Source organism: Xenopus laevis, chromosome 7S (genome assembly GCF_017654675.1).
Source record: "Xenopus laevis strain J_2021 chromosome 7S, Xenopus_laevis_v10.1, whole genome shotgun sequence".
NCBI classification, from domain to species: Eukaryota; Metazoa; Chordata; class Amphibia; order Anura; family Pipidae; genus Xenopus; species Xenopus laevis.
The window spans coordinates 61,223,055-61,799,770 of NC_054384.1; the positions used below are offsets into that span (position 1 = coordinate 61,223,055).

At 37.6% G+C, this 576,716-nt stretch overlaps 6 protein-coding genes and 1 non-coding gene across 19 annotated transcripts; 3 read left to right on the forward strand and 4 right to left on the reverse strand.

Moving 5' to 3' along the window:
• Positions 1-21,883: 21,883 nt before the first annotated feature.
• Positions 21,884-76,211, reverse strand: prdm10.S (PR domain containing 10 S homeolog). 3 transcript variants are annotated; one of them, XM_018227726.2, is made up of 23 exons: positions 76,056-76,211; positions 64,109-64,266; positions 63,289-63,453; positions 58,688-58,747; positions 53,810-53,917; positions 53,287-53,521; positions 52,803-53,044; positions 48,728-48,931; positions 47,928-48,000; positions 47,102-47,219; positions 41,130-41,259; positions 40,493-40,714; positions 36,715-37,062; positions 33,577-33,732; positions 30,820-30,999; positions 30,612-30,722; positions 30,029-30,229; positions 27,965-28,096; positions 27,406-27,576; positions 26,858-26,998; positions 26,210-26,357; positions 23,105-23,217; positions 21,884-22,997 (listed from the first exon to the last, which is right to left on the reverse strand). In XM_018227726.2, exons 2-23 carry the CDS (start codon positions 64,178-64,180, stop codon positions 22,806-22,808), a joined length of 3,522 nt encoding a protein of 1,173 aa, XP_018083215.1. In that variant the 5' UTR covers positions 64,181-64,266; positions 76,056-76,211; the 3' UTR covers positions 21,884-22,805. The 3 variants fall into 3 exon arrangements, with proteins under 3 accessions (XP_018083215.1, XP_041427241.1, XP_018083217.1); XM_041571307.1 differs by lacking the exon at positions 76,056-76,211 and adding an exon at positions 75,451-75,696; XM_018227728.2 differs by lacking the exon at positions 58,688-58,747.
• Positions 76,212-127,153: 50,942 nt separating this feature from the next.
• On the forward strand, positions 127,154-190,888 carry aplp2.S (amyloid beta (A4) precursor-like protein 2 S homeolog). 7 transcript variants are annotated; one of them, NM_001251824.1, is given in 18 exon segments: positions 127,283-127,354; positions 157,954-158,127; positions 159,431-159,560; positions 160,743-160,855; positions 161,340-161,524; positions 164,498-164,688; positions 167,170-167,337; positions 172,324-172,454; positions 173,841-173,915; positions 174,532-174,690; positions 175,515-175,643; positions 177,672-177,771; positions 178,106-178,279; positions 180,324-180,359; positions 183,002-183,084; positions 183,462-183,536; positions 186,350-186,505; positions 188,737-188,838. In NM_001251824.1, coding segments are annotated over 18 exon segments (2,253 nt in total).
• A 2,727-nt stretch (positions 190,889-193,615) lies between these two features.
• Positions 193,616-208,074, reverse strand: panx3.S (pannexin 3 S homeolog). Its single transcript, XM_041571308.1, has 5 exons — positions 207,713-208,074; positions 199,805-199,947; positions 197,164-197,378; positions 195,306-195,967; positions 193,616-193,729 (listed from the first exon to the last, which is right to left on the reverse strand). Exons 1-5 carry the CDS (start codon positions 207,888-207,890, stop codon positions 193,701-193,703), a joined length of 1,227 nt encoding a protein of 408 aa, XP_041427242.1. The 5' UTR covers positions 207,891-208,074; the 3' UTR covers positions 193,616-193,700.
• Positions 208,075-215,756: 7,682 nt separating this feature from the next.
• siae.S (sialic acid acetylesterase S homeolog) lies at positions 215,757-234,136 on the reverse strand. 2 transcript variants are annotated; one of them, XM_041571309.1, is made up of 10 exons: positions 233,686-234,136; positions 231,590-231,754; positions 227,899-228,074; positions 227,447-227,585; positions 223,259-223,454; positions 222,511-222,620; positions 219,684-219,817; positions 218,672-218,826; positions 217,265-217,460; positions 215,757-216,012 (listed from the first exon to the last, which is right to left on the reverse strand). In XM_041571309.1, exons 1-10 carry the CDS (start codon positions 233,741-233,743, stop codon positions 215,791-215,793), a joined length of 1,551 nt encoding a protein of 516 aa, XP_041427243.1. In that variant the 5' UTR covers positions 233,744-234,136; the 3' UTR covers positions 215,757-215,790. The 2 variants fall into 2 exon arrangements, with proteins under 2 accessions (XP_041427243.1, XP_018082477.1); XM_018226988.2 differs by lacking the exon at positions 233,686-234,136 and adding an exon at positions 233,341-233,455.
• A 23,051-nt stretch (positions 234,137-257,187) lies between these two features.
• On the forward strand, positions 257,188-339,606 carry LOC108697232 (V-set and immunoglobulin domain-containing protein 10-like 2). Its single transcript, XM_041571310.1, has 13 exons — positions 257,188-257,231; positions 263,291-263,398; positions 299,734-300,039; positions 303,087-303,359; positions 306,036-306,311; positions 311,769-312,029; positions 315,403-315,654; positions 317,880-318,170; positions 322,791-323,108; positions 332,423-332,545; positions 335,250-335,274; positions 336,514-336,641; positions 338,689-339,606. The coding sequence occupies exons 2-13, from the start codon at positions 263,326-263,328 to the stop codon at positions 338,793-338,795; spliced, it is 2,433 nt and encodes an 810-aa protein (XP_041427244.1). The 5' UTR covers positions 257,188-257,231; positions 263,291-263,325; the 3' UTR covers positions 338,796-339,606.
• LOC121396681 lies at positions 265,760-265,864 on the forward strand. Its single transcript, XR_005963123.1, has one exon. It is a non-coding gene; the product is annotated as a U6 spliceosomal RNA (small nuclear RNA).
• An 8,627-nt stretch (positions 339,607-348,233) lies between the features above and the next one.
• Positions 348,234-480,497, reverse strand: cdon.S (cell adhesion associated, oncogene regulated S homeolog). 4 transcript variants are annotated; one of them, XM_041571311.1, is made up of 21 exons: positions 480,427-480,497; positions 452,707-452,768; positions 379,826-379,964; positions 378,903-379,178; positions 378,134-378,280; positions 375,718-375,864; positions 372,318-372,608; positions 369,695-369,964; positions 368,493-368,852; positions 364,491-364,780; positions 364,212-364,386; positions 363,649-363,780; positions 362,357-362,557; positions 361,739-361,920; positions 360,138-360,243; positions 359,771-359,893; positions 358,464-358,676; positions 357,478-357,749; positions 355,803-355,882; positions 355,002-355,234; positions 348,234-352,397 (listed from the first exon to the last, which is right to left on the reverse strand). In XM_041571311.1, the coding sequence occupies exons 3-21, from the start codon at positions 379,899-379,901 to the stop codon at positions 352,228-352,230; spliced, it is 3,744 nt and encodes a 1,247-aa protein (XP_041427245.1). In that variant the 5' UTR covers positions 379,902-379,964; positions 452,707-452,768; positions 480,427-480,497; the 3' UTR covers positions 348,234-352,227. The 4 variants fall into 4 exon arrangements, with proteins under 4 accessions (XP_041427245.1, XP_018083219.1, XP_018083218.1 ...); XM_018227730.2 differs by lacking the exons at positions 452,707-452,768; positions 480,427-480,497 and adding an exon at positions 401,826-402,843 and having other exon boundaries at positions 375,718-375,861; XM_018227729.2 differs by lacking the exons at positions 452,707-452,768; positions 480,427-480,497 and adding an exon at positions 401,826-402,843.
• Between the last annotated feature and the right edge of the window lie 96,219 nt (positions 480,498-576,716).

A 576,716-nucleotide genomic window follows, 5' to 3' on the forward strand; every position in this document is an offset into this window, starting at 1 on the left:
CTCTTCAATCAGGAGAATAATCAATGAAAAATATCCAAGAATAAAACATCATTTTGTCACATTTTTGCCATACTGGTGAATTGGAGGTTTATCACAGTAATTTGTTAAAATACAGATCCAAACAACATCATTATTATATGGATGGGGTGATTGCTAGAACCCAAATAGGAGCACTTGACCACAATTTCAATGTCCAAAGACAACATGCCACAGTTCTTATCATTGGTCCCCACAAAGTCAAAAAAAGACTGGGTTGTCAAGCCAATCTTCACTCGACATTCAAACTTTTTCCTCTTTGAAATACTCAAGGATATCTATTTGTTTGCTTGTGGAGACATAGATATAGAATGGAGACGAGTTTGTGCTACGTTGCCATCTAATATTGCTCTTAAACCAAGGCCAGACAAGGATGAAGCAGTTGAAAAACATCTTTCACATTTTAAACCAAGGATTTAATCATCAGGTATGTATTTAGTATTATTAAATAAATTCCATTAAAATTTGGAATCTAAATAGGAGTTAGTGACTCACTAATTTAAATTTTTAGGACAATAAAATTAACCAAATGGAATTCTTATATCCATATTATAATTGTAGTTTTTGAAGTTAATGGAAAAAATTATTATTTCAAAAACTGGTGCTATATACTATGGGCATCTATTATTGTTTTCTAAAAAAACCATATTTCATGTTCATGCACAGAGCAAGTCATAATGTTGTAGATGTACTTTGGTTTGAAGAGGTGACATAAAAGGTAATTGAAATCCTGTGAACTGCACTATTGATTTATTAAACATACACACTTTTGAAGTATATAACATAATTACATTTTTTTTTCATTAAAGATTACTGATGGGAGCAACATCATAATTATCCGAGTCATTGAAGGTCACTGAAAAAGGATGATTCCAAAATTAAAAAACTATCTGTGGAAAGCAAGTGTTTCATCTATCAACCAAACTTATGTAACATGTATATTTACAAATGTGAATTATACTGTTTAATGAGCCAAAGGACCCTGGAAATGGATTTATTTGAATGGCTCCTAAAGCATGTAATTTACACACTGAGAATGCTGTATATATATAGTTTTATTGGAATTTGTTTATGCATCACACCTTAGACTAAATCCATGCACATTTTTAAAACTTGCGATGATACGGCAACATTTAGTCTAAATTGCACCATTAAATGCACTGCAGTAACAGTGCATGTATCTCTGTAAATTTTTTGCATACTTGCGTGTCAATGCACAGGTTATTTCAAAGGATAACTTATATCTATTTCTAATTTTGAGAAAACCATAGGCATGCCTTACATGTGATATCTAGTTTTACAATTTGATCATTGAGACATGCCTAGTGCAGTTTGATACTGGATGTTCAGGAGTTGAAATACTCAGTGCTGGCTTGGTTTTTTTTGCCACTTTTAACTCTTGTATTATATTTTATCAAACACGTTTTAGAAACAAGTTTAATGAAACATTGTTCAAATGTCTGTTTAGCTTGAGTTAAAAAGTGTTTTTGTATTTGAACACTCTTTTCAAGATTTTGTTTGCTGACAATAGGCGTTGGATTCTCAAAAGAATCCAACGTAACGTTGTTGACTGTCAGGCAACTTCTTCCTAATTAAGTCAACCATAAAGGAAGGTATGGGAATTCTGTTCCCTGGTCCAAGGTAACCGTGTGCCCATGTTGAGAAGGCCCAGTAAGCTGCCTTTCTGAGGATCTTTATAAAAAAAAAATAATGATAATAATATACATTGATAAAATGACTAGATGCTTTAGATTATATAGTGATACACTTCCTTTAATACATTACATATAATACATTTGGAGCCAAACATAAGTTCTAACCGAACCCCCATCCTAAGCCCCCTCAACCTGCCTCTAAGCACCCTCCATGCAGAGTTGCACAGCAGAATTCCCAGACAATATCTTCCCCTGTCTTTGCATTCTCTACTTTCAGTTCACTGATGCGGATACATCTTGCAGAAGCATACTCAAATCACACACACATCTGATAACAGCTTTGACTGAGCATTTTCATGAAGGATCAGCATTGGACAACAGACAGAAAGGAATGCAAACAAAGAGGAGCATGGCATAGCAATTAGATTAGGCATATTCTGGCCTGTCAGGAGAGGGCTATGCCATAGTCAACCACTTTTCAAACCTGATTTTTGGTAAGAGAGCACAATCTCTCTAAACAGAAATTCAATATGGTTTTATGGTTTCTAGTTTTTAATAGATATCGCTTGAATACAAATGATTCTCCTCACCACAACAGCTTCAGGCTGGCAGAGTGTACACTCTAGATGTGGAAAACTATTGTCCTATTTAAAGAGCACATCTGTAAATAGGGGATAGATAGTGATGGGCGAATTTATTCGCCAGGCGCGAATTCGCGGCGAATTTGCGCGATTCGCCGCCAGCGAATAAATTCGCGAAACGCCCGGGAAAATTCGCGGAAAAAATTTGCTGGCGTCAAAAAAATTTTTTTCGAAAAAAAACGAGACGCTGGTGCCGTTTCGCGAATTTTTCGACGTTTCGCGAATTTCGCGGCGAAGCGAAACAGCGCAAATTCGCCCATCACTAGGGATAGTATATACTTTTTGATTTGAAATTTTAAAGTTTAATAAAAATGTATGCTGTTTTTTTAGTTTTGTGTATTTTAAATTTGTTCAAAAGGCTCACATTGTTCCTTTCACCTGTGCTACATCGATATGCAGGCCCATGGTAATTATCAGCATGGCTCACTGCTGCTGTCTCCCTTACAAAAATCTTTAAAAAAATTGAAAAAAAATTAAAATACATGCAATCAAAGTTTTTTTTTAATAAAAAAACAGAGGCAGACAAATTAACCCTTCAATTGTTAAATTTGGCAGGACTGTAGTGTTCTGCACATATAGGTTAAAACAGAGCAACACTTCACTTAGGAGTATAGAAAAACATATGCCCCCCTGCTCAGTAGCAAAGTAAAAAGGCCAGATAGTCGAGGCAGGGATGTCCCATGTCCCCTCTGCTTTTTGCCTTGGCGATAGAACCTCTAGCTGCTAGAATAAGGACGACTCCTACCTGTAGGGGTCTGCGAGTGGGTGCTGTAGAGGAGAAAATCTCTCTATACGCTGATGACGTCTTGTTGTACTTCCAAGACACAGGTCCGTCTATGGATGTTGCCATGCGAATTATACAGGACCACGGTAGATTTTCGGGGTTAAATGTCAATTGGCGGAAGTCTGTATTGTTCCCACTGGATCGGCCTCCTGCTCAAACGATATCCCCACGGCAGGACTTGAAAGTGGTTGATACCTTTAAATATTTGGGCCTTAGAATCCACAATAATCTAGCTGAGTTTATCCATTTGAATTTGGACCCAGCGATTCAGCATTGTACGAGGGTGCTGGCTGCATGGCAACACCTGCCGCTTACGCTATGGGGTAGAGTGGCCCTGTTTAAAATGGTTTTTCTTCCGAAATTTTTGTATCTTTTTCGTAACTGCCCAATTCACATACCAAATAGAGTTTTTCGCAACATTCACAAGGTGATGACGTCATTTATTTGGAACAATAAAGCCCCCAGGATTGCCAAAGAAACTCTATATGCCCCTTTGGACAGCGATGGCCTGGCGCTGCCCAACTTGAAGGCCTACTACTTGGCGGCCCAGGCTGCCTATGTTCATTGGTGGCTGATGCCTAACGCAGAGAACCCTAATATGCAGCTACAGGCTTCGTGGTTGGGGTCGGTAGAGGCACTGCGGAATGCTCCTTATAGAGCACATGCCGATCTCCCCAAGGAACTGGCAGTGGTGACAACTACACATAGGGCTTGGCTTTCCGCTCTCCATCTGACAGGGGTTGACCCACCATTGCTCTCCCCGAATTTGCCACTCTGGAGAAATTCTAATCTGATCCACTTCAATGACCTCCCCAACTTCCACACCTGGCCTTTAGGGGGCATTAAATTCCTGTCTGATGTCTTAGAGGATAATATGTTTATATCTTACACTGTGCTTAGAGACAGAATGACGGTTCCTAATCTGAGACTCCATGCATACTTTCAATTGAGGGAGGCCTTTTTGTCACAATTTCGCTCCCAGCTACTGGTAACCGAGGACTACCCACTGTTGGAACTAGTCCAGACGGAAACGCCAGCTAAATTGGTATCCCGTATTTATTGGCTGCTGGTTCGTGCCCCTGTGGCCCCGTTTCACCGCACTTATCTTAAATGGCGTGACACTTTAGGAGACCTGGAGGAGGACCAGTGGGAAGAGGTGACTGACAATCTCTATCACTTTTTAGTGTCCTCGCGAGATAGACTGATACAATATAAGTTCCTCCACCAGGTCTACCTCACACCGGCTAAGCTGCACAGGTTTGGCAGTAGGGCAAATGGCAATTGCCATAGGTGTCAGGCGGAACAGGCCAACTTTCTCCACATGACGTGGCAATGCCCCCACATACAAGCTTTTTGGAGCGCGTTCACAACTCATCTCTCGACACAGCTGGCTCTCCCCCCATTGCTTAATCCTTACGCCTGTCTGTTGGGAATTTTAGAGGGAGTTATTCATGGGAAACTCTTACACCTCCTCACTAGAGGACTGCTATATTATGCGAAAAAGTGTATTGTATTGAGATGGATGGGCCCTAGACCTCCCACACTGACAATGTGGCGTAAGCAAGTGAATAATGTTCTTCCCCTGATCAAACTTACCTACCTGTCTAGGGGCTGTCCCGACAAGTTTGATAAAATCTGGCGCCCATGGACTGATGCTGAGGGCATTTCTGTTATGGGCGAATAGAACTTGTACCTGTTGGCCATGGAGTACTCTGTATGCATTCTTTGTAACTGCTGTAATGTATTTTCTTGGTCCGTGTCTCCCAGGCGGGAGCATATCCACCCCCCCCCCTCCCCCTTGTCTTGTCTATGAAAATCAATAAAAACTTTTTGGTTTAAAAAAAAAAAAGGCCAGATAGTATAAAGTCCCGGAGTATAAAATGGGTAATTTTAAATGCTGTGGGGTGTCAGATTGTTATAAACATTGTTGCGATATGTCATTACACTATAATACACTAATCATTAATAATTTTTATTAAAATTACCGGTTTGGATCACGACTGTATGCTGCTCTTGAGTAACGGCCGCTCCATCTTATCATGAAATCCAGTCAATTTTCTTCCATGCACATATCCAACATGTCATCCACAGTGGTTATGCAAATGACATCACCTTCAAAATAATGTGCTACATCCTGGATTTCCGTGCAGCAGCAGGACTCATCTCTGGTTGCTTCCACATTTACACCATGCTGTTTACAATTCTCTCATCTGGAGGTGTATTTTGTATAGAAACTAATTCTTGATCACTCCACTCTGGGTCATTTTGAAAGCAAGGGTCATTTACGCTATCTCCTAGCATATTTTGAAGGTCTCGCATAAGCTGTTCCTCCAGTTTAGATGGATAAGAAACTGTATTTTACATTTTTTAACAAAAATCAACAAATTTGTTGGAAGATTAGAAGTCTCATTTACATAGAGCAGGGAGCAGAGTTTATGAACTTTGGCTTTATCTTACAATTTACATGGCCAATGCAGGTCTTTGTGCGCCATATTGTATTGAGTATAGCAATGCTCTGGACAAAAGCTCAGGATAAATACTCATCATATTAAATCTTATCAGTGCTTGCTCTTGGTCTTCATCCCCGACTTGCTTAATGACTCCCTCTGCCATTTCTTAATACTAATAAAAAGTACATGAAAAACTATTAAATAGTTAACTACTTGAAAGAGACAAGCGACACCGTAAGAAAAAAGAAAATATGTGTAAATACCCAAACGAATAAAATATACTATACATTTTAACTTACTATCATACACAGCATGAATATTTTGATAGTTCTGAGAATTTATAGTTACTCGAGTCCAGGTACTATTGATGTGTGAACAGCAGATCAGGGTCAGATTGGGAGTATGTGGTAATATACTTCCTCACCTCTTTGTACCTGTATTGATTGTGATGTTTGTTACTCCATATATTCTATGTATGTAATTCATGTGATGTAGTTGTATAATCACATTTACTTTACAGTGCTACGCAATATGTTGGCGCTATATAAATACATGTTAATAATAATAATAATAATAATATAGACAGATAGCCACCCCCACCCCCCACAGAAGTTATAAAAATTATTGTTGGTCTCAGATCACCGTAAAAAATGTAATTGAAAAAAGTTGGCTATATTTAAAAAGTTTTATTAGAAAAAATGAGGATCAGTGGAACTTGACAGACAGTATTTTTTCTTCATGGTGACAGCTTCTTCATCATTCTCCTCTGTGGCTTCCTTTGGTAGCTTTTTATTTGGCACTATGTGACAGCATTGGCGGTTTCAACACCATTTGGCAGCAGCAGATTTCCTTTTAGAGGCTAACGGTATATAATAAGTGCCTGGCTCTCGCACACCCTTAGTTGTAATATAAACAGTGCTATCTGGTGCACAGTGGTAGAGGTCCGGCAACCCCAAAATCCAATATATAGAAACAAATTGTCCAAAGACACACAGAACTGATGCAAGCAAGGAACAATTTGCACGTTTAATCTGGAAGTGCAGTGCAAAATGTTCCTTGCTTGCATCAGTTCTGTGTGCCTTTGGACAATTTGTTTCTATCCTTTTAGAGGCTACCATTGAGTATTTGCCTAAACTGGCAGATTGCCAACTGGGCATGCAGCAGACATGGATAGATAATGTCATACATATTTATCTATAGTATGTTACAAAATAGCAACAACAGTAACATACTGTATTTGAAGGATAAAACAAGCATCACATTCAGAACCTTTTGACAAAAAGTGTAGAAACAATGGGTTGGCAAAGGGAACATGTGCATCATTAAAATAGGCCCTGCCATTTCACCTACACAGATGCCCATCAGCCCACACAGATGCCCAAATAGCCCCCACCAGCCCACTAAATACTGACTTTCTATGGCACCTTATAGCAGCCCCTCTGGCATTTGCCAGAACCCACAGATTGCCAGTCCGGGCCTGGTGGCAGGACACAAGGGGGAGTGTGTTGAGTCTGTCACTGGAGAGTAAGCTGCTACTGGTATAATTATCATTAGCTTGTAGTTTTAGGTATCAGAGGCCCTTGCAATCATCCAAATGCGATAACTAAGTAAATCCAAAAATTGGGTAATGATACCATAGGCGCAGGATAATTCTGCTGCACTGTGCCCTTTATTCACTCATTATCAAGTGTGAACAACAACATAGCGATGCAAACTTTAAATTCTGAAACTCCCTCCCCCTTGCATTTTAATTGGTCAACCAACAATTGCTGGGAGGTTTTTTCAGCCTAATTGGCCAATAAGACCAAGTCATTTCTGTTCCAAAAAGTTCCCCCATCCAAAAACACCATAATTGTAGAGTGCAACAATAAACTTTTTCATTAAATAGTCTTGTGCTGTTAAAATAAGTAGTGGATAAAAAAAGTTGTGTGCATTAGTTCCTCTAGGTTTGAATGACCAGTGGAGCATAGTTAGCTTCCTATAAGAATATTTACTAACACGGTTCCTTTTACTGACAGATAGCGCTGCTTTGAAATTGAACTATTCCGTATGGTAAGATACTCTAAGTAAACACATTGTTACATTTAATGTTTGGCAGGAAGTATGATACAGTAACTTAATTGTATCCAAGAATATAATTGAAGTGTAACTAAATTGTAACCAAATACAATGATTATGTTTCGAAGGACATTCGCTCTAGCAGGCCTGCGAAGGAAGTGCTGAGGTTTAAGTGATTTAATGATTTTTACTAATTTTAACAGCACAAGACTATTCAAAGAAAAAGTTTATTGTTGGACTGTAACTTTACAGTTATGGTGTTTTTGGATGGAGGAACTTTTTGGAACAGAAATGACTTGGTCTTATTGGCCAAATAGGCTGAAAAAAACTCCCAGCAATTGTTGGTTGACCAATTAAAATGCAAGGGGGAGGGAGTTTGAGAATTTAAATTTGCATCACTATGTTGTTGTTCACACTTGATAAAGGGCTGAAAAGCTTGAAACATGTAATGATTTGTTGAATAAAGGCACAGTGCAGCAGAATTATCCTGTGCCTATGGTATCATTACCCAATTTTTGGATTTACTAAGCTGCTACTGTGTGGGCCTATTGGTAAGGGTTGATGTGGGGCAGAGTGTGATGGGGTATTTGATGCAGCACAGGTTGGAGGTTCCATTGGTGAGTGGGTATGTGAGTGGTACTGAGCCAAGTAGTATTGGCTTTGGCTCTAACACTAGTTATCAGAAATAAATGTTATTCATAGAACATATATGTTAAAATATCCGCATGTAATACACATCATGTATTTAATAACCTAAATGAATTATCGACTAAAATACATTATTTACACCAACCACACTGTTAGACCATACGTTGGGATAAAATCTGTGACAATGAAGATAATTGTAAGAACATGATTATTATAACAATAAGCATCGCCAATTGGCCTAAATTATGGAAGTTGAAGGAGGTATTTCACTGTATTAGCTGTAGCAAGCAATTTCAGTCAGCAACAGCAAACAACAGCTTGATAATTGTAACTATAAATAAGTTATAAAGACTTCAGTTTTACACCATACACCCTATGGGGGTACCCTAAAAAGCTAAATATATTTTGTGAAGAGAAGATCCCAAAATAGGATTACAATATCTGAAGCCAAACTGAACAAAAAAAACTCCCTCAAACATTAAATAGACAGAAAGCCCCCTCATTGCATGTCATTATTTATCATTTTACAAAAAAAGTAAGCATTTCTGCTAAAGAAATATATTTGAAGATTTTAATATATAACCTCAACTATCCATTCAGAGAATAGATCCCACTTAAGGCCCCCATACACAAGTTGATAAAAGCTGCCGACAGACCGAATCGGCAGCTTATTGGCCCGTGTGTGGGGCCATCCGATGGGCGTCCTCAATCGATATCTGGCCGAAAGTGGCATCTGTTTGTTGATGCGGTCAACAAACAGATGTAATGTAGTGAAGAGGGACAACCTATGAAAAGTATACATTCAGTTCAGAAGTAATGTTGGGGTCAAGCAGGTCACATGTCAGCCAATGCTTTATTGCGTAGATTAGTACTCAACTATGTATTACATTATGGTCTTTCAGACTGAACTCAGTTTGTAGTTTGCACGGAATATCCATCCAGGGTATTTTTCTGCATTCTGGATTAAGTTGTAGTTCGTGATTTTCTCCTCAAGTGTAGACACAAAGCATACGGTAACAGTCCCGATTTTCTTAACAAAGTCTGTGGTCTCGGTTTAAAAGCCCCGGAAAAACCCTTAAGGCTAAAATAAGTCCATTCTCTCCTACCGGACAGCTATTCTGAATGTCGTGGACCTATGACATCACACTGAACTTATATGTGTGAAGTAATGCTGTACGTTTCCTGTTTGTGGGGAGAGAGGAGCAAGGCTTGAGTATGCCAGTTTATCTGAGTATAAGCCGCTATACCATGAGTGAATCCTTAGATATATTGTCTCCGCTAGCAGCTTTTATTTTTGCACCCGGTGTTATTTTGCCGATAGCTGCCAGTGGAGTTTATTCTCCCAATTGTCCATTAGCAGTAATAATTATTTTTCTGGGGGTTCCTTCTATACCTGCCCCAGTAAAGCTTTGGCTCCTAATCTTTTTTGAGTACACTTTTCGACTTTTATCAGGGAACAGATGATTGCCCACGTTAAAGGAAAACTGTGCATCCTCAAAGAATACTTAAGCAACAGGTTATATCATTTTAAGTAGCCTATTAAAGAATCTTACCAAACTGAAATATAGATATCTGTAAATATTGCCCTTTTTACATTATTTGCCTTGAGCCCCCATTTTATTATATTCTCTGTGCTGCCTCAGAGATCATCTGACCAGAAATACTGCAGCTCTAACTGTAACAGAAAGAAGTGTGGAAGCAAAAGACAGAATGTTGTCCATTAATTGGCTCATGTGATCTAACATGTATGGTTTGTCTGGTAAGTTTCTTTGCACCGTAATCACAGGATCCCAGGGAGCAGCCCTTAATTCTTAAATTCTTGATTCAGTTTTCTAGATTACCCAATGACACATGCTACCAGGACCGGGCCAAGCTGGGCAGGTTGCCTAGGGCACCCGGCCGGCTTGGCCTCCCCGCACCCCCCCCCCCTCGCGTCCGCACGCCCCTGATATACCTCAACTTGCGAATGCGCAGGACGGGGACAGAGTGGGGAAAGAAGTGAGAGTGACAGAGGGGAGGGGACGCAGGGGAGGAGAGCAACGGAGGGGAAGGGGCACAGCAATAGAGGGGAGGGGAAGGGGGGAGAGAGCAACAGAGGGAGAGGGGGGGAGAGCGACGGAGGGGAGGGGGGAAAGAGGGGGGAGAGCTGCGAAAACAGACCAGGGGTAGGCAAAAGACGAAGAAGACGTTAAAGAGGTACCTGCCCAGCACCCACCTGTCGTATAAGGCCTTGATACATATACAATTTCAATAAATATTGGCACAACAGGTCAACCTCTAGATATTTTGGTGGCCAGCAGATTTTTGTCCCAAAATTGTCTGAAATTGGGAAAAGTCACTGGAAAATGTGAGAATGGGATGGAAGACTGGGGTAAAGAGCCCAAAATTGTAAAAACAAAAACTACATTACCCCATGCATTGGGAGACACAGGCTTGGCACATAAGGGCAAGAAAAATCAAAGTACAAACCAGCCAAAGGCCCAAAAAGTAGCCCAAATCTGTACCTTGGCTAGTTTGTACTTTCAAAACCCGCCTGGGCCAAATTAGTAGTTCAATTTGGCTGGAAAACGCCAACCTGGCAACCCTGCTTCTCCCAGTTTGATGAAAAAGGAATGGTCTTGTGCAAATTTCATACCTCCCAACATTTGAAAAATAGAAGGAGGGACAAAAAGATCTGCCGCGCCCATTGTATGACCAAACCCCCTAATTACAATGTCCATTTTACAAAATCTGACAGTTTATGAAAGTTTGAACACATCTCTGGGAGTTTTAGGGCCCTGTTTAGGTGTTATAACAGTTTTGCTAATGAAGGTGAAATTTGTGCATCTCAGTTTCCCCAAGACACCTGCTTATTTGATATTCTTACACTTGTATCTTTGTTTATTTTAATTAAGTTTAAGAAACTTTTCTATCTTTATCTGGCAGCAGTGCAGGAGATCAAAGAGAAACTTGGCTTGGGACTTTTTAATAAAAACCCAGAACTGCGTGACTGTCCCACAGAAAATGGGACAGTTGGGAGGTATGAAACTTGGGTTAGGTGAATTTTTCTGTAATTTGAGGGTCCCAGTGTTATTTGTGCAGACAAGGCCAATTCTATAAAATCTGATCTTCAGTTCTTTCCATAGATTTTCAGTTGGATTCAAGTCTTTATTTATCAAGGCTTTATTTTCTTTCTCTGAAATAAATTGAGTTTCCTTGGCTGTGTTATTGGGTTTGGCATTGTCTTTCTGAAATGTCCACCCTCATTTAATTTTCAGCATCCCCCAAAGCCATTATGAAAGCTGCCCAAATAAGTTTTCTTCATACTCTAATAGAGTTATTGTTTGCAGACCTTGGCATTGCAACAACAATACTCTGTAATGGGTTCCATATTGCCTAACCATGCCTTTTTAAGCAAAAATAAATACCTGCTGGCCAACTGTTTATGGATGTCCTTGGGAAAATTACATAATAAGAAGCAACACTGCAAAGTATTAAGCACTGCTGGATATACAGAAGACCATGAAAGAAGGGAGGTCCAGTCGCAGGTCTACATGGATCCTTTGATTGCAGGTCTTTGGGTTTGCAATAATCTCTAGTTAATGTATTATTTCTGCATTAATCCTGCTGAATTAATTACACAATTCATGCAAATCATATATCAAGTATCAGATATATAGGAATGGCTGGTTCATTCAACTACCAAGGCTACATTTTATGGGTGTTGTATTTTTGCCCTGCAAATAAAAGGGCATACAGTATATTTGGCATATTGTGCAGTGTTTGTTAATTTTATAACCTTTATAAACATATAATAAAAAAGAGCCATGGCTAGCTTGTAAATTATATCCTTGTAATTGGTGCCTAGTGATGTCACCAGTTTAAATTTAGGCTTATTGAGGTCATTTGTGTCACATGACTTACTGAAACTGGTGTATTATAACAAATAATTTTCCCCCTGTTGTGAAAATTATTACATTAGAAGTCCCCTTGGAGTTCAATGACCTGGATAATAACATTCAGCATCCGCCTTGTAAACTTAAATAATTTTAGGCGCTATAAGGGGTTTTCTAATGTTTTTTAATATACTGATGTAATAAACTTTTTTTGTAATAAATCTTTTATTTAACAGCATGTTTTGGAAAATTATTTAAGTTTACATGGTCGTACCTCTGCTCGGTCACTAGCATGCTCATGATTGATGTTTATTGGCCTCTACTCCCAAATTGATTAATATAGTTTCAGCATCCGCCTTGCACCTTAATATGGTGATGGAACTCCTCATTTACTTATAGTATCCTTATGTTTAACAATAGAGGGTACACTATATATGCATATATGTCTGTAGAATTGTTCTTCTCTAAAGATAATCTGTATTGTTCTCTTAAAAGCATTGTCCAGTATAAAAATAAAAACTGGGTAAACAGTATGTTTAAAATAATCCATGTTTATAATATAGTTAATTAAAAGGTAATGTATAAAGGCTGGAATTACTGGATGTATAACATAATAACAGAACACTACTTCCTGCTTTTCAGCTCTCTTTGTTTCCACTGATTGGTTACCAGGCAGTAACAAATCAGTGACTTGAGGGGGGCCGTATGGGTCATAACTGTTGCTTTTGAATCTGAGCTGAATGCTGAGGATCAATTGCAAACTCACTGAACAGATATGTCCCATGTGGCTCCCCTTCAAGTCGCTGACTGACTCAGAGTTATAGAACTGAAAAGCAGGAAGTAGTGTTCTGACTATTTATGTTACACATCCAGTCACTCCAGCCTTTATACATTACATTTTTGGCTAATTTACTATATAAGAAATATTTTTTATTTTGCACAGCCTGTCTATTTTTTTTTTTTGCATCGTGAAAAAAATCTTAATTGGCAACTTTCCAATATAAATCAATTACAAAAAAATTCGATTTTAAAGATATTTGTAAGTAGTCTGTTTACATTATCTACACTCTTCTTTCACTCGTAAAACAATGTTGCAAACCAGCTAATAAGATTTGATTCTTGAGTGAGATATGCTCCTGTCATATTGTTTTAAGATTCCTACCCTGAAATAAACAAACACTGCTTCCTATTGCAATTACATTTACAAACTAAAAAAAAATTCAGGTGTTTTAAAGTTGTGTATTGAGAAATTACATACACACATAAATATTTTTGTTTAATTCACGATGAACAAAACAACTAGGCTTGAAATTCTGCATCATATGTTCATCACAGCCCTATAGTAGCGAAGATCTCTACCTCTAAGTCAGGGGTCCCCAACCTTTTTCACCCCGTGAGCCACACTCAGATGAAAAACTTGTCCGTGAGCAACACAATACGTGAACAGTACCGCAAACATAATTTTTATTAATATTAAGCATATACTCTAAATTAAAATGATATATAACATCAATCAATGTGAGATCTGGCACTGTATGTTTGTGACAGTCAGCCTCATGCATTCGCAGGAGCAAAAAGGTAGAGGAGATTGTGGCACATGAAAAATGGGAACAGATGAAAAGGGGAAAAAAGAAATGTAGGATGTTGAACTTCTTGGAAATAGATTCCACAGGTGCAGTGATCAGGGCCAGAACTAGGGGTAGGCAGAGTAGGCGCCCGCCTAGGGTGCAATCACGGGGGGCTGCACTTTTAATAGTCATTTTTTCTTTGTTTTTTTTAAACCTTGGTTTGCTTGGCCTTTAATAGTTTTTCAGTTTTATAAACCACCTGTTCCAACCCCTTCTTGCCCGTGATTCATACTGCGGGCAGAAACCTCCCTCTTGGCAGCTGCTGGCACAGGTATATATTTGTGGGCAATATCTTGACTGCTGCTTGCACAGATAAACAGATGATTGTGGCAATATGATGAATTTTTGGCTGCTGCTGGCACAGGTACATATTTGGGGACAATATCATGGATTTTTGGCTCCTGCTGGCACAGGTTCAAAATAGGGGTAATATGATAGATTTTTTTGGGCTGCCACTGGCATAGGTACAGATTGGGGTTAACAATATGATGGATATTTTGGCTTATGCTGGCACACATACAAATGGGGGGGCTTGGGGGCAATATTAGGAATTTACTGTCGTTGGCACAGGTACAAATGGGGGCAATATGATAAGTGCTGGCAGAGGTACATGGGGCAATATGAATGGTAAGGTGGGAAATGGTAATGCAGGACCGGGTGGGGGGGGCACTGATTGCAGCCCTTGCCAAAATACCTTGGCCCAGCCCTGGCAGTGATAGAAGTGGATGAGAAGGTGGCACAAAGAAGACTGGGCAGCACTGAAATAGTAATCATGTGGAGTTGGAAATAATAATGGTACAACAAGGTAATAGGTGAGGGAGAAGGAGTTACAGAGAATGTGGAATTATCAGAATTGGCACAGTAATGGCAGGGACTAGGGAGAAGGGCTCACTGTGGGCTGGCATATGACATCAAGGCGGCAGAAAAATAGTGTGCTGGGCTGGGAAGGGAGGGAGGGACAGAAACTATTGCGCTGTTATTAGTGCTCAATGCTGGATATGCAAGCATATAATTTCTGCCAGCAATAAGATTATTGTTAGGCTACAGAGCACTCCCTTCTTTCCAGCCCCATACCAGTACTGTTTCACCCAGTAGATCTGACTCACTAGCCCTGTGTAATAGGAAAAATTTTAATAGATTGTGGGCCAGCGAGATCCCTTCTCCCTGACTCACCATAAGAAGCGTATATCACAGTTTCAGTTCAAGCACGATCCTTTCTATACAGCCAACCTTCTGAAGTACGTGTAAAAGTTTCAGTGTGATACTTTCCAACCAGCCCTCATAGTCTCTCATAAATTGCCAGAGTCTTCCCCCGATCAGTTCTCTGAGCCTCCTGTCGAATAGATCAGTGAGTTATAACAGCGTTATCTTTTCTCTCCATTCTCTTCCTGCGCTTCCTACTCACTGCTCGCTCACAGAAGGACTAATCGCGAACACGCTGTTATAACTCACTGATCGATTTGACAGGAGGCTCAGAGAACTGATCGGGGGAAGACGCTGGCAATTTATGAGAGACTATGAGGGCTGGTTGGAAAGTATCACACTGAAACTACACTTCAGAAGGTTGGCTATATAGAAAGGATCGTGCTTGAATGCTTCTTATGGTGAGAATGGATTTCGCTGGCACACAATCTATTAAAATGCTTCCTATTACACAGGGCTAGTGAGTAGGAATCTACTAGGTGAAACGGTACTGGTATGGGGCTGGAAAGAAGGGAGCGTACTTGCACAGTGCCGGAATCCACTTTGCTAAATGGACACCTGCTGATAAACTTACGCGAGCAACACCAAGAGGAGCTGCGAGCAACATGTTGCTCGCGAGCTACGGGTTGGGGATCACTGCTCTAAGTAGTGCTTAGGGATTGATTCAACATCAGTTCAGATTCACACTGCCTGAAAATGCTAATGTTTTGATTTTACAACCGGGGTTGTATTGAGCTCTGGTGCTGCCTTAGGCATCAGACCTAGGCTGCCCCCCTTCTCCTGCAATTGGTGCATGTGCGGATTGCTTGTCTGTCCAGCATATACCTGATCACAGGAAAAACAGGTATCCCCCCCTCCTCTTCATTTCTACCACTAAATTTAACAGAATGCTGGGGGAATTATTTAATTTGCCTTTTTTTTTAATTTCCCATAAAGTTAACAATGGGCTGCCCCCCAAAGCTGCCGTCCTAGGTGCGGGCCACAGGTGCCAATATGTAGATATGACCCTGCCTACAACCCTTTTCACCAACAGACCTAAGCACACTGAACATGTGCAGTGTCAGTGACACTTTGGGACAGATTTATTAATGGTCGAATAGTAAATTTGAATTTTTGAATTGTTTTTTGAAGTCAACATTCACACATTTGAATCCTCCAATTTGAATGAAAATTTGAACGAGATTTATCAAACCTCGACCATGGAAACAGTTCTAATTCGAATATTCACCACCTAAAACCTGCCGAGTTCATTTACAAGTGAATGGCAGAGGCTAGTTGAATAATTTGAATATGTTAATTGCCTTCCTGACATTCAAGTTTTTTTGGAGGGAAAACTCAATTCGAATTTTATTCAAATTTTCGTGTCGGGACTATTCGACTATTAAATTGAATATTAGACATTCAATTCTTTTCAGATTTTTATTTTGAGGCTTTGCTTCTCCTTTTTAATAAAAAAACAACAAAATATGATTTTTTTGTAATCCTGTTAGTCTATTTTCACCTTTTGAGTGGAAACAACTGTGGGGGAGTCCAGCACAGTAATGGAGAAGGGCCCTTTTATGCAGACACAGCTGTGTTGAAAAATCTGAAGTGTTTGAAGGTGCATGGCCATAGATTAGTTTGGTGCCACAATGTTTTGGATATGTTTTAATGGGGCCTATCTGGCTATGAGGCAGATTCACCCTATGATGGAAATCAGCTAACTTGTGCCTAATAAGTTGGGTTGGGGGATAAATACACCTTAAAGGAGACTTTTACTTAATTATATGCTACACCGTTTAAGTCTAATGCCAGTTTTGACAGTACTCTTTGGAACATTTCCTTAAAGGCACATAATGATTTTGAGTGATATGATACCTGACACCAATTAATAACTTCACAATAACAGCTGCAGCTATGCTACAATATCATCATTTCCAAGAAGGGAGTTGTAACTCATCTTTAGTGTTCTTTCAGAGTTGTGATTGGGACTAATATTGCCTAACTGAACTGCAGTTCTCATCTAAGGTGGGTGTTGTAGTTCATTTTTAGTCTTGTTACAGAATTCTATAAGATCACTATAAAGTTTCATTACCTAGAGATTGATGATGTACACAAGTGGTAGTGGATGTTGCCTCTACTTAGAATGTTATCAATATTTCCTATCCTAAAGCGTGTAAGATACAGTATATATACAGCAATATGAATATTGAATATTAGATGTGCTTTTCGTTTAGCTGCAAATTATGAAAAATTGGCAGTGACTTCAATGTTTAAAAAACATACAACCTCCATATGTTCTTGACTTTCCTTAAGAAATAAACACATAAATGGCAACTACTAAAATATGTTCTACACAAATTAAAACCATTGACAAAAAGTAATGCTTTCAAATTTCTATTTCAAAAAAAAAAAAAAAAAAAGGAACATTGAAACATCTAGAAAATGTGGCAAGTACCTGCAGCCTGGTTTACAGGAATTATATATTTGGTGGATTTAATTACATGAAATAAATGATGCAGTTTGGCTGTCATTTTACCCAATGGAATAATTGACACATGCAAATGTCGTTGCAACTAACATCTACTTTTTTTTCTGCTACACTTGTTTTCTGCGGTGCAGATGCATGCTGGTGATCCTGATCTAATTGAAGTTGGGCCGACTGGACTAAAATAAGATGAGAAAGCTAGATAATGTAAATACATGACATACTTCATGACATCATGTACATTCTCATATATTACATTCAAATGCACATTCGAACTTCTTGATCTTCCAACATAGTGCATTCCAGAATTGGTGTCATGATAGGAACCATACTGTGTGATCAGGTTATGCAATTTTAATACAAGTTAGGGGATCCTTCATTTCTACGCCAGACCATTTATTCTGAACAGAATTGAATCCAGTTATCAGTGTATTTGAGAAGTGATTAAAACCAAGCGAGAAAGCTAATTGTTTTCAGCTTCTGTGAGAACCACAGGCATCATGCAAACCGATTTTCTTTAGCAGATGTTTTTGCCTGGTTTGTCACAGTAATCTCACAATGCTGTAGGAATTCTTGTCATTTTAATGTATATGACATATTAATAAATTACACTCTAAATTAAAAATATGGTTTTTAGCCCTCACAAACCACTTCTGACTCCTGAAATAACCCATGGCCCAAAAACAGAAGCTTTAGAAAAATCCTAGCAACTTTGGTAGCTAGTATTAACAGGAAATGGTTGCCACAATTTTGGCTTGTGTAATCAAGTTTTCCTTTTGGTATATTGTTCCAGCAGATCTAATGACTATATCACCGCACAAAATGCATTGCATTTCCAAACAGAAGTTGATCTAATCTTAAATAATAAGTCTATCAACTAAAGATACAGAAGATGCAATAGAAGTTAGTGGATCATTTACATCCTTTGTGCATCCCACACTAACAGCCAGCTACTAATAATAAAACTGTTCAGGTGAAGGAATGATGAGGTTGTGGGATTCATTATGTCCCAACTCATGAAAGTTGGAGGCTGCTTTGCAAGATCATAACTATAAACAAATACATATAATAAATACAAAAAGTTTTTAAGACCTAGATACAATTAGGAATAAAATAGTTCTTTCCACAAAATAAAAACCTTTGTTAATGGCAATAACTATGTACATACTTGCACTATAAAACTTGAGAAGGATGATAAATAAAATACCTTCAGAATGTGAAATTCCGGAGTTTATGACACTTGCACTACTAGCCAACCAACAAGTGGCAGCATATAGTGTTATTTTGACTCTTTTGAAAACTCAAATTTCAAGTGGTTATTGCATCACCCTTAATTTTCCCATAAAGGACAGGCGGTATGCCCTTGAGTCACAACAGTGAATTTCCTTAACTTACATCTTGGTGCATTTTTCTTACAGTAGGACAGTTTGCCATGCTTCAGGTAGAATTACAAACAGTGTTGCTTCTAGAATGTTTTACAATGAGGTGTCACCTAGAAACAAATATATTATGCAAAATTAAATACTGGGCTGTAGGTAAACAAAAGACAATAATGGAAAACAAATGTAAATCTCCATGCAGTCCAGTAAGAAGGGAGGCCTTTGATTTGCTTGAAGATATAGATATGTGACCTTAAACTAATTAAAGGAAAACTATACCCCCAAAATGAACACTTAAGCAACAGTTTACATCATATTAAGTGGCATATTAAAGAATCTTATCAAACTGGAATATATATTTAAGTAAATATTGCCCTTTTACATCTCTTTCCTTGAGCCACAATTTCGTGATGGTCTCTGTGCTGCCTCAGAGATGACCTAACCAGAAATACTGCAGCTCTAACTGTAACAGGAAGAAGTGTTGAAGCAAAAGACAGAACTCTGTCTGTTAATTGGCTCATGTGACCTAACAAGTATGGTTTGTTGGTATGTTTGTGTGCACAGTGAGTGAGTGAAGGGGTGGCCCTTATTTTTTTAAAATGGCAATTTTGTATTTATGATTACCCAATGGCACATAATACTAGAAAAGTATATTGATATGAAAATGTTTATTTACATGAAGAAGGATTTTACATATGAGCTGTTTTAGACAATATCTTTTTATATAGACCAACATTGTTTGGGGGGTATAGTTTTCCTTTAAGGAGATTGGAAACAATAGCATAGAAATTGGTATCTTCATTCACAATTAACAAAATGGTCATAACCCACTGTTTTAACACGAAGAAACAAACATTTTGTTATATTTGAAAATGAAACAACCAAAGGACCGTTGTATACATGGGATGGAGTATTTTGAGATGCAGTCATACTTCATAACTACCAAGCAATTAGTATTATAAAGTAAGCAACAGGAAAAAATGCCAGCAATGGTCCAACAGATTTAAAATAATACTGCCATTTTTTTCTCTAACATAGAAATCACATCAGTATGACTTGCTCTCTTCTAGGACCATTTTCCTCGGCTTACCTTCAGTTTTGTTACGGACCTCATTTTCATACTTTAAGTTCTTACTTCATGCCAGGGTGAACATAGCATTACTTCAAGCTCTACTGCTCAGCCTAGCATGAAGTTAAAACATATAGCTCTGGCATTTGGACTATAAAAGGGCCAGATGTAACCTTGTAATAGTAAGACAAAGAATAGGCATTATGTAAAGAAAGGATAGGTGCAAAAACATAGTGGGAAACGGAATTTTAAAGGACCAGTAACATTAAAAAATGTTATCAAAAAAATTAAAACTAAGAAGTTCTTGTTCCATATTTTTAATGCTACGACGCTTTTGATTGCCAAGAACTGGAAAACTGCTGGTCTGCTGGACTTTCAACAAGTTTTGGTGGCAGTTGATCACAGGGCTAGTATGGAGTTGATAGCAGCCAAGAACGATCACACTTACTTTAAGTTCGATAAAATATGGTCTGCCTGGCAGACTTTTCGACACCCGGCCCCACAGGCTACCTCATGACTCTGGAGGGTTGTGTAACTCTGAGTTGATTTGATCTTGATATGTGATTGACGGACATACCTGGTGACCTGGTTGCTCTACATGATCTAGTTGACCTAGTTAATGGTTGTACTGTATTCTCAGGTATTAATTGTACATATGATGCTGCTGTATCTTCTGACATTTAGTGCTGTGTCGATATGGCTGTAATGTACGATATATGCCTTTATTTTGTATGGAGATTTATCGTGAAAAATAAAGAGAAGTTTCAAAAAAAAAAAAATTAAAACTAAACCCTCCAATAAATACCCATGCCTTACTACATTGTACTTATTTACCTTGTTTCTCAAAAAAACAGAAAAACTCCTCTCGCTAGAGCGACAAGCCCTGCTGCTGTATATCTACGTGCGCGCCCCCAACTCTCTCCTCCTCACAGGACATCTGCGGTAACCCAGAAGTCAGCGTGTTTGCAGTGCAGCTGAGGATTCCTATCGTGGCACGCAAGCTCTCCCTCTTCTTACATTCAGCCGGTAGCGAAGCATGCTGATAGAAGGGCAGGGAAGAGACGAGCCGGTGGAAAGGCTGGGGGAGAGGAGCACACTTGATGGAAGGGCAGGGGAGAGACGCACAGCTCGAGGAAGGGCTGGGGGAGAGACGCACACTTGATGGAAGAGCAGGGTGAGACGCACCACCGGTGTAAAGGCTAGGGGAGAGGCGCACAATAAATGGAAGGGCTGGGGAGAGAGACGCACAGGCAGTAGAAGGGCTAGGGAGAGGCGCACACTTGATGGAAGGGCTGGGGAGAGACGCAGAGCAAGTGGAAAGGCTGGAGGAGAGACGCACAGCCGGTGTTAAAACAGGGGGAGAGGCGCACACTAAATGGAAGGGCTGGGAAGAGGCGCACAGCCGGTGTAAAGGCTTGGGGAGAGGCGCACACTAAATGGAAGGGCTGGGGAGGAAAAGCCTCCTTGAGAGCAATGATGGGTGAAAGATATTCTGGGAGGGGAGGAAGATATTCTGGTGGAATGCTGTCAGACATTACACATTGTAAAGGGAAAGGCTATATAAGAGGCTGTGGAGGGAAACAGTGCGGGGAAGGCTTGCAGGTAACATGGTTGCTATGTGATGTCACTTCCGGAAATGATGTCACAAACCTGGAAGTTGGACCCCGAAGACGAGGAAGTGGTTCACGGCAGCGTGCACGCAGGGTAGAAGAAACCCTTCTGGTGGTGCAAGATGGCATGACCCCTTGTACTCCATCTGGAAGCGGCAGTTGGATTTTTTTAAGATTCCTTACTAGAAAAGCAGGATGCAGCTGAATATTTGAAGTTACTTGGGCACGCTCATTGATTATGACTGGGTTCTCAAAATGGTGTTACTGGTCCTTTAAGCCAAACTGATATAAATGTTATCTTAGACAGGTGATATCTCAATATAATTTTCAGGGTTACACCGATTATTACATTTCAATAAACACTGCTGCAACTGTTATAAATGTTGGCTAAATCATAGGCACTACCTTTATCTATAATGGGTTCTACCAGTTCTGGAGGTCATGGTCACTTTTACTTCCTGGCAAGCACTATGGATATAGGAAATCTCTCAAATCTTAAGACTGCTGGAAATGAATTACAAAGCTAATATTGCCCCTGTATGTACTTTGAAAAGCCACAACAACATTACTTAACATTTCTTTTTAAATACATTAACTTGTAATTACAATATTAAGTAAAACAAAAAAAACTTCCCTTTTATGTCTTACAGATTTAGTTTCAAATAAACAAACATAGTTAAATAACTTGGAATTTTTTTAGAGAACAGAACAATTTTTTATGCCACTTCAGATCTATTCTTTTCTCTGTAAGAGATAATATGGATCTACCTTACTCATAGTAAAGCTTTGTCCCTTCTTTGAGAAAGGTGCCTTTGAATATGTGTTGGGAGACCAACATGCAGAACAGTTGAGCCATTTTAAAAAATAAACTCAAGGTGCTTTTATGCTTGCAATGTTATTTCCTACAAAAGTAGAAATTGCTGCTAGGGTAAGTCCAGAAACTTGACATCATTCCCAGGTAAAGGAGTACTGATATCTTAATGTAAAGCTTCGTGCTGGCCATAGTGGTACATGGAACAAGAAACTGGAGACATTCAAAGCAGCAACAAATAAGGTCAGTAAAACTATAAAGCACATGTACATGTTTAGATGTGTCCTTGTCCCGTCGATGTTTGTTCTGTCTTCTACATTGACCCAAGTTTGACAGTTCAACACTTTTCAATACTTTTTATGGGCCAAATGAAGACAGGCACCCCGTGTTCTCACATTTCAAAATTTCCGTAGTACAAAAAATTTGAGATTCTTCCACTTGTGGCTCCTAGCCTTAAACTTTTAGGCCTTCTGTACTGTTCCTCATATTTTTCAGGGTTTGCTGATGTGTAACTCACTACTACCATTCATGTTGGTAGTTGTGGTGATTATGTATTGTGTTGTTTGAGATGAATTACTGGCTGGCTGCTCCAGATGGTCAGGGTTTGGAGTTGACTCCTCTACAAGAGAAGCATTCTTTTTCATATCCAAGACTCCTTGTCCTTCAGATATGACATAATGTGTCTAAAGTGAAAAAAATGGTGGTATTTAAAAGAATAAATTACATAGAAACCACACAAAATGATCTAACTGGAGAGACACACTAAATGTCTTACATGGATTCACATTACCTGAGTGACTGCTTTTACTTGTCCACTACTAACAGGAGTAACAGGTGTGCCTACTGCTGCTTCTGCAATCACATACTGGCCTTGAGGTAATGTCATCATCTGAATTTCAGAGGCTATAGAAGAGATAAAAGATTTATTATGTGAAGCAGGTTATAGTCGTGACTTTCTATAGCATTATTACTACAAAGCCAATAAAATAAGCATAAAAACACCAAATTAGCATTACTATAGAAAAAGTGCTGATATCTGGCAAAATGTGTGTTTTCATCTGTGGATAGTGTCTGATTCTTTTTCTCTGTATAAACACTGGATGAAAATCAGCTTATCTGCTAGCCTTTGCTCATTTGTGTGCCTGAGCCCTCAAGCAGTGCATTCCCTAGATGAAGACACAAAGAGCAGATTTGGCTGGAAAAAACAGGACCAAGCAAAGACCAGAGTATTTGGTAATTCTTGTGTTTATATGCAGGTTGGGAACAGCCACATGTTGCAGTAGTCTGTAGGACCTGATATACCAGGACAAAAAAAATCTATCAAAACAAATGAATTATTGGCACATGTGGTTTAAAAATGTAGCAAATTTGAAGATGGTTATGTGTAAATATCATTCCATGGCATTATGTTATGTTATTACATGGAGTTATTGTGAAATTTATGCTATGCTAAAATCCAATTTTTGCTCAGATTACCATATTCACAGTAGGCTTTTGAAAGTGATTATGCAAGTGATAAATAAACACACATTGCTACAAATTATAATTATAGCACATAACATTATTACAATAACTTTTTGTGCCTAGTTTTTCTTCCTCTGCTTCCAGTATATTCTTTTATTTCTCCCATTTTGCTACATATTTCTTTTTGATACACTGTTGCAAGTAATGCAATGATTGGTGCTGGTCCAAAATGGGACTGATGGTTTTGAAGCCAGTGCTATCTGAAGCTATCTGGATCGTTAGACTGTCTAGACTGCTAATTTTAAGAGGAAAAATTTAAAATATTGTAACACTATGGTTGTGGCAAAGGCAGGGCTTTACGGATTAAAAATGAAGATATGTGGGGTTATGAATGCCTATTAATGCCATAGTTATGATCATATACTTTTTACAGAGACAATTGCCAGCATTTAGCCTTGACTAGTTTTCCCTTAGTGAAATACAAAGAAAAAAACTTACTTAATCATACTTCCCATTAATGTTCATCATAAAATATTGATAATACCTTTTATGCAAATGATCTTAGACAGACTCACAAGTCAAAATATAAAATTCACTACACAAGACTGATTAATAATTAATTCTGATTTTTATTTTTTTAAAAGCATTTATTTAAATTCAGCAAGCATAATTTATTTTGTTTTTTAATTTTATCCCAATGGGTGAATAGGATGCAAGGAGGAGAAGAAGTAAAAGAGGCAGAAATTCACATGGCAGTATAAACACCTGTGCAATGTGCATCAGAATTAATATTCAGCCCTGCAGCATCATTTTCTTCTCACTTTCTGCTGCTTAGTGATTTCTGACTAGGGCAGTAGATTAGAAAATAATAAAAAAAAAATCAATACAGTAATTAGGCAAAAATTATCCAGAACACCACTTCCTGCTTTGCAACTCTCTTGGTTTCCACTGATTGATCTGAATCTAAATCTATGCTGAATGCTAAGGATCAATTGCAAACTCACTGAAGAGTTATGTCCCATGTGGCTCCCTAACTCAAAGTTAGAGCGCTGAAAAGCACTTTGTGTTCTGTTAGAAATCTGGCCACTCCAGCCTTTATAGATTAAATTTTTGGCTAACTAACTATATTACAAACATTTTTATTTTGCATAGCCTATCTATTTACCCAGTTTTTATTTTTACACTGAACTGTTCAAAGGCAGCCTGAACATAAGCCTATCTATTTACAACAAAAGGTAATAGGTAGCACCTCCCATTGATAGAGAGATAGCAAATTAATGGTGTGCAGGGTCACATGACATATAGAATTGAAGCAGAAGGAAAAGTGTGTCCCATGTCATTGCACCATCCCATTATTTTGTCCGAGATCCCAACTCTATGAAGTAAAACTTAACTTTTATTAAATCATCCAAATTAACACGAGAAAAAATAATAATAATAAATTAAAAGAAAAGTTAGGTAGGGTAGCTGTATAGACACGAGGTCATCAGCTAATGTACGATATATAAGATCGAGATTATGATGTGGGTTTATGCTACAGTAGTGACTGTTGCCCACCATCAATCCCAACTGCTGCCGTGCTGGCGTGCCTCTGTGCGTGTGAGGGATGGATGGCGTTGGAGTTATGTAGGCACACAAAGATCAAGCTCAATATGTACTCTGTAAACTCAAATGCCGTGAATGGCAACTTCCACCTGAGAGGCCCCGTGTCAACTTATCTCAAAGGAAGGGTGGTGTGGGAGGGAATGAGGTGTGCTCTCGATATCGGAAGGTTGCTTCCGCCTCCAATTGCTTTGCTACCTCTTCTCTGATACGAGGGGCGAGGTGCAAGTACCCTCGCAGTTGACACGGGGCCCCTCAGGTGGAAGTTGCCATTCACGGCATTTGAGTTTACAGTGTACATATTGAGCTTGATCTTTGTGTGCCTACATAACTCCAATGCCATCCATCCCTCACACGCACAGAGGCACGCCAGCACGGCAGCAGTTGGGATTGATGGTGGGCAACAGTCACTACTGTAGCATAAACCCACATCATAATCTCGATCTTATATATCGTACATTAGCTGATGACCTCGTGTCTATACAGCTACCCTACCTAACCTTGCTTTTAATTTATTATTATTATTTTTTCTCGTGTTAATTTGGATGATTTAATAAAAGTTACGTTTTACTTCATATAGTTGGGATCTCGGACAAAATAATGGGATGGTGCAATGACATGGGACACACTTTTCCTTCTTCTGTTTCAAGCCTATCTATTTACCCAGTTTTTATTTTTACACTGAACAGTTCAAAGGCAGCCTGAACATAAAAAGTCCCTGGTTCAAATACCAGAGGACTCTTGGGTACATGGGTAGGTGTATGTCAAGAAAAACATTCACAAAAAAAGGTTTAATATTCAAATCATCAAAACTGCATTAAAAACTTACGGTAGCCACGGAAAGAATTCCAACCACTGGGTAGGTATGCATGCTGTACAGTTGAATTTGCCTGGGACTGAGAAGCTGCATTCTGTAGCTGGGATGAGTTTACTTCCTCTGCTTCCTGTGATGAGGGGCTCAGGGCTTGACCTCCTACCTGTCACCAGATAAAGACAAGGCTGTTATGAATAAATCATGCATTGAGCAGATGTTAGTTATCTAAAAACATGGGTTTTGAGTAATTCTTTAGTACGAAGTACAGAGCAAAATCTGTATCTAAGGTGAAGGACTACACTAATATATTAAGTCATGTCTTCATTGGTTAACAGAAGCAAAGATATTCTTTTAATCCAAAACAGATCTGAATCAAAAACGTAATTCATTTTGTGACTCCAGTGTAAGAAGGCGGGTAATTATGTTTTCACCACTGGTTGTTTTTTAGAAAAGCTAACAATATTACAACAAAATTATTTTTTGTAAGTAAGTTGGCATTCCAGACAAGCAGTATCTACAGCAGAAGTAGATTATAAATAAAACTGTATAAAACTAAGAGTTGCTCTTTTTAAAAGTATACTAGCATAAACACATAGGACTAAAAAATCAATCACAGAATACTTAAATGCCTTTCTATATATTAACATTCTGAGATAGTGTTACCTGAGATGTTGAATGGGTGCCTGATGTTGGTTCGGCCACCTGAATGTGTTGCACTTGGATGGCATGCTGTGTATATCCTTGGGACTCGTGTAACTGGCCCATGTCTACAGTGGAATGCTGTGATTGATTAGGCGACTGTGCCTGTACAGAACATAGAGAAAATCATAATATGTTCTTTGGACACATACAAGTTAATAAGAAAACCAACAGATCTTGTTTGCAACAAACCATCACAAGAACAGCAAGCAAATAACTTTTTCCAAGAATCTGTTCTTAGAATTCGGTTCGGGATTCGGCCAGGATTCGGCCTTTTTCAAAAGGATTCGGCCTAATCGAATCCTAATTTGCATATGTAAATTAGGGGCGGTCAGTGACTTTTCGTCACAAAAGAAGATTTTTTTCCACTTTTTCCTTTCCTGACCATAATTTGCATATGCTAATTAGGATTCGGTTCGGTATTAGGTCGAATCTTTCACCAAGGATTCGGCCGAATCCCAAATAGTGGATTCGGTGCATCCCTACTTATAAGGCATAGAAAAAACACTCACCTGGGCTACTTGCACAACTTGCAGCTGTATGTGCTGCGGTTGCTGCATGCCACCAGTAGTTTGTGATACAGGAATATACTGAATGCGCTGGAAATCTCCCTGTGGGGTGCGGTATTCTGTAGTCAGTGTTTGTGATAATTCAGTCATAGCCTGTGTCAGAAGATCTGTAGTCTACAACAGAGATAGAGACCATTTAGAAAGATTTTGGAAGTGCAGCATATAACTTTCTCATAAAATCAGGTTGTGCTTCACATATAGTCGATTATAGTGGGGGGGGGGGGTTTCTACAGACCTAGTACAGTTGCAATCAAAGAAAACATGGTAAGTTACTATGGGTTATCATACAAGGCAATATTTGGTAGTGTTACTGTATAATCCTCTTTAAAACAAATACGTATAATAAAAGCACAAGACAGTAGGATGGAACCAATGACAGCTTAGTCATAAAACAGTGTGTGGCATAAATGGGAAGTGCCAATAGTTAATATATCAGCATGGTCAGTGATTACAAAAGTACACAGTATTTTCTCAGAGTAAACGTAATTTCTCCAGAACTTACCACCACAGTCTCCCCACTTGTTCCATCAGCAGATAGCACTGCAGGCCCAGTACCGAGCATAGGGGCCTGCACTGTGATTGGCAGAAGAGAAAACTCTGGATGCTTTTTGCGTATATGCTGGACCATCTTTGTCTGTTAAGAAAAATAATGTTTTCCTTATAATATCAAATTTGATAAGGCAAGCCATTTTCTTACTTTCCCAAATGCCCTCAGTCTTGAGTGTGCTCTGATAAGCTATTTTCTACTGCTGCACTGCAAGTTAAAGTAATGTGAAAACCCCTTATACCCCTGCCCATACTGCAGGGAGATTGTTGCCCATGTGAAAACTGCACTACATACGGGCAACAAATATCCAGAAAATAGCTTTGTATTTCTAGCAATATAAATCTCCAGCACTAAAACATATGAATTGTGTAACAGCTGGAAATTATCTTCTGCATCTTACAGCAGTTACACAATTCAAATGTTTTACTGCCCACGATTCACACAAACACAATGAAAAAGGTATTTTTTAGGAGATTTGTCACCTGCGGGTAGCATGGATTTCCCAATGCTGACAGATCTACCTGTGTGCCATAGCCCTTAAAGGAAAAGGAAAGCTACTGAAGCAGTTTATAGCCAATAGATTAGCCACTGTATTTATTCTGCAGAATGCTTTTCCATACATGAGCAAACAGCTCTAGAAGTTCTTTCTGTTTAGGATTGCAGCTGCCATATGGCATATGGACTAGATTACAGCAGGGAAAGAAGGCGGTAGGGGGGGAAATAGAGGGAGAGAGGAGCAAACGGAGCATACGTATGCCCTAACCCTGGAGGTTTATGATGAAACAGGAAGTCTGTTACAGAAGTCCATGCACAATAGAAGGAAAGAAATGTGGTGTTTCTTTTGACAGAGGACTCAGAGCAGCATTACTTTGAGGGTTTACTTGTGTATTTATATAGACCTTTCTGAATTTTAGCCTTTCCTTTTCCTTTATGCACAATGGCAGGCAGGGCACTTTGTCACTCTTGAGATATTTTGCTCCTCACAGGAAACAAAGTACCTGAACATACATATATCCCTATGTGATTCATTTGACTTCTCACGTAACGGTGTAAAACTGATGGGAACATTGTCATGCATTTATGCAAGAAGTCAGTTTTACCTGTAGCAATTTACATAGGGAGAATTTTGAGGGGCTATTCACTGCCTGTAAGTATACTTATCTGACATTTCCCTAAGGGCTACAGCACATGGGGATATGTGGAGTCTGATTGCCACTGCTGTCAGGGAAAACCAGTGGTCGCTATAAAGGCCCTCTCTACTTATCACAGCATCTAAAAATATGACATTTCCTGTGGCTGACAAGGTGAGACAAAATCCCCTGTATGCCACACTCTTAATGGCTAATACTGCTAGTACAGGTGGTTATTAAAATGCCCTAATATAGGTTTTTGTGACATATACTGACTGTACTTGCTGTGTCAGGCAGTGTACATCTATAAGAAAATGCATAGGTAGCTTCAGGCATTTCCAGCTAAAATGCACTGATGAAAAAACTGCACCTTCTGTTTTTAACAGAAATATGAAATATGAAGTGTCTATTTTTTTTTTTAAGAAACGACTATCACAGCAAGTCCCCTCAATATTTATTAAAACTGCTAAAATGTATACATATATAAATATCTAAATCCATCTTTTCATCTTTTTTCTTCCTATCTCCCCTCTCTATTCTCCTGTTATCTTTCTATCACTTTCAAAGTGTTGAAAATATTTAAATACTTCACCTGTATGCAAATCCATAGAATTTAGCTTCCCCTTTTACACTTAACGTTCTCTCTCCATTCTCTTCCTGGGTTTTAACAATTTTTTCTACCCATTCTCTTTTGGGCTTTCCCTCTGCATCATTTTAATGTAACGCCATTAGTTTCAACTTGGTGCCACCTTGTGATAATCTTGTTCCCCGTTACATATTATTATATCACTCTGCCCATTCACCTATGCACTTTTTCATAGAATCTTTATACTTTAATCCCTTATGGATCAGGACTTGCATTGTGTCCTGGAAATAACTGTAACCCTACCTTGCTGCTATATTGCTTGCAGCAGTGTGGACAGCAGACTGGAGGAGTCGCTATCGTTCCTGTAAGTTGGGTGTGTGTGCTTAACATTGGGTCTGGTTCTCCAGGACCAGCTGGACGGAGCTTTCTTATGCTGGGAGGGAGCTCAGCTCCTGGGTGGTTTTTTAAGATGTGGGCTTTCCGTTTGCTGGCACTCTTGTAAACCTGTAGTGTGAAAAAAATAGAATGAGCCATTCTGATACAGTCATATTATATTATTAATGGCAGTTTGGGGCCTTTTAAAAAAAAACGCACGCAGTCCTCACTCAGTGGGATTTTAAACATGCCCAATAGATACCTGGCATTTAATCAGTTCAATAATGGCTGTCAAGCATGCAGGCAGTTAGACAACAATACTGGTCCAATAAGCCACTGAACTGTAGGGGCTGAATCAATAGCTAAAACTGGACCTTGTATAGACAGATTTACTTAATACAGTAATACTGTATTAATACACATAATACTGTACTTGTATTGGACACTGTAATTGCACTAAATATAAACTTTTTTTTGGTGCCGATTCCCTTTAATTTGACTTCCGCCATACCTTTTCACAGTATTGGCAGTAATAATCTCGGTTAGGCTTTATGATTGGTAAAGTGAGCTCAGGCACCTCTTCAATCTTCATTTCAGGATGTCGTTTTGATAAATGATTAACCTGCAGTAAAATAGTAACAGTTATGAATGTGCTTAGTCTGAAGCAACTAAATGATATATATAAAAAAAAATCATTATTAACATCTTCTCCTACTGACCAGCATGCCTCTCCTACGGAATCCCATCATGCACACACGGCATTTAAACATGAAACTTTCATAATCTGTTGATACAAGGCGTGGCTTAAAGGCTTTGGCTCTGCCTGTGCGATCAGATTTTTTTGATTCTCTCTCAGGGTTGTGCATGCGCTGCATGTGTTCTCTCAGCTTGTCCTTTCTCTGGAAAAATAAAATCGATATTAAAATTTTGAGTTACGACTTAATTATATTACAAAGCGATTACACTGAACATAGAAACTAAGAAGACTTCCATATATGTCCTTCATAAATTGCAATTGCCGTACAAGTTTGTGCCACTTAGCCAATAGTTAGTTGTACACTTTTCGAGTAAACTATCACTGACAAGTGCTGACACAACTGTTCATCAGACAATTTCAGTAAAAGTCGGGATGTTTTGTGTGCCATGTTTTCAAGTTTTTGGGGTATTTTAAAACACATTGCTCTAAAGACAGAAACAGCTCTGTGTGTCTTAGCCCTCTGAATGCTAGGCTTTTTAATAATGGATAATTATATATTATAGGTTGTTGTGTTACATTTGGTAAAATAAACAATTGTTCTAGCCTCTTACTACTTTCTCATCCTCATGTATTATACACCAGCTTTTGCCTTCTGGGGTAAAGTAATAACATTCAGAAATGTGGTAGGTAGACATGCAGCATTATAGGCCAATCAGCTGGTCCAAGGGTAAAGAGGTTGACAAGTTCCCACTACCTCATGTCAAAATGCAACCTGGTAATGCTGCTTCACTATTGTATGGTACAGTACTATTTAATATGATGGGGCTTTATAAATACTAATAATCAATCAAAATATCTCCTTTTTTTAATCACAGTTCTCTATGGTACTCCCTAGAATTTTGTCCTGAGCAAAGAAACCAGATGGTCACAGATTCCTTTGCACAATGAATACAGGTTATAATGGTTTATGCAGATTATTTCATAGCCTGAGATTTGATCTCTATCGAGTTTATATAAATTGTTCTTTTCTGCTTACCACAGACAATTCTAAATCAAAGAAAACAGAAAAGGAGAACCAGAAAGAGTGAGAAAATGCCAACTAGGAAGAGAGAGACAATATAATGCCAATAGGAAGAGGGGAGTAAATATAACCCAAAACTACATTCTCCCAAGATACTTGCTCCCAGCAGTCATATACAAATGTGAATCAAGCAATCAGACAGGTCTGTGTGTTCTGTGACCTGAAAATAATATTCCAAATCCTTTTTTGTCAAGTTATTCATGCAAACTAAACTTTAATTACACCATATAAATTATTTGAATCTGATTTTCTTTAATTTGGGAATTCATAATTATAGCAAGCAGGCAGGTGCGATTTTGTGGGCACTGTTATCAAGGCAAGCCTTGCATCATCTCAGTATCTTGTTTGTGCACCAGAATGGGGGATATGAAGCCCATCCCCATGCACTGGTTACACAATTAAATGGTAAAGAGAGAGGGGGGATGTGGGGAGAGCAGTGACAAATATTAAGTGCTGAATGGAAAGTGAAAGTAACTGCCTGCCCCGCCTCTATGCCTAAGACAGCTGAGATTTTAAATGATTTTACAACAGCTATGAATGCTTTCATGAAAAATAGAATTTAGGTTTCATGTTTAATTTGAAAAGAACTTTTATTATACAGCTTTTTATGTCTGGGTGACAAGTCCACTTTATGTGGACACAATTTCTTGAAATTGCCAACTAGATTACCCATTAACCCATTCTAAAAAATAATTTTTACATGTGCAATCATATACAGGTATGATTGTTGTAACATAACAGAAAAAGCTGACAGTGAGTTTGAATGAGAAAGGAAAAACAGTACAATATCCGTGTTGCAAATACAATAGTTTGTACACTCATCTCTCTCTTTCATATCATGTACTATTTATAAAATAAGCACATTACAGAACAAGCTACACTTTAATTTAGACTGGAGTAACCTCCAATACAGGGTTTGTTCACATTAACAATACATTATCTAATCATATATGTTATCTATATAAAAGCAGCACGCTTTTAGGATCTGGCCACATGAGCATTTTCAGGGAGATTAGTCACCCCAGCAACAAATCTCCTCTTCTTCTGGGCGACAATCTCCCCGTCCCCTTCCTTGTGAGGCAACTTCGGGCGGCTTCAGAAAACTAAGCGCCTCATGTGCCTTCCCCCAGGCGATTTTCATTTTAGCCGGCGACTAATCTCCCCGAATCTGCTTGTGTGGCCAGACCCTTATAGAGCACATTGCTTGTTGGGTTCTGCCCAAAATGCTTTACAAACAACACTCCTTGTTGATTAAAGCTTATGTTGTGATCCTGAGGTTTGTTATGTTATTTCAGTGTGGCTTGTACCATGTGAACAACAGCCCTTGCAAAAGGGTAATATTGCTGTCCTACTTCCGTGTATATGCATTTGCATATTTTGTGAACTGCCATATAGAAGGACAGAAAACAGAACTACATGGAAACTGGAGTAGAATGCAATGTACAGTAAGTTTAAACTATTTACAATTATTACCAGGTACCTTTTTAGTTATGATGTTATGATGTGCATAGCAAGGCTTCTGAGTTTGACCATTTGACAATGAAACCATGCTTCATTTATCAAAATAATTTTAGTCTTGGCACATTAATCATATTAACCAAACTTGCTCAATTAGTTTGATGAAAAGTATTTATACTGAAACTTGTTTATATTTAAACCGTGCCATTTAAAGCAAACTTTCTAAGTCTAAGGGCTCACCTTAAACTGTTTGCCACAGATAGAGCAGAGGAAGTCTTTTCGGTCTGAATGTCTGAGCATGTGCAAGCGCAACTTATCTGGCCGACAGAAAGCCTTGTCACACTCTGTACACTGGTAAATCTTTTCAGAATGGAAGCTGCGGACATGTTTCTTTACCTGTTTCCAAAAGAATACACATTTATGACAGGAAATATAAACCATTTTTGCAAACCACTGAAATAAATCAAAGGAAAAAAAAGATCAAACAGCAAACCCATTTCAGTCCATGTGCCCAAATGCTTTCAGTACCTTATTCACTGCTTCTGCACAATAAGCACAAATAGGTAGCTCAACAAATGTAATGTAGAGAAAGGAATGCTCAAGCAGAAATATGCTTCAAATGTATTTTAGTGTCTCTTTCTCCAATTGTTTGGCTACCAGGAAAAAGCAGATAATAAACGAGTGAATGAATAAATACATTCCCTACTTTAATTTTGGTCGTTTTCCTAATCTGTTCTGTCATTTGGTATTCCCTGTGACAATGGGCAAACTATACTGTGAAATAATTTAAACAAAAGTAAACTAAAATATATAAGATGCTCCTTGATTCCATGCGTTGTTTCCCTGAATCAGTTGTATCATGTGACATATTTAAATAAAATGATGTCATGTCCATGGGTGGGGCCTGAGCATAAAACCATCAACAATGCATAAACAGAATTATCACAGTTTAGCCTCTAATAACACACAAACTACTTATAGTTGCACACTTATATAATATCACTATGCTGAATGTGCCTTTCATAATACTAATTAACTATTTTTCTTTTTTTTTTCTTTTTACTAAATAAAGTTTGCTTCTTTTTTAACTTAATAGCAAAAATGTTTTAGGTGAGAGACCCAGTCAACCAGTTGCAGGTTGTAAGTAAACAGAATAGGAAATATAACAATTGAAGAATATACAAAATTCATAACAAAATAAGACCAATTGAAAACTGTGTAGAATGGTTTGCTCTAACTCTCTCAGTAACACACTAAAGGTTAATTAAAAGGTGACAAATGTTCATTGCCTTAGTAAATACTGTATTTGTTCTACTGTTGCTGAACCCATTGCCTCTTCCATTACCTCTTTCTGAAGATAATGATAATAGGATTTTAAAACCTCAAAATTTCTCTGACCTAGAGGTAGAGGTATAAGCTATGTTACCAAGAAACCCTTTATAAGCAAATAATTAGCATTTTTAATAATATAATTATACAATAGTACCTTGCCGTTGATGGTAACTAAGTTGCATGAATCCATATTCATTGCAAAACGATATGGTTTATTGAATGTTTAAATTATTTTTAGCAGATAAAGAAATGGTGATCCAAATTACAGAAAGATCCCTTACTTGGGATAATATATCTTATACCTGTAAGGTCACTGTCACAAATTAATCTGTCCTGAAACCCAAAGCTTTTGCCAGACATCAAAGAACCAGATAAACACACACAAAAAACAAGATATGATAAAGAACAAGATCTGTTGTGTAGCTTTGTGAGTTTACTTCGAGAGACCCAAAAACTTAACAAAAAATCTTATCACTGACTCAAAATAGATTAGCCTGTCTGATATACAATATCTACGTTTTTTTTTTCTTAATCTCAAATGGATACTATTGTGCTGGGGCTACAGTATGAAACTAGCTCATATTGTTTTAAGATGACTTGGGAAAAGTTTACTGACTACAAGGCAGCTAGCACGATAAATAGAAGGAGATGGAAAATGTTTCAACTTCAAAAAGGAAAGAGAAAACCTCAGTGTTAAGGTCTTAATGTATTTGCTGTCAGACTGTACAATAAAGACAGTGGGGGTCATTTATCAACACTGGGCAAATTTGCCCATGGGCAGTAACCCATAGCAACCAATCACATTGCTGCATTCATTGTTCTACTTGCAGCTGGCTTTAAAAACCGAATCACTGATTGGTTGCTATAGGTAACTGCCCATGGGCAAAATTTCCCAGTGTTGATAAATGAGCCCCACAGTAACACCATATGCTTGTCTGGCTCAGCTCATCAGGCATATTACAAAGCCTTTGACTGTTCCTAATACACATTAATACCAGTCCCATTGAAGCTTACAATTAACCTGAATGAATGCTTTTGGAATGCATGTGGAACCAGAGCACCAGGAGAAAATCTTACGGACATGAAGATAATTCAAGCAGACATATAGAAGTTATGGGAACTCAGACTGCAGCTGTAATTTTCTTTGACTACAGTTCAAACAGTAATGACTCCTGTGCACTTAAAGAGGAGATGTTCTTATTGCGTCTTTTCTCCATATTACTGCCATAATTTTCACATTTTGCACATTCCCTTTGTGCCCATGGATGAAAGAGCTTTGCTTGAAAAATGGACCTGCGCCTCTCTGATAATCAGTTCTGTTTTTATGAGGGACAGCAAGTAGGTGTACCCTATCCTGACACGAGTTTCAAAAGGAATTACTTGGGAACACAACGTTGTATGTCTCTCCTCTGTATGCATCACATGAATTTTTAAATGCATCCGTTAAAAGTGCTGCTACAACAGACTTCTGCACTGAAATACATTTTTCAAAAGAGCAAACAGATTTTTTTATATTTAATTTTGAAATCTGACATGGGGCTAGACATATTGTCACTATCCCAGGTGCCCCCAGCCATGTGACTGGTGCTCTGATAAATTTCAGTCACTCTTTACTGTACTGCAAGTTGGAGTGATATCACCCTCCCCAGCAGCCCATCAGCAGAACAGTGGAAAGGTAAGCAGGTAACAGCTCCATGGTAGATATAAGAACAGCACTCAATAGTAAAATCCCATGTCCCACTGCGACTCCTTCAGTAACATTGAGTAGGAGAAACAATATCCTGCCTGAAAGCAGTTCCATGAAGTGTAGGCAAAATGACCTGAGATGGCTGCCTACACACCAATATTACAACTAAAAAATAGATATACTTGTTGAGTTAGGAATGACATGGTAGAGTGAATTATTTACAGTGCAAACAGTGTAATTTAGAAATAAAAACTACACCATAAAAATCATGAAAGAATCCCTTTTAGATTTACAATTTATGATACTGAAGATGAATAATTTAGCTATTTCATGATAATGAAGATGAGGAACATTTTTACCTGGATAAAATCAGTAAACCGTTTTTTGCAGTTGGGGCAGCTGAAGCAGCCATCAATAATATGAATAGCAACGTGGTCCTTCAATAAGTCCAATCTATCAAAAGATTCTGGGCAGAAGATACAAGAATAAGTCTTCTGGTCCAAGTGAAACTTCATGTGATTCTCCAAAGAGCTAGTGCTTATAAAGCCCTTATTACAGATGTCACATGTCAAAGGATAGTTGCCATCTCTTCCATGGAAACGCAAATGCTGATCCAGTTTTTCCTTCTCTCGGAAAGCCTTTCCACACTGTAGACATTTGTAAGGTCGAAACGACTTGCGGATGAAGAGGTGCTGCAAGGCAGCATTCTGTAAGACACAAGCATTTGCCTTGTTAAACAAAATGTAGAACTTTAAAATGACAGCATTTTCTACACACTAGATCTAAAATATGTCACTGATGCTGTTGAGTTCTACCGTAAAGCATAGTTAGTAAATTGCTATATGAGCAAAACTTTTACACTTAGAGAGAAACTGCAGGGTTACAGATCTTTTTCATATCTGGCTGAATGCAAAGTATGTACAATTAAAATATAGTGTTTACTGCCAAATGGTTTATGATATGTACATTTGCATGAATATTAATACAACTACATAATAATATACATTCAGGACAAGATCTTGGCAACTATGTTACCATGCAACAAATGGATTCTATACTATGCATATATAATATGTGAAATTTAATTCATTGTACATAATTTTTTTTTTTACTTCTTGGTTCACCAACTAGTGTTCACTGATGGTGATAAAAAAAGGTATTTGTAAGACAAGAGGAGTCATTTACTAAAGCCCTGGACGCAAGTGCAACAGAGCAACCCTTAGTGGTCAATCACACAACACTTGAGTTGGGGCCATTGTTGCATTCTGTATCTTGTGTTGGATTAAAAATGTAGCGCAAGGAACAGCAGCACTGTCTAGTGAAAAGAAGTACTGAATTAGCACATGCCAACAAGCAGGCAATATGTAGAGGGTTCTGCTGCACCTTGCTCCTGTCATCACCTTCTAAATGCACATTTGTGTATTTTCATCTTCCCACATCACTGGCCTTAGATTGTAGGAAGCCTGCCTTATTATAAAACACCCATCATGGAAACACAAATGTGTAATAAACATGCATAAAACAAACACACAGGTGCTATAGTGAAAATGTATTTCTTTTGAAATACATTTAAATTATAATGACAATCCAATCCTAAAGAAAGTAGCTACAGCCAGGTCTTTGACTTGGCACCTTCCTGGATGTCACAGCTACAGTATCCATTAAAGTAAGACACAAGTAAGAAACAGCAGGCCTGACTTGTTACAGTTGCTTCCATGTAAAACCTTGAACAGTCAAAAAAAAATTTATACATAATCAACGTATCCCCTTAAAAAAAACAACCACAGCCACTATGGTAAGCTATGGGGGGAGGTTGACTTTAGAGGTGGCTTTTTGTCCAGGTTTCAGATCAATGAAAACCTGCTCAGGCACAGCCTGAAGAAAACTGGGCTGTATGGTTTGAAATTGGACAGGTGGCCCACACAGACCCCAAATAAGCAAAGCAAATATTGCACTCTAACAAACTAAAGTGAGTTTGCAATGGAAATCATACTCTAAAATAAACATTTCACTGACCAAATTCTAAATTGTTCCAGATTTTTTTTCTAATTCACATATACTGCAGTTTCAATGAGAGTGGGATCCAGGAGATGCGACAAGCAAAAACAATGATAAATCTGTATAGGAACCAAGGTTTGCAAATACCTGCAAGCCTTAATAAAATAATCTTTAAACTAAATAGATACATGATTCTCACCAACCCAGACCATTAGAGGGAAACCAGTTGGAATATGCTATAACACACCTACCTGCAACTCCAACTGAGTGATTAGCATGAGGGAAGAGAAACACATTACAACTTGCAATGTCACACTTAAAATAGGTAATTGTACAGCACCTAATAGCAGTATATATATATATATATATATATATATATAAAATACACAAAAGCCATGAATATCTTGTAAATTATATCCTTATAAACGGTGAGTTCTGATGTCATCAGTTATAAACGGTGAGTTCTGATGTCATTTCTGTCACATGACTCACGGAAATTTGTGTATTATAATAAATAAAGTACCCCCAGTTGTAAAATATGAGGATATTAGAAGTTACCTCAGAGTTTTATGACCTGTATAAAAACACTCGGCCTTCGGCCTCGTGTTTTTATATGGTCATGAAACTCCTCGGTAACTTATAATATCCTTATATTTTACAAGAGGGGGTACTTTATTCACTATATATACTTAGTCTTACCAGCACTCCAAGAGGGGATAATTGACCCAGGTGCTACCTATACATGTTGCTTCAGGCCAACTTTTCGGTCTCCACTTAAGATGATGGTCTTGATAATGGTCTTAAGTGGAGACCGAAACGTTGGCCTGAAACAACCTTTTTAAATGTAACAAATAAAGTTTTATTTTTTTTGAAAAAGTACCTTGTGTGCACCTACGTTTTTGGATTTTATTTTATATATATATATATATATTCAGCAAGGAAGATCCGCACTCTCAGGTCTTAAGTAAAAATTTACATATCACTCTAAATCGGAGTCGCACTTTGTGTGATGATGTTAATACGTCAGCCTCAATTTGTCTATTCTCCCGCCAACACTTGTATATAAGGCTTTCTTGTAATTGATTGGACACTTTTGAGAAAGGCCTCGGAGGAGGCCGAAACGTCAGTCTCGTATGTAACAATAAAATTTTTTACATTTTTACTTAAGACCTGAGAGTGCGGATCTTCCTTGCTGAATATGTATTGATATCATTGATACTGCACCCAGGCACCTTGGACTACTTTTCGAGAGTGCTGGCTACCTCGTGGATTGTATATATATATATACAATATATATACAAACTAAATTCTGAAGAGTATGCCATGGTAGAGGAAAAAGTGATTTTACTTTTCATTGTCCATTAAAACAGTAGTAGACTAAACACTAGTTTGCTGTCCATTAACTGGGTGGGAGGCAAACTGTTAAAGCAAACTAAGACTAGATGGAAACATTTTGTTGTAGCATACAGTATGTATGTTGCAATCAGCTGAAAAGAAGAACACTGCTGCAAAGCATTACATTGCAAATTGTAACCATATGTTGAATAAAAAATTAATCTAGAAGAAGAGCTGTTTTGTTACATAGTTTGATTTTGCTGCAAAATAATGTTTAAGCAAGATAAATGGTGTTTGATAGGCTTTGCAAAGAGACTGGCAAAGCATAATCATAGCATGCTTAGAATCATATTCATTATTTTTCCTTTCATGACACTAATAACATTAGTCGCATGTTTGATCAGACTGCCAGCTTAGAAACATATATACATAATAATTAGTATTTTTTGCATAGTGTTGCAGTTTGTGCTTCTAAAGTGGACAGAACATATACATTATTGAACACATTTTGCTGTAGCTAAGCATAGAACTTTCTAAGCCTTTTGAGTTATAAAGTATCTCTTATATCTTTTTTTACATCCTAAAATGTTTATATCCTTTTTACATCCTAAAATGTTGAAAAAATCCTTTCGACCTCTGTCATTTACAAGAGCTTATTTACAACCATATATGCTTAATGAATGAGTAAAGTTTCTTATATTGGTTTTGATCAGTCTACCAGTTAGAAAATCAAAGTAAAGTTTGTATTCATCCTTTCTTCAACTTTATTTAATATGGACACATTTAATGCGAAATATAACGTACACGGATTCTCTTAGCCCGTCTCATGTCTTCTGCGGTTAAAATGCTTGTTGTTGACACTGGTGCGCTTATCTCATTTGGAGGCAAAAGTTGGGTGTCAGGCTGCTGATTTGGCGTCCCTTGTGTGGATGTACCAAGTGTGAGTTCTGATTGCTCTAATCCATTTAAAGTTGAATGTCCAGAGTCCCCAAAATGTGGACCTTTACTGTGGAACTGCAGCAGTTCCTGTTGGAAAGCAGAAGGTATATTTAATATATTTATAAATTGGTGTATGAACATAAATAAAATATAATCTGGTGAATAAAAATTAAAAACAAGGAACAACAAAAAAAGTGAAGAATTGCAGATCACATAAGAGATTCAAGGTACCCCCAGAAAAATTGGGGGAAACATTGGGCTCAGATATTTGTGTGGGTTTACAGAGGCACACAAAAGTGCACCTGAAACCACAAAAATAGGATCCTGAGGGCTGTGCGCCTTTCCTTAAGCCACATGTGCAAACAAATACACAACTGAGAATGCCCTTTGCACTGTACTTGCAACTAACCCTGGTGCAAAGTGTATGTCACCCTAAGGGACAAAATAAGCTCTATGGAATAAGACTATCTTTATTCCATACAATATAAAGTTGTGCAACTACCTGAGTCCCTAGGCCAATCTTCTCCCGATTCTCATTAGAGATATCCAATCTTAAAAATTTTGGAGGTCTTCCCGGTCTCCTACCAGGGCCAAATTTCCTTTTTGTCCTTGTACGACCACGTGCTTTTGTTCTGTAATGTAATAAAGCGGACAGTTTAGGATTCTTACCAGCAGTATGGCATTTTGGTAAATCTGATATCAAATAATTGTATAAAGTAGACCGATTTATAGACTGTTTTAATGTTTAAATTGGGATAAGGACTTTACTCCAGAATTAGTACAATTTGCTTTAAGTTGTTCACAATTATAAAATAATCAAAGGCATGAGACAAATCTAGTGGTTGAAAGAACAGCGTCATTAAATTTTTTATTTAATAGGAGTATGAAAAAGGTGGGGTTTGACCAAAGGTGCTATTGTTTGGCTCAAAGAACTATTCTGCTCCCTTGCATTCTATTGGGGGAATGTAATAAAAATCGCTAACGGAAAAACTATTCGCAATGCGAAAAGTTATGCCTTTGCGCGAACAAATTTTGCTTTGTGCGAATTTAATATAGCTTTTGCGAGCCCGGAAACTGTTTAGCGACCACTTCCGACAGTGAAAGACCGTTTGCGAATTTTATAGTTTGCGCCAATGCGCAGTCAATGTAATAAAACTTCTTACTGAAAAAGTCGTTTTGTTTGCTCCAAAAGATTACACCTTCAAGCACTTCTTATGAGTGCGCAATTAAAAATCGCAAAGCGCAATTAAAATTCGCAATGCAATGACAGTTTAAGGAACAATATTACATTGCGAGATGTGGATTTTTAGTCTTATTGGTGCGAAATTTTTTTGCTCTTTGCGACTTTTATTACATTCCCCACTTGTATCCCAGCACTTTGTTCATCTTGTATTGTTTTTAATTAACATAAAAATAAAAAAATGAGAAAAAACAGGTGTTGGTTTTATACGATACATTTGAAACCATTCCAGTCATGCATTGTTGTCATTATTACTGTTTCTAATTTTCCCATGCTTAATTGGGCTTCACCTATGGATATAAACTATACAGAACACCACAATATGTCTTCCAAGTCTGTATCTTAAAGGGGTTGTTCACCTTTAAAACTTTTTCCAGTTTAGTTGTTTTCAGATAGATCATCAGAAATAAAGACTTTTTGCAATTACTTTCTATTTTCTATTTGTGAACGTTTTTCTAATACTGAAGTGTAAAGTTTATTTTTTCACCTTTTCAGCACGGGGGGGGGGGGGTAGGGTTCGCTGACTCTGTAACTGTTCTAAATAGATTCATTTAGTTGATACATTTTTTATCTTTGGGTTGCCAGACAGACACCAGAGACATAAAAATTGAACTTTTTAAACAATAAAAAATTATAAATGGAAAGCTACTGAAAAAAGTATTTATTTCTGGTGAACAATCTGAAAACAACTAAACTGAAAGCAGTGTTTGGAAGGTGATCAGGCCCTTGAAGAATTTCACATGTGAGCTATTTAAAGGGATACTGTCATGGGAAAAAAAAATTTTTTCAAAATTAATCAGTTAATAGTGCTGCTCCAGCAGAATGCTGCACTGAAATCCATTTCTCAAAAGAACAAACAGATTTTTTTATATTCAATTTTTAAATCTGACATGGGGCTAGACATTTTGTCAATTTCCCAGCTGCCCCTGGTCATGTGACTTGTGCCTGCACTTTAGGAGAGAAATGCTTTCTGGCAGGCTGCTGTTTTTCCTTCTCAATGTAACTGAATGTGTCTCAGTGGGACATGGATTTTTACTATTGAGTGTTGTTCTTAGATCTACCAGGGAGCTGTTATCTTGTGTTAGGGAGCCAGGGCTGCCATCAGAAATCACGGGGCCCCACACAACAAAATTTTCTGGGGCCCCCCCTCGCCACCCCTCCCTCAGTATGAAGGCCACACAGGCATTAAAAGATGAAGTGCCCCCCTACAAGTTAAAAAATAACTTTGGTGCCCAGACCCCTCCTACAAGTTTTGGTGGTCAGGTGGTGGTTAAAGAAAAAAAACATTGGTGGCCAGGGCCCCACACATTACAAAAAAAAAAACAATTAGCCAGGGCCCCCGCACATTTTTTACAAAAAAAAACAATTAGCCAGGGCCCCCACACATTTTTTACAACAAAAAAAAACAATTAGCCATCTTAAAATCTTAAAAAAAAATAAATAGCAAAGGGCCCCCACACATTTAAAAAAAAAAAACAATTAGCCAGGGCCCCCACATATTTTTTTTTTAAAACACTTTTAGCCAGGGCCCCCACACATTTAAAAAAATAGCAAAGGGCCCCCACACATTTAAAAAAAAAAAAACAATTAGCCAGGGCCCCCACACATTTTTTTAAAAAAAACTATTAGCCAGGGCCCCCACACATTTTTTACAACAAAAAAAACAATTAGCCAGGGCCCCCACACATCTTAAAAAAATAAATAAATAGCAAAGGGCCCCCACACATTTAAAAAAAAAAAACAATTAGCCAGGGCCCCCACATATTTTTTTTTTTAAAACACTTTTAGCCAGGGCCCCCACACATTTAAAAAAATAGCAAAGGGCCCCCACACATTTAAAAAAATAGCAAAGGGCCCCCACACATTTAAAAAAAAAAAAACAATTAGCCAGGGCCCCCACACATTTTTTAAAAAAAAACTATTAGCCAGGGCCCCCACACATTTTTTACAACAAAAAAAAACAATTAGCCAGGGCCCCCACACATCTTAAAAAAAAAATAAATAGCCAGGGCCCCCACGCATTTTTTAAAAAAAAACTATTAGCCAGGGCGCCCACACATCTTAAAAAAATAGCAAAGGGCCCCCACACATTTAAAAAAAAAAAAAAACTATTAGCCAGTGCCCCCACACATCTTAAAAAAAAAAAAAAAAAACTAGCAGAGGGCTCCCACACATTTAAAAAAACAATTGGTCAGGGCTCCCACAAGTTAAAAGAAAAAAAAACTGCACGTACCTTAGCCAGGGAGTTCAGATGCCGGTATCTTCAGTTTCTTGTGCTCTGATTCGCCAGTGAAATGTAAGTCCCGGTAAAGGCGCATGGTGATTGGATAAAGTAGAGGGGCGGTTCAAACTTCTCCCAACCAATCAGAATGTGGCTTTACCGGGACTTACATTTCACTGGCGAATCAGAACACAAGAAGAAGTCATCGGAGCTCGGATGCAGGGGACCGGCTGTGCAAGTAAATGCAAGTAAGTGCAGCACGGCCGGGCCCCCCTTAACTCCCCAAAACATCCGGGCCCGGGACAACAGTCCCCCCTGTCCCCCCCTGATGGTGGCCCTGTAGGGAGCTGTTATCTGGTTACCTTCCCATTGTTCTTTTGTTTGGCTGCTGGAGGCGAAAAGGGAGGGGGGTGATATCACTCCAACTTGCAGTACAGCAGTAAAGAGTTATTGAAGTTTATCAGATGACTTGGGGCAGCTGGGAAATTGACAAAATGTCTAGCCCCATGTCGGATTTCAAAATTGAATATAAAAAAATCTGTTTGCTCTTTTGAGAAATGGATTTCAGTGCAGAATTCTGCTGGAGCAGCACTATTAACTGATTCATTTTGAAAAAAATGTTTTTTCCCATGACAGTATCCCTTTAAGGACTATAGTTCTGCATGCCAAAATAGAGATTCTCTAATACATTTTATTTGGAGTAACGATTTTCAGTAATACCTAATGTAAACTTTTTCTTGCCTGACCACATGACCACCTGACCACCACCCAGTATATATTAATCTTAAAACAAGCCAAACGACATGAAACAAATTTGTTTCCCTGATGACATTTAGCACAATTTGCAGTTATTCTTAATTGAACTCTTTGCATAGTTATAAATGTAATGTAGGCTTTATATAGGATACAAATTTGAGAGAAGTGACTACAAGCCATGAATATGATTTTAGTGGGTCTTCTAATGCCTGATTGAACTGATCATTTGTTACTTCAGCTAGGTGTTTTTTCCCCAAACTGCTTTGCAATTAAACTTCTTTGTTCTCTAGTTTTAAGAAGACACGAATATAGTGCTGACATACAATGAATAAATTAAAAATTCCCAAAAGTGGTTTACAAAAGTACAGGGAAGGCCCAGGTGCACCACCCTGAACCTTCAGCTATGCAAGCCACTTATACCTTTAATGGTACTGCACTAGGCAAATCAAAAATGGAAAAGGACCTTGAAGTCTTTGTATATAATAAACTTGGCTATAGCAGGCAGTCAGCGGCATCAAGGGCAAATAAGGCCATAAGCTGTATTAAAAGGGGCATAGATTGGCAGGGGGAGGGGGTAATTCTTCCTCTGTATAGACTAGCACTAGTAAGACCCCATCTAGAATATGCTGAACAGTTTTGGTCTCCAGAGCACAAACGGACATTATTGAATTAGAGAGATTCCAGAGAAAAGCAAGTAAGCTTGTAAAATTTATGGAAAATCTGAGCTATGAGACTATGAGACTGGCCAAGTTAGGGTTGTTCATCTATCTAATGCTTTTGAGATCCGTGAAGATGTGCAATTCTCTCCCTGATTCAGTCATGATGGTTGATACATTAGAAAGCTTTAAGAAGGGGTTGGATGGCTTTTAAGCAAGGGAGAGAATAGAAGGTTATGGAAGACAGCTCATAGTACAAGTTAATCCAGGGGCTGGTTCAATTGTCTTGGGAGTCAGGAAGGAATTTTTTCCCCCTCTGAGGCAAATTGAAGAGGTGTTTTTGGTTATGTATAGACTTAAAAACTTGAACTTGATGGACATGTGTCTTTTTTGAACCTACCTTACTATGTTATTATGTATGCTAATATATTACTATGAATAAGAAACAAACGTAATTTATTTAAGTACACAAAGAGGCAGCCTTATGCATTTCGTGTACAACACATAATTATTAATAGGCTCGTGATTAAGTGTTTGTTGTACCTGAAACACGTAAGACTACCTTCATGTGTACCTAAATAAATTATTAATTGTTTCTTATATGCCTGTTGGGGGAGACTGCTTTTTGAATGCCTGTCCTTCATCAACACCAGTGATCCCCAACCAGTAGCTCGTGAGCAACAGGTTGCTCTCCAACCCCTTGGATGTTGCTCTCAGTGGCCACCACTATTTTTAATCGAAGGCTTGGAGGCAAGTTCTGGTTGCATAAAATCCAGGTGTACTGCCAAACAGAGCCTCAATGTAGGTTGACAATCCCCATAGGGGTTGCAAAATGGCCAATCACAGCACTTATTTGGCACCCCAATAACATTTTTCAAGTTAGTGTTGCTCCCCAAATCCTTTTACTTCTGAATGTGGCTCACGGGTTTAAAAGGTTGGGGATCCCTGATCAACACGATAATGCAGACATAGGTCTGTAATGTCATATGTTAAATAGTCCACTAAAGACATCCATGGACAGTCTATCTATACATATGCCAGAAACATGTTGGGTGATACTTTGTATCTCTGAATTTAAAAACTGAGGTAAATTACAATTGTTTGCCCAGTGGTGGATTGGGGGGGGAGCTGTTGCTTTGGTATATATCATTGGCATTTTCCAAACCTTATACATAGTATTGATCATTAGGGTACATAAATGTGATGTGCACAGTAGTACATTTTTGGGGGGGGGGTTCTCTGACCCCCCCAGCATATGCTTAGTATTTGATGGCTACCATCTGTATTATCTTTCCTAAACCAATGTATAACATGCTGCAGTTGTGCTGCTAAGTAATCAGCCATCCATTATGGAAGGACAAGTTCCTACATGGCTGTGGGCTGATGTAGGACTGTATATAATATTAATTTTCCCTAATAAAGTATTTAGATATCCCAGCAGCACCTTCTTATCCCTTAATAAGCACATTCAATAACAATATTTCAATTAAAATATCAGTTAACATTTTTGTTTAATATCACTGCAGGTAAAAGTGCTAAAATATGGTAATTAACTAACTAACTAACCATACAGGTAGTTGCTTTTGTGTTAGCTTTATTACCTGCTAATGAAGTCCAGTTTCTCATCATGAGAGTTAAGGTGCTGCTGGAGCTGCTCAGAACTCATGAAACGACGATTGCACTCATAGCATGGCCAATTCTTCTCTTGTTCCCGAAGAACTAATAATAGGAAAAGTAAGTCATTTTAATGTGACGTATTACTATTGAGACTTTACCACAACAAACCTATAAATGATTGTATAACTGAAAATGTAAAATTTCAAATGCAGAAAATGTATAACACCGTGAGGCACATTTACTTAGCTCGAGTGAATGAATATAAGAAAAAATACTTCGAATTTCGAATGTTTTTTTTTGGCTACTTCGACCATCGAATTGGCTACTTCGACCTTCGACTACGACTTCGAATCGAACAATTCGAACTAAAAATCGTTCAACTATTCGATAGTCGAAGTACTGTCTCTTTAAAAAAAACTTCGACCGACTACTTCGCCACCTAAAACCTACGGAACATCAATGTTAGAAGGTCCCCATAGGCTTTCTAACAAATTTCTGATCGAAGGAAAATCGTTCGATCGATGGATTAAAATCGTTTGATCGTTCGATCGTAGGAAATGCGGTAAATCCTTCGACTTCGATATTCGAAGTCGAAGGATTTTACTTCGGCGGTCGAATATCGAGGGTTAATTAACCCTCGATATTCGACCATTAGTAAATGTGCCCCTGTGTGTCATTTATGTTTAAAATAGTGGGGGAAGAGAAGACCAGGTGCAGTATTTGTATAAGATATACATTTTACTCCTATCACAGAGCTGTGAAGGAAATATACAAACTTCCCTCCTTATACCATTAATTTGGTATTCTTACCCTTCCTCTCTTCCTGTGTTATGTCATGAATCTTTTGATTTACAAATTCTGCATAAGAGGCAGCATACCAGACCTGCAAATACGAAAGAAAAATTCTGTATAAATCTGACATACATTTAGGACGGTATCATAATGAAAAACTGTCTATATTAAGAAGCTTAATACTAAGAGTAGATTATATATAGTGTTGGTTGTACTTCCCTTTCTAAAGTTGTTATAGCACACCTTTACAGAAAGGAATATATTTATAGTAAAAAATGAGTGCCACTAATACAGCACTAGATAATTAAGCACAAGTTATTATTTTCCCATCTGTGCTATGGAAATAGCATAAAGCTGGCATACTTCCTCAGTAAAATCGAACCTGCAAAAAAATAATTATATATAATTATATATATATATATATATATATATATATATATATATATATATAATATATAATTATATATAATTATTTTTTTGCAGGTTCGATTTTACTGAGGAAGTCCTCTTCCTGACTGCCTGTCTAGCCTGAGGGCCAGATGATCGGATCAGCCCAATATTGCCCACCTTGAGCATATCAGTGAACAATCTACAATGAACTTGTTTGGCAACCACTAGGCTGGCATCGCCTTTGGAAATCTATAGACAGTAAGTCCTATAAACATTTCTGAAGCCAACAACTATCTTAAAATAATTAACATAGTTATTCAAAATGTGGTTAGCTTATTAATTTGTGTCACAAACACAGAAGTATATGCATATAATAAAAATAACCAACTCTGCATAACAACAACAAAATGTTAACATATATCTTTTACCTTTAGCTCCTGCTTGGGTTCAATGTTCTTAATTGTGGTATAATATATGTGTTGACCATATTGATATGCTACTAGGTTCTGTTCCAAGTGATTTTGTGCTGGCCGTACAAACATCATCCAGTTACAAAGGCTCTCTTCGGATAGCTCAAACCAAAGATCCTCCTGAAATGCCCCCTCCGAATCAACAGGGCTGTTCAATGCTACCTGGAAAAAGACAGGAATATCTGAGATAGAAATTCAGTTGTAGCCTAAGGACCTACATGGCCATATGGTGCTTACATTTCTGAGGCCTTTCACAGCCTCTAGGTGTTTTGGACTAAAGCAAAAACAAAATGAGGGCCCTGGCCACACTGCAGTTCAATAGGGAGTGGGGGAGCATTTAAGATGGTGAAGTCCAAATATAGCATGGAACATTAAAGAAATTGTTCAGTGTAAAAATACACTGTAAGTTGGGTCCTGGCTATTATGTTAGACATCCTGTCACTCCAGCCTTTATAGATTACTTTTATAACTAGCTAACTATATTAGAAACCATTTTTTATTTGCACGCCCTATCTATTTTACCAGTTTTTATTTTTACATTGAACTATTCCTGTCTATGGAGAGGTTGGAGGCAATATAACACCTTCAGGTTACCAGCTGGACAACCCAGCCTTAGGAATGTCCATACTCCTCTACAGAATAATTTGATGTTTGTCAGGCTTCATACTGGGCAATGCATGGTGATTTTCGTGTTTGGGCACAACTGAGTTACTGAAAAATGATGGGCAAAACACATCAAATTGGCTTACAGTCACATGAAAAAGTCTCCAATTCTTTGGAGTTTTGTTTATCATTGGACTAGCTTTCAAAGTAGCAACTTCCTTTTAATATAAAATATGCCTTATGGAAACAGTATTATTTCAGCAGTGACATAAAGTTTATTGGACTAACAGAAAATATGCAATATGCATCATAACAAAATTAGACAGGTGCATAAATTTGGGCACCCTGACTGAGATATTACATCAATACTTCTCCTTTTGCAAACGTAACAGCCTCTAGACGCTTCCTATAGCCTTTGATGAGTGTATGGATTCTGGATGGCGTTATGTTTCACCATTCGTCCATACAAAATCTCTCCAGTTCAGTTAAAATTGATGGCTGCGGAGCATGGACAGCCTGCTTCAAATCATAAATTTTCGATGATATTCAAGTCTGGGGACTGTGACGGCCATTCCAGAATATTGTACTTCTCCCTCTGCATAAATGCCTTTGTAGATTTTTTAGGGTCAATGTCTTGTTGCAATATCCAACCCCTGAGTAACTTCAACTTTGTGACTGATGCTTGAACATTATCCTGAAGAATTTGTTGAAATTGGGTTGAATTCATCCAACCCCAGTCCCTGAACTTGCCACACAGCCCCACAGCATGATGGAACCTTCAACAAATTTAACAGTAGGTAGCAGGTGTTTTTCTTGGAATGCAAAGTGCTTTTTGTTATGACCAAATAACTACATTTTGTCTCATCAGCACTTTGTTCCAAAATTACTGTGGCTTGTCTAAAGCTGGCCACAGACGCAAAGATCCGATCATATGAATCAACGTACGATCGGACTTCCCCATCTCCCGACCTGCCACTAACCATTCCGATCAAATAAAGTACAAAAGAACAGATCAGCTGATGTTCTGCCCCTGACAGCAATCGTACAAAAGTTCTGTACAACCACAGCTATTGACAGTCTCCCACTGAAAATCATGCGATCGGCGATACATGCAGAGATATTACACACAGCCAACAGAAATCATTTAACCTGTCCGGTCGGGCAAACGACTGATCTCCGCCGGATGAAAAATGTCGGCACTCTCCACACACAGTCCGAAAATCGTACGAATCCTCGATTCGTACGATCAGATCTTTGCGTCTATGGCCAGCTTAAATGAGCTTTTGCAAACAACAAGTGACTCTGTTTGTGGTGTGAATGCAGAAACGGCTTCTTTCTCATCACCCTGCCATACACATGTTCTTTGTGCAAATTGCGCTGAATTGTAGAACGATTTACAGATACACCATCTGCAGCAAGATGTTCTTGCAAGTCTTTGGAGGTGATCTTTGGGTTGTCTGTAACCATTCTCACAATCCTCTGCATATGCCACTCCTGTATTTTTCTTCGCCCGCCAGACCTGGATTTTACAGCAACTGTGCCTGTGGCCTTCCATTTCCTAAAAACATTCCTTACAGTTGAAACAGACAGTTTAAACCTTTGAGGTAGCTTTTTGTAGCCTTCCCCTAAGCCAGGGATCCCCAACCTTTTGAACCCGTGAGCAACATTCAGAAGTAAAAGGAGTTGGGGAGCAACATTAGCATGTAAACTGTTCTTGGGGTGCCAAATAAGGGCTGTGATTGGCCATTTGGTAGCCCCTATGTGGATTGTCAGCCTACATTGATACTCTGTTTGGCAGTACACTTGGTTTTTATGCAATTAAAACTTGCCTCCAAGCCAGGAATTCAAAAATAAGCACCTGTTTTGAGGCCATTGGGAGCAACATCCATGGGGTAGAAGAGCAACATGTTGCTCACGAGCTACTGGTTGGGGATCACTGCCCTAAGCCATAATACTAATCTTTGTTTTCGGATCTTTTGAGAGTTGCTTTGAGGATTTCATGCTATCACTCTTCAGAGGAGAGGCAAACAAAAGCACAAAGTGCAATTGGCCACCTTAAATACCTTTTCTCTTGATTGGACATGAAGTTCAAGGCCAGTAATCAGTATTGAGCAGTTACATACATTCAAATTGGCAAATTTTTTCACAGCCACATTTGATTTAATTTCATACAACTGAATACTGCTTCACTAAAAATCTTTGTTCAGAAACCCCCCCCCCCACCGGTACTCAGATGTTTCCATGGGAAATGAAAGACATACCACTGTTATCTTTTTTGTTGAAAGTACAGTAAATTATTATGCAGGCTGAGAGGGGTATTATACCAAACTGTAATAATAATATGTTCTGCAATTAGTAAACAATAAAATAAAGCCATTTTAATTGTATTGCCGCTCAGTGAATTCAGCAGCAACAACCTTCTATAATAGGGGAACTCCACCCAAAGAATAGGGGAGGGAAAATTAATTTTGCATTAGTTAAATACCTAGGGGCAGATTTACTAAGCGCCAAATTTGCAATAGCGTCCGCTCCACTCACATCGCAACACTTCGCCAGGCGTAGATTCACCAGAACAACACTAATTCACTAAAATCCGAAGTTGCGTCCAGGGCGCCGAACGCAGTGTAAACTAATACTGTAATTCAATAATTACATTTTTGTAATCTAAAAATATGCAAATTAGCGGAGTTAGTGGTGTTATTACAATGTAAGAACTACAACATTTCACAGTTTTGTATACAATATTAGAGTTATTTAGGTACATTCTGTGGCCCATTCTGTATCTCTCATACATTTGGTATGTGCATGCAGGTTACTTATTTATGCATTATGATGTATTCAGTTTTTTTTCTTTATATAATTTATATTACTAAATTTTCTCTTTTTATTTTGCTTTTTGTTCTGCTTCTATTTTGAGGTTGCTCTAAGTATATACAAAAAAGGGGACCCGATTTGCATTGACTGAATGCACACAATTATAACAAATAGGGGGGTATTTATCAAAGTCCGAACTTATCTGCTACAAATCCGCACAGGTTTTTTACACTTATTGATTATTAAATTATCCTGGAAATTTGCTTTGCGGGAAAAAAATCTGATTTTCACAATTTTTCCGGATTTTTTCCATCAGATTTTCACGAATTTCACATTTTTTTTTGCAATTTTCACCAGAAAACTCCAAAAACTTTGAGTATTGCACGAAGCCCAGCGCACATCAAAAAATCATTGGGACTTCTCCCATTGACTTATATGCAACCTCGACAGGTCCGAGATACCGGATTTTCAGATTCAGACTTTTCCATCCTTAGGGTTTAATAAAGAAATTTGTGATTTTTTAAAAGTCTAATTTTATCAAAAAAAATCTCACATTTTTCATGATTTTTGCATTGGAGTTTAGTAAATAACCCCCATAATATATATTATTACCAACCTTAAGATGGATGTAACTATCTTTCAGCTCTGTTTTTTTCACCAGAGGCCCTTCCAAAGGTCCAAACTGGGTACGTTTTGGAATGCGCCGCTTTGAGTAGACGCCTCCTAAGAACCGATCAATGTAAAGCACTAAAGGCAGACTGGCTCGTGCCCTGGTGAGGACTGGGCGGTTGGGGATTGGATGAAGGGCACCGTGTTTGGGGCACACTGATGGATGTGCATTATTGCATTCCTCACACCCTGCAACAACAGAAATAAGAAACTATTAATACTATTTTTCTGTTCTGCCTGCTGATGACAATCTTCTTGGTAGAATAAAAAAATTAAATATGAAAAAGCAAAGGCAATTGAGATTTTGCTATTAGGGTTCTTGGGTATAAGTTAAAACCAATAGACATTGTTTGTTGGTTGAATATGCAGCAATGATTAAAATGACTTTCTAGGAAATAAGTATTTTACATTCATGTAACATGGTGGCTTACAGAGATCATTTGGATCAAAAGGATGTGGAGGTTCTGCTTCCCATTCATCTTGATCAGAATCATCCCCATCTTCATCATCCTCTTCATCATCCTCGTCATCCTCCTCCTCCTCATCATCATCATCATCTTCTTTTGCATCTGAATGAGCATTAGGGCTTGGAAGAGAATTCATATTTGTTGAGCTGTCTGCTCTCTCCATAGGAGGTAATCTATGATCATGCACTGTCAACGATGCCTAAAAGAAAAATACATACTGTATATAATATTGAACCCAGTATTAGGAGTATAATATAATAATAATTTTAATACTGAAATTAGTTAACTTTATTTTAATCACTGTAGTAAGGATAATAATGAAATCAGTCAAATGTGAACATAGACAAATAGACACATATGACTGAAATACTGATGTTTTTATGCATTCAGAAACAGTGGAGTGATATGCAGCAATTTATTTAGGCTGCAAGGCGGAGTGCAAAAACTTTCACTTACAGTGAAAAAAATGCTTTGCTACTCTATTTACCTGGGACACTGGATCCAATGACATTGTCTGTGCAGATTCTGAGACTCCACTTAGAACAGCAAGATTGGCAGCATTCATGCTTTGCGCAGCAGGCAGAAGAACAGTCACCTAAAAAAGAATTCACAACTATATCAAAAAGTAACATCAACAATTGAAAATAATGTTACTAACATTTAAAGACTGTATAGCTTCTGATTAAAATATTCTCAGCAGCAATAATTCCCTTTTATATGTGAAACCGTTCATCCTACAGATGTATAGAAAGCCATCAATTATTTATAGGGGACATAAATCCCAAAATGAAAATTAGCTCCATGAAAACAAATGTTATTCAAAGCAACTTTCTGTTATATAGTATTTTTTATAGGTAAGGCTTTATTGGTTTTAGCTATAAAAGACACAAAGCACACAAAATAAACTAAACATAACACGTTTAAAACAGTTAAAATGATTTTAAAGTTATTTGTAAATGCAGATTGCAATTGAAAGTAGGACAGGTTTGGGACTTGTTATCCAGAATGCTTGGGACCTGGCATTTTCCAGATAAGGGGTCTTTCTGTAATTGGGATCTCTATACCTTAAAGTCAACTAGAAAATCATTGAAACGTGAATTAAACCCAACAGGATTATTTAATTATTTCGTATTTGGGATCAAGTGCTCTAAAAGGTACTGTTTTATTATTACAGAGAAAAAGGAAGTTATATTTAAAAATTAGAATTATTTGATTAAAATGGACTCTATATGATATGGTCTTTCCATAAGTTCCATGAAGTTTTCTGGTTAACAGGTTTTAGGATAATGCATTCCATCCTTGCATTTGTTGATTTCTGCAGTGTGTTATTCAAACAATATAGCAAAATCGCCTCTCAATGCTCTGTATTCTAAAAGGCCTTGCATACTTCTGCATATGCTTGTTAAACTAATGGCAAATGTAGTTGTTGCTCCCTTGCTGAATAACAGCTGCCAGAGAAACCCACTGACAACTGGTTGCCATTCAGTTTGGAATAAATACACAAGAGTAGTGTACACTATGGGGCAAATTCACTAACAGGCAAAAATTTGTCAGCGATGGCTTTGAGCACATCGCAACACTTCGCCAGGCGTAAATTCGCCTGCACAACGATAATTCTCGAAAATCCAAAATTGTGCACAGGGTACCGAACGCTGGTGAAATTACGCCAGCGAAATTACGCTCAGCAGTTCGAAGTTACGCTAGAGTTGGCTAATTAGCATACGGTGTCCAGTTAAAGTACAATGGCCATATATGCTGCAGCAAATACATTACACTACACAAGGCCAGGGAACCTTAATAAAATTATATAAAGCTGTTATAATGCCCTACACATGTGCCCACAGTATAGTTTAGGAGCCATATGTTAGCAAATGTAGGGGGGAAGGAGGATACCCAAAAAAAATTTTTCAATCTTTTCCAGTCTATCACCCTTTAAATAGGAAGGAGAAGGCAAGTCTGGTGATAGAGGTAATGGTCAGTAAAATCAAAAACGTTGTAGTAACGTAGTAACACTCTTTCGCCAGACCGTAAATTCGCCTGGAGTTAGAGTGCGAAGTTGCACCAGAGTCTATCTCCTTGCCAAAATTATGCCAATGAATTTACGCCAGCTACCGTTAGTAAACTGGCGAAGTGCCGAGATGACGTTGCGCTGGCGAATTTTCGCCAGCGTTAGCCACTTCGCCCTTTAGTAAATTTCCCCCTATGGGGTAGATTTATCAAAGTGTCAGATTAGAACTCACCAAAGAAAAACTAATTTTCTATTCATTCCTATTGGATTTTTTTAATCGTATTTATCAGTGGAGTTCACCATTTGATCAATATGCTTTTTAAAATCCCATAGGAAAGAATAGAAAGTGGGTGAGTTTTTACAATCTCACTGCCCCTATATGTGTCATTTAACTGGCTTCTGCTACATTCTTTCTATAGACAGAACACATATTGCAGGAATATTGAGGGACAGACAGATACTGCTTTTAATTATGTTCTCATATTTTCTGTCATTATAATATATCTATACGCAAAAGGTTATTTTTAAATTACCCCCTTTATAGGAGAAAAAAAGCTTAACTACACACTACTCCATCCTCTGCATTGAAGATATATGCCTCTTTAGATAGCACCAGTAGATCCATTTAAAGGAAAACTATACCCCCAAAATGAATACTTATTAAGTGGCATATTAAAAAATCTTACCAAACAGGAAGATATATTTGATATATATTTAAGTAAATATTGCCATTTTACATATTTTCCGTTGAGCCCCCATTTTATGATATTCTCTGCACTGCCTCAGAGATCAACTGACCAGAAATACTGCAGCTCTAACTGCAAGGCCCCTGACACACATGCAGTTTTTCGGCGCAGTCTGTGCCGCGGTTTTTAAAAAAAGCAGAACGCCATGTAGACACGCTTAGCGGCTAAGCTTAAGGCAATGGCACATATATGCAGCAGTGAGCTTTTTTAAAAACCACGGTGCAAACCGTGGCGAAGATCCGCATATGTGCCCATGCACTAACAGGAAGAAGTGTGGATGCAAAAGACAGAACTGTCTGTTAATTGGCTCATGTGACCTAACACGTATTGGTTTGTTTGTGTGCACCATGAATCGTAGGATCCCAGGGGCCGGCCCTTATTTCTTAAAATGGCAATTTTCTATTTAGGATTATCCAATAGCACTGATTTAATAATCAGCCCTGTAGCATCAGCTCTGTGACAAACCTCATGTTCTGCTTAATGTTTTCAAATTAACCCTAAACTTAGCTTCTCATTAGCATCCCAGAGCATACTAAGCATGTGAGTGGGACTGGCACTTAAAAGATGAATATGGACAACTCTGAAGGTTTGGTTCATAACAGTTATAGGGCTGCTGATCCTCTCGGCTTGTACAGTAAATTTAGTATATAAAACACGGCACTTCTAGCCATATTTCTCTTGAGGCTTCAGTTCTTTTTGAAGCACTAAAACCATTCTAAAAACCTTGGGGCAGATTTACTAAGCTCAAGTGAATTTTCGAAGTTAAAAAAGTTCAAATTTCGAAGTAATTTTTTGGTTACTTCGACCATCGAATAGGCTACTACGACCTTCAACTTTGATTCAAACGATTTGAAGTAAAAATCTTTTGACTATTCGACCATTCGATAATCGAAGTACTGTCTCTTTAAATAAAACTTCGACTTCATACTTTGCCAGATTAAACCCACCGAAGTGCAATGTTAGACTATGGGGACCTTCCACAAAACTTTTTTTGGTCAATTAGAAATCCTTTGATCGATCGCTAAAAATCGTTCGATCATACGATTTCTATTTGATCTTTCGATCGATCGAATACGCTAAAAATCCTTCGACCTCGATATTCGAAGTCGAAGGATTTCAATTCGAGGGTCGAATTTCAACGTTTTTTTAACTTTGAAATTCGACCCTTAGTAAATCTGCCCCTTTATGTGCTATCAGTTATGCAAAGTGTGTCCAACAGACCAATCTGACTTGAATGGCAGCCCCAAAGGATACACAGAAGCACATTTATATAAACTATACAGAGCCTCTTGAGCATATGCCTAATGTTTACAATTTCAGAGTTCTAGAACATTTATAGTTAAATGCATAAAAACCAACAAAACAGCACCCAAGGTGCTTTATGCATTAGACAAAGCCACTGATGTTTGAAATGGAAGAACATTTCAACAAAGCATCTCCAAGAAATTGAAAACCGCTCATTTTAAGCAGCAGGAAGCCACATCACAACCCCTTAAAAAATCATCCAAGTATATGCAGCAAGTGAGATCTTACATTTCCTAGCCAGCACGTCTATGCATGATGTTTACATTATTCGTACGGAAAGTAGAATCTATGAATTCCACTCTACATTGGTAAGCTGCTGGGAGTTTTTATTTCCTCAAATGCTAGAATACTGCTTTAACCAATTGATGATAAATAATCTAAAAAAAAAAAATCGCAAACTTTTTAAAATAAATAAAGCACGTAAAATAAACATATGTGTTATTAAAGAAATAAATCTAACCCTAAGAAATAATTCCAAATCCAAAATAAACTTCACTGAGACGTCAGATATTCAAGGCTTTTTACCGATATCGCCCGCCTTGTCTCCCACCACACATGCAACAATTATTGTATGAAAGATCTTTTTCCGATAATATCTATGCATCTATGGCCACCTTTAGGCATGGAAGAGGGGCAGGCAATAAATGATTGACAGCTGAGTCATTTAATAGAGTTTAGAACATTTTAATAAAAAAAAAAACAAGAATTTGGGCTTCCTGTTTAATTTGAAAAGGACTTTTATTATACAGCATTTTATGTTTTGGTTGACAGGTCCCCTTCATATATTTACTTAAATGAGGCTGAAAGACAAAGGGGTACCTTTGACATAGGGTGTCCATTAAAAGTAATTGCTATTAAATAGTTTTTTTCTAAAGTAGAAACATTCCAATAGAGTTCATAATATTATAGTGTTCATAGATTTTAAGTGTTTATATTACAAAGGTTATCAGCAGCGTTGCTTATGTTTCCCTGGCCCTGCTTCTCTGTTAGTCTTTCAAGAATTACCTTTTGCCCAGCAGTATTGCAATGACACCACAGATCAGTGCCCAGGGCATCATTGCAAGCTGAATAGCCAGATTGAGGAACAGTGGAAAAAAGGTAGGCTAAAAAAGGGGACTTCTTACAAAAGGTACTCTTCTCCTTAGTTGAAAAAAATGTAACAATATAATAGCAAATTAATGCCAATTATTTTTACATTACAGAAATCAAGGGAAAAAACATACAACATGCAGCTGTGGTTTAAAATACTGTATCAAAAACACAATTTAATTGGTTGATAGGTAGTATATAAATAATAAAGTGTCACCTGCTGTGTGGTAGCATCCTGCTGTACATAGGCAACCTGAGGCTGGTCTGTAAAGAGAGTCTGTAGGCAAATAAAAATAACCAGTGAAATCTGAAATGTGGTTAAGAATTGGTATTCTGATATGGGGTGCAGTGCCAATCAATCCATCCTCAGATAAATTCAAAAGTTGACAATTACCATTAGCATAATGTAAAAATATATACCCATATTTATAAGATGATGCCTACGTAGCTGGATGTTGATGATAAAATATACTTCAGTATTTGCTCACAATAAATAAACCCTGCCCATTGACATGTGGTGGCAATGCCCCTACATCAAAAAGTATTGGGACAACATAACCAAATACATGACAGACGACCTAGGGTTGCCACATACAACGGAAGCTAAACAAGTGCTACTAGATGCTATCGAAGACCTCCCGAATACAAGCAAGCCTACACGTACCCTAGTAAAAACCTTTCACTTCTATGGCAGAAAAAGATCCTTATGCATTGGATGGGGCCAAAAAGACCCACAATAAAAAAGTGGAGAAGGTTAATAAATACAGTACACCCTCTGTATAAACTCACACATGAAAAAAGGGGAAACCGAGCAAAAAAGTATGGGGACCATGGTTGATACAAGAAGGATTGGATCTGGATCAAATAAACTATAACATTCAATAAAACTGAGAAACGGGTACCCCTCCCCTTACCCCATGTTTTGTTTTTACCAGTATGTATGACATCACATATGTATATGGCATGTTTGTGTTAATACAATAAAAAACACTTTGGAAAAACTAACTATATTAGAAACTTTTTTTTATTTTGCACAGCCTATTTACCCATTTTTTATTTTTACACTGAACTGTTCTTTTAAGAAAGATACCAAAGAATTGTGTTAAATACAGGTCTTCCTATTTCCATCTGTGTGGCCTTCTGTGGCCATTGCCCATTTACTACCATGATTGGAACCAACTTGTCATGAGATTTATTGTCAGTCTACCACCTTCCCAGGGCAACTCTGTAACCTGAATTGTTTGAGATTGGTTTCTACAGAGGGTTTCAGATTGTTAAAAATTCCAAAGAAAGCTATGTAAACCTTGGGAATTAAGATTCGTTTTTAACCACCCTCAATCAAATGGCATTGCAGAATAGGGTAACCAAGCCAGGGAGTAATTATTGATGTGACATGTCTCTGTTTGTCAGGTTGATTGAACTGACTGGTCTGACACCCCCTGGGTGGAACAATATTTCTTTCTCATGCCTCCAATGGAAATGAATTATTCATTTTTATTTGCATCTGTATATGCAGCTAGTATCTCTTCTTTCCCTTAAGACTTTGCAACTTCTGCTGTCCCTGCAGCCAATGAAAACGTAGTCCATTGGAGAAAGCATCATTGGCACAGAAGACTTTTGCTAATAAAAGTTGAAGGACCTCTCAAATTGTGGTTGTCCTTTCCCTATACTTGAAATCACCATGTCTCTGCTGTCACAGTCACACACACAATGCATCACTTATTAATTTCTAATCAGTTTTCTTCTGATCTGAATTGTGAATGGTAATCAAAAATCCAGATTTTCATAGGTTCTTTGCAGTACTGAAACCTTATTTAATCCTGAGCAACACCCTTGGGTTAGTTACTCTGATGTCCATGTCCCTGATTTGTGAGTGATTATAATAACAAAATTCCTTGGAAACCCGGCAGTCTCTCTATTGGACATTTGGCCCTGACCATTCTTTTTTTAAATCATGTCTTTCTACTGAAATTGGAGATAGTAGGCACCCAGTATATTACCATAATTATTTACTTTTCTTTTTTACTAAAACAGCTCTTCCTGCTCAGAAAAAGTTTACTTATACTGTATGTATTGTGATGCTTTTTTATGTCACCCTGATAATTCTGAATGTTTTGTGTTTCATTTCATTATATTGCATTATATTCAAATAAATAAATAAAACAGCTATTTTGAATACGACTATACACTTGTTACAGCATATTGAAATTTTGTCTCACTTAGGTTCTTTTATGTAAAGTAAAAATATCGTTACAAATTTTAAAACATCGCAATAATTGAAACACATGCCAATACTATCCAATAATTACAAAAGTTCCTATAATTTACCAAAACGATACATCCCTGTGTTTCCTATTAATTATTACATACAAAGGGGTTGAAGAAAATTACAAGTCTATAACCCATTACTCAAGTGAATTATTACTATTAGTGCCAACAACCGTATAGAAATAATTATAATAACAATGTGTAATATTTAGTTTACTAGATTTTTGCTGAAAAAAAAACTGTATTGGTTTTTTAATGGTTTTCTATTAGCTTGAGGGAATATATTTAAAACTTATAAATTATCCACTTATTATGAAAACATTTAAGAAAGGGTGGGAAACTATAATTTGCTAGGCAACACACAGTGACGTAAATTTCTAACCACTTAAACTAGGTCAGCACTCCACCTCTATGGAAAACACACTATCCCTGTATACTTTTCAGCAGAGGGGGCCACAGCTATGTACCTTTACCTACCCAGGTATCCCCTGCACCAAAGTCAGAAATGGTGTATGAGGAGTACAAAACTCTTCTGGCCACTTCTGTACTGCCTGATATGGCATCAACGTTATTAAACTATACTGAAGTGTTAAGGAAACATAAGACTTTGGCCAGCAGCACAAACATTATATTATCTATGACTATGAAGTTGGGTTAAACACTTCAAGAAAGTGGCCAGGTTTGCCACAAAACGCGTTAAGCTAGCCAAATGTCTGCCCTGCTGTTGAACTGTTTTTAAGAATGACGAATTAAGTTAATTAATTTTAAGAAGTGGATCGCTCTATCTTTGACCAGATTGTGTGTGTGTTACCCCTACCAGATAATCTACATTTGTAAACACTTTACAGTTGGAATAAGTGACTGTAGATGCCTTGATGAACTATCTGAGATGTCTTCAAGTTGAATAGATGCTACTTGCTCCCAAACAGGCCTCCTTTAAAGGGAAGGACCCACAAAGTATATTTCCATGGTTTGTCTGCTTGTCAGTTGTTAAGCTGAAGAGTTCTCTTAGAAGCCTTAGTCTGGCAACTAGTTCTAGATGACCATAAAAGTACAAGGAAAGTGAAACATCTGCCTCATGTAGTATTCCTTAGGGAGTGTCATAGCCTTCTTCCCTCATCTTGCTAGGCATCCTTTATGCCAGAAAAAGAACCCACACCAGTACAATTGTAAAACTAGAAGAGCACTGACCCAGGGTATTGGGTAAGAGGCTAAATCAGTAGTGGTGCCTCACAAAATGGAAGCACCACCGTAACATTTGTTTTGCTTGTCCTTTAACAGCGTATGTAGATAATTCCATAATGTACTTGAAAGCTAATGTTAAACTGTTATATGTCATATAATTGATTTTGCTCTTTTTAGCTATAAGAGGCACTGTGCAATCAAAATTTAATATATGGCAAGACAAGTGACAGAAATATCTGGTGTTCAAGAATTTTAAGCTACTAGCTATTATGGAATTCTAACCATTGAATCTTTTAGCAGTTTGTTTTGTACATTTTGCTTTCATCGGAACAGCTTTAATTGCTCACATTTTTATGCAGTTCTTTTTGTTCAACCCACTGAATTAAAGCTGAAAGTCTGCAGTTCAACTGCATCGGAGTTGTTTCATTTAAAATTCATTGTGGTAATGTACAGAACCAAAATGAGAAAAAAGATGTCTCTGTCCAAAGATTTATGGACCTAACTATATTGATAAAACATGGAAAAAGAAGAACTTCGATATATATAATAGCATGACTCCAAACAGACAAAGTTTAGTGGGACCAAATTCTTCTGCCATCAGCATATATCTATCTCCCTGTGAGTTAAAAGCTGCCACCTTAACAGATAACCCTACAACCCAATCCCAATGGATTTGTAGCCTTACATTACATAAATGTTAATTGTTTTTTTTTTATTCAAGCATAATTGTATAATGGTTTATTAAATGCAAAAATCTACACAAGATTGGCAATAATGAAATACATCTACAATTTGCAACTACAATTTGCAGTTGAAGCAAATGCATTTATATGTTTATAAGTGTATATTTTAAACTGCTACACGGATACAAACACACAATTTATATTGAACTTTGAGAACTTTATTATGGGGACTGATGTATTCCAAGCCTCTGGAAAACAAGCCTCACTTTGGACTGACTGGACAATGAGGGACACTGGGAATGGCAGGCAAGTCTTTGTCTGCTTTAAAAGAGTTTCTTGCAGTTGATGTTCTATCTTGACATATGGTGTGTTGCATCCCCCAAAATGTTCGCAGTCAGAATAAATGGGGTAAGCTCCCGGACCCCATAAATGGAGTGCCTTGAAGTTTCAACCCTTGAGCTACTGCCACCTTAGAGGGTGTCAGTGGCTCCAGGGTTCCTCTGTATCAATAGTCACACCACATGTGATTCGCAGGAGATGAGATGGCAGAAGTGGTAGTGACTGCAACTATAAAGAAGTGGACAGTGATTTTGCAAGTACCTTTAAATAATAGCATTTGTTCATGTGACCACTACTGCACTTGTGGTTCATAAATTACTGCCAACTGCTCTATAAATTATACCTGTGACCCATCTACTGGGTGGATATACACCAAGGTATGTTCGGATGTATCCACAGACGTAAAGGATGAAGCATCTGCTGCATAGACGACCTGCTGCTGGGCACGATCTTGATCCTCGCTGTAAACAATCTGAGCCACAGATCCAGCATCAGGAACAAAATGTACCTGAAGTGAATAAGTACTATATTAGCACAAAAAACCTTGCCATATTTTCTATTTCCACTGCAGTATTGTAGTTACTAAACACAGTAATTAGGTGAAGGGTTTGTAAATATATTACAGGATTATAAACCATTACCATTAAAAGATATTCCTATATAAATTACATATTTAAAAAAAGTTGAGTTGGTAATGAACTAGAAACAATTTGGCAGTTTTTAAGTGTTTAAATTTTCAGAATGCATGGGTAACAAACAGTACACACACAGCAGGAGGCTTTCTAAGCAGCAAGTAAGTAGGTCTCATTATAAATACAAAGGAAAGTGCTTTTCTGTGTTTTCTCAAATAATTATACATACTGACTATTAATATTAAGAAAAACTATGCAATTCTTGGCAGAAAAGGATTATTAAAAGAGTCAAAGACCATTAAAATACAAGGACCAGCAAAACCAGCTCTTTATTACTCCATGCTGGCTCCAAAATAATTATTACACTCACATCCCTAGCTGTTGCACAGAGAGTCCGATAATAGACTATGCTGATTCTCATGAGTAAGCCTTGCAAGTTTCTTCAGGAAGAATACAACAGGGAAGCAGAAAACAAAATGGTATTAATACCTTAACACAAGGAGGTTAAAAGCTTCTAAAATAATGGATTACCTGAGCTGTATTTGGCTGGTGCTCCACAGAAGTAGACCACACATGTGGACTTCCTTCCTTGGTGTCCATCATAGCTTAGCTTAATGATCCCATATAGAGTCAAAGTCGCTGTTTGATCTGAAAATGTTTCTGCATCTACAGACCGTGGATAAACATGGCTAAAAAGGAAAGAAAAAACATTACACAAACAATAGTTTTAGTTTAATATTTGAGGTATATCCAAATAATACATTGATTATGACAGGGGTAAAAGAACATATGGAACAAAATATTCCATTATAAATTTCAGCTAGCAAAGTCTTCATGCATCCCCTAAATGTGAACAATTTTCAGTATGGGTTTTCAGATTTATATCTAGGAGTATTCCTCAGTGGACTGAGCTATACATCTAATAAGCCAGTATTGAGAGCCATGGAAAACTTGCTTTGGATATTTTGCAGTTTCCCTTTTACATTAGCTAGCTCAAAAAAGTAAAGTGGTTGTCAGGACTTGACTTGAATAAAACCCAGAACTTTCAGGCACTTAATAGTATACATATGGCTGGAACATAGGTGGTTCTATTGAATCACCTTTGCAAATAATTTGGATGAGATTTCTCATTACAGAGCTTATTTACCACTACAGTTAAAGGGGCAGTGTACAACTACCAACAACTTCATTATCATCCCATCTTCTGAGAAGGCCCTGGATTTGTGGCAAGGCCACAAAAGCCCGGGCCTAGGGCAGGCAAAATTTGAGGGGCGGCATGCCACCCAGCTGCATCTTTAGAAGCACTGGCGAGCGTGGGCTCAGGGGGGGGAGTGCGCGCGTTCAAGGGCAGGCACTAGGAGCCAGGCAGCTTAGGGGCGCCAAAAGAGGAAATCTGGCCCTGCTTCTGAGGCTTGGTACCTTGAGGTTATTCTTGTTTCCGCCCTGTCCTTTACTCTTCATATCCAGTCACTTACTAAATCTTGTCACTTTCACCAAAGGAATTTCTCGAAAAACGCTAAATTATCAACCAAGATGCCACCAAAGTTCTGATTTACTCTCTCATTAACTACTATAACTCTCTATTAAATTGCCTTTCAGAGACTGTCCCCTCTCCGGTACATATTGAATACTGCTGCTAGGCAACCTCTGCAACTGCTCCTCCTCTGCCACTCCACTCTGCCAGTCTCTGTATTATCTTCTGCTACTTTTCAAGAAGTTTAAAGCAGATCATAACTCTGCCCCGATCTACAACTCTGGACTTATTTCTAGATACTCACTAAACCACTTGTTATGCTCCTCTACATACCTGCATCGCATTACCCCTCTCATTACAATTTGCAACCTCTGCAATATTTCTGTATTTAAAAGATCTCCTAAAACACATATCCTTAGAGAAGCTTATCCTTATCCAACTTAGCATAGCTTCACTGTATACTATATGCTGCTAAGTGAGTATGTAAAGTGGTAATAAATGCAATGCCACATCTGTCACCTTGCCAACTACCAATCTTGCCCATCCCAACACAACCTCGTCCTTTTATATTGGAGGTACTTTTGGGCAGGGCCTTCTTTACAGCTTGTTTTGGCTGCTTTGTATGTAAATCTATTTGCACAGTTTACACATCTCCCAACATTTGAAAAATGGAAAAAAGAAACAAAAAGATCAGCAGTTCGGCAAAACTTTTTGACCATGCCCACTAATTACGATATCTACTTTCCAAAATTTGGCAGGTTAAGAAAGTTTAAAATGTTTTGTCTGTAATATCCGTTTTGCTAAGGAGGTGAAATTGCCCTTAAAGCTATGAGTCACAGTTCTTCCAAGAGACTTTGCTTATCTTAAATCATTACAAATGTATCTAAGCGCAGGTGCTAAGTGCTAGTGATGTGTCAAGTTTTTCTCGACCCACACCAGTCCCCACCTTCCCCATTCCATTTATAGACCTGTGCCACCCCTACCCACCAATAACATCACATAAGGGGCGGGGCAGGGCAGGGCACGCGCAGGTTTATAAAACAGGAAGCCGGCAGTCTAAGGTCGCGGGCAGAAGAGCTTGACCCACAAGAGGAGCGGGTCCCATGGGTATCAGGCCGGCCCGCACATCACAACTAAGTGCAGGTTCTAAGTGCAGGTATTTTGGGCTCTCTTCCAAAAAGCCTCTTATTTTAAATTTCAGAAACTTTGCTTTCCTGCACTGACACTAGAAAAAGAAACAGGACAGTTGGGAGGTATGAGTGTAACATTTATTATACAGCACTGATGAATATGTAGCTTTATAAAACATATGATAATAATATAAATGAATAGTTAAAGTCATTGTTTTTGTAATGTTCACAGTTATAGGACAAGGTTATAGAGTAAGAAGTGGGCACACAAGATTTGATTTAAGCTAAAGCACAAAATAAAAAAAACACCTCATCTGCTTGCAAGTTTAAAACTTTTAGCTGATGTGGAGTGGAAATTTCTCACATTCGCACCTGCAAAGCTTTACAATCCATGTGCTGCCACCCAAGAGCTATGTACAATGAAACCTCAAGTTTTTTGTGGTCCCACCAATATATAATGCATACTGCATTTCTCTGATTTTACATTTTCCCAGATTTTACACCATTTCTTTCTAGTCCCCTGAAAAATGTAAAATGGGGGTTCGACTGTATAGTGTAAGCTGCAATCATTCGGTGAGAGGGTTTATGCTTGTGGGGTTTCAGACAAATAGGTTAGTGGAATAAGATCAGAATCTCAGGAAGCCACAGAAGCTATGCAGAGTGCACAGAAGCTATAACAGAATACAAAATGATTTGACTCCCTATGGGATATATTTATCAAAGAATTAAGTTAGAAATCACCACAGTCCGCTACAGTGAAATTCTCCATTAATTTCTATGGGATTTTAAAAGGCGTATTTATCAAAGGATGAACTCTCACTTGCACCCATTGATAAATACTCTTTTATAAATCCCATAGAAATGAATGAAGAGTGACGGAATTTCAGTCTAGAGGACGGTGGTGATCTCTAATTCCACTCTTTGATAAATATTCCCCTATTTCTCTCACAGGGTTAAATAAATGGAAGCCTCTGTGCTGAGTGCAGCCTTCCAGAGTATTTTACTGGCCCTATTCTGCTCAAATGCTCCACTGATTTCTTTGTATTACACCAGTTTTATATCATCTATGTTTTCAGCCCATTATATGGAATAAACTAGACAGAACTGATAAATATCATTGATGTAAACATAAAGGAAAGACAGCAAGGAAAGAAGTTATAGTCAAATGTAGCACAGCCAATTTCTGCTAAAACCTCCCACGCAGAAATGGACACTTGCACCTGCTTCTGTGACTCATTATCTCAAGATACAGGGAATAAACTACTGTGCCGTGCTACCGCATGATGAATTTTTTACAATGAGGTTGCGAGAAAAGATCCTGCTGTTTCTTACACTCTAATAAAATGCTTTCTCAACAATTTCCTTGATGTTAAAAGCTTTATAAGAGCTTTAAGAGTATTGATTTCTACATAGCAGAGACAAAGGTACAAAAATAAATTATTATACTGTATAATATACAGGTGTGCCCTAATGTATATAAATTGTAGCTTTCCTCATCATTTACAGACCACTTGCACTTCGCAGAAAAGAAAAACGAACAGAAAAAAAAACTATGGTGCAAATAAAGGTGACTGGAAATATTTATTTAATGTCTATAATCACCATGAAACCAAATAAAGAGCAAGAGGAAAGCTGTGTTGGACTAAAATTAAGCAGCTTCTTTCATATAGATGTCAGATAAGCCCCATGTTAGTTGCACATGCTACAAGCCAAAGGTCTCTGGGATGGGGCAACAGCAGAATGTTAAAGCTACAGTAACACCAAAAAAAAAAATACATGTGTTTTAAAGGAATGACAATATAATGTACTGCAGCTCTGCACTGGTAAAACTAGTGTGTTTGTTTTAATATAGTTTATATAAACAAGCTGCTGTGTAACCATGGGGGCAGCTATTCAAGCACAGGATACACAGTAGATAACAGATAAGGCTAAAGAATCACACTATACTATAGAGCTTATCTGTTATCTGCTGTGTATCCTGTGGCTTTTCTCTTTTTTCAGCTTTGAATGGCTGCCCCCATGGCTACATAGTAGCTTGTTTATATAAACTATAGTAGTCTTTCTGTTGCAAACACGCCAGTTGTACCAGTGCAGCTCAACAGTACATGATATTTTCATTAATTATAAACACTTTCCTTTTTTTTTTTGGTGTCACTGTTCCTTCAACCCTAGCGAGAGCTTTTTGCTCAGTAACATATGTTCATAAACTCCTCAAGTCGGTTAAAAAGCAATACATTTGTTGTATTTATTTTTAAGAAACCTATGGTTAAGATTTACTTCTCCTTTAAGGGCAAGCTCAACTTGAAACAAACTTTATCGCACCCTACTAAGCAATACTCCTTGATTTCGCTTAGCGTTAGCTGTTACAATTGATTGCAGAGAGTTCTTTGATGCTGCCGAGAAACACATCATGTAGCAGATTGTAACAGTTTATAGAGAGTGCACCTAGCTTAGGGCGAGGTCACACGTGGCATTTTTGTATGACGTTTGTAAAAACGCGGAGTTGAGCGTACATACGGCAAAGAAACCACATGTGCATAATAATGTGCATTTTTCAGCATGTAGTTTTCTTTTACCAATATGCATTTCTATTTTTTCTTGTTTCCCACAATTCCATTTAGAAGAATTTTAATAAACTTTTGTGAAAAAAGGCAAGAGGAAGAGCAATTTACATGCAAATATTCTAGTCTGTCGTTCCAACTATTACCGTTTGTGCTACATTAAGTGGGAGCCTATCTACCATGTACTAGTTTCATTCCAAAATGGAGAGCTTAACTATTGCCAGTTGTGATTCATGAAAAACAATTGCCAATTGCGATTCATGACGGTCTATACAGATACAGGATGAAAACTCATGTATCTGTATTAAATTGATGGTGGATGCCAAGGAATAGTGTATTTCCACATTCTGGCAAAGCAAAAAGAAAATGGAGTCGTGAACACATAGGGGCCTATTTACTTAGCTCGAGTGAAGGACTAGAGGAAAAAAAACTTTGAATTTCGAATGTTTTTTTTGGCTACTTCGACTATCGATTGGGCTACTTCGACCTTCGACTACGACTTTGAATCGAATGATTCGAACTAAAAATTGTTTGACTATTTGACCATTCGATAGTCGCAGTACTGTCTCTTTAAGAAAAAACTTAGACCCCCTAGTTCGCCACCTAAAAGCTACCGAAGTCAACGTTTGCCTATGGGGAAGGTCCCCATAGGCTTAACAATCTTTTTTTGGTCGAACAAAAGTCGTTCGATCGATGGATTAAAATCCTTCGAATCGAACGATTCAAAGGATTTAATCGTTCGATCGAACGATTTTTTGTTCGATCGAACGGATATCGCTAAATCTAGGATTTAACTTCGATCTAGGATTTAACTTCGACAGTCGAATATCGAGGGTTAATTAACCCTCGATATTTGACCTTAAGTAAATTTGCCCCATAGTGTGATAACTAATATCGTAAGTTGCATGGGATTGCACTTATGTTTGCATAATTATGGACATATTAGGCCATGTGACCTCCTGTTAAAATGCCCAGTCAAATGTAACAGATGCTAATCATCCACATAAATAAAGGGACACACAATGACAACCAGAAGCCAGTGCAATCCCTAAGCATTGTCAATCACAATGCTGACCTTTTCAGGGGGAAACAAATGGAAAATCTACAGTGTTGGCAATAAGGTACATTTAAAACGACCACCACCACAAATACAACAATTTAAGTGTTTATATTTAAATGAAATATGAATCAGAGCCCAGATCTCAATTCAATAAAGAATGTTTAGCTGTTCACTCGTGATCAACATGCAACCTGGCAGAACTTCAGCAGTTTTTTCTAAGATGAATAGAAAAAATATGGAATGCCCAGATGTGCAAAACAGACTCTAAACTGGAATTGATGCCAAAGAACTATTAAAAATTTGAAAAATTTGAAAGGGAGTATATTTATGCAATGAGTTCTGCTAGGTTGTATTCCTGTGTAATTCTTTTAAATACTTTTGAAAAAATCTGTTTTCATTTTGAAGGTGATGCCTATGTAAAAAGTTCAAAGTGCCATAAAGTATCTTTAACTCCAGAGGAACTGCAGCATGTAAAACATGGGGTGCATCAGAGTAATTACACAATAATGCCTTCTTCTGCCGGGAAGCTGCATGTTTTAAATATGGCAATTTCTCTGCATAGGGAAGCAAAGGTATTTAAGGTGATTATTTTCTTGTAGGAGAGGAGATTTCCCGTTGGAGACAAAGTGACCCATATCTCATCACCCTGAGGTGAAAGAATACAGTTCTGTTAATAAGTTAAAGGAAAACTATACCCCAAAAATGAATACTAAAGCAACAGATAGTTTACATCATATTAAGTGGCATATTCAATAATCTTTCCAAACTGGAATATATATAGTGAATAAAGTACCCCCTCTTGTAAAATATAAGGATATTATAAGTTACCGAGGAGTTTCATGACCATATAAAAACACGAGGCCGAAGGCCGAGTGTTTTTATACAGGTCATGGAACTCCGAGGTAACTTCTAATATCCTCATATTTTACAACTGGGGGTACTTTATTTATTATAATACACAAGTTTCAGTGAGTCATGTGACAGAAATGACATCACTACTCACCGTTTATAACTGATGACATCAGAACTCACTGTTTATAAGGATATAATTTACAGGATATTCATGGCTTTTGTGTATTATATTTAAGTAAATATTGCCCTTTTACATCTCTTACCTTGAACCCCCATTTTGTGATGGTCTGTGTGCTGCCTCAGAGATCACCTGACCAGAAATACTACAACTCTAACTGTAAAAGGAAGAACTCTGTCTTTTAATTGGCTCATGTGACCTAACAAGTATATTTTGTTTGGTTTGTTTGTGTGCACAGTGAATCATACGATCCTAGGGGGCGGCCCTTATTTTATAAAATGGCAATTTTCTATTTATGATTACCCAATGGCACATAATATTAGAGAAGTATATTATTATGAAAATGTTTTTTTTACATGAAGCGAGGTTTTACACATGAGCTGTTTTATGCGATATCTTTCTATAGAGACCTATATTGTTTGGGGGGTATAGTTTTCCTTTAAAAAAAACAAAATTAAATACATTGTCCATGTTCTATGGCAATAAAGCATTGAACGTTCCAAGGGAGCAAACTCTTTTTACAGAGACTGTATGTGAATCTTATGAAAACATCAGTTTTTTCAGGCAGTTCACGCCTGGAATGTACTTTAGCTTTTTTTAGGGGAACAGCCTCTATCTAGGATTACCCTATGGCACGTACTACTAGAAAATAATATTTTTATGAAAATAGTTTATTTTTATGAAGCAGGGTTTTTTAGACATGAGCTGTTTTTTGTGTTTTATGAAGACCTACATTATTAAGGAGTATAGGTTTTCTTTAAAAAAAAAATGGAAGAATACTCTAATCTCTCAGAAAAACAAGTTCAGCATTGGGTTTTTAAATTTATAACTAGCCTATAAAATGCCCTCTGTTTTAGAAATAGATCAGAACAGTATGAACATACCATACCTCAACACAATATCAGATAAAGGAACAGTTAAGTAAAGGAGATTACAGTACAGTAGTATTATCCCACATGTTAACACAGACCTAGGAGCTATAGCACATAACAAATTCAAAGATTTTGTAGTCCACACAATTTCCATCTTGGCAGGCTGCATAATACTTAAAGGGGAACTATTGCGAAAATTAAAATGTAATATAACCTCCGGCATACTGAAATAAACTTTGTAAATACAATCAATTAAAAATTCTGTATCGTTTCTAAAATAATCAAGTTTATTTTAACTATTCCTCTCTCAGCATCTGTTTCTCCTCATTCTGTCTTCATTCAGGAATTGGGTGTCAGATGAATGATCCAATATATCTTATATGGGGGGCTTCTTTTGCCTAGAAGATGTATTAGAGCTCACTCTATTAAAATCACTAGAAATCATGTCTCTCTACATGCAGAATTTGTGCATTTTGTTATATTTTGTTTATACTGGAATCAGCTGCATGAAGACAGAATGAAGAGAAACAGATGCTGAGAGGAATAGTGAATATAAACTTGATTATTTCAGAAACAATGCAGAATTTTTAATTGATTGTATTTAGAAAGTTTATTACTTCAGTATGATAAAGCTTATATTAAATTTAATTTTTTGTGATAGTTCCCCTTTAAAATTTCCTTGATAGATTTTAACTATAATTGCCCTGACCCTGCACTCACAAGCTCTGACACGACAACAAGTTTTTAAACACTTAAATGCAGCTCAGAGTGAAATATCTACATAAGCAATTTCAAACACTTTGCCGCCTACCCATTGAGCTGGAAATCTGTTGCATATGCCCCATGTTCCAAGATGCTTAGCCTAGCACGAGCTCCCACCATCCATGCCTGTTGCATTTCCTTATTGTCTTGGTCAAGGCCCAGCTTGCATCATATTGCTGAAAAATTACCACCATTAACTGGAACTTGATTAGATTATTCTTGATGCAGGTAGAAAAGGGACACTTGTGTCTAGAATTTGTTTCTCGAATTAATGCAACTGGGAAAAAGTGATTTGCACGGTGTTCCTGACCTACATTGTATTGTTAGCATTACTAAGCCATGTGTCATAAGCCTAAAAACTAGGGAAAGAAGCCTTAAAACCAGGGGTGTTCAGACAAAGCAGAACGTGCAGTTGCGGGGGGGTGCTGCATTGAAAAGGGCCCAGACAGGGCCCGGGCCAAACGGTAGGCAGTGTAGGCACGTGCCTAGGGCGCAAAGCTGGGGGGCGCCAGGTACGTACCTCGCTTACCCCCAGTTCGGTCCCCTCTCTGGCTGACTCTGCTCTTTCTACTTCTTTTTTCGCTCATGCGCACGCGAGCGCCTATTCATGCAGGAATGCTAAGCTGGTGCCGAAACAGCCGGCTTGCCTAGGGCGTCTGTGCGGCGTGGCCCTGGGCCCAGTAAGAACCTAATCAGTGAGCAATTTCAATATATCATGGTACAATTGGTCAACTTAGCTTACATTTTTGGGGTCCAAAATTGAATTTGCTGTGAGGCCCATTAACATCTAGTTACACCACTGCAGAAAACTCTTACATTCTTTTTGGCAAAATATCTATAAGACAGGTTGAAAACCCCAGTTCTACTGGCTATCAGGAGGGCTCTGTACACAGGTCATAAGCTGCAGACTAAAGTAGGGTTGCCACCTTTTGGAGAATCAATTAAAGGAAAACTCTACCCCCAAATGAATATTCAAGCAAGATAGTTTACATCATATTAAGTGGCATATTCAAGAATCTTACCGAACTGGAATATATATTTAAGTAAATATTGCCCTTTTACATCCTTTCTCTTGAGCCCCCATATTGTGAATTTTGTTTGTTAGGTGGCTCATGTAACCTAACATGTTTGGTTTATTTGTGTGCACTTTGAATTATAGGATCCCAGGGGGCGGTGGCCCTTAATTCTTAAAATGGCAATTTTCTATTAAGGATTACCCAATGGCACATACTACTAAAAAAATGTGTATTATTATGGGTTATTTATATTAAGCAGGGTTTTACATATGAGCTGCTTTATGCAATATATTTTTATAGAGACCTACATTGTTTATATGCATAGTTTTCCTTTAATGCCAGTAAGGTGTCAACCTTTATCAGAGGAACCAAGTCTGTAGCTTTATGGAGTGGACCCATCATTACTCTATTATAAATCAGATCACTACAGTGCCTAAATAGTATTTACTTACTAATACTTGCTAATTTGTAAGTAAATAAGCCCTTCCACTCAGAAATAGCCTCATCTTTGCAAAATTGTGTTAAAAAGTGATTGCAGATATAAACTGGCTATTATTGTGGATGTTGAGTTAAATCTTATATCTTGACTCAGCCTGATTTTTCCACTAATGGCCAAACACGGCAGATTTAAGTTGACAATATTGGTCCTTTAAGGCCCCCATACACGGGCCGATAAAAGCTACCGACAGACTGAGTCTGAAAGTCGGCCAGATCCCGTCCTGGCCGCATCTGTGCGTGTATGCAGTCCCACGATCTGACTGCCCGTTTCGAATGCATTTTGATCATTGGGCCCACTTCAATGTGGATATATCGGGGAGAGATCCACTTGTTTGGTGACATCGCCAAACGAGTGGATCTCTGCGTCTATGGGCACCTTAAGACCGATTCAGCAGCTTATCTGCCCCTGTGTGGGTCTTTTTGATGGGCCTCCCCGATATTGATCGGGTAGGTTTGATTTTCCTTTGCGAGCTCGGACCACATTGTGTAATTGATGCGAACCTCCTCTCGTTGGCACCCATTGCAATTGCGGTTATCCGATAATTTGGCCCAAGGGCCAAACTATTGGATTAACCAGATATCGTCATGCCTTTGGTGGGCATATCGGCGAAAGACCCACTCGTTTGGTGACCTCTGATCTTATAGTGGATACAATACACAAAAGCCATGAATATCCTGTAAATCAGTGATCCTCAACCAGTAGCCCGTGAGCAACAAGTTGCTCTCCAACCCCTTGGATGTTGCTCTCAGTGTCATCAAAGCAGGGGCTTATTTTTGAATTCCAGGCTTGGAGGCAAGTTTTAATTGCATAAAAACTAAGTATAGTGCCAACTAGAGCCTCCTGTAGGCTGCCATTCCACATAGGGGCTACCAAATGGCCAATCTCAGCCCTTATTTGGCACCCAAAGGACTTTTTTATGCCTGTGTTGCTCCTCAACTCTTTTTACATTTGAATGTGGCTCACGGGTAAAAAAGGTTGGGGACCCCTGCTGTAAATTATATCCTTATAAACGGTGAGTTCTGATGTCATCAGTTATAAACGGTGAGTTCCGATGTCATTTCTGTCACGTGACTCATTGAAATTTGTGTATTATAATAAATAAAGTACCCCCAGTTGTAAAATATGAGGATATTAGAAGTAACCTCAGAGTTCCATGACCTGTATAAAAACACTCGGCCTTCGGCCTCATGTTTTTATATGGTCATGAAACTCCTTGGTAACTTATAATATCCTTATATTTTACAAGAGGGGGTACTTTATTCACTATATAACTAAATTGTTCAAAATGGATAATATATTACTTAACTCAAATGTTTTTAATCTTCAAAAGATATAATTTAAAATTGAGATAAGATGCCGAATTTCCAAAATGGGCTTTAATGACTGAAAGCAGCTTGGATATCACGTGTGCCAGAGACTCAAACTAACCAAGTTCTACCACACAGAGTAACAGAATACAGTAACAACACCTGATAAAACAAAACTGGCGGGAACCCCGGAGTAAGAGAGCCAGCGGTCAGCCCCAACCTGAGGAGGAGGGGGGGAGTAGTACAAAACATTAAGTATCTGTGGCCCGAATGTGGCTGTATTACGCTTTCTGAATAAATACAAGTACTGGCGCTTTATTACCCTGCTATCTTCAATGATTTCCTGTCCTTTATAAACCACTCTATAGTCAAACCCAAAAGAGCAACTATACTCCCCCCCAGTTTATCGGGGTAAGATGCAGTGTCCCAACGGCTCCAAAGGGGCGGGGGTGGACTGTACCATCGAGGGCTATCTGTCGGGGCTATTAAAAAGAAGAGAGCCCGGAAAAGGCACCACGCCAACCCCTTTCGTTCGGGCCAATAGTCGTTCATACTTAAACAATTCAATTCTTGATAACAGCATTGACAAGGATTAAAATGACATTTGCTACAAGGAAACACAATCGCCATTTTGGGTGGGACTAAAACGACAACAACCCCTGTTTCCAACCCAAAGCACTGAGCGAGATAGGGACGGCTAACAAACCAGAATTATGTCAAATGGGCACAGAAAGCCCTTAAATCGTTATTCTCCTGCGCGTTCTTACCTCAGGGAGTCTGTGATCTAACTGTGCATTCATTCCTTCCTTCCTCGCTTCACATTTTTGAATTTAGATGATAATATCCAACCTGTTCTCACCTCAGAATGGTAGCTGCAGAGATGGTGTCTTTGCCTGTATTAACATAATCTGCCTAGCAACCGTTAAACTCATGTTGTTGATTGGCCAGTTTATTCGAACGCTTAGTAAAAAAACAAGACTTTTCAATAGAAGTTGATAGGTTTGCAAAGCTAAATATGTTACGCATAAAATATATTGTTTTAAAACTGTCCTTAGTTGTCATTTTATGCATCTATATCAATTTTCAAACGATTTCATCTTAGTCCGTGAATAAGATTACGGACCAATCAGAAAACGATTTTACCCCACTACGTAAAATGAAGCGATACATACAGTGCCCCCACTGGTTTGTTGGAGAAGTGCTGGGAATGGGATTTTCACTCCAGGATTCGGAATATTTCTACATGAGGTGATTTATATTGTCGAGCTGCTGCCAAGCCTATTGTACAAATGCAAACATATTGTAGGTGGAGATGAGGGACATTATTATGAGGTGACTGTATTTGGATAAAGATGGCAATTTTTAACTAAACATGCTTTGAAATTCACTGCTAAACATCTCTCATCATTGCTGTTTAGCAAACTGTATCTTTTACATATTCCCACAATTTTGTAAATAATCTGTCCATTTTATTTTATTATGAACAATGAATATACTTAGAAACTACGGGTATGGGACCTCTTATCCAGAAGGCTCAGGACCTGTAGTTTTCCAGATAACAGATCTTTCCATAGTTTGGCTCTTCATACCTTAAGGGGGTCATTTACTAAACTCCGAATGCAAAAATCACAAAATTCGTGACATTTTTTTTCTAAAATCACAAATTTTTGGAATTTATTAAACCCCGAAGATGGAAAAGTCCGAATCAGAAAATCCGGCAAATCAGACCTGTCGAGGTTACATATAAGTCAATGGGAGAAGTCCCAATGATTTTTCAACGTGCGCTGGGTTTCATGCGATACCAAAAAACATAAGAAATCACAGTTTTCGCGTGAAATATCCGGGGGGAAAAATTGTGAAAATTAAAATTTTTCCCACAAAGCAAATTTTCTGGAAAATGTAATAAATAAGCGTAAAAAACCCGAGCAGATTTGATCAGAGTTTGCAACAGAAAATGTTGAGATAAAATCAGACTTTGATAAATAACCCCCTAAGTGTACTAGAAAATCATGTAAACATTAAATAAACCCACTTGGATTGTTTTGCCTCCTATAAGGGTTAGTTCACACGAGGAGATTCGGGGAGATTTTGTCGCCTGGTGACTAATCGCCTCATATTCTAGGCGACAATGTCCTCGAACTGCCTCAGCGTGTCGTCCCATAGGCTACAATGAAAAGTCGCCTGCGCTAGAATTCAATATATCTTAGTATGGATCAATTACAAGGTACTGTTTTATTACAGAGAAAAAGGAAATGATTTTCAAAATTTTGGATTATTTGGATAAAATGGAGTTTATGGGAGTCAGCCTTTCTGTAATTAGGGGCTTTTTGGATAACTGGTTTCTGTATAACGAATCCCACACCTGACCTTGCGATGGCTACCTTTATTTTGAATATCACTCCACATGTCACAAACCAGAAAATTGTACTAGTTTTCATTTTTTAGAACCTGCATGTTTACAAAATGTAAAATAAAATAACTTTCATAGTGCTTTCAGTAGTTAAAGCTGGCAAAATACAGAGCTGTGTCTTTGGTTTCAGCCACAAGAATTTAGTCGGGTAAGGATTCTTAACTGAAGGGTCAAAAGAGAGACACAAAAATGGGCCCAACTGTATTGCGAATGGTTACCATAATCTCTTTTAAAAAAGTTGTATTTTTTCTATGGATGCACCGAATCCACTATTTTGGATTCGGGCGAACCCCCGAATCCTTCTGGAAAGATTCGGCCGAATACCGAACCGAATCTGAATCCTAATTTGCATATGCAAATTAGGGGTGGGAAGGGGAAAATATTTTTGACTTCCTTGTTTTGTGACAAAAAGTCATGTGATTTCCTTCCCCATCCCTAATTTGCATATGCATATGCAAATTTGCATATGCAAATTAGGATTCGGATTTGGTTCGGCCTGCCAGAGGGATTCGGCCGAATCCTAATCCTGCTGAAAAAGGGCGAATCCCGAACCGAATCCTGGATTCGGTGTATCACTAATTTTTTCATACGATACAAAAATTAAAGGACAAGGAAAGTGTAATGCACGGGGGTGACAACATGTTAAGTGTATTAATGTGGTAACTTTTTTCCCCAGACGAGAGCTCCTGTTTGAAAAAAATTCCACTGATCCTAAAATCTTTTTTATGACTGCACTGCCATCTTTTCAGTATTTGTGTAGGCTCTCTTGCGGCTTCCTAGGATTGCGCATGCATAGTCAAATCCGATTTCTAGGATTGCATTCTTTTCCAAGCAGGTTAAAGTAAAATAGCAAAACATAATAGAGTGCCCTAATGTATTGCCCTTTCTTTGTTTTTTAATTAAATTATGTGCATATCCGGTTCTAAACTATTTTTTGGGTCCACAACTCATCGCCTGACTTAATATGGGTCCCACGAGCAACATGTTAAAGGAATTGTTTAGTATAAAAATAAAAATTAGGTAAATAGATAGGCTGTGCAAAATAAAAAATGTTTCTAAAATAGTTAGCCAAAAATGTAATGTATAAAGGCTTGGAGTGACTGGATGTCTAAAATAATAGCCAGAACACTACTTCCTACTTTGCAGCTCTCTTGGTTTCCACTGATTACCAGGCAGTAACCAATCAGAGACTTGAGTGTGGACCACATGGGTCATAACTGTTGCTTTTGAATCTGAGCTGCATGGCAAGGATCAGTTGCAAACTCACTGAACAGTTATGTCCCATGTGGCCCCCTTCAAGTCATTGACTAACTCAGAGTTAGAGAGCTGCAAAGCAGGAACTTCTGTTCTGTTCTGTTATACATCCAGTCACTCCATCCTTTATAATTACATTTTTGGCAGACTAACTATATTAGAAACATTTTTTATTTTGCACAGTTTTTATTTTTACATTGAACTGTTCCTTTAAGAAACAATGATTTACAATATGTAGACAAATTGTTTCATTTGGATGTAGGAATGATTCTCCAGCTTTCCACTGCACAGCAACACGTCTGCTTATTTTTTTTTCTCTGTACTATGGGTCTGCATGTCCTAATGCAAGTAAAAACATCCATGGGGCACATCCGTAGGTTATGGACATAGGAATAGTTTTAAAGGGAAAGCAGGTCAAGCTTTAGGCCATCTAAGTAAAGATATGTGTGCTACTGTATAATAATTGGTAAGACCTGATCTTGACTTTTACACTCATGTTTGGAAGCTATTCCTACAGAAGAAATATATTCATAGAATAATTACTTTCCATAGAAGGGCAAATAATGATTTGTGGCCTAAATGAAATAAACAGTGCTGTTTCTTTTATGAGACAAATTGAGATGGCACTTTACCGGGGTTGGAAAAATCTGGTAACTTTTAAGAGCTGAGTTTTTATTTTTTCACAGAAAATTGTACTCTGCAATAGTGTCCCTGTACCCCTCAATTCATGGTCCAAGGTCTGTAATAAAGCATGGGGGTGCTAATTATTAAAAAAACAACACTGTACATAAAAGAAAAGTAGTATAATGATTGTGGGTTATGTGTGCAAGTTACATCTCAATACATTTGAATGATGAAAGTTATTACTGAAAGGCATATAATTCACTAATTTTTGTTGCACATTCCTTGTGCATATGGTGTGCATATAGATACATATCAGTGACTACCTCCCAATTCACTTGTATGTGTCATCCAGGCATTCCAAATCTTATTATATTAATTCTTTGTCCCTGTGCATCTACAGTTTCTCCAGAATAAGAACATTATCCAGTTAAGTTTTCACTAAGTGAATATCTAGGGCATGTGTTTTCCACGCTTTTGCAATCGTTTGCTTTGCAGCTGAGAAAATATGGGTAATAAGTATCCTTTTATATTTATTCCCTCCAGACACTCGCTTATTTAAGAGGGCCTCTGCCTGGTCCTTTCTTGATGAGAGACCAGTAACATTAGAAATAAGAGCATAGATACGTATCCAGAATCTTGCAGCTTTTGAGCACTCTCACCGTGTATGCATAATAAAAGAACCTAGTTGTCCACAATTGCTGAAGCAATGGGATGATGAAGATGGGTAGCATTTTGCCAGGGATTTCTGGGACCAAAAACCATTGATGGAGCACTTTCTGTGAAGTTTCCTGTATAGGGATGTTAATGGAACAGCAAACTGAATTTCTAATAATATACCTCCAAGTGTCGCAGTTGTAACAGAACTATAGAGCCTGTTCCCATCTCTGAACAAAGCTTAGGTCCTTTATAGAGGTTTGGTGGGCCATATGATCATATAAATCAAAATTTACCTTTTTTTGTGAAAGAACCCGAAGGCACATCATTTCGAAGGGGGTTGAACGTGGGATGCAAGCTTTACTTTTAAAGATGGGTCTGCCTAGGTACTGATAAATCTAAATACTAAGATATACTAGATATACAAGACAATAGTGTGGTTCAAGGGGCTGACGTACGTGATTTAAGTGTAAAATTAGAGCTTGCCATAGAAAAGCTCAACCACTTTTCTCTCCTAGGGAATTTTTAGAAATATATTTATCAATGGGTGAAAGTTAACGTGGCCATAATTGTACCAATATTATTGTATGGAAGATCTTTCATACAATAATCAGTGCGTATGTGGTGGGCAACAAGACGACCGATATCGGTAAAAAGCCTTGGATATCGGTTGTCTCCTCGATCAGGCAGTACTGAAAATTTTTGATGGGTGCCCGAACATCATAAAATTGATGTTTGCGCATATTATGTGAATACCCCTCTGTGAAAATCACTATTAAACTTCAACTTGAATAATTGTAACTGAAGTGTTAAACATTTTTGAGGGGAAAATTCCAGTGAAGTGTAATGCTGTGTTTTTTTAATGTTTATTTATTTCAAAAGTCACTTTTCAGATAGGGACAGATTTACATATGGTCGAATATCGAGGGTTAATTAACCCTCGATATTCGACTGCCGAATGTAAATCCTTTGACTTCGAATAACGACTTCGATCGGATGATTAAATCCTTCGAATCAAACGATTCAAAGGATTTTAATCCATCGATCGAACGATTTTTCTACAACCAAAAAAACATAGGAAAGCCTATGGAGACCTTCCCCATAGGCTAACATTGCACCTCAGTAGGCTTTAGGTGGCGAAGTAGGGGTCAAAGTTTTTTTTAAAGAGACAGTTCTTTGACTATGGAATGGTCGAATATTCTAACGATTTTTAGTTCGAATCGTTCGATTCGAAGTCGTAGTCGAAGGTCGAAGTAGCCAATTGGTCGAAGTAGCCAACAAAACATTTCGAAATTCAAAGTTTTTTTTATTCTATTCCAAGTGTCATGTGTATTCTCTCAATCAGAACCATCAGATCTAGGCTACAGTTTGTGCCAACATTAATAGTATGTAATCCTCAATGGTATAACTACGGGGGGCCTGCCCCCCCCAGTGGAAATCACAGGTTACCCACAGAGTGAATCTGTTTTGCTTAGCATATCTTATCAGTGTATTTTGATGTGCAGAGAGGCTTGCCTTTAGTAAATCCCTCACAGGATCTTTAGTAAAGTCCTATTCTGTTCTGTGCCTCTAAGGCAGCCTTACTCAGCATCAATATGCCTTGGCTTTCACAGTCTCAAAAGACAAATTTGTTGCAATTCTCAAGTGGTCCGTTTGTAATCATACCGGTGTAAGTGCTGCATCCAAATTTTCGGTAATGGAATTTTGGAAAATATAGTCAAAATATAGTTATTCAAATCAAGAGCATTGCCAAAGAGGCTTCAGGTCAGATGCATCAATCCCCACAAAGAGCAGCCGCCTAACTGTAGTATAATGACTACATTTCAGCAATGAGGAAAGAACTCTTCATGCAGTGGCGTAACTACCGGGGGAGCAGGGGGTGCGATTGGGCCAGGGCCCGCACCCCCTCAGGGCCCCCCGGCAGCTCACACGCCACTCTCTCCTTAGGGAAATGCGTCCGTTTCCTGCCATACGGAGGGGGCGGGGCCGGCTGCACGTCCCGCGCCAGGGCCTGCCCCCTCTAGTTACGTCTCTGTCTTCATGGAGTGTAAGTGCTAAATTTGAACTTAGTTGCAGACTAACAACACAAAACAATATCTTTCTGGCCCCTTGTTGCCCTTTCTCAAGTGTACAGAACACAGTGAACTTTTAAGCACACTCATTGTTCCACCCCTGTGATACAAAAAGGAAAATCATCAGTTCAGTTAAGCAAATCTATAATACAAGAGTCCATTGCTTTCAACAACAAAAAAATGCATATCAAATAAATAGGAATTTTGTGTCCATAGGAAGAATAGCAATGTTATAAACATGGCAGATGTTAACATTAAAGAAATGAAAGCCCTTCACAGTGATTAGCAATGTAACTAAACAGTGGCATAACTATAGAGAAAGCAGACCCTGCAGTTGCAGGGGAAGGGCGGCCTGCTCTCTTACCTGCGGCGAGGAAGAGGGACGCAAGTATGATGGGAGTGGGTGGGGTGGAGGCGGGATGGGAAGTGGGCGGGAGGATGGGGACCGGATTGCGCTGGGCCCCTCTGAAGATTTTTTAGCTGGAGGGCCCATTGCCCTCTAGTTACACCACTGGAACTAAATATACTGAAAAGTCTATTGTTAATAAAATGATGGACATACTGACATTTTCAAATAAATTGCTTCAAAATTTGAAACACTTAGGGAAATACAATCATCCCAGAAATAAACAGAAATAATGAAGTGTCGCTATCTGGCAGTAGTTAGAAGATGGTAGGGCAGGTTATTGTTTCCAGCCTTGCTGCAATCCATTATTAGCACTGCAGGAAAGGCCCACCTGACAGGCAGAATATATACAGCTTTTAGCCTTGCTGTGATGTATGCCTTTTATCATATGATGAATCCAAGTCATCTCCTCAGTGCTTCTACTTCATACCAAGTACTCTACAGATTGTTTTTTAATTAAATATTTTTAAAATTATAGTCTTTTTTTCTGAAATCAACATGCACTTTTATTGCAGCAACGTGAAATTAATTACATTTCCCTGGTAATTTGTTTTAGTTATTATCCTTGCAAGAGCTTCAATCCCTGCCTCTAATCTCCTCTGACGACAAGCGTTTTGCTTTATCCATAAGAAGGATTTGCCATTATCATTAGACCAAGACTATGGAAATCAATTTCATCCCTTGTGTGCATGAAGCCCCACACAAATCTCTCTCATGCAGTGAGAAAATAGCATTGGCTGTGGCTGTTAAAAATGAAAGTCTGTGCTATACATATATTTGCACCATATATTGAGTACTATATTTCTCTTAAAAAGGGAATAGTTAATCACTGGTGACACCCCCCCCCCCTCCAGTGATAATTGCTTGCCAGTGACCCAAATTGCTGAAAAATGCACCAGCCCAGGGTATTATTATTCTGAGCGCTGCCTTCTTCTCACCAATCCCAGGATCCCTTGTGGGCTGGTCTAGGTTGTGCATGTGACAGTAGAGTAAAATTGCAACTTAAAAGTGAAAAGTAAACTTTTGCTCTGCTCCTGTGTGTAGGCATAGCCCAGGACCACAGCAAAGATTCCAGGAACGTAGACAGCCGTGTAGCTCTCACTAGAATAGTACCCCAGCTCAGCACACTTTTCAACAAGTAGGAGTGCATTGAGACATGGATTTTTACTATTGAGTGCTGTTCTTATTGTGCACACTTCAATTTGTTGTGTGGATTGGCCTCAAAATTTGTGTGCGCTTCCATGAGCACACACCTTAGAGGGAAGATTGATGTTATGGAGAAACCTAATCAAAGTGAGCTAATTCATTAAAGGAGAAGGAAAGTCATTTCACATTTGGGGGTTCCAAATGTTAGGCACCCCCAAGTGAATGTATTTACTTACCTGAAACCCCGGGCTAGTGCTAATATCAGCAGAAAACTTCACCGACCTGGGTTATTCCAGCGAGCACCACGGAGCACTCCTCTTTCGGCTTCTTCTCTCTTCAAATTTCCCGGGCAGACATATGCACAGTAGAATGAAAAAGCCGACTTTTTTTTCACACACATATACAGTTACATACTGCATGTATTTTCACTTGTGATAAATCTGCGCTATTGTGGGCACCAAAATGTCTTTAGTTTCCTTCCCATCAGCAATTATGGTAATTGCCAGTGGGGAAACATTCGAAACGCTTTGGCATTCCTAAGTTGACTTGCAAGAAAAATAGTTATTTTTTAATAAATGACTCTTCTGTTAATAATGAGCTCTTTGACAAGTGGGTCAACTCCTCCCACATAGATAATGGACAGGAATTATAATTATCAGTTTATCATAATAAAATGTATATAAACCTCTTACTTGTCCCACCTTCACAAACCCAGTGTATTTTTCATCAGTCACCACAGAGTGATAGTGGGACATTCACTAAGAATCGTAGTTGCGCTTCGCCGCACTTCGCCAGGCGTATTTTCGCCAGCGCTCCGCAAATTCACTAAAATCAGAAGTTGCGCTCAGGGGTAGCGTAAGGTTGTGAAGTTGTGCTAGCGTTGATTCGCCAAGCAAAGCGAAGTTACGCTAGCGATGGTTAATTTGCATACGGCGCCAAATTCAAATTTCAATGGAAGTATTCGTAGCAGCACTACACAAGCCTTGAACCTTCAAAACATCAAATACAATTTTTATTTTGCCCTACACATGTGTCCACTGTATAGTTAAGTTGCCATGAGTTAGGAAATGTAGGGGGGAAGGAGGGGAGCCCCAAAAAATGTTTCAATCTTTTTCAGCCTATCACCCATAATAAAGAAAAAACGCCAGCGTTTTTGGGACTTAGAAAATGTTTAAACTTTTTTTGAAGCAATCCCTATCTACTCTATTGCACTTCGCCTGGTCTGAGGTGGCGAAGGAAGTCTGGCGTAAAAGGTAGCGTTCAGAACAATGCGCGCGTTAGTGAATTTGCGTAGTTACGTCCGTTGCGCAAATTCGGCAGGCGTAAGGGTGCGAAGTTACACTAGCGAAGTTATGCCAGCGTCAGTTAGTGAATTTGCGAAGTAACGAAAATGCCCAACGCTAGCGAATTCATGCTAGCGTTAGGCGCTTCGGCGCTTAGTGAATTTGCCCCATAGTCTTCCTGCTTCCTGCTTCTTTCATCTTCTTTCATCTTTCATTGACTGTAAGTTTGTAAAGAATTTGACAATAAGGAGAAGTGGCATTGCAAATAGCAACACGATCACTTGGTACTGGTTCCTGGTTTCTTTGTGCCACAGGCTCAATAGGCCAATTCCTCCAGACTGGCTGGACACCCTGGTCTTAAAAAACCTGTTGATCATGTTCTTATGTGTTGCTGTTGCCAATCTTTGCTTCATGATATTATGCACTTTGTTTCTTCTGTGGTCTTCTGTAAGACTGTTTTCATCTCACAAAACGAGGAAAATTGACTTAAACTACTCCCATGGGCCAACTTTGCTCACAATAATCTCAAGCATAAATCTTTAGCCTCGTTTCCATGTTTTATGTCTATGGTCTTCCTCCTGCCCTTATCAAGGTTGATGTCCTGCTGCAGAATCCCTGGTCCAGTATTGTAAAGGACATGTGGGGGCCTATTTATGAAGCCTCAGATTTTTATGGTTGAGTTTTAAAAGGCAAAAAAAATCTGAATTTTTAGAGGAAAAACAGAACTCATTTTCTTCTGAAATTTATTATGCTCTGAAGCTGCTAAAATTCAGAATCCGGATATACTCCGGCTAAAGCCTGTCGAAGCCATGTAAAATGTAATGGCAGATGGTCCCTTTAACAATTGGAAGATGTTTTTGGCTTCATTATTCTCAATAGTTTCAGGCTGTTTGATGCGGTTTTTGTTCTATAATCCGATAAATTAGAGTTTTTCGGGTTCAAGTTCTCTTGGTGGCAATTTGAAAAAGTATCATGATTCGAATTGTCGTACGATTTTGTTGAGACTTTTCACACACAGAAAATTTTCTATCCAAATTGTTAGTAAATTAAGCCAGATTGTTAGGAACATTACACTTTGGTAACTCCCAACTGAAAACCTTGTTTCCTAGGTCCTTTCACAAAACTAAACCCTTGAAGTAGCATTGATTCTCTGCTCTAACCTGTAACCAAAAATGCCCTTTTTGTTGATCTCAGTCCTCTTTCCCTTGTACTCTTAGATGGTGATCAGGCATTTCAGGTGCAAGACTTTGTGGACTCTCATAGATCAAGAGGTAAAGTCCTAATTCATTTTCACTGGACAGGTTTTGGTCTTGTATGGATACCAACGGCAGTTTCCCCAGGGCGTCTTAACAGGGATTTGGTGAAGGCCAGTGCTGGCAAGGGTTATTTTACTTCACAGAAGAATATGGCTTGTGCCGTGTGACTAGAGCTGTCATCCCAGGGTTCTACATATACAGCGTGTTACATAACCTTTACAACATAGCTTGGGTAATTTAAAGTTAAATTACATTTTTTGCTAAAAATACCTTGTAAAACATTGCTATCACCTTTACCTGTGGAAGATTTTGCTACACTAGAAGGCTAGTTGCAATAAAATAAGGAGAAGAACGCAGACTGTTAGCACTCACTTGGCTAATACATTCATAACTGCGTAATTAACTTATTATAAATTAACCAAAATCCAGAACTGCATCATCATAAAGCTTTCTAGTCTAATCCTGTACAAGAGTACCTTAGTCAGATATACTGTATAACACAGGCATACAGTTATACAAAGCAAGTTCATATAGACACATTTTGGGTGGTGGAACAGACCAGCCAACAAACAAAAAATCAAAACAGGGCTGATTTACATACAGAGATGCTAACCGGTGCAAGGGCAGTAGTAATGAACAATTAGTTGAAATGAAAGTCAAAACCTGATTGGCTTCTATAGGGAACTTTCCTTTTTCAGTGTAGCCCATACAATTGAGAGAAAAAGGCTCTGAGTGAGACCTGTTCATTTTTGACAATACCAGTTTCACCCAGCAGATGTCTCACTCATTTTGATATATGATATATTGAGTTACACAGCAGGTTAGATTAGTATCTGTGTGAAAGAGAAATTGGTTTTATAACAGCATTAGGCTGCCTTATACTTGTTTTATAAACTACAGTACATTATACTCTGTATAAACAGATCACAGTCCTTGACATGTACAGTAGGTTAGTTTGGGTAGTATGTGGGAATGCTTTAGGGGCTTTGATCTGTTATAAACTATATTCGAGTGCCCTCCATCGATTTAAATTTCCCCCTCTAGATTTCTCAGTTTAGTAAATTAATTTAGAAAATCTGTTCTATACAAACTAGCTAAAAATGAATTTTACTGCATCAGTTAGATCATTTTACAATTAAAATTAAAGGGGTGGTTCACCTTTAAAGCGATACTGTCATGGGAAAAAACATTTTTTTCAAAATGAATCAGTTAATAGTTCTGCTCCAGCAGAATTATGTACTGAAATCCATTTCTCAAAAGAGCAAACAGATTTTTTTATATTCAATTTTGAAATCTGACATGGGGCTAGACATATTGTCAATTTCCCAGCTGCCCCAAGTCATGTGACTTGTGCTCTGATAAACTTCAATCACTCTTTACTGCTGTACTGCAAGTTGGAGTGTTATCACCCCCTCCCTTTTCAGCCAAACAAAAGAACAATGGGAAGGTAACCAGATAGCAGCTCCCTAACACAAGATAACAGCTGCCTGGTAGATCTAAGAACAACACTCAATAGTAAAAACCCATGTCTCACTGAGACACATTCAGTTCAGCCTGCCAGAAAGCGTTTCTCTCCTAAAGTGCAGGCACAAGTCACATGACTGGGGGCAGCTGGGAAATTGACAAAATGTCAAATTTCAAAATTAAATATATTATATTATATGTTTGCTCTTTCGAGAAATGGATTTCAGTGCAGAATTCTGCTGGAGCAGCACTATTAACTGATGCGTTTTGAAAAAAAAAATTTTCCCATGACAGTATCCCTATGTTATAGAATGGCTAATTCTAAGCAACTTTTCAATTGGTCTTTATTTTGTTTAGCGTTTTTGAATGATATGCCGTCTTCTTGTCCCTGTAAAGCTACCAATGTATTGTTATTGCTAATTTGTATCACTCCTCTTCCTATTCAGACTCTCCTATTCATATACCTGTCTCTCATTCAAATTGATGCATGGTTGCTAGGGTAGTTTGGACCCTAGCAACCTGATTGTTGAAATTGCAAACTGGACAGCTGCTGAATAAAAAGCTAAATAACTCAAAAGCCACAAATAATAAAAACTGAAAACCAATTGTGAATTGTCTCAAAATATTACTCTCTACGTCATACTAAAAGTTAATTTAAAAATGAACAACCCCTTTAATAGTAGTTGGATTAGTTGCTGAGCCACAACATTGCAGTGTGCACAGACCCGTGCAATTTTACAGTGATCTGAGCATTTTATGCAGTGTAAATAAGTTGGAGATGTAAGCACAATGTGCAATGCATTCTACCTCAATGAACAACACAGTCAAAATCCCCTGTTGTTTCTGCAGAATGCCTCTCTGCAGCTAATGAATAAACATATAAGAGATAACATCAGCCATGGCCTTATACACATTGTGCTGTTCACTAATACCTAAGGGGAGAACTGGAGCAAAGAGCCATGGCTTCCAAGGCAAGGGCTTTAATGTGACCCCCTGCTTTTCATCACACTTTTACCCACCTGGCACCTAGATAAATGGTGGAAGAGTTATGTAAATGGTATAATATTTCATTATGGTTTTTACACAGAAGAACAGCTAAAACACAACATATCAATGGCAGCCTAACAAAACAAAGACATTGCACCAGCATAAATTCCAAATCTCCATATAGTTCTTCTGACCCAGATAAGGCTCAACCATGGCTGTGATTTCTGGTACTGGCAAATACAGCTAGATTATAATAGAAGAGATAAATCTGAGGGTTTTTTTTTTATCAAAACTGGGCAAATTTACACTGTGCAGTAACACATAGCAACTAATCAAAAGTTGCAAAATTGTCCATAGCCCTATGTGCATAATGAGCATGTGACAGATGGGCTAAGCAATGTCTGCAACAAATTCACCTGGGTGTTTGCAGCCTGCATTACTCTGAGCCACTCAGCAGCCATAGTATCTAGCAAATCCCTCTTTTACTCTCCCTCTCAGTGGCGATTTTTGATAAATCTGTCCCAAAATCTGCAAGCAAAGCAGAAAGTGAAGCAGACAGATGTTGCCCACCAACCCACAGCAATACTTTGCTTTTTAAAACTAGGTTCAACAAAGGGGAATTGTAGAGGGTCCTCAGTGGTGTGAAAGATGAGGGTGGCAGCTGGAGGTGCCACAATATTAAAGAGGCCTTACTTCTCTTTCATTTACCTTCTTTGTTATGAGAGCGGAATAGATTAAGCAATTAAATGTTTAAAGTACAAGCATGGGATCCATTATCTGCTTCAAATTAAAGGAAGGTCATTTCCAAAAGACTCAATTTTTAATCAAAATATGCAATTCACAATAAATCCTTATTGTATTGAAAATCATTCCAATTGGGTTTAATTATTGTTTCCATAATTTTTAAAACTCATAGATGCAAAGATAAAGTCAAGATTCGTACGATTTTTGGATCATGCGTGCAGTGTCCTGACATTATTTATACCATGGCAATCTGTAGTTTAGTAGATCAGACAGGATAAAAAATTTATATTGGCTACCGATAAGAACGCTGCATGTATTGCTGACAATGTCAGTTGGGGACTGTGGTTACTATTTGTCAGGTATGACTTTTGTACAGTTGCTTTCTGTCAATTAATGGCCAGAACATGTGATGTCTGATTTTAATCTGAATAGTTAATGGGAGATCGTTAGACTGAAACTAATGAGCATTCGTTGCACAAAGAATAAAATCTTCACGTCTTTGGGCAGCTTTACTGTATGGAGATCCATATTACAAAAAGACACCTTTAGGGCACAACAGTGGGTGTGTGTGTGTTGAGCAGACCTCTCTTCTGCCTGCCTTCCCCTAATTTTTGCCCATCTGAAGGTCCAGGTTTTGGTGTGCGAGGTATGCATGGGGGAGGGCCATGGATGGATACACAGAGTTATGCTCTGGAGATGAGGAGTTTAGCAAAGTCACTTGCCTTGGGTGCCCTTAATTTTAGGCCTGCTACTGCATGGCTCTTGACTCATTACATATAATAGATTTTGCCTACTGTGTTACAGTCCAAGGTAAAGCAAGTTAATTAATTCAGTATTGTAAAGAAAAATAATCTGGACTGGTTCCTTGCTGTATCTGACTTTAAATTAAAAATCTGGTACAAAGTGAAGAGCACAATGTCTGCCAGTCCCTAAATCTTGATATAAACTAAAGAGGGCACTGACCAAAGACTGACTTCCAAGGGGGGCTTTAAATTAAAATGTCCAGTAACCACTGACTAAAACTCTGTAAAAAACTATTGGGCACTGGTCACCTCCATATTCTTACCACCACTGGATGTACGGGCTAATAGAACTCACACTCCAGTTGGAGGAAACAATGATTTAAAAAAAGTCCCTGTGATTGCTAGGTCACCTTCACTGGGAGGAAGACCCAAATGTGGGTAGCCATGTTGTGTAGCCAAACTTCTATGTAGTTGTGGTACCCTCACCTGTGCCTTTTAAGTGGTGGTCTTATGTCTTTAAAAATGGGTGTTGGTCTGAGTGATCTCTCTCTCCTTTAGAAGCTGCAAGTGGGTAAGCTTGTTGGACTAATTATTTGGTCTTGGCAATCCTTCTCTTTATAAAGCTAATAGTGATGAGGATTGAGCCTGTGACTGAGACCAATTTCCAGGACATACTTTTTCCAAGAAATGGTACCATACCAGAAGGTGCTAGCCTATGAAAAATATGACAGGTAGTAAATAGTTAGAACAAACAAGGGAAAGTTGTGCTCACCACTAATTTTTAAAACCATTAGGCGGGGGTGCAATGAGGCTGCGACCACAAAACACATATAGACAAATACAAGAGTCCTATTCACTCAACCCATTATCAATATATATTTAAGACAGAGACATTTTGTGCATACTGCTACTAAAAAATGCCTTACCCTTTAAACAAAACAGGGATTGTTTGTCCATATATTGCAATATATTTAAGCTGGCCAACTACGTCAAAGTCATCCCATATCTGGCCAGTCCTATGCTCAATTTTATCTGATTCAAAGGGCCTAAGTTTTACCCGCAACTTACTTGCTGCTTTCAAAGTAAAACTCCCAAACTTGGCTGCCTTTTTATTAGACACCAGTGGGATCACCTGACTATAGCTGGGAAGGGTGGGAGCTACAACATGGAGCTGGTCACTGCTCCTGTTTACGGTTTTGTTCAACAACACTAGTGTTTTTTGGTCAGTAATTGAAGTTCTGCAGGGACATGACATTATTCCACAAATCTTTTTTTGATACAAGTTTAGAAGAGAAAGTATTGTGCCAATTTTCTAAGCCTTATCTGCTTATAAAATCAACTGATTTAGAGCGTTCACAATAAAATAACTCTGGAATTGTACAGCTCAGCAGGCTGTCAGCATTATAAGATGTGTACTTTTATTCTGCCAATTATTAGCATCTCTGTAAACTTAGAATCCTGATTTATGTCCCAATTATACTTGGTACAAAAATACCTTGCCAGTGGCAAGTAATATAGTGTCACTTAACAGAGTATGCAGTCTTACATAGTGAGGCTCAAGCAATTTTTTATATGTAAGGCATTATGACATTACTACCAATTTAATCTTGGCTACTGTTGTAAAGCCAAGTACTCCTTGCAACGAAGGGCATAGCTCTAGCACAAATGCAGATGATTAAGACTGCAAACCCAAAATAAAAGTTTGGCCAACAAAAGAAAACTTAATTCTAAGCAACTTTCCAATATTATATTATTATAAACATTTATAATATTTAGTGCTCTTAAAGTTATTTGTAAAAACAGTTGCTACTGAAAGCATTTGCCTAGCTCCTGCTTTTTCCTACTTTTTGAACAATGTTGAAAAAGTCTATATTCCCCAGCAAAGACAGGTCTATTAATCAGCTGCCTTATCTTACATTGTATTAACAGTCTGAGCCACCAGGGCAGAAAATAGTCAGAAACAAACACTGTTTTCACTAGTATTACATATACAAATAACTGTTAAATTAAAAAAAATGTATATTACAAAGTTGCTTAGCACTATATTTTCTTTTATTATGCAAAAACGTATTTTCTGCATTGACTTTCTCTTTAAGCAATATTAGCCCTCATGCCTGGTTGGAGAGTTTGGCATTGGGGATTACCCAGTGACGTAACTAGAGGGGGGCGGGCCCTGGCGCGGAACCGCCCAGGAATCGTGGTGCGTGAGCTGCCGGGGGGGCCCTGAGGGGGGTGCCTTGGCCCAATCGCACCCCCTGCTCCCCCCGGTAGTTACGCCACTGGGATTACCCATATGAAGGAGGCCTGTTAAATAACGAGGGTCTTCAGGTCTCCTTCAGCCAGAAGCTTGAAAGCTCTTGCCTTTTCTCTCATTGGTTAAAGAGATAATGGGAAAACATGTTTTTTCAAAATGCACCAGTTAATAGTGCTGCTCCAGCAGACATCTGCACTGATGTCTGATGCAAACACATTTTTTATATTTAATTTTGAAATCTGACATGGTACTAGACATATTGTCAGTTTCCTAGCTGCCCCCAGTCATATGATAAACGTCAGTCACTCTTTACTGCTGTACTGCAAATTGGAGTGATATCACCCCTCCCTTTCCCCAGCAGCCTAACAACATAACAATGGGATAGATAACCAGATAGCAGATAGATCTAAGAACAGCACTCAATAGTAAAATCCAGGTCCCACTGGGACACAGTCAGTTACATTGAGCAGGAGAAAAAACATCCTGCCAGAAAGCAGTTCCATCCTAAAGATGTGGCTCTATCTGAAAACAGATGACCAGTCAAAATGACCTGAGATGGCTGCCTACACACCAATATTACAACTAAAATACACTTGTTGGTTTAGGAATGAAATGTTTATATGGTAGAGTGAATTATTTTCAATGTAAACATGTAATTTAGAAATAAAAACGGCACCATAAAAATCATGACAGAATCCCTTTAAGGTTTTGGGACTTTGCTTAATACCATGCTTCATATCCAAAATGACACCATCTGTTCTTTACCGACATCTGCATTTGCCTAGAACTAATACAGAGATTGTTACCAGCATAGATTTATGGTAGCTTAGTTATCATTTGCTACAATGTACTGTTTTTTATTAAAAAAAATGTATTTATTATTATTGCAGAGAAATCATTAAAAAAAAAGAAAACATTTTGCTTAATTAGGATTCCATGGAAAGTCCCATTCCAGTAGTAAAGGGTTTCCAGATAATAGATATCATGCATGTACAATAAGAACAAAACACCACAATTAACAGTTTGTCCATCTGTGGGCAAATATTTTCAGCATGTGTTCATATTCTGCAGTATTTATTAGATGAGTAATATTTGTCTGCTCCTCTTGAGAAATTCATATATGATTTTGCTCATAAAATCCATTCAGTCTCTTCCCTTTTTAAATCGATTGCCTTCTGGCACTGCAGTTTGTACTCTTTCTCCTTTTTAAGCATAAAGATGTCGCAACTCTAAACAGGAGGTGTAGATTAACTTGTCATAAAAATGGCTCTCCTGTTTGCCTCTAGGTATTAAAAAGATTAATGAGGTTGCAAAATGTTTTGTCCTTCCAAGCGGTGTAATCTGTTGGAGCAACTGCGGATATTATGTCCTGGTAAATGTTACAGGAATACCTTGTTTAGGGTGGCCTTTCTTATTCAGACTTTCTTCCTCAGTATGCTGCTCATGTTAAACAAAAACAAATCTCCAATCCACTCCAAATTACTGTTTGCTTAGGGAAATAAATAGCTTTGCACTATCAAAAGAATACGTATATGTCAGTGGGGCAAATTCATTAAAAGGCGAATTGTCGTCATCGAATACATTGTCACACTTCGCCACCACTACTTTATTCACTGAAATGCTCCGTTGCGTCTCAGCTGCCGAACGCTGGCGACTTTTCCGCTAGCGTTACATCACCAGTGTTTCATAGCGAAGTTTCACTAGCGTTCGTTTCTGCCTATTGAAACTGCGTTAGTCTTCTTATGCTTAGGTCAATTTGAATAGGGCAGGGATATTAAAGTTGTATGGACATCTTTATTACTGAAGTTGCTGAAAATGCTTGAAGTGGCCACTTTTTATTACTAATGTCCAAGGAACCAGAATAAAGACAAAAAAGATCCGTTAATTCCCTACACACGAGTCCACCCTAAAACAAATGTGGCATGCCCCCTCAACTATCTGGAAAAAATGATTAGTATATACCAGTTTCAGACATGTATTTTGGTCTATTCTTTTCTATTCTTGTGTTATATAAATGCACACTGAATTAACAGTCTCAGACAAAACGGTATGAATAACTCTCTGTGATATAGATATCATTGACATTAGAATATAGTAAAAAACATATCAATAAATATACATATACTGTATATAACACAAAAGCTGTAGGATGAAACCCCAACATTTTTGGAACACAGTCCTTTGTCAAGGAATTCCCCCTCCTTCACGTGTTTGGCACTACGTATTTCCTTTGTCATCTCAATAATATCACTATACATGCCATTTTGTCTGTCAGTTCAGTGTGTGATTTACACATATTTCCTCTGCAACTGGGCCTTAATAATAAGTAGGTTTTGTGCCAACTTGTCAAGTGTTAAATACAGTGCTCCTTGCTCTGTAGCACACTGTGCTTTCTCTTGATGTGCTAATAGACCAACCTGCTCCTATAGCACAAGTGTTATGTTTTTGTGCCTAGTGCTGTTCCTTCTTTTAATAGCTGACATTTACTTTTCCCTTTATTTTCCCTACAGAAGAACTTTGTCCGACATAAATGTAGGTGTGTAATTATGACTAGAGAGAAAATTGTCATTCAGTTTTGTGTTGGCTTGCGCTGGGCAAAAGGTAAAGTAATCAGGGGAGATCAGTACTTGCTTAGTCATTTGTCCTGTCCTGATTCATCATTTATAGTTCTGTTAAAGAGCTCTCCACAGTGTCACATGATTTCACAGGAAATGTCATAATTGTGATTGACTAATTGGATGCATACTGCATGAAAAATCTTCATTAGTCAGTGTAAGTAATATACTGAACATCCTCATTGCTGATTTATGCATATATACTATATATCATACGTTCCCATAAAGAAAATATATTTTCTCCTAGTTGAGAGTTTTAGCAAACAAGACACTGACATAATGTACAATAACAATTTGCAGCTGCCACACCTTACCTTGCTTCCTTTGCTCTCACAGAATAAGTTAAAAAAAATACAAATTTAAAAAAAATGGCAAAACAAATCATAGAATATGAGGAGGAAAGGTCAAGAAATAGGCTTAGCAGCAGACATACACAGGAAAGGTAAGATTTAGGCATGGAGAATCAATGTCCAGAAAGTAAGCACAAGGAGACAAACAAGTGACAGAGCAGGAGAGCATACAAGCAATACAAGAAAGGAGGACAGGAATGTAGGCAACCACTAAGCAAATGGACATCAAATGTATGTCATACAGAAGCAGATACATGCACAACTGCACCAACATATATTTTATAAGAGTACTCTTCTGGTGGATGATCTAAAAAATAAATACCTCACAATCTTATTTATAATAAATACCTACTATCTCATTTACACATCTGCTGATGCTCCATCTACCCAGTGTTGGACTTGGTACCTGGGGCCCACCATAAAACGCTTATGCATAAGCGCACCTCTTACCTGGGTCAGGTTCAGCACACATCAGTAACGTCACTGGATCTGCATGCACCTGGGTGCACACACACATGCATCTTGCCTGCCTTCTTCTTCTCCTAGCAGGTGTGCACGATTAGACCTGCTTGTAAAAAGAATAAAAAAAATAGAATTGGATCTCTGATCATCCTGGGCCCCTAGGCTATAACCTATGGTAGCCTGTGCATTAATCCACCCTGCCCCCACACCCCACTCTATACACAGTTGTGCAGATCTGATTTGAGAAAATATGGGTGCTAAGGGAATATTGAAACTTGGGACCACAAAAAATGCATTTTTAGGCCCTTTACGACACCTTTAAGCCCTAGAAATGCCAGTAAGATCACTGAAGAAAATTAATTATAGCACATTAACCCAAGACATGTCAGTAAGATCACTGTAGGAAATTAATTATGAGCACATTAACCCAAGACATTACAGCAAGAAATGGATACCCTGGAAGTATTAAGTCACCTACACTTGAAATGCAGAATGTCACAACCTTCGATTATCCAAGTAGAGACTTGAAAAATGACTAAAACTTTGCCTACTACAAAATAAGTAGACTTCCAGCATTTTCTTTGTCACAAGTGGCCCCAATATAGGGGTCTCTGACCTTTTTAACCTGTCAGCCACATATAAATATAAAAAAATGATTACAAAACTCGATTCAAGTTTTTTTTCTCTGAAAAAAACTTGAATGTCAGGAAGACACACATCACCAAATTGATCCCTTGACCTCTCCTATTGACTTATACAGTAATTCAACAGTTTTAGGTGGCGAATAGTCGAATTCTAATTCTTAAAGGGCCAGAGTATGCTAAATCTCGAAAAAATAAATAAAGACTCAAATCAAGTTTGGATAATTCCCTAGTCGTGAAATAAACATATTTATTATGCATTATTAAATGCATTTACAATAAATAAGTTTTATTTCACGCTATATGGAGTGTGGGTCCTTCTGATGAACTGTATACTATATTTGACCCTGCACCCACTGTTAAGTTAAGACTGGCAAGGGTGCAGATACCGTGTGGTATTTATATATATATTTATATGAAAAGCACATTACAAAGTTATGGGCATATTTATCGAATGGTGGACTTAATCTAATCATATATACGCGTCTAAAATACGGTACCATAGAAATGAATAGAGAGAGTTTTTCCATGATGAGGTCTAATTTCACACTTTGATAGATCTGTCCCTAAGTGGCCCATTTACATTGTGTTTTTTCCCACGAATTACAAAAAATTCCTGGTTCCCCTATGTTTCTAAAAAGCTAAAAATTTGAGATTTAAGTGAAAAAAACACGAAAGCCTTTAATGCAAAACTTCACCAAATTTGTCAAGTTGTCGAGGTGTTGTAGAAGGTATTTGTGTTTTTTTTAGATAGTTTATCGTTTTTTTGTTCGTACTTTTTATAGTCTGAACTTTTAACAAATTCAATGACAATCATGGTTTTACAGTTGTGAGTTTAATTGTGATTTCAAAAACCTAAAATCCATCCCTTAATACAGTAAATAAGTCTCCAACCCCCATATGTAATAAAAGGCACTACGTTTGCCCAGGAGCAGTAACACATAGCAACCAAAAGGTATTTGCTTTTAAACAGATGACCAGTAAATGCTTCCTGCTGATTGGTTGCTATGAGTTTCTGCACCTTGGCAAACTTAGGGCCTTTTATTACATAACCCCCCAAGTGTCATGAACAGAACCCCAAATCTAAATACTGCACACAGATTTTATATAGATGAAAACAAGTTGAATAATGGGGAATACAATAAAATAACCACATATTATAAATAAAAACATTTTTGCACAGTTAGATTGGTGCTCTGAAATGAATCTCAATTCCAGTAGTTTCACAGCAAGCATAAGCAAGCCATCACCATCAATGGGGAACTGAAGCTGAAACAACATTGTTAAAAACAAAATAAAATAACAGAAAGCAATTACACAGTAGGGTTTGCACTCATGTTAGTCACATTGCACAGTAAAATAATTTTTTGGGCAACTAATACTCCATACAGTAAAAAAAAGGTAGAAAAAGTGCATGTAAGTACATGTGTGTATATATAAACACTCACACAATGTCAAACTGGGTATATGTATTTTGTCAATGTGCAAAAGTCCTCTACCCCAAAAAAGTGCATTAGTAAAAAACGGTATGTATCTATGTGTGGCTTACTTGGGTGCAGGCAGGAGGGTTTCAAGGGCTGCAGACATAGGAGTTCCTCTGTGTTACCAACAATGGCAAAGGGTGGGCACCACGTAGGGGAACAAAAAGCAGTCACAATAGTTTCCTTGTCTGCTGTTCATTAAGATGATCGTGCCACAAGGTCCTCTCATTTCCCGTCCTCTGCTTGGTGCCATGGGGCAGGGAAATAAAGTAGAAGATAGATTATCAGCTATAAAGTTTATTGAACCACTTCTGCACTCAGAATTGCTGCAGATCATAGAATCTACGGTCTGTAGTACTAAGGTCCTATTATACACACTTTGCAGATTCCACAATCTGTGACGCTTGTTTTAGATAGTACTGTGTTAATTTACTAAACTATGTCATGCCCATGGCCTTAATGTGACAGGCTTGTGGGGGTTTTTTCTTTCATTATGAAGGGTTTGGTTTTGTAAACGAAAAGGCCGATGGCTATGTTAAGATTAATTATGGTCATTTTTATTCACTACAATTTTTTCAGTCACATAAGGACTTCAAAGTAACACACAAAAGTCATCCATATCCAAATCTATATCTTACATTCTGAAATATTCCCAACAAACAATACACTTTTCTCTAGTTATGGCCCAATAGATCAATTGACATCGTATGAGATTGTTTTATAATGTAATAATGGCCCTCAGACATATGAAACAGCTCATACTTGGTATAAAAATTCTTGGGTAATTATCTAAATATTATGCTTTAGACCCAAGAGTCTTAAGTCATATCTATAAAAAAAACGATGGTTTTAAATTGTGCAAAAACAATGCACTTTTCAGTTATTTGTTCCTACCACAAACATTTTCCTGGCTTTTATAACTGTTTTTTTACTCAGAAAAAGCTTTCTGCTGGCTAAAAAAAAATAATCTGATTGACTGGTTTTAAAGTTTGCTTAGAAACAATGTCTCCCATTATAAGTTATAACCATTTTAGCAGAAGTTAATTTTATATATATATATATATATATATATATATATATATATATATATATATATATATATATATATATATATATATATATATATATGGGGTTTTGCATTTTTAACTGAGAATACAAAATTCACATAAATAGCACTTATTATTTGTTGCGTTACCAAGGCCGCTGCTGCCATGAGGAAAGGTGAGAACCTTGTCTCAAGCGGCAGCTAGTGCTCAGGTTCATAGGGTGGCAAAAAGCCGCCTCTTATAACTTTAAGAGACTAATTTCTGGGGTTTTAATTGTGTTCATTGCACTAGCAATGCTGCCCCCCTTTGACTAACTTTCCTGGTCCAAGCACTGATCAGGAGGGGGGCCAGCAGCCTCAGGCGGCAGCAGCCCCAGGATTGTCCCTGTTCATTACTATGTGCTGCTAGGTATAGAAGGGTACTAATGTCTGCTTGACTCTGGTAAGAGTTATTTGACCACAGCCGTGACACATATGCTGTAGGACTATGGGAGAAATTACCTCTAGATGTTGGTATAAGCAATATAATTGTGGATAAAAATAGGTTTAAAGGAGGAAATGTTAAAACTAAGTAAGCTTTATCAGACAGAGTCCTCTGTCAAAAGAAACACCGCATTTCTTTCCTTCTATTGTGTACACATGGGGGCAAATTTACTTAAGGTCGAATATCGAGGGTTAATTAACCCTCGATATTCAACTGTCGAAGTTAAATCCTTCGACTTCGAATATCGAAGTCGAAGGATTTAGCACTATTCGTTCGGTCAAACGATCGTTCAGTTCAAAGAATTTTAATCCATCGATCGAACAATTTTTGTTCGACCCAAAAAAGCTACCATTGACTTTGCTAACTTTTAGGTAGCAAACTAGGGGGTTGAAGTTTTTTCTTAAAGAGACAGTACTTCGACTATCGAATGGTCGAATAGCCGAATGATTTTTAGTTCGAATCGAAGGTCGAAGTAGCACATTCGATGGTCGAAGTAGCCAAAAAAAACATTCGAATTCCTTCACTAAGTAAATGGGCCCCATGGGCTTCTGTATCAGACATCCTTCTTTCAGCTAAACCTCCAGGGCATGGGCTGGCGCATGCTTAGTTTGCTCCTCTCTCCATCTCCCCCTCCCTTTTCCCCTCCCTTCTGTAATCTGAGCCCAGAGCTATGAGTGAGCAGGGAGACAATCAAGCAGGAAGTGATGTCACACCAAGGTAATATGGCAGCTGCTATTATAAAGAAACAGAGAGAGCTTCTAGAGCTGTATACTCAGGTACTGTAAAGCATTCTACAGAATAAATATAGAGTTCTAGCTTGCACTATTATGGCTAATATATTGGCAATATTATCCTTTTCCTTTAAATACACATACATCTACACTTATAGAGGTCTATGCAATAAAAGGTGCGAAGTTTACTACAGATCTAATCACCGATAGCAACCAATAAGCAAGTGCCATTTACTGGTCATCTATTTAAAAGCAAACAGCTTCTTGGTTTCTTTGGGATACTGCACCTGGGTAAACTCTCTGCATTTTATGACATATTAATGTTTCTGCAGAAACCACTGGTTAGATAACACTTTGCATTATGGGAAATTGTATATTAAAGAATCCAGAAACATAAATGTATCTGCATCTTTAGTGAAGCTGTGATAGTTTAACATATTTGAATAGGAAACTCAAAGACTCACAAATGTCCTCACATTTGGTTTATAATAACTATTGCCTCAGGCCTGTATAAATGCAGGCATCTGCCTTACTTACCATGGTGGCTTGGTAATGCCAGGCCAAATTGATTATTTCTTTGAATGTGCATTACTGCTTCAGAATATTACCTGTTCTTCTTCCCCAATAAGACAAGTTCTAACAGTGCTGGTATTACCTAGGGGGTAGAGAATGTTTCCATGCTGTGTAATGTAGCACAATGATTTCACATTTTCTCCACCAATGAACACACTATGAGGAATTATGCTTTCAGAGGAATCTCACTTCTGGGGCTACAGGCAAACAAAATGACAAAAATAAGGATTTAACCCTTTTTGTACCTCAGAAAAATCTCTCTCTCTCTCTCTCTCTCTCTCTCTCGCTATATATAGTTCATATATTAATCTTGCACCCAGGAAGCAAACGGTCAGAGTACAGCCGTTTTGCAGTCATTGGCTGAGCTTTTGAAGTAGCAATTTCCTTTTAATATATAACATGCCTTATGGAAACAGTATTATTTCAGCAGTGACACAGAGTTTATTGGATTAACAGAAAATATGCAATATGCATCATAACAAAATTAGACATGTGATGGAAACCCAATTCGGGAAAGTGCCTCTGGATATAACACTGAGAGGGTTGGAAATGGGAGTACATAATGTAGAGCTTAAAAATCCTCTGTCAAGGTTCTATGCACAATAATACAAGTAGCGAGCACTCCTCTTGGTAAATTGCGTGCCAGATGGCAGCACAAGGTCCCATAGATTGCAGAGGAGCTTTGGAAAGATATTCTTGAAGCTACATTTGAAGGAGTTATTAGTAGCAAGGACAGAATGGCTCAATTAAACTATTTGCATAGGGTATACCTTACTCCCCAAAGGTAAAATAAAGTTAATCCTGAATTGAATCCAGAGTCGTTTTCATGTTGGCATGCCCCAGCAGATTTTATACGCATGAACTGTCTACCAATATATTGACACTACACATGCACTGGGTTTATGCACTGGGTTTATGCATTAGGTAGAGATGAGGGATAATTATGTGACCTTTGCAGGTATCTCAGGATGATTCCGATTACTGTGCCAAACAATAAAATAAAATACATTGAAATAAGAAAAATGGTGTCACTTTCTTTCCAATTGCAAGCTAGAGGTACAATGCTTGTGATAGGAAAGAAAGTGACACCATTATTCTTATTTCAATGTATTTTATTTTGTTTGTTTTATTAGAGGTAATATACAAAATCAGCACTATATATAACTGTTACCTTATGTAATCAGTGGCATAACTACCGGGGGAGTAGGCGGTGCAATCGCACCCTACTCGGTAAGGAAACCACACGTCTGTACCTGGGCCCAGAAGAGGGTAGTTATGTTCCTTAATGTAATACTGCCTACAGCTGCACAGTGAATGAAAACTATGAATATGTTCCATATTATCAAGAGCACAAGAATGAATTTTCACCAAAATAATTTCTCAGTCTCATGCTGATGGGCTACTATTACAGTATTGCTGCAATTTTTGCATTCCATTATCTGTCACCCCTCCCCCCATACTATATACACATTGTCATTTCTTTATGGCATACATTTTATATAATAAAGATAAAATAAACTGTTGAATATTCAGATAATATATGCCAAGAAAAAAATTGCCCCATTATTTTTGCAACAAGTTACAAATTTTTTAGTAATTTCAAGAAAATGACATGATATACTAAGGAGATCACATTTTAGTAAATATATTATTGTAGAAAAAGGCAGTTTCCTTCCAAGTCTGTTACTCTGCTGTCTTTTTCTACACAGTTTCAGGAGTCAGAACCAGTTCTGCAGAGAACAGACTCATATGCTGTATAATGCTTTCAACAGCATTACAAATAAATTGCAAGAAATATTGGAAAGTTGATTAGAATTGCAATTTGTTCATTATTTTTTGGTTAGAGATCCCCATTAAATTAATAATCACGTAATAGAATATAATCTAGGAGCTTCTTATGACATCACACTGTTGCAGTTCTGAAAGAATACAGTGGAAAAATTCCCTAACCGGTGAAAATTTGTCAGCAGCGGCTTTGCAGCTATTGCAACACTTCGCCAGGTGTAAATTTGCTAGGACAACGCTAATTCACTAAAATGCAAAGTTGCGTCCAGGGTGTCGAACGCTGACGAATTTTCGCTAGCATTACTTCGGCAATCAAAGCGAAGATGCGCTAGTGTTGCCTAATTTGCATATGGCGGAAAATGTTAAAGTTACATGGACGTATATGTTGCAGCAAATACATTACATACACAAGTCCAGGGAACCTTAATAAATAAAATAGAGTTTTTATAATGCCCTACACATGAGCCCACTGTATAGTTTGTGTTCCATATGTTATAAAATGTAGGGGGGAACCCGGTTACCCGAAAAAATTTTTACAGACCTTTGCAGGCTTTTACTCTGAAAAAAGGAAAAGACCCAAGTGTTTTTTGGGACTTTTTTCACTAAAAACGTAGGAAGTTCTAGGCACTCCATTGCACTTCGCCTGGTCTGAGCTAGTGACGGCAAGTCTGGTGAAAAAGGTAACATTCAGTAAAATCCGCATCTTAGTGAATTTGTGGAGTTACGTCCATTCGCCATTGCGAAAATTCGACTTACGATAGAGTGCGAATGATCGCTAGCGTCTGTATCTTTGCTAGTGAAGTTACGACTGCGCCCGTTAGTAAATTGGCGAAGTCCCTGAATGACGTCACGCTGGTGAATTTTCGCCCACGTTAGTCACTTCGTCCTTTAGCAAATCTGCCCCAAAGGTCTCCCAAATATTTATAATCCGTGATCTGGCTCTAGTCAATCAGCTCACCATTAAACATTATGGAGCTGATTTCGACTGAGCCGTTACCAATAGCTACCAATATTTGCTTTGATTTTCCTACTTAATTAAAAGTAATGGCCAAATAATAGCAACTTTATTGGTGCATTTTGGCACCTATATTTGTAAATAAACCCCTATTGTAAACAACATTTTTTCTGAGACTACCAGTGATTGAGTAAGTGTTTAATAAATTCCTTTACTATATATTCTGACTGATTCAATGAAAAACTGCATGTCCAGACAAAGCTTGATGCATAGATTCTTTGTAAAACGCACCATTTCTAGTGCATTTTAGGTAATAATCACACATCCAAGAGAATATGTGGAAGGTAGTGGGCAGTTTGTCCACTGCTAAAACTAGACTATATCGCTACAACTAGACTGTATCACAGTTCCCCATGTGCCATTCATTAGTTATGTCTGTTTTCTCTCTACTGTTACTAAAAACTATTTTTATATTTATTAACAAGAGCATAAAACAGGTAAGCACCCCCAGATTCAAAATCAGGTGCACCAAATCAGGCTTTCTAATATGGTGCCAAAAAAAGGAATGGATATTTACAGTATTCTGTATGATCTTTCATACAGATTGACTGAGTTTGCACAGTGCCTGGACTGGTTTGGAGCACCCAAATTCCATATGAATATATAAATGTTGAATGCAGATAACATTGTACTCCCCCTGTGTGCTCCCTTTACTATAGGCCTCATAGAAAAGTTTTCATGTAGTGCAACACACAATAAAGCCAGTGCTTAGTGTTGCATTTGCTTTCCTTATGCACAGTAATCTTCTGAAGCTTTAGCATGCTATGTACTTTACTCATTTCCATGCAAGTGTCTGAATATTTGTTTCTGTATTGTATTTAAGCTGAATCATCACATATCCTAAATTTCAGTGCTTTGTCTTTTAAGTAATTGTCGCCTATCAATAGTTTTCAGCTGGAATATTGAATTTTCAATTTCTACAGAGTGGGTGGATCATAAATATCAATGTTCCAGCTTTCATATTTTTATCCTGATAGAAAAGTTATTCGAGACAAAGCAGCAAGTATAAAGAGGGAAAAACGATATCTAGAAATATTGCACAAGATGAAATGTAGGATTTGTTATTTGTAAAATGATTCATTTTTGGGAATGTTATGTATTGCATTATAAGTGTGTGTTATGAAAATAGCCTTTTTTTCACTAAAGGGTCTTTATTAATGGGCAAATTTTTATTTTCAGATAATCATCAGAAAGCTACTACCATTCTTTAACAGAATATTTGTCGTACTGTGGTCTAATAAAAGACTTGAGAACTCATTTACCTGTGCAGCATGTGCAATTCCTGAGTACTTGCATCTGTTACATTGGCAGGTGTAAGCTTGTGCCAAAATTAAAAGACATGGAGAAGCATAAAAAAGCAGTAAAACATAAAAAAACTGTATAAGGAAAAGACAGGGAGCATAAAAATTTGGTGAGAAAATGTTGAGAAAAAAAGGAGTAGCAAAGACTGGACAAGGGAAATGAAATCGAAAGGGGGTGTAGAAAATAGGAAAGCAAAATAGAAAGCAAGAATTGGCTAGAGATGAACATAGTGAAAAAAAGGGATAAACCATGTCCAAGGTATACCAGATGTATCTTTAAGTCTTGATCAGTGCTTCAGGAACAATGGTAAAAGCAATGTTCCTAACATAAAAGATGTAATTGCAGACACTATCTCCACCGTGAAGGTGGTGGATGAGGCCCCCAAAATTTGTATGCACAAATGTGTGGAACAATGGCAATGCCCCCCACCCACTGCTTTGAACCTATATGATACAAGTGACTTTCCAAAAAATTACTGAGGCTCCAAACTTTGGAAGTAAAATCTTTTTTCAAATTCAAATTGTTATGCTTTAGCAACACTTATCAGCTAACCATTACTTGACATTTTTACTAGAAATATAGAAATAAGTCATAATGAATGTTATGTTAAGGAGATAGCCTTCTTAAAAGAGAACTAAACCCCCATATAATAAAACCCACTATCCCCTACCCTACATAGTCCCCCCGCCCGCAGAGGTGATAACTCCAGTAATTGCCCCATATCCTGTAATTACCCCTCATTACAGAGTAAGCGCAGCAGAGCTCACGGGCGTCATCTTCTTTTTGGTAATCTTCAGGTCTTCTTCATTCCCTTCGGCCATTTCTGTCACTTATGGTGCATGCGCATTGTCCGGAACTCAAAGATTGCTTCAACTGCGCATGCGCCTATACGCAGGCCTGGATTTGTGGAAAGGCCACCAAGGCCCGGGCCTAGGGCAGCAGGATTTTAAGGGGGGCATGCGGCCCAACCCCACCCATATTGGTTCAGAAACACTGTGGAAGTGCAGGAGATACAATAGCTTTATTAAATTTTCCTTGCACAAATCCCCATTGCTCTGTTCCCGATGATGAATATTTGCCTGAATAAAGGGGAGGGGACCGGGCGACAAACCGCTATGTGTCTAGGGGTGCCCACTATGTAAATCTGGCCCAGCGATTACTTTCCAAAGATTACCGAAGAGAAGAAAATGGTGCCCGTAAGCTCCGCTGCGTTTACTCTGCAATGAGGGGTAATTACAAAATATGGGGCAATTAACAGAAACAAAATGTAAATAATAAATGTAGTGTAAGTACATTTTATTTTGCTCAATTAACATGATATAAAATAATTTAGAATTATTTCTTAGGGTGACAGGTCCCATTTAACTGTTGGTGTGATATATAGAGTAATATTCTAACATATTTACATTGTTAAGTTAGGTTGACACATGTTCATCAAGTTCAACCTCTTAAGTCTATAAATAACCTGCCTGACTGCTAGACAATATGCAATTGGTTTTTATTTTATATTATTTGTGGTTTTTGATATTTATCTTTTTATTCAGCAGCTCTCCAGTTTGCAATTTCAGCAATCTGGTTGCTAGGGTCCAAATTACCCAAGCAACCATGCATTGATTTGAATAAGAGACTGCTATATGATTAGGAGAAGAGCCTGGACAGAAATATAAATAATAAAAATTAGCAATAACAAAGAATTTGTGTCCTTACAGAGCAATCGGTTTTGTGACCTCATTTAAAAGCTGTCAGTAGAAAGCAAATAATTTAAAATTAAGGCCAATTGAAAAGTTGATTAGAATTAGCCATTCTAAACATACTAATTATTCCACAGTTGTGTGACTGATGTGTAGGTAAAATCCATTAAATTACATTTGCATTTACTCCTTTTATAACCATATTTTATGTTTATTTCCCTTCATTTTCTGCATTACAAATAGTAGAGCTGGAGGTGCTGGCACTGTAGAGGAAATATGATTTGATTGGTGTTGCTGAAACATGGATGAATGAGTCGCATGGCTGGGCAGTTAATATCAGCAGCTTTACTTTGTTTCATAGGGACAGAAGCAATAGAGAATAGAAACACAGAACAAAACCCAAGGTACCGGCCAGCTCACACTTCTGCATATAACTGCCGCCTTTCTCTTCAGGAGGAGCCTTCCTCTACTTGGATGACACCAGATCTTAAAGTGAGAGGACCAGGGAAAAAGTTCTGGGCAGACAAGGGAACTAAACGTTAGCAGGAAGAACGGGGAAATAGGAGAGTGGAAGTGGAAGAGGTTGGGTCAATACCAATCGTTCACAGGCAGGGTAGAGCAGTACAGAATTGTGATCTAAGAGAGTGGTCAGAAACAGGCTAGAGTCAGGACAGGCAGCAAATTAGACAATGTCAGGGACAGGCAAGTTCAAGAACAGGTTAATCACACTAAAAATCCCACCCAGAATCTATTGTAAAATAGACCTACATTGGGCAGTGTTTCACTGACCTGAGCCCTTTAAATATTTGAATTTTGCGTCAATATGCAAGGACGTCAGATGCAGCCCCACGTCAAACCCGGAAGAAGTGCAAGCTGTGAGGGTACCAGTGCCTAAGCAAGACGCGGCACCACCACTGGAACGCCAAATATTCTCACATTATGTCTGTCTGTTAGCCAGGATTTAAAAACTAATATAAAGGAAGAGGTGATGTTAGAAAATGAGGTAGGTGAACCCTTATGGGTGAAGCTCTTCACTGATTGTAAAGTGTCCAGCATATTAGTGTAAGAGTATGCTATAGATCCCTTAATGTAAGTGAATAGGAGGAGGCTAAGCTCCTGATGCAAACCGAAAAGGTTGCTAGCATGGGGAAAGTAATGATAATGGGGGATTTTAACTACCCAGACATTGACTAGAGCAACAGTACTGCCAGGATAGTTAATGGGAACAAGTTTATAAATGACAATTTTAAGGCACTGGTTGTTAAAGAGCCAATCGGAAGCCATACTATACTAGATCTAGTTCTTTCTAATGACGCAGAATGTATAGCAAATGTGCATGTAATTGAGCCCCTGGGAAATAGTGACCACAATGTGATATCATTTAGCGTTTGGTGCAAAAAATTAATTGAAACCCTGAATTTCAGAAAAGCTAATTTTAGCTCCTTGATTTTAGCTCCCTTCAGAGCATAGATTGGGGCATAATGTTTTCAGCTAAAAACACAGAACAGAAATGGTTGTCATTTAAAATGATATTAAATTGTTAATGTTCTTAATTTATTCCCTTAAGAAATAAATGTAGAAGCACTAAGAACCACCCTATGTGGCTTAATATAGAAGGAATGAAGTTAATAGGAAAGAAGAGAAAAGTATTTAAAAACTACAAGTCTGTGGGGACCAAAGCTGCATTTAATGAATATAAACACTATAATAATGTTGTAAAACAGCAATCAGGCAAAGATAGAAAATGAGGAGGGCATTGCGGCAGAGGCTAAGCCGAAACCCAAAAGGTTTTTTAAATATAATGATAGTAAAAAGATGTGGGTTGAGAGTACGGCTCCTTTAAATAATGGTAATAGCATAGTTATAACAGATACTGAAAAGGAAAATGTGCTAAATCAGTTCTTCTTCAGTGTATACAATACAGGAGTCAGAGTTCCAAGACCCACCTCATAGCTGCACTGTTGACCTCAGACTGGTCAGTGGCTGACTTAGAATATGGTACATAAAGCTAAAAATTAATGTGAAGAATGGGCCAGGGCCAGGTGGAATACACCCTCGGTACTAAGAGAGCTTTGTTAAATTTTAGACCAGCCTCTATTTTTGATTTTTTCAGATTCTCTTTCATCTGGTATGGTACCTATTGATTGGAGGAAAGCTGATGTAATTCCTATATTTAAAAAGGCATTATAATCTCAGCGTGACAATTATAGGCCAGTAAATTTGACACCTGTGATAGGCAAATTATTTGAAGGCTTATTAAGGGATCTCATTCAAAATTTTGATCTGGTGAATGGCCTAAGGAGCAGTAATCAGCATGACGATGTGAATGTAGGTCATGTCAGACTTATTTGATAGCTTTCTATGATGAGGTAAGTATGATGCTTGAAAAAGGGGGAGCAGTAGATACCATTCCCCACAAACAACTGCTTTCTAAACTAAGGGCTGTTGGGCTTAATGAAAAAGTTTGCACATGGATAGCAAACTGGCTACAGGATTGGCTGTTAAAGGAATCGTAACACAAAAAAATTAAAGTGTCCTAAATTAATGAAAATATAATGTACTATTGTGTTGCACTGGTAAAAGTGGTGTATTTGCTTCAGAAACACAACTATACTTTATATAAACAAGCTGCTGTGTAGCCATGGGGGCAGCCATTCAAAGCTGAAAAAGGAGAAAGGCACAGGATACACAGCAGATAACAGATAAGCTCTGTAGTATAAAATGGGATTCTTCAGAACCCCTGTTATCCTGTGCCTTGTGCTTGAATGGCTGCCCCCATGTATACACAGCAGCTTGTTTATAAACTATAATTGTTTTTCTGAAGCAAATACACCAATTTTGCCAGTGCCAGTTTTACTGTTCCTTTGTTACATTCTCTACGTGGAATAAGGTTCTTAGTGGGGGTACCTCAGAGCTCTCTATTGGGTCCACTTTTATTTAACTTGTTCATTAATGACTTAGGGGAGAGTATTGTAAGTAATGTATCAGTGTTTGTAGATTAAACCAAACTATACAGCCCAATTAATTCTGTCCAGGATGTGGCATCCTTGCAGCAGGATCTTGACAATCTGGGCAGCTAAGCGGCAGATGTGATTCAATGTTGATAAATGTAAAGTCATGCACTGGGAATATAAAAATATGCAAGCCACTTATACCCTTAATGGGACTGCACTAGGCAAATCCATAATGGAGAAGTAACTTGGAGTCCATAAAAATAATAAACTTGGTGTGAGGACTTACCCTGGTGGTCTAGGGGGCCAGCAGGGACGCCTGCCGCACAATCGGCGGGGACGCCCGCCACGCTGCTCCTTCCTTGTAGAGTTGCCGGTTCCTCGACCCCGACCCCTGCCTGGTAAATTGACTAATCTGATATCTGTATTCCAACCCTTGCCTGTTTGACCATTCTTGATTGATCTCCCGGCTTTGACCGCTGCCTGTTTGACTCCGCTTATATTCTGCCTGCACCGACCTGGCCTGTTTTTCCTCGACCCGACCCCTGCCTGGTAAATCGACTAATCTGATATCTGTATTCCAACCCTTGCCTGTTTGACCATTCTTGATTGATCTCCCGGCTTTGACCTCTGTCTGTTTGACTCCGCTTATATTCTGCCTGCACCGACCCAGCCTGTTTTGACTACGTTTTCTGTCTGCTCCTTGAACTGTGACCTTCTGGCCAAAAATACTTTGTTAACGATCGTGCCCCTCTGCTTGTCCAGAACCCTTAGCTTGGCTCCTCTCTTATTTAGACCTGGCGGCATCCAATTAGACGATGGCTCCACCCGAGGTGAAAGGCGGCTGTTAAAGGCGGAAGCAAGAGCCGAGACCAGAGAGCCTAGCATTGGTTCTGGATTTTGGGTGCCGATCGTGACACTTGGCAGTAGCAAGCAATGCAATTCAGCAGCTGCAAGGGCAAACAAAGGTCTTGAGGTGTATTAAAAGGTGCATAAATTCTTCCCCTGTACAGAGAGCTGGTAAGGCCTCATCTAGAATATGCCGCACAGTTTTGGTCTCCAGTGCTTAAACGGGATATTATTGAATAAGAGAGGGCCCAGAGAATGGCAACTAAGCTGGTAAAAGGTATGGAAAAATCTCAGCTATGAGGAAAGACTGGACAAGCTGGGGTTGTTCACACCAGAGAAGAAGTGCGTAAGGGGTGATATGATAACTATGTATAAATACATAAAGGGATCATATAATAATTTCTCTGATTATTTACCAGAAGATACTTCCAGCTGACATGTGTGTACCCATTCTGATTAGAAGAAAGGAGGTTCCGGCTAAATATTTGGAAGGGTTTTTATTTGCAGTGAGCCATAAAGATGCAGAATTCTCTCCCTTAATCAGTCGTACTGGCTGATACATTAAATAGCTTTAAGAAGGGGTTGGTTGGCTTTTTAGCAAGTGGAGAAATACAGGGTTATGGAAGATATCTCATAGTACAAGTTGATCCAAGGACTGGTCAAATGTGGTTCAATGACAAAGATAAAAAAACAATGGGGACAACGTGACACCACATTTTAGGTTAAAACAATTGGGGTAATTTATAAATACTCTCATAAAACCATACACTAGCTAGAATTATATAAAATGTTTTATCCCTTTAAAAGGAATTATCCCTTTTCCAAGAAGCTGGCAGCTTTTTATCTTTAAAACACCTAAAAGATCATCCTTTAAATTTTCCCAAAACCTGCACATAAAATTCGAAGGGAATCCCATTTAGCCCAGGAACTTTATTCCTTTTAAAGCTCTGTATATTATCAATGAGCTCATTCTCTGTAATAAAATCATTTAGGCCATCTGCCAAGTCATAATTTAAAGTATTATCATTAAGAGCACAAAATCACTAATCAATATTTGTCTCTGATAAAAATGTAAAATCTCTGAATACCACCACCAGACTCTTCACCTTCTATCTCAGTATTTAATTCTTTGGGTGGCCGAACTTTCCTTAAAAGTAAATGGTACATTTTTCAGTTTCTTCAATAAGCTTTATAAGATTCTTTTATCAACATTGCAACTAACATAATCAATTTTGTGTTCCCATTTCATTCAAACTACATAGATGGGCCATAAGTCCAGCCTTTTGCATGGTACTCATAGTTGCCCATTTGTGGAATGCTGCACTTTTTCAAGAATAAAACACACATTTAAAGCAGCTAAAAAGTTAAGTTGTTATTCTTTTTAGATGACTTTGAATGCTGTCCACATTAAAAGAAAGATCTTTAAAAAGCCATGGTGAAGTACATGGAAGTTACTCAGTGTTCATGCTGCTCACTGGAGCATCAAAACCCAGAACCTCTGTTGAATTTTGCACAGAAGCCAGAGATTATGAGCATTAGGTAATTGCAGGTTTTACAAGACATTTTCTCATGTGAAGAATCACTGGAGATGTTGAACAACAAAGGTGTGATCCCTCAGGACAGGATTGGCAATCTGTGGATTCTGGCAAATGCCAAATGGGCTGTTGTAAGATGCCATAGACATTTAAGTGGGCTGGTGGTGGCTGTTTGGGCCTCTGTGTACCTGAAATTACAGGGCCTTTTTTGACTCTCAGTCCAGACTTGTGATCTATGCTTCCCCAGGTTATCCTGCAGTAATGGCTTTGACAGTCTCAGTCCATGATTTCCCTTTAGCTTTGTATCCATTGTCCATGAATCCTCATTTCTTGGCTTGGATGCAGGGCCGGCCTTAGGCCAATTGGGCCCAATTGGGCCCCGCACCTCTGGGGGGGCCCGCACCACAGGGCAGCACAGATAATATTTCCCTCAGCACATGATGCTGCCTGGCCTGCCCCCAACTTTGAGAGTCCAGCCCATCCCCAAATCCATAGGTCTAGCCTGCCCCCAACTCTCATAGGCCCAGCTTTCCTCCAACCTTGATAGGCCCTGCCTGCCCCCAATCCAACCAAGCCTGCTCCCAAGCTGAATCGGCCTAGCCCCAAACTAATTGGCCCAGTCCACTCTCCTATTTCCTCCCTCTCTCTCTTACCCTGTGTGCCCCTATTATGTTACCTTGTCTGCCCCTTTCCTTTCTATTTTGTGCCTGTATGCCCTTATTTTCCTAAATACTTGGTGTGTCAGTAGCCAGCAACACTTTGTCTAGGGGCCCCGCCAACATGGTCCCAATTGGGCCCCACATGTGATAGGACCAGCCCTGCTTGGATGCCTCGAGAGACTCAACTGATACATCCACAGAAGACTGCAAATCCTTTCCAGGCTCATAACTCTCTCTAAATATAAATTATCTAGGTCAAATTAAAATCAATAAAGTACTGTGTTGCACATAAAATGATTTTTGAGAACAAGCACCAGGCATTAGTGAACCTTGCAAAATAGCTCAGTGTTATTTTCTGCACATGTAATTATGGGAGGAAACATTTTCTCAAACCAGAAATTTGCAATTAGAGAAGTGCTTGTAGTTCAGCAAATTGGCTATAACTAAATCTGCCAACTTTTATGGTGTTCCATTTTGGTGTCAGCTCTTTTAGTGAATAGACTAGTGTGACACAGCCTCATGATATAACTTCAAGGCAGATAGAAATATTGAATGTCATAAATGTGTTCACTTTGATTTATTTATGTATTAATCGTGGGTGTGCTGGCTGGGACAAACTGCCATGGTTCCAGTGAAGGAGGGTTATGCAGTAATCGAAAGGCTGTTTCATCGCTGGTGTCTGGATTACCATATGAGTTAGTTCTATGAACAAATTAAGATTCATTGTATTGGAATGAATTGTAGTTTTTCACTTTGCCTAAACCTGTTAAATGTTAATTGCAGCTGAAAACAAAAGCACACACCTGACCCAACAAATAAGGTATAATTGCCTCATAAAATAAAAGTAGCTATACTTTATTCTAACAGTAATGCTTTTACACATATAATTAGTTATCTACAGCCTGCTTCTGCAACCTTTAGGTTAGCTTTTAGTATTTTATAGAATGGTTAATGCTAAGCAAGTTTTCAATTGGCCTTCATTTTTTTTTATAGTTTTTGAATGATTTGATTTATTCTTGTGACTCTTTCCAGATTTCAAAGACAAATGCTCTATAAGGCTACGAATGTATTGTTTTGCTACTTTGTATTACTCACCTTTCTATTTTGGGCGCTCTCCTATTCTTATTCCATATTTGCTAGGGTAATTTGGACTCTTAACAACCAGATTGCTGAAATTGCAAACTAGAGAGATGATGAATAAAAAGCTGAAGAACTCAAACAGCACACAACATTGTCTCAGAATATTATTATCTACATTATAATAAAAATTTGTTTTTTTTATTATAATGTTTGTTCACCTTCAAAAACATTTTTTTTTCAGTTCAATTATTTCAAATAGTTCCCCAGAAATAAAGACTTTTTCCAACTGTTTTCTATTGTGTCTGTTTTTCTAATTTTGAAATGTAAAGCTTAATTTTTCACCTTCTTATGTCTGTCTGAAACAGCTCGGGTGGGGGGCACCGACTGTAACTTTTCTAAATTTATACATTAGTGGATACATTTCTTATCGTTGGCCCTGCTGATCCCTGAGTTTCATTAAAGGGGTTGTTCTCCTTCCAAAAATCTTTTTCAGTTCAGAAGTTTATAGATTGTTTGCCATCAACAAAGACTTTTTTTTCTAATTGCTTTCCATCTTTTTTTCAGTTTTTCCCAAAATGTAAGTTTAAAGTTTAATGATCCCTGTGTGGCATTGTGATCCAGTAGCATACTGAACTGATACAAAATTGCTACATTTAGCTGATTTCTCAGCAGCATCTGTAGAATATTAGCAACTATTGTATCAATTCTAACAGCTGCCTTTTATGAAGCTCAGGGATTCTGCTCAGCAGGGTCACAGATAAAATGTATTAACTAATTGTATCCATTTAAAAAACGCTGTTTGAAGGCAGCAGTTAGAATTGATACAATTGTTACTGATATTCTACAGATGCTGCTGAGAAATGTATCAACTAATGGAGCCAATTGTAACAGTTCAGAATATGCACCTTGATTACTGAGCTGCCAGACTGAAAAACCGGTGACCGGTGAATTTTATACTTACATTTTGGCAAAATGGTAAAAAATAAAAAGATGGAAAGCAATTTTAAAAAAAGTTCTTAATTCTGGTGAACAATCTGAAAACATCTGAACTGAAAAAAATTGCTTGGAAAGTGAACAACCCCTTTAAAAAATAAAAAAGAAGAAAACGGCAGGCACTCGCTGATCCCACAAACCGGTTTCAGGGTGAGAAGGACCCTAATGACTACACATCTCACTACTAGATGCGTGTGTTTGATTTGGAGGCCTGTTGCACCAGATCCTAAAAAAGTGCTAAAAATCCCAAGTGGCTCACAAGGCTGGGTAAAAGAGCATGGTGTGCATAGTGCCAACAGCCATCAGTGCTTTCTTTCTCACTATGGTCATCAGGCAGAGAACCACTTGATCCTCTGGCTAAAGGCTAGGCAACTAATTGAGTCAGAGGCAGTTCCCAAGGCTCAGTTACATTCTGATTCGAGGGGAGCCTGAACAAAAAGCACACAAATTGCATAACTTATGTTAATAGTGACACAATTTATATAACATAAGCAACAACTTCTTTACATGGGAGTTTATGTTACTTCTACAGAAATGTATATATGAAGTGATGACAGTGCAGATCAGCCTGATAGGGGCAGGCAGTTGTGTAGGGTTTAAACTTAGGTCAGAATCCACTCACCAAAAATGAATGAAAAAAACATTGACCACCAATGCATTAAATTACTAGTACTTTAATTATTTTAACTATTTATATGAACTACTTATTATAAAGTAACATCAACTGTTTATATTGCAGTTTATTTAATTAATTTTATGAGATATCACCTACATGAACGTTTCAGCAGTAGAATGACTAGTTATTGGACCACAGCAAGATCGTTGTGCCCCTAAACTTTGGCAACAATATATTTCAATAAACATATTGCAGCTGCTTATCAGTTGAAGTTCCACTGGGCAAGATCTGTTTCTTTTATAGTTATGCCCCTGCATTTCAGTAGCATGATTATAAGTTTGTATCAAAGTAGCTTTGGTCGAAAAAAAATCACAGACATCAAACTCGGGGCAAATATAGTTATAGTCGAATATCGAGTGTTAATTAACCCTCGATATACGACTGTCGAAGTTAAATCCTTCGACTTCGAATATTGAAGTCGAAGGATTTACCGCAATTCGTTCGATCGAACGATTAAATCCTTTGAATCGTTCGATTCAAAGGATTTTAATCCATCGATCGAACAATTTTTCTTCGACCAAAAAAAGATAGCAAAGCCTAACATTGACTTCGGTAGGTTTTAGGTGGCGAACTAGGGGGTCAAAGTTTTTTTTTAAAGAGACAGTACTTCGACTATCGAATGGTCGAATAGTCGAACGATTTTTAGTTTGAATCGTTCCATTCGAAGGTCGAAGTAGCCCATTTGATGGTCGAATTAGCCCAAAAATTTTTTCTAAATTTGAAGTTTTTTTTTATTCTATTCCTTCACTCGAGCTAAGTAAATGGGCCCCTAAATGTTTTGTCCTACCAAAGCTTATCCAAATGCCAGTGGAACATACAAGGGGAATGGATAAAAATGTTGGTACTATGCACTTGGGTTCATGGGGGAGGGGGACCACTTGACAACTTGTATAAGGTCCAAAGATTTTTGATAGTGGCCCTACCATGGGCCAAACACAATCATTGATAAAGAATAATAGCCCTGAAAATATTCTAAACATGAATGAAGGTGAGTAATCTGGCCACAGATCAACCCATGTGCACTAAAGAGAGACTGGCACATGAATATACATGGTTTAAATCTACTTGTTGGTAAATTTAAAAGGATTTTTGTGATATTATTCCCATAACATTAAACAAAATATAAATTGCACCTGCAGCAGATACAGCTGTTTCTGCTACTGTAACATTTAATTCCATTACTACTGGAGAGACATTTGATAGTAGATGGAAAAAGGAATTCTTATTTGAATCACACATACTGATGTTGAATGGATGGTGTCAAATGAATGATTTATATAGTCAATACAAACAATTAATAGGGCCTTTTCCTTCCTCCCTGCTCCTTCTATGTCATTCATTCAATACAGGATCCCTTTATTTGCACCCCAGTGTCTGGTTAGATTCTGTATATGCTGCTGGGGGTCACTTAGGGTTTTTGCTGAGGTATAATACAAAATTAATCATTGTTTGGGATAGTGTAAGTATTAGGGATGCACCAAATCCACAATTTTGAATTCGGCCGAACCCCCAAATCCTTCTAGAAAGATTCGGCCCAATAGCGAACCAAATCCGAATCCTAATTTGTATATGCAAATTAGGGGTGGGAAGGGGAAAACATTTTTTACTTTCTTGTTTTGTGACAAAAAATCACGCGATTTCACTCACGTCCCTAATTTGCATATGCAAATTAGGATTCAGATTCGGTTCGGCCAGGCAGAAGTATTTGGCCGAATCGGAATCCTGCTGAAAAAGGCCGAATCCTAGCCGAATACCGAACCGAATCCTGGATTCGGTACATCCCTAGTAAGTATAATTGGTAACTGAAGCAAACAGCTATCCTGCTGTGAACTGCAACAATGCATTGCTTATTGTGGAAATACTATATAATATAAAGAGATGGGCGTTTTTGCAAAGCATTACATAATAATTTTGTATGAAGTGACTTCTACTGCAAAATATTATCAATTACCGTATATACTCGTGTATAAGCCGAGTTTTTCAGCACTCAAAATGTGCTGAAAAAGTCTACCTCGGCTTATACACGAGTCAGTACCTGCAGACAAGCCCTCTCCCGCTGCCTTCTCCCGCTGCCTTCTCTCTGCGCACGCACCTGGGAGTCGATGAAAAGGAAGACGTGCAGAGGCGTGACTTAAGACTGTACGACGGAAGTATGAATGCGCACTGTTTGCGCGATCACGTTGACTTGAGGAGCGGCGCGTCCTGGCATGTACCGGTATGTGAGTGTAGGAAGTGATATCTGGATGGAGTTCGGCAGCGATACAATCCGACCTGGTTTCGGCAGCAGCAGTAGCCTCCCACGTACACAGAGGAGGGACAGGCTGATCCGCCGCCTGCAGGTACCGGATTTTTTTTCTACGAGTGCAGCTAATTAGGCAGCAGCATGCAAGGCTAACGCCCACTCCCCGGGGACCCTCGGGCTCTTTGGGCAACTGCCCCCAGCTCGGCTGTGTCTCCACCACAGACTGTAACCTTGTTGGAGCAATTATACTGCACGTTTTGGCTGTGCTAACAGTGCAGCTAGCACACAAATAACCAGTGCTAATTTAGCTGTCCAGTACCGTACATTAAATGTCAATATAAACTGCTCATCAAGAGGCTGTCATCCCTTACTTAATTCCTTGCAGAACAGCAGTCATTTATGAGACTATAAAGGGTAGTGGCAGAGGGGTTAATACCCTGCAGAGGGGTTAATACCCTCTAGGACTGTGGCTGTGGGATAGCAGTGACAATTCTGAAGGGGGGGTTAAAGGGCTGAGCAAGCAGGACAGAAGCAGGAAGAACAAATGAATGAAGCAGCTGAGCTGTTTGCTTTTCAGAGACCAGAGTAAGAGGTATGTAAAGAATGTAGTGAGCCATTTCATTAATTAGATTTTTGTTGTGACCAAATTTAGGAAAACTTACCAGTAGCTGCTGCATTTTTCAACCTAGGCTTATACACGAGTCAATATGTTTTCCCAGTGTTTGTAGGCAAAATTAGGTACCTCGGCTTATACTCGGGTCGGCTTATACACGAGTATATACGGTATAACCCATTTTTGTAGAAACTGAATCTTGGCCAATATTTTCTTATTGTATTTTGTACAGTTCTTAGAGGCTCAATAATGCTCAACATATCAACACTGTAACAACAGATTTCTGAATAATACTACCCAATGATTGCCTCTGTGGCACAATAATAGCACGACAAAATTCTTCCAGATATAGTTGAGTGATGACACCAAGAAAAAAAAAATTGAATCTGGAATTCAATCTGGAATGTCTACTATAAAATTCTATTAAAATCTTTACAGCACAGTGATCCATTTAAATGCCTAATAACTGTTTTACCTATATTTCATTTTCGGCTGAAAATGTGCAGATGAGACATCTGCAAAAGAACAAAAAATTGAATATGTCTCATAGTATTCTCTATTTATACTAATATGAAGAACAATTATTATATGAATAAGCATCTAGTTCCAGGCATGGGAATTAATTTTCATTACAAAATTGAGTAATTTGTTTTATACGTATAAATCCAATTGGATGATTGCCATTTTTCTCTTTCTTGTATAATATTAACACTCTTTACTTACTTGCTTAGAGCATATTAAAGAATTTTTCATGAAGCAAACAAAAATATTGTTTCCTTGTCTGGTACACATAAATAGACTGAAATTGCATATGGCTGAAATAGCAATACAAAGATGTAATTGGATATTGCTACACTGAACAATGCACAGATTATGTATAAAATGTATTACAGATTTGGCATTTAATGTTCAGAATGCTTGGATCCCTATGTTTCCCAGATAAGGGTGTAACAGGTCTTCTTTACCCATAAGCCATAACATGTGATATTTTTCAGGAAGGGATAGGCTTTTCTGGTCATTTTAATCAGAGGTTATCACTGATGTTGGTGTCATTTAATAGGTTCGTAACAGTTATCACCGCTGACTGAAAGGATTTACCTAGAGGGTTTCAGTCCATGTGTAGTTCCATGTGTAGTTGCATAAGCTGCTATACTGAATTCCTTCTTGTATGCAAATCCAAACAACACAAAGGCACACTCCACTCAATGCTTCTTTATTCAAGTGAGATCCCAGCAAACGTTTCAGGGACAAGACCCTTCATCAAGTGCTAGTAGAACCCGAAACGTTTGCTGGGATCTCTCTTAAATAAAGAAGCTTTTTGATTTTTGCAGAAGCATTGAGTGGAGTCTGCCTTTGTGTCATTTGGATTTGCATACAAGAAGGCTATTCTCAGCATGGCCTACATTGAGCACCTCCCATCTTTTGCAAATAAAGTTTGCAAGGAAGTTGTTAAAAAAGTTTGGATTATACTGAATTCCTTGATATTATTGTTTCTTGAGGTTACATAATGAATACATACATGAATACATAGTGCTCATGTTGCATAAGAGATGAAAGGCATTAATGGAGGAATGTTGATCTCTGTACCTCTCGTTATTAGTGAATGACAACTGCTTTTTCTTATAGGGCTTTAAAATTGCCATTGCTATGCATGTAGCTTTTGTCTGCCTTCGGCTGGCCAGGTCCATGTCCCCCCCCCATTGGCGCTGTTCACTACTTGTTCCCGCCCCCTCGTAGTGTCACTGCGAGTGCTTGTCCTTTACGCAAAGGTCAAGATCGGCAGATGGGTTGTCTAGGGTGTCAAACTACCTGCTCTGACCTTACTGCTCTGATATTATCCTTTGTCAGTCACCAGAAAGAGTCTAACAGCCTTTCTCAACTGTAGGTAGACAAAGTATGACAGGAAATAGTGCCAGTAGGGGATGGATCTTACATATAGAAAGGTGGTAGATTCTGTAGCCAGAATGCCAAAGGCCTCAGCTTATTTATCTGGAAAAAAGAAAAGCCAATGTATTCCCCTCTGCTTGATCACTAAATTGTCTTTACTGGAATGCCATTGGCCTGTGTGCAGACACATAGAGTGGATATTAGTGAGAAAATGCATAATTTTGTGTCTTTTTGGCAATATCCTGTAGTAGAGATTTAGCCCATGCCTAGGGCGCAAAATACGTAGGGTTTATGTATGCTTATTATCTATTATTATGTACAGGTTATGAAACCTGTATCAAGCCTGGCACTAATTATTACATTTCTGCTGAAATTGACACCATAACTATAGTTATGATTCTGAAGCAAACACACCAGTTTTACCAGTACAGGGCAACAGTATATTATATTGTCATTCCTTTAAAACACCTATGTTTTAATTAACAACCCCTTTAATAGAAATCTCATGTTTTTCAGACAAAACACAAGATATAGCAGGGAATATAATACTAAATGTCCCACCTTTTTCCCCCTGCAATTATTGTTTAGGTAGGCTGTTGGTATGGCCCCATACATTGACTAATAAAGCAGCCAATCCAGACTGGACAGAGTCAGCAACTAATGATAGCCTGCAGACCTGGACTGGCAATCTGTGAGTTCTGTCAAATGCCAGAGGGGCTGCTATAAGGTCCCATAGTCACTATTTAATGGGCTGGTAGAGGACTCTTTGGGCCTCTGTGTATTTAGAATGCAGGGCCTATTTTCACTCCCAGTCCAGACTTGGTGGCCTGTATATGGTTACCTTAATTGCCAGTTACTGTGGATTGATACAAGAGAATGTATTGTTTGCTTATACTCCAGACGGCACCAAATTATTTGTGTACCTATGTTTTTAACAGTCTCTCTCAAATATCCTTAAATCATTTAGCAGCAACATATTACATGGTGCTTTGCGAGAACACAGAAAATTCAATCAGCTGTTGCCCTAGTAAAGCTCAAATATGGGAATACCTAAAAAAAAATACTGAGTTTTTTCTGCTGAGAAATTGTCTGAAATGTCATATTATACATATAGGGGGTTATTTATCAAAGGTCAAATGGGAATTTTAAAAAACACTTATAAATTAGATTGTATTCACAGTTTGTATGGTATGTTATTTATGAAAAAATGTAAACGTGTAAAATTCGATCTAATAGTCCTGACCCAAAAACTCAAATCGAATTTGACTTTTGCGTGTTAAATTTTTTTTTCTCCCAATGGAGTCTATGGGGCGTCATTTTCTTGGCAAAAATTTGGCTCATCACTGCTATTAACATCTTCAAATAGTTCAAGGGACTTCTGCCATTGACTTCAACATGAAATCGGCAGGTTTTAGGTGGCGAATATTCAAATTAGGGGTTAAGGTTTGATAAATCTCACATTTTCAAATTCGAGTTGATGCTTTTAAATTCGAAATTGTGACCAAAAATAAATTTGAAAATTGGAATTTACCATTTAAACTTTTAATAAATCTGCCCCTTAATGTACGGTGATGTCACAAGGTTGTGCAGATTGCAGAGACTGGCACGGATTCCTCAGGACCCTTACTGCCAGGTTTTTCAGGATATTTTGGTGAAACCTCCACACCATGATGGGGACATGAACATCTGAGCTCTTAAACCAAGAGCATTTCTTAGGACAAGAAGATTTTTTACCACAGGCTTGATAAGGGACATTAAGGAAGTATTGCGGCGTTGATTAACACCTCCACTCCATAAAAGTCTTTAAATATGGAAGCTTTTTCTAAGTTACTCTTTGTAGCAGCCCAAATATGAGACATGTGAGCCAAAGTGTCATTGGAAGCATGGACATCAGAAAGGACCAAGGGGTCTGACCATATACACATTAGACTTCAGACTTTACCATAGAGCAGGGCTGTCCAACTGGTGGCGCGGCCCGCGACCCCCCCTTCTTTGGCCCCCCAGATGCTGTGTCTGTTTACCATATGTAAAATTTAAAAGTATCACTGTAGAGATAAACTGCACCCTGCATTGTTTAAAACTCAGATTCAGACTCTAATCCCCTGTATTGTTCACACTTGTGATCCCCCTGTATTGTTCACACTTGTGACACCTCTATTGTTCACGCCCCTAAAGCCTGTACTGTTCACACCTGAGACCCAGACTGAAACTGCCCACATTGTTCACCTGTTCACACCTTATTCAAAATGCTAATGGAGCACCAGCACTGTGTCACTGTATGTAGTACATATTAGAATGATATCTTTCCCTGCAGGGCTGGAACTAGGGGCAGGCAGAGTAGGCGCTCACCTAGGGCGCAATCATGGCCTTGCTTGGCCTTTAATAGTTTTTCAACTTTATAAACCCCCTGTTCCAGACAATCACTCCCAGCTCCATTTTGGCAGCTGCTGGCACAGGTACATATTTGTGGGCAATATCTTGGCTGCTACTTGCACAGGTAAACAGATGATATGATGGATATTTGGCTGCTGCTGGCACAAGTACATATATGGAGGCAATAGTGTGTATTTTTTGTCTGATACTGGCACAGGTACAGATTGGGGGCAATATAAGGGATTGGCTGCTGCTGGCTCAGGTACATGAGGCAATATGGTGGCTGCTGACGCAGGTACACAGATGTTTGAGGGCGATATGATGGATTTTTGGCTACTGCTGGAACAGATACAAATTAGGGGCAATATGATGGATTTTTGGCTACTGCTGGAACAGATACAATTTGGGGCAATATGATGGATTCTTTTGGTTGCTACTGGCATAGGTACAGATTGGGGGTAAAAATAAAATGGATGTTTTGTTTTATGCTGGCACAGGTACAGATTGGGGCCTGGGGGCAATCTGAGGGATTGACTGCCATTGGCATAGGTACAAATGGAGGCAATATGATAGGTGCTGGCACAGGTACAGGGGGCTATATGACTGGTAAGGTGGGAAATGGTAATGCAGGACTGGGTGGGGGGGGCACTGATTGAAGCCTTTGCCTAGGGTGCAAAAATACCTTGGCCCGGCCCTGCCTCCCTGTGTGTGCCATTCTCTGCTTGCCCAGTGCTGCTTGTGTGTGCCATTCTCTGCTTGCCAAGTGCTGCTTGTGTGTGCCATTCTCTGCTTGCCCAGTGCTGCTTGTGTGTGCCATTCTCTGCTTGCCCAGTGCTGCTTGGGTGTGCCATTCTCTGCTTGCCCAGTGCTGCTTGTGTGTGCCATTCTCTGCTTGCCCAGTGCTGCTTGTGTGTGCCATTCTCTGCTTGCCCAGTGCTGCTTGGGTGTGCCATTCTCTGCTTGCCCTATGCTACCTGTGGAATGTAAGCCTGTTAGGGGTTTGTTCTTGGGGTTATTAGCATTTGCAAATTGTTGTTAAAGGCCCCTAAAGTGTTTAATCATGTGTTGGGGGTTGTTGTATTATCCACAGGGGAGGATGAGGCATATGGATTTAAGGGTATGTTTTTAACATGACTTCAATTTTTCACATATGAGTGATGAGGGATTTCCCTGCAGTGAACACCAACCATTTGGTTTTTTGGTGTGCTACCACGGTTAATGTGGATATTATCTTAAAAGTTCATGTGGTAATATGGGTGTGGTTTACAGTGGGTGTGGTTTAAAAGAGGGCATGGCCAACACTGACTTCCATTATCGGCCCTCCTCCACATAGGCCAGTAAAATTTTGGCCCTCGGTACCACAGAACTTGGACAGCACTGACATAGAGGCATTGTTGTGAAGCATTTTGAAGCAATGTTTTGTACAATTTGTGCCCAGGGAATAAACTTAGCACAGTTATTTTGGTTGAAAGATGAAAGACGTGACATCTGTGAATTTTTTTAGGTCTTGCTTTATTAGGTTGAGCATGATATGCAGATGAGAACTGGAAGCTTAACCCAACTGATTTGTAAAGAACATTTCTCAGGTACAATTTCTAGAGGTAGCCCATAAATATGTCTGATGAGTTGAGACAATTCAAGAGCTGATGGCAATTTTTGAATGGTCAACAAATACCATTTTTGAAGAAGGATAAAATGTCACCTTTTACAGAAACTATTACGACCACTATCTATTAATACTTATTACCACTGTGTTGCCCTGAGAAGATGATAGAGGCATTGTTGTGAAGCATTTTGAAGCAATGTTTTGTACAATTTGTGCCCAGGGAATAAACTTAGCACAGTTATTTTGGTTGAAAGATGAAAAACGTGACACCTGTGAATTTTTTTAGGTCTTGCTTTATTAGGTTGAGCATGATATGCAGATGAGAACTGGAAGCTTAACCCAACTGATTTGTAAAGAACCTTTCTCAGGTACAATTTCTAGAGGTAGCCCATAAATATGTCTGATGAGTTGAGACAATTCAGGAGCTGATGGCAATTTTTGAATGGTCAACAAATACCATTTTTGAAGAAGGATAAAATGTCACCTTTTACAGAAACTATTACGACCACTATCTATTAATACTTATTACCACTGTGTTGCCCTGAGAAGATGAGAGCTCAACAGTGAAATCCATGGCAAGGTGGATTCAAGGACATGAAGGGACCAGCAAGGCTTCCACAGGGTCACATGGAAAGGAGTGAGAGACTTTGGAAAAGCACAAGAAGTACAGGATGTTATATATGTTGTTACATTGTTCCACATGGACAGATCGGGATTTGTGGCAAGGCCACATAGGCCCGGGCCTAGGGCAGCAAAATTTGAGGGACGGCATGCGCCCAGCTGCATCTAGAGGAGCATTGGGAGCCCTCACGGGGGGGGGGGGATGTGTGCGTGTTCTCCGGTATGCACTAGGATCTGGTGGCCGGCGCATGCGCTCACAACGGGTGTGGGCACGCATGGGCTGGTGCTAGGACCCAGGCAGCCTAGGGGAGCCAAAAAATTAAAACCGTCCCTACACATAGAGCCACACGACACAGTGTGGTTTAGGAGTTCCAGAGTTTTATGTATTTCAGGATGGTCAGGACCTCATGGAAAAATCTTCTAGCATCAGCTTTTCTATTTTTGGGACCCAGATATCATTTGAAGGTTTGGTTATATTTCAAATTCTTAAAGCAATATGGGCTTCAGAAAGAGATTTGGATAGAAGACCAGTCTATAGTAGGGTTATGTAGGCAAAACCAGGGCAAAAACCTAGAATCATTGGAGCTGATTGGCAGTTAACAGAAGAATTCCTCTGGAGTTCAGAGGTCTGTTTGCAAAGCAGTATACTGTATATTGGCAGAAGAGGTATACCATACCTTCTTCTAACTTTAATTCACTTTTATCAAGACTCTATATCCAAAACCAAAGCCCACCAGGTTAAGTTACTAGTACCTATTTGTATTTGTCGCTAGGCGACTACTCTTACTAAAACTTTGCGTGTGTCTCTGCCCTTATAGTGCCAGCGCAGTTACAACATTCATCAGGTAGTAGTTATTTACATTCTAGAACCTCTTGCAAAAGAATTTTCACAGATTGAAAACAAAGCCGCAATTTATCTTCCCGAACTGCCTTCCAGCCGGCTAGAATGTAAATCGCCGGCGGGATGGCACTCGGATCCTGCGGGCGATTTAGAGTCTAACTGGAGGGAGGGCTTTTCGAGGAGATTAGTCGCCCAAACCCGAAGAAGAGGGGATTTGTCAATGAACGACTAATCTCCCTGAATCTTTGCGTGTGTCTGCCCTTATAGTGCCAGCGCAGTTACAACATTCATCAGGTAGTAGTTATTTACATTCTAGAACCTCTTTGCAAAAGAATTTTCACAGATCGAAAACAAAGCCGCGTGAAGAAAGAATTTGAATATGAATTTTTTTAAGGTAAACACATTGTCCAACATTTAGACAGTATGAAAATGATCTTAAGGGCAGAGACACACGCTGGTATTTCGGAAGATTAAACACTCAACGACAAGTTGCTTCTTCTTCAGGCGACTTATCTGCCCGAACTGCCTTCCAGCCAGCTAGAATGTAAATTGCCGGCGGGATGGCACTCGTATACTGTGGGCGATTTAGATTCTAACTGGCGGGACGGCTTTTCGAGGAGATTAGTCGCCCAAACTCAAAGAAGAGGGGATTTGTTGATAGGGTTGCCACCTTTAGTGAAAAAAATAACCGGCCGCTGGGGGCGGGTACAAAAAGGAGGCGGTCCATGATGCAAAAAGGGGCGGGGCTACGCAGCATGACACAAAAAGGAGCGGAGCAACATCGTGGTGATGTGAAGAACACTACAAAAAAGTTAAGTTCTGCGCAAATGGGGGCAGGCCGAGGGCTTTTTTTAAAGGATATTACAAATTATCGGCAACTGCATTGCCGGTAAATTTGTAATACCGGCCTTGGCAGTTGTTTTAGCCGGGTGGCAACCCTATATGTCGATGGGCGACTAATCTCCCTGAATCTTTGCGTGTGTCTCTGCCCTTATAGTGCCAGCACAGTTACAACATTCATCAGGTAGTAGTTATTTACATTCTAGAACCTCTTGCAAAAGAATTTTCTCAGATCGAAAACAAAGCCTCGTGAAGAAGAATGAAAACTGCTCTGCAGGGTAACAATCTCCAGCATCAAGTCACCCTCCTCACGCCCTTTCAACCGCAGCTGAACTCTTTAAACAATGAAGTGGGTTTCGCGGCGCAGCCTTTGTTGACTTGTCCAAACACGGACGGGGGGGAGTAGCCCTCCGTTTATAAATCAGTAACACCACATACCGAGACATTTGCGCCGCAACTGAAGGGGAAGGGCCAGATCGGATGGGCAAATAGCTAAATTACCATCAACAGAGGCGGCAGATGAAAGTAGAGGCATAAGCTTCTCTCCCATTGGATGAACAGTTAGATGCCAGGATCCGCAGCGCTGTGGGCGTGTGTTTACTTTCTGGGAGAACGGGCGTGGTTCTGGGCGGCACCTGGGCTTGGTGACGTCAATTCCGGATGCGCTTTGGAGCTTTCGCTGCGGTTGGGTAAGGTTCTTCAGTCTGGTGGTAGAAGCTTAGGAGAGAGGAGTTAGCGGACGTGGGAGACATTACCATGGGGACCCCACCTACGCTGTTCGCTGTGATAGCTGTGATATTAGTCCCAACACTAGCCGGTTATATCGAGGTAAGCCTTTTATGCGGCAGGTGGCCTTCTGCGAAATCACTGCTTTGCAACCTACAAAGCAATGATAGCTATGCGCTTCGGAAATTAAGGATAAACTGTTTCCTGAGACATTCCTTTTTCGGGAATCTGTCGAGATGTTGCTTTTTTTATATCTACGCCATTATTAAAGGGGTGGAATCCAGTGACCTACTGTAGGTATACCTGCGGATTCCTGGATAAACCATATCCTGTTGGAGGGGGGGGCATTCCATCCACAGGGAGGCTGCGCATTGGCCCGTCCTGCTGCAGGAGCTTGGACAAACTGACATTGCTCACAGACAGATTCCTTAGGGATGCTGCCCATGGTTAGACGTTTTATTCTCACTGCGTAATGAATCCAGCTTGATGAATCATTGCGCCCTGCTACCTTGGCAAGGACAGGGTTAACTTCCCGTTTGTCTCTCAGGATATCCTTTAGTTCCAATGGCTCCACTCCACCCACTTGCCTTTTCATTCCCCTTTTTTGCTGGCACAGTTAGAGGATGCCTATCTGAAAGCTGCTGCTAATGCTTCTGCCACTTCATACACTCCCTGAATGAATTGTGCCTTTAAATAGAAAATGCATGTAGGGCTTTTATTTTGTTTTGGGGATTTTCAAAGGCTGATTATTCCCATTTAGGAGTGGGGTGGAGTAGACATAAAGGGGCAGATTTATCAAGGGACGACGTGAATTCGGGGGAATTTCCGAAGTAAAAAAATACTATGACTTCGATTTTACTTCGACTTCGGTTTGAAGTAAAAATCGTTTGAATATTCGACCATTCGTTAAAGTACTGAACTTCCACTTCAATACTTGGCCAAACTAAACCTGCCTATGTTAGCCTATGGGGACCTTCTAGACCTTTCTAAGTCTTCACACATCAAAGTAAAATTTTTCGTTCGTACGCTAAAATCGTTCGAACGTTTTTACTTTGATCATTCGATGGGCAAATTTGGTGAAAAATACTTCATTATTTGAATTCGATGGTCGTATTTCGCAGTATTTTACACTTCGAAATTCGATCCTTGATAAATCTGCCCCCAAGCCATTAAGCTTTTTTAACCTTATATAATCTAATGATGTGTGTGTTATACCGACTGGGAAGGACATGCTGAAAGCATCTGGTTGTGCCTGTGGTAGAGAGGGGGTTACAGGTATTAAATCATTTATGCTGAAGCTGGAAGGAATGTGTAAAGCCTTTTCTGCTTTATCTTGAGTTTGTCAGTCCATATGACCTCTGTTAGAGGTCTGATTAGTGGATTAAGGTCAATATCATGATCCGTTTGCTTTTCTCCTTGATATTTGAACATATCGCTATTTGGGTTTTCAGAATCATTTTTTTACAGCACTTAATACTAACTGCTAGGTAGGTTATTGTGCTGGAAATTAATGACTAACTTGTATCTGTCCAACAACAGCTGGGGAGGGAGGGCATAGCAATCTTTGAATCTAGGCCAGCTGATATTTATGGTTTTCACCTTACTAGATCTGTACTTTTTTTTTTATATATATATATGAAAACAAACTTTCCTTTTGCGTCTGGTTGTCTTTAGACATTTTTTATAAAAGGTTATTTCAATTATTTGACACTTTCCGAACATCAAATGCATTTGTTTTTTTTCCAGACTCCTATGACTGCAGTACTAGTAAGGGAATACTGTCTCAGCAAAAAAAAAAAAAAAATAAGTAATAGGCAGGTTTTCTGTATTGTAATAAAATATGCTCTGCCTTTTTGTAAGAGTTTGGGGGGTAAAATTGTCTTGTTGTCTCAGTTAACCTGATAATGTTAAAAAACATATTTAAAAGTGAGGCAGGCTATTAATGTGCTGTAGATTAACAAATAAAATACAATTGGTTTAAAATGATTTCTTTAATGTGCCATGTAAAAAAAACAAACATTATTTAGTCTTCTGGCTGTAGTTATCTGTGCAGGGGCATTGTTGTCTCTGGAACACTCATAAATGAGTTTTAATGACATTTCTTTGTACTGATCAGTTGTCCCAAGGTCATATGGGTCAATAGACTATTTAATCGCTTCAAATTTTTATAAAGAAAGCCTACACTCACATTAATAACCTGGATTTCTCTGGAATGGTTTGATGCATCCTTCACTTTTCCTGTTTGATGCTTTAATAATTCTGAATATTTTCCCTGGTCTATTTTTCTGCCTTTCATGTATTGCAGTCAGATTAAAATTAGAAGAGGTGATTCTATAGCAGTCACATGAATTTCGTTTCCATCTGTTTTTAAAGCTACAGTGAGGATATCTGTTCTCTATGTAATGGATCTTTAAAAAAAAGAGTAGTTCCAAGCTAGTGCAGGTACGGGACCTGTTATCCAGAATGCTCGGGACCTGGGGTTTTCCGGATAATGGATCTTTTCGTAATTTGGGTCTTCGTGCCTTAAGTCTACTAGAAATTCATTTAAACGTTAAATAACCCCAATAGGCTGATTTTGCTTCCAATAAGGAATAATTATATCTTAGTTTGGATCAAGTACAAGCTACTGTTTTATTATTACAGAGAAAAAGGAAAAAAAATGGCTTATTTGGATAAAATGGAGTCTATGGGAGATGGCCATTCTGTAATTCAGAGCTTTCTGGATATCGGGTTTCCGGATAAGGGATCCTATCCTTGTACTAGTTGTTTTGCATATTCGCATGAATGCGTTATTTTTTTTTTGTTTTTTTTTTACCTCCTTTATAACATGGAGTGCAGTGGTGTATTGAAAGAGAACAGTATACAGTGGCAGTAATAGTATTTTCTATTTTCTATTTCCACTGTTGCAGCTGATAAATTAACTATTGATGTGGACTTTTTTTTGACCAACAAAACCCAACATTAGATTATATGCTTATGGTATGAAAATCATTTTATCTGAAATGATTGATTCTATATGTAATGTTATTTGCCTACTTTGATATCATGGTTGTTTTGTAAGGATACAAGCCACTCTCCACATTTTATGATAGTGATTTTGTGCCTACCAGGCCTCACATTATTGCTGGCACGCTACTAGGTGCATAACAGGTGGGAGGTTGCATTGATTGTAATGCCATACACAAAGCCATTGTGCTTAAATTGCCTTGCATCTAACACCTATGTGGTACTCATTTAGGTCATTGAGGCAACAGGCAGTCGCTCAGTAGTCCTGCATTTTACACCTGCTGTTGTCTTCAAAGAGTTTCGGGCTCCATTTGTGCATCTGCACAGGCAAACATTTTGTCACATACAATATACGTTGAAGAGAGTTGCAACTCTGAGATTGGACCAAAGAGCTAGGTTAGGATCAAAGTTATAAAACATTTCATATTGTTTGTATTATTCATAAAATGTTTCATATTGTGTGTCCTTAATCATTCTTTAACTTTAAAGGGGTTGTTCACCTCTGAGTTAAAGGGGACCCGTCGCCCTAAGAAATAATTCCAAATTATTTTCCATCATGTTAGTTAAGCAAAATAAAATTTACTTACACTACATTTATTTACATTTTGTTTCCTTCAGTCTTGGAATTACACAATCACAGCAAGCAGACAGGAGCCATATTTTGGACACTGTTATTAAAACAAATTGTGTATCACCCCCAAAATTTTATGTATGCTTCAGAGTGGGGGACCCCAAGCCCATGCACCAAATTATAGACTGTTAGGAGGGAGGAGTAATGTATGCAGAGCAATGACATCTAGGAAGTGCTGAATAGAAAGTGAAAGTAATTGATTGCTCCACCTCTATGCCTCGGAAATAGAGGCGGGGCAGGTAATATTTGATTGACAGCTCCGATATTAAGCACCTTTATTATAAGTATGGATGCTTTAATGAAAAAAAGAAGTCGGGTTCCATGTTTAATTTGCAAATTACTTTTATTATACAACTTTTTATGTGTAGGTGACAGGTCCACTTTAACTTTAAGTATGATGTAAAGCGTGATATTCTTAGACAATTTGCAATTTGTTTTTATTTTTTATTGTGTTTTTTGTTATTTAGCTTTTTATTTAGCAGCTCTCTAGTTTGCTGTTTCAGCAATCCAGTTGCTAGGGTCCAAATTACCCTAGCAACCATGCATTGATTTAAATAAATGACTGGAATAGGAGAGGACCTGAATAGAAAGATGAGTAATAAAAAGTAGCAATAACAATACATTTGTAGCCTTATGTAATTCAAATAAGGAACAGAAGGACAGAGTTGCAGGTTTAACTGCTAAAGTGCATTTTTAATCGTCCACACTGGGGACAGCTATAGGACTCGCTGCAACTTGCTGTGTGTATAAACCTTACTGCTGAATACATTTGTAGCCTTACAGAGCATTTGTTTTTTAGCTGGGGTCAGTGACCCCCATTTGAAAGGTGGAAAGAGTCAGAAGAAGAAGGCAAATAATTTAAAAAATAAATAATGACGACTAATTGAACTTAAAGGTGAACCACCCCTTTAATCTTGCATTCGACTTCATTCTGGCCCTAGCCTGCTCTGCTTTTTGAAATACTTTGCATGGTGGTCTGTTCTTGCTATGGCTTTGGAATTTCTGCATCCAGGCCAGCAGAGGTTTCATGAGTCTTAGTCTTTTTTTTTTTTTTGAAACCGTCGAATCTAATCTATTAAATTGAGGTATATGCACTTAGGTCACAGGGTTGCCCTCAAGGCTTTGTGTGAAACCATAACAATTTGATCAGCAGCCACTAGCATGTCTGTTAACCATGCATTGACTTGTGATCATCATAGATTAAAGGGAAAATATATGACCCCTTTAAGCTCATTCAGTTAGCCTGTAAAAATGATGCATACAAACCAAACAACCAACCAAAAAAGGCAAGCAAATCTGAAATGGGCAGCCTCAATAATTAAAGGGATCCTGTCATCGGAAAACATGTTTTTTTCAAAACGCATCAGTTAATCATGCTACTCCAGCAGAATTCTGCACTGAAATCCATATCTCAAGAGAGCAAACAGATTTTTTTATATTCAATTTTGAAATCTGACATGGGGCTAGATATTTTGTCAATTTCCCAGCTGCCCCATGTCATGTGACTTGAGCCTGCACTTTAGGAGAGAAATACTTTCTGGCATGGTGTTGTTTTTCCTTCTCAATGTAACTGAAGGAGTCTCAGTGGGACATGGGTTTTTACTATTGAGTGTTGTTCTTAGATCTACCAGGCAGCTGTTATCTTGTGTTAGGGAGCTGGTTACCTTCCCATTGTTCTTTTGTTTGGCTGCTGGGGGGGGGGAAGGGAGGGGGCGATATAACTCCAACTTGCAGTACAGCAGTAAAGAGTGATTTTAAGTTTAAGTTTATCAGAGCACAAGTCACATGACTTGGGGCAGCTGGGAAATTGCCAATATGTTTAGCCACATGTCAGATTTCAAAATCGAATATAAAAAAATCTGTTTGCTCTCTTGAGATATGGATTTCAGTGCAGCACTATTAACTGATTCATTTTGAAAAAAACATTTTTTTCCCATGACAGTATCCCTTTAAAGAAAAGTTTGAATGGCAAAAACCCTGCCCTGAAGTTGTGTGTTTTTTTTTTTTTTTTCCCCCCCTTTCTGGTAAAGCAGTGAGGCATTCCTGTAAAAATTGCCTCCAGGTTGTAGTGGCTGCAGATCAGATTACTAACAAAGCATTTGTACTATTCACTTAGAAAAGGTATTGTCTGCTGCACCTGCTAAATATGCAGAAATCATAAATCCAATGTCCTATCAGATAATAGAGTGGAGCAGCACATCTATTTTTTACCCTTTGAAATGTACTGTAGGAAAAGATTCCTCACTGCTCATCCAGTGGGGTACACAAAAGAGCACTTTGTAACAAAATTAAAGCAATGTCAAATATTAATATTGCAAACATGTATGCAGTACATAATAATTGGCATCATTCGAGGAAAGGTTTATTTTACATAGAGGTCTCGCCATAATGTATCTTCTATTGTAAAAGCTTAGAATATTGTATATCACCAAAGGCTAAGTACTCTTATACAGGTCATGGAACTCCAAGGTGACTTCTAATATCCTCATATTTTACTATTGGAGTACTTTATTATAATACAAAAGTTTCAGTGAGTCATGTAACAGAAATCACATCACTAATAACCGTTTATATAGTGAATAAAGTACCCCCTCTTGTAAATTATTAGGATACCATATAAAAACAAAGCCGAAGGCCAGGTGTTTTTATACAGGTCATGGAACTCCGTGGTAACTTCTAATATCCTCATATTTTGCAACTGGGGGTACTTTATTTATTAAAATACACAAGTGAGTCATGTGACAGATATGACCAATCAGAACTCGCCATTTATAAGGATATCATTTACAAGATATTCATGGCTTTTGTCTATTATAAGGATATCATTTACAGGATATTTCTATATCTTCTGTATTTTATGTATGATCTTTTTGTTTCTTTGATGAGATTTTTTCGTATACAGGTATGTTACCAATCTCATAAAACATCAGTGTGGAGCGGGGCCATTATGTGAATTAGTGGTTGATGTATTAAAGTGTCTAAAGCTGGCCATAGATGTTGAAATTTTTAAAAGGTCTGATCGTTATCGTGAGACCACGATTATCTCGGAACGATCGTAGGAATTGTCCATCAACTAAAAAGACCAATTTGCCAAGAAAACAAAGGGTAGCTGTCTGCTTGGCCCTGCAAACATAGATAGATTGCACTGGGACCGACAGATTTTTATAACCTGGCCGATCAATTTCCTGACAGATGTCACCGAAAAATCGTAAGCTGTTCGATCGTTCGAATCCCACTAACCGCACGATAATTTCTAAGGATTGATTGGACTTCTCTAAAATTGGTCGTTAGGCAAGAGAAATCTTTGCGTCTATGGGGACCTTTAGGGTCATGCCATATTGCAGTCTGCCTCAGGAAAACCCCTTTACAGCAAAGCTATGTGAATCTTCACATGTTCTATCCCATTATAATTGCTTGGAATTGTTCGATAAATGCGTAAGAGTAGAACCCAAAGAGCAGGCATGTACATAATGTAACAGTGATAGAAAGCAGCAAGGATTTCCAGATGTACTATATTAGTATGCCATCCATTAACTGGAAAGCCATTATCTAGAAAGTTCTGAATTATGGAATGGCGATCTCTCCTATAGACTCCATTTTAAACCGTTAATTCAAGTTTTAAAAAAAGATTCCCTTTTCTCTGTAATAATATGAGAACCTTGTAATTGTTCCTAACTAAGATATTTATTATGTGAGGCTAAACAATCATATTGAGTTTATTTAATATTGAAAAGTAGTCTGAGCATTCTGGATAATGGGTCGCATGCTGTATATTTATATATAATCAATATCATATCAAGGCTCTTTAAAGGAGAAGGAAAGCTATGGAGGCATTTTAATGCCAATAGGTTAGCTGCAATAGTGCAAGCTAGAATGCTATATTTATTCTGTAGAATGTTTTACCATACCTGAGTAAAAAGCTCTAGAAACTCTGTTTGTTTAGGATAGGAGCTGCAGTATTAATGTGGTGTGACATCACTTCCTTCCTGAGTCTCTCCCTGCTCTGGGCTCAGATTACAGTAGAGAAGGGAGGGAACAAACTGAGCATGCTCTTGCCCAGGGCAATGAGGTTTATACTGAAAACAGGAAGTCTGATACAGAAGCCCATGTGTACACAATAGAAGTAAAGAAATGTGATGTTTCTTTTGACAGGGGACTCAGAGCAGCATTACTTTGGGGGTTTACTGGTATATTTAGTTGGACCTGTCTGATAAGGCTTACTTAGTTTTTACCTTTCCTTCTCTTTTAAGTTGACTAAAATTATGGATATATTACTCCTTCAAAATCTATTATAGTTGGTATTTTATTATTGAAATAGTAGAACTTCAACTATTTGGAAATGGAAACTAGCAATTTTTATTTATTTTTTTGCTCTAGTTTGCAACTGAAAATATTGCCTTTCTCAATTGCTCCTGCAAACCGTTGTTTCCAATTTTATATGCAAACAGAGTTTCCAGTTACACAGACGTGTAAATCATACATGTGTAGCAAGGCAAAACTTAGGATTCCTGACAGAGCAAGTAAGTGCTTTTACCAGAAAGGAAGAAGCTGTCATGTAGGTGCGAGGAAATGAATTTCTCCATGCAAGCATAAAAAATATGGATATCTCTTTCAAAAATAGTAACTAAAACATATCTTGCTCTTATTTTGAAGTAAAAGAAAAAAGCTGTATGTGTGTGTATATATCTATATATATATATATATCTATCTATCTATCCATGGCTAGACAGGGCTAAATACACAACAGAGAGCACTCAGTGCTAATGGGTACGGGCTGCTTCACATAAGACATAGCTAGCAAACAGAATAATTACTTGGGCTGCATTCAAGAGGTATTTATTCTCTGGCTATGGGAATACTAAGCTGATTGACCACATGTAAGCACTGAAGTTTGGCAAAGCTGTGTAATTTTGAGAATGGAAGCAGTGTTCAGTCACGTGTTACTGTATGGTGCAGCATATCACTTCAAACTTATCTAGGGTGGCTGTTGTTTTCTCATTTTTTTTGTACCCATTACTAAAGAGCTTGAAAATGTGAGCGAAACATAGGGTTACAGTATGCATTGTACAGTGTAAAATGTAATTTCCTTGTTTTTTTTTTTAATGCCATCGTTAGTCTGAAACTTATTTTGTGAATAAGAAAGCATCAATGTTTGTCATGCGATTTGCATCTACAGTATGTACTCTTTCCTGTATACATTGTAATGCTAATGCAGTGTTTCCCAGATTTCCCCACTCGCCTCCTTTTTCCTGATGGGCAGACTAATTAAGGCTTGCGGAGTTGAACCATTCTTTGTAGAGCAGGGGTCCCCAACCTTTTTTTACCCAAGAGTCACATTCAAATGTAAATAGAATCGAGGAGCAACGTAAGCATAAAAATAGTTCAAGGGAGTGCCAAATTAGAGCTGTAGTTGGCTATTTGGTAGCCTACAGGAGGCTGTTTGGCAGTACACTTTGGTTTTTATGCAAACATAACTTCCCCCTAAGCCAAGAACTAAAAAAATAAGCACCTGCTTTAAGTCCGCTAGGAGCAACATCTAAGGGATTGCTCCTCCTGGGATCCTAGGATTCATGGTGCACACAAACAAACCCAACAAATCATACATGTTAGGTCACGTGAGCCAGTTAACAGACAGGGTCCTGTCTTTTGCTTCCCACACTTCTTCATTTTACAGTTAGAGCTGCAGGACTTCTGGTTAGATGATCTCTGCAACAGCACAGAGACCATCACAAAATGGTGGTTAAAGGCAAGAGAAATAAAAGGACAATATTTACTTAAATAAATATACACCAGAAGTTGAGACCAGCTAATTCAGGTATGGGATCCCTTATTTGGAAACCTGTTATCCAGAAAGCTCCGAATTACTTGAAAGCCATCTTGCATAGAGTCAATTTTATGAAAACTATTCTGTTTTTTTTTTAGAAATACTTTTTTTCGCTGTGATAATAAAACAGTACCTTGTACTAGATCCTGATTTAGCAGCATGATTCCATATTGGAGGCAAAACAACCTTTTTGGCTTTATTTAATATTTAAATATTTTAGTAAAATTCCTTGTATCCAAAAGATAGCTGTCCCAAAGGCTTGCTTTTCCGTAAAAAATTCCTTTATTTAAATTATCATTAAAAATATTTGGTTACATTCAGTCCCCCCAGGCCCACCTTACACGTTTCGCACCTTCCGGCGCTTAGTCATATGACTAAGCGCCGGAAGGTGCGAAACGCGTAAGGTGGGCCTGGGGGGACTGAATGTAACCAAATATTTTTAATGATAATTTAAATAAAGGAATTTTTTACGGAAAAGCAAGCCTTTGGGACAGCTATCTTTTGGATACAAGGAATTTTGATATATGTGTCGCCTGTGAACTGGGGCGAGTACCTAAGGCTTCACCAAATGTAAATCAGAGGCGGATTCCCAATTTTGATATATTAAATATTTTAGTAGACTTAAGGAAAAGGTCCCTTATCCAAAAAAATAAATAAAATCCAGGTCCCAAGTACTCTGGATAATGGGTCCTATACCTGTAGTTGAAAAAATGCAAAGACAACAGAAAGTTAAATCTATACAAATTGCAGCAACCAGGGAGATTTGTGTAGGGAAACGTAAGATGAATAACAATGCTGGGGGAATGCAGGAATGTAGATATGGGGTGGGGGCAGGGAAATAGTTGAATGGAATGAATATGAAAAAGCAAGTGGCCAAGAGCAATAAAAAATGTGGAAAGCACGCATGGAAATTTACATGTGGGAATGCATGTTTTTGGTCTAACTAGCCTGAGGCTGCTTTTTATTCGCTGCCATTAAAGGTCTGCTCCTGTCACTCCTAGTTGCTTAGCAGACTTATTGATTTATGTGCCAGGTTTGTATTGCTCTGATAAATTGGTATGCAAGGGAATTAACCACTGTAACACTCTAACAATAGCACTGAAGCAAAAATGCATATCATACATCACTACTGAAACTGCAGTAAAATGATATACGTATATCTACTGAACACACTCACGCACAGACAGATTGATGCATATAAAACATCTTCAGCCCCATGGTCAAGGCAAAGTGCCCATATATAGAAGAAAATATATGACTTGCTTTTGTGCTTTTTATCTCTTCTGAAATAAGCAATTATCAGCAATATGTAACCTGCAGCTCTCCCATCTTCCAGTAACCAACATTTTTAAAAAAAAAAAAAATTGTTAGTATTCATTGAAAAATAAAGACCGACACAAATTAAACTTTTTAACTTTATTAAAAAATAACTTACTGAAACTCCACTTCCGTTCTTCTTGAGAAAAGACGAAAGGGCGACCATCCATTCTGCAGCAGTTGATTTCTACTCCCTGGCTATCTCTCCTGCCCGATTTTTACGAGGAGATTGAAGTGAGCTGCCCGGACTGTAACTCTGTTCTGAAGATTGTAGTTGCACACACAGGGCCAGACCGCGCCGCGCAATATATTAGCATAGCACTGGGAATTAGCACTTACCCCCGCAGCACCTACAAGCTCTATGTTGGAAACCCCATACTGAGAAATATAGTAGCTATTTTAGGACATGAATGGCTGAAACATGAAGAAGGTCAACATACATTTTTATTGGGCCAAAAATATACCATGGTTAATGCTCTGTGTCCTTGCCTCTGGAATTTATAAATTCACTTTCCCATGAAAGTTCCCTTTAAATGACGTAACTTGTTTTCCCAAGTAACTGAACAGCTTGATATTTCAGGTCTCTTATCTCCGTTACTTTGTTTCAAAGTTCAGCTATGGTACATTTTAAAGATTAGCTAACATGACAGTACAGGAATGCAGTGGCATCGATAATTCTGGTTTAGGGTAAGGCCACACTGGGTGTTTTGGGGAGATTTGGTCCCCTGGCAGATTTGATCGGAGTTTATAGCAGAAAATATTGAGATAAATTCGGACTTTGATAAATAACCCCCTTAGTGTGACACTGACCTTGCTTTACCAAAGAAAGCTCTGATTCTAGTAAGTACTGGCTTTTTCAGGGCTTTTTTTTCTAGTCATTTGGAGGAGACAAGGGTTTATACATTTTGTCATGTACATAAAAAATTGTTCAGTTTTCCCAACTGTTTTTGAAATGCAGAAATAAGTAGTTGACATTAAAAAAATTCCTTTGCTGGAATCCATTTTCAAGTAAACAAATATTTTTTAATATTTAATTATAAGACAAGCCATACTCTCTGTCTTATTGTCCCATTATTTTTCAGTGAGACTGAAAATCTCTAATATCTTAATAAACTGTATAAATAAAGTTGTTTGGAGAACATTTCCATTGACATCTATATAACCTTGCCAGCTTTTACTTGCCGAGTTTTTCTGGCGACTCTTAATGTTTTTTTTTCCTTTTAAAGTGGACCTGTCACCCAGACACAAAAATCTGTATAATAAAAGTCCTTTTCAAATTAAACATGAAATCCAATTTCTATTTTTTATTAAAGCATTCATAGCTATTGTAAGCTCATTTAAAAATATCAGCTGTCAATCAAATATTGTCTGCTCCTCCTCTATGCCAGTGGCATAGAGGCGGGGCAAACAATTACTTTCACTTTCCATTCAGCACTTCCTAGATGTCACTGCTCTCCCCACATTCCTCCATTCTCTTTACTGTTTAATTATGTAGCCAGGACATGGGGATGGACATCAGGTCCCCCATTCTGGTGCACAAACAAGATTCTGAGATGATACAAGACTTGTCTTAATAACAGTGTCCACAAAATGGCTGCTGCCTGGTTGCTATAATTATGAATTCCCAGACTGAAGGAAACAAGATTCAAATAATTTATATAGTGTAATTAAAGTTAATTTTGCTTGACTAATGTGATAAAATAGGATTTGGAATGGTTTTTTTTGGGTGACGGGTCCCCTTTAATACATTTTGATTATTTGAGATTTTGGAAAATACTTGCGCATCGAGAAATAAACGCCAACTCCATTTTTGATCTATTTCTAGGTATACAGATCTCCCTTACCTTTACATCTTGTGAACGTTTAAGATATGTATTGATAGGGTAAAAATATAAGAAGAATGAAGAAGTCACTCTTTTTGTGGATGAAAAGAGGAGAGTGTACACTGTACAGGGTCGTACTCTATGCTCTTTACCTTGATCGTTTCACATTCTCCACTTCCACACACATTATTGCTTCCCTTTACCATGGATTGTGTGTGTGCTTCTGATACTTCCTTCCACTTGTCCCCTAAATCGATTGTGCGGCTGTAATATTGCCACCATTTGAGCCTCTTTGTGTATCGCCATTTGTTTCAAGCATGGCTTGTTAACTTCCTTATTGCTCTGTTCTTTTAAATCTGTGCCCATTCAATTGTTTGTTTACTTCTGTGTCTCAGTCTTCCTTCAGTGTGATACAGGTAAACTTGAACAGATGCAGGACTGAAGGACAAATATCAGGTAACCGTAAACACAGAGAGCTTATAGCTGTGTATCCAAGACATGTGTGTATCAGTTTTACAATACACTATGGGCAACTAGTCACAAGATGGGAGTTTGTGATGGTTGAAGGGATTATGGGCATGCTGATCTAGTTGACTGGGTGATAGGATAGCTGAATTGGGGATGGGGTATATGGTGACAGAATTATGACAGGCTGACTGATGAGGGAGGGACAGGTCACAGAAGTTTGGATGATGAAACCCAGAATGAGCAGGCACCATGGAGGAGCTTTGTTAATGGCACTAATCCTAATGCATGTCTTACTGGTACAAGTACATTGAGAGAACCAGAAAAAACAACAGAAGCATAGAGGTATGCATGTCCATTTAGAGTTAAAGTGAGCAAAATAATGCAGAGGATTTCAACAGGGAAATTCTGATGGAAAAGCTGAGCAGATCCCAACTGAGAGTTCAGGAAGGATGCTGTGGAAGCTATTAAGAGTGATTTTATGATACTGTGTTGGCAACCATATTTAAACTTACTTGATGTGAGAAATTATTTACTTAAAAAAAAAAGACACAAACCATGCAGTAATATTTACACACAACTTTAAAACCATTGAAAGTGTTTAATTATGGCACATGGGAAACTTGCTTAGAATATTTTATTTAATTCCTGTTTCTAATGTACACTTGGAGGCAGGTTTCATACCACAGACTGAAGGGTCACTTTAGAGATTAGGTATACTCTGGTGTCTGCACCTGCACACACACCTAATGATTATAAGCTGCTTAGTCTTTTAGAAGTCTGCTTTCTCTCAAAGGGACATCACAATTGTTGTTCTGTGCACTAGACAAGTTATTTGTATTGCTTCAAGTGTTCCTTTCTCGTCACATTCTGTTTATCATGTTACCTTTAAGAAACAGAAAGGAATAAAATTGTAATGTTTTAGCAAAGGAATACAATTGTAATGTTTTAGCAAAGGAGACTGCTGTTAAGATGCTGCTGCTTTGTGTGTGGATGATAAATGGATTTTGACACATTTCAATGCCTTCTTTAATACTTACCAAAACTTATCAAAATTGGCACTAAATTGTATTGCAAAATAACAATTATCTGCTTCTTATATCAAATTAATCATTGATCGGGTAGATAATTTGTTTTATCCTCAATATAGAATGTGCCTAAAAACTTTTAGTGGTTAGGGGTCCAAAATATGTACAATACAATAACTGGTTTTTTTTTTTTTCTTACCTCAATTGCCAGAAGATATACTACTTGTTTGGCAATTTAGCTTGAAAGCTTTAAGTGCCTGCCTCTCCAATCTTAATTGTTCCTGCACATTCTAGGGAATACAGCCAAGCTTCTTAGATGGCAAGTGATATATTGTACCTTTTTGGAGCCTTACTGAGGTCATGTCTGCATTCAAAAATGATGGTAGCTGAAAAGAAGCATTGTATTCCAACATTGGGAAGCATTTTAGTAAAACTGTGATGTATCTGGTGATCCGGTGCTACAAATAGTTTATTGGCAATATGTGTCCTGTTTTATGAGGTTTTTGTTCTGTAGAGATCCATGAATAGCATTTTACACCTTTCTTATGCGAGATCTAAAACCTTGATACAGTGGAACCCCCATTAAGGGGAATAGAAAAAAATGGTGTAAAATCAGGGAAATACATTATGCATGATATATTGGTGGGCCCACAAAACGTTGTGTGAAATAAAGGAAAACTTAAATCTAGGTATGTAAATTGAGTGTTCACTGTACTTTTCAAAGCATATTTGTTATTGTAAACATGTCTTTTTGCCCTATTCAAGTTGACTAACTGCCCTTATGGGTAGGCAGCTTTTCGGTTATTCTGGAGTACATCTGCAGCAAATTCTAACATTGTTTTGCCTCTTCTGACCAGTGTAATTTTTGTTGCCTCAAGCTCCGAAACAATTTGCAGGGCAAAGACCCCTCAGTTAATGGTGGAACGCTGAGAACTATAGCTTTGCAGAATCAGGAATGCTGATCTAAATATATATGGTATATGGTCAGATATGCTGACTGGACTTCTCAGTAACTAGGAGGTCATTGTTAATTCCTGTTCTACTTCATAGAAAATAGTAATGGCTCCCAAGCCCTACTCAATAAATCAATTCCAGTTCCGAACAAAACTCAAAGGAAATTGATACAATTCATTTTAAAGCAGGAAGAAGCTTTCTGTTCCTATTATTATGTTTCGTCTTAAAATTAACTGGATAATGGTAAATGGAAGACTATTGAGTATAACTTCTGATACATATAGTACCTACTTTAAAGTCTGGTCAAAACACAAACCATGCAGTAATATTTACACACAACTTTAAAACCATTGAAAGTGTTTAATTATGGCACGTGGGAAACTTGCTTATAATATTTTACTTAATTCCTGTTTCTAATGTACACTTGGAGGCAGGTTTCATACCACAGACTGAAGGGTCACTTTAGAGATTAGGTATACTCTGGTGTCTGCACCTGCGCACACACCTAATGATTATAAGGTGCTTAGTCTTTTTAGAAGTCTGCTTTCTCTCAAAGGGACATCACAATTATTGTTCTATGCACTAGACAAGTTATTTGTATTGCTTCAAGTGTTCCTTTCTCGTCACATTCTGTTTATCATGTTACTTTTAGGAAATATAGTTTTAAATGTTAATTTTTATTGTAAAATCCATAATTTCCTTGTGCTTTTTGGGATCTTTATATATACATAATGAGAAACCATGTACATTTTGCATATTCAGTATATTTGTATGTATTGCAAGCGCTCCCCTCTGCGTAGGTGGGCGTTAATTTGAAAGAAAAAGAAAAATACTTGTGGTTAAAAACAAATACTGTATGCATAACCAATAAAGTTTTGGAAAGAAAATACTAGTAATGGAAAGGAAATGCTCCTTTAGTCAAATGTAAACATATTTAAAGGAACATTGTTATTGCAGAATCTGCATTTTTAAGCATTTGGCGTTAAGCGTTTTCTCTAACATGAAATACAGCTTTCAAAAATTTAGATATTTAAAATAAATGCCCTGGCTTTGTCTCTGCTGCATCTGCTGATCCATGTCTTTGCCATACATAACTTTAATTATTTATAGTAGTTTGTCATTATTTTGATGCAGAGAGGATGGCTGATTGTTTAAACCTGGCTTATAAAATACAGAGACCTCACAGTAAGTGTAGTTTTTAATAAGATCTCGTGGGTACAGTTGTCAGGATCAAGATGCTATACTATATAAGCATATAGCTATTAAAAGAAACACCTGGGATTATGCTTTTAACTTGTTAGATTTTTATTTATAAAGTGACTATCCTTTGACACTTTAGTCTGACTCTTTTTGTTCATTAGGTGTTCTCAGACCTGTGCATCTCCTAGGATCTCCTGGGATTTCAATTGCTAAATGTTCTTGTGCTTGACAAAAAAAAAACAATATATATGTAGTTTTCTGTGTTCAACAGAATGCACATATTTTAATCAATTATCAAAAACCTATTTGGTTAGATATTTTAAAGAAATGTCTTGTTTTAAAATGAAAGTCCCTGCTTCATAATTTTGAAATACAGATGGCAACTAAAGGAGAGCTGGCCTATCCAGTCTTGCTAACAAAACAATTGATTGAAGGGATAATAGTGTATGTTATTGTGATGCACTGAATCCAATATTCTGCTCAGTATTCAGTCTTTTTCAGCAGGATGCAGATTCAGCTGAATCCAAGTGCCCCGCGGAACCAAATACAAATCCTTAAAAGCGTGACTTCTCGTCACAGTAACAGGCAAATTGCAAACCCCCACCCCATTCACTGCACATGATTCCTTTTAACTCTTATGTGTTATGATGGCATAAGAGAAGCTTCATATGTACCAGTTTGTTAAACAAAGGAGAAGGACTAATAATAGGGTGGTAATAACAGAAGCAGAATGACACAACTGGGTGTTGTGTACACAAAGTATGTAATATTTGTCACTAATAAGATTTAGGTTTTGTATGGTTGTTTTTTTTTTTTAAGCAACATGAGCAGAGGGGAAACTAGACCTGCTATAAATGCTGCAATCGGTTCTATTTTCTATTTTGCTTGTTCCAGTTTGCAGATGCCTTTACCAATCACTGAAAACTCCCTCTGAAATGCTATTAACTGGCACAGTGTTGGAAGCACAGATAAACTCTGTGCTGGCAAAGCTGCTGTAATCCTTATTGGTTGACCTGAATTCCAGCACAGGCTACAGGGAACACTTTACTTTGATTCTGAAGAGTGTACAAAAGATGAAAGACTTGGGTTCTGTATTGTATTGCATTGTCTATCTGGTTATCCTTCCTGTGCTGCTTTGACAAGTTTTAAAACAGTGTTCTCCCAGGAAACATTTAAAAATAAGTGAAATATTCAATCTGTTTTTGTTCGCAGAATACACCGGAAATAAATGAGAACAGGCCTATAAATGTACTGAAACATTAATTTTAAAAAGTATTAGACCAGCAGCAAACCATGCAGCTAAAAAGGACTAGAGACTGCTTCTTATACCTATTAATCATTTCTCTCTTAGCAGGATACTAGTTTGGGCCCAGTATTACCTCACTCATAAAAACAATGCAGCTCATTGAGCATTGTTCCCCCATACAAACACAATTCACAGATTTGAAGGGGGAGAAATGTATTTCAGGTGATTGGTGCCCTTTAATTTCAGATATGAGCAGGTTTATATTAGGACTCATCACTATTATATAGATCACTTTTACAATGAGCCGTGTTTTTTTTTTTGTTTTTTTTTTCCCCCTCTCAAATGTTACTCATGTGGTGGCTGGAGCCTAAGCCGGAATTTTTCTTTTTTCTTTTTCTTTATTAATTAGATGATTGTGTGTTTTTGGTCCATGCCTTTCCGTAATTTTGGTTGTGGGTTTTCCAATGTTCTCCCTTTGTGAATATGGAAGGGTTCCGTTATGTGTGGTACATTAGCATTAAAAGCTGAATATTTCATAAGCTCTTGTTCTCTAATGTGTGCAGGAAAATACACTTAGCATTTTTAGGCCTTTCTCAAAAAGTAGATGTTTCTAGTGAATAGCAGGGCTCTGAAAGGAGTAGTAAACCCTCTTGTCCAAATGAGTGCAATGAATAGGGATTGTGCATAACATACAAGTACACAATTATCTCTCTTTACCCTCTGTTGTAACTGTTTTGTTAGAGGTAGTACATTATGCATTGATATTATTGATGCACTGATATTCTAATTCTCTATTTAGCATGGGCCAAGCATTAAGTAACTTATATTTCCCTGCTTAACTCGAATAACAAAAATTAAAATTAAATATTTAGAATATAACTGTGATTTGTTCACAGATGCTTACTGATTATCTTTGGATATTTCATTATAACTATGTTTCTCCTCCAGTTTCTGTTTTCCTTTTTGAATAGCAAAGATATACTTCTGCTTTTTAACTTTCTACAGAGAATTAATTTTAAGCTCATCTATTTATACATAAATACTATTGTTTTCTGTTAGGCTTTATGATTGGCTCTATTCTGTATTATTTTTTTATAGCACACTGCACTTTTTTATTGAAATTTGGCACCCTTGATTTTCAGTCTGTGTTTTAAAGCAATTATCACCTGGCCGTTTTCCACGCAGCAAGCACATATAGAAATAAATGCTTTAGGTGATAGATATACCATTGGGTATAATTCAATCAGTTTATACTTACCTGCTGTGCATGTGCATTAGTTAGGGAAAGAATTTTACTCTTAACAGGTTGGATTGTTTTTTCCAGAATCAGGTCCTTCTGGATGTCATCTAAGTTTCTATAGAAACTGGCCACTAGCATTATTAGAGCTATGTAAGAAGAAGTTCTCAGGGGAGCTTGCCTTTTTACACCCCGGAGAGAATGGCACACACTACAATTACTTCCACAGTGATCAAGTATCTTGCTTTAGACAAGTAACATACTGAACCAATTGTTTCCTTGACTGAAATTTACTCTAAACTACACTACTGCTACTAATAGCAGCAGCTACTTTTTGTGGCTTCAAAATATCCTGCCATAGACCATATGCCAAAAGGGTTTCCTTCTCCTTTAAAAACAGGGAGTGGTCAACACTGATTTCCATTATCGGCCCTCCACCATGTAGGCCAGAAAAATTCCGGCCCTCTGTACCACAGAAGTTGGACAGCACAGTTGTGGAAGAACTTGAAGTAGTAGAAGCAAGATATCTCGGCAGTTAGGTTAAATACAGTTTAAATATATAGTGCTGTGCAAATGAGAGAGATATTATACAGCCTTCACTGCTAGCTTTCCCTCTACATATTCTAGAGACTAATGCAAGAATTTGTATGGGGAAAATGGTATGATTTCAGTGATCGTGTTTTTTTCAGATCTACTTTACATACCGTACTGTTTTTGTCTCATTCCCCAGACCAGTGGCGCAGCAATCCCAGCCATGGGTCACTACTACTTCGAGGTTGAAACAAGTCCTGCAATTTTTTAAAAAGACAGTAAAATTGTGAGATAAATCTAGGTTTTGACATTATTTTATAGATGACATTTAGCTGGATTGTTAATGTATTTGCTTTACAGTGACAGGGAAGCTGCACATCTGATGAAGAGAGGGGAAAAAAAGCTCTGGAATCATAATTTGCTTTATAGCTTCATTTTAATCCTCTTGGTAACAGAGGATTAATTTATGGTGCTCATTTGGTGCGTTTAGTGATGAGATCTGAAATGGAGCACGACCTTGTCTGTTGGAGCATAGACAGCATGTCATTATGACATATCTTGCTGCACACCTTTGTGGTAGAAGTGATTTCTACTTTAAGTTACTTCTCTTGACAGCAGAAACTGATTAGTGTGCACTCATAATAGGTCTGCATGGTTTTGGGTGACTTGATACTTATATCAGTTGTCTGACTGAAGGGTCTTGGGCACTGACTTAAAATAGCTTATTTTTCGAGCCTGAAGTTAATTAATTTTAATTTAAAACACTATTACTAAAGTGCAACTTCTAGAAAGGACCAGATATTTCAGTCAATTCTTGCACTGCAGCTGGGTGGATTGTAACTGCGTTTTCATACTGCAGTTTTTAGATGCCATGTTTTTTTTTTTTTAAGTAGATCATTGAAAAAGCAGGCATGAGGCAGAAGTCTCACTAATATGCTAAGCAAAATTTGAAATATAGCTACCTGTTTGCTAAAATGTGTGCAATTGGTTTACAGTGGTAGAAGTTTTAAAGCTCCTGTTGTGTACCAACTCTTTTAATTGGTGTCCAATTAGTTCACTAATTACATTTTCTGTTGTGCCCTCAAGTATATATCCACGCAGATAGATATCCTTGTTTTGTACTGCTGTGGCTAGAATATCATGATATGGTTTATGTAAGGCAATGCTTATATACATAAAAGTATAATGTATTGTAACCCTGCACTGGTAAAACTGGTTTACTTTAGAAGCACTATTGTAGTTTATTTAAATTATACTGCTGTGTAGCCATGGGAGCAGCCATTGAATTGAATTGAAATAGGGCTAAAAGGCATAGGTTACATGGCAGATAAGCAAGAAACCGTGTTGAATACAATGGGGTATATTTGTCAAAGATTGAAGTTAGAGATCGCCACAGTCCTCTAGAGTGAAATTCCGCCACTCTCCATTCATTTCTATGGGTTTTTTAAGAGTATTTATCAATGGGTGAAAGTCCATGCTTTGATAAATACGCCTTCGAAAATCCCATAGATATGAATGGAGAGTGGCGGAATTTCACTCTAGAGGACTGTGGTGATCTCTAACATGATAAATAGACACCAATGTGTTTAGTTCTTAACACAAGAAGATAGACGGGGTCCAAGGTAATTTATGGATCTCTACTGGACCTTTATAATGGATACGTTCTAACTAAAAAAACGTTTTTATTTAAAGAAATAGTTTATTTGTAATATATGGTTATGCTTACTTTAAATATAAATATATTTTTGCTTTTTGATGGTTTTTCATTTGGTGTATTAATCGAAATATACAGAGGAAAATGTATTTTCGCTACTAAGTACAAACGTGTTTCTGACTCAGCTTGGCAGTTATAACTTGCCTAAGATGCTGATCCTCAGACTTACTAGATGTAACCTTCATTATCACTTCCCATAGCCTCCTACAGTGTGGCAAGAAGCCTCCTTACAAAGAGCCTACAGTGAACAAGGCCTGTAGGTAGTGGGCTGATATCACTTGGGATATTGCCAGTCTTAAATGCAAATGGTTTTCCACAGGCATAGTTGCATGGGAGCTACCCCTAATTTTTCAGAAAGAGAACTCTATATACAAGAATAGTTAATCCACTGTATTCAGCAAAATGTATCATTTATTTCAGTGCTGCAATATTTAAAAATAGAACAACCCCTTAATAGCTTTCAAACCTAGGTGTACTCTATCGATTGATTGGTAAAGGACTTCCATCAAATTGGTTTATGTCTTGGGCAGGTTGTCCACAACCTTCCTTGCTTTTTTTATCAGTTAATTTCCTCCAGTGCTATATTCCACAGGGGTTACAGAGATCCATAGTAACCGAATCTGTTGGAATGGATTAAATAACTGCTTAAAATAATGAATCCCTAAAATGCTCAGATTAGCACACCTTCAATATTTATTAAGAATTTAGAAGGCTCTCCCATTCCAAACCAATAAAGAACCGGGTTGTGAAACAGACAAGACATAATAAAAGTAAACCACAGTTTAGGTATGTTTTTATGGCTATAAATTCTATAAAGATATTTGCCAATAAAGCACATTATATTAGGTAGTTTTTAAGATGCTTTCCCGCATATGTAGTATAAGGCACAAGGTTTACCCAGGGCAGTAACCCATAGCAACAAATCAGATGTTTGCATTTAAACAGGTGACTTGTAAACTGCTCATTAGTATCTATGGGTTACTGCCCCTGGGCAAACTTGGTGCCTTTTATTACATAACCCCTTTTATTTTTATTCTGTTTAAGGAAAGGTTTTACTAAAACACTGAAGAGGGTGTGTCATAGATTAAATATGAAACAGACATATGTGAAATATCTGTAGCAAGCAGTACCAGCATGGTTGTATTATCATAAGTACCTTGTATAGCTCACGTGATGGATTCACGCTCTGTCATCCACTGCTGTGCACAAAGTAATTAAAATAAAAGGTTTAATGAAGCATGAGATTACATTCCTGACATATTGTTCAGCGAATATCACACTGCAGAGGTCTTTTTGAAGAATTCTCCAGGGCCTGCTTGGAAAATTAAGAGTCCTAGGAAATTTGTAGAACCGCAAAACAGCACCTGAAATTGTATCGGTGTTGGCTGCATTTTGTACACTTGCAGCCTTGTGCCTACCATCAGACTTAATTGTGTAGTTTGTCTTTAACGGATTATGTTCTAAAATGACCTTGTCTTAACAACTTTGCAAATAGTCTTCATTATTTATTCTTTATAGTTTATTACCTCTTTCCATGTTTTAGATAGTGGGGGGGTCACTGGGTGACACACTGCTTTAAAGTTTCAACCAGGTGCATGCTAAACCAGGCTTCATACAGAGACCAGCAACACTAGTGTATTAAGGGGCAGATTTATCAAGGGTCTAATTAATTTCGAAATTCAGATAAAAAAAAAAAACTGAAATTAAATCAAAAGTTTTTTTGGCCAAGGTCTGTTTCCGATGAAATAGGTCAGTTTTCGATTGAATTGGAATCGTACAAATCCAAAGTTTTTCTCAAAAAAAAACCAAAAAAAAACTTTGGTTTTTCAAAGTCCACCAATTGACTCCAAATAGGTTCTAGCAGGTCTCTCATAGGCTAAAACAGCAATTCGGCAGATTTTCATTCAATAATAGTGTTTTCTATAATGGAATGCACTTTTTAATTAAAACTGTTGTGAATATATACAGCCAGTCTTATGCAGTTGTCTCTGGTGAACTGGTGATCCAGTGGTCTCCTTATGAAATATAAATATATACAGATATGGGACATGTACAGAATGCTCGAGATCTGAGGTATTCCAGATAATGGATTCTTTTGTAATTTGGCTCTTACCTTGTCTACTAGAAATTCATTTAAACATTAAATAAACCCAATAAGTTGGTTTTGCTTCCAGTAAGGATTAACTACTGTATATCTTAGTTTGGATCAAATATAAGATACTTTTTTATTATTACAGAAGAAAAGAAAACCATTTTTTTTTTTAAACTGGATTATTTGGATAAAATGGAGTCTATTCCATATTTCGGAGCTTTCTGGATAATGGGTTTTCAGATATCTGATCCCATATGTATATGCTATACATACTCAGTCTGAATTATTGGTGTATTTGTGGTATAGACTTAAAAGGAATGTCAACCTCAAATTTTCTTTGCTTAGTAAAACATGATTTTAAACAATTTTGCAATATAAATTCATTACAAATTGTCTATGGGTTTTAAGTTGTTCTTGCTACTGAAACCAGTGTTTGTCCCTTTCTATCCTCCGCCCAAATGGCTCAGACTTTTGAAACAATGTAAGGCAGCAGACCAGTCTCTGCTGGGGAATGAATACTTTTGCAACATTGTTTAAAAGGTAACAATTGTTTTTATAAATATATAAAACTTTAAAAAAGTAATCTTTTTTAAAATAAATGTTGCTTAGAATAGTAGAATACTATTGCTTAGAATAGTATAATTAGGCTAATTTTTATTCTGGTGTTGACTTGTCAAATAAGTGAATTTCACCCCAACTGGTGAGGTTGGTTTTAATGATCAAGTAACTTTGAAACATTCCTCAGGAACAGAGGCTCTCCTTCCCCCCCCCCCCCCTAAAAAAAAAAAAAAAAAACTGAATAAACCGTGTTCATTTGATGTGCCTTTAAGCAATAGGAATTGCTTGTGCAGCTCTTATTGCTGTTCATGTATGGATCGCCTACATGTTATGAGTGATATAAAGGAAATTCAGTATGTTCCCTGCCACACCTAGGACATTTAATGATTAAGATGACAGCAGGCAGTGTCAGTAAGGAAAAAATATGATGAGTAAGCATACAGCAGACTAACATAATCCCTGCTGCAAAGAGCTAGGTTCAGGAAGTCACTACTGTCTTTTTCATTTGTGCCTTGCTCTGTATATTAATCATATGGGAGTTTCCCTTTTGTGTTTTATCATGACTGAAAGTATAGACAATGTGACTATATGGGTGTGACCGTCTATTCATATCTGCCTTTATGCATCTAGCGAAAGAAACAGTCCCCTTGTCCTACATTTAAAATCCCAGTATTTTAGCACTGAATGTCTGTGTGTTTTAAAATGACTTTTATGTTAGAGAAATAAACCCCCCCACCTACTACCTTAGGCAGCCCCCCCTGCTTAGTTCGTTAACCCTAAAATTGCTCCTATGCTCACTTATCGAGGCAGAGTAAGTGCAGCGGAGCTCATGGGCGCCATCTTCCAGATCTCCAGTTACTGTCTTACCTTAATTTATTAAACTGGATGTGTTCCCATGTTGGCACTAAAACATTCTGTCATCGTTTCACAATAGCATCATGTGTGATCATTTGCTTTTCTATTGAATTATGAAGAGTGCGGCTTTTAGGAGAAACCTTGCTGCATCTATTACATCTAATATTATTGTTCATTATTAGAGCACCGGCCTAGCTCTGAAACCTTTCATCTATGGAGACCCACCTGCTTCTGTAGTTTACGGTTGCTCTTCTTTAAACAATGAGTATGCCTTGGTCTAAATCCTTTTTCTCTGAAGTCCTGAGGCTCTGCAGCAGTTCAAAGTCATTGTTAGTGCCCTTGGCAGAGATGTGTTAATAAGCATTCAGAACATGCTTTTGGCTTTCATGCCACATGCAAATTGGAAACCAATCCATGGAAACCAAGAGAGCTGCAAAGCAGGAAGTAGTGTTCTACTACTGGCTATTATGTTAGGCATCCAGTCACTCCAGCCTTTATACATTACATTTTTGCCTAACTAACTATATTGAAAATTATTTTTATTTTGCACATACTATCTATTTACCCAGTTTTTATATTTATACAGAACAATTTCTTTAATGCTTTCTATAAGTAAATGCTAAGCATAAAGAACAGCCCTTTTAACCCCGTCTTTTCAGAATCCTGCATCTTATCCCACCTCTCCTGAAAAAGCTGTATGACACACAGTGTTTCCCTGGTCCTCTGTGTGCAAGATAACTGAACATTTGTCTTAAAGCTTCAGGTTTTAATTTAAAGCACTATACATAGCATGGACAGGCTATAACCCAGATTTGTAAAGAGTCTTCCTTTCATTATTAAATGAAAAAAAATATTTTTAATATTAATACATTTGAATGCACAGGGTTAAAGAGAAAAATGATAAAGTAGTATTCTATTTAAAGTGGAGGTTAATTGGATGAATTAAAGGGTACAGGGAATTGGTAGCTGCTAAGTATATTTAAAAGATTCTTACTGCAGTTAATTTAATTCACCATATAACTGAGAGAATCTGTTCAGTATATAGTATTTGCTGCTGTGAAGCTAGCATCCATAATATGAGTGGAAATATACAATTTAATTTAAAGATGGTGTGGAGGCGTTGTTGTTTCTTTCCTGCATATCATCTTTTACATTAAAGGAACAGTTTAGTGTAAAAATAAAAACTGGCTAAATAGAGTAAATAGGCTGTTCAAAATAAAAAATGTTTCTAATAAAGTAAGTTAGCCACAAATGTAATCTATAAAGACTGGAGTAACTGGATGTCAAACAGAACTGAACACTACTTCCTGCTTTGCAACTCTCTAACTTTTGAGTTAGTCAGCAACTTGAAGGTGGTCCACATGGGACATAACTGTTCAGTGAGTTTGCAATTGACGCTTTGCATGCAGCTCAGATTCAAAAGCAACAGCTATGACCCATGTGGCCTCCACTCTGATTGGTTACTGCCTCGTAACCAATCAGTGGAAACCAAGAGAGCTGCAAAGCATGAAGTAGTGTTCTGGCTGTTCTGTTAGACAAAAATGTAATGTATAAAGGCTGAATGTATAACTATATTGAAAAAAATTTTCTATTTTGCACAGCCTATCTATTTACCTAGTTTTTAATTTTATACTGAAAAATTCCTTTAACACCCTTACACCCACACCACTTCTTTATATGAGGATTGTGTAATATGTCAGGAATCACTCTACGCTCTGCTGCCAGCTTTCCAACTGACCATGAAAGGAAGATGACATTTTCAGTGAAACTTTTATATTTACTTTTTAAAAGCACCACAAGATTTTAGTCAGGTTCTTATCAGGTCTCCTAGTTCTGTAGCTGCACCGTATTATGAAATATTGCTCAGATTGGCACAAATGTATGTGCGTTAATCATTATAGAGATTTGCAAATACTTACTGGTAAGCCAATTTTTTATTTTTTTTGTTTAGTGTGGTGGTTGACAATTGGCCCAATGATTTGTCTGTTTTCCACTGGCCCATAAAGCCCGCTTATGTTCTGGGAGCTGCTTGCCCTGGGACTCTTACTTTTTTTCTGTTTTCCAGTTTTTCATGCCTTTTTAGAGTAAATATTAGATAAATATGTGTGGTGGCAAGGAAAATGTAAATCATGTGTTTGCTGTATACTGTAGATGGAATCATTTTGCTAAAGCAACATCCGTTTGCATGTGCATGAAATTTATTAAATCATTTTGCTAAACAGATTTTCAGGTGAGCAATGAAGGTGATTTGTGTTCACCATATACCATTCCAATCAAATCTATTAAGGCAGACCCAAGCTGCAAGCTATTGCCTCTCTTTTCATGTAACCTTCCTGGCAAGGTTTTTATTTGGTTTTTAACTGCAGCAGAACCACTGCTATGCAAAATAAAGAATTCAAAAGAGAAATTTTGTGATGGAACTAATGTTATGTTATTATCCTTAATTATGAATATAATATAAATCATTTTTATGACGCTCCGCTAGCTTGACATAACGAAAATGGAGTAAAGATGAAATTTGGTTTACACCAGAAAATCTTCAGTCAGCAAATTTTTTTTTTGTTTTTTTTTAACAGTGAAGCAATTTCACTTTAACAGTTTAATTCAATCTTTCTAAATTGAATTTATTCAAAATGGTATTCATAACTCCAAAAACTTAACACCAAATGCAACTTGACGTATATATGAATGAGTTTACCTGTTTCAGTCTATAGTTATGGCCAATAAAGTAATATCAGGAATTTTAGGATTACATTTTCCCATTGTATACATATTTCTTAAATGACTAATGCTACCATCATCATACTACTAGTATCATTTTTCCCTAGTGCAATTACTAATTTTCACTGCTTATGTTTAAAAAAAACGGACTACACTCCTCTTTTACTATACAATTTCTGTCTCTTTTCACACAACGCCACTCTCTGGGTGGTAATAAAAATTAGTGACAATTTTGTATATATTTTAAACACGTCAGGCGATAATCTATAGTAAACCTTGCTAGATATCTTTTGTAGCATGAATGCTATAATAGGCTTTAATAGATATATTTGGCAGATTATTCATAATGACAATATTCGCAATGATAAAAGTGCTTGCACTTAAGTAAATCTTGCGTTTTTTCTGGCGCAGGCTATTATCGCTGTTTGTTGCACTTTAGTAAATGGGCGCCTAAAACCATTGTATTCTACACAGTTTATCTGTTATCTACTATGTAACCTGTGATATTTCTTATTTCAGTTTGATTGGGTGCCTCCATGGCTACACAGCAACTTCTTTATATAAACTGTACTAGTGTTTCTGTAACAAATAATAAATAAAGCAGTTATACCAGTGCAGGGCAACACTACATTATGTTTTAATTAGTTTGAAGTAGTGATGTCGGGACGAGAAAAACTCCCCTCTTTATATAACCACCCTGCCGCAGAAGAAGGCTGGGGAGAATGGATGCTAAAGTTCAGCCCAAACCTGCCCGAGGACATACTGCGGAAGTCAGCCCGAACCTAGCGGGTTTAGGGCCGACCCGCACATTACTAGTTTGAAGCACTTTGGTTTTTTTTGGTGTCACTATTCCTTGAAATACCAAGAAAGCAGTTTGGAATAAAAGGAATGTACAGTAGTTCCATTTTCTTATACCATCTGTATTTATCTTTAACATCTGTGAATGTTAACTTCAAAATCTAAGGGTAGTGTGAATCCTGGCACAATACTGCAAGCTTTGCAAGTTGCTGTCTTGTAGGAATGTGTAGCAGCAATGTTATGTGAAGTCAAAATTTTCTGTTAATTTCACAATTTTTTTATTCTTATTCGCCTTATTCAGTTTACTACTGTGGATGAACTTGCTAGTACATATTTGTCAATAGTTGTTTCAAACTAAATTCAGCAATTTACAAGGATGCCTGTGTGCTAATTAACTTTGTTGTACTGAGGGTAGCAATGGCCAGATTTATTTTTCAGATGTTTACATAAGCCAGCAAAAACAAATCTTGAATAAACATAAAAGGTATATAATGCAATAGTTAACTCTCTGAATTTACCTTTTGCTGGTGATGTCCCAGTGTATGCATTCGAATGCTATTCATTTATGCTCTTTCGGGCACACAACATGCTTATCTTTATCTTTGCATATAGATAAAAATCTAGCATTGCTAGTCTTGGACATTTTTTTTTTTTTTTTTTGAGGGTGAGTCAACTCTTCTTTTTTTTTATATAAGGATTGGCTCCTCCAATATTGGGAAAATGTACATTTATACTATTATTCATAAATGTACACACAATGCTGTTTATTGCTTGCATGAAAAGGTCTGGTTTTGCTTATAGATATCCTAACTGGAAGAATACAGTTTATATATTTATATAATAGAACATTATTTAAAATGTATCTGTGCTAAATTTAAAGGGATAGTTGTTTGTGTTCCACCATGACACTGCAGAACTGATGTGTGTCAATCAGCCTCTTTCTCACAAGCTCACCTTTGCTTCCTTTCCCTTCTTGCAACTGGAATAGAAAAGCTGCAAACAGTTCCTTTATATCTGAAAAAAGAAAACACATTTTGTATCTTACTGATGTGTCTTGGATGCATGTCAACTTTTTTTTTTTTTAAAAGCTAACAATCACACAAATTGTGCCAAATTGTGTTTTGGCAAACTGTTATATTTACCATCTTTAACAAATTCTTGTAATCATGGGTGCCTGTTTGACTGTGTGGCTGCCTGGATGTTTATTTTTGGAATGGCAGTTCTAAGTACATTAGTGAGAGCCAGGAAGCCAACTAAGTAAACTCTCTCATCTCGCTGAAATGAGACAATCTATTTACAGTTTGACTTTGACCCTTAAAGCAATACTGACACGTTCCTATAAAAATCATTGGAACGTTTCAGTATAAAGTAAATGCTGCACCCTTAATTGTTCCCCGCAAAGCCGCCCCCAGCCCCGCGAACCTGTGTGCTGCTGACCCGCTGGCACTACTAACAGATCTTCCGGGTTGCTTCAGTGACACTGGGCTGGGGGCAGGGCGACCCTTTCATAGGCTGAATTCCTGTTTTCATTCATAATCGGCCTATGGAAGAAACGTGCCAACCCAAGCCCAGCGTCACTGAAACGGCTCAGAAGGTCTTTTAGCAGTGTCGGGTGAATGCAGGTTTGCGGGGGCGGCTTTGCGGGTGGCTTTGAGGAGAACAATTAGGGGTGCAGCATTTTCTTGATACTGACACGTTCCTATGATTTTTATAGGAACGTGTTGGTATCGATTTAAGCGTGGGAGTTTTACAAAATAATTTTAGTTTCTGAAAATGTGCTTATTTAGGCACATTTTTCCAAGGCAGAACTGTCCCATCTGAAGACTATAAGACTGTATGTTGCCCTTTAAATTATGTTTGATGCCTTTTAGCCTCATGCAGTCTTCTGGCACACCATATGTTTTCTCAGCTGGAAAAGACAGGCCAATGTGTGGAAGCCTATTCATTAGAAGTAACTATGAATGCTATGGAATTTATCAAAAGATCTGAATTTAAAATTTTCAAAAGGAAAAAAAAAATGTTGAACAATGCACCAGAAAATATGAAAACCTCTGAAAATTTGTGGTTTTTGGATAATTGCTAGTGGAAAAAAAATCAAAAATTGATTCAGATAAAATTTATTAAAACTATTCCAATTTTATTACTTCTATGGGACCTTGACAGCTTATAATGGCGTAGTTTAGTATTCGAGGTTTTCATGGGTTTTACACTTAACAAATCTCGAATTTTTAGAAAAAATCCATTTCATGATTGAAAAATAAATATATAATGACATTTTAGTAAATTGACCCCTTAGTATCATTTCTTTTTCTTAGCAGTCTCCTTGTTGTCTGCACTGTTCTTTAGGCATAAAATAATACTTTGCAGTGTGTGTTTATTTGCAACTATATACATTTTTAATTTGTGTTGAAGTACAAAAGTACTGCTCTTGCTTAACTCAATTAAATTATCTTGATAAATGTTCACTAATTCAAAACCAATGATTGTCCCACTTGTTATAATGATATCCTCTTTATACTATCAAATGTGGCCTCTATTTAAAGCAGGCAGTTTAATAAGTAATTTCTGAATATGTTCAGCTTATGTTATGATCTTTGGTGTCGTGGGGGTTATGTAAAGTCTTGTTTTCATTACATGACTGGAAAATGTCTAAAAGCTATAGAAAACACAATTGACTTTCTATTTTGTTTTTTTTCAATAGGCACTGGCAGCCAATGCTGGAACAGGCTTTGCTGTGGCAGAGCCACAAGTGGCTATGTTTTGTGGCAAATTAAACATGCATGTTAACATTCAGACTGGAAAATGGGAACCTGACCCTTCTGGGACCAAGAGCTGCATTGGCACCAAGGAAGAAGTTCTTCACTACTGTCAAGAGGTGACCTTTTACTATGGACCTTAAAATAATTGTTTTCATTCCTATTTTATATTGCTGTTTTGTAATAAACAAAAATGTTGTTAAAATGCGTTGCCGGTGATATTTAGGGGGCATATAGCATACATTTTCACAATGCATCACACCATGTAAAATAATGTAAAATAGAAGAAATAGTTTAGATTTAATACCTTTTAGGTCAAAAACATCTGTATTAGCTTGAAAACTGTGCTCATTCATCCCCCTTTGCAACTTCCTGTCCAGGACTCTCCAGTATCAGGCTCTAGAGCCACTGGCTCCTTCTGCCTATGTTACAAAGCAGCAGCCACTGAGGGAGGAGTGCGCATGTCTGTGATGTCACACTCACCTGAAGACACTGATAACCCTTACTGCTTGTTTTACCTTCCCTTCACTGAACTGCTCCTTTCTCTCCCTCTCTGTCCCTCTTCCTTTCCTCCCTGCACTAAGCATTTTTCTTCCTCTCTGCCTTGTTCATTTAACACCCTCTCTGCCCTTTTCCTTTTTCTCTCTCTTTGGCCTGTTAATTTAACTCCTCCCTGCAGTGTTTTTCTCTCCCACTCTGCCCTGTTCATTTAACCCCCTCTCTGCCCTGTTTGTTGTTTTTCCCAAACTTTCACAAGATATGGTCATTGTTAGCACAAAAGATACTTCTACTGTTTCTGGACATTCCTTATTCTAACACTTTTTTTTAATCTTCATAACTGTCCTGTTATTTATATACTAGGTTTTAAATAGTATTATGCTTGTGTGCTTGATTTGTATAACTTCCACACCCGAGTAAAATTAAGAACCCTATAACACATATTACAGTGGCTGTTTGTCATGGGGTTTAAGGCTTATTGCATCCAAACTGAAATAATGTTCAATAACAGTTTCACACTAATAATTTTTGATGTTCGTTTTGACATGTTGAGAATATTTTGAGAATATTGAAAGATTGAGCAGTACATTTATAAATCATAGATTTTTATTGACGTTGTTTATCTGTGTTGTCTGTCATTTGTGCTTTCCAGATCTCGGGCTGATGCTGGTACTAGAGCAGTGGAAATCTGTCAGTGTCTTAAAGCATAAGTGTATTTGCAGCCAGAATAAATGTTAGGTTTAGGGTGGTGGCAAACGCTAAGATTTCTGGGGGATTAGTCTCCCAGCGACAAATTTCCTCTTCTTCTCTGTGCGACTAATCTCCCCAGAAGCTTAGCGTTTGTCACCACCCTTGTTCATTATTATGATTATTTTTTAGTGATTATGTTTCATGCCAAGTTGTCTTCTTTCTGTTTTTGTGTAGGTGTATTCTGATCTTCAAATAACCAATGTGGTAGAAGCAAATCAGCCAGTTAGTATTGATAACTGGTGCAAAAGGGGAAAAAAACAATGCAAGGGTCATTCCCACATTGTTGTTCCATTCAAGTGTCTAGGTAAGTTCATCTAAGATTGTCATTTCAACTATGAAGGCACATTCATTTTTGTCTTCACCCTTTTTTTTTTATTCTGTTATGAGGTTTTTTTTTGTTTTTATCTTTTACTTTTATACGCTAGTGGGTTTCTAACACATCTTCACCTTATTTAAAAATATTCTCTCCCTTTCTATCTTTCTATGCGTTTTAACACTGTCTACATCTGTTTGTTCAGCTTTATATTATCTCTGCTTCTCACTTTTTGACACACACTACATACTTTGTTGTGTACATTCTTCTTTTCTCATTTTCCTTCCCTTTCTATCCTTTTCTATCAAAATTTTCTGACCTGTCCGATGAAATATTGTCAGAAATAAATTATATTATCGTACGGAATGAAGTTATATTCTATGTGCCTCTTTGGTTACCTTAGTTTTTCTATTCTTGTAGTCAATTCATCACCCCTTTACTGTATTTTGCAGTCAACCCATCACCGGTTTTCTTCCCGCCCCCACTTTTGCTTTTTTAATGGTTCTTGATGTTCTTTACTATTACAAATCAACCTGGCATAATAGCTACCCTTCAAGGTTAAAGCTATTGGTTACCAGAAGTCCTTTTTGCTAATGTTTTATTGACTAAGATTGGTCATGGATTTCTGCACATCCAGAGGCAGGCTACGGTAGTTAATTATAAATTAATTTACGTGTGACAGACCTTCATGTATTTGAACGAGTTATTGTTTTTTTTTTTTGTTTTTTTTTAAAAAAGTACACCTCTTAATACAGTATTTTTTTTCTTACCCACTTGAAAATCTTACAGAAAGCAAGAAAATATAGTGAAATGATCTTTGAGTAGTATATGTTTGCAATTGTGCATTTACTTGATTAATATTTGAAAGAGATGAATGCTTTACTTTGATTTAATTAATGTTTATTGTTGTAGAGCAGCAGGACCATACTATTTGTTAAATTCCCCCCCTCGCGCGCGCGCGCACACACACGCGCACGCACACATGCACAGGGTCGCCTTAGCAACTTCATTGCAGGCCACAAGTAAAAGGCTTTCTAAGTGGTTGGATACATCACATTGGATGCCTTGTCTCCTGCAAAGCTTAGTAGATCGCATGCGTAAAGCCAGGGCCAGATCATCTTCAATTTTACTTTGAATGTAACATTTTAATATTGTTGATTTTGTTTCTTGCAGTTGGTGAGTTTGTTAGTGATGTGCTGCTTGTTCCAGAGAAGTGCAAGTTCTTTCACAAGGAAAGAATGGATGCATGCGAGAGTCACCAGCACTGGCATAATGTAGCCAAAGAGGTAATATTACTAGCTTTTTCTTTTTTTTCTTGAAGCACCGTAATGTAATCTGCAGTTTTTGTCCCATGCGTGTACATTAGAATAGAAAAGCAAAGAAAATGCCAACTGTCAACAATACTTAACAACAATAATCATTTCCGTGCATTTAAAATAAATTTACAAGCATTTTGTTCACAAGTTGCAGAAACAAAATTTTATTTTTTTTATAAAATCGCACAAACGGACATGGAAAAGGTTCATTCACTGCTCATGCACAGAAAAGTAAAGTTCTTTTATTTAGGTTTTTTATTTAGCTTTACTACATATAAACGTATTGATTTCTTCACAAGGGGGCGCAAAACTAGCTTTAGAAAGCAGGTTTAGTTGTAATTTGTGATTTACATCAACATTTTTTTTCTCACTAATGCAATAGTTACATTTTATTATCCAATTCTTTATTTTATAACTTTTTTTTTTTAATCTTTTTATTTTTTTTAAATCTCAGGCTTGTATGACAGAGGTTATGGTCCTCCACAGTTATGGCATGTTATTACCATGTGCTGTGGACCAGTTCCGTGGGGCTGAGTATGTCTGCTGTCCTCAAACAAAGATTCTAGATGAAGCTCTTTCTAAGGAGGAAGAAGAGGATGATGAGGAAGAAGATGAAGATGATTATGATTCTTACAAGAGGTAAGGTACAAAATAATGCATACCGATACCTTTCAAGTTAGGTCATTAGAAGAAAAAACAAAACTCGAGTTCCTGACCAGTAGTGTAAATTCCACTTTTATTTAATGTTCATGCAATGTTGTAACATATAACCAGCAGTCATATTAATCCTTTTCCTTCATACATGAGTTTTTTTTTACATTTCCTGCACCACTTGCTTTACCTCCCTGATCTGAATCTACACTGGAATAATTGCAGAGAAATCTCTGGCACCTTGGTAGTGAAGACTTCTCTTTATACATACAATAGAGCTTTATTTTGTGCTGTTGTAAAAATGTTGAATTTACTCCCAGCACAGATTGTGCTTTCAGATTAATATCCACACTTCTTATACAGGTATGGGACCTGTTATCCAGAATGCTTTTGATCTGGAGTTTTCTGAAAGAGGGGGTTCTTTTCATGATTTGCATCTCCATAGTCTGCTAAAAAATCTTTTAACCCCAATATAATTGGTTTCCTACCAATAATAAGGATTCATTATATTTTAATAACTATTAATTATGTCTTAGTTGGGATTAAGTACAAGGTACTATTTTATTACAGAAAAAAGGGAAATATGTTTTAACATTTTGACATATTTGATTAAAATGTCTGTGTGAGAAGACCTTCCCATAATTCGGAACTTCCTGGTTAGGTTTCATAATATACAGACTGGCAAGTCATGTTAAGGGTCCATTTTGATAATTCTGCATCTGTTGTACATTTTGTTTTCGCATCTGTCTCTATAGCTGTACCATTTGTACAAATCACTTGGTATTTGCTCAAAGCTTCCATACCCAACCAGCCTTGGTAGTATCAGATTTTTTTTTTTGCCTTCTGATTAGTTACAGATTTAAATAGTAACAAAATTAGTTCCAATCCAGTAATGGAGAAGTAATTTAACAGATATGACCACTGCTGTTTTTCTTCTCATCACATCCGTCATGATGCCCTGTCTGACGTTCGTGTTACGTATAAGCTATTGTCAATCCTCTGAGTATGTTTATCCTGAAAACAAACCTGCAATCTAATTGTATCTATTTTATCAAGCAAGCTGGATGGCAAACTGAAGTGAAGAAATGCTAATATCTATTAAAAAAAATTTAACTTTCTCACCCTAACTTTTTTTTTTTTTACGTTGTACCTAAAATGGGAATGCCATTTGAGAGAACTATAGGTTTAGGGTAGATACATTTTACCTCACACTCCATTAAAATTTCTGAACACACTCATGCATTCACTTATATGTTAAATAAATAAACCATGATTCACAGAATGCATTCTGTCACTAGCAGGCTTTGCTATTGTGTCATAAACGTTGCTGCCAGATCTGCAAATCCTGTGTAGTGTACTTAGTTAATCTTAAGTGAAGAATGCATTCTTTGCATTTTTAAACAATGACAGGAAAAATACCTAACCTCTGAAAAAAACTGCTTTACAGGCATAGTCCAATTATGATGGAATTATATTTATTTGCTAAATTCTGTATTTGCAGTAATTGGGAATCCAAGTGAACCAAATATATTTCTGGTTAGTTACTACAAAAATGAAAAGTCTAATTTAAGCTTCAGCATAATGAAATAAGTTTTCTAAATATAATAAATTAAAAATTCTGTACCATTTCTAAAATAATCTAATTTATTTTCACTATCCCTCTCTCTGTATCCATTTCTCTTCATTCTCTCTGCAGCAGTTGGGTGTCAGATATTAATTGACCGCTAGATTGAATATATCTTATAGGGGGTTACTTTTGCCTAGAAGATGTATTAGTGCTCACTCTATTAAAATCACTAGACATCATGTCTCTCTACATACAGTATTTGTGCAAAAGGCAGTTGTTTTGTTTGTACTGGAATCCGTTATTTTAGTGAGCTCTAATACATCTGCCAGGAAAAGAAGTCCTCCCTATAAGATATATTGAATCTAACTGTCAATGAATAATTGACACTCAACTCCTGCATGAAGACAGAATGAAGAGAAACAGATGCTAAGAGAGAGTTAGTTCAGATTATCTTGATTAATTCAGAAACCATGAATTTAATTGATTTAGAAAGTTTTTTTATTTCAGTATGATGATGCTTATGTTACATTTTCATTTTCAGGATAGCTGGTATTCAAAAAATATATGTCCTCCGTGGAAGGAACACAATACGCCTTATCTTACACAAGGTGGTTTGATTCCTTTTACTAGTAATGCAATAATGAACATTACCCACCAAAGTTCACATCTCATACACTTCAGTGCTAAACTCTAATAGCAGGTGCTGGGGCAGCTGCTGTAAATACAAGTAGCAACAATAACAATATATTTTCCTTTGAGAATCAATCTGGAATCAATCAATGGTTACTGAAAATGTGGTCTACTATTTCCAGTATCTACTTCAGTCAAATATTATGGGGGTCATTAATGACCCAAAAGTCATTATAGACCCCTTATTTCATTCAATTTATAAAACGTTTTCCCCATATAGCTCAGTAGAAAACTTTTGAAAGCTGATTTGTATTGCTGACAAGATTTGAAATGTAAACTTTGAACCAAATATCTCCCATAATAGCAGTCTCCTGTGAAGCAGGGTGTATCTTTTTCTGCAACGCAATATGCCTCATGGCTCTTTGCCAAGGTTAATATTTGGAACCAGGGGGGGGGGCTCTGGTCCCCACTTGTTTATTGCCCATGGTGGTGCATATTGAGCACAGGGCAACAATCTTCTGCATTATCCACAGAAAACTTTAAGCAAGAAACACATTTATTGTATAAGTCCAGCAGGTGTTGAAAATGTAAAACTTTGAACCTTCACTAGAGAGAACCTATACAGTAGGCCTTATAATACAGGACCACAATAAATTGTTGCTAAAGCAGAAATAGGGGTGATAGATCTCTTTGGTTTCAGTGTAGCCCTCTGTTGTGTGTAGTCCTTTGTAATTGTATGATTTTAACCAAATTTCTCTTCCTAGTGAGTTCCCCACTGAGACTGATATAGAGGATTTTACTGCAGCTGCAGAAGAGGAAGAAGAAATAGAAGATGAAGTTGTAGAAGACCGCGACTATTACTATGACAATGATGAGGACTACAATGATGAAAACCCAACAGAGCCCCCTAATGAGCGACAACTATCTGGAAAAGACATAATAACAGATGTCAAATGTAAGTTAGAAACTCTGACTTTAGTTGTGGTTTGAGTATTTTTTTTTTTTTTGTAATTTGCATATTGTGCTGTAACACCTTTATTCTTGACTCTAGAGGACAGAATGCCAAATTCCAATCAGGGCGCCCCCCTATAATTGCCAAGACACCTACACTGCTTATGTCAGTTAAATTTATTACAGGCAAAGTGTTTTACTCCTACTACAGGTAGCACTTTCTAATTACTTCCTAAACGTGTCAAATGCACGGTGCTAGGGAAGAGCAGCTGAAGGAAGTAATGCAAATTAATCAAAGATGGGGACTGCGAGTCAGGGGGCATTGCTGCATTTCAAAGTTGGATTTCGCATGTCAGAACACACTTCTGGTGAAAAAAACGTAACGGTTTAGTAAGCAAGAAGGTGATGCAATTGTAGGTGTGGTTATGTTTTTTTCACCTTTCCTTCTCTTTTAATGGTAGTGATGTTCTTAAGCAATCAGCTCAGTAATTCGGGTGCAGCCACTAAACTGATGTTTCTGTGCAGCATCTGTAGAGTATTTGTAACTATTGTATCAATTATAAAAGCTAATTAAGCAGGGCCAAAGTTAAGAAATGTATTTACAATTACAATTACAAAGTCTATCTAAACAACTGAACTGAAATAAAGTGTTTGGAAGGTTAAAAAGAATATTCCCCGAAAAGCATATATTGAAATTCCCTTTAGTGCAATGCATTCAAATTACTGACTGCCCTAAACAGTCAATACGTTCCTGCTTATTTTTTTCTTCATTCAGGGGAATTCCTATGGTGGTATATTTTAAGAGTATCTCTCTAGCAGGTTATTTGAATTCCTATGGAGTTATTTCCCACTTGGTGAGTTACATTTTTAGTTCTCTATAGCCACATCCCCTTGGTAGTGTGCAGATCTATTTTAAAGTATGAAGTGTCTGAAGTACTGCATCACCTTCCCAACATCAACTTGAGTGTGACCTCTTTTTTTTTTTTTTTTTTGGTCATTATGATCACATTTAAGATCACATGCTGACTGTTAGGCACATGCCGACTGTTAGGAACTGCTCGAGGTCTTCTGATGTAGGGAGGTGGGACTGGTCAAAGTACAGCATACCTGGATGGGGCAGATAGGGGGTCAGTACTATTGATGGCTAAGACGTATTTGGATGGCAAGCCTTCAGCAATCTATTGTATTAACAGTACCTCATGCATACATTTCATTTGGACAAGTGTCTTTTAAATCAAGGACTGCAACAGGTATGAATATCAGTTATGCAATTACAAATATAATTTACTAACTATAAAGGAAATGTACACAAAGCTGAAATTCGTTGTAAATAAAGGAAAATTAAAACTTCATAAAAGTTGAATAAAAAGCAGGTAAACACTTGGAATGGAAATTGAGAGTTTCCCCCTACAAATATCTTTGCACATAAAACTTACCTTGATATGGAAGAGAAATGTTACTGTTAATGTCTGCAATTAAATGCTACCCAAACATGGAGTTGAGTTTTGGGATTTGGAAACTTAAAATGTTAGCTTAAAGGGGTTGTTCACCTTCCAGCACTTTTTTTCAGATCCGTTGGATTGTTTACCAGAAATAAAGACTTTTTCTAATTAATTTCTATTTTCTATGTGTGACCGTTTTTACAAGTCGCTTCAAAACTGTTGCGTGCACTAGGTTACGAGGAGAAATATTGGTGAAATAGTTACTTTTTAATTCACCGCTGGCCTCTGGTTTGTTAAAGTGCACGCAACAGTTTTGAAGCGATTGTCGGCCAGGACTCCCTAAGCTACAGGTTTGGGGCGTCGCACCCGTGCCAGAGTTATGGAGTGGTGAGTAACCTGACTTGAATGCCTATGAAAGTAACAATCTAAGCGACTGGTCCGGGGCATTTGCACCTGGACCCACCCAGTTATAGGGTGAGCGATCATAAGAAGGATTTTTGCGTGTTACCTCATTGTATTAAAATTATTGGCCGAGGGGTTAGAGCACATCCTAAAAAGTCTGTTTACAAATATATATTGATTTTCCTAAGTGACAGCTCGGGGGGGGGGGGGTTTAACAACCCTGTAAACTGTTCTAAATGTATATATTTAGTTGATGCATTTAGTTATCTGTGATCCTGCTTAGCAGAATCCCTGAGTTTCATTAGAGGCAGCTGTTAAAATTGATACAATAGTTGCTAATATTCCACAGATACTGCTGCGAAATGTGTAAACTAAAGGTTGCATAATAGTTTAGAGTCTACACCTGTATTACTGAGCTGCCCGAATGAAATGCCAGAGACAGGGACATTAAACTTTAAATCTATATTTTGTAACAACTGTAAAAAATAAATGGAAAGCAATTGAGAAAAGTCTTTATTTCTGGAGAAGAATCTAAAAACAACTCAACTGAAAGTGTTTGGAAGGTGAACAACCTCTTTAACACTATTGTATATCATGTGGGTGTTCACCTGCTACTGTGTGTGTAACCCATCTTCTCACAGCTGTCTGCTCCCAAGAGGCCGTGACAGGTCCCTGCCGGGCCATGATGCCACGCTGGTACTTCGACCTTGGTCAGAAAAAATGTGTTCGCTTTATATATGGAGGCTGTGGAGGCAACAGGAACAATTTTGAGTCTGCGGACTATTGCATGGCCGTTTGTAAAGTGATGAGTAAGTCTGGAGCATCAGTTCTGATGTGCCCAACTGAGTGCTGCTTGCTTTGGTTCACCAAGATGATTGTGGTGTAACCCAGTGTCTTGTCTTTTTAACCCTGCATATTCCCTAGATGCTTATTTAACCCTCTGTGTTGTGAGATTCATGTGAATTAAAAGTTTTAAAGTCATTTTCCAGCAAATAGGTCTGGTACAACAATTTTAGGGGGGAAAAAAACTTTTCAGTAAAGGTCCTTTTTATAGGGCAAGCAGAATTTAAAAGCATTTTATTAATGTTCATAGGTCAACCACTTTTTGTAATGCTTTGGGGCCAGGGCTGTTTTAGCAATTGAAACACTCTGGAGGTTATTTAGTAAAATCGGAATTTTTAATTAATAAAAAAAAATCTGACCAAACTAGAATCCACGATTAACCCTTATTTATCATTGAAACAAGTGACTTTTTCAGATTGTCACCCAAAAACGACTTCTTTTTTTTTATGAAATCGGTGGAAAAGCCCAAAATGTTCAGATTAGCCTATGAAACCCAGCACAGACAATAATATCTTCAAATTGCAAATAGGATCTCTGCCATAATAAATCTCAAATTGTTTGAGTTTTTACCATTTGGACTTTAATAAATAACCCCCTCTGTGTAGCTTTCTGTGCAGCAGGGGTCAGAGCTGGCAATATATTGGTGGATGTAGAGTAGAAGTATTATAGAATACTAGCAAACTGTCCCTCGTGCCATAGAACAGACCATTGACTGGCTGCACAGCTTGTCCTACTAACTTATTATTCTTACTTTATAAGCTTTGCAATGTAATAACATTAGAAAAAAGTTTGCCTCTTTGCATGTATTTGTTTTTATATTACTTACTATTAACAACAAAGATCTACATTTAAGAATTAAGAATGTGCACCAAATCCACTATTCTGAAATTAAAAATAGAGTCCAACCCTAATTTGCATAGTGCATGAAAAAAAATTAACGATTTCCTTGTATGTGTTAGAATTTTGTGCATTCCTACTAAGAATACACATGGGGGGAATGTAATAAAAGGCACAGACTTTGTCCTGGTTCAGTTTGCCAAATTCATGACCGACAATAAGATATGCATTTAAACCAGTTTCAAGGAAGTGATAACTGCTATAGGTGATTAAAACTATTTCAAACATTGTACATTTTATAACAGTGCTGTCCAACTTCTGTGGTACCGAGGGCCAAAATTTTACTGGCCTATTTAGTGGAGGGCCGATAATGGAAGTCGGTGTTGGCCACTCCCCCTTTTAAACCACACCCATATTACCTCAAGAACTTTTAAGATCTTATCCACATTAACGGTGGTAGCACACCAAAAAATCCAAAGCAGCACTGGGCAAGCAGAGAATGGCACACACAAGCAGCACTGGGCAAGCAGAGAATGGCACACACAAGCAGCACTGGGCAAGCAGAGAATGGCACACACAAGCAGCACTGGGCAAGCAGAGAATGGCACACACAGGGAGGGAAAGCAGAACAGAGGAGGAGACGGAAACCTATCATGTACTACATACAATGACCCAGTGCTAGTGCCCCATTAGCTTTAAAGTGTGAACAGGTGAACATGAACAATGTGAGCAGTTTCAACCTGGGTCTCAGGTGTGGACAGTACAGGGCTTTAGGATATAAACAATAGAGGTGTCACAAGTGTGAACAATACAGGGGGATCACAGGTGTTAACAATACAGGGGATTACAGTCTGAATTTGAGGTTTAAACAATGCAGGGGCCAGTTAATCTCTGTAGTGATACCTTTTAATGTTTACATATGGTAAGCAGGCACAGCATGTGGGTGGCCATAGAAGGGGGGGGTCGCGGGCCGCCAGTTGGACAGCCCTGTTTTATAACATAAACCTCTAGGACCAATACACTGGGGATGGGATAATCACAGCTAAAAATTGTTTGCTCTTTTATTAAAATAAAAATAATCTTATACGGACATTGGTACACCAAGGTGACCATAAACAATCTGATCTACTTGTGTATGGCCACCTTTATACATACTGCAACTTTAATAGCACTCTTCTTTTATGGATTAGTTTGGAATAGATTAGAAGATTAATCGGAAAGGGCTTGAACAGAATGGTTACAAAAACTGTAGCTTTCCTGTCAAGTCAATAATAAGACAGAAATTTATCAAATACACCTTGTCTAGGAACATACCACAGCTGCAGCAGATAGATCTATATTGGGTAATGTGGTTGTCTCTATGGCCCTGGCTTAAGCACTGAAGAGGTAATAAAAATGTGACAGTGGGCCCCAGGGCACACGTAAGTGTTAGGGGAGACAAATGGTTCTGTATTACTTTGGGTGAATCGTTTGTATTTTACATGATGCCTTCAAAATATATCCTCATTTGTGTACCTGTTGCTGCACATATCATTGTGCTAATTGCAGATTGAGTGGCCCTTTCCTTCTATGACATCAAAGCAGGTCAGATCAGACGCGGGTCTACAAATTCAGAGGTGCGCCAGTTTAGGGTAAGGTAGTGGAGTGGCAGGTTAGGATTGGGTTATACATCACTAATGTGTATTGGTTTGCTTTCAACGGGCCATATGGAAACTGATTCCATTTTAAATATTTGTGTGAGTTGCAAGATGTATTGTTTTGTGACAGTGTAATATACTTAGTTTTTATTTCACTTTGAGAATTGGCTATTAGTTTTACCTTTCTATTGAATAGGTAAAGCCACAGTAATCGCATTCCTGCTTTGTCATTGCAGCTTATACAAAGCATTAAGCCCTTTTCTGCTTATTTTGACACTCTGTCACCTATTCAATATTTGCTGGGGTAGGGGATTCATGTTTAATTTTCAGTCCTACATTTTTTTTTTTTGCTTGTCAAGTTATCTAAAAAAGATTTCTACCTGTGTTGATGTTATATTTTTATTATGATGTAAGAGGTCTGTTACAAAAGTCTGTGTGAGTGAAAACAGGTATGGGATTTCTTATCTGGAAACTGGCTATTCAGAAAGATTTGAATTGCAATGGTGTCCATCTCCTCTGCAGCTATGCTTTATGTATATGCATTTTCATCTTAATAAACACCGTGGATTTTTATAAACATACCTAATGCTGACCTGCATAGGACACTGCACAACATCATGTCACTAATCAAGGGATGTGTTAACAAACTGACATTGATTTCAGCAAGACTTTGTGAGAGGATAATATCTTTTACTAAAAATATATAAAGAATAAAGTGTAAGTAGAGCTTTTTCGGAACTAGGGGTTTTCCCCTTTTACCCTTTCAGTGCCTGGTCCTTTTGATCTCCATGTTGTGCTGGTAAACATGCAATGCAGCATACATGAAAACGGAGCTCTAAATATAGAAATCATGTCTGCTCAATGGCACATAGATTTTGAACTCATGTTAAAGTGTTATAATAGTTGGGAACACATGTAATGCATGTACCGTTAGAAATGCTCTGTGCAATTGCACAAGCAACTTGATGTTTTTTTTTTACATATAAGACCATTGCTTGTTGTGCTGTATAACACAGCATGCTGGGTAATATTTACTGAGGTGATCTGATCACAATGTGTTTCCTAATCTCAGAACTTCAGTTCTATATTTTTATCTACTTCTGAGATATAGGATAAATACAAAGAGACATACACAAAAAAAAGGATACTTTGCATTTATGGATTATGCCAGGGTTTTTTCCCCCAGAAACCTGACCTAATTCTGCTTATAAGACTTCTGCTCACAGAATTGTAGCTATTTTTTTTTTCTTCACTCTACCTTGTTTCTCTTAAGACGAAAATATCTTATGGGATTTTAATAATAGCTGAATCTGATCCACGTGCTGTTCATAATGGACTTTTTGTGTCTCTGGTAACTTGCTCAGAGGTTTCCTTTTGTATTTATACTGCAGAGTAGTGAACTTTTTAAATGTTCTCCCTTTATGGGCTGATCGATATAGACTGACTTTCATTAAATTTGTCTGAAGTGTGTATATGCGTTATATTTCATATATGATATAGAGAGAGAGAGAGAGAGAGATCTATATATCTCTATCTATCTATCTATATATATATATATATATATATATATATCTATATAGATATAGATATATATATAGATATAGATATATATAGATATATATAGATATATATAGATATAGAGAGAGAGAGAGAGAGAGAGATCTATATCTATATCTATATATCTCACTCTCTCACTCTCTCACTCAATCTCTCTCTCACTCAATCTCTCTCTCACTCAATCTCTCTCTCTCTCAATCTCTCTCTCTCTCTCTCAATATCTCTCTCTCTCTCAATCTCTCTCTCTCTCTCAATCTCTCTCTCTCTCTCAATCTCTCTCTCTCAATCTCTCTCTCTCTCTCAATCTCTCTCTCTCTCTCAATCTCTCTCTCTCTCTCTCAATCTCTCTCTCTCTCTCTCAATCTCTCTCTCTCTCAATCTCTCTCTCTCTCTCTCAATCTCTCTCTATCTCTCTCAATCTCTCTCTCTCTCTCTCAATCTCTCTCTCTCTCAATCTCTCTCTCTCTCTCTCAATCTCTCTCTCTCTCTAAATCTCTCTCTCTCTCTAAATCTCTCTCTCTCTTTATATCTATATATATATATATATATATATATATATATTTTATATCTATATATATATATATATATATATATATATATATATATATATATATATATTATATATATATTTTTATTATATGGTATATATGTAGTGTGTTCCCCCCCCCCAGGACTTACTGTTTCTAGGATGATTGTTATTTGCTTTGTCTTGTATTGTAACGTGCATGTCCTGATTGCTGTGCTAAGCCAGGAAACTTGGGAACACTATGTTGCTTAAGCTTAAATTTATGCTTTTGGAATCATTTTGTAATTGATGGGCTGGGTTTTGCAATTCAAAATAACTATCTTCACAATTATATATTTATATATTTTGTTTGTACACTTGGACATATAGTTATGTTTGTTCCTTGTTTCATTTAGTTTCACAAACGCCAGCTCCAGCCGATGATGTGGATGTTTATTTTGAGACCCTAGCTGATGATAATGAACATGCACGATTCCAGAAGGCTAAAGAACAGCTAGAGGTTCGACACCACAACCGCATGGAACGAGTGAGTCTAGGGATTGTATTGAAATTACACAACGTAATAAGCTTCTTAACTTGAAATCGGCAGTTTGGCATGTGCTCAGCAGGACTCCAGGCAGCGGTAAAATTCAAATGACTTTATTACACAAACATATGTCGTCCTAACGCCTTTCGTGTGCTAACACACATAATCATAGGCATCAAATAACAATTGCATACACTTGGGTTAAAAAGCATTGGTAGTTTTCGTCATCAAAGACGTACTTCCTTCTTAAGAACTTTTAACTATTTCCATACTTTTTGTTGTGTCTTAAAGATTTGTTGTTCCTTAAAAAAGATTCATACAGCCTATTGAGGACGGGTCGCCATGATTTTCAGAGGGCGGATAATGTAAAATTAGTTTTTGCTTACAACGGCCCAGGTTGATAAGGCAGTGGCATTTAGCTTTATTTTATTTTCTTTATTTGTTTTTTATTTTATCCTTTCTTTTTCTTCACTAGTATCCCCCCTTTTTTTTTCTCTGCTTCCTTCTCTTTTCTTCTGTTCTGTACTTTACAGTTCTTCTTTTTCCTTTTGAATTATATGTATAAAAGGGAAACGTGTGATGTCTATTCCTTGTATTATTTGGACTTGACACATGTTCAGCTTAATGTCATATACTATGCTTGTAGTTACAATTGGATTAGCCACTTCACTGTTAGCGTCAGAGATGTTTTCAATGCTGCCTGTGTCTATGTGATGACTGTAACAATGCTGACGGATTTGTAATTGTGCACGATTTCCTCAATAAAAATTATTGAAATAAAAAAAAAAAAGATTCATACAAATTACTTTCTTTAAATCTTTTTTAAGGAACAACAAATCTTTAAGACACAACAAAAAGTATGGAAATAGTTAATGTTTCTTAAGAAGGAAGTACGTCTTTGATGACAAAAACTTCCAAAGCTTTTTAACCCAAGTGTATGTAATTGTTGTTTGATGCCTATGATTACGTGTGTTAGCACACGAAACGTGTTAGGACGATACGTTTGTGTAATAATGTAAAGTGAATTTTACCGCTGCCTGGAGTCCTGCTGAGTGCGTGCCAAACTGCCTATTTCAAGTTCTGATGTCTCCTCTATGCTGAGGGTTCGGGGCGCAGCACCCGGGCCACCAAACAGCAGCGGTGAGTGACCTACATTTTTCTGCATTGGAAGGTTATAAGCGGAGGGTTCGGGGCAAGTGCACCCAAACCAATTTAGAATTGCGGTGAGCGAGTTTTTAAGAACAGAATACCGACTGCTACAAAGAAAAAGCTTCCAATAAATTAAATTAAACATACGGCAGGGGGTTGGAGCGCTCCTGCTTCTTTTCTCTAGTAATAAGCTTCTTATGAAAGAATGCAGGACTAACCTTCTAAATATTTTACTAGGTGAAAAAGGAATGGGAAGAGGCTGAGAGTCAGGCCCAGAGTTTGCCAAAAGCTGAAAGACAGACCCTCATACAGGTAAATACTATTAAGTTCATAAATAATACAAATCTTCTTAAAATTTTCTCAAATTTATGGGTGTTCTGCAGCACCTAGTTGAACATGTGTGAAGCACACCCTGTGTTTAAAAACTCTCTGAATTCTCTGTTCAAAAACTATGCATTTTTAAATGTGGTTTGAGTAGCATAGTATAACAGGCCAATGATATACTTATCAGGCAAGGGGACATACATTTCAAGTAATTTTATGCAGCAATTAACTTAAGAAGTTGTTTCTATTTTAAAACATATGTTCATAACCATGTCACCAACTGACAGGATATATAGGATGTCCGCTTAAACTGTGAGCCGAGTAAGTTACAGCTTCATAAAAAGTAGGGGAAAAACCAGCACATTCCTGTTTTAATACTTCTACTAGACACACAACTTGTTTTGTTTAAAAAAAGGTTTAATAAACTTTCAAGTATCTTTATGGGCTCATTTCAGGATCCTGGTCAACAGTCCTAAGGAACGTAGAGAATCATAGCCATTTTTGAGCTAACAAGTTGCTGTTGCTGTTTAACACCAGGGATCAGGCCAAAGATCTGTTCTAAAAATTCATGAAAGTTATTTACAATGTACTCTTCCTTCTGCAGCATTTTCAGGCCACAGTGAAAGCCCTTGAAAAAGAGGCAGCCAGTGAAAAGCAGCAGCTGGTGGAGACTCACCTGGCCCGCGTAGAAGCCATGCTTAATGACAAGCGCCGCAATGCTCTGGAGAACTATCTCTCTGCATTGCAGGCTGATTCCCCTCGTGTAAGTAACAGTAAAGGTAGTAGGAAACAATGAATCACTCTGTTTTTCATACGGCATCGATCTGTAAATGTTTGATGTAAACGTAAAAAAAAAAATAAACCCTTACATATGGCAGAGGCATGTTGATAATTTAGATACCATTGTAACCTGCTTCTGTGTGAGAATATCTACAGCTCTTTTTCTATTCTAATCAGCTTTGGCAATTACATTTTTTCTCTAAAAAGAGTAGAATACTTTTTTATGATATATTTTTTCTTTTAACTTTGACCTTCTGAATTGGGAATAAAAAGTAAACGTTTTAAAAATGGCAATGGAACAAGTGGCATTGTTATCTACACATTTTTCTAAAATAAAAAAAATACTTGTCTGAAAATAAGAATGGCTCAGGTTTTTTAGACTCACCATGCACAATAAACATTCTAATTTAACTTCTTTAAAAATGTTAGATCACTTATTGACTTAAGTACTATCATTTGTTTCCCTTCGATGTTCAGTAATACCATGAATTGAAAAATGTGTTATGATTTAAAGAATTATGATTATATTTGTTTGTTTAGCAAAAAATGCAAAATGAAAATAATTTTTGGTAGCAGTAAACCTCTTCCTATTCAATCCATGATGAAAATAGTCTTATGTATATTTGACTCGGACACCCCAATACACCTAACTGCAGTTTTCTAGCGATACTTTTTGTGATCGATCAGAATATGTTTTTTACTTTAAAGGGAATCTAAATTCACAAACTATGTACAGGTGTGGCATCTTTCCTAATCAGAATGCCCTAAAAACCAATTCATTGCTTTATTTATTATTTTTCTTTTCAGCCACATCGCATCCTTCAAGCCCTAAAACGATATGTAAGAGCGGAAAACAAGGACAGATTGCATACTATCCGTCATTACCAACACGTACTTGCTGTAGATCCAGAGAAGGCTGTACAGATGAAATCTCAAGTAATATTACTCTCATAATATTTGCTTCTAAATGTCCCATTTAGTCCTGGTTCCCACAATAACTACTCAAAAGCCTGCCATGTTGCTTGAGTTCTCGTCACTATCAGATCTACTATAAGAATCTGAAATTAAAACACTATAGGGCTCAATTAGAAAGTGCAACCACAGTTGCTGTTGCATAAGTATAGCTGCAGTAGTTGCAAGAATATGCTTCATTCATTAAAGGAGTCCATCTAATGTGATTCCTCGTGCTTATTAGTGCATCCAAATGTGTGCTGTTTCATTCATTAAAGGGCTTTGCATTTAGGTTCAAAGCACCAATACACCCTTCCAGTCTGTTCAGATGAATCTTGTGCAGTTTGCCTACTGGCACAAAAAAAACCTGAAGCTACTACCACCTTGAAATTATCATGCAGAAGTAATTTTTTTAATGTTATGGTTTTTACCCACAAATGGAAATAACCAGTGAAATGTACCTTATTTACTTGTCAGTCTATCTATACAAATCAATACTGAATGATGCAATAACTAGCCTCCTGAAAATAAACACGCAGTACAGCAGTTTGACAGGTGCAATGTCAGCAATAGCATTTCAGTAAACCATGCAATGTATCACGGAAACCTTTTTTTTTTTTGAATATATATATTTTGGTAGTGCTGAAAGATCTGACTCGTTAACCTCTAACCGCTTTTATACAAGTCCTCAAATCCCAGCATAACACAGCATTTTCAAATCACATTCTACTGCTCCATTATCTCCTCACTATGCCCTTAATTTACCAATAATTATTCTCAATAAAATCGGTGCAACAAAATCCAGTGTCTATTCTCATTGCACAACTTTTTCAAATTGCTGCTATGAAAACTTGAATTTATCTAGTTGTCACCCTAAAAACTCAAATTTATCAGATTATGGAATGAAAACCAGCACAAATAGCCTAAGAATTCTGAAGGTAAAACTTGTTCCAATTGTTAAAGGGACCATCTGCCATTGACTTCTACATGATTTCTCCAGATTTAGCTGCAGTATTTTCGGATTAAGGTTTTTAGCATTTTAGCAGTATAATAAATCTTGATAAATAGGCTCCTATCTGTCAAAACATTAAGGACATATTTGTCCCACATAAAATTCCCACATAAAGCACATATCCTCACATCTATAGACTGTAAGCCTTTTGAAGGCAAGATCCTCTACACCTGCTGTTAGTTTCTTTGTTGTTTATTATGTACCCTTATATATAGAGCTGTGGAATATATTGATCCTGCCGCCAGTTACAAATTTTTTATTTATAAAGCAATTTATATTATTACAGTGTATGGGAACAATTTTTTCTGTATTGCAACACATAATTCCCCTGACTACATTTCTTAATAGAATTTGAGGTCACCCTAGAGTTCTGTGTACTCTGTATTAACACACATACTTATGCCTTCATAAATCACGTATTTTCCTACCATATATGCTGAGCATGAATTTAAAAATGTGTTTTTCCCCTCTGTTTTCATTTTTTTGCCTTTGGACTGTGTGAAATGTAAACACTGGCTATTCAGAGGATGAGCTCAAATTTGCTTTCCCTGTTTATTTTTCCATTTCACATTTGACTGATGTTTTGTCTTATGTTAATTCCCATTGCTCTGCAATATTCCTGCAGGCCATCCGCATGCTGCTAGCATCAAGCAGCTTGGCAAAGCATTTAACAGAAGGTCAAATGAATTATAGCATATATATATATACGTTAGATGGGCATTGTGTGTGCCCAGACCCTTCCCATTAATCTGTTTTTTTATATTATGATGCAGGGCGGAAGCCATGCAGTTCAGCTGCCTTTGTCACTGCAACACCCCCCCCCCCACACCCCAAAAACATGAAGTTGGGTTAGTGCTGGAAAGTGAGGAAAGCATTTTTACAAATGTTTTTATCATCATTTATAATTGCTGATCAAATTAATTGTATACAAATCTTGTTGTCTCATAGCCAATAATTTGTTATAGGGTGATGTATTTCATATTTTATTCTGTGGTTTTCAGGTTATGACCCATCTCCATGTTATTGAAGAGAGAATGAATCAAAGCCTGTCTCTGCTGTACAAGATTCCTTATGTTGCTGATGAAATACAGGATGAAATAGGTTGGTGTTTTTGCATTGTTTATTTCTAATTTATTGTATATTATTTATTTATCAGATCCAAATGGCACAAGGTCCTTCACACACAACAAAAAGGTGGTTATATTGGCAAATGCTCTCCACGGTGTTATTTATGTAAACTGCATAATGGCCTATGACTGAGTAGTGGCCCAGTGCAATTAACTTTTAACAGCTATTGATTTTGGGTAGTTCAAACCATGATTTTATGAAAACAGACATATTTTATTGGATATTATTTGCTGCTGTATGACTGCTATTGCTAGATGGTGTATAGAAGAAAGTCGAAAGTTTGAGTATTTGTCATTTTCTCTTAAAGATGAATTGTTCCAGGAGCAACGAACTGATATGGATCAGTTCTCATCCTCTTTCTCAGAGTCCCAGGGAGATGTGAGGGTGAGCTCAGAGGAGAGTGAAGAAATTCTTCCAAAGAATGGTAAACCCTTCCGCCCTTTCCAAGTGAAAACCTTCCCATCAATCACAGAATCTGAAGGTATGTTTTATTTAAGGTGCTCTTAATTGATTGTAAGCATTTGATTAATCAGTAGAGTACAGTATCTGAAAACCTTGGAACTGAAGAATTAAAAATGTAATTAGTGTTTCTGACATACGAATAGTGCCAGCAAGCGTTGGATTTAAAATACCGTGCTACTTCATACTCAGAAAATTAACCTGTTTTGTGAAAAGGGGTCTGAACAGAAATGAATAGTGAACGTAGTAAACTCTCTCTTATACTGAAACAAATCCGTTGCTATTGCTGACAGCAGAGCTATAAAATTTTCAAATACATCTCAGTTCAGGTGAACGTAAAAATTATTCGAACCCATCCAATGGTGGGTTCTTTTCCTATTCTGACCAGTTCTAAATAACCCCAGCCCTTCACTTATCTGCTTGTGAAATAAACTAATATCATATAATGTGATCCTGTTGTAGAACATAAGAATATTGTAAGTATATATACAAATCTTAACAAATTAGCAATTACTACATCAATGACTTCTTATAACCTGGCAATTTTCACACTGTGTTGGTATCCCGAAGTGTGACAATTACACTTATGAGGAACAACGGGTTGTGTACGATCAGCATTACTGTCAGGCTGAGTTTGCTTCTTTCTATGAGCTGCGGCCCTGAGCATAAAGAGTACCAGATAAATCAGGAAACTAGCAATTTTTGGTTGAAGTTCTACATGTTTTCGCTCTATATCTTACATGGCTTATATATTTTAGGCTAGTACAGTAAATTCCAATGCATGCAATGCAGATTAGAATACTATTTTGTTATAAAATGTTTGCTCATTAGAAAAGTATTCTGTAGAATGAATCGGACAACACTAGTAACTGTGTCAATTAAGTATATTTCTTGTAGGCTAATACAAGTTGCAGTATCTGTCAGATATATTGTTAGAAGTACCTTGCTTTGCAACTGGTTTTGTGTTTAAACAAGTATCTGTATATTGCAAGAAAACTGTGGCCGTCTACTCTGGGCGCAAGTGCAAGCGGGCTCCCCTTACTGCTAATCTAAGTAGCACTTGTGCCCAGGGGTCTGCTGTTCTTTGCAGTTAGTACACAATCCAAAATCCGATGCTCCTGCAGAAAGCAGCAACAGGAATCACAGCCAAGCTGGTAAGGACAGGACCTTCAATGTGGGCAGCACCTCCTCCCACTGCCAACCTTGTGCCTCTGAATTACACACAAAATAGGGGGTTGATTGAAACCTATTTGCCCCCCCCCCCCGGACATGTCTTGGATAAAGAGAAGTGAACTCCAAAAAGAAGTTCAGAGGCCTGTTGCTACTAACACCGTACACCATAGTGTGCAAAGAGCAAAAAATGCCCGATTGTGGCCTTTTTTTGCACAGTGCATGCAACATCCAGCGACAAATCTCCTCTTCTTCGGGGTGACTTATCTCCCCAAACTGCCTCCTGCCGGCTAGAATGTAAATCGCCGGCAGGATGGCAATCGACGTGCTTTGTTTTCTGAAGTTGCCTCACAAGGAAACTTCGGAAAACGAAGAGCTCAGAGTGCCATCCCACCGGCGATTTAGATTCTAGCGGGTGGGAGGCAGTTCAGGAAAGTTAGTCGCCACGAAGAAGATGTGGTTATCACCGGGCAACTAAATCTCCCCGAATCTGAGCGTGTGTCTCTGCCCTTACTGTTCTTCTGAATTGTTGTAATGGTGTAAAGCCAAAGTTTAGGGTACATTGCCATATTTCCAACAAAAGATTGAATAAAACATGTCAACCCCTAGAATGCCTTGTTTAATTTCTAGTATGATTCACATTGCTGAAAATTGAAGCATGAAATCACTACCCTGCCTTTCTTTATACCTTTACTTTGTTAGGCCTTTAGCATGAAAGAGCGGGTGAAGCAGTGAATGGTAGCTGCACTAACCCAGCTCACAGGCCTGAAGCAAGATGCTCTCACAAACGTTTATTTTTAATCTCTTCTGCTTTTCTATCTTTTTGTTTCTTTTTTTTAATTCCCACCACTTCTCCTTTTGTTCCTCCCTCACTTCCCCCTTTTATTCCTGCTTAGAAACACAACGGGATTCCTACCTTCCAGTGAGAAAAGGTTGGTTTTACACAGACTGAATCTTCACACATTCGTACCACCCCATTTTGCTTTCTTTTTACTTTCTTAATTTTACTTTTATGTTGCGGGCCCTTTCACCATATGGCAAAAAGTCACTACTCCCTAACCTAATTAAATACACCTTCCCCCTTCAAAAAAAAAAAAGCGTACTAAGCATGTGTGTGTGATTTATATATATCGGTCAAAATATTGTAACAAAGTTGACTAGAATGCTGAATTCACACATGGTGAAAGGGCTCAGTCTCTTCTCATAATCACAGTCTAATAGAATTGCCAAACTTTATTTTGGATGGGCCTAAAATTTGGGTTGCAAATGTTTATCTCAAGGTGTTCATTTTTCTCTCCTGTCCTAAACCAAGCATAAGCATCCAAAAAAATATTGTATTTGATTTCAGTTCACTGAAAAATCAATGTGTCTGGTAGAAGAATTTTAAAAGGCAAATATACTCCTAGATTTACCATAAATCCATTAGAGAACATGGAATATGAATTTTTATGAACTACCTTCTTCTTGATGTAAAGCTAGGCATCCTTCTTTGCCATCTAGTCTGAGGAGACATAATGCAGAATATGTTTTCAAGCAAATTATTCAGTGGACTTATGTTCAACATAGGTGTATATTGCCTCTTTACTATTTGGTGCAACCACATGGACTAGCAAATAAAAGCAAGTGAGTTTTCAATGAGGGACAATGGTAAGATACTCTGGGCTTAGCAACACAAAATGTGTGTAGTCTTTGTAATATGTTTTAAATATTTGCTTTTGCCCACTGTACACTTTAAACATAAGCTTGCTTTCATAAAACACTCCACCCTACCATTGCCACAATTGCATTAAATAGCAACTCCTTTTTCTTTCAAATAGTTTTTTATTATTTTTAAGATGTTTACTGCAATATATAATTTCTGCCAGTTTTTCCCTCAAAGTTTAGCGAGAAAGTGTCCTGGTTGCTTACTCTAACTATAAATAGGCTGCAGCACACCTATAGGATAGTGACAGCATGCATTTGACCTAGACCTGTAAAGTACAACAACAATGGGCACCTATTTCTAAATTCTATACCAAGATCTGTGCATAAAGCTAGAAAGCTGACCATTATTGACTCTTTATGTCTATAACAGGGCACAGGGGGTATTCCCCCTAACATTTAAGATGTTGGTATGACGACATTGTTTTATAATAATAAATCTGTTGCACTTTGACACCAGAGAAGAGTGCTAAAAGGGGTCTGAGTGAATTTTGTATGCACACATAACTGATATTAGCACTAAAAGTGTGTGCATAATTCATACCACAACCTTAGTATAATTGTGGATGTAATGTGATGAGTGTTTCCAGGCATATATAATGCATAAATTAGTATTTGCTTGGACCCAACCACCCTGCACTTTGCACATGGTTTCCAAAACATTTTATGAACATATCCTACCAGGGCCACCATCAGAAATCACGGGGCCCCGTACGGCAAAATTTTCTGGTCCCCACCCTCCCCAGATCCTGCCCCCAAGCCCCACCCCAAAAAAAACCATTTGTGGTCAGGGCCCCCCTACAAGTTAAAAAAAAAAATGTATTCGTGGTCAGGCCCCCCCCCCCATAAGTTAAAAAAAAAATGTGATGACAGAGCCCCCATAAAAGTTTTACTAAAACATTGGTCGCCAGGGCCCGTAGAATATAATAAAAATAAATCATGGCCAGGAGTTCAATAAACAAAAAGCAGATAATATGGTAGCTCCTTCCCATATATATAAATCCAAATGTACAGAGAAGAAATGTTCTGTGCACAATAACTATGAAGACGTTGCAGTACTGTGTTTCCCCTGGTAAATGTAAGATAACCCCCCCCCCTCCGCTCTGTGAGCTGCAGAATCGGGTAGGGTGGAAGGAGCTATAGTGCTTAGTAGTCCCGGTAGATCTACACATGGATTGGATAGGCTTATCCAATCACCATGCGGCTCTAGGTAAACTACCAATAGTTTAGAAGCTGGGGAGGGGAAAGTAGTGTTGAAGAAGCTCCGCCCTCCCCACACGATTCTGCAGCTTCCTGACCGCATTGGGTCAAAAGCGTAAGTACAGCGGCCGTGCCCACATTTAAGACCCAAAAATCACGGGGCCCGGGACAACTAGTCCCCCCCCCCCCTGATGGCGGCCCTGTATCCTACAATCAGTATAGCTGTTTGTGTTTCTGATGGCAAACGTTACAGAAGGTATGGGTGTTTCTGATACTTATAGCACCCCACTAATTTTCTGTTTGAAATTCAGTGCTTAGGTTATTCTTGGTTAAGATCTGTAAAATGTACTTTCTGAAATGTATTATTCATTACCCCCCATGTGGTTGCACCTGCATGTTTCCCAAAATTTCAAGGCTCCTATAGCACACAGGTTATTTTGCTCACCATTACTGACTGAGTATTAGAATTGCCCAATGGCAAAATACTGTAAGAAGCTTTAGCCAAAGCATTGAGTGTACTTTTTTCAGGTGATGGTTATGGGCTCAGGGCTATTTGTGGTGTTTTTCTTTGCCATCAGTAGGAATTGATTCCTGGCATTTTAATCATCTCTTCTTAGCAACTTTATACCATTCAAGATTCCCATTATTCTGTATTAATATGTGTCCCTTTTAGGCTCTGGCATGGCTGATCTGAACACTCTTATTGGTGCCGAGGAGAAGATTATCAATAGCAAGAGCAAAGCTGACCAGAAAGTGGTGAGTCTACTTCTATCCTTTGAAACACATCCTATTCTATAGAAGCACCAAATCACTTAATCCAAAATTTAGAAGCATTCCCTCTATGAATTAGTGATACTCTGTGACAGGTAAATAGCGATAATAGGTCAAGATGCTCAATCAATGCTTTTTTCAGCTTCTGTTCAAACTGGAATCTTCCTATCTGCAAATAAATCCCAAAGGCATCTATTTCAAATCTAATTTTTTTTCATTCTTTGTTAAATGTGCAATGACATATGTACTTATAGGGAATGGGATATTCCGATGACTAAAAACTGCGCTTTTGACTATTTCTTTCCCATCTGCCAAGCTACAGATTTTACTTTTTGTTAAATAATTTCCATGACTGTTTTCAGGTAATTGATGAAACCCTTGATGTGAAGGAAATGATTTTCAATGCAGAGAGAGTCAGTGGACTTGTGGATGAGCCGGTATGTATGTGAGAAGACCTCCAAGTGTAGTTGTCTTACTCTGCAGTCTGCCACTTGCACAGCTTGTATTGTTTCTCTGGTGGAATAGAAAACCAACTTTAGCCCTTATATGTGTTTCCTTATCCCATCTCACACTTTCTGCCCCAGCATAGCAAAGTAGTATAGGATTTTGCCAAACATTTTGATGAGTCTTTAGCTGTGTGTGGTTAAGTTATATGCTTATATGCTAAGTTGTGTGGTCATAATATGCTGCAAGCTGTTTGGTTGTAAAAAAAATACCTTTTATCTGTGGTTTTAAATGACTGACATCAAAAGGGCAGTTTTCTGGAGGCCCCAAGTTTCTGGACTATTATGCTTCTTTGTTCAAGGCCTTTTCCTCCTTTAGGTGAAAACATTTATGGCAGAGACAACATTGTAGGACCATAGTGGGTGTTAAAACATTTGCTTTGGATGGACATTGATTAAACAAAAGGAGAATTGTTTGCCTCTGTAAATGTGTAGTGCCTGCATCTCATTGTAGCTAGACTATTTATGGCTAAGAACACGACTTGGGGAAATAGCTTTTAGCACAGCTTAGAAAGGGAAAGAACCTTGCCTGCAAGGCAAATAATTCAAGGGTTATATTTTAATCCACCTTTCACTGGTCCAATGTTTAGTAGAAAGCCTTCCCAGAAGAGGAGAGCCTGTACTAGCAGAAGGAGGATGATCTATACTGATTTAGAAAGAGATGTTCAAAGACGGGGTCTCCATAGTTGATCATATAGTTCTCTGAGTTGCTTTGATAGCTAGTAGCACTATGGTCTGGAGAACTGAGAAGTAGTGGGTTAATGATTAACAGCCCTTTCAGTGGATTAAATGGAAACATTGCAGATCAGCTAGTGAAAAGATGTGCCTCCCATTAAAGGATTCATGTATAATGCAGGAATGTAATTCTGAACAAATTTCTGATATAAATTAATTATACTGTATATATTTACTTATTTTAGTGTTGTTAAAATTGCTATTGTGGTGCAGTTTGTTGTACTTCTGTTTCAGGACCAGCCATGCTAAACCTCTTGCTTTTAATCTTGTAAAAATTTTTATACTGGAAATGTGCTTTCAGCTATATTTTTCTCTTTTTAGGCAAATGTTATATTTATCATATTTGGGTGTAGTTTCTCTTGCACACTATTGAGACGTACAAGTGCAATTAACAATACTTTAGGGACCACAAAGCAGCACTTCTAGAACTTAATTCTTGACTGTATACTTGGTTTAATGTCTCTAAAGTGCTTTATAGCTGTTCTGCCCAACTCCTCCCATATATTGGGACGATTATCCCACACATCTGATATCTATGACGTTTTTGGCAGGTCAAGAACCCTTAATATGATTTGGAAGGATTTGGCTCTTTATTATAATAAATGTGGCAAATACTGCGTTATTCCAAAAGAAAAATGTACCATATATCTGAGAATTGCAACACATCCAGTGCTATATGGTATACATTTGTAGAGATGATGTGCTTACTGCTTAATTTCTACACCATTACACTGTTTAGGATACATCTTTTAGAACTTGTGCCCTTTGAAAACCTAAAATCAACTATCCATCAATTACTTCTTATTGAGTAACCGGATTGTCAGAAAGATTGCTCTTCTTTCCCAGTATCATTATAATCATTGCTATGGATCCAGTATTTCTACACTGTATTTTGTTCTTGGAGGACTGTAATTCTATGTGGAAGGTACAATTCATCTGGAGCTTAAGAATGTTTGCTAACTAAATAAAGTAAATTATTAGGTTATAATAGAATTGTGGGAAGTAAATAGAAATGCTTGTTTGACCTGCAGTCAGTACAGCTGGTAAATAAAGTGATAAGTAGCTTGTGAGCAGCAACCTGTTGCAGGGACTTTGTTAGGGACACCAGGTGCTTGTCTCTTGCCAGGAAGCAAGCATCGTCATTGTTTCAGTCTCAAACTCACGCGCATGTATTGAACTATTGATTAGTGTATTTTATTATTTAAAAGAAACAATAATGTACTGGTCCTTTGAGAGAATATATTTGATTCATTTTCTTTTACAGCCTTTTGCTTTAATGTGTGTCATTGTGTAATCTTTCAGCTATGCCCTATAAAGTCAAACTGTGTTTTCTTTTCTTTCCATATACTCAGTGTTTTACTCCGGCAATCCTTATATTTTATTATATTGCTTACTTCCATTAGGTTTCAAAGCTATCTGTAAATGTATATATCTTGAAAAGACATTAATGGAATAAAAGTGTCCTTAACTAATTAAAATGTAATGCAGTGTTGGCCTGAACCGGTACAACTGGTGTGTTTGCTTCAGAAACACTACTATAGTTTATATAAACAAGCTGCTGAGTAGCTGTGGGGGGCAGCCATTCAAAGCTGAAAAAAGAGAAGGCACAAAATACACAGCAGATAACAGATAAGTTCTGAAGAATCCCAATGTATACTATAGTCTATCTATCTACTCTGTGGCCTATGCTTGAATGGCTGCCCCCATGGTTACACAGTAGTTTGTTTATATAAACTATAGTAGTGTTTCTGAAGCAAACATAACGGTTGTACCAGTCCAGGGCAACAGTATATTACATTGTCATTACTTTATAATTTTTTTTTTGGTGTTACTGTTCCTTTAATGTTGGATTATAGGAACAAAGTACAGGTATCGGGATCTCTGTTACTTCACCGAGAGTGTATTAAAGTGAAACAGGGCAATCACAATGAGCTTCTGGTCAGCCATGTTAAAAATTGTTTCTTTGCAGCATCAACATGAACCTGACTTGAATGTTTCTTTTTGTCCTCCAGGACACTGATGGACCACTGCGTAATGAGTTCAGCTTTAGCAGTGGAGCACTTATTGGCCTCCTAGTCATTGCTGTAGCTATTGCTACAATAATTGTCATCAGCCTTGTTCTGCTGAGGAAGAGGCAGTATGGTACCATAAGCCATGGAATTGTAGAGGTGAGATGAACTTGTCATTTTGACCATGTAGTTAAGTTAAAAGTCCTCTTTTAATATGGTGTAGACTTCATTAATGTCTGTGTGGGTTTTTCTTATATATTTCAGCAGCTCTCCAGTTTGGAATTTTAGCTGCTCTTTGGTTGCTAGGGTCCAATCAACCCTGGCAACCAGACAGACTCTAAGATAAATAGGGAGAGGGCCTCAATAAAAAGATAAGTAATAAAAAGTAACAATTAAACAGATGTGGTTTCCAAAGGAATCTTTAAGAATGATTTATGAAACCATTCAATGATACCCAATTTATTGAGCTATAAATGATACTGCTATATACAAGCAGTGCATATGGAGCATCAAGTCGTTTTTTTCATTCTCTCCATTTCATTCACTGCATCTGATTTTTTTTCCCTTTGTTTGCTAACCTTGAGAAGTCATTATTATACAGAGCACATTCCTTATCCTTTGCCCAGAGAGGGAGCTTGGCACTGAAGCATTACCTCTCCTCTCTCAGGAAGAAGTTACATGTAATAATAATGTTTGGCCTTAGCATTCATTTAGCTTTATAATTACTATTTGACCCTTTCATTCTTTAGGGAGGGTTGGAGTCATCTTCTCTTACAAACACCATTTCTGAGGCCACTCTGAGAAAAAATAAAATAAAAAAAGAGCAGAATTTTATATCTGTGGAAAGAGCAGGCATTAGAATTTGGGTTCTTCTGTAATCCCAAAAACATGCAGCAGCCATGAAATGATGGGCCCAAAAAGGGTCCAGCGTTGTTCTTGTAATACTGTACTACAAAACATAACTGTTTTTACAAAACATAAATTTAACAGGTAAATTTTTCCAACATTTCAGTGGATCTGATTGACTGTTATTCCTAATTGTGTCCAGTCTCATTCTATTGTCTTTACTTTAAATTCTTACAAATTTGAGGTGATTTCTACCCATTAAGTTTATGGTCACAAACAAATGGCTTGTTGATTATAACATGGGGAAGAAACACTGTGTAGATGTTTCAGGTTTATGTACTACAGAGAGAGAGAGAGCAGTATATGGGATGTAGGTATAGAAAGCAGCATTTGTAATTTAAAGGAAAAGTATCCTGTCCTATAATCTTTATCTCATGGGGGTAAGAAATTTCCCAATATAATAAATTTTGTGCTGTTGCTTAAATAATCAAGTTACCCTAAAGTGACTCCTTCTCAGCAATGTGTTTCTCTTTATGCAGCTTTTTCTTTGAGACAGTTATTTGGAGAGACAGTTGTCTCTAATACATTGCCTAAGCAAAGTATTGGACCTAACTCATAAATCAGTTGAAGAGAAACAAATGCTGAGTGGGAGATTACGTAGTATAACTTGATTTTCAGAAATGGGGAAGAATTTATAATTGATTGCACAGGTATGGGACAGGTTATCCAGAATGTTTGGGACATGGGATTTTTCTGATAAGAGATCTTTCCATTATTTGGATCTTCATACCATAAGTCTACTAAATCATGTATACATTAAATAAACCCAATAGTGCTTCCGGATAACAGATACCTATATTTAGAAAGTTCCTTATTTCCATTAAAGGGGACCTGTCACCCTAAGAAATAATTTCAAATTCTTTTCTATCATGTTAGTTGAGCAAAATAAACTTTACTTACACTGTATTTATTATTTAAATTTGTTTCCTTGTTTGTTTTGGAATTATACAATCACAGCAAAGCAGGCAGCTGCCATTTTGTGGACACGGTTATTAAGGGAAATTGTGTATCACCCCAAAATCTTGTGTATGAACCAGAATGAGGGACCTAATGTCCATGTGTAGTGCCATACACTATTATAGAGCCTGAGGAGGGAAGGGTGAATGTGAGGAGAGCAGTGGCATGTAGGAAGTGCTGAATGGAAAGTGAAAGTAATTGACTGCCCTTCCTCTATGCCACGGGCATAGAGGCGGGGCAGGTAATATTTGATTGACAGTTTAGATATTTAAACACCTTTATAACAGGTATGGATGTTTTAATGAAAAACATTTTTGGGGTTCCATATTTGATTTGGAAAGGACTTTCATTATGCAGTTTTTATGTGTAGGTGACAGGTCCACTTTAAATAAACATCATATGAAATGTTATTTTTGTAATAGTTTAGGATTATCCTTCTATGCTAAGCCATCCAAGCTTTTTCCATAATGCTGGAAATTTGCTGGTTATGTTTGCCTCACTATCTTTTATGGTTTTGTATTCACTAGGTGGATCCGATGCTGACTCCTGAGGAACGTCACTTGAACAAGATGCAGAATCACGGATATGAAAACCCTACATATAAATACTTGGAGCAAATGCAGATTTGAGTGGTGCATACTTGTGGGATGGGTGGGTTAATGAGCCTGATTAGGGCATGGAATGGGAGGGGCCAAAGAAAATGGGTGGTGTATTGATTTTTGTTTCACTGCTGACCAATCATTGCTTTTGAGAAGGAGGCTATGCCTATTACTTTAGGCACTCCTGGACTCTTAATCACTCCTGATAGTACATTTTGCATTCCTTTAAACGGGTGACAGAGTAGAGACTTATTAAGTCTATGGTAAATATTTTACTGCTGATCTTTTAAGGTGTAGGGTTTTTTTTTTGTTAATCATATAATTAACAGTTCAGATGACATTGTGACTCTTGCAAACTATAAATATATATAAATACGTATGTAAATGGGGAAAAATATTCATTTCAGTCAGGTTTCTAGTTCCAGTAGAAAGTTTCTTTATGCAGCATCTTTCTGTCTTGTTGGTTTATTGAAGATAAGAGAAGCTACAAAACAGGAATATTTTGACTTAGAGCTGAACAAAGATGAATTGAGAAAGTAGCTGTCAGCTTGTGTTTGAGTTACTGTTCAAAAAGACATTGGAAGCTGATAATAAGCAGAGGCCTTGCTGTGCTACTTACAAGGGAATGTAAGGTCAAAAAAATGAATTCTAGGGTCCCTTTTCAGAATAGCACGCTCTCTAATAGCAGCAGGGGTGTTTGTTTCTCACTTACCACAAGTAGCAGGCTCGGTGAGAATCTGACACCCCTTCCTGGCTTCAGGTGAATTAAGTTGTTTAAAGCTACAGAACCTTTCTAAGGTGGACAGCCAACAGCCTCTTAAGATATCTTTGCCAACAGGTATGATAGCAAGTGTAATCCCTGGGGAAAGTGCAGTGCAGAAGATTGTTTCTTACAAAAAACACTGCAGAATTTTTAAATGCAAGAATATTCGAGAGAGTTTTTTTTTTCTACAGGATAACCTTAAGGTTTTTATTTTTTTGACGTTACTTACCCTTTAGGCAACGTTTCCACTAGGGTTTTCAATCTGGTTGTTCTAGATTCAGGTTGAGAAGAGCTGTTGTGTACTACTGATAATACTGTAGATATTGTCCTGCTTGAGCCATTGAGCTCTGTGTTTGTAGAAGACAGAACCTTTAAAGAATTGCAATCATGTAAGCTAGTGCAGTCTACTCTTGCTCTTCATACCAATAAGAGTATTTCAGTAAATTCATGTACCGTGTAGAAATATGAATACATCAGATGGGATTTCCATTAATCATAGCCATACTGGTACCTTTGCACTTAACCCTTAAATTGTCTTCATGGTAGCAAGATCAAGAATGGCATTTTTTTTTCCTATGTATGACTGTGTGCAACAAGCACTAGCAGCTTTCCATTCTGTGGCACTCGACCATCAATGAACTACCGATTAATAGGGAACAAGGGCCAGTAGTACTGCTGCCCAAGGGGCTCGTAGAACAAGGGACTGATAGCTTCCTAATTGAAGCAGAGCTGTCTTCAGATCCCCAACCTGTCTCTGTAATGCTTGTAAATTTGATGTTTGCTATAACCGCATCATTTCAGACTTAATTATTTTCTAAGGGCTGAAACACACGGTGCGCCTTCTTCAGATCCAACGCGATGAGGAAGCGGATGCGATGAATATAATGTAATTAATCGGATTGTCGGACCTACAAGCTGTGTGCATCTGACACAACACGACTGTCGGATGAAGACGCAACGTGCGGTGTTGAAATCAGACAGTCGTGTCGGATGCAGTTTGTAGGTCTGACAGTCCGATTACTTACATTATATTCGGCACATCCGTCTCATCGCATCCGATTCCTCTCATCGCGCCGGATCTGAAGAAGGCACACCGTGTGTTTCAGCTTTTAATCTTAAGGTTCTGGTAACCTGTGGTGTTTGTCTTCCTATATATTTTTCCATATTTTACTGTGAGTTTTTAATTTGTTTTCTTCTGGCCGGATTTTTTTTTCGCACTATGCACAGATTTACCTTATACCTGCAAGATTCCTTTGTGTGTTGTGGGGAATGTAAAAATTGGAAAACACGTCAATAAACACTAACTTCCATAAAGAACTATGGTGTATTTCTTTGGTTACCATAGACTGGCATCTCCTGTGGGGGAAAAATCAGGTCTTTTGTACAACTTTATACAGGGAAGACGCACGTGTCTAGTTACATGTGCTCAGTAGTGTATCTGACCTAAGGGCAATATATCTAGATGCTCTCAAGGCAGCTCATCAGTATAGCTTACTACAGAGCAATGTGGCTTTTCTTGTCACAAGAGATACTGCCCTGCACCCAGTTATGTTGTCTTGTTGCTAAAGACACTTATGAAGGGATACTATAATTGCAAAATGACTTAAATAACATATTACTAACATATTATTTTAATATATTGAGCGATATTCTGAGACAATGGCATTTTAGAATATTTGGTTTTGATATTCAACAGGTATCTGGTTGTTAGTGTCTGATCTACCCTGGCAATCAGGCAGGGATATGAACGAGAGGGCCTGAATAGACATTGTTATTATTACAAGGTAACATAATATTAAAGTACCGGTATGTCATAGAACAGTTGTTTTGTCTGCTCTCAATTGAAAGGCAGCAAATAGATCTAAAACAGAAACATGAAGACTAATTGAAAAGTCGGTAATAAAGACATTCTAGAACATATTAAAAGTTAACCTGAAGTGAACTACTCATTTAAAGGAAAAGTAAAGTGTAAATCACTGGGGGGGGGGGTGAGTCAAATGTTAAGAGCCCTAGCCTGGGGTATCGGGTAAGTGATTTTGGGGGGGGGGGGGGTAGCAAAAGACTGCCTGCTAAACTGTGCCTGGGTTGTTCTTAGTGAGCATTCATGTGCACCCGCGTTTGGAAAGGAGGTGCAAGAAGAGCTCACTGAGAATAACCCTGGGCCAGTACAGTTTTCTGCTAACAGGAGCACTGACCTGGGAAATCGTTAAGTCATTACAATCAGTGTGGATTGCCAAATATTGGAATTCTACCTTTCCTTCTACTCTAGTTGCTCTGGGTCCATCATGGTGCGGAGCTGTGTTCAATACTACAAGCATTTCGAAATAAAAAGGGCAGCCAATGAACACAGAATCACATCAATTAATAAAACAAAAACACATTCTCCACTTACTGCTATTTTGTGCAAAAAGCTTCTGAAATTTTGTTCATGTTGCAGTATATTTTACCAGGCCAGCTAAATCAGTCATGATTGGTCTGGCCAGGGATATATACCATTGTGTTCAGAATAATAGCAGTCTGACATCCCTAACCTGATCGATCACTGTTTTTGGTAGAAATATTCCTGCATGGCAAATCATTTACTAGTAGGTGTAGAAAACCAGCAGCCCCTACAGTCATAACATGCATGCTGCCGATTCTGTGTAATTGAATCATTAATTGAGTCTTGTTAAAAAATAACAGAAAATCTGAGTAAAATGAGTCGTTCCAGACATTGTTCAGAAGAACAGTGTACTTTGATTAGAAAATATATTGCAGAGGGGAAACATATAAAGAAGTGCAGAAAATGATATGCTGCTCAGCTAAAGATCTCAAATGCTTTAAAATGGCAACCAAAGCCTGAAAGACGTGGAAGAAAATTGAAAACTGCCATTCAAATGGATAGAAGAATAGCCAAAATGGCAAAGACTCAGCCAATGATCCGCTCCATGAAGGTCTAAAGTTACCTGTGAGTACTGTTACAATTAGAAGACGCCTATGTGAAGCCAAGCTATCGGCAAGAAGCTTCTGCAAAGTCCCGTTGTTGAAAAAAAATATATGCTGAAGAGGTTTTACAATTTGCCAAAGAATACATTGACTCGCCTGAAGAGAAATGGTGCAACATTTTGTGGACTGATGAAAGCAACATTGTTCTTTTTGGGTCTAAGGGCCACAGACAGTTTTTCAGACAACCCCCAAACTCTGAATTCAAGCCACAGTACACTTTGGAGACAGGTGATGCAAACTTCATTACATGGGAATTTTTCTCATACTATGGTGTTGGGCCTATTTATCACATACCAGGGATCATGGATCATTTTATATATATATATCTATCTATCTATCTATCTATAATAATATATATATATATATATATATATCTATCTATCTATCTATATATAATAATATATCTCAAAATACTTGAAGAGGTCATGTTGCCTTATGCCGAAGAGGAAATGCCCTTGAAATGGGTTTTTCAACAAGACGACCCCAAACACACCAGTAATTGAGCAACATCTTGGTTCCAGACCAACAAGATTGATGTTATGGAGTGGCCAGCCCAATCCCTGCACCTTAATCCAATAGAAAACTTTTTGGGTGACATCAAAAATGCTGTTTCTGATGCAAAACCTAGAAATGCAGAAGAATTGTGGAATGTAACCGGTGCCAGAAGTTGGTTGACTCCATGCAACACCGACATGCAGCTCAGAAACACTGCTTATACAACTAAATATTCAGTGATTCAAAGGAAAGCAAAATATTGAAATTTGTTTATACAGTGAATTTTGAGTTTGTAAAGAAGAATGCAGATTTTTTTTTTTTTTGTTTGTTTGTTTTTTTGAACAGCCTAATATTCCCTTTTCTTCACTCTCTGTAAAGGAATAACACACGTTTGATACATTTTTCTTCATGTTTTGATTTGGAACGTGCAGTGTTCCCAATGCATTTGCTTGTATGGAAATAAAAGCTATTATAAGGATTTTGAGCTTTATTCACTTTTTTAAACACACGGTTATTATTCTGAACTCAACTGTATCACAAAATGAACACGCATTATGGCTTGCATGACAAAGCAACGATCGTGGCAACTGCTTGTGCTGTTGAGGTAAATTGTAGATATTCCATTAGTCTGCATTTGTTCTTTTGTACTCTATGATTTTTCTTCATCTTTTCCCAATTCTAAAAAAAAAAAAAGAAAAAACTTATTTAAAGCAAGTGCTAAGCTAAACATCAAGTTAAGGTATTTAACCATGTAAATAGTGGGATATCACTTTAAGAACCAATGTAAAAAGGCCACCTAATCAATACATGTGTGTTAAAGGGCCAGTAACAACTGTTATTTCTGTCCTGTTCAAGTGAAGTTAAATCCTGCTTTTATTGATGTATAGTTATTAGCATCACTGTGCCGATTTTCTAAATAAACCCACCTCTGGTCTATTGCATTCAATGCAATTTGACATAATACTGACCCTGAACGCTGTCACACAAAAAATGAAAGTTTTCAAAATAAAGTTATTGTGATTTCTAAAAACAGTCCAAACAAAATGTTAAAAAAGTCGGAATATTTGTTTTATATGTTCTAGATACACACCTTGTGCAATGTTGCAAGGTTCTCTGGTATAAACTAAAAATATCCAGTTTAAAGGAACAGTAACCACAAACAATTAAAATGTATTAAAGTAATTGAACTATAATGCACTCGTAAAACTGGTGTGTTTGCTTCAAAAAGACAACTATAGTTTATGTAAACAATAGTTTATTTTCACTGACATAAAGAGAAACCGCACTTGCTTTTCTTTTTTGCTGTTACTGTTCCTTTAACTGTATATGCTTAGAATGTCCACAAGATGGCAACATAAGTACACAAATACAAAAATACACTACTATTTATATATGGGGGGAAGGTTTATATGCTTAAAAAACTTGAGCTTGTGAGTCTAAAAAAAAAAAAAAACTAGAAAACCAAATTAAAAAAATATCTTAAATTTTACCTTGGAGAACTCCCATTGACTATGTCAATTCACCAGCTTTTAGATGCTGATTTTTTTTACTTTAGAGGTTTTTTTCAACTTATAAATATTAAATATAAAACATTTGAGTTTTTGTGCAAAAACTCAAATTCGAACCTTGATAAATCGCCTCCGACGTGTTTTTGTTTATTCATCCTGTCAAGAACAAACACCACTACCTGCACTCTTAAGGATTATATATAGCTGCAGGTTTTCTAGCTAGTTGTAGTTAGTTACCACCTTTTCTGGAAAATAATACTGGCCTTCCTATATATTTATCTTTTTTCCCTATTAATAACATTGGGATCAACCATCATTTTTACCGGCCAGGCCGATAAAATACCGGCCAGGTGGCAACCCTAGCTGTAGTGTTAAGGTACACTGATTTCACCAGATTTGATAGTTTGGCGAATTACAACCATACGGCTGCTTCGCTTGGCATTTTGCTGTTTCAAGTGAACAGAACAATAGAAAAGAGGCCTTATGCATCTATAGCCACTTGTATGATCTCAATCTATTCAGCCCATAGAACAATCAGAGTATTGTAGGGGTCAGCAAGTGAAAGGCCACCCTAGTTTTGGGGGTAAAGCACACCAGTGTCTGGAGAAATCTTTCTAAGAGTCTTCTTTATATATTACTTAATCATCCACGGTTGGCATTGCCAACCAATCCTGCCATTCCTCATCTGAATACCAAAGTAGAGACAGCTGCAAAATAATAGGGCTCTTTCCATTGTTCAGTCTTACCATAACATTCCTTTCCAGATGGAGGTTGCTCCTCATCCTCAGATTCTGGACTGTTCTGTCCTCCATTTTCCATGTCCATTCCAACTAGAAGAGTCATGAAATCCACAACGGTGTCAATGTTTTGCTTTTTATCGGTCGTGTCCTTGAGCTTATACAAAACGCTTAAGCGACTGTAAGATTTCAGTTCTGAAATATTAGCCCGTAGAAACAAAATGATCACGTTTAAATCATTAATAGGACAGCCAAGCATTTTCTTGCTGAGCAGGTCAAATGCAGGAAGCATCTCATAGATGTTTAAGAATTGTTTGTCCCAATAGCATAACTTGCTTACATTATATATGAGCATAGGAACCAAAAGGATGTATATCACTGCAATAACTACACTAACTATTTGAAATATGGTGAGCGAAACAAATTTACAGTTGACAAATTCTGGTTTGGGTATGTCAGTCCTTAGGAACCTGGTCTTTACTAGGCAGGTGAATTCCTCTTGGTAGAACACAGTGAGGTGGAAGACGCCCAGATAGATACAGGTAAGTGCTATGAAGAGCAGCAGAAGTACATTTCTCAGGAGGTAGGTTAGCACAAGGCAATGTGAGTGCTGTTTGCAAGTCAAGTATCTCTCCAGCAGAGGAAATTCAAAGTATCTCACATGACGAGCACTTAAACAGAGAAAGAAAAATGCTTTTTAAGTCTAACAATAATACATGTTTGTTGTCGAATTGTTGGTTAGAATTTGTTTACCAGTAAGGTAAAAAGTCTTAACTAGTAGCATGAAGCTGTATTGCAGTCTTGCTGTTAATTATTTAGTAATTAAAGTAAATCATGGTTAAAAACCAGAACATTGAGACATTTTACTGTGCCAACACTGACCTGACCCCCATGTGCCTTTTCTACAGGCTTGTTTCACTATTTTTAAATGACCCTTACCAGCAAATATCTTCTATAATAGTTTATTGTTGGATATCTGCACCTGGAAATCACCAACGTATAAGGGTTTGAGAAGCATTGGCCTAGGGGATCACCATCCTAGCAGCACCATAGAATCTGCCCTAATACTTCAGTTCTGTATGTATAGAATTGGCCAGTGTAATGTCCTATACAGTGACTCTTGCTAATGATGTGGATGTCGGCAGCTCATGAAAGACAGTGACACTCATCGTCATGATTGGTCTAATGGTAGATACAGCAGCCAATCAGTCGTTTTTGTATTCAGAATTCAGTGTTAAAAGCTTTGCAGAATATGACTCGTTATTGTGTGCTGTGGCATACAATACTGTTTATATCTAAACAAGAGCTGGTGCACTCATTTATTCACAACCTATACACCTTTCCATCACATGATAGATCCCAGACATAGGGGGAAGCACTGTTCTACACGAGGAATGTGAGACCACAGAGGAAAACCTTTACCTTTCAGACTGTCCTGTAGCATGTCACATGCCTTGTATCACATGCAAAGAAGGCGAGTAGGGTAATGGGAGTTGCCTGCCAATTAATTATATCACCCGTGAAGAGTACAACAAGTTTTGACAAATTTACCTCTCAATGGGGAATAATAGTCTGAATTTTCTCCCATGTGTTCTTGTGATTCTGCTCTTACCTGGCCCAGACAGCTTTCCATTTTCATAACATACAACCTAACCATCATAGGACTTCTGTCCTTACAGGCTTACACCAGTATGCTTAAACAGGCACATCATTTCTTAAAGCAAATGCTGATTTAGATGCCCTTAAATGCAAGCCTTTTAGGTGCTCAAAGAAGACATATTGTGTGTAAAAACAAGACTGTGCCATATTGTACTTAAAATATAGGATGCTTTTTTAAAAAAGTAGTGTTTTAGGTTGATTTATTTACCTTTTTAGCTCTTCCCAAAACAAATTCGGATCAGAACAGGTTCTGTGAGCTTTTAGTAGGTGCTGAACAAGCTTGATTGATCGATTATAGGATTTGTCCAGTTCATCCACAATAAAAAGGAGGTCTGTGTTGAGCAATGACTTGGAGGTATATTTCCACAGTACTACAGGAATGTACATGGCAACAGCAACTATCATTAAAGTGTATGGAAAAACCTAGGAAATAGAAAAATTCATGTAATGGCTCTTGGTGTTGGGTACAATGTATTGATTTCTGTATAGTGAGAAGAAATTACATTTGTCTTAATCACTTTTGTTACATTTGAAACTTTTTCACAGACCTTAATTGAACCTAAATCCACAGATTATTGGAGGCCAAAATCAGGAATTAAATATTTTATTATTTTCTATATTTGACTATGACTTCTACAAGATGTATTCTTTGTATCTATAACATTGCAAACTGAATTATGTTTGTTTACAGAGTTCATTGGAGGTCTCATATAGGTCATATGATTTCAATACCCAGAGAGGAAGGAGATGATCAAGTCACCACTCTGGGATGGAGATGGAGAACTAAAAAGCTTAACAAAGAATTAAGGGCAGATTTATCAAGGGTTGAATTTAAAATTCGAATTTCAAATTTGAGTTTGTTTTTTTTTAATTGCTCAAACTGTGAAATTCGACTTGGGAAGGTAAAAATTCGATTAGAGTTTTTTTAAAAATTGGAATTCGATTTTTGAGATTTATCATACACTGGAACTCAAATGCGACTATTCGCCATCTTGAACCTGCCGAATTGCTGTTTTAGCTGATGGAAGATATCCTGGGATCATTTTTGGAGTTGTTTGAAGCCTTCCTGTTTATGGGAGTTTTGAATCACCCCAATGAACTCGAAATTCAACATTTGATACATCTGCCCCTTAGTGTAGATCAGGGTTCCCCAACCTTTTTTTTTTTTACAAGTGAGCCACATTTAAATGTAAAAATTGTAGGTAGCCAAACAAGCATGAAAATAGGTCCTGGGGGTGCCAAAAAAGGGCTGGCATTGGTTATTTAGTAGCCCATAAATGGACTGGCAGCCTACATGAGGCTTTGTTTGGCAGTAAATCTGTTTTTTATACAACCAAAACTTGCCTCCAAGCAAGACTGAGAGCAACATGTTGCTGACGAGCCACTCGTTGGGGATCACTGGTGTAGATATTGGACACCATATGTTTTGGGGCTTCAGTACCAGTCCAAGTCTAAAACACACACCCCAGTAGATTCCCAATACACAAAATACTGTATAAATATAATCTAAAAGCACCAGACAGTGCATTCGGCATCTGACTTATCATCATCTTTGTATTCAGACAGACGTAACCCTGGCTTCTGCTAAGGTTTTGAACATTTTTGGCAACCCTTAAGCTTCTCCGCAGCAACAACGAGCCTGTGCTAGTCCACATTGCCTTGTATAATATGGCCAAGCGGTTATCTGCTGTGAATGATATGGATCATAACAAATATAGGGCTATTGAACCTCTGCTGTTACAGTGTAATATATAAAATACAACATTCTAGCTGTAATCTTTTTTTAGGGTCCACTAATCTCTGCAATGGCATTGTAAGTTATATCAGTAGCTCAACTTAAAGAAAAAGCATTTATCTGTTATAATATGCTGAACTATATTCTTGCTACAATGGTATTGTATCAGGTGCCCAATGTTTCCTCAAAAATATTCCTTTGTGCGCACATTTTAAACGTGTGTTGCAGCTTTTAAAAACGATGTGCTTAGATCAGAATTGATACAAAATATTATGACTATTTTTTTTTTTACGAGAAAATTCTTTGTACACACTACAATTTACTGTGTGTGCTGGCTTAAAAAATTGTGTGCGTTTAGAGGGAACATTGCAGGTGCCCTTTAAGAAACTGATGATATTATGTAAAATATGTGCCATTTTGGTGGCCACAATAGCATTACTGAATAAAATAGCCCACAACTATTTAGTTGAAGAAGAGAAGAGAAACTCAACTTATTTTCATGAGTCTTTTTGTTTCTGCTCCCTAATCAAGCAGCCCTGATGCCACCCAACTTCAGCGGGAGAAGGGGAAACCAGGAGCTACACTTAGTAAAGTGTTGCATGAGGCAAGTTTCTTGCCTTCGTTTGTGGCAAAAAGTGTCATTATTTTATTGAGCTAAATGTATCCATCAGCATCCAGCTCTGCAATTATTTGAAACTTAATGCAACAATTTGTTTGGTTGCTAATAGTGAGTGTCCTGGTGTAATTTAGTGCCTGTGTTGGTAAATCAGAGCCAATGTCTTGTATATAAGAATACAAATTTACAGTGAATAAAAGGTTTTCTCTTTCTGAAAGCACATGACCAGGCAAAATGACCTGAGATGGCTGCCTACACACCAATATTACAACTAAAAAAAATACACTTGCTGGTTCAGGAATGAAATTTTATATGGTAGAGTGAATTATTTGCAGTGTAAACAGTGTCATTTAGAAATAAAAACTACACCATACAAATCACGACAGATTCCCGTTAATGTGGATTGCTTCCTCCCATAGCTAAACTGTCAGTGTTCAGCCTTTTCCCCCACCAAACACCACCAGCAATTATTTGTATAGTTCCTGTGAACTGAGTTACCTTATGGATCCATAATGAATGTACAGAAACACTGCCATCAAAATTAAAATCATGATGCGTCAGGGAATGCCAGCAGTGTTTGTTGACATACTCAATCTGCTTTTCAGTATAATTACTGGGAGGGAAACAGACGACTTGTGGTCCTGAAACAAAAATAACCAAACTGTTACAGTATTTTATAGGAAAGGGTTTTATCTGATGAATTTGATTTGCTCACCTATAAGGTAACTGTCACGGCCGGCACCCAACACCAGAACAAGTGCTCGAATCCTGGTTCTGAGCTAAGCTTCACCAGTGGTGTGACCACCTTTGAGCTTCGGGAGGAGCCCTCAGCCTAATCGGGTGCCACCTGGTCTTACGAGAGGTTCAAGCAAGTGTTCTGGCAGGCAATGGGGCACGGCTGGTAGCTAGAGTCTTTGGGACCGAGGATCACGGTAACAGACAAGGATAAGGCAGAAGGATCGTCAGACAGGCTGGGTCGTGGCAGGCAGAAAGCAAGGGTCGTCAGGCAGGCAAGGGTCAAAACCGGGTATCAAGCAGGAAGGGTACAAGCAGAAGAGTAGTCGGATATCAGGCACAGGTCAGGATACAGAATTCAGGATGGTCAAGGTACAGGCTGGGTCAAACACGGATAATCAGATTCAAACAGGCAAAATAGCACAAGGCTTCAGAACAGAGCACCAGAAACAAGTTCTATCACGGGCAGTTTGCTGGGAGTGGAAGTGGCCTATTTATACCCTGTTTGGACGCCAAGGTTTTCGCGCCAAAATCGACGCACACGCGTCAGGATCGACGCGCGCGCGTCCGCGTCAAAATAAAGGAAACGAGACGCGGGCGCGCGCGTCCTAAGGAGGCAAGATGGTGGAACCACGAGGCGGGCGTCCCCGCGGCCGGCGTGGCGGGCGTCCCCGCGGCCGACTTACAGCACCCCCAATCCCAGGTAAAACAGATTTCCTTACATTACCCCCCTCTCTAGGGGGGGACACCGGACCCCCAGGCTTCCCAGGAAACTTTAAATGGAACTGCTTCCTAAGACGATCAGCCTTGATGTCATCAACTGAGACCCAGGAGTTCTCCTCAGGACCGAATCCTTTCCACCTAGTGAGGTACTGGAGTTTGTTACGTACCATTCGGGAATCAAGGAACTCCTGGATCTCAAATTCAGGCTGACCGTCAACTTGCACTGGAGGGGGAACAGAAGTAAGGCGAGTATTAGCGGCAGGTTTAAGTAAAGAAACATGAAAAGAATCAGAAATCTTGAAATTAACAGGCAATTTAAGGCGAACAGACGAAGGGTTGATAACAGTAGTGATGGGGTAAGGACCAATGAAACGGGGACCCAGCTTAAGGGAAGGAACCTTTAGCTTGATGTTTTTGGTAGAGAGCCACACCAAGTCTCCCACTTTATACTGGGGTGCTTCTCTACGTCTTTTATCAGCAGCCCTTTTCTGAGCAGAAGTAGCAGTAGACAAGGAATCATGTACCTGGGACCAAATCAAGGAAAATTGTTCGACAGAGGAATTAGCGGAAGGGACAGAAGAACCAGAATTAGAGAAGGAAAAGGCTTTTGGGTGTAACCCATTAACAACAAAAAATGGAGACTCCCCAGTGGAGGAGTGGGTAGCGTTATTGTAGGCAAATTCTGCCCAGGGTAACAGTTCTGCCCAGGAAGATTGATTTTCGGACACAAAACATCTTAAAAATTGCTCTAAAGACTGGTTCACTCTTTCGGTTTGCCCATTGGTTTGTGGGTGATAGGCGGTTGAAAAAGAAAGATCGATCCCCCACTAACGAGCAAAATGCGCGCCAGAACTTAGAGATAAATTGAACACCTCTGTCTGAAACAATATTACTGGGAAACCCATGCAACTTAAATATATGTTGAATAAAAAGTTCGGACAAAGTTTTGGCAGATGGGAGGTGGGGAAGAGCAATAAAATGACCCATCTTACTGAATCTATCCACCACCACCCAAATTACTGTTTTCCCCTGGGACACAGGCAACTCCACAATAAAATCCATAGAAAGATGGGTCCATGGTCTTTCAGGAATAGGGAGGGGAATCAGTAACCCTTGGGACAAATTTCTAGAAGACTTGGAGCGTTGGCAGACAGGACAAGAATCCACAAAAGATTTAACATCTTGTTTACAGGTCGGCCACCAAGCACTTCGAGTAAGTAATGAAATAGTTTTACTTACACCAGGATGTCCTGCCATCTTGGAATCATGAACCTCTCTTAGAACCTGTTCTCTAAGATCTTCAGGAACAAAAAATCTCCCAACAGGAGTGTTAGAGGGAGCGTCTGTCTGAACAGGGGATAACAAAGAAGAGAGGTCAGATTCCAAAGTAGCCACAATGACTTCACCCGGAATAATTGTACTACAGTCATCAGTTTCAGAATATATTGAGTCAAAGCTTCTGGAAAGAGCATCTGCCTTGACGTTCTTTGTACCAGGCCTAAACGTCAAGGTAAAGTTAAACCTAGAAAAGAACAAAGCCCACCTTGCCTGTCTGGGATTTAGACGCTTTGCTGACTCAATATACAACAGATTTTTATGGTCAGTGTAGACCGTAACCTGGTGTTTAGCCCCTTCTAATAGATGCCGCCATTCTTCAAAGGCCCACTTGACAGCTAATAGTTCTCTATTCCCTATGTCATAATTTGCCTCTGCAGGAAGAAATTTTCTAGAGAAAAATGCACAGGGATGTAACCTATTAGTAGTCGGGTGCCTTTGAGAGAGAATTGCCCCTGCTCCCACCTCAGAAGCATCTACCTCAACTATAAAAGGTAGTGTTGTATCGGGATGGCGGAGGATTGGGGCAGAACTAAACTCCCTTTTGAGGAACTCGAAAGCTTGGATAGCTTCCGGAGGCCACATACTGGGGTCAGCACCTTTTTTAGTAAGATTTGTGATAGGAGCCACAATAAGAGAAAATTTTTTAATGAATTGCCTATAATAGTTGGCAAAACCTAGGAACCTTTGGGTTGCACGTAAAGAATATGGTTGGGTCCACTCCAGGACAGCTCTTACTTTGTCTGGATCCATTTCGAGACCCTTGGAAGAAATATGAAATCCCAAGAACTGTACGGAAGCAACCTCAAAAATACATTTTTCCAATTTTGCATACAGGTTATTAGCTCTAAGCCTACGCAATACCTCACAAACATGAAGACGATGATCAGACAGATTGGCAGAGAAGATGAGGATGTCATCTAGGTAGACCACTACGTATATCCCCAGCAGGTCCCGAAAGATGTCATTGACAAACTCCTGAAACACTGCTGGGGCGTTACATAGACCAAACGGCATAACAAGGTACTCGTAGTGGCCATCCCTAGTATTAAAAGCCGTTTTCCACTCATCCCCCTCCCTGATCCGAATGAGGTTATAGGCACCCCTCAAGTCAAGCTTGGAGAAGATCTTAGCATCCTTGACCTGGTCAAATAGTTCGGAGATTAATGGTAAGGGGTAGCGATTTTTTACAGTGATTTTGTTAAGCCCCCTGTAATCAATACAGGGGCGTAAACCACCGTCTTTCTTACCCACAAAAAAGAACCCTGCCCCCGCAGGGGAACAGGAGGGCCTAATGAAGCCCCTGTCAAGATTTTCTTGTATATACTCTTTCATTGCCTGGGCTTCGGGCAATGAAAGAGGGTAGGTTCTACCACGTGGAGGAATTGACCCAGGAACTAAATCAATAGGACAGTCATACTGCCGATGCGGAGGTAAGGTCTCAGCTGCTTTTTTGGAGAAAAACATCAGAAAAAACAGAATATGCTGTGGGTAACCCCTCAAAAGAAGTAGTGGCTACTACAGAGGGAAAACAAACCCCACTACATCCTGTACCCCATTGAGTCACCCCCTTAGAAACCCAGTCTATCAGAGGTTTATGCCTCTGGAGCCATGGTAAACCAAGAATAAGAGGAGAGGAAGCTCCCTCAATGAGGTATAGAGCTATCTCCTCACAGTGTAGATCATTTGCACACATGGAAAGATTTGTGGTCTTTTGGGAAACCACCCCTGATCCCAAGGGTCTTTTATCGACAGCCAGAATTCTCAAAGGAGGATTGAGGGCAACCAAAGGAATTTTATTTTTAGCAGCGAATGCTGCGTCCAAGAAATTACCCTCCGCCCCAGAATCAATGAAGGCTGACAATTTAACAGTGCCCGTAGGCCAGGTTAATTTAACAGATAATAGGACCTTGGAGGCAGATTGGGGAGAGGAAACGCCTGCACCCAAATGGAGCTCCCCTTCTCCATTTAGGCTAGAGCGTTTCCCGGCCTCTTGGAACATTGATTGAGGAAGTGACCCTTCTCCCCACAATACAAACACAACCCAAGAGACCGCCTCCGTGCCTTTTCCTCAGGAGAGAGGTGAAAGATGCCCAGCTGCATAGGCTCCTCCTGAGGTTGAGACACAGAGGGGTTTGACAACTTAGCACTAAAATTATGCTTATACAAAGAAGAAGTACCCTGTTCCTCCCGATTTTCCCTCTGTCTCCTATCTACCTGGATAACCAGAGACATAAGGTCATCCAGACTGGTAGATAGGGGGTAATTGACCAGGCTGTCTTTGACAGATTTGGCTAGACCGATGCGAAACTGGCTCCTTAGAGCTGCATCGTTCCAGCCAGTCTCCACCGCCCACCTACGAAACTCTGTGCAGTAAATTTCCACCTCCCGTTTACCCTGGCGTAGTTTGCGAATAGCGGAATCGGCCGAAGAGGCGCGATCCGGGTCATCGTAAAGAATGGCCATAGAGCGGAAGAAAATATCTAAAGAGAAACGGGCAGGGTCGGTGGCTGGCAATCTAAGTGCCCAGACTTGGGGGTCACCCACTAATAGGGTCATTACGAACCTGACCTTTTCCTCGTCAGAGGGAAATGAGTGGGGGAAAAAGCTGAGGTACAGCTTACAGGCTTCTTGAAAAACAAAAAACTGGGTTCTGTCCCCACCAAACTTGGCCGGAAATGCAATCTTGGGTTCCTGAGGTCTGAATACAGCACCCCTATCAGGCAGGGAACCCACTGAAGGAGTAGGAACAGAACTGGCTGGCTGCTGCGAGGGTTCCAGCTGGCGTGTTAGGTTATGAAACCCCTGGAGTAGATAGTTCTGCTTTTGCTCCTGCTCCTCCATGCGTTCCAGCAGCGTAGTTAGCAACAGCTCGGAAGAAGATGGAAGTGGAGCAGCGGCAGCAGCTTCGGTGTGATCGTCGTCCTCCATGGCCCGTGATAATGTCACGGCCGGCACCCAACACCAGAACAAGTGCTCGAATCCTGGTTCTGAGCTAAGCTTCACCAGTGGTGTGACCACCTTTGAGCTTCGGGAGGAGCCCTCAGCCTAATCGGGTGCCACCTGGTCTTACGAGAGGTTCAAGCAAGTGTTCTGGCAGGCAATGGGGCACGGCTGGTAGCTAGAGTCTTTGGGACCGAGGATCACGGTAACAGACAAGGATAAGGCAGAAGGATCGTCAGACAGGCTGGGTCGTGGCAGGCAGAAAGCAAGGGTCGTCAGGCAGGCAAGGGTCAAAACCGGGTATCAAGCAGGAAGGGTACAAGCAGAAGAGTAGTCGGATATCAGGCACAGGTCAGGATACAGAATTCAGGATGGTCAAGGTACAGGCTGGGTCAAACACGGATAATCAGATTCAAACAGGCAAAATAGCACAAGGCTTCAGAACAGAGCACCAGAAACAAGTTCTATCACGGGCAGTTTGCTGGGAGTGGAAGTGGCCTATTTATACCCTGTTTGGACGCCAAGGTTTTCGCGCCAAAATCGACGCACACGCGTCAGGATCGACGCGCGCGCGTCCGCGTCAAAATAAAGGAAACGAGACGCGGGCGCGCGCGTCCTAAGGAGGCAAGATGGTGGAACCACGAGGCGGGCGTCCCCGCGGCCGGCGTGGCGGGCGTCCCCGCGGCCGACTTACAGCACCCCCAATCCCAGGTAAAACAGATTTCCTTACAGTAACATAGTCAATGCATACAAATTCACACACAGCCAGTGAAAGAATCATTGTTACTCATTAGGAAACACAAGTATGCTCATATATACTACCAGACACAAGTTCACTAACCCATAAGATGTTTAACCATGTGACCAGTAAATGTGACTGGCTCATCACAGAACTTGTTAACTTTGTATTACATGGTGATAGATTCTAATTACCGGAATGGCCCTCAAATAATAATAATGCCAAGGGGAGGTGGTGATGATGAATCATTTTTTGGTGTGATTTATTTATTTTGTACTGATTTAAATACCATAATGATTTAATTGTGACATAAATGGCTCTGCCTGATACTGTACATGTAGTGTGTGCATAGCACTGTACTTATAATGAGTTTACAGGCATAACACACTACATTAAGCTGGGTTATGTATACATAAGGTTGCCACCTTTTCAGTTTGGTGGAAATCGGGCAGTGGGAGAGGTGGATAATGTCGAGGGGTACGGAAGATGACATCTGAGGGCATGGCTGGTGATGGGGGAGGGGTTGATGATGTCAGGGGCAGGACTGATGATATGGCAAGCATCAATTGGCTGATCACCACATAATAAAATTAAATGTCCTGTCCGGATTTACTAATTTGGAAATGCCATAAACCGGATCCGGGTTAAATCAGATGGCAACCCTATGTATATATCTCTTACTTACTAACTTACTCATCCTGTCTCAGTTTATGCCTGTGAATATATAAATATCTACCATGTAATTATGGAGTAGTATCTTACAACATGCTATACTTCAAAGAGGCTAGATTATAGGGGACCTCCTGAAATGGCAGAGAGTATTTCCTGTTGTGGGAGTGGTCTTGCTCAACACCGCAATACATGAAAATGCTAGGTTCTCCATACTTCATGTAAGGACAAGAGGGTGGTGGACATCTGTACTGACCTAAGAAAGGCTGCAAATTTGCCCCAGTGACTGTGCACTGTGAGTCCAGCCCACTGTGAAAAATGTCCCTGACTAGAGTTCAAAATATAATTAAGTAGTTTTGACATGGTTAAACTTTGATTTTTTTTTTTTAATAAATTTTGGTTGGTCTTTTTTTCTTCGATTTTCAAAGTTATTGGAGTTTAATAAAAACTCCCATTACTTCGAAATTCGACCTTTGATAAATCTGCCCCTAGGTCAACTAAAACTCAATTAAACATAGAATAAACCCAACTGGATTGTTTTGCCACCAATATGGTGTAATGCAGCTTAAAATTTGCAATTGGTTGTAATTTTTTTTATTGTATGTGGTTTTTGATTTGTTTAGTTTTTTACAAGGCTGCTCTACAATTAGCAATTTCAGCAATATGGTTGCTAGGGTCCAAATTACCCTAGCAGCTATACATTTGATTAAGAGACTGGAAAATCAATAGGAGAGGGGCCTGAATAGAAAGATGAGAAATAAAAAGTAGCAATAACAGTTAATTTGCAGACTTACAGAGTATTTGTACTTTAGATGGGGTCAGCATTTGAAAGCTGAAAATAGTCACAAGAATAAAGTAAATAATTCAAAAACGAAATAAATTATAAAAAATTAAAACCACTTGGTAGGTTGCTTAGAAATTACCATTTTGAACTACCCTTTTAATTACCATTAAGTACAAGGTATTGGTTCAATTATTAATACAGGAAATTATTTAAAACCATTAGAATTTTCTGCTTACGTTGACTGTGTAGGAGATACCTTGTAATTTGGATATCAGGTTTCCAGATAAGAGATCCTCTACCTGTATTATGAATTAACCTGCAAATCAAAATGTAGCCTAATTGTGATTCGCAATAAATGTCACTTAATTATCCTCAACGTAGTATATTGTCCATGGTTTTTCTCATTTATCTTTATATTCAAGTCAAGTCTTCCCAAAGAAATGTCATAAGTAAAATCACAAAATCATCATAGTCTTACCTGTAGAAATTTCTCTTGCAAATGCTAAAGAGATAAGCAATAGCGGCAGGCCAACAGAAACCAGAGTAATGATCCGGTCGAGTGGTAATTCCAGGCGCAGGCCTCTGCTTTTCTCAGGGTTATCTGGTAGCAGCGCATCTGACAACATATACTCTGCCGCTCTGTTTGCAAGTGACATGATGTATACCAATCAATACGCAAGGGAGAAATGTAAATGGCACAGAACAGGCTGGAAGTTTCTGCTAGAGCATGTGTCCTCCTAAGTGTCCTGCTTCTGCTGAAGTCACTTCTTTATAATTCACAAAGCAAATCTAAAATAACTGTAACTGTCAGAAAGGATTGGAATACTAAAGTTTTTCTATTTTCCTTCTCTCTAAATATATACAGTAGAAATTTCAGGGTTGCATATAAGCTTCACCCGAAAAGCTAAAATTGTCCCATCGATTGCTACTGCATAATTTGCAGACCACAGTGGTGTCAGTGTGTAGTTGCTAAATTAAAAGTCGAATGCTTGTGGTTGCTTTGGGTCTACTGTACACTGATGTTTTTTTGTACCAAACACTAAAATTACAGGGTGGCAGTTTCTCCATTGGTTCTAAATAAAGACAAAAATGGTTCAATGCTCCTTTTAATTATATATGTGCACAAATACATATCCATATGCTCATTTCCAGCTGATGTGACATACATTAATATGGATTCATTTGCATGTCCGAAGCATTTGTACATATCAGATATAAATAAAAAGATAACAATAGTCATTTCCGCATAAGTAGAGCATGTATTATCAAAGAGTTACAGGTATGGGATCCTTTATCCAGAAACCCATTATCCAGAAAGCACTGAATTACGGAAAAAGACCGTCTCCCATAGACTTAATAATTTTATCCAAATTTATAAAAATGATTTAATTTTTATTGGTAATAATAAAACATTTTATACTTGATCCAAACTAAGATGCACAGTAATTAATTCTTATTGGAAGCAAAACCAGCCTATTGGGTTTATTTAATGTTTACACGATTTTCCAGTAGACTTAAGGTGTGAAATTATGGAAAGAATCTGGGCCACGCTCACTCTGGATAACAAGTCCCATGCCAGTAGCTGGTGCAGGATAGATGAAAAGGTGAGGGGACAAACTGAGAGACAATTATTAGACAAGACATGGTAGAGTCAGAGAGAAAACAATGATCAAGACTTATATGGTTTAAACAACATCTATAGGAATATAGTATCACAGTGATAATTTGTCAAGCATTGAAAAAAGCCTTTATTCAGCCCAATGTATACAGAGCCAGTTAACATTTTGGGACCCTGACTTGATAAAGGACCCAGATGGGCCTACAACGTTGACTAACTCTGGGTGAACTCACAGTGGGTTGAGCTCCCCTTCTATAGTGTATCATAGCCACTGAGACCATGTTTAACATTGACTTAAGCAGTGTACATCCTATAGTTAGGGATGTTTTACATGTTAAACTTTTGCTTTTCTTTATTTATTAAGCCTTTCTTTGTTCTGTAGCTCTCTACATCTGAAATAAAAACTGGTTGATTATCCAACTGGTTATTTGGTTTTACTTAATGAACATCATAAAGCCCCCCGAAAATTTTCAGAACGACAAAATAAAATTAGAAATGGTTAATAAGATTTGTATATCCCCTCTTCAGACCATTTCAGTGTCTTTTTGGACTAATAGCAGGAGATGGATCTGCTAGAGGGCTGAAGAAAGGCCTCAGTTTAGTAGTCCAAGACCAAGCCCTAAGGTAACAAGTCATTTGTGAAGCTAGTCTGATGGGATCAGGGGTGCTGCCCTTCTGGGCAGGAAAGGTAAATGCTGGGGGGAGGCATTGCAGGAGCCACCTTACCCAGAAATGGCCCTGGATGGGAGATCATGAATGAGGTTTTCCTCCCACAGGGTATAAGTGACTGATAGGAACTTGCTGAGCAGTAGGGGGAGGGTTCACAGTTTATGTGCATCTACTAGGTAAATGTGAATCCTATAGCCCTATTCAAACTTGAATGACTTCCCCATTATTACAAAGCAGCCTTTTTTTTATTTGATCTGTAGTAGAGTATCTCAATATATACATTTAAGCAGTTCAGCCCATATCTTATTTAATTCTTTGTTTCATTCTTTAAAGGGATACAGTTAATAGTGCTGCTCCAGCAGAATTCTGCACTGAAATTCATTTCTCAAATGAGCAAACAGATTTTTTCTATTCAATTTTGAAATTTGACAAGGGGCTAGACATATTGTCAATTTCCCAGCTGCCCCAAGTCATGTGACTTGTGCTCTGATAAACTTCAATCACTCTTTACTGCTGTACTGCAAGTTGGAGTGATATCACCCCCCTCCCTTTCCCCCCCCCAGCAGCCAAACAAAAGAACAATGGGAAGGTAACCAGATAGTAGCTCCCTAACACAAGATAACAGCTGCCTGGTAGATCTAAGAACAACACTCAATAGTAAAAACCCATGTCCCACTGAGACACATTCAGTTACATTGAGAAGGAAAAACAGCAGCCTGCCAGAAAGCATTTCTCTCCTAAAGTGCAGGCACAAGTCGCATGACTAGGGGCAGCTGGGAAATTGACAAAATGTCTAGCCCCATGTCAGATTTCAAAATTGAATATAAAAAAATCTGTTTGCTCTTTTGAGAAATGGATTTCTGTGCAGAAGTCTGCTGGATTAGCACTATTAACTGATGAAAAAAATCATGTTTTCTGATGACAGGATCCCTTTAAGAAAGCAAGATGTTATTCCTAGGGACTTTATTCATTCTATATGATAATATTCCTACAATAATAACATTTTGTACACTGTAACTAGTAAAACGCCATGTGCTATTTGTACTAGACTGTCCATTGTGTATTATGACTCAATTGCGTGCTTCCCTTGTACTACAGGGAGATTCCACATTATTATAATAATGTATAAATGGTTCTTTGTCATTATGGCACCCCACCCTGATGGAATTTTATAGTTATTTAGCCAAAAGGTTGCCACAAGAACATTCAGTGAATTAAATATGTCATATTTATTTCTATAATAAAATGTTTGGATAGCAAACATGTTCTATTTAAAATTCCCTTTAGACCAAACAGCTACAGTGAATCCAGGAGAAGCAGGGAAAGGAGCCAATGTCAATGAACTAAAACCTGCCGTCCTGGCCATACTGTGCTAGAACAGGTCAGCCTGCATGTTTGGAAGATGGAAATGGCAGAATTATATGTCCTGGCAAAATGTACCTCAGAGCCCTACTAGTTACTACTAGGTACTAAGATAAGATAGAAATACATACTGTAAATAGATAGATAGATGATAGATAGTTGCAACTGGCAAGTCCAGCTTGGGTAAGAAATCATTTGCTGGTTTGGGACTGATTTAATATTTGCTAATAAAAAGTCAGGATAAATGTGCTCTATGCAATACGTCAGCTTGTTTTAGGCCATTACACATGAACATTATTTTTGTGGGTTTGAGACACAGGTTTGGGTGCAAATATGCACAGAAGCTAATTGATCTATTTAATTCTGCCAGTTTTTACCCAGGGGCATTAAAAGCTGCTTTTAGATATTTGTATCATATTTGTAATGTATTTGCCTTGGGCACCACTTACACTGGTTCTAGCACAAATACAGAAATGTCAATTGAACTCACATACTGTACCTACTAGGGATGCACCGAATCCACTTTTTTGGATTCGGCCGAACCCCCGAATCCTTCGCGAAAGATTCGGCCGAATACCGAACCGAATCCGAACCCTAATTTGCATATGCAAATTAGGGGTGGGAAGGGTATAAACATTTTCTACTTCCTTGTTTTCTGACAAAAAGTCACGCAATTTCCTTCCCGACCCTAATTTGCATATGCAAATTAGGATTCGGTTTGGCCATGCAGAAGGATTCGGCCGAATCCGAATCCTGCTGAAAAAGGCCGAATCCCGAACCGAATCCTGGATTCGGTGCATCCCTAGTACCTACTAACTTAATATGCAAAATGTATATAAAAGCAGTAAAGGTATGGAATCCGTTATCAGGAAACACGTTATCTAAAGAGTTCTGAATTACAGAAAGGTTGTCTCCATTTTATGCAAATAATCCAAATAAAAACAATTCACCTTTAACCTGTAATAACAAAACAGTACCTTCAATCAGCCAATTGGGTTTATTACATGTTTACATGATTTTCTAGCAGACTTAAGGTATGAAGATCCAAATTATGGAAAGATCTGTTATTCAGAAAACTTCAGGTTCCAAGCATTCTGGATAACATTTCCCATATCTGTATATGTTTTTGATATAATCCCCATGCATTTTAGTAGATAACTGCTGTCTTTGCATCCTCTGCTAAAAGTACATTCAAACCATTTTATGTGGTGTAATTTGGATTCCAAATAACCCCCCCCCCCCAAAATAAATCTCCTTCAGGTAAGATCTCCTTCAAGGTGTTGTTTTTTCTCCATGTGGCTGTATTGGTTTCCTCCAGGTACTCCAGTGTCCATCTACACTTAATTATACAGAAAGGTTGAAATAGACCCAACTGTGAGCTGTATTAATAGACTTGGAGCTTACAATCTTCTTGCAGTTCCAATTGTTTACATGGTTGTCCTGAAGAAACTGTGTCAGACCAATGAGTTGAATACTGTGCCTATTTGCATCCCTGCATGGTTGCTGGAAAGGGACCTGTTTAGGGTTGCCACCTGGCCGGTATTTTACCGGCATGACCGGTAAAAATCATGGTTGACCCCAATGTTTTAATAGGGAAAAAAGATAAATATATAGAAAGGCCGGTATTTTATTATATATATTATATAATCTCTGTAAAGCAGTGGTTATGGTTTAATTCAAGACTACTAAATTTCACTAGTAATTAAGGTATGAAGATCCAAATTATTGAGTTTTTTGCTCCTTGAGTGCTCTCCGCAAGCACAGTGTTTAAAGTATAAATATCGGGATAGCGATAACCCGGACAGGGATTGATACACTCTACTTTAGCTTAGGCAGTGTGTGAGCACACCCTACAATCTCTCTGTAAAGCACCTGGAGAAAACCCTGTGGGCTCCGCTACACAAACCCACTGCTTACCTTGTTGGGAGATAGGGATGTTGAGTGCACAGTCAGCAGAACTGGATGGACACTACGGGCGCAGCTCATAAGTACATTTTTTGGGGGGGGGTTCATGGCTGGAGTTGAGGGCCCTCAGCATTACATCTGGGTGGGTCCCTGACACTCCAGTCTGACACTGCTGTAAAGTAATGTTTAAATATGTTGCTATATAAATAAACAGTGCTAAAGATAACTGACTTAAAACCATGTTCCTTTTGTTTTATTTCTTTAAAAAATGATAACATTACAATAAACAGAATGCAAGAAGGAATTAAGGATATGTCACATCACAGTTACTGTATAATGTCCATAGTGTGTGTGTGAATGTGACAGGGACCTAGAATTGAATGTAGCATTGAAGTCTCAATATTCAGATTTATTAGCGATTTATAATCATCTTATTGTATCAACTGGAACTAATTTAGTTCATATTAGTATTTGTTTGATTTTGTCAGATTTTAGGTACTGTATGTAGATTTATTGGACTGCGCTAAAAAATATATCCGGAAAAAAGATCCCCATGAGGCTTCCCATAATAAGCAAAGGGTCCTTGCATGTTAATCGAGTATTTTTAAATAGTCAGGTTGAAGAAGTAGAGGCATATTTTGGGGTGGGTGGCAGAATGGCATATCTTTATGGTAGACTCGATTCTTTCAGCATCTGCCACTTGCAAGAAATGCCACATTTGCGCATTTGTCGATCAGCTGCCCCCATACTAATTCATGCCAGAAGATTTTGCGCCTGATGGGTGTTTCTGCACTACCTGATGGAGCGGGATCATCATCCCTTTTAAGGACACCCCGTTTCACAAATACGGTGATCTAAACCACTTGGATTCTTTTTCAATAGCTGTGAAAAACCAAATGTAAGTGCACTGAGCTCCCACTTTCTATTTGTTCTGTAATCACGTGCAACTTTATGTGATACTTATGCCATGAACTGACTTTTATCGGTCTTATCTTGGTTTCTCTTCTCTTATGAAGCGTTAAATCAAGGTTAACCTTTGGCTCTACTGTTCTCATGCATTGCGTCTTATTAGCATGTGTCTTATTTATTTGGCACAAACATATTATACTGTGATTATTTCTCTTCATAAATACAAACAATTAAATGTAGCACCCAATTTGTAGAAACATTCTTCTCCACAATGTCTATACTTAACTTATTCTGAACCAAGCTACCAAAATATACAGTACATTGCCTGTTAAACTTCAGTGTTATTGTTATGATTGTTTTATTGATTATTTTTCTGTTTAGACCTTTTTTCCATTCTATCTTTCTGCCTGTTGCCTGGTTGCTAACTATAACCCTGAGCAAACTAGATAGTTGTTAAAATCCCAAGCTTGTGAGATACCAGAAAAAAAAGTGAAGCATGAAAAACACAAAATATTGATTATCACTGTAATATCTGTCATCCCCAAAGCCCTCCCACAGTGCTGTTAATCCAGGTCACTGATTATTTACCTGTCTTCTGAATTTTGATATTCCAACACCCCCTCAACCAAAACATATGCAATTTTACAGTATGTAGCCTTCATAAATATCTGATTATTATACCGACTAAAATATCTTCATAATCAATTAGCATATATGTTATAAATCTTTCAGGTAAATATCAAAGGTTTGTAAAAAAAAAAAAAAACAATTTTGCAAAAATTTGATATCACATTTCAGTTCAGAAAAGAAAGCTTTATAAATAATTATGCTGTTCATAGAGGTCAAGTCTAACCATCAATTTTAGTGTGGAGGTGAATTTGAAATCTGAAACACTGTATTCAAGCAGTGCAATGTAATCGTTGTGTCAGACCTAGCTCAGATTTCAAGAAAATTTAAAAGGGGCACATAGCGATTTTGCATATACCTGTATTGGATATAATTGGCACAAGTATAACCACTTATATGGCAAGGAGACATAAACAATGGGCCAGATTCAATTCAAGGTTTATCACGTGAAAAGTCATGGACGAGATTCAATTTGAGATACAAATTCAATTCAGAGATACTCACTGTTTATCACGTGAAAACTCTATTGAAGTCTATGGGAAAAGATTGGAACTGAATTTGGAGAAATGTTTTTCTCCACAAATTGAATCTTGTCCAAAAGTTTTCATGTGATAAACCACAAGATAACTTTTTCTCACTTCATTGAATCTGGCCCAATATGTACTACTGCGCCTTCAGGTTATAATTAGTGATGAGCGAATTTATTCGCCAGCCATAGATTTACGGCAAAATTCTGAATTTTGCCATGTGCGAATTGTTCGCAAAACTGTGGTGAAAATATGCCGTGGAAAGATTTGTTGAGAATAAAGGCCATAAGAAAAAATGCTCATTGACTTTAATGTATTTGGACAAAAAAGTCCCCATTAAAATAAAACGCATTAGGACAAAAAAAGTCGCCAAAAAAAAAAATGCCCATTAACTTTAATGCATTTGGACAAAAGTCTCCATAAGAAAAAACGCCTATTGACTTTAATGCATTAAGACAAAAAAGTCTCCATAAGAAAAAATGCATTAGGACAAAAAAAGTCGCTATAAGAAAAAAGCCTATTAACTTTAATGCTTTTTGACGAAAAATTCTCCATAAGAAAAAAAGTCTATTGACTTTAATGCATTTTAAGTAAGAAAAATTGTTGCACGTAACACGCCATTTGACTTCAGTGCGGTTTGCAAATTTTTCGCTGGTTTGCAAATTGTTTTGCGATTTTTTCCTGCGAAGCTAATCGGGACAGATTCACTCATCACTAGTTATAATACCTTTACCCCCTGTAAAACATAAGTTCAATGGGGGCTTGTGCTGAACATACCTGTCTTCATGGTTAAAATTAATATGTAAAAAGTGTGTTCAGGGCAAGGCCTGTTCACTGGATACATTTATGAACATGATCATTATTAAACAGTAATCAATATTGATGACCAATTATGTTTTGGATCAGTTTATGATTGCCACTATTTAATGTCCCTGGCTTTTATTTCTTAAAATACTTTACAAAGAGGGGAGCAGGCAGTTTTCTCTGAATACTATAAATGGGACACTTTTTGTATTCACAGGGCCAGTCCTGCCATGCATAGCGTATTCCTGAAATTTGTGAACAGCCTTTAAAGCAGACAGTGACCACACGAGAACATGCTGATGTTACTGCTACAGGAGACCAGCTATCCACTGTTTCATCCATTGACTCACAAAGCACCTGCAATGTAAATAGAGAATTCACAATAAATGACATGAAACCAAATAAAATAAGGAATAATAAAGTCCAGATTAACTCGCACAACAAATTTACCTGGATAAAGCATTCAGCTACTTTGTTTCTGTTTCTACCATAGCCATGACTTTACTTATTACAAGCTAGGGATGCACCAAACATCATTTTCTGCATTTAGCTTAAAAAAAAACCAAATCTTTTTGGTTGAATAACAAACTAAATCCAGCCTCTAATTTGCATATTCCAAAGCTTTTGCAATATTATCATCTTGTAAAAAAGTGTAATTTCCACATTCCCTTTTGTTTTATAGTCACCTGGCTACAAGCAAATAGCGGTATAATTGTTTAGTTTAGTGTCAGACGATTGTGGATCTTCGCCTGCGGAGAAACGTAGGCTGAGAATCCGCTCCCCTGCTGCTCCTCTGCTCCTGTCTGCCTGAAATCATTGTCTCCACTCGGGTGCAGGCAGAAACACGACATTTGCATTTCATGCCAAAGTCTGCTCTGCCTTACAGAAAGAGATGGGGAGCAACCGGGCAGCGTCTGGCCCTGGACCAGCATCTGGCCTCTATAATTAAAGGAGAACTAAACCCTAAAAATATGGCTAAAAATTACATATTGTATTTACTGAACTTATTGCACCAGCCTAGAGTTTCAGCTTGATAATAGCAGCAATGATCCAGGACTTCAAACTTGTCACAGGGGAGTCACCATCTTGGAAAGTGTCTGTGACACTCACATGCTCAGTGGGCTCTGAGCAGCTGTTGAGAAGCTAAGCTTAGGGTTTGTTGCAAATTATCAAGCAGAAAATTAGGTTGGCCTGTAATATAAGCTGATGCTACAAGGCTGATTATTAAATGCTGATACTAGTTGCACTGGCTTATGTGCTGCCATGTAGTAATTATCTGTATTAATTATTAATCACCCTTATGTTATGACATTTATATTCTATGTGTACTGTATATTTTGAGTCGATCCCTAAGCTCAGTAAGTGACAGAAGCACAGAGCATGTGCTATCAGCAGAAAAGAAGATGGTTAGCTACTAGGGCATCTTTGAAGGCACAGATTTTCCCTGCTAAAAGGATGTGGTTGCTTTGGGCTGGTACAGAAATCCAAAACATAATGTGCAACATTTCTAGCTACTTCTTTAGTTAAGCTTTAGTTCTCCTTTAAGAGTCTTTTACTCTGCATTATGTCCTTAATACGTCTTTCCGCACAGCCTGCAGCGCATTCTTACCTCAAAAATTCTGTCACTTAAACTTGTTATTAGAAGTTGCTGATCATATGTTATGTTTATGTAGGATTCTTTATAAAATACTTCAAATTTGATTGGAAATGGACCCTGAAAGGGAAGATCTTTTTCACCATAAGCAATTGCTCTTGCTCCCAGATACAAGCGGTAGGCGACAGTTTGTTTATCTCTTGGGTGAACACTGCAAAGAAAGAGCAGATAATGGAAAGGTTGACAGTTGTTCTTGTAATCGAAATCTGCATTGAGATTAGGGACATAGGCAATTCCTGGCGTAGCCCCTTCCTTCATGAATAAAGTGCAAGGAGGGTGCACCATGGTGTTCGAAGGGACCACCTTCCACACACAAGTATGTTCTTTCTTTAATGTAAAGCTTCAGAACTACTCATTGATTGCCACTTTCTTATTATCTTAATATTTGATGTAGTGCACTCTGTATAGTGCTGGTTTAGATTAAGTGGCTGTGCCCAAAATCTATAATGTGCTGTGCTTTAAAGAAGTGGTTCAAATGGGGTCAAATGTATTGTTATTGCTACTTTTTATTCCTCCTCTTTCTATCCAGGTCATGTCCTATTCATATTCCAGTCTCTTATTCAAATCAATACGTGGTTGCTAGGGTAATTGAGACCCTAGCAGCCAGATTGGTGAAATTGCAGAGAGCTGCTGAATTAAAAGATAAATAACTAATAAAAAAAATTAAAGGGGTGGTTCACCTTCAAAATAACTTTTAGTATGTTATAAAATGGCCAATTATAAGCAACGTTTTAGTTGGTTTTCATTATTTGTTTTTTAGTTTTGAATGATTTGCCTTCTTCTTATAACTCTCTCCAGCTTTCAAAAGGGGGTCACTGTATATAAAAAACAAATGCTCTGTAAGGCTATAAATGTATTGTTATTGATACTCATTAATACTTTCTATTCAGGCCTCTCCTATTCATATCCCAGTCTCTTATTCAAATCGATGTATGGTCGCTAGGGTAATTTGGACCATAGGAACCACATAGCTGAAATTGTGAACTGGAGAAATGGTGAATAAAAAGCTAAATAACTCAAAAGCCACAAATAATAAAAAATCAAAACCAATTGCAAATTGTCTCAGAGTAGCCCACCCTACACCATACTAAAAGTTAATCTAAAGGTGAACAACCCCTTTAATGATAAAAAATGAAAACCAATTCAAAGCGTCTCACAATAGAATTCTCTACATCAAACTAAAAGTTAATATAAAGGTAAACAACCCCTTTACACAATGTGAATCATTGGCTTTCCACTAACTGAAATAATATGGTCTGACTATATGTAATGATTAACATTAAAGATATGCATTGTGGTTTGGTAGATGATGTACAATTAGCAAACCAGAGTATAATCAAAATGTTGGATATTTTGCCCTACCTGCCATATGGAGAGCTTTCATCCCCAAGATCCATTGCAACTGCCATAAATGTGTTATTCATCTTTGGGTTAGGAGCATAACCATAATCAGCAGTTTGATGCCATCTAATGACTGGGTAATTATCATTTTGTTGTTTTTTCTGATATGTGGATAACTGAAAAACAAAAAAATATTATGTCAATTCATTTTTATAAAAAACAGTATTACATCTGCCGTCTTGAGTGTTAATTACAATTACTTGAACAAATGCTGCAGCCTGCACCATATCTTTCATACCTGCAATATTTGCTGGCTTTAGTGTTCCTATCTGGTGTTGAGCGGGAGGTTTATTGCTTCTGAAAACAGCATTACAGCACAACAGGGAAGCCATATATAGCTTTCCTTAGTGTACATATGGCTTTATGGTGTAGACGTTGGCTTTGCCTTGGAATTCTCTCTGATTGGTTTCATATTCTATATTTGTCAAACCCTGAGAACTCTTTATAATAATAAGCTTCAGGTATAGATATTGTAACCGTCTATTTAGCAAGGACGTTTATAAATGATTTTGATCAGCCATTTAGTTGGAAGCTATTACTGGCAAATTGCTTCATTTGTTTGGAATTCTGTATCTATATAGGAGTGTGTCACATACTTTTAATAAAGAACAATAATGTATTTTATGGATGTATTAACTACTAAAATATTACATAAATAATTCCAAAGTTATCCCTCTCTTTTTATTGTCAACTAACATATTAGCCTACATTTTACAGAAGAGTCTATGGTCTTTAAAGGGGCATATTCATCAAAGGGGGTACAGTAGAGCTCATTACAGTTCACCAAAGAAAGTGTTCGCAACAAAAAATGTCTTGAAAGTTAGTAGTGATGTTTTTCTTAAGCTAGAAATAGATTTACAAGAAAAATTATCCCATTTTTCCCTTTGCTTCTTGTAAGAACACAGCACACCACACAAATAGCTGCTGCAGGATAACATTTGCCGTTATTCTGGGAAACATTGCATGTGATTACCTGAACAAATCCAAAGGGAAAATGTCTATCAGTTTGTCCATTTGTGCCTTCATAAAAAGATAGTCTCCAGTCTTCTATGAGGGCTGGGAAAGTGCAGTTGTACAAGTCGGTGTTTGTGCCTGTGTTTTGTTCACCTGTTAAACACAAAACAGCATGTGTTTTATTAGAATACTAATACTAGCAACATTCCATATATGTTTTTTTTTTTTATTTCTCTAGTGCACAGCAAGAAAATGTGACGGCATCATTGGACAATGATTTACACACTTGTTTGGTAGCACTCACTGTATATTATGTCACTGTTTAATCTGAGGATATGAATACACATACACACTGTTTTCTGTGCAAAGTATACAGTATACTGTGTGCATGTGTGTATGCAGGAGTGTAAAAATGAAAGGGAACATTGGTCCATAGCGTGGTACAGCAATTAGCATCCCTAATTCGCCTTTTTAATGTTTTTTAACAATTCTTGTTGCTCACACTCAACTGGAAATTGGAATGGAATTAGAAGAATTTTTTTCTCCTCAAATTTAATCTCGCTCATAAGTTCCCAAGTGATAAATCATTTTCTGATTGATTTGAATCTAGCCCAAAATATTTTGAATCAATGGGTGGACTTTGCATTGATTGATACAGAAGAAGCTAAATTTGTTGTTCCAGGCGTCCAGACTGCTGTCAGCAGAATATAATGTGGGTATTGGTATGTGGTGTTTGACAAACAGGTTTGCAAACTTTGTATATTTTAACAAAATAATAGATGGAGTACCCAGAACAGGAAGGGTTCAAAATCAGCTCGACCTGCAGGCAAAGTAAATCTGCAAGATACCGTAAACAGGTTTTAAAATGTATGAAACTATTTTTAAAAATTACATAGAGAAATGACTATGAAGATTTTCATTCATCCAGGTCATGGTATATCTAGTATAGGTAAATCTAAAAACAACTGAACTTGCTGAGTAATCAATGAAGACGTTTCACTACTCATCCGAGCAGCTTCTTCAGTTCAACTGACTGGTGTAGGAAGTTCTCGGCATATAAACTGTTCCACTAATCCAATCACAATTGCACATTGTAACTCTTCAAAGAGGTGACATCTGACAATTCACAGAGATGTTGATTCTGTGTAGTTACTGTGATAGGATTACTAATGTGTCATGCAACTCCTAGAAACAGGTGTTACTTGTAAGAGTTGCATGAATGGATGTGTGAAGTGCTCTGAAACCCCCAGGGTACAGATGTGAGAACAGCATTGTACACACACATATTTATACTGTATACCCAATTTTAATACATATAGACCCACATATCACTACAGGTGCACTTTAAGTCAAAGTGATGTCTGTACGGATCAATGTAAGTTTAAATGGCAGCCGAAGGAGCCATTTCTTTATGACTCATATGCAAGAGCACACTAAGGGGTATCCAGTTTTGCTACTTAGTGCTCATTCAACATACCTTCTACACCTCTAGATCTGCTCTCTTCAGTCAAAGTGAGTGGAGGTCAAAAAGTGTAAAATACATTTGCACCTATTTACTTACTTTCACTTTTAACCCTGCCCTACGCTTGATAAATGCATTTCGCAATAAACACGCAAGGCAGCTTTCTTGCATTGACCCTGTGTGCCTTGGGATTCTTTCTGCTACATTACAGAAGATGCAAGGGTAAAGAACCACATTCACAGCCAAATGATGCGACTTTCCAGCCACCCCAATTAATATCTGATTAAGACATTGAGGCCCCATGCACAGGCTAATAAGGGCCTAATAGTTGACACCTATTAAGGTTGATATCTATTCTAAATATTTTATATGTTTCATATTTTCACCTCTCAGTTTATAGAAGGAAACAGGTAAACTGTGTGGATCTCATCTTCCAACATATATACCAATGGGACAGAGTTACTGGCATTAGAGTCCTGCACGGGTGAATTTTTTGGAACCCGTACCTGAGCCGTACCTGCAATCCACAACCCGGACCCGCAACCCGCATTGTTACCAGCTTGGACTCACTAACCGACCCACAAGTACCTTATCCACAACCCAGACCCGCAGCCCATCAAGAATCAGGAAGTGCTGTCACTGTAAACTGGAAATGACATCATTGGAAGTAGGCGTGATCAGAAAAAAATAGGGATGCACCGAATCCAGGATTTGGTTTGTATTCGGCCGAATCTGAATCCTTATTTGCATATGCAAATTAGGGGGGGAATTGCGTGACTTTTTGTCAGAAAACAAGGGAGTAAAACATGTTTTCCCCTTCCCACCCCTAATTTGCATATGCAAATTAGGATTCAGTTCGGTATTCGGCCGAATCTTTCACAAAGGATTCGGGGGTTCGGCCGAATCCAAAAAAGTGGATTCGGTGCATCCCTAGAAAAAAAGGAGTAAAACAGGAAGTGCTGTCATTGTAAACCGGAAGTGACATCATCGGACGTAGACATTATCAGAAAAAAGGAGCAAAAATCGATATTGAGAAGACCCACGGCCTGACCCGCAACCCCGCAGAAGCGCCGACCCGCGTCTATGCCCGCACCCGGAACTTCTGCCCGGAACCTGCAGAGTACCACAGGTTTATGCGGGTAACCCGCAGGTACCTGACCCGCTGCAGGACTCTAACTGGCATGCAAGTTAGTTGTACAGCACTAATCCCCACTTCCCAAAGTAATTTGTCTCCAAGTCACAAATGGCACCACCATAAACTTTACTCCATTTATAACTTTATTGCAATAACTGCATTCTGTTTTTTGTTGTAGTGATAATATTCTTTAAACATAATTAAATATATTGATTTGTTAAAAACAGCTTGGGTGGGAGAACAACTTACCTTGATACCAAATGGCTCCTTTAATAGTCATATTGAGTAAAGGGTGTATCATTGCGTTCCACAGTACTGTGTAGTTACAAGGTCCAGCCATTTCTCCTGTATACATTGACCTTTTAACAGAGAGTTATTGTTAAAATGTAATACTTGATAAACTGTACAGATGCCTTTTCTGTGCAAAGTGTGCTGATCAAAACACACAGTAAGAACCTACATCAATCCAGAGCACAATGAGCATATGTAGGGTTGTCAAGATGAGAAAGCTATACAGGGACAAAACAAAAATATCTTTGCCCTGCCCTTCCAACTTGTATAGTGCGCTTGACCATCCTCTAGTGCAACACTCAATTCTATTTATGTTCCAGCAGGCTTATGTTAAATGCAATCTGTTAAAAAAGCCTTATCCTATTGCCTATGGTTAGCAATGCAAACATTATATTTTCCTATGAGCTAGTCAGGCATTATTGTCAGAGGGATTACATACCTCTTGGTTGCACAGTAATCACCCAAGCATATCTTACTTTATGGGGAAAGTCACAAATTGTACTCAGGTTCTAGTAACCTATAGCAAGCAATCAGATGTTTGCTTTGACATGTGTGACTAGTAAATCTTTTGCAAACGTTATGGCCTTCATTATATTAGAGTTGCTAAAATATGAATAAGCATTGTAAACTTTTTCAAAATGTATTTTTGTCTTTTGAATTAATACTATTCCAATTTCATCTGCATATTATATAAACTCAAATTTACCTCTCAGAGGCACATTCCTCATGGTGAGAAAGTCCGCATTTTTGTAGTGCTCTTTTTGAAGACCAAGCCTCAACAGGCGTTCCTCCCCACACAGACTCCACTAATCCAATGGGATACTTCAGTTGGTGTGACAAATGTCGACCAAACAACCAGCAAACAGCAGAAAAATATGTAAACTCACCATTCCCAAGGTTTTCTTTTTAAAAAGCAAAAAGAAAAAGGATTAAAGATTAACTTAATGTTAAGAATAAATAGCACACAGGAATGGTGCATTACAGCAGTGTTCCACATTTAAACGGTGTGTCTAAAACACAGCAAAGAAAAAACACGCCGCTGAAAACATTTAGGGGGTTATTTATTTAAGTCTGAGATGCCAGATTTTCGGATTCAGACTTTTTCCATCCTCGGGATATAATAAATCTTAAGGTTTTTTTTTTGTATAAAGTCCGAATATTTAGTGGAAAAAAAAACCCAAGACTTTTAAGAGATTTATTATCCCCCAAGGATGGAAAAAGTCAGAATCTGAAAATCCGGCATCTCAGACCTACAGTATAAGTCAATGGGAAGTTTCTGTGGTCTCGGTTGAATTAGCCCAAATATCTGAAAAATTTGGGCTTTTCTGTAAAGAGCCTGAAAAAAATAGAACAATTCGGGATTTAACTCTGAAAAAAATTGTACGATTCAGATTTTGCCCGTTTTTTTCATGTTTGTCCCAATCCAATTAAATCATGATTTTTCATTAATAAATAAAGTCCAATCATGGATTCTAGTTTGGTCGGATTTTTTTAATTAAAATAATCAGAACAATTTGGACTTTGATAAATAAGGCCCTTAAAGTAGTTCTTACCCCAGACATTTGGCAAGTTTACTGAATATATATATTACTAGGGATGCACCGAATCCACTATTTTGGATTCGGCCGAACCCCTGAATTTTTCGAAAGATTCGGCCAAATACTGAACCGAATCCGAATCCTATTTTGAATATGCAAATTAGGGGTGGGAAGGGGAAAACATTTTTTACTTCCTTGTTTTGTGACAAAAAGTCACGAAACTTCTGAACGTATTGCCTCAGCCTAAAGGTTCACCATCTCTATAGTACTAATGATCCAGGCCTTGAAAGTTGTCACAGGAGTTATGTTTGTTCAAGAAGAAAATGATGATTGCCAGTCATATAAGCCGATGCTAAAGGGCTGATTATTAAATTCTGACTAACTGCAATGATTTCACACACACACATACACACACTGTATATGTGGGGAATTGCTCATAACATCGGGTAGGGCTCAGCTAAAACAGTTCTTACAGAGGAGACAGGAGGCTTAGGTGTGCAACAAACTTAAATAGGCACACGTTCTGTGGTATAACAGTAAACAATAAGTGAAAACCCCAGTTTGCAGTTTTACAGAATACAGGTCACAAGGCAGTCCCTCTTTGGAGTTACAGTAGCATACAAGTAGCATACACAGTTTGTTCAAAGAAATCACAGCGTGTGTTCAGTGCTTCTCTCCGACTCCCAGTTCACCCCCACACTGCACAACCAGGATCCCTTAAACAGCACTAATTGGGCATGTACTGGTTTAGCCCTACTCCAGGGTCCTAGCCTGTCTTACCCTGGAGATTTAAATAAGCCAATACCTCAGGCTGGATGCTATATAAAGTTACTAAAATAAAAGAGCCAGCGCCAGAGGCACGGGAGACAGACAAACAGGCAAATAGGGTAATATAGTTTTGCAATGTTGCCACCTCTTGTGTAGGGAACAGATCGTTTGTTACACCATATATGTGTGACCTTCCTTTACTGTCAACCTCCACCAAAAAAGGGTTAAAAAGACTCTCCTCAAGAGCTTGTTTAGATGGGTACTCACAAACAGGTAATATCAACTTGCACGTAAATTCTGAAGCGCTTCCCTTCGTGTAGAATGGCAATGGTTAAAATAGAGCATATCTATGCACCGTCCAACTGGAGGCCCCTCTGATTGCACCAGTCCACAGCAACAAGTCCCAAGATGATCAGGCTTGGGAAAACGAATATAAGAATGTTTGCGTTCGTTCCTTGTGTGTGATGGTTGTTTGCGTTCGTTCCTCGTGTGCAATGCTCGGCGCCTACCAGTGACGCAAACAACCATCACACACAAGGAACGAACGCAAACATTCTTATATTCGTTTTCCCAAGCCTGATCATCTTGGGACTTGTTGCTGTGGACTGGTGCAATCAGAGGGGCCTCCAGTTGGACGGTGCATAGATATGCTCTATTTTAACCATTGCCATTCTATACGAAGGGAAGCGCTTCAGAATTTACGTGCAAGTTGATATTACCTGTTTGTGAGTACCCATCTAAACAAGCTCTTGAGGAGAGTCTTTTTAACCCTTTTTTGGTGGAGGTTGACAGTAAAGGAAGGTCACACATATATGGTGTAACAAACGATCTGTTCCCTACACCAAGAGGTGGCAACATTGCAAAACTATATTACCCTATTTGCCTGTTTGTCTGTCTCCCGTGCCTCTGGCGCTGGCTCTTTTATTTTAGTAACAGAATTTTCGGACTTGAAGGGATACAAGTGGGAGCCGGCTGGGATCTGTGGACACAATCAAACCTTGGGCCTATCTTTCTGTTATGGATGCTATATACAGTTAGGTCCATAAATATTTGGACAGAGACCACTTTTTTTCTCATTTTTGTTCTGTACATTACCACAAGGAATTTTACATAAAACAACTCAGATGCAGTTCAACTGCTTTAATTCAGTGGGACAAAAAGATAAATAATGTAAACTAAAGCCTTTTTTTAACACAATCACTTGACTTTTGGGGCTTAAAGCAATTGGACCATTGACTCAAAGGCTATTTCATGGGCAGGTGGGGTAAATTCATTTGTTATGTCATTATCAATTCAGAAGATAAAAGCCCAGGAGTTGATTTGAGGGGGGGGTGCTTGTACGTGCTTGTGCTTGGAATCATTTCCATAGTGAAGAGAAACCCCTCCACAACAGCCAAACAAGTGAACAGGAGGTAGGTGTGGCGATATCCAAGTCTACCATAAAGAGAAGACTGCATGAAAGTAAATACAGAGGGTGCACTGCAAGGTGCAAGCCACTCATAAGCATCAAGAATAGAAAGGCTAGATTGGACTTTGCAAAAAAAAATCTAAAAAAAGTCAGCAGAATTCTGGAAAAACATTCATTGGACAGCTGAAACCAAGATCAACCTCTACCAAAATTATGGCAAGAAAAAAGTATGGAGAAGGCGTGGAAAAGCTCATGATCCAAAGCATACCACATCTCTATAAAACATGGTGGAGGCAGTGTGATGGCTTGGGCGTGCATGGCTGCCAGTGGCACTTGGACACTAGTGTTTTTTTATGATGTGACACAGGACAGAAGCAGCTGAATGAATTCTGAGGTGCTCAGAGACATATGTTCTACTCATATCCAGCTAAATGCAGTCAAATTGATTGGGAGGCGTTTCATAATACAGATGGACAATGACCCAAAACATACAGCCAAAGCAACACAGGAGTTTATTAAAAGCAAAGAAGCGAAATATTCTTGAAAGTCAGTCACCTGATCTGAACCCAATTGAGCTGCATTTCACTTGTTGAAGACAGAAAAGCCCACAAACAAACAGCAACTGAAAGCCACTGCAGTAAAGGCCTGGCAGAGCAATAAAAGGAAACCCAGAATCTGGTGATGTCCATGAGTTCAAGACTTCAGGCTGTCATTGCCAGCAAAGGGTTTTCAACCAAGTATTAGAAATGAACATTTTAATTTCAGTTTTTTAATTTGTCCAATTACTTTTGAGCCCCTGAAATGAAGTAATAATGTTAAAAAAGGCTTTAGTTCCTCACATTTTTATGCAATCTTTTTGTTCAACCCACTGAATTAAAGCTGAAAGTCTGCAGTTCAACTGCATCTGAGTGGTTTCATTTAAAATTCATTGTGGTAATGTACAGAACCAAAATTAGAAAAAAGTTGTCCAAATATTTATGGACCTAACTGTATATTCCCACCCCTTTTGTAAAGGTAACTATGTAGAGGTTCTAAAAGAAGTAGTAAAATACATACATGCAGACAGACGTCTCTTTACCTGTGGCATCAACTTTTACATTAATGGATAAAGTAAACATTAACCCACATATACAGGGTGCATTCTACCCTCACTAATCTACAGCTATTTATGGATTCTTACCAGAGGTTGGTACGGACCACTGTAAATCAACTTTTGCAAGGTCATCAAGTTCCATTAGGGATACTTCTAATGCTGCAGTAAATAGTCTAATGTTGGGATAATCAGCAGCTTTTGCCAGTTCTTTACTAGCGTTAAATACCTATTTAAAAAAGCAAAAAAAAATATAGATTTTAATTTGAAAAGATACTTACAAAGGAATAGGAACAAAGGAATTTGTACATTGCATTCTCTTTTGTTTTGTAAATGGTACCTTGAAAAATAACCTAAAGAGAATTTTAGTTAGTGGCACAGCACAAATCTATTCTCTAACATCTTGATACTATCAAAAAGGCTGTGCGTGTCACCTGTAAATGAAAAGTTAATGAGGGTATCTAGACTGACTGCTGAATAGCAGAAGATGCATCGAATATGTTAGATTTAACCCCTCTATTGACTGATTATTTATGATGTACCTGTGAAACAGTCATCTCCATGTTGCTCTGCCCACCACAAAGCCAAACATCACCAAACAAAATGTCGTGCAGGGCCAAATCAGTAATGTCTTTCTGGTAATGTTGCTGAGCAAGTAACCAGTAGGGTCCTCCATGATCAACAGGATCCAGCAGTACTTTCCAGACACCTGCATCGTCTAGCAGAGAAATCAACATTATTATGTAACTAAACTCATTGGTGATTGAAAAGACAAGACATTACATTAATATGATAAAGAACAGGTAAGCACAGAGAAAGGGACGTCAGTGAATGAAAATGACGAATGACATTGAATATAAATATAAATATTGGTATTAGGTGAAATAAAATATTTGACAAGAGAAATATTGTGGGGTGGCTTTATAAAAGGGCAAAGAGCATAAACACTGTCTAATATTCTACTATTTGTTAAATCCTGCTCATCAGTGTCCCTTCCTGGTCAGTCATTCAATGACTTCTAAACCAAATTATTAGGAAAAGGTCCATTGACCAATACCAATCCATAACAAAAAATCAAATCATACTGGAACGCTTTGCAGTATCTGTAGGGGGGGTTATCAAAGGCAGCAGATGTGAAGCGAAAGTGTGGGAATGAGGATGTGTAGATTTGATAAGAGTCGGTGGTGGGCTAACCATTCAAAGCCAGACCTGATGAGGTGGTGACATAAAGGTGCAAAGCTCCAGACCAAGTACAATGCTACATTCAGTTTATATGCTATTGGTTTCTAGACCTAGAGCTAACTTTGCACATGCTTTTGCAGCTCTGTGCCTTTGGGAGAAAAAGCTGAAATAGAGATTACCAAAAAAAATTCAAATCCCTTATGGTGCTTAAAGGGATACTGTCATGGGAAAAAACATTTTTTCAAAATGAATCAGTTAATAGTGCTGCTCCAGCAGAATTCTGCACTGAAATCCATTTCTCAAAAGATCAAACAGATTTTTTTATATTCAATTTTGAAATCTGACATTGGGCTAGACATTTTGTCAATTTCCCAGCTGCCCCAAGTCATGTGACTTGTGCTCTGATAAACTTCAATCACTCTTTACTGCTAGACTGCAAGTTGGAGTGATATCACCCCCCTCCCTTTCCCCCCCAGCAGCTAAACAAAAGAACAATGGGAAGGTAACCAGATAGCAGCTCCCTAACACAAGATAACAGCTACCTGGCAGATCTAAGAACAACACTCAATAGTAAAAACCCATGTCCCACTGAGACACATTCAGTTACATTGAGAAGACAAAACAGCAGCCTGCCACAAAGCATTTCTCTCCTAAAGTGCAGGCACAAGTCACATGACCAGGGGCAGCTGGGAAATTGACAAAATGTCTAGCCCCATGTCAGATTTCAAAATTGAATATAAAAAAAATCTGTTTGCTCTTTTGAGAAATGGATTTCAGTGCAGAATTCTGCTGGAGTAGCACTATTAACTGATGTGTTTTGAAAAAAAACATGTTTTCTGATGACAGGATCCCTTTAATGTATTTAGTTACATACCATATTGTAGGAGATATATACTATATTTGGCACACCATGAGAACTGTTTTCACCTTTATTTAGTATCTATAAAATTTGACATTAAAATTATCTTTGTCCATTCTAATCAGGAAATGTACTCAATAACTACTTACGTAGTTAAGTTATTATTGCCATATATGTAAGACGATTCCCCCTTGAGCTGGGATGTATAGATCTTCTTAATGTACATATACTATTAACCGAAAAGCCTCTATACAGCAAGTCATACTTTTATAACTGACAGGCTCTAGTATAGTTATTTGAGCTTCTATGGCAACATTGACTCACTGCTCATTAATGGTTATCTCTATAAGATTGTATCAAGTTGCAAACACCAGCATAATTGTGACTAATTGTGCCTACCATTACTGCAGTTTATATGTAGGCACATTTTCTAGAAAATCGATGTTCAGCAGAGCCTAAACCGAACCCGCATGTCACAATTCTTAATGCTCTTACCGAATATACCTTCGCTATATAATTGTTTCTAGAGCCGTTACCTCGGTACAATTATATTAGAGTAAACAGTTACAATGCAGACTTTACAATGCATTGGTGTATTCACCCTACTTAATTGTTCTTACTGCTCTGAGTCGTATACCTTTTATCTTGGCCTAATGGGATACTGCTCAACAGTAAGTAATCGGAATGCCCATGCCTGCCCTAACCAATTGGGCCTACCATTTTCATTGCTTTTACCTTGGCACAATTGCATATACTTGGGTGATTACAGCCAACTGAAAACACATATTTTGCATTAAGCTTTATCAAGGTGAAAAGAGTAGCAGCATACCAGATATATACTTTTATGCCTGCAGTTTAATCACATATTATGCAGCAATACACTGGACTGAGAAATGTGTAAGACTGCTCAAAGACAGTGTATACGTGTCTGAAACATCACTGGACTTCTACAGAATAACCCAGCTAAAATGTGTGATATAATTTTAACATGGTCTTCCCTGCACAACAGGGCTTACACATGATGCAATTCCCTATTGAGAAGGAAAACTCATTGCCCCAAGGTCATGCAGAGGCAGAAAAAAGAATTAAAACAAAAAGAATAAACAAACGAATAGTACAATTTATAAAGGAAGATATTCAAGCCAAAAGAAACATGTTTGTTCTTTTAGGAAAATGTTGGAAAGAATGAAACCTTATTTGGGTGTGAACATTCCTAACAAAGTAAAAATAATGAAATAATGGTTACGCTAATGTCAATGGTGTTCAGCCATGTCTTGGTTCTACTCTGCAGTTAGAGTCGCTTTGTGAGGTCTGTCTCACCCATGTTCCTTTTCATCTGCTCTATTAGTCATCCACAATCTTTTCTCCTCTCCTGTGAGACTGTTCTCCTATTTGCTGAAAGCTGTATATAAACTCATATACACTGTATTTAAAGGAGAACTAAAGCTTAACTAAAGAAGTAGTCTATAGATGTTGTACATTATGTTTTGGGCTTCTGTACCAGCCCAAGGAAAGAAAAACACTTTAGCAGGGAAGATTTGTGCCTTCAAATATGCCCCAGTAGCTCCCCATCTTCTTTTCTGCTGATTCACTGCACATGATCTGTGGGACTGTCACTTACTGAGCCTAGGGACTATCGCACAATATACTATACACAGTATATACAGAATAGAAATGTCACATTAAAAGGCAGATTAGTCAACTAATTTTTTGCTTGTAAATTTGAAACAACCCCTAAGCTTAGCTTCTCAACAGCTGCTTGGATCCCACTGAGCATGTGAGTGTCATAGACATTTTCCAAGGTGGTGACCCCCTGTGACAAGTTTGGATCATTGCTGCTATTGAGATGCTGAAACTTGGGGCTGGTGCAATAAGTTCTGTATATAAAATATGGCATTTTTAGCCATATTAATTTTTTAGGGTTTAGTTCTCCTTTAAGGAACCCCAATATTCCTTTCTAAGAAAGGATTTAACTTTTCACTGATTCTGAATAGTCCATACCAGTTTCTAGTTGAAGCTTTGGAGTTAGTGCACTACATGCAGGGCAAAGTGTACCAAAAATGGTGACGCAGGGACAGAGAACAACAAATCTTAATTGGACTTTACCAATAATACACTGTATTCCAATAAACATTGATAAAAGCTTTAACTGTGTGTTTTCAGTAGGCATAGATAACAGTCAAGATTCTTACCATTTATGGCAACAGACTTTTTTAAAATGGTCTCAGGTCCTTTATAAAGAGAGACTGTGACAGAAGCCCCAACTTCTCCATAGCCCCATATAACAGCTTGTGAGGGCTTCTGTTGCAAAACCATGTGGCTGGCATAATAGGATGCAAATCTGAATGTAGCACAATCTACAATACATAAATATAAATGTTAATGTAAATGTTATAAAAAAAAAGTTAACATAGCCATGTATCTAATGTAAAATACTGTTAAGATACACAAACAATGTAGAATGGCCAACAAGATAATAGTTTCAGAATTATTTGTTAATACTAATTTACAGTAATAATCTTGCATTTATTTAATTACTTTATTATTAGTTTCTTACATTATTATTATTAGTATTTTCCCTATAGAGAAATAAATACAGATAACAAAGGCCAGTGAGACTAGCAGATAGAGGGGCACAAACTGGAATATGAATTGGGGAGAGGGGGTAGAGCTCATCACACGTAGTGAGAGGTTAACAGGGGACACACGTGGGAACTATAAAATATGGATGAACTAGAAAATGAGGAGAACCAGGGGAGGGGTAAAAAAAAAAGCTAAAAAGGGGGCAAAATTAGTCCTCAAAGAACTTTTGTTACATGTACACAAAAAGCAACTGAGGAGAAAGGGAAGAGACTGACTAGAATGCTGATATAATAGGGCACATGAGTAGGTTTGCCACCTGGTTGGTAAAAAAAGATGCCTCATGCCAATATTATTAACTGGGCAGAAAGATAAAAGTATAGGAAGGCTAGTATTTTTTCCCAGAAAAGGTGGCAACCCTGTACATAAGCAGATAGGTTAAAGTGAGAGAGGAACACGGAGAGACGAGTACAATGTGGACTGAGAGGTATAAGGAAAGGGGGTTGAGTCATGTTTAAAAGTCAAGTGAACCGCATGTGGCGAAAAAAATAAAAAGAGTGGGCATGAAACTATCATAATGGGGATATTGGTTAAAAGGGGTAGCATGGCACCTGGGGAAATGAGTAGTAGAGGGTTGAAAGTTTGGACAAGAAGAAGGACTAACATATTGGAAAAAGAAGGAGGTTGGTACATGGGGTGTACATGGGTTGTGCACAAAGGGAGGCAAGAAAAGACATTGTCAAAATATCATTTGGAAAAATCGCAAAAACTCACTGAATTCAGCGGGCGTCAATTTTTTTTTACATGCGACAATTTGTTCACATGTGAAAACTTTCCCAGCGTCAATTTTGCTTGTGGACTTTTTAAGTCCAAATGCATTAAAGTCAATGGGTGTCAAAAAAAATTTATGAACAACTTTTTGTTGCGGTGAATTTTTGCCGCAGTTTTGCAGAAAAATTTGCAGGTGCGAAGTACGGGCGTTCGCCGCAAATCCATGCCTTGGCAAATAAATTCACTCATCACTACTTTCCAGGTCTGATCTGCGCACTATGCAGTCACCATTTATCATATAAGGCTTAGAGTTGCCACCTTTTTGTGCTGCCAAAAAAAGATAATTTTGCTGAATTCTGCAGTATGTATAATATTTGAGTTCTGATTTACATACAGAATTCCTTTTGGAAAATTATGAGCAAAGTTTTCAACCAATGCAATAGTTAGATCCATTGGCTGCTATGACTTAGATATTAACCCATTCCAATCAGTTAAAGATGCTCAAACACTCAACATTACTTCTGGTGTCTCATAACATCCCAACACCCCATTTCCCCATACAGAGCATCACCCAAAAGTACAAAACACATACCATATCCCCCAAATCTAGGGAGCACAAAGACAAACAGTATCCCCAAACTATTAATAATAATCAACTGCATTTGGTGCCAATATATCAACACCAGGATGGCAACACTATTCACAAGTGCAAGCACTTACACAGAGATACCAATTAAGCCCTTATCATTAAGGAGTTAATGATCCACTCTGAGCATCTGATTATTATTTCCCTTATGATTTAGAGTGAAAGGAATTAAATTTGAAAAAATCCAGAACAGGATCATAATCACCTTAATGCAGCTTATTTGCTATCACAGTTAAACGTTCATGATACAAGATCTCAGTAAGATTCAGTAAAATGGCACAGAAGTCATACCTGTAATGCAGATAAAATAAAAAAGGATCAGGAGCAGGCAAGCTCGAAGCAGCTTCATTTTCTCTGCAGTTGTATCAGGAAGTGCTGCTAGTGAGGAGCATTGTGTTCCTACATTGGGCGTGGCTTAATCACTAATCTTGTCTGGGCACTTGGAAAACTGCTGGTTGTTAAAGTATTTCACTGTTTTCATGTGATCAAAATCATGAACCCTACCTTTGTTTTTGTGTGCTTCCCTGCTTCACGGGACTTCCTATTGCTGTGTTTTTGTACTTAAAGGAACAGTAACATCAAAAAATTAAAGTGTTTTAAAGTAATACAATATTATGCAGTGTTGCCCTGCACTGGTTAAACTGCTATGTTCAGAAACACTACTATTGTTTATATAAATAGGCAGCTGTGTAGCAATGGGGGGCAGACATTGAAAGGAGAAAAGGCTCAGGTTATACAGCAGATAAGCTCTGTGGAACACAATGGTGTTATCTGTTATCCACTATTTAACCTGTCCCATATAGCCTTTTTTTAATTTCAGCCGTTGCTACACAGCAGCTTGTTTATATGAACTATAGTGTTTCTGAAGCAAACAGATCAGTTTTACCAGTGCAGGGCAACACTACATGATATTTTCATTACTTTAAAACACTTTCATTTTTTCCTCTAATACAATAATATGAGTGCAATGAGTGGGGCTTGTGTGGGACATGCATTCTGCCTGTTATTTAAATATTAAATCTATGGTTTTCTGTGGTGTTATTTCTTGTTCTAGAGAGTACAGAACAACAAAGCTGAAGATTAAATCACATTCATTTTACACTGCATACGACCTCACTGGTTCTTATGGTTCTTTTTTTATCGATTACACCAGGAAACTGAATCTAGCTGGATTTGCCCATACAATAGCAAATTCTCTTACACCCGACTATGGCCCTTGCTCCTCATCCCAAGTGTAAATTTGGATAAAACACAGGCAGCAGTGCGGGCGAGGGAATTGCCCATATATAAGGGGATATTCTGCAGTCAGTCACGGTGTAGTGTTTCTGTTTTCCAGTCATAAGGAAGTAAGACTGCTTCCATGTAAACACATGTATTTAGAAAGTTCCTTATGTCAGTATGAGGAAGCTTATATTCAATTTCATTTTTGCGATTGTCCCTCTTTTACTATGTTTAAGAGCTGATTTTTTTTAACAGGAAGTTAGTTTAAAGTGGTGGTTCACCTTTAAAGGACAAGGGAAGTTAAACTAAAGAAGTAGCTAGAAATGTTGTACAACATGTTTTGTGCTCCTGTACCAGCCTAAGGCAACCACAGCCCTTTAGCAGTAAAGATCTGTGTCTCCCAAGATAGCTCCCCATCTTCTTTTCTGCTGATTCACTGCACATGCTATGTGCTGCTGTCACTTACTGAGTTTAGGGACCGACTCAAAATATACAGTACACACATATATATAAATGTCACAGTATAAGGCTGATTAGTAATTAATACAGATAATTACTACATGACAGCACAGAAACCAGTGCAATTAGCATCAGAATTCAATAATCAGCCCTGTAGCATCAGCTTATATGACAGACCAACCTCATTTTCTGCTTAAAATTTGAGACAATCCCTAAGCTTAGCTTCTCAACAGCTGCTCAGAGTCCACTGAGCATGTGAGTGTCGCAGACACTTTCCAAGATGATGACCCCCTGTGACAAGTTTGAAATCCTGGATCATTGCTGCTATTGACAAGCTGAAACTTTAGGCTGGTGCAATAAGTTCATTATATAAAATTTGATATTTTTAGCCACATTAATTTTTAGGGTTTAAATTCACTTTTAGAATGTTATAGAATTGCTAATTTTAAAGGATAACTGTCATAGGATATAGTGTTCTCTATCTTTTAAGTTTTACACAGTAAAATTAACAATAAAAAAGAATACAGTGTTAAGCCTATAAATAATAAAACAATAGCCTTCCAATAGCTGCCCTCTATTATAGACACTCGCTGGCCCGCCCTGCAGTGACGTCACAAAAGCAGCAGGTCTATAAATAGAGGGCAGCAGCAGGCCTGGGCCAGGTGTGGTTTGGGAGGGGGTCGGGTGTGGGTTGAGAAATTCTCCACCCGCACATCAGTAGTGTGTAAAACCTCTCTGTTTGCAGACAGGCAGATTATTGAAGAGCTGCATTTGTGCCTCTGGTTTGGTTGAAGCAAAAAACTTTTCAAACTGATTGTAGAGGATCATTTCAGCAGTGCTGCTCCTTGTAGAGAGGGGGACCATGCATTGTTCAGACCTCTAATCTCCCCCAGTATTGTTACATATCTATTTGGACACAAAAAGGAAAAAGTATGACCCATAGTATTGCACCTACCCACTCAATTAATCTGAGATCCCAAAAAGAAATAAATAAGACATAACTTTTATTTATTAACCAACTAAAAATGATATGAAACGAAAAAATGTATGTTAAAATATTTAAAAACAAGGTTAGGTATGGAAGCTGAATAGACACGAAGTCAACAGCTCATAAACGGTAACCATAAATTGAGAAAGTTAAGTGGGTTTATATTCACAGTTTTAACTGTTTCCCCACTATATTCTCAATAGCAGCAGGTTGCTGGTGACCCACAGTATGTGGGTAAACCGGACGGACCGAACGGTATTGCGGGTCAGTATATGGCCTCTGTATATGGTTGAGCCAAGATATGGCAACACACACTTATACCTATAAGCTAGTTATACTTTGATATATAACCACATGGGATTGAGCAATATAGTAACAACTCAGGTCAGGTTATGACGGGAGGAGATTTGGCGAACCAAAACTTCAATGCCCGCTCAGGTCGTCCCTCGTATCCAGGCTCTATAGCGCAACTATGACAGAGTGTCGGCGTGACTATAGGGGGATCAACGTCCCGGTATCGAGTATACTACCCGTTTCTTCCCGTACACCCCTCCTTTGAGGTTAAATCAAGGCGCCATGTATGAGTATCCGACTGGTTTGTCCCTGTTAGCGTGACAAACGGAGGAGCGACCTGTCGGTACTGTTTACGCTACCCGTTTCCTTCCCACACCTCCCTTCCTTAGAGTTGAACAGAGGAGCTAGGCATAAGTATCCGACTAGCGGAATACATTAAGCCCGTATCTGTATAGCAAGGTTTCCCAAACCACCCTTCCGCCCTTCCGCCCGTTCACCAGCACCAGCCCATTCCCCGTTCCTGCCTAACAGTTAAAATTGTTATTAGAAGCGCCTGACGCGCGTTTCGCTCGCCAACCTGCGAGCTTTGTCAAAGGCTATTTTTGGCGCTCAATGGATGCAGGTTTAAATGGAGAGGCAAATGCCTCTCAAAATTTGAACTGGCCAATCATGACATTGGGGGCGGAGCACTGTTCATTATAGTGCAGCTGCCCTATATTCCTTCAAAGCAAATTGCTGGATAAGTTAAATGGCAACATTACTTAGCAACAAATTTGTAGTGACAGTAAAGTATCCAACTGAAGAATTTTACTGTTGAATCCGCAACATTTGATGGAATGGTTGCTAGTGTATTACATAAAGCAACATCATCCATGGATGATCAATGGATGGTGCTACCTACCTTTTCTTTGACGTTGTTACATATCTATAATCCCCCCCTGTAAAACCCTGTACTCAGTGTCAAACTGGCCCGGCGGGGCACCGGGAAAAACCTGGTGGGCGCCGACCCTCATGGGCCCCCGCCGGGCCAGGCCCCCTCTCCAGACGATAAGTACTACTACAAAAAATATATATTTTTCGGTGCTGTGCACCAGCATGCACAGGGCAACGTTCGCACAGGCGCGCCGAGCTGAGCGCACGTCACAGTGGAGGGGCGGCGTTCGCACATGCGCGCCGAGCGCTCTTTCACAGTAGGGAGGCAGCGGGGGGAAGCAGGGAAGGAGGCGGCGGTGTGCCCCTGGGCCCCCAGTCTGACCCTGCCTTTACTGTTCACATCACAGTCCCAAACTGCTTTGTTCACCTGATCAAACCTCAGACAAGCTGCTGGAGTATGTATGTACACAAATTTGTTTCGGTATAGATTTTATTGTACTAATTAATGTTATATATCAGTGAGAAAAATAGTTCATGACAGTTCTCCTTTAAGTATCTTTTGAATTGGTTTTCATTTTATAGTTTTTTAATTACTTGCACTTTTCTTCTGACTCTTTCCAGTTTTCAAATGGGGGTCACTGATCCAATCCAAAAAATAAATGCTTTGTAAAGCTACAATTGTATTGTTATTGCTACTTGTTATTACTTATCTTTCTATTCAGGCCCTCTCCTATTCATATTTCAGTCTCTTATTCAAATCATGCATGGATGCTAAGGTAATTTGGACCCTAGCAACCATCTTGCTGAAATTGTAAACTGGAGAGCTGCTGAATAAATGCTAAATAACTCAAAAACCACAAATAATAAAAAAAATTAAAACCAATAGCAAATTATCTTGGAATATCACTCTCTATGTCATAGTAAACGTACATTTAATTAAAGGTGAACAACCCGTTTAAGAGTACAACAATTTTTCCTTTGTGATCCTCCCTCACTGCAGTAGGAGAGATAACCGTGGTAAGAGTGGGGCAGGGGTGGTCAGGGTTGGACTGGGCTAGCGTGACACCGGGATAAAAACCCAGTGTGCCCCAGCTCTTTAGGGCTCCGCCAGCCCAGACCCACTCCTTTACTCCCTCTTCCTCCTGGTCGTGCTGGATAGTCTGATAGCTTGCCTGTTTTTCTGCTTTATTCCAGTCTAAATCACTGGGTGGGTGCCAGCCCTGCACATGGGAGAACTGGTAAAAAGTTATATAAAGAAACCAAAAAAACAGACATGCCTGCTGATACAGGCCTTATTGTGCTCCTACCAATGCCTGTGGAATTGTTGGACTTTCAAAATAATAATGTTGTTCCGGAGAGAAAGCTGGTAGGAGAAAGGGACATTTAGGGTTGAGTCTCCCACCATTTTCTGGTTACTTTTAGAATCAGGTTGCAATGGGTGTGGGTTTTGCTGGATGGCAGTCGGCTATAGACCTCGTGCAGACCCTACGTTTCTCTGTGCTGCCAATAAACTTGTGATACTGCCTTTCCTGGTTGTAATCAGTTAAAATGTTAACATACTATGGTTCTCAACATAATTTGCAATAAATACAGTTACAATACAATATGATCACATTGAGAATCCTAAGATTATGATAATGGAAAAAATATTTCTACTTTACTTCTGGTCTTTGTATTTTATATTGATCTTTTGGATAGACAATACAAATTAAAGAAAAAACCACATTGAATAATACATCATTGCATGTAGCTATGCACCCTGTCTTTTGGAATAGCATTGCTAATCCATGCCTAATGGAATTGTCTCACCTGAAGATAGGAAGCAGGATCATTTTCCAGCTGTTTTTTTTTTAATGCAACTTATATGAAAAAGGGATGCACTGAATCTGAACCTCACTTTGTATGTTTGAAAGAGGAAAAATGTCTGTGGAAAAAAAAAAAAAAGACTTGAAGAGGGTCTCCACAAAGTAGAATTATTACTCACCACATAAGGGAAGTGGCCCCGGTGTACCACCCTAAGCCCTCATCGTAGGGAGCAGACAACCGAAAATTAATATGGAGCAGGCGCTCAAATGAAGGCAATCTTCCACCAAGTAGTTGAAGCTAAGTAAAAATATTTCTTGTGTCCTCAGCCTTACGCGTTTCGTGTTACAAACACTTAGTCATAGGCTAAATGTACAGATCTTAACACAAGTATTTAAACATATGTGCACCAATCACAACAACACATCAATTATCTGGTAATCCAATCCCTCAGTTCTCCACATAAACCAACCCCTATGTGTAATTAGCTTTGGTGTAGATACTATAGAAAATATGGGTACCATTTTGGTACACCTTTATTTAGTCAGGTGTAAATTATATAAAGATACACCCAGTTTAAATTAGGTGCCATTTTGGTGCACCTTTAACGGGTGCCATTTGGTACACCTCTAGTATGTTTGTTAGGTCAGGTGTAGATAATGTAAAGTAACCCAACTTTGGATGGGTGCCATTTTGTTACACCCTTAATGACTTGAGGTTGGTGAGAACCATATAAATATACTCAAATACAAAAAAAGAGACTAAAATACAACTTAACAAAATGAATACAAAAAACATATATTTGGCAAAAATATAAGTACAAAGAACTATAGCATAATAAATTAATTATTAGTGACATATGTCACTGAAAATCTTATTGGATGAAGTGGAATATTAACATCGAAAACCTACAGATTTGGAAAATCTGTTTAAAGGTTACTTATTTCAAGTAAAATACTTAAGTTTAAGACCCAATTTGTAGAAAAAACACATATAAATACAATGTTGTAGACTCTATCCTTAGGCCATAGGAATTAAATAATGAGTAATGAATCAGAAATAAGGATGTTACTATAGTGTGTTCCTGTGATTTTAAGATTATATCAAGATATGAAATAGAGATTGCATGTTTGAAAAAGGTACATTTAAGTTTTAGGGCATTATTGTATATATATATATATATATATATATATATATATATATATATATATATATCTATATCTATATCTATATCTATATCTATATCTATATCTATATCTATATCTATATCTATATCTATATATATAAAATTATATTAAAATTTCTTTCTTTGCCAGACCAAATGAGTATGATGTTATCAATGAAACATGCATAGACATATATGTCACTCTTAAAGAGATTTTCTTTTTTTTATATTTAATTTATTTATTCAGTTTTTTTGTTAAAACAAAGAATAAAGTACATAGCAGAACAGTACAGCAATAAATGTTCTCTCATTGCATAATCATCTTTGACTCATTAAATACATTTATCTGTACACATAAAAAAAAGGAAGAAAAAGAAGAAAAAAAAAATTATATAAAGAAATTGATACTATCGCCCCCTTCCTAATTGTCCTTCATTCTCTAGGAAATCACACCATTGTTCCCATAATTTATAGTGTTTACTAATTTTACCTCTTTTTTTTGCTATTATTTCTTCTATACCTCTTATTTCTTCAATTTCCTTAATCCATGTTATTTTATTTATTGGTGTTTTTGTTTTCCATTTATGTGGTATCATATTCCTTGCTACAGCTATCATTAATTTGATTACTGGATCTGTAATTATTTTCTTCTTTTTATAGTCATAAAGCAGTACAATTTGTGTTATGTCTGTATCTGATATATAGGTTCACATTTTCTCTATTACAGATAGAACATATTCCCAGAACGGCCTAATCACTTCACATTCAAACCACAGGTGGGTATATGTTCCTTTCTCTTTTTCACATCTCCAACATACATCGGACATTCCATACATATTATGAAGTTTAGTTGGTGTGTAGTACCATCTGGATATTAACATAACTAAATTCTTGCAGTTTTGTATCCTTTGAAATCTCTATATTAGCTTTACAGATACAGTTCCACTCTTGGTCTGATAAAGATATTTTTAATTCCTTTTCCCATTTTTTAAAAAAACACGGTTTGCTTAAGGATACTTTAATTAACTCCTTATAGGTCCTCGAAAGACTATGTTGTATTTTATCTCCTCTATCTATAAGTTTCTCAAACCAGGTTAGGGGTCTCATATTATCCTCCAATCTTAAGGAGCAGATAAACAGGGGAATGTAATAAAAGTCGCAAAGAGCAAAACAATTCGCACCAATAAGACTAAAAATTTTTTCAGTAAGAAGTTTTATTACATTGACTGCGCATTGGCGCAAACTATAAAATCCGCAAACGGTCTTTCACTGTCGGAAGTGGTCGCTAAACAGTTTCCGGGCTTGCAAAAGCTATTTTAAATTCGCACAAAGCAAAATTTGTTCGCGCAAAAGGCATAATTTTTCGCATTGTGAATAGTTTTTCTGTTAGCGATTTTTATTACATTCCCCCGAAAATGTCTTTTCTGATTTAATACCCATTCAGATCTAGGGTGATATCCATACTTTGCTTCAAGTTCCCTATTGTAATTATCCCATCTTTTTCTATGAAATCTTTTATTCTCATTATTTTACCCTCCTTTTCTTCCCATTTTTTCAGTAGTCTATCTTCTTGCCCTGGAGTGAAGATGGGATTATCACATATTGGACTCATAATCGATGGGTACGTAATTATGTTTAATTTTCTATTTTTCCTTCCCCATATCTTTTGAGTTGGCGCGACTGTTAACTCTTCTTTATCTATTTTTACATCTTGTGTTGTATTTAATCCAAAAACAGCTCCTAGTAATGTGCCCTCATCTCCTCTTTCAGCATTGAACCATGGTGATGACTCATCTTCTAAAGCCCAGTTCAATACCCTTGATATATGTACTGCTTCATAATATGTATAGAGACATGGGAAACTCACTTCTCCTTCTTTTTTTTTCCCAATCAGATTTGCATAGGACACCCTTGGTGGTTTTTCTTTCCAAACAAATCTCATCATAATATTTTTCATTCTAGAAAAGAACCCCTTTGGTATATATATCGGTAAAGCCTGGAATATATACAATATCTGTGGAAGGATCATCATTTTGACAATATTCATTCTACCAAACCATAATATATTAATATTTTTACATCTGTCCAGTTCTCTTTCTACTGTTTGGAATAATGGTACATAATTTCTAGTATATAGCTGGTTTGCTTGATATGTAATCTGGATTCCCAAATATTTAATTTCCTTATTTGACCATTTTAACAGCAATTTTTTTTTCAATTGTTCTACCTCTTCTTTTTTCAGATTTAAATTTAATATTTCAGATTTTTTATAATTAATTTTAAAGTTTGAGAATGTTCTATACCTCTCTAATATTCTCGTAATGTTTGGTATTGTTATTGTGGGTTGAGATACATAGAGTAATAAAGCATCAGCAAATGCTGCTACTTTGTGGTGGGTTCCCCTGATTTTAATTCCCTTTATGTCTTCTTCTTCTCTAATTGCAATAAGTAAAGTTTCGATACATAAAACAAATAATATAGGAGATAGGGGGCATCCCTGTCTGGTGCCATTTCCTATATTAATTCTCTCTGATAGAATACCATTAATCTTTATCTTTGCATTAGGAGCTATATATAGTGACATTATTTCACTCAATAGCTTATCTCCGAATCCCATATACCATAGTACTTTTTCCATAAATTCCCAAGACAATCTATTGAACGCTTTTTCTGCATCCACTGATATAATTACTGCTTCCTGATTTCTTTTTTGTATTATCTTTATCAGATTTAATGTTCTAATTATATTATTTTTACCTTCTCTTCTAGGTACAAATCCACATTGGTCTTTTTGTATCAGCATCAGTAAGTATTTTTGTAACCTGACTGCTATGAGTTTAGCAAATATTTTTTGATCCAAGTTAATTAAAGAAATTGGTCTATAACTAGCACACTCAGTCGGGTCCTTCCCTTCTTTATATATAACCGTAATATGTGCCTCTTGTGATTGACTAGGGATATTGCTTTTCCTATTTTGGTCATTATAAAATTGTAAGAGTGTTGTAGCTAACTCATTTTGGAATTTTTTGTAATACAGAGCGGTTAATCCATCTGGGCCTGGACCTTTTCCTACAGGGAGTTCTCGAATTATTTTTATAAGTTCGTTTTCAGTAAAAGAGATTTTCTTGAGCAAAAATATATTTCTCTTCCCACCACCCCATATAGAGATTGGCGAAGGAAGGAGCAAATTTGGCTCCATGTCAGTGCCACGTATTTGTACATAAAACTTGTTTTTGAATAGAAATAAGTTATGAGTTAGCAGATAATGTATGCTTGTAAGCAAAAACTCCTTCAACTGTACAGAATAAGAACTATATTTATCTAGGTGGTAAGCTACAGCTTCAATACCCAAGGAATGTGGGATACAAGAGTAAAGCGAGAATACATCAATCATAACCCACATATAGGAGGACCCCCAGTAACAACCTTGTAACTGAGTAATTAGATGTGAACTATCTTTCAGTTATCCAGGTAGTCTCAAGACCAAGGGCTGCAGAAAATAATTAACAAGTTCAGACAGAGGTTCTTCTAAATATCCCATGCCTGCAATGATGAATCTACTCAAAGGAGGACATTCAAGTTTGTGAATTTTTGGTAAGTGATAAAAGATGGGACACATAGGTGCTTGTACTTTGAAATAATGTTCGGTTTCAGAAGTAATAACAGACCTTTATTTTGCTTGGTCTACAAATTGCAAAAATGTTTTTTGAAAATTCTTTGTTGGATTGCTACTAAGGAATATAGTTAGTTTTGTCATTAAGCTGACCTAAAGCTTCACATATATAGTCAGTACGATCCATAACTAGATATAGCAGCCCCCTTGTCTGCTGACCGAATAACAATGGCATGGTCATTCTGGAGCTGTTCAAGGACCAAATTTTCTGTATATGCGAGATTGCCTTTAGCATGATGTGTATTTGTAAAGAGTTTCAATGTATTAAGATCTCTTTATTCCTGTTTCCAAAATATTTTGATTGTGTCATCTCTCTGAAGTTATTAAACTGCAGATTTCCTGGAAATTATTTATATCAGTAATAGAATGTGAATCAATTGATATCATATACTTTGGTAGTTTGATTCTGCAAGTGGGAAGGAGATAATTTTTTTTAAATAGAAGTTCTCACAAATCTATTCACATCAATCAAAGTGTTAAATAAATCAGATTGTGCCGGACAGAAAGATAAACCTAACTTAAAAGAGGATCGCTCCGTGGTGCTCACTGGTATAACCCCAGGCCGGTGCAGTTTTCTGCTGATAGGAGCACCAGTCCGGGGTTTCAGGTAAGTCAATACAAATACTTGGGGATGCCTAACATTTGGCACCCCCAAATGCACAAAGCCTTTCCTTCTCCTTTAAGACAAATTGTGCATCACCCCAAAATCTTGTGTATGTGCCAGAAAGGGGTCCTAATGCCCATGGGCAGTGTCCAACATAATTATGGAGTCTGAGGGAGCAAGGGGAAATTTGAGGAGTGGAGTGATATGTAGGAATTGCTGAATGGAAAATGAGAGCAATTGACTGCCCCTCTTTTTTTTATTTTTTATTTGACTGTTCTTATTTCTGTCTGTAGACCCATAAAATTGCCAGGTGGCTTTCTCAACAGCTGTCAAAAGACAGACACCATGTAGCATTGTTAAGTGGTGAACAGACATTCCGAGAAGGGAAAGAGAAAGTACTTGTTACTACCAACATTTGTGCACGAGGTAGATATTACATTGCAGCAACTTTGTTATGTGTCTTTACACCTAACCTAAATAATTATTGCTAACAAGTATGTGTAAAGTGCAAACATTTTAAAGAAAAACTAAAGATTAAATAAAGAAGTAGGTCAGAAATGTTGTACATTATGTTTTGGGCTTCTGTACCAGCCCAAAGAAAATCACAGCTCTTAAGCAGTAAAGACCTGAGCTTTCAAGGTGCCCCTGTAAATCCTCATCTTCTCTTCTGCTGATTCACTTTACATACTCTGTGCTGCTGTCACTGAGCTTAGGGACCGACTTACAATATACTGAATATATATATATATATATATATATATATATATAAAATATAAATGTCACAATATATGTCACAATATAAGGCTGAGGCTGATTAGTAAATAATTATTGGTGCTTGGCAGCTCAGAAACCAGCACAATTAGAATTTAATAATAAGCAAAATAGAACCACTACAAATATTTCTAGGAATTGATGTTGAACAGGTCTCAATTGTAGTGAATTTTGACCTGCCAGTAAACATTGATGGCTCAGTTAGCTTTGAAACATACTTGCATCGTATTGGCTGCACTGGGAGGTTTGGAAAGAAGGGCATTGCAGTGAACCTTATAGAAAATTTGATTGTATACATGCTAAGGTTTTGGGTTGCCCCTGGTGCATTGAATTGCCAACAAAATAAATTATTTGGATGAGGAAATGCAAAATTGTTCTAGTTAAAGGGGTTGTTTACCTTTAAAATTTAATATGATGTATAGAGTGATAATCTGAGACAATTTGAATTTGGTTTTCATTTTTTATTTTTTGTGTTTTTTTGAGTTTAGTTTTTTTATTCAGCAACTCTCCAGTTTGCAATTTCAGCAATATGGTTGCTAAGGTCCATATTACCCTATAAACCATGTATTAATTTGAATAAGAGACTGGAATATGAATAGGTGAGGGCCTGGATGGAAAGATGAGTAATAAATATGGAAGTGAAGTTTAATGGTGATAATGAGAAGTCAGCGTTATCACCCTTGGTATGAAGTTGTGGATTTGTTTTCTGTACTTGCAACAAAGCCAAATTAACTTTTGTTAAGGGTGAAAAAAGTAAAGTTGTATTTGAGTATTGAATAAAAGTAAAACATCTTTGTGCGCTTGCCAAATCCAGCACTAGTGAGCGATATGAAGTTATGGAAAGATCACACAGATTTTGTTTCTGAATAGTATTATAATTCAGAATGTACCTGCTTACCAATGATTGCATTTATTATGCGTTGCAGCAAAATTTACGGCACAATTTTTCACATGACCACTTTTTTATACATCACTAAAAAGCTTTTTTTACACTTCATCTTTGAACATTTTGGCTATTTGTAACAATTGTTTTTGCACTTGTTTGCACATTGTTATAGTTATCCATGTTGTTTTAAAAAAAAAAATGTCTGTTACCAAGAGTTTTTTGTTCTCAAACACTAAAATAATAAATTATCTGCACTACATAATTTATTGCATGTTTGGCCTTACAGATTGTATAGCACTGCCCATTTCACAGCACATTAGGCTGACCAAGCACTTGAACGATTTTCTTTGTTGCAACTTGCTTTCTGTTTATGGTTTTTATCATGTTCTCTGTAATGTGTTTTGTATTTGGAAATGTAAATCCTGAATGCTGCCCTAGGCATCGGACCTAAACACGCCTCTTACATTGTGCACGTGATGTCAGCGCTTGGTGTGCGTGACATCACACAACGGAAGTGATGTCAGCACATCGTGCACGTGACATCACATGGCGGAAGTGACGTCAGCGCGCTGTGTGTGTGTGACGTCACTAACGCACCATTGCTCTGGCCCCCCTACCCCTCACCCCCCAGCTCCATCCCAGGATTTCGTATGGAAATCTGTGGAGATGGGTGGGGGGATTTTAAAAAAAAAACAAAAGAACTGTAAAAAATAGGGCCGCCCCAAAACTGTGCCACCCTAGGAACAGGCCCTTGGGGGTCTTAATATAAATACACCCCTGAATACTATGCTTTCTCCTGCTCTAAAGTGAGTATGTGGTGCTCTGATAAGAAGTACCCTGGGCTGATTTATTACAGACGAGGAGTGGCAGCCCATGAAAAAAGCAAACAATTGTATGTAGGGCTCGCCATTGCTTTTGGCATTAAATTTATTTTATGTAAGGATCATTTGCACTCATTTATTTAATCCTGGTCCTCAGACCACATTAAACATTTCTGGAAATGGTATCAAATCACAGAAGTGAGCTTAAAGTGGACCTGTCATCCAATCAAAAAAATCTGTATAATAAAAGTCCTTTTCAAATTAAACAAATTATTTTCTTTATTAATGTATTCATAGCTATTGTAAACTCGTTTAAAAATGTCAGCTGTCAATCTAATATTGCCTGCCAATATTCAGCACTTCCTAGATGCCACTGCTCTCCCCACGTTCCCCCCGCTCTCTTTACCATTTAATTGGTGCATTGGAATAGACATCAGGTCCCCCATTCTGGTGCACAAACAAGATTTTGAGATGATTTTGAGATGATGCAAGACTTGCCTTAATAAGTGTCCACAATATGGCTACTGCCTGCTTGCTATAATTATGAATTCCCAGACCGAAGGAAACAAGATACAAATACTTTATACAGTGTAATTAAAGTTTATCTTGCTTGACTAATGTGATAAAATAGGATTTGGAATATTTTTTTCAGGTGACAGGTCCCCTTTAATATTGGCTTCTGATGCATTCCATAGGTCTTCTTTTCTGCATGAAACTATCTATGCATAGTTTTATCCATCCCAGCATAAATTGCAGCATAAATCAATTGTCACATTAGCCTAATCATTCCTTATCCTGTTTGTTGCTATGCCATTGTAAAAGCATAGCCTAAAAGGATAAACCTTTCTAAAATTACCCAAATTAGTAATACTATTTGACCTTATTTTCACTTTGTGATTGTTTTCCCAAATATAAGGTCATAAAAGAAGCACAGAATTTGTAGTGATTTTTTTTTTCCCTTTTTGGTTGCAAGTTGCAAGTGAAATCTAGATGCAAGTGAGATAAATTTGTGTGACAATTTGTTAGAAATCACTGTTCTATACTCATTAATCAGTGTAACGAGATTGCCATTCAGGAACTTGCAGAGATTATCGGCAGCCGACAGAAATCTTTTAATCTGATCGATCGTCTAAATGACTGATCTCCATGGGCTGAAAAATGTCGGGACTCTCCACACACGGTCCAAAAATCGTACGAATCAAGGAGTGGTACGATCGGATCTTTGCGTCTATGGCCAGCTTTACGCATTAAAATATTTTTACCTTTAGTCATCCTCGTTTTGTGCCACAAGATGGTGCTGTAGAGTTAACATACAGTTGTGGTTACCATTACCAGTTAAAGAGTTTGCTATATAAAGTCAGATAATTTAAATATTGAGTTGCTAGTTTCAAAGAATTATGGTACTAAACATAGCAATTTCCCATTAAGGCCACACAATGGGGATCAGCATCTTAGAACCAGACATAGTTTTTCTATTATAATAGTGACTGTTCCTATTTAAAGGTGACTTTCACCCTGACCTAAACATCTGTATAATAAAAGTCCTTTTCAAATCAAAACCAAAATCCATTTTTTAAAATTAAAACACCCAAACCTATTATAAAGGGATTTTTAAAAGAAATCTAAGCTGTCAATCATGTATTGCCTTTTCACCCTCTATACCTCAGATAATAATTATACACAAAGTGCACAGAGTTTATTTAAGGACACTGCTGAAGTGCTGTTTGGTAAGAAATACTGTAGAGAGGAGCATTTTAAGTATATAAATGGGTACAGGCACAAATGGGTGGGGGGGGGAGATGCACAAGGTAAAAGCATGTTCCTTATGTGCCAGGCTAATATTCTAGTGCTCAAAAAGGGGTATATATATCAAAGAGTAAAGCCTGAGATCGCCACAGTGCTGCTAGAGTGAAATTCCACCACTCTCCCTTCCTTTCTTTGGAATTTTTTAAGAGTATTTATCAATGGGTGAAAGTTCACCTTTGATAAATACACCTTTAAAAATGCCACAGAAATTAATGGAGAGTGGCGGAATTTCACTCTAGCAGACTGTGCGATCTCATAATTCACTCTTTGATAAATATACCCCTTAGTCTTTTTTCTTGAAGAGAGAGTAGTCCTTATGTAGGAATTAAGGGATGGAATTCCAGAGGTAAGGAGCAGCATGATAGAAAGGTTTAAGATGAAGGGTTGATGGGTTTAAAACAAGGTGGCTCCAAGAGGAGTGGGGGAAATTGCCAGGATTGTGCTGTGAGAAATGTAGTGAGGAGAAGAGGAGTGAAGGGCTTTGAATGTTAGCAGAAATATTTTATATGCTATCCTTTGTTTAACAGACAGCCACGCTAAAGATTTTATTTGGGGTTTAACAGGTTCCCTCTTAGGAGAGAGCAGGAGGATTCTAGTAGCAGTGGCTTAAGATTGAATGCAGGGGAGAGAGATGGGAGTCAAGAGGAACGGTTAGTAGGCGACTGCAATAGAGTAAACCAGATAGGGGCATGGATAAGTGTTTTGGCTGTTATTTGTGAAGAAAGGGGCATATCTTGGCTATATTGTGAAGGAACAAGTGACAAGTTTTGCTGGTAGTATTATTCTGAACTAAATAAAGGGAAAACAGTATTAATATGATTGGAGTAGGAGAGAGACTGGTCAAAAATGTACACAGGCAGTGTAATGAATTAATAGGGTTAATGGGCATGCTGTCAATGGTAATGGTGAAAGGAAGAGAGGGGCCAGGTTTAGGTGGGAAGACTGTGAGCTCAGCCAGCTTGAGCTGTTGTTGGTTCATTCAGGAGGAGATAGCTAGAAGGCAATTTGCGATCCTTCTGAACATAGGCAGTTAGTGAAGGGGTGTCTAAATATATCTGGATGTCATCAGCGTAGGTGATATATATATATTTTTTTAAAGTTTTTATTTTGCAATTTTTTAACAACAATAAAATGAGAAAGAGAAATAGAGAAGAAAAGAAGAGGGGCAAGGCAGGGGTATCAATTACAACTTTATAGGATTACAACCATTTTCCATACTACTGTATATCTAACCAGGTGCCCCATATGGCATCAAATTTCTCTGGGCACCCTCTGGCTAAGTATGTAAATTTCTGACTTGGAAGAGTTTCATTTACCAGCTTTTGCCAATATTGCAAAGAGGGGGGGTCCAGGGACTTCTAGTGCATAAGAATGGCTTTCTTAGCATAATAGAGCAGCTGCAGGTAGCAGAGTCTGGTTTAAGAGCGAAGTGGAACATCACCAGTTAGGCCTAATAAACAGAGTTCTGGGGGAACGAATATTTGGGAGTGCTAGCTTCTCATCCAGGAATTGAAGCACCTTACCCCAGAATCCCTGTCCGGGCAAAACCAAAATACATGGAACAGGGTACCTATCTCATCTCTGCTTAAAAACTTTACCTGGATGTATCTATCTCTCATTGAGATGGAAATATTTGGAACCATTTTGAGAGCATCAGACCACTTCTCATCATCCAACTTAGTGATGTCTCTTTGCCATTTGGTCTAAGATTTTTCCAGGGGTGAAGAGCCTGCAGTTGACAAAATAATATAGAACGAAGAAAGTGGTTTAGTCAGGTCTTGTCTGTGGAGGTAAGTTTCTAGGGTGGTTTCAGTTACCCTAATGGGTCTTTCAGGGAATTGCATGTTAAAAGCATGACGCAACTGCAGAAACCTAAAAAACATATTTAGAAGAGGGTGTATCTCTTGCCTCAGTAAGTCATAAGTTTTACATTCACCACCGTTGACAATGTCCCTTAAGGTTTTGACTCCCAACTGTGCCCATCTGTTTATGTCCTGTAGCCCATGAAAGTGAGGGAGATGGCTACTGCCCCATATTGGGGTCCTAGGAGACCAAATTTCAGAAGGGCCCTGTATCAATTTCAGGGCTTTCTGGAAAGCTTGAACAACAGTGACCATAGACGATGTGATGGAACAATAAGAAGAGGACCTCTCTATGGAAGTTTGGATAGGGCTTCAAGTGAGCCAACTATGGTGGCTTCTAGTATAACTGCTGGATTATTCATATCAGGGACCAGCCACCAATGGGCATAGACTAGTTGAGCAGCCAGAAACTATAGTTTGAGGTTAGGTAGGGCTAGTCCCCCATTAGATGAAGAAGCTTGCAATATTTTTATGTGTAAGCGTGGATGGTTTCCTGCACATAAGAAGCCCCTAATTATTTTATCCACCCCTGTAAACCAAGAAGCCCTAGGAGAGTTGTGCAAAGCATACAAAAATTTAGGGAGAAAAATTATTTTAAATATATTAATTCTACCTGTGAGAGAGAGGGTTAAGTCCTGCCAAATACCAACTCTGTTAGTTAGTGTCTGCACTATCGGGTTCAAGTTTAATTGTTCATATCTATCTAGCTCTTTATGTATTATTACACCTGAGTATTTAAATGAGGTCACTACTTGAAGACGTGATATATATAATCAGGGGTGCCCGGGGGGAGAGGGTCTATAGGGAAGATGACCGATTTAGAATGGTTGATATTAAGTCCAGAGTATCGACCAAATACAGTCACCACCATAAGGAGATTTTCCAGAGCCTGGTGCGAATTTGCCAACAGCATATCATCAGCATATAGCGATATTTTTTCAGTTAAATTCCCCAGTAGCCAACCCTGTATCCCCTCATCTGCCCGTACAAGAATGGCCAATGGTTCAATAGCCAAAGCGAAGAGCATTGGGGAAAGTGGACAACCTTGACGCATGCCTCTCACTAGGGATACACTCTCAGTTAACCTCCCGTTCACCATAATCTTAGCTCGGGGATGAGCGTAAAGCAGCTGTTCCCACTTTCTAAATTTGGGGCCGAATTTGTATTGGGCCAAAATTTCCCAAAGGACCTGCCATTGAACTGTGTCAAAGGCCTTTGCAGTGTTGAGTGATAACACAATTCTAGAGCCCGAGTTATAATGTTGGGTGGATAGAAGCGTAGGTGATATTTAAGGCCAAATGAAGACTTATGGTCTTCTAAAGAAAGAGTGTACAAGGAGAACAACAGAGTGCCATGTAAAAGATTTAATGGAGACAAGGCCCAATAAAATAATCAACACAATAAAAATTGGAGTCAAATCTAGAGGTTGAGAATGAAAAACAAGTGTTGTATGTCATAATGACTTGTGGCATGGATGAGCAAGACTAGTTCATCAGGCTTATGCAGGCAAATAACTATGGCCTAAAGTTAGGACAGAGCCACACATAGCTGTTTGTTGGGAAGCAACAGCCAATCCACTCTTCTTCACCACATCGGCTTGTGTGCAGACACTCGGAGTGGATTTTGGCACAAAAAGGCATGAGTACATGTACCGAGAAACTGCTCAGTGTGGCCATTGCTTAGGGATAGTGCAGGATAGTGCGACCTGATAACATACTCATTCAAGAACCTGATACAGAAGCTACGTCTTTAGAGACACCTCCTGGTCACTGATAAATTTAGCAGGGGAGTTTGATGAGATAGAAATTGTCCAAATATTGTCAGCCATTTAAAAAGCATAACAATCAGAGATAACTTCCTTTTATTAATACAAAGTAGAGTGTATTTATTGTCCCAGATTAAACAATATATTTCATAAGACCAATACCTCCTCACCTGGTAGTGAGAAAAATATATTTAATAACAAAATGAATCAAAGCGAGCTAAAGAAAGACTGTATCCAGTCTCGCATACTGAGCAATAGTAATAGATATAAAAAGGATAAATGTATTGTTTTATATCAGAATCATACAAGCTCTCCATGAGGGTGTCCTCATTAATATTCAATGAATATCAATGGTATCCCTGAAATGAAATGTCCCAAATGTAACTAATATAGTATGTGGCAGTGAAGGTGGCAACAATTGCTGAAAAGTCCTATATTTTAATTTTCTCCACTTTGTTAAAAGGCAAATTGATGTATTATATAGCAAACATATAATGGTAACTTGTTAGTAGAGAACAGCAATAACATTAGTTTTTTTATGTTTACATCTTACTACAACTTGAGAGTTTCTGTGAAGGCACTGCTATGGTATAAAAAAAATAAAAGATAAATTATAAGTATTGTTATTACAATACTTAAAAACAGACAAGGTCTTGTTAATACCAGATTTCAGAACAATGACCAAATATCCAGAAAGCATGTTATTGTTTAGAATCAAGAAATAATTAGAAAGAGTGATAGGCTCTCAAATTCTTCCATAAATGGCAGGTAGTTCACTAACACTGTATTAAGGGGAAGAACAAGATCAAGGGATAGAGTGTTACGCCTCATTAAAGTTTTAAAGTGAAAGTGATATTGTACTGCAAAGAGAACTAGAAAAATCAACAAGGAGCTCAGCACCCACACTCAGTCCAAACAGCAGTGTTTATTGTTTCTTTGATTTGCTGTGAATAACAATATTGCATTTTCTATAGGGATCCACCGAATCCAGGATTTGGTTTTGGAGTTGACTAAGATTATGTATTTTTCAGCAGGATTTGGATTCGGCCGGATCCAAGTGTCTGGCTGAACTGAATCCAAAAAATCACATGACTTTTCTTCACACAAACAAGAAAGTCAAAAAATATTTACCCACACAAAGTTCTAAATTCTAATTTTATGCAAATTGGAATTTGGATTTGGTTCGGTATTCAGCTGAATCTTGCACAAAGGATTTGAGATCTGGCCGCATCCCAAAATAGTGGATGTAGTGCTTCAGAAATGAACGTTAGCTAAAGTTCGCTATGAAAAGGAATTCAGGGATGGAATTCCATAGGGAAGATGCAGCAAGATAGAAAGGTTTGAGATTATAGGTGGCAGTGGATGTGGATGATGTGGAAAGAAGGTACTCTGGGGCAAATTCACTAAGACGCGAAGCACCGAACGCTAGCGTTCGTTCGCTAGCGTTTGGCATTTTCGTTACTGCGCAAATTCACTAATGAACGCTGGCGTAGTTTCGCTAGTGTTACTTCGCACCCTTACGCCAGGCGAATTTTCGCTAGCGACGTAACTACGCAAATTCACTAACTTGCGCAGTGTACTGAACACTACCTTTTACGCTAGACTTCCTTCGCCACCTCAGACCTGGCGAAGCGCAATAGAGTAGATAGGGATTGTTTCAAAAAAAGTCAAAATTTTTTCTATGTCCCAAAAAACGCTGGCGTGTTTTCTACATTATGGGTGATAGGCTGAAAAAGATCGAAAATTTTTTTGGGGCTCCCCTCCTTCTCCCCTACATTTCCTGACTCATGGCAACTTACCTAGACAGTGGGCACATGTGTAGGGCAAAATAAAATTTTTATTTGATAATTTGAAGGTTTTCTTGGCATTTCCTCCATTGAAATTTGAATTTGGCACCGTATGCAAATTAACCTTCGCTAGCGTAACTTCGCTTTACATAGCGAATCAACGCTAGCGCAACTTCGCAACCTTACGCTACCCCTGAGCGCAACTTCGGATTTTAGTGAATTTGCGGAGCGCTGGCGAAACTACGCCTGGTGAAGTGCGGCGAAGTTGCGCCTGGCGCAACTTCGCATCTTAGTGAATTTGCCCCTCTGAGAGAAGCAGATGAGATGGCCAGGAACGTACAGTGAGACTAGTGAAGAAATTAAGTGAGGAGCAGAGGAGTGAAGGGCTTTGAATGTTATCAGAAGGATTTTATATGCTATCCTTTGCTTAACAGGCTGCCATGCTAAAGATTTTACTTGGGGTTAAACAGCAACAGAGTCAGAGTCTTAAGAATGAATGCAGGGGAGAGAAATGGGAACCAGGCAGAATGGTTAGTAGGAGATTGCTTCTAGGAGGATCCTAGCAGGAAAAGAGACTGCAACCCCAGTGAACCCTGAGCACCATAGGGAAGCATTGGCAGTGAGTTCTTGGTGCAATTTTTCCTGGACAGGCATTGCAAGTAGGGCGTGGCCTCTAACTGACCACTTGAAAGGCAGCAAACAACCTAAGGGATACTTACTTGTTGATTCACTCGTACATTCTTTCTCTATCTATCAGGTCTTCTACGTCCCACCCAAGGGTCTAACAACAGCATATAAGATGGGCCCACAGACCCCCTCCAGCTCCCCTCTTTTTGGTAGGCTCACACAATGTAAATTGAACATAGCACAAAAATGCACTATGGTCTTTTCTGACTATTTCAAAAAGCGAATAGACATCCTGCTACTTCAGGAATGTCATTTCAGCAAAACATCCACACCCAAATATATGTCGAAATTTTACCCTCAAGTAGCCAAAATATTGCCACTAAGTCTCTACCTGTGTCAACAGCAGCAGCCAAACTATTGCCCCATATCTGTACCTTTGGCCAACCAACAGCGAAAATATTGCCCCATATATGTACCTGTGCCAGCCAACAGCCAAATATTGCCCCCAAATTAGTACCTGTGCCAGCCAACAGCCAAATAGTGCCACCAAAGTAGTACATGTGCCAGCCAGCAGCCAAATATCGCTCCATATCTGTGCCAGCCAGCAAAATATTGCCCCTCAAATATGTGCCAGGCCAGAAGCCAGCAGCAGCAAGATTATTGCCCCAGATGATCTGTACCTACAGCTCACGCACGACAGATCGTTAAGAAGAAGCTCAGCAGGCAGCAGGAGACACGGTTTCCAGCAAGTTAGAGGGAGGTGAGGACTGGGGATCGCTGCTGCCGCCCCTACGCTACGGAGACATAATATAGTGAATAAAGTACCCCCTCTTGTAAAATATAAGGATATTATTAGTTACCGAGGAGTTTCATGACCATATAAAAACACGAGGCCGAAGGCCGAGTGTTTTTATACAGGTCATGGAACTCCGAGGTAACTTCTAATATCCTCATATTTTACAACTGGGGGTACTTTATTTATTATAATACACAAATTTTAGTGAGTCATGTGACAGAAATTACATCACTACTCACCGTTTATAACTGATGACATCACTACTCACCGTTTATAAGGATATAATTTACAGGATATTCATGGCTTTTGTGTATTATAAAGAGATCACACATGGCCAGGGGGTACAATAAGTACAAACAGTTCATTAAAAAATAAAGGTGTATTCTACCTACCTCTAGTTGTGGCCCTGCATGGTAGAAACTACATTTGTCAAGTGGGAAGAAATAAGAGGACAAGGATGTTGGCGACTGAATGAATCTCTATTACTAGACATCGACACCTGTACAGAAATCTCTAACACAGAATATTTCAAAACAAACACTCTAACAGACACATCTGTAGCAATCAAGTGGGATGCCCTACAAAGCAGTTATAGGAGGTATAGTTATAAAACATTCCACACAATGCAAAAAAAGCAGGGTTTGAAAAATCACTCTCAAACGAAACCAGCACCAAATAGCTTTAGAGAAATACAGGACATAAGGACACAGCTGATCCAGGTTCTTTCAGATAAAGTGGCCTATATCTTTTGGAAAACTAAACACATATTATGAATACGCTAACAAGCCACATGCACAATGTTAGCTCGCAAACTGAAAGCACTACATACTTCACAGACTATCCATGATATACGTACCCCCACAGGAACAATAACTAGATATAACACATTCTGCACCTTCTATACAAACCTATATACAGCTGGCAAAGCTCCTGAGGAACACCTTGTGAGCAAGAAAGAATTCCTGACAAACTGGGCCCCCCTGACCATAACAAGGGAAAACCAGGAGATGATAGCCTCCCCAATTGCCACAAAAGAAATTGAACAGGTAATTGAAGATTCTAAGTTGAGTAAAGCATCAGGCCCAGATGGCTATATGGCAAAATACTACAAAAAAATTTCAACACATTTGACCCCTCACCTGCAAGACCTTTTCCAATCGCTCCTGGAGGGCTCACCCACCACAAAACATATGCAAACAGCCTCTATAGTAATGATACTAAAGCCAGGGAAAGTACCCTATAACTGCGATAGCTACAGACCCATATCGCTAATAAACACTGACATTAAGCTCTTTGCACAAACACTAGCTAATAGGCTCTCCAAAGTGCTCCTCAGCCTAATTAATCAGGATCAGGTGGGGTTTCTTACCAAGGTGCTAAGCGGTGGTCAATATTCGCAAAGCAACAGACCTGATCTGCCTTGCACCAAAATTGACCTCCTCCTCCCTCTTTTGTCTTCAGATGCACAAAAAGAATTTGACAGACTAGACTGGAGCTATATGTTTATACTAATGGTGGTTCTATGCTTTTAAATATGGGCATTGGTTTGGCCAATATCTCTCTCTTAAAAGCCTTTACTGGTGGGGGAGGATTCAGCCTTCAGACTGAACCAATGTTCAACACACACTGAATACAGGTAATGCTATTATGCAGAGAATTAAGTCTTTTTATACTATGACCTGAGATAAACAAGTTAGGGACTGCCATATGGGGTTTACCTTGACGTGGTATGGTGGCTTTTCAACTTTATGATCATAACTTTGTAACTAAAAACCCCTGTTTTGTAAACACATGCACTTGCATTTATACTGAATTACTTATGAGACAGGGAACCAGGGAAGTGCATTGTAAGTAGCACTTCCATTATACTTAAATATACTTTAATTTAGCCTTAAGAGTGCTTCCACAACCACCTGAATTTTGTATATGGAGCTATATGTTCGCAGTCTTAGACAAACTAAACATACTTAAACCATTTCTTATGGGCATCAAACAACTTTATACAGCACCCACAGCCCAGGTACAACCCATGGGACTTTTTTCCAACCGCATCACCGCATTGAGATTAAAGGGGGTACACATCAGGGTTGCCCCATGTCTCCCTTAATGTTCGCACTGTCCCTAGAACCCTTAGCCCAAGCCATCAGACAAAACCCCAACATCAAGGGCTTCCAGGTGGGAGATGAGGAATAATAAATGAACCTTTTTGCAGACGACATTCTTTTCACGCTGACCTCCCCTCAAACCACATTACCAAACTTGCTACAGACCCTAGAATGCTTCCAATGTATCTTGGGATACAAAATTAACCCCAGAAAAACGTATGCACTCCCACTAAAGATGTCTACAACTGAACTAAAATTGATTATAAATGGGAACAAGTCTCATTAGCAAATTTAGGGATATATGACACCCTGTATAAGACCAATTACCCTTAACTGATGTGGCACTCATACCATCTCTCCTGGTTTGGCAGGATAGCATCTGTCAAAATGACATTACTACTGCAATATTTGTTTTCAGGAGAATAGTTGTGTCCCTACAAAAAGCAATATCAGACTTCATCTGGGAGGGGAAAAACACAGAACAAAAGCCACAATTATGACCAAACCCAAAACACTGGGAGGACTGGGAGTATCTCATCTGTATAGAATAGTACCAAGCAAGCAGACTAGAAGCAATGGTCCATATGCATGCCCTGACAGAGGAACCTTGGAAATAAATAGAAAACCACTTCACAGCCCCATTGCACTTAACACATCTCTTCTGGATACCCAAGGCATCTAGAGACACCCCACCAGGCCTTCTTCCCCCATCGCGACAAGCACTAAATCTGGCAATTAAAATGAAATTGAGTACCCCTGCTACTAGACATAAAACTATTTTCACACTGGGATGCACCACTAAGGAATTTAGACCCTGGATAACCGAATCGAATCACTCTACTTGTCTTCTCATTGAAGTTATCTTATTCCAAAAATCTAGAAAGGAACATAACATTCCACATACACAATTCTTTCGATACAAACAAATTAGACATTACGTGAAAGCCAACTTCAAAACACAAATAAATCAGACCCTTACATACTTCAAAACAATATGTCACAACCGCTTTACCCCACACACCTGATCTCAATGACATACATTTGTCGCGACAGATATACAGAGGTACACCATCCCTACATGTTAAAAAAGGAAGAGGATCTAAATCTCACAATCTCTAAAAAGACCTCGTCAGCAATCTGGGAAACAGCCAATAAAACATCCATATGTATAATCTCCAGTGAAAGAGCATACAAAATCATATTTTGCTTGTACTACACCCCCACACACATTAGCAGGCTTAGCGGCAATCCAGCCCACTCTCTATGCTTCAGAGACTGTGGAGACAGGGGTTCCTTCTTGCGCACCTGGTGGACCTGTACAGTGGCTCAGGAATTTTGGAAAATGGTAGTGACTCTGCTCTCTGAGGTTCTACACTGCACGATACAAGCTGCCTCACATACATTCCCATCTCTATTAGCAGCAAATTGGAAACAGCCTCATCTTCCATGACTACAATCACTGATAACAAAGTGAACTGGATCAGAGCAATGGAATCTATAAGAGACAAACTTCATGACAGAAGTTATGAGGGGGAGCTGGAGTGGAACATGTGGGCCAAGTACCTGGAGAATCTGCAAAGTAGAGCTGATAAAATGACCTTTAAAAAACTTACAGAACATGAGATGCTCTGATTCCTCCATTAGTCAGAACCTGAAAACTTTCTCTTTCCCTTTCCTTCCTTTCTACCTTAATCTCTCGCTCTCCTACTTAACCTAGTTTAGAGCCCTACCTAAAGTTATATTGGTTTAGGGAAAACATGGTAACAGCTGAGCATTCAGTGAGCTATCTGTTAGGATATCAACTGGTGAAATGTATGTTATCAAAGCTAATACTACGTTGCACCTGCTATTTTTCTTGACAATTGAAAATCAATAAAAATATTAAATCTGTCTGTACATTAGGTGAAAATGCATAGTGCCTAACAGCTATGGGTTTTACCATGGAGAAGATTAAAAATGACTACTGAGATGAAGTAGTGTTGTTTACATGGTTAATAAATGGGATATGAGGAAAGGATTAGCTTGTGGGGCTACTGTCCAGGCATTGAAGCACAACATGTTTCTTGGTTACTTTACTTTGCAATAAACTCTACTGGTATGGGATGCATGCAACAAGGATCAAACTGTTTTCTGCTATACTTGAAGGCATATGGGGATGGGTAGTTTTTCTCATTTTACACAACTCACAACAAGAGTAATTTGAGATATAGCCTCACCAATGAGCAACGTTCAAACAATTGGTTTCTAGTGCTCCTGGCAGATGCATGGAAATATGACCTCACATTGGAGACTATTAATTATTAAGAGCATCAGGGCATTTATATATAATCACATTATCACTGATTGAATCTAGGGGCACACATTGAACAGACAGAGATCAGATAGACAAAGAAGTTAACCTAGGTTTCATTTAACTCTACGTTTTCATTCAGCTTGTGACTACCAATAACCACTGGTTAAACTATGATCAAATTGCTGATTTTGGATTTATCTAAATTACACAGCGGCTTATATAATATATGACACAGTAAAACAAAGAAAAGCACAAGTGCACATCGATATAATAGAAATAAAACTATTGCCCTAACAGGCGTTTTTCTAATAAATTGAAAATGTGTTGTGAATTTTGAAAGGTTTGAGCACTGTTCTCGTTTTAGTTGTGTGTAATATGTTTTTACATGTTTGTAGCAGTTAAGAAGTTATTTTTTTCATGGCTACTAGGTTAATGTTAATACTTTGTATTCTAAGAACAGTATTCCTTTAAGCCCAAAGTTCCGGTAACAAATATTTTTATTTTCCTGCTTTGACCCTTTAAATGCCAGCAGACATTTGACATGTTTTTGAATATCTTGTGCTCTTTCCCTTTAGGGGCATTTCCTGGGAGGGGGGCTTTTAGTTTACCTGGGAAAATATACTGTACATTGAGCAACAAAAATTCTAGAAGCATCAAAAATTCAAGCAGTAGAGAGAATAAGCAAACAGTATAGAAATAAGCTATGTGCAATCACATGTTACATATGAGATTGGAAAATTAAGACGAAAGGGAAAAAAATGAAAAATTTACTTTATAATGAAGTTTCATGATAAAATTAAGTTCACTCAGGTGAATCCAAAATGGGTAAACATGGCTTTCTACTCCAAACTTCTTTTCTAAATTTTCTAAAATTAGTGGTTTTGATGATACAGTATATCTGAAAAACTCCACAAAGTTTCCACTTTCCAGCACCTTATTTCCTACATAGCATTACATAACAAGCTAGAACATCCTAAATATGAATGCCAGGGGTCCACCAAACAATTTGATGCCCACTGGCATGTAGAGACCTCAAAATGTACATTGTGCATTCAAATTTCATGGCATTTATTTTCTATATGTGCTTACCTCCAAAATTTGAAACACGGGAAGATGGACAAAAAGTACAGGTGCTAAGTATCTGGGCTCTCCGCCAAAAAGCCTCTTATTTAATGAAGTTTTAGAGATTTTTTATATAGTTCTAACATATTCTGCAGCATTTAACAGAGTTTATATATAAAATACATAATTCACATTAGTCCTGCCCTGGGCAGTTTATTACATAAGATCCCTGTTATTTTCACACACATATTGTGGATAATTTTATCAGGAACCAGTTAACTTGCCTGTATGTTTTTGGAGTGTGGGAAGAAACTGGAGTAACCAGAAGAAGACCACGCATGCATGGGGGTAACATACAAACTCCCTGCACACAGTGCACTGACCGGAATTGAACCTCGAATTCCAGTACTGTAAGACAGCAGTGATAACAGTTGTACCACTACACACTATGGGGTTTGTTTATGAGCAGGAAAACCTACATGTCAGAACAAGTTTCTGAAAACCTAAATACACTGAGCAAAGTGTCAATTAATTAAACACTTTTCGGACTCTCATTTTCCATAGGGTTAAACACAGAAGGAAAATGTACTGTCTTTTAAATGTCATTTGGCAAATATATCTGTCAATATGGAGACAAAAAGGAACACCAAGAGCCCCAATCGTGTAATATATTTTTACAGGGAGTAATCTGTATAGGCAGGTGGGGACATTATCCTGACCCCACTCAGGAATAAAACGTCGCTCTCTGTAGAAGAAGAAAAAGGGGATGATACCCCTCCACTCGGGGTGGACTCGATATAGTAGTAAGACAAAACAGAGGCGCCAAAAGGATAAAAATAGCTAAAAGCACTTAAAAACCCAATGGGTAATTCAGAGGAGGTAGTAATGAACTTACCTCCTCCAAGCAGACACCAACGAAAGTGGTAATTTTCAATAATAGTTTATTCACAAAACAGTATTGCAACGCGTTTCGCAGGCATTTCCTGCTTCATCAGGCAATATGGAACGGGAGCAAAAACAACAGTGTCTTTGTATAAACACGCCAGGCCGTGTTTATACAAAGACACTGTTGTTTTTGCTCCCGTTCCATATTGCCTGGGTTTATACTGAAAAATTTATAGCTGGGTTCGCTGAAAATATAACTAGGTACAATAAGGGCATTAAAGCATTCGAGAAAAGAAATCAGGCAAACTAACATATATAATACAATTGAATTGTTCCAAAGAGTAAAACAAATCCCAGATATTTTTTTTATAATATATACAGTACAAGTGAAATATAAAGCAATAGATGTTAATGGTGTCATTATACAAAAAGTGACCCCATTTTCAAACTATTTAGCACTCAGCAGTGACTTAAATCTGTAATTTATTTCCCTTGATGGGTGTTCCTTTTTGTTTTTGTCATAATATAAATAAATGTGTTTGGAGGAATGTTCCCTGCATATGGGGATTCATTCTAACATTGGGTGCAGGGATATTCTTGGACTATTTAGTTATATAACCATGGCATCAGGTGCGTAACTTCATTGCATTAGAACAACTGTATTCTCCTCTCTTTCTTTACCTGGGTTTCCTTTTGTCCCCTTTATACCACTGGATTGTATAATTATACCTCCTATAGTAAAAAACAAACAAACCCTGTAGTCTTATTGCAGTTATCTATTTAGAAGTGCTACATAGGAAAGCTAATGCATTATTTTTTGTAATAATCATTTTCATTCTCCCTGTTCAATTTATAAAATGGTTTAAGCGTCAGACTTTTATCCTCCGACCTTCTTGCTAAGGACATGTCGTTTTTTAAATGAGCTGTGAATCCTGCAGACTGGCGCCTGTAAGAGGTGTGAATTACAATATATTAGAATGTTGTTTTATGCAGGAAAAAACATGGTGGCCTCCAACAAAAACACCTTCTTGGAACAATCTATAATTAATGATTTGATGATAGCTGCTGTTATAGTGACTCACAACTGCTTTTGCCAACCTTGCTTCATTGAGAGACTGGACTCCTGTCCATGTAAAATGACATTCTCTTTTTGCCGTGAGCTGGGATTAAGAACTCATGTAGTCAAAAAGTTACATTTATAGTAACATGATTTTAAGCATTAATATGCCTAAATGGCAGGCAGATACAATATTTTATTATGTCTTGCTGTTTTAAATGAATTACCAATATTCAAAGTATAACAAATAACTATAAGTTGCAACTGAAATATGATGTTGGAATCTCTTCTAGGTTTCTATGTAAAGCCAGTGTGTTTATAGCTAAAGATGGAGTGCTGTCTTTCCCAAAGGGTTTCTTGGAATTTCCCAAATACATTTCTAAGATGGGTGGTTTACAGTGGTAAGTCATTTTGGATTATTGGATTAGCCCTTGGAAATCTATTATAGACAGTCTAACTATATGCCAATAATTCCCAAATATCACAAGAATCATTTTGGATTGCCAGCACCATATCTATGTATTACTCACTGCAGGGGCGTAATTACCGGCGATGCACCCATCCCCTTGGGGCCTTCCGAACACTGGCGCTGATGCGGAGGTGCAAAGAAAACTGTGTCCGGAGGGGGAGAGTGGAGCCCGGCTGCACGACCTGCACCTGGCCCCACGCCTCTTTAATTTTTGGTACTGATATACTGACTGAATTTTTCTTTTCTTTAACATGTTCTTCCACTGAACTTTTTTCTTGCTCAATCATTCCAACCACCATTTTTTCTTCTGTATTTGTTTATTTTCTTCCCTCACCTTTGTCTTTCTATATTTGCTCCACATTTTTTGGCTATTACTTTCCTATATAATCAAAGGCAGATTTATTTACGTGAGGGCCCAGGCCCTATTGTGCTATGAAGCACCACCTGTAGTTGCTATACATACATCAGACAAATTACAAACAACCAATAATTATAGTGTGAAATTATGAAGTCAAATACAGAATTGTAGCCTTTCATTATTTTGTGTTCTTATTTTTTAGGGGTGTTTCATTAGGTTAAACCTTTAGTTTACCTATAAAATTTATTTTTTTGTTAAGCATAACAAATCAAAAACATTCTAAATACAGCCTAAAACCTTCAACCTTTAGGGTAAGATCAAACAGTGAGATCCCCTGTAGGTTTGAAATCTGATGACTAAGGTATATAAGAACTATAGGTATGCCAGAACCATCTCACTTCCTTAAAAGATGAGATTACAAAAAAACTTTAATCCTTAAAATACTACCACTACCACATTTTTCAAGGCGTATTGCAAAAAAGTCTAACACGTCTAAGACATAAGATAAATCATCTCATATTACTTTGACTTACTTTGAAAAGTTGCTGCTACACATATTGCGCTACTCCCGATCTTCAAAAACAGCTCCCCATCCCAAGCATTATGCATCAGTAATTAGAGATAGCAATTTTCCATGAACAAGGAGTACCTCTCTTTGACAGACAATCCAGCTTAACTAACCATTCTAGACTGAGAGTAGGTTATAGGGAGACTTGTATAGGGTCCTCTGGCCATGGGTTAACCTTCATGTGTCCTTAGACCCAGGTAACTAGATAAATAGCTGAGCCCATGAGACCCAGCATGAGAGTCGCTGTCACCTTGAAAGAGTCTGTGCATGCCTCCAAGAAGATGGTTCACTGAGTTGTTGCTGACTTATAGCAACATTTAGGATACTGTGACAACTGAAGAAGGATGATCTTAGGAGTTATTTACAATGCAGCAAGCAGTGTAAAAATTACAAAAAAACAGCAATTGCCATGCAGCTTGACCTGAGGCTTGCCTTTTGGATAGAGTGCTGTGTTAGACACCTCTGTATCCAGGAGAGGTGGGTGTGGAGGTATGTAGGCATCCTTCACCTGATTTTTGATCTGATTTTCAGTGCAGAGTGCAACATTCCCTGGGGTGGAAATGCTCGGTAAGTGTGCACTAAGGGGCACATTAGGATGATCCAAATAGTTGAAAATTCTTATTCTCTGCCATCAGAGGGATGCCACAAATGTAACCAGGACTATTATGGTTTTTGCCAGGATAAAATGCAGAAGGGTGAACTGAAAATACCATTGTCAAATCCCCAGATTTCAAGAGCATTTAGTGATGCTCTGCAATAATGACATATTTAATGGTAAGCATCTTTGATGTCTAATATGCGCATCCAATCTCCCAAAGCGATATCAGTCACCTAATCCGTCCTAGAAGCCTGACTCAGGAAAGCCTATTCTCTCAAGAACAATCTACAATAAAACAGAGTGGACCTCCTAGGTCCCCGCCTGTTTGATCTGGGACATCAGGTGCTAAATGCAGAGCCTCCTGCAACCTCCAGTAGGCAGTATTGACAGTCTTGTTATGCAAAGAATCTACAAAGCAAACAGCACATGATTCTGAACATGCCAGGAATTGTGCCAGTGTTTTATTTTTTATCCAGTCTGGACTTTATAGCTGAAAAGTAGCTGAAAAGAGACAAAAAAAAAATTACTAGAGAGATCAATTTCTGACCAGATCGGTTAGGGAGGTCCACCAGAGGACACCATACATAGGCAAACTTGTTTTGAAGGGGACTTTAGATCAGGATTAGAGTTGTAGTAGAGTGTGGAAAAGACTCGGGCCATGGCAAACTACTGTTATCTGAAAGGCTTATTTACTTTATAACACTATTTATATTACTACAAATTATAAGGCAGAAAGCTGCAAAAAAAAAAGTTAAATATTTTTTAAAAAGTGATCTCTTCGGTAGCACATATACTAAAATTGGAACGACAGAGAAGTTTAGCATGGCCCCTGCACAAGGATTACACAAAAATTCATGAAGCGTTCCATATTTGAAAAAATAATAATAATAATAATAATTAGACAAAATATACATAACAATTCTTTTAAAATACTACAGCATAATGAAAGTTAATTCTAAAGTAATTCTACCACTGTACACACTAATAAAATAAATGGGACTAGAGGAAGAGTGTAGTTCTCCTATCCTATAATTCCATTCCATGTTTTCTAAAAACATTGGCTATTGTTGAGGACTGTGTTGGCGGGCTAGTTATTTCTATAACAGAACTAAGTATCTGGCTATGTAGTTTCTCTGGAACAAATTCTTCTTCACCTGCCAGTCCAAACATGCTGGTTCTCTAATTAGCAACTCCAATTTTTGCTATCCATCCCTTAAAAGAATTTACTAGAATGTAGTTAAAGGAAGTCTGTTGTTTAATGAAAATATACAGTGTGTGTGTATATATATATATATATATATATATATATATATATATATATATATATATATATATATATATATATATATATAGCGAGAGAGTGATACACAAATACTGTTAGAACCAATTAACTATGTGAAAGGTAGTTTTCCTTCAATTACATCATTAGACAATGTGCATTTACTCTTCATTCTTTATTTTTGTGGCTTTTAAAATATTTTCAGGCTAGGAATTTTATCTGCTCTCTGGTTGCTATGACTTCATTACACGTAACACGTAGCACTGAAAGCGAGAATGGAAAATCAATATAAGAGGGTCAGAAAAGATACATACCGTAAGTAATTTACAATAAGTACAGGGCTCATTTAAACAACAGGAAGCAGTGTGAAAAGTTTTAAGAAAAATCTGCAATCTGCCATTTTTTTGCATTTTGCACAAATTACTGCAGGCCTCTGTGCTCTGAAACATAAAGACCTGTTGCTAGCCCCTTAAAAAGAGTGCTGCTTCCATTAGACAATGAAGAAGGGAGGGTGGGGGTGGCACATCCCATACCCATCTCCTAACTTCATTCAGGTGCCTGACCCCTTAGTTTCTTTGGTTGTTGGGATCAGTGGCCCCAAAACCATATTAGTATGGTTTTGGAAAACAAAGCGATCCAAGTGCCATCCCGCCATTATTATTGTAAGGGCCTGTCTGACTGATATCTGGGTGGAAATCAACCTATCAATCAACTAAACAGGTTTTCAGTCTTCACCGGGTTCCCGTAGGCCCACAGTATGATCACTTCTTTGCATATTGCAGCCAATTTTTATTGTTATTTCTACTTTTTATTACTTAATATTCAGCTCCTCTCCTCTCCTTTTCATATTTTATGTTCTTCTTCAAACAACTGCCTGGTTACTAGGGTAATTTGGACCCTAGCAACAGATACCTGCTGGAATTCCAAACTGGAAAGCTGCTGAACAAAAAGCCAAATAATTAAAAAAAACACAAAAAATAAAAAGTGAAGACCAATTGCAAGTCATCTCAGAATATCAAGTTGTATGCCATATTAAAAGTAAATATTTTAAGGTAAACAATCCATTTAAAAGAGGGCTGTCCATCTGTAGGCCCATGGGCTGGATATGGCCCACAGTCTACTCAAGGTATTTTTCACGTGCAGTATACTTTTCATAATTTGAATACATCGGTATTGGAAATAATTGGCTCTATACAATTAACAGTTACAAAGCATTATCTTAAAAGATGGGCTTTTATGAGAACCAATAAAAGATACAATATTTATTTATGTTTCATGAAGAGTAGACCTTTCTGCCTTTTTTATGTCATAATTTTGCTGTTAGAATTAACTCCAGAAAATGAGAGGTTAAAAAATACTTAGAGCTGCAAGCACATACTCATATTGGAAAAAAGAGAAAAGTTAACCACAAGCTGGGTGTGTAACGAGAGCATGGCTGCCGGCTCAGCTTGTGTTTTCTCTGTATTTTCGGTGTGTGTGGTCTGTACTGTGCTGGGTAATAGGATCTCTCCCATAGGCATGCATGTTCAAGGTTTTATAGTGAAAATTAGGACCTCACTAAGTATAACTCTGTAGTTTTTTTGCCCCCCCCTTCTATACAGTATATAGCAAATAAACAATGTTACTCTACATAAGTTCTCCTAACCTATATTATGCCTTAAGCATTAGCACATTTAATTTCCGTTTCTTTTCCATTTTTAAAGCAAAATTGGCTTTTATGGACTTATAGTTCGGGCTTCTCTCATTCCGTTTCTCATCCATGTTTCCATTTCTTACCGTTTTGGTTCTCCTTACTTTTCACCTTCCTTCTCTTTAATTGTTTTTTTTCCTTTCCCTTTTTAGTGGTTTACTTTTTATCATATTTTGCATGTTCATTTACAAAATATCTCATATCTTTCATGTTTCTCACTTTTCTTTATATATTTATTTATTCCCCACAAATTAGGATCATTATTCCCCTATCTAAATATACAGCCTTTAGCAGATCTAGCTTTTGTGGGACTTATTAATTGTTGTCTGCAGGGATGTGATACAGGGATATTTCCACCTTTGGTTTCCTTCCCTATACCGTCTCTTTTGGTACCTTCTCTGACCTACAAAAGGGTAAGACCTGACTATTCCTATAGCTTTTCCTGTGCTGACTCAGATAATATGTGAAGTGCAGGATATTTGCTTTATGGCCCTATCTTTTTACACTATTCCCGAACTCTTTGTTTGAGCACTGGAGTAGAGAACACAACCTTGCTCAGTTTGTGGTTACTTCCTAAAATTGCCCTGTATTTTTTGCCTTTCAACTAAGTATTGTTAAATAGTAGGTGTAGGTTTGCAGCCCTTTCTGTTCTTTCTCCCTTCTTTATATCATATAAAAAAAACAAGATCCATATGAAGCTTTTTGAGAAGTGATCTTACTTAATGTCTCTGGAAAAAAACCAGCAGTTTTTCTATTGTGTATTCTACACTACTGTTCCCTTTTGATATGTACCAGGGTCTTGTTTGCATTAGGAAACTATAGTGAATTATGAATACTTAGCCACAAGCAAACTGATAATAATGAATGTGGAAATTATATTAAGAAGAGCAAGGTGGTTAAAGGAATCATATTCAAGATAAAGATTACATTGATTAAATATGTAATTTCCTTTGTGGTTGACCTTTTAATGTAAGTAAGTAATAGTAAGTACTCACTCCTAAATGGCAAAGAAATAAGTGAAATGCAATATAATTTTTTTGTAATGATACATCATAGTCTTTCAGAGAGTTAACAATCCTTAGGTCCTATTGCCTTTGATTCAATGTAATCTAAAGCTTTGAATTTATCGTTGGGCCTAATACATGCAGGGCACAGTGCATAGCACTATAAGGGCAGAACTATGTTTTTACACCTGCAATTTACTTGGCATAAATTCTAGGATTCCCTTTGTGTGTTGTACCTGCTTTTTTGAACCATTTAAATTGTATGTAAATTGAGATTTTGTATTCCAATCCTTCAACCTTGTAACAGACAAATGATGGTGATACAATAAAACGAATTGCCCATGAAGCTCATATTGTGCTCTTAAATCTTGGTTCCACTTTATCTACACTAATTATAAAAAAGTAAGTTCTTACAAACCTGGATTTGGCCTGTCACCATACACATGACATTTTTTCCTGGAAAACAGAAAAAAGTCAGAAAGATCAATGCCATGCATACACCTCATAGAGCAGATTAAATCAGATTAGATCTGCATTTGCTCTGTAAAAAAACTTGGGGAGGCCCATTTATCAACATTCTCATTTTAGTATTTTCGAGATTATAGAAACCACAACAAAAACTGCAGTATTTTTCCCTAAAACTAAGACTGCCTTGTAATTTATTAAAATATCCAAATATAAAAAGCAAGAATGAAAGAAAAAAATGCAGAATTATCCAAATAGGATAAAAAAAATCCCTCTAATTCCTCAAATGTTTTGTGCAATTCCTAGAGAAAGAAAACCCCCAAAACCTCTAAAAGCTTTAAATAAAGAAAAATAGTACAACTGGACAGCTCCTACTGAATTTGATATGACCTTGAAAGTTAAACTTTTGTATTAGAGTTGTTTGTTGTTTTAACACTTAATAAATCACAAATATATCGTGATTTAGAGTAATAAAAAAACATAGTTACATAGTTAAATTGGGTTGAAAAATGCCAAAGTCCATCCACTTCAACCCCTCTAAGTGAAACCAAGATCACATACAGTACACACACACACACACTCACACCAACCCCTCCATACACTCACAAACTATATACATCAATAAACATATTAATTGCAGATTTAAGTATCATAGCATCCTTGGATATTATGCTTATCCAAGAAATTATCCAAACCCCTCTTAAAGGCATTAATAGAATCAGCCATCACAATAACATCCGGCAGTGCATTCCACAACCTCACTGTCCTCACTGTGACTAACCACCTACATTGCTTCAAATTAAATCTTTTTTCCATTAGTCTAAAGGGGTGGCCTCTGGTGCGATGATCCATTTTATGGAAAAAAGATCTCCTACTATCTGTCTATAAAGCCCTCTAATGTACTTTGAGTAAACATGTCCCCTCACAAGCGTCTTTTTTTTCCAGAGAAAACAACCGTAACCTTGTCTGTCTACCATCATAATGTAAATCGTCCATTCTCTTAACCAGTTTAGTTGCATGTCTCTGCATTCTCTCTAGCTTATTTATATTAAGGACTGGAGATCAAAACTGCAGTGCATAAAAAGTAACAATATCAAAAGTGGAGCCTCAATGAGCTAGAGATGTTTGAATCCTGGGGTCATTCACATTTGAAAGCTGGAAAGAGGCAATAGAAATTGAATGTTTCATTACCTAGAATAGTTTGTCTTGAATAAAATGCCTTTATACAAATCCCTAAGCATGCCAAAGAGTCAATTGCACTCTTTCCAGACCTTTCTATCAATAATGGCACAAGGCAGGGTTGTCCTTTGTCACCCCTTCTCTTACTCCTCATCCCGGAGCCTTCCGTACAAAGTTTTATGGACAATCGCAATCTAACGTATAGCAGTGCCAAAGAATTACACTATCAATTTGGTGATTTATTTGGCAGATATAAACTTGTTTTATCACTGACGCAGCAATAGCTCTTTCCAACCTACTAAACTAATCTGAAAACTTTGCTTAATTTAGCAACCATAATAGCAATTTTCAGAAATCTAATCAGTTTTGATTGAAGAACAATTTATACACAAAGTTACTGCCGACCCATCCACTGTGGTTAAACAAAATCTTCTACCTTTATTAAATATGTGAAAAACCAGGATAAACCAACTTGCTCATATATAAATATTATATATATATATATATATATATTATATATATATATATATATATATATATATATATATATATATATATATATATATATATATATTATATATATATATATAAATATTACTTAAATTTTGGGATAAGGTAATAAAAGACACCAAATTTGCTAAGGTGCGGTAACCCATTGCAACTAATCTGCAGGTAGCATATATTGATCACCTGGTCTAAAAGCAAACAATCTATTGGTCGCTATAGGTTATTGCACCTGGGAAAAATTAGTGGTGTTCATTACATATAGGTTTAGAGAAATAAACCAAATCTATTATGCAATTTATTTGGTCCACTAAAATCTTAGATTAAAATTAGATTAAAATTCTTTTATTTCATTCTTAGCTCTCCAGAAGATGCTGGACATTTTCTTGAGCAAAAGCGATAATAAACTATGGACATCCCTCCGACTGCTTGACAATGTATGAATAATAAAGACTTTATATAGTGCTAGAGAGATCAAGGAAATGTGTAAAAAGGTGTGTTTGCCTTTAATTTCTCCATAGTGGGAGATGTAAGCTGCGTGGGAGATGTGACTAAACAGAGAAGGGTTTTTCTGTTTAAAGGATTTTGCTGTCTGGCCCTGGAAGCTATAGTGTTCTGGAAGGAACAGGTGAGCCAGATAATCCATTCCAGTGGCCCAGTTTGCATATTTGAGCTCAATTTCCACAGGATGGCTGTCCTGTGGAAAGGTATTTAATTCTAATGAGAGTGTTAAGAAGGTCTCTCTGAGCAGAGCACAAAATAGGAATGTTACCTGCCTGTGTTAGGAACTCCCAGAGGGTGGGGGGGAGGGTGCTGCCTGCTGCAGCAAGGAGTAGAGGGAGACCATGTGGCTGAGTCTAAAGTGTATGATGAAACTTCAGAGTGGGGAAAAGTTGTGATTGTGTGTTGTTGCAATGCTAACGAGCAGAATTTGTAAACCTGTGTTCTTGCCTGAAGACCCGGTGCCCCTGTCTTTATGCTCCTGATCCATTTTGAATTGTCCCCAAAAAGTGCGTGTACAGGCAATCAGTTTGTCATAATATCCACAACTACAAAACATTCCTCCATAAGGCTATGACATCATGTAAATAGAAGGTGAAGACTCTTAAGTTGCTCTGCTCAGGAAGAGATCAGAAGTCTCAAATGTCCCATCTCCTTTATGAGCAGAGCAACATCAAAACACTGGTCTGTTTTCCTTCAGAAAGCGGATCTCTCTGACTGTACAGTTACAAGAACTGACTAGCAGGTGGTGCCGTTGTTACAATATTTATTTTACTGCCAGTTAATGAAAACTTGAAGCTCTAATATGGGAAAAAATATTAATGTAAATTGCAAAAGTGAGCAATTTTACACTGTTTTATTTTGCTAGGTTTACTTTTCCTTTAAAAACTTTCCAGCACTGTAGGAATGACTTCTGAGATATTAGGTTTTAATCACTCTTCATGACAGAAATAGTCCTGGGGAGCACATAGATTTATAAGCATATATGAGCTTGTATGAGTTACTGCCCTATTAATGCATTTAAAAAATAACAGCTAATTTTAGCATTACAGTATGTAAGTGCCAGAATTTGTGAGCTCACTATTACAGCTGACCTAGTTCAGTTTCTCTGGCCACAAAAATGATTTGTGTTGGACAGTAAAGATTGAATATACTGTACATGGATAAACTATGAAAGAAATGAAAAGAAACATGTATTCTACATGCTTGGCGGCTCTAGCTATGCAGAACACTAGGCAGTACTCTTATAAAATTATATTTATAGAGAAAAGTTCTGAGAAATAACAGCTGCAAGAGCCCTCAAAAGAAACTCTATTGTACAGCAATGACCTCACAACGTGGCATCAAGCCACAGAAATGCTGCAATGTGCAATTGTCAAAGTTGACTCGAATGTCTGTAAACAATTTATCAACAAATACATACAGAAAAATTAAAGTCCCACAAAAAATAAAAACATGTTTAGGTAGTTCACTTTTAAAAACCTTTATAGCATTTATATACTAAGGCAGTGCAAAATATTAGTGCAAATTGCTATTATATTAACCAATGCAGCATTTTCCTGCAAATCAGTATGTTATTTTTTGGGTAGCCGAGGATGAGTGGAGTATAACACTGCTTTATTAGCAGAGTCATGCAGGCATTACACAACAGTAAGCTACCAGGAAGTATTCACAGTATAAGTATGAGCACAGTGACATCTACAGGCCATTTGCATGAACACCACGTATTCACGCTATAGTAGGAAAGCATTTGGACAACTATAATAAACAGCAACATTAAACAGTATGCATTTTAAAGCAATAATATACATTATTCACAGCACATAGTCCTTGGTCAATGCAGGTAGTTTTCTGATTCTCTCAGTAAACCTTATGGGTTCACTTTCCTCAGGCCTATTGCAGTTGACATCAGGAGTAGGAAAATGTCATTCATCAAACGGCGCTTCTCCAAAGTCATATCTAACAGGAGCAAGACGACTCGCATTCCATATGCGTCCATCAGACAGTTCATATGTGTATGGTCCTCCCTGGCGTCTCACTTCAAGTGGTATAGTAAATTTAGATTGTCCTTGTTTCAGTATTCCTTGTTTCTTAATTCTGTCTAAAGATCCAGGCTGAAAGAGCACTTCTCTTGCACCACGTTTTCTGTGAGTATAAGTCTTGCATTTGGCTTGTTGACATTTCACAATGTCAGCAGTAGATGATTTTATAGGCACAGTATTTTGTGGAAGTTTGATGTCTGCAACATGTAACTTAGTGCGCATCTGTCTGGTATTTAATAATTCAGCTGGAGATGATTGGGTTGGTGCATGGCGCGTTGCTCTGTAGTTATGTAGGAACTCTGTTGTAAATACTTTCCAAGATTTCCCAGTTAGATTTGCTGTCTGTAGTGCTTCTTCCAGATTTCTGTTGAATCGCATGATTTCTCCATTTGCTTGTGGGTAATACATTGAAGATTTCCTATGCACAATATTCCTCTCTCTCAGAAAGGATTCAAACTCAACTGTGGTCCGTTGTCTGATATTAACACCTTTGGATTACCTTCTCTGCTAAAGGCTGTAGACAGATATGTTATTATTGTAGCTGATGTTATATGAGAAACAATTGCAATTTCAGGCCATTTACTGTAATAGTCTATCAAGGTTATAGCAAATCTACAGTCTATAGGAGCATCTGTAAAAGGACCAACAATATCAATAGCATGTTTTTCCCATGCTGAATCAAGAAATGGTACTGGTTTTACATCTAGTCTCAACTAAACTTTGTGTACAAAGTTCTATGCACAGCCCAGTGAAGTGTTGCTTTGTGGTGAAATTTTAGACACAGGCTGTGTGGCAGGCACTGGTGCGGTATTAATGAGACCATCAACTAATTGTAGGTTTAATGCAGCAAAGAGATCCCTTCCAAGTATAGCAGTACCCTTATTCACAATGTAAAAGTCACATTTTACAGTATTTGATTCAAATTGTACAGTCACTGGCAAGCAACCAAGCACAGGGATTGGATCCTTTAACTAAGTGACCAGTTTCAGGGCAGGTGCAACAAGCGGATCTTTTGCAAAGTATTTCAAGAAAATATCCTTTGGTAGTATAGAAACAGCTGAACCTGTATCGAGCACTGACAGTTCATATAAACTTGTCTGGAATAAATGTACCAGCTTTATCCACACTTAATACTGTCACATTTGTAGTAGTGACTTCATGAACATCTTTAGCAGAACTACGGCAGATCTTAGCAAAATGTCCTACTTTTGTGCAGTTGCGGCACCGTTTGGCTTTTGCAGGACATGTAACATGATTTGCAGTGTGTTGTGTTGAACCACAGCAAAAGCAGTATTTTCTATTTGTATTTGCTGTACGGTTTTGCAGTGTAGGTGAATCCCTTTCCTTAGCACTGTATTTTGCCTGTGATTGTGAATTATTAGGCCACAGTGTTGAAACACCGTTGAAACTCCGTACATTCCCAGCAGTTCCCTGACTGAGAGTTTTTGCCTCTGCCACTGCTGTTTCAATTTGGCTAGCAACTGTAATAGCCTTTGCAAGGGTTAAATCCTGCTCTAGGAACAGTCTCTCTCTAATGCGAGGTGAGTTTGTTTTTTCCACTATTTGGTCTCTTAGCATTTCATCTGTTAGAGTCGCAAACCCACAGGTAACAACCAGCTCTCTCAAAGCTGCTACAAATTGTTCTGTGGATTCGCCATTATGTTGTCCACGTTGGCATAAATTTTATCTTTCAGCAACCATATTTACTCTTGGCACAAAAAAGTCCTTTATATCAGTAAGAGCAGTTTCATAAGTATCAGGTAATGGTAATCTATAGAATATACACTGTCCCTCTGATCCCAGGCAGTGAATAAGTAAAGCTTTCTAGCAGCAGAAATCTCCCCTTGGTCAGCAGCAATAATGTAATTTTCAAACATACGGATCCAAGCAGTAAAAGGTATTGTAGGCTCACCAGGGTTTGGAAGAAAAGGTGCAGGCTGCTGCAGAGGTAGAAGAGCCATCCTTGTCGCCATTTGTTATGTTTTGGGTAGCTGAGGATGAGTGGAGTATAACAGTCTGTTATTAGCAGAGTCATGCAGGTATAACAGTAAGCTTTTACTTTTACTTTCACTTTTAAGCTACCAGGAAGTATGCACAGTATAAGTATGAGCACAGTGACATCTACAGGTGATTTGCATGAACACCACACAATACAAATCAATTTTAGTCAACACAACCTGTGAGGTGTTGAATTCTGTGCATTCTGTACTTTGCTCCTTAAATGTAATTCATCAAATCAGACTGAACAGGCCACTTAGTGCTAGGGGCATGAATTAGATACAAGAACTATTGTGCTTGTGTTAGGAAATGAGACCATTTGTTTCCAGTAAATACACATCATGTTTTCTAGTAGCAGCTCAGTCAGATTAGTTGCTGACACTCTAAAGTCTAAACCATGGATCCCCAACCTTTTTTATCTGTTAGTCTTTACTTTACTGTGCCCCATAGCACCCCTCTAACTGCAGAGCTGTGTTGTGGTGCTGGTGGCCCAGTCACTTTCATGTTGTGGTTGAATTATCTTACACCTAATACCAGTTGGCCCACTGTGCCTAATACTTTGAACAAGGCTCTAAGCACAAGAGAAAGACACTATGAGGGTCATTTATCAAAATCTGAAAAGTTCTCAATATTTTCTGAAAACTACTCCGACCAAATCCACACAGACTTTTCTCCACTATTTATGAATACATTTTTGCGAAAATGTATTGTGCAGGGAAAAAACTTGATAAAACCGTGAAATAATTAGAATTGTACAAATTAACTGATTTGTTGCCGAAAACTGTGACTTTTTTGGATTTGATGGCCGAAACCTCAGATTTTTTTGGATTTGATGCCCAAAACCAGGAAATCTTTGGATTATTGAACAAAACCCAGCACAGATCAGGATATCAAGAGGACATCTGCCATTGACGTACATGAACTCAGCAGGTCTCAGTTGGAGTACTTTTTTATTTGGACTTTTAACACCATCAGAGTTTAATAAATCTTGAAAAATTCTAGTTTTTTTTTCTAAAAATTTTATTTTTCTTCTATATAATTCCAACCATAAAAAATCTGACTTTAATAAGTAACCCTATCAATGTTGGAGAGGGCACTTTTTTGTTTGTATTACTTTATTTGTAGAAATACAGTAGTCTTAAAAACTTTAAACCACTTTAGTAAATTAATCTGGCACATTCCAAACTGGACTGCAGCCCCTACAATAGAGGTGTTTCAAAAAAAGAGCACCATCTGTAGAATATAAGGTCCTGGGGATGGCATAGCAGAGGTTTCAAAATACTGTAAATTCAGTCAAATTGTGAAACTTCTCATTTAACTTGTATAAACATGACATCAATTTTGGTCAAATCTTATCAGACAAAGATGGCACCGGCATACTGACATCATTTTGGGAATTCCCTGGGAGATCACTAGTGTTTAGTGGCCCTGTGCCAGGCTGGTTAAGTGGCGTCATTGCCAATCACCAGGCAGACATGATTATTGTTTGTAGTTTTCTACTGTTTGCCATGGAAGATGGAGTCCTTGCTTTTTTATGTCATAATCATTTGGCTTAGGCAACATGTGATACTTTCTGTTGTATCACTTCCATACCTGGAATAAATTAGCAGTGTTAATGCGTGCCATGGAACTAGTGCTATTACAGTCAACACATCTTTGACACTAGAACATTGGCTCTTATGTCATTATCTATTCATTTAGCTTCTCTGTACCTTCACAAGTCTTCCTGCTCCACTGATATTATCACATTCTAAAATATCCTTATCGAGCACTCTTTCTGCACAGTTACAGACCCTCAAAGGGAATGATGTCAGTTTATTTATTGGAATCAGACCTGTCAACTGCTTTTCATTTTATGAGTCTGTCCTAGAGACTGAGATGCCGTTACTCTTTCAGAGCCCACACACAGTCTTTGTGCTTTTCTGCTTTTAATTATTCCCCTCTACTAACTCGATTGTAGGGCAATGTGTATTAGTGCAGCTAACTTGAATGCATAGAATTGTTTTTTTATTCTAATTTAAAATATTTAATGTAATTGAGCATCTACATTTTTAACATACCATAGAATATTATATGACAACCATTGGCTGAACTGAATTCTTGTAGGTTTTTTTTATCATTGTGTTAAGCTAAGCAAAGTTAGAAGGGAATTACTACAATGTTTTTCATTAGTATGCATCTTATTTTTGTTAAATTCGCTAAATGACTATACATTTGTGGTCTATAAAGCACAAATATATATAAGGCCCATATTGTCATATAAAAGCTTCGAGTGAATTGAACTGAAACAATTGCTTACATTTGCCAAGGGCAGCTCCTGTAGACTTCTATATGAACTGGCAAGCTTTTAGATGCTGAAGTTTTACCCTTAATAAATACCTTAATAAATGCAATTTTGAAAGTTGAGTTCTGGAAATAATCCAGACACAAAAAATATATACAGCACAATTGTAATACATTGTTCAAATGCACATTCACCTAATTATCAGTCTCAATCGCTTCTGCACGTGGTCCCAGTTATTTAAAATAAATAAGTAGATTACATACCTACCAATAATCACATGTTTAAATGCCACTCCTAGTATATTCACTGGTGGTGGTGCTTGAAAAAGGTAGCTTGAAAAAAGAGTCAATAAAGACCCATATAAAGACACTTCAAATATTTTTATTTGCACCTATTCGTAACTTATTCCTGCGTAAGATCCATATCCTAAGACCACGAGGTGCCATATTATTTTTTAGATAATTAGTAAGACTAGACAACTCCCATTTAAATCATAACTGTTTCAAATTTATCTTTTTATATCCCTTAATGTAAATAATAGATCATCCGATTGTTCCCCTTCTGATGCTAAACTAACCAAAAAACCTCAACCATGTCAGAATCCCATTTGCCATCATCAATTTGGAAAGCCATCTGCTGACTGACTATTTCTGGGGCAAAGCTTTGGGAAATTTTTCTTAAATCTATCTGCTATACTAATTGAGCTATATATTTGAAGTAATCTAATCCGAATTATGTGGCAGTAATTTCCATTTTACTGACATTTTTAAAAATAAACATATATATTACAAAGTGACAGACAATAGAGGTGCAGGTTCAAGAACATAAATCATTTAAGAAAACTTAATCTGAAGCATTTTAAAGCTCTGAACCTTATTCTTGGGGATGATAACATTAAAATAAAGTGACCATCTCAAAGTTAACATAGATAAATTGTGGAGGAGTGGAGGTGAGAAATGTTCCTCACTTATGTATAGAGAACAGGTTTCCATTTAGCCCCCTCCCCCCCGAAGAATGTCTTGGACCCTCTAGGTTGTCAGTCGTTTGGGTTCGAATATTGAGAATTACTGTTGATGTATGTCTTGACCAATGATGTTGTATGGCTTGCTTTTATCTTGTACACCTCAAAACCTATGTCATGTATTTGATATTGTGTTGATTTGAAAATGTACCACTTACTTTTTCATGTAATTTTAAATAAAAAAATACAGTTGAAAAAAAATAAAGTGACCATGTCTCTTTATAGGACAACTTAAATTTACGCACTATAGCTTTAACAGTCGATTAAGGTATGAAATAATGTCAGTTATGATAGGAATTTCTTTAAGTAACCAATAATAAAATAAAGCTTTCTAGGAAGCTGCCAAAAAATTATAACAGTTTGTGAACTTTTTGGACTAGAGAGTCTGACACAAAATGTGATGATCTCTCCTCTTTACTGATAAGCAATAAAGGTGATAGCTTTAAATTAGTTTTTAGTCTATGGTCACTCCAGTAATTTTCAGTTTTAGATGAAGACCAGAAATAATGAAACAAATTTACATACATTTTCTTACATTTTGGGCAATAAGAATTCGATTTAAGTGACTTGTCAATGAAAAATAGTTTTCCATATCCCAGGTGGACAAGTTTAAACTGTTGAACCCTCCAACTTTTAGAGAGAACCAATTTATTATAATCCTTTATAGATCTAACTAATTGTGAGGGATGCACAGTTTGTTGTAAAAAAGCAGACCAATTGGAAGACACTTTAACTTTTAGGGGCACATTTCCTTAGTTTGAGTGAAGGATTAGAATGAAAAATACTTCGAATTTCGAAGTATTTTTTTGGCTACTTAGACCATCGAATTGGCTACTTCGACCTTCGAATACGACTTCCACTTCGACTTCCACTAAAAATCGTTCGACTATTCAACCATTCGATAGTCAAAGTACTGTCTCTTTAAAAAAAACTTTGACTACCTACTTCACCACCTAAAACCTACCAAGCACCAATGTTAGCCTTCCCCATAGGCTTTCTAAGTAATTTCCGATCGAAGGAAAATCATTCGATCATTCGATCGATGGATTAAAATCCTTCGAATGTATTTGCAGTAAATCCTTCAACTTCGATATTCGAAGTCGAAGGATTTTACTTCGAGGGTCGAATATCGAGGGTTAATTAATCCTCGATATTCGACCCTTAGTAAATGTGCCCCTAAATGTAGATTAATATTTTTTTTTTTTTTTTAACAATTCTTTTTATTGAAATATATGGTACAGTCGGTTAACACATCTGCCATAGATACAATTTTTGTTCCATACTATGTGTATCATGTAAACAGTTTAGATTTAAAAATAAAACATAAACAACAAAAGCAATAACTTGGTGTCTGTGAGATTCTTCAAATCCTAAACATATCACTGAATGTCATTACAATACAGTTCTATCATCAGCAATCCTAGGTATCCACAGAGTATCCATTACCTTATTTACTACTTTATTACTGTGCAACATGTTACCGTTAAGTAAACCAGCAGTCGTTCCCGTAACATCTTCAATTGCCCCTGGATGTTATTATACAGGTAAAGGAAAATGAGAACACAGAGCATACAGTTAACAAATCAAGGTGGATAAAGCTCAGGGTCCTGTTCAATCCACAATCCCCACACCTTATTAAATTTCTCAGGACAGCCCCTTTTCATATATGTAAGTTTGTACATTGGAAGAGAATTATCCACAAGCTGTTCCCAGTCATGAACCTTGGGTCCACCCCTAGATTTCCAGTTTAGCGCAATCAATTTTTTAGCATACATACAGAGTATAGAAATTAAGGTACAGTGTGCCCTCCTTGGAGACACGTCTTCTACCTGACTCAATAAAAGTACTCTGGGCTCCAATGGTATAAAGATACCAGTTTTTTCTGTTATGAGTTGCACAACTGCTCTCCAGTACGTTTTTATCACAGGGCAGATCCACACCATATGAAAAAAATCCGCAGGTGAGTGCTGACATCTGGGGCACTCCGAGCTAATGGAAGAATTTATCGTATGCAGACGATGTGGGGTAAAGTAAACTCTATGCATGTAATTAATTTGTGTCATTCTGTCTTTACTGCTAATCACTCCCTCAAAAATGAAATTAAGTGATTCATCCCAGTTTTCCTGCGTGAGCTCAGGAATGTCACGTTGCCATTTTATTCGAAGTTTGCTAAGTGGGGCACTCCTAGCATCCTGTAATTGCGCATAAAAATACGACAGTGGCTTGCCCAACACCTGTTTATGTAACCCAGCCTCCAAGCCATTCAGTGCAATGTCTACAGTGTCACTCCGAAATTGAGTTACAAAGGCATGTCGTAATTGCAGATATCTGAAAAACATAGTATTCGGTAAAGTATAGATTACCTTCAGGGCTTGAAAATCAAGAAGTTTACCGTCTGCTATGACATTAGAGATGTATTTTATATTATATCTCGCCCAGAGCTGAGGGTCTGGGATTAACTCCAGCTGCTTTAGATAGGGGTTACACCATAGTGGGGCAAAGCTAGAGCATTGATGTCGATGTTTAGGATAATAACTAAGAGCCAACTGCCAGGCCTTTATTGTGTCCTTCATCAGGGGGGAGATACTAATATTGTAAGAGGCGCCACGATATGGCAAATTCTTTAATCCTTCAAAGGATCCTGCCAATTTAGCTTCAAGTATTATGGACGCATTCGTGCCATCAGAAATGGCCCAATTCCTCACAACCACCAACTGTGTTGCTAAATAATAAAGGAAGAGATTGGGGGCTGCTAATCCTCCCTGCCGAATTGGAAGTTGTAAAGTGGTGAGAGCTAATCTGGGAATTTTATTGTTCCAGTACATCATGAGCATGAACTTCCGTTTAAGAAATAAAAATAAAAATAAAAATAAATACACCAACTTTCAGTATCCCCCAATTGTCCCAAAGTTTCCCTATAGTCCACCAAGGTCCGGAGCCGAAGATGGTAACCCAGAAACCGCTTCCACAACTGGCGATCGCTTCTAAACCTTAAAACACAGAGGAAACAAAAACCGCACCAATGTGAAAAACTTCCAAAGCCGGTATCAAGGCCCTGCTCTGGTTACTACTCACAGGATTTCCCGGACACGGCTTGCACACAAGAACAGATCTGCGGTGAGGTAAGTCTCAGCTTGTCCTCCTATGCGATGCCGCTAGTATACTTCACAATTTCACGGTCCTGTGCGCTCGCTATCTCTGCGATTCTGTTCCTGAGCGTTCAAGTTGATTTGTATCCCACAGTCTTGGCGTCCTCTCATACACTTCCCAGGTCAGTCAGGGTCAGGCACTCACGGATTGATCAAAGGATTGGGAATGCCTTGTGCCCAAGGATGGAAAAAGTCAGAATCTGAAAATCCGCATCCCAGACCTGCCGAGGTTGCACACAAGTCACTGGGAGAGGTCCCAAAGATATCCTGATCTGAGCTGGGTTTCTGCAATAATCGAAAGATTTTGTGGTTTTCAGGCAAAGATCTGAGGCTGCAGCTTCCTAGCTTGCAGCCTCACTAACTCAGCAAGCTAGGAAGCTGCAGCCTCAGATCTTTGCCTGAAAACCACAAAATCTTTCGATTATTGCAGAAACCCAGCTCAGATCAGGATATCTTTGGGACCTCTCCCAGTGACTTGTGTGCAACCTCGGCAGGTCTGGGATGCGGATTTTCAGATTCTGACTTTTTCCATCCTTGGGCACAAGGCATTCCCAATCCTTTGATCAATCCGTGAGTGCCTGACCCTGACTGACCTGGGAAGTGTATGAGAGGACGCCAAGACTGTGGGATACAAATCAACTTGAACGCTCAGGAACAGAATCGCAGAGATAGCGAGCGCACAGGACCGTGAAATTGTGAAGTATACTAGCGGCATCGCATAGGAGGACAAGCTGAGACTTACCTCACCGCAGATCTGTTCTTGTGTGCAAGCCGTGTCCGGGAAATCCTGTGAGTAGTAACCAGAGCAGGGCCTTGATACCGGCTTTGGAAGTTTTTCACATCGGTGCGGTTTTTGTTTCCTCTGTGTTTTAAGGTTTAGAAGCGATCGCCAGTTGTGGAAGCGGTTTCTGGGTTACCATCTTCGGCTCCGGACCTTGGTGGACTATAGGGAAACTTTGGGACAATTGGGGGATACTGAAAGTTGGTGTATTTATTTTTATTTTTATTTTTATTTCTTAAACGGAAGCGCATATCAAACTGTTTGTTCGAATTCGATTTTTGGGGTGGAATCCCTTTGTATTTTGCGCATCCGAAGTCTACTATATTTTTGCGCAAGATTTAAACCATTGTCTATTTACATCATGAGCATGAGGCTTTTTAGTTTAGAAAAGACCGTGTGTGGAATTCTCATGGGGGATTGACGAAATGCATAAGTTAATTTCGGCAGTATTACCATTTTAAGTAGATTTATTCTACCTATTAGAGATAGCGGTAGATTCGCCCAGGCATTCCTTTTCTGTTCCATGTATCTTATTTGAGGCAAAATATTAAGTTCTGTGTATTTAGTTAGATCAGCATGGATCCAAATCCCTAGATACTTAAAGGTGGACACCCAGTTAAGACCCAGAGTCCTTTGGGGATTGTCCGGAGGGAGAGGGTCTACCGGAAAAAGCACTGACTTGGACCAGTTGATCCTGAGTCCAGAATAGTTGGTATGGTCATTTATAATGGCTAGAGCTTCTGTTAATGCCCGGTGAGGGTTCGGTAAATATAATAGAGTATCATCAGCATACATTGAGATGACCTCAGTTAGATCGCCAAGCTTCAGCCCTTCAATTACTTGGGAGGACCTGACCCGGCAGGCCATAGGTTCCATGGCTAGTGCAAACAACAGCGGAGAGAGAGGACAGCCCTGCCTAGTACCTCTAAGGATCGGGAATGGAGTGGACAATTTGCTATTGGTGCGAATTCTTGCTACAGGTAATTGATATAATGCTCTGATCCAGTTAATGTACGATGAGGGGATGCCTACCCTGCCCAGCGTGGCCCACAGATACTCCCATTCAACTGAATCAAAGGCCTTTTCGTTATCCAAAGAGGCAATCAGTCTACTACCAGAGTTATCGTGTGTAATGGAAATATTTGTGAACAGTCTCCTGATGTTTATATCCGTGGATCGGCCAGGCATAAAACCTGTCTGATCAGGGGAAATTAGGGTAGAGAGTATGGGCGCTAAGCGTGTTGCCAGGACTTTAGCTAAGATTTTTGCATCAGCATTAAGAAGTGCAATGGGCCTGTACGAGTTACATTCTAACGGATCTTTACCTGGTTTTAACAATAAGATTATTAAAGATTCCCTCATCGAGGTCGGCAACGGAGCCCCTTTTTGAACCCCATTATATAAATCTGCCAGGATAGGTGCAAGTAGCTTAACATGCTGTTTGTACCACTCCATTGGTAGGCCATCAGTACCTGGAGTTTTCCCGGCTGGGAATGAAGCTATGGCCGTCTCAACCTCTGTTAGCGTGATGTCCCCAGCTAGCTCCAAAGAAAGTTGCTCAGTCAGGTTTGGTATAGACAAGTCTCGCAAATACTCTCTTATTTCTTCTGGGGTGGTGGTTATTTTGGGGCTATATAAGTCAGTGTAGAAATCCGTAAACCTCTGATTTATTTTGTCTATTGAAGACACTACTGTTCCATCAGGAAGCCGTACAGCCGGTATGACCATGCTAGATATGTCTTCCTTTGCTATCAGCGCTAATAACTTCCCGTTTTTATCCCCGTGCTCAAATATATTACCTTTCTGATACAGCATATGTTTTTTTGCAAGCTCCACTTGGGCAAGTTTCAAGTCATTCTGACTAGCCTGCCAACTCTGATACAATTGGTTTGTAGGAGAGTTGATATAGGACTCTTCATTAACCTGTGCTGTTGCTGTCTTTTGGGCTATGTCTGCTTGTGCAATTTTTGTGAGGGCTGCAATATTGCTGATAAATTCACCCCTAATATAGGCTTTGAAAGCATCCCATTTTACATTCGGGGGGGTTTCGTCACCATTTACAGCCAAAAAGTTTGATATACTAGTACTGATGATTTCATTTAAATGAGTATGCTTTGCCCAGTAGGGACTCAACCTCCACAATCTATCCATGGGAGCTTGTGAGTACGTGAAAGTAAGAAGCAGGGGGGAGTGATCTGAGATGCCTCTTGTAAGTGTTTCAACCTTTTTAACCCATTTATTCATCTCAGGACAACCCAGAGCAAGATCTATTCTTGACATGCTGTTGGAACCAGGGGAGTAACACGTAAACTGTTTGATAGTGGGATTGCGCACTCTCCATAAATCCACCAGATTAATAGAGGAGACCCACCTGTTAAAATGCCCTGAAGATACACGGGGAGGATGCAGTTTGTCCAGTTCAGCATCGGCTAACGAGTTAAAGTCACCCATAAGGAGAAATGGTGCCATGGGCAGACGTAACATTGTGTCTGTCACTTCACTAAAAAATTCCTCCGTAGGTGGAGGGGGGGCATATATGTTCGCTAGATTAAATTTCTTGCCAAATACATTGCCGTGTAAGAAGATAAATCTTCCACGTTTATCAGAAATTACTTTTTCTACCGTTAGAGGGCAGGTTTTGGCCAACAAGATAGACACTCCCCTAGAATAACTGGAAAAATACGAGTGAAACATTGAGCCTACCCAGGGTCTTTTCAGGGATAACAGTTTCGTACCTAGTAGATGGGTCTCTTGAAGAAAAATTATCTGAGGCTTGTACCTTCTAATAAAATCAAAAACCAGTCTACGTTTTATCCCATCCCCCATACCCCTAACATTCCATGACATTACGCTAATGGTAGCCATCAGTCCTACAGATAGGAAATGTGACGGGTACGGGGGGAGATACAGTAAAAAGAAAACTGCACATTGACATGAAATCACAATAGGTCATGAATCGCAAGACACCGTAAAAATTAACATTACTATCACACCCCATAACTTTAACCCTTACCCATTCCCACCCCACGCACTCCATAACCTTGTGAGAGTGAGTTTGCTCTTAACCCCTAACTAAAATAAATTGAACTGTGAAGGGGGGGTTAGTGTTCACACTTCGCCCTTACTAGGCGCACGGAAATGTCATTGGGCCTGTCGCATCCGCTCAGGGAGGAAAAAATGATTTAACAACTGTCCTGCTTTGCAAAAAATACCGTATCGTTACCTTTCCGGAGAAAAGTTCCTTCATGTACAGTCAGTGAGAAAAAGAGAACCAGTATACAGTCCACTGCAGCCACAACGACATTGTAATCCTAAGAGTAAACTTGTGTCAAGCCGACTCGAAGCAGAATAACGAAGCTCCTTATTCTCTTCGTGGAGACTGCCGTGGCCTCATCTCCAGCCACTGGATGACCTCCTCTGGTGTAGTGAAGAAATTGGCTTTGCCTTTGTCTGTTACCCGCAGTCGCGCTGGAAACATCATGGCGTATGGAATTTGCCTTTGTCGGAGTTGTAGCTTGGCTTCATTGAACTTTGCTCTCTGTTTCCGAATTTCTGAAGAGAAATCTGGATAAAGTGATATTCTGTGGTTCTCAAAAAGTATTTCTCCCGCTCTCCTAGCCGCTTGTAAGGCCGAGTCCCTGTCACGGTAATTCAGAAGACGGGCAATTAAAGGGCGTGGAGGGGCCCCCGGTGGAGGTGGTCTGCCCGGTATCCTGTGTGCCCTCTCTACCGCGAAGGCTGGAGAGAAGGTGGTACGGGTAAACGTGTCAGCCAGCCATTTTTCAACAAAATTTTCTGTGGCATTACCCTCTACCCTCTCAGGAAGGCCCAGTATCCTTATGTTATTCCTTCTCAGGCGATTCTCCAAATCATCTGCTTTGTTTTCCAGCAACGCTATTTGCTTTTCTGTGGCCAGCAACCTGTTAGGCAGTGGTGTAGTGTAATCCTCCATGTCACTGACCCTTCGTTCCACCTCCCCTGTCCTCTCCCTTAACTTGTGCACATCATGTTTCAGAATGGCAAAGTCTGTCCTGAGTTCATCTATCTTTCCAACCAGAGCAGTGTGGTTTGAAGTTATAGCCTGCAGGACCTCTGTTAGGGTAGGCTCTGTGAGAGGTTGCAAGTTGTCAGGGGAGGAGAGTGCAGCAGTATTTGGCTCTAGGGCTGTAGACTCCAGTGTGTTGCTGTCAGGGGTGGACATACCTGCTGGTGTAGGTTGTGACAGCGGACCCCTAGCAAAACGAGCTAGCTTCTCTGCAGCAGCTCCTCCAGGGCCCTGCATATCGTCTGGGGCTTGACGCGCCAAATGGCGCTCGGCGCCATCTTTATTGGCCATGATGCGCGGAGATAGTGAGGTGCGCACAGAGTGATTGCGCCTGCTTTTCCTCACCATCGGAGGCTGCGGCGGTTATCCCGGGAGCTTCACCCGTCCGGTAAAACTGCTGAAAGCGCAGGTGAGCGCAGTTTATCTGCAGTTTGAGTCTCCCTTGAAACGGAGCGTGCGGCCTGTGCTGCCTATCCGGTCTCCATGCAGACCACGCCCCCGTAGATTAATATTTTAAAAATAAAATTGTTAGTGTCAGCATCTCTTTAAGTAAAAGTTGAAGAGGCATAAAAGGAGTTTGGGAATAATTAAAGCCATGACTTGAAAAGAAATGTTTCCAAACAAAACTAGAGTCACAATATAAAGGGTTATTTTTTAAGTGAATAGGAACATAACTCCAATTACTATGTAGTACAGACAAAATGTATGGTTTCCCGAACCCAAGGTTCTGGTCACAGCTCATGATTCCGCCTTTAACAGCTGCCTTTCAGTGTACATGCTTTGGTTTGTAGGGGCTGGTGTGATGTTATAACTACCTTTCTGTGCTTTAAATACTCATAATAATCTTTGTTCCTAATCTTTGCATTCTATTTTAGAATTTGTATACATATAAATACAGATATAAAAAGGCATCATTCGAACAAAGATAACAGAAATTGCATTTGAAATGATGTGTCTAGATGGTAATGCTTTTGTTTTCAGCAGCTGCCAAAGCATTTTGAGTGAAGCACAAATGGAGAGAGAAATGAAGGAACTCTGTATTGCTTGATTATTGCTTGCAAGCTAGCTAAAAGGCAAGAAAAGGCAGAATATATCAGCCCACAATTAAGTTTCTAATGTTTCATTTTCCTAATTTTTCTTTTGTTTGGAAGTGATTTTGCAGGGGATAAATTTCCATTTTTGTGAAGTACAGATGAAAGGTAAAACTATTGTGCGTGACAGTCATTAATAAATGAACCAACAAAACGTCTCATCTTCCCTTTCTCTTGTTTCCAATCCAGCTTGGAATTTCAAGCCATTAGCAAAAAGTGTCACAGAGCCAGATCAAAATATGTTTTTCATTTCAAAGTTTTAAAAGATTAAAGACCACATTAGATGAATGCATTTTATATTTGCACAGTCCAGGTAATGAAGTGTTTTACATGCTTTAAATTAATAGAATTGGTTATAATTCATAATGGAAATGGAACAGATATATGCAAGCAACATTTTATGCAGGATTGGGGCACAATAGATACTAAGCTTATATTATCCAAAATACTCTTGCACAGACAGGAGAACTGTTACTTTTAAGAATAAACATTTAATTACTAATCAGCTCTGCTAAACCCTAAAAACAAATATGGGCAAAAATGCTGTATTGTATATACTGTAGTTACTGTACCAACCACAATTTTCACAAACTAACCAAAATTATTCAGGTAACTGACAGCATTCCTGAATATGTGCAGTGAATCAACAGAAAAGAAGATGTGGAGCTACTGAGGTTGCAATAACCTTGAGCTGGTACAGAATCTGAAAACATAATGTGCAGCATTTTAACCTATTTCTTTGTAAAGCTTTAGCTCTCGTTTTAATTTCATTGTCCCTTATCTATTTTTTTTTTAATTCTTTTTTTATTAATTCTCTCTGGCATTAAGGTACAACCATCTAAAATCATGAGGTTCACAGTTGCAATATAGATTGACAGTCAACATTGTTGTATTGTAATGTGGGGGAGGGGGTGTTGGTAAGGGGAGCAACAAGTGAGAGGAAACAGTCGGTACACCCACATTTTTATCTCTGTATGCTTTTACACCTGAACCGTCAATAAAGCTGTCAGATACAGACAGTTTTTTACTGTGTTAATTCTTTTTACTAGCCCATGAGCCATAACAGAGTTTTGTAGCCAGTGTTTAGCAAGGTTAATTCTTGCTACTGCTAGAATTTGAGCCAAATGCTTATTTTTAGCGTGTTATTCTTTTGTGGGACGATCTAATAGAGTTAGGTGGATGTCTGTCATTATAGTATTATGGAATATATCTTGTATGATCTGGAAAATGTCGTCCCAGTATGTTATAGCAATGGGGCAGATTCACTTCATGTGGAGGTAATTACCAGTGTCTGGACACCCCTGAAAGCAGATTGGGGGATGGAACGGTCTTTAAATGCCAATTCTTCATTTGTATATTCTGTATTTGGAGTGGTGGTATTTAGAATTTGTATGCCACATTAAGTTCCATTCATTTTGTAAAATTGGTTGCCCTGTATCTTTTTCCCGGTCCACCATATATTTAAAGGATGTGTCAGAATTTTGAAAGATTGTTTGCATAAATAACAAGGAGAAGCTCCCCTTAAGTTTGCTTGCTTGTTGGCAACAGGTTATAAACAGCGTAGGCGGTTGCTATTTAAAGGTGGGGTTAAGAGCCTTTATAAAATGACATAGCTTGAAGTGTCTGAAAATTTCCTTTATAAGCATCTTTCAAGTAAATTGCATGTATTGGACTAATTTGATTCTAGTGGAGATCTGGTTAGAATCTGGTTACTTTGCTCTAGACTAGAGGTACCTGACAACATTTACACTAAGGGGGTTATTTATCAAAGTCCGAATTTATCTCAATATTTTCTGAAAAAAACTCTGACCAAATCTGCACGGGTTTTTTGGGCTTATTTATTAATACACCTTCCCGAAAATTTTGTTTGCGGGAAAAAATCTAAAAAAAATCACGAAAAATCAGATATTCACGATTCTTTCGGATCTTTCATGCAATTTTCACAATTTTTTCAGATGTTTCAACCAAAAACTCTGAATTTTGCCCGAAAACTCTGAAAACTTCGGGGTATTGCCAATAACCCAGCGCACATCAAAAAAATCATTGGGACATCATCTCCACATCCACTGGGTTTAATAAATTTTGAAAAATTCTTTATTTTTTTAAAAGTCTGATTTTATTTATTATTTAAGAAAATCACAAATTTTTCGTGATTTTTGCATTCAGAGTTTAGTAAATAACCTCCTAACAGTTACTGGCAAAGTGTAAAACTTGTACAGTTAGTAGTATGTTGACCCCTAGAAAGGTACACAGGGAATTAACTTTGAGGCCCAATACAAGGAAGATATCCTCTCTTGACAGTCCTCATCTTTATTCAGTTATGTAAACCACTGCAATGTACTGTATGTTTTATGTTCCCAATTTAATAAAATATCCATAAGTTCTAATGAAAGCTTTATCCATCTGCTTTTGTAAGCAGGATAACCATACTCCTATTTGGAATGTATTTCAATTTCATTACTCTGAGAATGCATTTACTTTAAAAATATTACTCAGAAGAAGAAAAAGACAACCATAAATTAAAGGAGAAGGAAATGTTAAAACTAAGTAAGCTTTATCACAAAGGTATATAGTTAATAAAGTACCCCCTCTTGTAAAATATAAGGATATTATAAGTTAACGAGGAGTTTCATGACCATATAAAAACACGAGGCCGAAGGCCGAGTGTTTTTATACAGGTCATGGAACTCCGAGGTAACTTCTAATATCCTCATATTTTGCAACTGGGGGTACTTTATTTATTATAATACACAAGTTTCAGTGAGTCATGTGACAGAAATTACATCAGAACTCACCGTTTATAACTGATGACATCAGAACTCACCGTTTATAAGGATATAATTTACAAGATATTCATGGCTTTTGTGTATTATATGTAAATACACTAGCAAAGTCTCAAAGTAATGCTGTGCTGAGTCCTCTGTCAAAAGAAACACCACAAATCATTCCTTCTAAGAGTACACATGGGTGTCTGTGTATGATCCCTCACTCTCCCTCCCTTCTACTTCCACCCCTCACTGCTATAATCTAAGCACAGATCTATGAGTGGGCAGGGAAAGACTCGGGCAGGAAGTGATGTCAAAAAAAGCTAATATGGCAGCTGCTACCCTAAACAAACAGAGAGAGCTTCCAGAATTGTATATGTTTCAAAACATGCAAATGTAATGCAGTGATGTTTGCCAGCACATGTAATCTGATGTGTAAATTTGGTAGCACATGACTGAGGCCTGAGTATTGCTTGTAATAATCAAGTGATGACTTGAAACAAAAACAAAACAATTAAAAAAATAAACCTTTATGGATGATACATAGTTTATGGGACAATCAGAAATCGCATTCCAAGCAGATATGAAGTTAAAAGACATATGGGGAAAAAAAACAATAAGAGGTAAAATGTGGAGGAAAGAGATAATAGTTGATGATGGTTGGTGGTGGACACTAATGTTCTATAAATGTTGTTAAGTATAAATCTAGATACAGATAGATTAAATTATCATGACTTGGCATGACTGATCCTTGAATAGCTCACATGCATGTTTTTTGAAGTTACTTCTGATTAGTTACTATTGGTAATTGCACCGGTGGAATTTAGGACCTATGTTAGCAAATAAGATCCACATATTTTTGTGCTGTGCATCAGTGAACTGCATCTAGAGCAGGGCTGTCCAGCTGTAGGCCAGCAGGCTAGATACTCCCCCTGCATGGTATTTAAGCCCTTACCTTTTGATGCATTTTACATAATCCTTTTTATACAGTACAGCCCATGAACAGTTGTAGTTAGTGATGGGTTGAATCTGTCCTGTTTTGCTTCACCGAAAAATTTGGGAAACAGTGAAAAAATACTCTTTTGTCCAAATGCATTAAAGTAAATGGGTGTCCGAATAATTTTGACGAGTGACAATTTTTATGTGTGCAACAATTTTTACATGCACAACAATTTTGATGAGCGACAATTTTGACGCACAAATTTTTTGTGGCGCAGCAAATTTTTCCAGGACAAATGTCTGTGGCCATCGGCCAAGTGCGAAAATTCACTGCCAATCCATGCCTGGCGAATACATTTTCCCATTAATTGTAATATATCAGCCAGTTGACTACTATATGGACATTTTAGATTTGTAAATAAGTGAACTTTTAAGGCATCTTTTGAGTTATGGGGCTTTTATAAATATGGGACCTTTAAGGCATCTTTTGAGTTATGGGGCTTTTATAAATATGGGACCTTTAAGGCATATTTTGAGTTATGGGGCTTTTATAAATATGGGACCTTTTCTAGTCACTTACTTATGTTTCATTTTAATTAATTAAATGACATTGTGCATTTTGTGTTTTTCACTGACGTGTCCAAAAAAGGATGGCAGGCGGATATTTCAACGTTTATATACTCATTCTAAAAAGCTAATAGCTGTTATAGCAAAAATAGCACCATATAATGTACAGTAACTGTTCAGACATTAGTTAGGTATCTTCATCCTCCTATCAGGGCAGCAGTTTTAAATAATATAACTGATGATTATGCATAATATTTTGGATGGAGTAAAAAAGATATACAGTGGCAATCTGATTTCATTCAGCATGTTGATAATGAATGTTCGTATAAGGGATATGTAAGATTATGATAATAAAGACTGTTCTGGAGTATATTGTGACAAAGAAATCACCAAGCAATAAATGTAAAAAATATTTTATAATGATTGGAAATTTTTTACATAGACATAAATTGTAAAAGAAAAGAAAGCTAATACACCAAATACACATTAGAAAGACACACTCTTAAATTAGAATGACACACAATATAGCCCAACCAACTAATTCTTACCCCACACCTATGGACACTCAATAAAACCTTTAACCCTAGGGCAAGGTGGCCACTCCTCTCCTGTCCCTTCTTTAGACAGACTTATATACAGGGTAGATCTGGCTTCTGGAAGTTTCTAGAAGTCCCTACTGACTGGTCCATTTGAATGATGCTAGCATTTACCAGTTAGTTAAAGGAAGTTACCCCTCCACCAGGGGTATTCAAGTCTCTTTGTCCATGTCTCCATCATGACTGTCCTACATGACTAACTGATTATGCATAGCTACAGGGATCCATCAAATGGAAAAAAATAGCTAAGTCTAATGTCCCAAACATTATCTACATAATTAATTCTATAATTTCAGAATAAGCAAAACACAGGAAAATTGTAGATATTTTGTGGCAACAGTCCAGCTGCAGCAAATTGCAAACATATGTATTTTCACTAGAAGTGATTCATGAGACACTTGTTATAGAATCATCTCAAATGCTGCTGCCAGTAAGTCTTGATCTGACATAGTTACAGCCAGGTTTGTTCTGTTTTATTAGTTGATCAGCATGTTTTCTCTGTTTTACAATATAAAGCTTGTTTATTAAAATCTGAGATGTAAGCTATAGAGCTGTATATAGAACAAAACGATTTAATGCCAAAAAGGCACAGTACAGAAACAGAGAAATGTGAAAAACAAGTTAAAATATACCCGCCGAGTCCATGGGGCAGATTTACTAAAGGGCGAAGTGACTAACGCTGGTGAAGATTCACCAGCGTTACCATTTTCAGGGACTTTGCCGATTTACTAACAGGCGCAGGCGTCACTTCAATAGCGAAGGAGATAGACGCTATCGGTGATTCACATTGAATTTTCACTCTTGGACGTTACACCGCAAATTCACTATGATGCAGATTTTACTGAACGTTACCTCTTTCACCAGACTTGTCTTCGCCAGCTCAGACCAGGCGAAGTGCATTGGAGTGCATAGATCTTCCTCAATCTTCTGTTACTTACAGTACATCTTATTTTTAGTGGAAAATGTTTCTAATTCCGAAAAACGGTGGTGTCTTTTCCTTTTTTCAGAGTGATAGCCTGCAAAAGTGCTTTTTTTGGTTAACCGGGTCCCCCCATACATTTCCTAACATATGGAACATAAACTATACAGTGGGCTCATGTGTAGGGCAATATAACAACTCTATTTTATTTATTAAGGTTCCCTGGGCTTGTGTAATGTAATGTTTTTGCTGCAACATATAAGTCCATTCATCTTTAAATTTCCCGCCTGTTGCAAATTAGCCTGAGCAAAGACCTCTAGCGAAGTTGTGCTAGGCAGAATTGAACGCTAGCGCATCTTCGCTTTGATTTGCTCGAATTGCCTAAGTAACGATAGCGAAAATTCTCCAGCGTTCGGTACCCTGGACGCAATTTTGCATTTTAGAAAATTAGTGTTGTCTGAGTGAACTTTTGCCTGGCGAAGTGTTGCGATGGCTGCTTAGTAAATTTAACCCCATGCCACATCCTCAGCCGCAAATAATTAGCATCAATGTTCCAAAAAGGTGGACACCTGCAAAGAACCACTCAGGCCATATAACAATAAATAACAAATGGAATGTTCCTGACCCCTTATGTCAGATGTATAATTAGGTGCATTAGATATGCTAATGACATCTTAATATTATGGTAGGGCCCTGAACATATGTTGATTGATAGAGCCATCAGTCTATACCCCACAGTCAAATTCACTATGAAACATTCCACTTCTACCATTAACTATCTAGATCTTAGTATCTTAATACAGCTGAGATATAATGTTACAGAACCCACAGATAAGAACAGCCTTTTAAAAACGGATAGTTTTTTATCCATGAGCCACATTCAAAGGTAAAAAAATGTTGGAGAGCAACATAAGCAAGCAGGTGTGCCAAATAGGGGCTATTGGTAGCCCCTATTTTGACTGGCAGTCTACAAGATGCTCTGTTTGGCAGTAAACATGCATTTTAAGCATATAAAGCTTGCCTTCAAGCCAGTAATTCAAAAATAAGAACCTGCTTTGAAGCCATTGGGGCAAAATTCAATGGGTTGGTGAGCAACATGTTGCAACCGAGCCACTGGTTGGGGATCACTGAGTAAGCAGAGCTATACATATGGGTCAATTCCTGTGAGCCGGGGAAATTACTTCTAACGACATTCTGTACAAGAAAGCCTCCAATACCCTCATGAAATTTTTTTTTTATGATTCAACTGACCTGGAAAAAACATGTAATGAGGTATAAACATACAAAATAGACATTTTACTCCACCGACAATACAAAAGAAGAAGGCAAACAATATTCCTAAGTTTGACAAAAGGAGTACAGTTATAGAAAGTTAATAAGAACATACTGGACGACCCTACAACAGGATAGTGACCTGGGGATACAGTTCAAAGAATTTCCCCTATTGCTTTACAAAACAGATAGCAACTTTAAAGATAGATTTTGTAGTTCAGATGTAAAGGTCACAAAGAAGAGTAGGTTTGAGGAGGTCCCAAAATATGGTATTTTCCCATGCCTTAACTATACTGCCTGTAATTCAGTCATCAAGGAGGGTCACATACAACAGCCCTGTATGGGCAAGACAATTCCTTCAAACAGTTAAACCACATATGATACCAACTTTGCAGTGTACCTCCTCAAATGTCCATGTGGTAAGGTATACATGGGAGAGACTGTCTGGTTAAAAAACAAATTAAAGAGCAAACATTCTCCATCACAGCTAGACATTTTGTTGCAGCGGCGTAACTATAAAGGAAGCAGATGGGCATAGAAATCCCCTCTCCCCAGCCATACTTCTTCTTTAAGATTTTATCGAGTCTTTTTCTGCACAAGAAATGTTGGTGAAAATTTATTGATAAATAGGGGGAAACGTCTTGCAGTTTTGGATGGAGTGGATTTCAGAAAATAGTGATACATTTTCAGATTTTGATAAATAACCTCCTTTATGTCCACACTGAATGGAGGATGATACACACTATTAGATTGACTTTCATTCCAAGGATTATTACATGGATGGGGGCTGATCGTAACTGTTCTTTAACCACCTTGTATGGCCCTTCATTATGATGAGGGTTTTTCATTTTCAGCAACACTTGAGTATACTTACACTTGACAAAAGGGTTTGACATAAAATATGTTGTATAGAACAGTAAACACACAAGTGCAAGGGATGCTTTCCTGTTGTTGAGCCTTTCTTTTCCCACGTTATCCTGTTATAAAATGCCAACACAAAATGGGCAATGTTTTAAAATATTTTTTTTTTAATAAACTGCACTTTAGCTTAATGCCAGTGCTGGCAATTGACAAAATTTGCCTGCGAATGATCAATAGCAATAGTAACCTATTAGTGTACTGTTTATTTTAATTTAGAATTGTGTTTGAGAAAACACAACTTGTAAATATCTGTTCCCTAATGTTATTATCGGCAGAATGTTTTCTAGCTCCCTTACACACATGCATGTTTATAGAAAAACAGAGGACTTAATACAATTACGTGGTAGGAGTTTCCATTATAGCTACATAAACCACATCACGTGAGCTCTGATGCTTTCAAGTTCAATAGGTGGACTCATGGCTGGATATTGTTTTTCTACAGCCCTGGCTCCTGCATTATAGATTAAGATGAGACAACAATGTGTAACAGGAAGAAAGATTAAAGTAGAAGAGTGAATAATTTACTCTCAGGAATGGTCCTTATTCTGTAATACGAGAGCCAAATGAGATGCACTTATGTGGATAGAATACTGAAATACTGAAAGGTGCAGTCTTACATTCCATCAGTTCTGATTGCACAGACCTTGGGGAGATCTGGCAGGTAACCTAGATAATCAAGCAGACAAACAGAAAAGTTCTCAAGTCTGGTAATTCTGGAGGCTTCATCTTCCTGCGACATGGAGAAATGGATCATGGATTAATAAGGATCTATCATTTTAGAACATTTCTAGCATTTCTTTTTTTTCTCCCTGCAATTTCTTATGGTAAGGAACATGTGGAAAATCTTCAGTAAGATATTCCTGTTGTGTGGTGTGTATGTGTATCTGTATTTTTCTATGTATATTACACATTAATAGTTCTTGGGCTTAATCTTTCTTTTTTTTAACAGTTTCCCTGCCTACAGTAAATAATGATTGGTGGTAAACAAAAAGTTGCCAGCAACAATGTTTTATAAGGGTTTCCTATAAAAAAATTATGAACCAAGAAAGTTATGCAGCCCTTGAATATAATATTGTATAATATAAGTTAATATAAAATATCTGTATGGCCTGCAGACAATGTTTAGAAGGGTGTTTTTATTTTGAACATTTAATATGCATGTATTTTAGTTACAGTATTCATTTTTAGTTGTGTCTTCTCTACCTCCAAATAAAATGTTAATATTTTAGTTATGAAAGTTTGTTATAATATATTCTACTACCTTGACAGGTTTTCAGAAATTTACAAGCAATAATGCTGGGAATTGTAGATGAAAGATGTATTTAAGACACATACATAACTTATATATATATATGTATATCCACAGTTAAAGAAGCCTTGTGACTTTATCCTAATCATAATGCTAAAACAATATATATGAACATAAAAGGACATTAACATCAAATAATGAAATTGCCATAGTGCACTTAGGGATATGGAATCTTCAGTGCCTGAAGAAAGCATTGTTTGCCTTTATATTTTAATAGATGTTAGATTGTTAAGGAAAGAAATATCAAGTCAGATGGTGCAACACTGAGGCTGAGATGGAAAGTACTTTTAATTCCTATATGGTGATTCAGCTCTATCCCTGAATGAACCAATACCCGTAACAGCGATATATTGCAATATGTATAAACATACTGATAATAGCTCATTGCTCATTGAAACGGTTGACTATACGAACTGTAGTTATCATTATAAGATACAGGTATGGGACCTGTTATCCAGAATGCTCGGGACCTGAGGTTTTTCCGGATAAGGGATTTGAAACATTTGTATCATTTAACATTAAAAAAAAACAAAACAAAAGGATTGTTTCCCACTAAAAATTGGTTTTAAAAAGTTTGAATTATTTAATTATAGTGGAGTCTATGGAAGCTGAAATTCCCATAATTCTGAGCTTTCCAGATAACTGGTTTCTGGATAACAGATCCTATACCCATATTTTGTTTGGCTAGCTGCATGATGTGACAGAATTCTGACATCTACCTGTAAAGAAACGGATGTGTTCTCATCATATCATTTGGTTTCACAGAATATTTACTGCGGCTTTTTTTTACAGTAGTTAAAGTATCTTTTACCCTGTTGTTAACTTTTTAACTGCCAGAAACTGAGGGGTATATTCCATATTGTCACTCTCCATTCATTTGGGATGTTTAAAAGAGTATTTATCAATGGGTGAAAGTGAAAGTTCATCCTTTGATAAATAGCCTTTCAGAATCCCATAGAAATGAAAGGAGAGTGGTGGAATTTCACTCTAAGGGGCAAATTCACTAAGATTCATAGTTGCGCCAGGCGTAACTTCGCCGCACTTCGCCACACTTCGCCAGGCGTAGTTTCGCTGGTGCTCCGCAAATTCACTAAAATCCGAAGTTGCGCTCAGGGGTAGCGTAAGGTTGCGAAGTTGTGCTAGCATTGATTCACTGAGCGAAGTTACGCTAGCGATGGTTAATTTGCATACGGCGCCAAATTCAAATTTCATGGAGGAATATGTAGCAGCACTACAAATGCCTGGAAAACCTTCAAAACATCAAATAAAATTTTTATTTTGCCCTACACATGTGCCCACTGTATAGTTAAGTTGCCATGAGTTAGGAAATGTAGGGGGGAAGGAGGGGAGCCCCAAAAGTTTTTTTGATCTTTTTCAGCCTACCCATAATATAGAAAAAAACGCCAGCATTTTTTGGGACTTAGAAAAAATTTGAACTTTTTTTTGAAGCAATCCCTATCTACTCTATTGCGCTTCGCCTGGTCTGAGGTGGCGAAGGAAGTCTAGCGTAAAAAGGTAGCATTCAGTACAATGCGCGTGTTAGTGAATTTGCGTACTTACGTCCGTTGCGCAAATTCACCAGGTGTAGGCCAGCATTCGTTAGTGAATTTGCGAAGTAACGAAACTGCCCAACGCTAGCGAATTGGGCGCTTCGGCGCTTAGTGAATTTGCCCCTAGGGGTATATTTAGCAAATAGTGAAGTTAAAGATTGCCACAGTCTGCTAAAGTGAAATTTCGTCCCTCTGCATTCATTTGTATGGTTTTTGAAAGGCTTATTTATCAAAGGATAAACTTTAAATTTCAGCCATTGATAAATACTCTTTTAAAAATCCAATAGAAATGAATGGAGAGTGGCGGAATTTCACTCTAGAGGTTGTGATCTCTAACGTCACTCTTTAATAAATATACCCCTAGAGGACTGTGGCTATCTTTAACTTCACTTTTTGATAAATATACCCCTTAGTTTCTACATTTCTGTGTACTATACATTTGAATGTAAAAAAACACATTTGTCCAGATACAATTCTGAAAGAAAAAAGTTTATTGTGTGAAAAGTAATGGACGTGATTCAATTTGATATGCAATTAAAATCAGAGAAACTTATCTCACGATTTATCGCGTGAAAACTCTATTGATGTCTACAAAAAAAACTGAACTGAATTAGGAGAAAAGTTTTTTCTTCTTTCAATTGAATCTCGCCCATACATTTTCACATGATAAAACACAAGATAACTTTTCTCACTGAATTGAATCTGGCCCATTAAAGGGTTATGAAGATCTTATGACGTAATGAGACAAGATTGTTAATGCTATTTTATCATTGTTTTTTCTAAAGGCATACTAAACTGAAACATATTGTTTGTATGTATCTCACTACCAATATGGCTTATTAATATTTTCTACTGACGTGACTTTATTTCAGGTCAGGTAACAAAGGAGGTGACAGCAAATGGAGTGGTCCTACGATCTGTGGAACTCAAGTGTGGTGAAGTTGAGTCTTTCTCCACTTTCTTCTGGTATTTCATAAAGTATGGAACGGACAGACCTGTACCTATTGCCACGAGTTTTAACAGAGTGTACAGTACTGCTGCCCTACTGGGAGATGCCCGTCTAAAAGGAAGTAGCTTAGTTATAGACAATCTACAGATGGTAGCTGAAGGACGTTACATGTGCCAAGGCATTACACCTACAGTAGAAGTTACAACATACATCGACCTCACAGTATTAGGTAATAATAACCAATGTGCTATTCTTGTTTTATTTCTGTTGTTTTGTTAGCAAATATATATACACTTTATTTATTTTACAAACTTGAATAACAATAGATGAAGCACACCATCCTCAGGCTTTGCCTTTAAAACAGCGGAATTTCACACACTAGCTTTCGGGGGAAAACCCCCCGAATGCACCTGAGGAAGGGGTGTCCCCCCCGAAAAGCTTGTGTGTGAAATTACGCTGAAACAAAATGTTTTAAAGGCAAAGCCTGAGGATGTAGTGCTTCATATCCTGTTATGTCATGAATTGTTTAGCACAGGTAAGATGCAGGCCAGATACTGTATACAAGTTGATCCATACATAAAAGCCTCTAGTAATCTGCCATGAAAAGTTCAGCATGCCAGGCATCCACCTAGTACTACTACCCAGAATATCTGGACTCTGGATCGGTATGCCACAGATGGGTACCAGTTTTGTTCAAACAGTTGCCTTTTGACTTGACGTTAGTGTCATCTCAAATAGACCCTCTTTTATGCAATTTCTGGGTTTTATATAAAAAAAAGCCTGGGTTTTATATAATTTGCTAGAAAATTGCCAAAGTTCTTGATAATAGTAACCACTGCACGCCTAGCCAGCAAATAGATGACAGCTAATTTAAGGTGTTTTAGAGAGTGACGGGTTTGTGATTGTTATATAGCAAGGTCGGTTTTTGCACAAACCTTCTGGGGTATTTGCTATAGAGCAAAAGAATGGATGTTTACTAATACAGAAAGAAATCTTTTTCAACTACATCAAGGTTACTGATAGAATATAAATATTGTACAAATAAATTAGTTATTTAGCATGTGTGTATTCAGAATGAGTGCCTCCATGACACCTGGAGGTAGCTGAACAAAGCAACACGGGCTGTATGAGTGCTAACAGTAACCCCTAAATATAGCATCCTTGCATGCACATTTCATACTACTGAAAAAAGTTTAACAAATAGAACTAGATGTCGGCACATGAAAATATTGATTTTGTTTTGTAGATTGCAGATTGTATTTATTTATCTATAATACACAATCCATGATTATCCTGTAAACAATCTCCTAACAAATGGTGCTTGATGATGTCATCAGTTATAATCAGTGCTTAGTGATGTAAATTCTGTCACATGACTTATAATAAATAAAGTACCCACTGTTTTAAAATAAGAGGATATTAGAAGGCACCTCACAGTTCCATGACCTGTATAAAATGGTCATGAAACTCCACTGTGACTTATAATATCCTTATATTTTACAATAGGGAGTACAAGTGTTCACAAAAGGCCCATGAATAAACTGTAACATAATATATCCTTTTTAATAGTGCTTAGTAATGTCATCAGTTATTATTGATTTTTATTGATGTATGTATTTTTTTGCTATTATGTGTTTTTTTTAGTGTGAAAGACCATTTTGTGCTTTATCTTTGTGTTTTTAATATTGGACTGGGGGAATATTTGATCATAGCATCTTAAAGGGATCCTGTCATCGGAAAACATGTTTTTTTTTAAAAACGCATCAGTTAATAGTGCTACTCCAGCAGCATTCTGCACTGAAATCCATTTCTCAAATATTCAGTTTTGAAATCTGACATGGGGCTAGACATTTTGTCAATTTCCCAGCTGCCCCCAGTCATGTGACTTCTGCCCAGTACTTTAGGAGAGAAATGCTTTCTGGCAGGCTGCTGTTTTTCCTTCTCAATGTAACTGAATGTGTCTCAGTGGGACATGGGTTTTTACTATTGAGTGTTGTTCTTAGATCTACCAGGCAGCTGTTATCTTGTGTTAGGGAGCTGCTATCTGGTTACCTTCCCATTGTTCTTTTGTTTGGCTGCTGGAGCTGTTGAAGGGAGGGGTGATATCACTCCAACTTGCAGTAAGAGTGATTGAAGTTTATCAGAGCAAAAGTCACATGACTTGGGGCAGCTGGAAAATTGACAATATGTCTAGCCCCATGTCAGATTTTAAAATTAAATATAAAAAAATCTGCTCTTTTGATAAATGGATTTCAGTGCAGAATTCTGCTGGAGCAGCACTATTAACTGATGCATTTTGAAAAAAAGTTTTTTTTCCCATGACAGTATCCCTTTAACTACAATTGGTAAAAATATACTGTATAGACACATTTTCACGTTTTCATGTTTTACATGTATAGATGTTTCATAACATCTATAAAAACACTTAGGGGGTTATTTACTAAGCTGTGAATACCCAAAATTCCCCAAAATCCAAAAAATGTGTGATTTTTGATAAAATCGGACTTTTAAAAAAATCACACATTTTTTGGAATTTATTAAACCCCGAGGGCTAAAAAGCCCGACTATAAAAACACGGCATCTCAAACCTGTCGAGGTTGCATAAAAGTCAATGGGAACAGTCCCATTGATTTTTGGTTGTGTCAGGGGTTTCGGGCAATTTCACAATGTTTTTGGGGTGAAAATTCCGAAAAATTTAGAAAATCTGAGTTTTTCCCGCAAAGCAAATTTTCGGGAAAATGTAATAATAGATAAGCGTTAAAACCCCAAGCGAGTTAGATCGGAGTTTGTAGCAGCTGATATTGAGATAAATTTGGACCTTGATAAATAACCCCCTTGGTCTTCAGCCTTGTGCCCTTTGATGACCATGAAACTTCTCAGTGACTTATTACAATTGGGGATTATTCACTATATAATACACAAAAGCCATGGATATCTTGCAAATTATATCCTTATAAACGGTGAGTTCTGATGTCATCAGTTATAAACGGTGAGTTCTGATGTCATTAGTTATAAACGGTAAGTTCTGATTTCATTTCTGTCACGAGTCGCTGAAGCTTGTGTATTATAATAAATAAAGTACCCCCTGTTGCAAAATATGAGAATATTAGAAGTCACCTCGGAGTATGGTGTTTTTATATGGTCATGAAACTCCTCGGTAGCTTATAATATCCTTATATTTTACAAGAGGGGGTACTTTATTCACTATATAATAGAGTGCACCCATGTTCTCTTCTGTCGAGCCCATTATCTGAAAACATTGTTATTGCCTTGCAGTTCCTGTTTTGACCCCCATCTTACAAATTAATGTATCAGCACCCCGGGAAGGATCCCCAGTCATGCTAAGCTGCGATGTTAAAAATGGTACAGGTCCAATTGAATACATCTGGCAGAGAACCGTCATCCAGGAGGGAACATTTCCTGTGGAGAGTTCAGAAAGTGTCATTGTCCTGGCAGCAGTTAACAGATCCCACACAGGCTGGTATACCTGCACTGTCAAAAATGCAGTAAATGAGGAGATTAGCGGCAGACATTATCTTGATGTAATTTGTAAGTAACATTGTTTTTTCTCTTTATTCCATGTTTGCCTTTGCCTCTCAATACAAACATTCTGGCCAAATACATACCTCCCAACTGTCCCTTTTTCGGAGGGACAGTCCCTCTTTTGACAGCTCAACCCGCAGTCCCTCATTTGTACTGGAAAGTCCCTCTTTTCTCTGCACTGAACAGCCAGAAAAAGAAACAAAGTTTCTCACTTAATTGGCTTTTAGCAGAGAGCCCAGAACAGCTAACAGGTGCAAATAAGATACTTTGTAACAATTTTGAGACACAAAAACACAGTTTAGATAAGGAGAAATATTTTCAAACTTTCATAACCTGCCAAATTTTGTAAAACAAACATGGTAATTAGGGGGTGTGGCCGCAGAAAGGGTGTGGTCAAAAAATTGCTGCGCTACATGCGGAAAAAAAAATTTTGTCCCTCTTTTTACTTAAAAAATGTTGGGAGGTATGCAAATAGTTTATTTGAAAGTGGAAACCAGTTTTCTGTAGATAATATTTAATCATCATAATTAAAGCCCTTAACTATTTGCTTAACAGAATTTGATGATGATGAAACATTTAGTGGAACTGAATCGTGATCATGATGGAAAATTTATGTACACTAGTATGAGACCAACTGAAATATGGAACATTCCAGTTATTGTGCATACATACATATTATATATAATATATTTTAAATAATAAAACATGTAAAATATAAAACAGGCAAGCTCAGTAGTTATACTAATGTAGAAGGAAGTCATTTGATGTGATGTGCAAGTGTGTAACAACAACAAATACACGTTAAAGGGGACCCAGATATATAGGGGGTTATTTACTAAAATCCGTTTTTTTCTGGTTGTAGTTTTAGCTTTATACTATGGGTGTTATTTACTAGTAAAACCACTTCGACCAAACTGCCATCCACATTTGTAACTCATTAATCAATAAATTAACTCGAAAAAATATGGTGCAGAAAAAGACTCCCTTTTTTTCAGATTTGACCCCCGAAAACTTTTTCAGATTATCGCCCCAAAAACAAAAATTTTTTTCGGATTATCATACGAAACCCAGTGAAGCTCATGATATCTTCAGTACATTTCCTATTGACTTCTACATGACCGTGGCAGGTTTGGAGTAATTTTTTATTCAGACTTTTAGCAGCCTCTGGATTTACTAAATCTTGAAAAATTCATTTGTTCTTTAAAAGGCCAACCAGATAAAATTGGACTTCAAATTAAATATGATAATGACACATGAAAACACTTATTTAAATTTAAAGAATTTGCTGCTTGCTGTCTCTGTGAAAGAGCACCAATGACCAAGATATCATTGCATTAATTTATATATACCAATAAATATGTAAATTATATATAACAACCAGGGCAGATGATCTATATGATAAAGGGTCGTGCTGCTTTCTGCCCATATATTACCAGACACACACCTTTATATATGGCTATATAAAAACTGATTGTCCTTCCCCTATTTTTTTAAAAAAAATTGGGGATTCACTTTTGTGAATCTGGCCCCATATGAGATAGTTTTTAATGAAAGCCATCTCCCTTCAGCTGTGTTGAGTGATAGGGAGTAGAGAGTCAATGGATAATATTGTTTACATGTAGGGTTATACCAGATCATGGTTGTTAGATTAAACGGTGGAAATTTGAAAAAAGTTGGGTATTTGTTGCCATATTAAATGGCTTGTAAGTGTTCTTTCTAAATTATTTCCCTGCTGCAAACATCAGGTTTATTAACAGTCAGGTTTATTCACTTCAAAAGTTATTTACAAAAAGCAAATCTATCATCGAAAAACGATCAACATGACATATAAGTAACATTAATGGGTCCATTTACTTAGCTCGAGTGAAGGAATAGAAGAAAAAAAACTTTGAATTTCAAATGGGTTTTTTTGGCTACTTCGACCATCGAATGGGCTACTTCGACCTTCGACTACGACTTCGAATCGAATGATTCGAACTAAAAATTGTTCGACTATTCGACCATTCGATAGTCGAAGTACTGTCTCTTTCAGAAAAAACTTCGACCCCCTTGTTCACCACCTAAAAGCTACCGAAGTCAATGTTAGCCTATGGGGAAGGTCCCCATAGGCTTCCTAAACATTTTTAGGTCGAAGAAAAATCGTTTGATCGAACGAATATCGCTAAATCCTTCGACTTCGATATTCAAAGTCGAAGGATTTAACTTCGACAGTCGAATATCGAGGGTTAATTAACCCTCGTTATTCGACCTTAAGTAAATGTGCCCCTAATGTACATTAATATTTTGAAAAGAAAATTTTTAGTGCCAGTATCACTTTAATCCCAAATGGCTTTATTTTTCAATGCCTATTTGTGCAGCGTCTTCCACTTCTTTATATAAACAGTAGCGGTAAATGCTTAAAGGGGTGGTTCCCTTTAAGTTAACGTTTAGTATGCTATAGAATGGTTAATTCTAAGCAACTTTTCAATTGGCATTCATTCTTTTTTATACTTTTTTAATTATTTGTATTCTGAGCTTAGCTTCTTTCGCTAAATAACTAAAAAAAACACACAAATAAAAAAATGTAAATTGCCTCAGAATATCACGCTCTATGTCATATTCAAGGTATAGGTGAACACAGAATGCCAAGTCAAAAGATAGACTGAAGCATTTAACGGCAAAAATGGTTTATTTTTCTTTCAGATGGCCCAGATGAACCAGTCATCAATATCCAGCCATATGCCATTAGTGAGAATGGATTTGCAGCCAATGAGCTGGAAGAGGTCACCCTGAACTGCACAGCCTTTTCCAATCCTCCCTGTCAATATGTCTGGCTTTATAACAATAGTCAGGTGTACGAGGGCCAGATGTATATTATTCGAAAGATCTCCCGGGGTCACACGGGCATGTACACCTGCCTGGCAAAGAACTATCACCTGGACACACACACTGCACTTACTGTCAGCCTCACCGTGTACTGTAAGTTAGCCACATGCTTTATATGAACTATTTAGTGTCTAGTTTATATTCTATCATATATAAGTATCTAGGAAAATAAGCCCATCTAGCAGTTAAATGCTGCTCTTATTTCATGTTTTGTTGTACTGTACATCATACAGGCGGCACCTGTAAAATCCATAATTTATATGCTTATTGTGTACATGAATTTAATCAAGATGTTGAAATCTGAGGTTTTGGCCACCCCCATTTTGTCATCAAAGACCAATGGAAGTACAAGAAATGGTCCTGTTCAGAGTAGTGAAATTATTTGTACATTTTTACTGATTTCTCTCACCTATGGTATTTTATAACTGCTATCTGCTTGGTATGGGCACTGTTTAGACCAATGAGGTAGAATTTTATATAGCATTATAGAAAATGAGTAAAGTAGGACATGGACTGATGATTAGTTTACAAATATGGGGAAATTGTTGTATCAGTGATTTAACCCCAGTTCCAAAAATCTCTAGGAGAGCTGGGCTTTCAAATGTGTTTAGAAGAGCAAAATAATCATTATCCATTCAGGCTGAACATCCCCTGCCACTGCTCCAGACCCTCCCAAGACACCATTCCATCGTGCTTTTGTTTTCCTTTGTTCAATGAAAATATTACAGGAGACAAAAATTATGCATATAGATTGTATCGAATCACATGCCTTTTGATATTTCAATACACAATTTTCTTTCCTGAAAATATTTCTTATTATATTGAGTTTTTAAGATTTACTTGGTGCCTTTCTCCCCCCTCCACACGATTTTAGTCTATATGAGTCTCATCTTCTCCCTTTCCAGATTAACAAACTCTATCAACTCCACTTTACTCCCATCTGCCCATCTCATTGCAGCCTCATTGTTCTTACATTTATTTCTGATACATTCCAACATCAAACATGTCTAACGTATTGTGTTTAAGTGGCATCATGCATTCCATTTGCCTCAAAATGTAATGCTGTCATTTACTTACCTTTCTGTTGTGGGTGATGCTGCTTTTCAGTATTTTATCTATTGCCCCTCTTGCAGCAGTTAGGATCTGATTTATCTGTCTTTGAATTGGATTCTTATATTTAGGGACCCAGTCTCCCACTACAAATAAAGCCTAAACGTCTCAAAGGTCAATCTCTTCACCCATTTTTAACCTATGTCAAAAGGGAATACTTTTAGTATCCCAAAATGCATGGATTACAGAGCCCTCTAGTTCCCTACATCTTCAGCACATAGACCATATTGTACATGTTGGAGATGTGGGGAGAGCAGTCCAGTCTGAAGCCACGAGCTTTAGACTAGAGAGACACAATGCATCATGATATATAGATACCTTGAAATTTCTTGAACCAAGGGTTTTTGTTCAGCTCCCAATACGTTGATTTATTTTCAACAGTGAAGATGTGCATGTACGTGTAGCTTTTCTTTTGCTGCTTTGCTCATTACCAACAACTTTTCCATAGACCAGGGATACAACTTTAACCTAATTTACAGTTCTGGTTCTGGTTACTTGTAAACATTTTGGTGGTTTTGTTTGCTTATCTTACAGTATTTTCAACTTGTAACTAAATCCGGCCTTTCCACCCTGCAGTGCTGTAAATGAGCCTTTAACAAAAGTGATATCTGCTATTGTCTTGATTCTTTTGAGATGCTTAATTTACAATTACAGCTACAGTTACTTTCAACTTTTAGGCACAAACAAACTTAATTTGGAAAATGGCAGCTCTTAAATGTTGGTAATAATGGAGGCAAAAATAACATCAGGTTACTGCTTGCATTATATTACAAGAAACCTATTTAAACCTGTATAAACTGCAGATAGATTAACTATGCATTAAAAGCAATTCTACTACACATATTTGAATATCCATTACTATAACGATATCTTTATTTTTGTATTGCTATTTTTTTTATAGATTCTTGCAATATATGATTTCACTGGGAGCCTCTCTGCTTATCTAAAAATACATATTTTAGGGAAAGGTAGTGTAAAGAGAATAAAGAGTACCGGTATGTAGGGAATGAAAGACTTTTGTGACCCCAAAAGTCTCTGCAGTATTCCAGATAAAATACTCTGCAGTCTAAACAGAGTTTGTCATGGGAATTTGTTCCATGTCTGTCTGAGAATAGTGTTTCTGTAGCATACTGCTGTCAATATCAGCAGACTTAAGCTACACTTTTTTATTTTCCAGAGATTCTTTTCAAACTATAAAGCACGTTAAAAAAAAAAATCAGACATAGACATGCTGATATACAGGCTCCCATTGTACTTCCCCATACCTCTATCCAATTACTACAGTATTTGTGTTGCGACTCACATTAATTAGTGACCTTTGAATGTCTCTGTGTTTCCTATTAAGTTCTGCTGTTCAATTTGTTATTTTATGCATATTAAATAAATCACATAATTATATTATATTTTTCCCAGGTTTGGATTCTTATTTCATTTTGGCTTATGCATAATATATTAAATGATTTGAGTGGCATAGTGTAGGATTGCAGTGGCATAGGAAGAATTCCATCTCACTTTACACTATTCTTAAGTTAACAGCAAATTTAAAAAATGCTAGAAGCTGTAACCTGGCACCAGCAGGGCCATACATCACAGTATTCAAACTATTAAATGTTTGTTTCATTTCGTTTTCTGCTTTCGCTAATGGCAGACTTGTGCTTGGTAATGCTGTACAAAACTAGCATATATAAGCTCTTTTATACTGTAGTATAGACATACCTAAAATCAATAGACTCCTTTTTTTATGGAATTCCGTTGAGAAACCACATTTAAGTGGGACTTCACCCACCACTGTATTTTTGGCAGAATGAAAGAAATGTTATTCTAAATGATTTTCCATTATACCTCAATTAAAAAGTTTTTTTAGAGTAATTGGTATTACTATTGAAAGTATGCAAGCAAATACAATACTGGCTTTTAGTGCAGATACATTTACAAATATCTTTACCACCACTGAACCTTTTTAATGTATATTGGAAAGTTGCTTAGAATTGTCTATATATATATATATATATATTGAAAAAAAATCAATTTGTGCACTAATGCACATAAGATGGACATTGGGGAGGAGGGCAAAGCTAATAGTAAAATGTTGTTGCTTTCTGGGGTGTTGCATTAAATAAAATACATTCTTTTTATTTTCTGTTGTCTATGAAGGTTTTTTATTAATCAAGGACATGATATACAGTATCCAGTAGTGATTAATGTAAAACACTTGCTTAGGAAAAGTTTCTCCGTTTCTCCAAATTCCAATGCTAAATCAACTGAATTTGCTTTATAATCTGCACTAGATATACAATGTCAGTTTTGTTTTCTCTCCAGTGTTCTGGATGGAAACTGGAACGAATGTCTTAGCTTTGAGTTATTTGTTCAACATTAGCCCAGTTTATAGGGTTATATTTTATTGTGATCTTTTTGCATCTTTTTATTTTTGTGGTTGTTTTTGCTTTTTGTTATAAACAATATATATTGAACAAGGGCTGTTTAACTAAATTCAGTAGATATTTTATTTAGAAACACTGTGCCAACTTTATGGGGGTATTTATTAAAGTCCGAATTTTTACTATAAAATCCAATTTTTAAGTGGAAAAAAAACCTTGAATTTTTCGAGATTTATTATACCCCGAGGATGGAAAAAGTCAGAATCTGGCATCTCAGACTTGCTGAGGTTGTATATAAGTCAATGGGAGTGGTGCCTATCGTATTTGAAAGTTTATGTGGTCTGTGCTGAAATTAGCTTTTTGGGCAAATATCTGAAAAATTCAGGTTTTTCAGGAAAAAGCATGAAAAAATCTATCGATTCTGGAAAAAACTCAGGGTTTTGTTGATTTTATCGTGTTTGTCCCACACCCGATTAAATCGTGCTTTTTAATAGTAATAATAATAATAATAATAATAATAAATAAGGTCCAATCATGGATTCTAGTTTGGTCAGACTTTTTTATTTTAAATACAGATTTTGATAAATAAGGCCACAAAAGGCTCCTCTGTGAACACCTTTTTTAGTATTGGGAGGAGGATTTTCCACTTCTGAGAGCAGTATCACATCCACACTGCAGGAGAAAATACTGGAGCAATATAATGTTCTTAACAAAACTCAAAAGAATGTTTGCTAAGGGCAGATTTTTGCCCTAGGTATGGGTTGTCACATGGATGGTATTTTACTGGCCTGGCCAGTACAAAATTATGCCAATGTTATTAGTAACATAAAAGATATCTTAAGAGTCCAAAGATAAAACATGGAAAACTGATATTTTGTTATAGTAAGGTTAGCAACCCTATTCCTAATTAGTTAAAATCACATAAATGGGAATGTCACATTTAAGGACAACCCATAGAAAAGAGCTTATATCCCCATTTCAGCCTTTATAGCATAGTTGGAAATGAGATTGTGTGCGCCAAATAAAACATAGAATGCACGTGTTTTGAATGCCTTGGATGAGGTCAAAGATGCTGATGTGAAATTAGTAATTCCAATAATTGTGCTTGTATGTAAAGCCACTTTTGCTGTTGTGATAAGACTTTGCTTTGAGTGATTGTTAAACTTAATTCCATGTTAATGCATGCTAAAAGCGTAAGCAATACACGTAAGTATCATGGGTGATGTGCAAATTAGAATGATTATATAGAGCTTGGACTTGGTACAGCTCTGTTTCTCTGCACCTTGGCTTTAATAGCACATTTAGTGCAAGGTACAGGATTTTACATGCAAGGAACAGGAAGGTGTTAAGTACAGGGCTCTGAATGCTCTTTGAATTCACATACACTCCAAGGGAGCTTATTTAGAATCCACCATAGAAGGTAAGTTTCAGACTGGGTGCAAAAATAAAAGGAATATTTAGCATTTTAAAGCTTGCCCCACATTTCTAAATGAGCTCTGTCATGTTTTATGCAGTAAAAGTTCTTTTGTTAAAACTATTGTTTTCTAATAATGTGAATACACACAGTTTTGCCAAGAATGAGCTATGAAAAAAAATCTATTTTAGAGATTAAATATATATGAAAGGTTATAGTACACGTTCATAGAACAAATTCTGTGCCCTACAACATGTTATTCCTGGGGCAGTTGTATTAATTGTGCACATGCTTCTATGTCATTTAAAAGGCTTAATGTAAAATGAAAAAAAGAAACTTCACATGAGTAGCAGTTGCAAACCAGTTTAAATCTTAGTGAATAGAGTGCACTGCATGTGAACACACCCAATGACAGCTTGGTGGACAAGAAATATAGACTTAGATGAATAAATGCAAAACAGATAATTTTAAGATTTGAAAATGGAAACTCAATTAACTCAATAGAAATGTTTTGCCAACATCATCTTTATTATTACAGAGAAGACATTTATTAAAATGGACTTTCCACCACAATGAATTTTATTAGGGAACTGATGTTGCCCTTGCTTATTATATCGTTTGTGGAAGTCTTTTATCTCTTGTGCACAGATTTACCTGAAGGATCCCCCTCATGCACTGCAATGTCACATAACAACTACAAAGAAGTGGCTCTCTGGTGTTCATGGACTGGTGGACTTCCTCTAATAAAGCTTCAGTGGCTGAAAACAAGTGAAGATGATAAAGTAATCGTGTCAAACTCAAATGCAACCAAAATAATAAAAGGGGAAGACATAATAAATGGGAGCAGCTACACATGCAAGATCTCTCATCCAGCCCTCAAACAACACATCCTTTGCAGAACAATTGTGTGTAAGTAACTATTCCCATTGTTTCCTCCTTTCTTGTAGCTCATGCCGAAAAGCAATACATTCCTTGTCTATACTGAGAGCATTCATATCCTTAGTGTACTCATATTCTTTTGCATTGAAATCATTAACATAAAGGACAGACAGGAGAGAGGTTTTCTTAAATTAAAGTAAATTAAAGTATACATATTCAATCGCAGCAAATTATAGTACAGGTATGGTACAGGTACCCGTTATTAAGAAAACCGTTATCCAGAAAGCTCCCAATTACGGAAAGGCCATATCCCATAGACTCCATTTCATCCAAATAATGAAAACAAATTTAAATGATTTTTTCTTTATAATAATAAAACAGTACCTTGTAAATTATCCAAATTAAGAGATACATTATCCTTATTGGGAGCAGAACAATCCTATTGTGTTTATTTAATCTTTACATGATTTTCTAGTAAACATAAGGTATGAAGATCCAAATTATGGAAAGATACCTTATCCAGAAAACCCCAGGTCTCGAACATTCTGCACAACAGGTCCCATACCCCTACATGCACAATGGGTGATATTATAGGTCAAGAATGCTGAAAGGCTTTGAGCTGATCATTTTGTAGTCTATCAGGGAAAATGACCAAGCTCATGTGAGGTCTGCGACTGTCTCAGGCAGATCTAGCCATGGACCCCATATTGCTGAAAATGTATCTCGTCACACTCTAGACAGGTACATGGTCTACTGCGTGTGAGGAATCTCATTGATGGATTTTTTCCACCGATCCACCACTGGTGCACCACTAGCTTTCCAAGTTAACAATAAACTGTGGACTTTTTTGGCACAATACAACGTTTAAACGGCATAGTAAAAGTATCAGGGATATATTTTAGCAAATTCATACAGGGTCAATACGTTCTGTGAAAGAACTTTACTTGGATCAGCCTGTCCCTGTTTGATATTGAAAGTTCAGGAACTTGTTCCAATATCCCCTTCGATGCCTTTTCATCTACCAGAGGCCCATTTCAGACAAAGCCTGTCCAGATGAACTTCTGAAGGCTTAAGTAAAATAACATATATCAGGGTCAGACTGGAGCATTGGGGGCCCATCCGGGCTGTGGAACAAAGGGGCCCCCTCCCTACTTGCAAACTACCATGTCCCCCCCCCCCCGGCACGCATGCACGAATGCTGGCCACATCAATTTTTTCTTTAGGTTTGTGGCCGATCAAGGGAGCAGGTCTGGGCCCAGCTTCCTTTGCCCAAGGGTAATTATAAATCAAGTACCTTTCCACTCAAACTCAATTTCACACCTTCCATTGTTCGTTTTTCTTCAATGGACTGCCTCAGATATCCTTGACCAACTTCCTAAAATTAACTTAATGTTCACTGACCAATCAGAACCTGACACATGTGTCTATAGTCAGTCTTTAGATTAATACAATAGGCCAAGTTAATCAGAGGGTTTTGGGGGTTCCTGGAATGAGAACATAGATGCCAATCAGGAGGCAGTGGATTTAGATGTAACCAGTGCCGGGCCAGGCCAGCCAGGCACCCTAGGCAGCCTGTCTGTCCCCGGCGCCGGCTTAGATCACGCAGGCGAATTGACGTTCGCGCCCGCACATGCCCCTATTGGCGCTCGTGCGCCAATGCGCACAATGGAGCTCTCTCGTGCGCGCCATCGGAACTAGCTTGTGCGTGCACAAAAATGGATTGTGCGCATGCGCAGGAGCGCAATAGTTAAAGAAAATGCCAGCGGCAGTTGGGGAGAGAGGGGACCGGACTTGGGGTAAGTGACAGAGAGGTACGTGCCTGGCGACCCCCCCCCAGCTTTGTGCCCTAGGAACGTGCCTACTCTGCCTACCCCTAGTTCCGGCCCTGGATGTAACATATACAGTATATATTTGTACATTTTTTTGTAAATATCAGATATACGTTTTATGAAACTTGTTTTGTATGTGTATTATTTCTGTAGCTATGTGTCAATAGCTTTTGTAAATAAATGTATTTTTTGATTGAGCTATCGCTTTCATTAAAGAACCCATATAACCAAAAATACTTATGTACATTTGTATAGGAGACTAAATATACATATTTACATAAATATATCCATATATCAACACTGGGAAATGTCTAACTGGAAACTGGGCCTTAAAAGTGTGCCGCATCTAGATATATCTGTAAGGCAAGTGGGTTAGTAGTTGATGTGTGATAGCTTTAAGATCTTGGAATGATTTAAGCTGCACCCCTTCCACCACTTTCTTAGATATTTAACTCGCTGAGAAGGCCATAAACTATCTCTAGTTGTGGAAGTTCTGTATTTCCCCATAGGGGCATACCATGGGACCAAACATTAGACAGAGGATAAGGTTGTTTAAGGCATATCTCGAAAATTCTCATGACAGTGTTCATTAAAGCAGCATTTGGTACTTGGTGTTAACCACCAGTGTTAGTAAACCAATTGAAAGGCATGATAGCAGAGCAATAAGTTTGGAAGGACTAAGCGTCTTTTTGTTGTCAGGGATTGCACAGTGGAAAGGCTGATTCTGGGTGTCTGTCCATCCCATATAAATGCTGTAGTTATTTCATCAATTTTTTTTAACTATTTCTGTGGTAGGTATACTGGGGCATTATGGAACTTATATATACATTTTGACTAAAAGATCATTTTAACTAAATTGACTTTTCCAGCTATGGGTAAAGAGAGATTAGCCCTGGTAGCTGTGTTTGTCTATCTCTGTAGCATCGGGTCCAGGTTATGTATCTGATTAAGTCTTTTTGCACTATTTTTTTGCCTATAATACCGTATTTATAGGAGTGGGTCCATTGCAATGGAAGGAAATCTTGGGTGGGTGGAGAGGATAGCTCATCAACGGAGACGGTGGTATACTTTTCCAAATTCAGCCTAAGACCCAAATAGTTTCCATATTGGACTACCACCTGCAGTAACCTTAGGAGAGAGGTGACTGGGTCAACTAAATGGACCAACATGCTGCTGGCATATAAAAATATCTTGTTTTTTTAGTTTCCCCATCATCCAGGCCTTCTATATTAGGGTCTCTTCTAATCTTGATGGCTAGTGGCTCCATTTCATATAAGATAACACATTTGTCTTAAGAAGTGCTTTAAATTTATTTATAGTTTACATTTTTTTTCTAAACAAACTGCTTTTTATATTGTCTCATTAAATGGATAAGATGGTAAAAAAATAAGGCATGATCTCATGCACATCTAAAAACCTTAGTTTTATTGTGATAATTTGCCTTTTCATTGATTTCATTTCATCTTGCATATACAGTTGCTGTGTATTTTTATTTTAGCCATATAGATGAAATACATTTCAAACTGCTAGGGGTCTTTAAATTGCTTATTTTTGCTTTTGTTTCCATGCATTAGCTATTCCGGACGGAGGCCCAAATTGCTCAGCAGTAGCAACAAAACTAAATGAGTTTGTCATGCTGACATGTGAATGGCTGGGAGGTCTTCCCCTCGTCATGCTTGATTGGAACAATAAACAAATTGGAGACTCCAAGGAATCATCCAACATATATGTTTTCAAATCCAATACATCATATAATGGAAAATTATTTACCTGTAGAGCTCGCCACCCGCTGAGCAAAGAAACAAAGGAGTGCAATATTAGGCTTGGTAAGAAATTGCAATATTCAACAGGAAAGGTAGAGCACCAATCATACTTCTGCATTCTGAGATGCTTTTTGTCCTGTGCCATTGACATTAAGCTCTTAGGCACAAGCCATTTAAGGCCTTTGACTCAACATGCTATGTTGACCCTTGAATTACCATCACCTCCAGGCTGGTGGTAATTACATAATTCCCTAGTTTACAGTATATATTACAGTATACAGTCCATCAGTGCAGACTGGGCAAGTGCATTGGAGTTGCCGCAAGTACTCAGAAGTGCTTGAAATGTGTATGGGTGCAAATACCTTTTTATAAATCTTGTGTCCATTTTAGAGATTCACAATTGCAGTAGCATTTGTAAATAAGGCTTAAACTGTTCTTATGTTGTTATTTTTCAATAGTTCCAAACATTGTAATAATGGTATGTTTACTGTATTCCAAGCCAAGTGGACTTTTTAAACATGCACATAAACTTACATGTTTGTACAGCACATTTTAAGTGACACTGACATGTTCCTATAACTAGTATTATGTGCAGTAAGATTATTTCTACACATGCTGCAATACTCTCTTGCAACTAAACTGCCCCCTGATATTTCTGCCAGCCCATTGCCCTTAAAGGGCTGCCTATAATGCACCTAGTATAGCCTCCATATTGAATCCCATGAAAACATGATCACATGATTCTCTTAATAATTCTGGCCATTTCACTGCATTCACATGCAATGACGGGCACTTTTGGCTGCATCATCAGCAGATTGAGAGGTCAAAAATAGAAAGGTATCCATACCATGTGTGACCACTTGTACGCTCTTGGTCCATTTGGTCCATGAGCTGATGTGTTTGGAACATTGTTTTGATATATAAAAATGTAACAGCTTATAAGAAAAAAGCATTAATAATGTTGTAACTGCATGGGAGTGTTCATTATTGGAACCATATCTAGACTATCTGACTATCTGATGTTCCCTAACGCATTGAGTACTGGCAGTATTTCTTCTAAATTCTTGTCAGCTTATGGAGTATGTAGTGAAGAAAAACAACACCAGCGATCTTGCCCATAGCAAATAATCTGCAATTAGATTTGTCACCTACAAGTTGGAAAAACTAAAGAAAAGATCTTTATGCATAAAAATGATCTTGGACACTACAATTATTGGGATGTGCAGTAGAAAGCTTAGAGCAGGGGTCAGCAACCTTTACTATCAAAAGAGCCATTTTGCCCCCTCTTCCATTAAAGAAAAATAGTCTGGAGTCGCAAAACATAACACAGCTTATAAACTTTTAACTTCCTGACATTCGAGTTTTTTTGGAGAAAAATCTCAATTCAAGTTTAGTTGACTTCGATTCGGATTGGATTCAAGTTTTTGGGTCGGTAATATTTGTTCGACTTATAGATATTACATTTTCTCTTAAATAACCTACCAATCGGATTTCGAGTATATTCGAATTTATTAAAGTTAAAAAAAATTCACATGAATTCTAAATTGGACCTTTGATAAATGGGCCTCCCTGTGTGCATGTATATATATTGTGATAAAGTAACCACAGGAATATGGGGAATAGCAAGTTTTGCTTCAAATATATCCATAGTGGGAGATGGAAGCTCCACTGAAGGTGTTGCTAAGCAGAGACTATTTTCTCTGTTGATGGACTTTAACTATCAGGTCCTTGAGGCAGGCCAATCACTCTGTTCCTTAAGTCATGCTCACATATTGAATCTCACTTTCTACTGGAAGGGTGTCATTTGGAAAGGTATTCAATTATAGTGGAAAGCTTAGGAAGGTCTCTCTGAGCAGGACGCACCAGGAAGGCTACCTGTCCTTGTTAGGGATTTCCAAAGGGACTGTAGGTGCTGTGTCCCACTGTAAGGAGCAAAGTATTTAACCAAATGACTGAGAATCTAAAGAACTGAGAGGAAAGCCAGGAGGCTGAGCAATTGTGACTTCAGCATAAGTGTTTTCTTACTGGTAGTTCATAAGGGGCCCAGTTTAGTGAGGACAGACATATACAGCCCATAAATAGTAAAACAGACAAAATAGAAACTGTGTGATATTTGAGAAAATAATAATTTCTAAGAATGGTGTTTTATTCAAAAATGTTAAAACTGAAAAATACACGTCACACAGAAGTATAACCAAACATTTTATACAGTATTTAATAGCAAGATACAGTACTTTTGTTTTCTGATATAATAACCATATTCTTAATCTATAATCTGCTTTATACAGAGGTTCCGGCACTGAATTCTTCTGAGAGCAATACATCTGTACTTGAAGGAAATGACATCAACCTAATGTGCTATCTACAACCATCTAACCTAACATCAGAAATCATTTGGTACAATAACAAGAACATCAAAATAACATCTGATTTGCAGAAGTATGGCATGGTGAAGGAAAATGGGTGGTACAATTTAACCATCCATGAAACAGTTTATAAAGTAGACAGTGGGCAGTATCGCTGTTCAGCTTTTAATGCGGTTGGAAACTCCTCAATTGGCATAACACTTCAAGTAAAACGTAAGTGGAACTATTTAACAATGTTATTCACAGCTCCAGTGTAGTGGGGAATGGATGTCTTAATCCAAACTTGCTTTAAAAAAACAACCTTCCCATAATATATGTTTCTCAGTCAGGCCACCTAGAGAAATCTAATCTGCTTGCTTAAATCCTCCAATTCTCAGTATTCAAAGCAAGCCCTATATATAGTTTGAAAACTGTGAAATCCAAATATATTTCAGTAGCTGCTTTGCCCTATTTCACAATATTACTTAGGGGTCGATTTATGTTTGTAATTTTTTTTTGTTACCATAAATCATACTCTTTAGAGCTAAAACTTGGGTTTTCGCTCATATTACTTAAATCCATGATTTTAATAATTTATGTGTAAAAAACAATAAAAACTCTAATACAAAAATACACCTTCTAAAAGCTGCTGAGGTCATGTAGAAGTCAATGGGAGCTGTTCATCTTCCCTTCAAAAAAATAATTTTTTTGCTTTGTGGTTTTTAGTGTTTTTTTGGAGACCCATTTATTTAAAGGGATACTGTCATGGGAAAAAAAATGTTTTCAAAATTAATCAGTTAATAGTGCTGCTCCAGCAGAATTCTGCACTGAAATACATTTCTCAAAAGAGCAAACTGATTTTTTTTATTCAATTTTGAAATCTGACATGGGGCTAGACATTTTGTCAATTTCCCAGCTGCCCCAAGTCATGTGACACAAGTAGGTTTGCCACCTGGCCGGTATTTTACCGGCCTGGCCGGTAAAAATGATGGTTGATCCCAATGTTATTAATAGGGAAAAAAGATAAATATATAGGAAGGCCGGTATTTTTTTCCAGAAAAGGTGGCAACCCTAAACACAAGATAACAGCTGCCTGGTAGATCTAAGAACAACACTCAAGAGTAAAAACCCATGTCCCACTGAGACACATTCAGTTACATTGACAAAATGTCTAGCACCATGTTAGATTTCAAAATTGAATATAAAAAAATCTGTTTGCTCTTTTGAGAAATGGAATTCTGCTGGCGTAGCCCTATTAACTGATGCGTTTTGAAAAAAACATGTTTTCCCATGACAGGATCCCTTTAAAATTGTACAAAAAAATGTACGAAAACAAGGTTTTTGAAGTTTTGTATCCTTATTTGAATTGTTCCCTGTTGTTTTTTTGTTGGTTTTAGAGATGAGTTTTTTTCCTCTTAAGGGCACATTTACAAATAATTGTATTTTGTTTTTCCCCACAAATCTTGAAGAATGAATGGTTTTCCTATGTTTCTAAAAATTAGATATTTATTGAGTGTAAAAACCACATAAAACTCTAAGGCAAAATGTTGCCAGGCAAAAGTTGTTGAGGTACTATATAAGTCAGTGGGAGCAGTGTTGATCCTATTGGACCATTTTTAATCCAATCGGAATGTTAGAGGTTTTTGGATTTTTTCATTCTGAAAAACTTAAATTTTTAGAGGTGTTTGTAAATTTTTTTCGGATTGTTCAGCTATTTATTTATTCATACTTTTTATATTCAGATCTTTTAATATATTCAATGACAATCCTGGTTTTAGAGTTTGTGAGTTTAGTAATGGATTCTAAAACCTCTACAACCACTAAACTTCAATGTTCAATAAATAAGCCTCCACGTTTGTAAGGTTGTTGCAAAATATTCCAATAATTGAAAACTTACATCATGTTATCTCACACTAATATAAATGATCCTAAATATAAATTCAAAAGGTATTCTGAAAAGTGGGTATGATCAAACAATTTTAAATGGGCTATATGTTTTAGTAAATAAAGTTGCAAACACAAATCAATGCTAAAGTAAGTGGTTTTTATAACATTTCCGAATCAAGAGTTTTACTTTTGCGTTCTAGGAGAATACTCGAGTTCCAAGATGAAACTTCATTAACAAGCATATCATAAGCCTTCTGACTAATCTGATGCCATAAACTCATATTATTACCCAGTTATATGGTGATGTATGAATTATGTTAAGAACCCAAATGAATACTTCATTATGGTTTTCCCTGAAAACAAAACAAATGTGTTTTATACATTGCCAATCCCCTAACATCAATACAAATGTCACATATATTTGAGAAACTGAGATCATGATAAAGTAAAATCAGATAAATATGCCTTTAAATACACATACTGCAAATATTTGATGAACAAGTAGATATTCCATAGGGAGCACAAAGGATGTGGTTTCTATCGACCGCTGCTTTTATTTTTAGATTTTATTTTTTTTTACATTCTTGAATCTGAAATCCAAACTGCCACTAGGCAAAGGCAGAAGGGGCACAAGGGAGGAGGGCACATGCTTCATCTACCTGCTTACCTCTAGTTTGATTTTCTATCATTTCTACTCCTTGGCTGGTTGAGGGAGTAACTTTGTGATGTGATAATCAGGTGCCCATTGCGTTGCTGCTCCCACTAGCCACCCTACACCTCAATGTGGTGTGGGACATGACATTGATTGTTAAGGCATGAAACGTGTTTTACCTTTCACAATTTTAATTATTTAACAAATTAAAGGTTCAAAACAGCTCAAAATGTATGAATATGTACTTCTAGCAAAAATCTTGCTAATCTTTGAAATTTCCAGAGATCACCTAAAACATTGCAAGGTACAGCATATTTTCGCTCACTGGCCTTTAGTACAAAAGATGGCGTTCTAGCAGTTTATTTATGACATCTCCTGAATGAAGTGATACCGCATAGTTAATGAGGTATCAAAAAATATATGGCTTCTGTAATGCTGAAATAAAGAGCTTAATAAAAAGTTACTACAAACACTGCAGCCAACCAATATCATATGTATTTGGAAAGAAGTGATTTTGGGTAAATGAGTAAACATGTCTATGTACATAATGAACTCCCTACAATCTCTCTCACATGCTCTAATGCAGAAAGAGAAAACAAAAATACAAATACTATGGGCTTATTGAATGTTTTGATACACAGATGTATATGTACACATTTACTATAACTCATAGTATCATAAATATGTATACAGGTCTTCTGAATAGTTTGATACTAATTACCGACATGAGTAGGACTTCTTAAACTATGTGAAATGCAGAGACTCCCCAATATAATGCATATACATTTTTCATGACTGACACTACAGCTTCTCCAAAAAAAAAAAACCACACAGCACATTTAGCCCCAGTGCAATCCTTAGTAACCAAAGATAAATTTGCTTTCACTATTCTGCAAAAGTCTGATCAATTCTGTTGATTGGCTTCTAAACTGCCTCACTCGCTATTTTATGCATTACCCTATCAAATCTAAATTGGGCCTTTCCTGTCTACAGCATGCTCTAAAGCTGGCCATAGATGCAAAGATCCGATCGTGGGAATCATCGTACGATCGGACTTTCCCATCTCCCGACCCGCCACTAACCATTCAGATCAAAGTCTTACCAGTCAGATTAGTTAAAGAACAGATCAGCAATGTTCTGCCCCTGACAGCAATCGTACGATATCTATGTCCAACCAAAGCTAGTGACAGTCTCCCACTGAAAATCGTACGATCGGCAATACACGCAGAGATATTATCGGCAGCCGACAGAAATTTTCTAACCTGTCCGATCGACCAAACGACCGATCTCCGCCGGACAAAAAATGTCGGGACTCTCCAGACACGGTTCGAAAATCGTACGAATCCTCGATTCGTACGATCAGATCTTTGCTTCTATGGCCAGCTTAAGACAGATAGACAACCTAGGTCATTTATGAGCTCTGTCACACTGCCTCCTTCTGTTGCAGAATTGCTGCAGGTCTTTGAGCTCTGCTCTCTCAGAGCTTCTGAGGCTGCTCCAGTGAACACAATGCTGTCTGAGTTTACAAGAGCTGTATTCTTGTGGGGGGACCCTTTAGTGTTTTTGCACTTCTTCCCCTGTTTATTTAAAATTTGGTCAAAAATATCATTAAATGCAATTAGTCTTCTGAAGAATTTTATCTCACATAATCTAAATGATATGTAATGTAGAAACCTCAAAATATGATGCTTAGGCCCCTGCAAACAAAACCCAATGAGCTTTTTTTGTATCACAAAGATAATAAGGTAACATATAGAATACATTTTATTCCTCAAATTCTTGTTTTCAAAATATCTGGGTTTTTGCATATAATATTGGTAGCAAGCCCCTGCCGCCAGCCAAAATGTTATGTTATTTGGGCTATTTACACAATGCCAACAGTCACATTAGACACCAGCTCAACATGTCAAAGGGCAATAGTCACTATGTGGGTTACATGCTGAATACACTGAAGAGGCCGTACAAATACTGCAAAAACCCATGTGGACATTTTACATTGTGTCCAAATGCATTTGGCACAGCTGAAACCCTGTTGGACAGATGTCATGGTCAGCAGAAATGCAGCACATCTTAAGGAAAACTACTGGGTATATGCGGGGTATGCAATGTTATGGTGCCTCAGGTTAGTCAAAATAGACAGCCCCTGTTAACAAACTAAATTACATTTTAAAATGTATGCTTGTGTTTATAGTGTTTTTGTATTTTTACTCATTCACAAACAGAGAGATAGATAGATAGATAGATAGATAAAATAATATCTAAAATAAAAACATCTTCATAAATGACTTAACAATAATTTGCAATTTTATTGACAGAATATCCTGCTCCACCCAATGTGACAATCAACAAAATAATTTACAGCCAAAAGAGGACAGAGGTGGACTTGGAATGGTTGACCAAGGGACTTGGTGACCTAACAAGCTTCATGGTTCAGAGACAGACCAGCATTCGATCTTTCCCTGGCCCTAAGAGGTTAGCACAGACTGTATCCTGGGAAACTGTGGCTAAAGATATAGAACCTGATATACGTGGACACAAACTAGGAGGATTACACCCAGCTAATATTTATGCCTTCAGGATACTGGCATTAAACCATAAGACTACAGGATTTCCTTCTGAGGTGAAAACACCAGGTACATAATGGTAACAACTATTTTCCTAAATTTTGGATTATATTTCATGAGTCATGTTTACAAAACTATGAAGTGTGTATGAATCTGTTAAATGAGAAAATGAGTGGTGGAAGTTTAATTACAGAACTGAGGAAAATAATTGGATCCAGATACATGTGGGAAACCATTCTGGCGATAACACCCATAACAAAGAGAACTCAATTCTTGCATGATTACAGTAGCTTACAGAGCACCATTGTTTATGGTAAATTTTAAAAGCAAACATATTAATAATGAAGTAGACATTTTAAATTGACAACAACATAATTTTACAAACTGTTATAGGCTTGAGCAGCTTGGAAGATAAGCATTGATGCAAATGCGACCACCTTAGTTCTAGATGTAATGTAGAAATAGAGTTGGGTTACACCTGGCTAATTACAACAATTCTCATTGTTCTATATATACAGTGCTCTGTTCCATTGGTAGATATAGTTATCAAGTGTTATTATATTTATGGCTTATAATCTTCACAAAATATTTAAGATAATATTTATGTGTCATCATATGATATATTTATTTTCTACAATTTATTTACATATTGGCTAACTCCCATCTGATGTCATTTGTTACTAGTCAAAAATATTGAACATACTGGGGCATTCAAGCCTTAAAAATCAATTATGTAGGAGATCAAATAATTCTTCCTCTAGTTTTGCCTGCATTTCTTTCAGGCCAAACAGGTTCTGTGCCTTAGTTTCCTCTACCTGTGACATAATCTGCCCTGGTTACAGAGAGAGGAGTGATCTAATTGGCAGGGAGGCAGGACAAGTGCAACTGAAATTTGTTGGGAGCACTTGGTACATATGAGAAAGAAAAAGGACCCTGAGAAAGTTTGGGTTTGTTGCAAATCTCAACCAGAAAGGACTGTCCAGGAGTGCAGACAGTTATCTCATGACTTGGCCAGAAGATAATGGTGGGACTATTATATTCAAAGGACTGTGTTGTGTTATATAGTGAGTCAAACAGACCCCCACATATGGCAATTGCAGGAGTGTTTGATTGTACTTAGATGCCTAAAGCATTTTTCTTAAATGCTATAAAAATAAAATAAAGTTGAATATTGCTGCAAATATCTGGGTATTTTATTTCCTGGTCGAGGTGTTTCCATCAATGCCTATTAGGCGAATGAACTGTGCTTTAAAATCCCAGTTTCAAAGTCTTTCCTAAATTTCCACAGAGGGTTCCATGTTTGCCAGCAGGTAAAAATGTCAGGTCTAAGGGAGTGTGATCTTATTTTAAGGGAGTCTGCCGCACAAGGGTTACATTTTGGAGGCACTGATGAGATTTTAATTAAAAAGTGAAAGAAGGATTCATTTATCACATCTATATCAAGGTTTTTTACCATCCAAAAGTCACGAAATTCTGCTGTGGGTCCTGCCAAATATTCACATAGAAAGCCCTGGAGAAATAGACCATGAAAAACCTTACCAGGTGCCCTGGGCTGGTACTCTTGTTTGTTAAAAACTGCACTTGCTCTGGGTGCTACTGTAAAAGTCTGCCATCCTCATCTTCTTCGGCTTCATCAGTCTGGTTCAGGAAGCCCATGTGCAGCAGAGTGAAAACTGAACTTAGATGTTGGATCAGTTTTCTGCTAACAGGAGGGGGAGGTGCAATTTGCCCTGTAGAGAATACTAAAGAAATGCTGCATCACTTTCACTCTTTATTTAAGTAAGAGAATGAAGATTTATCTGCTTATCTTGTAAGGTTGGAGAGAGGTCTGAGGCTGCTAACAAGCCATGGTGCAGTGGATTCTTTGAAAAGAGGGACTTTGAATAGTGACCTTGTTGCCATGGGAAGCACATTTCCAAAATAAGATACAGTACATCCTGCATATGTTGATTTGATGTAGAGAGTAGGGGTGAGCCTGATGCTTAATTGAGTGTAAAAAGGAGTTTCTATCCAAGGGCAGTCCACTGCTGTTTCTAAGCAGTTCGAAAGAAGAACTTTGGAAAGTGTTGAAGGAGTAAAAAGCTCAAAAGTTTCAAAGAGCCAGCACCCCAACTGAGACTAAGAACGTAAATTTTACCGGTGTGGTAAGAGTGGTCACATATATACAGACTTTACTTTTACCCGTAGACCTGCACTGGATAAGGTTTACCCCTGCACAGAAAATTTTATGGCAGATGTTTCAAGAACAAAGTGGTGGGTCATGAGGCCTGGAGCCAAGAGAAGACAACCGTGGAGAACCCTACTGGCATGAAGGTGTTTGCTGGGACCTCTGGCACCCCTGATATATATATATAAGAGACTCGGTCTGGACAAGCAAAGGACTTCAGAAAAAGGTCAGGTTTGTCCAAGGGGAGAATGCAGGCCAATCTTCCACTGTGCCTTAGATTCCTCTGCCTGTGATCTCATCCAGTCCGCTTACAGGCATAGATATCGATCAGATTAGCTTGGAGGCAGGACAAGTGCCTAAAGCTTGTTGGGAGCCCCAAGGAACATCTGGGAAAGAAGGAAGACCTAACGAAAACCTGGTTTTGGCACCCAAGCTACAGGGTAGGCCGCCAGAGCCTATAAAGGATCCCCTGTTACATAAAGATCTTAATTGCTGCCAATCTATATGCATTTTATACACATTACCCCCTTGAGGTGTTATGTGGAGGCATTGAACTGACTGTTTCCCAGTCTCTGCCAAATATACATAGAGGGTTCCAGGTTTGCTGGCTTGTAAGCAGTTAAAATTGTCAGGTCTTAATGCGTTGCATTTGTTAATTATATTGCAAAGTATTTCTTTTTCAAAGCATACAGAGCAAAGTAGGGCCACAGAGTGTGTAGAAACAAGATAACGTTTGAGGAAGTAAAGCCATACTTTGTCAGATGATTGCCTATTTCACTTGCTTAAAAAATTACAAGCAGAAAAATTAATTTTGACATATTAAAGTAATGTTAAAAAACATTGATTTCCTAGGTTTTCCATTATATATACTATAACACAAGGTATTAAGCCTGTGAATTACTTATAGAACTCTAATGTTATACAGTATATGGTATAGTCTTCCTTTACCAGTAACAGTTATCATACATCCTTAATATGTTCTATAGTACTTTTTGTGTGCCTGCTCCTTTCCACTGCCTTGTATTTCTAGTGCTCACCCACCCTGCATGGGGAGTAGTTTCTCAGAGTTGTGAGTAAAGATTTCCCATACCATACATCCCTAGTTACCATAACCCCATGACTCTTCCTCTACCACAGTGTTTGTTCCGCATAATTCCAGCATAATTGTGCCCACGGGGTGGAGATGCTTCTAATGCTGATACATCTGAGTTGGCACAAATCGGATGCAATTGCGCTGAAAAGTTTTGCAGTCAGGACTATAGTTTCCATGTTAAAACGACTTCTGCACATGATTCTTTATGAACAAGTAGGCTGTGCCTATTGATGCTGGTCCCTGTGGGAATACCTACCTACCTCAGAGACACTCTTGATATCTGTACTAGCTGGAGCCATGTTGTCTGTATACTAGCTATTAAAGTTTTCTTTGACTTTGAACCCTGGAGCAACTTTCCTGCCCTGGTTATTGTCTGCTATGTGTTACCTGACATGGAGTAAACGCTAGCCCTGTTACTGCACTGTCCCACTGTACTGGTAATTCTCCCATTTTGCCTGTGTCTTATAACTATTTGATTGCATGCAGACACCCCAATAATACACAAACCTTTCCATTAAAGCATATTGTTAAGTTTTTAAAAACCACATTGCGGCGGTAAATATTTTCACACCGACATTTGTCAGTAGTATTTCGTTAGTTTTCAGCGGAGTATAAAGTTAGAAGCTTGGGTGTAGTTCTGGATGTTTTGTTCGGTGAACACATATTCTTTTTGGGGGGTGGAGAATGCTGTTATATATTACAAACAAGGATAAACACTGTGGTTATATTGTTTATGACATTACAATACAGATCTAAGAAATGTTTTCTTTTCCACTGACATTATTTCCAGTATATCTCTTTAAATGTGCTTTATATCTCATCTATATTGAGGGCTGGATCAAACAGTGTACACCAATATACCAATTAACTGTGTCTATACATAATGCAAATTAATGCTACAGTGTTGTCAGGATGACACAATATGCTAATCTAAGATTTATTTTGTGTATGGCATGTGGCTAATCCACTATGCAGACATTCAGATCTCAGTGGGTTCCAAATATATAAAGGAGCAAAAGACAAAGAAAGGAACATGCCAAAACTTGCCTCCAAGCCAGTAATTCAAAAATAAGCACTTACTTTGGGTTGGTAAGCAACATGTTGCACATGAGTCACTGGTTGGGGATCACCGGGTTAGGAGCTCCATGGTATGTTTTTGTGTTGCATTAGGAGTCATTTCCAGAGCACATGGTTATATCTAATTGCTTTGCAGAAATAAAAATGATCAAGGCTCATTTACAGCACTACTAGCTTGAGAGACTTTAAAAGATTTATCTTGAACAGGCATGCCAAAATTGTACTTTGGTATATCTGTCTCCAATTGTACACCCTACCACTTCTCTAAATTTGAATTCAGTGTGGCTTCACTGGCTTATACTGTTGCTGTTCTTTGCTATTTTCTTTTTTTTTGGGGGGAGGGGGGGTTATACAGGTATAGGACCTGTATAGGTTATCCAGAATCAGGGATTTTTCCATATTTTGGATCTCCATACTTGAAGGCACATTTACTAAAGGGCGAATTGTGTTTATTTTGGTGAAAATTCGCCAAAATGACAATTCGCAGCAGCATCGCATATTTACTAAGTTGAATAACACACTTTGCTAGTGAACAGTGAAAAACCTCAGTGCTAGAGAACTTTTGTGCCATTTCGTCAGGTGTATTTTCTCTCAGTTGAACAATCGTTAATCCGTTTATTTATCGAAATGTAAAAGTTTCTCTTTGTTACCCCTTTTGTCTATTTTAGTCTATTTTGGCAGGTTGTGACTGCTAATAATAAGCTAATGCTACATCCTCAACATTTTTGTCAGTCACATCATATCCAGTATTCAAAAAAGTCATAAAAAAGACAAAAATCGGGCGTTTTTCTAGATTTATAAAGTGGGATTATGTTTACAAGTTGTAACTGTTTAAAAGATCTTGTTTACACATTTTTTAACATTTGAAGCTCATGCCAAATTTGTTTTATGGAAGGGCTTTTTCTCTTTTCTGTTCTGATTCTGTTTCTGGTGATTTACAGTATGTAACTAGGGTTGAAAACAACAAATTACACTCAATTACATATGCAGTTATTAATATTAATTTAGTATATACTTAGAAATCTCAGAGAAAATCTAGTTCAATTATGAAGTTGTAAAGAGGTTTGTTTACTACTCAAGCAATAGAAATCACATTTATACAACTCCCTTAGAATTGACATTATCCTTGTTGGTTTCTAGGGATGCACTAAATCCACTATTTTGGATTCGGCCGAACCCCAGAATTTTTTATGAAAGATTTGGCGAATACCGAACTGAATCCTAATTTGCATATACAAATTAGGGGTGGCAAGGGGAAAACATTTTTTACTTCCTTGTTTTGTGACAAAAAGTCACGCAATTTCCCTCCCCGCCCCTAATTTGCATATGCAAATTAGGATTCGGGTTTGGCCAGGCAGAAAGATTCGGCCGAATCCTGCTGAAAAAGGCCGAATCCTGGCTGAATCCCGACCCGAATCCTGGATTCGGTGCATCCCTAGTTTTCACACGCTTTTTTACAGTAGCCCTCAGTATAAATTTTTTTATGCACATGAAATAAATAGCCAGAGATAAAGATGGTTAGACTGGGCAAAAAAAAAAGCAAATGGCTAATGTTTTAAAATATAAAGATGTGAACAGATCAGATATATTAAGTAACAATAAAAAGCAGGACTTTTATATACATTCTGTATGTATAATATTTAGCCTCTATTACTTTATAACTCTCAAACTTGGGTCACATTTAGCACGTTATACAGCAAATAAGGAACTAAGAAATACCTCTGTACTTGTGGTACTATGTATCACTTTTTCTGCCACACCTGCAATGGCAAAACTAGGACCAACCAGGTGCCCTCTGCAAGAAAATGCTTTCAGGGGCTCCCAACACTTACCTTTAGCCATGTGCAAGCCACTCCCAGCACAGGCCTAGCACCCTATGTAAACTAAACTTATAAAAGTGTTTGGGCAACACTTATTAAAGTGTTTGGGTATGATGTAGAGACAAGTTGCAGTTGGGCCTTCAGTTTTTGAGCTATTTAGCTTTTTATTTGACAGCTCTCCAGTTTGCAATTACAGCATGCTGGTTGCTAGGGTTCAAATTACCCTAGCAAACATGCATTGATTTGAATAAGAGACTGGAAATATGTAAAGGGGAGGTCCTGAATTGAAAGGGGAGTAACAAAAAGTAGCAGTAACAATTAATTTGCAGCCATACAGACCATATGTTTTGGAGATGGGTTCAGTGTCTCTGTCACCCCCGTTTGAAAGCTGGAAAGAGTCATAAGAATATGGCAAATAATTAAAAAACTATACTAAACTAAAAAAATTAAAAAGAAAAAATGAAGACCAATTAAAAAACTGCTTAGAATTTGCCATACTATAAATACTAAAAGTTAACTTTTAACTTTAAGGAAAGGTAGTAAATATTAATAAATAAATAGAAGAATGAGGTCCATTGTGGTTAGCCCGAGTTAGAGGGTAAAATACTGCAACACTGTGTAACATTTGCTAAAACATGTAACCATATATAAGTGCAAAGCATTTAAGAAGACATTTAAGAAAAATAACAAGTGGCGTCATAATCACTACTTAATCCCATAGATTTATGGGTCTGTAGCATAAATAACCATTTGGTTTCTAAAAACAGCAATTTAGCCACAAGGTGGTGACTTTCTATGTTGCTAAGTCTAGAAACCAAATGGATATTTATGCTACAGACTCATAAACCCATGGGATTAAATAATGATGATTATGTAACATATAGATTTTTTTTATTTCTTTTAATTGCCTAGCCTGTATATATGCATATGCTGCTATTTATATGTAATAATGTTCTTACAATAAATATCTCTTTGGAGGGAAGTAACCTTGTTTTACATTTACATTTTTACTTGTGTTACAGCCAGACACCTTACAGTTTTGTATATTTAGGTACAGGTACCATATATTTTTTTGTTGTCAACTGCTCCTCTAAAAGGAAGTGACTTACTAAGCTTGCTAGCCTATAGGTGCCACATTAGGCACAAAATACATGTTCTAATAAAATATATTTTTTTAATTTCCTAATCACTTGTTAGCAACATTTTATGAGGTTTCCATATTTAGTACAATGTTCTAGCACCCTATGTACCTTACATGCCCCTAACTGAGGATTCCTGTCCAGATATGTCTAAGGTCCACAAGAGCTGCCTTCTCTGTTCTTTCTTTGGAATGCATGATGCCCAGCATTAGGGCCGGAACTAGGGGGAGGCAGAAGACGCACCTGCCTAGGGCGCAAAGATGCGCGGGGGGGGGTTACCTGTTCAAAAGTCTTCTGCCTACCCCAAGTCCGGGTGGTTCACTCCCCTCCTCTATCCTTCCGTCCCTTCTATCACATTCCCTTCCTCCTTCACTCCCCACTACCTCCCTCCCCTGCCCTTCCCGTCCCCTTCATTACTCTCCCCTCCCTCCCTTGTCTTCTTATAATGCATGCTCACTCACGAGCATGAGAGAGCACAAGGGGGGGGGGCAGGGGTAACCGTCTGGGTGCCTAGGGTACCCTGTTGGCTTGGCCCGGCCTTGCCCAGCGCACTAACTAGCAATATTAAGTTTAAGTTTCCTGCAATCCTACACAAGCACAAAAGCAGTGTTCCCCAAACTGTAAGATGGCACCCCAGGGAGGTCTAAGTCTGTCAGAGGGGCCCAGCCTCAACCTGAGTTATGGTTGTATTTAAGGATGATTACTTATTTTCTGTCTACAATAACGATATAGGAGTAACAGTTACAATCCAATGTATTTTTCAGTAAAATTGTTATGTCCTGCCTGATGTTGGCTTGCAAAAGGGCATTCAGTTCCCCAAAATCTAAAGACCTCTGGTCTAAAGGCTATGGTAAACACAGCACTGATTGACACAAATATTGCTTTTTGAGCCATGGAAAGAAATACACACATTTAAGATCTATAATATCCAGATGCAGTTTATTGTATCTCAAGTAAAACCAGATGTAAACCTGCTTTTGCCCATCATTTTACCAAATTGCTAGAACAGCCTCACAAATGCCAGCACCATAGGAGCTTTTATCCCAGGTCAATGGAGTGAGATTTCAGCAATGTTGGCCATGCTTGTTTGGCCAAGTAAATAACATGGTTTGCATAATGCTCAAACATATCACCGTATACCATTGCTCCGATACTAAATATTGGTCCTGGTCCCATTTACTACACTATTTGCTTCATTCCATTGGACTTAACACAGGGAAAGGATATACCATGCTCTGCAAAAAATTTACTCTGTATTATAGGATAATCCAACTGTCTCTTACAGGCAGTTATACCAAGAAAATCAATTCATCAGCCAGGTTTTCCAGGTTTAATTCATAGACATCAATGCATATACCGTACATAAAGCAAGCAGGCACACCAAAGGGCTTCCTTAGCTGGAAATGATCCCCCTTTTCCCAGCCACTCTTCTATCTGCGAGCTGGGAGATGCCAATGGGAGGTGGAGAGTGGGCAGGCAGGAGCAGAGAGCAGGTGGTGGGGACTGGGCAGGTATTTCTGTGTACCGGCCCTTCAAATATTCTTTTGTTGGGGGCCCAGCCCACACAAGTTATGCCCCTGCCCAAGGGCTAGTGGCAATTACTACTAATATCTACTTTTCTAATATCTCAAGATGTTTTCTTTAAAGGGGTGGTTCACATTTATGTTCACTTTCATTATGTTATAGAATGGCTAATTCTAAGCAACTTTTCAACTGGTATTCATTTTTTCTTTTTTATAGATTTTTTCTCTTTTATAGTTTTCAAATTTTCTTCTGACTTTCCAGCTTTCAAATGGGGGTCACTGACCCTCTTCAAAGAGAATAATTGATCCAAAAGCCTGGTATTAGCAGTCTAAAACAGCTAATATTTAAAAAAAAAACACCATAAATAGAAAATGAATAGAAATTGCAAATCTAAATTGATTTTTTTTTGTTTCGATCCCCTTACAATGTTAGCAATGTTCATCCCTATATTAGGTTATTTTGTCTTTCTTGAAAAGGTTAAGGAACAGTATAATGTTTCCTTTTCAGAGTTATATATACACTGTACAGTTGAAATGTATTAATGTTTAGCATTTGTTTTCCAGCTGATCCTCCATTCAATGCTTACCCCGCTGTTATAGGGGCTGGAGTAGCTGGCATGATCGCTGCAGCTGTAGCAAGCCTTCTGGTGTTTCAGTACATTGTGAGGAACCGGGAGAACAACCCAAGTGAGTATTTCATTCTACAGAAGCTTTCGATTTGATGTCTGTGCAGCACAACAAGAAACTGTTACCTGAAAAAGGAGTGAGACAATATGTCCTGTGGTGGTAAAAAGCTAGAAAACAAGAAACAACCAAAAGTTTTTTTTTGAAGTTATAGAGATCATTTTAAATTGTTAAGAAGTTATATAGAGATCATTTTTTTTAAAAGGCTAATTTCCTGATTCATTAAGCCTATTGATCAAAATTTTTATTTGTGTAATTTCAGAGGTTTTTTCAACCACAACTAAACTCCCATTTAAAAAAAACACCAACATCTCCTTATAAAAAGCATAAAATGCGGAACAAATTCAAATGGGAAGATGAAAACCTCAAAATCCTTGTTCATTCCGAATTTTTTGTAATGCACAAAAAAGTAACTAAATATTCTAAAATGTTCTAAGGACAGCTCCAGTTGATTTCTACAAGACTCTGGCAGCTTTTAGATGGCGGACTTGCACATTAGAATTTTTTGTGACTTTTACAATGAATACATTGAAACCATTCTTCACCTGCAAGATTGTTAGTGCTATAAAGTTTCAATCGTGGGGGAAACAAATTGAGTGTTATTAAATGGGCCCCTAAGATTAACATAGAATAGCATACAATGCATATATTAAGCTTGATATTACAGTCCACTTTACACTAGAATTTGATTAATCATTGTTCAGCTTATTAAGGGTAGGGGCACACTTGGCGATTCGGGGAGATTTAGTCGCCTGGCGACTAATCGCCTCGTCTTTGCTGCGACCAATCTCCCTGAATGCCTTCTGTCTGTCTTGCGTCGGCTATAATGAAAAGTCGCCTGTGGCATGGCACATGCGGCGCTTCGTATTACAAAGTCGCCCGAAGTTTCCTTGTGAGGCAACTTCGGGCGACATCGGAATATGAAGCGTCGCGTGTGCCATGCCGCAGGTGACTTTTCATTATAGCCGGCGCAAGACAGAAGGAAGGCGTTCGGGGAGATTGGTCGCTGTTTCGGTTATTTCCTCATGGATTTGCCAGGAATGTTCTGTAGGGAAAATTAGCAAGATTTGTTGGCCTAGTTATATTTTTATGTACTGTGTGCCTAATACATAATTAACTCCAGCATGTGCCTGTTCAATTACTGTAAAATGCCAAGCACACTTGCATAATGTCACAAAAGCTGGCAGCCAGGAATGAACATATGTGGCACATTGTGTGGTCTGCATACAGTGACATTTGCAAAAAAAATTACAATTACAAAAATCAGCTTGTTATATCATAAAACAAGATATATCTGTTTCGCTCATATCATGGTTACTTCTTGTATGGATCTTTTTATTTTTAAATTGGTTGTTCAGAATGCCTCTTTGCGAGATTTTGTAGGCCTGTTTACAGAAAGATATTTTGCAAGAACAGAGGAATAAATACTGTTACTGAAGGCCCCCATACACGGGCCGATAAAGGCTGCCGACAGACCAAGTTGGCAGGTTGGCCCGTGTGTAGAGCCCCCCGATGGGCTTTTCCGATCGATACCTGGCCAAAAGTTGGATCACGGCCGCATGTTTTCTCCTATGGCCCGCGATCAGATCAACCCGATATCCCCCACTTAAATGCAGGCATATCAGGGAGAGATCCGCTCGTTTGGCGACGTCTATGGCCACCTTAAGAGATCCATGAATTCCTAAAGACACCATATGTATTTGGACATACTGTGCAGGTAGCCTACAGATACTGCATTTTATATTCATAAATACAGTTACAGGTATGGGATCCGTTATCTGGAAACCTATTATCCAGAAAACTCAGAATAACAAAAAAGCCATCTTCCATAGACTCCATTTTATCCAAATTTTTAAAAATTACTTCTCTTTTTTCTGTAATTATAAAACAGTACCTTGGCGGCTAATTTTTGCCAAAACGAAACGGGTCAAATTCGCCCATCCCTATTCCGATCAGGAAATGAGCAATACAAGTTTGACAAGAAGTAAATGTGGCAGGAATAAACCTAAAAATATAACAAAATAACTAATAATAATGTAAAAAAATGGGCAAAGTTTATTACAGGTTATTCATAGCAACCAATTAGCAGGTAGTACAAGTATGGGATCCGTTATGCGGGAAACGGTTATCCAGAAAAATTTGCAAACCGCATTGAAGTCAATAGACGACAACATTTTTTTGTACATGCACAGCTTTTTTTCTCACTTCAAATGCATTAAAGTCAAAGTGTGTTTTTTTTTCTTATTACTTTTTTTTGTCGCTGCAAACTTTTTCACAGTGAATCCATGCCTGGCGAATAAATGTGCTCATCACTACAACACATTTATAAGGGCCAACATATTCGGCAGCACTGTACAATAAATGAGTGCATAAACCAAATAAACAGATTTACATACAAAGCAATGACAGTATGACAGTATTCCTATGACAGTATCCCTTTAAGCCTCTTTTCCCTGAATATAAACTATTTGAATTTTGAACATAAGGTCCAAAAAGTAATGACCGATTTACAGTCAAACGACTTTAGGGCTCATTTAACAACAGAGGCGCAGGGTGCAAAGTACAAGAATCAGGTGCAAGCCATGTTTATAAGTTTATCACAATCTGCACCTTCATTGAGTAAAGCAATTCCATTTTGAGTTTAATTGTGTTGTAAACAATTATGAGTTTTTCATATGAATTCCTTTTTCTTTACTTCATTACACAGGACTTCATGACCTGCTTTTCAGACCGTAAGTAAAGTTTTATTTACACCTATTTCTGTGCTTAGATCATCAGTTACTACAAACATCTTTACAGTTAAAAGGGGCGGCAAAATGTCACCCCTTGTAACTTTATGAGACAAATTTCCTGGTTTTAAGCTGGAAATTCGGCTCTGCTAGTGCAGAGAGTGCAATTGTGCACATTACACTAGCGATGCAGCTCCCCTTTGACCTGCTCTGAAGCTGATGTGTTAAAGGAACAGTAACATCAAAAAATTAAAGTGTTTTAAAGTAATAAAAATATAAAGCAGTGTTGCCCTGCACTGGTAAAACTGATGTGTTTGCTTCAGAAACACGACTATTGTTTATATAAATAAGCTGCTGTGTAGCAATGAGGGCAGCCATTCACAGGAGAAAAAGCTCAAGTTACACAGCAGATGGCAAATAAGCTCTGTCTGTCTAATGGTGTTATCTCTTATCCATTAGTTAACCTGTGCCATATAGCCGTTTTTCAATTTCCGCGATTGCTCCACAGCAGCTTGTTTATATGAACTATAGTAGTGTTTCTGAAGCAAACAGATCGGTTTTACCAGTGCAGGGCAACAGTACATGATATTTTCATTACTTTAAAACACTTATATTTGTTGTTGTTACTGTTCCTTTAAGCACGGAGCGGGAGAGGGGGAAGCGGCATCGGGCCTCATCAGGCGACAGCAGCCCAGGATAGCCCCTGAAGGCAACCATAGGACACTAGAAGGGTAAGGACACACGAGGAGATTCAGGGAGATTTTGTTGCCTGGCTACTAATCGCCTTGTCTTTTGAGCAACTATCTCCCTGAACTGCCTCAGCGTTTTTCCCCATAGGCTACAATGAAAAGTTGCCTGTGTTAATGCACACACGGCGATGCGTTTTCAATAGTTGCCTGAAATTGCCTCACTGAGGCAACTTTGGGCAACTATTGAAAACGCATCGCCGTGTGTGCATTAACGCAGGCAACTTTTCATTGTAGCCTATGGGGAAAAACGCTGAGGCAGTTCAGGGAGATAGTTGCTCAAAAGACAAGGCGATTAGTAGCCAGGCAACAAAATCTCCCTGAATCTCCTCGTGTGTCCTTACCCGAAATGTAGATTTTACACCAGAAGCTGATAAAGTACATCTTTGTCTGAAATAAAAAGTTTGCGGTACAAGAATTCTTATCAAATACTTTTGTTGTTACCTGCAGTAAAATAGCTTATGAGTAAAATGTCACTTTAATGATCTCACTATAGTCGAGGACAGGCTGAAGCTAGAGAGAATATCCGAAATCCAGAAGATGCAGAGACGGCAGCAGATGTTGAAGAAGGATCAGATGGGGCCGAAGTCTCAAATACAGCTGCTGATGCACCAGGAACCTCTGGTAATATTTTTTGTGAAACTGTATAAACTAAAGTAAGCTATTATTGGTCAACCCTATGTTTATATTATACTGTACATGTAGAAAATGGTATCTTACATAGGATTGGACAATCTGTACCATTTTCTGATTAGCTAATAGTAACTGCAATATTATTGGCTGAATTGAGTTTAAAAGTATGTGTATTTGCTTTTGAACTCTTGCCTAGTTAAAGCATGAAACGCGTTAGGCTAAGCTAATGCATGTGTTTCAAAAATAAAGTCTTCAATCGGAGTGCCTGCCATTCATTTATTTAGCCACTAAACTTACCAGCTTCTTATTATAAACAAGACAAGCAAGTATTATTTTCCTAGTATATTTCTCACAACATACAAGTATTTATGAACTTATATATGGTGTGTAGTTATGTGCCAGCCTGAAATCCAACAAGATTGCCAGGCCGTGGGCAGGTTCGTGTTGAGCTCTTCATTCTGCTCTCCCTGTCCAGGACCTTACTTCGCTGGCTTCTGCCTCAGGCAGCCTCTATTTAAATATTTTGACTCCATTATAATGAAATAATCCAAATTTTTTAAAATTTCCTTTTACTCTGTAATAATACAGTACAGTAGCTTGTACTCGATCCAAACTAAGATATATTTAATCCTTATTGGAATCAAAACCAGCCTTTTGGGTTAATTTAATGTTTACATGATTTTCTAGTATACTTAAGGTATGAAGATCCGTTATCCAGTAAACCCCAGTTCCCATGCATTCTGGATAACAGGTCCCATACCTGTACTTTAATATACTATATTTATTTAATCAAAAGCCAAATAACCTGCCTGTATATTTTTGGAGTATGGGAGGAAATCCACACAGACATGGGAAAACATATACATTCCATTGAAATTGTTATCATTCTGGTGGTGGTCATTCGCTTACTCACATCCCCCAAGTAAGTTGCACATTCTAAAAAACAGAGCTTTAACTCTTTTTTGGGCAGAGACACACACTCAAATTCATGGAGATTAGTCATCCAACGACAAATCTCCTCTTCTCGGGCGACTAATCTCCGCAAACTGCCTCCCACCGGCTAGAAATCGCCGGCGGAATAGCAATTGGTGCGCTTCGTTTTCTGAAGTCACCATCTTGGGGAGGATTATTTGCCCCAAATCTGAGCGTGTGTCTCTGCCCTTCATCTTTTTCAGGTTCTGCTCGTGTTTTATTTATTCATTGCAGTGGCAAAGTACAAGTTTAAGAGTCTTTGATGGGGTCATTGGAAGAGCAAAGATAATATATTACAGAAATCAACCATATAATCCCCGTAAACACAGGGATACAACAAATCCAGCCTGAATACTTTCTCCCTGTCTGTGCTATCCTCTGCAGTCTGTCTGTATCCACTGTATTGTTCTGTGCTCTTATACAGTTTGTACTAGCAATAATGCAACAAACAATACACAGGAGAGAGCACAGATGCCCTCAAAAAAATATAGTCCTGAAAATATTGATATTTGTTATTGATATATTGATCAATTACATTTTAACAATAAATCTTCAAACATGAAGATAACTGTTTTTTTCAGTATGGTAAGAAGAAAACATTTTAGGTTTTCTCTGGTGGGCCCAATAAAGAACTTGGTGGTATTATTAGGTTATTTGTTGGGCTCATGATAATGGTGCCCCAGTTCTGCACTGACAAGATGACATAGAAGCAAAGGAATGCCCGCGGCATAACCAAGTGCATAGCAAATCTCATATAGATGAAGATGGAGTTCTTCAGGTTTAGCAGGAATAAATGGTACATTTGCTCTATACAGTCTGTATAAAGAGATTCTATAAAACTGCATCAGCATTTGTATCCCTCCTACTTTGAGCATAATTCTGCATGCAAATATAAATGTATAGTATAGTAATTGCGTCTCTGTTTTGAAAAAATAAATATTGAGAAAAAATATTGAGAAAATACTGCACATGTCCCATCCACAGGAATCTTCTGGACACATTATTGTTGACTAAGTGAATCCACTGTAGATTTCCAGCTCCATTTATTTTATTGTACTTGTTTCAGATGCAGCTGTTCCTACTGTTCCAGCCAGTGAAGATGTTCCTTTATCTCAGCTTTCAGTAGCAGACCTGCCTGGAGATGCCCCAGTCACAGTCACAGCGACACCCTAGCTGCCACGTGGGAAGATAGCAACAAACTGAAAATGTGGGCAGTTGTAGTCACAGTCACTATGCTACAATATGCACTGCCAAGCACAACTATATGAAAGAGTGGCTTTAGACGCAAGTGCCTTTAATTTTTGTGAAAAGTGAAAACTGTGGCAGACTTTGCATGGCCACAACTGCGGTAGATCTTAACAGATGACCCTTATGATATTGCATTTCTGTTTTCATAATATATAGTCTGGTTTTTATTAATATTACAAACACAAACTGACCAAAATAATGGCCTAGAAAATGACCTGAGTGTGGAGACTTCAGGCCCATTGTAAAAGCAGTGAAACAACAAGAAGTGAATCAAGCTTATTGTTGTCAGAGGGTGGACTGGGTGCACAAAGCCCCAAATGTTCGCACACCAATTCGCTAAAAATTGGCTTAAGTCACACCGTTTTGTTCAACTGGTATGTGTATATATTTCATCATATCACAATGAGCCTTTGACTTCGGGTGTGAGCACCCAAAACCCATCTTTTACAGAGAAAGGCAGGCTTATAGCGAGTAAACAATACATTTGCTGAATTCTTAATAACCTGTAGTTGATACTTGGTACTTTTTCCATTATTGTTTGCTACAGAGTGGAGCTCTGAGGGGCTTGCACTAGGTAGCACTATGAACTCACACACACACACGTTAGGGACCGCTCCAAACTAACTACCCCAAACTGCTCCCACGTGGACCGGGTGCTCTGTCCACAGCGTCCCCACAGCCAATATATGTCTCAAAACCAACAAAGGACGGCACTCCGGTATAAAAGGCAAGTTTATTGCGGATTCCTGCAGGTATACATGGCCTTACGCATTTCGGGAACAAGATCCCTTAATCATAGGCTTGCTTATAAGCCTATGATTAAGGGATCTTGTTCCCGAAACGCGTAAGGCCATGTAGCCTATGATTAAGGGATCTTGTTCCCGAAATGCGTAAGACCATGTATACCTGCAGGAATCCACAATAAACCTGCCTTTTATATCGGAGTGCCGTCCTTTGTTGGTTTTGACACTAGGTAGCACTATAGCACCTATGGGGAAGAATATGTGATTCTGGTAAGTTTTTTTCTCCTTAAAGGGGTGGTTCACCTTTAACATAACTTTTAGTATGTTATAGAATGGCTAATTCTAAGCAACTTTTCAACTGCCTTTGCTTTTTTTTCTGACTCTTTGCATCTTATAAATGGGCGTCACTGACCCCTTCTAAAAAGCAAATGCTCTGTAAGCCTATCAATGTATTGTTATTGTTATTTTTTATTACTCTTCTTTTTATTCAGGCCCCCTCCATATTCCAGTCTCTTATTCAAATCAGTGAACCCTAACTACCAGATTGCCTAAAATGCAAACTGAAGAGTTGCTGAATAAAAAGCTAAATAACTCAAAAACCTCAAATAATAAAAAGTGAAAATCAATTGCAAATTGTCTCAGAATAGCACTCTCTAATATCATACTAAAAGTTATCTCAAAGGTGAACAACCCCTTTAATGCTAAATGTCACAAGGCATGATTGATCACAATCAGGACAATTTGGGGCAAGCTAAGAGTTTGTATAATAAAAGGAAAAATGTAGTCAAATCATTTTGTTTTTAACTATAATACTTATATTACAATTAGAATATCTGAAATCTAGTGTGAAATACAATAGCATATTTGAAAGCAGCCACATTCCTGCCAAGCATTATTACTTTACAAATATGTGTAATAAAGCAATGTACTGCAGAGGCTTTAAGACAAATTAATCAACTAGTGAGTTCCAATGGCAAAGATTTGTTTTCTAGTTTTAATTCAGCACTATGGGGTCTATTTATCATGCAGTGTATAAAGTGGAGCAAAACATTACCAGTGATGTTGCCCATAGCAACCAGTCAGTTAGACAAAAAGCAAAGATCTGATTGGTTGCTATGAGCAACATCACTGGTAGCATTTCACTACACATTATAAATAGACCTCTATATGTAGTAACTACATGTTACTCTGCCCAATATCCCATAGCAACTAATCAGCAGTCGGCTTGTTTTCGGCAATGGGAATTCTGACAACATTGGATTCGTTGCTATGGGATACTAGACAAGGTATGTTTTATACCAGAGACTACATAAGCCTCTGACATGCTTTCATGACCTGTTATAAAATATTAAAAATGGTGCCATTCTAGGGATCATTGGATTTGGCCTAATACTGTATCCTCCACAAAAGATTTGACCAAATGCCGAACTGAATCAGAATCCTCATTTGCATATTTATATTTAAGGAAAATTAACAAAATCTCATCAATTGAACAAAAAATTGTGTTTAACTTTCCACAACTTCGAGGAGACCTAAAGCTTAAGAAAGAGCATTTGTGTGTAACTGACGCTCCTTATAAAATCCAAAATCTGAAACTTTAGGCCTTTGTTTTTTCTTTAAAGGTTTGGTTTTGGTTTTGCTGAACATGGAAGGATTCAGCCAAATTTGAATCCTACAAACCCTGAACCAAATGCCTCATTCTCTTCGTCTCTATATTATTCTTACCATAACAGCACTGAACTGGTTACAACATTCCATAAATGCAATTGCTACTTTCAAAGAACCCCACTGAGTTTGCTCGGTCATCATTCCTCGGGGCAGGAATAGACATTAAAGGAACAGTAACAAACAAGTGTTTTAAAAGAATTAAAATATAATGTAGTGTTGACCTGCACTGGTAAAAGGGGTGTGTTTGCTTCAGAAACACTAATATGGTTTATATAAACAAACTGCTGTATAACCGCAGGGGCAGCCATTCATTCAGATAAACTCAGAAGAATCCCATTGTAACCACAGAGCTTTTCAGTTATCTGCTGTGTAACCTGTGCCCTTTCTCCCTTTTCAGCTTTGAATGGCTGCCCCCCATGGCAACATTATTTATATAAACTATTGTAGAGTTTCTTACGTAAATAACACTAGTGGTACCAGTGCAGGGCAACACAATGTTATATTTATATTCTTTGGTTTTAGTATCACTTTAAAGAAATGTCTTACAGTAAATATCATTCAATGTAATTGCATCTGGAAGGTGTTTGAACAATCACTAATACTATAGAAACAAAGTAACATACAGTAAAGAAGTTATTTTCTGCCATTCTAAGTTGTGGTTTCTGTGGCATTCAGCTCCCTCCATCCCTCCTTTAGGAATTCTTGTTCCTCCTTCCTGATGATTACAAGCTCCCATTTTCTCTAGACACTCAGGAACTCCAGGTTTAATAATATTTTCTTTTGCTTTATCTGAGATAATATTTACATTCAATTTCGTTTGACTCAGGCTTTTTCCTTGTGGGGACAACAAACAATGTATATAGTTGCAGCAATACAATATTCAATTATGTTTAAAATGATTGAGGCCTGGGCATTAACTATGATCAGCCTGTGAGATCTTGGTGTTAAAGAGCTATTACTGCGCTCCTTAATGAACAAAGGTCTCAACACAGCAATGTAAATTATATTCTCGTATTTTTCAATAGTTTAGGAAATACCTAATAGTTTATAAAACCTTCAGTAACTGTTATAATTAGCTCTAGTTTTAAACTACATTACACCGACTATTGGAATAAATGGTTAGACACATTTTTGTCATAAAACAGTTTCCTCATTATATTACTGTATAATCACTGAAATCACTGATTTTATGCAACCTACTCTTTTCTTTTTTAAATAAACTAATAAACTATACCATCTATGTACTACATACTATAAAGTTATATGTTGTCAGCTATAGGTGATGTACAGTAAGAGGCCCATTTATCAAAGGTCGTATATACTCACAATTCGGCTGGGATGTAATGTCTAATATTCAATTTAATAGTTCCGACCCGAAATTCAAATCGTATTCAATTGAGCCATTGAGAGATGTTAATAGCCTTCCTGACATTCGAGGTTTTTTTTTTCTGGAGAAAAACTCAAAAGTCAGGATGGCAATTAACATCTCCAAATGGCTCAACGGACCTCTGCCATTGACTTGTAAATGAACGCGGCAGGTTTTAAGTGGCTGATATTCGAATTAGAAGTGTTTCCATGGGGTGATAAAATTCAAAATTACATTCGAATAGAATTTGAATGTGTGAATTCTGACGCTCGAAAATTCGAATTCGAATTTACTATTCGACCCTTGATAAATTTGCCCCTAAATGACTAATGTGAAACTTTACATTTTTTAATTCCCTGTTAATATGTTCTTTCTGTTTGGAAATATTTTGTGACTGAAATAAACTTCATGTTAAAGACACAATACAAAATACATTGTTTTACTGTTTACTGATCTTGATGGCAGTGTACATTATAATAGCAAAGAAAATATCAGTAATTTTATGTGTTTATGGATCAAAAAAGAGCACGCCAAAGACACACTAAGGGCTGTACATTTGAAAATGTCCCCAATAGCTCCCCATTCTTCTCTTTTGATTAGACATAACACATGCTCTGTCTACTCTGGCAGGGACAGCTGATCTTAGGGAGTGACACACACACAAAGGTAGATTATATCTGTAACATATCATTTTTTAATTTAACTAGGCAGTTAGAGTCAGTGTTTGAACCATTGCTAGTCTGGATTCTACATTTGGGAAAACTCAAGAAGCCTTTCCCTGCAGCCTTGAGCAAGAAGGACCTGTAAGTACTAGTAGATATATAGACTTAGCTGTAGAAATCAATGCCAGTCAGCAGCAGGAAGGCTAGCAACGTATTGACCTGTATTAAAAGGGTTATAGATTCACAGAGACGGTAACTCCATTTAATAATCATTAGTACCCTTCTGTAGAACACACAGGGGCAAATTTACTTAAGGTCTAATATCAAGGGTTAATTAACCCTCGATATTCGACTGTCGAAGTTAAATCCTTCGACTTTGAATATCGAAGTTGAAGGATTTAGCGCTATTCGATCGAAAAACTGTTTGATCGAACTATTAAATCCTTCGAAACGTTAGATTCAAAGGATTTTAATCCATCGATCGAACGATTTTTGTTCGACCAAAAAAAGATAGCTAAGCCTATGGGGACCTTCCCCATAGGCTAACATTGACTTCGGTAGCTTTTAGGTGGCGAACTAGGGAGTCGAAGTTTTTTTTTAAAGAGATAGTACTTCGACTATCGAATGGTCGAATAGTCGAACAGTCGAACGATTTTTAGTTAGAATCAAAGTCGAAGTTGTAGTCGAAGGTCGAAGTTGCCCATTCGATGGTCGAATGGGCAAAAAAACGTTCGAAATTCAAAGTTTTTTTCCCTCTATTCCTTCACTCGAGCTAAGTAAATGGGCCCCACAGTGTAGTGTTGGTGTCTTGCTTTGTATATACTGTATGAGTACCAAACAGAAAAACAACCTGCTCCCTTACTCACCAGAGCACTTCTCTGGTTTCTTTCTGAACTTTTCTTTCTGTACAGTCAGAAGAACTGACCAGCAGGTGGCGATGCTGTTACTAAATTCATTATATTAGCGTTTAATAAAAATGTAAATAGCCCTGAAACATAAAAAAAATTGTAAATTGTAAAATTGCTTGTAAAAAGCAATTTTACATACAGTAAAATGTAAGGTTTACTTATCCGTTAACTGTACGACAATTTATATACAATCTGCATTCATATTCTATCCCAGTGACTGTAGTACATCTTTAAGAACTAGATATTTTTAAATAGCTACATGCTTTACATACCTTGTCACACACCTAAGTGTACAATCTGATACATCAACCAATTCAATGGCTTTTTAAATCCTGAAACACCTAATTTGAAAATGTACTATTTCTTCTATATATTAACCATGGGTTTCCTCGCATCCAATAATGAGTCTGAAATGTTCAGATCCCATTGTATATAAACTGCCATACAGTTACATGTGATTTGTCTTGCCTACTGTATTTACCAACATCAGTCAACCAATCTGGTGAACCAGCTGGATTTGATACACGGGACTCGCCACTTAAATCAAGCAGATTCTAAATGCATTTATAAACATAGGCTCATTTATCAACACTGGGCAAGTTTGCCTATGGGCAGTTACCTATAGCAATCAATCAGTGATTTTTTTTAAGCCAGCTGCAAGTAGAACAATGAATGCAGCAATTTGATTGGTTGCTTTGGGTTACTGCCCATGGGCAAATTTGCCTAGTGTTGATAAATGACCCCCACTGGTTGAACTTTTGAATTGTAATTTCATCATGTCTTTGTTCTGAAAAGCCATCAATTATTTACCTGCAAGGGATGGTCAAAAGCTTGCGTCTAAGCTGGCTTACTGTACTTGCATCCGAAGGATAACTTTAGACTGTTTCCTTGGAAACGGAATCCCACAGAATGATGGAACATTGGTGTTATAGAAAGGAGGAACTACTCACTGCCTAGGGAAAGCTTAAGAAGTTACACAGGGATAAATAATGGTGTGAATGGTATTTGTGTCCATGTTTAGTGAACAATCCACTCAAGTACTCAGAATTGTGGAAAAGTCTGAAAAGAGATCAAATGCATAATAGTTGTTTTGTAAAGGTCCCATTTTTGCACATAGGCATAGTAGAAAATTTGGCAAAAAGAGCTTTTAAAAGGAGGCCAAGAAAGTAATACTGTAATTAAGCAGACAGCCAAGGGGAGGGATGTGCCCATGTGGGGGGGAAATACCAATCAGTACATCTGTATCAGTATGTGGGTCATTAACTGTGCTAGATGCCCTTGTGGCCTGGTATTTGTTGGACAAACCAGGAGAAACATTTGAGTCAGGTTGAATGAACACAAATCAGTGATTAGCACTTTTAAGCTAAAAGAAAAAATGCTAAATGCAATTGAAATTTCCTTGGCATCTTGTTTTATTAAGCACTGACAGAACAGGCTAATTTATGAACACTGGGCAAATTTGCCCATGGGCAGTAACTTACGTCAACCATTCAGTGATTGTCTTTTTTCAGCCAGCTGCGGGTAGAACAATGAATGCAGCAATTTGGTTACCATTGGTTACTGCCTATGGGCAAATTTGCCCAGTGTTGATGAATGAGCCCTAGCGTCCCTAGCATTAAAAAATAGGTTGAAAGAAAGGGGTCCCTTTGTCTAAGTCCTTGCTCCAAAGGGAAACATTTTGGATTTGGAGACTGGACACTGGGCAACATAAATGAGTTTCTATCATATGTGTCTTAACTTGTAGGTGAATGGAACGTTTTAAATGGACTTAATTTCTTTTATGGAGTGTAATGATGTCTCAGCATCGCGCATGGTTCACTTATAAATGCTGCAAATGACTGTATGTAATTGAAAGTGATAAATAGTTACCATATGAATATTATGTTGCACTGGGGGGGGGGGTCTCACGTTAATGGGAATTTAAGCCTGATGTATGTTCACTTAAAGGAGCAGTAAAACAAAACAAATTAAAGTGTTTTAAAGTAATGAAAATATAATGTAGTGTTGCCCTGCACTGGTAAAACTGATCTGTTTGCTTCAGAAACACTACTATAGTTCATATAAACAAGCTGCTGTGTAGCTATTGCAGGAAATTAAAAAAAAGGCTATATGACACAGGTTAAAGGGATGGTTCACCTTTAAAGAAACTTTTATTATGTTATAGAACAACATGTTGCTTGCAAGCTACTGGTTAGGGAAAACTGCTCTACAGCATAGCAAAAGTTATCTCAAAGGTGAACAACACCTTTAAATAGTGGATAACAGATAACACCATTATGTTCTACAGAGCTTATCGGCTGTGTAACTTGAGTCTTTTCTCTTTTGAATGACTGCCCCCATTGCTACACAGCAGCTTATTTATATAAACAATAGTAGTGTGGGGCAACACTGCATTATATTTGTATTGCTTTAAAACACATTTTTTGATCTTACTGTTCCTTTAAGTAACCGACATGATAAAGCGAGGTATGAGCCCCCCCCCAAAAAAAACCTTGTGCCCAACATGCACTCTTTTGCCCTTTATTATCTATAAAAAAAAGACAATTAATTCATTCCCCATGAAGAAAATTGGAGTATTTTCCTCAACTCTATTAAACAATCACAGAGCATATGGTACAGCCACAATCTATGTAACACAGGGAAGAGTCCCTTTAAAGGGCATGTAAAGTCTAAAATAGAATAAGGCTAGAAATGCTGCATTTTGTATACTAAATATAATCATGAACTTACTGCACCACAAGCCTAATCAAACAAATAATTTATGCTTTCAAAGTTGGCAACAGGGGGTCACCAGCAGGTAACTTTGTTAAACATCTTTGCAAGACTAAGACTGTGCACATGCTCAGTGAGGTCTGGGCTGCTTAAGGATCGTCATAAATGTAGGGACCCCTACTGGGTAATCTGCCCTGCAGCTTTAAGGCCCCCACCTTTTTTCTTAGAGTGATCTGCCAGGAGAGAATGACACTCCCCTGCTACACTGCTATATAGTGTGTGTAGGGAGTGGCCACTTCCTCTTTGGCCTGTGGATGGTGATCCAGCTGGGTGTGCTCAGGGGAGCCTGGGCACAGCTAGGCCCAGAAAGGCCCATGTGCTTTGGAAGAAGAAGTCGGGGACCAGGTAACCCCGTGAATGAGGAATAGTTACACTAGGGCAGACTTGTCATAGTCTCTCTAGGAGAGAAAGGCAGAGAGGTGAGAGAGAAAGAGCAGCTGAAGCTCCAACAAGGATTTACAGTAAGGGAGTAGCTTCCCAGAGGCTTTATGTGTTGCCTCCAGTCAGGGACCTCAGTGAAGAGGGACTGTAGGGTAGAAGCTGCTTTCCTGACAACTTCCAGGAGGGAATGTGTGTGAATACTGCAAATGCCTAATGGAGACCTTTCCTCTGTGAGAAATGCCTAATGCCTGCAGCTCTGTGTGAGAAATGTGCTATTGCCTCAGCTCCTGCGTGAGTACTAAACCTGTGGTCACTTGCCTTGTGCATAGTTAAATAAACCGTTTTCTGTTTTACTGCAAGAACCTCCTGGCGCCCATCTTTTGTTGTATGCACAGTAGCCTGGGGGGATGTAGTTGCGCTACACCATAGAGGGAACACTTCCACATGGCGAAGGCCCTGACCCTGTTGTGTGAAGTCGCGTGTAACCCATGCTTCTACTGCTAGCTGGACAGTTTAACTATTTGTGTGCTATGCAGCCCAAATAGGTGTTACATAAACAAAGCTGCTTGAGTTCTGCATGACTGGTAAGACGGGGGCTCCCCCTGTTGTTCATAAGTATGATTGTTTCCCTGCTCAGCAGTTAGGGACTGTCTGACATTTCCTATCCACAGCAGTAAATGAAGGGAGAATTTCACTGCATACAGTCAGGTTTCTTATAAAAACAGTACACATTTTTTAATTAAAGTATATTGGAGATAGGTTTCTTTTTCATTAAAGAAAGTAAAAATGGGATTTTGTTTTTTTGCCTTTACATGCCCTTTAACAGCTTTTCACATGCCAAATGAACAATGCGAGCACATCGATTTTTATATTAGGTATATTTCTCTTTAATAACATTATTTTACAAAATAGCCAACAATGCAATCTTAAAAAAATACTACATCATTTAATATTATGTACAATAAAAGAATATTACAACTTTTTTATTTTCTTTGTAAAATAAAGTACAGTTTTCTATGATGACAACTGAAAAACATGCACTAGTTAATGCTTTGCCCTGGGAAATGTCACAAGTAAATGCGATAAAAAATACACGCTGGCTTCTGACAGGTAAATGGGTTACGGTTCATAGAGTAAGTATATACATATTTAAGTGATGATTACTACTGTGAAACAATGATAAAGCCAGAGCAAACGAATGCACATTACAGGCAGCAGCAGTTCTCGGGACCAGACTTACATGGGAATCACACAGGATGAATGGTACAGTACTGGTGTATCTCATGGTAACCATACACTTACATATAGGTGAGATGACTGTATACTGGCATAGCTCAGATCACTGGTGTCGTGAAATGAGAAATAAAGGCTGGGGCGTGATACTGAATGAGTGAAAATAAATGGTATATAGTGATGTTTTTCTACAGTATAAGGTTAATACTAATATTAAGTGATTTAACTCACAAACCTTGAGTACTGTCACACTAGGGGAATACTTATTCAGACTACATCGAATAAATCCTAATTTTGTTTTGGATGCAGGGTTAAGTGACTCTGCTTCTGTATAAAGATAATGGCTTCTACAGAGCCGCCTTAACTACATGTGGCCCTACGGCCAAGTCTTATCAGTGGCAGCATAAAGGGTCACATTAACCATGTCCTGGAAGAGCAAAGAGAAGTATTTAAAAGCAATCAACACCATAATGTCTGGAAATCTCACTGTTCAGTCTTTCAGTTAAAACACCTTGGTCCAAAAAAGTAATGATTATCTTCCATCTTTCAGTTAACTGACCATAAAATATAAGCACACAGCATGTTGTATACCCCAAGCACAGCTTCTCCATATATTCATTGATACTGAATGAATAAGTGCTGCCATATTGGTTGCTCTATAACTGAAGCTCCCTGCTTATGATAGCTAGATGTATGCTTTATTACAAGTGCAGGCTATTGAGAAGGCCCTCTCTGAAGCAAACAATATGGCAGCTCTCACTGATACTGTATATACAGTATGAAAGCAAACATACAAAGAAATTCGCAGTGGCCCATACTCTACTCAACAAAACAGAAAACAAACACTATTTCTAAAGGAGTATATTTTCCTTTTAAAAGATACTGCCATCTACCCTTCAAGCACTCAAGAGGTGTAACCTCTAATAGCTGTGCAGTCAAGAATTATAATGACATCTTCTCACAGTGAATTAACACGCGGAGTTAAAGGACCAGTAACATCAACACATATTAAACTTTAAAATCACAAAGTCTTTATTTAGAAATAACTTACTGAATCTCTGCTTGCACTCCTCTTCAGAATAGGCGACGATCCATCATGCAGCGCTCAATTTGTCCTCCCTGGCTATCACCTATAAGGAAGGCAAGGAGGAGAAATCGAGCGCCGCACGATTTATCACCCCATCGGCTTTTCTGAAGAGTAATGCAAGCGGAATTTCGGTAAGTTATTTCTAAATAAAGACTTTGCGATTTTAAAGTTTAATATGTGTTGGTGTTTTTTTTACGTAGTATACAAAGGAATTTTTTTTTTTGATGTTACCGATCCTTTAAATTAGTTCAAAGCATTTTGCACACTCGCACATCCCTTTTAAATGTTTTAGTTTAACAGATATGTGCTATTATCATCTGCATCACAACTCCCAGTAATGTAATGGCTATATACCTGGCAGCCCCTTATGCATCAAAACTGACAAGACTACCGGGCTGATAGAAATTCCCATATAAATAATAAAAGCATAAGAAAAGACAGCACTTATAACAGTGCCAATAAAATAAATTACAGAGAGAAACAGACTACATATTGTACAACAAGCTGCAGACACCAATCTGTAATGTAATAAATGACTCATTGAAGGTGTTTAGAATAAAGAATAATGTAAGTCTTGCATTATGTTTCATGCTTCCCCAGAGCTGGAAATCAATGTATCTCTTCCATATAATGACCAGACCAGTGAAGCATGGCTTACCTAAAGGAAACATCTATTGTTTATAAGTATAGTTTATCTTCAAGTACTTTTTCATGAAATAGACAGCTATGTCTGACAGTACAAAATACATTATTTCTCATGATATTTGTCTTAATACAAACGAACAAACCAAATCCTAATGATCTGATCATTTGACAGTGGCTCAACAATTGGATCATATTGGGGCACATGCAAAGCAATTGAGAGTGGACCGCATCAATGGCCAAAGTAGTTCTCGTCCAATGGTATTCTCTAAACTGCATGCTAGATTGTTGGCTCGTTTTCATCCAGATATAGGTTGGACAGGCTGCCATTATGGCCTCTTACATGGGTCAATAAGCTTTGTACTTGGTCTGAAGGAGCCAGGTAGGCAGCTTATATATTCCTCTGTGTGTGTGGCTTTATTTCAGAGGTAAACAATAAGCAGCTGCTGCTTCACATTTGCCAACAAACAAGACAAACAATACTGCTAATGAGCAATGTACTCATACTACTTATTCAATAGAAAAAACAAATGTTAGATAAACCCTAATTATAAAAAAAACTAGATTGCCTTTTAACATCAAAAAGTACATACACAAACACATTCAATTTAGCTTATGTTGCGCCCTCTGGGACAAATGTTTTTTGCTCATTTCACTCAGCAGTATAAAAGCTGGCACCATATCATCCACACATGGGATTCAAATTTATATCAAGGAACCAGAATTAAATGTTGAAACCATTAAACAGAGGTGGAAGTCATTTGAGACTGCTTTGCTGAGGTGCTAATAAAAGAAGTCCATTTTAACGTTGGCAGAAGCAGCCAGTCTCACTGAATAATAATATCATCATTCATATAGTGCAAGGAAGTTAAGCAGCACTTTTACAATGATTTGGAATAGTCAAAATGGATTCATAGTTGGGCAGATGATCTGGGACAGGATGAGAAGTAGAATTTGCATCTGAATAATAGTAATTTGCTACACGAGAATCAACAGCCCTAACCATTTCACTGTCAACATCACTCGACATGAGCTGAAGTGAAACCAAGGACTAAAAGCCAGATGCACAATTTACAGTATGGATGTTCTATGGTTCCAGAAGCTGAAATATGAATGGGTAAGGCAATAAAAAGTGCAACATTTGTCCCAGTTCTAGTAAACCAACCAATTAACAAGTAGCATTTTCTGGTCTGCTGTTTCAAAGCAAAGAACTGATTTGTTAAGGATTCCCAAGCCTGAAGCAAATTACCAACAACTGGCTACAACTTGGTGTATGTGTCATTGTGGTGTTTGTACATTAAAAAGATGAACATTTTCACCTGATACCTAAAAATATGACCTGCAAAGAATGTGAAGCATAAGCTGATTAACACTTTCTGGTAGAGAAAAAAAATCCCCTTTTAATAAAAGAAACTATACATCTTTCTGAAAATATATTCCTGCATGATCATATCCATGAAAACAGAGAAAAAAAAGTATAAATAATATAAAAAGAAACCAAATCTGAATTTTAGTGGAACAGCGTCCTATAACTTTAAGCTATTTAAAAATAAATAATGGTTTCAGTCCACTGCTTCCTACTCTATTTTTGCTTATATTCCCTATCTGAATTGTCTGCTAGCAAGTAAAACACCCTAACAGGGCGGCAGTGTTATTTCATAACAAAGCCCTTGTTGACTAGTGCTGTACAATACATTCTATGAAGTTCTTTAATACATCGTATAAGCCCTTCAGTAGCTTAAGGGACTTGTCAGCAGAGCAATACAAGTATAAGCCAAGCAAATTGTGGCTAATGAAGAAAACAGGGAAAGCTTCTGGCTCGGTGAAGGATCACAGAATCAAAGCTGGAAAAACTCCAACATCTTCGACTCCATTGTCCCAAATCCAGTCTTTCTCTATGCCTCTTGTGCTTGAAGCTGGGGATGGTCAGCATTAGATTTATCTAATGTAATGTCTGTAGAAGTCCATGCATGTTTTTCATCACAGTCCTTTGAGATGACAGGTAGTATAAGAGGGGTCCATGTAAGAATGGAGCTGTCATCCTCGGTTTTGGTGCAGTCTTCCCCTATAAAAGAAATATACATATGAAATATTACTGAAATTCATGACCTAGATAGAGACAAAAATTATTTTCTTATGCTGATCTTTAATAACAGCTGGGGACTCTGGGAATTGCAGTATCAATAGCTGCAGGACAAACAACCTAAAAAGAATTAGGAAAAGTGAAGCCTACAAAGAAAAACTTGTGATAATCAATATAGAGTGGGCATCGTAATTATTAATCTCTGTTAACTACATTGCAGTTGCACAATGCCTGTGTAATACACAAATCTTTCAGGCAGAACAAGTAAACCACATCCCATTCTCATAATAAAGGCAGAGTGCCAAAGATTGCATTGAGACATGCCTCAACTCATGTTGCCTCTTTCTTGTTATAGGAGCAGTTATGTTCTTAGGCAATGGTACATATACATATATTTAATTGGCTGAGTGGGTACGGCCTTCTGATGATTTTTTCTCTTTATTTTCCATTGCATAACGGGCTTTGTGCTTATAAGAGGAGTAGAAATCTTCATCACCTACAATAAAGGGCATTTTGATTTCATAAGGAAGATAAAGATATTTAGAGATAACTCTCATATTTGGACAAAGAAGTGTCAATATAAAGAATCACTGTCTGGTAGGGATGAGTGAAATATTCTCCTTGTTTCACCCAGAAAAAACAGGCATAGACTATAATGAATATTAAAAAAAATTGTCTCCTCCCATTGACTTCAATGCATTTGATGACCTTTTTTTGCCATTTTGCGAATTTTCATGAAACAAAACGCATCAGATTCGACCATCACTGGTTAATATTTATCATTGCTGCTTTCTCAGCAGGGTCACATTTATCAAGAGTCAAATTTTGAATTCATGCGAGTTTTTTTTAAAGTCCCATGAATTAAACTAGTCGAAACTAATTATTAAAATTATTTTAAAATTATTAAAATGTATTAAAAAACGTGGATGAATTGAAACAACCCGAAAAATCAAATCGAATTCGAGTTTTTTCTCCGAAAAAAACAAGTGTCAGGAAGGCTGCAAACATGTCCAAATTGATCCCTGGACCTCTCCCATTGACAAACAGCAATTTGGCAGGTTTTAGGTGGCGAATAGTCTAATTTGAATTCTTAAAGGTCCAGAGTGTGATAAATCTCGAAAATGTAATTCAATTTTTTTTTAAAAAAAAACTCAAATCGAGTTTGGATAACTCCCTAGTTGAATTTGACAGTTTTGACCGTAATTTTTTTTTGAAAATTCTAATTTTCAATTCGACCCTTGATAAATCTGCCTTTAAGGGGGTTATTTATCAAGGTCCAAATGTATCTCAATATCGGCTGCTACAAACTCCGATCTAAGATGCTCGGATTTTCAACGCTTATTTATTATTACATTTTCCCGAAAACTACCTTTGCGGGAAAAGCTCAGATTTTCATGATTTTTTCGTGAATTTTCCCTGAAAACTCTGAATTTTTCACCCGAAAGCTCTGAAAACATTGTCATATTGCCCCAAACCCCAGACACAACCAAAAATCAATGGGACTGTTCCCATTGACTTTTATGCAACCTCGACAGGTTTGAGATGCCGTGTTTTTATATTCTGGCTTTTTAGCCCTATGGGGTTTAATAAATTCCGAAAAATTTGTGATTTTTTTAAAAGCCTATTATAACACAAAAAAATCACGTTTTTTTCGGATTTCGGGGGACTTTTGGAGCTTAGTAAATAACCCCCTTAGTGTTTCAACTTTTTAGCACAGGAGACATTGAAAAGTTGGAAAGGCCACAATGATTCAATTAACACATTGGTGTCAGTTATGATCCCTCCTATAATATTTAGCAGCCCCACTTTTTCAAAGACAAAGAAATCCAAATTCACTGGGGGGTGCAAAGATGTTAGAGGCCATCACCGCCTCAAATCCCCCCCCACCCAAGAATCGAATTTGTGCATTTTTCCCAGGCATACACTGGCAGCACTACATCCCTTTTCTTACTTACCCTTCCCAGTGTCCCTCTTTAGACTAAGGGTCCTATTTACAAAAATTATGATTTCCTTTTTTTCCCACAAATCGTATTTTTTTCTCTAAAAATTCGAGTATTTATATAAATTTCTCTAAAAATTCTACATATAAAGTGTAAAAACCACAAAAAACCCTAATAAAAAACTTCTCAAGTACAGGTATAAGCAGTCATGGTCTCATAGAAGTGAATGAGAGCTGCATTGATTCAATTGGACATTTTATCAGCCTTTCAGACTTTTCTCCGAAAAACGTTTTAGAGATATTAGTATTTTATTCTGCATTTTTTTCATATATACTTTTCATATTTGGATCTTTTTTTATAACTTTCATGGCATTTGTAATTTTTGTGGTTTTAAAAAGTTCTAATACCACTAAAATTCAACCTTTAATAAATGGGCCTCTAAGACCTGGAAATGAATGGGTTTGATTATAGCATACTAAAACAGATATAATACGCTACTTTTCTATTACAGCAGCATCATATAAAGAAAGTATATGAGGAGAAAGACCTTCATTGTGAAGCAGAAAAATGGGGTTTATGTAATAAAAGGTGCAAAGTTGCTAAAGGTCTCTGCCTTTTTAATGCAAAAATGCCTTTTCTGTCTCACCTTCATATTGCTCTGTGCCAGTCTGTGTGGATTCCTCTAGACATACAGTATTTGATGAAAGCTGTGTCTCTTTTTCATTATTGTCTTCCTCGGTTTCTTCACTACAGTTCTGATCAGGGTCCATTACATGGTTTGGCGGTTTTGTTTCTCCTTTATCCTGCTGAGGGGCTAATCCCACTGGCATCACAGCCACACCATTACCACAATAAGATCCATTGGGTTTCATAAAGCACCTGTTTTAAAAAATGCCAGAAAAAAAAGTTACAAACTTATAGCCTGACCAGGATATATACACCTAGTAGACCAGCAATACATTGAGTTTGTAAGCATGCAATTGTTCAGCTTAATAGCTTAAGAAAAACCTCAGTTAATACATAAATTTTAGATCCTGATCCCAAACCCTGCAAGTTTTAAATAGCAGAAGGTATCACTTTATGTTTAAGTTTTTTTAGTATGAAAAATTAAATGTTTTGAGCATGTAGAGAGTGATGCTATAAACAGTAGAATTGCTAAAATATGCTAATACTGTATCAATGTGAGCCTTCTCTTTATAGTGATATATCTTGATATTTGTTTTATTGGTTGATATGGTAGAAGTTATAAAACCCTTGGCCAGTTTGTTGCAAGTCAGATGTTTTTCTGTTGTTTATCCACCGGCATGGTGAAATGCATTCTGCTAAATATTTAAAAATAATTTTAAAGAAATAATGGACGCAATATGCTTTGCCAATGTAATTCCCATTTGATGTACAATAGCAGAGGTTTGTCTAATGGGATTGTTTTTGTGCTTTGTAATCTGACCTGTTATTGTTGCAGCAGTTCCTGCAGTTGACGCATTCAGTTGGATCAGCTTGTGGCAATGCTGTGTACATAACTCTGCCCTGGGGAAGAAAACATTTCACATGATATATAAATGTGATAAATGGGATTAATTTTCAATTTGGCATAAAATATTAGCAATGTATAAAAAGTAATACATTAGAGAACTGGATTAAGGGGAGCATGTGCTACTATTATTTAAAAAGAATCCTGCTTTTTTTTCTTCTGAGTAGAAGTGAGCACTATTGAGAACCTAGGGCTAATGTATTATAGGGACTGCTAGTGGCACTCCAGGAGGTCATTACCGATGCGCCCCCACTCCGATTTTAAAAAAGGAATTTCGTCTCTTAAAGCGAACAGGAGATTTTTTTGCTGCCCCTGGTAAATTGCAGGCTGCTGCTGCATGAGGCGAGTTTCTCAACTGGGCCCCTGTGGGCTACAGCCTGAAGCATCACTACCAAGCAGTTACCAAGCTCCTTCAGAGGGGTGAAAAGTTATAACCAATCCATCCCAAAAAATAAATCAAGCAAAATGTATATTAGATTAGAGATATTTGGTTCTTATATATTTAAAGGCACAATGTCCATAAAATCTTAAGCAAGAAAAGTAGAGAAATCCAGATTGCATTTCCAAGAAAGGCACACATGGTTTAAAATATAGGACGATTATAAACCCACCTCTGTGTGCCAGGTGCAAAGAGCACTGCCAAAGCCTTGTAAAGAACAGCAGGAGAGAGCCTACAATTTTGGAAGACAAAGCTGTCGTCCAAGGTGCAATTCAAATGTTCACTTTGGATCTGATGGCTTTTGAGAACTTATTACATAAGGCATCTGGTTTTACAAACAACAATGGACCCACTATTTTCCACTGGAAATGGGATAAATATATATTTAAAAACATATATTTCCAGTATGTTTGGTGTTTTCCCATAAAATGTTCCAGCTTTAACCCTACAAGGACAGAGCACTGAACTGTTAAACACTGTAACAGAGAGAACTTATGAGAGCCTTTGATCTAGCCAGCCCCCTGTTCCCTCATGCGACTGAAAACATGTTAAGACATAAATGGGACATAACTGTGTGTGACTTAAGTCTACATGTCTAAGGATTTGAATATTTCTCTATTTTACTATGTGTATTATCTACTGCTATTGCACCCCTAAATGAAAAGGCAACCAATACAATGGAAGCAAAAAATATGTCTGCTTTCTTTTCAAAATACTTCCCCCCTAAGGTATACTTGCAATTACAACAATAAATATAGAATCAAAGAACTGAATATGCAGATCTAGCTAAAAGAGTTTATCAATTGAGTGTTTACTGCAAAGCTACATGTTTCAAGTCCTTTTCAGGCTCTAAACATGAAGTTTCAGACTCTTTGCTCTTGAATTTATTGTAGTTTGAGAGTTTACATCTATAAAATTAAACTGTAGCAAGTGTGATTCTAACTGAGAGAGAGTCCACCAGCCCATTGGCATTATTGCAAAAGAGAATGCCTGCAAATACTACTGCTGACAATATGTCTAGCTCTAAGAAGCAGAAAGGCTGGAAAATAAAGGTGGTATGGTGGCACCTTGTAAAAGTAGTCATGGTGTTAGCTTATCAAATGTGCAAAAGTCTTTGTTATAATAAGCAACGACAAGGAACATATCACTTACATTTGAAAGATTGTGTGGAAGATGCTCATAGTCAACATACGTTTCCTTCAAAGAGCTGTTACAGACGGAATACAATTCTCCATTCCCTACTCCACTGGCTCTGTTATGAACTTTATGGTGAATGTGAGGGCAACCATTATTAAGACTTCCATTCCCTATGAAACCTGTATGGACATTGCCATTGATACGGCTTGTTCCTGGTAATGTGGTATATTCGATAATTTGTCCATTATGGTCTGCTCCCTGGTAGAGGTAACCAGGAGGTTCAAACTCTTGATGAAAAGAAAAGAAAACATACTTGAAAATTTGTAGTACAATATTCATATTGAATATAATATTTTAAGTATTAATAATTTTACTGTACTTGGATTCCTCCCCCCCTTATTTTCTTGGCTAAAGCTCTGGAGGTTGTTTAATGTCTCATGTCTCTATGAGACTACTCTTTAGTGAATCAGATTAAGAAATTTAGGCCGCTGCATCACTGTGAGAAGGGAATTTGACAAAGAGAAATCCTGAGAATATCATGTTCTGGGTAAGCTGCATCAAAAACTCTTCAAGAGACTAATTTGTAAAACTCTGAGGGGGAAAAAACTTAAAAATCAGACTATAAATCAATTTTTAGTTTATGTCAGAATGTTCTCCTCTTTTCATACCCTGTTGCCCTCACAAATAAATGATTTGTTTTGTTTCCTCCTGCTGTCACCATTATTCCTCTCTATTATCTGTATCATCTGCCTTCACCCCTTCTACTGCCTACTACTTTCTGCCTATTCACCACCTTGTATATAAGACATAGTTAAACAAAAATACCCTGCTATTTAATAAAGCAATGCCATTGTGATAAAAACACGTTTATATTACATGCAAACATTGTACTTGCTTCACCTGCCTTCACTTCAATGGGCTCACCCTGAAGCAAACAAACCTATCCTTTATTAGCCTTTCAACTTTCCTTTATATCTAGATTGCAATTGAGTTCTACTTACTCTGCATTAGAGTCTGCTGGCGATTCTTCAAGAGACACATAGCAATGAATGCCATAAGAATGAGTACCATTCCCCCAAGCACACAACCAACTATGACATACAATAAGTCTCCACTTCTAGCTGGGGAATGTGATGGGCTTGAGCTGCGATCAGAAACAGATGGAGTACTGAGATCCAACACAGGATACTCCGAGGCTCCTGGGCTCCTCCTTACTGTTAAATACAAAGATGCCATTAGTAGACGAAAATATGTGGCACTCCATTAATTCTAACATTCCATGAACCATTTTCCTGAATTTTATGGCAACGGTAACATATTTTATTCTATTTCCCTTTTTACTTTTAAGAAGTCTGGCTATGAAATAGATAAATCTAAATCTAAATGTAGGTAACCATGTATGATATTGCTTGTAAATCTGCATTGTTGTCCTTCCATCCGCCACTTTGAAGTTCTACACCAGTGGGACCTGCTATCCTCTCCTCTATTGTGTATAAACTACAGTGTGATATTGCTTGAATGGTTCACATAAATTCGATTCAGATTACATTCCAGAGAAGGAAGTTAATCCACTGTAACTTTCTTGACTCAAATTCAGATTCCTTACAGGCTGTAAAGCCAGCAACATATCTACATGCTTCCAGGACTGAATATTAAGCAATGAATCTGCTCTGCTGGACTCCAGACTCACTAAATGTAGAGCAACCTTGCCCAGTAAGTAGGATTTAGAAAAATAAGTTGCTTTGAAACAGAGAATTAGAAAGATAATTCTGTCAGCCAGCAGGAGAAGTCAAGTCTGGAATAAATATGTTTTGCAAATATTGTATAATATTTTATAACCACATCATCCTATTACAGATACTGAAATTAAAAAAAAATAAAAGTATGCATCAAACACTTTCATTCAAGGCATATATGCTATAGTACAGGTGGAGCTTACCTAGCACAAACATTTTGTCTAAAGGATGTTTGTTTTCTCATAGCTTTACTTAAAAGGGTGGTTCATCTTTAATTTAACTTTTTGTATGTTATAGAATGGCCAAAGCAACCTTTCAACTGGTCTTCATTATTTATTTATTTATTTTTTTATTTTTATTATTATTTGTCTTCTAATTCTAACGCTTTCCAGTTTTCAAGTGAGGATCTAAAACACAAATACTCTGTAAGGCTACAAATGTATTATTATTGCTACTTTTTATTACTCATCTTTTTATTTAGACCCTCTCCTATTTATATTCCAGTCTGTTATTCAAATCAGTGTATGGTTGTTAGGGTAATTTGAATTACAAAAAGTTTGTCCTATTGTTACCTTTAGTCTCGCACATCATAACATTGCTGTAATCACTGGCCCCTCGTTCATTGAAACACTGCATTTTGATGTCATAAGATGTTTCTGGCTGCAGATGACCAATTAAATGACGATGCTTTGTTCCTAATGAAAAACCAAGATAGACATTTAAAATCTCAGATATCCTTTTTTTTATTTCAAAAGGAAGAAAGTGAGATGCTACCACTTTGATATAATTAAAAATCAAATAGAAACATTTTTGATATAGAACAGAATATTGTGGCTACTGAAGTGAATTTAAAAACAATAACTAGCCTTTGTCACAAATAAAAATGTAAAACAGAATATCAAAATACTCTTTATAAATGGATATAATTCCACAGCTCACCTTCAACCATGTCCCTCTTATAATCACTATCATTGTCACTGTCTGTGGGTCGGTAGTAGATGTAAAATCCCTGGATGGGCGTATTGTTGTTGTTTTCAGGGATGTACTGAAAAACAGAAACAGAATTTAAGCTTTTAACTACAGAATGACTTTCATTTAATCCTCCAAAACCAAAAAAGAAAATAATAAACTTCCCAAAGTAGCAAAATAAGTATTTAATATCTGTATATTCAGTAAAATTATTGGTATAGTGGGGTGAAAAGTGCAGGAAAAGATTTTTATACTCCTTCACAAAACCTGGCTCATGAATGAAAAAAGCTATTGTGCATATGCATGACTATATAAATTAAAGTTCACATAAATATACAGTACTTTTTTTAATGGTTAAGGAAATAACACTGTAGTTAGTATACATGACTAGAATGGCTGTGTGGGGCAAGTATTTCCAACAGACAGCAAAGTCGCTCAGTGGGCAGTAGTTTTGCTTGCAGCACTGAGGGCCTGCATTCAGTTCTGAAATGGCCACTATCTGTAAGGAGTTTGTATGTTCTCTCCGTGCTTTCATGGGTTTCCTCCAAAACATACAGTTTAATTGGTTCCTGATGGTGTGTGAATGCTATAGGAATCTTACTGGGTACTGTATTAAAGGAAACTTTACCCCCAAATTAATATTTAAGCAACAGATAGTTTATATCATATTAAGTGACATTTAAGAACCTTGCCAAACTGGAATATAAATTAAAGTAAATCTTGCCCTTTTACATCTCTTGCCTTGAACCACCATTTCGTGACTCTATCTGTGCTGCTTTAGAGATCACCTGACCAGAAATACTACAACTCTAACTGTAACAGGAAGAACTATGTATTTTAATTGGGTCATGTGACCTAACTGTATGGTGTGTTTGTGTGCACTGTGAATAATACGATCCTAGGGGGCGGCCCTTATTTTTTAAAATGGCAATTTTCTATTTATGATTACCCAACAAGGCACATACTACTAAAAACGTATATTATTATGACAATGGTTTATTTACATGAATCAGGGTCTTACACATGAGCTGTTTTAAAACATTGTTTTGGGGTTATAGTTTTCCTTTAAGCTTATCCACATCTAGTAACCCTTTTAAGCTCTCTAACTCTGTGAGTTTAAGGGGGGCACATGGGACATAACTGTGTAACAGTGAGTTTGCAAATGATGCTCAGCTTTCAGCTCAGATTCAAAAGCAACAGTCACTGATTAGACTGCCTGGAAACCAGTGGAAACCAAGAGAGCTGAAGTAGTGTTCTGGCTATTATGTTAGACATCCAGTCACTCCAGCCTTTTTGGCTAACTAACCCAGTTTTTATTTTTGCACTGAACAGTTCCTTTAAGAATATTTATTACATATTTATATAGAGTTACATATGAGCTTTTGTATTCAGGCAAACCTAAAGAAAATCCTGTGTGACTTTACCAATCAGTCAGGTTTTGTGCTGGACAAAGCTTGGCAATCTTTGTATGTTTGCCTTAACAGGCTTTTGTAATGAAGAAAAACTATGGCTTCGTTTATGATTGTCCATAAAGTCCCCTTTATCTTAGATGACTAATTGAAAATACTTACTGTCCACTTTAACAAAATCTGTGTGTCCGTCACTGCCTCAGTCTGGTCAATACGAGGACCAACAATCAAAGGATTAGATAGGCGGCTGCTATAACCAGCTACTTGATAAGGTCGGGACACAGTGCTACGCCGGCTCTCTCCATAATTATTTATTGCCATGACTCGAAATTTGTACAAACCACCTGAATGAGAACAACTGTATTATCAGCGGAACTGGACTAAGCTAATAAGCTAATATGTAGAGTGTAATGTAAATAGAAACCATAAGCAAAGGTAGATGAAGGCTAAAAGCAAGCTTTGTGTCTTATATTAAAATTCAACCTTGTGTGTTGTAATAAATGTTGCCTCTATAAAATTTGCACCCTTACTAACCAAAAAAAAACCCCTATATATAAGGAAAGTATTCTTCCCAAAATCCAGCTATTAGTATATTAATTAAGTGAAGTGACTGAGTATAATAGGCACTAGTGTGGGTGCACAAAAGCTATACTACTGATACAAACTGATAGAAAACTGTGTGCATGTGCATAACTTAATACCTTCTTAGTCATATATTCTAAACATTAGGGAGAAAAATGCTTTGGGCACAGTTTTTACCATTAATTGTATAGGTTATACCTGGCTCTAAGTTGGAAACTTCCACAGAAAGCTTGGAGGGGGGTATATTCTCAGCTGCAGTGTTCCAATGTCCTCCTGTACGCTTGTACTCTACTTTAAAAGAGGTAATAGGTGATCCTCCATTGGCCCTTGGGATCCAGGTGACATACACTGACGTCTCAGAAGCAGTGGAAATAGTTGGGCGGTCAGGAGCTTCAGGAACTTAAATGAATGAAAATGAGGTTTGAGCAAAATAACCTCTCAAATGTAACCACATATGTATCTTATAATATACAGACATCTTTAAATAAAGCTGTACACAAGCTGTATATTTATTATTCTTGAGTATTGTACAATTTTTCCAGTGTTTTTTCCCGAATCATACGATTTTTATCCGATTTTTGGTCAAAAAGTCCTAAATAGCCATATTTTCTGGCTAATTCCAGCACAGAGCATAGAAACGTCAAAATAGTATAGGGACCTCTCCCATTGACTTATATACAGCCTCGGCAGGTCTAAGATGCCAGATATTCGTATTCTGACTTTATTGTAGCCTCAGGGTTTAATAATTTCCCAAAAAACTGTTCCCACTAAAATTTCAGATTTTATAGCAAAAAAAAATCTTTAATTTTTCGAGTTTTTGGCATTCAGGCTTTGATAAATAACCCCTGAATAGTGTGGTATCTGTACTATGTCTCATAGTGGTGGCTGGACACCAGTAAGTAAAAGAATAAAATTCATAAAATCTCAACCTTGAAGCATTATCAAAGCGTTTAATTTAACTGAAATGATAAGAAAAGGAGGCAATAATGTGGTGCCACCATATATATATATATTAAATAAACCAAACACTTTGCACAACCTTTTATATAAATACTTACTTTATTTCACTTGGTAAAGAAAGCAGAGGAATAGAGAGAACAAAGAGAAAAGGTTTAGTATGAGGATTAAGTTAGTAGATGAATTAAGGTGTCATCCTGGCCCAGGGAATATTTATGCACTGCTATCAGATTAGGTAGATTAATATAATGGTATGTTAAGGTTACCGGAAGAAGTCAGTGTTTCAGTTTTTTTTTCAGTACTGACTTAGTAATATAAAGGGAAGCAAGCAATAGACAAGCAACTTAAGATGCGTTTTATATCCAGTATATGTTTTATACGAAAGGTGCCAATTTCAGTTAAAACCATCTAATAATGCCTAAAAGTGTAATAATGTAATAATATTGTTATGGCTTGTGTTGTGAATTTGATGTAACTTGTTGGTTCATTTATTTTGAGCTGACTGTGCAATAAAGAATAGAACAGAGTCTTACCTCCACTATGTCGAGATGGGTCCACCGGTACGAAGCCAAAATTGCCGTTCGAGACTCCATGAATAATAGTTTGTTTTGGGACCCCAATAGGAGGGAATGGGGCCTGTGTGTTTTTTGAAGATGACGTTCTCTCTGTGTAATAGAATAGGGCGACAAATAAATACTAGGCCTATTCATATCATTGGACGTTCTCTCTGTGTATTAGAATAGGGTGACAAATAAATACAAGGCCTATTCATTTCATTGGACTGTCAAAATTTGTCCTGCAATCTGTCGCCGGTCAAAACAAAATTTGTTGCCCATAGACTTAAATGCATCTTGGAGCATTTCGAGAATTTTTGGAGAAGCAAAACAGGTCAGATTCGCCCATTACTAAAGGCAAGTAATATGGGAGGTCCTGAAAATGCAAAGATAAGCAATGTTTGTGTAAGCAACTACCCAGAGCAATAAATTCCTGCCTTTTTGTCAGGAAAAGCATAAATGCAATTGCAAATGTTTTTTTTATTTAATATACAGAAGGGCAAACATCAATTCAATGGATTTCCTGAGCAATAAGAGCTCACCTTTGCTAGTTCTGAAGGTAAGCATGGCTGGTTGGCCTTCCCCAGCTGCATTTCTTGCCACCATGAGAACTTCATAAAGGCTAGACGGCTCCAGTTCAGTGAGTGGGAACTCATTTTCACTAGCTGGCACTCGGATAGAATTCCAGCTGCCAACCATGTTGCCATCATCATCCAGCTATAAAACATTTAAAATAATACACATTGATGTTAAATAGTGAATCACTTACAAATGATCTTTCAAATGAGAGCAACATATCTCTGTTCTACATAAAAACTCACCTTGCGATAACGCACAAAATATGCATTAATGGGAAGCCCACCATCCTTTCCGGATCTCCACATCAAGTTATATATGTCTGGCTTAGTGGTCTGTGGTGGGCTGAGAATAATGGGGGCTTCAGGCAATGAGGTCCCACTATAAGGCTTTTCTGTAACTTGAGATTTTGGTTCATGCTCATTTATCTGGTAGTGATCCGGCTCCCTGGTTTCCACATCATAGTCTCCCTCATCACTTTGAGTCAGATCTAGTGGAGTGATGTCTTCAGGTTTGGTGCTCATTTCATAAGGAACTGTGGGATAAGTTAACACAAAATTATAGATTGCATTTGTATTGTGTGCCACTGTGCCACAAAGGCTGTTTACTTTACTATTCAAAGCAGTGGTTTCCAAACTGTGGGACTGAAAACCTAAAGACTAGTTAAAGCAGCCATATGTTGGTTGATCTGGTACACTCTCCAACTTACTGGCCCACAGGCCCAATGGATACAATGGAGTACATGCCATGGGTCACACATTGGATGGCTGATTTTCAATTGTTCCAATCATTTGTGTAAAGAGTAAAAATGATTGCAACAGATGTCGCTCATCTCTCAACCGTATTCTATGTACCATGTTCTGGCCTACATGATGCATCAGCAAATTGACCTAGAAACTGAGCAGGTTACTATGAGATGAATTTTGTTATGAGATAAGGGATGTGCAGAGCAAATTTTAGACTAGAGATTAGGCTGCCTCAAGTTTGGTACTTTCTCAGTTCTATTGTATACCAAAATGTTCTAGTTCTAGTATTGAGCAGATGTTAATAATTCCATGCCATGGTACAAATGTAATTGCTCTTGTGCTACTTAATGGAGCAGATTTATTAAAATGTAAGATTGGAACGCACCACAGGAAAACTCACCCACGTTCTATACAAACCTATGGTATTTTGAGAATCCTATTTATCAATGGAGTTCACCATTTGATAAATATTCAGGAATGAATAGAAAGTGAGTGAGTTTTATTGTGGTGAGCTCTAAATTCACACTTTGATAAATCTGCCCCTACAAGTCTATGACTTTTGATTTATTCAAGATGCAAAATATAATATATGGACCATTTACAAAAGCAAATAAACATAGGCCTACCTTCCTCTTTAAGAAAAAGCAACTGATGATACAAGAGGATAGTCTCCGCTCGCTGCTGTCAAAAAACCTAACCTATCTAAACGGACCATTTGAGCACACTATGTGACCAAGTGAAACCCAACTCTTACACGGCATCTCACATAATTAATATGAGCAGAAAGCTCTGCTATCAAAATATCTGGCACCAAATCAACAAGCTGCACATTCCTCTACACCACAAAAAGCAAATACAAGTTTCAAGTTAAAAAACAGAAGAAGCTGCCCCATGTTTATTCTAATTTCTTTTGGACTGTTGAATGCATTGTGATTCTTTTTATTATATATTAATATTATATTAATGTGTGTTCTGGTTACCAGAAAGACCCATATGATTTACAAAAGCAAAGAGAAACTAAGCATTAATCTAACCTTTTCCCATAAATGCTTGAAAGCGCATTTAACATGAACAACAAACAGAATGGCTTAAAAAAAACATTATGAAAGCAGCTTCAGAAAGCGGAGAATTAAACTTTTCCATGAGGGAAAGAACTAAAAGCTACAATTGTGAGACCTGCATGCTAGAAATAAATGGATATTTAAAGGCTGAAGTTGTTCATGATCATTTTAGGCCTGTAAAAAGCATGTTTAAAAACCATATATTTATATAAGAACAAGCAGTTGGGAATGCAGTGAAAAAACCTAATTCCTTCAGAACAAAGGTGAAAAGGGGTTAGACTATTCCTACTTTCTAATTATGATAAGAAACAAATAACAGGAATAAATGTTTTTTCTACAGTGCTCCTATGTGAAGCCCACTGAAGATGACTTTATATAATCAGAAAAAACATGCATAATTCTGAATTTTACAAAAAAATGTGTGCTTATTAGATAAAGTTTACACAATACCTCCATTTTTAACATTTTGGAAATATTAAGAGGTGGATTTATTATATGTTACCATTGCACCAGTGAAACTGATCAGTCAACAGTTTTTAAGAGACAAAACGGAATCCAACATTGAAAGCCATCTGAACAAAACTGACCTTTCTCAGGTTCTATAGTATAGCCAAAAGCTAACTTCATGGGAAAGAAACAGCAAAATATCAACAACAAAGAATTTCTAGTTAAAGCAGCAATGCATAAAAACTACATGATAGTCACAATATACCGTCTATTTTTGAGTTCAGCATAACAGTGACTAAAAGTCTATTCTGCAGAGATTGCCAATCCCCTTTGTTAAGGTTTTGAGGAAATGGATTAATCTTCCAACAAGCAACAACCCAAAATATGCATTAAACCTTTTCCTACCAATGTATGAGATAGAACGTCCGTAAGCAAAGTGACAACCTGCTAATTATATAGGATGTATAGGTTTTTAGGTTTAACCTGGCAAAACACCTACAGATAAATAACCCCCGCGGCGCTCCTGGAGAGGAGGTTAGTAGGTATCACCGTTTGTTTCAATAATATTCAATTCCCCGCTCTGCAGCTTTTGGTAATGGAGTACTCCCGCTTCAAATAAATAGAAATCTGTAGTTAAAAATAACAGTGCAAAGAGACAAGGGATCTTTTCTAAGTGCAGTATTTAGTTGTAGTTTAACATATCCCCGCATACAAAATTCCACTCACAGGATAAAAAAATTAGTATCGCATATAAATTTCTTATATGTCCGTGTGTTTCGCTCTCTGTCCCACTCCGTGTGTGTTAAGTGCTCAGAACCAGTCCCGTGCCGGCAATCAGTCCCTCTGTGGTCCAGATTTCGAGCTCTCTCAATTCACACTTGTTTTTGGAGTAGTTTTGAACAAACAGACGGACTCCTCGCTCTTATCCAACGCGTTTCGCGGACTCCGATTCGCTTTCTCAAGGACTTCTAGTAAAGCGGATCGGAGTCCTTGAGAAAGTGGTCCATTGTCTCTTTGCGCTTTTATTTTTAACTACAGATAAATAGTTAAACCTTTGCCAACCTTATCTGAAGTCCAAAGACGAGCAAGTAGTGCTAACTTACATGGCTTTTCTTTTCCATAGTCACCACACATCAACTCAACTGAATATCTTTAGTAAGATTTAAAAAGAAAAAGCAAACCACATTGTAACACCATATGACTTCCTGCAAAAGCTTGAAAGGTGAGCAGGAATAATAAACATTCTACAAAAACTTAATAGAAAAAAGGCAAAAAAAAGGCTACCTCTCTGTTTATAAAATTGTGATTATCCATAATTACATCAAACATTCATTGGTGAAGAATTCTGAGTTTGAAAATTTACGTGTGTGACTTAAAGGGGTGGTTCACCTTTGAGGTAACTTTTAGTACGTTATAGAATGGTCAAGTCTAAGCTAATTTTCAGTTGGTTTTCATTATTTGTTTGTTTTTTTATAGTTTTTTTTGCCTTTTTCTTCTGACTCTTTTCAGCTTTCAAATGGGCTTTACTGACCCCTTCTAAAAAACAAATGCTCTGTAAGGCTACAAATGTATTGTTATTGCTAATTTTTACTACTCCTCTTTCTATTCAGGCCCTCTCCTATTCCTATTGCAGTCTCTTATTCAAATAAATGCATGGTTGCTAGGATACTTTGGACCCAAGCTACCAGATTGCTTAGAATGCAAATTAAAGAACAGCTGAGCTGAATAGAAAGCAAAATAACTCAAAAACCTTAAATAATAAAAATGAAAACCAATTGCATATTGTCTCAGAATATCACTCTCTATATCATACTAAAAGTTATCTCAAAGGTAAAAAACCCCTTTATAAGAAATAATTATCTTGGTAGCTCAGTTTTTAATATCCCAAATAATAGCTTATTTAAGAGGAACAGTAATTTTATTAAAAAGCATCTTAAAATTACATAAATATATGAAAATGAGAGTCTGCTTAATTATCTGTCTTGGTACCTACCAACTGTCAGGTAAGCATCGGCATGTGCCGAGCCAAATTCATTTGTCGCTTCACATGTATATGTCCCAGCATGCTGCACAGTGATGTCTCTGATGTACAAAGAGCTGGAACCAGCTTGTGACATGGTATAGTGTACAGGATCCTGATGTAGAACAGTGGTTCCAATCTTTGACAATAATGCTTTCCGGGATTTGGAGCGCAGGACCTGAGAAGGGTGACTGCTGATAGGTCCATGGTTGTCATGCCAGCGGATGGTTGGTGTAGGAATCCCAGTGGCATTACAAGTCAGTGTAACTAAATCGCCATTTGCCACTCTGATGCTAGTGGGTGGTGACAAGATTACTGGTTTGGACCAAATATCTGCAAATTACACAGGCTTTGTTAAATTCTGCCAGATATCCAAGTTATAATAGCAATAGTATTCAAGCACTACACATGAATACAGCAAGCAATTTGGCCAAAATGTATTAATTATAAGAAAACACCATAGACTGGCTAAAGCCTGCAATGTCTTTATTATTGTGAAGAGAATATTTGGGGGACCTGCTGCCAGTAATCATCCACATAACCATGGAAATCATCAGTTGATGATTTAAACTACCAAAATTGTTGGCATAATTGTGCCCAAGCTGAATTAGTCAAATATGTCTCCCATTAACACTTAAGGGCAGATTTATCTATATTTATAATTAAAGTTCACTTTTTGTACATTCCTATGAGATTTTTAGAGGTGTATTTATCAAATTGTCAACTCTAACTTCCGTCCATTTATCAATACGCCTCTTAAAATCTCACAGGAATGAACAGAGAATTGCAGAATATTACTGTGGTAAACTGTAATTTCACACTTTGATAAATCTGCCTCTTAGTTTCAGTAACATGCTATATGTGTTGAAAGGTATATCCATGTGCAGAAAGTGAGCGCTGAATAATGAGTATAGTTTTTCTGTCCTTTAGATTGTTGCACAATAACACGACAAATCATTTGGGTGTCACATAGGCAGTATTCTGCTTCTATGTTGTAAAGGTATAATGTTTATCTGAAAGTTAGCAATATACATTAATATTGGATATAAAAATATCTTTGTTATGGCGTGACCTATGCATTGAATCAACTATAACGTTTTACCCACACATGGAAAGCAACATAGTTCCTTATGTACATATACTACAATACATAGATAGTCATTAGCTGCTCTTACCAGATGTAATGGTAAGCCTTTGCGAGACTTGTGCTGAACCAACTCCATTATTTACAAAGCACTGATAAATCCCAGAATCCTCGCCAAAAATACCAGTGATGCGTATTTTGTTTCCAGATATATGGTGACGTGTTGATGGTTTGATTTGAACAGCGTTGTGAAACCAAGTTATATTTGGAGTAGGGTTACCACGTGATTCACAGCTAAATCTTACATTGCTGCCTGCCCTTAAGGACTGATCCTCAGTTTTTTGGGAAACTGAAGGTGGTTCTGAAATGTAAATGTGATCAAAGATAGTAAGTATTTTTTGAAATAACAGAGTAAAAATCCAACGATATATAACATATACAGTAATGTTAAACTGGAAAGATTCTGTAAAATCCAAGAGAAGTTTCATTACACTTGCCTTGTTTTACAATCAAAATTTACTATCCAAAGGCAAATATATACTGCAGTTCCCGGTCAGTTCTGTCTAGATCGAATGAGGATCTGGCATTCTATAATGCAAGGTGCTGAGTGCACAAAATAATGCATATTATTGCAAAATAGAAATCGAAATCTGAATTCTTCTCAGCACAATAGTGGCCTGTTTGTCTTTCCAGCTAATCGTTTGAACGTTAACTTTGTCTATGAGAAGGATCCCACCACAAAAGTAATTATCCCATAAAACACCCAAACCCATATGAAGAATATAATTTGCAAGAACACAAGTGACACAGCAGAAACCTACACAAAAGAAAGACTAACATCTTTGAATGCTGCAACCTTGTATGCTCTCTATTAAAGATAAATCAGAGGGAAGAAAAAATATATATAGGGTATATCTCCTCTCAATGCTAGAAATACAAGCAGTATGAAAGCTTGTTGAAGAAAATGGAGCACTGTGGAAGTAATCATTGGTATGTACAGTGTCACTAAATCAGATTTTCTTTAAAGAAAGAATAAGGCTTTGCTGATTTATGTGAAACATCAAACTGTATAGACTTGGCTGCTTTCCATATAGCCAGATAATAAATCTTGACTGATTACTAAGGAACAAAAAAGACCTAGCAAGGCGAAGCCAAGAGACACATTTTCAAGGTGACTTATTTAAGCATCCAAAATTAAATTCACTTTCATGATAAATAGCCCCATACTCCTCAAGAATCCACAAATCAACTAAAATGTATAGAAATGAAGCGCATGTACCATAAAACACAGCTATTGGTCTTGCATTTTCCATGTTAATTAGTGCTGGCATGGTTATCATATTTGAATACTGGCTTTCCATCAACTATATTTGATGGCCCATGGCAGAAAGAGAGTGATTGATGCAGGTAGGATTTGATACACATCACCAGCATGAAGAACTGTCCCCTCATTAATGCTGGACTCAGTTCCAGTTGCTGCCAACAGGTCTTTGCTTACTTGATATAAATCAGATGCATGTGAAACTATTATGCTGGAACAAGCATCCCAGCAGGCATATATTTTTTGACTGTCAACTGTTCTGTTAATAAAGGAAATTAGAGGGGCTGCAAACTTTCTTATAAATCTAAATAATTCTGTGAAGACCAAATATAATCACTGTATGTAACAATTTTTGTACATTAAGTGCATATAAAATAATAAAATAAATCAGTTGCCAATTAGTTGTTAAATTAATTAGTCTATGTATGCTACTAATTATACATCTTTTAATTATAATGTTATTCTCCCTGCATGTCCATGCACATTATTATTCTCTTTCCTTATAATGCACAATATATTATTTTCCTGTCACTAGGATTTCAAAAGAAACCAGAAAAAGGAAATCCCCTGAAACTAAAAACTATATTTGTAGTTGGCATTCTTAATGATTTCATTTCCTTTTCATGCTGCAAACAGTGTGGATTTTAGTATCAATAAATGGTGCTATAAAAAATATGTTGGTTACATGCAGTCAGCTATAATAATAAATGAGGGCCTACCACTGGAATACACAACCTACAGTGGGATAAAAGCCGAGGGGGGGGGGGTGCTTGTTGAAATTGTATGCTCTTTATAGTAAATGACACTAGAGGGTGTTGTTTACTAACCTCTGAAAAGTAGATAACAGTGCAATGCAAAGGGTAGTACCACTGTTTTTGTGTAGGATATGATATAAAAAAAACTCTAGCTGAAAGTAATGGAAGAAAAGTACAAACTGCACCATCTATACTGAAGATTGTCTAACCACAGGGATCATAAAACTGAATTTAAACTATACAGTAATACAATAAACTATTTTGTTCCAGTTGGGAAGAGGAAATTGTCATACTTGCGTAGTTTTTTGGCTATATTCCCTTCTCACAAGTGAAGGAATGCACAAAAAATAATAATAATTATAAATGTAACTCTATAGCCTTTATACAAAAGATTATTCATTTTTTTAAGTTTATCTCTAGACCAATAACAGTGTTTTTTGCTGAAAAAAAAGTGTTAGAAATAACTCATACACAGTTCTATCACACCTACTACACCTCAGAAAGCATTAAAAGTAACTACTTTCCTGTCTTAAATAATATGAAATAGCCTCCAATGGTGTAACAAACCATCCCACATAAATAAACCTATGACGGAAAAGGAAACTGTGTAATGCTGAAGATATATTTGTAATTCTTACCCAAAACAATGACTGTGTACTGAACACGTTTAAATACTCCAGATCCGTTTCCTAAAACACATGAATAGTTGCCAGCATCTGATCGTTGCACCTGCTCTATTACTAGGTGAGTATGCAAAAGCCTTCTTTTTCCATTAGCAACAGCCTCTTGCCCACCTTTGTACCAATAGACAGGCGGATGATTTGGCACTCCTCCAACCACACATTCAAGAGTTAAAGGGTCAGGAATCTGTACCAAAACAGTCTGTGAAATAACAGGGTGTAGAATACGAGAATCGACTTGAGATGAACCTGCAGAGAAACAGTAAAACTCTTATTTATAACCAGCTTAACATTTCAAGCTGATTTGCAAAGTAATGTCACACTAGATGAGCTTTAAATGAACAGTTCAGTGTAAAAATAACAACTGGGTAAATAGATGTTTCTAAAATAGTTAGTTAAGCACAAATGTAACGTATAAAGGCTGGAGTGACTGGATGTCTAACATAACAGAACCCAACTTCCTGCTTTTCAGCTCTCTAACTCTGAGTTAGTCAGTTACTTGAAGGGGGGCCACATGGAACATAACTTTTCAGTAAGAAATTGATCCTAAGCACTCAGCTTAGATTCAAAAGCAAACAGTTATGACCCAAGTGCCCCCCCCCCCCTCAAGTCACTGATTGGTAACTGCCAATAAACAATCAGTGGAAACCAAAAGAGCTGCAAAGCAGGAAGTAGTGTTCTGCCTATTATTTTAGACAACCAGTCACTCCAGCCTTTATACATAATACATTTGGCTAACTAGCTATATTAAAAAAAAATTATTTTGCACAACATATCTATTTACCCAGTTTTTATTTTTACGCTGAACTATTCCTTTAAGAGCAATAATTACATACATCAATACACATCTTTTGATTTTGATTAGTGAATCATACTGATTAGTGAAGATTTCACGGACATGAAATATAGACTTCATTTGGCTTATGAACCTTCATTATTGACTTGATTCACAATGATGTAATCCATAAATCTTACTTCATTGAAATTTTCATGGAATTTCTCCACATTTTACTTAGGACATGTGGTGGAAGAGGGGGTACAGGACCACTTGTCCCATAGAACAAGATGCACATAGCTGTATGCAGATCTGTTGATTTCTTTTTAAAGGGGTTGTTCATCTTTAAATTAACTTTTAGTATGATGTAGAGAGTAAAATTCTGAGACAATATGCAAATGTTTTCATTTTTTTTCATTTCTGGTTTTTGAGTTATCTAGCTTTTTATTCAGCAGCTCTCCAGTTAGCAATTTCCGCATTCTGATTTCTAGGTTCCAAATTACCCTGGTAATCATGTACTGAACTGAATAAGAGTCTGGAATATGAAAATAGGAGAGGGCCTTAAAAGTAAGATGAGTAATAAAAAGAAGTAATAACAATACATTTGTAGCCTTAAAGAGCATTTCTTTTTATATGGGGTCAGTAAATCCCATTTTAAAGCTGGTAAGAGTCAGAAAAAGAATAAAAGAAGAAGAAGTATAAAAAATAAATAATGAAGACCAATTGAAAAGTTGCTAAAAAGTGGCCATTCTATAACATACTAAAAAGTGAACTTAAAGGTGAACCACCCCTTTAACATATAATATAAAAACTCAAGCTCTGGAGATGGAATGGATTTTTAAGTGTCAATCTAACTTGTGACACTCACAGTTTAGGAACCAATTTTCTTTGGAAGTAGACTTAGATGCAGGGCATTCACCTTCCCGACCAGTGAGAATCTCTTGAATACTCAAGTGCTGCGTGTAGGGCCCTTGAGATTTATAAGGCTGCTTACCTCTGATCTAGGTTAGTTCGGTTTGACATGCCATTGACTTTTGTGGTGAACGGTTCTAATTAAAGTTTAATATGAAATTTAAATATGATTTATTCAGTCAATGAAATCCAGATTTGAAAAAGGAAAGATGTGTCAAACTAAGAAAAATCATTTGTGCAGTGTGGTTCAATTATTTTCTCTGGAAAGGGGTAAAAAGGGTGAGAAGCCGCATAGTTCTTTCCAGAAGGGAAATCTGCCATAAAACATTTTTCCCTTTATTGCTAATGACTTGTCATAAGCATTTCCTTCCTCTGTGGTAACCAGTGCCTGATGTCAAATCTTATATTTAGCAAATGCATGTTTAAAATTGTCATTCCCTAAACAAAGTTCATTAACAAAAATCTCAGTTTATAATTTAAAATCTATCTAAGAGCCAAAGTTCATATACAATTACCAAAGAAATCAGACAGCTACATCTGGTCAGATGGAAGGAAATGATTCAGCATAGATTTCTTTTTCAGAAACTCAAGAAGCGGTTACAGCAAAAATGTAAATTTAAGCACTGCCACTGCAGATATGATTGCTCACTGTACTACTATATAAATGTCCTTTCCAAAGAAGACAACATCAAATAGGGGTACAGCAGGTGACTAAGTGGCCTACAGAGAGGCCCTCATAGAGGAGATTTCTTTCCTATTAGGGATGGTAATGTGTGTCCTATAAGGAAGTCAATATGCATACTACACCAAGAGCAATGCAAACGGACTGGTAACTAACATTCCAAGAAAAGAATAGTAACAAATAGCTTAAAGGGATTCCGTCATTATTTTTATGGTTTACTTTTTATTGCTAAATTACACAGTTTACATTGCAAATAATTCCATTTAAAATGTTATTCTTGACTCAACAAATGTATTTTTAAGCTGTAATATTGGTGTGGAGGCAGCCATCTCAGTGAATTATGCCTGATTCTGAGCTTTGAGGAGTCAGCACTTGACAGATGAAACAGCTTTAAGATCGCTATTATGTCTCCCCTTCTCATTGTATTTCACAATGGATACCCAAGTTGTGCTCCCTAGTGGTAGATGTGAACAATAACACCGAAGCAGGAAAAAAGCAGGGTTCTCTAGGGAGCACTTTTAGCAATGCAAACAAATTCTTCAGAAGAAGTGTCAGGTAGATGCTGGTTAGCTGCCAATTGTTCTGTTGATGGGCTGCTGGGGGGATGATATCACTTCAACCAGTGTAGCAGTAAAAAATGACTGAACTTATCAGAGCACAAGTCATATGACTGGGAGCACCTGGGAAATGGACATCATGTCTAGCCCCATGCAAAATTTCAAAATGAAAAAAAAAAATGGATTTCATTGCAGAATTCTGCGGGAGCAGCACTATTAACTTATACATTTTGAAAAAAACATGTTTTCCTGTGACAGTATCCCTTTAACACACAGCACGGGACAATGCTGATTGATAGCTTACAAGCCCCTCTGTTTTCTGGTGTTGACAATTAATTGTAAAGAAAACACACATGCACTCATATAATATACACTGTATATTATAGATTTCATTAAATTTGCAAAAGGACGAAACAGGGTACAATTACTCACGGTTAACAGACAGTTTCACTGTACTGGGACTGAGCTTGACTTCATGAGTAACTGGGTTGTAGGCAGCACATCTATAGGTCCCGCGGTCCTCCAGTGACACATTTAGAATATGCAAGTTTCCCGAAGGAAGAATCAGGTACTCGTCTTCTTCAACAAAAACAAAAATGGTAGTATAATTTAGTGAACCTGGTATTTATAATCTTTCCTTATGTTTGTACTTAATGCTGGGATACTGAAAAGCAATTATGTCTCTACAGTCGGTGATCTACTGTTCTATTTACAATATATTATCTAATTTATGTATTAAGATGTGCAATTCTCTCCCTGAATCAGTTGCACTGGCTGATACATTAGATAGCTGTAAAGGAACAGTAACACCAAAAATGAAAGTGCTTTAAAGGAATGACAATATAATGAACTGTTGCCCTGCACAGGTAAAACTGGTGCGTTTGCTTCAGAAACACAACTGCACGTTAGATAAACAAGTTGCTGTGTAGCTATGGGGGCAGCCATTCAAGCACAGAATACACATTAGATAATAGGCGCCTTCTGAAGAATTTTATTGTATACTACAGAGCTTATCTATTATGTGCTGTTTATCCTGTGCCATTCCTCCTTTTTCAGCTTTGAATGGCTGCCCACCATGGCCACACAGCAGCTTGTTTATATAATCTATATCAGTCTTTCTGAAGCAAACTGCAGCTCACCCCTTTTTTTGGTGTTTGTTTAAAAAGGGGTTGGATGGCTTTTTAGCAAGTGAAGGCATACAGGGTTATGGAAGATAGCTCATGGTATAAGTTGATCCAGGGACTAGTCTCATTGCCATCTTGAAGTCAGGAAGGAATTTTCCCACTCTGAGGCAAATTAGAGAGGCTCGAATTGGCTTTTTTGCCTTCATCTAATATCAACTAGCAGTTAGGCAGGTTATATATAAACTTAAAAGTTTGAACTTGATGGACGTGCGTCTTTTTTCAACTTAACTTACAATGTTACTATGTATATAATTTGCATATAGATTGTACACCAGGTGGCAAGCAATCAGATCTTTTCTTTCTTGTAGGTGACTGTTGAAATCTAATTGCTGATTTGTTGCAATGGGCAACATCACCAGTGATGTTTGTCTCCAATGTTTTACACAGCATGATAAATAGATCTAAATATAAATTTAAAAAAAAAAAAAAAAAAAAACTTAGCAAGACCATTTCTTTTTTGCTGACATAACACGATCAATTTATTGAACCGGAAGAATCTTTAAGAAAAGGCAGTTTTGCTCCTCTGCAAGGGCTGATACTAATATGTTATTGGTACAGTGCATCAAGATACTTGGTAAAGAAGTTTGTTTAAAAATGCTGCACATTTAAACATAGATGGTCAAAAACAATTTAGTTTTACAGATGCTGTAAAAAATTTATTTTTATCACAGGTGTGGCATATTTTAATATTCCCTTTATTACATTTTTCATATAAATTTTGCAAGCCTTTGTTCATGAACACAGTGTCCCGAACAGATTTATGTGTAGTACTGCAGGCTTATCACTGCAATTTGCCAAATAACAGAACATAACTATATGTACAAAAATCAATAATAATATATAGTTTTACAGAGAGTATTTGTATATAATAAAATCCATAAGAACTAAGAATAACATAGCTAATCTTGCCTATGTTGGGGATCAATAAAACGGCTTGTTATATATTCTAAATTAGAAGTTTCTGCTAGGCTTACACCAACAGTGGTCACAAAATATGCTGTGTACAAGTAAACTAACCCCCGAAAGGGTTAATGATTTAATACACAGCTTGCAAGGATATGCATTTTCTCTCTTAAGATGGCGGAGCCCCACCACTGGCACATAAATGTTTCCACAAATTACTTATCACTGGAAAATGCTAAGCTGACACATCACAACTAATATTCAGCTACACTCGTTTTGATTTAGGAAAATAATGACATTCATGGAATATAGATTTGAAATAACATGTGGTCCCAAGATGTAGCATATTATAATGTTGCCTTCTAACATTTATACAGTAGGGGGCATATTTATTAATGTTTGAGACAAGATCACCAGTGATGTTTTCTATAGCAACCAATCAGAGCTTTGCTTTTGTTTAAATCTAACTGCTGTTGCTATAGGCATCATCACCAGTGTTATTTGTCTCCATTGTTAATAAATGACCCAAATGTATTTATACTTTATAACATATTACATTACAAAGTTAGCACTCGTGACAGTGACAGATTTTCTAGCAGTGCCACAAACATGGGGAAGCACACAGCTTAAACTTCTCTCTGAATGCCTCAAAAAGCCATCAGGCTTGCAACCCAGACTCTCATTCCTTCGACCAGAGCATTGTGCAGTGTTTCCATACTCAGCGTATATATAGGGCAATGAAGTAATTATCTGAAACATACCTGAGGATTCTTTCAGCCACTTTCCTCTAACTTTGTACCGAACATGAGCTTTAGGGTTACTCTCTGGTATTTTACACCCAATAAATGCACTGCTTCCTTCTTCTGCTGTCACACTGTGCCCACTTGTGGTTTCAAAATCATGTAGATCTGTGAAAGCAGTTTTTTCATGTTAATTTAACATACAAGGAATCCATTACTGGCCATAATATAAAATACAAAGTCAGCTAATATGAAGGCTCATCAAGTAACTCATATAAACAGTTCCAAGAGCGATTCTAACTAGATGTAGAATACAGTGTAAGTTGTATTTTAATTAAGCTGTGAAACCAAATTAACTAGCTCTCTTCATTGTAGGGGAACAGGAAATTAAGCGGGAAAATGGCTGGTGTTAAAAAAGCTGCAGAATGTCCCAGTTAAGAGAACAGAAAAATGTGTTTTCATCTATTCAGTTTCTGCATAATGAAATCAAAAGGATGTCAGTCAGTACTCCACTAACTTCTAAACTCCCATACAAAATGAATGTAACATCCCCTAACAGCATTCTGTGCAATATGAAGCCTGCTGGGAGCATAGGTTTTACAAGCAGGCAGGAAATACTATTTCAGGCACTGTTATTTACACATGACCCTGACAGAGCAAGGGAGAGGGCAGCCTGAGTGCTTTTTGTTCCAGGGGAACTGACCTCCAAAGGCGATACGTAATTTAAAATGAAAAACAGGGCTGAATAAGGATTTAGTATTTGAAATGAGCAAGGTTAGTTGATACTTACATGCCACAGACACTGTTGCAGGCTTGCTGAGAATGGCTCCCACAGGGGTGCTGGCATTGCACTGATATTGGCCAACGTGAGCAGGGCCAAGGGATGGAATGATTAGGTGCCCGGACTGAATATCCACACCTTGGGGTGAAATTCTTTCCAACAGTTTACCATTGAAGAGCCATGATATATGAGCCCAGGGTGGCTCTGTAGAACATAGAAGTGTAACAGGGCCTCCTGGTTTCTGGACAGTAGAGAGTGGCTCAGATGCAAAGCGAGGAGTCACATCTAAATGTAGAAAGTACAAGAGAGCTAGTAAGTGTGCAGAAAGGTTTAACGGAACCATTGGGTTTCCTGTATTTTTTAACCTTAAACAATCATAAACCATCCCTGAGCATAGCATATTCCTTTTTTGCTTCCATACAACTTGCTTTGGAAAAAACTAAAGACTTTGGATGCCAACTTTGCAATTACTGACTTCTAAGGAGCAAAACCACAACCTAACTGACCATTATCTGACCACGGATATGTCACATACTGTATCAGCATGTTGATTCCTTTCCCAACAAGTATGCATAAGCCCCTGTTATGAATTGATCTTCGGCCCAAGGGACAATTCGGCCCATCTGGGTAGCTAAGAGTTTTGCAAAGTTAACAAACTTGCGTATCTTTCCATGTACAACTAGCTTGTGTTCAGTAATATTATGTAAAAATAATATTAAAACAGAGGCATACAATCTGCAGACATCCATTTAAATAAATACATTAATGCAGTTATGCATTAGAGCAATATCCCAAATGTGGCCTAAATGTCTTAACAAGTCACATTTTATGTAAAGGAAAATATGCGCAGTAGTGTAAAAATGATTCATTACACAGATGATTGCTTAAAAAATGTAAATAGAAGCAGCATACATTGTTAAATAGTGAAATACCTGAATTAGCATATGTGGAAAGTGCCAACACCAAGAAGCAAAGCAGTGGATGCCAGGGCCCTGGGTCAGGATGCATAGCTCTGGGTTAAACCAGTATGGCGCCTTCGTATTCACGGGAATAGCATGCAGAGGAAAAACTCTGAAATATAGCAGAAAAAGAAGAAATGTTAAGATATGATGTATTTGAAATATTACTAGTCTAAGAGCCTATATTGCTGAGAGGACAAACAGCTTCCCTCTAGGACAGAAGAGTTAATAAAACTCTTCAGTCTGAACTGGTTCATGATGGCTAACATATATTGTTTGACCCTTCACACCCAATTGGAAGAGTTTACAGAGGTTTCATTAGCTGTACTGGGCTAAAAAGAAGTCGTTTTTATTCACAGAGCTCCTCTATATATAATGTTTAGTGATAGTTTTTGGATTAAAGTTTACGGACCCAGTAAACCATATGTGCAAGGTATTCTAAACATTGTATCTCATTAGTATTGTTGTTTAATTAATATGTTATATACACAATACGTACAACTAGCCTGTACAATATACCACACTATACATTGCTTAGTGATATCATCAGTTAAAGGAAAACTATACCCCAAAATTAATAATTAACAGATAGTGTATATCATATTAAGTGGCATATTAAAGAATCTTACCAAACTGGAATATATATTTAAGTAAATAGTCATTTTACATCTCTTGCCTTGAACCACTATTTGGTGATGGTCTCTGTGCTGTCTCAGAGATCACCTGACCAGAAATACTACAACTCTGACTGTAACAGGAAGAAGTGTTTGGGGGGTATAGTTTTACTTTAAATTCTTAGTAAGGTCACTTGTGTCACATGGCTCAGTGAAACATGTGCATTATATAAAGTAATGAATGTGGCTTGTATGTTCTGTGATTAACAGACATGTAAAAAATGAAAACCACAGATGTGTGCATGGATAGTGGGAAATAGTCTTGACTAGAGGGGAGATATATACTGCAACATTGTATCAATGGTACATGTAGCCAGAACCAGTAGTGCAGAGAATGGCAGACAGAAAAACTCATTAAAAAAATTTGTGCCGTTTTCATAAAAAGCAGCATCAACACACTATAGATCTATATAATTCATTCATTTGATTTTTTATTTTGACTTCCAAAATGTAGCAGCAATGCAGCCATGACTGTCATTCTTTGTAGCAGCCTATTTCTGGGTACCAGCTGCCAGGAGACACCAGCTGTGAAGAGCAGGTTTATTTTAAATTTTATCGGTTCAAGAGCAGCAGCAGCAACAGGCAGCCACTGAGTGTACAGAACAAAATAAACACTCAGAACTTGTTAACACAAAACACTCCACCAGAGAGGCTGAGGAAAGCACTAGAGCACTAGTTAAGGGATCACTTAATACACATTTTTTGCAAAGCTGTTCCTCAACTATTTATTTTAAATAAAGAGAGATGAACACCCAATTTCCACGCTAACATCAACTTTTTCAAACTATTGTGCTACACATCAGCTGTCTTAATAAACTCTAAAAAAAATCCCTTTCTTTTTCTAAGCCACTTAATGCCATTGATGTTTCCTGTGATAACTCTGAAATAAAAAGTCTTACTTCTACAACAATGACCTAGAGGAGTTATTCATATCTGAAAGTTGCGTGCATGGAGAAGAAACAAAAATTAGCACACAGATATTCAATAAATGAAAATATACCATAAGCAATAGGATTTACTTTAGTGCTACAGAAGAGTCTGTGAATGTGCAAATGTGCATAGTGTGCATTGCTCTCTGTATAAGTGAAGTTGATAGCTGCAATGACAAGGTTGTTGATCTTTCTTCTGCTTGTTTGTTTTTGTTGTTTTAATCTGCCTAATCCGTTTCACTTGTGTGGTCTTCATGGGAATCTTGCGTAAATAAAAACACAACCAGCTAATGACTTCACAGCACACATGGAATGAGCAAGTTTGACACTAGATTAGTCTGCTTTTACGTGACTTCAACTGTAGCTAGCTCAGCATACAGATTGTTCTAGGGGGCAAATTCACTAAAGCGCGAAGCGCCGAACGCTAGCGCTTTTTCGCTAGCGTTGGCCATTTTCGCTACTGCGCAAATTCACTAACGAACGCTGGCGTAGTTTCGCTAGTGTTACTTCGCAACCTTACGCCAGGCGAATTTTCGCTAGCGACGAAACTACGCAAATTCACTAACTTGCGCAGTGTAGCGAACGCTACCTTTTACGCTAGACTTCCTTCGCCACCTCAGACCTGGCGAAGCGCAATAGAGTAGATAGGGATTGTTTCAAAAAAAGTCAAAATTTTTTCTAAGTCCCAAAAAACGCTGGCGTGTTTTCTACATGATGACTGATAGGCTGAAAAAGATCGAAATTTTTTTGGGGCTCCCCTTCCTCACCCCTACTTTTCCTGACTCATGGCAACTTACCTAGACAGTGGGCACATGTGTAGGGCAAAATAAATTTTTTATTGGCAGATTTGAAAGTTTTGTAGGAATTTGTAGTGCAGATATGTGTTCCTCCATTGAAATTTGAATTTCGCGCCGTATGCAAATTAGCCTTCGCTAGCGCAACTTCGCTTTATATAGCGAAACAACGCTAGCGCAACTTCGCAAGCTTGCGCTACCCCTGTGCGCAACTTCGCATTTTAGTGAATTTGCGGAGCGCTGGCGAAAATTCGCCTGGCGAAGTGCGGCGAAGAGCGGCGAAGTTGCACCTGCCGCAACTTTGATTCTTAGTGAATTTGCCCCTAAGTGCATCTGTTTGGGCTCTGTAAATTGCTTATGGACAATAACAAATGTGTTTGGATTGCTAAATTGTAAAAAAAAAAATAACTTTTCAACTGACATACATGATATGTGTGTGTGTGTGTGTGTATAATCTAAATGTGATAAAAAAAAGAAAATAATTATACTGGACATGAAGCATAAACAGGGTTAGAACTAATTTTGAAGTGCCTTCAGAGCAATAACGACAAGGAGAAAAGGCTGGATGTACTTAGTCAGTTTGGAAACTCAATGTTGGGAAATATGCATCTTATCCAGGAGACTCCAGGTCCTAAGCATTTAGGATAACAGGTCTCATACCTGTTTATTGCTGTATACCAAAAATATGTTGTTCAGACAGAGACAAAGAAAACAATATGCCTGTCTTTTCACAGGCCATATTCATTTGTATTTCTTTTCAGAACCCGGCTGAATTGTAACTGTATAATAGATACCATGTGCAGCAAAAGAGTAACAGAATCTTTAAGTTTTGTTAAGAAAATGTGCTTGTGAGTCTTAATTTGTACATGGATTTTCACTTTTAAATGGTGACTCAGAGGGGTGCAAATGGTAATTACATGCCAGAATTTAGGATCCGCCATAAACAAATAAACAAGGGGAGAGCGCTAACCAATTAATACAGTCATAAAATGGAGAGGAACCTAAATGGAAGTTATAAATGGCAAAGTTAACAACATGATTTTTTTTGTTTTGTGTAAAAAGAATGAAAGTCAGTAAAGACCTTCCTTTTTTTTGTACCAATGCAGTTTAATGTGAGTAGGTTTTTCCTCTAATAATTATAAAGTATACTGCGACAGGCAGCCTTTGTTCCTTACTGAGTGAAGCCAGTCCAGCTCCCACAGAGGTACCTTTGAAAAGGTAGCAGAGCTGACAGGTTTCCTATAGAGAGAGTAAACTGACACATTCCTTTGGCTATAGGCTCCTTGGTGATTGAGAAAAACTTTTATCACAAACAGTCTTCATGCTGTTTTCTTGGCTCTCATTCCCAGATCTAGACTCCATGAGTCCCACAGAGACCTTGCTGCAGTGCTACATGATTTGAAAAGTGACACTTCCCTCATACCAATGTGTAAGCAGAGATGGAAGTCCCTCTTCCAAGGCACACATAGGTTGTTAGAACAGTTCAAGCTCATGTTCAAAATAATTCATAGTGTACTGTATGCAAACCCCTTAAATTAAACATTTTTAAAGACTTAGCTACCTGGCTGTTGAGTATGAGAAACACTAAATAAATCATAATCAATTGATCCTATCCAATGCAATAATAATTTGTACTGCAGAAATGCAGTAACTTCCTCTGTAGAGCAGGCGTTCCCAACCTTTTTTACCTGTGAGCCACATTTAAATGTAAAAAGAGTTGGGAAGCAACACAAGCATGGGGATGCCAAATAACTGCTGTGATTGGTTATTTGGTAGCCCCTTTGTGGAGGCTCTATCTGGCAGTAAACTGGTTTTTATGCAAACAAAACCTGCCTCTAAGCCTGGAATTCAAAAAGAAGCACCTGCTTTGAGGCCTCTGACAGCAACATCCAAGGTGTTGTTGAGCAACATGTTGCTCACGATCCACTGCTTATGGATCATTGCTGTAGAGTATGGAATCCAGTGGTATTTCAGAGAAGCAGCCTGTTCACTTCATAAAGTTACTTAATTTAATGGATATAAGCATGTTGCAAAGTTTGTCCTAGTCTAAAACCCATAGCAACCAACCATAAATAAACCTTTATAGGTTTACCCACATAATTAATAAATGGTACTCATTTTACCAGGTGCTGAAACCCATAGAATCCAAAATTTTTTTATTTTTAAACATGTCACTGCTGACTTCAAGAGACTTGTGATAAGACCTGTAGCAAGCTTTGCAACTTTTATCACATAACCCCTGTAGTGTATTTGAATAATCCAAGCAAACATTTCACTGGTGGAAAATTTTCAACCAGGTTTCGCCACGAAAAAGACTTCCATATGAGTGGAAAAAATTGCACGCCAAAAACATTTTGCCATCCATTGACTTTCATTTGGCAATTTTTTTGGCCATTTTGCAAATTGTCGGAAAACTCAGATTAACCCATCACTAGCAAACTGTTACTTTTATATAACATAAGATAAATGTTGCATAATTGTTGGTATTGTGGAAATAGCAGGAAAGAGTTTTACAATATCAAAAGCCTCTCACATAACTCTAGCACATAGTCGCTAAGACTTCTCAAACAATTACTTAATTTTTTAGGCTCATGTCACACTTCGCATTTTTTTTTAGCCAGAAAACGTCCAATACTGCCCTGCTGCCTGTCATTGTGCAAATGGGTTGACTGTATCTCAAAAATGCACACAAGCAAAAGGCACAGTGCCAGGTAGATGCCATTGCTGGTCAAGAACTCCTGTGTCTGACATTAGTCTGAGGATCCTTAAAAAGAAGTGTCTATTTAATATCACCTAAATACTTTTCTAGATTTAGCCTCCAGCTCAACAAACATGTTGCCACTTTGCCACATTTTTTACTTTTCTTTATTTGCAGTCAATACCACAAAAAATATGTAAATAAAACATATTTGACATCTAAGTCTTTGGGGAAGATTTACTAAAGGGCGAAGTGGCAATAACTAGTGAAAATTCATCATAAATCATCCGCAGGGACAACAGCAATTTACTAAGAGGCGTAGACAACAATTCTCTAGTGAAAGAGGCCGTCCCTATCGCAGTTTTGCACCCTTTCGCCAGGCGAATTTTCCTCAGGCGAACAATCTTTACCCATATCCTGTATGCTGGAAACTCATAAAAGTAGTAAAAAAACGATGGCACAATCGGGATTGTGTTAATTTGTAACCAATTTGAGGAACATGCCACATTTGTTTTAGGGTGGGCTTATGTCTAGGGCATTAGAGGATCTCTTTATTATTTATTTTGCTTCCTTGAGCATTTGTAATAATAAGTGGCCACTTTAAGCATTTTAACCCACATCTCTAATAAAGACGTCCATACGACCTATATGACCCAAGTGTAAGAGCGTTAGGTGGAATTGAACGCTACCGAAATTTCACCAGCGTTTGGCTGCTGAGACGCAATTTCGCATTTGAGTGAATTTAGTGTATTGGTAACAAATTTATGCCTAGCGTATTGGCGCTAAGTGTGGATGAGCGTTTGCTGGTCCAAATGAATTTGCCCCTTGTCTTTTAAGAAGAACCTTGTAGGAACACTAAGAAATGGCAAAAAAGAGCCTATGATGATTTAATAAATAATTTGTTGTATATATTTTTATATACATATGTTTTGCTACTGTGCCACAGACTAGAATTCTACGGAGTGAAGTTTCATCACTTAAAGAAAGGCAGAGAATGAACTGCTCAGAGGTAAAAGAAAAAAAAAGACATGCCCAGAACATAGAATGAAAATGATAAGTTACTATACCAAGCAACTAACTGGCTAACGTGCCTAGGAAGTAATCAGCGCAGCAGGAGCCCCTTTTTGATAAGGGCACAATGCAAGGGCTAACGGCTAACCCCAGGAAGGGTCACATGGTGCAGAGGTCAAAGGGAAAGAAAGGGGTTGGGAGCAACAGTTTTAAAAAAAGCAACCCAGATCCTGCCAGCTGCAATAAGCACCATTGGACTCTTAATTACACACAGAATATGGGGAGGTGGAGGCGAAGCAAGAGAAAAAAAAAGTAAAACAATTAGGATAATTGTCACATTCTTTGCATTAACTCGGGTTTGTCACCTGAAGGCTGTTAGTTCACATAGGAAACGTACATCTGAAATTATGTTAGAAAATTTTCCTACTGAAACTTTGTAGCTATAAATGACAAGTATGCAGGCTGCTCACAGCCAGTGTGTACTATATTTGCATTTCACACTCATGGGATTCTTGGTAAAAGTGCTATGAATAATAGCCAATATTGAAGGCAAATAGGGAGGAAATCATGCTTTTTATACCAAAACAATGCACTTAATCATTTCTGAAAGGTAGAGTAAGAAAAAATCAAAAGTCAAGTATACTAATTAACGTACAAATATGATAGACAGATTTCCCTCAGGAAATACAAGTGCCCAGTGATTAAACCAAATAACTCCCTGTGTCAAAGCAATACCATTGTCTATTGCCCATGGGCAGTAACCCATTGCGACCAATCAGATTGCTGCATTCATTACTGCAAGCCATTACTGGCTTTATAAAGCTAATCACTGATTGGTTCCTATAAGTAACTGACCATGGGGCAAATTTGCCCAGTGTTGATAAACGAGCCCCAGTATCTTTTTTATACCCTCTGTGACCAAATAATTTTTTCATGCGTACAAATAAGTCCACACAGTCAGCATATCCTGCAGAATTTCTTCTGGAGAAGCATCTCTAGTTAAGGGGCTATGTCACTCTACTACAGCAGCTACTCCAATGCAGAGCAATTGCATTTTTTTCAACCAGAAATCTTAAGTATTATAATGATAACTATCTATAGTGAGTTAATTTAGCAATTATTGAGATGCAGAAAGATCATCATCATAACGCAACCCAAATATTTTTACTGCACCAGCAGCTATCACCATTGTGATTTTACCCTATGGACTTTTCTCTTAGTGGAGCTGAATTTTAATCACATAATTACTAAAGAACCAGCCAGATAAATCATCATGATTGTATTTTCCCCAAAATTGCATCTGGAATGGCAAGATAAGACATTAATTTAAAGTTGTTTTGATAACACTGATTTCCCCATAGCAAGCATCACATTAGTGGATTACATGGATCGTTTTAAAAAATAAACATTTTAAATATATACATAAAAAGGTTTTGAAAGACGATCTTAAATTTTAAACGTTCCGTGAATGTGTTATTTTTCTGTATTATAAACGGAGAAAGGTACTAAAGTAAAAAAAGGCAATGGCAGTTCTCACGGGTAGGTTCTCACTCATACTTACAATATAGAAGCTCTTACTGTAACTTACTGTTTTCAGTTTGCCAAATAAAAGACTGAATTATACTTGCATATACAGTGATAATAGTTTTAACTCTGTCTCCTTTTTCCCAGCAGTTTCCTGCTCTCTGGATTTCCTCACAGTTTGGGTATCATATAACATCAATTACACATTCCTTGGCTGGGACAGTAAGCAGCATGTGGTGAGATGGATAGGCTGCATAAAGAAGTAGACCCTTGAGTATGTAGGGCATATGTTTGAAGAAAGAAGTGGAGTGATTCTGGGGTAAAACATCTGCACAGTCTATGCATCATAAAAGATGCAGAACTTCAATGGGATTATTATCTCCCCCCCCCCCAAATAGCCTTGCTTTATCATGAAAGGAAGAAGAACTGGACCTATTATCCAGAATGCTTGGGACCTGGGGTTTTCTGGATAACCGATCTTTCGATAATTTGGATCTACTAGATTAGAAAATCTTGTAAACATTAAATAAACCCAAAAGGCTGCTTTTGCTTGCAGTAAGGGTTATTTAAATCTTAGTTTGGATCTAGTACAAGGTACTGTTTATTAATAAAGATTAAAAGGAAATAATTTTTCAAAATTTCGCTTATCTGGATAAAATGGAGTGTATGGGAGATGGCCTTTCTGTAATTTTGCAACAACATATAGGGGCAGATTTATCAAGGGTCAAAGTGAATTCAAGGGAATTTTCGAAGTAAAAAAATTTTAAATATTTTTTTGGATACTTCGACCATAGAATAGGATACTACGAGTTCGAATTCGATTCAAAGTAAAATCGTTTGAATATTCGACCATTCGATAATCTAAGTACTGTCTCTTTAAAAAAACTTCGATTTCAATACTTCGCCAAATTAAACCTGCCGAAGTGCTATGTTAGCCTATGGGGACCTTCTAGAGCATTTTTCTATGTTTTTGGAAGTCAAAGCAAAATCATTCAATCGATCGCTGAAATCCTTCGAATCGTTCGATCAAGCGATTTTACTTCGACCTCAGGATACCCGAATTCGATTAAAAAAATTTCGACTTCGATATTCAGGAAATTTTGAAAACATCAATACAGTAAAGCAATTCCTGTGTTACAGCAGGGGATACACAGGCAGGTCTCATAAACTTGCACCAGACTCTAAATGGTGTTATGTTTTCCATATGCGTAACCACAGTTATTTGAGGCTCATGAAATTGAATGTGCTTTATTCTGCTCATCTACTGACCTTTTTGCTCTTTGCAGAAGGAAACCATAAGATTATGGTTTTCTAGCCGTGGCGTCATAAATCCTTTTAAAGAGGTGATGGTTATAACTCATTGTCTAGATACATTTTCAAATAGGTGCTAAATATCAACCTTCGGTGCCTAATTGCCACACCAACTAAGGATCTTAGAAATGAAACAAACCACATGATGGAGGTATCAAGAGAAAAATAGACATGCCAAAGGTGCACCATAGCAATAGAATAATTATAGTGTTTGCTACCAGTATCTAATGTGTAGCCTTCTATCTATAGATTAAATACTGGCATGGCACACTCCAGAATTGAATAGAATAGAATAGTTTTACTGCAGCAGAGTAAAGGTGGCCATACACGGAGAGATCCCTCGTTTCGCGATGTCGCCAAACGAGCGGATCTTACCCCGATATGCCCACCTTGGGCAATATTGGGCTGATCAGATTGTGGGCCCTAGGACCCAACGATCGGATCCTAACGGTGGCTTTAGGGGCGGTCGGATGGCGGGACTGCATCAACGAGCAGATGCGGCCACTATCCGACTGAATTTTTAGTCCCATCAGATCGAGAACTGGCCGACTTTCCGCCAGATCTCGATCAGGGAAGCCCGTCGGGGACTCTGTCTGTCGGCAGCTTTTATCGGCCTGTGTATGGCCACCTAACATTTGGTCATTTTTGGGTAGGGAGCACCCTTGTTAAAGAACAAAAATAGCACAAGGTGAAAATATATGCAGGAAGAATATCAAAGAATTGCAATGCAAATTATTTGACATTTTAAATATCTACAAGTAAGCTAAAATTATTGCGCAACATGTCACCATCATATAAATCAGTGGTCCCCAACCAGTAGCTCATGAGCAACATGTTGCTCTCAAACCCCTTGGATGTTGCTCCCTGTGGCCTCATAGCAGGTGCTTATTTTTGAATTTTGTGCTTGGGCAAGTTTTGGTTGTATAAAAACCAGGTGCACTGCCAAACAGAGCCTCAATGTAGGCTGATAATCCACATAGGGGCTACTAAATGGCCAATCACAGCACTTATTTGGCACCCCAAGAACATTTTTCATGCTTGTGTTGCTCCCCAACTCCTTTTACTTCTGAATGTTGCTTACGGGTTCAAAAGGTTGGGGATCCCTGATATAAATGAAGAATATTAAATAAATAAGTGGGCAAAGTACAAAGAGCCAGAGCACACGAAATATCTCTAATATATATTATACATAAATGCTCACAGTTCCTTGTAGAAAACTTCTCAAAATCTCAATTGGTTTTTCTGATAAATGTATAAACAACCATATTTTAGAGGCCAGTTGTCTCTAACAAAGCTAAATGATTTTTCAAAGTACAATAGGTTTTTAACAATTTAAAATGATACAGGCACTCAAATGTCAGATGTAATATGATTCCACATGCCATCTCCAAGCCCTGCTGTTATTTCTTTTAATAGTACCTCTACTCCTAAGAGCAGCTTTTATGGTTTGGTCCCAAAGGGTATTTTTAGGTGCTTTGTGTATACAGCTATAGAATTTTTTTGAAACTGGCACTCACAGACTAGCATTGTTTTCTCTCTACATTAGGCACACTGGTTTGAACTCATTCCTCTTGTGCTGGGACCATAATAAAATTACTTCTGCCAAGAAGGCGGATAGAAGGTTCCCCCAATTGGGTGGGTCCTGCCTTCAAAACATCGGCACATGGGGGAACAAACCATCCATGATGACAATTGACTGACCCATTTTAAAGAATAGTCCCTGTGTTTGATATCCCTATGTTTGACAGTTAGCACCAGCAAGTTACATAGTGCCTTACATGAATTTATAACAGCGTTCTTACAATTTATCAATCAAGGGTTACACAATACAAATATGATCCTGTTTACAAGAGCTTACAACCCTTTTATAATATCAGACATCTGGGGTCAAATAGCAGACCATTCAGCCGGATTTTCAAACCAATCAGCCCTACCAATTGGTGCACTGATTAAATAAGCTGTTATAATTTATCGAATTTGTAAGTGCATTACTTTTATTGAATACATTTATATCGGTTTTTTTGGGGGGGTTTTTTACAATATGGGAGCATGCCCCAATTTTTCTGTCATGATTTATCACAAACCAGCATTGACTAGCCAGAAAAATATACAGCTACCTTCAGCAAGCTATGCTTAAATACAATAACTGGGATTGTAAGATACAGTATTTATAGTTATTAAACTTTGCACGGGCAGGACACAATTGTTCTCCATCTGTCAAGAAGTACTTTATGCAGACAACTATATATAATGCTGCCTCAAGAAATGTTTTTTCGGTAGTATGTTTTGCAACTACATTCCTTCAGGGTAGAAAGTGCTGTTTAATAACAATAATACATTGATGATATTTCTGTAAAATGCTGATAACCAAATCATGTATCCAATTTTTTTAAAGGGGTACTGTTAACCAAATGTATCAATTAGGTCTCTGCTTTTATTTTCTAACTTGTAATAAACTGACCAAAAAAATTGCCTGCTGGCTGTAGTGTGATATTGGGGCAGTTTACAACCTTCGTTTGTAAATTAGTTTATTTCCTTAATGTCTTTTAAAAGGGTTGTTCACCTTCAAACAACTAGTTGGTTTCAGATAGATCACTAGAAATAATGACTTTTTCCAATGACTTTCTATTTTCTATGTGTGACGGTTTTTCTAATATTGAAGTGTAAAGTGTCATTTCCCTCCTTCTGAAGCAGCTCTGGGAGGGGGGGTCGCCGATCCTGTAAACTGTTATAAATGGATACATTTAGTTGATACATTTCTTATCTTTGTCCCTGTTGAGCAGAATCTCTGGGTTTCATTACAGGAAGCTGTTAGAATTGATACAATAGTTGCTAATACTCCAGAGATGCAGCTGAGAAATGTATCAACAAAATGTTGCAAAATTGTAACAGTTCAGAGCCTGCACCTAAATTACTGAACTGCCAGACTGAAACACCAGAGACACGAATATTCACCTTTAAACTTAGATTTTGGAAAAAACTTAAAAAATAAATAATGGAAAGCAATTGAAAAAAGTCTTTATTTCTGGGAACAATCTAAAAACAATTGAATTGCAAAAAGTGTTTGGAAGGTGAACAACCCCTTTAAGCTAGTGGTGCACAAAGTATTTTCTCCGCTGGTTTATCTATGCCGCAAGAGAAAAGGCTAATCTGCTCCCATCCACTTCGTCTTGTGAACGTATTGACGGGCACTGCATTGACCCAACAGTGCAAACACGGGATGGATTATAGCATGGAAATGCTAAAGTATGCATTTTTTTCACCAAAATATGCTTTGTATGCACATTGAGGGACCATTACCATGCCTGTCAGCGAACACACAATATGGGGAGGAAAGGATCAGATCAAAGACTAGTCATACTGCACAGATAATCTAGAAGCGTGTTCAGCACAATTCCTATTCACCCATAACCCACAAAGTATAGTGACAGTGACTATATATAGTGAATAAAGTACCCCCTCTTGTAAAATATAAGGATATTATAAGTTACCGAGGAGTTTCATGACCATATAAAAACGTGAGGCCGAAGGCCGAGTGTTTTTATACAGGTCATGGAACTCTGAGGTAACTTCTAATATCGTTATATTTTACAACTGGGGGTACTTTATTTATTATAATACACAAATTTCTGTGAGTCATGTGACAAAAATGACATCAGAACTCACCGTTTATAACTGATGACATCAGAACTCACCGTTTATAAGGATATAATTTATAAGATATTCATGGCTTGTGTGTATTATATGATATTCTATGTATATAGAATAGAGTGCCAGAACTATGGAAAGGAATATGGCAACCTTTTTTTTCAAAATGAGAAGAATTTTCTGCCATCTTCATGCATGGATGGTCCTTAGTGTGTAATTTGGTTGATGAAATTTCAATACAATTGATGGAATGGAAAACACAGGCACAGACAGTGCATGTGCTGCTTTTAGGTGTTTATATGTTTATTTTAAAGAAAACATGACTTTTAGTGTTGTAATTTGATTATCTAACATATATTGCAGCAGGTTTAAAAACCTATTGCAGCACTACAAATAATCTAATTTCAATACTATCTGTTACCATTATTACATACCTCCCAAATTTTTTGAAATAAAAAGAGGGACATAAATAATTGCCGTGAGGAGTGAGGTGAAAAGTGTGTGACCAGGCCCATTTTTGTGGCCACACCCCCTAATCACCATGTTCATTCTACAAAATTTGGCAGGTTATGAAAGTTTGAACACATTTCTGTGGTTTTTATGTTATTACAGTTTTGCTAATGAAGGTGAATTGTACTTAAAGCTGCAAGTCACAGTTTCCCCAGTTTGTAGTGCTACACAGTTTGTAGTGCTGCAAAGACCTGCTTATCTTAAAAGAGAATTCAACCCTAATGTTAAAAAAAAAACCCTACCCCCCTACCCTACATAAAACCCCCTCCCGCCTCCCCCTGAGCAAATGCCTCTAACATTTTACTTAGCCCTCGGTGCAGATTCAGGCATCGGAGTTCACGGGCGACATCTTCTTCTATTCAGAAATCCGCTGAATGAGACTGGTGTGGCGGCGCATGCGCAGTTGGAGCAATTTACTGTTTCGCGACAACTGCACATGCACTGAAACTCACAAAAATTTACGAACCGCCGGTCTCATTCCAAAGATTACCGAAGTGGCTAAAGATGGCGCCTGTGAACTTCGATGCCTGAATCTGCACCGAGGGGTAAGTAAAGCGTTAGGGGCATTTGCCCAGGGGGAGGAGGGAGGGGGGTCTATGTAGGGTAGGTTTTTTTTTTAACTTTAGGGTTTAGTTCTTCTTTAAATTTTTACAATTGTTTTTTTGCTTATCTGAAATTGTTACAAAAGTATCTAACTGCACCTTCCATTCTCTGCCAAAAGCCAATTAATTTTTAGAAACATTGTACCGTTTTCTGACTGTTCAGTGCAGGAGATCAAAGAGAAAGTCAGGACATTTCAGTTACAATCCGGGACTGCGGGTTAAGCTGTCAAAATAGGGACTGTCTCGCAAAAAACTGGACAGTTGGGAGGTATGTTATTATGCTCATAAGAATATTGCTAGACTAACAAAAATCATTGTCTGCTCAGTAGTCTATGTGATGATTCCAGCTCCCCTAGGAAATCTATCCTAAATTAAGCAGCAAGAGCAATTAAGCCTGCCAAAGGTACTCCTAGGAGTTGCTCCAGTAAACAACTGTGCAAGGCCTTCAAATTTCTATTTAGGGTAAGGTCACACTTGGAGAATCGAGGAGAATTAGTCAACTATTAGTCAAACCGTTAACTATTTGCCTCTTCTTTGGGGCGACTAATCTCCCCGAACAGTTTCTCCCTGTCTTCCGCCTGCAATAATTAAAAAACGCCTGCGGCATGGCACTCGCGGCGCTTCGTTTTCCAAAGTCGCGCAACATTTCCTCGTGAGGCGTGCGGCTTATCATATGTACCAACAACGGTGATTCGTTTTCCGAAGTCGCGGAACGTTTCCTCGTGAGGCATACGTCTTATCATACGTACCAACAAAAGTATACGCAACAGCATGCAACTGGAAAACCATTTACAAAAGGAAGGATATGAAGCATTTCTACGTTTAGATTTTTTTAGACACATTAAAAAAAAGAGAAATAAAAATTTTATGCAGACTGAAAAAGGCATTTGTGTTTCAAACTCCTAAAAAAAAGGCACAATTTACTACTGTCCAATTTTTCAGGGCAAATGAATAACAGATGATGAGCCTTACGGGAAGGAGGGAGAATGGAAAGCACAATGTTTGCTTATGTACACACATGAAAAACACTTCACTGTATTTCACATAAACAAAGCAAGGCTTCCCAATCCGCAGCTACCAGAAGTGAAGTACTGAAAGCAATATTAAATATACACTATATAAATCACTGTTTCTGATCGTTTACTTTTGCAAGACAAATGTTTACTTTATAGTCAGTCTGACAGTTTTCTTGTTTGTATATTGACACCTCCTGACAAGCTTTACAACTTGGCTGTTACGGCTAATATTTTACCAATCTGGGCAGTAGAAATTATACTCGATAAAAGTGGTTTAACAATAAAATATAACAGATATAGGGAAGCCAGTATTTTTTTCACAGTAAATGGTAGAAACCCCACATAGCCTTGACAGTGTTGGAACCAAAATCTTAATTTCCATGTTACACTACATATAATTGCCAACTAAATGGATCAGGTTTGGGGTAAATTTCCTGAATCCTTTTAGATTAACTTTTGGCATGATTTACACAATGGTATTCTAAGACATTTCATAACTGGTCTTCATTCGTGTTTTTGTAGCTTTTGAATAATTTATCTTCAACAGCTCTCCACTTTGGCATTTCAGTAGTTACCTGGTTGCTAGGGTTTAATTTACCCTAGCTGTCAGGCAGTAGTTTTAATAAGAGACTGGAAAATAAATAGAAGACCTGAAAAGTAAGATGAGTAATATAATTTAATAATAATAAAACTGCAGTCTTACAGGGCAATTAATTTTTTTGGCTGCTAGTGTCAATGATTAATATTTGAAAGCACAGCATAGTAAATTTGCCTAAATCAGGGGTGCCATATCAGCATCCTCCAGTATAGTATATCCAGTATATTCCCTAGTAAATTTCCATGTTTTCATCTCTATTTTCCTTTAAGCTTGGGTGACCAAAATATGCAGACATTTAACTCCCAGCATGCCCTTGCCTCTTTACTCAGTGGCAAATGCTGCTGGGAACTGCTGTCCAGCAAAATCCGTGGAACCAAGGTGAGCTTTCATCAGACAACTACAAAGGGAAAATAAATGCTAATAAGCTAAAATACTGAATCTTTTTTGTGAATTCTGTGAATTTTATTTAGGTATTGTCACACACTGCAAACTGAGCAGGTTGTTCTAAAACTATCCCAAAAAAGATTAACAGATTAGAATTGGCTGGAGGAGTCACTTTTCACTGCAGCTCTAATGTATTCTGCTTGAAAGGACTGCACCTGAATAACATCTGAGCAAGCTGAGAGCGTGCTTGGGTTTTGTTACTCACAGACACAAACATGCTGCCGACAGTTGTCCCAACACGTTCAATTAGGAATAAAGGAAAGGGAGAGAGGTCCTTGAAAAGTCGACTTGCTCTTGCATTGAATTTCACATGATAACAGCTTTACACTTCAGCAGGCTCCACTTCCTGGTCCTCAGTGACATTTAAATGAAACTACTAAATAGGTTTTGCTGCCTCATATAATATTAGATGTATATCACCACACTGATATCTTTGAATACAGTAGAGATAACCATGTTTGGCCACTGTCTGAAAGGTGTTTGTATGTTCTCCATGTATCTGTGTAGGTGCTCTGGGTACCCCGGTTTCCTCCCAGACAAAAGAAACGTAAAAAAGATTTATGTGCACAAAAATGCAGCAATTGTGTCTGGTGGGAAAACATCAGCTGTTAGCAGATGGAGCTGAGCTTAAAATGAAAGTGATTTGAAGAAGAGAGTGGCTGTTTTTGGTAGGGATGCAGCGAATCCACTATTTTGGATTCGGCCGAACCCCCGAATCCTTCTTGAAAGATTCGGCCGAATACCGAACCGAATTTGCATATACAAATTAGGGGTGGGAAGGGGAAAACATTTTTTACTTCCTTGTTTTGTGACAAAAAGTTATGTGATTTCCCTCCCCGCCTCTAATTTGCATACGCAAATTAGGATTCAGTTCAGCCAGGCAGAAGGATTCGGCCGAATCCGAATCCTGCTGAAAAAGGCCGAATCCTGGATTCGGTGCAGCCCTAGTTTTGGGCCCTTATCATGTGTGCCATAGCCATAATAAGCAGAACAAAGAGTTCTGGTTGTAATTCAGGCATATGACAGTGTTTTCTTTGAACAAACTGATTTTACAAAGGGATTAAGATTAAAGATGGCCATACAGGGGATGACTTCTGACTTGGCCCCTCTCTATTATGTTAGCAGCTTATTAGCCTACGTCTGGTGTCAAAACAATGGGCACCCTTATTGATCCTCTTGACTACAGGATATTTTTTAGGAAGTCTGGATAACTTTGTTTGGTAAACATCAATTTCAGACAAATTATGTCCAGCAAAAAAGATTAGTCTACTAAGAAAACAGTTGAAAAGAAGCACTACAATTTACATAAAGTGTCTTGAGCTAGACAAGTAGTAACTCTTTTAGGTGATGGTGATCTGAAAATACACTGTGGGTAAAACATTTGATTCACGTACTGCAATTGTGTGAAAATGCATTTTTCACCAGCTTTGTCAGGTTGCGGGAAGTCCCATAAGCGACAACGTACCCCGTATGTCACAGTAACACCAACAAATCAAAGTGTTTTTAAGTCATGAAAATATAATATAGTGTTGCCCTACACTCATAAAACTGATTTGTTTGCTTTGGACACTCTACTGTAGTTTGTATAAAGAATCTGCTGTGTAGCCATGGAGGCAGCCATTCAAGGCACAGGTTATATAGCAAATAACACATGCACTTATCAGAATACCATTATATTTCATTAAATAACTTATCTGTTATCTGCTGTGTTACTTGTGCCTTTTCTCCTTTATCAGCATGAATGGCTGCCCCCATGACTACAGAGCAGCTCTTATATATAAATGATAGTACTCTTTCTTGAGCAAACACATATGTTTTACCAGTGCAGAGCAACAGTATATTATATTTGAATTACTTTAAAAGACTTTCATTTTTGCTGTTACAGTTCCTTTAAAGGAATTGTTCAGTTTAAAAATGAAAACTGGGAAAACGATAGACTGTGCAAAATAAAAATGTTTTCGATATACTCTGTAGTTAGTTAGCCAAAAATGTAACCTATAAAGGCTGGAGTGACTGGATGTCTAACATAATAGCCAGAACACTACTTCCTGTTTTACTTCCTGTCTCTTGATTTCCACTGATTGGTTACCAGGCAGTAAGAGTACTCTCGCCAAGTAGAACTACAGGTAATAACAAACTCACTTGGTTAGAACACACAACAGTTAATAACAAACTAACTTGGTTAGAACACACTGGCAGCTTTAGATGTGGCACCAAGAGATTAATTGCCTGCAGATATATGACAGTAGGTGATACTTTCTACTCTCACACTACCAATAGAAGTTTTAAGGTGAAACTATTTATTAATTATAACAATAAAATAATTTTACTGAACTCTACTTCCTGGGGGAAGATTGCCTTTGTTTGAGTGCCTGCTCTACAAATTCCTGGTAGTAACCAATCAGTGACTTGAGAGGAGCTACATGGGTCATAACTGTTTGCTTCTGAATCTGAGCTAAATTCTGAGGATCATTTGCAAACTCACTGAACAGTTATGTCCTGTGTGGCCCCCCTTATAGTTGCTGACTAAAGGTGGCCATACATGGAGAGATCCGCTCATTTGGCGATGTCACCAAACGAGCGGATCTCTCCCCGATATGCCCACCTTGAGGTGGGCAATATCGGGCTGATCCCATCGTGGGCCCTAGGGCCCAACGATCGGATCCTAACGAATGGTAACGGGCGGTCGGATCGCGGGACCGCATCAATGAACAGATGCGGCCGCGATCCTACGGGATTTTTAGTCCCATCCGATCGAGATCTGCCCGACTTTCGACCAGATCTTGATCGGGGAAGCCCGTCGGGGGGCCCCATACACAGGCCAATAAGCTGCTCAGTCTGTCGGCAGCTTTTATTGGCCCGTGTATGGCCACCTTAACTCAGAGTTAGAGAGTTGAAAAGCAGGAAGTAGTGTTCTGTTCGACATCCGGTCACTCCGGTCACAAGCCTTTATACTTTACATTTTTTCCTAATTAACCATTTATCCAGTGTTTCTTTAAGGGCTGAACCCCATGGCGCGATGAGGACCGATTGGTCGCATGGCTATGACAGTCATGCAACATGTAGAATATAATGGGGCTAATCGAGAAATCACAGGTACAAACTACATGTATCCGGCTGTCGGATGAAGACGCAGCATGCGGTGTTCACACCCGTCAGTCAGATACATGTAGTTTGTACCTGCAATTTCTCAATCAGTCCCATTATGTTCTGCACGTTCAACACGTCGCATGCATGTCATCGCCGTGCGACAAGTCGGTCCTCATTGTGCCGTGGAGTTCAGCCCTAAGGCATAATCACAGCAGGAATATTGCATTTGCAATTGTTATTTCTTGAGCTAAGCAGGGCAGGTTAGATATTTAGATTACCACTACACCGATTATTCCTCTAAATAATAGAATTCTGCCAATCTGTAAAGCAAAACAGTCATAACAAAGGGTGTATGGTGAAAGATTTCTTATACTGTACTTAGCTCCTGTAAAGTTTCATCAAATGCACCCACAATACTGAAAATGTCTTCATGGGATTTAAAATACATATATGTTGCCAGAATATGTGTATTCAGCTAACTTTTATTAAAACCAGAGTCAACCCTTCCGCTTTATTTAAAGGTATATAATTAATAAATGATCTCCAAGAACACATACAAACATTTATGACACCAAAATATCATAAAATGTTACCCAACATTTAATAAAATGTTCTAATATATCACAAGGGATAATAGGAAATTGCATTAAATATTGAATTCTCCACAGACACTGATATGCATGAAAACAATACGTTCAGCACTGTGCAAGGGTCTAACTACCATTGCTATGCTAATCACAGTGAAGGTCTTAATGTGCGTCATGCACTTGTAACTGTGAGAAATCTTGGCTCTACAGGACTGAAAAACACAATTGTATATTTGGTATATTATAAGGAAAACTTTAACAGGGCAGCTGTCAGTTTATATAAGTACAAACAACTACTTTCGACTACTTTATATTTTTTTTAATGGGAGAAACAAGCAATAAAGTGCCAAAACATCTTAATGTGGAATCAGCAACTGAACAGAAGAACTATGCTTGAAACAGGTGTTATTACCTTCTATACAACCTATATTGACATCACACACGTCTAGTGCAGCAGGGACGATACCTTTTATTGCATTGCATAGTACTTGCCGCACTGCAAAGCAACTCTATAAACAGAGGTATTAACAAATACACCACTTTTCTGTTGGCAGTAATCTGTGACACTAACCATCCGCACGTATGAACCAAGGTAGGTCTTCCCTTTCTTCTTAAGCAAACATAAATTTGACAACCCAATTACTATTGAAAGTAATATTTGCCAATGTAGAATGGTCATTGGGTGTATTTTGTCTAGTATAATAATAAAGAAATGAATAATAAAAAAAAATATTATATAAGCAACATAATAAGCTAAATAAATAGGCATACGTATATTTTTGCACCTTTGAGTGACTATGAAATATACTATTTTAAGCATGACAACCCTGACTCTCAAAGGAAGGACACAGCTTCATCTATGCAGTCAACAGTTGTTACTTTCCTTTTAAAAACCTGCCCAAGCTTAGCCCTGGTAAGAAGTAGAACTACAGTTTATGTTCTGGGGACACAAACAGCAGATGCAGGGGGTGATGTTTGTTAATTTTAAACCTTATTTGGTACAAAGAAAAAGGTTAAGCATGGGATGTTTTTGAGCTGAAATAACACAGGCATCTGACATTCCCAAGATCTGGACATGAATTGAAAAATATGAAAGCCTACTTTATACATTTGTATCATACTGCCACTATGTTAGTGTCTTCCTGGTTTCATTGGAAGAAGCTCCCCTGCATGTTTTCACCAAAATCTGCTCAGAAATTATAGAATATCTTCTGTGGGGTTTTTAAGCTCAGAGGTTCATCTCCAGTTGTTGATAAAGTACAGTGCACTGTGTGTTCTAACAGCTGTTTATTGTTGAAGATTGCTGTGAGTTGTAGTTTGTAGTTGTTAGTTGTAGCTGCAGGGGAATATGCCACAAATCGTAACCCCTGAACACACAGAAGCCTGTTCTGTTAAAAAATGTGAAATAGATTGCTGGGCTGCGACAGCCTAATGGAGCATTTCTAAGCATCACAATCAGTCCTTTCTACATACTTCTCCCTCCCGTCCAGCCCAAACCATGTAGGTGTTTAAGTGCTGAAAAAGTACTTTATGGGCAATTAACTGTCACAGACCAGGCAAAAGTCAAGTTTCAAAGTATGCAGTAGTTTTACTTGTCAAGGTTCAAATGAGGACTATAATAAAGATTCCCCACTTCGACCAGGAAAGTTTTGCATACAGTGTATATGCAGGCATAATATATCACATTCAACAAAGGCTGTAGGGAAGCATGCTTCAACTAAAAACAGCCTGGGCAACAGCAGGATCCCAAGAGGGGCAAGGGCTGAATTGCAAATGTGTTATGCATTTTTCTTTTTGCATTTGTCTGCCAGTGCCCTGCAGAGATACAGTCTAGACCTGAAAGACTTCAAACAACACATGACTGGCTAGTGGGAGGGAAGAAGCTATGTCCTTGTTGTGGTTTACTGGGATCCCTTGGGACTTTGAGATACAATGGTCATTGATATTGATGAACTAAGGTATGCCCACAGCCAAGGATAAATGTTATTGTAACCCCAACACATATGGGCAAATATTGGCAAAGTTACAGATTTGAAATACTTATTTAAAATAACAGTAACTTATTTGTTGCATGAAAACAATGTAAGAAGCTGGAGATTTCAACCAGTGGAACATTTTATTCCTTGGACGAATTCATTAGCGCTGCCGGAATAAATGTAATATCACGTGTGACCATTTATTCTGCACTATTATAATCAGTGTAATCAACAGCCATTCTTAGAATTAGCCTTTAATCTGTAAATGTTCATATTAAGTAATAGCAATCTGAACAGATATTCTTCCCAAAAGGGACATCACTAGACTCCTTAAATAATGACTTCAATGGAAATGGACTGGTTTTGGGGTCCCTGGACATGACGTTTTTGTGTGCCTTTGTCTCAGAATGACTTGTAATGGTGCAATCATGAGGAGGTGCCAGAGGGAAGATTCCATCAGCAGCAGGAGGCAGGGGAGGTAAATAGAGTGCAGGGCACAGGCTTGGCTGCACAGGGGAGTACAGAGGTAGCAGCCATTGTTGCCCCTGTCAATGAACTTACCTGAGATACGGGCACTCTCTGCCCATGGGACCCGCAGCAAACCCCCGCGTACATCCCTCGGTTACAGCACAAGAGGGAATTGTCAGTCACTAAATCCAACTGCAGGGAGAAGCTTCAGGCTTCCATCTCATCAGAAACATCCAAAGGAACACAGGGAAAGGGCACTCGGGACGGAACTCCTCTAGCTGCAAGTCCAACAGGTGCCCCGTGCGTCTCTACTGTTCCCCCATCACCCGGCGGCTGTAAGACGGGTCCCTGCTGTATCAGACACACCGAGGTGACCCCTGTACACACAGCAGCGTCTTCCCCCCCAAGGTCCCTCCGTCCTTCACTTCCCTCCACCGTGTGTCGGGCCGGGTCGCCTTTAAGTTCCCCTTTACTCCCCTTCTGCAGCGTTTTCTTGTCGGTGATCTCCTTTCTGCACACTCCAATCCCAAGCACGATTACTGCACTTAGATTCCCCTCCCGGATGTTTTTCAGCTCTCACCTCGGATCCAAGGTACAAACTCCGATCCCAGACCCCTAGCCGGTTCCACGTGTCCCCCGGTAAAAGTGCTCCCTTCCTTCTGTCTCCCCTCAGCCGTGAATGTTCCCAGCTCCCGGGAAGAGAGGCGCGGGCAGTGCGAGCCCAGAAGGTGTCTGAGGAGGGGGAGGGAGAGAACACGGGGAGGAGGAATGAATGAGGGCTGGACCTGTGGGTAAGAAAGACCCTCACACAGGACACCAGTTTGGCGTAACGTCCTCCCCTTCGCACAAGACCCCTTCAATAAGAGAGCACAGCTTGCTAGCGAAATGGCCAAGCAAAGCCCTGTGTGCTGCACTTCCCAGTCCCCTCCCATCTCTTCCAGGCCTCCTCCCCCTATCCAGTCCCTCCCCGTTGTTCCGCATTCCTCGTAGGTAAAGGGTCGCCCTGGATTGACCTTAAGCTTTGCAACATGACAGCTCCAGGCACAAGTGACATTATTCTCAGGAATTCCAAGATCACCATCAGTAGCAGAAGAATACCTAGCCTCCAGCGTTGTCTCACCACTCAATTTTACACCTTCTGCCTGAATAACCCTCCGCGTTCCCGCACACACTGGGGCTCATTTATCGACACTGGGCACCATTGCCAATGGGCAGTGACCCATGACAACCAATCAGATTGCTGCATTCATTGTTCTATTTGCATCTGGTTGCAAAAAGCTAATCACTGATTGGTTGCTATAGGTAACTGCCCGTGTGCGAATTTGCCCAGTGTTGATAAATGAGCCCAGGGGCAATTCTGTCCATTTTGCTGCATGAAGCAGTCTTCATTTTGCCGCCCCCAACCCCTCCCCATGCCACTCACCTTTCATCACCGGAGGGGGTCGTGGGGCGGTCCACATTGCGCCGGAGGGCGTCGTGGGTGGTCCAGTTGATAGTCCCGAGAGGGCAATTGCGCTCTCTGCACTAGAAGAGTTGAATTTCCAGGTTGAAAAATGGAAATTCGGCTCTTAGTTACCAGGAGCAGCATTTATGTCGTCCCTGGCAACCAGGGGGCGCTGCCGTCTGATGCGAGTGTCTCAACTCGCTTCATTGGTGGAGTGCCCCTGAATGAGCCCCATAAGTGTTACACCTACACCCTGCTTTCTCCACACGGACTTTCCCCCCTTTTTCTGACAAACGCAGGGACATATCCCATAGATCAGTGATGCCAAAAAATACATATACTGTATATAATCTTTATACCCCATCACAATCCCAGTGTATAACCTTCCATAAGACAGAGTAAATGTGAAGGCACCAGCCAGGGCCGGAACTAGGGGTAGGCAGAAGAGGCAGCTGCCTAGGGCGCAATGATTGTGGGGCGCTGGGCAGCTACCTCTTCTGCCTACCCCTAGACCGAACCCACCTGGAAATCTGTTCGCAGTAAGCGCCGCACGCTGAAGTGAACGTGAATGCCTTTACTGCGCATGCGCGCCGGGACCTCCTTTGATGCGCATGCACGCCGGGAACGTGCTTACTGCGCATGCACAAGTGACGGGAGAAAGGAAGGGGCGAGCAGGCTGGCTGGGCTGCCTAGGGCGCCCGGCCTGTTTGGCCCGCCTCTGGCACCAGCCCTGTGTTGTGTGGAATAAATAATAATGGAAGTCATTAAAACACTAGCAATGGCCAGTCAGGGGATGCTGGGATACTTCATTTACTGAAAAATAACCAGTTACCATTTTATATGGACAATATATCACATAGAATTGCATACATTCCTATTAAGTTTTTAGTTATTTAGCTTTTTTTCTAGCACCTTGTTTGGAATTTCAGCAGATATCTGATTGACAGGCTCCAGTTTACCCAGAGTCTGTGATCAGGGGCGATCCGTGGGCTGCTGCCGCCTGAGGTTTAGCCTCAGAGCAGTTCAAAAGGTGCTGCATTGCGTGATCTGCATACTGCGCTTTCTTTAAAAATGGGAAATCCGGCTCTTAAATTTACAGGAGGCGGCTTTTTGCCCCTTGTAACTGGCCATTCACTGCCGCCTGAGGCAAGGTACTCATCTTGACTCATGGCAGGAACGGCCCTCTCTTTGATCCTCCAAAAATCACATTGAATTTTAACTTGCAAGTTGGAAAGAGGTAAATGAGAGAAGGAAAGCATCCAAAAACTATTAACAAATAAGAAACATAGGCCAACTGAAAAGCAGCTCTTAACATATTAAAGGTTAACTTAAATGTGAACTTCAAGTTTAAAGAACAAAAGTCAAATCATGAGAAAAAGTTTACTCTAAAAATTGCAGTAATATTATACAATGAGCATAATGCTGTAACAGGAATTAACTAAAAAAGAATTTGAATCAGTATGGTAATAAAGCTTGTTAATGTATGAGGCCTGAGGTAAGCATTCTCAGTTGTATTATCCAAATCAGAACACCATGTATTATACAGTGTGGTTTGTCCGTGAACTAATTTATCTTTTAATGGGGTGGTTCACCTTTCAATTAACTTTTAGAATGCTGTATACATTCATATCCTAATATTATTTGCAATTGTTTTTTCGTTTTTGCAATTTTTAAAATGTTTAGCTTAAAAGTTCAGCAACTAGTTGGTTGCCAGGATGCAATTTACCATAGCAACCAGGCAGTCGTTTGATATAGAGACTGAAATATCAATAGGAGGTGGCTTGAAAAGAAAAATTAGTAATAAAAAAACAAAAAAAACATTGTAGCCTCAGACAGGGATAATTACTTGGCTGCCAGGGACAGTCATCCCGATCTGACAGCTGATAGACAGAAAAGGAAAACATTTTATATCTAAAAATACATAAAATTAATAATAAGACCCATTGAAAAGTTGCTATGAATAGATTATTCTATAACATAATAACATTTATCGTAAAGGTGAGCAGTCCATTAAAAAAAACCTCAAGCAAATTTAAATGCCTAGTTCTTGCTAAAAGAATAAATATGCAAAATAAGAGCTATGAGTTTTTCTATGTCATACTCAGTCGCTAATCTGAGTTACTGTATGTCTGTGCTACTTCTGTATGTTTTGAAGTATGTTTCCACTTCAAATGTATCCACTCCCAGATTCCACAGTTATCTGCTCACTGTAGCATAAACCAAGTCTTTGTGGGGGAACACAAGCTTTAACTGAATTCTCATGGGGTCTCTAACAAAACTAACCCCCCCCCCAAACTGCAATAATGAAAATGAACCCTGTGGAAACTATTACATTTATTTCTTTTTATAAATTGCTCATACAATAGTCCAGTCTCACTGGACTGCACATCCTAACCTATAATCACTCAAGTTACGTGGCATACTGCACTGGTGTCTGGGGACACATCTACATTTATTTATATAGGGTCATTGGTTATGCAGTGGTTTACTAGTAACTGGAATTCAACCCAGGTAATAGATATGTTATACAGGCAAAACGAGTAGAAGAATAAGGAAACTCAAGGAGCTTTTATTTTAACGGAGTATATATTCTTTGAGTCTGGATACCACAACAATATTTTATATAACCTATTTACCTCTATAACAATTTAAATTTGGGATTCAGGATTCAAACTTTGTCTAGATCCAAACCCTTAAAAAAGAGCTGAAGGAAATCAGTTGACATTTGTCTTGCTGTTCTGTGGAACATATAAAACAGCATTACAGGTTAAACACGTTTAACTCTTAATTTCCAGCTTGTCTTTTATCATGCTAAACTGCATGTTGCAATGTTTACCAAAGTAAAACCCTGAAACATAGAATTGACAGTATTGATACTATGGTTCTTTTATGCTAAAGGTCCCCATAGACACGCGATTCTTCTTTGGCGAATGACCGATTTCAGCGCAGTCCGACCAATCCGTCAAATTATCGTGCAGTTAGTGGGAATCAAATGATCGTACATCTCAGGGCCGGAACTAGGGGTAGGCAGAGTAGACACGTGCCTAGGGCGCAAAGCTGGGGGGGCGCCAGGCACGTACCTGCTCTGTCGCCTACCCCATGTCCGGCCCTCTCATTCCCCATCTTCTTGCATGCGATTGATGCTTCTGCGCATGTGCGCACGCCGATTACCTCTTCTGCACATGCGCGCTGGCGTTAACACGCGCATGCGCGCCAGCGTCAACTTGTGCATGCGCGCTGGCGTCAACTTGCGCATGCGCACATTCAGCAGGCACAGCGTCGGCCCAGGTTGCCTAGGTCGCCTGCCCAGTGTGGCCCGGCTCTGGTACATCTTACGATTTTTCGGTCGACATCTGTCAGAAAATTGATTGGCCAGGTTTAAAAATCTTTATCGGTCCCAGTGCAATCTATCTATGTTTGCAGGGCCAAGCAGGCAGCTACTCTTCAGTTTTGCGGGCAATATTGCCTGAAATGGTCTTTTTAGTTGTATCATACATTTAAACAATCATTTCAAGATAATCGTGGTCTCACGATAACGATTGGATCTTTTAAAAATCTTTACATCTATGGCCAGCTTAATACTGAATATTCGACACTGGCTTCACCAAAAGGGTGAAAGTGGTAGTATACCCACTTATTGAACGTGAGTGAAATTAATAGTGCTTATTCTGAACATATTTTTCTCTTTTTTGTTTTAGCTTTTGTGAAGCTTAAAGTTTAGGACCCTGTCATACACACACTATAGTAAATGTTATCCAAAGTCAACTAACCTTCCTTTATGTGCCTACAAATGCCTTGCAGATAGTGCTCTGTATACAGGAACACCATCAGAAATCATGGGGCCCGTAAGACAAAAAATTCTGCTGCTATGAACCCCGCCCACTGCCACAGGCCCCACCCTAGACCCCACCCCCACACCGCAGTAAAAAAAAAAAACCACACAAACATGGGCGCTTAAAACCCATTGGTTAAAAAGTTAAAAAAAAAAACATTGGTGGTCAGGGGCCCCATAGAATATTTGAAATAAACATTTGTGGCCAGGGGCCTATAGCATATTAAAATAATACATTGGTGTCCAGGGGTTTAATAAAATGTAAAAAAAAAAACAAAACACACATTGGTGTTCAGTGGAACTTACCTCAGGTTCTTCTTCCTTGTCCTTGGAGATTACAGCTTCTTGAGTTTCCTTCGGCTCCTTTCGTGGCTTTGGGACTTTGTATTTTTGGGACTTCGTGTCTTTGGAAATGTGGGTCTTCTACTTTAATAATGAAAATTACTCATCCCCCAGGACTTTTTTAAGTGATTGAGGCATGCTAAATATGTAAATCTGTGATGTCAGAGAAGTTTTAAACTACAACCGCCAGTGTTAACAATCGTGTGTAGTTGTTTGCCTGACCTCTTTTATCCTTTCTTCAGCATTAATGTCCCTGTGTATACATAGCTATAGGCATCAATGTTTCTTATTTCTACATGTACAGCTTCTAATATGATACCATCTTAACGCGAAAGTCAAACACAAAGTCAGGACTTGTTTTGAGCAGCTCAGCCTAAATTTCTTAGGGGCATCAAGGGTCGAATTTCGAATTGAGAAAACTTCGAAATTTGAATTCAAAAAGACCAACCGAAATTAAATTGTTGTTGTAATTGTAATTGTTAAAAAGTTTTTTTTGTGGTCAAATAGGTCAGTTTTTGATCTAATAGGTCCGTATTCAGCCGAATTCGAATTCAGAGTCCACCAATTGACTCCAAATAGGTTCTAAGAGGTCCCCCACAGCTAAAACAGCAATTTGGCATGTTTTAGATGGCAAATGGTCAAAGTCAAATTTTTAAAGAGACAGTACATGATAAATTTTAATATTCTAATTTTTTTATTTTTTTTCAAATTTGAATCAAATTTGGACTATTCACTAGTCGAAGTACACAAAAAATAGCTCGAAATTCTTTTTTTCATTCAGAAATTGACTTTGACCTTTGATAAATCTGCCCCTTAATGAACAATAAATGTGGCCATGGAGTTACAAACTGATCTTGCTGTAATTTACTTTTCAAACCTTTACTTTTCAACCTTAAAGGGGTGGTTCACCTTCAAACAACTAGTTGTTTTCAGATAGATCACCAGAAATAACGACTTTTTTCAATGACTTTATATTTTCTATGTGTCACCGTTTTTCTAATATTGAAGTGTAAAGTGTCATTTTTCACCTTCTGAAGCAGCCCTGGGAGGGGGGTCGCCAACCCTGTTAAATGTTCTAAATGGAAACATTTAGTTGATACATTTCTTATATCTGTCCCTGCTGAGCAGAATCTCTGGATTTCATTACAGGCAGCTGTTAGAATTGATACAATAGTTGCTAATACTCCAGAGATGCTGCTGAGAAATGTATCAACTAAATGTTGCAAAATTGTAACAGTTTAGAGTCTGCACCTGAATTATTGAGCTGCCAGAGTCAAAATCCAGAACATTCAACTTTAAACTAATTTCTGTAAAAACAGTAAAAATAAATAATGGAAAGTATTTGAAAAAAGTCTTTATCTCTGGGGGAACTGTCTATAAACAACTGAATTGAAAAAAGTGTTTGGAAGGTGAACAACCCCTTTAAAATCTAATTTTTATGTGAGGGCCCAAGCTAAATGATCTATTTGACTTACTGTACTAGAAAATGGTTTAATATGGCAATGTTTCTAACATATTATTTTTAATTAAAATAATATATAATATATATATATATATATATATATATATATATATATATATATATATATATATATATATATATATATATATATATAATATTTATGATAAAATCTGGGAGTACTGCCAGTGAAAGCACTTTCTATATTTGGGAAGTCTGATAGTACCTCTTAGTATTTCTCCCCATTAATAGAGAAAAACACATTCAAACAATAATAAACAGAGAACACACTGCTTTTCATTGATACTTCCTGTTGTACACAAATCCCTTTCATATACATTGTAAGGAAAATAGGCATGGCTTGTTGTGAGCATTACTTCAGCATTCCACGACTTGCCCTCTGGGCGTGTTTAGGCAGCGTAAACCAGTGATTCTTAGACTCTACATGGTGCATTTGTGCATTATTCTAGAGACCTCTTTGAAGTCACCAAGAGGAAGATGAAAAAAAACTTGCCCTCTGGGCACATGAATAGCTCTTGCTATCTCCATAGTTTCTGCATTAGCTAAATAACAGGATTACATGGCACTATTAATGTTTGGGTGATTGGGGATGCTATCCCATTGCATATTAGGCTCCCTAAATCACTCTGCTAAAAGTCAACTCCATGTAGTAGAGACATTGCAGAGTGTTATTTTATGTTTCAGTTATTTTTATCAAGACAGTAAAACATTAAAGGATATTAGTGGGCAGATTTATCAAGGGTCAAATTGAAAATTCTAATTTTCGAGTTTTTTTATTGTCAAAACTGTCAAATTTGACTAGGGAGTTATTCAAATTCGATTCGAGTTTTTGTAATTTGATTCGAGTTTTTCAAAAAATTCAAATTTTGATTTTCAAATGAATCATACTCTGGCACTTTAAGAACTCAAATTCAACTATTCACCACCTAAAACCTGTCAAATTGCTGTTTAAGTTAATGGGAGAGGTCTAAGGATCAATTTGGAGTTGTTTGCAGCCTTCCTGACATTCAAGTTTTTTCAGGGAATTCGATTCTAATTCGATTTGAGTTTTCGGATCGATCCTATTCACTCGAGTTTAAACAATTCGATTTTTATAAGAAATTTCGATTGGTCGAATTTTGAGTTCATGGGAGTTTATGGGAGTTTTTTAAAACTCCCATGAATTCGAAATTCGACCCTTGATAAATGTGCCTCTAAATGTGATCAATTATGGATTTACATAAACTATATACAGAGTAAATAATAGTACAGTCAAGGTAAATGTTTCTTTCAAATGTTTATGCTTAGCAAAGCCATGCAGTCATTAACCCATATTCCTTAATACATTGCCTACTGGAGAAAGACCCTGTTTTATTAATCATTGGATGATATTTCATCTCATCAGCAATCATGGCTGCACCAAATAATATGAATACATCTCAAATCTTATGTATATGGGCTTTATTTTGCTCATCCCTATTTACAACCTAATTTGGTGGGTAAATAACTGATATCAACAGATATTAGGTACTCTTGTATGTATGTATGTATGTAGCATGTATACTTTTATTTATATTGTGCTAATTTTACATGTGATCTGTCAAATTTTTGTTACTCTCTCTACAGACAATAAAGACAAAGGCATACTTAATATATATCCACTAGGGATGATATTGCTATAATTTCTGTAAGTACATTTCAAGCTCACTTTTATTACAGCAATACATATTCAACACCCACACCTATGTATACAATTTTACAATGGTCAGCCCAGTCACACAGTACTTTGTGAGCTCATATTATACTGTCTCAAATCTAAAGAGATGATAAAACCTATGTATACTGTGATCATCCCCCTTTTAAGGACACTTTCAGGGGAATGTAATAAAAGTCGCAAAGAGCAAAACAATTCGCACCAATAAGACTAAAAATCAACATCTCGCAATGTAATATTGTTCCTTAAACTGTTATTGCATTGCGAATTTTAATTGCGCATTGCGAATTTTAATTGCGCACTCATAAGAAGTGCTTGAAGGTGTCGTAATCTTTTGGAGCAAACATAACAACTTTTCAGTAAGAAGTTTTATTACATTGACTGCGCATTGGCGCAAACTATAAAATTCGCAAACGGTCTTTCACTGTCGGAAGTGGTCGCTAAACAGTTTCCGGGCTCGCAAAAGTTATATTAAATTCGCACAAAGCAAAATTTGTTCGCGCAAAGGCATAACTTTTCGCATTGCGAATAGTTTTTCCGTTAGCGATTTTTATTACATTCCCCCATTAAAGTATAATCTTTCCCCATACTGTACTGCACATGAAAGCATGATGAGAGATGCATGTCTTTTCAGTCGTTAAATATGGGTATACTGAAGGGTTAAAGTGGTTTCATTTTCCAGAAGGGTTAAAGATCTTGGGAAGTCTAAGATATAGTTCAAGAAATAAACTAGAGACATGTGCTCTCTGCTTCACATTTTACTTATGGTCTGGCTTCCCTCCTCCTCCTTTCTGCAAAGATCAAACCTGCTGAGAACTGCCAAGCCTGGAGAAAATGGTAATCTATTTCCCTGCCATAGAAAAAAAGGCTCTTTTTCCCCCAGCATGGAGTCTATGCTTCTTTTCACATTCTACTCCCAAGTGGGAGCAGCCATGCCCAAGACAAATGCTGTAATGCTTTGCTCATGCTTTTCTCAGACACCAAACATAATTTAGTATGATTTCCATAGTACATACATTTTAAATTGACGCATTTTACAGTTTCCTTCCCAAGGTTTCGCAAAAGGGAAACATTTTCTCTAACGGAAGATAGATCTCCTGGGTAACAGAGATCCCATACAATGTCTTGGTCTTGTCATTTCCTTTTTTTGTTAATTTTTGTATTGAGAATGAAATACATTGTGAAGAAAAATATTTCATTTATTCATCTTAGGAAAATCATACTATGGTTCTGCCACTCTCATTCCACATACAGAGCATAAAATATGGACACACCCTAGTAGTCTTGCTACAGAATTTTAGTATCACACAATATCCATCATCAAGCGCCCTGTATCTTATGCATATGTTTACTTGAAGATAAGAACAGGATTGATGTGCACACAGAAGTATTACAAAGTCAACACCCTTATACTGTACCATCTCGCCCTTTTTATGGCCCCAGGGAGCCCTGTAACAACTGACAGGTATGAAGAAATCATGTAATTGCTTGTCCTCCCTCCAGCGCTACTGGCCCTTGTGTGATCTCTTCAATTGCAAATTTTGAAAATGGTGAGGGGCAGCTCAGGTATGGTCAGCATAAAAGCTCACAGAACAAGACCATCTCCTTTGGCTATTTTGCTAATAAAGTGTGGAAAGCACATATGAAGGAGATATTGTAATTGCAAAGCTTGCAATTACAGTCATTGAAGGTAATTGCAAAGCTTGAGAGGAAGAATGAGCTACGTAGTTTATATATATTTGCTCCAAAATATATTTTAGCTTAATTTCCTCTGCATGAGCTAAAAGAATGTGTAAAATTTTGTAGTAGAGTTACATAAACACAATAGGTGCTTCTGAAAACACTAGGGGGCCAATTCATTAACTTCGAGTGAAGGAATAGAAGAAAGAAAACTTCGAATTTCGAAGTGTTTTTTTGGCTACTTCGACCATCGAATGGGCTACTTCGACCTTCGACTACGACTTCGAATAGAAGGATTCGAACTAAAAATCGTTCGACCATTCGATAGTCGAAGTACTGTCTCTTTAAGAAAAAACTTCGACCCCCTAGTTCGCCACTTAAAAGCTACCGAACCCAATGTTAGCCTATGGGGAAGTTCCCCATAGGCTTGGCTAAGTTTTTTTGGTCAAAGGATAATCCTTCGATCGTTGGATTAAAATCCTTCGATCGTTCGAACGATTATTCCTTCGATCATTCAATCGAAGTATTTGTGCAAAATCCTTCGACTTCGATATTCGAAGTCAAAGGATTTTCATTCCCCAGTCGAATATCGAGGTATAATTAGCCCTCGATATTCAACCCTTGATGAATTTGCCCCTAAATATCTATCTAAATTAAAAATCTTTATTGGTAAAGCAGTAAGCCAATGAATATGCCAAAATTAAAGTCAGATATATTACAATCTTATTTTATTGCAGAGCATTCTTGAGTTAATAGTGTAGATATGTGCAAATTTAAAGATGTGCAAGCACAGTCTGCATGTTGAACAATTTACTAGAAGTGCCTAGCATCTGACTCTCATTACAAACCGAGTAAGATGATTTGCTACTTTTTACATAGACTGATGGCACACAGGGCTTATTTGTCCACATTTTTGCAGCTGTTAAAGAAGACCAAAAATCCATATCTCTCTCCTATTGACTATAAAGAAACCACCCACCCCAAGCAGATCCTGCACTTAATATACTTAATATTTGTAGACACTTGTAACCCTAATTGTGATTTTGGTAGGAAAGTTTTAAATTGGTCAGGTATGGTGGCTGTCCCGTGCATGATGGATTGCATTGTAACGCATGGATTACACATGGTCAGTTAACTAGAAAAACAAAATTTAAACCATAGTAGCACATCAGGATTGGTGAGTACTATGCCCCAGCAATTGCCAACTAGGAGCATGGAAAGTTGAAGTCAGGTCTGGACCAGCTGAAATTGCATTAAGTTTCCCAAGATATTGATACTATTCAGTTTAACAGGTACGACAACATGGAAGTGTTAGGGGTATGCTGTGGTGCTATTTGTGAGGGGAAGGGAAGCCTCTGGAGAGGGCCTAAGGTTTGTAAAAGGCGTTACTTGTCCTTTAAATGAGTGTATATACAAATGCATGTCGTTTATGGTTGTGTTGTATGTGTGCCAGATCCAGCAGAGAATGAATAAGCAAAGTAATAGCACTCACTGTATTTAAAGAAAATTGTAAACTTTTATTCTTCCAAAATCTACAATTTACTTTAAATCCCGGGAGTGAAATATCTTACTTGCTAAATATTTGTGTGTGTTTATACAAAGTAACCCTGATTGTGACATGGGTTTGCTGACTCCTTTTTATTAATTTGTAATTTATAGCCCCCAACTGAACCTTTTTTGCATGATATCATTATTGGAATAAATGCGGCCCACAAACACTCAACAAAACATTGGCCCACTACTTGGGAACAAAATGAAGATCACAAACCTATATTACTGTACTAAATAAATAATGTAATCATTTTAAACTGATGAAATCACTAAGCACAAATGATAAAGCTATATTTTACAGGTTATTCATATCTCAGTGCCTTTATTGTTTTTGGAAAGTGAGTTTATTCGTATAACTTGCTAACAGCAGGTCATGCCCTCAATAAAAGTATGTCTTGTCTGGATATTGAACTTTTAGAAAGCTCTCAGGGATAATCACTGTTTTGGATTATTTGTTCATTAGTTAGTTTAATCGTGTTTGATTGCATTATTTCATTTATTTGATTTTTAATGAGTGTTATTTACTTTACAAAACAAGTAAAAGGGAGAAGAGAATTACAGAGTTTTTTAATTGTGTACTTTCTACCATAAAAAATAGCAATCTAAGGAAACCACTAATGGCAAAAACAGTCTTATTTAGTACAACAAATGTAATCCACTTAGAACTTCCCTGCTTCTAACTTCTTTCATGTAATTATATGTGAAAATTTGCCTTGGGGCTCTACTGATGGCTTCCATTTTCAATGCTGTTCAAGTCTTAAAAATGTATTTGCCTTGATGTAAAACTATTTCAGCAAATCTCTCACATTTGACTCATTAACTAAATGTGATCAAAGTGCATATACACATGGAAATGTGAGGATTTCATTTTGAAGCAGTGATGTATTGCAAAGAAGTATTGTCATTTTATTAAATTGTTCTTTGCAAACATAAATGTAAACAAAATCGTTCTTTTCATATCTACCTTTTATGCCATCATCCTGACTATTCTTTGCAGCGGCATTGCTATTCCTGTTGTGTTTGGGCTGTCTTGCTATTAAAGTATTAGGGTTTGTAAATGGGATAGTTTAGCATCTGTGTTGGGCCTGTGGAGGTGAACAGTGTAAGAAATGAATAGATCAATAATGTCATTTTTTCAGTACTTCATGCAGCATGAAGAGATATAACCAAGGACATTACTGTACATTGATAAATATTTAACCAGTAGATATAACAGAACTGGAGAACACTTCACATAGGGCTAAATGAAATAAGTGGGCCATTGATAGTGGAGCAGCAAATTGTGATGAGCCTCCCAAGGTTCTTAAGAACATTACAAAATATTTGATAAAGCCACCTGTATCAGACTAAGGTCTGTAAGTGGTGGAGACGCTGGCAGCCCTACTAAAGGTTTAGTTAGATCCTGTCTTAAGGTTGAAAAGCTATATTTTCTCCTGGGAGCCCTTGACTAGGTTGTTTTCTAGTTGTTCTAGCTGTAAACATGATGTAGGTTCTTCATTGCTGATGTAAAGCTTAAGACCTATGGCCTACAAAGCATTTTTACTGCCAAGTAGTGAGTGGTGAATCTGACCCATTTTGATTGGCCAAAAATTCACAAAAAGGCAAAAAAAGTCCGCACTGAAGTCAATGGGCGTCAATTTTTGAAACTTGAAACATTTTTTTCTATCCATTATAGTCTATAGGCGTTTTTTCTTTGCAAAATGATGGAAAATATTTCTACTGCCAAGGTGTTTTCAGAGTGCCTATACCCGTCTAAAGCCATTTTGCATTTGAATAAATGGGATGCTTGGATTTGATGGTCCAGTGTGCCACTCTGCTAACTATGAAGTAACTGTTTCTGCGACCTCTTGTAGCAGAAAGTCATGGGTATGTAGGTCTGTTTTTTCTTTTACATAATACTTCTGTTTTTTTCTTTTACATAATATTTCACAACTATTTCTCAGTAGAAAACATGTTGCAAATTCAGAGTTTGTAAAATGTATTTTTTTTAATTGACTAACTGAGACCTGTACATTGGTGTAACAGATACAAACATATGTTGGAAGCTAAATGTAAAATACAATTATTAAAGCTGATGTCTGTGATTGCATCCAATCATCAGAACAGCCTAACGGTCATGTACCCAGAATTTTCTCATTGATTCATTTGCACCACATTGCAAGAGGTATATCATCTAAGTCAAAACTGGACATGTCCAAGAATTTCCAATAGACAATGTCCAGGGGGTGCACCTGCATGTCCAGCTGAAATTAACAGATAGTGATTCACTCTCTCTACTCTTATACTTGCTTGTCAGTATAAAGAACAGAAACATCACAACCATATTTTTTTAATTAGGAAATTACTTGTTACTGCACTTCTGGAATAACACGTCAAAAATTTTTACCTTGGTTTTGTACAATAGTGACATAATCTGTGTGTATTTTTCATGATGAGCATATGAATGATTCTTCGTTGTCAGAAACAGACAATCTATACTTTCTTGGTAATTTGATTTTCAGGCTCAGGCTCCCACCTAGAATGGAATCTATGGATGATGTTTCATTAGGAATTTGAATTTGGCTTTGGCAGCTCTCAGTTATATAGTGAATAAAGTACCCCCTCTTGTAAAATATAAGGATATTATAAGTTACCGAGGAGTTTCATGACCATATAAAAACACGAGGCCGAAGGCCAAGTGTTTTTATACAGGTCATGGAACTCCGAGGTAACTTCTAATATCCTCATATTTTACAACTGGGGGTACTTTATTTATTATAATACACAAATTTCAATGAGTCATGTGACTGAAATGACATCAGAACTCACCGTTTATAACTGATGACATCAGAACTCACCGTTTATAAGGATATAATTTACAGGATATTCATGGCTTTTGTGTATTATATAAATATAAAATATATTACACTGTATATTGTAGCTTATGCTAATATGGTTTTTGTTTTCCTTTACAGGACTATAATATGAAAGTAAACCCTATTCAAAACCAGGCACTGTATTTTCCTATTAACTGGCCACTGGCCACACATGTAGAATAGGGATAACCAATTGCTCAACTATCAACCCTGACCAACTATGTTAATGACTGATGTGTGATTAGTTAACTGTCTGACACTCTATGCAGTGTGAACATTCACACTGATAGAGCCTCAACCAGATAGAAACTGGCAGAAACAACACTACAGCTTGTGGTTTGATTGTTCAGCCTGGGGGTTAAGTGATTGTATCAGAATAATTTGCATCTGTGAGTAGCCAAATTGCTTAGAATCACACTGTATGAGAATTAGTGCATGTGCTGCCTATTTACAGGAAGATGAAAGAGTTCTTCTATTTTTTTAAACAATTCAAGGGTCACTAAATGCAGCATGCCAGTGAGTGATTCAGCACAAGAAATCATATTTACAGTCCTTAATTTACAAGTTAAACTCACCTTCAAACCACTGTTTCACAAAATGTTTCATGCTACCGAATGTAAAGCAGGATCTGCTAAGTACAGCTGTCCAATTAAATGTCTCCTACAATACCCTTGTCAGTGACAACTACATTCATCTGGTCATTTTACAATTGCTGGATAAGGAAGTATAAAAAACACAAGGGGTCATTTAATATAAAAAGTCAGTATGTAAAGTACAAAAAAATGGGCACAAGATACTCTTTTTTGTACTTTGCACACTGCCTTTTTGTAAATAGAATTGCCACAGGTGTTTGTACTCTGAAACAGCTATCCAAGCCTGAGTTTGGCAGCACTGTGCTCATTCAGATGAACAAGTTAGGGAGAGGTGGAGGCTTCACGTCACAGTGTCCTGTCCTTATCACCTGCTCTCTGTGATGTTTGACACAGACAACAAGAAACCAGATAAATCATGCAAATGAAGAAACCCTGAAGCTACCGCTACCTCAAAGATGTGGTAGCTCCAGGATTCTCACTGCAGTCTGTGCCATTTGAAGAAACACACTTGTGCCCAAGGAACTGAGCATAGATTTCTAAAACACTAAGCACTGGAAATGTCATATAATCACATGCATGTTTTAACACATTGCATAAGGCTCATTGCTACCTTGCAGTCGCTATTATGCTGGAGCTGTGTTAATAGATACGACATTGTGGGTAAAAACAGACCCACTTGTGCTGGAAATTTCACTGTGCACACTACACCTATATGTGAGCCCTCTTAATTTTCCATCATGCAATTCAAAACAGTGCCTGATTGCTAGGAAAAGCAGGACCCTAGCAATTTAAATTCCAAGTCAGAGAGCTGCAAAACAAAATTACATCAGTCAAAATTTTAAAGAACAAGAAATAAAGGCCTACTGTGAATTGTCTTAAAGGAGAAGGAAAGGCTAAAACTAAGTAATCTTTATCAGAAAGGTCTATATAAATACACCAGTAAACCCTCAAAGCAATGCTGCTCTGAGTCCTCTATCAAAAGAAACACTGCATTTCCTTCCATCTATTGTGTATACATGGACTTCTGTATCAGACTTCCTGTTTTCAGCATAAACCTCCAGGGCAGGGCCTTGAGCATGCTCAGTTTGCTCCTCTCTCCCTACCTGCTGTAATCTGAGCCCAAAGCTATGAGGGAGCAGGGAGAGACTCAGGCAGGAAGTGATGTCACACCAAGCAAATATGGCAGCTGCTATCCTAAACAAACAGAGAGAGCTCCTAGAGCTGTTTACTCAAATATGGTAAAGCATTCTACAAAATAAATATAGTCTTATAGCTTGCACTATTGTGGCTAATCTATTGGCAATAAACTGTTTTAGTAGGTTTCCTTCTCCTTTAATTGTTTTTCCGTACCATTGTTTTTAATCTACCCCTTTAAAGGAAAACTATACCCCCAAAATGAATACTTAAGCAACAGATAGTTTATATCAAATTGAATGACATATTAAAGAATCTTACCAAACTGGAATATATATTTACATATACAGTATATTGCCCTTTTACATCTCTTGCCTTGAACCACCATTTCGTGACTCTATCTGTGCTGCCTCAGAGATCACCTGACCAGAAATACTACAACACTATTACTGTAACAGGAAGAAGTGTGGAAGCAAAAGGCAGAACTCTGTCTGTTAATTGGCTCATGTGACCTTACATGTGGTTTGTATGTGTACACAGTGAATCTTACGATCTCAGGGGGCGGCCCTTATTTTTTAAAATGGCAATTTTCTATTTATGATTACCCAATGGCACATACTACTAAAAAAGTATATTTTACTCAGTATCTTTTAATAGAGACCTACATTGTTTGGGGGGTATAGTTTTCCTTTAAGAGCTCTATTTAGTAAAACGTAAAATTATTTCAAGAGTGTTAACTGCCTTTCAAATGCTACAGCAGGTTAAATAACTTTGTGGCAATGGAATACAGCTGCAAAAAGGAACAGTAGAATAAGGCTCAGACCCTCTTGATACAGATATGGCTTCATTCTTTAGGCCATGTCCAAGTCAGTATAAGGGTATGCCCTTTCAGGACATCTGCAAGTTGTATAGGACTTGCAGGGCCAAGAGTCAGAAGATAAAAAATGTATGTGGAACTTCAAAAGCAAGTAAAAATGTTCAATACATCAGGGCAGCTGATCTGGTCTGGAGTAGTAGGAAAGTACAATTTTCCTACAAGTCAATTGTATTTTGGAATGGATGCCTGTTTTTAGTCTTTGGCACTGATGAGCAAATAACAAACTATGGAATCCTTTTCCGCTTCTCTGTTGCTTTGCAAGAGGATTCTGATTTTACAGAGTGCAAACACACCAGTGTGGAATCACAACTGCTTTTGTCCCACGTCAGGACTATTTCTTTTATTATTTAACAAAGTTCAACAAACATTCTTAAGGTCTAGACACAGATGGCTTTGATAAGTGTAAGCATAGTAAACACTGTTTCCATAGGAAAGTGGCAAAATTCCCAAGAAAAATGGCTGCCATGTTGTGAATGAGGACAATTCGGTGTGTGAGCATCGTTGCCTGTCTGTGTGTCTGTGTATACTCTCTGCTCCACTATATAAATAGCTACTGCTGTTTAAGTTTTTTTCATGTCAAAGGATTCCACAGCCTAAGAATAAAATAAACAGAGACCTGGCCACAAATAGCTAGTTTGCTTTTCCAAAAGCTGCAGATAATATGCTGGCTCACACTTGTTTTGGTTAAGATCCAGCTATTGAAAATAGTTATTTGCATAATGTAACAAAGCTAATGATTTCACATAGGCTCTTCTAGTCGCTTCACCACGAAAATAAATATTGAGAGTTTGGAAAGAATATTAAGGCAAGCTTTATTAAGACTTTGAAGTTATCTCAAACTATTGATTTATGTTAGCCTCACCCCATATATTTGCCTTTATATCTGAAGATGAAAGGAGATAACCAGATGTCCTAAAGTTCTGCATGAGCCAAAATGGCTGTGTTCTCAACCACACACTGACCCATAAGGAGAACATATGGTTTTATCTGGTTTAGCTCAAGCTCTGTACAGAGTATATCACATTTCAGATTATCTCACAGTAAAACATGACATGAAATAAATGTACAGTATATATATATATATGCTTACAATGGTTGACCAAAGAGTCCAATGTCCTTATTGACTTTTTACATGTATCACGTAGAGAAGGGAAGGAATAACGAGTTGCTGGAATGCTAGCGCTGTACTTTTAATCCACTACCAAATTCGGCCTTAGAATTTACCTTATTGTAATTCCTCCTCATTATTAGAATAATTAACCTTAAATGGACAGTATACACTTAAAACACGTTTAGCACTGGTGTTGAAATAAAATTCTGCCTGTTTTAATTTTTTAAAAATCCATATTTTCCTAATTTTTTGGGCATTATAAAGCACCAAATTGAAAGATGTGCTATGTTCACTACCCCTATTTCTTTATAAAGAGGGCGATCTGTTAGAGTTGCCTCTCTACCTTTAGGGTGAGGGCAGACACAGCATTGGCTCTGCTGCTCTCACTCTGAATTTATTTGCATGAAAAATTACAGCTTTGGGTTTAGTGCAGGTACATGTATCAGAGCGGAGGCCCAAAATGCCTGCTTTCATGTTTGTGGGCCAAGCTGCATGTACCTGCACCCAAGCGTTATCTGTACTTTTCAGTGCAGAACAGTGGAGCTGGGGAAGGGAGCAGATCCACTTCTCTCAGCCTGCAAAAAAAGTTGCAGGCTAAGAGCAGCATAACCAATGTCCATGTGTTGTCAGCCTTAAACAGACAAACTTCTGCCTTATCTAAGCAGCAGCTCCTGATCAGCTCATCATTAGGGGCTTCTGAATTGACTGGTAATTTGTTTTATCAGCTTATTTGAAGCTCATTGGGACTAGAAGGAACAGTAAGTACTATAGTGGAACTGGTTTAAATTCTTTTTTAGTGACAGCAATAACAGAAACCAAAGACATTTCTTAATTAAAACAATAGGCAAAAGGGATATTCAGCACAAGCCCTATTCATTCAACTAATTTTGAAAATGGGTGTATGTTGCCCTTTTAAATCACTTTTATTACCTTATTTATGAAAATCTATACATATGATTGGTTAACAACTGCAAAAGGCAGTTAACTTGCTATCCTTATTCCCACTTGCATATGCTACTTTATAATCTCATTAAAGGCACATTAGTGTGATAAAAAGAATTTAGTTCTGAATTAATGTTTCTCATTGGCTCGCCATCTCCCTAACAAAGCTCTGGCAAGGATTGTAGCTATATTACCCTAGCCAAAAAAATGAATAATTACTATACAATTTTAGCTCTTACAGCATCTTACTAACAATTAAATCACTGGGGATTAGCTATCTCTTTATACTCTTGTGAGATTGGGCTACTGGCAACCGAATGCAAGCTTTAGCAGAGAGCTCCATATTTGCATGATAAAGCCGACAGTGCTAGAGAGAATGGGGAGGAATTGCTTCTTAATTAAAGAACAGCAGTCACTTTAATTAGCATGTTTGCATGCTCTTTGGTACTTTGCATGGATTTAAATGAGTTCCTCATTAACCAGTGGCAAAGTTGAAAATAAACTTTTACCCCCTGTGTGGACAGTTGCTGGTTGTGATGTATTAGGGCTATTCCACACGGGGAGATAGCCACGCGTTTGCGGTCGCGGCGACAAAGCGCCGCGCCAGTCGCCGCGATCGGCGCAGGCGACAGTTTTGTATGGGCGCCTATGTAAAAACGCCTGTGCTAACCACACGAGGCGATGCGCTTTTCAACAGTCGCCTGAAAAAGCCTGGCGAGGCATTTTCAGGCGACTGTTGAAAAGCGCATCGCCTGCGCCGGTCGCGGCGACTGGTGCGGCGCTTTGTCGCCGCGACCGCAAACGCGTGGCTATCTCCCCGTGTGGACTAGCCCTTACAGTTTGGGATCTTGCCAAACTTTTTGCATTTAAAACAGCTTAACCATGAAAACAATTTAGGACTTGTTTATTTGTCTCTCTCTCTCTCTCTCTCTCTCTCTCTCTCTCTCTCTCTCTCTCTCTCTCTCTCTCTCTCTCTCATGCACCATGATGCAACCCTACTGATGGTGAAGGGCCAAGGTGGAATTGCATTAGATAAGAGATCTTCCCCTTTATACAGTCTGCCTGACACCCACTCTAAAGGTTGCCATAGAAGACCAATTTTAGTGCGATCCGACAAAGTCGTCAAATTATTGTGAGGTTAGAGGGCACAGAACGATCGTACATCTAACAATTTTTTGTCCGACATGGGTCAGAAAATCTATAGGTCAGGTTAGAACAATTTTTCATCATTCAATGTGAAATTGATCCATTGCCCAATTGTTTGCAGGACCAAGCAGGCAGCTAACCACAGTTTTCACATCTCAACTGAATGATATCGCTTGAAATGGTCTTTTTAGTTGATGGACAAATTGTACACCTAAACGATCATTTCAGGATAAGCTTGGTCTTCAAAAACCTTGGCCACCTTAATTTGTACGGTTGCAGTTTTATTTGTGACACAACCTACACATCCCCAATCTACCTTCTCAACAAGTTGAGTTCTAGCCTGAACGAGTGCAGGGCAATCCAGAAGAATGGACTGCTGCCAGCATTTCCCTAGGGTGGAATGCAGGAAAGATCCACCACAGGCCAAAATGCCCCTGTATAAGGGCTGTGTAAGAGCTCTTGCATAGATTATCATTATCTGCTCCAATGGAGCTTACAGTTTTAGAACTTCATACAACATGTTAGGGCAAATTTTTTAACAGGAGTCAGTTAACCTGTTCTTATGTTTTTGGACTGTGGGAGGAAACCCATGCAGACACAGAAAAAAAATATACAAGCTTGTTGCAAATATTGCTCAGGTCAGAATCAAACTCAGGATTCCAGCACTGCAAGGGAGCAATACTAACCACTGAGATACATCTGCTTATAGGAATAAGCTCTCTTATTTTCAAGAGGTTTCTGATTAGACGAGTGTCATTCACAACCTATATTCATTTAGGCATTGAGCTAACCTATTTTATCACACAGAGGTATGTGATGTTAGCTCTTCTCCCAGCTGACTAGATTTATAGTAGACTATAAATACAAAAACCTATTAGCTGCTGACTCTGAGATTAGTATAAGCAGCATTTTTTGAATTGATGACCATGTTTATTTAGGGAAATGGCACAATGGGTGTTTGCCACAGCTACCTGTAGCATCAATAAAGTAACCTGCTACTTAATGCAAATACACTGGTGCAAACGTGTATTTGCTTTCTTTTCCCTGTAGTAGACTGGTGAAAACAAATTGCTAATTGGCTGTTATTGGTGCAATTTAGCACTTATTATTAATAGAGTGTTTACTGCTTGTTTAAAGTAAATCAATAGAAAAGAATGTATAGCAGCATAAACATACAGTACATATAAGTGGAAGTTGTCATATTGCCTGAGACATTCTCCATAGACTGCATTACTTGTAGCATCTCTAGTGCTTTTTCTGTTTAATGAGGTAAAATCAGTCCACCATATCAAAAGCCTATCCCTAGACTTGTCAGATACTACAGCAACTTATGCTGTGACTAACATTGGGATATTTCTAATCAATATTTTTAAAAAAAATGTTCTTGTGTTTACTTGGGTTTATTATAAGAGATTGTCTCAGTGTGTTTACATTTCTACCACCTGCAGTCTACTATTAATTAACTTAGTGACAAATTAACATTTTCAGTTTAACTTTTCGCCAACTAGAAGGATTTTAGTAATTCTTTTACAGTTGCATTGATTTAGAGCTATTAACTAGTGATGGGTGAATTTATTTGCCAGGCGCAAATTCACAGTGTCAAAAACGAGACGCCGGCGCCGTTTCGCAAATTTGCCGTTTCGCGAATTTTGCGGGAAATTCGAGAGATACTGATATCAGAAAATAATTATTATCTATGGTAACACTGTCTTTGAATGCTAATTATAATTTTGCCATAAAATTATTTGCCTGATGCTTTTACATTACCTTTCTTACCCCCATGTTCCTCTATGAGGGGGCTGCCATATTTGTGCAGCATTAGAAACTTTAACTGACAGGTTAAGAAGGGACAGTCGGGTTGGCAACTTCAAGTGACAATTACTTACAAAAGCAGAACTATCAGTGAAAAACGATCAACATGACCTATAGGTAACTTTTGATGTACATTAATATTTCGAAAAGAACATTTTTAGGGGTTAATTATCAAGGTCCGAATTTATCTCAATATCTGCTGCTACAAACTCTGATCTAACCCGCTCGGGGTTTTAACACTTATTTATTAATACATTTTCCCAAAAATTACCTTTGTGGGAAAAGCTCAGATTTTCACGTTTTTTTTTGTGAATTTTCACCCAAAAGCTCCGAAAACATCGTGAAATTGCCAGAAACCCCGACACATCCAAAAATCAATGGGACTGTTCCCATTGACTTTTATGCAACCTCGACAGGTTTGAGATGCCGTGTTTTTATATTCGCGCTTTTTCGTTCTCAGGTTTAATAAATTCTGAAAAATTAATGATTTTTTTAAAAGTATATTATAACACAAAAAAATCTAAAATTTTCGGGGAATTTTGGGTATTCAGAGCTTAGTAAATAACCCCCTTAGTGTCAGTATCACTTTCAGTGATTTCTGAGATACTAGCAGTTTGCGGAACAAAAAGCTAAATAAGAGAAAAACCCACAGATAAAAAATTAAGACCAACTGCAAATTATCTCTCTACATCATGTTAACGTAAAGGTAAAAAACCCCTTTAAACTGATTCTGACAGTAAAAAACAAACCATCAAAATATTATTGCATATTAAGGGGGTTATTTATTACAACTCAATTTTTTTTCTCTAGAGAAATTAAACTCAAATTATTTGAGATTTATTATGCCCTGAAGATGCTTTGGGGTGTTTGATGCTGGTTTTCACTCGAAAAACCGAGGTATTCGATGTTTTTAAGCCTATAAACACAAAAAATTTAGGTATTTAAGCATATAAACTATAAAAATTGGAGATATTCATAAAAACTAGAATTTTTATTGTTAATTTAATTATTAGTTAATTAGCCAAATTCATGTATGGGAGTTAAGTCGAGTTTGTTTCTGGTAAAAATATATATTAAAAAAAAATGAATTTTAGTAATTAACTCCTAAAAGTTAACTATGGATCGTGTTGATCTTTTTTTGCTGAAAGGTCTGCTTTTGTAAGTAACTGTTCCTAAAAATGACTGTTTTGCCAACCTGTCCCTTCTTAACCTATCAGTTAGAATTACTAATGTAATGTAAAAGCATTAAGCAGATGCTTTTTTGACAAAATTATAAATTATAATAATGTTATGATTTATGTATTGTAAAAGGTTTAAATTCTGCTGTCAGTACCTCTTTAACTTACTAGGTCAAAAAAGCATAACATATCATGGCTATTGGTTCAAGCATAGCCTTGAATAACTTTTTTACATTCTGGGTTTTGGGTTATTTGTGTTTATTATTACTGTACTAATTTTACAGGAAAAGGAAAGCAACATCATCACAAATATGTTACAGTAATATTCAAATTCTCATGGCTAAGTTATGAGCCAGGGTGCTTTAATTAGAAATTTTTGCCTTTCATAAAATGAACAAATGTGCATCTAAAAAACTAAAAGAAAAAGGACCCTTTTCTCTCCCTACCATATTCTCCCGGGAGTACTAATTACAAGATACAGTACCATGAAAGCACATCCATAACACAAGCAGTAACCCCAGATTCATTGACCCATGATCAAGTCAAAGTGAAGATCAGAGATAGTGGCAAATTACCCTTGTCTGCTGTGCTAATATAATGCTTTAACAGCTGAGAGAAATAAGGGAGCATTTTAGTACAAGTGTTTAAAAATGTTTTAATAGGTTTCTAAGAGGAATGAAGAAATAATTACTTTATTACTCTAGAAAAATGTTGAATTGAATTAGGAGATATGGCACAATGTGCCACAACAAAGAGTCAAATGGAAGATCTACCCACGTAGTCCATAGTTCAATTAAAATAGTAAATAGCCTATGAGTAAGTCCCCAAACATGCACAAAACACAAATATGCAAAAACATACAGGCAGATTAATTGGATCCTGACCCTAGTGTGTTGTGTGAAAGGGATTTTAGATTGTAAGCTCCACTAGAACAGGGACAGATGTCAATGATGTATAATCTAAATAAAGTGCTATGAAATATACTAGCACTATATGAGTAATGAAAAATAATCATACAATCGTATTTTTGAGATCTTTTACAGTTTTCCCGTTATGGGTTGTAAATTCCACCAGTGTGAAGATCATAATTATGTAACTATGAAAGCTGTTCTTTTAGCAGAAAATGCAGAGAACACTGGGCTTATAACAACTTTCTTTTTATTATAGTTTTCCATTGCGCAATGCAGGTCCCATACTTTTAAAATAGGTAATAATGATCTCACCACTGGGGCCCTGTGTGTGGGATATGAATGGCGTTATTCTTACCAAGCTAGCCCTTCTATATGGAGCCTCCGAATGTTTTTCAAAAATAATAAGAATGATTTTCTCACATAGAACATGTTTTAAGTGACTGCATCTACACTGTTTCTACTTAAAGGAAAACTATACCCCCAAAATGAACACTTAAGCAACAGATAGTTCATATCATATTAAGTGGCATATTAAAGAATCTTACCAAACTGGAATATATATTTAAGTAAATATTGCCCTTTTACATCTCTTGCCTTGAGCCACCATTTCGTGATGGTCTCTGTGCTGTCTCAGAGATCACCTGACCAGAAATACTTCTACTCTAATTCTAAAACAGGAAGAAGTGTTGAAGCAAAAGACACAACTCTGTCTGTTAATTGGCTCATGTGACCTAACATGTATGGTTTGTTGGTATGTTTGTGAGTACAGTGAATCCTACGATCCCAGGGGGCAGCCCTTATTTTTTAAAATGGCAATTTTCTATTTATGATTACCCAATGGCACATACTACTAGAAAAGTATATTATTATGAAAATGGTTTAATTACATGAAGCAGGATTTTACATATGAGCTGTTTTATGCAATATCTTTCTATAGAGACCTACATTGTTTGGGGGCTATAGTTTTCCTTTAATAGTACAGCTTACATTTTTAAGGCAGATAAGCCTTCTGGGCTGAAAAATACAGGAAATGATTCTAGAATATTTGTAACTCATACAGTGTTGCTTTACCTTGAAGAATACAAAAATGAGGCACTGGATGACAGAAGTGACATTTAAGGGAGAGTGGACTTTTATTTACTGACCTCTGTTCCTATTTTTTATTTTGTAACCCATGTTTGCTAAATTATTGAAAGACCCCTGTTTGTTATAAATTATTGAAAAAACTAACCTACAGTAAATTCATGTTATACTAATTAATTCTAATTAATTAATACCATTATTATTAGTAACTATAAACTATACCAAAACAAAATCTGGCTAGAATTCAATTCAAGAATAAATCCACATCCCATTAAAATAAATAATCATTACGTTTTTAGGCACATTATTCATGGATTAATTGTTTTCAATAGCATTCACCTTATATTGCAAGACATAATACTGAGAACCTTTACAGCTCCTCCATAAAACTTCATCAAAATTAAGAGTAATTAAATTCCATTCATATCAAATATTAGAGTATGCTAGACTATCCCAGATTTTCATTCTAAAATCAGTAATCTCTCCCAGCTTGTACATATATACAAACTGCGACTTAGTGCTGCCAATGGATACCAATTTTTTAAAAATGCACCACTGCAAACGCAATAGCTACAATCCATGGCTACAGAGAGAAATTAGTTTAGATTTTAGTACAAATTGCATATTGCCATGAATCTGAAAAAAGAACCAGAATCATACACAGATCCAAAATATAAAAAATACATGAAATAATGTTGCAAATTATTTATTTAAAAATACTATGATAACTGTGGAGAACATCATAGTGAGCAAACCTTTGGAGAAATCTTTACAGTATCAAATTTAAGAAGGTTTGGGAGGAGAACTTGTGATGTCTGAATTTGTCTGATGTTTTTAGTTATGAGTAAAGACTGCCTTTGAAACATAACTCTGTGGCTGCACTAAAGTATTCTTCCTGACTGTTGTTTGTTGGATTGTAAAGTTGTGACCTCTGACCCATGTTCCTACATAAAAGTGTGCATTCTTTGTGGTTAGAGTAGCCTATATATCAAGAAAAGTGGAAATGTGTTTTTCTGTGTTATGAAATCTTGGATGAACTCATATATATATATATATATATATATATCCCAAGCTAGATCTGATCTAATTCAAAAAATGTATCAATATTACACTTTAGGGACCACTGCAAAGGGATGAGCAGATTTAATCATTGTTTTTGCTGTCAGGAATTTTGTGTGAAAAAAGTTTAGAGTTTCCTAACATTACATTTGCAGAATGCAGTCCTTCTTTCTTGTGTATTCAATACACTCTAAGGGCGAAATTCACTAGCGCAAATCAGCCAAATTTCATTTCTCGCCGATTTACTAATGGGTGCTGGCTTAAATTCACTAGCGAAGTGGACCTACTCTATTGCTACTTTGCACCCTTACGCCAGGCAAAGTTGCGCTATGGTGAATGGATGTAACTACACTAATTCACTAACTTGCGCATTTTACTGAACATTACCTCTTGCGCCAGACTTGCCTTCGCCACCTCAGACCAGGCGAAGTGCAATAGAGTAGATAGGGCTTGCTTCAAAAGAAGTGTAACATCTTTCTAAGTCCCAAAACACCCTGGTGTCTTTTACTTTTTTAAGGGTGATAGGCTGAAAAAGATCGTAATTTTTTGGGGGGTACCCTCATTCCCCCTTACATTTCCGAACATATGGCACCTAAACTATACAGTGGGCACATACAGTATGTAGGGCAAAATAACAACTCTATTTTATTTTATGAAGCATTCCCAGGCTTGTGTAGTGTAATGTATTTGCTGCTACATATACGTCCATTGTACTTTAACTTAGCGCTGTATGCAAATTAGGCATCGCTAGCGTAACTTCGCTTTGCTTGACAAAGTAACGCTAGTGCAACTTCGCTACCTTTCTCCTCCCTGAGCGCAACTTCGGATTTTAGTGAATTAGCGGCGCCTTGGCGAAAATTCATCTGGCGAAGTGTGGTGAAGCCAACACTGGCGCAACTTCGAAGGTAAGTAAATTTGCCCCTAAACTTGTATTCTAGTCTGATCTAGATTTCAAATCACAACATGTATTATACAAGTTGTGGGATCCAAGTTTTTTCCAAAGTGAAATTCCTATTACAGCAAGAAGAAACATGTTCCAAACCCACATGCATTCAGAATACCCATATCCAGACCATTTGGTGGTCATTTTTAGATTTTTCTAGTTTACCATGGCCTGCTAACATGTTTTATTCATAAGCCAAAGATGTAGAGAGGTAGAGATAGAGGTAGAGATTTTCAAGCCCTTTACAAGCAGTTGTACCACACAATGCACACAAGTTAGTTGCATGTTGTTGTTATAGGTATAAAGACATACATGATATTCATTCATCACTGTCAGATTCTGCTGGGCTCGCATAGCCATGAATAACAGAATTAAAAGTATCAATGAGAAGTTCAATTCTAATTTGCCGCTAACTGATTAGATGATACGCATTATTACAAGTCATCACAGCCTAGCTGGCCCATGTCTCACATTGTATCTCGAGAATACATCAAAACTAAACGTTCAAAGGAAAATAAGTGGTAGACACATTGACTCAAAGCCATAATGAACACCCCATGGTGCTTTCAACCCTATGGTCAGTGTGTAGTAGGTTATTTGTAATTATGTTGCACATTCTATTGCATATCTGTTAAGTATAGTTTCTAGGAACCAAAATGACACCCGTGTACTCCATTCCCTGTACATCTGATTACATTTACAGCAATTTTCTTTTTCAATAAAATATAATGCTTTTCTAAGTCAGTGACAAAAACCATTTCATCACTGTAATATTTAGTAATCATATACAAGCATCATCATTTCATGCTATTGGTATTAATATGTTCAATGTCTTTGAGGCATACATTTCAACACATGTAGAGCCCTTGTGTAGACATCCTTCTCTACTATTTTGAATTATTTAAATGTAATCACCCAACACACAGGATCTTGTGACTATTCAGAAAAGAGGCTTAGAAAAAACTGGGTGCCTAATGTAACCCTAACAAATCTTATACAAGCGAATAAAGAGCTATCAGATTTCCCTCTGGTGAACTGTGGTGAGGTGGAATTTTTACCCTGTGATAAATGTCAGCAAGTTTTTTAGACCAGGAAAAGGAAATTATCAACAATGTGTTGGTTTCTGCTTTCCTGTACTGAATAAATACAGGTATACAAATACATTTCTGTTCTGTATGCTGTCCATTATATTTAAATACATAGTTGACTTGTTTGCTTTTAACTATAAGCATTTGTCTTCACTCTATAGTTACTTTTAAGTATTGCTGAGATGGATTTAAGTGACAAAAATCACAGTTAAGGCCACATAAATGTCATCAGAAACTGTTTTGTTACTTGATTAATTTTTTTTCTGGCCCGGTAGATGCATGTGACTTCATTGTGTTATGCACACATATGACACAACGGGTGTGTCATAATGTAAATATGTGTTATGTGATATAATGATGCTTGTTCAATATTTATTCATTAGAAATCTTATAGAGAGAAAGGGATTAATAGTTTAGAACCATCTTGCTTAAATGCACATTCTTCATGAAAAAAGTTTAGCACCAAGAAAAACATGCTTACGGTAACTATCCCAATTCAATGTTTTGCTAAATTGCACATTATGTTCTTTTTCACAGTTCAAATAGATTTAAAATTGCAGATTCCTTGCAGTTATGGGTATATCTACCATGCATATATTGTTTCCAGTGATTAAAGTGCTACAGATTTCGGCGCCATTTACGATGTTCAAGGTAAGCTACAATATGAAAAAACGGCCACAATTTTCCATCTTTATGCACTTTTTTTCTACCCGACCCTACGTGCTAATTGAATTGCAGAGGGTCCTTCACCACATTTCAGAGCACAGATATGTGTGGCCGCTGCCATAAGTCCAGTGCTGCAAGTATTTGGCACACAGACATTCACCTACTGTACCTGTCCTATAGCATATGCACCAGTCAGACATGCAAGTTGGGGAGTGGTGGTGGACACAGGCCACAACAGGACCGTGTACCTACTATCTGAGTGCAGACAGAAGCACCCTCTGACTGAGCAGTGCTTTTGAGCATCAATTGATATGTTTTGCACTCTGTTTGGTACGTTTAAGAAATGCGTGTGTGGATTCCTCCTTTTTTTCCGGTCTGGCAATTTTTTCCTGTTTGATTCACGGAAATGGAAAATATAGTTTTGATTAAACGTTTTTTAGCCCTGTGCTACCCTGACTAAGAACCTGCTGTGAATCACTTCAACATAAACCCATAGCTGAGTGTAGATGGTATTTAGTATACATGGTCTTTCTTTTAGCTTTTAAAAATTGTCTAAATCACTTTTTCACTGCTCTCATGTAATCACCTTTTTGGAATATGCAACACAAGCCACTGACTGCTCTACTTCTTTACCTGCTGCCAACTCAGCCTGTGTTACGTATGTTAATTTAAAGACCCTGAATTAGGATGCTGCAGTTAATATTAATTACTTTGCTATTTTACTCTGTAATTTTTCTCATTGACCAACTCTGATCCCATAATTAGTTTTGCTAAAGAATTTTAAGAATAATTTACATCCCAGAGAAATCTGTTCACCTGTTTGGGAAATATAATCCTTGGAGGAAAAAGGGACCTGTTGAGTTGTATTCATTTAGATAACCCCAATTACAATACTCAACTGAGGCACATTCTTCTCCTTATCCTGCACTTGAAAGGGTTGAGTTAGGTATCTGTCATCTCCATGTCTACCTCCACAATGCATTGTTTTAAATGTCTAAGGAGAACATTGTTAGAATGCTGACAACTCCTCATAAACCATTTTCAGATCTTGTTATCTAATCAAAGTCTCTGTCAATCTCGTTGTCTCTCTAGATTACGTTTTATTCTACTTTGTGCATTGTAAATTACGTCGGTTTTCTCCAAGGACCATAAAATTGCTTACCAAGAACACTGCTATTAGTGTACCAAGCATTTTTAGTAAACAATGGAATTTTTTACTGCTGCCCATGACTCAGATCTGAATGATGAATGATGCAGATGAGTTTTGAAGCAGAATTTAATCCTAAAAAGAAGAACTAATCACTGTCTGGAAGTCGTGACAAACAGGAGTCATCAGTCATAAATTTGCTTAATAAAAATACTAAGGGGTTAGTAATTTTAGGGCTAGGGTGGTGGTGGTGGTAAGGGTTATCTACCTTTCTTGCTTACATGACTAATTTGTTTTGCTTTTAATTATGTGAAACATCCAGATTCCATGCAGACTGCACCCTGGTCAGAACCTGAGCACTGGAAGGCAGCAATGCTTGGTACCATGCCAGCAACCTGATACCATTTGTTACCATCCAGTATTCATTAGTGATGGTTGAATCTGACCCATTTTGCTTTACCGAAAATTCGCAAATAGGCAGATTTTTTTTTATCCACCCATTGGAGTCTATGTGTGTCATTTTCACGGCGAAACATGGAGAAAAATTTCGCTCATCATTAGTATTCATACAAACTGTTTTATATCATTTATATTTAGTTCTTTAGGAAATAATACTCAACTCGTTCTTGCTATTTGTATATAGTAGGGGAATTACACTACAATACTAAAAAGAATTTAATCTGATATAAATGATGAAGCTATAGATTTTAATTGAACAATAAATACACCACATTTTTAGCACAAGCACTATTTTCTGAGCTTAAGTAGGACATATGATGTATATTGTTCCTTATAGTTTTATGGCACAGTACAACATTATGAATCTTAAAAAGTCCATTCACTTAAAGGGATCCTGTCATCGGAAAACTTGTTTTTTCAAAATGCATCAGTTAATAGTGCTACTCCAGCAGAATTCTGCACTGAAATCCATTTCTCAAAAGAGCAATAAGATTATTTTATATTCAATTTTGAAATCTGACATGGGGCTAGACATTTTGTCAATTTCCCAGCTGTCCCTGGTCATGTGACTTTTGCCTGCACTTTAGGAGAGAAATGCTTTCTGGCAGGCTGCTGTTTTTCCTTCTCAATGTAACTGAATGTGTCTCAGTGGGACATGGGTTTTTACTATTGAGTTTTGTTCTTAGATCTACCAGGCAGCTGTTATCTTGTGTTAGGGAGCTGTTATCTGGTTACCTTCCCATTGTTCTTTTGTTTGGCTGCTGGGGGGGGGAGGGGGTGATATCACTCCAACTTGCAGTACAGCAGTAAAGAGTGATTGAAGTTTATCAGAGCTCAAGTCACATGACTTGGGGCAGCTGAGAAATTGACAATATGTCTAGTCCCATGTCAGATTTCAAAATTGAATATAAAAAAATTTGTTTGCTCTTTTGAGAAATGGATTTCAGTGCAGAATTCTGCTGGAGCAGCACTATTAACTGATTCATTGTTTTCCCATGACAGTATCCCTTTAAGACTTACTTTATATTTAACTTTATATTGTTACTAATTTTCTAGCATGCCATAATGAAAGATAGGTTTGCATTTTCAGAGACACCGGGCTATTTGTTACTAGCTTGGGTGGACAGAATATAAAGCAATTGTCCATAAACACAATGAGAACAGTATGTGCAACAAAACAGGATGAAAGCCAAACGGGCAATCTAGGAGAACCTGTTTTTGATTTCAGGCTTCAAGTCTAATGTATTCTGACCTGAGCTTTCCTCTCCTACATCACCTTTTTTAAGCTTTAAAATAAATAACAGATCCTGTAGTCAGAACGTCGGTCTATGTGAGTTACCACGGAGACAGCGCCCAAAGGGAGCGTCTCGTAAGGCACCAGAACCTTCAGTTCTGCAATGTTAAGGGTAAAAACACAGGAAATTGAAACAATGTGGCCAAAAATGCTCAGCTCTTTGTTCATTTTCATTAAGAAATACCAAATAAATATTTCTTCCAAAAAATGTAGAGTATGTGTTTTTTAAAACATAAAATGTCAGCCAAGATAAAAGTGGCCCTGGACAACTTTTCATCAGCATGCAAAGCTATTTTAAAATATAAAAAGGCTGCTTTTTTCATTTGGAAAAAAATGAGGACACACAATTAATGCATATTTGTAATGCCCATCATGTTTTTCAATAGTTAAACTTGCTTTAATAAGTAAGACCCTAAAGTGTATGATTTCTTAGTTATTTACACAGATTTATTTTTCAACACAAAACTGTTCTTGCCTCATCTTTTAATCTCATCTAATATATGTGTTTTTTTATGAAATACTCTGTAATTAAACATTCAAACTGATGGACCAGTAGCAGCAAAAATGAATATTAATAGTGTAATATGTGTCATTAGTGCAAAATATTTTCGCAAAGACACTTGCAAACGTTAGTGACCATGTTTGAGATATTTTTAACTGATTAAAGAGCTCAACTACTTCCTCGCAAAGTTTGAGACAAAATTGCTTTCTCGAACGTTCGCGTTGTATTGTTATAAAATTTCACAATCGCAAACCATTTTTTGAAACAAAATATTTAGATTCACAATGCAATAAAAGCCTAGCAAAGAATATTACATTGCAGCACAATGTATTCACAAACTTTTGCTCATTGCAAATTTTTTTACATTTCCCTCTTACCATTTATTTCTATCCTGGATGTTTTTAAAGCAGAAATTTTGTTGCATATTGCAGAGTGTTTACTACGTTGTACTGTGTTTAGCCATTGTTGTAATATTTCTTTATATCCAGGTATGGGATCTGTTATCTGGAAACCCATTGTCCCATAGACTCCATTTTATCCAAATAATCCAAATTTTTTAAAATTATTGCTATTTTCTCTGTAATAATACAACAGTACCTTGTACTTGATCCAAAGTAAGATATACTTAATCCTTTTTGGAAGCAAAACCAGCCTATTGGGTTTATTTAATGTTTACATTATATATATGTATAGGATCCCTTATATATATGTATAGGATCCCTTATCCGGAAACCCAAAGTCCAGAAAGCTCCGAATTACGGAATGGCTGTCTCCCATAGACTCCATTTTATCCAAATAATCCACATTTTTAAAAATTATTTCCTTTTTCTCTGTAATTATAAAACAGTAGCTTGTACTTGATCCCAACTAAGATATAATTAATCCTTATTGGAAGCAAAACCAGTCTATTGGGTTTATTTAATGTTTAAATGAATTTCTAGTAGACTTAAGGCATAAAGACCCAAATTACGGAAAGATCCGTTATCCGGAAAACCCCAGGTCCTGGATTCTGGATAACAGGTCCCATACCTGTATATATATATATATATATATATATATATATATATATATATATATATATATATATATATACTGGTTTCCTCTACCTGCACTGACAAGAACTGCTTCTGCCTGTGTGCAGCTACACAGAGTGGATTAGGTGGCCATCTAGACCTGTGGGAGGCTTCACCCCTTACATTATTATTGTTATTATAGTGTAGAGTGTAGTCCAGCAGGGGAAATGATGCTCATACATTTAAGAATAGTGGGTGCTGGGGTTTGAGAATAATAATAATAATAATAATAATAATAATAATAATAATAATATGTTTACAAAAAATAATTCCCTGGCAGACAGTCCTAATATACACAAATCTAAGTGTATCTGAAAGGGATACAACAACATCCAAAAATCATGCCCATATAATGTGCAAGACCTTGTATCCTCTGGGTATTTTTTTTTCAAAACTAAGGATTGTGGTATAACAGCTGCATAAACGTTCAGGCCTAACTAACTTTGATTCTGCTTCACAAGAGGGCAGTTACCTGATCTCCTATGCGTCCTAGGAGCCTGACCGTATTAACATGAATTCTTAATCTTAATCTGCGACACTCACATGCTCAGTGGGCTCAGAGCAGCTGTTGAGAAGGTAAGTTTAGGGGTCGTCGCAAATTATCAAGCAGAAAATGAGGTTGGCCTGTAATATAAGCGGATGCTACAAGGCTGATTATTAGATTCCCATGCTATTTGCACTGGTTCTGGTTTCCGTGCTGTCATATATTAATTATCTGTATTAATTACTAATCAGCCTTATATTGTGACATTTATATTCTATGTGTACTGTACATTTTGAGTCAGTCCCTACGCTCAGTAATTGACAGCAGCACAAAGCATGTGCAGTGATTCAGCAGAAAAAAAGATGGGGAGCTACTGGGGCATCTTTGGAGACACAGATCTTTACCACTAAAGGGCTGGTATAGAAGCCCAAAACATAATGTTCAACATTTCTAGCCTACTTCTTTAGTTAGGCTTAGTTCTCCTTTAAGCCTACAACACTAACGCAAAACAGAAAAATCTTGTTTAATTTGCCAGAAAGAAGGAAACCCAAATCATTGTTGAATAAAACATCAGGATATGCTATGCTATGTTGACAGTCAGCCAGCAAACAGAACACTTTTGGGATTATTTAATAACTTGATTTACCTAAAATCCTACAAAGGTTCGTGGGAGGAATCTGTATTTTGTGGCCCAGTGTATGCTTTCCATATCTTTAAACTAATTTAATCTAACTAAAAACTTTTTAAACCTAATAAATATGCACAGGTTGTTGCAATATCCAGAGAAAATAAGATTAGATCATCACAAAACAAGATTATATAGAGCAGGTGGTATTTAGGTAGTAAGAAAAACGTTGATATGTTGTTTAATGCATTTAAAATTTATATTTGTATAGAAATGCATTTTACAGTCTTTGAGTGGGGTTTGTAGATGGCACTTAATATAAAGTGTCATCACATTTTCCACTTTCTGTATGCTCTAAATTAGCAGCGACTGAAAATGTGTGTCACATAGTATAACAGTGACAAAATTGGGTAAATCATTCATCGATATGCCACAAACATTAAATAAGGTGAGTTTAAAGGGAAAATTAAATTAAAGCATTTCCCTTTTTTGTGTAATAAAAGACAATTTTATTTTAAGGTTGTTATCTATTAATTACAAATTTTCAATGATTTTAAAGTTATTTGTAAATCAAACCACTTAAAATAATCATAACCACTTTCAAAAATAAATATATGCTGGGACTTGACATCCCTCTGCTTTCCAGAGAATCTGTGCATCAACAGATATGGAAAGCAGAGGGACTATTAAATGCATCACTTCACAAATTAAGGCGAGGGAGCAGTGGCGGAACTACCGGGGGGAGCAGTCCTTGCACCACATACAAATGCGGCCAAATGCGGCTGTACGGAGGGGGGCGGGGCCCGGCTGCGCGTCACGCACCCTCTAGGATCGCTACTGCGAGGGAGGGATTACATTACACTGTAAGCCTAAAGGGGAAGACTGGTCCGAGCAAGTACAGACAAACCCTCATGGTTTCCTTTCAACTTGTGGAATCAGGTATGTAAAAAAAATACATTAATACACTGTATTTATATTTGGAAGTTCAGATGGTACTGTATATATGCACCTCTGCATAAACCCAACCAAATTAGCTTATGACAAATTCCCTTTAATCTGTTATGTACCAAGACAGTGCTTAACCACAGGGAAAGAGGATCTTTACCTGGAACAATCAAGCAAACTGGTTTGTCACAAATTGCCCTGCAGTATATTATTGCCAAGTGTTGAATTATCAAGTAAGTTTTTGTTAAGCATGCTAATATTATTTTGTCCCCACTGGCACTTTGACATACAATATATGTTTACTAATTCTATTAGTGACTGTACTGTTGTAAAAGAAATGTACTATATGTGTTTTGGAAAAAAAAATCCTATTGCTTTGTTTTTCTTTGTTTTTTTCTTTGAAGCTTTTAGTTTGCACCATCTGTTGCTGAAAATTCTTACAGTTTGTTACTGGTTACTGCCTAATTCAGTCAACAACATTGCAACTTTTTATCCTTCAGCAAGTCCTTATGACCCTATTAGTTTAGCCTGCTATATTTTATTTTTTTTTGGAAATACTGACAGACTGGGTAATTTGTGCCACCCCCAAAAGAGATTTTTTTCATTCTCCCATAAAACAAATGTTAGTCTAATATTCTGCTTTGTTCCATATTAATTGGCCAAATTTATTATGTTGTGTAGCTTCCAAAAACTTGAAATGTGGATTTCTCCAGTTTGTGGCACCTGTATAAACCATTCTTCATTCTTAGGTAATTCAGTTTTGGAAGCCTTTTTAACTTTACACTAATAAGTCCAGTTTGTGGTTTTGCGGTTGCTGTTCTTTCCTTAGAGTTTATTGAGGCCTAATGTCACCCGTCCCATGTCAGTCGGACAATGAATGCAAATGCCATGTCTCAATGCCAATAAGACAAAGATGTGACATTCTGTCTTCCTTCATGCTCTTTAACAATGCATTAAAACAAACCAACCAAAAATGAATGTATCACCAACCATCTGCATCTGGATCTGGCAGCACCATGATATTTAATGGTATGCTTTTCTTTCAAACAAAAATCATCACTCATAACATAACGGCTATCACAAAGCTATTATATTAATCATGCTTAAATGCTTTGTGAAACAGTGGGCTGATGGTTTCATTTGCATAAGATTTTTTTAGGTAATTATTTTATCTTTTTTTTGCAGCTGGTTATAATATATTATACAGATATGATCATATCAACGGCAGGCATATAAGCTTCTGAGCTTTTGTGTTCAGATGATGCAAATTGTTGCCTACTCTTTCTTAGCAGTATAACTTGTGGTTTATATAGGACATTTTCCATTGAATGACCTCTGTCTTTTCTTCTCACCGCTACACTCTCCACTAAATAGATAGACAGTCATGATTCAAGCTGTAATTTTGTCAGGACAAAATGAGAGTGCCAGCATCCAGCCAATGCAGCTGCAAAAGGAGGGTAGGAAGGGAGATACAGAGTGTGACCAATCAAGAATGAGTCTAATTCTGTTTACACAGGGGGCCTTCCATGGGAGTGATGCACACAAAGAAGCGAAAAGCTGGTTCTCTCCCCATGTTCTTCTGCCTTTGATATTTCGCACCCTGCAATAGGATAATCTTACTCAAGGAACAGGGGGGCTTGTAGGACTCTCTCTCTGTACACCTGTTTAACAAAACATTTTCTATGTGGCCTTTACCAACAGCCGTAAGCCCATGTTGCTTTCTTGCGTATGAAGTGTTGTAGATTCCAAATATATATTTAAATGAGAAACCACTTCTCTTATATTGTTTAATTGCTTTATTAATATTGCATTTTAATTTAATTATTCTGCAATTAAACATTCAATAATAAGTGAAACAGCCAGAACAAGATCACAAAGACGTCATTATTCATTACATATTAATCTTGTATACTAATCATTTTAGGGATCATGTATATAGTGTTTTTTTACATCAGTTTTTATACTCTTATCTTTATCTCTTATCTTTTGTAGCTAAATAATGTAAAACACATACTATTCATTAAAGGGGTGATTAACTTTTAAGTAAACTTTTAGTATGTCATAGAATGACTAATTCTAAGAAACTTTTCAACTGGCGTTCAATTTTTCTTGACTTATGTATGACTCGATGTCGGCCCCAACACCCTGCTACTCCCAAAAATACTCCAGACAAAAATAATGGGTGAAAAGGTTATTCCTTAACCTCATTTAAGCTTAGGTAAAATATCCACCAAACAAACCTCATTGTTATTATCACCACATTGAGTAGTCTGTTAAAATGCATAAAAACAGCCGCTTAAGGCTGCACATAACAAAATGAATAAAATGTTGACATGTGTAATATAAGGCTGCATATAACATTTCACAATAACTTGTAATAACTTACAGTATTCCTGTTAACCAACCCTGTTCTCCAGCCTAAGGCTAAGCCTCTATCCCTTCCTTCCGTGCCTACTATGCCTAAGCCTATCCCCAGATCAATCTCACCTTAGCACTACAACGCCCTTTTGGCTACCCATTAGGGGAGCCCCACTACGCCAAAGCTGCAACTTATCTCCCAGCCCTACTTGTCGGGTGGGCGGGAGGGGAGACACTATTACTCCTGCTGTTCTCGAGGTAAGACTGGCTTCCTGGCCCTCACCCCTCTATTTATGGTCTAAGCTCAACCCTTTCAGCCCTACTTACATTTCCTACAATCCCCATAATGCTAAGCCTCCAACCCCCACCATAGGCCTACTCGTCCCTCAGTCATGCCCCTATCTGCTCTGCTGTAAGGCTACAAATATGTTGCTATTGCTAATTGTTATTACTCGTCTTTTTATTCAGGCCTCTCCTATTCATATTCCAGTCTCTGATTCAAATTGATGCATGGTTGTTAGGGTAATTTGAATCCAACTTTCTGCCTTCTGTTCCATCTGCTTTTGCATATTCTCATCAATCTCATCCTAGTATTAAATTATTCAAAAAGGGATGTCCCCATATAGCAAATTCTATTCTGGCTATGTGTTTCTGGAATGCTCAGCTAAAATTAAATTTTCTAATACATTTCCTCTAATGGTGTGCCTGCATATCATTAGGTATGCAACTGGTAATTTATTGGATAAATTATGATTGATGTCCATGTTATTAATAGAGACAACCCCCTACATAGAGATTTGGAGAACAGAGCAAACTCCCATTTTAGTACCACAAAGGTTTAATTTGCCTCCATTTGTGAATAAGGTATTACTGCAATGAGATTGATGAGAGTATGCAAAAGCAGACAGGGCAGGAGGATGAAAGCAGGTGAGTTTAGAAACAGAACTGGTCTGGTGACTCCACATATGAGCAGAGTTAAAAAAAGTACTATACCAATAATAATGGAAAATAGTCAACATTTCAACATGAATTGCTTTAATGATTACTTTCTACATCCTAAGGCCTACAATGTTTATTTAGTTATGAGGAGTTCCTTTTTGTAGTTCTATTTTTGGAATTATTGCTTTGAGCCATTGTGAATGATTTTTTTAAAGCAAAATTCTCAGTTAAGTATGACATTTGCTAAAAGCAGAGCAATGTCCATAAACAATAATGTTGGATTCTGACACTGACCATTTATATTACAATATAAGAAAATTAAAATAATAAATTCAGTTGGATGTGAATTTTTAGTTACAGTTGGACTCATTCCCTGCCTTTATCCGCCTCCCTCTTGAGGGAAGCATGTAATGCCTCATGACTGCTCTTTTCCAGGTGGTATGAAAATTATGCATGTATAAAACTGTTATTTTGTGCAGTGAATGCTCTTAGTTTGTACAGGAAGCAAAGAAGATAGGTTAAAAAAATGCCTGTAAAATACAAAGAAACACTGTGATGTGTATATAAAGAATAAAGTTAGTCCAATTGTAGCTTTGTTCTAAATGCAGTTGGACAAAGTAGATGTCATATACAGCCTCTAAGGCAGTGTGCAACATTCAATAAAAGGGCACATTGCACTTTGCACATTGCCATCCTCTTTTTCACTACAGGGAGTCCTCGAGTTACATACACGCGACTTACATACAACTCATACTTACAGGCAGATACTATTTACAGTAATATACTGTGGTTTGCTTGGCCTTTATTAAAATGTAGCTTTAATAAACCACCTGCCGCAATCCCCTCTGGCATGTGTCGTCTACCGCACGCCACAGAAAGGTAAAAATACATATGCACAGAAAGGTAAAAAATAAATACTATGTTAAAACATACATCTGTGGCATTAATAAGTAAATGTATATGTTTCAACTTACATACAAATTCAACTTAAAGGGATTCTGTCATCGGAAAATATGTTTTTTTCAAAACGCACCAGTTAATAGTGCTACTCCAGCAGACTTCTGCACTGAAATCCATTTCTCAAAAGAGCAAACAGATTTTTTTATATTCAATTAGGAAATCTGACATGGGGCTAGACATTTTGTCAATTTCCCAGCTGCCCCAGGTCATGTGACTTGTGCCTGCACTTCAGGAGAGAAATGCTTTCTGGCAGGCTGCTGTTTTTCCTTCTCAATGTAACTGAATGTGTCTCAGTGAGACATGGGTTTTTACTATTGAGTGCTGTTCTTAGATCTACCAGGCAGCTGTTATCTTGTGTTAGGGAGCTGCTATCTGTTTACCTTCCCATTGTTCTTTTGTTTGGCTGCTGGGGGGGGGAAAGGGAGGGGGGTGATATCACTCCAACTTGCAGTACAGCAGTAAAGAGTGATTGAAGTTTATCAGAGCACAAGTCACATGACTTGGGGCAGCTGGGAAATTAACAATATGTCTAGCCCCATGTCGGATTTCAAAATTGAATATAAAAAAATCTGTTTGCTCTTTTGAGAAATGGATTTCAGTGCAGAATTCTGCTGGATTAGCACTATTAACTGACTCATTTTGAAAAAAAATTTTTCCCATGACAGTATCCCTTTAAGAACAAACCTACAGACCCTATCGCGTATGTAACCTGGGGACTGCCTGTAGAACCGTGCATGTATGTTGTGAATATAACATTTTTCAACATTGCATTACCACCTTGAGACCATCCTCTCAACAAGGTGAATGTCAACAAATACTTTTTCGTAGAAAAACACTGGGCCAATCTATATGCAATTACCTGAGTATCTTGGGATACTGCTGTGGTATTTCATATTACTGCATATTAGTCACTTGAATACAGTATGTAGTGCGTAACCTTTCAGAGACTGTCCTCTTATCTGGAAGGAGGTCAGTGGCTACTATTTTGCTGACAAAATGCTAGTCCTGTGGCTACAATGGCCTTCCAACTAGGGTTGCCATCTGGCTGGTATTTTACTGGCCTAGCTGGTTAAACCCCTGCCAAAGCCGGGGCCGGTATTACAAATTTACCGGCAATGTAGCTGCTGGTAAATTTCTAATACCCTTAACAAGACTACTTGGCCTGCCTCCAATCCCCTGGAAACTTAACTTTTGCCCTCCTTCTGGTGATCTTTGTGAGGTGGCCACGCCCCTTTTATGCCACTGTCTGCTCCTTTTATATCACACCCCGCCCCCTTTTGTTCACACCCCCCACCACCTGGTAAAAATTTTAGGAAAAGGTGGCAACCCTACTTCCAATCGATCAAAATTCATCATTCCAAATGGTAACTGCATCACACAAATAATCTAGGGTTCTTCAGTTGTGCTGAGCTTCAGTGCTGACATCTATGTAGCTGAAAATGTCACTGTGCAAAATGTGTACCTAGAGGTTTTCTAAAGTGCTGAACTTTAATCTGTCATCCATATCCACCAAAAGCCAAGGCCTAACAATTTGACCAATTACATTGCAGTATTCTATGATATCATAGAACTGTTCCGCAGTGCATTGCAGCAAAAAAGAAAACATAGTATGTATTGTTCTGCTGTACAGTGCTGCATACATACTGTAAGTAGTACTCTATAAATAAAAATATACTTACACACATATTACTTTATAAGTGATACTGTTGCAGGAAAACATGTTCTTTTTTTCAAAAAACGCACCAGTTAAAGGAACAGTAACGTCAAAAATAAAAATGAAAATATAATGCAGTGTTGCCCTGCACTGGTAAAACTGCTGTGTTTGATTCAGAAACGCTACTATTGTTTATATAAATAAGCTGCTGTGTAGCAATGGAGGCAGCCATTCAAAGGAGAAAAGGCTCAAGTTACACAGCAGATAGCAGACAAGATCTGTCTGTCTAATGGTGTTATCTGTTATCCATTAGTTAACCTGTGCCATATAGCCGTTTTTCAATTTCCACCATTGCTCCACAGCAGCTTGTTTATATGAACTATAGTAGTGTTTCTGAAGCAAACAGATCAGTTTTACCAGTGCAGGGCAACAGTACATTATATTTTCATTACTTTAAAACACTTACATTTTTTGGTGTTACTGTTCCTGTTTAATAGTGCTGCTCCAGCAGACTTCTGCATTGAAATTCATTTTTTAAAAGAGCAAACAGATTTTTTTAATGCTTAATTTTGAAAGCTGACATGGGGCTAGACATCATGTTTCCCAGGTGCCCCCAGTCACACTGCAAGTTGTAGTGATATCACAATATCACCCCCCCCCCCAATAGCCATCAGCAGCCTATCAATAGAACAATGGGCAGCTAACCAGATAGCAGCTCCCTGACACCTCTGCTGAAGGTTTCGTTTGCATTGATGCGTGGGTGCTATTCTCATGCTAGGGAGCATGACTTGGGTCGTATTAAAGAAAGCAGTTCCATCCTGAAGTGCTGGCATTAACAAAGCTCAGATTCAAGCAGAGATGGAACTACGTTACTATGTTAGAGTGAATTATTTGTAATTTAGAAATAAAAAAGTTAACCATAAAAATCATGACAGAATGACTTTAAATTTACACTGTAAATGAATTATCCTCACTTAAAGTATATTGAAATGGTCCACTGTAAGGCTTTGCATATACTGACTTGAAGATACAGTGCTACAGAATGGCCAGACACACTTCTGTCAAAAAATGCTCTAAGGGGCTCTATAAAGCTCCATAAAGCAGTCAGTTAATGAACCATTCTATGGTTGCTTCCTTGTGTCTTAGAAAAGCATCGTACTGCATGCACAGAGAACTGCAAGGCAATTAGTAACTAACAAACTATAATCTACAGTCTGGTCCTTTCCCTATGGGACCAGACTGTAAATTATATCCTTATAAACGGCGCGTTCTGACGTCAGAACGCGCCGTTTTCTTTGAGTCAGCACTTCCGCCGCTGCTCAGCACTTCCGTCTCCCTACAGCTCTACCTCCGCTCTTTCCCCCCTCCCATCTGACTGCCAGGATTATATGTTTACTTACGCAGCACGGAGTGCTCCTCCTTTCACGAGAGCCAAACCTCTAAACCCAGCCAGGGGAGCAGCACTGTCAGCCGGAGACATCTAAGGAGGTGCGGTTTTGACCTTATTATGGCGTTAATCACCCTCCCCCTCCTGTTAGGAGCAGAGCTGCTTGTTTAGTGCCGAGTGACTGCTGCAGCCTAACACAGTGCTCGGGCTGCCAAGTAGCCCTGCTGCTGTTGTTGCTGCTTCTAATGCATGGAGGGTAGTATACTGTATATATATATCAGCAGCCAATGGACTTAGATTTATTTGGCTGAATGCAAATAGTAAACAAATGGCAACGCAGGCAGGGAAGGCTCTCTAAGAGCAGCAGCAGAAAGGATTGTACTCCAAAAGAAAATTAAGTGTGGGAATGATCAGCGCTGAGGTTATTCCTGGGCACAGGAGGGATAGGCTGGGATAGAGGGGGTCTCACAGAAGCAAACAAAACTCAGCCCTCTATCCCCTAAGAATGGAAACTTTCTCACTCCTTGGATACTGCCCCTTATTGCTTCGGTCTCATTTCTCGCTCCCCCCTGCATATCCACGTCTGTTCCCTCATCCTATGATGCCTTACTGCTCTCCCTTTCCTCTTCATATTATCTCTCTAACACCCCCTGTCTCAAATTTCACTACCTGCCTCTCCATTTTTCACTCTGTCTAGGAACCCTCTCCAATCTCCCTCCCCTCACATGGTCTCACTCTGTTCTTGCCCCCCCCTCCTTTCCACCGTCCCTCCCAGTTTTTGCATAACCTCTCTCTCTCCCACCTTCAATCTTCCTCCTTCCCTGGCCTTTCTCCTATGTCTATGATGTTACCCATGGCAGGCAAGAAGGCAAGGGTAGAACAAAATTAGGAATTCAACTACAGGTACTGTAGAACAGCAAGTGGGACAGAAGCAAAACAGGCTAATTTTGTAGTTCATAAAGCAAAGCCAGACATCTTTAGGAATCAAGACACTGCACCTAGAAAATGTAGATTATAATACATAATGTACCCCCTGCTATAATTTATAAAGATATTAAAAGTCACCTCGGAGTTATGTGACCTGTATAAAAGCACTCGGCCTGCGGCCTCGTGCTTTTATATGGTCACATAACTCCTCGGTAACATAATATCTTTATAAATTACAGTAGGGGGTACATTATCCACTATATATCACTGATTTAATATTGTATCTAATTATTTTGAAACAACTCTTGGGGAGTGTATTGGCTGTCAAAGTATTTTATAAAATACAGCTAAAAATATAAACAGAAAAAAATGCCTTATTGCAAACTGCAAACATTGCTCCCTTTTGAGACTTTAGCTGCACCAATCTCTACAGGCAGAATTGTTAAATGTAGACTCTACAACAACATAAAAACAATTTACATTGTACAGCTTTAAGCCTTGCAGTCAGGGCCTCACTACTTAATCTACCATTAAATACAGAGGGCCATGAAATATGTTGACGCTTTGTAAATAAATGTAATAATTAATTTTTTTTTAAAAAAAGTTGAAAGCTTCCTATAGACTTTAAGAGGGTTATTTACTAAAGTAAGATTTTTTCTGGTGTGGTCACCATTTTTTTATGGGAAAAAAAGGCAGCAAAAAGCCAAAATCCGAAAATACTCCATCTCAAACCTGCCGAGGTCATGCAGAAGTCAATAGCAGATGTCCCTTTTAGAATTGGAAGATATCATGATCTGCGCTGGGTTTCATATGATAATCCAAAACATTTGTGGTTTTCAGATGATAACCTGAAAAACTTGAAATTTTCGGGCGTCTGATCCAAAAAAATCATACATTCAGTGGTATGCATAAATACATACATGAATTTTTTCATGATTTTATGGAGAGTTTATAGAGTCATATCCTACAACGATTTTTCAAATTATTTTATTGATGAATAAGGTAAAATTGTAGATAGGAGTTTGGTCGAAATTGTTTTAATAAAGTAATGAGAAAATTTTGGATTCTATTAAATAACCCCCTAATTCATGCATGAAGAAATAGAAGCTTTGAGGCATAGCATTGCACAGCACTATGTAAATATGTGATTAGAAGCAATGGTTTGGAATGATTTGTTTTCTTTCTCTACATCGGTGAGAAAAGGATAAGAAGATTTTTTTTCAAAACACTTCACACTTGCTGAACCAATTTGCTGAAAGCCTGTAACAGCTTCTCTGCCCTCCTTCTTTTTTGTTTCTTGTTTATCCTTTCTTAATAATAGGCTGCAAGCTAAGAAAATCACTCTGTGGGTGCAACGGGAAACTATGATCATTTCCTGCTGCTTTCATTATTAGTTCCATAGACTGGGGGCATTGAGAAACTTTCTCTGGGAACTCTCTGGGCAAAGATCAAAGCCCTGACACCTTTAGTCTCTTTTCCAGTATATTAGGTTGTGTTGGTTTTTTTTTTTACACTTTTACTTGCATGCCAAATTTCTTCTGATAAAGCTATCTCACAAATTAAAGGCTCAATAAGGTTACGGAAGGTTTATTTCAGTAGCGTGATAGAATCACAGAACCACTAAATGTCAAATTAAATGAAAGTTTATCTGCATTTTATTTCTGACATTACCACTTTACTGTCCTGCTGTAAATTTTGCAAGCGGTCTATCTTACCTGGGTAAAGAGGGAGTTCAATTTATCAAAATTTAAGATTGAGAAAAATACCCCCACTCATGCAAAAATTTTAAAAATGAAGATGAGCTTCTTTTCAAGTTTCTGTTCTCCAAAGCTAGCTTATAACGAAAAAAACTCAAACCAAATAGACAACACACATACTGTAAAAAGAATCCTCTCTTGCAGGATGCCGGTAGTGTAACTTATTACATGGGCTTAAAATGAAAAGAGATGACAAACAGGACAGGATATTGCTCAGGTCTATTTCATCGCATTTTAATATTCTTTAGATGGTGACTATGTTACTATGGCTCTGTTACCTACTTATCAATTTCAGGAGCAAAATTAAACTCAAATTATCAGTAAGTGACCTTTTCATTACATTTTCTTTTCTTGAAACAGAACATTCCATTTAAACAAGAGCTTTGTAAAACAACTCACACTGTTTATTCTGAAAAGCTTATCTACAGAAACATCTTCTTTAAATTGGTCTACTGATGCACTGAACACACCATAAAAGCATTTAATAAAAGCATACCTCCCAACTGTCCCGTTTTTAGAGGGACAGTCCCTCTTTTGACAGCTCAACCTGCAGTCCCTCGTTTGTACTGGAAAGTCCCATTTTTCTCTGCACTGAACAGCCAGAAAAAGGAACAATGTTTCTAACTTAATTGGCTTTTGGTAGAGAGCCCAGAACAGCCACAGCTGCTGATAAGATACTTTTGCAACAATTTCAACAATTCACCTTCATTAGCAAAACTGTAATAACTGGAAAAAAAAACCCACAGAAATATGTTCAAACTTTCATAACCTGCCAAATTTAGTAAAATGAACATGGTAATCAGAGGGTGTGGCTATATAAATGGGTGTGGTCAAACAATGGAAACCTTTTTGTCCCTTTTTTTTATTTCCAAAATGTTGGGAGGTATTATACAAGTAACTGCTGTACATCCATATGCAATGTGCTAGAATTTACTTCATTCTGTTGGATGGAAAGTAAAAATACATTAAACACAAAAACACAATGCTGAACTCTTGAAGTAAATTAATCTATATAAAATGATGTTTCCATTTTTCAACAGATATTTTTAGTTACTTATACATACTTGATTTGTTGGAAATTAAGGGATAAGTACTATATATGGAAGACTGGCTGACAGGACATTAAACACGGAGCAATTCCCTAACATAGCAATTAAAATTGCAGTTTCAGTTGACAAGGAAGAAAAAAATATAGAATTTAAATTAATAAAAGAATTCTACTCAGCAGTATTGGTGAGAATACTAGAATATTTTGGAAATCCCCAAAGAGCAGATAAATAGATGAACAGAGTAAAGCCGTGTGAAACCTAATGCAAGAAAAGTCATAGAGCACATTTGAGAGAAGAGTCTATTAATCATCACTGTCAGAAGTTGTAGAATAAAGCTCAGTAAGTGAAACTGCCCCTAAGTGATATAGATTGCTGCTAAGTTTGGATTACCATGTCTTGCTAGATAAAATAGTACATGTGAAATATAATATGGACTATAAAAGTAATAGGAGACACTTTTAAATTGAACAGAAAATGTCTAAAATACAATTTACAGTATTTCCCCATTTTACATGTTTCAGAAGATGGGATAAAATGGTACAAAATCAGAGAAAATGCAAAATCAGGGAAATATATTCTGCATTATATATTGCTAGGACCACAGAAAACTGGGTAAAATGCAGGAAAACTTAAAATCAGGGTATGTACAATTGAGGATTTACTATACCTCTTTAAAATGATACTTTGATGTCACATGTATGGGCCTGATGTATGGGGACTTTTTATGATATGAGAAAAATGTCTTATTACCACTGCACTTTTCTCCCATGGCAGGATCATACTAGAGCCAAGAAATGAAAATGCCCTAAAGCACTGTACAATGTCAGTGCTATTCTGTATAAATAAATAACAATACGTTTATTTTAGCCTTCTTCACAATTTTCAGAAAGTATTATATTTGAGGGCAATGCTGATCTTACTGTCCTACCATCTTTGCATTCTGATCCTTTCCTAGCTGATATGCAGGTACAGGATCCCTAATCAGAAACCCCATTATCCAGAAAGCTATGAATTACGTGAAGGGCATACCCAACAGAGTCCATTTTAACAAATAGTTCAAATGTATTGCTTAATATTCTTTACCCTGGAGACAAACAAGCAAAACTATTTTTTTTACTAATATTTTTACAGTGTACATTTTTTGGAGATGTATTTTTTTAATTAACTGGTATCCCACTGTTGGCTTATCTTCCCTTAGGGATACAGATGCTTTTATCAATGTAAACTGAGATCAAATCGGGCATAGCTGCACTTTGTATGAAGTATTGCACAAAGCCACATAAACGTTCCCTTACTGTGTTTGTTTTTCCAGTGTATGTCCTTTTTTATACACACATACATATTCTTTTTCAGCTGACTGGGTACCCTACTGGAGGTTGGCATGCAGGGTATTCTTTTAAAGAGAAAGATAGCGTAAAGGTAGCATAAAGGGATGCAAGCTATGTCCTTCAACATGTGGTGCATGTATCTTAGTCACCTTTTTTTGAGCATTTTTTAATGATTGGGGGTCAACAGGAAAACTGACATGTATTAACATCATCAGATAGAGCAGTCTGAAAGCCACTTTTGGTGCAATTGATTTTCTAAAATTATAATGCTGAACTTGTGACTATCTGATTTTCTGCTCATGTTTTTGGAAGTTTACGTAAAAGTCTTTATGTGTGAACTGATTTCATAATGGTCAGTCTTCATGTCTTTTGTGAAATACATATATCGCCTGCATATCCTTTTAAACACAACTGTATACACTGGGTTATCTGCATTAAAACAGGATTGGACATTGCATGTGGAGTGTGACCATTAGTAAATCCATGCACATTCGCTGGATATGTTTTCTCACACAAGGAATGTGGTTGGGGGGGGGGTAAGCAAAGACCTTAGAGCAATACAGAGTCAACTTAAAATTCTCAGGATGATTCCTTCACCAGCAGACAAAATAATATGGTTTTCTGCAGCACCTCAGGGGAGGGTGTCAGGTTCTCAAGAGGTTAACAAATGCTGGCTCCCAGCCACCTGGGCTGCCTTAGAATTAGATCACTGACAGTGACAAGTTTTCACTGGGACAGAAGGGTTGGCTCGGTAACCAGATCTGTCATTACAAGGAAATGCGCTTTTTCCCGTGTAATGATCTAAGGACCAATTTTAATGCAAACACAGCCATGACCTGCAATAAAATTTGCCATAAAAGCCAACAGCTTTAATCACATGGTTAGGAGGCAGCCGTTGAGTCTGCACTGTATGATTAAATGACATTAAAAAATATTTCTTTTAACAGGTAAGGTGATGTGTAGGCTGGGACAACAATTTCCACAGCTTAGGGGGACAAAAAGTAAATAAATGCTTGTCTCGCTGAGTGATCACATGTACTGCCATGTCTAGAGATGCTATAGATGTCTGTTTGTTTTTTAACCTTTTCCTTCATCTACTAGAAGCTATGTAGGAAAGATTAAAGAAAGAAATGTGAACTTTAGTTACTGCGTAACTAAAGCTTCTACACAGATTTTGTTTAGGATAAGAGCTTGATGCACAATATTGGGGCAATGCCATAACATGGCACAGATGCAACAATTTGGTCTTTCAGTCCAAAAACCTATAACAACCAAATGAGATGTTACCTGTTTATTCTAACTGCACTATGCTAGTAATCTGTACTTGCTGATTGATCACAATTCACAATAACTTTATTTACTATGCCTGTAGCACACTTTACCCTTATTATAACATTTCCTTCCATAGTGATTAATCCATAATCCAAATTCTCATTAATTTTCAGATTCCCTAGTGCTGTGGCTTAGTGTATTGGTGTTGGCAAGTGATAAGTATTCTCGATTAATGCCACTTAGCAAAGACAATTCTGGAGATTTTGCTGTAAATGAGCACAACAATTTCCCTTCTAGGAAACCTTTGTAATTTCTTCTTTATTGCACTGTTGAACATGGTGACATTCTAAGCCACCCTGGTTCCTGTTTGGATTGCCTTTAATTGCCTTTTAGTCCTGTTGCTTGAAACTAGATCCCACCAACACGTCAAATAGTTAGATATGTTTCTTGGAATATTAAAAGATTTTGTGTGCAATATCTAAAGCAAGAAGCTAATTATGATACATTTCTATTAGTGTGCGATGATGTGAAGTGACTGTCTCTCGATCCATCATTTACTCCTCTGCTGTTTGGCATCGGTTTGCCAGCAACCAAAGGCAAGGGGTAAAATTGCAAAAGCTTTTCTAACACAATACATTTCAATTAAACTGAATGCTATACAACTTATTATTGCAGTTCTGTCTTTGTGCATGAGGTTGTTCACATTTTATACAGTAATGCCACATTATAATGTAATTTCTTCAAGAGAGGAACAAGGATTTACTTGGGTGGATAGGGCTAGGCCAGGGGGCAAACTCATGTGACATGCTATATTTAGGAGAATATACTGGATTACAATTAGAATTTTCTTTAATTTCCTTACAGACTACAACTTGTAATATATCAGTTAGTACAGTATAAAAAAAGTACGCAATATAACACTAGAGACCTTTAAAATGTAACAAATTGCTGCATGTATGCATAATACATCATTCAAACTATTATGAAAGAATAGTGCACAAAATGTATGTATGGTATATCTAAAATGGACTGCTTTAATTTTCTGTAATCAGAACTAATAACATGTATGGGGACCATTATCTGGAATTCTCAGGACCCAAGTCTTGCTAGGTATAGTTCTTTCTAGACAACTCTATTATTTAGAGCAGCACTGACTGATGGCTTAAAGTGTTGGAGATACAACTCTGCAACTCTCCTTCTTCAGCCTCTCCTGTCCCTTCTTTTATTAGCTCTGGGTTAGAAGGGAAGGAAAACCATGAGTGGTATTGGGTGGGGGTACCTGGATTCACAGTGGTTTTCTGTGGATTTAGGAGTAGGTGGCTGCTCCCAATTGCTGGTTTTGAGTGGAAACTGATATGAAAGATTATGAATTCCTTTGTACAAGTATTAATTACCTTTTATAAGACCTTGACTGCTTGAAGACTGTCGTTCTGGGTTTTTCTTGGCACAAAAATTTCTATAAGACAAACCAAGGATTAAGTCAAATAATTGTTTTTTAAATAATTACTGGAAAAGTCCTTATCATATTCTCTGCTGTTGGCTGCGGTGTTGCGCACACACAGACTCTATATATAACGTTTTTTCCTGAAAGACAGTCATGACCTACATAACATATAGACACAGATGCTACAATAGTGTCTTTACTAATAATAGATTTAAAACATAGAAACCATCTTGGTGAATATGTTTCTCCTGATCTTGCTTAATCCCACATCATGTCTAATATCCCCTTTTACCCTACTCATAGACTAACTCTAATGAGCAGGACCTATTTTACCGTTATCATATATATGTTCTTTACACGGATATGGGAAATCCATTATCCAGAAAGCTCTGAATTATGGAAAGGCCATCTCCCATAGACTACATTTTATCCATATAATCCACATTTTAACAAATGGTTTATTTTTTTCTGTAATAATAAAACAGTACCTTGTACTTGATCCAAATCCTTATTGGAAGCAAAACCAGCCTATTGGGTTTATTTACTGTTTATAAAATGTTCTTGTATTCTTAAGGTATGAAGATCCAAATTATGGAAAGATCCATTATCCAGAAACCCCTAGGTCCTGATCATTCTGGATAACACGTCCCTATACCTGTATATTTAACTTATTGAATTATATTGTACAACGCAGAGGAATTTGTTGCTGCGTTATAAATTAATATCAAAAGTAATAAAAAAAGGTATATTTTTCAAGTTAAAGTAAATATATCAGACCCAAGATAATACTGCCAATACCTATTCACATGTATTCAATGAAAGCCATTCTACTTAATGTAAAGTAATCTGGAGTGCCCCTTTATTTTCAATCTGAACACTGTTGCACCTCCATGACAGAGAGGTTCAGACTCTGACTAAACAGATTGGGTGCTGCTGGGTGCTCTTTTTGTAATTATCTCCATTATCAGAGAAACACCAGACACTTCTGTAAGAATAGCAAGTATCACTTGGAAATGCTGAAAATATTTTTTTGCCTACCATAGATGACATATTAACTATACTGTTTGTTCAATTTCCTTTATAGATGATTTATACTTATATGAATAAGAATTCCTAAATAGATATACACAAATTTTAAAATACACTCTGTGGGTGGGACTGAGTGGAATGTGCTTCTGGACTTTCTTTCATTAGGAGAAATATGTTACTGGCATTTGTAACAGGAGTACTAGTTTTGCCTTGATAGAAGGAAGAAACAGACACTGAAACTGACACATTTGTAATTTTTCTATATATGTTCCATCTCTTTGTCCTGCACCTCATGCATAGTGTATATAACTGCAAGAAAACACACAGACATAGGTTTATCTTGGGAATTTTACTATGAGGGCCTGCAGCCAAGACCACCAGTTGAGAACAAATATTACACTTTGACAGACATATAGACGCCAGACATCACTGCAAAAAAAAAAGTTACATAACTGAATAAATGACAGCTATTGTCTTGAATCAACTATCTTTAGTCAGAGGCCTATGTAACAAATAAACCAATTAGTTAGGCAACTGAGTCATATAGGGCCACCTTTAGTACCCATATTGCATTGTGAATCCTAAATTATAGATCTGTACAAACAACACAACTATCGATGATTTTTGTATGTATTTTATCTATCTATAATCTGTTATCTATCTACTTATTTGTCTGTGTGCCCTTTTTCTTTATAAATATTATTGTAATTTACCATTAAGACTGGTTTTTGTTTGATGTTACATTTAAAGGTGCTTGACTAAGAGGACATGTTATATGCAAACATGCACTGATTTCGGCTGCATTATTTCTTTAAAGAGACATGGAAACCTTTCTATTAAAGGTTTAAAATGCTCTTCTGATATTACACACCCCACCTTTGTGTAATCCTTTGCAGTTGCATTCCTCTGGTGTCAGATTTTTTAAGATCAAAAGCTTACCATCCCTCATCGCAATGTTTTTCCAACTTTTCTAACTTTCAGCATATTCCAGGGCAAGTAAGAAGAACTTAGAACTGAAAATTGATATGATCCCCTCCTGGCTAGTTCATCCTCTTTTAGCTGTTGATGTCTTTCTCACTCTTCACTCTATATATCCCCTCACTGGGAACTAAGTTCAATTCAGTAATAGGAACATGCTAACTATCCCCACCGCTACAGGGCAGCATTAATGCTCTGGGATTCCCTGAGAACAAAGATGCATACTTTATTTTCCTTGTTGTTTCAGTATAGCAAAAAAGAAAGACCAATCCATATTGTTAAATTGGCCACTGAGTCTTCTGCCACTAGCAATGTTTAACACTAGTAATGCTTAAAAAATATATTTTTTTCAATAATGACCGAAGTTATTCATTGGTAGTAAGAATGTTTCACTCTTTTCACTGCAGATGACAAAACTGATATACCCTTCTATTGCAATGCTATTATAAATGTCATTTTGGTATTACAGGTATGTAATAAAGAAAATGTTTCAGTGGCTGAAGATTGTTCTTCACCATTGTATATTTTTAATTTGTCTTCAATTCTGCTGTAGCATGTTTGTGAGTAACAAATGTATGATATATGAGTAGGCCAAAGGATGGTTGTTGCTTATTTAAATTAACATGGCACACACTGTGATATATGCTTAGTTCCACAGACTACTTGTCACTTCGTACATAAATATGTTCTAGTACAGCATGTTTAATACACGTTTTCAACAGATATTATTATTTCCCTGTCATGATGAAAGTTTTATTGCTGTGCCGCCTCAATGCAATTTTTTTCTGGTGAAACAAACGTATGGGGAAATAGCAGGAGCACTTGGTTATACAAATAAGGTAGTTTCGTAATAATATATCTCTGTCTATAGTATAGCGATAAATGTTTCCCAATTATCTTTAAGGATTTGGTTTAAAACCAGAACATGATATTCTTTATTACATGGGTCAGGCATGCTACTAAATAAACTTAAACTACTCTTTCTCACATATACACATGTCTGAATTGTGTAATGGCCCTTTAAACAGTCACAAAGACAACAGGGGAAATTTATGCCAGCGAATGCTCAGCCACACCTCGCCAGGCGTAAATTAGTTACCACTACGCTAATTCACTAAAATGCAAAGTTGTGTCTCAGCAGCAGAGCGCTGTAGAAGTTTCACTAGTGTTAATTTGTCCGCGCAAGCATTTCTTAGCGATCTTTCGCTAGTGTTCCATTCTGCCTAGCAAAACTTCATTAATACTCTTACGCTTAGGTCAATTTGAATAGGGCTGGCAGGTAATATATATATCTTTATTTGGTGAAATTACTTGAAGTTGCTACTTATTAAAAATGTCAAAGGAAGCAAAATAAAGACAAAAGAGATCCTCTATTGTCCTAGACATGAACCCACCCTAAAACAAATGTGGCGTGCCCCTCAAATTGGTTAAAAAAATTGATAACACAACAATCTTTTATAGTTAGGACTTTTGAATGCAATCCCATTTTAAAAAAATTAAAAATTCCAGCGTTTTTTACAACTTTTATGAGGTTCCGGCATACAGTATATAATGTCACTGACGTAAGATTGAGGAGGATGAAGCTTCATCTTATCAGTTCGCCTGGTCTAAGGTGGTGAAGGAAACTCTGGTGAAAGAGATAACGTTCTATAAAATTCGCACTTTAGTGAATTTGCGGAGTAACGGCCGTTCACGTGAGTGAAAATTTTCACCTGGCGATAGGGCATGAAACTGCACTAGCAAATTTTCATCTATGCCTGTTAGTAAATTGGGGATGTCCCTGCAGATGAGATTTCTGGTGAATTTAGCTAGCTACTTCACCCTTTAGTTAATCTGCCCCAAGATTTTTAGTCACCCAGACAGTAGGCTTATACTTAATTTATAGACTGTGTTAAATGAAAGAGTAGTAGCAGTACTGAAGGTACTAAAACACACACTTTCTTTTTATGTGGAATGTACATACTGTTCCCTGTATCCCTGATTTCTTCACATTAATAAGAAGTGCAGAATTGTGCAGAACTATAGGTTCCATGCAGGATGCTGCCACTTTGCAGAGTGATTTGACTAAATTGGAAAACTGGGCAGCAAACTGGAAAATGAGGTTCAATGTTGATAAATGCAAGGTTATGCACTTGGCATAAATAATATAAATGCAAGTAATACACTAAATGGCAGTGTGTTGGAAGTTTACTTAAATGAGAAGAAGTTTTTGTAGATAACCAGTTGTCTAATTCTAGGCAGTGTCATTCTGTGGCCACTAAAGCAAATAAAGTTCTGTCTTGCATAAAAAAAGGGCATTAACTCAAGGGATGAAAACATAATTTTGCCCCTTAGTAAGGCCTCGTCTGGATTATGTCATGCAGTTTTGGGCTCTAGTCCTTAAGAGGGATATAAATGAGCTGGAGATCTAATTATGGGTTTTAGGGTGCACTTTTGAGGAAAAAATTATATTATCACATACTGTGTGCATGTGCTTTATAAACATAGATTGTACATAATAGAGAAGCAGATCACTGCAGCAAATAATTTATGAGAGGGAGGACTCTGCAATAATTATTGTTAACAGAATTCATAATGAATGCAAATGAAAAGTCAGTACACTTAGGGGCAAATTCATCAAGGGTCGAATATCGAGGGTTAATTAACCTTCGATATTCGACTGGGAATGAAAATCCTTCGACTTCGAATATCAAAGTCGAAGGATTTTGTGCAAATACTTTGATCGAACGATCGAAGGAATAATCGTTCGACCAAAAAAACTTAGCTAAGCCTATGAGGACCTTCCCCATAGGCTAACATTGGGTTCGGTAGCTTTTAGGTGGCGAACTAGGGGGTCGAAGTTTTTTCTTAAAGAGACAGTACTTCGACTATCGAATGGTCGAATAGTCGAACGATTTTTAGTTCGAATCCTTCGATTGGAAGTCGAAGTCATAGTCGAAGGTCGAAGTAGCCCATTCGATGGTCGAAGTAGCCAAAAAAAAAACACTTCGAAATTCTAAGTATTTTTTCTTCTATTCCTTCCCTCAAAGTTAATGAATTGGCCCCTTACTGTATGGGACCTATTATCCAGAATTCATTGGGCCTGGGGTTTTCTTGATATGGGGTTTTTCTGTACGTTGTCTATTAAAAAATAATTTAAACATTAATAGATCCAATAGAATTGTTTTGCCTCCAATGTGGGTTAATTATAAATATCTTAATTAGTATAGGTATAGGTGTTTTATTACTACAAAGAAAAAGAAAATATATTTTAAAATTTTTAATGATTTGATTAATCTAGAGTCTATGGGAGATGTCCTTCCCGTAATTGGGAACTTTCTGGATAACAGGTTTCTAGATAACAGGTCCATAATTTGTAATTCTATCTTTTTTCAGCTATATTTATGTTTATTTCTTTCTGACTGTCTGCAGTGCTAAAAAAAATGTTTTTAAAGCATTATTTTTGTTTACTTGCGTTAAGCCAGTTTCAGCTTTACAGTAATGGGTGATTGCAGGTAAAACTTTTCATTTTCTCTAAATGCTTTGGAGAAAGTAGCTACAAAAAGGGACTTTATGTGGAAAGTATGACACAGCTGTGATATATTTAGGGGAAAGGGGGCCCCGTAAAAGTTCCTTTCTCCAGCTGGCTCTGGCTACAGGACCATGGTTTAATTAAAACACATACTACTTTTCCCCTCATTCTTTTGCAATGTAGTAAAGCATATATTATCTGACAGCAGTTGTTGGAGGGTCACTAGGGAGTGAGTGAAGATTAGCCAGAGATGTTCGCAGGGTAGGAAGATCACTCAAAAGGGAGTGTAGTTTACATTGTTACAAAGAATGGAATCTGAAAGCAGGATGTGGTAATGCTCAGTACGAAGACACTGTGCAAAGCACATTCTCCATCCCATAAATCACTTAACTACAAATGATTCACACATCAGAAGCCTGCTTCTAGCAAGAACTGTGTTTTTATGATGTTTCTGTGTTGTTTAAAAGCACATCCATTACTCGCAGGATCCAACCCATACATCATTAACTACAACATCCATATGTAAGATAAATTGTCCTCATAGAAAATGTTAATGGAATATAAGAGTGCACTTTTAAAAACAAAAAAAAATGTGTCTGGGTGCTAGTAAAAAATGTGTTTTGACAAATAGCCCCATAATTTCCAGGCTTTTCTATGTTTATATAAAATATTTATTGGAACATTTTGACTACAAAGGTATGGGATCCATTATCCAGAAAACTATATTTTAATAAAATAATTCACATTTTAAAAATAATTTTTATCTTGAATATATAATAATATAATATAATAATACAACTGGTAAATAAAATACAAAAATAAAAAATAGGATCTATTATCCAGAAACCCATTATCCAGAAAGCTCCAAATTACAGAAAGGCCTCTTTCATTGACTCTATTTTATTTAAATTTTCCAAATTTTTGAAAATTATTTATTTTTTCTCTATAAAAATGAAACTGTACCTTGTGCTTGATCCAAACTAAGATATAATTAATCCTTATTGGAAGCAAACCAGAATATCGGGTTTAATTAATGTCTAAATGATTTTCTAATAGACAAGATATGGAGGTCCAAACTAAGGAAAGATCACTTATCCGGAACCCCCAGGTTCCGAGCATTCTGGATAAGAGGTCCCGTACCTGTACTTTGTACATGATCCCAACTAAGATATGTCAATCCTTATTCAAGCCAAAACATTAGATTTAATTCATTCTGGATGAACACTGCTTCAATACATTTTCTGTTTAATTGTAAACATCTAAACGTGAGATCTGCCGGTGGTAAGCAATTCTGTCATTGCTCCATGCCTGAGTTGCAGAATTAAACAGCCAATTGACCAATTGAAATTTATTTAACAAAATCAAATTTTTTTATATTTGGGTGAATAGGATTGACCTGCAAACTCAAATCAAATTCGAATCGAATCCGATTCAAGTTTTTCCAAAAAAAACATTTGATTTTCAAAAGTCCACTCCAAATTGTAGGAGGTCCCCCATAGGCTAAAACACTAATTCAACAGGTTTTAGTTGGCGAATAGTCGAATTTGAATTCTTAAAGGGGCAGATTTATCAAGGATCTAAGTGAAAATTAGAATTAAAAAAATTAAAATTTCGAACTAATTTTTGTGTTCTTCGACTAAGGAATAATCCAAATTTGAAAAAAGTTAGAATATCGAAATTTAGCATGTACTGTCTCTTTAAAAACTCGACTTTGACCATTCACCATTCACTAAAACCTGCTGAATTGCTGTTTTAGCCTATGGGGACCTCCTAGAACTTTGGATTCAATTCGTGGACTTTGAAAAACAATTGTTTTTTTTTGGAAAAAGTTTGAATCGAATTAGATTGAATGTGCTCTTACTTCAATTAGTACAATTCGAATTCGAATGAAAACGGCCTATTCAGCCGGAAAAAAAAATAGATTTTTTTTTTGATAAGTTTCAGTTGGTCTTTTTAAAATCTGAGTTTCGAAGTTATGGGAGTTCCCATTACTTCGAAATTCGACCCTTGATAAATCTGCCCTTAAGAGACAGTACATGATAAATTTCGAAATTCGAATTTCAAATTCTCAAATCGAATTTGGACTATTCCCTAGTCGAATTGCACTAAAATAAACTCGAAATTCCAATTTAAAAATTCAAATATTCAATTCGACCCTTGATAAATCTGCCCTTTACTGTATTTTTTCTGGTATAGTAGAAATAAATATCTAAGTAGAGATAAACAAAGTAAACATTCTCAAATCAGGAGCACACAATTGTAATTGCAAAATATTTTCTTCAATTTAAAGACCTGCCAGAATATTTTCTTTTCAGTAGATGGTAATAAAATACAAGTCGTACCCAGCTGAACTACTGAATTGAATTAACTAAATAATAACCCCTGTGTAAGGAAATGTATAGAATGCCATGAGATCTGCAAAGGAATACATTTTCTAATTACACTCACTGTGCGCAAAGGAGATGTGCCTGTCTTACATTAAAATATTTCACAATTCTTTAATTTCCCGCTGTACAAAAAAGCGCAGTATGGTTTTGTAACAGGTGGCTTCTCGCATTTACCATTTGCATCAGCAGTTTTCCCCTCTCTAGAGATTTTCCGGATGCCTAACTACTTTTAAATGGACCAGCTTAAGACAACAAGACTCTCATGGGTCAGACGTAGATAAAGTTACACTCTCAAACTACTCCATTAGACCAAAAAAAAAACATCAAGCCTTCCCGGTGTTTAGCAGTTGTCACAGTTCCTAATGTTGCAATTAATTGAAGTCAGATATACCTTGGCTTACATTTATCAGATGACAACTTACAGTTAACCTTCAGGTTTTGCACTTTAAAATGTGTGTTTAATATTCAAAGTTGTTTACAGGAATGGTTTTTTACTTTTTACTCCCTATATCAAAAAAATGCTAATATCCTCAAACATTCCTTTGCCTCATAAGCACTGTAACATACAGAATTTAACAGAGACAGAATTCTGCAGATTTGATAATGAAATATTCTAGATTTTTCTTTAACAGGCAGATTTATCAAAGGACGAATTTCGAATTTATGTGAATTTTTTTTTTTACTCTAATAAATTTGAATACACTAACAACTCGAATGGGAGGTAATTTAAGAAAAAAATTGAATGTCTAATATTCTATTGAATAATAAAATTTGAATTGAATTCGAATCAAGTTTTCCCTCTGAAAAAAACTTAAATGTCAGGAAGGCAATTAACATATTCAAATGGTTCAACGGACCATTTGACATTGACTTGTAAATTAATTTGGCAGGTTTTAGGTGGCAAATATTCAAATTACAACTATTTCCATGGTCGAGGTGTGATAAATATCACATTCGAATTTACATTCGAATTGGGGAATTAAAATTCAAGTGTGTAAATTTTGACACCGAAAAAAATGTAAATTTTAATTTTAATTTACTATTCGACCCAAATAAATCTGCCCCTAAGAGTCACATTATTACTTAGTATTTATTCTGTCTAGGAGATACCAATTAAAATTAGTTGCTTGTGTCTATAGTATAGTGTTTATTAATTGTACATATGGGTTAGTGTACAAATCTGCAGATTAACTAATCACTCAACAGATCAGATAAAAATATAGCAAGCCCAGCATTTTTCCCAAGAAAAGATGGCAGCCCTACAGACTATCATAGTTTCCTTTGAAACTGTAGAATCAAGTTTGTCTGTCTCTCTGCTTTACTAATAGGATTATATGGGGATTTGGGGGATTTTACACTGTGCACCAGTATAAGTGCAAGTTTATATTATGTCAACAAACATGTCAACCCTCCTGTTGTTTTTTTGGGAGTTTGCTAGATTAAAACAGAGAGTGTAGGGAGTTGGCAGAACTGGGTGGATTGGGGTGTAACATCCTATAGTTTGGAGGATAGCTGAAAAATCTTGAAAAAGGGAGAGGGATGATTGGAGAGGTCTCCGTGTCCTTCTTGTTTCACATATGGCCACACTTACACTGGCATGTACTTCAGTTGCATATTTGCTGCTGTGGGTCTGCAAGCGAAAGGATATAATCAGACTTGTATTGAGGAGGTTTCACCCATGGCATTTACACTTTTTTCTCTTTCTGCAGACATATTGTTGATAGAATATACAGGAAATGTATCTTTAAATAATCAGGAATAGTGTTTAGAACTACATGGATATTGTTTTTAATTCTGATGATTAATATGTTATGGGCCATAAGAATTTTCTTTTCTTAGCAACATACAAATACAGTCTACTAGTTCCTGAAATGTCATATTGATTACCATTTGAAGAATGTGAAAAGTAAAGCAGGCACAGTGAATAATGCACTCTGTCCTAAATACTAAGGTAGATTGGAATAAATATTGTTAGTAATGTTTAGTAAATGCTAATTATGCCTTATATAATGAGTTATGCTCAAAATATGTATTTGGATAATTTATCACTATGTACACTTAAATTAATTGTGTGCTTTGCTTAGGCAGACTATGGGCTATGAAACAGACATAGTAGATAGAGACCTGACAATTGGACCAGTGTTAATAAAACAAAGCAAAACAATTTGAAAAAATAATGTATAAAGGCATGATTCATTAAAATCAAGTTTTGCACCTAGTTTGGAGATTCCTCAACTAATCTGCTTGCCTATTAAAACCTGCACTAGCAGTCATTGCTGTCCTAAAACATGCGTAATAAAGCCAACGAGGCAGGTTTATTTCTTGAAACAAGGTCTTCTAGGTTCCCCAATGTATACGATTCTTGTAACCTTCTAAGCGTTTACATTCCCTTTCACAAACCAAAGACCTACATTGCCTTTTATAGGCCGGAGCCTCACACGGCTATCATAAACAATCCTGGGTTACTCTTGGCACTGGGTACTATCTAAAACCACATCTGCTTAACCCTCTCTCTGTTGGACAAACCTTTAGTAGACTGCAGTGCATAGACTTTTAGACTGTGTTATTGAATCAATGTGCAAGAAACATATACATAATAATATCTGTTTCAATCTACCTTCTGTTTATTTACTTATTTACCATTTATTGAAAAATTGGATCATATACAGTGTGTGTGTATATATATATATATATATATATATATGTATATATATATATATATATATATATATATATATATATATATATATATATATATATATATATATCATCTTAATTATGGGAATGTAAGAAGCAGAGATTTCTTTTATAAGGTAAGAGGTTGACAAAGGACTGAACAGCAACCTGCAGCTTTCAGAACTGGGTTTACTACACCAGTACAGCTGTACAATACTTGAGTTAAAACATGCAGTTCCATTGTGTACAACTGAATGGCTGACATCTCTTCCATTTTATACTTAGTCATCTTTCTTAATGACATCATTTTATGGTCCCATTTTATCCAGTGTATTTCCCCCAGCTGCATAAAGCATACCCTGCTTGCTGAAGCAAAGCAATCTGGAGTCTCTCCTATACATTCAGTGATAAAACATGTATCTGCCTTTTCTCATTACTATTCTCTGTATTGTGATGGCTTTCTGTAGAGATCTAAGTTCAACAGAACTACTTATTCTTGACATAAGTGACTAAACTGGACCAATACACGTTGTATGAAGGAGGCCACAAAGCATCTGTGCTGCAAAACTTTTATTCCAAAATACACTAAACTGGACCATGCATTGTGATACTAGTGGAGCCGGCCACACTTTCTGAGGCTATTAGCCTTAGGATATGCAGAATTTTGTATTTGGGGCAAACGGAATATGTCAATCAAGAAATAAGCACCACAGCAGCATAGAGCAATTTGTCATAGTAATGGTGCTCGATACTCTTGCCAATCAAAATAAACAAATAGGACCAATAACACCAAAAAGTAAAACAAATGTGTCTTCAAGCCTTTAACTGTAAACTTCTCCTCCTCATGTATATTCCATTGCTCTGTTCATTTTTCTAAAAAAGGAACATCTGCTCTGTTGTTTTGAAAACAATTTTACTTAGGGGTAGATGTATCAAGGGTCGAATTTCGAGGGGTTAAATCCCTCTAAATTCGACTGGGGAATAGAATCGAATAGGGAATTCGGGCAAATTTACACGCTGGCGAATAGTCGAATGGGCGAATATTTGCCCGGCTAATAGTCGCACGATCGAATATTCGATCAAAGGATTTTCATTTGATTGAATGATCGATCGAATGCCTTTTTATTCGATCAAAAACGTAGAAAACAAGCCTATGGGACTTTCCCATAGGCTTTTAAAGCAATTCGGTAGGTTTAAAGGGGACCCGTCACCCAAAAAAAAATATTTAAAATCCTATTTTATCACATTAGTCAAGCAAAAGGAATGTTAATTACACTATATACATTATTTGAATCTTGTTTCCTTCAGTCTGGGCATTCATAATTATAGCAAGCAGGAAGGTGCCATTTTGTGGACACTGTTATTAAGGCAAGTCTTGCATCATCTCAGTATCTTGTTTGTGCACTGGGATAGTGCCCCATGCCCTGGCTACACAATTAAATGGTTAAAATAACTTGTGAAATGTGAGGAGAGCAGTGACATCTAGGAAGTGCTGAATGGAAAGTGAAAGTAATTGTCTGCCCCGCCTCTATGCCCATGGCATAGAGGAGGGGCAGACAATATTTGATTGACATCTGAGATTTTTAAATGAGCTTACAGCAGCTATGAATGCTTTAATAAAAAATAGAAATTGGATTTCATGTTTAATTTGAAAAGGACTTTTATTATACAGCTTTGTGTGTCTGGGTGACAGGTCCACTTTAATCTGGCGAAGTAGGCAGTCGAATGATTTTTAAAAGAGACAGTACTTCGACTATCGAATGGGTGAATATTCGCAGCGTTTTTGCACTCGATCTATTCGAATCATTCTACTCAGACAAATTTACGCCAATTCGATAGTCGAGAAGCACAAAAAACGACTCGAAATTCAAGCTTTTTTCCCTCTATTCATTCACCCGAGCTTGGTGAATGTGCCCCTTAGTGTATGTCCTGTCTTTGAAGGAGAAGTAAAGCTTGACTAAAGAAGTAGGCTGGAAATGTTGTACCTATGTTTTGAGCTTCTATTCCAGCCCAAGGTAAACACAGTCCTTTAGTAGGAAAGATCTGTGCCCCCAAAGATGCCCCAGTAGCTCCACATCTTCTTTTCTGTTGGTTCACTGTATATGCTCTTCTTCCTGCTTTGACCGGCGTTTTGGCACATGCGCAGTAGGAGCATTCGCCGGTACGGATCTACTGCGCATGCGCCAAAAGTGACGAAGTTTTGGCGCGTGCGCAGAAGATCGCATCCGGTGAACTCCGTAGACTGGACCTGCTCAGAAGGGTAAGTAACAAGTTAGGGGCATTTGCCCAGCGGGACGGGTAGGCCAGGGGGGGAGGAGGGAGGGTGGGCAACACACTGGAGGGGGGGAGGGTTTTTGCGCCGACTAGGTTTCCTTCTCCTTTAAGATTAGCTTCTCGACAGCTGCTCAGAGCCCACTGAGCATGTGAGTGTCACAGACACTTTCCAAGATGGTGACCCTCTGTGACAAATTTGAAGTCCTGGATCATTGCTGCTATTGAGAAGCTGAAACTTTAGGCTGGTGCAATATACTCAGTATATAAAATATGGCATTTTTAGCCATATTCATTTTTAGGGGTTAGTTCTCCTTTAAAGGCCCTACCAGAAAATGTAGAACTTACAGGTATTCTCATATAAAGATTGATTAACTGCTCTTTTTTTCTTTGCTGAAAATCACAGGAAAATTCACGAAATACTGAAGTTCTGCCAAATGCAAGAAACATTTTTTCACCATATTTTTTCTTGGAACAAATTGTTGAAGTGAATGGATGTTTTTCTTGTTCCAATTGCCCTGGAGTCAATTGTACAGTATATCTCCACTGATATCAGTGCATTGAATTAAGTACCTATTTTTGATTTAATTTTATGTATTTGTATAGCCCTTTAACTAAAAAAAAAGAGATTATTGCAAATTAAAACATTGGCCATGTATCAGGAGCAACTATGTCATGGACGCCTAAGCATTAAGATTGGACAAATTTGGAAATAATTACTCTGCCACAGAAATGCAATAAAAAGTTGTTTTAGTTATTTTCATTTCTAAACTGAAATCTCGAAAGGGAGTGCTTGGAAACTGTATAACAGGCGTGGGATGATATTCATCTTTAATGTCAGAATTCTTCCAGCACATAAGATCTGGAAAGCTGATCATTTGCTTAGGTCCCTCTTGCTTTGAATTAAAAAGGGGAAAGTTAAGGTCATGCAGTTTATAAAGAGAACAGGCGAGTTTATATATTTTGGCACTTCTAGTCTGAATAAAGTCACTAGACAGATACCAAGTTCAAAAAGGGGTGCCATGTAGATTTAACAATCATAGTAACATGGCAAATATCTGCAAAAATCAACTGAATTTGCCTAATTAAATTAGCAAAAAATACAACATAAACTGCATATTTACTCACCAATGCTTTATGGCATGAAATGTAATTGTACCAATTTAGTTGCCACAAACAAAAGCCATTAAATTCAAGGTACTTGAATTAGGATTTTCTGTTTCTTTAAAATCATGAAAGTAAAGAAGAAAAACACACATGTTGACTCCATTGTTTCTTTAACTCACTAGTTTGTACAATATGTTGTTTTCATCAAGGCCAGGTGATAATTTTAGCATGTGCAAAGTACATTAAATTGACAGTACAAAGAATTTGCACCTGGAATCCTACAGCCATAACTACCAGAAGAACTAATATATGAAGTACAGACTGGCAAGTACTGAATAAAACAATGCCAGCCATAACTACAACCCTTAGCATCACATTGGGGTAGTAATTGGTCACCTGTTAGTAAGCAAACATCACATTTTTGCTATGTGCTAGGAACCGGTGCACATGTTGCAAATGATATTACATTTCCTTGTTTCTTTAAATGTGGGAATTATTTAAAGTATTTTTTTTTATCTTACTCACTGCCAGCTAAATAGCAGAAACAGGTACAACTATGCCACTAAATTTTCACGTTTGTCAAACATGAATGAATAACGAGTAGTAGTTCTAAAATAAATACATTTGGGGAAATGGTGATTAAGGTTAAACATCTCCAAGGTAAATTTCAACATACCTGTAAATCAGTGCAGTCATATGCTTAGCAATCCATATGACATGATTCCCCTATAATAGTTCTTCCTTATTAGTAAAGCAGGAGGAACCTACTTGCCATAATGACTTTTCTCATGTGGAAGGAGATGGTGGGAGAGATTATATCATTCCCATGTCAAAAATATCTTGCTTTATGTTTATGGAATATTGGTAAATAAATAAACAATGCGGTACAATAAAACAGGGAATTTAGTGCAAAGGACAATTTGACAATTAGGCATGGATAGGAGTAAAGTGTAATTGCATTTCTACATGTTCACTTACCTGAAAGGCAAGACATTCTAAAATAGCTCCTGCTGTGTTTGAAAAACACATACATTTCTGTCTATCTAAGCATCAGAACCTTTTTATGAATTAAAACCTAACAGCTTGGAAAATGAATATAGTTTCTAACCTAAAACTTGTAGAAATGGACTATTACTCCTCTAATGTAAAATGTTTGGAAATAAGCAGTTTACAGCAATAATTATTATATATGCACCTATAAAGACATGATAGATGTGTAGCATAAATACATGTGACTGTCTCATCCAACAATTGCATAATAATCATATGAAATCCATTAGAAGGCTCTATTTCATTCACTTAACATGTATGTATTGCTGTAGCACTCAGCTGGCAGGGAAATCCATTTGATTTGCTACTGGATATGCCAAATGCTGACGACACTGTGCTTATATTTAGGCTGACTGCATTAAATCGCTAATGCCGTTATGTGTCCATTTTTCTGTTCTGACGCTAGCTTTTTGTCCCCTATTTCTTTTCTCATGACATATTTTCTTAAAAACGTGCCCATATCTAGTTTCATTTAATCTTACCACAGACACTTTCTAAGCTGAAAAACCTACACTTTAGCCAGACGATGAAAAACCCAATGGAGTTGCTGGGAAATGGCAAGTTCTGATTCCTAGGATTTTTTTTTATGTTTGCAGTGTCTCTTCAATGTAAAAGGTTATATTGCTCAGCTTTCAAAATGATAATGTTTTAATAATTTTATATAATTAGAATTCCTTTTTGTCAAACTCAAGTTTTAAATCACTGTATTCTTTATCACTTTTCTAAGTAATCTTTTTTAGTATCAAACTTTATTTAAAATATCCCAAAAATTCAGATTTTGATTTTCAGACCTGGGGTTTTCCTGAATAAGGGATCTTTACTCAATTTGGATCTCCATAGCTTAAGTCTACTAAAAAACTTATGTATACATTAATTCAACCCAGTAGGATTGTTCTGCCTCCAATAAAGATTAATTATATCTTAGTTAGGATCAAGTACAAGGTACTGTTTTGTTATTACAGAGAAAAAGGAAATAGGAGATCGCCTTCCCTTTAATTCGGAGCTTTCTAGATCCCTTCCTGGTACTGGTATTTATAGCCAGAAGCACAAATGTATAAAGTAAGTGCAACATCACATACTATCCACCTTGATTTGTGCTCACAAGGTGATAAACCATTGTGCCAGTTCAGAAATGGCATAGGGCATTGGTGGGCCCCAATTTCATAGCTTGCTTATATCTGTGTACCCCATACTTTGCATTTTAAACCTAATACAGCAAACTGTCAATTTAATGCACCGAGCAAGTACATTCGTAATTTCCAGTTGAATGGACCAAACTTTGAATCATTTCTTTTCACATTTCGCTGCACTTTGGGATAGACCAAGGGACTTTTTGCAGGAGGTTTGAAATCTGGTTGAAATCCTCATCATTTTTATAATTGTGGAATGTTCAATTGCAGTATATAGCAATTGCCCACTTTCAACAATAGAGAAAATTGCTTGCAGATGTCATCTATTTTCCCAGAACATGAAAACCCTTACACATCATCCTACCAACATACCTTGCCAACATGGTAATTGTCCCATGCAGTGAGGCAGGTCTGGTTTGCTTTAGTTGTTCATGTTCTTTATGAGCTATTTATCTGTTTCCAGCAGGACTCTTACAGTATCTTTTTAGTTGGCAAAATGATTGTAATCCTACTGTACATCATATATACATTGATATATCTTTTAACTGTTTTGCGACCAATTCCAACATTGGAAGAAGGTTTGCAAATTTTATAGTTTGCACCAGTGCGCAGTGAATATAATAAAAATTTCTTACTGGAAAAGTTGTTATGTTTGTTCCAAAAGGTTACGACACCTTCAAGCACTTCTTAAAAGTGGGCAATGCACAAATAAAACTTGCAATGCAATAGTAGTTTACGGAAGAGCATTCCATTGCAAAATGCTCATTTTTATTCTTATTTGTGCTAATTGTTTTGCTCTTTGTGAATTTTATGACATTCCCCCTTAAGGCTTTTGTAATTGTAAACTAGAAACAAGACACAGATGGTGAAGAGCAATAAGCCAGTAGCAATGGATAATATGGCCAGAAGGAAAACTGAAAGAAAGACAACTGTGTCAAAAAGATATAAATAGCTTAATCGCTAAATTCTTTCTGATCATGGTTGGATCTTTTCTTAGTATTGTGGCAGTACTCATTGTACCTCGTAGTGGAGCAGTCTTATTAATACAACCTGCTTCAGGAGCAATTCTAAACATAAATATTACCTCCAGAGAGTATTTGCATTAATGAGCTGGTATAGCAGCCTATGAGTAAACTACTATGTACACCCAACAGCCATATGTAAAGCCATTGTACCAAATTAAGGGGTATATATATATATATATATACATTTCCTTTACCCACCAATAACATATTTTTGTTGTAGAAGCAACTACACTTTTGTACATTTATTTTCCTGTTGCCTCATTTAATAAATGAGCTGAATGTCTCATGTATTTTCAACCTTTCCATGCTAATGACTTGTCCTGGGATTTTCAAACATATTTATTTTCTCCTTTACGCCCTTGTCCCTGTATAATTGAATTATGATCTTTGTCATATGCTGTTAAGTCCTGACCTGCCATTTGTCCTTTAGGCATCTACAGAATGTAACTAGTTTATGGAAGTCTCCATATGGTGTGCCACTCATTTTATTATTCCCTGAACATCTGGACATCCGATACTTGCTCAGTGTCGGACTGGGATGCCAGGGGCCCACCAGAAAACATTAGAACGTGGGCCCACTTTCCAAACTATTATTCCTCCTCTCCTCACTCAATCTCTTTATTCTCCTAGTCTTTTATATTTACTAGTCTATTCTTCCATTATTAAGCATTTTTTCCAATAAATAAATAAGGAATGACCATGAAATTGGCCACATAGTTAGAAGCAAAAGGGCCAACTGACACCTGGGCCCACCAGGAGTTTTCCTGGTTTCCCGGTGGGCCGACACTGTACTTGCTTCTAAACACCAGACCAGTTAATGCTACCATTACTTAACAAATCTGTGCAGTTCTGCTGCTGTAAAAACCTTTTAGGATCCTATTGATCTCAAATGAATTTGATAAGAATGGTGTAAAATAATGCCATTAAAATATGTTACTTAGTAGCATATTGTGGCAAAGAACAAAACATTTATCTACGATGTGCCAAGCTTCAGTCTGCAAAATAAGGCACCTTGCTATCTGACCAACAAGATCTTGCCATTCCATTATATCGTAAAACTACTCAGCAGAACACTGTGGAAAGGACAACACATGTACCTAGGAGCAGGTGCTGAACCTCAACATGTACCTGCCTCCCAAAGCACATGCCTCCCATCTGATCAATCAGATCCTCTCCATAGTCTGTAAGAATTACGCAGTAGAAGATCGCACAAGAAAAACTATTATTCCTCCTCTCCTCACTCAATCTCTTTATTCTCCTAGTCTTTTATATTTACTAGTCTATTCTTCCATTATTAAGCATTTTTTCCAATAAATAAATAAGGAATGACCATGAAATTGGCCACATAGTTAGAAGCAAAAGGGCCAACTGACACCTGGGCCCACCAGGAGTTTTCCTGGTTTCCCGGTGGGCCGACACTGTACTTGCTTCTAAACACCAGACCAGTTAATGCTACCATTACTTAACAAATCTGTGCAGTTCTGCTGCTGTAAAAAACCTATTAGGATCCTATTGATCTCAAATGAATTTGATAAGAATGGTGTAAAATAATGCCATTAAAATATGTTACTTAGTAGCATATTGTGGCAAAGAACAAAACATTTATCTACGATGTGCCAAGCTTCAGTCTGCAAAATAAGGCACCTTGCTATCTGACCAACAAGATCTTGCCATTCCATTATATCATTCCATTATATCGTAAAACTACTCAGCAGAACACTGTGGAAAGGACAACACATGTACCTAGGAGCAGGTGCTGAACCTCAACATGTACCTGCCTCCCAAAGCACATGCCTCCCATCTGATCAATCAGATCCTCTCCATAGTCTGTAAGAATTACGCAGTAGAAGATCGCACAAGAAAATGATCATTTGTGTATGCTTTTACAAATATAGGTGACTTCACAACTAGGTGAAGTTATTATGCGCGACGTAAATATACAGGCATTGACTGGGGTAATGGGGTTGCCAAGTTAGAAAAAGCTGGAAATATTCTGAACTTGTCCAGGTGAGGTCTGGTAAGACCTCATCTGGAGTATATAGTGCAGTTTTGGGCTCCAATCCTTAAGAGGGATATAAATGAGCTGGAGAGAGCCACTTAACTAGTTAGAGAGATGGATTATGAGGGTGGACTGTAGACTGTCACAATGCTTGTGAGGGGACATGATTACTTTTTACAAGTACATTAGAGGACATTAAGAGGATCACTGCACCAGAGGCCACCCCTTCAGACTAGAGGAAAATAATTTTCATTTAAAGTTTGGGTTGAGCTTGATGGACTTAATGGGACTATGGAACTATGGAACTATGCACTGGTGCAAAGAAGAAATCAGATATTACTGTATTATATGTAGAGGTAGATACTGGCCCACCTACCAAGCAGATAAATTACCTTGTGGCAGTCCACAGTGCTGAAAAATTTCTCAGCAGCACATGTTTTCTAAGGTGTTTTTTTTTTAAACTAAATCCTGTTATATCAAAGATGCAACATCAGATTTTCTGGACAGCTCTGGGTATCTCAGTTAACAAAAAATATAATAGGCTTTTTGGTTAATACATATTGGAAGGAATGGCTTTAGTTGGTAAATGAATAGTATTCCTTTGGTCAAAACCCATCTTAATACTTGTATACACAAGTATACCACCAATACCAAACAGTTTTTGACACATTACTGGCTTTGTACAATAACCTGCCACCTAGTAAGAATTAAGTGTGTTATGGCATTCACTTCTTTGAGACTTTTTCTATGAGTCGTTTTTTCCCCTTTTTTAACTTGAGTTATCGAGAGCTTGGTATTATTCAGTTATATTTGAACAGACAGACGTGCATAACAGAGCTAAGCACTGCACTCACTGTTTATTTTATAATGTCAGAGACAATTATCATACTCATGGTTAATCCTTTCACTTTACTACTCCGCTCTGAGTCAGGGGAAAATTATTGCACTGCTTTGTTTACTAAAGTGCAACAGTGGGCATTAACTCTGGCAAACTGAGCAATCTGCTGATGTTTGCCCTATAGATTCAAAAGGCCACATTCACAATACCCCATGCTGTGTGCGAAATGTAAAATGCAAACAAAAGGCAACAATTGTCTATTTTTTTATTACGTTCATCTGTACACTTGCTCTTGCACCCGGTGGCTTAGCAAATGTGCCCTAATGTCTTTGCCATTGGAAATGTGTGTCATTCTACATATAAAACAAGACATAAGGTGGCCATAGACACACAGATCCGATCGTACGAATCGAGGATTCGTACGATTTTCGGATCGTGTGTGGCGTGTGCCGACATCTTTCATCCGGCGGAGATCGTCGTTTGGTCGATCGGTCAGGTTTGATTTTGACCCGACCGATCCCGCCGGAGCCCATTGCACATCGTAATCTAAACAATCAGATTACCCCCGATATAGCCATGCCTGCTAATGGCATATCGGGGAAAGATCCGCTCGTTTGGCAAAATCGCCAAACGAGCGGATCTTTGCATCTATGGCCACCTTTAGACAAACTTAGAAAAAGTGAGAACAATACACTGATTACCAGGGAACTTTGGTTTCCCAATCAATATTGAACCAAAACAAGACACTCAAGAACAGCAGTTAAGGCTATATTACCAAAGGGGAAGCTGAACAAAATCTAGAGCAGAAAGTGAAGTTACTGTATATCCAATAAAACCTATAATGATAAATTGTAATGTTGTATGTTAAATTATTGTATCTACATTTTGATTACTAAGATTTAATTGCAATTTTGCATTTAAATATACCCCCCACTCACCAGAAAGGTGAGTAAACACATAATTCCAAAAATAAATATAAATGATTTTTCACGCAGACATACCTGCCTGCACAGATTGAAAGGAGACTACCTCTGTACTCTTTGGGACCAATGCTCCACTTCTATAAGGCTCGCAATATAATGCAACCCCTCCCTCGCATTGTGCCATTGTAAAGTGTATGTGGATTGCCACTGAAAGTCCCTCTGCTTTCTCTGTTTAGTTTCTCAGGATTGACGCACCATTACATGTGTAATGTGGGCATTCAACCTGACCCAGCTGTTCTGCATCTGGCACAACTGCATCAAAATAGATGCAACTGCATGTGTGCTTTGAGCTGATTGACACGGGGCTCTGAGGGAGCCCTGGAGTGACCACCTGATCAGGAGATGATGGTAGCTCCAGGGATTACACAATGCCATGCATAAAACAAATTGGAATTGAAAGCAGGAAGATCTGAGCAGTGCAATTATACAATAAAAAGAAGAAAGAAACAAAAGGTGCGCTTGGATATACCTATAGAGAGAGGGGAGACAATGCCTATATAGTGTAAAACCTTCTGTGCACTCGAGGAAATACTGGACGATTGGTTCTACTCACATACGAATGGATATAATATCGCGAATAGGATGCCGATCGTGTCTGCCAGTAGTCAGAGGTCGGATGGCGGCTGATGTATCTGGTCCGTCTTGTGCCTATTGGATAGGGGTGCCAAATAGTGTGGTAACGCTAATTAAGGTAAGGCTGTCAAGCAGTATTGCGCTTACCTCAGTTATAGATTTTAAAGGCGCTGATTCGATCGTGTTCTGTTCCTCCACTTCTTAGTCGGCTGAGCGGCACTTGTATGGATCGTTGCCCGGTCGCGGCCAGATGTCTTTACGTTGGGAGGGATACAACCTCCTCCTGCAGGTGTAGATCTGATGTCCACCGCAGAGAAAGCAGCTAGCACGGATTCGCAACGAATTTCCGCATTTCGCCACCTGTGAATTGTTTTGCGAAACTCCTGCCGAGATTTAACTCTGCGGTGGACATCAGATCTACACCTGCAGGAGGAGGTTGTATCCCTCCCAACGTAAAGACATCTGGCCGCGACCGGGCAACGATCCATACAAGTGCCGCTCAGCCGACTAAGAAGTGGAGGAACAGAACACGATCGAATCAGCGCCTTTAAAATCTATAACTGAGGTAAGCACAATACTGCTTGACAGCCTTACCTTAATTAGCGTTACCACACTATTTGGCACCCCTATCCAATAGGCACAAGACGGACCAGATACATCAGCCGCCATCCGACCTCTGACTACTGGCAGACACGATCGGCATCCTATTCGCGATATTATATCCATTCGTATGTGAGTAGAACCAATCGTCCAGTATTTCCTCGAGTGCACAGAAGGTTTTACACTATATAGGCATTGTCTCCCCTCTCTCTATAGGTATATCCAAGCGCACCTTTTGTTTCTTTCTTCTTTTTATTGAATCATATGTGGATGAGTGGATCCACGAATTGAACTTTGGTGCAGCTTTTTGCTCCTATCGATTTGGACTAAGCGCAGTCTTCACTTCTTTGAATCAGTGCAATTATACGGAAGTGGACCAAGTGCATTTAGACTTCAGTACCTTTAATTAAAGGGGTTTTAGATAAATCTTAATGAAAACAGTTGCCCACTGCATCTGTAGATGCAAATGAGCCCTATTATCTAGAAAGCAGAGGGACTTCAATTCATAAGGTGTAGGAGAAAGGATCACAGAGGCTGATTCTAATGTTTTCCTTACCACCAAAGATCTGTATAAATATTTGTATAAATCTATCATGCTGCCTAGAACTGATGCAGCATTTTTGGAATTGTACATTATCGTTTCAGGGAATGGTTTTTTTTTTACCCTTTAATAATGTATTTCAGGTAACAAATGAAAGTTAAAGAGTTGCTCTTGATTAAACAAAGACTGTTATCCCAAGTCTAATGATGATAGTCATCTTAAACGATATATGCATGCTTCTAATTAACAAAAAGAGTTCAGCTGAGTTTGCAACTGAATTCGGAAAAGAAAACACGTGGTTGCTGGTTGTTGATTGCTATAGTGGAATGTTGTTTTTTTTTTTAAAAGGTCATTGTCACTGATTGTTTGCTGATCAGCTGGTGATTATGCTTCTAGATTACATACTGTCTGGACACCATTCACTAGGAATCGTTTCAGACTAATGGGCGGTGGAATGACTGAAATAATAGAAACACAAAACAAAGTTGCAGAACTTGTTTTTTTTCTATGAATATGTACAATATACGACTGTGGGGAGGCAGTCGCTTGTGTGAAACATTCGACCTTCTCCTTGTGACCAATAAAATGAAAAACACCAGACTCAGTTTTCCTTTTCTTAATGGGAGAAGGTTGCCACAGCTTTATTAAGCCAGGTTTAATCAAACGGATAACCCTTCCTTGCCATACTATGCCAAAACATAGTTACCCCAGATGCCAGTCACTGCAGCCACGATGGGCATGTAACAAAGAAACCTTTATTATTCAGGCCCAAATGGCAAGGACCAGAATCAGTTACCCGACAGCAGCTATTGATATTACACATCAAAACAGTGGTACAAGTAACACCATATTGACAAATCTAAGATTTTTTTTTTAAAATTCAAAAATAAAATCCTTTAAACTAATACATATTGTAATATATAACAATGAACAGGATGGGGGGGTAGAATGAGCAGATGCCATTATGGGAGACCAGACACGCTGACAAGCCTGCACAGCACTCCAGGTAGGGAATCCACAGCCTGCATGGCTAATAGGGCTGGGCCATACTGGCCGCGTGCCCCAGGCATCTCGGCCGGCCGAGTCGCCCCCTCTACAAAGCACGCACGTACATAAGTGCGCGCATGCACGCTATGAGCCATGTCCAGCGTATGCCACACTCACCTTACATAGGCGCAGTCACGTCAGTGCATGCCACACTTCCCTCATTTAGGTGTTCGCGCATGCGTGCAAGGAGCAGGACTTCATACCGGACTGGGGTAGGCAGCAGCTAAAGGTACGTCTCGTGCACCCCCAAGCTTTGTGCCTTAGGCACGTGCCTACTCTGCCTACCCCTCGTCCCGGCCCTGATTGTTAATTAGCAATTCATTTAGACGCATGCTGCAGACTGAACTGATTTATGTGCAGCCATGCATCATGCTCCAGGTGCCTGTGATGCTGAAAGAGGAGGAGTGTAAATGATCTCTCTTTTTATATCAGCCCTTCTATTTGTGTCCATCACCAATCTCTCACCTCCATGTAGTTATACCCAGAGTTCCCTCTGCTCCCCACAGTCCTTGGCACCCTTCGCTAACCACTTTGGTGTCATACAATATGCTGAAATCATTTTCTGCTCTTTTTTCTTATTCAGTTATGGGATCCCTTATCCAGAAACCCAAGTATACCCATACCTATAGAATATTTGATATAATGGCTACTGTAATTACAATTGCTCGGTTGCCCAACACTGTCTATAAAAAGACAGGCACACCAACAACTACTATTGCTGTCAACAGAGATGTTTAGGGAGCCTAAAAATAACAGGTATTGTAGGAATGTGGCATTATATCTATAGAAGACAGATGGAGGGATTTTATTTTTTAGAATTGCTCCATTCTGTCCCTTGATTGATATTTTACCTTATAAAGCTTTAGCCAAATGAAAAACAATACAGATTGCCCATTGAGGTAGCAATTTACCTAGATATGTTGATATGTTGCTGTATGCAAAAGCCAGATACAATAGAAGAACTTAGAAGTCCAGGCTATGGTATTTACTGGAAGAGCTGTGATCCTAAACCTGCAGATTTTTCAAACTGGGATATACTGAGAAAACGGGGAGTGGTAGAGCAAACATTGCATTGATTATTTGCTGAAGTCTCCTAGCTGCAAAACTAGAGCAAAACAAGTGTGAGCAAACACAAGTCATTTGACAAGGGCAAAAGCCCCCCACTGCTTTCAATGGCATTCCCCTGCTATAATAAATCTGGTTTAGGTTTGCATGCCTCACTTTTGTATCTTGAACACTTTAGTAAATATACACCAGGGATTCCTGTATGAAAGGCTGTCAGGTATAACTTAGTTCCACTTATACGAAAGTTCCAAAAAAAAATATTGCAAACTGAACACTGAACATTGCAAGGAACTCAAGTCAGGGAGTCCATTTTCAGTATTAAGAGAAAGGGAAGGATTCAGCTCAAAAGGAAAACAGATAAACAATGAAGTTCTCTATAAAGGATAGATTCTCAAGGGTTAGCAAAATAAGCTTACTGTTATTGTATTATTGAATTATAAGGAAATATTTAACATGCAGGTAACTTGCAGTAACTAAGTCTACAGTACCAATTAGTATGACTTTTTTACACAGTAAGCAATATCTGCTTCAAAATGGAAACAAAAAATATGTTTCCAAACATCTTTTTACATTTTTATGGAATTTGGTCAAGAAACACAGGACAATTCAATGACAGGCAAGCACCACTCCGGAACATCCATCAAACAAATAGTAGAATCCAAGAGCCAAAATTTGAGTATAAAAATAAAATAAAAAAATAGAAACACAGGACTTAAAAAATAAAAAAACACAGCTCCAATGTTCATTTGCATAAACTCTACCATAATTCTACCACACATCTTCTCATCTGGGAAGAACTACTATATATCTATATCATCATCATCATCATTTATTTATATAGCGCTGTCAAGATACGCAGTGCTTATCTATATATATATCTATATATATATCTATATACAGTATATATATATCTATATATATATCTATATACAGTATATATATATATCTATATATATCTATATATATCTATATATATATTATATATATATATATATATATATATATAATAAACATCAGTGTAGTAGAAACAGAACAACTCACTACACTATTTCATAAAACATCATGATTGGCACAACATTTGTAACTAAATTTGATAGACTTTTCCGCAAGCACAAGAGTTAATGCAGTGCTATAGACATTATCATATATATGTAATGAAAGAATAATATCTGCACTGCAATGACATAAAAAAATAAGCCATTCTTATTTTATTGAAATCCCACTACTGAACTGCTGAATTGTGTATCTGGCATCCATATATTCTGCTTTTATTTTGGAGACTTTATCTTCTGGACAATGGTTATATATGTGCATATGAGTGCGTAAAATCTTTAGCATTATATGCCTTGCTATAACTAATAAAAAAGAAAGACCTCATACTTTTTTGATTATATTTTACATTTCTGTTCCATGAATACATTTGGCTAAAGTGGGTATTGCCTTAAAAGCAGCTGGTTTTGAATTGGAACTCTCAGCACCTGGGTTTGTTCGGTATTTAGCAACAGCTGGAGGGCTGCAAATCAGTTATCCCTCTGTTGCTGCTGCAACTGCTCTTAATACAAAACACACATATAGAATAATTTTGCCAGGGTTACGGAGAATATAATTTTTTAAAAAGCGTGAATTAAATCAATATATCTATTTCAAACCGGCATAGAGAGAAAGGCATGTGTACAAATTTTATTCTCTTCTGTGCACTGCTAGTAAGAAAACATACAACTGACAACCATGCCACTCTAGTAGTGTCATTCTACGTCACTTTAATCTGCTTCTAATTCTATACAACAGCAGGTTTCCACTGGCTACACAGTTGTGGCAGACTTTTATTCCTCTGCTCTATGGGATACCGGTTATGGGATGCAGGATTTTGAAGTTGTCAGGAGTCACATAATCTGCAGTCACTCAATGTTGGACAATAGTGACTAGCGATGGGCGAATTTATTCGCCAGGCGCAAATTCGCGGTGAATTTGCGCGATTCGCCGCCAGCGAATAAATTCGCGAAACGCCCGCGAACATTCGCGACAAAAATTCGCCGGCGTCAATTTTTTTTTTCCGAAAAACGGGCGCCGTTTCGTGAATTTCGCGCGAAATTCGCCCATCACTAATAGTGACTGCTGCAATAAATAATAACTGACAGCCACTAAGCTCCACTACTCAGACCTTATCATTTTGATATAGAAAAATGAATATGAATAGTGATTGATACAAAGATACACTGATGAAGAAAGATAGACGATAGATAATGGATAAACAAGATAAAGCTAATCAATGTATTTTATAAATTGACAGATAGTGATAGATATAAAAGATAGAAATGATAGATAGATTGATAGAAAGATAGACAAGATAAAGCTGATGGATTTACCGACATAGCTATAGATAAATAGATAGCTAGAGATAGATGATAGAATAGATAGACAGACGGACGGACGGACGGATGGACGGACGGACGGACAGACGGACGGACGGACGGACGGACGGACAGACAGACAGACAGATTACGTTACAGCAGTACTAAGCCGAGCAGCTCAGAGTTAAGCATTATCATTTGACCATTGATCTTGGTTTTTTCTTCTATAAGAAATAATTTAAAAATGAAACATAATAAATGTATTAACGTATTTTAATCAGCATTGCTTAGGACGTGCCATATATGTGTACAGGCAGGACAGGTCAATTTTGTGAATAATAAATTGAGCAGAAAATTTCTTTTTTTTGTTATAAGCATAGTATGAATCTGCAAAAATAGAAGGCAGCTAATTATTCGCTCTGATCTTTCGGTGCTGTATGTTCATTGGATCCCACTAATGACTGACCACAATCAGCAGAGACTGGCAATTGGTTTTACCTTTCACTTACCTCCTACCAGCTCTGAAAGCTTCTCTCCGTCACTGCTGCACCAGTCTAATGTTCCTCTCAGGCACCAGACACTTTTCTCATCGTTTCCTTCAAAGTTAAGCCCCTCCGCTGTGGCTCTCTGCCCAGTGACTCTTGCTCAGCAGCCAAGAAAACTTTCTCTGAAGAGGGAAAAAAAACAGTATTGCTTTGAAACGAAGAGACAGAGGAAGAGAGAGGAAGGGATGGTTCTTGTCTTCGTTTGTTCTGCAAAAAGAGAACGATTGCAGAAAAAAAAAAATCATTTTTTTTATTTTCAAAATTGACAACACATGCCTGTTTTATGTCCTAAAGGCCTAGTAAATAGGCCATCCTAACTGAGGCCATTTCCATGGCAACAAGAATGCAGGAAATATCCAAGATAACAAGAATAGTGGCAAAAACATATGTTTCGGATGGAAAGCTCCCCCCTCCCCTGCAACTACTGAGTACTTGTGAAGGCTGCACTTCTTGCAAACACCTTAAATCTGTTTAATAAAGTTCCCCAGTTCCAGTTCTGAGCAAAATGAAGTGAACATTTATGACATTACTTACTAATCCCTGTTACGTATGGAATGGCATTACAATTTTTTTTCAGGCTGTGAACAATGAATGCAGTTTTAAAGAAACTTTGGATATCAGGTAATATCATTACATACACATTGTTCATTTCTGTGGAAGCCATCGGGCTTATTGTGTGTATATAAAGCTGCTGCTGACATTTTGGAATATATTTTATTCTGTTCAGCACATGGTACATAATACAAAGCCATTTAGAATTAGGGATTAGTGAAACAATAGAATGACTGGAAAACAATCATAATTCACTTCTGGATAAAGCTTAGAAGTAGACATTGAAATATAGGCCTCTTCTAAAATATCCATTATGCTGGGATAGTTAATATAGCTCTGTGTAAATGGTTTCATGGGCTCTTTTTTATCCACACGTCTGTGGTATGCTATACTCTTGATAAAAATAGATATAATTACATTTCAAATGGAATTGGTATTATCATTTATAAAATGTATATGCGTGTGTGAGAAGATTTCCCAAACTGGTAGAAATACAAAACATTTTTTACTTCCTTGTTTAGTGCCAAAATGTCACGCGATTTCCCTCCCCACCCTAATTTGCGTATGCAAATTAGAATTCGGATTCGGTTCGGCCAGGTAGAAGGATTCGGCCGAATCCGAATACTGCTGAAAAAGGCCGAATCCTGGCCGAATCCCGAACCAAATCCTGGATGCGGTGCATCCCTAGTTTATACAAAGGGCCTGTAGGTGTCACTGTGCACAAGTGTTATACTGTGTACATAGTACTTTCTATACTGCTTAAGATTATTAGAGTTGAAGCTACTGTTGAAGTGTAATGGCTGCATGAACCTGCTAATAACGCACTGTTATACTCTACTCATCCTCGGGTACCAAAACACAACACAGATAATTTGTAGAGCACTGGTTAAAACTAATTACTGATTGGTTGCTATTTGCAACTGCAATATGCAGATGCACACACTACATACTCAGTGAAAATATATCACAGGTCCTTTAAATCTGAATGCAATCATTTTTTTAAAGTGTTATTTTATTGTTGGCTATATATATTGCAAAGAAAAGATAGAATTACAGGTATAGGATCTATGCTTGGAACCTGAAGCTTTCCAGATAATGGGTCTCTCTGTAATTTGGATCTCCTTACCTTGAGTCTGCTAAAAATAATTTAAAAATTAAATAAACCCAATAACATTGTTTTGCCATCTATATGGACGGATGCAGCTTAAAGGAGAAACAGACCCTTTCTACTAAAATCCCCTACCCCTCTACCCTACATAGACCCCCCCTCCCTGCTCCCCAATCCAGCCTAGGTGGCTCTAACTGCCCCTAACTATTTACATACCCCTCTGTGCAGATTCTGTCCAGCTGAGTTCATGGGCGCCATCTTCAGGGGCTTTGGTAATCTTTGGGTCTTCTTCCGGCGCTTTGGCAATTTCAGTGACTTTCGGAGCATGCGCAGTTGTCTCGAAACAGGAAATTGCTCCAACTGCGCATGCTCTGATACGGCACTTACATCACGAATATTACCGAAGAGAAGAAGATGGCTGCTGTGAACTCCGATGCCCTGAATCTGCACCGAGGGGTAAGTAAAGAGTTAGGGGCATTTAGCAAAGGTAGCACCTAGGCTGGGGGCAGGCCCGGATTTGTGGAAAGGCCACCTAGGCCCGGGCCTAGGCATGCTGCCCAACCACATCCACATTGGTTCAAAAACACTGGGCATGTGCTGGAGATACAATAATTTTTTACATTTCCCATGTGCCAATCCCCATTGCTCTTGTCCCCCTGGAGGGGAAAGGGGAGACGAATGGCAGTGGGCCTAGGGGCGCCCAATATGTAAATCTGGCCCTGGCTGGGGGGGGGGAGCAGGGTCTATGTAGGGTAGGGGATTTTAGTAGCAAGGGTTTACTTCTCCTTTAAGTACAAGGTACCATTACAAATTAACTGAATCAAAGGAAATCCTTTTAATAAAAGGGTTACAGATTCTGTAAGCTCATTGGATCTGTTCATGGTGTATGGATAATACATTTGCATATTTCAGACTTGAGGACAGTTTCAAGAGTAACTTGACATTATAGATAATTTGCAGCAAGCACATGCTACATCTGGCTGCTTGTGTTGTAGCATTTCTCCCTACATTTGAATAAGTTAAAGTACTGTAGGATAAAATTTGGCATATGCATATTCTCAGCCAATCACGAACAGACAATATAACCAAACCCCTCAATTTCCTGTACCGCTATTTTTGGGGTCTATGATTCTGGCTTTATCAGCAAAAATTTGGACAGTAAGGAGGTATGCTTATAGCTCTAGGCACAAGTGTCGATCCTTTTTTTTTTTTTTTTACAGGAAAACAGGATAGAGATCACAGATTCTAACCCACAGACAGTACTTTGGAACAAATCAGTTACACTAAAGAAAATAAGTTGCTAAAAGACTGAATCTGTGTTAGTGATGCACCATGTGTACCAGGTGATTTGACACCCATGACTTATACAGTAGTAGACCAGTGTCATCTTCAAATTTCACTCCATACCCTGTTATGTTAGCCACCTCAGTGACTATATAAACATTTGTCAGGCAATAGTTTCTTTTAATTGATTCAGTTCTAGTGATGGGCGAATTTGTGCCGTTTCGCTTCGCCAAAAAATTCGCGAAACGGCGCCCAGGTTGCCTAGGGCACCTGGCCGGGTTGGCCCGGCTCTGCCTGTTGCCATATGGCTACTGAAATGAAAAATAGTCATGACTGTCTTATAACAAGAAACGTGTGCTTAAAGTGATAAAGACTTGACACATCTGTGAGTTACATGCCTCATATTAATGTGGGTAATTTAGTCAATAAAACATAATGGAAGGAGATTATTCATGGAAGCATGGCTGTAAATCAGATCCCAATAGTTAAATGATGTAAAATTGTAGACTTTTTGTGCCAGTTATAAAGTTAAACATACAGTGAATGAAGGCATACATTTATTATTCCACATACGTCACATTTAATAACACCTTAATGAAAAAAATACTCTAATGGAAAAACAAAATCGCCAATTTTATGATGACAAAATCAGCCAGAACACCTGCTATATTTTCACCTGTTTCCATGCTGAAAGTTTGGCAGCTCTCCAATGTTTTACTTGGGCTAAAACCTAAAGAATGTAATCTGTGTGGGTGTTTAAGAACACAACAGGGATTTGCTACAAATGGATTTTTCCAAAGTGCGTAAAAACTTGTAGTCCGCTAAATGTGTTACAACATTTGAATAAATCTAATAAATAATCAGATAAAGATAGATTATTATTCACATGTTAGTCAATTTCTTTGTCAAATTATTCTACTTTCTACAAATAACGAGAGCCAGTTAGGTGAGACAAGTAAGGCTTGAAAGTCACAAGAGCAGCATGACAAATAATCCAGTTCTTACTGGTTATATTTATAAAGGAAATCAAAGACTGGAATGATAAAGCTTACGTTTTAAAGGTGACTGGTCTGGTATTGGAAAAAAAGCATGCAGTATGAAGGTGAAGATGAATCAGCATGGACAGGTTATAATATCCCACCCAGACTCCAACTGTTTTGGGAATTGTCCGAAAATAAAACTTTGATTTCTTATCAAACGTTGAAAATGGAACTTTGGCCTCCTATTTCACTACAAAAATCACTGTAAAGAACATCTTAGGAGACAACAGAGGATTCTTAAGAAGAAATCAGATTTTCTTGTGGTGACTGGTTTGTCTTGGCAACTTTTTCGTCCAAATGCATTAAAGTCAATGGGCATTTTTTCTTATGGTGATATGACTATGAAGATTTTCATAGGTTGCCTACAACAATTTGAAAAGGAGAAAGCCATTGATCGAGTTTTATACCACGCCTGTACCCCAGAGAAGCCACACCATGCTTATAAGGACTTCCCAAGATACACAAAGAAGGAGCCCCACTAAGATCCCTTGTCAGCAGCATAAATTCAGTGACATACAGAATTGCAAAATTCTTGGCTAACATCTTAGTCCCATTGGTAGGCAATACAGTGCATCATATGCAGAATGCCAAAGAGTTTGTAACCATGATTCACGGCGTTACACTAGAGGCAGAAGAAACAATGGTATCATATGATGTCACTTCATTGTTCACATGTATACCTACTACAGAGGCATTTGAGACTGTAAGAAATCGACTGCAACAAGATAACACCCTCAGCAGCAAAACGAAGCTCAGTCCCAACCAAGTATGTTTGTTGCTAGATTTGTGCCTTAACACCACATACTTCAAGTACAAGAACCTTTGTTATAGACAGAAACATGGCTGTGCAATGGGTTCTCCAGTCTCTCCCATTGTAGCAAACGTGTACATGAGGAAGTGGAAAGGAGGGCCTTACTTACTTTCCAGGGAACTACACCCACCGAGTCACTAGTTCAGGTATGTGGATGACACTTGTGTTAAAATCAGATCCAATGAAGTGGCGGCCTTTACAGAACACATTAACTCAGAGGACAATAACATCAAGTTCACAAGAGAAGATGTCCATGAGAACAAACTTGCTTTTTTGGACACCCAGTTTGATATGCATCCAAGAGGGGGGTAACTTGAAGACGGAAGTATACAGGAAACCCACTCATATGGATCAATATCTGTTGTTTGATTCCCACCATCCGCTGAAACACAAACTGGGTGTCATTAGAACTCTGCACCACAGGGCGGAATGTGTGACAACTGATACAGAGTCCAAGGACAAAGATCAAAAACATCTTAGAGGAGCTTTGAAAACTTGTGGCTACCCAGACTGGGCCTTTGTCAAAACAGCAGCAACCAAGCCCAACAGGAACACCAATAGAACACCCATATGTAGCTGGAGTGTCAGAGAAACTCCGGAGGATTTTCAACAAACACCAAATCCCTGTGTTATTCAAACCTAGCAACAAACTGAGACAAAAACTGGTACACCCAAAGGATCCAACGCCAAAAGAAAAAAAAGCAATGTGGTATACGGAGTCCAGTGTAGCGAGGAGTGCACAGATCTATACATTGGGGAGACAAAACAACTGCTCTCCAAGCGAATGGCTCAGCATAGGAGGGCGAACTCTACAGGGCAAAACTCGGCTGCCTTTCTACACCTAAAAAACAAGGGACAGTCCATTGAAGATAGCAAGGTCCAAATCTTGGATAAAAAAGACTGCTGGTTTGAACTAGGCATGAAAGAGGCGATTCATGTCAAGGTGGAGAAACCATCCCTAAACAGAGGTGGGGGCCTTCGACACCACCTGTCTGCTACATGTAACACCTCTTTCTAGGAGTTGCATGACACATTGGATAATCCTATCACAGTAACTACACAGAATCAACACCTGATGAGTAGTGAAACGTCTTCATCAAGTCCAGTTGTTTTTAGATTTACCTATACCTGTACTAGATATTTTCTTATGGTGATTTTTTTGTCTCAGGACAATTTTGTTTTGGAGATTTTATTGTCTCGGGACAATTTTGGATTTTTGCAGCAGTTTAATGAAAAAAAATTTGCAGATGGAGAAATGCAGACATTCGCAGCGAATCCATACCTGGCGAAAAAATTCACTCATCACTACTTGTGACAACACAAGGAGCTTAAGGATGAGACAAGAACCCCATGGGGGAATGTAATTAAAGTATAAATGGAAAAATATTTGCAATGTGAAAAATTATTCCTCTGTGCAAAAATGTTTCCTTTGCCAACATTTTAATATAGCTTTTGTGAACCCAGAAAGTACCTCATCACACAATACAAGAAAGGATGAGAACTATATAGATTGCACCTTATGCAAAGTATATGTATTAACCTGAAAAGTCTTAAAAATGTGCTATAAACAATCATAATTTGTAATATAATATCTGTCTAGTGAAGAATATTATATTGAAAAATGCAAATATTTGTTCTAAAACCCAACAGAATGATTGCAGTTAGCAATATCACACAAGATGTTTTCCTTGCAGACCCTTTATCAACACAATTTACATCCAAATTCTGATTAATGAGGACAATATTTTTTTTTTTTTAGAAAGGCACAACAGTTGCTGTTCTTATTTTCGCAGGTTCTTTACCACTGGCACAAGTTTTTAAGCAATAATTTGTAGGAAAAGTTATGCTATGTCACATTGTGACACCAGTAGCTGGTTAAAAATGGGTTTGTTTTTTGTATGGCAAATGGAGCTTTATGGCCCCAAAAGAAAAAATAAACCCCCTATGCCTTGAACCACATGTTTTGTCTATATTAAAACTGTATGTGCAGTAACCTTCCCATGAGAAAACCATGATTCTCACTCCTAGGGGGTTATTTATTAAAGTCTGACTGCCAACAACTGGAAAAATTCTAGTTTTTTTACTATAAAATCTGCATTTTTAGTGAAAAAAACTAGAATTTTTCATGATTTATTATTCCCCAAGCATGGAAAAGGTCTTATTTTGAAAATCTGGCATCTCAGACATGCCGAGGTTGTATATAAGTCAATGGGAGAAGTCCCGAAGATATCCTGATCTGCACCGGGTTTTGTGCAACAATACTTAGATTTTGTGGTTTTCGGGCAGAAATCCAAAAAATCTGATTTTTCTGCTGGAAAATCCAAAAAATTCAAATTTTCAGACGATTTTTTAAAATTTTTCGCGTTTTTCCCTGATCTGGAATTGTTCGGAAAAATGTATTGATAAATAACGGGAAGTAACCTGTGTGGATTTGGTCAGAGTATATTTCAGAAATAATGAGATAAATTCGGATTTTAATAAATAACCCCCTTAGACATGTAACTTTCAAGAAGAACTAAGACAAATCAGCATTACATAATAAACCAAACAGCATCAAACAGCAAGGACCCATGTGCCTTCCCAAGACTTCCTAAACCTACCATTTTCTTCCTGTGCCAGCAAATTGGGATGCTGGTTGTAGGAAATACCAAGCTATTTCTTGCGAGAGTTTACTTACCATTTAAAGAGATATATGCTTGGAAATAAGCCTGGCAATCTCTGTTTTAAACTAGTTCACTTCACAGCATTTTAAAAGGTGTTTGATCAGTTACTACTGTAAGATTTTTGGATTAGTTAATTGTAATACTTTAATAATCAACAGTTGGAATGTCCTAAGTATGGCACTTATCCACAGCATGAAATCGCCATGGGCTAATTGCTGTCACTTTCTTTTCATATCAGTTGATCTATTTTGTTGTGGATTTGTTGTGGAGGAAGCAGATCCAGCAGCTGTGTGCCCTTGAAGTATATCGTGCCAAGTGCCAATTTACTGGTATTGTGTAACAATAAAAGAAAACAGACCCTGCAGTTACTGGGGCCCCCAAATGCAGAAGATGAAGTGTGGCATTGAACGATGAGCAACTTAAACATATATTAGGAAAAAGGGTCCAAGGTTTTGTGGATCCTAAATGGATTTGCCTTGTAGTCTATATTTAAGCCAGTTATTTAAATGTATTATTATTTAAATAATAAACTGTATTTTCAAAATGTGTTTTATTTTTGCAGTTAATGGTCATGTCCACTTCTGTGAGTTCTGATTTTATATGTAATTGATCACTTATACTGCTTGGAAGTAAGATGTGACAGGAGTTAACCCTGGTCTCGCTTCCATTACATATAAAAGGGATCATCTATGTATTCTTATATTTGTATATTGTATTAATATATAACAATATATTAGATAGGAAATGTCCAATATTAGACCCTCCTATTAATATGCCATATGTAATCCATACATATGTATTAAGGTGGTTATATATCAAAGTCCGAATTTATCTCATTGACCTCTGAAAGGGGTAAAACACCATTTTTTCATGGAAAAAAACCTTAATTTTTTCAGGATTTAATAAACCCCAAGGGTGCAAAAAGTGTGAATAAAAAATACTCCAACTCAGACCTGTCGAGTTCATGTAGAAGTCAATGGGAGAAGTCCCAAAGATATCCTGATCTGCTCTGGATTTCATGCAATAATTTGAAAATTTCCAGCATCAAATACGAAAACTCACGGTATTCAGATTTTTTCACGATTTTATCAAGTTTTTTCCCCGAACAAGAAATTTTCGGGAAAATGTATTGATAGATAAGGGGAAAAAACCTGTGTGGATTTGGTCATAGTAGCTTTCAGAAAATAAGGAGATATTTTGGATTTTGATAAATAACCCCTTAAACTGAGAAAATTTTATTTAACACATTGTGTGAAAAATATTGTAGGTTTAGCAAAGTACATACAGGGGCAAATTTATCCAGGGTCAAATATCAAGTTTATAGGAGTTTCTAAAAACTCCCATAAACTCGAAATTCAAAAAAAAATGACCAATAGAAAATTTGGGTGAATAGGATCGACCCCCAAACTCGAATCAAATTAGAATCAAATTGAATTTGATTCGATTTTTTTCAAAAATAAAAATTAGATTTTCACAAGTCCTCCAAATTACTCCAGATTGATTATAGGATGTCCCCCATAGGCTAAAAAAACAATTCATCAGGTTTTAGATGGCCAATAGTCGAATTAAAATTCTTAAAGGGAAAGTACATGAGAAATTTCAAAATTCGAATTTTGATTTTTTTTCCAACTATTCAAATTACACTAAAGGAAACTCGAAATTCGAATTTGAAAATTAAAAGTTGAAAATTCGACCCTTGATAAATCTGCCTCTAACTGCGTTCATATGGCAGTAAGAAGTGATTATAAAATGCTAAGTAAAGTGTGCTCAGTGACATTTGGAACAGAGCTTATTAGTGAAGCCATCAGGTCCAGTAGTGTGTCTCTGTTTCTTACAGTGCAAGGATTTTTTTTAAATTTAATAGCTTTTAAACTGTATTCAGCTAGAGGGAAATTGAGCCAAAGTATAAGTAAGTAGGGCTGCCATTACTGTGTGATCAAAGGGCTGGATAAAGGGAATGACATCAGAGATCAGAATATTTATTAACATCGGTTCATTAGTTCCAGGTGCCAGCTAGCTATTACTCACATCTGTATAGTGATATGTTCAGCAGGGGTTGGCAAGAAAGCCTTGATTTGGCACACAGTTAAAGTTTTTACTTTGTCATTAAATTCAAAGATAAAAATGGCCAATAAAGTTATGTTTCTTTTCTTCAGTTCTGTAAATTAATTTTGGTATTTGCCCAAATTATTCTTGTTATCCAAACCAGCAGGACCATACATCAAGGGTTTGAAGGTTAAAGCATTCCACTGTTTGAGTCTTGTCATTCTGTACAACTGATTTTGCAGTTAATTATCCTCTGGCATATAATCATAACATGTTTATACAGCTATGGGATCTGTTATCTAGAAACCCATTATCCACAAACCTCTGAATTAAAGTGGACCTTTCACCCAGACACAAAAAGCTGTATAATAAAAATCCCTTTCAAATTAAACATGAAATCCAATTTCTATTTTTCTGTTGTAAGCTCATTTAAACATCTCAGCTGTCAATCAAATATTGTCTGCCCCTCCTCTATGCCCTGGGCATAGAGGTGGGGCAGACAATTACTTTCACTTTCCATTCAGCACTTCCTAGATGTCACTGCTCTCCCCACATTCCCCCGTTCTCTTCACCGTTTAATTGTGTAGCCAGTGCATGGGGATGGATATCAGGTCCCCATTCTGATGCACAAACAAGATTCTGAGCTCATGCAAAGCTTGCCTTAATAACAGTGTCCACAAAAATGGTTCCTGCCTGCTTGCTGTAATTATGAATTCTCAGACTGGAGGAAACAAGATTCAAATAATTTATATGGTGTAATTAAAGTCCATTTTGCTTGCTTGCCTATGTGATAAAATAGGATTCTGAATGATTTTTTTGGGTGACGGGTGAAGGGAAGCCTGTCTCCAATAGACTTCATTTTAATGAAATAATTCAAATTTTGAAAATTATTTTCTTTTCCTATATAATAATAAAACAGTACCTTGTGCTTCTTGATCCCAATATATAATAATCCTCATCTGGGGCAAAAAATCATATTTGGTTTAATTAATGGTTTAATTTAATTACACTATATTCGTTTTTTGTTTGCAGTACTTTGGCAATAACACAAAGCTCTTTCAATAAACGCATTGGTATTGGCTACAATGGCATAACCATATGTTACTGGGACCCACAGCAAATTAATTTAAGGGTCCACAACATATCCAGAGGTTGTCATTTTTTACCAATATATGTTGAAAATTATAGCCTAATGGGGTCCCCTACACCTCCTAATAAATATTGTTATTTATCTGTCATCCTTGTACAGTTCAGTACATACTGTTAGAAACGACAAGGTTTGCTGATTATTAATTCTGTGATATGAATAGCTAAATAAATAAAGATGAATTTCTTCAAAAATAAAAGCGTAAATACATTTGTGCTGTTTTTTAAGCCTTTTTTACACGGTGAAGCCTGGCGTTGTGTTGTTGTAATAAAATGATTGTGCAAGTGGCAGGGACGCCTGCTGCCTCCTCTGGTATGATCCTGTGTCATGTCTGCTGCTACCGGGCTGAGCGGCGCTCGTGTATAGTAAATGGGGAATATGTGCCGAAAAATGCATTGAAGTCAACGGGCATCAAAATAATATTGTCGCAAGCAACAATTTTGATACACGTGACTATTTTGTCCAAATGCATTTAAGTCAAAGGGCATTTGAATAATTTTGAAACTCGACAATATTATGAGTACGACTATTCTGACACGCTTATCTAATTCAGACATTGAAAGAATCCTGAAAATATTCACTTGATAGAACCTGTATAACTAACACTTAATTTTTTAGAGTGATTGAGGCAACAAAGATCAGCAAGGAAAAAGAAACAATACTACATCACCTAAATATAGACCTAAAATATATGTAATTAACTGGAAACTGGACATATGTAGCAAAGGAAATCTATGCAGCACTCAGAGAAATACACAGGTAGAAACAGCCACACGAGAAATAGAAACCTTAAACACCTAGGTTTTAGTTCACAGGGTACTGGGAAAGCTCGGGTTAGATGGGTGGGGGGACGAATGAGAGAACGCGCAAGTGAGAAATTAATAGCCCTCATCCCAGTAGTGACAGGGTTATCTGTATTCTTTATGATTAGTTATCACTACAGTGACCATAATATCAAGTATTTAGGCAAAGTGGTTGGGAGACCTTACCCTCCAAGCTGGGCCCTCTAAACTGAGCACTTGCGACTGGAGGGAGGTCTCTATAGTTGGGATGGGTTGATAAGGAAGTAGCATGGGAAAGGGGTTGGTTGACCTTAACCTCTATGCTGGGCCCTCTGAGCTGGACACTTGTGACTGGAGGGAGGCCACTACACAGTGGAGGGGCTTCTAGAGAAGCAACATGGCAAGGTAGTTTGGTGACTTTACCCTCTGAGCTGGGCACGTGAAGCTTAGGGCCTCTGGAGCAGATCGACCATCACTCCATTATTATTAAAAAAAAGTACGTTTGGCATCCAGGATGAAATAAAATTGCCTTTGAATGTCTGTGTAAGCATCCTAGTCTACCACATGGGCAGAGTAAATGGTAATTTGTAGGAAGATAAACCTACAATTTCCTAGTTCAAGTCTCCTGGCCAGTATAATGTTTTAGTGGCTTTGGCTTTTCATACTTTTCCTGATCTCTAGCAGTGAACTGTGTGGTCCAGAATGACAGGCAACCTACTAGTAAGTTTGCATGGCTTTAACTTGCCCAAGCAATATACATCAAGAGGGAGTGGTTGGCTTTGCAGGCAGTTGCACACAGTCATTAATTATTTTAAAGTATTTAAAAAAGTTATCTATTTATGTTTTGTACACATAAAATATTAAAAATATGTATATCATAAGGCTATTGGCCAATTTTATACAGTGTGTTTGATACATTGTGTGTATGTTTTATGACTATTTGTGTTCATTTTCTATGTTATTATTTATTAAGAAATTAAGGTATGGTGGGGGCAAGTCCAACTGAAGGTTTTCAGTTAGGCTCGTTGGGGCGGTAGGACCTTGCCAGAGTACTGCACAGGTAAGTTTAGAAGAGGGAGATAGGAGGTTCTCTCCTGTGACTGCAAGGTGGATTGATTGATACAGACACTACTACTGCTTGTGTTAGGTGACAGCCTGCTTGGATTTCCTATCATCGACACACACTGCAGATGCAGGTCCGGCAGCAGGGCTCCTGAACTTCTTTCATGTTGGCAGCACAGCATAGTAGCGATCTCTTGTTAATTTCTGGCTTTAGAATATTGCCTTGGGTTAAGCTGGCAAGATCCTATATATTTGATAAAATGTGACTAAATGCTGTGGCCATTTTACACCCATATCAGTCTCCTGGTTTCCGTAGGGTATATAATAATGGGGGTTCAATGGGATGACTCAAGGCGAAGGGTCAAATTGAGGAGTCCCCTTGTCGAGCAACTACAGAGGTTGAGGCTCTTAATGTGGTATGTAACAAACAGTCTCTGTAACTCCTCTGTTTGAAAGGCAGATCTCCCACTTCAGTTTAAGTTCTGGAAAACATCTTGTGTTATCACATGGAATGTTAAAAGCTTGGCAGACTGGGCATTAACTTTCCATCAAAAGTAATACTTGTACAGGGAGGGATGCATTCCCTGTTCTATAACAAAAAAAGAGTTATTTTCTATTTTTTGTACAACAGCAAGTCAGAAAAGCAATCCCTTGTAAAATATACATTTCTGTGCCAAGAAACTTTAGTGATGTTCCAAACCAGTCTTCCAATTTCAAAAAAGAAGAAAAAGTAGAAAAATGTCCTTTCTCTTATCATCTGTAGCGAGTACAGCAATCCCTGGTTATTGTAATTTTCCCTAAATGAGGAAGGATAACTTCTCTGAATTGAATTGGCTCCCCTAGCTTGCTTTATTCCTTATGGAGCCACATCACATTACTTTTAAATTTGCAAAAATATAAAAATGTGTGTTTCAGTTCAGAAGCCTTTATAGATGTTGCTGTTTAGGGAAATTTCTGGACTGCTTCTATCCTTGTATCACCCCTATTATGATAAGAATCACTACAAATGAACTGCTTTTTCCATTATGAGGTATATCTTTGCCATAGTTTCTTAAAAGCCCTCTATACACTCTCTTCGTTGCCTCAAAAGTTACAGTACCTGATTTTTGCCTTCAATAGTATGTTAGTATGTCTTTTTTTTCTTGCCTTTTAGCTTATTGGTCACTCTAAGGTCCTCTCTTCACTGTTCAGTCATTCTCATATGTATTTTACATTGTTAAGATTGATATTATTTGATTTGGCATTAGTCTCCTTTCTATTCTGCAAGAGTTCCAGTAGGGTTAAGGCCAGTCAATCAAGGTGTATTTAATTTTACTAAAAAGGCAAAAGGACGTTCAAAAGTCCTACTAGTGATCCCAAATACATCAATCTGGAGAATCAGCATCATGCACAGAGATTCTAAGAGAAAGATTTTTAAATATTTATAAACACCCCTCTAAATTGCTAATTTCTTTATTAAGACAATGTAAAAGTGAAACAAAGCTGTAATTGCAATCTGTTTAGCATATGCTCTATCAATGTTTAAAAACCATAGGTAGAGCATACATAGGGTTTTCTTCATAGGAAATAATGACACTAGGGTGGTTATTTACTAAGCTCCGAATGCCCGAAATTCCCCGTTCATGATTTTTTGTGTTATAAGAAGCTTTAATAAATTCCGAATTTTTTGGAATTAATTAAACCCGAAGGGCTAAAAAGCCTGAATATAAAACCACGGCATCTCAAACCTGTCAAGGTAGCATAAAAGTCAATGGGAACAGTCCCATTGATTTTTGGTTTTAAAATATACGTTATAGTAGCTTTCGGGAAAAAATCGTGAAATTCAGAGCTTTTCCCGCAAAGGTAATTTTCAGGAAAATGTAATAATAAATAAGCGTGGTAAATCTGAGCGGGTTAGATCGGAGTTTGTAGCAGCCGATATTGAGATAAATTCGGACCTTGATAAATAACCCCCTAAATGTGATTTCAGGCAGAAGACGGAAGTAAGAAGTAGCTCAATGTATTATCAACTATAGGCTGATTTATAAAAGGTCAAATAAAGAAATCCTGGAATTTTATCACAGTTGTTAACACTTACCTGACTGTATACAACAACTTTCTCTTGGTTCCAGTGCTGCCCTGCTACATTGTACAGGTCACTAAAATAAAGGCTGAGGTATTGTAGCTTTAAGTATAGAACCTAATGATACAGCACTGTGTAGATTTCTTATATTTATACTGGGGATATGTTTAACATGGCAGGTCTTTAAAATAAATATTATACAATAACATATTCTAAATCACTTTTAATTCAGTAGAATCAATTTGTGGAGAGCAAGTGGTAAGTGAGTTGAAATTGAAAACAACTACATGATTCATAGTGAAAATGTGACAAATTACAGTAGCAATATATAAGGTCTTTTTTATCCTGAATTGAAACATATAGGGCCTTATTTATAAAAGTCCAAATTTATCTGATTATTTTCATCCAACAAGTCAGACCAAACTAGAATCTACAATTGGACCTTATTTATAATAAAAAAATCACAATTTAAATCGGGGACAAACAGAAAAAAATCAAGCGAAATTTCTAATCGTTCTAATTTTTCAGATTTTTTTCCGGAAAGTCCGAAATGGACGGATTTTCAGTTTAATTCCAGTGTAGACCACAGAAACATCCAAATAGTATAGGTAACCCCTCCCATTGACTTATATACAGTACAACCTCGGTAGGTCTGAGATGCCGGTGTCACGGCCGGCACCTAATACCAGAACAGGTGCCAAGTACCCTGGTCTCGGCTCGGCTTCACCAGTAGTGTGACCACCGTTGGGCTTCGGGAGGAGCCCTCAGCTTACTTGGGTGCCACCTGGACTTAACGAGGGGTACAAGGCGAGATGTTCTGGCTAGCAGAGGGGCACGGCAGGTAGCAGAGTCTTTTGGGCCGAAGGTCACGGTACAAACGGAACAGGCAGCAGAATCGTCAGACAGGCTGGGTCGAGGCAGGCAGAAAACAAGAATCGTCAAACAGGCTGGGTCGAGGCAGGCAGAAAACAAGAATCGTCAAACAGGCAAAAAGGGTCAAAACCGGGTGATCAATCAAGGGGTTAAACTGGAGAGTAGTCGTAAGCAGGCAAGGGCAGGATCCTGAATTCAGAATGGTCAAAATAGCCAGGCAGGGGTCAAAACAGGAATCAGGCAGAATCAGACAATAGCACACAGCTCAGAAGCACCAGGAATTCAATCCTATCACGGGCAATGGTAACCTGTGGGAATGCCCTTTAAATACTATTTGAATTTGGCGCCTCTCGCGCTGATGTCATTACGTCAGCGCGCCTGCGCCTTTAAATCCGAGTGCGCATGCGCGCGCACGCGCTAGGAAGCCGGCACCGGAGCAGCGTGGCGTGACGGGCGTCCCCGTCGAGGGGGCGGCAGGCGTCCCTGCCGTCCCCCCACACCATGCCCAGGTAATTTTATTACAGCCGGATTTTCAAATTCTGGCTATTTGCATTCTTGGGGTTTAATAGATCAAATTTTATAGTAAAAACAACTGTAATTTTCTGAGTTTTTGGCATTTGGACTTTAATAAATAACCCACAAAATAACAAATTAAAACCAGGGAGCTTCAGGTTGAATATGGGACCAATCTCTCCTTAAAATAATGAAATATTTAAGATTGTTGTGAGCAGTGACAAGGTGTGACTGCAGCTGAAGGTTTACAGTTTGAAATACAAGTTTGAAAAATATAATGGATTTTCAGAAATATAAAATGTTAATCATTTTAAAACTCATTTTTTTGAACAACCTTTACACGTTGTGGAAACATGTCTACAAACATTCTATAAAGCATTTCTATTGATTGAAGTTAAAGTCAACAAGCTGGTACATTTGAAGATGCAAATATCTGTATCTTGGTCTCCTAAGGAAATATTCATAAAACTGATGGGAAAACAACTTCAGAATGGGATGCTTCATCTTAAATTCTATATCTAGTAGATATAAATCTAGAACAACTGGGCATGCTGAGTTCAGTTGCTCTAGATTTCCTTCTACTAGATAGACCATGACCTGGATGATTGATACCCTTCATAGACATCTGAAATCGTAGAGATCCTGTTCAATTTTTTTTCTGACTGATTTCAAAATGATTCTTCAGGAATCTCTCATAAAATGGAATGATAGTGGGTTTATTGACAGTGCTTATTTGAGGGCACTGTGAAGTGCACCAGGTTAAGGTAGGTTGTAAGTGCTCTAAAATAACAAAGGGTAAAATACCAAAACTGCATAGATGGTCCTCCTCTGATGGGCCTCTGTAGGCTCTAGTGTGTGGGCCAACGATCAGCCATCAGTATTGCAGGTAGAAACATGGTATATTTCTCAAAGGGCTTTCAAGATACATTGTTCATGCTCATTGTAGATCTATACAATTCCTATCATAGTCACACAAATCACACAGTAGTATCATTTTCATCAGGAGCTGAACTGTACAGAACTCAAAGGGGTAGATTATCTTCAGGCTACTTTTAGCATGTTGTAGAATGTCCTGCAATGTAATGGAATATCATGCAATTTTTCCATTGGCCTTCATTTTTACAGTCTTTGAATTATTTACCTTCCTTCTCTTCCTTCAGCTTTCATATTAGTGTCACTGTCCTCAGTAGTCAAATTCTACTTGTCTGGGAGGCTACACTTTTGTTGTTACCTATTATTTAAGACCTCTCCTATTTATATTCCAGTCTCATTTAAATCAGTGGTTGGCATCATTGCCTTGCCCTACGTTTCTATATTCTCCCTCCAGCTTGTGCAAGTTTTATCCACGCCTTCTCCCACACTCCCTTCTCCCACAAAAATATTTGGTTAACTGGTACTGATAATATTGACCAAAGTCAAAATAGATATAATGAGGTAGCATCTATGAAAAAGTGCTGCTAATTATGTCAGTGGTATATAAATAAAGGATAGTAACATGAATAAAAAAAATCCAGTTAATTTGGCACTAGATATTACACAGCACAAAAAGTGAAATCATGGAAAACTCCGAGATCACTTTTAAACTGTCTGCAAAAGCCAAGTCATGCACATTAAGTGACACAGGGTGTTGTGCTTGATTGACAGCCAGTGTTGCCAGTTCATAAATAATCTCCACTGTGTTACTAATCTGTTTACGAATAAAGAGTTATTTGAGGTCTTTTGATAGATATACATACAGTAGTTTAAATTTATTACGGCATATCCTTTTGATAAGCAAACATTAGAAAACGTGCCAGTTAAATGTCAAGTTTAAACAGTGCACAAGTGAAAAGGTGGCAGAACAGGGAGAAGAAGCCAGCAAGAGGGACAGCAAATAAAAAACAACTGGGTGGAAAAAATAGATCTAGAATTAGAAAAAAGTAACATTTGTTGCTATTTGGCACATATTGAGTTTTCATCACCTCTAATTTGTGTGCGTCACTTCCCACTGGCATAAATGGCAGCCTTGATACTGTACCTTGTTAAGCAGATCGAAGCCTGAAACAAGCTCCATGGTATATGAAATGAATAAAAGCATCTGAAAATCAAAAGGTTCCTGCCATATTTAGCACATGTTTGATAAATGTTCATTCATTTCCACAACAACTTAAAGACATGTTTATCAACTGTTTACCTACCCTGCATTCACTAACATTTTCCATGAAATTGCTCTGCTTCAGGGTAGTGCAGATCTCGAGCAGCAGAGGAGCAGATTCTCAGCTTGTGTTTCTCTGCAGACCCGAGATCCCAATGTATGACCAATACCCTCATTGTTTTGAAAAAGTATTGATGAGATTTATACCTTGATAATGGCATGGAATATCAAAATTAGACTTGTTTCATTTTATTTTTAACGTGGCATTCTAGTTTTTATTCATTTACACATATGGAAAGGGCTTGGAATTAAATACCAATATCGTCTTATCCCAGGACAGATACTATTAAGCTGTAAGGACAAATATTGCTGGCTTCTAGATTGCTAATTCTGGAAAGGTTTTTTTATTGTGATGATGATATTCCTTTTGGGAGGAATCCATTACCATATTCCTCATAAATCCTGGGACTTCTATAAAATGCTCCATTAGCAATAACAATGTATACTGAGTGTATATATATATATATATATATATATATATATATATATATATATATATATATATATATATATATATATATATATATATTATATATATACTTTAGTTGTGTATGTACAATATAGCATTAATATCACCCTTTTAATTCAAAGTATGATCTATAACTTGATATTATTGAGCATATAGCATTTTAAAGTTCATTGTGGAACATTAACATTCTAGGTTTATACATTTACATTCTAAGCTGGTAAATAGCTTAAACACTTCCAGTAGTTGTATTACATTATCCTTGTAAAATGCTTAATTTAAAAAAATTCTGTTGAGGTTTCTGCTCCACTTATTTTTACTGAAGGAAAACATGGTTCTATTATCACTGTATTATGCATGCCTATAGTACTTATGCTACACTGGGAATTAATTATCACACAGAGACTGGGTGCATTCTAGTGACTGGTTGCTGTGTAAGTCAGTTATAGTGACTAGTTGTTGTGTGGGTCAATTATAGTGACTAGTTTGTGCTAAGTTGTGTTGTGCTAAGTATCACATATGGCTTCAACATTTCTGTGGGCATCTGCCTTCATATATATCTATTGAAAAATCGGGAGTCCATACAGCTATTCAGCATGGCCAAAGGGACCAGCCCCAGTTCCAAGGCAGTCAAATCCAAAAAAGTATGTATGCCTTCATACCCCAGAAACTGAAAAGCGGATGGAAGCACTAAATATTCCCCAGAAACATCTGACATTTACAGAAAGTGCAGCAAGGTGCATAGACAATGCAGCTAAATCCTGAGATGTGTTAAGGGTGTATGTAAGGGTATTGAAACCACCAGCTTTTGATTGCACCAAATACAGACAGCAGTCTGGGCAGGGAAACTGAAATGGAGCAGAGAGTTTCAGTTGCAGAGGGAAAACTTTTGTACATGAAGCAACGCATAGCAACTCAAACCATTTAAAGGAGAAAAGAGGCATAAAAGCTCATGCATCCGATTAAAGCAACACAAATTGGAATGAACAGAATGGGGATATAAATTGTGTGTCCAATTAGGCTGCACTAAAATACAGCTGCAAGTGCCATGGAATATATCCTGGTAGTGCCCTTTAATACACTTAAAATATTTCAAAATATTTTATTTTTTTCTTCATAATGAACATTATAACAGAATGAAAACATGAAGGAAAAAAGGGTAATGAATTCAGTAGGTGTATATACTTCTGAGATGCTCAAAGAAGATAATTCCTGGCAGTTGTTTACAGTACAGTAGATGGCCCATATAATACGTACAGTATACCAGCTCTGGAGAAAAGGTGATGATGAAAAACATCTGCGATGTTCAATTCGATCTTGGTGATGGTAAACAACTGGAGCTAGACAGATGGTTCTCATCATCTCAACTTTCTTGAATTTCTGGTCCAATTTATAAACCATGAATGTTAAAGAATACCCTTTTGTTTAGCCTCACTGTAGTAAATGTATTGAGATGTGAAAAACTGGGCGTGTACACGCAGGTACAATGGGATCTAATCATAAAAATGGGATACTTATACAAGCAATAATGATGTTAAAAATATGCCTTCCAAATGGCTTGGGTGTAGACTTTATCAAACACTACTAATAATAAAAGTCAAGAGTGAAGACTTGTTAAGGATATGGGGAAAATGATCATGATGTATTGGTCCATAAGTAATGGAAAATCAATTACACCTACAAAATAACATTTGCCAAGAATACACATTTAGGCATAACATCATTTTCCACATCAAATGCAAAGTGGGAACTTTTGTCTAAAGTCTGATTTGCCAATGCAGCTGTAGTAGGTATCTGAAATAATCAAGCAGCAATTAGCAGCAGCTAAACTTTCTGGTCCAAGTGTACTGTTATTATTAGACTCATGCCGACTACTTGTGGAATGAAACTTGTGGAACTTTCAGGTTCAATGAAAAGTTGAAACTCATTTGCTGCTGTGTCATAATTGAATCATTTAACCTGTTACCAGCTATATGTATAGTATATGTCTTTCATAGCCTGTATATATCTGCTAATCTCTAAGTGCAATTTTACTTAGTAATTAATGAATGTTGAATCCGATTTTCACGTTTTTTTAGGATTTTTTACCCAAAAACTCAGAATTTTGCTAAAAAACTTCGGGTATTGGCAAAAACCCAACGCACATGAAAAAAATCATTGTGACTTCTCCCATTGACTTATATGCAACCTCGACAGGTCTGAGATGCCAGATTTTCCGATTCAGACTTTTCCCATCCTCTGGGTTTAATAAATTACAAAAAATTTGTGATATTTTTTAAAAGTCAGATTTTATAAAAAAAAATCACGAATTTTCGTTATTTTTGCATTCAGAGTTTAGTAAATAACCCCCTTTAAAATCACTGGGACTTCTCCTATTGACTTATATGCAACCTTGACACGTCTGAGATGCTGGATTTTCAGATTCAGGCTTTTCCATCCTCAGGGTTTGATAAATTCTGAAAAATTCATGATTTTTTAAAAGTCCTAGTTTATATTAAAAAAATCACGAATTTTTGGTGATTTTTGCATTCGGAGTTTAGTAAATAACCCCCTAGGGGTTCCAACAACAATATTGTATGGCCTCCAAGATGGACCACAAAGGACTATCCATTACTATGAGTCAACACATTTCAATCCCTACAAACACTATCATTGAACAAGCCAAAGAATCTAACACCGTACCCTTCTTACTTTATAATTGCAGTGCTTTAATGTTATGTGCACTGTAAAATTGGTGTGTACACACATCTTAGAGAGACTATGGTCCTGTCTCCTGTAGCTGCTACTTTATCCATCATAAAGCCCCCATGTGACTCGTAGTCTAAAATTCAGACAGCCCTTTGCTTATTTGCATGCCCTTCCAATAAAACAGCAGTTGTTTTTGCACACAAACTAAAATGGACATAATTCAAAGAATTAGTCATTATTAGTGAATTTTAAGAGGATGTTTTAGAGGGTAATTTTGAACTTCCTTTTTCATAGTGCTGTGCTTTAAATTTAGAAATCTGTATTTCTTACAAGTATGTTTATAGCCTGGACATTTCTTCAGCCCCTCAGTTAGTAAGATTTTTAATTAGTTATATTAATAAGGGATGCTGAAGTTACCTTAGTTGACAATAAAATACTTACTTGTAACAACTTAAATTTACATGTCTCTCAAAAAGCAGTATTTAACTAACTGGGAACATGAAAATATGCTCATGAAAGAAAAAATGATACATCCTAAACATTTCTATTTAGTAGTGGTCTACTGTACCTGCCTTGCCTTAGCAATGCTACTGTATAACTGGCTCTCTAGCAGCATCCAGCATAACACAAGCTGTAGATTTGAATTAATTGTTATTTTTGAACTGGGGCCTATATTTATTGCATGTACATCACAGCTATTGTTTTACTAATAGGGTATTCCTTTAGCAAGAATACAGGTCAGATGATCAAAAAAATTTTTTACATTGCGTAAAGTAAACTTGTGGGTCTTAGAGACTGATTTTATATAAACCAGTTCAATCTAACTTAATAGAATCAGAAACATGAATTCTAGTCAAATGAGGCCACCCATTGTAAGAATTTGAAGCTTCAGCAGAGCTCAACACCGGACACTGATGGTCAGACAATTTAGCAATTTACTGTACAGAAAACATCTTGCATTAAACAGGGTTTGCAGAAAGATGAGAATTTGCCAATGCTTTCAATGTAATTGCTGTGGGAGCAGAACGGTGAGAAAATTCCAATTAGTTCCAGATAACAAGGAGCTGTAATTGAAAGGGAGCAATGCCTGGGTGATAATTGTCATTTGCATTGCTGAAAGAAATAAGGATGTTGCATCCACTTGTGGATTTAATGTCTATGAATTTGCTCTGTGATAGAAGCAAATGGTTAATAGTGCTATAGAGTTCTGTATGAACCTGAGTTTAGCATTTTTCTCTATAATTAAGAAATACAAAATACAGACCAAAAATATCTGTCCAGCTGCAAAGATGGTCTCTGGAAGTCATCCCCAGGTTAATAGGTCTGTAAATAATGATGTTAACGATGTTGTAATGATGTTAAAACTCTATTATTATTTAGAATAATAAAAAGAAGAAGAATATGTATTTATATCAGGGCTGGGCCAAGCTGACAGGGTGCCCTAGGTAACCCAGCTGCCACCTCTTTCCCCTAATCCCCATGTGTGCGCGTACATGTGCAAATGTGCGCACCCATGTACCATAATGTCACAAGAGGGGGGCTGCGGTGACAAAGGGGAGAGCAGCGGAGGAGAGGGGAGAGTAAATATTGACTAGGAGTAGGCAGAAGACTCTTTAACAGGTACCTTCCCAATGCCCCCCTATCATTATGCCCTAGGCAGATGTCTCTTCTGCCTACCCCTAGTGCCAACATATTCCACAGTGCTGTACAATAAATATGGTTAAACACTGATCATGCAGAATTACATACAAAGCAACCAGTAACAGATACCAGGTGACGAGGGCCCAGTCCAAAAGAATTTATAATCTATATAAAGAAGGTGTTGAGACACAAGGTGTGGCAAAAGGCTAGATCAAAAGTAAGCAAGGCGAGAGATGTAGCATAGGGTAATGCATTTAGCAGCATACTGAAGCTATGCCAAATTAAATGAGGGTAAGCTTCTCTAAATAAAAGTGTTTTAAGAGATCTTTTAAAGATAGAAATATTGGGAGAAACTCAAACAGAACATGGTAGCAAATTCCAGAGAAGTGGTGCAGCTCTTGCAAAGTCTTGAATGCATGTCTGTGAGGAGGTATTGAGAGAGTTAAAGGAGAGTAAAAAGCAGTTTGGTGAGTATACATCACCGGATTCGCTGGGCGGGCGCCCCTAGGCCGTGCGAGCACCAGCGTGCGAGCGCCGGATCACTGGGGAACACAGGCTCCCCACAGAGCGGCTGGGCGGCATGCTGCCCCCAAAAGTGCGTCACCCTAGGCCCGGGCCTATGTGGCCTCGCCACAAATCCGTGCCTATGAGTATACGTTTAGAGATGTAGGATGTCTCAAGGTTACTAACTGCTTTGAATGTTAGTTTAAATTTTATTCTGTATGATAGTGCAGAAACCCATGCTCCAAATGGCATATCCTACAATCTTAATTAGTACTTCCAAAAGATTTTTGTTATATACTATGTATGTGATAAATCTAAAGCAACTGGACTTTCAGAGTAGTCTTGAAAACATTTCAAAACTCATCCTAGTAGCTTCTTACCTTGGCATTTTAAACTTTTAAGGGTAATACAGTCACCACCATTCTGTCACAACGGTTCCATTAACCCTATTCAGGTAGGTGTTAGGTGAAATCCCCAGAGGTATGAAAGTATAACCCAGTTACAATGGTACTATGAAACTGTGTGGATACCTGATGGTCTAGGTCAGTGGGGATGCCTGCAGCATTCTCATCCGCACGTTGCATTCTCCTAGGCGCCATGCTCGGTACTTCCGGGTTTTTGACGTGGTGCTGAGTATGACATTGTGCACTGGTGCGAAATACGAATATTTAAAGGGCTCTTGTCTGGTTACTCATTGCTCGACATAGGTCTATTCCAATAGTTTCTGGGTGTGATTTCTAGTGTTACTGTGCTGTTTCTGATCCTGCCTGTCTCTGACTAAGTCTTGTTTGCTGCCTGTCCTGAACTTTGCCTGTGTTTTGACTATCCTCTCAGATCCTATCTTTGATCCTACGATATTGATGTATTGACCCAGCTTGTGACCTCGACTACGATCCCCCACTTCTGATACTATACTTAGCTGCCTGTTTGGTATTGACTCCTTGACCACACTCTCCCTGTTCCTGTTGCACGTACGCTTCCCTTTCTTACCCAGAACTCCCTCCTTGGTCCTCACTTAAAGACCTGATGGCATCTGAGTAGCGGAGGGCTCCTCCCGAAGCGAAAGGCGTTTGTTATAGGCAGAACAGTGAGCCGTGACCGGGACCTTGGGGTTTGTTCTGGGTTTGGGATACCAACCGTCACATAGACTCATTGAGGCAGGTGATGTGTGAATATTACTCACGCCCCGAAACGTTGCATCCGCAATAAATGAGCAAGGTTATACCTGCTAGCAGTACCCATGTTGTGCCGGTGTGTTCTGTTTCTATGTTACTTTTGAGGCTGCCAAGTTCCTCTATCGCTGAGCACCTGGGATTCGTGTTTGTCTGGACGGCCAGGGTGTGCGAGTGTAAGTTCTTTCTTTCTTCAATATTACTGAAACCAACAGGGCACTGTATATTGCTGACAATTGGTGTCACAGCCCCTCCTACTCTTTCTAGGGATAATACTTTATTTCAGTTGGCATACTGTAAATAGTTAATAGTTAATTCTTTTTTCAAACCATCTGTTCTGTGCAAAATGTGCAGATAGACTGCTGCGTCTTGTCCACATTACTTTTCGTGTATTTATGAGTTGGGTCCTTATTAAATAATGGGCAAATTTGTCCATGGGCAGTAACCCATAGCAACCAACCAGGAACTAGCTCTTTTTTATCCAACTGCAGGTTGAACAATGAAAGCAAACATCTGGTTGCCATGGTTTACTGGTGAGGTGCAAATGTGGAAAAGTGTCTGGATGCACTCACACACCATGGCCTTCCTAGAAAAACGTCTCCCTGATGCACAGTGATGGAGGTATCGGCCACATCACTTCCCAATGTATGCAAAGAAATTGCTGGCACACAAGGTAATGCTGGCAGGTTGAACCCTTTATTGCAGCATGTAATGTTTCGGGGGTAAACCCCTTTATCAAGCATGAATGCATGAGGTGCAAATGTGCCCATGGTTGCTTAGTTTGAAAAACTCAGGATTGCAATGTGAAAATTTTCTTACATTGTCCAACATCTAATCATATATGGGATGCAGCGCAGATTCTAAGATAATAGCCTGAGTCGGCTGATGCAATGCTGCCCCCCCCTGAGTTTTGTCTCACCCCTTTATTTTTAAAAATGTCCAAGGAATCAATATAACTACAAAATAGATCCTTTATTGTCCTAGACATGTTCCTACCCTAAAACAAATGTGGAATGAGCTTCAAATGGTTAATTAAAAAGTTAAACATAAAATATATTTAAAATATATTTAAAATATATTTAACAGTTACAACTTTTAAATATAAGACCACATTAAAATATGAAAAAATGCCAGAATATGATGCCACTGACATAAGATTGTTGAGGATGTAGCTTCATCTTATCAATTCGCCAAGTCTGACCTGGCAAAGCAAAAAAAAGCGCACACCTGAGCAAAAATTCTCTTAGCGAAAGGGCATCAAACTTTGTTAGCGCTGAGCTCTTTCACTAATGCATTGTCCGCTACACCTTTTAGTAAAATGCAACATTTTTTTTACATTTTGTACATTAAGTAATGCAGAGGCAAGCCTGCCTGGTGATGTCACACATTGGGAGGATAATACAGATGGCAAGCATAGAGATTTCATTATGGCTGCTCTGTCAGTGAAACAGTGGTCAGGGAAATATTATGGAAAGATATTACTCAAGCTACAAACAACAAATCTTGGATATGCATCCTGTATGTATTGTAAATGTAGTATGTTTTACATATTAACCAATTAGAAAGTTAACATCTATTTTAATTAGCTTTCTAACATGTGAGAGGTTTTAAAATAATTGTAAAACTTACACTAAAATATTCTATTAAATGCTCAGTAACCATTGAATGCTGTTTTATTGTTCATTGGGTCCTAATCTGTCTCCTAATTGCATTCTTTTATACAGTGATCATACACACAATTGTATAAATGCGCAAATGCAGCACAAGGTTATTAAAGGATAAGTTAACCTTTAAAATAAGTGAATGTAAAACTGATGAGGGGTCTATTCTAATCACTTTTGTCATTTACATTCATTATTTATTTTATTTTGATTCCAGGATATTAAGGGATACATGTGCTGTTAATATGAATGAATTTTGTTACAACAGCGCCACCTGCTGGTCATTTTCCCACCAGTCTGACCAGCAAGTAGTCAAGGAAGTTGTCAGGAGAAAGAAAGAGGCTGATGTTCTTCTGCTTAGGAATAAAATTAGAAACCTTTCTCACATCTTTCCTAAGCAGAAGAACATCAGCCTCTTTCTTTCTCCTGACAACTTCCTTGACTACTTGCTGGTCAGACAGGTGGGAAAATAACCAGCAGGTGGCGCTGTTGTAACAAAATTCATTCATATTAACAGTACATGTATCACTTAATATCTTGGAATCAAAACAAAATAAATAATGAATGTACATTGCAAAAGTGCTTAGAATAGCCCCCTCATCAATTTTACATTCACTTTTTTTAAAGGTTTACTTATCCTTTAACTGCAGTTAGTGTGACATTCTGTGCTTTCACTTCCCCTAGCATACTCCGTTTAGCACATTGCTGGTTGTCAGAGCATTATCACCATGAATTGAAGAATCGTTTAACAATTGAAGCACATTTGCGCAAATGTTTCTTCATAGCTTCAGTACAGATGCTTGTTCATTTCAAGCATTGAGCTAAGTTTGCCTAACATTCTGGCAGTGAACCAAGATAAACTCCTAAAACCATATCTAAAAGTGTAATAATGTTACACTATAATTCTAGCTTGGCATCAATTCAACTGAAGACACAAAATCTTGTGTTGCAAGGTTAGCTAGCATCTGAGATCTGCCAGTAAAAACATCAGCGAATAGTTAAAAATTGTATGAGTTTCTACATGCATTCTATAATGCCATTGTCAGCATTTATTAGATAATTCTGTAATATTCTATATGTCATTGACAATATAATAAATACTCTTTCCTATCATATGTTTGCAACAGTTATTTTATATATTGGGATTGTCTTTCTGTTCCATTGAAAGGTTCCCTTGAAGAAACTGATGCATTTGGTGGCATTACACCATGACCTTATCTGCTACAACCCAGCTCAAATCAGGAGTGATCTTGGCAAGCACAGATATGGCAGGTATATACAAATAGTAATACATATTCTATTACATTTGTTCTACACTTAACAAGTAGCACTGTCCAATTCAATGAAAATGGCAAACAATTTACAGATAATATATCATAATAGAGATAAGAGAATTGCACATTATTAGTACGTTTAAGTTGCTTTTGTAATCTTGCCAGCAGGAGCAGCATCATAATAAATGCACTTTCACTTATACATAGGAGAATCTGTTATCAAGCAAGTTAGCATGTGTATATACATTTTAAGTCCTGTTGGCATAGCAGCACTGTCAGAAAGAGACATTATATAAAACTTAAAATTTTTGGGTCTACATATTGCTAACTCCTTAAAATGGTCCGCCAACCCCAATAATACAAAAAAAGCTCATCAACGTCTTCATTTCCTTAAGCAATTGAAACGGTGTGGAGTCAACAGGATGGCACAAATCACCTTTTACAGAGCTACAACTGAAAGCATTCTAACTGGAAATATAGCAATTTGGTATGCAGTATCACAAGGCAGAATAGACGCTCTCTCCAGAGCGTAGTAAAAACTGCTGAACTTATCATCACCACCTCACGACCATCACTGTCTAACCTAGACATGGCCAGATGTAAGAACAAAATCAAATCCATTACCAGTGACCCAAGTCATCCCAGACATGAACTATTCATCTGGCATAAGCCCAATTACTCACTCAGACACAGAAGGGCTGAAAGCATAAAAACCAGGAGTAATAGACTATTTAACAGCTTCTTTGCAAGAGCTGTCAGACTAACTGCAAACAAGCCCAGTGGATAGTACAAGCACCGAGAACTATCTATTCTCATCTATTCTCATGTCAAACATACTGTATATCGTTACTCACTGCACTTACTACCATTTGTCTCGACTATATGTATTACACTGAACTTGCAGCACTTTATTTTTTCTGTTCTCTGTAATTCTATATCATATTGTAAAAGTTTTAATAATCTGGAGGTGTCTTACTGCCCTATGCTGCAAAAGAAATCCCTATGTACTTCAAGTACAAATAGCAATAAAAACGACTTGACTAGACTTGAAAATGTTTCAGATACATACTGATAACACCTCATTATTGGTGCTTTATACTGCAGCTTTGCATTAGGGATATGTGAGTCGGCTGAAACATTTGGCTGATCATATGCCTTGAGATGAAGCAGCAAGAAAAATTAAATTGTTTTAGAATTAAGTATTTTGTTTCCAGTTCGGGAGGAGGCCAAATGGGAATGTTCATATCATCCATGCTAAAATAATGTGTGATTATTAAGATTATGCAGCTTCCTTTGGACATTTTACTGTATATTTCATGAATGTCCTGATAAAAATGCTGAAATGATTCTTTTAAAAGCTGTTGACTATGCCTTGGGTTTAGTATTCTAGGAATAGTCAACACGTAGTGTAATGATTTATAGTTGATAGGACATGTATGCAGTACATGCACTTAATACCAAAAAATAAACACTTTAAAGAAGCACTCACAGTGAACAGGTCTTGTTTAATGACACAAGATGTATGGTTTTGGTTATTTCATGACTTAAACAGGGCACACAAGAAGACTGAAGCTACTCCATGTTTGACTATGAAATTACCAGTATACAAGCCCCTCGCTTCCACCTCTGGTGTTTTTTTTAGCAGAATCTATTGTGCAGGGGTATAATCTGTACACTGGTTATCTAATTATCCGCCTCACAAGGACCAAACATGGAGTAGTTTTAGTTTCCCTGTTTGCCCCATATAGCTTGAGAAATAATAAAAACTATATATTTTTAAAATTAAAACAACAGGAAAAAGTATATTAGGTGCAGGCCTTATTCATTGAAGTCATGTTAAACTAGGGGGATACTACCTTTTAGCATTTTTAAGGAAAAATTGTCAGGACAGAGAATATTTGGAGAGTTTTGAGAAGAAATTCACCTACTGCTTTTTTTCCATACATGTCCATCTTTCCTAACCCCGCAAGCATTTTACACTTCCCTAACCAACAGCGATAATCAATCACACAATTTGACCAGTCTGGTGCAGTCCTTGTCTTCCAGGTCCACAAACTTTTGTCAATGACTTCAGCAACAAAAAGGAGATCTGTACCTGTTTGTGCCCCTGATTCCACTACTCAACATCCTCAACTTGTGCCTTTGGCATCGTCCTTCCTTACTGGTTATGTTATTAAAGTGGACCCGTCACCCAGACATAAAAATCTGCATAATAAAAGTCCTTTTTAAAATAAACATGAAAGCCAATTTCTTTTTTTTATTAAAGCGTTCATAGCTGTTGTAAACTCATTTAAAAATATCAGCTGTCAATCAAATATTGCCTACCCCGCCTCTATGCCTAGGCATAGAGGCGGGGTAAACAATTACTTTCACTTTCCATTCAGGACTTCCTAGATGTCACTGCTCTCTCCACATTCCCCCAGCTCTCTTAACGATTTAATTGTGTAGCCAGGGCATGGGGATGGACATTGGGTCCCCCATTCTGGTGCACAAACAAGATTCTGAGATGATACAAGGCTTGCCTTAATAACAGTGTCCACAAAATGGCTCCTTCCTGGTTACTATAATTATGAGTTCCCAGACTTATGAAAACAATATTCAGATAATTTATACAGTTTAATTAAAGTTAATTTTGCTTGACTAACATGATAAAATAGGATTTGGAATGACGGGTCCCCTTTAACATTTTTTTTTAAGTTTCAGTTTGTTGTAAAGTGTACTAAATAAATATTATATATTCTTCCAGAATAGATCCAAATCCTGCTGCTTTCACACTCTTCATCAAAGACTTTATTGTCTATAGTTTATACTCCATTGTTTTTCCAACATTATAATTATATATATAATTAGAAATCCTACCTTTAAATTTAATATTGGTCTGATTATCTCTTACATGAGACCATAAGACCTTTTTTTCATCTTGTCTTTCTAAATGCTTTTATAAAAATGTGACATCAAACGTTCACAAAAAAAGAAATTATTTTACTCACCAACTATAAACTGTCATGCAAAACATGTAACTTCATTCAGTATAATATAATTTTATTGTAATGCTACAATGGCCAAATTAATAAAAATTCTGTATTTCACAATCTTTTTATTTACATATGGGTGGGAAAATGCTTTCCAGGAAACAAGGTTTAAAGAAAGAAAACTTTCAGCACTGAGTTTTAGTTTAAAATTGAAATTAAAATTGCCAAAATTATTGTGCAAGGCGCATACAGTACAGTATTTTTAAAACACAATATTTTGCATATTTTGCACCATATAGCAGAAAGTATGTTACTTAGTTGCCAATAAATTCAACAAGGCCGCAAACCATGTGTTTGTTTAGTGGTGTAGAGGTACATTTTCCCTGTAACATAATCTTCTTGTGGCTTCCTCCTGTTGTTACAATTAATCCACTAGCTTTTTTCCTCTGCCTGTTACCACAGTTAATACTAAGCTCTGCTGCATGTTTTCATAATCGTATTTTATCTAGGCTGGTGTATTGGCTTTAGCACTTACTTCCCAGGTGGGTAAAATTGCTGGTTAGATTATTAATGCAAATTTGTCAATTTGTTATTTATATCAAATAATTGTATCAACTAATGTAGCAAAATATAACAGTTCAGAATCTGAACCTGGAACACTGAGCTCCAAGAATGAAACTCCAGAGGCAGAAACAATAAACTATAATCTTCAATTTTGGGAAAAAAGTAACAGCTAAAAAAATGGAAAGCAATGGACAAAACGTCTTTATTTCTGGTGAAAAATCTAAAAAGAAGTGAAAAAAAATGTTTGGAAGGTGAACAACCCCTTTAGGTTCTAATAGCCTTGGATATTATGTCTGTTAAATGAATCATCCAATCCACTTTTTACTAACGTGCATAACATTGCATTTATAAAAATAGGCAATGATGGGATGATTTTCAGTGGGAGGAGCCTAACAATTTTCAAAAAAATGGGCTGAATTAAAGCCTGTGTCAGGCATAGTGGTTTATCTGATTAAAATAGAACCTTGCTTTCACTTTCTCTAAGGCTAAACCTCAGCCAGCCCACAAGCCCAAAATCATGACCCCCCCAAAACTTGTTAGTGGACAGCCTGTCTCTAGTTACCATGCTACAGCTCAAAAAAAGGTCTGACACCAAAGCAAAAATCTCCTCCTGTTGTGTTGGCCTTTAAATTTGGGGCACTCTTGGGGTATTCTTGTGGTAGCCATTTTTGCAGTCAAAGGTATCTTTATAAAATATTATATTTTTAGTCATCTTCATTTTTAGGGTTTAGTTCTCCTTTAATGTAATGCAGGGGCATCATAGTTTAGAAGACTTAAGCTGTATACCATAGGTTTAGTAGCAGACCCCAAAAAACCCCTTTTATATGTGTATTCACCAGGAAAACACATTTTTGCACACAAGTCTATGTTTCCTGAGTAAAAATCTGTTATAATGTACTGTTTCCTGAATAAGATGCATTTCAAAGATGGCCATAACAAAAAGATGACTTTCCTATCCGACTGCTCTTCTGTACTGTAAGGGCAGAACTACATGGGAGATTTTGGAAAAGCGATTACACGGATAGATTTGATACTACAAGTAGAATATTGTTGCACATGTCTAAAATGAATGTGCCAATAGAGAACACCACATGCTATTCTTTCATTTGATGTGATAAAGTATCAAAGACTTTCAGTCTGTTAGATGCAGACATTGGAAAACAAGAAAAAAATTCCTGTTTGTCAGATAAATTTGACCCATAAAATCGGATAAAAATCTCCCATGAAGTTCTGTGCTAAGAAAAGTTCAAGGTGTACCTTTAAATTTTCATACTTTAAAACTAAAAAACCCACCAACATTTATGCAAGACCAAAGAGCTCATTTAGGTCCACATGTGCAGTTGTAGTACTGCAAATCTCCCTGCAGTCAATTACATGTTAACCCCTTTCATTAATTGAACTTGGATCAAAATGTGCTCCTTGCACATTAATATAAGTTTCTTGGCAAAGTAAGAATAATCCTACTTGTATCTAAATGTATTGACATTTTCAATATCAGAGAAACTTCAATAGAAGGCAATTTCAGAGACTAGGGGGCAAATTTACTGTACTGCGAAAATTCGCCAGCGACGGCTTCGCTCACATAGTAACACTTCGCCAGGCGTAGATTTGCCAGCACAACGCTAATTCACTAAAATCCGAAGTTGCGTCCAGGGCGACGAACACTGGCGAAGTTTCATAATCGATGCCTCATTTGCATACAGCGGGAAGTTAAAGTTCAATGGACGTTTATGTTGCAGCCAATACATTACACTACACAAGCCCGGGGAACCTTAAAGTGCAATGTAAACTATATGAAGACTAAGTTGAAGAATGCTGCCCACTGACTTTTGCTGGTAAAGGGGGCTGGTCACAAACCTAGAGAAGGAGACCTCTGGACATCCATACATGTAAAATGGAATACATGTTTATGGAATTGTTATAAGAAATTATTTGTGGAAATGGATAGAAATAGAAGAAAAACAGATGCTTATTGGATTATTCTTGGCTTCCAGAAAAAGTTAAAGCTAGACAAGGTTCTGCAGATTTCTGAAGGATGAGGTGAAACATGATATGGATAGATGTAATCTGAAATGGTTTCCCTGGGACAAAGGTTTTCAGATATTTTGAGTCTCCTCTTAATGGTATAGATTCACCACAATCTTTTCTAATACCTCAGAAAATACATTTCTATAGGTATTTCCGCTGAATTTTGTTACAGATGTAAAAGTGCCTTCTCCTGCAGTGGTTTCCAATGACATAAAAAAGCATTTTCTGACATTTTATCACCCACACTGGGGGAGATTACATGCAGGCTGCAAAATGTACTGTGGGCCATATACCCAAGAAGGTTAAACATTTGTGTCTATTTTTTGTCTACCGATCTACCTATGTACCTACAGTATCTAATTTTATATGTGCAAAGTTGTTATGATACACTGTTGAGCCAATGAGTTAATGTGACTCTGTTAACTTACACCCAGTTGAAAAGGTTAGTTTTTTGTCTGAGAAATGTGAGTGTTTTCTTTTCAGTAAAAGGAGCATGTTCTAATTCAGTGATCCCCAACCAGTAGCTCATGAGCAACATGTTGCTCTCCAACCCCTTGGATGTTGCTCTCAGTGTCCTTAATTTTTGAATTCCAGGCTTGGAAGAAGATTTTAATTGCATAAAAACTAAGTATAGTGCCAAGTAGAGCCTCCTGTAGATTGCCAGTCCACATAGGGACTACCAAATAGCCAATCACAGCACTTATTTGGTACCCCAAGGGACTTTTTCATGCTTGCATTGCTCTCCAACAATTTTTACATTTGAATGTGGCTCACAAGTGAAAAAGGTTGGGGAGCCCTGGTCTAATTCATGTTCTACTGAGCCTTGCCAATAAGACTAGAGCATCAAGATATATTCATGTATTATTTATAATGTATATGAAATATACTCATCGCAGTATACCATGTTGCCCTGATGTCTAAAAGGCAAATTATTTTATTTTATAACTAAGGAGCATAGGAGCATTTCAGTTCCCAGTTAAGAAGTGCTAATATGAACCACTGTACTGTGCAAACAAAATCACCAAGAAATCCATCCAGGCTACACAAAGTAATTCATTTAATTACAGCATAAGTAAGCAGTTCTTTTAATGAATGGATTAAATCAATTTTAGAAACTAACATCATTTCCTGTTCTAAATGAAATCGTTCATTTGCAAACAACTGAATGCTTTATAATGATGCTATAATTCACCAGGGAATAATTCATAGTGCTTTTTAAAATGATTTTACTTGGTTCTATGGATGTATGCAATGAATCCCAGTGAAGGATGATGCTCTATAATATATATTTGTTTCAGTGCATTAAATGAGTAGGATGGGGATGGGTGTACAAACGTCCTCAAGGTCACTAATGGGAAAGATCATTCTGTTTGTCATTAAATAACCTTTATTAATAAATGTCATACATGACCAACTTGTATGTTTATGTTTACTGATCAGCAACATACCTGTGTCATTATTCATTCAAGGACTCATTTCTCAGTACTGAGCAGTAACTCATTGCAACCAATCAGTGATTAGCCATTTTCAGCCAGCTACAGGTAAAACGGGTTACTGCCCATATACAAATTTGACAGTGTTTAGCAATGGGCCACATTCAAATTTCATTGTTTATTCATATAAGTTATGTAGTGTTATATAATAACATTACAAAATAACTGGTGAATTGACAAACAGGATCACAGGATTCAAAATTCGTGTTTCAGAAAAAAACTCCCCTCTTATCATCAGTTACCAGTAAGAAGACACCAATATAGTAAATAAAAACAGAACAGAGACAATATGTGCACAAAGTTCATTTTGACTCTAAAATAATATTCAATAATAATAATAATGCTTATAAAGTGGGTAATCGTACTGTAAATAGTTGTTATGCTTACAGCAATTCTCATGAGAAATGAGAATAGTAAACATGTTAATGCTAAGATGGCTAATGCTAATATCTGTTCATAGAAATGAGTAACCCTGCCCAAAACATTCTGCTCCATAGCTGAAAATTCTAAAGGTTTACTTATACAGATTCCCATGCCTACAAGATGACTATTTCATTTGCAAACCAGGTATATATGTAGACATAAGAAGATCTGTTTTGCAGCCTGTGGAGGCTCATTTATTTAAGGTCAGCACAGCCCTCTACTTCACTCCAACGTACTCCTAGAGTTAAGTAGAGAGCCATGCAAGATTGGAGGCCTTGATCACTGCATTCATCAATTAAAACTAAAAGAAAGTACAGACATATTATAAGAAAGGGTTTTCTACACATATTATATTCAAAAAACACAGAATGCAGACAGGTCAGACATCTACAGCCAGTTGGGGTCAATTGTTAAGGAAAAGACAAAGAAGAAAATGTGCAGCACTATTACTATTGTCACACCACATGTCGCACTTGGAGCTCTATTCTAATGCAGTGTAGACTCATGCTATTGACAGTAGTAGAGATTGTGCACAAATCCTATAATGTCGGTGCGGCCTTCTTCTTCACTCCAGCTAAAGGAGAACTAAAACTACCTAAAGGAGAACTAAAACTTAACTAAAAAAGTAGCTAGAAATGCTGTACATTATGTTTTGGGCTTCTGTACCAGCCCAAGGCAACCACCCCCCTTTAGCAAAGAAGATCTGTGCCGCCAAAGATGTCCCAGTAGCCCCATCTTCTTTTCTGTTGATTCACTGCACATGCTCTGTGCTGCTGTCACTTACTGAACGAAGGAACCCACTCAAAATATTCAGTATACATAGAATATAAATTTTATAATATGAGATAATTACTTCATTATAGGTCAACCTCATTTGCTGCTTAATAATTTGTACAACCCCTAAGCTAAGCTTTTCAACAGCTGGTCGGAGCCCACTGAACATGTGAGTGTCGCGGACACTTTCCAAGACAGTGACTCCCTGTGACAAGTTTGAAGCCCTGGATCATTGCTGCTATTGAGGTGCTGAAATGTTAGGCTGGTGCAATAAGTTCAGTACATAAAAGATGACATTTTTAGCCACATTCATTTTTAGAGTTTAGTTCTCCTTTAAGTAAAGGGCCATGGGGGAACCTGTGTTCCCTGCCACCCCCCCCCCCCACCGACTACACCTCTCTCCAACCCTGTATCTTCACAAATACAGGAAGATTAAAGAGAGTAATATGAGCAGCTCTAAAACTGCCCAATGTCCGTCTATTTTGACACTGCATCTCCTTACAAATGAGCCCCATGGCAACAACAATAGTATCAACCTCTTTAAAGCACACCCTGCATATGCAACTCTATTCATATCCAGGGAATGTGCCCAGTGGTTTATAAAAACACAACACTAGAAAAAATCCAAAGGCATACTTCTTATGGGAGTTAAAGTGGACCTGTCACCCAGACACACAAAGCTGTATAATAAAAGTTATTCAAATTAAACATGAAATCCAATTTCTATTTTTTATTAAAGCATTCATAGCTGTTGTAAGCTCATTTAAAAATGTCAGCTGTCAATCAAATACTGTTAGCCCCTTCTCTATGCCTTAGTTAGGCATAGAGACGGGGCAGACAATTTCTTTCACTTTCCATTCAGCACTTCCTAGATGTCACTGCTCTCCTCACATTTCACAAGTTCTTTTAACCATTTAATTGTGTAGTCAGGGCATGGGGCAATATCCCAGTGCACAAACAAGATTCTGAGATGATACAAGGCTTGCCTTAATAACAGTGTCCACAAAATGGCACCTGCCTGCTTGCTATAATTATGAATTCCCAGACTGAAGGAAACAAGATTCAAATAATGTATATAGTGTAATTAACATTCCTTTTGCTTGACTAATGTGATAAATTGATTTGTAAAGAAATGAGGAGAGCACTCTGCAAGCAAATATGCTGTGGTTATCTTTTTATTGCTTGACTACTTGTACACGACATGTTTGGGGCCTATATGCCCTTTATCAAGTGCAACACTTGATAAAGGGCATATAGGCCCCAAACATGTCGTGTACAAGTAGTCAAGCAATAAAAAGATAACCACAGCATATTTGCTTGCAGAGTGCTCTCCTCATTTCTTTACAAATCAAGTTACAGATATCAGGATACCGGTGACCTGATCGAGGAAAGTTGCACCATTTTTCCTGAACCAAGCGGGCGGAGCGTTTTGGGATACTATACCATACCTCCCAACTGTCCCTTTTTCGGAGGGACAGTCCCTCTTTTGACAGCTCAACTCGCAGTCCCTCATTTGTACTGGAAAGTCCCTCTTTTCTCTGCACTGAACAGCCAGAAAAAGAAACAAAGTTTCTCACTTAATTGGCTTTTAGCAGAGAGCCCAGAACAGCTAACAGGTGCAAATAAGTTACTTTGTAACAATTTTGAGACACAAAAACACAGTTTAGATAAGGAGAAATATTTTCAAACTTTCATAACCTGCCAAATTTTGTAAAACAAACATGGTAATTAGGGGGTGTGGCCACAGAAAGGGGTGTGGTCCAAAAAATTGCTGCGCTACGTGCGGAAAAATTTTTTTGTCCCTCTTTTTACTTCCAAAATGTTGGGAGGTATGCTATACTTTTTGACTAATGTGATAAAATAGGATTTTAAATATTTTTTTTTGGGTGACGGGTTCCCTTTAAAATGCATTTTAGAGCTTTTAATAAATATAGGAATATTTTTCAAGATTCATGGAAAAATTTGCAATAAAATGTTTAGAAAATTGGCCCCTAGTGCTCTTGCACTTAGATTAAGGGCAGGATTATTTATTAAAGGTCTAAAACTCTAAAACCAAGATTGTCATTAAACTTATTAAAGATCTGAATATAAAAAAGTATGAACAAAAAAAAAACCTCATAACGATGTGGTAGAAAATTCAAATACCTCTAAAATCTCTAAAAAGTTTAGTTTTTCAGACTATTCGTGGTGCAAAAAACCTCTAAAAGTCTGATTTAAAGCAGTCCAATAAGATCAGTGCAGCTCCCACTGACTTTTTATAGGACCTTGACGACTTTAACTTGGCAAAGTTTGTCGTTAGACATTTTCCTGGTTTTTACACTTAAGGGTTAAAATCTGATTTTTTTCTGATATGACTTTTAAAGGGGAAAACACAATTTTTCGTGGAAAAAAACCCTCAAAGCTTTTGTGATTTATTAAACCCCGATGGTGTTAAATGTCTGAATAAAAAAGGAATTGTTCAGTGTAAAAATAAAAACTGGGTAAAGAGATGTGTAAAAAAAAATGTTTTTAATATAGTTAGTTAGCCAAAATTGTAATGTATAAAGACTGGAGTGACTGGATTTGTAACATTATAGCCAGAACACTACTTCCTGCTTTCCAGCTCTCTTTGTTTACACTGACTGGTTACCCTGGCTACCAGGCAGTAACCAATCAGAGACTTAATGGGGGGCCAGATGGGTCATATCTGTTGTTTTTTAATCTGAGCTGAATGCTGAGGATCAATTGCAAACTCACTGAACAGAAATGTACCATGTGGCCCCCCTTCATGTCGCTGACTAGCTCAGAGTTATAGAGCTGAAAAGCAGGAAGTAGTGTTCTGGTTATTATGTTACACATCCAGTCACTCCAGCCTTTATACATTACATTTTTGGCTAATTAACTGTATTAGAAACATTTTTTATTTTGCACAGCCTATCTGTTTATCCAGTTTTTATTTTCACACTGAACTGTTCCTTTAATCTCAGACCTGCCGAGTTCATGTAGAAGTCAATGGCAGATGTCCCATTTGCAACTGGAAGATATCCTGGTCTGCACTGAGTTTCCTTCAATATTCTGAAGATTTTGTCGTTTTCAGGTGATAATCCGAAAAAGTCACAGTTTTGGGTGAATCGAATGGGACAGATTCACACATCACTCTTACACTTAGATTAAGGGCAGGCCCAGGTTTTTAGGACAGCCAGAAAGCCCCAGGCCTAGGGTAGAAGAATTTCAGGGGCAGCATGCCACCCAGCCATATTTGATTGAACATGTGGGAGATTTGTTACCTCTTTAAATCTCCTGTACACCAATCCCAAGTGCTTTAGACCAGCCATGAAAGAACTTGTGCATGCACAGGAAGAGGAAGTGGGTACGGGGAAGTGGGGAGGTCAATAAACAGTGGTGGCCTAGGTGCACCCAATTTGCCTGATCCAGGAGCTTTGTAAGTGACCCCCACTATTTTCCATTTTTGCTGAAAATCCATGGCATAGCCTGTTATGACTATAAGATAAATATATACGTGCTTGCAGTTTTTGCTCAGCTTCTAGAGTTCAGTAAATATGGCTTCTCACATGTAATACCAGCTCCAAATCCACATTAGTAGATATACACAGATATTTTTTACTAGACACTTACACATCCCCAAACTCTTCATTATTCATGTCTTAGCAGATGGCTAGGATAACACACACTGACCATACGTTTTATATAAACAAGGCTCAAAGTATTATTGCTAAAATAATAGACAGCAGGAATGTCGCACTTCCTCCAAATGAAATCTCCTGTATAACTAAGAGCTCCTGTGACAGCTGAGGCTGAAATGTGAGTTATACAGAAGAATAATATCTACAGTTAAAGGTTTCACAAAGTTTTCATAGAAAAAAAATATAATGTATATTCCACTTTTAATTTTTACTATTAAGATACTTATGCAGTTTAATTTACTTTTATTTTCTTATTTACTTGATGTATGGCACCTATATTGAAAAATTGGATATACCTGTTTAATTCTATTTATACAGAGCTACGCACTCTACAGAGATAAAAGAAATCATTTTTAAAAAACTTTGATTATTTGGATAAAATGGAATATATGGGAGATAGCCTTTCCGTAATTCGGAGCTTTCTTGGTAACAGGTTTTCTAGATAAGAGATCCAATACCTTGTATTAGCAATGCTGAACATATATTAATAGTAATAGGCAGTACATTCATCTTCACAATAATATATGTACAGCATTGCTAATACAAGTAATACAGGTACAGGATCTGTTATCTGGAAACCTGTTATCCAGAAAGTTCCAAATTACTCAAAGGCCACCTCCAATAGACTTTGTTTTATCCAAAAAATCTAAATTTTTAAAAATGATTCCCTTTTTCTCTGTAACAATAAAACTACCTTGTAACTGATCCAAACTAAGATATCATAAATCCTTATTGAAAGCAACACCAGCCTATTTGGTTTATTCGATGTTTAAATTAATTTTTAGTAATTTAGTAATGGTATGAAGAAAGATGTTATCCGTCAAACCCCAGGTCACGAGAGATTCTGGATTACAGGTCCCATACCTGTACCTTGTTCTTGATCCGGACTAAGTCATAATTAAAGAAATACTGACACCAGAAATTAAACTCTTTTTACATCCATCATAATATTGCCTTTGAAAGCTACTTATAACTTTGCCATAAAGTATTTGCACAATGCTTTTACATTACCTGTCTGATGCCCCATGTATGAGGGGGCTGCCATATTTGTGCAGCAGGAGTCCGTTAGCATTAGAATCTCTAACTGACAGGCTGAGATGGGACAGTCAGGTTGGCAAAACAGTCAGGTTTAGAAACTAACATACAAAACAAACCTCTGAGCAAAAAATCGATCAACATGACCTATAGGTAAGTTTTAGAGGCATATTTACTAAGGGTCAAAGGGAATTCGAAGTGAATTTTTGAATTCAAAAACTTCGAATTTCGAAGTAATTTTTTGGACCATCGAATAGACCAAATTCGACTTCGATTAGAATTGGAAAAGCTTTGAATATTCGACAATATTCGAAAATCGAATTACTGTCTCTTTAAAAAACTTCTACTTCGACACTTCGCCACCTTAAACCTGCTGAATTGCTATGTTAGTCTATGGGGACCTTCTAGAATCTTTAGCCAACATTTGGCTAAGTTTTTAGAAGTCTTTTTTTTTTTTAAAATCGTTTGATCGATCGCATCGAAGGATTTATTCGATTGAACGATTATACTTTGAATTAGACTTCGAATATCAGACTATTGCAATTCGATGGTCGAATTTCGAAGTTTTTTTTTCACTTCGAAATTTGACCCTTAGTAAATGTGCCCCTTAATGTACAGTCATATTTTTAAAAGTAGTTTTTTAGTGTCAGTATCACTTTAATCCTTATTGGAAGCAAAACCAGCCTATTGGTATTTCTTTAATGTTTACATGATTTATAGTAGACAAAGTATGAAGATCCAAATTAGGGCAAGATCTATTATCCATAAAATCCCAGGTCCTGAGCATTCTGAATAACAGGTCCCATACCTGTACCTTGTACTTGATCTGGACTAAGTTATAATTAATCCTTATTGAAAGCAAAACCAGCCTATTGGTATTAATTTAATGTTTACATGATTTTATAGTAGACAAAGTATGAAGATCCAAATTACGGAGAGATCTATTATCCAGAAAATCCCAGGTCTTGAGCATTCTGGATAACAGGTCCCATACCTGTATAGCACTATTACAACTAACAACAGCTGTGTAGTGTAGTGCCCATTCAATGTACATACAAACAATGAAAATTGTAATTATCAAATCTCTACATGCCAAACCAATTCCCTAATCATGCAATCAAGATTATATTTCTATAATATACAAAAGTCATGAATGTCTTGTAAATTATATCCTTATAAACGGGGACAAGTGATGTCATCAGTTATAAACGGTGAGTAGTGATGTCATTTTTGTCACATGACTCCTAAAACTTGTGTATTATAATAAATAAAGTACCCCTTGTTGGAAAATATGAGGATATTAGAAGTCACCTTGGAGTTCCAACAAGGGAAAGTTGAGCTCACCACTATTTTTTAAAACCATTAGACGGGGGTGCAATGAGGCTGTGACCACAAAATACATATAGTCAACTACAAGAGTCCTCTGCACTCAACCCATTATCAATATATTTAAGACAGAGACATTTTGTGCATACTGCTACTAAAAAATGCCTTACCTTTTAAACAAAACAGGGATTGTTTGTCCATATATTGCAATATATTTAAGCTGGCCAACTACGTCAAAGTCATCCCATATCTGGCCAGTCCTATGCTCAATTTTATCTGATTCATTAAGAATTCTATTGCTTAATTATACATTTTACAAAGGGACTAGGTTTTACCTGCAACTTACTTGCTGCTTTCAAAGTAAACCTCCATACTTGGCTGCCCTTTTATTAGACACCAGTGGGATCACCTGACTATAGCTGGGAAGGGTGGGAGCTACAACATGGAGCTGGTCACTGCTCCTGTATAACTATAACAAACAAGGGAAAGTTGTGCTCACCACTATTTTTTAAAACCATTAGGCGGGGGTGCAATGAGGCTGTGACCACAAAATACATATAGTCAAATACAAAAGTCCTCTGCACTCAACCCATTATCAATATATTTAAGACAGCGATATTTTGTTCATACTGCTACTGAAAAATGCCTTACCCTTTAAACAAAACAGGGATTGTTTGTCCATATATTGCAATATATTTAAGCTGGCCAACTACATCAAAGTCATCCCATATCTGGCCAGTCCTATGCTCAATTTTATCTGATTCATTAAGAATTCTATTGCTTTTTGACTTTTTGTATTTGACTATATATATATATTTATATATATACATATATTAGAGAAAGGATTGCGGCACTCACAGGGTTTTAATGAAAAACAAAAAAGTTGCTCCTGACGAAGATCCCTGTGGGGGATCGAAACGTTGAGGGTAAATAAAACTTTTTTGTTTTTCATTAAAACCCTGTGAGTGCCGCAATCCTTTCTCTATTGCATATTTTTCGTGCTGGCACCCAGGTATTAACTTTGTCCAAGGAACCAACGGACATGATCCAAGCCAAATAATATTGCCACTATTGATACTGCATATTTGTCATGAATCGGCATCCAGAATCCAGAACCAATGCTAAGCTCCCTGGTCTCGGCTCTTCCTTCTGCCTTTAACAGCCGCCTTTCACCTTGGGAGGAGCCCTCAGCTAGTTGGATGCCGCCAGGTCTTATAAAGAAAGGAGCCAAGCGAGGGTTCTGGGCGAGCAGAGGGGCATGATCGTAAGCAAAAGTCTTTGGGCAGAAGGTCACAGTTTAAGGGATAGACAAAAGAGTAGTCAGACAGGCAGAGGTCAGTTCAGGCTGAATTCAATCAAAGTCGGACAGGCAAGGGTCAAAACCTTCGGAAGATCAATCAGAGTAGTCAAAACAGGCACGGGTCGGATAACGGAGTGTAGAATAGAACGATATCCTCTAACTTGTCCCTAGTTTCTAAAAATGGCCAGTAATTTGCTACAGTGTACTCAATAGTGTTTAGTGTAAAATTTACTTTTTCTGGTTTTACATTAGAAGGTCAGTATTGGAACTCTAATGCTGCACTATAGTATATTAAATGCTAATAGCAACATGTATTTTTCCTAGACTTCTTATGCACGTGTCACTAGATTTTTTTAGATGATCTGAATATAATTTGACACAATTTTTGTGCTAAATGCTTAGTTTCACTTGTTGTAATTTACCAATCTATCAATTTCAAAAATGTTAGGACTTAGCCATTACAAAAGTGAACATGCATTGACGCTATTCACTTGTGCCCATAAAGTACATCCTCCTAGCTACTTGCTGCTAGCACCAATGTTAGCACCAATGTGCCTGCTTTGATAAGTAGCATGCATTTCTGCAATACTGCCAGCCTGGGCCTGAGTATTAAGCTGGCCATAGACGCAAAGATCCGATCGTACAAATCAACGTACGATCGGACTTTCCCATCTCCCGACCCTCCACTAACCATTCAGATCAAAGTCTTTACCATTCCGATCAAATAAGAACAGATCACCCAATGTTCTGCCCCTGACAGCAATCGTACGATACTTATGTCTGACAACACTAGTGACAGTCTCCCTCTGAAAATCGTACGATCGGCAATACACGCAGAGATATTATCGGCAGCCGACAGAAATTTTCTAACCTGTCCGATCGACCAAACGACCGATCTCCGACGGGACTCTCCACACATGGTCCGAAAATCGTACGAATCCACGATTCGTACGATCGGATCTTTGCGTCTATGGCCAGCTTTAGAGTATTGGAACTTTAATGATATGCTATAATATATTAAATGCTAATAGCAACATGTATTTTTTCCTAGACTTCTCATGCACTTGTCACTAGATTTCAAATGTCATGCAGGCAACATTTATATAACATAGAAGTGATAACAGTAATACATAAAGACTTTAAAAGAGAAACAATGAAGAGACTATGTAAAATATAAGAACACTGTCTGATGACACAGAGCTGCATGCTAGTTGGATGTTTATGTGCAGACGGGTAGCAGCTCTTGGCTTGATTAATGACTCTGTCTATTCTATGCTCAGGTAGTTAGATGGAAACTTTAGAATGGAAAGCGAATATATACAACTATTCACAAGTACAAACAGATTGAAGCCATAGATCTGTGCATAATTTACCGTATTTTCTGGGATATTTGTCTAGATATTTTGGTACAAAAATGAGCCGGTCTTTGGTTTTTGACTACCTGTTGATATATATTAGTACATAGTCTAATAATATACAGTATGCATGTATATTGCTAATTTAATTTCTGTATATGACATTTCTGTTGGACATGAGCAAAAAAAAAGCTAATAATGAAATTCCATTATCATCATTGTTGCCAAGTGTGTGTTTTTACAACAAATGGAGCTAAATTTGTTAAGCCAATATATGCAATACAGAAAATAGAACTGGAAATAACATTGCATAATCCACATTGTAAAAGGCAGTTTCATGAACAGAATAACAGTATATTGTTAAGATCAAAAAAAATAAATAGCCTCAGTTATAGCGAATGAGGTTATTTCGTCATTTCTGATTTCACAAAACAGCCCAAACAGTGAGAATGGCCTTGAAAGTCCAAAGTGAGACTAGACATCTGGGAATCGATTGAATGGCTTTTTAAAAAATACTTGTAATTTTGCCATGAGCTAAGATTGGGGGAGGTCCAGCCAGTTATGGACCTTAAAGAGCAGCTGCTACTGCTACCTAATTATGCAAAAATATAAAAAAATGCTATAAGTTAAAATGCAATAGAAGAGCACAACTTCAGGCAGTGGTTGCTGGGAGTAGGACATTGCGATTCCTTTAGCTTTCTCTGTACAGATCAGGGGAATCAATGGATTTCAATGATCTTGTTTTTACCACACTGTTCTTCTTCATTCAGCACTATACTTGATTTCTTATACAAAGGCGAAATCTTTTTATTCTGAAGCCTAATATCAGGTTGAGGAATTATTGAAACAATATTGTCAATTTCAAATGTTTTGGAATACACCTCCCCAAGCCCCTCAAAGGATTTCAGGTTATCAGACTTTCTATTGTACTTCCACTAATTGAGATCAGAAACAGGTGCCGTAATATGACAAGATCCATGGCCAAGTATTCCAGATTGCTATTAATTCCAACCATTTACATTTTTTTGATGTTTGTACAGTTGATCTCCCTATGCATTTTTATGTCAGGTTTGAGTAATGGTAACCCAAGTGTTTATTTTAAATTTCTTATGCAATAAAAAAAACTAATGTTTTCCTGCAGAGGTGTTAAGAATACTTGCTACTCCAAATTTAGGTGTGAAAGAGTTTATAGAAAATTGTGAATGGGTTCCATGCATAGTAGGATCTGAAAACCTTTTGTTCGGCATTTGGCAATCTACAACTCAATAGCAATTACCTGAAAAATTGGTGGTCCTCCTCACTAGCTGCCAGGTGTGAAAGAATGACATTTATTTATATGAAACCTTAGATCTTTCTCTCTCTCTTATATGCACATACACACACATATACAGGTATATACTGTATATTGACATCCTGAAAATAAAACACTGGGTCATTGATTCTGACGAAAACCTGCATAAGATTCTCCTAAAACCAGCAGGTCACCAAAAATTTAAAAGGCAACAAAAACACAATCAGTACATTTTCAGTAAAGGGAGAATTTATCACTTGGATTTCAATTTTTTCACGAACTGTATTTCTCTAAAAATCTGTGCTTTTTTGTATTTCATAAAACTCTAAAAAGTAGAGATTTATTAGGTGTAAAAACCATAAAAAGCTCTAATACAAAACTGCCAAGTAAAGGGTTTGCTTCCTCTGTAGTTAGGCCCCAACACAGACAATTTTTACCAGGACCGGGGGGGGGGGATTTGGATGCGTGGGTGCATTTCAGGTTTACCAAATAAACTGTCAAAACAGTATTTGCTGAGACCCAGTTCAGCAAAGCTCTTGGCCCTCCACAGGTCCACGGCCCGGTGGTTGGGGACCCCTGCTCAGTGCAGCAATATCTTTACCAATATCTTTACCACAAGCAGAGTAGGATTTTATTATATATTTTATTTATTATGCACTGGTGCAACATAGCACCTGTTAGTAAATCAGTCCATCTGACTGGTACATGGCTATACATTTATACAGTAGCTGCATTTATGCCATTGAACCAAAAAGTGATACACAGTTGACAAATGGTGGAAACGCAACAAAATGTCCCGTCTCCTCCTGTCATATGCTAGTAAGGTATATTCTCTGTTTCCTGGTTTTAGTAAGCAAAGTGTATAGCAGGAGGGAATGCTTTAAGAGAGGTCTGTTACTTTGTTTTATAGTGGAAGACTTTTTATCAGCCTGACAACCTCACTGGTTACACTATTTTTTATATACAAATGTAAAAACGTAATTTGTAACAGTAATATACAGTAATATACTAATCTCAAAGCAGGTGGCACCATATTTGACATTGTTATGATATCTAGTGGCTGATGATGTTACTTCCCACACAATGTGATTAACACTTTTTAAACAAACATATACTAATCATAGATATGCATGCATCTACTTTAGAAGTGAATGTATCCAGATGGTCTTGTCCTTCAACTATTTTCTTTACAGCTCATGCACCATACATTCACATTTCAGTAGATATTTGAAGATGCAATACTTAAAAACTAGAAATCAATGTGTGTGCATATACAGCATATACTTTAAACTGTATGTATATGATTTTAATACATAAGTATTAAGTACACCTGAAACTTAAAAACTAAACCTAAATGATGCCTAAAAGTCAGGCTAAATTAAATACTTAGGAGTACTTACAGCTAGCAATACTTGAGAAGACAAGATGCCTTATATTTTTCAGCAGATCAGGAAAGTTCTAATATGGCGGAACCATGATTCATTCTAAGGGTTTGGTAGAATATCAGTATAAAAATGTTTCCCGTTCTTTAATTATTATTATTTGGAACCATAGCAGTATGTAATATTAATCTATATTTCAAATACCATTAAAGGAACAGTAACACCAAAAAATTAGTGTCCTAATGTAATGAAAATATAATTTATTGTTGCCCTGCACTGGTAAAACTCAACTATGGTTTATAAAAACAAGCTGCTGTGTAACCATGGGGGCAGCCATTCAAAGCTGAAAAAGGAAAAAAGGCACAGGATACACAGCAGATAAATAAGCTCTGTAGCATACAAGTTATGTTATCTACTACAGTATGTTTATTATGCTTGGATGGCTGCCCCATGGAGTGTGTTTATATAAACTATAGTTGTGTTTCTAAAGCAAACGCTCATATTTGCCAGTTCAGGGCACCAGTATATTACGTTGACTTTCATTTTTTTGGTGTTACTGTTTATGTGGAGAGACAAGAAACCCATGATGAACTACCCTTAAACATCCAAAGCAGATGGAGTCTAACTGAGAACCTAGCTTAATAATGTATAATGGGCACAAAGGCGAGGTACACAATCTTTCCTAATAGGGTTGCCACCTTTTCCGATCGGGGAAAAGAGGCAGGGGGCGGGCGGATGACGTCGGGCGGTGGACAGATGACATCGGGGACGGAACAGTAATGGTAGGAGAGGGGCATATCTGACATATGGGGCGGGGCTGATGACGTGGCGATCACCAATTGGCTGATCACCATGTCATTAACGTCAATGGCCTGTCTGGATTTCCTAATTTAAACAACTGTTGCGTGCAGTGGTGGGACATTTCCCATCAGGTGTGGCACAACCAAACTGTATCACAACTGTAACCTCTAGGATTAGAGGTCTTATCCTGCATAATTTATGTTTTGCCTTTTTTAAAATATGGAGATTGATTTTGGGCCCTTAAGAAGTGACACAAAACTGAATATCCAGATGCCTTGTGTATACTGTGCTTTTGCTGACTAAGCTCAGTATAATCATTTTTCTTTAAATGTAATTATTTAATGTCATTGCTTTTTACTTTTTGCCTACTATCATTTGCAATGACACATTAATGATAGGAGAAATTAATACAACAGAACCATAGTGTGATTCACGCATCCTTCAGGTTTGCTCATGGGGCCGTTAACTAATCTGAGCCCACAAAAAGCAATGTTTTCTCATCATTTCATAGGGTCAATTCTAGGGTCAGATTGAACTTGCTGTGAACCATAAAGAAGTTTATAAACCACTTTACTGATTGTATCCTCTAACCTGCCTGATTCTTCTCATTTATTCGAACTGCAAAGAATTTGTATAATGACAATATTAATTTAACATTAAGCAAAATGTGTAATTGATAGAAAATAGAAATGAAAAAGTATTTGAGAAAGAAACGAAGTAAAAAAAAAGTATGCACCCCCCCAAATTAAGAGAACAACATTTTGCTTGGCAAAAGATAAAGCCAAAAATGTTAATCTGATGAAGTGGCTTTTAATCCAACCGTGTCCTATTAGGCCGACATTCTTCAAATCTATGCAACAATCTCAGCTCTCAAAATTGTATTTAACAGCTGCAATGCAGATGGTTAACGAAAAACATTATTTATGATGCAATATTCAGTGCCCAGGGCTGGTTTCTCAGCAAGCCACCTATATGCTGTATTATGATTATTGCACAGGGTTTAGAAAAAAACACAAAAGTGTCTTGTCTAAAACTGCTTTTTAAAGAACTCGAAAGGAATTGAAACTGCTCACCTCCTCCTATTGAAAAGGAAAGAATAACAGAGCAGTGTAAGTGTTGCCTTGCAGTTACCAGTCAAAACAACTTATTTATCTTTCCTAGAAAAATCTAACATTATAAAATCATATTTTATATTTATAGAAATGTTGTGGCTTGTCAAGAACCTGATATATAAAATAAAAAAAAAGAGAAATATTCCAATTATTCATAACATTTTGGCAAAATTGCTTAGGGCTTGCTACATTATTTTTGAGTTCCAATGGTCACTCACTGGATGTCCAAAAAGATACTGCCAACTACAATAGCTAACGCTAATGGGGTTTATAAGAGGAATCTTGTGCCTCTATTATTATATAGTTTTTACTAATGAAATACATTTGGGAAAAGGCCAGTATAATTTTATTATAAGGAAGGATTAAAGTATACGCAAAGATATTTTATTTTCCAAATAAAAAAATATATTTTTCTAAAAGGCATTTGATTTAGTCCTAAGATTTAATACAAATTAATAAATTGTAAAGGACATTAGTTTGTTGAGAATGGAATATAAAAGGAATATTATTATTCCTATATGAAAATGTTTATGAAAAAGTTTGGGCACCTGTACTACCATGATTCCTCCACATGAGAAAAAAAAAAGAAAAATTAAGAAAGAAATGAAGACTAAATGCAAACATCTTAGACTTCCATTTCCTAAAACGTATTAAAATTTAATTTGCAGGGAAACTACCGCACTAAGGTTGAATGAGTATTTTCTACTTTCAGTAGAGTATTACAAAGGCTACAGCCTTATTACTAGGTGTTTCTGGTCAGAAGTCAGAAGCTTTTTGGATGTCATAATTCTTTGGTACATTATAAAATATTTTGTTTAAAAATATGTGCATACTTGTAAGTAATGCTAAATATAATTTACATTAATTTTTTAGGATACATAGTCTCACTTTGCTGTAAAACCGAAAACAGTGTCATATTCTGTTTTATATTTTTTTGTAGAATCCACCTTGAAAGATCAATATTCAACGTTTGTATCACAGAACCTCCTACCTCTTGTTTATTAATACCTTTTGTGTTTTATATAAGTTGCTGATGTTGAAAGCTGAAAGAAGGGCACATATACAATAAAATGGGTTGTGACAGACAATGCACAGGGATGTAGAAGATAAAAATCAAGGTGAAAGAGAAGAGCAATGAAATACAATGGATGTAGAAGGTAAATATGAAATGTGATGAGTAGAGTGTGAAACATGGTTGTACAAAAGATAAAAACTGTAAAAGAGGAAGGAATGACCTGTGATGAGAGAAGGAGAAAAGTATGACATACAGTAAGTTGACCAATATAAACAGTGGAGAAAATAGTAGATGGGGGAGGGAGGAAAAAGTAGAAAATGCTTTTTTTGGGGGGGAAGAAAAGAAAAACATAAGTGTAAAGAAAAGTAAGGAGAAAGGAAAGAAAATATGTGAGAAAAAAAAAGAAAAAATGAAACATAAGATATAAAGCATGAATATTAACAAAACAGGAAAACTGCAGAAAACAGGGAAGCAGAGAAAAAATCAGGTATTTCCTAATAAATGTAGTACCATGAAGAGCCCCAAAGATGTTTACAGGCAAATAAATATACATTTGTACAGTTGATGTTAACGTGTTTATGCGAGGTGGTGATTTACACTTGTCCATCAGTGAGAACAAATACTGTAAATGCCAGTGCTGCCTACAAATGACTGGGCAATTGAGGTTGCTGGTGAGCAGGGCGAGAAGTGGTGAATGTGTAGGAGGGAAAGAGGTGATAAGAGAGTGGGATTTATGTGGGGGAGCACTGGCTGCTGCAAGCTTTCCTTGCTTAATCTGCTTAGTTAAAATCTTGTTCAAAGTCCAATTTGCTTGAGATTGCTTATTTACTTCCCTGCATTCCCCTGGTACTATAGCACGATGACTGTAACACCTATAATTGCCTAATAAAATCTAACATAATTCTAAGCAACTTTGCAATATGCATTCATTACAGATTTTGTTTGTCTATCCCTTTCTATTCTCTGATGGCCCAGACTTTTGAAACAATGTAAGACAAGGCAGCTAATTAACAGACCTGACTTTGCTGGGAAACCAAGACTTTTGCAACATTGTTTAAAACAACCAGGAGTTAATCAAACGCTGCTCTCAATAGCAATTGTTTTTACAAATTACTTTAAAGCACTGAAAATGTTTAATAAATCTTGTTTAGAGTTATATTTTCTTTTATTAGGCTTTTTTATGTTGGGGTTGACTTGCCCTTTAAAAAGATTCATGATAACATAAGTGAATGGCACACCATTTAAAACTGATGTCTTTGTATTCTGGGATGATGTGTAATTGATGTTGTCTAAGTTTTATGTGTCACATGCTGGTTGACCACTCTGTGGGAGAGGGCCATAAATAATTAGTTTGTAATGGGTCCCAAGGCAGGTTATATGCGTTCTATCCCTGTAATCACAGCCAGTTCTACTATTCATAAGGTGTGTCCATAGCACTCGAATATCTAACAGCTAGTCCAACACAATGCATTCCACAATCCGCTATACAACCAGCTAAACGGGTAAGCGATTAGTCTTAAATTGGATTTTATCCCATCAGCCTATGAAAACTGAATTAAATGTATGAAGCCTGAAAATGTCCATTTATTATGTTTGACGCCTACATATTTTATGCTGAAAATACTATATATTCATTCTGACATTTTTAGAATGAACTCATAAAATATACAAGCATTACATGGCAATCCCTCCTTACCACAGACTAACAGGTTGCAGACGTCTTGGATTTGGCACTGCTGCTTAAAATTATCAGACTAACATATATACACCCAACAACAAAAGAGAATCAGTACCAGAAAGTTTGTTTATCAGTCAATAGTGTACCAATGTATAGTATACAATAAACATGTAACATGTAAACAAGTATATACAAAACATACAAGTATATATGAGGCAATTGCCCCTCCTGGACTTGTAATTTATAATAAAGGATATTCTCTTGCCATATGTACTGTATACATACATTGTTTTGGTCTTTTTTATATGAACATGTAGGGACCTATAGGATATCCTATCCCTATAGAGTTAATCCCCTACATTTTCTATGTAGTTCTCTTATCCTTTGTTATCGGGCAAAGCCCTTGCAACAGTTTAAGTGTAACTCCCTCACCTATTGGACAAAGAGTGTAATGACACTCCCCTGCCACACTGCTATATAGTGTTGTGCAGGGAGTGGCCTCTTCCTCTTTGGCTCCTGGTGCTGCTGCTAGGTGATCTCCATTAAGCCTGGGATCACCATAGGCCCCAGTTAGTCATTTACCCCAAAGGGACCTGACACCTTTGGTCGGGGACCAGGTAACCCCGTGAATGAGCTAGCATAGTAAGCTCCTGTAATAGACTCTGTAGGAGAGTAAGACAGAGAGGTGTAGCAGAAAGAGCAGTTGTCACTCCAACAAGGATTGTAGAAGGAAGTAGCTTTCCCACAAGGCCTGTTTGCCTTTAGAGCAGGGAATACCTAAAGGAGTCGCTTCTGTCAACTGTGATCCTTACTATGTCCCAAGTGATTTCATCTGCTGTATCCTGTACATGCTGGGGGGTCATTTATCAACACTGGGCAAATTTGCCCATGGGCAGTAACACATGGCAACCAATCGAATTGCTGCATTCATTGTTCTACTTGCAGCTGGCCTTAAAAAGCTATTCACTGATTGGTTGCTATGGGTAACTGCCCATGGGCAAATTTGCCCATTTTTGATAAATGAGCCCCAGTGAGTAAACCTGAGGTCATTTGCTTTTGTGCATAATAAATCTTTTCAACTGTTTTACTATTCAAGAACCTCCTGGCGTCCAATTCATCTATCTTTACACTAATTAGCCTGTAGGTTGTAGTTTTACAACATCTTAAAGGGGAAGCTTCCATTTAGCGAAGGCTCTGCCCTGAGTGTAGATTCGCAGTGTAACCCATGCTCATACACTAGCGTTACAAACACATTTCCAAAATGTATCATTAAGAACCAGCAATAAGCTTATAAAAGGCTTACATCTTATGGTCAAGCATCCCAATGCCTATTCTACTGCTCACAGCAGCGGCCTGGATTTAGCTCTGCCCCTTCCCTCTGTGAGACACTTCCTGCTCTTCAACTGGAATGAGAGAATCAGAGTAGAGGATCTTCTCCTGATGAAGCAGCTTGTTTCCCAGGGCAGATGAGTGTGAATCCATTGTGTTTAGTATAAATGCAAGTGTGTGTGTGTATCTATGCCTGTGTGTAAAATGAACTGTAAGTGTTTATGTGTGTAGGGGAAACTGTGATTAAGAAGACAAACTGTGTGTGTGAGTTATAGAAATTATAATGAACCTATGTATAGCTGTGTAACTACATTCATTATTGAATCTTATACTGTAAGTACAGGTTGGCTGTAGGTTTTGCCTACAACCATTCTCAGTGCATTTGCCTAAAAGTACATTAATCCCTACAGTTCCTCGCCCCGCTGCTCCAGTGAATCCTCCACCTACCCATTGCCTCACTCTATTTACTCTCCTCCTGCTCCTGTCCTGTATCCACCTCATTGTTTCTTTTTGGATAACTCTTATCTTTTAACCCTTCTGTCTCTCTGGGAACAAAGCAGCTTTCCCCTATATTGAAATAGAATGTATAAACATAGATTCTATACTAGTAACATTTTGTTGTGCACTACTTCCTGCTGTTGTTACTCCATTTTACATTTCTCAGGGGAGCAGAAAAAATGGTGTAAAATCAGGGAAATGTATTATGCATTATATATTGGTGGGACCACAAAAATGGTATAAAATATGGAAAAACAAAGTTAGGGTATGTAAAATGGAGGCTTCACTGTATGTATCCAGCTGTAACTAGGACTCTAGATGGAATAACATTCTGTAAATTGCTGGCTAGCAGGGTCGGACTGGGCAGGCGGGACACCGGGAAAAAACCCAGTGAACCATGCCAGCCCAGACCCGATTGTCGCCAGCTCTCCCCCAGGCTGTAGATCTCCCTCCCTTGACGGACTGAGGATTTACCCCATGGGGGTGCGAGCAACGTAAGAAAGTAGAAAATACTAAATGCTGTCCTGGCAAACAAGGAGTTTGTGTCACAAATAGAATGGCAATGCTATACATGTGCAACAGTTACTACTTTATATATTTATAGAAAACCTGTTGTTAGGTTTGGGTGCAAGTCATTTGTGTAATATACTTTCTTCGTTGCCCCCCCCCCTGGAAAATTTTCTGCAGACACCCATGATACCAAGCATCATAAATACAAGATTTTCAGTTCCAAATTCCTATGAAAGTAAAGATAAAATACTAGAGCAATAGGGGAAAGAACTGCACAACCAACAGTAGAGAGTGTTAGTAATTCTAAAAGGGAGGGAAATGTGAAAGCTAAGTGGGAAAAGAAGAAAACATGTGTACCTTTCTTTATAAAGTATTACATGTTATGTCTGGTTGCAAAGGACTTCCTAATGAGAATTTAATGTCCAAAACATAAAGACCACTAAAGACACCTTCACATTCAAGTTATATTGTGCAAAGCATGTATAGAATATTCCTTCAAATGCCAAGAGTTTTATGGTGTCTCTCTTTACAGAGAAAATGTAGGGAATTGTCTGCAACGAAAATCAGTTGCTGTTTTTGGTTAACCACATCCATAGAGCATTAGGGCAGAACCACTGCTAGTTCTCTTTTGTAATTGGATTATTATATAAAAAGTCTTATGTATGAAGGTTTTGGCCAGCCATCTTAAAAAAAAGTCTATATGACATAAAGGAACAGTTCAAAAAAACAAAAAAAATTATACATTGACATACTACTATTCATCAAAATAATAATCAAAGTATAAAGGAGATTACCCAAAACTATTGTAATGCCATAATACACAGGAACGAGGGCCCTTAAGCATGCCCATTTTTCCTGAGTTGAGACACATAATTCAGGGCACCAAAGTGAATGAGCATGATAACATACAAATACAATACAGTATGTGCATATTAATGTGTTGAGCAGTCATTTCAGAATGTTCATACCTTCATACCTTAAGCCTACTAAAATCATGTAAACATTAAATAAACCCAAAATGGCTGGTTTTACATTTTCAGCCAACAAATATTATTTAACATCAAAATTACAGTCCTACAAACTGATCTAACATGTTTCTTTTGAGTAGATAAATAACAATTGTGAAATATGCACTGTGGAAGAATGCTAGTCATACATGTTTGGATCTGCAGTGGCCCAGTCCATAACTAAAGCTGTATTCATATCTATACTAACAAAGCATACCTACAACAAGTTGTATTAAAGTTTAATTTCCTAGCTTGGAGCTACTACATTTCCATGCCTTGAGCTGCCACCCTTATTCACTCTCATGCCTGTGCTTGAAAATGTTTAAACTATCTGCATATTCAAACTTGTTACTATAAGTAAGAATTACTAATATTCTTACTATAAGTAAGAATATTACCCTCAATCCAGTCTATCTATCATCTATCTATCTATCATCTATCTATCTATCTATCTATCTATGTATCTATCTATCTATCTATCTATTTATTATTATTAACATGTATTTATATAGCGCCAACATATTGCGTAGCACTGACATATTGCGTATTCTCTCTCTCTCTCTCTCTCTCTCTCTCTCTCTCTCTCTCTCGATCTCTCGATCTCTCGATCTCTCGATCGATGTATAATGCTCTGACATGTTCCAACAACAATTGTGTTTCAAAGTTCGGATGTCGATTTTCCTCTTTTTTGACTATGTGACTAGTTTTTGCAATTATGTATATGACACAAGAACTAATTTATCCTGCACTGTGCAGTATTCATCATCATAACATCACCCTGACACTATAACTGTATAAATGTATAAGGCACCCTATTCATTTCTCTGTTCTCACCTTATTCAGAACCTGGTATGAATGTGCAGCTACTAGTAAAGATCATAAATTCTCTCCTATGGAATCTGAAATTCCTGACAAATAACCTGGCAGGGAAAAGTGAAACACATTATCATTCTCATTGCTCTCAGAAATGTACAGGCAGGCCAGATTTCACCCAGAATCTGCAGTATCTGTCAACTGGTCTTCAGGGTGGGATGCATTCCTGAGAAGATAACAGTCAGGAATGTTAACTTTCAGGTTGCCATGTCTGAGGTAAACAGCCTCCAGTGGTACTGAGCTACACAAAGCTTGGATACCTTGTGGTACAGAGAGATCATAAAATGTGTTTCTCATTTTTTAAGAATGTCAGATACTGTATGACTCCCACAACAAGCTGCTGTGAACTGTTTTTTTGACTAGAAATCTAGACAAGAGTGTACTGTAAGATGTTGAAATTCTATCGAAAAATGTAGTTCAGAAAATCTGGTTAATTCTTTTAGATCCTATCACTTTTATGTTGTATATTTTATTTTCTTAGTGATTCACTCTAGTTACACCTTTCCTCCCTCAGTTAATTGCTCTCTTCTTCATTTTGACTTCATTTTTCAAATCTTAGGGTAAGGCCAGACGAGGAGATTCGGGGAGGTTTTGTCACCTGGCGACTTATCGCCGCGTCTTTGGCGTGACTACCTCCCCGAACTGCCTCAGCGTTTTTTTCCCCATAGGCTACAGCGCAAAATCTGCGCTAATGCACATGCGGCGATGCGTTTTCAATAGTCGCCCAAAGTTGCCTCACAACTTTGGGCGACTATTGAAAACGCATCGCCGCGTCTGGCCTTACCCTTAGATATATTGGAGTAGATTAAACACATGGCTCAAAACTATTATGTGCACAAAAACTGTGTAGTGATTTTATTAATTGATACTGTAGAATTCCCAAGATAACTTGTGATTCACTCTAGTTACACCTTTCCTCCCTCAGTTAATTGCTCTCTTCTTCATTTGACTCCCTGACTTTATGTCCCTTCATTTTTCCTCCCTTCCCATAAATATCTTTTTACCTTTTTTATACCTTTGCCTTTTAATCTCTCTAAGCATTATCTTATAGATCTATCCTTTCTTGTTCTCCAGATACAAAGTGCAAAAGATTGTGCTTCATGTTTCTAGTTTGGAGGCAGCTAACAGAGAATCATAGTAATGAAAATGTACTGTTGACAGAAGAAGGATAATGAAATTATTTTCTTCCTTATATAAACTAGTAAATAAATGGTATGGACTTATACTAATACTTTGTGTGCAGGTACACATGTCCTGCACCCAGCACTAAGAATATTATCTTCAGCACTAAGAATATTATCTTCATTATGGTTGGGTATCCCCTTTAAGATTTATGCCACAACGGACTATTTTGTACTGCGTAAAATTGGCCTCCACATAGGCAAACACCCTAAAATTATAACAATAAAAGGGATCTCTTGAATCAATAAATCATCACTTGGAAAGATTAAGAAGGAAATGTGTGTCCCAATAGATGTTTCTGACAAGGATTTAGGTATTTGTTTGGCAATAGTAGTCTTTGACACAGGATGTTTGGTAGAAAGAGGAGTTTTCGGTATGTACATCATATATGACACTTGCCTATTGGTGGTAAAATATAAGCGTCTCATTGTTTGTATAGAATGATGCTGAGACATGCAACATTTACTGTGATGTCGTATGGAAGAAATACATTTCCACAGACAATGCATTCATTCAAAACTCTGTAAACTGCAAATTAGGAATTAGGAACTGGTATGCATCATGTACAATGGACACAATTTAAGACATGCACAATTTAGACAAAATACCTCAATTGAAACAATATTTTAAAAGATATGGTTCAATTAACAAACCAGTTAATATAACTACTAAGACAAGGCAAGACACCATAGTGCTGTTTACCCTCTGCACTGTTGTTAAAATATAAGATTGTTCATAGTCCAGAGAAGGAAACATGAAGTGAATTGAATTCTATTGAAAATGTCTGTTCAATTGCTGTTTAAGAGATGAATCATGAAAATATCCACTCGGATTTCCATTTAAACCCATTATATTAGAATAGACAAGGCAATCCAAAGAAAAGAAGCTCTATTCAGCTAAGAAATCTGAAACATATGTTTTCAAATTACTGCACCCATCTTAGGAATCATATCTGAGCTAAGTGTAAAATGGGAAAACAAAAATGAAGCCATGGTGACCACAATGGCCCATTTTTCTGGGAAGATACAGAAGGGACCTGTGATTAAATTGATGGAGATTGGATAGTAGAGAAAATGGTAAAATAGTATGTCTGCTTTTAAAACCATATGCTAGAAACAACATAGAAGTTCTGAGCACCTTCAGAAGTACTGCACTATGTTGTAACTGAAATAGATTTAAAATAGAAGCCAATGCAAATCTCTACACAGTTGCTGACTGCGTTACAGGGAAACAAACAAAGCTGCTTGAGTTCTGCATGTATAGGAAGTAAGGTGCACTCGCACCGGAGGGGGGTATGCGGGCGCACCCACTAAATCCGGCGCTACCAAAGTGACATCATATTACTAATGAAAAATTGATCAAATTATTAAAATAACAAGAGTAGTTCTGAACTTCATTTAATCCCATCGGGAACAATGTATTTAGTTGATCTATCACATTGTTTCTTTTTGTATCCACCTCTAGAGGGAGAGTGTACAACCTGCAGTACCATCCACCTTAACTGCTTGCTGCTATGGCCCTGTTCTTTAAAATGTTTGCTTACAGGTGTAACATACTTCAATTTTTCCAAATCACAGTTTTTTATTGTTCATTTATGCTCACCAATTCTCACTCTGATTTCTCTCTTGGTTTTCCCCACGTATGCCTTACCGCAAGGGCACTTTAACATATATACTGTATATATATATATATATATATATATATATATAACTCCCTTAGCAGTACAGGTAGCAAAATCTTTCAATTTGATGTTAAAACCCTTAGCAGGATGATTGAAACTCTCACCTTTAATGATGCTATTACAACCCCCCCATGATAAGCATAGGTAGGTACCTGTCCTAGGTGTTTATTTTTAGGTTGCAAGAGATCGTTTTAAACAATACATCCCTTAAATTCCGGGATCTTTTATATGAAAGCAGTAATTTATTTTTAAACAGCATGCCCACTTCACCATCCTTTTGTAAAATCTCCCAATGTTTATATAAATTTGACCTTATACAATTTGAATTAGCATTGTAAGTAGTTACAAATGGCTCCCGATCATCACGCTTAATTTGTGCTTTTCCGTTCAATAGATCAACTCTTTGTACACCCCTTACTTTCTTTTTCTGTGACTTGACCAGCATTCGGTCATACCCACATTTCATGATTTTTACAGACATTTATACCAATCTCGTTTCACACACCTCATCTTGAGACACAATTTTTACCCTCAATAACTGGCTATAGGGTAATCCCTTCTTAGTATTGGAAACTGCTGCGTAGCAACAAATTGTTTTTATCAATGCACATGTGCTGTCTATTAGTTAAGGGAACTGCAAATGACCAAGAGTCTCGGTAAAATCCAGCTGAATCATGGGAGTTTCTCTACAAGCAGAGGGGAATGACAAGGACAGATGGCTTCATTATGGGTAGACCTTTTAACAGAAGTTCACTTGTTAATACCCTTTCCTTGTCCTTTAATACCCCTTTGAAAAGCTTTCCTTCCACTGATGTCAGACTAACTGGTCTATAGTTTTGAGGCTGAGACAGGATCCCTCGGTAGTGAAGATTTAACCATCGCCCCATTGCCCTAAATTGTGAAATTCACTGGGGGTTTATGAATTTTATTCCCCAAATGCCTAGTGTCAAAAGGTGTTCAAAGCAAGTTCCTTAGAAGCCTTCCCATCAGTTTGCTCTTTTGCTAGTGGTGGGACTAAAGTAAAGCCTTGAATAAAATAGTTTATCATTTACCACCCAATAGACATGACAGTTACTGGTCCTCCTTACTTCCCCCCCCCCTCACCTTCATACAAACACGTATATATAAAAATATACAGAAGGCTTTTTTGTATATTTCTTAAATTGTAAAGAATATTTTCCTAAGCTTTACAGTATTAACACACCAAATGGTTGCTGGAATTATGTGGAAATACAGTAGAAACACTACATAGTTGACATAGTTTATGTACAATTAAACAAATCTAAAACATTTTTTCAGGGTGGAGTTTATCTTAATAAATGCTTGCTGGTTCTTTTTTTAAGATAATTACAAGCTGTTTACTTCCTGAGACTAAAAATTAAAACAATTATGTTGTAATGTTGCTGCCCTTCTCACTGGATGCATTGAGTTATTTTCATTCCATTAAATGATAACCATATTTTGTTTTGATTTTTCTCTTGAAAGTGGAAAATACATAGATGCATACAAAGAATTTATTTTTCCTTGTGCTCCGTTAATCTGTAAAATTAAAACTGCACACAATACAACCATAGTTTCCTTAATTTATAATTTCCCCAAAAAGAAAGGAACATCACTGGCCCATGTTTCACATACACCCTTCCATGAAATAAGAGCAGGAGTGAACTAACATATAACCTTCAAATGTTGTCAAGCTATACTTCCCAGCAGCGAGCAGCATAGGAGTGCCACCTAAAGTACTCTAGGTGAGGGCTAAGTGTGGCCCTCTAAGGGATTTTTTATTGCAGCTAGATGTAGCTGTAGTTCAATAAGATCTTCAGAACTACACACAACACCAGGTAGTGGAATTCAGATGTTGCTAACTTAGCATAAATGCTGCTATCCTAATATAAATATTTATCTTTCAGAGCAGCTTTTCTCCTAGACAAAAGTCATTCCTTCATTCTGAGTCATTTTGCTTTATATCCATGAAAAGTATAATGGCCTAAGAGTGTTTGTATTTATCTACAAAATCTGGTATGAGTTATGGCTCTGTATGTATATGTTCTGGCTATTTATGCAGGGGAAATGTATACTTAATTTGTTAGTCATGGCTAAACACGAAAAATAGGCTCATTTAAACTTTTCTTTGTGCTTTAGCAGAGGTATGTAGAAAAAGGCAATGTCCAAGTACAATGACATCTTAATGAGTGTACAGAAGCCAGGCTTGTGTTACAGATTGTGTAAAAACAGATATACTTTACTGCCAAGTCTTAACAAAACCCACTCTATATTTTTCTTCAGCATGCCAACCAAAAGGAATATATTTATAAATGTTTGTGGCTGTGTGATAGGATTACTGTATTAGCTTTGAGTCTTGGCTAATAGTTCTTAAAAGGACTCATCATTTATCAGTTACAGATGATAAATAATAATACATACTATATATAATCTATTATGTATGCATATATTTGTGCTTAATAGAGATGTGTCCAAACATCAAATCTTTCATTCCAGCCATTTTGTGTGAGCTAAAGTCATTTCATTTTAAGGGTTTGGATTAAATTCTGCTGAATCTGAATACTGCCAAAAAAAAATTAGTTGGATTTAAGCAAATCCTGAACCTTGGTGAAAAATATGCATATACAGTATAGATATGGGAAAAACCCTATATGAAAAAGGTCATTATCCAAAGGTTACATTTTATGCAAATAATCTTACTTTTCAAATTATTTACCTTTTCTCTGTAATAATAAAACAGTACATTTTATTTGATCCTAACTAAGATTTATGAATTCGCATTGATGGCAAAATAATTCTGCTGGGCTCTGAGCATTCATTATAATAGATCCAATACTTACATACAGTATATTTGCATGCAAGTGGCTAATATAGAAAAACTGAATACTTTATGCGGATTGTATGTGGGCTGTGTCGAGATTAAAAAAGATAAAAGTTTCAAGCTTCTCAGATGTGAAGCAGAAAAAAAAACATTTTAGTTTCACATCTGAGGCAGAAAAAGGGAGCTAGATATGACATAAGGAATCATTAGCAATAAGGAAGACAATGCAAAAAAACGGCCCTTTTTATGCACTTTGCACAATGCCGTCCTCTGTCCCAGCACTGCTGTAGGACACAGGCTTTTGGCCTTTATTTGGTCATGAACTGTAGCTTTTAATAATTTTATATTTTACAACAGGGTTAATTATAATTATGATTTATTAAGGGCTAACATATTCTGTAACAATCTACAATAGACAAGTGTTTGCATACAAATTTTACACCACTACTGGTCAATATACAAGTTAAAGAGAGGCCCAATTATTACAACAACCATGTATGTGTATTAAAAAATATTTAAAACTAGGAACAGGGCCAGAATTAGGGGTGGGCAGAGTAGGCATGTGCCTAGGGTACAAAGCTGGGGGTGCACCAGGCATGTACCTTCTCTGCCTCCTACCCCCAATCCGGTCCCCTCTCTCCACTCTCATGTCAGCTGTTCCTGGCTGAGAACGACTGTGTACGCATCTATTCACGCGAGTATGCACATGCACCTAATCGCGAGCATCAGCGCATGAGAAGAGGAGCAACTGGCCAGGTTGCCTAGGGCGCCTGGCCAGTTGGGCCCTGCGCTGACTAGGAAGTTGTATGATAATATATATTTCATTTTGTTTCTTTTTACAATAATATGTTAGTCAGCTAAGTAAGCACTGATATTTAATTTTCCCATGATAATGATATCAAGCTTTAGAGTTTATTCCAGAGAAGTATGTCAGTTTTCTGTTTTCAAGCAAACAAAGGTAGCAGTTAATCTTCCCTTAAATAAAAATAAGGATTATAAATCATCTATGAAACAGGCAGAGATAAAAAAGCTGTAACAGAAATTTTACAGACTATTGGATCTGGTGCGAGATAAAGGGGCTGCAATAGAGTCTTCACAGAAACATCAGATAGTTTTGAAGAAATACAGACTCCCTCAGCATTCTTGTTGCTTCATTTATCTACACATTACCGGTTTTAAACAGAGCTCCAATACTCCCAAGTAATTGGCCATGACCTTACTAAAAACATGGTCAGAGTAAAAGTTTCAATCTCTAGTTTTTATCAAAGTAAACCTAAAAGCATCAAGGCAAATATACAAATGGGTGGTGTTGAAGTGCCTAGTGAGAGCGCAGGCTGACTGCGGGGTGGATTCGGGCCAACATGGCGTGCTGCCCCTCCTGTCCTTCCTACTGAACACCAGGCATTATGCTCCCATGCTCCTCTCTGCTCCTGCTCACCTTCCCATGCCACTTACCTCCACTCTCCATGCACCATCAGCAGAGCACAAGCAGTGATCCATCCTCACCTGCACTTCATCCATCCTCCCCTGGTCATATAGTTGTGGCCAAAGGCAACTGGATGGCCACACACCCTCCCCCTCCATGATTTCCCCTACTCAGTGGTCCCAGGCCAACACAACAGGAACATCCCTGGCCCAGTGGCTCATCTGATAGAGGACATAAATTAAGCCATGGCATTCCGTTTAGAAGTAAGGGAGCTACCAATGTTTGATGTGCCGGAGTCCCCACCCATTTATAGAACAGGTTGTTTGACCGAATCTCACCCTCCACAATCATTACCCAAACCTTGGCCAATCCACAGCCCTTTATTTGCAAGCATGCTTCAGCCATCCCTCAGAAAGGCAAGTTAGCTCAGCCTAGAGAGGGTGGGCATACGTGAGAGAAGGGATGGCTCATTGGGCAGGGATGAGGCAGCACAGGGGACTTAGGCAGGCATAATCATTGTCAAGCAGATGACAAAATCTCAGCCAGGTCTGCATGCATAGTAGAACCACCAGACGAAGGCATACAGTCCTGTGTCCAGTGACTGCAGCTAACCTGCTTCCCGCACACAAGATTCCTCTTCTTTGGCAGAGAGAGAGACATCTTGACATAAAGGAAAGTGAACTCACAAGGTACCTTTACAGCATGGAGAAATAGGGTCCCAACCTGGGGTCATTACTGTGACTGATAGTTCTGGTGCTACTAACCTTCCCAGGGCTGTACAACAAAGTTTAGGCGAGTCTTCTTGATTGGGTACTTGGGGTCAGTCTAAAACTAATTCTGAAATAATGTTAGCATTGTAATCCATAATGGGTAAGTTGGTAGGGTCTGCCCCTGGGACCACAAGTATGTCCTTTGAAGGAAACTTATTTAAGTGGTTTCCCCTGATCAGCCCACAGTCATGAATGAGAGGAGATTTGAGAACTCGGGGGATAGGAAGGCAAAAGTTGCAATTGGTTACAAGCTTTTTCAGTATTAGCATTCACAGTGGGTCAAACATTTCCCAATAAATACACCCCTTAAATGACTACTCAAAGATCACAAGCCTTTCCACACCCCACTCACCTCACAGAGCAACCCAGGGGAAACAGGTGCAGTGGCTATCAGGCATCCTGGCACTTGTTGGCTCTTCAATGAAGGGGATTGCATTTTCTACAGCCTGTGTAAATTTAAGCATGAATGCTCATTTTGAGGGGGGGGGGGCACATTCTGCATGCCGATGTTTCAAGAGGCTTAAACCAGCCACCCTTATAGTGTATAGTATATATGTATAGTATGGGTAATTGTGAGGTATGTACCTTTAAATCATGCAGTGAGTCAATGAGACATACTATTTAAATGTTGTATCACTCAGCTCTGAGGAAGTGCCAGTAGTAGGGGTACGATATGCGTAAGCTGTCTGCACAATGTTTGTCACAATATCACGATGTGTGCATATATAAAGTCACAGATTAAAGTGGACGACAGTCTCTGTTAACTTAATCCGGTGAACGCAATAGATGAGATTTTAAGTGAATCATTAAATCAGCCACTCGGGGCAGAGGGATGTTCCACTGCAGTGGCACAAAGGAGGCTGTCTGGGCTTGCCTATTTCTTTAGGGTGGTGGCAGACAGTGAGATTAGTTGCTCAATGACAAATCTTCTCTACTTCGGGTGACTAATCTCCCTGAAAATGCCTTCCCGCTGGCAAGAATACAAATCGCCGGTTTTGTGGAAAATAACATGGCAATGGTGCTTGAAATTGCACTTTGCTCACAGTAAGTAAATGTGCCCTTATACATTATGCCTTAACTGCATGCAGATTTCATTGGTTAGTATGCAAAGTATCATAAACATGGCATCCACTGTGTTTTCCACACAATCAAATCACTTCCCAATATGCCATAGCCCTCATGCCTAACCAGTGTGAAGTAGATAAGAATTAGACAACACAAATATTAAGACAGCACCTTTTTATTTTAATTAAGCTGACATATATACAAAATGATGGCAAAATACGCCTATGTTTAATCCTATAGGTGATGCCAATGTTCAATTGTGCAGCGCCAGCATAAAAGTACCATCATGCTGGTGCCATAGATTCCCATGTGCTCTGAAAACAATATGAAACTCGAGACAGTTCAGAAAAAGTTGATTACATTCATTAAGGAAATTTAATGAGAATAATGGATATTCTAACAAAACAGACTTTACAAGTTGGCATTGATATATGGAATTTGGCATATCTGTTTTACCAGGCCCATGGTGATTCAATCTTCCCAATAACTAAAACAAAATTTATGCCAAACTACATTTATTTCATTTAGTTTAACTGTATTTTTATTTTAAGTGTAATTGCCCTAGAACAAAATCTTCTAAATTGTACAATTATTATTTAATAAAAGGTCATTTTTATATATTGGTATAAACTGGAGCAGAAATACAACCACAGTTCATTTATTCACAAAACATCACAATGTCATAGTCGATGATGCCAGGAAATGGCTTGACAGAACTTTAGAAAATGAGAAAGATAAAGTATTATCTCAAGCAATTAAACAATTTGCATGTAAATACCAATATTCTAAATTTTGCCATGTATGGCAGCTTTTTAACTTTGTTAGCAAATGTTTTTCAGTGGTCCTTAATACAATACAGATATGGGACGTTTGTGAGAATATCTGGTGGTCTAGTTGTGCGGCGGGGCACCTTCTGCATCCTCTTTCTTGGAGCACTGTTGTGCAAATGACACATGCTAACGCTGCAACTGGGTTTTGACACGAGCGCTGCATCTGACGTCATCGTGATAGATGCAGCCAATAATTCACTGCCCAACGTAAGTCTATCTCCATAGTTCCTGGGTGCGTTTCTAGTGTTTTGACCTTGCCTGTCGCTGATCATCCCAAGTCTGCTGCCTGTCCTGACCTTTGCTTGTATTTTGACTACTCTTTTGGATTTTCCTCTGTACTGCGATATTGTTTGTTTTTGACCCTGCCTGTGACCCCAACTACATTCTTGTATCCTGATCCAGTACTGCCCTGTCTGTTGGTATCGACCTGGTCTGTCCCTTGATTATGCTCCTTGTTCCCTGTTCCTCCTGTAAATGTTTGATTCCATTGTCTGCCCAGAACTCTCTCCTTGGTCCTCTCACAGTAAGACCTGGCAGCATCCAAGTAGTGGAGGCTCCTCCCTAAGCGAAAGGAGGCAGAAGAGTGAGCCGAGACAGGGACCTTGGGGTTTGTTCTGCGTTTGGAATACCATTCGTTACACCTGTTATCCAGAATGCTCAGGACCTGGGGTTTTCTGGATAATGGGGCTTTTCGCTATTTGGATCTCCATACCTAAAAAATAATTTAAACAATAATAATTAAACTCAATAGGAATGCATTGGCTCCAGTAAGGATTAATTATATCTTAGATAAAGTATGGCGTGTTTTTTTTTATTACAGAGAAAAGGGAAAGTTAATTTGAATTATATGATTAAAATGGAGTCTTTGGTAGATGACCTTCATGTAATTCAGAGCTTTCTGAATAACTAGTTTCCGGATAGTGTATCAAATACCTATAGTATATAAGTATAATTTAATAAAGATACAGTATATTATATATTCTAACATTATATCACATAGCTAATTACTGCATACAATACTTACAGTATGTGGATTAACGTAAAATATTTTTGCATCACATTCTGAGCTTTACAACCCGTCTTAAATAAGATCCCTGTTATACTGTGCCTGCAACAGATTGGTATTTCATTACATCTTTAACTTAATTGGTCTGCTGCGTGTAAAAGGCTTTTATCTTGGCTTAGAGTACAGTTTTAAGAACGTTGGTTTAAGAGAACACACCACAACGCTATGCTGATAAGATCTTACCAAGCAATCGTTTAACTTCATTCATACAATTTTCACATACAGATTTATCACTGTTTCAACATAGTCTTGATTGCTCCCAATAAAGCATTTTAGCACTTTACTTGAAATACTTCCAAGTTATGGTCTCACATTACACAAAGGGATCAGCTGAATCCAAGTTGAGGCTATAGTGTAAATCCGTCCATCTGCCACTACATGGCAGAAACCTGTTACTCCAGCAGCTGTTCCCAGCTGCAGATCACAAATGCAGTAAGCCCTTCTAAGTGTCCTGTAATAGAGAAGGGGATTTGTTATAAAATCATACACTCAGATCTTGCGCCATCTGTGCTTTTTTTAGTTGCACTTTAATTTTCTAAACTAACAAGATCAAAAGAAACATATTAGAAGGAGCTGAGAAGGTAGAGGCCGGAATTGAGCCCAGATGAGAATCGATGTGAGCCAGATGGGTGCCAGTTGTTGAAGCTTGCTTAAGGGTACGACTGCATTGCAAATGGAAAGGAATTTTGGGCATGAAAAATTTCCTGGCATGATACAAAAAAACAACTTATTTTTAAAGCAGAAAAAGATACTTTCTGTCTCAAAGGGTAGAAACAAAGAAAGGGAAAGAGAGAAAGGGGGAATTGAACATCTAAAATGTTTAGCAAAGAAAGAAAGCTATCAGGAGCTGTCCAATTAGTTTGTTCCATGTTCCTACAATATACAGCCATATACAGTGCCATATTATACAAAGGTAGTATCATAGCCCATAAATGACAGTTATTATAAAGCCCGCACAAATTAAAAATGTTGAATTGTTGTAATTGCACATCCCAGGTGTAATGCTGTTCCCATGTTCATATAAAATGTTTCATACTGAGGATATATTATCAAATAATCTAACTATGAAACAAAAAGTATACTTTAACCAATAGTTAACTAGATTTCTTTCATATTCCTATAAGTTTATGCTACAATTAATTTGCCATCAACCTGGAAACATGAGGTAGAGGGTGATGTTAACAAAGTTGTGCTGTTGATTGTTAGCCAAACCATGTTTAATTACTCTGTCTTCCTCTTTCACAGCTAAGGGGCAAATTTACTAAAAGGCAAAGTGACTAACGTTGGCGAAAATTCGGGCGCAGGTGTAACTTCGCTAGCGAAGGAGACTGACGCTAGCGCTCATTCACCAGGCGAAGTTGCGCTCTGGCGAAGGGACGTAACTGCGCATTTTACTGACTTGCCTTCGCCACCCCAGACCAGGCGAAGTACAATATAGTAGATAGAACTTCCTCAAAATTTAGTTGAAAAAGGTAAATCCCAAAAAACAGCGTCTTTTCCTTTTTTCAGGGTGATAAGCTGCAAAAGAGCGCAATGTTTTGTTGGGGTAACTGGCTTCCCCCCTACATTTCCTAACATATGGCACTTAAACTATACACTGGGCTCATGTGTAGGGCAATATAACAACTTTATTTTATTTTATTAAGGTTTCTCTGGCTTGTGTAGTGTAATGTATTTGCTGCAATATATATAGTACGTCCATTCAACTTTTCACTAAAAATTTTGAAAGTCGGAAATTGACAGCCGTGTCCAAGCTGACACTGGCGTTAAAGTCAATGGGCGTGTTGATGTAATCGTAGGAGATTCGCAAATTTATACGTGGAGATTCGCCGTGAATTTGTGCCAGGCGAATTTATTCGCCCATCACTACTCATCAAGTCTGGTTGCTCTAGAATTACTTATAGTAGATAATAGCCTTCCTGAAAGCAGTTACATCCTGAAGTGCTGGCTCTTTCTGAAAGCACATGACCAGGCAAATTGACCTGAGATGGCTGCCTACACACCAATAATACTATTAAAAAAATACACTTGTTGGGTTAGGAATGACATTTTACATGGTAGAGTGAATTACAGTACAGTATTTGCAGTTTAATTTAGAAATAAAAACAACACCATAAAAATCATCACAGAATCCCTTTAACCACAGAAGGCACAGGCACACCAAGGCCTCTAGAATAAATTAGCCTGGTGCACAAATCTTTGAAGAGAGCACTACTCCAAGTGATAAACCAAGGGAAAGCAAGATTCCAGCACTCTGAGGCAACTGCAAGTGTGGTACCTTGTTTTCCTCACCTTTAATATCACTCATACATAGCATAGAAAGTTAGTGACATAAGTATAACAGCATGGTTCAAATGCCTATAAATGACCCAACTGTTATAGAACCTACAATTGAAAAATGTCAAATTGTTGTATGTGCACATCCCAGCTGCAATGCTGTTCATGTGTTATATATATCCTATGTGGAGACATTTATATGATTTTTTTTGCCATGTATGGTTTCGCCACAGATCTCTTGCGTTTAGTGGAACAACGCCAAAAATCATCACACAGTCAGTTTTCATACATTGCAAAATGCTCAGTAGACACAAAATCCATTATCCAGAAAGCTCTGAATTACACAATGGTGATAAAATAGTACCTAGTACTTGATCCAATTACTCTTTACTCTTTTTATTATTCTTTTTATCCAGGCACACTACTGTTCGTATTCCAGTCTCTTATTCAAATCAATGTATGGTTGCTAGGGTAGTTTGGACCCTAACTACCAGATTGCTTAAAATGCAAACTGAAGAGTTGCTGAATAAAAAGAACTCTCACTATAAAAGACACTCAGGCGTCCTTCGCCGGCACAGAGGCGCTAAGTGTGTATACTACTGCCAGATGGTGAGTCTTGTTATTTATTACCACACACCACTCTATGCCTTATCTGTTTTGTTAGTTATGACTTTATATTAACTTTGCAGCACCACTACGTTTTTGCTCACTGCACTTCCTTTTTACCCTATTTACTGCACTTCACCTGTATAATTGTTGTATCCTCTAATACCTATCAACCTTTACTTTGGTATATCCCAAAAACCCCCCCATTTTTTTAATAGCTAACCAATCCCTGCACCATACCTTTATCCCAGAATAATGACTACCATACATATTTTTGTAATACTTAAAAAGCTTTTGTTTTGATGAATAAGCATACATCATACTATTTGTCACTTTGGTCTCTGAAATTCACAGCTGTAACTCCTATGTTTATTGCCTGAAGAAGCGGGTCTGAGCCCGTGAAACATGTTGCACTGATTGGAGTTCGTTAATAAATTTTGACTGCTTAATTACAGTCGTTTTGTGTCTGCTTGGAGGAGGTAAGTCCACTACTGCCTCCTCTGATTACCAAGTTTTGGTTTATAAAACTCGTTTATATCCTTTTATTCTTTTGGCGCCTCTGTTCTTTTTATATAACTGAATAAAAAGATAAATAACTCAAAAACCTCAAATAATAAAAAGTGAAAACCAATTGCAATTGCCTCAGAATATCACTCTCTACATCATACTAAAAGTTATCTCAAATGTGAACAACCCCTTTAATCCTTTAAAACCAGCCTATTTGGTTTATTTAATGTTTATATGATTTTCTAGTAGACTTATGGTTTGAAGATCTTAATTATGCAAAGATCCCTTATCCAGAAAACCACAGGTCCAGAGAATTCTGGATAACAGATCCTATACCAGTAGTAGATACTATTATGCTTCATCATCATGATCATGCCAAAAATCACATGGGAGCCAATTTTCTATTGAAAAGCAGTTTAGCATAGTGGATAGGAGGTCATATAACAATGTAGGGCATGTGTGTAATAGTATACTGAGCGAAAAATGTGATTTTGCCCGTTGACTCCAATGCAATTCTGTGAATTTTAACACCAGGTAAAAAGCGTTAAAAGTGAAACATGGCAGAATTGCTCAACACAATCAACAAGACTTGAATGTAAAAGATGCTTTAATTGTAGCCTAAAAGCAGAAACAAATGTGCAGCCAAGCTCATAGTGCTCTGATAAATACATACAGTATAAACAGAACTTGCATCAGAAATATCCCAATACTGGCTCAGATTCTATATTACTTTATTTTCCAGTTATGGCCAGGAAGGCTGCAAAATATATAATAATCTTTTGATATTGCAACTTTGACTTGTTTTTCTGAGTGAAAATGATTTGGACTTAGTATATGAAACAACTTCTATTCAATCAACTGTAATGGGACATTCGTATGGGTTTTTGTGAGAATAAAGTGTTCCCTGTGTTTTCACTTCATGCAGTCCCCTGCAAACTGACTGTGCTCTGTAAAAAATAAGAACATTATGTTAGTTAATCTGATTTTCAAGTTAGTTGGCACACACTACAATTCTCCTTCTTCCTCATGGAGGTTATGTTATGAGTTTTCACTAATTTGCTCTGAGATATGTATTATTCAGCATGTATCAAGTTGCATTGTTAGCACAACAAGCTGCTGACTTAACCATGTTTATGCATTGTTTTGGCAAATCTCTGGGAAAATATAAGACAAAAGGCAAAAGAGAAACATACTCAGACCCAATGTTATAATGAGCCAGTGTGAAAGGCTGGTAACACAATGTATCTGACACAAGTTAGGTAAACGGCTCCATATGGGTGCAAGTTAATTGCATACAGTTGGGTGAATAAACAATGGTGAATTCATCTAAAAACTTCTACTCTACTAAAAATTAAATAAAGGCTATAATCTGTAATAGTGTCCATTCCTCTATATGTACTGTTATGTTTTGGTTAGCCGAGGATGAGGATAGTATAACAGTGCTTTATTAGCAGAGTCATGCAGGCATTACACAACAGTAAGCTTTCACTTTCATTTTTAAGCTACCAGGAAGTATGAACAGTATAAGTATGAGCACAGTGACATCTACATGCCATTTGTATAAACACCACATATTCCCCCGATAGTAGGAAAGCATTTGGACAACTATAATAAATGGCAACAATTAAACAGTATGCATTTTTAAAACAATATTATACATTCTTCACATCACAAAGTCCTTGGTCCATGCAGGTCGTTTTCTAAATCTCTCAGTACGCCTTATAGGTTCACTTTCTTCAGGCCTATTGCAGTTGACATCAGGAATAGGAAAATGTCCTTCATCAAATGGAGCTTCTCCAAAGTCATATCTAACAGGAGCAAGACGACTTGAATTCCATATGCATCCATCAGACAGTTCATATGTGTATGGTCCTTGCTGGCATCTCACTTCAAGTGTTGTAGTAAATTTAGATTGTCCTTGTTTCAGTATTCCTGGTTTCTTAATTCTGACTTAAGATCCAGGCTGAAAGTGCACTTCTCTTGCACCACGTTTTCTGTCAGTATAAGCCTTGCATTTGGCTTGTTGATGTTTGACAATGTCAGCAGTATATGATTTTGTAGGCACAGTATTTTGTGGAAGTTTGATGTCTGCAACATGTAACTTAGTGCACATCTGTCTGCCATGTAATAATTCAGCTGGAGATGATTGGGTTGGTGCATGGCGTGTTGCTCTGTAGTTATGTAGGAACTCTGCTGTAAATACTTTCCAAGATTTCCCAGTAAGATTTTCTGTCTGTAGTGCTTCTTTCAGACTTCTCTTGAATCGCTTGGTTTCTCCATTTGCTTGTGGGTAATACACTGAAGATTTCCTATGCACAATATTCCTCTCTCTCAGAAAGGATTCAAACTCAGATGAGACAAACTGTGGTCCGTTGTCTGATATTAACTCCTTTGGATTACCTTCTCTGCTGAAGACTGTAGACAGAAATGTTATTACTGTAACTGATGTTATATGAGAAACAAATGCAATTTCATGCCATTTAATGTAATAGTCTATCAAAGTTATAGCAAATCTACAATCTATAGGAGCATCTGTAAAAGGACCGATAATATCAATAGCAAGTTTTTCCCATGCTGAATCAGGGAATGGTACTGGCTGATTCTGACAAGTAACACAAGAATGAATGGCAGTTACCACATCAGCATCCATTGCTGGCCACCAGTATAGTTCTTGTAGTCTTTGTTTTGTACGTGCAATTCCTTGATGACTCTCATGTGCAAGTTGTATGAGCTTTTCTCGCAAGGTCTCTCGTACCAGTAAACGATGAGCTTCACAGACAACATAGCCATCTACTAAGGACAGTTTGTGTCTAATCCTGTAGTAAGGTTGAAGATCAGGACTGAGTTTCTTCTCAACATTTGGCCATTTGCTTTGTAAGATCTCCTGTAATTTTACTTGAATTGGACATGTGAGGCAAGCTTGCTTAAAATCAGCAACTGTAACTGTAGATTATAGTAAATCAGTCAATGCTACAACTTCTATGTCCTCATCCAGTGTATCATCCAGCTGCAGGTAAAGGGAAATGTGACAAACAATCAGCAGTAACATTTTTCAAACTTGGTTTGTATTGCATTTTGTAGTTGAAATTCAGTAGCCTTGCTGACCATCTAGCTATACACATTCCAGCTCTTCCTAATCCCTTTGTTGAATCAGTGTTGTTAAAGGACTATGATCAGTGCATAAGGTAAATTCTCTACCCCATAGGTAGGTTCTCCATTTTTCTGTTGCCCAAACACATGCTAGAGTTTCTTTTTCAACAGTGGAATACTTATGCTCTGTCTCTGTACGTGTTCTGGATGCAAATGCAACAGTTTTCTCTGTATGATCAGCGTGAATCTGTGTGAGAACTGCACCAACACCATAGTCTGAAGCATCTGTAGTAACCATAGTGGGTAGTGCAGGATCAAATAAAGCTAGCGCTGAACTGTTCACAATTAGCTGTTTCACTATTTCAAAGCTATGTTGAGCAGACTCTGACCACACCAGACTTAAAGTTCCACATAGTAGTGCTCTAAGTGGCTCCACAACTGAAGCATAGTTGGGAATAAACTTAGAATACCATGAAGTAAGACCTAAGAAAGCTTGTAAGGTCTAGAAATCAGATGGAGGAGGTGCTTGTGTAACAGCGTTGACATGGTCAGTTTCAGGCAGTAATCCATTTTGTGAGATTATATGACCCAGAAATGACAGCTGAGTTTGTCTGAAGTGGCATTTGAAAAGGTTCAATTTCAGTCCTGCAGAATCAATGCATTTCAGAACCTTTTCTAGGTACTTGTCATGAAGATCCATAGTTGTAGCGTAGACAATTATATCATCAAAGTAGCATTCTACACCAGGTATGCCATGGAGTATAGAAGACATCAGTCTTTGAAAACAACTCGGTGCTGAAGCCAGTCCATAAGGTACACGTCTGAACCGAAACAAACCATCATGGGTGATAAATGAAGTGAGGGCTCTACTTTCCTCATGCAGTAATACTTGATGATAAGCACTCATTGAAGATCCAGAGTAGAAAAGAATGTTGCTCCTCGGAGTTCTGAAAATATTTCCTCTATGTGTGGCAAGGGATGATTATCCATAACAACTGCTTTATTAGGTTCACAGAGATCCACAAACAATCGAATACCTCCAGTTTTCTTCATTATAGAGTAGGGCAATCACCTTAATTTCTGGCAAACTGGTTTTACATCTGGTCTCAACTTGTGTACAAAGTTCTTTGCACAACCCAGTGAAGTGTGGCTGTGTGGCAGGCACTGTTGCTGTAGTAATGAGACCATTAACTAATTGTAGGTTTAATGCAGCAAAGAGTTACCTTCCAGGTATAGCAGTACCCTTATTCACAATGTAAAAGTCACACTTTGCAGTATTTGGTTCAAATTGTACAGTCACTGGCAAACAACCAAGCACATGGATTGAATCCTTTAAGTAACTGACCAGTTTCAGGGCAGGGGCAACAAGCAGATCTTTTGCAAAGTATTTCCAGAAAATATCCTTTGGTATTATAGAAACAGTTGAACCTGTATCAAGCATCAGGTTAATTGAATGTCCTTTGTCAGCAGAAGCAGTACTGACACTGACAGTGCATATAAACTTGTCTGGAATAAATGTACCAGCTTTATTCACAGTTAATACTCTAACATTTGTAGTAGTGACTTCATGAACATCTTTAGCAGAACTACGGCAGATCTTAGAAAAATGTCCTACTTTTGTGCATTTGCAGCACCGTTTAGCTTTTGCAGGACATGTAACATGATTTGCAGTGTGTTGTGTTGAACCACAACGAAAACAGAATTTTCTATTTGTATTTGCTGTATGGTTTTGCAGTGTAGGTGAATCCCTTTCCTTAGCACTGTATTTTGCCTGTGACTGTGCATTATTAGGCCACAGTGTTGAATTCACAATCTGTATATTCCCAGCAGTTCTCTGACTGAGAGTTTTAGCCTCTGCCACTGCTGTTTCAATTTGGCTAGCAACTGTGATAGCCTTTGCAAGGGTTAAATCCTGCTCTAGGAGCAGTCTCTCTCTAATGCAAGGTGAGTTTGTTTTTTCCACTAATTGTTCTGTGGATTCGCCATTATGTTGTCCATGTTGGTGGAATTTATATCTTTCAGCAACCACATTTACTCTTGGCACAAAAAAGTTCTTTATAGTAGTAAGAGCAGTTTCATAAGTATCATCAGGTAATGGTAATGTATAGAATATACGCTGTCCCTCTGCTCCCAGGCACTGAATAAGTAAAGCACGCTTTCTAGCAGCAGAAATCTCCCCTTGGTCAGCAGCAATAATGTAATTTTCATATATATGGATCCAAGCAGTAAAAGGTTAGGTAGGCTCACCAGGGTTTGGAAGAAAAGGTGCAGGCTGCTGCAGAGGTAGAAGAGCTTTATTAGCAGGCTCTCATGCAGCCATTACACAACAGTAAGCTTTCACTTTAATTTTTAAGCTACCAGAAAGTATGCACAGTATAAGTATGAGCACAGTGACATCTACAGGCCATTTGTATAAACACCACATGTACCTACTTTATATGATTGTATGCAGGTTAGCTGTATCCACAAAAAGAAGAAGAAAGATTGCCAAAATAATTACAAAAAAGTAGGTGTTACTACCACACTTTGGCCAAAATATGTAAACTCACGTGCCACATCAAGTCTTACACTATTTGTGAACATTCTAAGTTTGTAATGCATTTAGGGGCAAATTCACTAAGCCACGAAGCGCCGAACGCTAGCGTTAATTCACTAGCGCTTGGCATTTTCGCTACTGCGCAAATTCACTAACGAACGCTTGCGTAGTTTCGCTAGTGTTACTTCGCAACCTTACGCCAGGCGAATTTTCGCTAGCGACGAAACTACGCAAATTCACTAACTTGCGCAGTGTACTGAACGCTACCTTTCACGCTAGACTTCCTTCGCCACCTCAGACCTGGCGAAGCGCAATAGAGTAGATAGGGATTGTTTAAAAAAAAGTCAATTTTTTTTCTAAGTCCCAAAAAAACGCTGGCGTGTTTTCTACATGATGGCTGATAGGCTGAAAAAGATCGAACATTTTTTGGGGCTCCCCTTCCTCCCCCCTACATTTCCTGACTCATGGCAACTTACCTAGTCAGTGGGCACATGTGTAGGGCAAAATAAAATTTTTATTTGCTGATTTGAAGGTTTTCTAGGCATTTGTAGTGCAGATACGTGTTCCTCCATTGAAATTTGAATTTCGCGCCGTATGCAAATTAGCCTTCCCTAGCGTAACTTCGCTTTATATAGCGAATCAACGCTAGCGCAACTTTGCAACCTTACGCTACCCCTGTGCGCAACTTCGGATTTTAGTGAATTTGCGGAGCCCTGGCGAAACTACGCCTGGCGAAGTGCGGCGAAGTGCAGCGAAGTTGCGCCTGGCGCAACTTCGCATCTTAGTGAATTTGCCCCTTAAAATCAAGTCCCCAAACAATCAGTGTGACTGAGTAGTAAGACCATGTTGCACTTACCCTTCACTCAGGAGCTCTAGTGAGAAGGCAGGGAACTTTTAAGCCTCAACCAATTAACATAAACCTGTAAATAATTCCCATCCTACAATATCTATTAGCATTCTAAGTATGTAGTGCATTTAAAATCGAGTCCCCCAGCAAACAGTGTATCTGAGTAATAGGACCATGGTGCACTTCCCCTTAACTCAGGAGCTATAGTGAAAAAGCAGGGAACTTTTAACTAATGTTTAGATATTTTCTAGTAGACCTAAGGTATGGAGATCAAAATTATAGAAATAACCCTTATCCAGAAAACTCCAGGTGCCATACCTGTATTTACTATAAACAAGCTAAGGGCTAAACTAGGGCATTGTAAGTGACTCCTTATGTTTTGTTTCATTCACATGTTTATCAAGATATTATTCTGATAATTTTTTCATACTTCTTTTCCTGTTTTTCTTCTTTAGCTGGATCAACATTTCTGATAACACTTTTATCGTCATGTAGTCTGATACCAAACTGTTGGTTTGACCAACATAAATTAACCACATGGACACTTAAGCAGATACACAGTTTTGTTAAACATACAATTGGCAAAATATTTGAACTGGATCTTGGAGCCCTTGTGTGGATGCAAATAATATTCTCCCTTCATTTTAGCATTACAATAGGTAAATGGGAGATGTGCCCTTTTTTAAGAGTATTAGAACATGTCTTGCATCCGGTGCTCTTTCCTCAGTAAAAATAAAAGAGAGGAAATTCTGTGAACAACTTACTGAAACATGGAGGGAGGCAATTGTCAGTCAAGTGGGTTAGTTAGACCTCCCTCCATATTCCCCTACCTGTGTATGGGTATTCCAATTTCCAAACCACCCTACGACTGTCTGAGGTAGGACCCACAAGTCCATATTATTCCAGGTGTAGTTTTGAGTTACAATAGAGTCTTTGCTTATTATAGAAGTGTTTAAATTGTATTAGTAACAAAAGGAAGTACAAACTATATGGCATTCATTATAATTTTTTCGTTATCCAAAAATGATGTGAAGGTCATCACCCATAGAGCTGATTTTAATCAAATAATTCACATTTTTAAAAACGATTTCCTTTTTTTTCACTGTATATAATAAATCCTTATTTTGGCAAACCAATGCTATTAGGTTTATTTAATGTTTTAATTCATTTTTAGTAGACTTGAAGTATGGTAATCCAAATTACAGAAAGACGTTTTATTTGGAAAACCCCAGGTTCCAAACATTCCGGACAACAGGTTCCATACCTGTAATTTTTTTTAATGACTAGCAACACTGCCTTCGACATATTTGTCCCTGTCAACATCTACCACTAAAGATATCTGATGACCACACAAGGGATATGTTTTCTGCTGGTTCTGAACAGCTTCATATACCTGCTTATAAAATTATTTTTTAAACCAAGACAGCAACAGTGCAGCCTATCAGAAAAAAAAAGAAAAGATGGAAGCAGATGTGCAAGACACGGGCTGTTTTATTTCAGAAAGTATATCATAGGGATTAGAGAGTTTTTGCATGGGATCCGTCACTCCGTAAATGTGTAGTTCTGCAAGACTTCAGTCTATTGAGCAAAATGTTCATTTAACAGTTGGTGACTATAATGTTACGATGTTGCCTTGGCTCACAACCAAGAAAAACACTGGGCTCTCCAGACTTGCTTACTTAGTCATAAATCATTATAACAAAATGAAAACATGTAATTTTCTTGCCATTATTATACTAAATGCTCTGTGAACAGTTGATAGTACTTTACTGTCTTTAGGGTTTTAATAAAATGGGGTTATTTAGCCATGGTGTCTGGAATAAAGCGTCAGACCACAGCATGGGTTTGGCTGGGGAAGTCAATGTTTCAGATGCAATTAGTATGGACAATCACCTCTTTTATGGCTAACTGCCAGTAAGTAACAAACAATGTGAAGACAGCTTTAAAAATTTCCAGAATCATGGTGTAAACCCATTTTTGTTTTGGTGTACAGTATAGTTTATCAAAATGTAAAGAGGAGAAATCAAGGATTTAGCTACAGTAATAATCTTCTCATATTACCTGTTCCAAACATTCCAAACATTTTGTTGTACGGTGGGATGTGAAAGACAAAGAAATCTTTTACACAGATGTTGCTAGACCTTTGCTCAGGAAATTGTTATACCATAAATGTTGTATACTTTATTAAGACTTATCACACTCTTGTTTTTCATCCATGCGAGCGGGGGGTCGATGTGCCCAGTCAGCTTGACCCTTTGCTGTTTTTATCTGCCATTTAATTATTAAATTTCAAGCATTTTTACTAATGAAATCTGAAACAATTTAGCATCATATATTTTAACTGTTATTATCACCAGTTACATTTTAATAAAATATTTAACGTTTTTGTCTAATAATTTCCTTTTTCTCTGTAATAATAAAAAAGTACATTGTACTTGATCCCAAGAAATAATTAATTCTTACTGAAGGCAAAATAAGCCTATTGTGTTTATTTAATGTTTAAATTAATTTAAGGTATGGAGTTCCAAATTAAAAGACCTCTTATCCATAATACCCCAAGTCCCAAACATTCTGGATGACACGTACACAGGATACACAGCATCGGCCATGTTGACATTGTAGTTTTGCTGGTCAACCCCAACCTGCAGAAATCTGTCAGTGTCACAAAAGATACTTGATCATGTGGTTGAAGAGACTGCACTCAGCTAAACCTATTCATCAAATTATAATAAGGTGCAATAAAGAAAACAAATTAGGTTTATTTTTTAAAACTTGTATATGTTCTACAATTACAGCACAATTCAGCTGATTCCATAGATGATGTAATGCATGGAAAATTGAAAATGTAGTGAGGAAGTAATCCCTTTGTCCCCAGACTACAGCCAATCTGTACTAAAAAATGATTTTCGGATGGAAAATTGAGGAAATGCACATTGACATGCTTTTGTAATTCTCTAAAACATTCCATTGGAGGTATGGGGTGTAGTAATACTGTTAATATGATGTTTTTCCTTCAGTTAAAGACTTTCATAATTCACGGAGCAGAATAAAGGGACTATGCTATCCTGAACATGTTCATTCAAAAACACAATACTATTATGTGTGGCTTTTCAGTTATTTAACTTTTTATTCAGCCACTTTCCGATTTTAACAATTTGGTTGCTAGGGTCCAAATTACCCTAGCAACCATGCATTGCTTTGAATAAGAGACTGGAATATAAATACAAAAGGACCTGAATGGTAAGCTAAGTTATTAAAAGTAGCAAAAACAATACATTCATAGCCTTACAAAGCATTTGTTTTTAGATGGGGTCAGTGACCCCCATTTGAAAGTTGGAAAGAGTCAGAAGAAGATGGCAAATTATTTAAAAACTATAGAAATGAAGGCCAATTGAAAAGTTGCTTAGAATAAGCCATTCTATAAAATATTAAAACTTTACTTAAAGGTGAACCACCCCTTTAAAGCAGCCGTTTGATGAAATGCCTTTTTTAAGGTTCTGGATGTAACTGAAATTATTTTAGGGTAAAAGTTATAAAACTTAAGTATCTGTAACTATGGGGGCTGTGCACAGTTAATTGTTATTTAGGATTAAATTGTTTAAAATAAAGTGCTCTTACTTTTTATATGCTTGGGGATTACAGACACTTTCGTTTAAACAAGCTCCATTCCTGGGCTTTAGTTATTAGAAATATCACGTGTTCACCTTATAGAACTTATCATAATTAATATTATATAATGACTTGCCAACTGCAATCACCACAAAACCTACACAAAAAGTTCCATGCATTACATCATCTATGGAATCAGCTGAATTGTGCTGTAATTGTAGAACATATACAAGTTTTAAAAAATAAACCTAATTTGTTTTCTTTATTGCTCGTTATTATAATTTGGAAAGCTACACATGTTCTCTTTTGAACTTATTAAAATTGTAAAGAACTTCTTTTGTTTCAAATTTGATTTCAAAGGTCAGGTACATAGATATATTAATGTTTATAATTCTAATAACGCACCTGAACATAGTTATGATTTACTGGAAGACTGGAACTTTGATGACTCAGGCAGTAAACTGCATATTTTGGATCATTTAAAGGTTATTAAAATGATGGTGTCTTTTAAATGTCACAAAATTTTTTTAAACAAGTAAAGTATTCTTGGAGAAACTGCAGTAATTTACAGTTTTGAAACACAGTGACATATAAATTGCATAAATCACACATATTTTGTTAAGGTTTTTAATTCCAAGTGTTGAAAAATACAAGACTTGATAGGTAGATCTAACTTTAAAATAACAGCAAGATACTACGCAATAGCAATATAAATCACTAACACAGAGAACATGCTTTCTTTACTATATGAACATCAATATTTCTAATAAAGAAAATTTGCCACGGGAAAACAATTATTATTAACAAAATACATCAGTCAATAGCGCTCCTTAAGCAGAACCCTGCATTTTTCTACAAAGAGCAAACAGATTTTTTTATATTTAATTTTAAAATATGATATTGGGCTTGACATGTTGGTAGTTTCCCAGGTGCCATGTAACTTGTGCTCTGATAAACTTAATTCACTCTTTACTGCTGCACTCTAAGTTGGGGTGATATAACCCCCTGAACTGATATCCAGGGCTTATTTATATAACAGATACATTTGCAATGAGAATCTATTTTGATATTTGCTTTTGATGTCTTTTATTTCTTGATCTTGTTTTGCAGGTATCTGCAGACTAAATATCAATATCAGATGTCCTGAATACCAAGAGTACCAAGGGATGCTTCAGTGTTTTAACAATGTTTGATTCTCTGTAAACAAATGATCTGTATATTATTTGCAGTAAATTAGTTGATTTCTTTGACATAGCGTTGGCCATTACTCATATGGCAACGCAAATAACATATGGAAGCAACTTTAAAAAATGTCAGCTTTACAGGATATGTTTATCTTGAATCAGCTATGCATACACATAAAAGCAAAATACTAGACAAATGTTGAACAAGCCCTACACTCAGTTCTAAAAGTTCATATATAGTATATTCTGCCCAACGGGCAGATTTACTAAAGGGCGAATTGTCATCAGCGACCACTTCGCACACATCGTACCACTTCACCAGGTGCAAATTCGCTACTACTACGCTAATTCACTAATAAGCGAAGCTGCGCCCTGGGCGCCGACCAATTGCGACTTTTCGCTAGCGTTACTTCGGCAGTACGAGCATTTCATATCAAAGATGTGCAATAAGTTTAAAACAATAAATGATTTACATCTGCACTGTTGTCTCTCATAAGCAAGTACTGATGACAGTGCATGAGATCACACAGCTCAATACAAGCTATTACCTGCAATTAAATCTTTACTGTCAAGGTAAATGACCATGCCAGGCAAACAGTGCTTCCCAAAACAATAAACAGTTTCCCAGGGATGTTTTTTTATATTTGCAGCCTAGACATCTACACTGGTATTCAGCCACCTTTAGAGCTGGGTCACAGTAAAAGTAGATTGCACAGGACTTTACATAACATAGCCTTTACAAAAGACATCCAAATACATAAACTGGGCCATTACCATGTGTGCCCCTTTTATAATGCCCAGCAAAGTCCACAACAGTTGAAAACAGTGGACATAATACATTGACCAATGTAATGCAGACATTTCAATGTTTAATATTAACTTATAACATACCTAACAAACAAGTGTTGCATTGTCAAACAAAAAAAAGCTTCAATTTGGATACACTGTGAAAAACTAAACTTAAATCGAAGTTACCTTTATGCCTTTATGAGTTTTAAAGTTAATGTAGATTTTTCCTCTTGTTTAAGTACCTTGCTTTAAATTAAAACTTTGTAAGAAGGTCCTGAAATAAATTTTTCCCATATCGCCATATTCATCTTTTTCTCATAATATAAGGTGTTTCTCTTAACTTTTTCCTATTAGACCACTTTTATAGAATAAAACCTGTGGGCATTTAGGTGTTCTTAAATAAGTTATGAGAGTAACAGCCTTACACCTTGAAAATTGTTTATATGCAGGACTTTGATGTTCAACAGTAATCAGGCTTAACAATGTACTTACCCAGGAAATGTTTAAAAATACAAAGGCCTCTGAAAAAAAAAAAGATTTTAATGAGAAATCACAAGCCTGATTGTTGGGTAAAATTATTCTTCCCTGTGGGCTTTTGGCTGGAAGACACAACACCTGCAAAGTTCATATGACAGCAAATAAGAAAAAGAATCAGAACCGTTGGTTATTATATAAGCTATAGCTCTCACATGACTAATAACCCAAGATCCATCAGTTTGGGTTTTTTAACATTGGCGATAAATATTGTGACTAGGTTGATGTTCTTTATTTTCAGCAAGTCAATATGCCAAAATGAGACTTTTCTCCACAGATGCACGGGGGATTTGTTGCAACAACTGTCATAGTACAACTACTAAAAAAGGCAATGTTTATGTATTATTATATACTATGGGGAAAACTGAAACAAAACAAAAGGACTGATTTTACAGAACAGGTGCAGAGAAATACTTAAAATTATAACTAGAAAGGAACGTTTCATTTTCAGTGGTTTGTATTCAACAAAGCTCAGCAGCAGTACTCAGAATAATAACCCATTTAATCATTAGTTTAGTAACTATTTGGACAATTATTTTCTGTGCTGGATTGCATATTCTCATTTCAGAATACTCATCATTTTTGCAATGTAAATATATTTTTATGATATTGACAGTTTTACAATGCTGATAAATTTGTAATTGGAGTGCCACCTACTATTTAAAACAGGAGGTATGAGCTTAAAAAACACAGTAACATCAAAAAATTTGATTGTTTTAAAGGAATGACAATATAATGTACTTATGCCCTGAACTGGTAAAAGAAACACTATTATAGTTTATTTGCACAAGTTGCTGTGTAGCTAAGGGGGCAGCCATTCAAGAACAGGCTACACAGTAGATAACGCTACGCTCTGCAGAATCCTACTGTACACTACAGAGATTATCTGTTATTTGGTGTGTAACCTGTGCCTTTTATCCTTTTTCATCTTTGAATGGCTGCCTCGTGGCTATATGGCAGCTTGTTTATATAAACTATAGTTGTGCTTCTGAAGCAAAAAGAACAGTTGTACCAGTGCAGAGAGACAGTACATTATATTTTCATTAATTTAAAACACTTTCATTTGTTGGTGTTACTGTTAACCTTTAAGTTACCCAGTTTATGTTAAGTTGTTTGGGTTTATCCCCTTTATTATTTTATTTTAAATTATTTTAAAGTGGACCCGTCACCCAAAAAAAATATTTCAAATCCTATTTTATCATGTTAGTCAAGCAAAATGAACTTTAATTACACTGTATAAATTATTTGAATCTTGTTTCCTTCAGTCTGGGACTCATAATTATAACAAGCAGGCAGGAGCCATTTTGTGGACACTGTTATTAAGACAAGCCTTGTATCATCTCAGTATCTTGTTTGTACACCAGAATTAGGGACCTGATGTCCATCCCCATGTACTGGTTACACAATTAAATGGTTAAGAGAACTGGGGGAATGTAGGGAGAGCAGTGACACCTAGAAAGTGCCTAATGGAAAGTGAAAGTAATTGCTTGACCCGCCTCTATGCCTAGGCATAGAGGAGGGGCAGGCAATATTTGATTGACAGCTGATATTTTTAAATGAGTTTACAACAGCTATGAACGCTTTAATAAAAAAAAGAAATTGGATTTCATATTTAATTTGAGGACTTTTATTATACAGATTTTTATGTCTGGGTGACGGGTCCACTTTAAACTGGATTTAGCATTAAATCTCTTGTCTGTTTTCAACCAAATGTCACTGTTTTAATTGGAGCAGGCACCAAACAGATGACCAAATGTTCTGAAACAGCCCCTGTCTATCTGTAAATGCAGATGTTTGAAGTTATTTGAAATGGCCAATGATTAACTGCAGGATAAGATGTGATTAGATCCAGTGAGGAATGAAACATGTACAACCTCCTTTTTTAAATACCATCTTTAAATGTCCATTCTGACATGGGCATGCCTATTTAACAAAATTAAATTATATTTATATTTTGCCCAGGACAACTCTACTCCCATTGACTCCTATGTGAACACAACAGCTTTTAGGGGCTGAGCTTTTTGAATTTTGTGATTTTTTTTGTTCCACTAAAGTAAAATCTCAAAAATTTGAGTTTTAGGAAATACATTTTGAGTAGGTGAGTTTTAGATCAAGAAAGGAAAGCAGGTTCTACAAACAGGCAAAATAAAGGAACTGCAGACTTTATAACATATAAAACAGAAAACTTTCAGAAGCCTGTCTGTACATCTACTATTTGCCTAAAATAAAGTCCTGTCTTTTCTTGGTCTGATATTTTCACCATGAGCTATAGGTCTGGGACATGTGCACCCATGTCCTTCTATTTTTTATCTTAATATTCTTTCAAGGTCCTGTATAGATACGGGTAGGACAACGTGGATTGGTATTAATTCAAGGGAAACATTGTTCCAAAATATGTAGTAAAAACAACAAGGTCAGGGTATGCATTTAACAAGCTCTTTGAAGCAATCTTTAATAACAGAGAGGAATGTTTAATAAAAAAATGCTATTAAATAGTATTCATAAGTGAAAACACACTGAAAAAATGACGTCAGTCCTTATGGGAAGAATGCCAGGTGCATGAACAATGTATGTGGTGAAGGACCGAACACGTATGAAGCAAATCTTTGTATTGAAATGCTATTAGGCTGAATAACTGGACATCTTTACTATGCACTGTAGAAGGTTACTTTGATAAAACACAAAACATTTCAAGGGCAGTTTGGGAAAAGTGAATGAAAATCCAGCAGAGCTTTGGTTGTCGTTTTTTTGTGACAGACTATGTCCATCATTATATTTTGTCACCCATGCCATTCTCTTGCACAGATTTACAGGGATTCCTTTCTGAGCTGTCTCACAGGAGACAGACAAATGTATTATCATAATTTTTAGGTTCTGGTCTTTGAACCTGATATAGAACTTGCCTCTATAGATTCAGGGTTGTAACTGTTAGCATTAATTATATGTTGACTTTTGTTAATGATTGAATACAATCGTCAAATAAACTTTAACAATTCCAATTTGTGAGTTTACAAGCTCAAAAAAACACCAAAATTTAGAATTTTGGGAGTTTATAAAACTCGAAAAAATCTTAAATTAGAAAAAAACTTGAATTTTGCCTAGGACAATTGACTTCTGCAGGAACTTGCAAGCTTTTAGATGTTGAGGTTTAGATTCGAGTTTTTAGACTTTTTTGTGCTTAATACCAAACATGCACATTTTTGAAAATATAATTGAAATTTGTTTTTGTGCAAAAAAATTTAATTGTGGCAAAAATGTAGTTCTCTGTAATGCAAACGTTATTAAATCACCCCTTAAATGTTTACATTTTAATTTTTTTAGTACATTTAAGGCGTGGTGAGTCAAGTTACAGAAAGACCCATTATCCAGAATACCCCACGTCCCAAGCATTGTGGACAATAAATCACATACCTGTATATATTTCCCTTGACAGAGCTCCCCCAGCAGGTACAAAATTAAAGGCATGAGAGCACAATTGATCACAATACTTTGTCTAGAAACTAAGTTAATAATCCAAACAAAGAAATGGAACCAAGCACAAAACAAAAAGAGTAAAATCTGATCATATTACATCACTAGAAACCAAAGTAACTTGTCATTTCACCATTCATTTGACCATTTATTGGAACATACATTAAGGCTAACCATGCATTGAATAAGCTAAAACATTATACTATATTATATAGATAGGCAGTCAGATAAATTCTCATGTATGGTACCACACATCTGGCAGGCAGATGTTTCTTTGACACTGCAAGGATATTTTGCCTGCCAGATGGAAAAGCCATGAAGCCTCAAAGCTTTATTAAAAAGCCACTTAAAGGTCATGCTACATTGCACTGACTGGTCTGCTAAGGTGACAAGTTGACTGCATTAACAAATAATCGCCAGCCATAAATTATACTTACATTTTTTACTTGTTTACACACTCAGCTTCATAAAGTGCTACTAGAATATATTTTATAAGGTTTACGGTATATGAGCACCTGGACTTCAGCCCTGTTCCCTCCATAAACTCACCCTTCTGCCCTTCCCTTAGATTCCTTTACCTCTATTTTTTGTACCTGCCAAAAGACTGCAGAGACCAATTTCCCATCCAGCCTCTAAACTTAAGAGATTCTCTTGCACATATTAGGGATATCTTGACAATAATAGGATAAATATATCTTAATCTTACCTGACTCAAAGTGTTTCACTAAAATAATAGCTTAATAGGATTAAAAACATGTCCAAGTTGGCTCTCAATTAAGAAATGAAAGAAATGTTTAACACTAGGGAGATCTACAGTACATTTTGCATGGCCGTCTTTACGTAACTCTCCTTGCGGAGTCAGCACAGCGGAGCTTACAATCGACAACAGCCAGAAAATGACGCCCATGAGCTCCACTGAGCTGACTCTGCAAGAAGAGTTAAGTAAAGTATTAAGGACAATTACAGGAGGTAACACCTAGGCTGGGGGGCAGAGGGGTGGGGGCTATGTAGGGTAGGGGGTAGGGATTTTTAGCAAGGGGGTTTAATTCTCCTTTAAGCAATATATTTTAAAAGATATGTGCTTGTGAGTGCTTTTGCACTGACCACTGTCCACCAAGGCATTGACTAATAATGCCTTGTATTAAAGGGCAAGGTAAGGTGGATTCACCGTGAACCAATCACTCTTTTTGGACAAAAAAGTACTATGTTTCAGTCCTAAGCATTTCTGGTAAAAGATTCTTTAATGGATATCTTCCATATTACGTGTTATATTAAGATATAAAAATAGGGTTACAAAGTCTATTTTATACTACCAGAAATTAAAATACAGTAAGCACAGTAAAAATTAGAATTGTATATGAAATCCAATAGTAACTGTTTTGTGAATCTTACATTAATTCTATTTCTCAATTTTAAATCATTCATTGGGAGGAAAGTGTTGTGGTTGTCTAAAACATTACAAGGGCTCCTGTGACTATTCTGCATTAAGCTGTGGATTTCTTGACAGCAATGTAAACTGTGGCAGGCTATGTTTACACAGTACAAGAAAGCAGTACTTTACAGTGTTTAACTTTTTGTTTCCTCTGGATCAGCTGAGTATCAGTGAACCATAAGAAAGCATCTCACACACTATATATAACATCATTCTCAGCTTGTCATCATCTCCAAACAGACTCTACAATACAAGCCTGGTAGCACGCTGCTTAAATAACAGATGGATTTCAGGCCACAAAGTGATAAAAAGCCAAACTGTGAATTGAGAACCTCATCACTTACAGTATGTAACATGTTCTACACTTACACCTACTAATGAAAGGGACTGGACTGGACACTGTGCTGTAGTTTTTGCTTTGTAGATTTATGGTTTATGGTTTATTCAGATTCAGCCAGTTTCATTGCAAAAATATCAAGACCTCTGAACCTGTAGCATTACCTGATATTGGTTTATGCAACTCAATAGAAAGCAGCGAATTATTTTTTTTCATTTTTCTGTGCAGTGCCATATCCAATTATATAATACTCAAAAAATTAATTGACAGGAAGGCCGTATCTGCAAATAATGATGTAAGCTGCAAAGTTCAAAATAAATGGCACAAAGCATTCAATTGTTTTTCAAGTTGCGCCTTAAGGGAACAGTTACACCAAAAAATTAAAGTGTATCAAAGTAATTAAAGGAACAGTAAAACCAAAAATTTTAATTTATTTAAAAGAATGACAATATAATCTACTGTTGCCCTGCGCTGGTAAAACTGGTGTGTTTGCTTCAGAAACACAACTATAGTTTATGTGAGCAAGTTGCTGTGTAGCCATGGGGGCAGCCATTCAATCAAAGGATAGATAAGTTCTAAAGAATCTCATTGTATACTACAGAGCTTATATGTTATCTTATTTATATAAACTATAGTAGATCAGAAACAGATCAGTTTTACCAGTGCAGCACAACAGTACATATTTTTCATTACTTGGTGTTACTGTTCCTTTAAAATATAATGTACTTTTGCTCTGCACTGGTAAAAGTTCTGTGTTTGCTTCAGAAACACCACTATAGTTTATATAAACAAGCTGTTGTGTAGTCACGGGGACAGCCATTCAAACTGGAAAAAAGGAGAAAATGCACAGGATATTTATACACTTTACTGTATTACAGAAGGGGTAGTTTGGACACATGTTTCTGAAATGTGCCAACAGATTTGCAAAGATTTAAGATATTGCAAATAGAGCTTTGGAGATTGTAGGCTTTTAGCTAACATGGGGTGTCAAAATATGAAAGAGAAATAAAAAAGAAATAAAAAAGCAGGGCCCTGGTAGCTGCTTTGGTGTCTGGCTGCTTCTGCCAACATTTACATGCTTGAGTGTGAAGCAGGAGGAGCCTACATCCCATGTGTTGTATTTACAGAGCTTGATGTATAACTTAGCAGTGCAACTTGTCCATGCCTCATGTTTGAATCCTTATATAAGTTTCCAAGGTCTCTCATAACAAAACTGTACTGTATTATGGGGGGGGGGGATAGGCTGCACATTGTACATATGATTCTGAAATTTGCTGATTTGAAAAGATTTCAGATATTGCAAAGAGATTTTTGGAGGATGCAGGATTTTAGCTAAGCATAGGCTGTCCAAATAAGGAACAATGACAGGGCTGTGTTGCTTAATGTTGTATGGCTACTACCGCCATTAGTTGGATGCTTGAGCACATAACAGCAGGAGCCCTATCTCTTGTATTTACAAACCTTGATGTATGAAGTGCCATTGGACTAAATGTAATCCTACATTCCTACAAATACTCAATACATTAGAAATGTTTGTAATTCTTTGCAGTTTATAAATCATCTTTTATACCTAACCTATCCAGCATCTATAAGTAGCCTAGCCTCTATTTTGCAATCTTTTGACCCTTATTCAGTATATCCCATTTGCAGCTTGACTTGCTATACCTTTAGATATTTTGCATGATGAAAGAAAATATAGTTGTATGCAACTTTCAATTTACATTAGTTACAGTGGCATAACTAGAGTGTGCTGGGGCCCCCTGCAAAAAAATCTTTAGAGGGGCCCAGTGCACTCCGATCCCCATCCTCCCTCCCATCCACCACTTCCCATCCTGCCTCAGTCCTGCCCAATTCCCACCCCAAATCTGCCCACATCCCACCCAGCTCTGCCCACACCAAGAGTCCACCCACTGCTGCTGCTCGACATACTGCCCCCTTCCTCGTCGGTATGAGAAAGTGGCTGGGAAGGAGGTTTTTTTTTAATTGGCTATAGAGGAAGCAGACCCCACAGTTCGGGCCCACCTGTTCCCACCTGTGGGCCCCCCTACGACTGCAGGGTCTTTTTCCTCTATAGATACGCCATTGATTAGTTATAATTTCCCAATGGTTTGAAAGTTATGTGTAAATAGAATTGTAATTAAATGTTTTTTTCTATTACCTTCTCAATGTGCTCTCTCTTTCTAGAGAATTTACATAATCTCAGACATAAACTTCCCCATTGTAGGAATTGGATTATTGGGTGGAGAAGAGCTGTTTACCAGTTTCAGTGGTACAAGTAGTCCGGGAATGTATAATATTAGTAAGAATAGTAACAGACAGACAGAAACTGCTTTGTCAAAGCAACTGCAAATAACTTTAATAGTTCGAATATTCGACCATTCGATAATCGAAGTACTGTCTCTTTAAAAACTTCGACCAATACTTCGCCAAATTAAACCTGCCGAAGTGCTATGTTAGCCTATGGGGACCTTCTAGAGCGATTTTACTTCAGCGTCAAATGGCCAAATTCGATGAAAAAAAACTTCGACTTCGTAATTCAATTCGATGGTCGCATTTCGAAGTATTTTCAACTTCGAAATTCGACCCTTGATAAATCTGACCCTCAGTTGATACATTTCTCAGCAGCATCTCTGGAGTATTAGCAACTATTGTATCAATTCTAACAGCTGCCTGTAATGAAACCCAGAGATTCTGCTCAGCAGGGACAAAGATAAGAAATGTATCAACTAAATGTATCCATTTAGAACAGTTAACAGGGTCGGTGACCCCCCCTCCCAGAGCTGCTTTAGAAGGTGAAAAATGACACTTTACACTTCAATATTAGAAAAACTGTGACATATTGAAAATAGAAAGTAATTGGAAAAAGTCGTTATTTCTGGTGATTAATCTGAAACCAACTGTTTTTTTGCAGATGAACAACCCCTTTAAAGGTGAACCACCCCCTTTAAAGACGAACAACCCCTTTAAAGTTACTTGCTTCCAAAGCCAATCCTTGTACTTCTGTTGAGTTGCATTTGACAATGAATCACACATGTACTGCATGTATTGACACAAGGGAAGTCTGGAGCTACTATCACTTATAAGCTGACAGGAATTCCAGAGTTTCCACAGAAGCCTTTGTCAATACAGACTTGTGCCTAAAGAATTATGCATAGATAACTTTGAGCCCGGAAATGACAGCATTCTGACTTCAGGGGAAATCAGCTGATATTACACATTGGCTGCAATCACCACTTGCTTATGCACCCATAATAATATTGGTATTGCGGAGAAAAAAATAGCATATTGCATCTGAAATTGTAATATGCACACTGCTTTTGCTTTTGATTGTATATTAATTGTATATTAATATTAAATTATGTATTTGTCATCCTGTAGTATTACTCAGGTTACCTGCATTATTTATCAGTACTTGATGCCACTAACGTGTGTGCAGATGACCTGGTTGTATCAGTAGTGATAATATACAGGCTGCAAAATTGAGGAAAGGCTGAGCTAAGCCCTAAGCCTTTGAAAGCTGCTATTGTTAACAGATCCTAGTGCCAAGCTGCCCAGAGCACAGGGGCTTGTTAGGAAGGCCAGTCTGAATAAAGCAAGCTCTCAGAGAGGCACTGAAGTGTGTTAAATTACTTAAACTAACAATAATAACATTGCACCCACTTTTACTCCAAGGGCAGCTTTTCCTTCTGTTCATCAAAAATTCATAGCAAAGGCCCCTGGGCACTTCTTTGTCTGGCTCTGTCTTTCAATCGTTTTTTTGTTTTGTTTTGTGGTTTCCAGTTCAGTAAATTTGAAAAGAAGGGAAAATGATGCTCAGTGTAAAGATCAAGTGGACTTTTAACCATGGCATTCCAAGCAAAAAAAAATCCCCTAATCCTCCAGATGCAACCCTACTGTATTGGCATGCGATCTGTTCTTATATATTCCCAGCTGCTGTGTGATGACAAGGGCTATAGGGGAGTGTTGTCCTGTCATAACAAAAGTCAACAGGCTGAAGCACATAAACATTTATACAACAAAGCCTCCTTAGTATGTGTCAAAAACAAATACAACCATTAAACTTTAAGGGGGTTATTTATTTAAGTCCGAATGCCAAAAACTCTAGTTTTTTTACTAAAAAATCAGAATTTTTAGGCAAAAAAATGAACATTTTTCAAAAGGTGTTATACCCAAAGGATGCAAAAAGTTTGAATCCAAAAATCCACCATCTCAGACCTGCCGAGGTTGTATAGAAGTCAATGGGAGAGGTCCCTATCCTATTTGGAAGTTTCTGTGGTTTTCAGGAATAAGAAAAAATCAAGCAATATGAGAAGAAACTCAGGGTTTTTGCAAAATGTTATTAAGTTCTCCCCTCTATACGATTAAATTGTGCTTTTTTAATAATAAATAACGTCAAATCGTGGATTCTGGTTTGGTTGGACTTTTTTATTTAAAAAATAAATAACCCCCTAAAATGTTCTATTATAATCTCATACTTAGGGTCAGATTTACTAAGCTTGAGTGAAGAATTCGATTGAAAAAAAAAAATCGAATTTCAAAGTATTTTTTTGGCTACTTCGACCATTGGATGGGTCAAATTCGATCGAATTAGATCGAATCGAATGATTCGAAGTAAAAATCGTTTTTTTGATTAGACCATTTGATAGTCGAAGTACCGTCTCTTTAAAAAATACTTTGACTACATACTTCACCACTTTCAACCTACCGAGCTGCAATGTTAGCCTATGGGGACCTTCCCCAGCACTTTTCAAAGTTTTTTTTGATCGAATAAAAATCATTCGATCGAACAATAAAATCCTTAAAATCGTTCGATTCGAAGGATTTTATCGTTCAATCGAATGATTTTTATTCGATCGTTTGATCAAAGTATTTGCGCTAAAATCCTTCGAATTCGATATTCAAATTCGAAGAATTTTACTTCGAGGGTCGAATTCGAGGGTTTATTAACCCTCGAAATTCGACCCTTGATAAATCTGCCCCTAACTGTCATTGTTTAAAGGCCTGATCATTTACATAATTTAACAGAAACCTGTGGAAGGAAATACAAAAAAAATCTTCTTTCTTTTATTTTATTGCCATATGGGGTTATGTAATATCAGGCGCAAAGTTTGCTGCAGTTCTTATTACCCATAGAAACCAATCAGCAGGTAGCATTTACTGGTCATCTGCTTAAAAGGAAGTATCTTATTGGTTGCTCTTGGTAACTGCTCCTGGGCAAACTTTGTGCTTTTTATTGCATGTGGGGGATAGTGATAGAACAAATATTAGTAATACATAAAATATATTATATATATATAAGTCAGGTATGTTCCCTTGAGTGATAGCTTATGGTAAGGATTCCAGAAACAGAATTCCTAGGGGCATACTTACGAACAATCAAATTTCATTCTTTTTTTTCCCAGTAGTCTCTAGAAATGCATGATTTTCCTATCTGTCTTAAAAACACTACAGATTTGAGATTTAAATGAAAACCTCTAATACAAAAATTCACCAGGTAAAATTTGTTGAGGTCCTATAGAAGTCAGTGGGAGCTGAGCTGATCCTAATGGACCATTTTTAATTAATTCAGCTTCTAGAGGGTTCCTCATTTGTTTTTGTTTTTAATAATTGTCCGATAAACTTGAATTTTTAGAGGTTTTGGAGGTATTCATATTTTTTTATGGTTCAGCGTGTTTTTTTAATTCATGCTTTCTAAATTTGGATCATTTAAAATATTCCATGGCATTCATGGATTTAGAGAAAGAGAATCTAGATGTATTTTTGAAAAACCTCTGAAACCACTAAAATGAGACTGTTGATAACTAGGCCTCCACAGAAACCCTGAATTACAGATATAGGCTGTGTTAGATTTCTAAGAAGAACAAAAATATTGACTTTTTTTTGAGTTTTTACACTTTTTGAAAGCCCCATGAGAACTACGTTCATGATTTGCATTTTATCATATTGTGGAGGCAACAAGGTCATTCCTTTTTAAAGGAACAGTAATACCAAAAAATGAAACTGTTTTGAAATGAAAGTAATGAAAATATAATGTTACTGGTACAACTGGTGTATTTGCTTCAGAAGATCTACTAGTTTATATAAACAAGCTGCTTTGAAGCCATGGGGCAGCCATTCAGATCTGAAAAAGAAGAAAAGGCACAGGATACACAGCAGATAAGCTCTGTAGTATACAATAGGATTCTTCAGAACTTTTCTGTTATCTAGTGTGTACTCTGTGCTTGAATGGATGCCCCCATGGCTACACAGCAGCTTCTGAAGCACAAACACCAATCTTACCAGTGCAGGTCACCAGTACATTATATTGGCATTTCTTTAAAACACTTTCATTTTTTGATGTTACTGTTCCTTCAAGCTTATAATGGATCCTTACACCGGCCTTCCTGTACTGTATATTGTTTTATATATTTGGCTTCTCAAAGCAGGAGAACACTTCATGGGAAAAAAGTGGGCAATGCTTTGTAAATTAGTCATATTTGTATATTTTTTTAAATGGAGAAATCTTAAACTTTCTAAAATGGCAGGAAAAGTTTTATAAATGTGAAAAACGGTATAAAAAATATTGAAAAAACTAATTTTATCAAGAAAAAAAACTATAAAAAAACTAGTCAAAAGACTATACTCCTGTACTTTTTACATCTTGTCCAGGAACAAAATGAAAAATCCAGACAATGCATTTTTCCCACTGGTTTACCAGAAAGGATTTTCTTCCTTATCTTTGATAAATCTCTTTCTAGAATAAGTCAGAACCCTTTAATTAAGACCACTTCTCTATTTTTGAGCTTTGACCTCATATTAGGAGTTTTCTACAGTATATTGGCCTAAATTAGCTGACAAATACAGCTAGGAGCACACTATATTTCAGCTGGTTTTAAACAGTTTCATTCTCTAAAATGTAACAGAAATCCTCCAGCATATATGTAATGGAATGCAGTATGTGGTTTCACATCACAAATATCTCATATTTAGATTAAGGGGAGAAGAGAAATCTAGAAGGACTCTGTGGTTAAAACTAATACTAAGAGAGAGTAAGACTACTTTTTCTTCCTCAGTCAGCAGTCCTTTGGGAACACAGTCACAAAGAAGCCAACCATTTTATGTGCTTAAAAGAAAATAAACATAAACAAAAATTATTACAGGATTATGAGGATACATTGGTTTTGAAAATGAGTTTTTTTTATATTAATCAATCAAAACATGTAAAAAAAATTGAATAAATATCTGGCAACTAAAACCTGATGAGCTTTTAGAGAAGTTGTATTTTTCAAACGTTTTCAAGTTGTAGCACACCCTTGAGTGTACTTTTGCTGTGTATTAAGGCTGTGTGTGACCAGGCGAAAACTGCTTGTAGTGTGCCCCGGACGCCCAGTGTACCCGTGCAACTCCCGGTACCTGGTGTAGATCAATGCAGCAGGATAATCAGCCAGACAAGTTGCTTTGCAGTAACATAAACTTGTTTATTAACGGAGAACTGTTGAAATGGAGTAGTTCACAGGTACTTAGATATTCACAAACATAATAGGATAGCTTCAAACAGCAATATTCCCTCCAGGGGGTAAAAGGTGCTCCAGGTGAGCTAATATCCAATATATCAAAGTAACAGCAATAATAGACTTAGAGATAGTTACCACTCTCATTAGGCACTATCCCTCCAGATGAACACTAAAGGTGGCCATACACCGAGAGATCACCGATGTCGCCAAACAAGCGGATCTTTCTCCGATATGCCCACCTTGAGGTGGGTAATATCGGGCTGATCCGATCGTGGGCCCTAGGGCCCAACGATCGGATCCTAGCAAACGCAAACGGGCGGTCGGATCGCGGGACCGCATCAACGAACAGATGCGGCCGCGATCCGACAGGATTTCTAGTCCCATCCGATCGAGATCTGGCCGACTTTCGGCCAGATTTCGATCGGGGAAGCCCATCGGGGGCCCCCATACATGGGCCAATAAGCTGCCGACTGGTCTGTAGGCAGCTTTTATCTGCCTGTGTATGGCCACCTTAAGGCTTGGGTTTCTCAGCCTGGGATCTTGTATCTTGGCACCGGACTTGATCCTCACCTCACCCACTGTATTCAGCCTGGGGTCTTGGCACCCTATCTGGTCCTTAACTCACCCACTGTAGTCCCTGCTCTAGTGATTCACATAACACGGGGTCCTAACCCCACTATTTCTAATCGTTGGAGCCATATCTGCTCAC

What these genes read in the sequence shown, in the direction of transcription:
- siae.S (XM_018226988.2), bottom strand. Translation starts at nt 233,410, where the DNA reads ATGCAGTTGATTATTATTAATAGTTTGGGGATACTGTTTGTCTTTGTG. An exon ending in CCCTAGATTTGGGGGATATG is followed by an intron (nt 231,755 to 233,340) that starts GTATGTGTTTTG and finishes TATGTATTGTAG; the next exon opens with ATTGTGCTACATTCAGATTT. An exon ending in AAAGTCTGTTGCCATAAATG is followed by an intron (nt 228,075 to 231,589) that starts GTAAGAATCTTG and finishes TTTCTCTGCTAG; the next exon opens with ACGATGCAGGTGTCTGGAAA.
- cdon.S (XM_041571311.1), bottom strand. Translation starts at nt 379,901, where the DNA reads ATGCATCCTGACCCAGGGCCCTGGCATCCACTGCTTTGCTTCTTGGTG. An exon ending in ATTTTGTGCGTTATCGCAAG is followed by an intron (nt 364,387 to 364,490) that starts GTGAGTTTTTAT and finishes AATGTTTTATAG; the next exon opens with CTGGATGATGATGGCAACAT. An exon ending in CCAGCAGACTCTAATGCAGA is followed by an intron (nt 357,750 to 358,463) that starts GTAAGTAGAACT and finishes CTTTTCATCAAG; the next exon opens with AGTTTGAACCTCCTGGTTAC.
- panx3.S (XM_041571308.1), bottom strand. Translation starts at nt 207,890, where the DNA reads ATGTCACTTGCAAACAGAGCGGCAGAGTATATGTTGTCAGATGCGCTG. An exon ending in ATTCATTATGGATCCATAAG is followed by an intron (nt 197,379 to 199,804) that starts GTAACTCAGTTC and finishes TCTATTTCCTAG; the next exon opens with GTTTTTCCATACACTTTAAT. An exon ending in ATCTGGAAAGGAATGTTATG is followed by an intron (nt 193,730 to 195,305) that starts GTAAGACTGAAC and finishes TTTTTTTTTTAG; the next exon opens with AATTGGGAAAAGATGAAGAA.
- prdm10.S (XM_018227726.2), bottom strand. Translation starts at nt 64,180, where the DNA reads ATGATGGACACCAAGGAAGGAAGTCCACATGTGTGGTCTACTTCTGTG. An exon ending in GGTTTACTGATTTTATCCAG is followed by an intron (nt 33,733 to 36,714) that starts GTAAAAATGTTC and finishes TTTTGGAAACAG; the next exon opens with GTAAAGAAACATGTCCGCAG. An exon ending in GCACCCATTCAACATCTCAG is followed by an intron (nt 26,358 to 26,857) that starts GTAACACTATCT and finishes ATCTGGTGACAG; the next exon opens with GTAGGAGGTCAAGCCCTGAG.
- LOC108697232 (XM_041571310.1), top strand. Translation starts at nt 263,326, where the DNA reads ATGGAGTGCTGTCTTTCCCAAAGGGTTTCTTGGAATTTCCCAAATACA. An exon ending in CCTTTGCAGAACAATTGTGT is followed by an intron (nt 312,030 to 315,402) that starts GTAAGTAACTAT and finishes TCCATGCATTAG; the next exon opens with CTATTCCGGACGGAGGCCCA. An exon ending in TGATGCACCAGGAACCTCTG is followed by an intron (nt 336,642 to 338,688) that starts GTAATATTTTTT and finishes TACTTGTTTCAG; the next exon opens with ATGCAGCTGTTCCTACTGTT.
- aplp2.S (XM_018226894.2), top strand. Translation starts at nt 127,283, where the DNA reads ATGGGGACCCCACCTACGCTGTTCGCTGTGATAGCTGTGATATTAGTC. An exon ending in GGCATAATGTAGCCAAAGAG is followed by an intron (nt 160,856 to 161,339) that starts GTAATATTACTA and finishes TTTAAATCTCAG; the next exon opens with GCTTGTATGACAGAGGTTAT. An exon ending in GGCCGTTTGTAAAGTGATGA is followed by an intron (nt 167,338 to 172,323) that starts GTAAGTCTGGAG and finishes TGTTTCATTTAG; the next exon opens with TTTCACAAACGCCAGCTCCA.